General features: G+C 39.5%; 1 protein-coding gene and 2 long non-coding RNA genes across 18 annotated transcripts; 2 read left to right on the forward strand and 1 right to left on the reverse strand.

Moving 5' to 3' along the window:
- The first annotated feature begins 48,927 nt into the window (after window positions 1-48,927).
- CELF2 (CUGBP Elav-like family member 2) lies at window positions 48,928-419,233 on the forward strand. 16 transcript variants are annotated; one of them, XM_085215689.1, is made up of 16 exons: window positions 48,928-49,327; window positions 119,576-119,611; window positions 206,042-206,208; window positions 289,313-289,509; window positions 320,920-321,002; window positions 343,651-343,699; window positions 353,072-353,206; window positions 363,710-363,789; window positions 368,570-368,728; window positions 370,156-370,219; window positions 380,179-380,313; window positions 398,450-398,569; window positions 404,547-404,744; window positions 408,091-408,234; window positions 413,482-413,653; window positions 414,953-419,233. In XM_085215689.1, the coding sequence occupies exons 4-15, from the start codon at window positions 289,332-289,334 to the stop codon at window positions 413,607-413,609; spliced, it is 1,473 nt and encodes a 490-aa protein (XP_085071815.1). In that variant the 5' UTR covers window positions 48,928-49,327; window positions 119,576-119,611; window positions 206,042-206,208; window positions 289,313-289,331; the 3' UTR covers window positions 413,610-413,653; window positions 414,953-419,233. The 16 variants fall into 16 exon arrangements, with proteins under 16 accessions (XP_085071815.1, XP_085071805.1, XP_010718349.2 ...); XM_085215679.1 differs by having other exon boundaries at window positions 206,042-206,192; XM_010720047.4 differs by lacking the exon at window positions 206,042-206,208 and having other exon boundaries at window positions 48,929-49,327.
- On the reverse strand, window positions 79,566-86,547 carry LOC146545188 (uncharacterized). The gene is made up of 3 exons (XR_014881228.1): window positions 86,442-86,547; window positions 84,223-84,275; window positions 79,566-79,732 (listed from the first exon to the last, which is right to left on the reverse strand). It is a non-coding gene; the product is annotated as an uncharacterized LOC146545188 (long non-coding RNA).
- Window positions 168,454-180,734, forward strand: LOC146545189 (uncharacterized). The gene is made up of 3 exons (XR_014880894.1): window positions 168,454-170,798; window positions 179,696-179,779; window positions 180,058-180,734. It is a non-coding gene; the product is annotated as an uncharacterized LOC146545189 (long non-coding RNA).
- Window positions 419,234-473,979: the final 54,746 nt, after the last annotated feature.

The following is a 473,979-nucleotide window of genomic DNA, read 5'->3' on the forward strand; positions in this document are numbered from 1 at the left end:
ATAAATACATCTTGATGCTCAAGACACCTTTTCAATTTACTTTTAAAATAAAATGGTTGTGTTTAATAAATGAGCACGTAAATTTATTGAAAACAAATTCACTGTGTGTTTCAGTGGTTAGTAAGTGAGAGGAAAACAAGTCAAAGAATCATTTGAATTGGAAGAGGCCCTTAAAGCAGGGACAAAAGAAATACAGGATGATTTAAAAAAAAAAAAAAGTTGATAAGAACTAGGCATCCACTGTGGCCTTACTCTTTCTACATAGATTAAGATTAGATAGGAGCTAAGAATTTTGGGGAAGGCCAATCCACATCGATTCTCATGAGACTTGAAAGCCGTGTATAATATTTCCTTCCAGAGGAAGGACTTTGTAGCCATACAAGGGGAATCCATATGCAGGTTATAGACAGGCTTCCTCCTTCTGCCCTTGCAACTCATTTTTCAGCCAAGGGATGTTGCAGCTGGGGGGAAAAAAATGTCAGGAGGTTTTTTCTTCCTACGATAGGTGTAGATATATGTTTGGTTTCTGCTTGCATCTTGTTTCACTCACTAAATTCTTCTGCCTTTACCAAAGTACCTGTAGACCAAAAGCAGTATATCAGATCAATCAGATTTCTTGTCTTCTGAGTGTTGATTTCTGCAGTTTCTTGGACTGTGATTAATCTGCAGACAAATCTTCCATAAGAACCAACACAGTCATCTATTTTCAGATTGTGTATTTGGAAAAAGTTCTTCTTGTAAAGAGTGATGAGGGATTAGAACAGGCTGCCCAGGGCGGTGGTGGATTACTGTCCTTAGAGATGTTCAAAAAACATGGCACCAAGGGATATGTTTAGTGGGCATGCAGGGATGAGTGGATTGATGTAAAATAAACAGATAAGATCTGATCTGGTCTTTCTTCAGCTGTGCTACTGTCACTGCTAGATGTGAGGTGGTGGAACAGCTAGGACATTAATCTGTTAAAGACAATCCTGCTGGATCTCAATTTTAAGCTTTTTCCAACATCTCAGAGAACACAAGGGAAAAATCTGAAAAAAAAATCACTCGATATGAAAACTGGCATATTTCTGGTCACTTAGAAAATATGTAAAATAAAGCTTTCACTCAGAAGGATTTAGGCAGGCCTAGGCTTCTCTCTTATGTCCACAAATATTAAAATATTTGTTTGGAGTTAACATAATTTATGTTAATATAAAAACTTGGAAGTTAAAAACAGTCTATGTACAAGCATCAAATAATAAATGTTTAGTAAATTGTTATATATTTGTGTGCATATATGTTTATATGAATATATGATATACATATATGTTTACATATATACATAAAAAAATATTATGGAGCTTCTGTTTACAGACTTATTTTATGCTGAAGCTTTGAAATCAAAGCAGTACACTGAGATGACTTTTCTTCTCCTTTTAAGCACACATATTACAGAACTTTTTGATGGGCTAGAAAGGAAATCTTCCACTTTACATTTTTTTGTAATATTTTATATTTACATAAGTCAACTAAAAGCATTCTTCTGATAGTGTTAGAATGCTATTGCAGACAGACTAAAATAGCTGAGAAACTGTCAATGAACACCAAAGTATAAAGTAGTCAAAGGGCTGAGCAAGTGAAAAGCTATATTTGTGTTATTCTCTAGGCATATAGATGCATCAAATGATCCTTATGGATTAAAAAAAAAAAAAGAAGAAGAAAAAAAGATTATTTTTAAGTGCTTGCAATTTTACAATTGTCCCTAGCCATACATGTAGCCATGCGCTAAGTCTAGTTAGCTGGCTATTGCAACTCTACTTAGAGCTTTGAATGACTGGCAGAAAAATTGCACACAGGGTAAGACTCAGTCCTGCAACAGAAGGGCTCACTTAAAATTCCTTCTCCTCTATTGCACTTCTTCATATCGCCAGGAATGAGTAAGGGATAAAAAATAAAAATAACTTTTCTAGCTTCTACATCTTTTTTCAACTGCTCCATTTATTCTTGCTAGACTCTTATCTAAAACTGATCTGGTCTCAAGTAAATTTATCTGGAGAAATTTGGTAAATCAAAGTTCAAATTAATCTGACTGTAAATTTATAGTAAAAAGCCCTCAGATAAGGTGATTGGAACTAAGCATTACACAAGAATTTGGCTAAAATCTGAAGTAAAAAGTTAACTTTTTTTAATGAAAACATGACTTGTCTAAAATGTTTCATGGAAGTTGGCAGTCTTTTAAAAAGTCCAACTAATACACATTTACACATTTTGCTGATAGTGAAATTTGCAAGCCATGTGATCTTTGGATATACATTATCTACATAGATATTAGCCACTATAAAGAGGGAAAAAAAAAAAAAGGCATGTCTTGAAATTAGGAAAATCTTTGAGCTAGAGTTGTGGATTTATCACAGGAAAAAAAATATCAGTAAAAGGCTATGCCGATTTATTGCTAATGTCTTACTAATGTTCTCAAAGAGTTTCTGCACATCATACTCAGATACATACATAATATCTCAAACTGAGGTAGATCTATGATGCAAGTGCACCACTTGCCTAGCAGGTGAAATCAGGAATAGTTGAGAGGGAGAGTAATGAGAACTTGCAACATTTGGTTCATGCCTTGAATTTCACACAGTGGTCCAGCATCTTTGGGAAACTGGCTCCGGGGTAGGCACAACTAGAGCAGTGTTCATATGTCAGTAAATCATACTGCTTAATTCACTTATGCATTCTGAAAATAAGTTGGGAAGCAAAATCCTTCTCTGTGGCATAGTTATTCTAACAGCAATAAATAAATAAATAAAAATTCAGAAATATTTTTACAGAACCCCAAGGATAAGTCTTCTCTGGCAAAGAGTTTGCTGTAGACAAAGAGGAGGTGGACTCCATCAGGCAGAAAAATCACACCAACTCTTGAGGTGGAGGAGGATTTCTTAAACCAAACTCCCAAGAGCCCCCTCTAGCACTCCATTTTATAAATTCTTTGAAGATCTCTGATGGAGATGTGGAGCCATGTTCTTCAAAGTGTAACAAATAGGTCTCTTGTTTAGATAACTTCATCAAACAAAAAGTAAGCCCACTGGAGACTTTTTCTCCTTCTTATAAAGATTATGTTCTGTGAAAGAGTTTAAACAAGGGGTTCCACTGATTGGTGAGGGAGTTTTGTGGCTTTGAAATCTAGCACACTGCGAAGGGACTGAAATACTATCTCCTATGTATGAGATGAGAGAATCACATGACCAAAATATCCTAGAAGAGACTCAGTGTTTTGTAACACCCAATGGAAAATGATGGCTTCTCAGGAGAGTTCCGGCAAACATTTCTGGATATAGTTGCCCTTCCACTTGACAAAACAAATATCTATGACATGATAAAAGGAAGACTCAAGATATTTCAATAGTAAGATTACTATAGAGCTGTTAAAGCGAAAGGCAAGAAGAAATGTACTGCTTGGCCAAATAAAAGATTACTTCTCCTCATGCTTGCTCTCACCTCTGTCTCCAAATCATCATGGCTGCAAAAAGCCACCAGAGTTTCACCAAAGTGCTCGTATGCTTTTAGAGCTGGATGTTAGACTTTTTCCCCATACTTTTTTCACCAAGCCTAAACTAATAGTTCAACCTTTGCATGAAAAGCAAGTTAGTCTCTAGATCCATTTTGTTCTGCATTTAGATTGCAAATATCAGTATTTTTGGTATGGGGAACACAATCTGGTGAAACTCATGGTAAGTGCATTAAACTTATTTTACACAGAACTCATTGACAGGTTTCAGGTAGAAATGCATCCTGTTCATTATCAAGCCAAGTTTTTAATCAGTTGTCTCAGGGTAAAAAAGCTTTGCTGCAAATTTTAATTTGTCTTCCATTGCGGTCTTTGGTCTGCAGTACAAATTGGGGGTTTTATTGTAGAATTTAGTGCACTGTAGATGGAATACAGTGCCTGATAAAATGCCTTCAAAAATAACATGCTTTCATAGTTCTGCTGCTCTTCTATCTGAAACAACAAGAAAAGAGTTTTAATTTGTCTTATACAAGAAGTAGCATCCATCTTGTGAGATTTGGTTGTAGACTTGCAAGAGCTCCAGTTAAACAGGATCCAACAGGAAGAGGCCCACAGATCCCAAAGCACTGTTAAATGACACTAGTATCATTCAAAAGGGAGAAACTGAGGCAATTTGCCCTTTATAATCTCATATGGATGCTTTTATAATTTGTAATGGAATGTGCTGTCCATTAAACTACAGTGTCATCGGTCTGTTATATCCATTTTTGATAAGGAATGAATATCCAAGTCCCTCATGATTGACTCTTCAGATAAACCTGAAGAATAAAATTATTCATTTTTACCAGTCATTAAGTTATATTTTATCTCTCTATTAATAAAAAAAAAATAGGCTCTATGCTAGTGAAACTGTATGTAAGTTAATACAAAGAAGCCTAAGTCAGTTCAACCTCACATATGGTGTCATTTGAAAAAAGCAGCTACCCAACTGAAAAGCCACTGTCACTGATGTAATTATATTGCTAATATTGCAATATACCATATCTCAGAGAAAACTTAACCCTACGGATTGGTGACTAAGATTTTAAATATAAAGGAACCCAGATAAAAATGGTTTTCTCTTTTGGATAAGTTCTCTGATTTAAACTGAGGAAAAAAAGCATTCTGTTCCCAAAAACCTCATCTCTACTAAGGAAAAGAGATTCTTTACCAAACTAACAGGAGATTAACTTATGAAGAGAAAGGCTACTCATGCAAGTTAGCAGACTGACCTGTATTTAATCTGGGGAAAGAAAAACTGGCTGCCTCGCCTGTGCATGTTTTTGCTTTGTTTTAGCTAATACAGAGTAAAAACAGTTTTTGCTGCCATTTCCCCATTCCACAAAGAATGTCATTTATTTTCATTGTAAAGAACATTTTATCTCTATTTTGGTCTAATAAAATGCTTATTTTCAGAATAAATGCAGAAAGAAATCTCTGGTTTTTACTAGCATTTATATTTATATTTATTATATTCTATATTTATTTATATTTATTATTGGCTCTTCACAAAAAGGGCAGGTATAGTCTGCATATAGTTGACTCTCTTTTTATCTAGTGATAATATCTTTTAATACATATATTTATAAACCTTCTATTGAAAAATAATAATAATAATAATAATAGACCAGGGCAGAAAGAAAAGAAAGGAATTAAAATTTCAATGCAAAATGGTATTATTCTTACTGATAAATTTTCAAGTATATAATGTGTGAGAACCTATATCTGGATAAATATTTCCACCTATATTTGCTATTAAAGCATTCAAATGCAGTTGCTAAGATCTGAAAATTCTCAGAAAAAAACTTTTCAAATTATTCCAGATGTTGAATAAAGCATAGTCCCAATCTATTCCACTTAGTAACCGCCCACTTATAGTGAAAATGTAGCCATAGACGAAAAGCTTTCATAAATATATGAAGAGATTTTCACGTATAAAGTATATTCCAACATTGATCCTTAAAGAATTGCTTGGAGGGATTTTGGATGTAGAAAATCAAAAGAGGAATTCTTTGCTCGTGACTTTTTTTTAATGCATGTGACCACAGAGTGAGTGGGATGGTTGAGAGCAGAACAGAGCTCTTAGTTCTTGGTTCTTGACACTTGACCTGTGGATGAAAGTCTGCAGAGGTCAAGCATGTTCATGTTCAAATATGGAGGTAACATCTTTGTTGATGAGACTCATGACTCAGACCTCTTCTCAGACCTCTACACTGAAATAATTGCGCTCTCTGGCATTTTAATGTGGATTCCTATTTCAAAGTAAGGCTTAGCTTCCTGTTTATTATTATTCCTTTTCTTTATATTCTTCAGAAGAGATCAGTGCCTTTTTTGTTTAATTGAATTATAGGCTCCAGTAACTTTTGTATTGATTTGTAAAGTATTTCTAAAATACTTTTGCAGCAACTGAACTGAGATTCTGGTAAAGCTTCAGGCTAATGTTGAACTCTCTTTTAACAGATCAAAATATAGTCAGTTTGTGAACGCTTTGGGGGAAAGGTCCTACACCAGGACAGATGGCAGAGCATTCAAGTAGCTCTGGAGTCTATAAAAATAGTTCCTTTTTATTAGTCAGCTGTTTCAGAAGTAATATGAAAATAGGTTTGTTTCTTCATAATTATATTACAGATAATTGGAAGAAAATAATAGGGCATCTTCTCATTATTGTCTATGAATTGATGTTCCTCAATTACATTATTTTTATGTGGATGGCTTGTATATTTTTTTCTCTTTTTAAGGCAGCAATTTTGCCTTCCAAGTGTCTTTTCCAAAGCAAATTAACACATATCATGCTTTTAGACACTGTACTGTAGCATAATTCATGGCCGCGCTTTCCTTTCCTAGCAACCCAAAGTAGGAAATATATGCAGCCAAAGTGTAAAGCTAAACAGCTAGCAGGTTTCTATATTTACAAAAATCAAAGCATTTAAGTGACTCAGCTGGCTCCTAATGTGGGTTATATTTGAATTTGGGGAGGGTGTAGGGAAGAATGGGACATTATTGCTTTAACAAGGTTTACTGCTAAACTGAACATATGTTGCTCATAATGTCACTTTCTAAATCAATGAAATTATCATTATAGAACATGTCGACAAATTAGACGTGTAAAGTGCAGGCTGTATGTGGGAGAGATGTAATTTGGCTCTATAAAAAGAAATTAAACAATAAAATATCAATGACAGATGTAGTTAGCTAAAGGTTTTGAGGTTTAAATACCAATTTGTGAAAAAAAATTATGCATATCCAATCAGGGTACGAGTTAAAAATACCAACCTTCATGCAACAGGATGATTAAGTATTTGGACCAGATGTTTGGAGACCTTAGCTATGCCCTTTATTTAACTGGCAAGCATCCTGGCAAGTTCTTAAATTTGTAAAATCCAAGTAACGAAGGTTAGCTCAGATGGAAGTAATAAAACTATCAAGTATCAGGAGTTGTTCATGTCTGTGCACAATAGATTGTGCTACAATTCTGATCTCCACATTTTAACATACCAGCATAGATTTTACAGAAGCAGTCTTTTTTGACTGATATTTAAGTAACTTACATATGTATATATATATAATTTTTTTTCTGTTCTAACTTTCAGTTCTCAAAGCAAATGCAGGAATTGATTATCTTTTGATACATTCTAGATCATTTTCCCACAGGTTTGCAGATTTTATAACCCTCAAGTTTCAGCTAAAACTCTGTGTCATAATTCCTGGGTTATAGCTCTGTCTCAGCTGCAATATGGTTGTGGGCAAGGTGTTTAATACCAAATAATAAATCTGTATATTCAAGGAATGTCTTGCAGGTTAAGAGATTACTTCTGTTTCAGACTCTTCTGTTGACTTTATGGAATGATCAATCATTTTGTGCCTTGGTTTTCCTGTTCACAAGCAGTAGTGTGACACAATCTGATCTTTTAGCTTACTCTGTTGGGGATGGTCTCATTTCTAATATTGGAGATGCTGTGCACAGCTCTGTCATGGAAGATCAATGTTGCTACACTCAGCCACACACATGGGGTTTTGTCTGGGCATTGTTACTCTCCTGTATGACCTGTGCACCAGACTTTCTTTTCTATGGGAAATGGGGGAGCAGATGTGAAGAAGTGCTATTGTCAGTGTGTGAAATTGGGGACATATTCTAAACTCAGAAATATTAGATCCTTTCCTTTGATGCACCCACTCTGCTTGGGCAGTGCCTAGCAGAGATGGCCCTGATCTTGTTTAAGCCTTCAAGACATTGCCATAATGTAATCAGCAGCAATTCAAAGGGCATAAATAAAAGATAACATTCATGAGCTTTTCAGAGGGATGACATAGCGTGCATAAAACATTTGAATACCACAGAGCAGATGAAAAGGGTTTGAGCTGTAAAGAAGAAATCATGCCTTGATGGACTGATATAGTTTGGCAGTAGAGGATTGGATACATCTGATCAATGTATGCATCTACAGTGTAGAGAAGGTATCTGAGCTCTTCAACTTCACTCTTCACCACCCTGATAGAAAATAAAGGAAAAGATGTTTCTTGGGTGCAATTTCTCTCTTCTGAAAATAAATCTTTAAAACAGATTAATATTAGCTGCAGCCTAGCAGTGCCTGTACCTCACCATTAAAGCTAGGGAGAGTCTATGGTAACTACCTCAGATGTGGTCATCTGCTGGGCAGTTATGGAAAGGTAAATAAAATCTATCCCAACAATTGTAACTGTCAACTGTATATTTTCAACCTACCTTGGTACAAAAATCTCACCTTAAAAAGCATTAAAACCAGTTAGAGAAAATAAAGATAAATATTACTAACGTGTAAAGTTTCCTGTTTCTTATTGGAATCTTGATTCAACCTTCTCCACAACTTTGGAAACTGAATCCAGCAATATGAATAGGAGAGTATGCTCTTGTGTGCCCAGTTGTTCTTGAGTAATGTTCTTTGAAATATGAGTTTCAGCATTTCTGTTACCATGGTGTCACTTGCAAAACACTTGTAAGGCTGGTAGGGACATCAGAATTTGATTAATTAATCTCTACAAAATGCTTTGAGTTCACTGAGTGAGAGATAGTAAGGGTTACTTTCTTTCTTTCCTCTCTTGTGAGGAGCAGTACCTTCAAAAGATGAATGAAGGTATGTGAAAATTATTATTTGCCTAGAGGAAAATAAACTCATCCTGAAAAATGAGTTTTTGTAAACTCACTTTGAACCTTTTTTTCCAATTGCTTTTTAAAGGGCAGATCCCAGCCCTATTCAAGAGACTGCCCTCACTTATTACTCTAAGTGGAAATCCTTACTCATTCTTTGCAAGCAGAGAACACAGCTTTTATTATTTAAAAGCACTGGAATGAACAGAAATACTTTGTTTTAAGTGATTGTCTAAGCACAGAAGAGAGATAGTATTTGTGGGTAGAAGTAATGTTTTTTCCTAGAAAATCTGGAAAAAGAGAAAAGAAACAGACAATCTTTAAGAGACGTTTGTCCTGGGATAATTGCTCAGGCTTTTTTCCAACTCTTTTGATTATTTTAATAAAAGATATTACTTCTCCCTATAAACCTTGCCTCTTACATCTTACGGTTTTTGTACTGACCCTTCTTTTATTTCCTATTTTCAAACCCGTATAGACTTAGGTGTCCATATCCATCTTCTGTAGTTTCCAAATGCTTAACATGCTCTGCCTGTAGATCTTATACTGTATATGGAGAGTTCTAAAAAAGCTGCACTTACATAACTGCATTTGATTGAATGTCTTGTTTTCCATGTCGAAGTCCAACAGGCTGGAAATCAGGACTGCTGAGAAATACCTGCTTTCTGAAAATCATGAGTCTTTTTTTCCCCTCTGTAATTAATTGCTCTGTACCACCAGAGAGTTGCACTAGAGGTGCCAAGTTGCACCAAAATATATCAGTACAGCTAAAAGTGAATCATGCTCTGCTGAAATCTGCACATTTCTTGGGGATTACTGAGATCCCATGCTCACTGCTAGAAGGGCTATATATTAGCTTGGCATATTCTTATTCCCACAGTTGTGCTGAAGTTATAGAATCATAGAATTGTAAAGTCTGGAAAGACCTCTAAGATCATCTAGTGCAACTGCCAACCCACACCTACCATGCCTACTAATCATGTCCCTCAGTGCCACATCTCCCCTTTCCTTGAACATCTCCAGGAATGGTGACTCCACCTCCTTGTCCCTTGTCCCTTGTCGTCACCACTCTCAATTAGAAGAATTATTTCCTAATATCCAGCCTCCCCTGATGCAACTTAAGCCTGTTCCCTCTTGTCCTATCACTGTTACCTGGGATAAGAGGCCAATTCCTACCTTGCCACAGATTCCTTTCAGGGAGATGTGGAGAGTGATATGGTCTTCCCTGAGCATCCTCTTCTCCAGACTGAACAATCCCAGTTCCCTCACCACGCCCCCTGAGTGGTGCTTTTGTGCTCCAGACCCTTCACCCACTTTGTTGCTCCTATTTGGACATGGTCCATGGCCTCATATATAATTAGTTTGTTCTTTTCCGGACATGATTAGAAGTATGTTCACCTTTTTGATGTGTCAAAAAGGAGGACGCTTCTGAGTCTTCTTAGTGAACTTTCCAGTCACTCTGTTTATCTGCACAAACTGAAAATTAGCCACAATCATTCTGAAGAAGACAAAATTACCTTGCCTATTTAAATGATTGAAAGTAAGAACTGTTCTTTTTTTCCCAACTTGAACTATTTTTCTACATGAAAATTGAGATTGGTTCTTGTGTGCTCTTTCCCAAACTGTCAGGGCACAGCAACACCAAGCAAAATTCATCTGTAAGAGCTATAACCTCTGTTTTCACCAATCTCCCACAGAAACATTATGCCTGGAAGGCAGCTGCTTCCAAAAATTGAGTCTGATAGTCCTACTTTGAAGAAAAAATAAGCATAGAGATATCTGCCATCATGTCTTGGAAGCTATCCAGTTAGAGATGAAATTTGCCATTCAAGCTATATAAAATCTCAAGATCACATCTGGCTCACTGAAACACTCAATTCTGGAGTACTGGAGGTGTTCTGCCATTCTGTCATCTCCTTTTTTCATCTTTTGGTGCTATCTGTAGGCCACTGAAGGTTGGATAGACATTTGGCCAAAAAAGTCCAGCAGCAATTGTCAATTTCTAACTGCATTTCCATGGCATTTTTTTCACAATACATTTGTATACATAAGCAGTATATGTGACAGAATATATAAACTTATTCTTGTTTCACTGAGGATCACGTGATGTGCTTCTTATTTTAGGTGCTTAAGAAGGATTACAGCATTTAAGCATCCATTAATGTAGTTTTCTGCAGCTAAAAAGCAGCTATTTCAAATAATTAAAGCAGTTAAAGAATTTTTAAACATTTGTAATAGAAAGCTATTTTCAGTGAAATGGAATGTACCTATTTGGTAATATTTTTTTGCTTATGTCTACAAAATCTGTAAAATACTGAAAACATTCCCCAAAAAATACTTTAATTTCTATGGTTATTTTTCCTGAAGGCAAACAAAATTTCTGACCAGCTCTCTTTATGCTACGAATTTTGCATAAGGGTTTGTACCTTTTCTCCAATAAGAAATGTAGGAAAATGTAAATTGTTGGCCCAAATCCAGGCAGCTGGCCTCAGCAAGACATCTTCCTTGGTCATGCTTTTGAATCTAAACACTGTAGACAAAAGGCAGCGGTTAATAAGTCACCCTTTTCACACTGGGCTCCAGTTACATCCGTTGTTTTTGAGGCAGGGTGTTTGAATTATTTAGACAGTCCTTGGGCAGCTGTTAAGTTTGTTGTCATATCTGAGTCTGAGTTCTCACAAATTGGAGGTGCTTAAACCCCACTATAGTTCCCATATCCACAACTATGGAAACCGTGAGGAAACTTAGACTGATTGATTGGATTCTGTGAGTCATGTTGCTTCTGTCAGGGGCGTGAATCAAGAGAGCCAAAACAAGCTTTCTTCAGATAGGAGTTCACTGGAGAATTTTCTGAGATGTTTAATAATATGGCTGTGCCCAAAGAAAATCAAGAAATCACATGCTTCCTCTTGACTGATACTAATAAAATTAATTTGCCTTCAGAATAATAATGAAATGTTTCTTATAGGAAACTTATTTTAAATGTATTTTTTATTTCTTTTTCTAAATAGACTTTTTTGCATATTCTGATCATATTTAAAAATGTGTGAAATTAAATGGTTTTCAAGCATAAAAATGGTTTTCAAGCAATATTTTATAATAAGCTTTTGGTCCATTTTTCTATCCTTCTGCCTTAGTCCCATGAAACAAGAATACTAGGAATTAATTCCCTGTTATTTATTGGTTATTCTTCTTGTGATGTCTTAATATGTTAAGTATTTTCTGTGGAAGTAATTTTGATATTACAGGTAGAAGATTCCAACACATGTGATTTCCAGGAAACAGAGATCCTACTACCAGACAATTTCTTATAGAAGTTATCAATGGTACAAAATGTCATTGACTTTAGTAGGTCTATTCCTATGATAGGAGAAGATGGAATGGCCTCAAGTTGCACAAAGATTGGGTTCAGGTTGGTTATTTGGAAAGAAATTATTCTCCAGGAGAGTGATGAGGCACTAGCGCAGGATGCCCAGTCACTGTACCTGGAGGTGTTGAAGAAACTTGTAGATGTCATACTAAGGAACAAGATCTAGTGGTCAATATTTGTTGTGAGTGGACTAAATGAATCTTAGAGATCTTTTCCAACATTAATGATTCTGTGGTTCTACAATGCTTGGCATGTAAAGTTCACTAAATTAATTTTTCAAGTAAATTAACCCAATATACAACCCAGACTTTTTAACTTTTCTTGTACTCTTTTGAGAGGACAAAAAAAGTACAACTTTACTGCAGGAGAATTTGTGGTGTGAAAACACCTGTGGACTTTGAACATGACCTATCTGTAAATTACAGGATTAATATGGATTTAGTTAACTTCATAATTTGGCGCTGAGTGCACCTTCATCCCAAAGAACTATGAGATCCTCTCTAGTGGTAAGGTAGTTCAACACCTTTCAGCATACTTTTTTACTACAGTGAGGAAGAAAATGTAAAATAAATAATGACTGTTACAGTTCTCCTTTCTTATTACCTCACGGCCAACCTTCCATGGTTAAATATGTGAATTGTTGCTTATATTTCCACTGGAGCAAACACAGGTTTGGTTGCTGCTGTACCATTGCTTCTTATCCCTTCACAGAGAAAGTCTAGGAGAGTATAAGGTTGTGCAAGAAGGTCCTCGAGACATAGGACATCCTTGCAGAATGATCAGGGGAAGGAATGGCACATAATTTTCCAGTGCTTAGCTAGACTGGGACCTGTATGAACTTATTTCCAGGTGTTATTTTCTCAGTTTCTCTCCCACATTACCATATACTGGATTTACCAAATCCTACTATATTAGATATTGCAGATGGTGTCTTAAGTATCTCTGATGGTTCCCTGAAGTATATTCTCTGTTAAAATGTTCAGTTTGATTTAAGTGACAAAAGTTACAGTGCTCCCATCAATTCCCAGGGGAAGGTCTTCAGACTCCAACAGATCTCAACTAGCAGTCAGCATGTCTCACACATTTAATTTTGTCCTTTTAATTGTAGCCTCTCCTTGCTCTCTGATCTTGCCATTTGCACTTTCTCTGTGGAATGTCATAGCTTAGGATACAAATGACCAACTCTGTGAAGCCTAAGATTTTGTCTAAACTTTTATTCAGAGAAGATAAAGATAGAAAAACATATGGCAGGAAATAAAATAGTTACACATTTCATAGCTAAGCCCAGGAGGTAATTCCCTAAATCCTTCTACCTTACCCTATTTTTACAATTTTCTCTTTTAACTGTCCTAACATGGATAGCCAGAGACAAGTAGTAATCCTATCAACTGTGTTCTCTAAGTTCTAGTACCACTGTTCAAGTTAAATTGGAAGTCTTGGTTAGAGACTGCCATTAAAGGCCTATTCATGAACCATATCAAAGTCTAGAATGTCCTAATTTCTGAATGTTAAATTTAAAAGATGGGTAGAATGGATCTGAAAATTTTTGTTGCTGATTTGTTTACTTTTTTCTTCACATGTTTTTTGCATCAAGAATTTATGAACAGGCTGGGAGATTTAGAAACTTAATTTTCCAATAAGTTTACAAAAGTGTTTGATGAGGGCAGCTTTCTATTAAAATGAGCCTTTTTTTTTTTTTTTAAACAAAAATATAAGCCATACATCTTTTCAATGATATTTTAAGTGAACCTGTTTTGATATTGCAGACTTTGGACAGAGTGGTATTAAAATGTGAGTAAGAGAATATGAAAGAAAAAGGAGTGTCTTTCTTGAGAAGCTTTATTGTGGGTTTATAGGCTGCCTTAACATTGTTCTGGGTTTTTGTAGCTACAAACACATGTAATAAGAGTATAATCATCCTTGCCATTGCAGCACATTTTCTTTATCACAGGAATAGTTTAGTTGTCTAAGATTACTTTTACAGAATCACAGCATTGAAGGGACTGGAAGGGACATCTGGAGATCAACCCATTCAAGTTTGTCTCAGCCCACATTAGGATATGGAATAAGGTATGGCCCTGGTGGGCTGAAGAAGGCAATCTCCATCCAAAGATTTGCCATCACCATAAAGCGAGAGTCATCCAGTATTTAGGTTACATATTTTCCTCCTGGCTCTTATCAGTATTTCCTATGTCAACTATAAACTTCAATGAAAGGGCTCTGTTTGAATGCATGTGCCTGGCATGAGGTATTTCTCATCTTGGAAAGCACTTTTGGATGCTAAATTGCATTAATGACTCACCTCCAAATGGAAAATGTTCTGCTTTGGAAAGCATGGTTGATTTCAGTGCTGATTCAGGACGAGTCTTACCTCCCTGTAAATGGGGTACAGATAAGGTAAAGATGAAAAATTCCAATGATAGAGGAGGAAAACAGCATTTGAGGGACAACATAAGGCAGTATGTATCTCCTGTACATTGCTTATTATATGATGACAATAACAGCATTTTTTCTTTAGTATTTCTCAGCCTTGAGAGATAATCTTCCAGGGAGTTAAAGACTTCTCAAAAGTCCTTAATACCCATTGATTTTAGCCATGTTTACTGCCTTAAAAATGAGACACCACATTTGAATAAGATGTAAGTGCCTTGTAAAAACAAGCTAAATATAATGATTGAATGTAACAATCAGTCATGGTAAGTTTGAATAGATTTTTCCTGTTACATCCAGCTTTCATTCATCCCACTTTAAATTTTTATACCTTTATTTCAGATGTGAAATAGCTGCTGTTTCAAGAACGTAGACTTCAGCAAAACGCAATCAGAATTGGTAAAACCAATTTGAATAGTGTGGACTGAAATGAAAATAGGTGATGATAACATTAGTCAGCATGTTTGTCTATGACAAGTTGCCTCATAGCCTCTCTGATAAAGCAAAATAGGGTGGCATTGTCACTTGTCTGTATCTTCACCCATCACTAGTTAGGTTAGAATTGGCTGAGATGTCATATATGCCAACTGAGGTAGTGGGACACTATTCAGTGTTGGTTGCTACGGGTTCTGTAGTCATTAAATCCATTTTTATTCCTATTCAGACTTAGAGTCTATAAAAAGTGCCACATCCTTTCATTAAAAACTACAAGTTGGCACCAAAATCTACGAATAACAAACGTGTCTGAATAGCTATAGGAATCTCAGATGTTCTCTGTAGTACTTATTTAAAAAAACAAACAAAAACAAAAACAAAAAAACAAAAACTTTTGCTCCTTTTTACAGAATGTAATGGGATTAACAACACATTTTGTGTGATACACCTTACAAGATTTGCTAGTGACTGTAATATATCAGTACTTTTTTATACCTTCCTAGTATTTTACTAAGCTCCCATAAATCGAAAGGAGTTTCTGGGATTTCAAACTCTGGCTAGCTTTAAAAGAATAGCTTGAAATAAGCACTTAAGTAAGGAATTGTAAGACAAACTTCTGCAAGAGGCTCAGCTTCCATTGAAATAATCTCATATGTATGAGATTTGTGTTTATAGCAAAACCAAGCTGTTGGTCTTTGAGACAGAGACAACAGCATTTGTTTTCTCCATATTTTCACCTAAATTAGATCCATCTTGTTATTAGATGTAATTACAGTATTTTTAATTTTCTCTGTTTTCCTGGTTTTTGAAATTTGGGAGTGGAAGACATACTTTTTAGGAAGGAATGAGAAAGGTACTTATTTTGCTATTATTGGACCATCTATTGCATGTTCTTCAAATACTGTTATGTTAAATACTTCAAAGTTTATATCAACGTGGGGAATAGCAAAGATTCCTACCAAAAAGCTGCATGACATTACAAGCACTTTCCGGCCATATTTTCACATATATAATGCAACACTTCAAAATCTCCACCTGCGAATTACCAAAGTTCATTAGACTTGTCATGGAGTGAAATGCTGGAGGGAAGTGAAGCTGGTAAAAAGACTGGAAGGCATGTCTGATGAGGAGAGGCTGAGTTTTGGTTAGTCCTGAAGTGGTCAGGCAATCGGGCAAGAAGGTCTTTGTAGGATTCTTCAAACTGAACTCTTCTACTCTAACAGGGAAGAAAAGGAACAAATATAAACCTGGAGACATGAGAAATTGCTTTGTATTCTTTTCATATTGAAACCATCTCTTTTCAATATTGTTACTGTTCTTATTGTTTTCATTACTATCTCTATGTGTTCTGCAGGGCATTACAACTAAGAATTTCATAACATGTATAATGCTGCACCTGAAGTACTGCAGGGAAGAGTTATACCACAACAGACATCTATTTCTTACAGGCATCATTTTAAATTTATAGTTCCATTACTTCCAAATGGGTTTGCAGTTTGACTACTGGTTTATGAAGTATTAATTATTGTTTTATTTTGAAAAATATTGCTTTCTTAGTTTAAAAAGTTGATATATACAATGGCAAACATTTTCCCACTTGGTTACAAGTAATTAGAATCCACCAAGAGAAAAGTCATCTGTCAATTGCAAACACTGTACTTAAAAACAAATCCTCTTGCTGTCTGACTAAGCCAATGTTTAAGCAAATAAATATATTTAAATATTCAAAGATATAGTTGATGCGACAACACTTTTAGTAGAGCTTAATTCAAAAATCATTGCAATGTAGTAAACAGAACAGCCCCTAAAACAGAGATTAAAACAAGTGATGGTAGAACTGCATATAAATGACAAAACAATCACAGGTATATGAATCTTCACTGCAGAAAGCAACCACATTTCACAGTAAACACAAGAGGCGGAGGTCAGATGGTAGGAAAAAAAAAAAACACACAGCAGTTGAAATAAAAAAATATTCAGATGCTGTTGATCTGTGACATGGTTGCAATGTTTGACAATGCTCAGATCATCCACCGGATCAACACTGTCTCCTTCTAACAGAAATATATTATAAATATAATAATATATACAGACATAATTTATGCACTTGGCCAAATCTTACAGGCAAAGCATAAAATTTACTTCTTTTTTCTTGGGTTTTTGAGTTAGTTGGGTGCAGTTGAGTCACATTTTCATACTTATCTTCACAGTCTTATGGACCTGACAATTCATAGCATTAATAAAAGATGAGCAGTTTTTTGTTGTTGTTTTTGTATGACTTGCATTTAATCAAAGGACTTGGCAATATCATTATAAATTTATAATCATGGATAATAAAGATTAGAAAAAGGGACCCTGAAACTTTTGTTTTGAGTACATCTTGTACTTCAAACATACACGCTTTTATAACACGATCTCTACGTTAAGATTTTCCTTATTTCTATTGTGGGGTTTTTTTCCTATCCAAGTGTCAAATCCAAGGATCCCAGTCCCTGAACTAGAGTTAAGTGTTCAGTACTAAAGGCTGTACTGAATGGTCAAATGCTAACCTGCCTTGCATAATCTGTATGCAATGCAGCAGCTTGATAAGCAGTGGCAAAGAGAGGTTACACTGCCCACTGGTTGGTTTAATTAAAGTTACATAGATCTATTATGCCCATGTGCCCCATACACTAGCTGTTTGTTTTGATTAATGCATGCATTCCTATGAGTGAAATGTGTGTGTGTGTGTGAGAGAGAGAGAGAGAGAAACTTTTAGAAGAAATAACAAACAGTAAGAAGATGCTATATAGACTAAATTTTCCCCAAAGCTCAGTGCCTCCCCCTGGTGGGGATATCCAGTTTCAAACTCTTTGAGAAATTTGTTGCTCAGGATGAGAAGTAGTCAGCAAATTTATGTTTCTCCAGTTGCGTCGCTAGGAATTGAGGTACTTAAATCACCAGTCTTGCTTAATTTTATTACTTCTCTGTGGGACAAAAATAATAGCGATTAATCTATGAATGGGCATTTGGCCAAGAGGGATGTAAAGACTTGAACTGTGCAGTTTAAAAGAATAAGTTTAGAAATACAGCTGGAAATAAAAGCAGCTGGGAAGATCATTCTTGAATTTTCTCAGAAGGATATATAGGCTGCAAGGTTATTGTGATAGAGAAAAGAATAAAGGTTAAGGCATTAGCTAGAGAAAGGAGGAGAGACACTTTCTGCTCTAGGTATTATATTGCCAGACAGTGATGTAGTTTCAGGGCTGTCATTTTCCTGGACTGTAACAAAAAAAGGGGTTTTACTTTGGTAGTCTCACAGGAGAGAAGATGACTTTCCTGCAGAACACAAGGAGTAGATGAACCTAATGGAAAGGAAAATGTGAGAATCAGGACAAAACCTTTCCAGATAAGCTCCATAAAGGTCAAGTAAATTCAAGTCCCTTCCAGTGCCAGCTGAATTTTCTTGGCAGTTACAAAGAGAATCTAGATGACTCATGCTAAATGCTTTAAAGCAAGGCAGCAACTCTCCAGCACCTCTGAATCTTAGAATGTGTGTTGCAGGAAATAGCTGCATTGTGACCTTGGACTGAAGACTATTTAGAGAAAGTCCTTTGGTGGTCTTACTTATTGCTCTGAAAAACTGGGAAGTGTCAGCAGCCAGGATCTGCTCAGGACATCATACAGCCATACCAGCCACGTCTTCTAATGAGGAACAGGGAGATTGTTCAAGAAGTTAGGAGAAAAAGAGACAAGTTCTTGTTAGAAAATAAGAATAACAACCCAAGTTGGGAGAATGGCTCATAAGCTTTCGAAGTTTCTAGATTCTTATCTAAATGAAAATTGAACTTCTGAACCTTCTGAGGTTAACTTGTCTCGACTTATAACATCATTAGGAGATAATGTCAATGAAATGGAACGTTGTCACAGGACAGCAGTTTCCCACTGCTAAGAAAATGCTGAGCCAAAGCCAAGATATTTATTTTCAAAGTGGGAGATATTTACCCTGTAAACATGTTCTGTTCCAGTGACTTTATGTCTATTACACCAAATTACTAACGAGGTAGATACTGCATGATACGTGTGGTTAAACTAATAAGAGTTTCTCCATGTCCTCCTATTGAAAAGATGTTTTTTTTATTGGATTAGAGAACAGAGTGTTTCAGCCAATATGAAAAAGTTGATGTATTCTAGTGTGGTTTTTGATATATATATCCCACTTAAGTAGCTCCTCAGCAAGAACAGCTGGAAAGCCCTGAGTCATACAGCAGCTATAGAGCTGTAAATTACTTGTCTTGCAAGGCTAACAATGTGACATTTGTGACATGGCACTAGAACAGAAGACATCACAGAAAACACAACTGAAGCATCTCATTAATTTCAATAAGATCTGTAAAATAGTGCCAAAGGAATATGAGCAAATTTTTGGAGATGGAGAAGGGGGACGATGTCTGGAGCAAGGAACTGCTCTCTGTGTGAACCTAAGCATTCCCATATTCAAGCCTCAGCAGACACAGGAATTTGGAGAAAAGCACATCTTCAATCAAGCCTAGGTAGTATCAGTCCCAGGAGAGGTAGATGGTTATAAAAGTAGGAATTCTAGATTGTTTTAATAATCACTTCTAGTAAATCAAATATCTGAGCTGTAGACTGATTTTTCACCTACTTTGAGAGTCACAGTGCTTGATCGTTGGCCACCTGGAGAAAATATGAAAATTTTGCTAAAAACTGATTTTTTTTAATTGTGCTTTTGATAAAAGAAATCAAACCTTAAATCAACAACTGCAAAAATTCAAGAAATTCTTCCTTTCTGTTCATACACTGAGGAAAGCCCAAAAATAAGTTCCTAGGAAGAAAAAAAATTGCCATTTAAGATATTCATTTTCCTAAAGGGACCGAATTTGTAAGTCACATTGATGTTAATACAATATTTGTTATTTCAGAAGTTTAAGGCTACTTAATAATTCTGTGGATCTGGATCCTCACACATTAAACTTATTGAATCACAGTTTCTTCAAGAATTAGAGTTGAATATTCCATATTGTAAAGGCGTGAACTGGAAACAGTAATATACACCGACGTTATGGTATACTTATATACAGCAGTGAAGCAGTATCTTATTGTTTACTCCTAGCATCCTTCTTTTTTTCTACCATGAGGGCTATTCTCTGAGCAAGAAATCAGCATAGAATTGCTTAAAAAATTATTAATGTCTTTCTTATTCATTTGCAGATAGATATTCCAAGTGTTTCTGCTGAGAACATCTTCTCTGCTCCTTGGTGAGAGTAGAAGATTTTAGTGTTTCAGAAATAAGCCAGATTTGCAGCATTAAACACAAAAGCAAACATTTCTCACTCATATTCTATTTCTTACTTTTGTTATGAAGTCTCTTAGTGCTTTAGTCTGTTCTGAAAATCTTGAAAGTAAAAGGGTAAAAAAGGACTTCAAGGAGCAATCCCGGGCAATGCTGAAGTGAGTTTGGAGTCTGAGTTTACATTTCTAGACACCTTGTTTTTCAGCATATAACTTAGCTCAATGACCATCCTTCCTTTGACAGCATATGTCGATGGTGATAAGTTCCACAGTATCTTCCATATTCAGGTGACCTCAGCATGTATTTTCCGTGGGTTTATTTCAATTCGTTTTAATATAGCCCTGGAGCAGATGTCATCAGGATCCAATAATCTCAGTTATTGGGTGGACAGAAAGCAGGCAGTGAAGTCTCTATTGGGATCTTCAATGTCAATTTATGAAGTGCTTTGCAAAACTAAAATACATATGATTTCCATCAGCCTAGCCATAAATGTAGACATAATGATTCTGTCCACTTATTTTCAAATCATTTAAACATAACTACCTCCCAGAATTAGGAGACATGGATCACTGCACAGCTTAGGCACTAATATAGTGGTTTCTACTCACCAATGTCCAATAGTCCTGATTAGTTTAGTGCTCCTCTCCTGTATCACTCCACATCATTAAAAACTATCAGAAAGTGTAGACTATCGCTATTCAGATTTTCCTACACAATCTCTGCAATTTAGAGAGCAGAAAATTAAAAAAAAAAAAGTTGACTGAAATACTGAGATTTTGAAGTGAATAAAAATGTCAGTTTCATAAGCAAAACTGAACTCTGTTTCAGATATGTTTTCCTTCCTCCTAAGTAAGATCAGCTTTGCTAGAAGTGGTTTGCATCAGTGTAGTTAAGTTGATGACTAAAATGGGGCCAAATCTTCAGTTAGACAATGTTTTAGTGGAATTTATATGAGAATATAAATATGCATAGCAACATTTCAGTGTACACATTATTCCAGAGAAAAATTCAACTCAGAACACGTACGGAAACAATTGAGACATAAAGTTGGATGCATTTTAACATGGAAGTTTAATTTGTATTTTCTATGTTTATTTACTGGGAAGGCTTTAAAATGAACAGGATGTTCATCTGATCAAATGCAGTGATGCAATTAAATTGCTACTTGTTGAAATAGGTTTTATAGAGCTTATTATAAGTAAATGTAAATAAATGTTTGAAGAAATGTGTTCAGAAACACCTTTTGATATTAGATGGAAATATTTTAGTGCATGGAATGCATTTACTCTTTAAATATAGTGATGAGTGTATTTAATGTCATCACAACAGAGCATTTATTGTAAGCACAACTGACACAACTCCTTTGGCCTTTTCAGAAGGTTTTTTCAGAGACCTCATGAGTAATCATGTGCTTTAACAATATTGTCTGGGTCAAAAACAGAATCCAGTGTGATTCCAGCATATTCAGTTAATGTATGGCCGAGCAATCCAAGAAGAACCAAAGACTTGTTCTTCGCTCGCAAATGGAGTAAGAAAGCTATAGACAAAAACAGCAAAACAAGTCAGTTTCAATGGCTCTTTCATTTCTGCCTTTGATAAAAAGATTTATGTGATCAAATGGCTAAAGTCATTAGAAGGTTGAACAAAGAATAAAAACTGGAGCTAAGGAAGATAAGTACTTCTATTAGTTGAATATTTTCCATGGCCACTGGGTCTTGGGCAATTCACCTGAAGGACAAAAGAGGAAGTGGGAAAGAGAGATGTGTCAGGACAATCTCAGAGCTGTTACTGGTTATCTTGGAAAGCTTCTGAGGAGGTTCCAAAAAACCAGAAAGTGCAATTATTGTGCCTATCTTTTTTTTTAAAAAAAAAAAGGGCGGTGGGGATGGAAGAAGGATAGATTTGTCAGCTTAACTTCAATTCCTAGAAAAATCCTGGAGCAAATAATCAAGCAAACAATTTGTAAGCCCTTATAAGATAGCAAAAAGATGAGTGACAGCCAACACGGATTTGTCAGAAACAAATCTTGTCAAAATAACTTCATTTCCTCTTACAACAGGGCAACAGACTTAGTAGATAGGGCAGAAGCAGTAGATGCTATATGTCTTAACTTCAGTGGGGTGTCTGACACTTTCTCATCTGACAGTGTCATAGTAAGGAAGAGAAACATTGGCTAGATTAAACTACTATAAAATGGACAGATAAACATCTGGAATCTTGTACTGAAGGTCTGCAGAGGAAAATAAAGTGTTTTTATTAGGATAGAAGATGTCAACTGAAAAAAAAATGCTTGTAAGAATGAGAATTCATAATGAGCTTCACACTTTGTAGAAACAGACTGAAATATCTAAGATGACTTAAGAAAACATCTGGCTGATCAGCAGTTCTGCAGGAAAAATAACTCTGATGGTGAATACAATCTGAGTGGATCCCTGAAATGAATATGATCAATGAAGTGACACTTTTGCAGAAAAGCCAAATACTATTCTGGGATGTGCAAGCAGGAATAATATCTCTAAGATGCATGACAATCTTTCTGCTCTATTTGGTATGAATGAGGCCATATTTAAAGCCCAGAGCACCCTCTGCAGATCGTGTTTCAAGAAACATTTGAGTCAGCTAAAGGCAGAGCAGAGTGATTAGGGGTGTAGAAACTTGACCTACTAGAAATCAGAGTTGAAATTGCTTGCTCAAGAGAGAAGACAGTGTAGAGACAGGATAAGTAGTCTTCAAGTACATAAAAAATCGCTGAAAGGGGTAAAGATTGAATTATTTCACATGCCCATTTTGTATGTGACAAGAAATAAGATCTAAATTGCAGAAAAAGACATTTATGTTAGACACTGGAAGAATTTGTTAATGGTAAGAATGATTAACACAGAAATAGATGGCCAGAGAAGATTGTGAATCTCCATCACTGGAGACCTTAAGAGCAGTTTAGATAAACATACATAAGGAATAGTTCAGAGAAAGCTGATCCTGTCTGGGACAAAAGAATGACCCCTTAATGTTCCTTGCTCCCATTCTTTCTTTAATTCTCAGAAACTTTAACATCATGGTTCACAAGGTTTACTCTTCAGAGTTGCAAAGATGAATGCATTTGCTAATGACGTGCATAATGGATAAGCAGGGCATTGGCAGATGACAATATTTTTTCCAATTAACATTTACTCAGAGGAACTTTTGACAGTAATAAATGGGAAGAATGACAGCAAACATAGCTCAAAATACTAATTCAAACAGCTGGCTAAGACAGCTAGCAAACCAGAAGATATAAGTGACTTTGCGAACAAGACATATGAATGGCCTGTTCAGGCCTCTCCAGTGGTAAAAATAAGAATGAAATAAAGGAATCTACTCTCTCACTTGTAATTCAGTTATGTAATAATTTTATTGTTATTTTTTTAACATGGATTATATGTGAATTTGGGTCATTCTTTAGTAGAATTACAGAATTCCAAATTTGTATTGCTTCTCAATTACAAAGAAACTGAATGACTAGACTATTTAGAGATGAGAAGGGAATATTTAAAAAGTTAACAAAAATAGTTATAAACCAGAAGTGTTTTTGTTTTAGGATTTAAGATCGCATAAACATACATCATTCATGCCATTTAAAATGACGACAGAAACACAGCCTTAAAACATTCTTAATTGGAAATTTTTGAGGTTATCTCTTATCCCAAGTAGTCTGACTTGGAGACAGAGGTGTAAAAGCTATACAGCAATACTCACTTATAAGTAGGTGGTATGCTTTCAATTCTAAAAGTGTTTCTCAGCAGAAGACAATAAAGTCTTCTACTCTGGTAAAGTGATTCTCCTTCCTTAGTTAACGTGCACCATTATTAGCTATCAGAGTCTACACTGGGAAATTATTCCCTTACAGACATTTAATTGATTTTAATCTGTTCCTTAGGCACTGACATTTGTTTCCAGAAGCGTGATTATGTATGCTGCCTAATGGCAGCATGTTCTACTTTTCAGGGAAACTCACAGCACCAGATATGAATTTGTCATAACTTTTGAATTAACCAAGACACGACTTACTATCATGACAGACCAAGGAAAATCCATGTATACTCAGATGCCAGGGATTCCATGTAAAGCCTGCTGTCTTCCAAATAAGCAAAGAATGAATCTATTCACAAAAAAAATTATACAAGACTGCTGGGATTGCTTGTTTGTTCAAGATGAAGAAGCAAGACCTTCCTACATGCCGAGAATGGTAAAGAGAGAAGTCTCACTTTATATTTCTTATCAAAATGCATTTGTCTCATATCAATACAAAATGATTGTTGTATTTCCCCCAGCTGCAGTTGTCTTCACAAAGTGGATAATTGTGCCTCAGAGTCTCTACACAGTGTTGCTGTTCTTCAGTATATAAACTGCTACACAGATAACTACAAGATTATCTACTTTTATGGTTTAGTTTAATCATAAAGGAAAGAAATTGCTTGCACAATATTTTTAGGAGGAAATGTTATGAAGAGAGATTAAAGGTGTTACTTGTTGGAGTACAGCAATGCAGACTTGACAATTTGAAATTACTCTAAGTGTCACTGAGTAAAGTAATGGGGTCAAATCTCCTGTGCATCTAAACTGGTACAGGTCCACAGAGTTTAACAGCACTGTTGTGCTAATTACATCAGCAGAGAATTTGCCCTATGGTTTCCTAAGGTCCATCACAGACAAAAATGCTTTGCACACAGGCACTTATTCTCTATTTGATATCCTTGTGAGTGTTTGTTTTCATAAAGATGCAGAAAGTGATGAAAGGAGAGCTCTGTGCAGCTCTCTAGCTCCAGCATGGCTACCAGCAATCTGTGTGTTTTCATTTTGAACTCCGGCACCTCAGAATAAGCTGAAGAACTAATAATTCTGCCTGGTGTCTCTGGGTCTAGAGAGATCTGAAATGCCTTTATTGATAGACGATGAACTCTGTTTGCGACAGAGGAGTGTAGGGAGTTTTGCAGAGGGGTTCCACTGCTCAAAAATATAACTACTGAACTACTTCTATTGAGGAAGGGGAAAAAGCAAGCAAACAAAACAACTGTGTACTGTGTATTAGGTCTGAAATTACCTTAGGCCCTTTATCTACTTTTTTCATCCAATTTTCTCTCTGCTTTATTCCCTGCTCCAACCCATAAGAGTTTGACAGCACTGTGGCCCTTTAGCAATCCTTGCTCTACATCAGAGGGCAGCAAAATATTAGCTAGCTTAATGACACTCACTGGCGTCCTAGAAGAGAAGCATTCATCATCACACTAAGGAAACACCTTACCTAATGTAGACAAACTCATACAGGTTATTACACCTACAACTATTACAATGTTATAGAATCTACACGGAGGTTACCAAGAGTCCACATGTTTTACTACTACTTCTCTGAGAATTAATGTATTGAGCCATGGTACTAGCTAATTATCTATACCACTGACCTCGACACCGTAATGGAAAATATTGTTAGCCAATTGCACAGCAGCTCACACAGAATCAGTGTTGCATCAAATATATTATAATTAAGGCCTGAAAGTATATAAATAGTTGGAGAGAGGAAAAGAGGCCAACCAATTTGTTTTATTTTACTGAGCCACACTTGATCTACCTCACTTGTCTCTTCTGCTCTTCCTTCAAGTACAACTTTAAATGGGTTTTCAGTTCATTTATGCATGTTGCAAACTTGTACCATACAGTGATGTCCACGCTGGTTGTATCTTGGGATCTTAAGATCATCAGATCGTAGGTTAATTCAGGTTAGAAGGGACCTCATCTACTCTGACCTCTGGCTCATGATCAGCAACAAAGGCTGCTCAGATCTTTAATATCTTTGGGTAACAGCATCAGTGCAGAGGTGCAAACATGATGCTCCACCTCTCTACTGGATTTTTCCTGTTGACCGCTGTGTATGAGGCTGAGTACCATAGTTCTCTGCTTTCCTATGTAGTTCTTATTTCATCATGTAGAGCCCTTCATTTCCTCTGCCTATTTCCTTTTAACTGTACTCCTCACTAACACCCCATCATTTTTTCACCACACTCTAATGTTGAGATAGCAAGTTCCAAAAAGTATGAGGGCTGCTCCAAAAGTAGTTCCTTCTATTTTATTATGTTGGTCCACAAAGTCAGAGGCAGATGTTGGTGGTATGGCAGTAGAGGCTGAACCTTCCCACCAGCATTCCATTACATTTGTTGCCATGTGACAGATGGCAGCAGAAGAACAGTCTGACAAAATTGGTGTCTGACATGGAAATGAGTATTAAATAAAGGTGTGGAATTGAATTCCTCCACGCAGAAAATATGGCAGCCATTGACATTCACTGATGTTTGTTGAACATTTATGGAGAACGAACAGTGGATGTGAGCACAGTGAGGTGGTGGGTGGTGCATTTCAGCAGTGACAACAGCGACAGTGGGTCACTTCCAGTGGTGCAGATTTTTACAAGCACAGCATGCAAGCTCTGGTTCATGCCCAGTGAAAATGCATAGCTAATGGTGGTGATCGTATTGAAAAATAGTGTTTAGCAGCTGGGAATTTGTTCTATCAAATAGTATTATTGTGCTGTTTCTATCTGATGTATTTTCCATGGAGATAAATAGGAGGCATTATTTTTGTAGCAAAATACATAGTTCTAAATATATAATTATTGTGGTTTCCCAGTCATCGTCTATTTTCTGTGTAGTTGTTTGGTTTGGTTGTTTGGTTTTTGTTTGTTTGTTTGTTTGTTTGTTTTTCCCATTATTAATTAGCTTCCTCTTTGCTTACTATTTAGTTGTCTTAAATTTTCTTTATTTCAAGTCTCTATGGTGTCTGGTGAAAAGGGCTTCTGAGTGTGTTTTCAGAGTTAATCTTGCAATTATCTCCTTCATATTGTTTATCACTATGTCCAGGCTCTCTTTAGAAAGATTATTTGGCCTGAGTAAATACCTTCAGGTTTGAAAATTTCATTTCATTATGGTTTACAGAAGTCTTGATCTTTATCAACATTATAAAAACTTTGGAACTGTGATTTTTAAATTTAGTGACATTATGTCTTCCATGGACTCACAACTTTTGTCCAGGAGTTAGCCAAACTGTACTGTGTCATCTTTATTTTGATTCTCCTTTACTGCCTTTACTGGGCATTAAGACATGAGAAAATGTTATAAACGAACACTTATGCATAGGACTGAAAAAGGGAGATCTGAGTATTATATAGCATGTTGACACTGGCTATAGGTCATTCACTAAAGATTTGTTGCCCTGACGTTTAGTTTTTAGTGTTTTAGCAGTGGTAGCTTCTAAATCTTTACATGAAGTAACTTCAGGCAACTTAACCTTTGAAAAGTGCTCACAATTTTGAAATCTTTAAAAACCAAATTCCTAATCCCACTTTGAAATGAGAAAATAAATAAATAAGTAAATCCACTTTCTTCTGGCAAAGCAGTCAGATAAAATAATGGCTTCGGAAACTGAGATTCCTAAGGAAACGCACCATGATTACAAAGCATGAATGCACAGATTTGCAGAGGGTGCATCAGGCTGTCGACAGCAGGAAATTCCCAGATTTGAGCCTTCAACCAAGTATCAGTATGAAAACTTAGGCACCAAAACATTTTCCATGATTTGTGTGTGTAGAAAGGTAAGCCAGAACTGACATTGCTTTGTGCAGATTGAACTAGGTGTTTTCTTAGAGTCTCTACCAGTTTGAATTTTCTCGTGATCCTATAAACCAATAAATCATGAATAAGGGTATTTTTAGGGTATACTCTAACATATTTAATTGCCAGCTTTTGTTACAGTTGATTTAAAACCGTACAAATTTTCTGAAGAAAGGGACTAAAAAAACTAGCAGAAGCAAAGAAGTTATAAAATGAAATTAAATATTACTCTTTAATATCTAGGCCATGGAATACATCGTTTGTAAGTCAAATAGAATAAATCTATGTACATATTTTAGTGGATTAGATGTCGAAAACACGTGGATGACTGTCCTATGCTATGTTTTATTTGCTACGCTGAATGCATCGTATCTTACAGACCACAGAGAATTGTGCAGCTGTATTAATTACATTTCTAAGTGATTTTCTAATCTTTGGTCTATTTTAATATCTAACAGTTGCAGAGAGAGTGTATTAGAATTTCACACAGCACTGCTATTTGAAAGAATTTAAATAGTAAGCAAAAGCTCTCATTTTTTGGTGTTCTTTCAGCCATTTATTTCTATTAGTATCAAAGTGGTAGTTTTATGTTATGCAAACATTCATTGCAAAAGCAAGCTGGATAGTAGGTTAACTCTTATAGAAGAAATATATGCTCTGATAACATTACCCAGTGCAGATGTGTTACGCTTAAGACATTAACTTCAGCATAAATCATTCTTCATATGAAATAAAAGTGCTTTATTGCATTACAGCAAGATCTTTATACAAGGTAGATGGATGTAGCAGGATGTATTCTAGGTGTTGCTCCTTTTTTAAAGTAAAGGTTGGAATTGCAGATAATGACATCCAAAAGAACATAAAAATCTGATGTATGCCCACAAAATCAATGAGTATTTAGAATGAAGCTTGAAAACTTGGTATAAAACACTATCTTTATCTCATCAAGCTAGGCGTACATCTTGTCCCATTGAGGGGATTTATGGAGGCAGTATTGCAGTATCTTTAAAGGAATATAAATTCCCTTACTTCTTCAGATCTAAGGCACAGAGCAGAACATTACGACCTGTTGAGGTTTTTCTGAACAGCAGCAAAGGCAATAACAACTTCACTTAACAGGGATATGGGAAATCAACTACTCATTCTTTTCAAGATTGACTTTGAGTGTGAATAATATAACCATATTTGAAAATATGTTTAGCTAAATCAAGAATTAATCTGTTTTCAGAGCTTGCTGGAAATTTTCCATCAATATCCTTTTTGGGGAAAAAAAAAAAAAGTGTTGAGAATTTTTATTTTCTGGAAATGCCATTTTTCTGAGAGAGTCTTTTTTTCTGCCTTAGAAATGGGATATGTATTTGATCTAGAAAGCATATTTACTGTTCTCCATTTTTCACTCAAGGTTTTCCTCTCTAAGTTACTAACTAATCCTTAAGTAGCTGTTTTCATCAGTAGCTTGCATATCAGTACAAAAGAGAGAAGCATCATTGTTCCTCCTGAACCTAAGGCACAGCAAGGGGGAGGAAGGAGATGCTAAGTGGCTTGCATTAATCACTCAGCATGCTAGTGCAGCAAAACCCACCTCCTAAGCCTTCCAATTTCTGCCTACTTCTGCACATCTCACCAGTATTCCCTGGATGTCCATGTTTTTGGCAAAAATCCCAATTAAATGCTTAGTGCAAAATACCTTTAAACTATGGCAGGATGTAGATTTAATCTTTGTATCAGAGCGGTTCATTTGCTGAAGGAGGAACTCAATTCGAAGTTCAATTAGAAAAAATTCTTTTCTCCCTTCTCAGTTCATCAACATTTGAGTACAGGAAGCCAAGCTATGTGAATTTTTGTGCCTCAAATGTTATTGTTTTACTTTGTAGCTCAGCAGATAAAGAAGAGAGCAGGTGTGGAAGGCAGGGAAGAACAGTGGGACTCCTTCAAGACAGGAAAATTCTCTCAGTCATAGGGAGAAAAAGAAAGAATAAGTTATTCTGTGCTACCAGTGCTTACAGTAGAGGAGCTAAGCTACATTTCTGACAGCAGTTCTGCCTCTTTCTTCCTGTACAACACATTATGGAAGCCAACTTAGATCACCAATATATCTTTTTACCTTATGGAATTATCTAAAAGCATCAGCTGAAGTTATTGTGCCACTGTGCGAGTCACTATATCAACACTATAATAGACAGTAAGAGTCTCAAGCTGCCTATCATTTAAATAGTTGACAGAATGGGATAATGTAAATATAATTATTCATGCTGAGCAAACAAAGGGTTGGTATCACTCGAGGGGGGTGGGGGTCAGGCAAATTAAGGAAGAAAACCCAAATCTCTTGACTCCCAGGCCAGTGTTTGAACTGCACAACTACACCTACACCTTCTACAGAGCCGCTGTCGCTGGGTTTTGATCAGCATGTATTGCTTCAAGCAGTTACATTTCTGATTTCCATGTCTCTATTAAATTTTCTATAGATGATGTAAAAGGTCGGGCAAAAAAAAAAAAAGAAAGAAAGAAAGAAAGAAAGAAAAATAGCATATGCAGATGTGTCGAGAAAAATGCCATCCCTTTACTGAAAGCTTATTGTAAAATAAATAAATAAATAAAATAGTATTAAAGAATGGAAAAATTGCCAAGGGAGTCATAAAAAGTTAGCTTTAGGCCAGAGAAATGTTGCTTTTCATTTCTATATAGTACATGAGAATATTTTGTGGACTAACAGTGCATGAATAATGTTTTATTAAAATGTATATCTTTACAGCTTTATTTTATCAGGTCCTTCAAGTCTTGGCGTAAAAAAGGTTTAACAAGTTTGACACATGCTGATTTAGCACTTATACCACAAACCGAATCTGCTGCTTTGTGAGGGAAAATAGGCCAGCTTTCAAAATACAAACACTGTGAAGTATTCAAAGTGAAACAAAACAAAAGCGAGAAGTGAACAGAGGAAAAAAAAAAAGAAAAAGGGAGAAGAAAAATGCAAACCACAATCATTTCAAACCCACTGTGGAAAGGTTTTGGATTAACTTCAAATTATATTGCTTTCAAAGTTGTAACAGATATGGTCTTAACATGCAAGTTTCTTAAAAAAAAATAAAAACTTAGTCTGTAAGATTCTATGAAAAGTGGTCAATATGTCTTTTTACTTCAATGAGCACTTAACAGGACCTGAGTAACCTTAACACTCTCAGCTACTTTAGCCAAAATAAAACATTTCTGAGAATGGAAAAGAGTTGTAAAATTTTAAATTATGGTCAGATCATCAGTTGTAAAAGCAGGTATTTTAGAAATCTCGTTGTTCAACATTAATCATCTCCCCAGAATCCTAACTGAGTCTGTTGCTTTTGGGTTCATTTACAAGGCAATGATGGACTGTATTGCTGTAAACCCCAACATTTAGGAGGAAAAAAAAAAGACTTTGCTTTGCTAAACTGTGACCTACATTACTGCAACAAGGAAGTTCTTGGTCAAAACCCAGCTGAACTTGAAGCTAACCTGTCTTGTACAGGAAATTTTTTTTAATCAGAATATGTATTTTCATACAAAACCTGAACAGCTGACATATTTTGTACCTTTGCAATTCCATTATTAAAATTGCCAGATGGAGACCAGTTAAAATGATTTTTTTATTTTGTTATTTTGATATTTTTATACTTCTGCTTTTAAAGGAACCAGATGGGGGTTAGCTAAATCCTCTGAGCCACTCGTTTATCCAAATGGGCTGTAGAGACAAGTATTTAAGTCTATATATACTAAGTTTGCTTGCATTACTACAGCAATGGAACAGGTGGAGGACAGTAACATATACTTTTCGTTAACAGGGCATCATCTTTACAGAGATAATCAATAAACTAATTAAGATTTGGAGTTGTACCATTGCCTAACTTCATTGTGAGGCTTTTACACTCTGTCAACATTTCTTCCACATTTTCTATATTTCTGCCAACTTAGCTGAAACTTGTCTCTATCAAGACACATATTTGGACTTTTCTATCTTGGTATTTTGAACAGCAGGAACCCAGTCCACATTTTAACTCAACATGTGTTTGAAGAAAAGCTAGTTATATGTGACACCTCAAATTCTGTGATTTTGATAAATACATTTTCACGACACTTATTTAATGTAAAGATGATTTTCCTAGTATGTGTATTCCCTTTGTTTTAAAACTCCCAGACTTAAAAAATTTCCTGACCTTAAAATCCTTTCCATAGAAATCATTCCAGAAGTAATTAATTTTGTAATTTTGTATTTCTATAGTAATTTTCATGCCATTAAGTTTTGAATATTGAGAGATTCTCGAACTACTTGCATGGGCTACTTCATTTTGCAGTAATAAAAGTGGATGCAGTCACTTTCTGCAACAGCTCAGGAGAAAGAACTAGTTGATAATGATTTTCACATTCCATTGAAACTTCCACAAAATATACATTTGATAAAGCCTGAGCCCCAAAAACTAAAATTAGCAGAGATGGTCTCCATAAGTATGCATCATGATTTTGATGAATCAAAAGTCCTTTATTTAAGTTTATCTACTAGGAGCAAATGGATATAGAAAATATATACCAAAAAAAATCAGTAATTAATTTTTGATCTCTGTGAAAGTATTTTTTCTTTTAAAAAGGGAATACTTTGAAGTTTTAGCCATCATTTTTTACCTTAACTGTGTCAGCTACTATAAATATTTCTGAAACAGTATCCATAGGCAATATCGTAATAGAAGATGGGGGAAACTTGCTGATTCTTGGGGTAATAGGTGTAATTACACTTACAGAAATCATAGACCATTTTTTGTCTTTTAATAGCATTTTTAGTTTGAGAAAGATTCATATTTTTCTGAATAAATAGTATAATTACATCAATTACCAATTTCTCTCGATTTAACTTCTAAACCATCTGTGAATATTGTAGGCTAACGTGACAACAGAAGAGTAGTACTCTGGATCCTTATATCAGTTTCTAACCAGAGCAATGCAAAATTTTTGGGTGGCAATGGCTCTAAAGCATTCTGACAGATTTAATTTCCTGTTAACCTCGCTATGATGTCACCTTCTTAGTAATGTCATCTGCTTTATAACATCACCTTTATTCTTTAATTTACTCTTCCTTCTTGTATGGAGACTAGACATAAGGGTTAATCATTGGAAATGCTCATTGATATAAAACCAGCTGATAGCTGTTGATGAGTGTGTTTTACGAAGGACTGTAGAACAAGTTGTTTTGCTCTGTTTTGTGCTAAGCATCATGGCAGTCCAATCTTCTCTGCAGGCCTCTGCTCCCACAGAGCTATCCAGATGGTCTGGCTCTGTCCCTCTTCCCTTTCATCTGAGGTGGGAAGGTGATGGGGGAAGGTTTGTGTCTGGTTTAAATGACTCATCCCCTCAGATCCCCAGGCCTCAGCTGTTGTACAATCCTCAGAAGAATGCAACATGTGCATTACACAACTGTTGTTTTTTTTTCTATAATCCTATCACCACCTCTTGCTCCTTGATCCTGGGAAGGATGCAGGGGAGCAGATGTTGCCCCCCTGTTAGCTCTAATTTGGAAGACAAGCTGGACAGTGAAAAGCAGAGCACGCTGGGAGGGCATTAGCTGGCTACAGCAAAAGTATAGCAGACACTTGAGTGATTTTTGCTGGAAAAATATCCAGTTTTCTACATCTGTGGAAATCACAGACTAACTGAGATGTATGGGAGGTCCCCATATACCCCATTCTCCAATGGTCATACCTGGGCTCCAGGCAGTCTAAATGCTATCTGTGCTTAGCACAGCCTGAACCTTAGTTGATTTCCCATACAGTGCAATACCAGTTTTTCGCAGAATCACAGAATCACAGAATCACAGAATTGTAGGGGTTGGAAGGGACCTCTAGAGATCATCGAGACCAACCCCCCTGCCAAAGCAGGTTCCCTACACCAGGTCGCACACGTAGGCGTCCAGGCGAGACTTGAATATCTCCAGAGAAGGAGACTCCACAACCTCCCTGGGCAGCCTGTTCCAGTGCTCCGTCACCCTCACCGTGAAGAAGTTCTTACGCACATTCGTGCGAAACTTCCTATGCTGCAGCTTATGTCCGTTTCCCCTCGTCCTGTCTCCACGTACCACTGAAAAGAGACTGGCCTCACCGCTATGGCCGCCACACCTCAGATATTTATAAACCTGGATCAGGTCCCCTCTCAGTCGTCTTTTCTCAAGGCTAAACAGACCCAGTTCACTTAGCCTTTCTTCATAGGGGAGATGCTCCAGGCCCTTCACCATCTTTGTGGCCCTCCGCTGGACTCTTTCCAAGAGATCCCTGTCTTTTTTGTACTGGGGAGCCCAGAACTGGACACAGTACTCCAGATGAGGCCTTACCAGGGCAGAGTAGAGGGGGAGGGTCACCTCCCTCGGCCTGCTGGACACACTCTTCTTAATGCACCCCAGAATGCCATTGGCCTTTTTGGCCACGAGGGCACACTGCTGGCTCATGGCCAACCTGTCGTCCACCAGGACGCCCAGGTCCCTCTCTGCAGAGCTCCTCTCCAGCAGCTCATCCCCCAGCCTGTATTGGTGCGTGCAATTATTCCTCCCTAGGTGTAAGACCCTACACTTGCTTTTGTTGAACCTCATCCGGTTTCTTACTGCCCAGCTCTCCAGCCTGTCCAGGTCTCGCTGAATGGCAGCACAGCCTTCAGGCGTGTCAGCCAATCCTCCCAACTTTGTATCATCAGCAAACTTGCTGAGGGTGGCCACTATCCCCTCATCAAGGTCATTGATGAAGATGTTGAACAAGACCGGACCCAGCACAGACCCCTGGGGGACACCACTGGTCACAGGTCTCCAGCCAGACTCTGCACCACCAACGACGACCCTCTGCGCTCTGCCAGTCAGCCAGTTCTCAACCCACCTCACTGTCCACTCGTCTATCCCACACTTCCTCAGCTTTGTTATAAGGATGTCGTGGGAGACAGTATCAAATGCCTTTCTAAAATCAAGGTAGATTACATCTACCGCTCTTCCCCCATCCACCCAGCATGTGACAGCATCATAGAAGGCCACCAAGTTGGTCGAGCACGACCTCCCCTTGGTGAACCCATGCTGACTACTCCTGATAACCTCCTTTTCTCCCAGTTGTCTGGAGATGGTATCCAGCACAAGCTGTTCCATCACCTTTCCAGGGACAGAGGTGAGGCTGACAGGCCTATAATTACCCGGATCTTCCTTCTTGCCCTTTTTGAAGACCGGAGTGACATTGGCTATCCTCCAGTCTTCAGGGACCTCCCCTGTTGTCCAAGACCTCTCAAAAATGATGGAGAGCGGTTCGGCAATGACCTCCGCCAGCTCTCTCAGCACACGTGGATGCACCCCATCAGGTCCCATGGACTTGTGGACCTTAGTACTGCCTAGGCGCTCACGCACATCCTCTTTCCTGACTAAAGGGAAGTCTCCCATTCCCCAGACCCTCTCACTAACCTCCAGGGTGTGGGATTCCTGCGGGAGAGCCTTTTCACTGAAGACGGAAGTAAAGAAGGCATTCAGTATCTCTGCCTTCTCAGCATCCCCCGTTACGAGGACCCCCCCCCTCACTTAGTAAGGGGCCCACATTCTCTCTAGTTTTCCTTTTGCTATTAACATACTTGAAGAAGCCTTTTTTATTATCCTTTATCACTTTAGCCAGATTCAATTCCAGATGGGCTTTAGCCTTCCTCGTTGCATCCCTGCAGGCCCTGACTACATTCCTATATTCTACCCAAGTGATCAGACCCTTTTTCCACATTTCATGGACCTTCTTCTTTCCTTTGAGCTTGCGCATGAGCTCCTTGCTCATCCACAAAGGTCTCCTGCCACCTTTTCCCGATTTCTTGTTCACAGAGACGCACCGATCCTGAGCTTGGAAGAAGAGCTGTTTAAATGCTGACCAGCTCTCAGAGGCCCCCTTACCTTCTAACACCCAAGCCCACGGGATAGCTCCAAGTAGGTCCTGGAAAAGATCGAAGTTGGCTCTCCTAAAGTCCAGAGTAGCAATCCTACTTATTGCTTTGCTTCTTCCACTCAGGATCTTGAACTCCACCATCTCATGATCACTACAACCCAAACTGCCCCCTACCTTTACTTCCTTAACAAGTCCATCCCTGTTGGTGAAAATAAGGTCCAGTAACACCCCTCCCCGCGTCGGTTTCTCCACCACCTGCATCAGAAAGTTGTCTTCAACGCACTGCAAGAACCATCTGGACCGTGCATGCCTGGCTATGTTGGTCATCCAGCAAATATCTGGATAATTGAAGTCCCCCATAAGCACCAGTGCCTGGGAACGTGACGCTACATCCAGTATTTTAATCATATTAATAGCTGGAGGAGCCAAGAAGTCTTTTTTATTGAGGAACTATAAAGGTCCAGGCAGTCAAAAATTAAAATTAGTGATTAACATTCAAAAGAGGGGAGATTTAATTTGGAAATAAGGAAGAAGTTTTTTACAGTAATGGTGGTGAGGCACTGGAATAGGTTGCCCCAAGAGGTAGTGGATGCTCCATCCCTGGAGACATTCAGGGTCAGTCTGGATGGGGCTCCGAGCATCTGATTTAGCACCTCTGGTGTCCCTGTTCATTGCAGGGGAGTTGGATCTAAGGATCCTTTCCAACTCAATCAATTCTATCATTCTGTGAAAATTGAATTTGTGCAGCAATGAACGTTAAGTAAGTACAGTGTCTTACTGCTCACGTGTCAGCCTTGTGTATTAAAGTCAAAGAGAACTGGGAGTTTAGGTAGCACAATCTGATACATTTATTTTGCTGTGAAACTGATTATTTGAATAATCAGGCATAATGTCTCTCCGCTACTAACCAAATTTAAAAGTGTGGACTGGGCAAAATAAATAAATAAATAAAGTGAATGGAGAGTATTTTATGATCATGGGTTGACTGAGGTAGGTGGTCGCAGAAGATTTCTAGTCAAATCTTCTCAAAGTCAGGTCAGCCATGAGGTCACATACGGGTTGCTCAAAGGGAAGAGTCTGCAAAATCAGTTTATGTAAAGCATAATATATATTTTCTGGAGAGAAAATGCTTGAAATTGACATTATTTGTGGTGCTAACGTGTGGGTAGAAAAGGAGATATACAGGGACTCAGTGCAGTAGAGTTCTGAGCATATTCATAGGATCATGGACCATAAGATGATAGGAGAGGCATTGCTCTGTACTGAAACCACTGCCTGCATATGTGTTCGTGGGACCTAAGGTACACATCAATTAGTGATATTAACTAAGTGCTATAAAGGCAGCTCCTCTTGACTATTTCAAATACAAACCAAACCTCAGAACCAGAGCTGTTATTCCATAAGCACCAGTCAGTAATGCGTGGAGAGGAAATGTGGTATGATGGGAGACTTCAGTTGCTGAGACTGAGATGCTATATCCATGCAGCTGGCTGCAAAATATAAGTGATGATTTGTTTGTTTGTTGTTTTTTTAAACAGTTTCAAATATAAATGATATTGTGCTTAATGCAAACAAAGTCTGTTCTGGACTTCATTATATTAGGTAAAAATGAACTTATCACTAGACTAGAAGTTATTTGTTGCCTAAGGATGAATGATCATGACATGATTACATTCAATGCTGCAAACAGAGTGCACATCCCTGCTAGTCATATGCATGCTGGTGCTTTGAAAGAGATAATTTTCCAAAAGATAAAAGTCATGAATTAAAATGATTGGAAAATAGGAAGTTCTTTATTCATCATTTATTAGATTATCATAATTCTACTCTTAGGAAAGAGGACAACTTTGCCTAAATGTTCATGTCATTTCAGCAGTATGGACAGCAATTATAGGTATGTAGAGATATGGAAATATTGGAAAAAAAAAATAGATGACGAAACATTATGAAATATATAATATTGTTGTAGAGAAATCAAAGGCATAATTGGAGGCTGGGAGTGCCTGTCATAACTCCAAACAAGTAGAAAAAGCTGAAAGTGTACCATGAGAAAACATCAGTGCTCAGGGAAATGTGAACGTTTAATGCCACACACTGGTATTGTTATTGGTAAGGCAGTAACAGCTTTTGGCTCTGGGACAGACCATTTACTTGAAAGTGGTTCTTATATCACTCTTTAATTTGGGAACTCCTGCCTTTACAAACCTTTTTCTTGTGTTATTGAAAATGACATAATTTCTAAAAATCCAATGTATTTTTCATTCACTAGGTTATTTTCTTAATTATATTTGCTGGAGATAGATTCAATTGCAATTTTGTTCACCTTCAATTTATGTTCTTATTTCGAATGCCTTTGGCAGTCTTTCTAAGAGTGTCCATACACACTGAATTTCATCTCTCAACACTAGATGATAACTTCCAATAAATCCACAAGCAGCGCTTGTAGAGGCAAGAGCACCTTTTATTTTTTCCACCACTGAGGAGAGCTCCAGAATGAATTGTAGAGTCATAGAATCATTTGAATTGGAAGGTCTCCTTAAAGGTCACCTAGTCCAACCCACCTGCAATGAACAGGAACACCCACAGCTAGATCAAGTCGCTCAGAACCCTGTCCTGCCTGACCTTGAGTGTCTCATCCACCACCTCTCTGGGCAACCAGAGTCTTGTCACCTTTACTGTAAAACAATTCTTTAGATACAGCTTAGATTATGGTTGGCTTTCTGGGCTGCAAGGGTATATTGCAGGCTTGTGTCCAGCTTGCCATCCACCAGTACCCCAAAGTCTTTTTCAACAGGGCTGTTTTCCATCCTTACAACCCCCACCTTGTACTGATAGCAGGTCTTGCCATGATCCAGGTGCAAGACCTTGCACTTGGATTTATTCAATTTCTTGCTGTTCACCTGGTCCCCCTGCTCAAGCCTGTCTAGGTCTCTCTGAATGGCATTCTGTCCCTCAGGTGTGTCAATCACACCACTCAGTTTGGTGTCATCTGCAAACTTGCTGGTACAGCCAATTTCACTGTCAGTGGCATTGATGAAAATGTAAAAGAGCCCCAGAGCCAGTGTTGATCCATGAGGGACATCACTTGTCATTGATGTCCATCTAGACATTGAGACATTGACCACCACTCTCTGGGTATGATCTCATAAACACTCAACAGTCCACCCATCTGATCCATATCCTTTCAATTTGAAGAAAACGGTGTTACAGGGGGCCCTGTCAAAAGCCTTACTGAACTCCTGATAGATGTCAGTGGCTCTTCCCTTATCCACTGATGCAGTTACACCATCATAAAAACCAGACTGGCTGGTCAGGAAGAACTTGCCATTGGTGAACCAATACTGGTTGTCTCATTTCACCTTTCTCTCTTCCATGTGCCTTAGCAAAGCTTATAGGAGGATTTGCTTCATTATCTTCTCTGGGACAGATGTGAAGCTGACAGGTCAGTACTTCCTGGGTCATCCTTTCTACCTGTATTAAAAATGGGTGTGACTGCCTTTTTTCCAGTCAACAGGGACTTCACCTGACTGCCATGACTTTTCAAATGTCATTCAGAGTGGCTTGGTGACTGTGTCAGCCAATTTCCTCAGGACTCTGGGATGCATCTCATCAGGACCCATAGACCTATGAAAGTTCAGGTTTCTCAGGTGGTTGCCTGATCTTTCTTTATACTAGGAGAGGCATGACTCCCCAAGTTCACACCTTCCAAGCCATCCACTCAAGGGCTGTGTGTAGAGCAGATGCTAATGAAGACTGAGGCGATATATTGCTACGATCCTCAACACTTCATTGATCTTTGTAGAGTTCTTCTTTCCACCATATTCAATGGCTGATAAACTTGCAGCTACTGTTTTTCCACTCCTGTGCCAGATTTTGAAGCAATTTTTAGAGCAGAAGTCAAAGAATCAGGAGCCTGTTAAGGTTTAAGTGTTGCTTTTCCATTCCAGGTGTCCGAAAGCTGTCCTGCTTTCCAGGCCAAGGCAGCTTTATATGACAGCAGTTTTACTCAGACATGAGTCTGAACTATGACAGACATATCAGTACAGGTGGTTTCACTAAAATGTTTCTGACCTCTGATGGCTAGGGAGAGCAGCCAGCTGGGAGCTGGGAAGGAGGAATTTACATCAGCAAGAGTGGGCCAACTTTCAGTACATCTGAATGAGAATAAAAATGGCAGTGCTTTTCCATGTTGGTCTCGTGGGTATGAAATACTGGTATAGGACAGTACTAGCTAGAGATAATTTACTAATGGCAGCCAAGGAAATACGGAAGTGTACTATTGGTTTTTCTAGGCCAGAGGTGATAACACAATCTAAACAATTTGAAATACAGTAAGATGATTAGCTTATATCATCTAAGGATAATGACATTTGCTTCCAACTTATTAAAAATGTGAATTATTATAAGGATCTCATAGTAATGGATCATTTTAAATGTGTACACTAGGTCAATCAGCGCTGAAAGGGAAATATTATTTACCAGACCATGATTGTGTTAATGTTATTTGGAATCAAAAATGATAGGTTGCCTAGGCCCATGGGCTGCTCAATCTGTCTGAAGGGGAAATAGCAGAAAAGATATGGAGCATTTGCTAAAAAAACTTTGACTAATGTAACTCATGAAAATCAGGAATTTGATCAAAAATACCCATATCATTCAATTATAACATTACAAGGGAAAAGTAACAACACAGCTTTTGTACTTCTAGGTTCTAAAGTTTGTGCTCCTAGGGAAGATTATGATTTTTCAATAAAGGACAATTTAATTGATTGAGTTCAAGGCAATTAACATCTCAAAGCAGGCCTCAGATGAAAGATAGTATTTGTGAAGAAGTACTAGGCCCAGTTTTGTGATCAATAATGTCAACATGAAGCCTGAACTCACTACTGATGTCATAAAATACACATGAATTTTAGATGCAGCGTTTTTACTTTGAAAAGCAGGTTGTCTGGAAACAACCTTTGAGCAAGAAAAAAAAATCAAGTACTGAAGAAAATGTCTTTAAATCGGCAATAAAAAATTCAGTCTGTTTGGAAAGATTTATGTTAGAAGTTAGAAGGAAATTCTTTACTCAAAGGATGGTGAGGCACCAGCGCAGGTTGCTGAGAGAAGCCATGGATGCCCCATCCCTGGAGGTGTTCAAGGTCAGGCTGTGTGGGGCCCTGAGCAGCCCTGCCTATGGCAAAGGGTTGGAACTAGATGATCTTTAGAGTTCCTTCCAGCCCAAGCTATTCTAAGTTTCTGTGATTTCAGTTTTTCTATTTAATTTCTGGAGTCATACAAATGTTCAGTTGGAGGCTAAAAAAAAACATTTCCTAGCAAATTTTCTTTGTGTGATTCTCTTTACTTCCAATGGCCTGGTATTCAAAAAAATGTGAAAGGATAAGGAAGGAAGGAAGGAAGGAAGGAAGGAAGGAAGGAAGGAAGGAAGGAAGGAAGGAAGGAAGGAAGGAAGGAAGGAAGGAAGGAAGGAAGGAAGGAAGGAAGGAAGGGAGGGAGGAAAATGATAGAAAGGAAAAAGGTTTTCAGTATCTAAAAGTAGACTAGAAATGAGTAGGCACCTGCAAGAAGATATTGAGTCTTCAAACTGCTGGATATGGGAAAGGAATAATTAGCAAGACCTAGGATGTGCAATTCACAGAAAAGCCACAAAACATAGGAATACAAATCATTGGAACAAATTATTATGAAAAACAGCAGTATCTCCCCCTTCTGATCTCGGATGAAGACTGATCATCTTCCTGGTTGATATCTGGAACAAACAAAACTGATTTGCAAGTCCTCTACAAGTTCTGATCAGCAGTGAAATCCAAGCAACTCTGCATGACCATCCACTAATATGTTCTGGCTTGACACACCAGGAACCTGTGAAGTGAAGAGAGCATCCCAAATACCCCATGAACTATGAGCAACCAACCCAATCCAGACATGGAGTGTTAGCTCCTACAAATTCCAGAGGGAGTACTGTTCTTCTGAAGCTACATCAACATCCAAATAAGAATACAAGAATATTTTCCTTTCTACTCTATGGATCAAACCATTCAAAAATGTAATTTTCAAGACATCCAGTGTCTAGAGGGCAGTGTAATGTTCTAGAAAACTGCCTCTATTAATCTAACTCTTTTTGCAGTCTTTATTGGTTGGATTTTGTCAGATGAAGAAATGAATGTTTATGCCCGAGGTTTAGAAAGTAATAAAGATGTTTTATTTTCAACATGGGGACCAGTGCTTGTCTTTATTGGAATCACAGCCCAGGCCTTGTCTGGGAGAAAAATCACGACAGTGCCACAGTTTTTGTAGAAGAGATCAACAAAAAGGAAAAATGTGACATGAAATTTTGAATATTTTTGAACAGAAGGAAAGAATCTGTTGTAAACAAACTGCATGTGTGAATATTAGCTGTGTATATAAATAATATAAGTAATTTGGGCTGCTGTAGCTATTAATGCTTTGAAAGATATAAAATTTTCATGAAGATGAAGGAAGTAATGGATTAGCCAGCATGGGAATGAATGATCATTTATGAGACACTTTATTTTAAAAGAGCAGTCCTCAGTCATCAGAAATAGGGTAGAAAAAAAATGTGTTACTATTTTTTCATATTTTCTTACATGATAAGAGGAAATAATTGTATTTAATTAAGAAAAAAGAATCTGAATTAGGAATTAGAAAAATAATAATTTTTGTTAACTTTCTATATGGATAAATTGCATTTTAAACCTAAATTAAAGTACAGCCCTCTACTGATTAAATAACACCACTGGAAAACTACCCTGTGCTGTTTTCAATATTGAGCTTTTTATCTAGGAAAAGCAGAAGTCCAAAAAAATCTTGAATCTTGACCAGCATCAAACATAAACTCAGCCCATACTAATGCAGTTCATACACAGGCTAAAGGAATGCTTCTCCATGCCTTCATATAAAATATGTATGTGATTGCTCAGGCATCTGAAACATTTTCTCTTTCCCTACTTACATCTGACCATCTTTAGGTCTATAGCAAAGCATGTTGTCACTGGGGACCTTGTCTCTCTTTCTCTCTAAGTTTAAAGGATACAACCTCTATGTACAAGGTACGTGTTTACAGCTGGTACTTTCAAAATTACATCTTAAACTGTAGCTTCCTAAAGATGAAGCTCTTCATGAAAATGAAGATTTATTTCAACATTTTGTTAACTTCTTCATTATTCTCATTTGCTATTTTCCCCTTTATTTCCTTCTAGCACTTTGGAGCTTTAAAATTACTTTTATTTGTAAAGACTATGATATAGGTGACCATTATTTAAAGTTTCAGGGATTTCTAGCTTAGATACAGCAACTCTTAAATTTTTAAAGTGGTAGAAGCCATCTGTCTCAACAGATCATGTTCTTTTACACTGAATGATGAACTAGTATTTCAGTTGATTTCAACTTAAAACAATCTTGGAAAGGAGGGAATTTCATAAAGCTGCCAATTTTTTTTGTCTTCAAAGTTCCTCATGTTCTGCTCTGTGGATTGCTAGGATGGTATCTGTCCCTCCCAGATGGGAAAGTAAGACACATAAAAAAATAGTTTTCTCAATGTCAAGAAGACTAAAAGAAATTAGCTAAATATCTCTATCTCGTCCCTTACCAATAACCATTCCTTTTTCTGAACTCCTGTAATGGATAGAATACCAGAGGTAAATATTATAAGAGGCTATTTAAAACACATGCAGACATGGGGCACTAATTGTCCTTTCTGTTTTTTGAAATCTTCTCCCAAATATTTTACAGTATGCATTCAGCATAATTAAATTACTCTGAGATTTATTCTTCAGCACTGAATGAGATAAAATTCAGACTATATAAATGCAGCTGTTGTCCATGTGAAAACACAGCCTTCACAACAAAGCACTTATTAAGGTCATTACTTCAATTTTTGTTTTCTAGACTGCATTACGGAGGCAGCATGAACAATAACCTTTTCATAAGGATTCATAAGGATCTCTTGGTGCTCACTGTATGACTTGACACCAAAAGAATGGAAACAAAAAGACAGCATCAGCTTTGGTATTTCAGCCTAGTGCAGCAGTGGAAGGGTTAACAACTGCTGTTTTCCTCCTTTCCAAATTTGACCCATGACTCCCCCGAATGGAATGAAAGGAGCAGATTGGGGTGTGCAAGTAGCTCTCTTTGAACATGTCTGGCAAGTACAAGGAGCTTTTCTTTCCTTTTATTCTTTCCTTTGGGTTAGGAAGGGCAGCCCCTGGACTGCAGAAGTACTCTTGCTCTGCCAGTGCTACAAAATGAAGAAACTCTCCTGCTAGCCAATAAAGGGAAATTTACCACAGGACATAAATGTTTGGCTCATATGCCATTTAAAGTAAACTACAAACACCTTCAGAAATTAGGATGATGGGAGTTTGTGGAAGGCTGTCTCTTCAAAGGAGCTGGAAAGCACTTCTCCCATAATAAAGCATGCCGTATAGTCATTTTCTGCTAGGTGAATAAGTACAAAACACATCTTTGTTCATAAGACTTTTTATTGTAGCAGTTGTCACGAGAAAAACCTGAAAGTACTTGAAAATCCATTAAAATCACAATCTGTGTACTTAAAAAAAAAAAATCTCAGAAAAGTTTTTCCCTAAGACTTTGAAAAAGTGAGAATTCGATCAGTATGAGACACATTTATGTAATTCAAGATTAACAATTGACTGTTGAAGTTTGGGCTTTGTATAGCCAAGCCAGCTGTTTAGCAAAGAAACAAAACCCTTAAATCTCTGCAGCTGCTGGATGAAACCAACTTGTGAATTGCTCTGTGTGATAAGATGCCCCGAATCCCAGACTCTGGCCATTGACTGGCTGTGAATCAGAGATTACTGACTGTCTCCGGGGTGTTTCGGTTACAGCACTCTTTCCCAAAGGGCAATTGTCATTTGGATTTATGCCTGCTTGTAACTGTTTTTTCTCCGGTTGTGTTCAAGTGCTGGTGCATGACTTTGTGCATTTCTTTAACTTAAATTTCTCGTCTCCCAGATCATGTATTTCGCCAGGGGAGAATAGACTCGCTTTAAAAATATGTAATACTCTTATTCAAACCAGTTCTAGCAGTGGGACTTTTTTTTTTCTTTTTTTAACAATTTTTATATTCAGCCAGAATTTTTTCACCCATCCAGGCTATGAATATGTGCCTGAGTTCCCAAGTTTAAACATCATCTTGTCAGCTTTAAAACATTTGGCCGGTCAGCAGAAAAGGAAAAGCTGCTTGTAAAGCACTGGAATGCGTTTTCAATTAGTCACTACACTGCTTAAAAGGCGAAGCATCAGGCACAGGGAGGGGAGGCAGGGGGGTGGCAGTGCTGGTGGAGAGAGACAGCGTGAGACAGTCTGGATAAGAGACTTTATCAGCCCGGAACAACAGTCCTGAAGTTTGAGGCCACTCTTTAATATATAAGCTTTTGTTTAACAACAAGCTCCTCTGGGACAGTGAGGTTTTCCTGGTAAAAGAGCAGTATTTCTTTCAAATAATTTAATATCGCTTTGTATGAAAGTGCAATAGAGATGAGATGATGAGCAATGGAAAAAATGTGTTGGGAAGCAGTTTGAAGTTATTTAGTTTGCTATTATTTCCTGATAACATGGCTGTTGGGCATCCTGACTAAAATATCGTGCTTTTGCACACCTTCCTTGGCTCCTAAACTATTTTGAATGAGATAACACCTTTGAAAGAGAGTCAAATAACCAACCAAAATAACTTACTACACTTAGTTTATATTCCTGCCCTACACTACAAAGTCCCCAACTCAACAGGTTTCTGATAAAGAAACAGCTAGAAAAAAGTCTCATGACATAATAGAATCTCTTTAATGCTCAGTAGTCATCATTACTTATGTTTTTTTTTTAAATGCTTTGTCCTGTACTTGACCTTCAAATGTTTGTAGCTAGCTGATCTGGAACTTTTTGGCTCCACAGCTGTCTAAACTAAGGATGATGACATTGCTTAGAGATTCTTTTGTGTATGTGTGTGTATATACGAATACTGTTTTCAGAAGTATATATATATTTACTTTAACATGACTCAAAAAATCTTGGAAAGCTTGTACTTCTTTATCATATTAACTAAGGATTGCTAAGTTCTCGCTGGTGGGACACATTTTGGCATGTGAGACCCAAGTTATACAATATGCTGGATTTCAGCAGGTAGAGGAAACTTTCAGAGCTGTAATAAATTTGCCTAAGTAATATTTCACAGATGTGCTGCCTTTTTCTTGGCAAACAAGCTAAAGATCATAGAAAATGTCTTCACTTAAAGTATAAAATAAAAGCTTTGAAGACAAAGTCCTTAACCGCAACAGAAAAAAACATTTAGCTAAAAGATGAGAGAGAGTACAAGAGCACAAGAGTTAAAACAATTTTGCAGTGGATTTCTGTTTCTGTTTTATTTGTTTTCTCTTACTATAGCTACATGCTGTAAGAAATAAGTGTGCCTGTTTTGGAAAATCCGTTGCCTGTCACAAGTTTTTCTGTGCTAAACTTAATCTTCTGGTTTTATTTTTAGAAAGCTTATTGTTGCTTTCTTCAATATGGCAGAAAAGCTGGCAAAATGTAGGCCAGGTCCTGCAAAATGGAGGCTTGGCCTTCCGTCCAGAGATGATAAGTTTAAGATAAAAATAATTTTTAAAAATGGTAAATAATTGCAAGAAAGCAAGAATACTTAGTCCTACTTCATTGTTTTCATACAGATACACTGGAAGAAAATTATGGAATGTTTTCCATGGGATAGCTGTGAAAAATATGTCTATAAAAAGTATGAAATACACTTGCTGGAGAGAAAACTCTTAACATGGAAACAGAGTATTGGATTTCTGTGTGAACAGCTAAGATGCACAGCATCTCAATGAAGTGGAGCTCTGGCCAAGTTTTACAGCGTCCTGAAGTAGGGGGCAGGGACAAGATGTTTCTCTCAGCCTTGGTTTTTCCATCTACATTATCCCTTGTGGTCCTCCACCATGGGTGTCTACCCCTTGAAGGCCACAGACGTAGGATCATCCAGCCGTCATGTCTCTCATCCTTGCAGCTCTTACCCACTCCTGTCCAGCACAGAAACTGAAATAAATGTATCCCCAAGTAGGTGTAAATGGAGAGCATCATTGCCCCCTTCACACCTTGATGTGCAACGGCACATCTGGACAGGATGTGACAAGATTCTAAACTGGATTTGCTAAAGGGATGTGATAGGATGGCTCATTTTGAATTATTTTTATGGTTTGCATACTCTGCTTGATGACTTTGCTACTTTGAGCCTGTTCATTAACAGAAAACTTGCAGTAACAAGTTTAGATCAGGAAATACATGGATCTAGTCCTAAAACAAGTAAATGGGAAAGATATGTAGAAGGCAAAAAAAAAAAAAAAAAAAGGCATAGATAGTACTATAACTAATCACATCCTTCCTGCCCTCAGGTAAGGATTAACCTGTGTAAAGATGACTTTTGGGAGGAAAGGAAGGAAGAAACACTGGCCAATCTGGTTTCATTGTGTCCCAAGCTGACAATCAACGTTTCATCAGCTCCACAAAGAAACATGTGACAAGTGGCAACTGAATTTCATTTTCCATGACAAGTATGCAAGCCTGTAGGTAAATAAATATAGATCCCCAAAGCGTCCAGAGGTTGATACAATCTTCATTTCTGAAGAAGTGCTCAGATGTGTACCAGGTGAGAATCACTCTGTGCCACAATGGTTTTAAGAGAGTGTTGGAGCATCTGTCACCCCAGCTATCCCCACCCCCAGATCTGTACCTGCAGTCTCACCAGCAGCAGTCCCTGCTGTCCTTATCCTTATCACACACCTCAAAGCAAAGGTGTTGCTCAGAGGAGGATGTAAAATCTACATATCAGAAATTCAAGCCTTGTTTGCTAAAATCTGCAGATAGGGTCCCATACCACTACATCCTGGCAGATAAAGTGATCACAAGACATTTTGGAACAGGGTCATCTTCATTCAAGGGCAGACTGTGCTGCTTTGGTACAACAGAGACATCAACAGTGGGAAGCTCTTGTGCCTACAGCAGCCAAGGGTGCCCTGAAAGCACAACTCGAGTTCTATCTGACCTTTTGGTGGTGAGAGACTTGCAGTCTGCAAAGTTTATCATGCTTCACTATATACTTTGTAATGCTTCCACGATGTCATCCACGACCAGATTTTTCACATGGCAATTAAATTGCTGCTTCATTTTAACATGCATAGCTGCTTTTAAATTTTTTTTTTTTTTTTTTTTTTTTTAAGAATTGGTGGTAGGGAAGAACAAGGAGCATATGCCTACGTTATAAAGAGCGAAGTGGAAGTATCTGTAGTTTGGGGTAGTTTGGTTTCAATTGCACAATTTAGAAGACAGTATTCTGCTTTTTTTTCCCTCCACAATTTTAATTTGAGAATTTCCAGACATTCCATAAAATGGGTGGAGCTCAAGAAAAGGGTACAATCACTCACATGAATTGGAAAAAGAAAAAAAAAAAAAAAGAAGAAAAAAAAATGAAAACTTTTAAAGGAAAAAAAAATGCAGAAGAGAAGTTTTCAAAAGTAAGGAAAACAATGTCAGAAAATGTTACTAAAAAAGGGGGGGAAAAAGCAAATCATGTAGATTTTTCTAAATAAACAGACTGGCAGAGCAGTTACACAACTTTTCAGATCACCATAGTGATCTGGAGAACGCTTTACTATTTATTTTTTAAGTAGCAACAAAAAGAAGAAATGGATTTAATGGAATTCCACAGCCACCTTTTCCCCTTTCAGACACACTGAAGTTGTATCTGCCCTCACATTATTATGCTTTTTATTATTCTACCATAATAGCAGTCTTGCCATAAATTAGAGTGCTTTCAGTCACAGCTTACAAATCTATCAAGTCTATTAGATTTTAAAGAGAAAGGAGGGAAGGAGGAAAAGATGCTGCTGTATTCAAAGGGTTGTGAACAGCTTTTTCTGGGGGGGGGTGGGGAGGGGGTGAGTAGATTGGGGGTGAAGACAAGAGGAGGAGAGATGGGTGATAGAGAAGTTGCATTCTGAAGTCCCTCCTTTAAAAGAATCAGAATAGGAAAAAGGAGACCCCCACCACTCTCCTGGAAATAATATAAGAGGCAAACCTCAGAGGTAGAAGAAATACCCAAAAGGGGATGACTGCAGCTTGCAGTAATCTGTAAATGATTGCTGGCAAAGACTGGAGGCTTCAAGCCTGAGCTGTGTTTGTTCCAAAAGAAAGCCAAGAAGGACGGTGTTAATAAAGAGAGATTTAACTGAGGGCTGTGCTTGGAATAAAGTGGGCTACAAAAAGGTCACATTTGATCAGTTGGAGCAGATTACAAGGGCTTTAAAAGGTAGTGGTGGAGAAATGAAACTGGGACTGTGAAGCAATATAGCACAAGATTGATTTTGGGGGTGGAGAGAAGCTGGGACAAGTGCTTATCAGCTCGAGAAGGAGGAAGAGCTGTGCTGGGTTTGTTGTCATTCCCACACTGAGTAGAGTCCTTGCTGCTGTTGTGCTTAGGCTTCCCTACCATTTTCTTTTTTTATTATTATTTTTATTGTTATTATTGATACGATGGTGTCTATAATCTCTGACTTGGATCCTCTGAAAAGCTGGAAAGTTTTAAGGTAGGCCTATGTTTTCTTCATTATTGTTTTTTGTGGTTTTTTTGTTTGTTTGTTTGTTTTTTATGGTTCAGCCCTAAATTAACTGGAGCTTGAGTTATAATTGAAATGTGAGCCCTGGGCTTAAGTAAGAGAGGAGTTTCTGGTAATTAGAGCCCTTTTAAGATACAGCAAACCTTTAAGCAGATGTTTAGAGAGACTCGAGGGAGATTTTTAAGATATACTTCTCAGTGTTACAGCACAGTGAGGAAGTGTGGATTTTTTTTTTACTTTTTTTTTTTTTTAATTTAAGGAGAGATTGCTCTGTAAATTCAAGTTAATAGCAAAGGCTCACACCAGTTGAAACTGCAGCATGAACTCACTGCTTTCTTTGCTGTGCTGTGCAGCAGAATGGGTGGAAAACTTCAGAGCAGCAAAAAGCAGCATGAAAGGAAAGAGAAATTGTGTTGGGGGCTATGGAGGGGAAAATGTTCATTCTGTTCTTTAATTTTGTTGTTGGAATTTCCACTTTTCTTTATCCCTTCTGATGAATGTATTTGATACTTAGAAATTTTTACCGATTTTTGCTTTCAGCAGTGCTGTGTTTTTTTTTCTTTGAATAGTGAATAACATTAATTCAAACGACCAAAAGCAATTAATAACCAAAAGTATTGTTATTGCCTGCTGCAGATATTAAAAATCTAGTGTCAAGTGGCCATGTTCAAATGCTGCCGTAACTGCACCGCTTTGCTGATTGAGAATCTTGACGTGTAAAAAGTTTGCAGAAACTTCACGGAAACAGTTGGGGATGTAGTTGGTTAAATTATAAAAAAAAGTTGAATACAAAGTTTGTTTCTCTCAACTGAGATGCAAAATGTAAATCTGCACCTTATATAGTTTTGTGGTGCTTTTTGCATTTTTTTTTTTTTTAAGGGGATAATTCCAAAGATTCTGAGGGAGTGTATGAGTTGTGATTTTTTACTTTTTTTTTATGATGCTGAAGTGTAAGTGAGGGTCTTGCTACAGTGCTTTAAGTGTCTTCATGCACCTTGAGCTGAGCAAGCCCTCAAAATCAAACCATGGTATCTACTTACAGGCTGAGGGTTTTTCTCTTATATTTGCCAAGCATTTAACTTCCTTTTTTTCAGAAGTTAAATTTTCTCTGAATATCTTCTGAGCCTGTGCACAGAGTGTGTGCGAGGATCCCTTATGCTCGTCTGTGCCATGTGAGAATTGGCTGAAGAGTTCTACTACAGATTTGGCTTTTAATTTTCTTATTAAGACTGTCAGCACATAGTTTCTATTTGACATCTGAAACCTCAACACAGAGGTTGGCGTGCTGCAAGCAGAGGGGTCTGAGTGGCATCAGGGGAAGGGTGGTCACGTCAGGGTGATCCACACTCAGAATGATTCCTGTGAGTCATCCGCTGCAAGTGAATGCCAGGAAAGTGCTTTTGCAGAGCTCCATATGTGTTGTCTGCTGCGTGTGTGCACCAAAAGAAGCTATTCTAGGAATTACTTTAAAAGATTATCCCATTCGGAGATGACTTCTTTTTCCTCTGCTAGGGTAGTCAGGTGATAGCAGGTTTTTGCTGACAAAAGGGGTGACACGGAGGACATGAAAGCTGAAGTGGTTTAAGGAAGAGAGACTGTTGCTCTTTCAAACAATCCTGTTTTCTTAAGAAAGTGATGTGTTTATATGAATGGAGTAGACATATCCTCCTGGTGCTTTTTTCCCTAAAGTGTGACTGAAGTTTAACAACTTTGTGTGTGAACCTGGAAATCAGGGAGATACAGAAAAGGGCAGGTCAGGGATGCAATTAAACCAATTTACACAGCACTTCTTTATGTAGTTACTGTGTATGATCACAGCAGCAATTCTGTATGTACAGATAACTGTGGGATGCAGAGGGTTAAAAGCCCCTTTCAGTATCTAAAGGGTGGCTATAAAGAAGAAAGGGACAGGCTCTTTAGCAGGGTCTGTTGTGATAAGACAAGGGGAAATGATTTCAAAATAAAAGAGGGGAGTTTTAGATTAGATATAAGGAAAAGGTACACTTGCAATAAGGGTAATGAAGTTCTGAAACAAGTTGTCCAGACAGGTGATGGATGTCCAATCCCTGGAGATATCCATGGTCAGACTGGATGGGGCTCTGAGCAATCTGATCTAGCTGCAGGTGTTCATTGCAGGGGGTTGGACTAGACAACCTTACAGGGTCCCTTCCAGGTGAAACAATTCTACAACACTATGAAAATGCAGAAAGAGGCAGTGTGCAATGTAAGTGAAATGATCACTGATAGTTAAAAAAAAAAAATAAAAAAATCAGCTGGATGTCAACATACAGATCATGGTTTGAGATGCCAACTGTAAGTTAATTCCACCTTATAAATTTTAGTTTCTTTTCTGCAGACCAGTTTCCATCTAGTTTAGTTTGATGCCTCTGAACTTACTGGCTAGTCGTATCAAGGGAAAAGGCAGTTAATATTTATAAGAAATAGAGGTGGCATGAAGTAATTCCTGAAGACCCAGGGCATGGCAGCAAATATTGCAGTCACCTCAACAATAGTGTTCAATAGTGGCAAATTCCCAGTCTAATTTTCCTTCTGCATGCCTATTAATTTGTCCTATGACTTAGTCACAGTTTGAGACCTGGTTGACTAGGGGAATCGTAGAATCATGGAATGGCTTGAATTGGAATGGACCTCAAAGATCATCCAGTTCCAACACCCATGGGCTGATTGCCCCCCACCAGCTCAGGCTGCCCAAGGCTCCATCCGACCTGGCCATGAGCACCTCCAGGAATGGAGCATCCATAACTTCTCTGGGCAGCTGTGCCAGTGCCTTGCCATCCTCTCAGTGAAGAATTTTCCACCTATATCCAGTTTAAATCTTCCCTCTTTTAGTTTTAAACCATTAATCCTCATGTATTAAAACAAATACGTGGTGCGTATATAGTATTATGCCAGACACGCCTCTTCTGTTGTTTCTGAATGGGGTGGAATGGCAAGAGGTGCAATGCTTTCTGGAGATCTTGGCACCCACTAGGTTCATGTTAAGGCCTCTTAACACAGGTGAGTGTGCAAAACAAAGCAACAAAACCCACTTCAGAAAATATTTTCTTTCATTGGATTTCTTCTCAGTGATCTGAATATTAAAGCTATTGGAAAGTAAGTCCATGACAGCTCGGATTTTTCTTTTTTTCTTTTTTTTCCTCCTGTTTCTCATCAGATAAGCCCCCAGAAAATCACCTGCATTTTGACATTAACACACTTCTGTCTGATCTTCCTTTGTCACTCTCTATAGTGAAATAAGTACAGTGCTTGTTGGGCTCCTTGGAGCTGGGAGAGCTTGGCAAAACTTCAGACCTTTTTAAAAGACTTCAGAGCTATGCCAGCTCTGAAATGGTCTGTGCTCTGTGGTCAAAAACATCATTTATCTGGCTCTGAAGTGATACGGAAGATGGGGTCTCATCCCACTAGCATGCAGAGGAGACAGAGACCATCTGTTGATGTTAGAGATATCTCTATTCCATGCCCCCACCTCTCCCTGTATTTCTGTGACATCATCTTGCTCCGCATGGCATGGCGTGGCTTTGGTTGCTGCTTCTGAAACTGGAGCCCATGCTTTGAGCGCCAGCGGCTTCAAGAGCAGAGCAGGAACCTTGCAAGGACAGTCACAAAAAGAAAATCCCTCCAGGCCACGTCTTTGCTCTTGCTTCTGTCCCTTTAATTTGGTTCTGGCAAGGCTAAATACTATAAATGCTATAAATCTCAATTTAACTGCATAGGGAAGATCTTGCCCTCCTTTGCATTCCTCCCTGAAGAAGTAAGTGATATTTCTGTGGCTTATTGCCTAAAAAAAAAATAAATAAATAAAAATGTTGCTTTAAACTTGACTTTGCAATCTCAAGGAGGGATCTGAAGAGTAAGAGTAAAGCGGCAAATCTTACTGTCATGCTCTCCATGCAGATGACCCAAATTTCACAAGTCCTACTGAACAGGTGGAGACAGCTTGGCTAGTGGAATTGGGAACATGTCCTTGTGTGGAGCAAGTGACTCCAAACTTCCATTTCCTACCATACTAATCAGCCCAACAGCCTGGAGATGGCTTGGCTTTTCAAGTGTAAAAGTGCCTTCCATGCTTGGCATGTCCTGGGGGAGCAATTTCAGCCATGTTGTGTTGGTGTTATGAGTTTGCTGGGGAAAAAGGTCCTTTCTCTTCCACCTCTTATGGTTACCTGTAAAATTAAATAGGTTAAATAGCTTGAAGGTACAAAGCGAGGGAAAAAGATACACGCAATGGCTCAAATTCAATTATTGGCATGGAACAACAACCTCAGAACTGTAGCATTGTGAATCCTGTTACTGATTTGACTTCTGGCTTTCCATCTCAGCAAAACTAGTGGCATGCCGAGGCTTCTTCTGTTGTATTCTGTGTCAGAGCAGTCTTTAGTTTAGTACTTTAACACCAAACTACAATGCAGAAAAGGAACAAAAAATGCTTTCACATCCTTTACTCCAAGGGCCCAAACAATGTTGTCTCCACCCATTCCTCAAAAACAGCTCTAATAGAGTCCCAAAAGTTTGGTTCTGGGACATAATGCTGGACTCCATCACCACGATGAAATACAAATAACGGAATTTTAGACATCAGTGGAGAACACAAATTCCCTAACAATAGCCAAAATATGCTTGTTAAAAGAAAAAAAAAAAAAAAAAGAAGAAGAAAAATAAAAGGGGGTGTGTGAATTTTTTCATAACTAAAAGCACATTTTAGAAATGATTTTCCATTTAACATCTCTGAAAATACAAGACTGCACTGAAAGGAATGTTAGTGAGGGTCACATAAGCCCCAAGTCATCACAGAAATGAAAATGAACAGGAAGATGGTGGCTGTGACCAAGATCTAACATATAAAATATGAGCAGCGGAACGTAGTCTGGGTTCCTCTACTTCCAGTTTGAACATGTAACTCTTCAGTGAATAATACTGGGATGAAAAATTAGGGCCAGCAAACTGGTTGTAATTGAAGTACGGGTTTTTAATAACTTTTTCATATTTCCTCTGTACTTTGCAGATGACAACACTGGCAGGTTTTTGTTGTTGCTTTTGGTTTGTTTATTTGTTTGTTAAAGGTTTATTTTTTGTTTGTTTTCCTTTTCTTAGAAAGACAGGATATATGGAGTGATCGAAAAAGTAAAGATAACAGAAAATAGCAGAGTAGGGTGTAACACTCTCCAGCATCATTGTTGACTACTGAGAAAGTCATCTAGTCCTTTTGTAAGCCTGTGCAGATTTATTCTTGCATCTTTATTTTTTTCTGATTAAAATTCAATATAGCTCTTTTCAGTAAGAGGTTATTCTCTACCGTTTTACTAAAAACAATCCTCTTTTCATATTGAGCCTGTATACAAGCTCATTACATCTTGCTCATTTGGACATGAGTTGGTAAATCTTCCAGGTGCTTCATCAGGGATTTAACCATCCAATTCAAAAGAATGCTCTTTTACAAAGAGGTTTACTTACAACTGCTGCTGTGCTCCTTTGTCTAATTGTTTAAAGTGCCCTAACCCCTTACCCATGTAATATAAAATTACCAAAGCAGTAATGCAAGTGTTTAGCAAGAGTGTAAGATAGTAAATTTGCAGTCATGCTCATCCCAGCTACCAGGGAATTGCAGTTCAAGGACTTCCTATGTTAGCAGTGATTTTTTTTTTTTTTTTTTTCCCCCTTAATGAATGATTCCTCATTGAATTTACCTGTGTTCTTTGCAGTTTAAAATTTGAATGAACCTACAGTACCTTGCAGCAAAGAAATTCTGTGGTTTGACCCACTGGTTGCGTCTATGTTAATAAAGAAGTGTGTTGGAAGGGCTATTTTTAGGTGCAATTTTGTCTTGCTTCTATATGTTGGGACATGCAGTAGCTGTTCGAGGTGTTTTCATGGAGTTCTGGAGTGGCTGAGGTTGGAAGGGACAACTGGGTTTACCTGGTCTAACACCTGTTCAAGCAAGGACACCCAGAGCAGGTTGCTGTTGTTCAGATGACTTTGGAGATCCCCAAAGAGGGGGAGACTCCACAACCTCACTGGGCAGTCTGTGCCCGTGCTCAGTTTGTCTCCTTGAGATGTTGAATTCATTCTTCCTTTTTTGGAGGGCAGGAAGATCATGTTGTTTCTGCATCTATTGTGCTTCAGAATTTAATTTCTGACTAGTAATTAGCAGTACTCAGTTATAAGGATATACATATAATAAGATTATAAGAAAAATCAGGATCCTCCTCTCCTACACACATTACTTTGTTATATTTGCTTTCATCTACCATTTCATTGTCTTCATCTTGCAAGTCAATGAAAGTACAAACTAGATCTCTGCACCAATTTGTAACTAACCCATTGTGAATCTTAAAGTTTGTCTAGTTCTGTGATCTGTGGATCTAAAATGAGGAAATAACTCTGTGGAGAGAAAAGATCGTGGAGAACTAACTTTATGCTTCAAGAGATAAGGTTGTAATTCAACCTCTCTCCAGACTTTGAGACAGTTACAATGAGTTACTTAATCTCTCTGTATTCTCTGTAGCCTCCAATCTCTGTAGCCTCAGTTCCAATCCAGTAAAATGGAGTTGTTAATACTTGTCTTATCTATAAACTTGCCATGGCATACAGCTCTATACACAGAGAGCCCACAGCAATGAAGTTTCACTCTTTGGCTGGACTTTTTAGCACCTGCCCTCATAAAAATAACTTTTGAATGAAACTAGAATTAAACTCGTTAGAGAACAAGTAATTCCATGTCCTTCCCTTAGTATTTCTGCCTTTGCTAGGCAACTCCTTGGACAATCACTCAAATATCCCTCTGTGCAACAGCTTTCTATTTTTCCAAGTTGTTAGGATGAAGCAGGTGGTGGAAGCATGGAATCTATGAATGAAAGCAGAAACGAATGCTTTGTCTGAGATTTAACCAATGGCAGATTACTTAGTTTTGTTGTTTTATTTTCCTTTTTTTTTTTTCTCTTTTTTTTTTAAATTCTTCTGTTCACTAAAACTTTATCACAATTTGTAAACTCACTGTTTCATTTATTAATGCCCCCACCATCCAGTCATCCAAGTTCTATCTCTCCGTTGTATGCATTTCCTTCTCTACATGGATGCTGCTTTCTGGTCTCATAAATGCCCATACAAATAACTTGTCATAGCTTCATTTCTTTCACTCCTTGATTTTCTTATTTCTCTCTCCCTCACCCCCATTAGTGGAAATGCAACTCTACTTACCTGTGGTTACTCACCTTTCAGAGATACCCAGGCTACATGGCACTTTCCTGGCCTTTGGTAAGACAGATACCCACTGTGTCCTGTGTCTGTGTAAGGTGTAATTAGGACAGCAAAACCCTTTCAGTACTTATTTTTCTAGCAGCTGTTCTTACAGCATTGTCTAAATAACAGGCTTTGTTCTCTTCAACAGGGATTCATTAAAGAATAAGATGCTGTACCAAGTATTGGACCAGAAGCAGGTGATACCAGGGATATTTGTAGTCTTTTGCTGGATCTCTGCAAGAGCCAGAGGATTTTCTTTTGATTGACCTGAGCAGGAACTGAATTTCTTGTGTGTAAGGAAAATGATCCAACTTTTCCCTGTGGATGTTGTCTGATGGGTATCACCATCTTCCAGGGAAGCTGTTTAGACTTCAGGAGCTCTATTATTTGTGGGGAAAAAATGCTTCCTGTAACTAAAATAAATAAACGACCTCTTAAATGTTACGATCCCTCCTCCTTTATTTGAATAGCTGGACTGCTTACACTGATAATAAAAGAATTTTCCTTCATTAAACAACAAAATTCTCATAAAAATTGTGTTTTTATGTAACTTTTCTTGGATAGTTTTTTCCTGATTTTTATGTATACTTTTGCCTCATCATTGGTGGAACAGGCTCCTTAATTTTTTTTTTATTCCTCATGATAAAGTCAATGCACCTACTGTGTAGAGCTGACAGCTCATTACAGGGCACTTGCTTCCAAGCTCTTGTTAATGCACCACTGTGCTTATGGACCACTGTTAACCTGCAAATACTGATTTTCCTGTATTTATTTGTTTAAAACTAATAGTTAAATGTTAAGACCTTCTAAAGGTAGAAATACTGGGAAGCTCAGCAATTACCATAACAACTATACTGTCTCTCTCTTCTGTTGAATGTATAGATTTCAGATTGTTGGAAAAAATCTATTGTATAAGTTCTGCCAGATTATTTTAAAATAGATTTCAAGCTAAATTGTCTTGCAGTTAGTTATTCTCCTAAATAGCTTTATACATACTGATTATTTGTACCTGTTAGAAGATGAATTTCCTTCTTCACATAATTTTATGGGAGATTATGGGAATAAGTAGTGGAAGACTGATTCTCAGGTGAACGTGCCTGAAATGCAGGCAATGTTTATCTTACAGCAGTTCAGTGGAGCCAGAACTTAGGCGGGACTGGAAATTTTATCTATTAACATTTTGTGGCAAAGCATTCTCTTAAACAGCTTGATTAAGTATATTCCACACAAGTTTGCAAGGGAAAGTAAAGCAGGAAGGAGTTAACTTTTTTCTTTAGTTTTAAGATTTTTAGTTTTAAATAAAGTTCTCCAAGTCCCAAAGAAAACAGTGATGTGAAAAGGCTGTAGTTGAGTCTTTTTAAAGCTGTGGACGTTGCAGTTCAGAAATATATGTGGATCTTTCTCCATTCAAAATATATTGTAAATATACAAGTGAGTTAAAGTACAGTTGTCACTCTCCCATTATGCTTTCCTGAATCAGGAGACACTGGCTGATCCATTGGCAGATCTCAAGCTGAATCTATCTGATCTGTAAATAGTAACTAAGTTCACTGTCAGGCATTTTGAGAATGGACATAACATCACTTCTCAACCTTTAGCACTGTAATTAATCTTTACTTGAAGAAAGCAAGGGCTTAGAACATGTTAATGGAAGGTGGATTCTAATCCTTGGGAGGTTTCCTTGGCTTTGCATGAGAATCCCTTTGATAGGAAACGTATGACCTGTGTTATGGAGTTGATCATTTGAGTCAGTAGAGCTTTTTTGCTAATTTGGTGGACACTGCTTCCATCACACAGGTTTTACCAGAGCACTGCTGAGGCTTGTGGGTTTCCTTGTAGACCTTAGACTTGTTACTTCTTGGAAGAATTGGCCTTGGCAGGAGTTGTAGAATGCTGCTGACCAGTGTCAAGTTTCATCTGGATGTGCCAAAATAAGCGATTTCTGTAGGCAGAGCCCTGGGAAAATTTATGGACTTAGAAGGGAGGAAAGGTATAAAAGGCCTCAAATAGGATGATGGGGAGAAAAGTATTTAAACACTGATGTAAACTTTAATTGATTCCAAGAGGAATTAATCGAGGCAGTATTTTATGTGACTTGGAGTTGGATTTCCAGCTGACATGAACTGACAGTGTTCCTTGGAGCAAGTTGTACTGGCTTAGACTATCTGAGAGCTGGGACCTGTGTCTTTTGGAGAAGACTTGACATCTTTCTTCTTCCATGGAAAATGTTTAGATCTAATGGGTGAAAAAATGTCCTGTTCAGAGCAGTTACTGTATGAATTACTTCCAGCCTGCTGTTGACCAGATTTACTCTGTCTGAAGTCTAGACTGCATAAGGCTCTTGGGAATAAGATTAACTTAGGCTTTAAATTTCTAGTTATTTTTTCCTTCTATTTAAAAGAAATAAATGACCTATCTCTTTGCTCTTTCAATCAACATTCAAGTAAACTAATAAATTTAGCATAATCTTCTAACAGATCTGACTCTATAACATCCTAGTTTGCAGTCAGGCTGTGTAAACCAACTGTGTAAGTTGCACAGCAATTTTAAGTCACTGGGAAGTGGTAATAGGGGAAACCAAATCTGCTGCATCAGACTAAAATATCTCTGCTGCCCTTTAGAGCTAGTTGTGATTTTCGCAAGCAGAATTTTTTATTACTCCTGATAAAGCAGTTTGTATTTTTAACCCAGAGCAATGAGGCTCCTCCATAGAGCTCTGGGACTGCTCTTACACTGAGTTCAGATCTCCTAGCTGTTTGCTGAATGTTAAAGCTATATCTGTGGTCAATAAGTTGCTCTCTTTGCTGTGAAATTCTTAAAATCTGTGGTTAATGAGAAATCATGCTGTTTATACAGGTCTTACAAGTGCATCTTCAGAATCTGGTTACATGATTCCTCAAAATTGGCAACATCACTGCTTCATGTGATCTTTGAGATCTTTGCTTAAATCTTATCTCAGTGGTGTTTTTTCTCATATTTAAAAGCAGTTTCTGTTCTTCATGCACATGATCTGGAGAAAAAAACAAAGTTACTTTTTTACTAAGAGGTTCCGTAACTTGAATATACACCCCCTAGCAATATTTTATATAAAAAAATTACAAGACCTGCTTCAAAATTAATGTCTCATTTTATTTTTTGGCTCACCACATCAAAGCTAGATGTTGGTGGTATGGCAGTAGAGGGTGAACCTTCCCACCAGTATTCTGTTACGTTTTGTTGCCATGTGACAGATGGCAGCAGAGGGGCAGTCTGACAAAATGTCACCTGACATGGAAGTGCGTATGAGGCAAATGCGTATCCTTCCTTCACACAGAAAAATTGTCATCCACTGATACTCACTGCTGAATGTTCATGGTGACCAGAAAGTGCACGTGAGCACAGTGGTGTGTTTCAACAGTGATGACCACGAGAAAGACAAGCCACAATCTGAATGGCCATGCACAGCCATACACCACAGGTGTGTCTTGATCAGCTCACCCATGTGAATCAGGTAATGGTGGCAACTAAGTTGAAGAAATAGCATTTTGTAGCTGTGAATTTGCTGTATCAATTATGTTATTGTTCTGTTGTGGTTTCCATGGAATTTAATAGAAGGCGTTACTTTCAAAGTACATTCAGCCTGAATTTTCCCATAGTGATGTATCTGAGATGTGGTTATTGCACTTCTACATCCTTTCTTGTTTCTCTTATGCATGGGTACTGCATAACAATACACAAGAAAGCATCCAACAACAAAAAGAGATAATTATTTATATGGTGACAAAATAGCAAACAGGATTTGATCCACTACTAAAAACATTCATGCTGTTCACACTGGTGTAGTTGAACTGAGACTGAACTGAAACAAGGAGAATGAGCAGAGATAAAGTTGCAGGTCCAATTCCAAGAGTCACAATTTTGTCCTATTACAGGAAGATAAGAAGTTACTGCTGCCAATATTATTTTTGGTGCAGTTACAAATATTTACTGTACGGATATCATAGGATAAAAGTCCTAAGCAAAGGCTTCACTTATGGGGGGAAAAAATAAATAAATCAACATTGTAGTCACTTTAAAAAAATAAAACACCTTGAGATTAAAATATACCATAATGTACAGAAACATGGCTGGACTGTACTGCACTAATCTGACTGTAGTAATCATTGCCTTGCTTTCCCATTAAACTCTCTGCAAGTTACAGCAGTCTTGTTTGGTTCTTATGTATTGGCAATTCAGTTTATGGATTAAATTTAAGCAGATATTATGAAAATGCATGCTATAACAACAGGGGAAAAAAACAAACAAACGAACAAGCTGCTGTGATGAAAATGAGCCATGTACACAGAGAACTTGTGATGTGGACATGCAAAAATGTTGGACTCCAGGTTTCAACATTGCAAAACATGACAATTTGGAACGCAAAATAAGTTCTGCTTTTTTTTTTTCCCCCCCCCATTTGCTCTTATACAACAGCAGTCAGACCACACAAGAAGTTTGCACAAACCTACACAGTGAAAGTGGATGGGAAAGCAGAACTAGTTCAGCAGCAAAAGGCTGAGCATTTCTTATTCCTTCAGCAGCTGGAAACTTAGTGGCACTGCTGAATAAAATCAGCTTTCCAGGAAGGAATCCGTATAATCAGTTTGCATGATACTTTTTTTTTAAGATGTGATGATCTGGAACAGGGTAGTTACCTATATATGGTAGCTTTGTATCTACTCAGTAGAAGCAGCCAATTCTGAATTCCTTGAGGAAGATGATAAAAATATACTTTGACTGAGGGGTTCCAGCAATAGCTAGCTAATAATTTCAGACCTAGAAGGACTTTCTTATGAGGAGCATTTAATTACAGAGGCAAAGAGTTATCCAGAATGATGAGCACTTCTCAAAAATGGCGAGTTAGGCTTTTCTTGTTTGAATTTTGTCGTAACACAAAGGGAGGGGAAAGTCTTGCAAGAGATTGGAAAGCAGTAACCCGCATGAAAATGAGCTTGGAGGATACAGTGCCAGAGGATACCATGGAGGCCATATGCTTACAACTGGGGAGATGAAACTAAAAGGATTTTAATGGGTGATGAGAACATCTACAATTAGATAGGATTAAAATGGATGGGGAAGGATCTAAGTGCTCACACTTCAGCCAACTATTATCTGAGGTCGAAGAGAATCTTTCCTTTTTTGGGAACATATCCCTATCCATGTAGGCTCTTTGTATCTCTCAGGGATAGAAGGTCATATAAAACAAACTCCTGTCTGTTCCCATGAGACAGTTCCCGTGTTACACAAGAGTGTTAAAATTCTGCTAATTGAATTTTCTCTCTTACTGCTGAATTCTAGTAGTATTTACTTTATTGATGCAATGCATGAGTCAAAAGGCAGAATAAATCTTTCAAGCCTCATGTTACTGAAGAATATACTTTTATTTAGCGGTATTATATGTGATAACTTACCACTTTCTGTACCAGCGAGTTCCACAGAGTAATTTTGCATTGCATTAAAATAATTATCCATCACTATCTGAACTTCATGTTCTGTCACATAGGTAAATTGTATACTTCAGCAAGCCAGCACGCATTCTGAAATTGTTATGGGAAAGATTTGCATTAGGAAAATGTAGATTTTCTCCCCCTCCTTCCTATGATAAAAATCTCCATATACAATAGCATTACTGCTACATGTCATGGGGACACTGTGTAAATTACAGAGTTACAAATTTATCAGCCCAACCAAATGTCTGAAAGAATAATGTCATATTAGTTATATTTCAGCTGTAAGCCTGGTCTGTTTTAACCTTGATTTGTGTGGCAGCTAGCCATACCAACAGCTTGTGTATGGTTGATAATAAACAACTTTGTTTTAATGTTACAAGATTCTCATTTAATTCCTGGGAGCTTGATGTATTGACAACCAAAGATAAGATTAATTCAGATCTATCACTGGGGTAAAGCATCAGATTAGGCTAACCACAAAATACGTGGTCCTGAAGGTTCCAAGATCACAAGATCTTTTGTATGTTGTAAAGCAAACTTTCCCAAGTTGGATAATGCGCTAGAAAAAACTGAGACAGCAAACTGCTTTATGCACACAGTAAGCCTTAGTATAACTTGGTTCTGTTTCAAATTTCACTTGATTTTACCTTTGTGTGATCTGTATGTTCAAGCAAGAAAATTTTCAGATAGAAAAGCTTTATTAATTTGTAATTCTACATTTTCCCCCCTGTATTATCGTGCCATTTTAAGAATAAGAGTAATTGTGGAAGAGCTGGAACCATTGAAATTTGCTTTTGTTTTTCTTTGTTTTGCAAATGGGGGAAGGCAAGGGAAGGCTAGCTGTTGTTTTGTTTTTATTTTTGATGGCTTCAGTATTTGGGGGGGAGGGGGAGCAAGGGGTGTTTGTTTTATATTATTTACTGTTGCTTTATTATTATTAATTTCACTTGCTGTATGGCTTTGCATAGGTTGCTCCAGAAGTAATGCCTCCTATTTATTTCCATGGAAACTGCAACTGATAGAAAGAGAACAGTAATAAGGCCAACAAGGCCAAGTGTCAGTTCCTGCACTTTGGCCACAATAACCCCATGCAGCGCTATAGGCTTGGGGATGAGTGGCTGGATAACTGTGAAGAGGAAAGGGACCTGGGGGTGTTGGTTGATGCTTGGCTGAACGTAAGCTGACATTGTACGCAGGTGGCCAAGAGGGCCAACGGCATCCTGGCCTGCATTAGAAATAGTGTGGCCAGCAGGAGCAGGGAGGCAATCATCCCCCTCTACTCAGCACTGGTGAGGCTGCACCTTGAGTACTGTGTTCAGTTTTGGGCCCCTCACTACAAGAAAGACATTGAGGCCCTGGAACGTGTCCAGAGAAGGGCAATGAAACTGGTGAGTGGTCTCGAACAGAAGTCTTAGGAGGAGTGGCTGAGGGAGCTGGGATTGTTTAGTCTGGAGAAGAGGAGGCTTAGAGGAGACCTCATTGCACTCTACAACTTCCTGAAGGGAGGCTGTGGTGAGGAGCGGTTTGGCCTCTTCTCCCAGGCAACAAAGGGGACCCCAGGAAATGGCCGCAAGTTGTACCAGAGGAGGTTTAGGTTGGACATAAGGAAGAACTTTTTCTCTCAGAGAGTGGTCAGGCACTGGAATGGCTGCCCAGGGAGGTGGTGGAGTCGCCATCCCTGGCAGTGTTCAAGAGGCATCTGGATGAGGAGCTGTGAGATATGGTTTAGTGCTTGTGGTAGCAATGGTAGTGGGAAGATGGTTGGACTAGATGATCTTGTAGGTTGTTTCCAACCTTGCGATTCTAACACTAGCTTGGTAGAGCAAATTCTCACCTACAAAACACTATTTTTCAACACAGTCACCACCATTAGCCATGCATTTTCACCAGCAATGATCTAGAGCCTGTATGCTGTGCTCATAAAAATCTCCACCTGTGGAGGTGACCCACTGTTTCGGTGTTTTATCACCAACCACCTCACTGTGCTCTGTCCACCAGTTGGTCTTCATTAACATTCAGCAACTGTCGATAAATGTCAGTGGTGCAATTTTTAGCACGTGGAGGAATTCAGTGATATAGATTTGGGATGTATCTCTAATGGGATACAGGAAACTGGAGAAAACTGGAGAGGGACCCTTATCAGCGTAATATCAAAGTGTAGTGTAAATAGGACAAGAGATAAAGGATTTAAACTAAAAGAGAGTAGATTTAAATTAGGTTTCAGAAACACATTCTATATTTAGAGGGTGGTAAAGGACTGGCACTGGTTGCCCAGAGAAACCATGGATGCGCCATCCCTGGAGGTGCTCAAAGCCAGGTTGGATGGAGCTGTGGACATCCTGATCTTGGTGGGGGACAATCAGCCCATGACAGGGCATTGGAAATGAATAGCTTTTCAGGTTCCTTCCAACTCAAATCATTTTATGTTTTTGTTTGTTTGTTTTTTAAATGACCAAAAGTCAACTCCACAGAGTTAGGGATTTGGATAAATGAGCATCGAAACCAAAGTTGAATCTCTAGTTGCTCTTTGAATTTGTTGTGAAATTAATCAAATCATAGGAATGATTCTTAATTGTAAAATAAAATTCTTCTTCTTCACAGCTTTATATTCTTTGTTTGCCAAATAGCTGAGCATAGAATCATAGAAGAATTTAGGTTGAGGAGACCTTAAAGATCATCTAGTTCCAACCCCCTGGCATTGAGCAGCTCCAGGGATGGGGCATCCACAGTTTCTCTGGGTAGCCTGTGGTAGGGCCTCATCATACTCCAAATAAAGAATTTCTTCCCAGCATATAATTTAAATCTCCCCTTGCTTAGTTTAAAACCATTTCTCCCTGTCCTGTCACTGTCAGACCATGTAAAAAGTTGGTCTCCCTTCTGCTTATAAGCTTCCTTCAAGTACTGGAAGGTCCCAGTAAGGTCTCTTAGGAGCCTTTTCTTCCCAAGGTAAACAAGCCCAGCTCCCTCAACTTTTCTTTGTAGGTGAGGTGCTCCAATCCTTTGATCATCCCTACAGCCCTCCTCTCATCTCTTTTTCCCTATCATGGAAAAAAAAATAATAATACAAGGTTTGGATATCAAATAGAATTCTGTGCACAAACATGGCTGATAAGACTGGAAAAATGTTTAGTCTTTCTTCTTTTCTTCTTTCACTTGTCTTGGCAAGTCTTCATTTCCCGATTTTCTTTTTTAAGAAAGCAACAATACTAGTTATGAAATTTCATCATCTGTGTGGTGTGGTTCAGTGGGAGTGGGGGAACAAGAATAATAGTCTTCAGTATGAGTTTGATATTTGTGTCATGGAGAAATAGGAGCGTTGCCTATCATTCTAGTACAGAGGAACCATTAGGAGCAAAGGTAATGAACACATCTAGGCTTGCAGTGCATAGTTTTAAGACTTCATACCAGTAGTGATCAATCTCAGTTGCATGTCTCCAGTTTATGTGTGAAGACAATGTATTTATGTTTTTATTTGTCCTGGAAGAGTAAGCCAAACCAAATGCTTTATAATCATAGTGCTGGGTGGGGATCTTTTTTGTTGAGCTGTGTTTGTCCTGGAGATTGTTAGGCTGATCTATTTGTTTAAAAGAAACAAAATGAAAATGAGACAAGTATGGCCAAGTTTTCAAATTATCCTCTTGCTCACTCGCCCTCAATAAGACAGGAAAAGTGAGGGCTAGTGCTCCAAAATCTTTCATGCTCTCATTTTTGGAATTCAAGCTCCTGAGAGAGTCTGGCCTTTTGCCTACATCCTGAGTCCAGCTCAAGCGCTACATTTTTTCAGATCTGAGCAATATAAAATTGAGACATCTATTTGGAACTTTTAAAGCCAATTCTTGTTGCAGGCATCTCCTTTGAGGTATTTAGCTGCCTTTAACTGCTCTTGACTTAGAAGGCCATTGATGTATGGATTTTATGCTCACATATCAAATATTTGGAAAAAGAACCCCAGTTTTGGGACATACATTTCCATTATATTTTTGAACTTTTCCCAGCATTTCTTCTGTGTGAATCTTAATTGTTTCTAATACTGTGCTAAACTTTGCTTAGAGGTTTTGTTTGGCAAAGAAATGTATTTGCTTGTTTGGGGCAGGCCGAGTTTTACTGCTTCAGTTCAGTTTCCTGGTGTTCTCCAAAATGACAGTGGTTTACCTGGGAATCTTGCCAGTTATAGACTTGAAATAGCAATAGTAAGATTTGTGTGCTCATTCGAGGCTTACATAAGGTTAAAACTAATATTTGTCGGCATGATTAAATGTGTTTGGTATTTCAGGGGGAGTGATGTATCTAGCTTATGTGATATGCTTGCTGTCTTGTGGGGGTTCGTATGAAATATAGCAGCAGCTCAACAAGTTGAGTTGTTGCACGTAAATCAATAGACTGGTGCCTGCCTAACACCTCTTAACGTAAATAAGGGAGTCATATCTTTATCTACATACAAGTAATCAGTAAACAAAGGATTCTATTCTGATACAAAATAGATTCTGACATTCCTCTGCTTCAAGCCATGTGTCTTTGCAATAGACACACGCAGATGAGTTAATAAGTTTGACAACTTTTATGGCAAAATAAATAAATAATAGTAAATGATAACATGTAACAGAAATCTGGGATGTGTGGGGAGGTGAGTATCCACTTTTGAACTGTGATGCAAAAGCCTAGTACTTCCTATGTGCAACTGGTGCAGACTGGTGGTAAATTTTGACAACACCTGCACTAAGCAAAAGTGGTACATCCTAAATCTTCCAGTTACTAGAGAGATGTAATACATGCATCCGCTAACAGGCTGGCCAAGCATTGTTCTTCACACAGACAGTTTTAATTGGTAAATGGGTACTTTGAGAATCCAGAAAGAAAAGGAGGTTGATAAAACAGGTTCCCAGAGAGAAGTGGTTTTGGAGAGCAGAAGACATTTCTACATCTTTCTAAGAGAAGATTATCACAGTTGGAGAAAAGACGTGGGAAGTGGGTCAAATTCTGGAGAAAAAAGATAAAGGATGTGTGGCAATAAATGCTGGGAGGTATCTGGAGATGCTGGCTGGTGTTGTGGTTTAACTCTAACTCTACTAACTCTCTCCAAGTGGTAATGGGGAGAGAACTGGAAAAGCGAAAGCGTAAGAACTCCTCAGTTGAGATAATATAGACATTAAGATATCCATATTAGACATCCATTCTTAACAGGCATTAAGACCTCATGAACAAAAGATGACGTGTGTGACATGATCCAGTAGGGTACAGCTTAATGTCCTTAGCTGGTAAATAGCTCCTGGCACCCCTATGATATTAATAGATAATCAAGCCTGCATATACAAGGATACTCCTTAGGTGTTGGTATGCAAGTTTCACAAAGTAAAAAATGAATTCTGGCTTCTAAATGTTATAAATTTAAACATGCACATGCAATACAGGCTCAAGGATGTTGTGGAATTACCGTAATACCCTAAATAGCATTTATAGTAGGTTGCAGGACAGTAAAAAGCAATGTGCTCATGGGTATTTTCCAGAAGAGATTGTGGTTGTCATTTCAGTGCCTGTCCACTTCCAAAAAGCACAAATAAAATACGTAATATCTTGAATTAACTGGTACCCTGATAGGATCCACTACACACCTTTTGTGCTTTTCCTAATTAGGTTTTTGAATATGAATGAGTTTATGTGGTATTAAATAACAAATTTTACTTTGAACTCAAGCCTTTCTCTAATCACCTTCTAGCTTCCTTTGATACTCTTGGGTACAAATTACTCCTCTTTCTTCCCTATTTTCCTCAAATAATCTATCACGGATCATTAACCATTGGAAGAAGGCCCTTGGAGAAGGGAAGCAAGTCTGTGACATAATTGATTTCCTCTCAAAAATGTGTATGAATGAAGATTGTTGCAAATGTTAGTGAGTTTGGAGATAGATAAACTTTCTAAGCTTTGATTAAGAGTCTTTTGACACCTGTGTATACATTTTGCAGCTAACTGTTTTAAACACAAATTTGACTGAATATGATGTCTGTTCTTCATAAAAGCAAGCTCTTCTTAAGTATTTTAAGTGGCTTAACTTTGCATAAGAAAAACCAGACAAAACAGGTTTAAAACCCTGGTCTGCATCTTGAAGCTGCAGTAAGGGGTGTCAGCTTAGTTGATATTCAAATGTCTTCCTACAGAAAGTTAATAATCATTTTCCACATGATTTCTCAGGGATTTGAAACTCCTTCTACTGTAGGCACCTCTCCTCCAGCTGGTTCTCCTGCCAGCCTTCAATGCTGATCATTTGCAAAGTTAGAGAAGTCTCTTTTCCCACCACCCTCAGTGAAATTAATTTAAACCATATATCTGAGCAGAATGCAGGTGTCAGACTCCAACCCCAAAATCTCATCCTTAATGGTAGCTTAGATGTATGGTATCTATATTAGTCCAAGCAGGAGAAAGCAATAAAGCTTGCAAGCATGGCTTGTGCACTGAGAACCATTTGATCTCTGTTCATAAAAAAGGAGTTCTTAGATTATTTTATAAAAAAGACAGATTCAGGTTGTTGTAGCTTCAGCTTTTCTTGATGGAGCTGAAGGAGGTTGAATCTTCTGTAGTCAAATTCCAGTGTTGACTGAGATACCTGACTCCCGAACCAAGGCTGCCACTAAAAGCATACCAATGTTGACCCTGAACACAGTAGATTAGATTCTGAAGTAACTGTCTGTCAACTAAGCTATTTCAAATTAAGTTGAGTGAAGCTATTTTGTAACCACAGGCATGTCCCTAGTACAGTATTAGTATTGGTGGAATTTTTTTGTATTTATGCAAATCTGTAAGAGATTAATACACTTATAGCTGCTAAACAAATGAGTGACCACAGTTTCTTCCTGTCAAATGATATAACTCACTCAAGAACACTTAAGTTTCCTTTTTTTCTTTTTTTTTCTTTTTTTTCTTGAGTGGGGGGGGAGTGGTTGACTAATTTTTTTTCCTGTGTTTGTTTTTGTTTGTTTGTTGTGGTTTTCCTTTGTGTATATGGCTTTTTTCTTTTTTTCCTTTTCCTTTTTTTGAGATCTGAAACCTAAACAAGATAAGCAGCAAATTGTTTACAACTCAGCCCTTAAAATTGGTAGCCATGGCAAACTGGAAATTGCTCTTGATCACTGGTTGGCATACAAATATATCCATGCTGTTACCATTTTCACATTGTCTGGATGCACTCAGATCTACGTAAGTTACAGTCAAGTCATGAAGGACTAACGGATAGGATGTATGTCTAACATCTGTGCTGTAGCTGCTTATCTGTAGGAGTCCTTTGTGATGTCCAGGTAGATGCATCATTAAACTGAAGGACAATCAGCAGCTACATTACAACCATTCAGACATATATACATGAAAGATACTCTGCTGCACAAAATGATTTTTTTTTTTCTGTTAGTGCATAAAATTGGTGCATGAATGTTTGAAGTTTTCTGTGTAATTCCATCGATCACTGGTTGGAAGGAAATCCTTCTGAACTCCTTGGCATATAAACTACTTCACTGTGAGTCACACCAAGTGTGTAGTGTATATAGGTGCGCACTAATCTGTAGTGGTTAATTGATGGAGATGCAGAAATTCTCAGCTTTTCTGCCTACTCTTTCTCCTTTGTGCGGAGAAAGTTATAAGAGAAGAAAAACTGTACGGAGAATCTCGTTAAGTTGTTGAGGTCATGGAAAACATTAACAGAGACAATGTATGGGTTAATGTGCCTAAAGCTTTCTAGAAAAAAACAACCCTTTCTCATGTGCATATTTAGGTTAGCAATCATACATTCCAGAGGATACTCCTAACAAACACCGCATGCTCTCTTCCTAACCCCTTACTGCCCCAGGCTATGCCTTGCTGTTGAGTTGAAATCTTTTTTCATCATGCCACGATTAACACTAGGTGCTAAAATCAAATTGGTGATAACTGCTGGTCACGACAACCATTGTGCATGCTCCTGCCAATGGCAGTTCTAGTTTTTTCCTGTTCTTACCTGCAGCTGCCTTCGTGTTTTAATCATGGGCCCCGAGCAGAAATTGTCAATTAGATTGAGCCTTGTGGTGGTCTTTGAATAAATGTTCTTTAGCAGATAGATTTAGTGCCTTGCTACTCTATTCCCTGGTTTCTATGTGCAATATACCTTCCATATACACTAAAATGAAGTATCTTCCTGGGGAAAAAAATCTATCCAATCACACACCAGATAAAGTGGCTACTCTGCTGAACTCCAGAAAGAAATGAGAGGGCTTGATGAATGCCTTGAGGCCAAAACAATGATTCTCTTGCTGCTTTCTCTTAGAGAAAAAAAAAAAAAAAAATGTAAGATGGAAAATCTGAGTTATTTCAATTTAAACAGTACAGAGGATTGTGGTGAAAGAGGCAGTCACTTCTTTTATCACATCTACATTTGATCAGTTTTTCTTGAACAGTTTTGTCCCACGTGGGACAAGGAAAACTGGGAGCTTCTGTGTAACTGGCTACAAATTATTGATTAATGGGACAGGATCTTGGAGGATGCAGTGTCATTCCACTGACTCACAAGAACTCCGGAGGGATGCTGGATGCAAATGCAGCTCAGCTGTACTTCAAACTATGATCGCATAGTGAGGGACACGCCCATCTGAAAAATCATAGACAATTTGCACATAATTATATCTTTTAGACTTGAGTGGGTTGTGGAAAGGAAAGATGACATGATGGTGTTTGATCGTGTCTAAGAAAAGTTTAGTCCAAGGCAAGGAGGGACAGAACATCATCATGCATCAAACTAAAGATGTTTTTTTAGTTTCTGATTTCCTTCCCTTCCCTTCCCTTCCCTTCCCTTCCCTTCCCTTCCCTTCCCTTCCCTTTCCTGTTTTAATTATATCACTGATTTCACTGTGAAAGGTATGCTCACACTCTGATGCAGGTGAGAGAAAACAACTCACTTGAATGGAGTGTCATGGTATTGGGAGAACATTGAGGTGAGTTCAGGATCAAGCAGTACTATGGGTCAAAAAAAAAAAAAAGAGGAAGAAATGTATCTAACACATGTATCAGTAATTCTCCATCATTGGCAGGAGCGCAAACACAGATGGGAGTTGCTGACCATAGCAACTTGGTGTTGGGGCTTAGAGGTAAACAGCAGGATTTGTTGTGCTTGGCAGCATTCGTGCACCTTCTAGAGCACTCTTGATGTGTAAGTATATGGCTGGAGGAGGCAAAAGATAAAGACAGTAGTTGTTGCTGTGATATGAATGGGTATAATTAGGTGCCTTGCCCAAGGTGACATGGAAATCCTCTGTCAAAAATGAAAATGGTAATCCAGATCTCATGGAGAAAAGCCTAGTGCAATAAACACAGTGCTATCCTTCTCGAGCTGCTGCTTTCCAGCTAAGCCCTCTCCTCCAGGGCTCTGGCCTCTGGAGTAGCGGCTTTGGTTTTTACCTCTAGAAATGTAATGAGTGAAAAAAAGGTGCTTGGGCACAAAGGATTAGTGCCTGTAAGCTCCTGACCACGGGTGGTGCATAGAACAAATGTCTCTTACTGGCAAGTAGTTCAAAGGACCATTTAAGGTTGTGGGTTTGTTTTGTGTGTTTTCAGTGATAATTCATTTTTTAATTAATATTTGAACTTTGGTTTGGGAAAGTCTCCTGCGTGATGCCAACTCTGACAATTTTACATGATCTAAAATGGAGGCAGCATTTTCCTGTGTTTCCTCTGCAATTACAAAGCAACTCTCTTGTTTTGTTTGAATTTTCCTTTGTCGTTATGAAACACAATGGGCTGATGGCTTGATATTAAAAGCAATTGTGTTTCCATTCATGCAGATGCCAGCCTGTTTAGGTGAATTTACTAAGTCCCTAGACGTACATTTTTGTATTATTGCTGTCTGTGGGCCGTGCTGAGCATTTTAATTCTCTGAAAATAACCTCTGTTTTCCTTTCATCTCTTCATTAGCTCTTTCATCATGAGGACATGAATTTAAATATATATATATATCTTAAAATTGTATGTAATAAAGATGTTTTTATCATTCCAATTTGTTGAGCTGTGCTTTTACAGTTGCATGGCATTCGGAATCATAAAATGGCACAATTATTTTTCTGTTGTATTGCTTTGTACCCTGCGGTTCCATTTAAAGCAAAGCAGAGAGACGTGTTTATAGGCAGTACTGAAAGCAGTGTATATGGATCTTGATGTCAAGCATATTTTATTGAAGTAAGATTACAAAGAGATCTGATGACAAGTTCTGCACTGCTGAAGTGAAATCAGAATGATCTGCGCGTTGTTACATCAAAATTAAAGTAATACCAAGCTGTGTTTTATTTCACTTTCTTTCTTTTTTATATATAAAGATGTACCTTATAGCCAATTATGATTGTTTTAAAGTAAATATTCAGAGCATTTTGGACATGCTGGCACACTGCAGCATACTTACTCCTGCTGTACCAGCCAGGCCTTGGATTTGGGATAATTGAAGTGGATGTATCAGATATCTAAACACTGAAGTATCCTGCTATGTATTGTGTATGTACACTCAGATTTTTAAGCCAGATGCCTGTGGATGATGGTAATTAATATCTGCAATGCAGAAGGAAAAATAGGAAAAATTGAGGGTTGGTTGTTTTTGGTGGGCTTTATTTATTTATTTATTTATTTTGATTGGTTGGTTCGATGGGTTTTCTGTTGTGTACAGTTTTGAATTTTGCTGGAAGAGTTTCCCTATAAACACAGTTTTGCATTCAAATTTGTACTTTTGTATTAACAGAAGTGATTTCCAGCTGCAGCCTTTCCTACACTATTTATGCTAAAGGATGTGAAGGAGTTGCCTCTTAAATGACAGTCAAGTTATATCTCTTGCTTCAAAACTTCATGATGAACTGCTCTGCAGCTCTTCCTCATAGATTGTATGTGCACTCAAACTTCAGGGATGTTACAGCTTCTGGAAACTATAGTTACTTGAGGTTCTTTAGAAAGTGAAGCTATGAAATAGCATGACTAAAACTTCTTAATGGGATACTGCAAGAATTTGAGTCCATCAGGGAATGCAGGTTCCTGTTTTAACCTGCACCTAAGCATGTTCAGCCTGGGCTCTAAATATTAAACTGGATAATTATTATTTTTTTAATGATCACTGGTTTTACCATGTTTTTCACCTCTCTGAGACAGCAATCTTAGCAATATATTACTCAATAATAGCAATGATTTAAAACTCAGATGTCTTCCCCTTTTCATTTTGGCTGTTGCCCTTCTTACCGCTTTTTGCACCCTTTCTATTTAAATTGCAAAAGATAGACACTGTCCTGCTATTTTCTTGATCTGATTTCCCATTTTAGACCTATAGATGTTAGTGTTTCAAAAATATTCCTACTTTCTTTAATTAATTTTCTAACACACAGAGTTTTACAGCTCAGCCCCAGACTCCCCTCACCCCGTAGGATGAACAATATGGAAACACTGTGCAACAGACTCCTTAGATCAAGGGGTATTTCTAAATTTTTTTTTATTCATTGAGCAAATTAAAAAAAACATGATTCTAAATAACAAAAAGTTCTGTTGTATAGATGTATGAGTTTTGCCTGTGACAAACTTAGTGCAGTGAAATATCTTGGATTTAGTTTTATTTTTTGTTACGTTTTTACAAAATAAATAAATAAGTAAATAAATTAAACTCCTAAGTGAGAACTAGTAATATTTAAAAACAAATTTTCCAAGAACATGATTATCCAGGGGGAGGAAGGAAGGAAGAAAAGTTGTTTTAATTTAGTTTTACATTCCCAGTTGTTTGGATGGCACAGCAGAAATATTTCTTGCCAAACTGAGGAGGAAAATGTAGTAAATGACTTACTGTTTTGTTTTAAATTTTTGGCAGCTGTGGCTTGAGTAGGCCCACAGATTGTTAGCTAATTTCTGGAATTTTGCCTTTTGATCCGGTTTTTGTGAAGAAACTTAATATGTGGGGAAATCAAGGAATTTACCACCCAGAAAAGAACCAAGTTAAATATGTTGGTTAATCTCAGCCCCTGCAGCTGGTTTGTCCATTTCTAAAGGGTCGTGTATTGCTTGGGATCAGAAAAAGAATCAAAAGCAGGATGATATATTCTGGGGAAAACTCGGCAGACTGTCTTGGTTCTGAAAGTTTGCAGTGACCTCTGTCCAAAAGGCACCACAACTGTGGTGTTCAGTGTTAATAAAAACATAAGAAGTAGTATTTGGGAAGCCATTGTCCTCAAAATAAGGAATGTCTGTAAGCAGTATGGGGGGGAACAAAGAGGACAGCATCCGAAATCAAATTACCAGCTGTAGCAGAGTTGTCTGTCACCTACTGCAGGCAATACACAGCAAGGATGTCCTGAGAGAAATGATGTTCTCCATTTTTGGTTTCATCTCTTCTGACAACGGCATGAAAGGAAATGGGCTTTGTAAAAGCTGGGGGCTTCTGGCTCCTCATTTTCTTTTCGGTGCCAAGTGACCTCTCGCCTTGATGCTAAGCACAGTTCTCAGTCAGGCATGGGAGTGCAGTACGTGTCAGCCGTTCCATTGCACACATACATATTTTTTATTTATCCTTGGGACATGCAGGGTGAAAGACTTCTCGAGCCCCTGCTGTAATGCAGCATGTCAACTTGGCAGCCCTGCTTAGAGAAGAACTCAGCCTCTTCCTTCCCTCACCCATACAAATGCTTCATTTTGGCACGTGTGTCAACAAGTGTGATCAGGTGTAAAGAGGCATGAGGCACAGAAGTGACGTAGCTGTCACAATGGATGGACTTCCCACAGCCACGATGGCACCTCCTGTGACACTACACTAACTGCCTGTATGAGCCCATTGGTATCCCTGCAACTGTGAGATCTGGCTCCCCAGGTAGGAAGGAGCATTTATGTTTTTCAGTAAATATTCATGTTTTGACCCTGAAATTGCAATGGCACTGCTGCATTAGCTCAGCACCTTTCTTGCATTGCCCTCTTGGAACAGGACTGTACTGTTGTTCATCCCACTTGTATTTCAGAGCAATCGGAATCCAGCCAGCCATAGGTGACTTGATTCAAATTGTCAGTGTCAAAATCTGTAGAGAATGAGACGTCCCCTGTTTTATTGGCTGCTGCTAGGAAATCATCCTGGTAGAACAGACCCTGAAAGTAATTGAATGGGACTGCAACATTTCAGACTGCTTGGAGGGCTCCACTGAAGACACGGTCAAAGAGAAACTTCATAAAGCACTGCATAAAGTTAACAGCAGCAGGTACTGCTGCTTGTATTTGCCTTCCCAGCAGGTGAGGAAGCAGTACAAGTGCTAAATGTTGAAAGTTATCAGAGATGAATGAAAACAGGGGTTGATCAGTAGGAGTTTGCTTTCAAATCATTAAAAGTCCAATGAAATCATAGAATCACCGAATCGTTTGAGTTGGAAGGGATCCTTAAAGGTTATCTAGTCTACCTCCCCTGCAGTGAACAGGGACACCTACAGCTAGATCAGGTTGCTCAGAGCCCGGTCCAGCCTGATACTGAATGTCTCCAATGGTATCATTTGAAAAGTAGTGTAGAGTCGTAGTTTTAGTGTCTAGGGAGAGTGACAGCAAAAAGGTGTTTAAAGTTAATCATCCTCCTCTGCTCATAGCACATTGGCTGGAGAGGTTTTGCCCTCTTTCACGAACTGATGGATCTGAGACAACTTTTCAGAGGCTGGATGATGAGAGCCCAGGCTGGAAGGAGCACAATTTTTGAAATCTGTTCTGTCTCAGTCCTGGGGGCTGATAATCACAAATCAGGCCTCTGTACTACAGAAGAGGGTTACTCCCAAAGACAGGGTTTTAGCTGCTTCTGAACTGTCAACATTTCTCTGCATTCTGCCTGTGATGTACCTATGGAGGACTCCATTAGTAACTTCCAGCCATAGAGCTGTCAGTGTTTCACTAGTTCAAATTCAACTTGAAAATAAAGTCAGGGCTTCTCTATAGCTATGCAGGCTATTTTTGCTGGCTTCTGCCATGACTGAAGCGCTGGCAGACGTCTGTGCTGTTTTCCAGTGGCTGGGACAAAGCTTTGTGTGTAATATGGAAGAAGGAAATGAAGAGAGGACACAACAGATTTGCATTTTGCTGGACTTGCCTATCCTCTTTCAGGAGTTACCCTCCTTTCGCCAAACATAATTCTTTCTGACTTTTATGAAGTTGTAAGTGATTGTGGGTAAAAGTCCAGAAATCTCAGAGCATGAAAGCTCAGAGAGAGAGTTCAGATCAAACAGAGTATGGTGACAAAACTGCAGGCAAAGGGCACAGAGCAAAATTCCAGCTATAACTGCTGTATCAAGCAGTTATTCAGACAGTGAACAATTGAGAAACTATTCACATCACATTTGCTTAGCCATGTGGCTAGCTTGTCACTTTGTCACTTTTGTCAAGTGGCAACCAAAAGCACTGAATAGTCTTTACTGCTTGGGAAAGAATTAAAAAGTCTGGGTAAATGAAAAGCTCATTATTGGATGCTTCTTAAGTTAGATATGGAAGAGCTAAGAGAACCCTACCTGTCCTCTGTCAAGTGCTTCAGCCTGTTCACTGCCTGTGTGGAAGGCCAGGGAAAATTAAATTAGAAGGGATTCATCTACTTTTTTGCACAGTGAAATCTGAGTAAATTGGATTCAAGCATGACAAAAACAAGGTACAAGATGACATGTCTTGACAGCAGTCTGTGCGTCTTTGGGGTTATTCTCTTCCTAATGTAGATACAATTCTTTTATTTCCAGCCTTGATGCAACTAAAAGAAAAAGAAATGTTGCCTTTGCATTACCTACCTAAAACGTGAACAAGAACTAAATCAAACTTCTTTAATCAAAAGAAAGCATCTGGTTCAAATATTTGTTTTGAACTTGTTTTCTTCTTGTATAGAAGCTAGTAGCCCTTCCACAAGTCTAACATAGAGCTTCCAAAGTCTGAGGTTTTCTTTCTTCCTTTGGTTTGCTGCAATTGCTCTTAACACTTATGTTTAAAAAGAAACACAACTCCATCCACAACAATAAAAGCACCCCAACGTCTGAAACCTGTGCTTAGGCAGATAATGGTCTACAGCTTTTTGAAGGCGTATAAGGGAAACCAACTATTCATGAAAAACCTTCATTTAGCCACTGAGACTTACAGTCTATGCCAATGCGATTGTTTGATTTTAGTATTTCACTCTATGCAGAGCATAGAGTCTTTCAGAGCAGGCAAGTAAAAGAAAGCCGTTGATAATAAGGTCTCCAAAATGCTCTACTCAAGAAGGATAATTCCTGTTTGCTGAAATTCTTGAGATGCAACATTCTTTGTGATTTATTTTAAAAATTGATTTCCATGTTTTTGCTGAGTGAAAATTGTGTGATGCCATGCTTTGGGTATGAATGTTAAGGGCCCCTTCTGTAAGTATTAATATGTGGCCTGACACAATGGTTAGCACAGTAAAACGTGTCTGGTTGCCTGACAGAGCTGGGAATGCTCTGTCCTTGACAGTCTTCAAGGCCAAGTTGGATGGGGTCCTGCACAACGTGACCTGGTGCCTGGTCTAGTCGTTGGCAGCTCTGCCCACGGCAGGGGCTTGGAATTAGATGATCTTTGAGATCCCTTCCAACCCGAGCCATTCTATGATTCTGCGTCCCAAACCTTTTATGTTTCCAGCATTCATGAGTCCCCTGGGACAAATAAGCAAAAGAAGTAACCAGAAAAGGATGGGAAGCGTTGTTCTGCATTGTAAGGACCAGAGCTTTGTTGCTTTTCTTCCTAATAAATATGCTGTGTTTTATAAATAGAGCAAACAGGTTGAAGACAGAATACTTGGATGCCATAGAAATCAGGGATCCCAACCCAGACTGGTTGTAGGCATCACACATGGTCTTGGGGGACTTCTTTAATACCTAGAGCATTAGAAAAACATTTAGCATTAGAAAAACAGGTTGATGGTAACTTAGGTATTACAGAGACATAGCTCATTAGCACTTGCATGGGGCTTAGGCACTGCAGAGAGGAAAACACGTTCCTGAGCTGGTACTGACTTCACAGCTTGAGTCTGTTCGGCAAAATCTTACTGAGCACACTTCCTTAAAAAAAAAAAAAAAAAAAAAAAAAAAGACTAGGTGTGTTTTTTGTTGGTTTTTCTTCCCCGCTCCTCACCCCAGTTTATGCTAGTTCCATTGAAAAGGTAGGGGCAGAGGGATTTGGAAACAAGGGAAACCGTACTTAGTTTGAAACACAGTGTATCACACAAGCTAAATTACTTTGTATGAATAACTAACATGATTATGTTTTTATATTAAAAACAGTAATTCACAGTCACAAAAATCCATTCCCCGAAGACAGCTTAATACAAAAAGGCTGATTTGGCAGTTGTGTATTCTGCCAAACTGTATTGTAAATTAGATATTTATTTTGCTTTTTTTTTTTTTTCTTCGGAATACTTCAGAAAAACAACAGAGAAAATGCAAACTGGGTGTCTGATTCTATAAATTCCTGTGTCAACAGCTAGATTCAGGAAACCCGGATAGACCCATCTGTGCTGTGCTCTGTACAAAAGCAGCTAAATTCAGTCCATACAACAATTTAATTAAAGTAAACTGCAATGATTATAAGGAAATCATTGAAAAGTGGAGGGTGAGAGTCTCTGGAGATTAATCGTGTTTGTCACTTAGGAGCACTTCCAGAACAAGTACAGGGTTTGGTTTCTTTAAAATAAGTAAATCTGTGGAAGTTACAAAGCTGCTAGCACCTTCCTATTAAGAAGTAATAGTTCCTATGTCAGACTTGCTTTTCAGGAGAGAGTTTTGTAGCTGGAACGAGTTTTCTAGGAATGTGTGTTGGGTGTAAGAAAGAGTCCAGTCACCCAGTTCCAGGCAGTTATATCTCTTCCCATAGGGCTAATTTGAGGCAAATACTGCATTTTGCAGTAGCAATGTGCTGTGATACCTACATGGGAAGTGCACAAACAAGCAGTGAACGCCACTGATGGAGTGGAGGACATACACGAAGCTTGAAAATGAAAGTGAGGATTATTGTCAGAGTTCTGCAGTTATAGAATAGCTCTCATTTCCTGAACTGAAGCGCTCTAAGTTCAGGTACAAAAATCCATTGTTTCATAATATTGTGTTGTTTATGTTCTACAGGATTTTTCATTATGTATTAAAAAAAATAATAATAATCTTTATTATTAGGTAAGGAGGGATTAAAAAAGAATCATGGAGAACTCTTTAATAGCATCCTTCTCTGCTTTCTACCTGCAGCTTGCTTTCCATTCAACAAGGAATTGTATACGTTTATGGAAAGGAAATTAAATTCCGTATTAAATTATGTTTCTCTGCTTTTGGGTCTAATTTAATCAATGTTGTTATATTGGAAAAGTGAAGTTAGAAATACTTACACTACTTCCATGGATATGCAGCCTTTGTTTATCGAGGCTGTCCTGTGCGCTTGCATTTATAACACTGAACATCTATGATCAAGCCACAGAGGAAACAGTTTAAAACATGTTGCAATTTCAGAGGCTGCTTCTTTTTTTATTTTGCTTTAAATTGGAATTGTAGCAGTAGACTCCAGACAAACTGGAAGACTAGTGTTGTTTTATTCCTTTTTTCTCTACACTTCTTGTCCTTCTTGGGCTCAATCTAAACATTCACTTTGATTTCTTTGGTGAGTCTTGGAACCTCCAAGTAGCAAGTCCTTCCTAGAAAAGAAAAATGTCACTGTTATCTACATGAGACAAAAACTGGGAAGGAATCTAAGTCATCCAGACGATCTCCAGCTCTGATGTCTAAGTTTAGTGCTTTAGAGAATGGAGAGGGGTGCACAGATCTACTTATCCCTGCATTAGAGCAGCCAAAAATGGTTCATGTTATTTGAGACTTGAGCCTGTGGAAACAATTTAGAATGAAAATGTAGGAGGAAACTGCTTGCTTAATCATCATCTTTCGACGTCTTCACTGAAGAAGAAAAGTCAAATAAATCCAATTTGCATAAGGTTTTTCATGCGTGCAGCTCCTGCTGTGAAGTAGAAAAATATTTTCTCTGTATTTAGAGAAGCCATGATAGCCTGTCAGTGCCTAGTTTAACACCTGTAAGTCCACCGGCTCTTAACCAAGTCCTGTGAATCCAGGCAAATAAAGCAATCTTATTTCAAAGATAGTAAGTTCAATTCTAGTGGCTGCACAGAGTCTTTTATCTTCCATGCTCAATCCGTTACCGTGTTCTCAGCACTTACTTCCAATATCATGCCCAAATACTCTAAATTGAGATATGTTTCTCTATAGAGAACCTTTCAAGAATAATGGAAATATCTTATTAAACAAGATAAAAATATTTTTTTCTGTTTTCAGGGTTGCTTAAAGAATTTTCTTTATTGTATACTGAAAAAAAAAAAAGAAAGAAAGAAAGAAAAAAAAAAGAATGGCAATACTTGCTTTTACTGACTCATTTCACGAGCAATTGCATGATTGTAGTTTTTTCTAAATACTGTCCTTTAAGGACTTCATATGCTTTAACTTAAAATTGTTGCAGTCTGGGGGAGGAGGGAAGGTTAAAAGGGAAAAACTGAGTGTTTTATATGGAAGTAATCACCACACTTTTTAGTTTACCTGCTTCTGGGATTAACGTGTATATTATTATCATGGAAAAACTTGTTTTCCTTCTCCAGAGCTGCAGAGTTTGAAATTCTTTCTTTGTGGTTTCCTACAAAAAGAGTTGGGTTAACCAAGAAACATTATTATAAACTCAAACAATTGAAGTTTGGCAGACTTGCCATGAATTTGTCATGATGGGGGCTGTAAAGGGGGTCCTTAACTGCAGTTAATTTTGAGATACTGTTAAAATTAGTGACAAATTGTCAAAGCAAATATTGGTCAGAAAGCTTTTTCTACTGGTGGGAGAGGGAAGTTCACATGCTGTATGAGATTTTCCAAAGGAAGGGAAAATATATTATTTAAAGACTTTGAAATGCTGCTTCAAAACTTGAAAATCATCCTAATGTCACTAGTATATCAAGAAAAATTGAGTTTGTGACAATTTAGGTGTGCAAAGGTGTGGTGCTGCACAAAGGGTGATGCTTCTTCTGTGGTCAGCAAGAGCAGAGAACTCCTGGAAACTCCCAGAACCCTTTCTCAAATAGTAACCCAATCGTTTCTTGTGAGTGCTAATTTTCTCTGAAAGGCAAATAAACCCTCCAAGAAACGGAATACAGAAAAATGCAGGCCCTCTGCACGACTTCATCTAGCAATGAGAAAATGTTATTATCTGGAAGTGAAAAAATTGAACTTTGGGAACTTTGTTTAACAATCATTTCTCTTCCTGATTGAAATAAATGAGCCCAAAGATTTAGCCCCATGTTCACTCTTCAGAGAAAGGGCTTTTACATTGATTTCTTTCAATGAGCATAATTTTTTATTTTGATGTGCAATTAGGGCAAATTCAGCTTATTTTTTTCCAGCTTTTTCTTTCACACAATGCCCCTTAATTAAGCGCGCTATGCAGAGACGGCAGGTAACCCAATGTGCAAGGCTGAGAATCTGCTGTGATCAGAACTAGAGCCACAGCTCACAGCAGCCAGCAGCACTTTTAAGAGTGTAAAGCTGCAAAATTGCAGGTAAGAAAGCCAAAGCCCATAATGGCTCATTTTAGAGTTAACTGATGAAAGCGAAGCAAGGGCAAGCCCTAAGCTTTATGTGCAAGCTGGTGGATATAGCATTATTTTGACTAGCTAGTGGTTGTGTATAGCAAAGGATACATCTAATTATTAACATCCAAAACTTGCAACTTGCTGTTGGAATTAAGCAAAAGTTGTTCCTGCTAATCGTGTTTAGAGTAGTTCAGTTTCCTGCTCTGGATCCTGGGCTGAGAGCCAGTGGGAGCCTTCAATTCCTTCTGTGGCTTTGGACATTCTCAGTTTCCTTTGCCCTAATATGTGAGTAATTCTCATGTCCCGTAACAGTGTGTTAATTCTTCAAAGCACTTTGCAAATCTTTGTGTGCCTGGTTCCAGCTGGCCACTGTTGAAGCATGATGGCTTGGGCAGGGAGCATGTGGACATCCACCTGACCAAATGATGCTGTAACACAGCTGGATCAGTAATGTTTCTTGCAAACTGTGTCCTGAAGTACTTTCTTTGGATAATGAATACTGTTTCAGAGCAGAGCATGTGTAAGAGAATATGGGTGATACAAAGCAATAACTGTCCTTTCTACTATGTTTTAAAGAAGATGCAGAATTGAGAAAAAGATTGATCAAGGAGCCATGTCCAAGTAATTCAAGGACCATCCTTTGGCTGAATTCTGCCAGTTTCTTCCAGGCACTTAAATTTCTGACCAGGTCAGGATTTGAGGTTGTTTTATTTTTTTTTTCCTCTACAAAGGCTGCTCCAAAAGCAGTGCCTCCTATTTTATTTTGCCCACAATGTCAGAGGCTGATGTTAGTGGTATGGCAGTAGAGGCTGAACCTTCCCACCAAACTTCCGTTTCTGCATGTTGCCATGTGACGGATGGCAGCAGAGGGGCAGTCTGATAAAATGACATCTGACAAGGAAGTGCGTTTGAAGCAAAGGTGTGTCATTGAAGTCCTTCGTGTGGAAAAAATGGCACTCTGACCTTCATTGATGCTTGTTTATGGAGATGAAATGGTGGGTGTGCACACAGTGAGGTGGTGAGTGGTGTATTTCAGCAGTGGCCATAGTAACAGTGGATCACCTCCACTGAGGTAGATTTTTTACAATCATGGCATGTGGGCTCTTATTCATCTCTGCTGAAAATGTATAGGTAATGGTGGTGACTATCTTGAAAAACAGTGTTTTGTAGCTGAGAATTTGCTCTACCAAATAGCGTTATTGTGCTCTTTATATCTGTTTTTGTTTCCATGGAAATATATAGGAGGCATTACTTTTGGAGCAACCAACATACATACGTAAATAAATGCTTCTTGACACTTAAGAAAATATTCACAAACTAAAAGGAGATCAGTGTCAGGGAAAGGGAAAACAGGAAGACAAACCAAGCTCATGAGAATGGGCTTTAAGAATAAAACGAGGCAAACTTCAAATTCTGGGATTGATTGAAATTCCAGCAATAACCCATTCTCAGCTGATAGATGTTTTGCTGAAGCAAGGATAGCTGTAACACAGGCACGAGAGGAGCCCTGGAGGAAAACATAGTTGGAAAGACTTCTGAGTTTGCAGAACTTTTTTCCCTCTCTTTAATATATCCTGACCGCCACAGTCTATTTTTTCTTTGTTCAAAACTGTACAGTAGGTGTCTACAAACTGCTGTAAAGTGCAGCTACCTTTTATTGCCCTGTAAATAATTGAATAACTTCTTCCAGGCAACATGGTCAAGATGCAGATTTAATTTACTTCCAGGCCAGGACTAAAGATGGTTGAATCCATGCTGCTCACTATCTGTGGCTAGAGGTGTTGCGTACAGGTACATAAATAGTTTACTGAACCTGTCAGATTCTCTGCCAGGAATGAGCATGCCCTCTGGCCTGCTATATGTACATATATGAAACAGTTCCCCTTCAGTTCTCAGGCATTAAGGACTAATATATTTTCCAGTAATTCTGTGGAAGTAGATAGAAGACATATTGCACATGTTGTGGCAGAAGTCAACATAGAGTTTGGGGGTTTTTGGGGAGGGAGAGGAGAAGGGGCGGAAGGGGTTATGAGAAAAGTCCTGCTTTTTTCTTTTTTCTTACCCCTGTTCTCTTTTTAAATGTTGTAACCTAAATGTAGAAGTGATGTGAAATTGTCTCTGACAAAATTTTGAAGGAAGGGATCTGGATTCTCCTTATTGCAAACATCAGTAATGTGAATGGAAAATAGGGCTGAAATGCCCCCTAATGTAATTTTCAGGTTGTAAAATCAAGCGTAGCAGAATCCAAACTCAAATTGGTCACCAGAAACACACAGTCAGATGCACGTGTCTGCAGTTCTGATGCTGGGAACCAGGTGGACACTTAGTACAAAAGTCACTTTTTCAAGTGTGCTCAAGGTGCTGCCCTGCAGAACCAGACCCAGTACACAAAGTCACAGGTTTGGCACATCGCTGCTGAGGATGTCACAACAATACTGCTGTATGGAGAATTAATACCATAATAAGGAGTGTGATTAAAATGAGACTAGCTTATATTTTATTTAAAGCCAAGATCCAAAGTCAGTAATGTCCCTTGAGTAGCTTACCTGAGCCTTTCAGAAGCTTTCATCTCTGATTTTCAAAGTTCTTATATTGCTTTCTGTTAAAAGGAAAAGAAAATGCTTCCAACTCTGATCTGCACTCATTAAATAAAACTTCAATTTATATAATTTTCTCCTCAGGTTAATATGTTTTGAATTCTTCAGTCTATTATATTTAAAAAAAAAAAAAAAAAGATGAAGAGAAAAGAGAGATTTTAGGGGTGGGAGATGCTGGCGAGAGGAGAGAGAAAAGAGAAACCTTCCTTTATTTGAAGAGAGCTTTAAATAAGGTAACATCCTCTGTAGATGTCCTGTCCTCTAAATTGCTTTTTCAGGATAATTAATAAAACCTTGATGCCACTGCTTCTCCATTAACACTACCCCCTTTGGAACTGTAGATGCTAAAATCATGTTGACAGCACAACTTTTTCAATTGTTGCCATTTAAAAAGTCCAAGATAATAGAAACAAGAGCACTCCATTTGCCTCTCAGTCTCTGAGATGTGAATGCTTTAATGCCTGATCACATGTAATCAGTAAAATTCCTCTCTGTTTTGGTAAGATGTTGGGTACCTACCACATTGACACACACACATACACCAACACACACACATACTTGTACTTTCCTGGTAATGTTCCAGGATAATGGATAATGATTTTCCTATCACAGTTCCCTTGCAGTTTGGATTAGATGTAGTATTTTTCTGCTCTTGCTGTTGTAAATTCTTTATGTAAAGCATGGCTGCGCACTGCTAAACAGCTGTTATCTTCCTCTCTAGAGGTGGATGCATTAAGCCATTCTGTTTACAGAGATACTTTTGCATGATTTTTAATGAAAATTGAGTTGTGCAGCCACTGTCCAAAATTATGATCTTTGCTTGGAAATTGGCCCTCTTTGGAAGTCATTTAAGATATTTTGATATTATGAGTCCATGGCCATTTAGCACATCTCATTCATGATTGCTTTCCAAGCACAGTGCTTTCACAGAATCATTAAGATAAGATTGGAACAGACCACTAAAATCACCCAGTCCAACCATCAACCGCTCCTCACCATGCCCACTATGCCATGTCCCTTGGTGCCACATATGTACATTTCTTTAAAACCTCCGGGGCAGTGACTCCATCAGTTGTTCCAGTGCCTCACCACTCTTTCCAACAAGAATATTTGTTAATATCCAACCTGCCTCCCGTGGTGCAACTTGAGACCATTCTCTCCCTTCCTAAGAGTTGTGTTGCTCCTGCAAGGTATATATCTCCAGCATGTACCTGGGTGTGTAGCCATCACATATATAGCTTGCCATAATTCTGGTCCAAATAGATATTTGTATTAGCGTATATGTAATAGTAGATAAAGGGAAGCCCAGTGCTCGTATCATAGCAATGGCACAGGTGGTGTCCATATCACTACTCAGTGACTTTTATTGTGTGACCTGTAAGTTACAGGAGTTGCTATTGCTGCATCAGAGGCCTATAACCTGTTAGTTTTTGAAATAACATTCCTGTGCAGATAGAAATAAGTAAAGGCACTGTATCAGTGCATAATAGTGTGCAGCTAGTATTTATAGAGGTGTTATATAGTGCTTAATAGTTTGTCACTTTTGTTGTGAGCTCACATAAAATCTATGGCTGCTGTAGGGCAAAGGTATAAAACTTTCATGAGTAATATAAAATATACAAAATGCTGCTGTTAATATTTAATACAATTTGCAGCAGTCAATGAGCACAATCAATGTTTATTAATTAAGATGTTCTGTTGCAATAGCAATTTCTTCTTTTTTTGTGTATGTTTGTCTTCAGGGAGAATTTAGCACGTTTTTTGACCCTTTTGGATTAAAAAACAGGATGTTTAGCAGTATTGTTGGTAGTATTTTACATTACATTTGCCTTTTCTTCAGCAAGTAAACACAACTCTTTTAGTGACATCTATTTAAATACACTACTTGATAAGAGAACTGGGTTTTGGCCACGGTATTTAATAGGATGTGTCGCAATTTGGGCTGTTTGTAGCAGCTATACTGACGCACTGCAGATAATCTAGTGTTTCAGGGGGTTACTTGGCTAGGTTTGTGGTTTTTTTGTTTTGTATAGTTTTTAGCTTTTTAACACTGTTTTCTATACATTATGAGGGTTGCAGATAGCAGTATGTGGGGTAGGAGATTAATTTACTCAGTGATACAATGATATGATCTTACGATCCCTTGAGGTGTGTCTTGCTCTACTCACTGAATCGAGTCATGTACTGAAAGGTCCCAAAAAGGCACTTTGGCCCAAGGTGCAGATGTGCCCATTCTGGGGATGCTTTCCTTGGAGTCTTGTGCTCTGCTCCCCCTGCAATCACAGACATTGCTCCCAGTGAGGAGGTAATTCCCAAACCAAATGTTCCTGTAGATTTAGCAGTTAGCAGTGGTATTTTAACTAACCCACCGAGACCTGGATTAACAAGATTGCATGAAAACCATTATCTTCGTGGTTTCTGTAGGTTGTAAGTAAGTAGTCATGGTGGAGAGGAGCCAAGGGCCTGTTTTGGCAGTCTAATCTAGGTGTAGGTGTGAGATTTTCTGTCACCTGAAGTGACTGAAAATGGTGGTTGATCTCACACCACAGTTTTAATGTCTCCTTTATTTTTCTGCGTTGTGTTTCTCTTAAATAAAACTTAGCAGCATAAAGATGGCCTCTTGCTGGGAGTCACACTACAAAACAAGCTGCTGGACTCTAAAATGTCTTCTAGCTAAGTGTCACACTAGAAAACTCAGTGGACTCTATCAATAAAAGTTAGTGACCATACTTAATGCCATCACCAAAATGGTGGGTAGTCTGTTATCCTTTCATTTTCACACTTGTGCTGAACTAGTTGAGGTTAGCTCAAGTATATTTTATATTTTTTGCCCTTCTCAGACATTATTGAACTCTCCAACTACATTAGAACTGAAGCACATATCATATCATATCATATCATATCATATCATATCATAGAATGGCGTGGGTTGAAAAGGACCACAATGATCATCTAGTTTCAACTCCCCTTCACAGTTTGTTGTCTGAATTCTTTGCAAGTAAAAAAGATTTTACAGAGGAATAAAAGAGTAAAAGAAGTGTTCTGAAGCAGCCAAAAAGTGGTTAAGTAAAATTAATTTATTTGTCTAAAATCATCCCTAAAGTAAACATAAAAGCCATGATACTTTATTTAATTTGTTCTCTGGGCTAAAAATGTCTTGAGATTACTTAGTTGTAATAACTTTATATATATATATATATATATATATATAACTATGCCACATTTTCAACTGTACTGCTAGGGATTTATTGAAATATATCAACCTTATTGCTAATATTTTACAGGCGGTTCTTCATTTCAGCAATATAGAATTCAATTTAGCAGAAATATGATATTCCTTCTGAAATTTTAAATTCCCAGCAGATGTATAATTCAATTAAGTCCAGAAGATTAAAAAAACTGAAGTCATTCTCTATACGTACACTCTTCCTGCTCAGTTCCAAAATAATGAAAAACTACAGCTGTTCAGTTTTGGTTCATCTATCGCTTTGTACAGTTTTTATGGGTTTTATGTGTAATCACATTTGCAGAGAGAATTTTTATACAGTCTGCTCCATTTTGCACAGTTATTATCTTTCCACATTAAAAACAGATTGTAAAAACTGATATACAAGCCTTGGGCCCACTCCTTAAGGAAAGTAAAACATGGTCATTAATCATAGGAGGGTATGGAGGGAAGAGGAGCTCATAAAACTTAATTGTTCTGTTTCCTTGTGTTACAGGTTGGCCTTTGTTTTCTCCTCTTCCTTCCATCAACACATTTGTTTATTTTGAACTGCTTGCAGTCTGTATATGTAGAACTAAAATGGTCATTTATTTGTGCCTAACCGACTTTAGCAGAAACCGACCATGCACAACTACCTGAACAGCAGTTCTCCAAAAGCAAAGGGGTCTTTTTGTGTAAGCACTGGCTTGCTGAGAGCCCTGCCGACCCCTTCAATTTTGGCTCATGTTCAGAAGACATGGTCAGGTTTCCATGGTAAATGCTACAGTGCCTGTGATCTGTGCAGATTTCTTGGGCCTCAATTGGTCTGGTTTTGAATGTGGTTGCAGAACAGACCTGTTTGAGGGTGCTTGTCACACCTGAGCAATAGTGCAGTTTGTTACACTGTAATGCCTACACTCTTGCTGCTCCACAGGTACATGTGAGGCAAAGCTTGACTGTATTCCATATCACCTATGCCTCAGAGTTTGCATATCCTTTTTTCTAATCAAATCAGTTTATTAAAATATTGCCTTGCTCCGTCTGTCTGAATTTGCAATGCATAAGGGAATAAAAATATACTTCAGCCAGGCTTTTCAAATACAAAATAAAAATATTTTTATTCTACATTCCAAAGTGTAGGGCATCAGAAGAGTATTAAAAATAAAATAAAAAAAGTTTACTCTATGATTCCTTCCAACAAGAAAGCATTTGCAGCTCTCTCCCCAAGCAGTCAGTCAAAGCTTAAATAGCTTAAGCATCAGTGATCACCACTGCATCTAATCAACTACCTGATTGCCCAGACGAATCCTACACTGCTCAGTATTGACCTCATGAAGTAAAAATTGATTCACTGACCCGTCACTAGATTGTTTTCCAGAAAGTGTAAGGGACTTACCCATTCTTCCTTGTGTTGAAGGTGCTTCTTATGTGTATCTGCCTTGGGCAGATGACAGTGGTTTTTTTTAGTCCTCCCTTCCCCCAGTAAAACTGGAATGTGCAGCTGCTGAAATGGGAGAACCCAATTATTTTTTGTTCTGGTTCCGGTTTCACTAAAAGAAATTTGGCTTTGGGGTGGATAAATCAATTGAGGAAACATAGGTAGCAAAAAGATTAATGTTGGTGGGAGGAGAGCTATTGGATGGAAGCATGAGCAATCTCACTAGGTGAGATAGGATACCGATATTTGCTGTAGCACACGGAATAATGCTAGTGTCTTATCCACTACTTCAACAGATGTGAGACTCTGCATTCATCTGTGTTACAAAGTGGTAATCAGATCCCCATAGTAATTGTAAGCTAAGGAAAAAGTAAAAACAATATTTTCTATTGACTTGCAATTTTTATGCATGTTAAGATCTCAGTAATCATTTGGGTAGTATACCCAAATGAACATTCTTCCCTTTGTTCCTCTTAATCTGTGTTTTGGAATTTGAATTTTGTTGCGACTTCATAGTGATACAGCAACCACCTGTGTTCATTTTCTCAATGGAGTGCTGGTGGTGATGACCTTCTAGTAAATCCCACTGAGAACGTTAAGAAAAATGCCTATGCCTTCATGAAGCAAAACTTATAAGTACCTAATGTAACTTCTCATCTCCTTCTGAACCATGACCTATAAAACATGAAAATCTTTCAGTTGCATATTGTTAATGACTGCTCCTCTCCCTCATGCAGTCTGCATGCATTGTGGATACCTCCCCGCATTTACTGAGCCACCAAACATAAACACTATCTTCTTCTGATGCTGCTATTCCTTTTTATTATAGTCCAGCAGACTTTTCTTGTAATGCAGTATTTCAGGTCAAGTTTCCTACATACGGTTCACAGCAACTGGAACTTGGACAACCCTTTTTACCATCCTCTGGGCTCTCTTTAGCTGGCTCATAGATCTGTTGTAATTTGGTCCCCAAAACCTCAGTAGCAGTTATTGCTGTAGCAGTTGCTTCTATGAACAAAAATTCTCAAGCCCCATTGGGAAGTGTAAATGCAGTGACAATTGACTTTCTTTTTATCCTTCCTCTGATCAAGGTCTTTTCATCCTTCATGTAGCGTCAGCATGTTCCTCTCAAAACAAAACACCCTCTTCCCACCGTGTCCACGCTGCACTGTTCACCAGGACTTAACTGCCCTACAGAAATGATTGCTTCAGCCCGATCTGTCTAATCTGCAACAAAAACAAATATTATCCAGTAGGCTGATAATTTATTTTCTGTTTTCTTGTCGAATTTGTTGTATTGCAAAACTTTGAGTCATGTGCTTTTAGTGGGAAGCTTATTGATGCAGGAAAGGCTCAAGACTAGAACAGAAGATGCTGAGAGATTCAATCCATCTGTCTGATTCAGGAGACAATAAAATAAGCTGCTTTTCTCTTTTTTTTTTCTTTTTTTTTTCTTTTTTCCTATTAGCTAATCTGTGTTCAGACATTATCTGCGTATCCAGACATATTGCTTTTTTTCCTAAGAGCTCTCCATGAGAGAACATTTTCAGTTTCCCCATTGTACTGCAACTTTATTGTCCAGGTGGATGGCAGTACCGAGATGCTTTTTCTGTATGTGATGAGTTTCTTGAATGAATATATAATATTTGTCAGTAAATACTTCTCAATTTTTGTACAAAATCTGAACTTTCTTCATAAATGGGTTTCCTTCTCATAAATTATGACATGAACAGCAATTTAGAATCAGAATCATTTGAGTTGGAAAGGACCCTTAGAGGTCACCTAGTCCAAGCCCTCCGTAATGAACACCGTTATCGTAAAAAACATCTTCCTTATATCCAGTCTAAATTTTTCCTGTTTTAGCTTGAAATCATTCCCATTGTCCTGCCACAACAGACCCAGAGCCTGTCTCCTTTTTTACAGCCCCTTTAGTTACTGAAAGGAAGTCTCCCCTGAGCCTTGTCTTCCCCAGGCTGAACAGGCCCAGCTCTCTCAGCCTGTCCTCGGAGGGTGGGTCTTCCATCCCTTGGATGATCATTTATATTTGTGATTTAAGTGGAGAACAGATTATGCAACTGGAGCCAGGAAATGGAGCTGGGTTTCTTACCTTACCAGCCTTTCAGTCTGGCTTTTTGTATTGCAGAGAGCACGATTCCCTGTCAGCTTATAAAGGTTTTCATGGCTGATGCCCCAAAACAAGCACTATGTAATTTATGGTTTATGAGGATCTTAGTGTAATTTCCTTTTTAGAAAGTTGATAAAAGTTTTTAAAAGCTTGTGAACCTCTCATTTAGTGGGCGCAGGCATCAACCCTCACATAGCCCCCATGAGCAGCAAGTAAGCAGCAATCTGGGTTGAGTTCTGAAGTATTTCTTTTGCAAATTCCTATGGTTAAATGGGACTCAGTAAATGATGAGCACCTTCAGGCAGATTCAGGAACATACTGCCAAATTAGTAACATAGATCTCCGCAATTTGTAAGTGACTTTCTCCTTTGTTTTAAAATGTTTAATCTTTTATCTCTCGTAACTGGAGAGAATGAGACAGGGTAAAGTGGCATTTCTTTTTTGTTTATTTATTTATTTATTTTTACTCCTGGGTACACATAAGGTTTTCAATTACTTTCCTGTTTACATCAAGAGAAGAAAACAATGTTGATTGTACCCACAGGTAGTCAGCCTTTAGGTAATCAAATGACAGCAATTAATTCCTTCCACGCACAGCAATGCTCTTCCTCCTAATGGAAAATAAATACTGTCCCTTTCCATGGTGCAGCTGAAGGGGGGAGGAAGGATGGGACCTATCTATATTACACCTTTCCAAAGATTTGAGATACATTTGAAGCTATTATGGCTTTGACCTGAGTAAGCAAAAAGCCTTACTCATCTCTAGCTTTAAACGCTTGTTGGTTTTGTTTGTTTGTTTTTCTTTTGAATTGCATGGTGAGTGATTTACAGTTCACATTTAGATTTACTTAATTGGCTTCAGTGTTTTTTGGACCATTTTAAAATGAAATGTATTGTATGCTACTATTTTCAACAGTCCTGACTGTGTTTTCTTATAAAATGGAAAAAAAGTCCTCTGCAGCTCATTCTCATTTGGTCTTTTGTATAAATGATGAGAAGGATATTCATAAAGAGGTTCCAGCCTATGCATGTACTGAAAAATTCTTTAAAAAAAAAAAGTTTAAAACATGGAAAAAATTCAGTGTATGGTTTTGTTTTATTTGAATTTGGGTTTCCTGTTTCCTTTTCTTGTTTACTTACGTTGTTTCTCCTGATTTATGGCAGGAATAGTGCTGTATGTAAGACCCTGAGAGAGACATGAATTTAATACAATCCTTAGTTTAGCAATGATTAAAAAAAAATAATAATTCAACTCCTAAAAAATCAAGAACAATAACAGAAACAGGCAGCAAGCAGAGCTCTGTGAATTTATGAGACCTTCTTTTCTATGCTGTGGCTAATTTAGTCTTACATGCCCTCTTACACAAACAAACTTGAACACTGTATGCTTAATAATGCAAAGAATATTAGTGCTAATCACTCGGAAGCTTCAGTAGCTCTCTGCCACATCTATCTTCATCATATATATTACAGTGAAGTTTACTATTTTTTTTCCTTAATCCCTCAACCTATAATCTCTGTAGCTGGACAACTGAGCCTCCACTCCCAGCACTTTGGTTGTAACTAATGTCTGCATTCAGCTCACTCTATGGCTACCTCCAGCAAGCTCAAGAGAAGAAGTTGATTTTCCATGCAACTTCACCCATCCTGTGTTTAGTTTAGTGTAAAGAGCATAATTATTCTTGAGCTTCGAGTGCAGCTACGAGTGACCAAAGCCTCTAAGTCTTTTTCTCCTTAGCAAGAATACTGCTACGGTTGGTGCACATCAGCTTTGGCTGCTATCTAATGCGTGAGTTGTAAATGTGAAGTGTCCTGACTCCTTCAAGTGGCTCAAGTGCTGGGAATCTGCCTTGAAAGCTGTCAAACCAGCCAAAGCGCTGCTCCTCAGACATGATCTGTCAGTAAAAAATCCTTTCAGCCAGAAGTTGTCTCAAATAGCAAACTTGTTACCTGGGCTATCTGACCAATTTCTATTCATAGGATGGGAGAAAAGAAACATACAACACTAGAAAAATTACCTGCTCGTAATTTTTTGTTGTTATCCTGTTCTTCTCCTATACTGCTTTCCTTCTTTCTTCCCTGCCTGGGATGATGCTTGACAGATGTTTCCTCCTTATCTCACTCTTCCTTTATTGCTCTGCCAGTAGTATCTGATTGATCGAAAGTGGGCAAGCTGGTACTTACAATAGCATCCCTGGCTGATAACTCTTTTGCCACTTTTCATAAGAGAGTAGGAGTCATTGCTTTGTTTTGACTGATTTCTGGACAAATAAAAGGATAAACTGCCCTGTGGTGACTATTACTCTTATTTTGCATGGAATTTTAGGATCGTCTGAAAAACATTAGATAAATCCTTGAGCTTAAAGGCTCAGAGTGTTGGGTTTTTTTTAGTTTAAAAATTGAGCTAGACTGGGACATGAGTTGAGCTCTGATAATAACGTAAAAAGATTTGGGGAAGTTGAAAACCTTCTGTCATCTCTGTGTATTCGAATTGCTGATTGCGTTGGAAATGTAACCCTTCTGCCTGGCTGCTTCTTCCTGTTCATGTGAGCACTTAACCTGGCAAAATACATGCTGGCTGTCTATGATGCTGATTGTTGCTGGATGAAACAGTGTGCAAATTGACATCACAACTCCTGTGCAACAGGAGGACTAGTGGGGATACAGACAAGACACAATGGTCCTCCCAGACATATTGCTCCATTGCAATTCAGTTGACAGTTTTGTCTTGATGGTTCTCCAGACTACCTGAAAAACACTAGCAGTACCTGTGTGGGAAATTTTGCTGAGTGAAAGGTGGAGACTGGTTTAGATTGCCACAGTGTCTGATGCATTAGAAGTGATCCCTGTGAGGATTTTTGTCAGTGTATTTATTTTATCACTTCATATGCTATATATCATTGCCAGTACACCACATTCATCTGTGATTAACAGGATAATTTCATTCTTGACTTAACTGGGACTCTGCAAAGTAAGAAAAATGTAGTGATTGTATTGCTTTATGTGATAAGAGTTGTGTCGTGTAAGCAATTGGGGAAATGGTCTTACTTCATGTGTTTATTACAGTGCAGTACTTTGTAAAGTCCATTTGAATTGAACCAGGCTTTTGAACTATTGATTTAGCTGGCACTTTGTGCACTGAGAATAATAAACAGTTGTACTATGTAGGCAGCAGCTTGTAGGAGATGGGAGTCTGCTTGTGAATGTAATGCAGCAACTGGTGTCAGCTGCACTGATGGGAGGTAGGAAAGAATACAGCAAAGCATGAATTAAAAATAATGATAATAATAAAAAAATGTTTAACGATAAACTGCATAAGCAGGAACATAGAGACCAGCTTTAGGAAATCCCATAATATGGTTTGTAACGATGTGTGCTTTGCTGAAATAATTCACACTGTTCAAATTAGAAATTGATCTAATAGGAGAGTACTATATGTATTTCCATTGGGTAGATATGTGCTTGTATGGGCTAACCCTCTCCTTCTGTGGGAGATACCTTAAAATAAAGAACTACAAAAAATATTGTCTGGAAATTTTCTATACAGCTTAAGTATTTGTAGGTTATTTATGAGGCTTGCAGCATGATAATGGAGGAGAACTTAAATCTTTCTGTTTACTAATGTAGAGGAATCAACTTTTCCCATCTGTGAATGTGTGGAAGAAAAGGGTGCAAGCCTAAGGATGGAGCAAATGTAGGAGGTGGAAACACAAATCTTGATGCTAAGGTCACCAGCAGTATGAGATAATGGGGACAATACTTTGTTTTTGAGACTTCTGACAAGTAATGAACACAGATCAAACTGTCATAATTCTGTTCACTTAGTTGGTTTTTCCTTTCTTGTTTTAACCTAAAAACCTGCCAAGAACCACATCCATTAAAAGTGTAGTCACCAGCTTTGTGGAAGACAATGGGCAAAATCATGCTGTCGCTCTGTAGGCAGGACTCCTATGGATCTTGTGAGCACTGCTGGAAGACAGCTGGCATATCTTCACCAGAGGCATGCAAAAAAACAAATCACAGCTCTTTGGGTAATAATTTTGGAATTGGAGTAGATTTGTGACGTTTTCGGTGGTCTAGCCTTGATTTCAAATAGCAGGATATTTTTTTTTTTCCTTAATTCTGTAACACCAGCAAAGCTTTTTCCATCTTGCTGATCTGTTGTGACCATAAAATGGAGCTAAACCCTCACTGTTCAGCTTCATCACTGCTGGGAGGGTTTGTGCAGTACCTCCATGAAGAGAGTGGGTCCTCTGCTCAAGTTTACTGTAGGTGGAGGGGACAACCTATGTGTTACCCTGGCAGCTATTTCACATGTACATAGGTGACTCTGAAAGTAATACCTCCTGTTTACTTCTGTGGAAACTATAACAGATACAAAAAGAACAATAACACTATTTGATAGAGCAATTCTCAGCTGCAAAATGCTATTTTTCAACATAGTCAATACCATTAGCTATGCATTTTCATCAGCGGTGAACAAAAGCCTGCCTGCTACACTCATAAAAATCTGCACCATCAGAGGTGACTCATTGTTTCACAGTTGCTATGACAGCATAATTACTAGGAAAATGTTGCCTGTGCAGTCCATCTTTCATCAGCCTGAACTGATGAAAGTCAAAAGGTGCCAAATCTGGACTACATGGTGGGTGTTAGGACAGTCCAGAAAAGACTGGCAATGTGCTCTACGGTCTTCAAACTGTTATGGGGACTGGTGTTATCAGGTTGCAAGAGAAAATTTGTCACCTTCTCTGGCCTCATGGTGGAAACTCAAGCCTTCAGCTTAGTCAGCATTGTGATATAGCAGTCAGAATTGATGGTTTATCCAGGCTCCAGGAAATCCAGAAGGTTTATCCTTTTCCTATCCCAAAAGACAGTTCACATCACCTACCCACTGAGGACTGTGTCTCGAGCTTTTCCTTCAATGGGGAATTCACATGTCGCCACTCTATGACTACCATTTTTACTCTGGGTCATAATCGTGACATCATGTCTCGTCATTGGTAATGATGTGATCTAGGAAACTGTCACCTTGACCCTTGTATTGGTCCAATAGGTCCTACAAACTTGCATACTTTCTTTCTGTTCCTGTGTGAGCATTTGTGGGACATATCTGGCACAAACTTTATGATATTCCTACGTTTCAATGCACTGAAACAAATATTCAGTTCCATACCCAGTTCCCTGGTCATAATACACTGGTATACATGGATGAGCTGATTGAGATGCTCTTCATGTTGTGGTGTGACACCTGTGCATGGCCAGCTGGGATGTGGCTTATCTTTCATGTTGCTGTCACCACATCTGAAACACACAGCCACTGCATCACTGTGCTCACATCCATTGTTTGATCTCTATAAATGTTCAGCAAGAGTCAGTGAACGGCAATGGGTGCCATTTTTTTTCACATGGAGGAATTCAGTTCTACACCTTTACTTCATACGCACTTCCATGTCAGACACCATTTTGTCAGATTGCTCCTCTGCTGCAATCTGTCACATGGCAACAAAATGTAAGGGACTGTTGGTGGGAAGATTCAGACTCTACTGCCATACCACCAACATCTGCCTCTGCCATAGTGGGCCAACATAATAAAATAGGAGACATTTACTTTTGGAGCAACCCTTTTACTTTTATATGTATTTAATTTTAATGATTTATATCCATTCCAACCTTATGTTAGAATTTGAAGTAACTGATTCTATGTTTATAGAGAAGCTCGGAATTAACACTGACTTTTTTCTCTTTTAAATATTTTTTATTCCCCTCTGTGGTGCATATGAGCATTCATGTACAGAAACTTTTTTTTCCTTCTTCATTTGGGTTTGCCATGTGCCTACATTTAAAAATGTGCTAAAAGCTTTCTTGAATCAGATTTGGTATCTAGCTAGTCTGACTGTCACTTCTAACACAAGTAACAGAAATTAAGGGCTTTTGGTGAGCTTTACGTAGCCAAGGTGTTCTGTGGTTCTTGAATCTCTGGGTGAAGCTGTTGGACCATACTGAGTGTGCAGAGTTCACAGTTGACTTGTAATAACTACTTAAAAAAATATTTGATAATATAGCCTCCACCATTTCATGATACGGTCTTCATTCGTCCCTTTATATGCAGCACAGATGAGATCACACCTCAATGTTCAGTTTTGTGCACCTCGCTACAAGAATATTGAGTTGCTCAAACACAGGCAGAGAAGAGCAAAGAAATGGTGAAGGGAGTAGAAAGCAAGAGTTATAAGGAGGGAATGAGTGAATTGAGGCTGTTTAGTATGGCAAAAAGGAGGCTGTGAGGAGACTTCATCAGTCTCTACAACCACCTGAAAGGAGGTTGCAGTGAGATGGGTGCTGGTCTCTTTTCTCAGGTGATACGTGATAGGATGTTAGGAATTGGCCTGAAGTTGCACCAGGGGAGGTTTAGATTGGACATCAGAAAGAATTTCTTCCTAGAGAGGGTGCCAATCATTGGAAAGGGCTGCACAGGGATGTGGTCCACATCCCTGGAGACATTTAAGAGATGTGAGGATGCTGTACTAACACATGTGGTTTAGTGCTGGGACATGGTAGGTCAGGTTGATGATACAGAAGGGCTTTTCCAACCTAAATCATTCTATGATTCTATAATCATCCCTAGATATTGATCACAGACAGGTTTTTGCCTTGCTCCAAATCACATCAGCTTTCAGCCATGGCCAAATTTTGGCCATATGACATCTGAAATGTGGTTCTGGTTTAATTCAGGTTCCCCTCCTGTATTTGGGATGGTTTCATTGCCCTTATTCACTGTGAGATGTACACAGTGCTTTGAACCTTGCAATGAAGATTTTGCATGTAAATGTCTGAATACAATAAATGTTGTATGTAGTTATTTCTGTCATGTTGTGTGAGCCATGTCATTGTTTGGGTTGAGAACTGGCTGACTGGCAGAGCGCAGAGGGTCGTCGTTGGTGGTGCAGAGTCTGGCTGGAGACCTGTAACCAGTGGTGTCCCCCAGGGGTCTGTGCTGGGTCCGGTCTTGTTCAACATCTTCATCAATGACCTTGATGAGGGGATAGTGGCAACCCTCAGCAAGTTTGCTGATGATACAAAGTTGGGAGGATTGGCTGACACGCCTGAAGGCTGTGCTGCCATTCAGCGAGACCTGGACAGGCTGGAGAGCTGGGCAGTAAGAAACCGGATGAGGTTCAACAAAAGCAAGTGTAGGGTCTTACACCTAGGGAGGAATAACTGCATGCACCAATACTGGCTGGGGGATGAGCTGCTGGAGAGGAGCTCTTCAGAGAGGGACCTGGGTGTCCTGGTGGATGACAGGTTGGCCATGAGCCAGCAGTGTGCCCTCGTGGCCAAAAAGGCCAATGGCATTCTGGGGTGCATTAAGAAGAGCGTGTCCAGCAGGTCGAGGGAGGTGATCCTCCCCCTCTACTCTGCCCTGGTAAGGCCTCATCTGGAGTACTGTGTCCAGTTCTGGGCTCCCCAGTACAAATAAGACAGGGATCTCTTGGAAAGAGTCCAGCGGAGGGCCACAAAGATGGTGAAGGGCCTGGAGCATCTCCCCTATGAAGAAAGGCTAAGTGAACTGGGTCTGTTTAGCCTTGAGAAAAGACGACTGAGAGGGGACTTGATCCAGGTTTATAAATATCTGAGGTGTGGCGGCCATAGCGGTGAGGCCAGTCTCTTTTCAGTGGTACGTGGAGACAGGACGAGGGGAAACGGACATAAGCTGCAGCATAGGAAGTTTCGCACAAATGTGCGTAAGAACTTCTTCACGGTGAGGGTGACGGAGCACTGGAACAGGCTGCCCAGGGAGGTTGTGGAGTCTCCTTCTCTGGAGATATTCAAGTCTCGCCTGGACGCCTACCTGTGCGACCTGGTGTAGGGAACCTGCTTTGGCAGGGGGGTTGGTCTCGATGATCTCTAGAGGTCCCTTCCAACCCCTACAATTCTGTGATTCTGTGATTCTGTTTGCTGCTATTTTTTATTTTTTTCCCCTCTGTTTCCCTGCAGAAGCAAGGATTACATAGTTGAATTGTCTGCCGGCCCCCTGTTTTTCCTCCTGTTGTCTCATCAGCTTCTTAACTAAATTTGACAGGCAGAAAGGTCTAAGGTATACTTAATTTCTGCCAATCTCATGAAAATAGCAGGCCTTACAGAGGAGAAAAAGTAGTCTCTACAAAGGCAGGTCAGAAGAGCAGCCTTTATTAGCTATTCAAATGTCTGTGCAGGAGTGCAAATTTGAGATATAAATCAATAAGAAACCAAGCCATGTTGGGACTGCCACTTACCAAACCACCCACCTTCCTCCCACCTCTGCCTTCAGACGGATCATCAGAGGCAGACAGGGCACAGTTCTCCACCGAGGACCACTGTCGGGTGACAAGAGTTGGGGGAGTCTTACACTGAAGATGGGTGGCAGCTGGGGAAACTCATTTTGGAGGAAACATTTATTTTTGAACTGACTTTGAAGCAGGGGAGGGCAGGGCAGGGATGTGTCTCTGCTTAAATGTCCTGTGCTGCTGCCTCTGCGCGTGTGTGCATGCTGATTAACTACATTTCTTTGTAGCTTGGTAGTGACTTCATCCAGGGGAAATGGAAGGACATGCAGTTAAATAACGTTCTTTGTGTATCTGTAATTTCTGGAGCTGCCTGTGAATGCTAATGCTGTTATTCAGTAATCTGTTTCTCAGCTTTCGTAGCAGCACTGGAAGTTTTGTGAACTTGTAGGTGAATTGCCCAGTGAAACCACAGCAGATTGGTAAGGGCACAATCTGGTTTTGTACATTTCTTGGAAAAAACTCCATTTACTTGAAGGAAAATCAAAAGGAAAAGGATGACCCGAAAGCTTGTCTAAAAAGTAAATAAATCTAGAGATAAAAAAATCTTCACATATGGGAATTCAACACTGAAAAGAAATCTATGGCAAGGAGATTTTTTCAGTCTGAAATCTGTGGATTTGCTTTTTTGTTGTTCCCTACTTCTGGCTGCCATTCTGCAAGATGGAGGTGTTAATCTATACATAATGAAACTTCAGAGGTCTCACTTACTGTATCTGTATATAGCTCCAACTGTTCCTAACTGTTCTTTGAGCTCCCTGTGAATGCATTTCACATAATAATCAAAGGAAATAGCAGAAAGTCTGTAATTAGAAACCTAACAAGTAGAACTTATACGGAGAGCTAAAAAAGCTAGCATTCACACGTGTTGACTTGCTTTACACAATTCAGTGAGAAATATCCATGTCTTCACTAGGGTAAAAAGCACTTCAAAACAGAGTACAGGAATTTGTGATGTGCATGGATCACTTTGAAAATCAATCTTTTTTTTTTTTTTTTTCCTACTGAAAGCTGTCCTGAAGGTGAAAGAGTTGTTACACTCTCCAGCTTTTTGGGTTTTTTTTTTTTGTTCTCCTCTATGTAAGTTAGTAAAGTGGAAATCTTTCCAGTAAACAGACTGTGAGATTAGTACGATTAAAGACCTAGCTAATACCTGTGCTGAGTCAATAATGGAACACCTTACATAAAGGTACCAATCATTCCTTATGGACCAGCTCCACGCTTGTTCTTACTTTCTGGCACACTGTGTGCTTTTCACTTGCTAGACAGGAAAGAAAGCATAGTCTAGGCAAAAAGTACTTTGAATTTAACACTTTGTGGCACATACATAAGTGTAATTGAAGTGGAAATTGGCTTTTAGCTTAGTATTGCAATATACTGTATACTGAATTGCTACATATATACTCGGGGTTCTAAGCCTCTATTCTAAGTGGCTCAGGGGAAAGTTTGTCTTTGTGAAACTAGTCTGATAACAGGCCTGAACGTCAGTTGAGTATTTTCTTGTTTTCTCTATCTTTGAAAAGATAGGCAAGAACTTATGCATGTTGATAATATTGGAGCTTGAAGGGAGAACTTCAGTAGCTGACAGATGATAGTGCAACTGTCAACACTATGTACAGGAGCAAACATCTCCAGAGTTATAAGTGTTTTTAATTCCTATTCCTTCCTATTTAAAATGCAAAGCTTTTAGGAACTGAATAGCCTCAGCAATAGTGTGGGGCGTGAATCTGGCATTAAGGAGCATTACTTGGGTGAGTCACCATCAAGAATATCCTGAAGCAACTGGGGTTCCCTTCGAGGTGTCTCCCATGGTCCCAGCCAAACCTGGCCACATTTTGCTTATGAGACTTGACGAGATCTTAGCCTGGGGTGGGAATGGTTTCTGCAGAGAGCTCCATGGATTCAAGGAATAGGACAGATTGGGGTCAGGCTGATGAGATTTAAGTTGATGTACATTTCTTGAAATGAAAAGGTCATGTTGCATTGAAAAATAAGGGGTTTTTTTGTTTATGGGGTTTGTATATTGGCTTGAACTTCACTGATGGGTAGTATGGTCCTCCAAGGTAAGGGAATGGGGTCATCTTTGAGTACCAGAGCTTGTGTAAGGATTTCAAGTGGTTACAAATCATTCATCTGATATGGCCCAGTTGTTCAGTTAATGACAGTCCACTCCACCCCTCCCTCATCTTCAGTACTTCCATATTTAACGATCCCTGTCCATGGCTTCAGTAAACTAATATGCAAAAAAATATTGTGCCTCCCTCTGGGATGGCTGATCAGCTCCATTACCACCCCACTTCTTGATGGATTCACCAAGGAGATATGTGGAGATCTGACTGAGAAAAGCTCCTTTTGTCTCTGCTTAAACCTACTTAAATCTAGACAAACAAGGATTTTCAATGGGGTAACTTCAATGAAATTTTGTTGTTTTTTTTTAATCATTGTTATTATTTATTGAAACTTCTTTTTTCCATTGGAAAAATTACAGCATCACCTCAAAATCATAGCTGTGCTCTGTGCTGTCTGTAAATGCAACAAAAAGTAGCTTCTAGCACAAAGAGAATATAATATGCATATGTGTATATATGCATATTTCTGTGCGTAAATATTTATTGATAGGTATATATATAGGTGTATATGTGTATTTAAAATTATAACATAAATGGAGAGAATTATCACTAAAACTGGCTCCATAGCTGGAAATGAACTGTCTCTATTATAGAAAGGTGGGCTAGAACTTTCTGGTTGTGCATTTGAGACTGCTTTTAAAGGAATTAAAGTGATAACTATTTTTATTCTTCTGCATATTTTTTCTCTATGTCATTCATTTGTTAACAACTATTGTACTTGCTCCCAATTTCTGTCTGTCACAGAGGTGTGATGACTTAGGTCAGATCTCATATGTAACGTGTCCCTAACGTCAGTTTGAAATACAATAGGTTCTCCCTAGGGCATGTATATTAAAAATCCTAGCAATTTTAATCAATATTGCTGCATTTTTGCTTGTGTGGTTGGTGTGGTCACTCTGAGGAGCTGGCAGCAGAAAGATAAATCTTCAATTTTCATAAAAACGCCTACATTATGAACTATTGGAAACTGTGTAACCAAATGCTACTATTGACCAACACCGCAGTACAAATGTATATTCACCTGTTCTGCAGTACTCCTCCCTAGCGGGAAGTATAGCCTTTTCCATTTTTACTTTCTTTGACCAAAGCAATTGGAACACCAGTAGCATCTAAAGTTGAGAATATTCCCACTTGAGTGAATGTGATAGGAACAGATCTCCATTCAGTAGGCAAAAGAGTTGTGCCAAGCACTTTAACAGCAAGATAGGTTAACCAGTTTATAATTGTCTTTAATTTGCACATGCAGAAGATGTAACATTTATCTGACACTGTTTGGCATTGGGAAAAGTGCAAAATTCTACCACTCCTTTGAAAAGAATAAAAGAAATAACTTCAGATCTCATATTTGAAACAGAATATCCTGCTGATTGACCAGGCATATTGGTATTAGTAAGATTTTTTGATCTATAGAGCTGAATGATCACTGCAAGTAGTGAACATGCACACAAAGAAAGATCAGCTCCATGGCAGGGAACACGTAGTTTTGTGTTTTTATTTTTTTTTCTGCTCTTTTCCAGGAGTATTTCAGAAGGCTCAGCCCTTTTCCCTGCTGAATGCATGCTGAATACTTGCTTTTCTCACTTTTGTCCTCAGAGACCTGGAAAATTTTATAACTGAGGTTATCTGAGTTTTTGTCCAGTTTTAGTTATTCTTAATAATGGAAAGAAGAGGCTGTCCTTCCCATCCCACCCACTGTTGCACCCTTTTACTGCAAAAATCTGGTTTGTCTTGTGAGTGAGAAATGGATGAGGAACACGTTACCTACCATAGGCCTGTGCACTAGTCCTGTCATTTAGAATTACAGAATCACAGAATGGTTTGGGTTGAAAGGGACATTCTAGATCATCTAGTTCCATCCCTACTCTCACAGGGAGCAATGCCTTTCACCAGATCAGGCTGCCCAGGATCCCATCCTTGAATGCCTTCAGGGTTGGAACATCCACGTGCACTGTGCCAGTGCTTCACCACCCTCTGAGTAACAAATTTCTTCCTAACATCTAACCTAAGTCTCTCCTCTTTTAGTTTAAGACCATTTTCCCTTGTCCCATCTCAATCAGATCATGGAAAAAGTCAATCTCCCTCCTGTTTGTGAGCTCTCTTTAAGAATTGAAAGGTTGCAAAGAAGTCTCCAAAGAGCTTTCTTTTCCCCAGACTGAACAAGTCCAACTCCCTCAACCTTTCTTCATAGGAAAGGTGCTCCAGCCCTCTAATCATCATTGTGGCCCGTAGTCTCATGTTGGGGACCCACTTCTGAACTTCTTAAGTAAGGTTGCATTTTCTTACTCCATAGTGTTCTACAAACTTCCATCTTTCTTTGCAAAAGTTTTTGCAGGAAATACCCACAGGCTTTAATTTCGTAGTTACTGCTGCATTTTTAAGTTATTTTTCAACGGCTGCAGTGAATGGCTTTTGCTTTCAGTGTTTCTGTTCTGTAGGAGGAAACTGTAGGTGGTTACAGCTGTAACGTGTGCTCCATAATCTCAGAGCATTTGTTCAAAAAATTTCCCGTTTGCTCTGTTTCAATTTTTAACCAGTTGAGCAGCATATTCCAGTGCCTTGCTATTTCACTGCTGTGGGCTCAGTTGTGTCCCACCAACCCTTGGAGCAGTTGACAATTGTGACAGGACCTTACCAGACCCACAGCCTCTAAGGAGACAGTGGGATGAGGGATGATGGCTGTGCTGTAAGCCCAGCAATCACTGCAGATGGGAATTGAGGCGAGAGGCTTCTCTAGATTTTGTTTTGTGTTTGCTTGGTTTAATTATTTTTCCCTGAGCTTCTGGCCAGCCCATCCACAACCCACATTTCAGCTGAAGCCCCTGGGGCAAGGCAGGTGTCCTTTTGAGTACGTATTAGGGAGCAGTGTGAGTCTTCATGTTGGTAGCCAGCAGCAGAAAAGCCAAAATATTGATTGGGAAACGTGTAACAAAAGGATACAGCTTCCTTAGAGCAAGCAGAAGGCATGAGCAGCAGGCAGTTTGGATAGGAAGAGGGACTGTGGAGAAGGAGCAAAGAGGGAAAGGACCACCACTTGTCCTGATTTATATCCATCCTGACTATTTGGCAGCATGTGTATGTTATGTCCTCATGCTAATGCTCTCTGCAGGTTTATTTTTTTCCCCTCTTGTTGTGATGATGTGGTATTTGCAATGTAAGTTTCCTTGATACTGTTGTTATAGAGACATTTCTCCTTGTGCCAACTATTAAGAGCTATCATGTGCAATAGCATTTGAGCTTATTCTTTTCCTGGCATTAGCAAAGAGATTTATTCTCTTTGTAAATGTTGAAATGTTTTGCAGCTTAGTTATAAATATAGTGAAATCATGTTGCTTTAGTTCCAGCATCTGGTAGGATCACTGTAAAATATAATTGAGTAAAAATTAGACTTTAAACAGCAATTTTGTTCCTATTTTGCTACTTTGAAACCCCGAAATCCAACTTTTTTGTCTCAATGGCTATAAACAAATCTCTTCTTTCTTTCATGAAACTAAAAATAACTACAAATGCAGTCTCTTTCCCAAATTGCTTGCAATTTATATTAGCAGTGGCTTCAAGACTTCAAGTGTGGATCTGCCTATTGAATAGCCCTTGAACGGAGGGATTCAGATTGTGGGCTTTGTCAGGAAGACAACCAGACACAAGACTCTGGTTGCCTCTTGTTTACTATTATTAATGTTCAGTTTTGATTATTTGGTAAAGAAATGAAAGCTAGATGATATGTTTATGAATCTTGTTGCTGTACATGTAGGTGTTCTATGCGGTGTGCGCCTGGGACGCAGGGGTCCATTTTTTGTGCTTCTAAAATGAAGTATTCAACACTTCTCTTAGGGAAGTACACAGCAGGTCTGTGGTGGAGTCTGAAACTGAAATAAAGGATCTATTTATTCTCTCCACACTTTTTTTTTTTTTTTAAATACTTTTTTCCCCCTTGCCCCCTTTTCTTTTATTCTCTTTTTACTGTCTTATTAGGGGGAGCCTTTGGACCAAAAGGCTATTGAAGTTCTATCCCAGGCTTTGCCTTTTCAAATCTGCTCGATTTTTGTTCAGTTTTGCTCAGTGCTAATGACAGGGACAAATCTCTGTTCAGGAGAAGAGGCTGCTTGGAAGTAGGCTGTGAGCTGTGTTTTTCAGAGCACTTCCATGAACCAGTTCTGAGCTCAGTATTTCAGTTTAACCTTTTCCCTTTTACAAGGTAATTCAAGTTCTAAATTCCCCATGTATTTTAAACCAGTTGATGAAATTCCTGTGATTTCTCTGCAAGAAAGAACTTATACACAGAGACCTGAAGAGGAGAATTGCCCCTCTTGCTGCTGTTTCAGAGATTCTTGTTCATGTAGTTCATTTTTGAAAGAGTGAAATATTTTGAAATACTATAGTGGAGTCACCTTCCCTGGAAGTGTTCAGAAAAAGGGCAGTTGTGGCAATGAGGGACATGTGTTGGCAGTATGGTGGGCATGGGCTGATGGTTGCAGCAGATGATCTTAGAGGTCTTTTCCAACCTCAATGATTCTATGACTGTGATTTGCATTAGCTCTTATTTGCAATTTGTATTTCTGAATAAAAGTAGTAAGAAAAATACTGAAGACATATATGGGAGGGCTGTGGTTTTGCCTCAAAATGCATTTCTTTAGTCCCAGCTGGTAGTTTAGGTACTCTCGGGAAGGCTCTTCTTGACAAACCATATCTCTGCTATGAAGAGAATTGTGGCCATAGTCAGAAATCTGTTACATCTGTTAAAAACACATAAAACATGGACCCTGCCACAAACATTTCCTCTAAACTTAGTTTAAAAGCAGATAAAGTGGGCAAAGGATGAAGAAGGAAACAGCTCAACTGTGATCCTGCTGTAGGTTTCCCAATTCCCATGGTTTAGATTACACTGTTCATAATCTACCAAAGACTTCAGCCCCTGGAAGACAAAGCCAGAAGAAAAATAAAACTAACGTAGCTTAGCAGTACCAGTTTGCTATCTTTTTGCATCACAACACTTATTTTACAGCATTCAGAAAAGATGCGTTGCATAGAGAATTTTACGTGCCATATCTTCATTTAAAAGCTGTGGCACACGTTAAATTTAATTACTCTCCTTCTATGGCTTAAATTGAGGGCAGCTTCAAAAATGAGGGTGGCTTCTATTAAACTTAATTACTTTTCCCTGCAGTCTGCATGGTTAGTAATCATGGGTAGATTCTAAACAAAGATACAGCAGAGAGATTCTTTTATGAGAATAAGGTTGGAAAGCAGCCTATAAAATATTGAGAGATGCCAAATACCTTTTATATGCAGCTTTAATTTATTATTGCTATAGTTAGAGAATATAATAATAATAATAATAATAATGTTGCAGTGTGGTTAAGAAGGGACTGTTGGGGAAGGGGTGTTAGTTGAATTTGGCCTTGAAACATTTAAGCAATGAATTCTTCAATTTCTTCAAGTTCCTTTGCAGATTTATGAGGTGAAAGAAGGTTAATGATAGAATTTTTTTTATAATGTCTTCTATTGACTATAGATGGCAGATCTGACAGTTAAAATGAAAATTGTTCCAGAAGAAACTTGAGTCAAACTAATTATTGGAGATGTTATAGGGATGTATAATTATATTCACCTTTAAAAAAAAAAAAAAAAAAAGAGGGGAAAAAAGTTTTATTACAACTGTGCTTTTTAAAGAACAAGTGGAGATATAAAAGCTGTAATTTTTCTTAATTATAGCTAACTGTAATTGCACACGACTGCAATATGCAGCACATCAGCAGCAGATTAAGAGATCCTGGCATATGTGTAATGTACAGAACAACTTTGAGCAGAGGTGCAGTTTTATGAATACAGTTATGTATAATTTCAGTCTCTTACTTTGGATTCCATCCATGTTGATTTTATTTTATTTTTATGGCTATTGTTGCAAGATAATTGTCACTGGCACGGTGCTTCCGTGGTGATTTATCTGCTCCAAATGAGTCAAAAACCTTCAAAAGGAAATCTTGTTTTCTTCTATACCAATGATCTGATGTGACCAGGAGAGATTTTCTGAAATATCCTTGTGTATGTATTGATGCAGATAGAAGGCTGGTGGGATTTTTATTTATTTATTTATTTATTTATGCATTTCAATATAACAAGCATCAAACTCCCAGGATTTTGCTGTGTGGTTGAAAATCTTTGTTAGCTGTATATCCACCTGTTTTTAGATTCAAAATCCTCAAAAATGTAACCCACTGAGTCTTTAGCCTGTGCTGCTTTGAACAAAATCTAGGGATGTGAATGCCTAAAGGTGGTACACTCTGATTTCATCTCTTTGCTCCTTATTTACAACTTACCTTTTTGCAGATGTGTGCACACAGCTCCCGGTTTTGGCTGCAATTTTGCCTGTAAAACTTTGAGCCTGAACTAAAAAGGGAATGTGGATGCTTGAAGGAGGCTGCTGAGCTTCTAGACCACTGGTTGTATTTCCTATTGCAAATCCGGTCATTGCTGAAAGAGTGAGGATCAATGCATGCTGTATTATTGATGAATGTGCACGTGTTCTTGTGACAGTAATTTCTGCATCTCTTGAGCACTTCAGATACTTTCAGACGTTGTCTCGATATGCCAGAATCCTCTCTGATGTTCTCAACCTGTTTTAAGCTGTTCCTTTTACCTAAAAATAAACAAAATCCATCTGTCACTGAATGCTTTCCTTTCAAAGCACAGTTTTACAAAATGTTTCATTCTTGAAGCAGAGGCAGGTTTCAGAGTTAATTCAGCTTAAACTTTGAGGACCAGAAGGCATCTTTTGTGCTATTGGATAGAGTTGGGTCTTTGCCCTGGCTTGCACAAACTACAGCACTGAATGCAAGGAGATATACATCTTTACATCTATACATCTATACATCTATACATCTATACATCAGTTTGTTCAGTAGCCTTGTACTAAAGAAAAAGCATATATTTGAGTACTGTGTTCAGTTTTAAGCCCCTCACTACGAGAAAGACATTGGAGCTCCAGAGTGTGTCCAGAAAAGGGCAATGAAGCTGTGAAGGGTCTGGAGCTTATGGGAAGCAGTTGAGGGAACTGGGATTGTTCATCTTGAGGAGGCTCAGGGGAGATCTCATTGCTTTCTACAACTCTCTGAGAGGAGACTGTGGTAGGTGGGGATCAGCCTCTTCTCCCAACTACAAGATGAAAGAGAACAGCCTCATGTTGTGCCAGGGCAGGTTCAGGTTGGATATTAGGAAAAGCTTCTTCTCAGAAAGATTGGTAATGTATTGGCACAGGCTGCAAAGGGAGCTAGTGGAGTTACCAGCCCTAGAGCTGTTCAAAAAACATGTAGATTAGATATGGCACTGAGGGATGTGGTTTAGTAGGTACTACTAAATACCAATATTGTAATATTGGTGGTAAGTGGACAGCTAGACTAGATGATCTTAGCTGTGTTTTCCAACCACAATGATTCTATAATGTATGTCTATCCCAAAAGAGTAGAAGAAGTCTTTACAAAAGCACAGCATGCTTTAGAAAAAGAGGTTTCATTGAGAAGAACAGGGATGAATGAGAAGTGAGAAGAATCATAAAGAACGGGGAGAGATGGATAATTTAGATCATATCAAAACACAAGCAAGCAAGCATTCTTGCAGGTATCAATAAGAAATCAAAACTTGTGGTTTCTAAAGATTTAATGCACAGAGAATCTCCTGATAAGTGCCACATTCTAGATAGAGCAGTCACTTCAAATGGCAGCACCAGAGCAAAAATGTATCTGTTACAGTGCGGCTAATAAGCAAATGTGAGCAGTACTTCTTGACAGGAGGCTGTGGGTGTTTTTTAATAAATCCATGTTAAGTAGCAAAGGGATAAAAGCTGAAACTCAAATAGCAATCCACTTCAGCTACCACTTTCTCACTTGAAGTATAGATGGATGCATTGACCCCGATCGGAAATTCTTTAAGGATAATTCTGGTTAGTAGAAGCTAATGTGAAATTAAATGTTTATACATTTGTGCATGTGTTCCTGGAAAAGGTACGATTCTGAATGCTGAACATGTTGCCCGCTCTGTAGTTAATACAGTGTTGCTTGTGCTCTGCAATAAACTATTATTTCTGTACTACTTCTGTAATTACATTTAATAATCAGCTCTCACAGTCCAATAGTATTAAATGTAGGAGTCTTTTCAACAAACTATGATAAATAACTCCTTGCAGAACTGCTGTACTTGAGGAAGCTTTATGACTCTCTTTGTAAGATTTGTCATTTTCTTAAGGCTGCTTCAAAAAGCTTCTGAGCTTCGCTCCGGACCATCACTATTTTCTCCCTTCCCCCTCTCCCTGTGAGTGGAGCTGGGTAAATGAAGCTTAATGTGCCATTTCCAAGCACTGTGACACTCCTCCAGGGCTGGTTACATTTACCATTGCTGAAGTCTAAATAAGCGAGTTTTAATGAGCAGGAATGCTTGCTAATAGCCGATTCAGGTACTTAGTAGTCCATGTTATTTAACTGTGGTGGAATTACAGTACATAAATGGTTGAATGATTAATAGATGTACCTGCTATATATTGCAGCCTAATAGTTTATGCCATTAAAGAACTACCTTAAAGATCTTCTGGTTTGGATGTGGCTAGGGAGAAAAGAACTTGCTTGTATATTTATTTCACTGCTAACATACGCCTTAAAACACCTCAATAATTTCACATCACCACCAATAGTTTGCTCAGTAACATGAATAAACTCACTGGAGAATGTTGGTACATGTATAATTTGGCTTCCTGAAATGGCCAGCTCAGCAGCTTTCTCTTTGCTTAGGGCTGGCAGAAATAAATTCAAGCTGGCCTTTTAAGGTCACAAATAAAGCAGAGATCTGATTTTCTCTCTTCTCCTGTCCCGTTAATTTTGGGCAGTGATAGAGAGACCACCAAGTGTGATTGTATTTTTTTTTAAACTCTTCTGATCTGTGTACAGGCAGGTGGCAAGGGGGTGGGGGAGAGGAGAAGCTAAAACTGACAGATGAACAACAAATGAACAAGCATGAAGAAATAATAGCGTCCAACATCTGTTGCGGTTTGCACTGAGATATTACTCCAGAAAATACTGCAGTATTTATGGAAATAATATAAGGATTGTTTTTAACTGCAGCTAACGGGACAAAAGGCTGCTGCCTGCCTGTCTTATTCCCAGGTTCCTTTCTGCATTTTCCTGTACCATTGCACACTTCAATCTGGCACTGCTGTTTTTTGGATCACGAGGACCAACTGTAAAGCAACCAGTAGAGAGAAAGGCAGTGACTATCAGCAGGTGGACTAAAAGACAATGTGGGCAGATTTCTGAAGGAGACGTTGGCAGTGCTGCAATACTGATGCTCCAGCTATGGAAGAGTTGTTTGCAGTACCTTCTGAATCCAGCAAAACCTCTTTTAAACATAAGAATCCAAAAGGTGGGCAGGCTATTCCAAAGTCATCAAATATTGCCACAGAGCTGGTTTAAGCAGCTGCAGAATTTTTTGAATCTGCTTTCTGTTTCCATATCTGAGCACATAGGCAGAGGAATTTGCATCTGCCCCTGGCCCAGCATGTGGCCACATACAGCATCCCTGCTTCGTTGCAGCACATCAACAAGGGGCAGCCTTGTGAGGTTTCAAGTATTAGGAAAAATCTTTTCTCAGAAAGAGTGTTGATGGATTGGAACAAGCTGCTCAGGGAGGTGGTGGAGTCACTGTCCCTGGAAGTATACAGGAAAAGGCAGATGTGGCACTGAGGGCCATGGTTAGTGGGCATAGTGGGGATGGGCTGATGGTTGTACTGATTTATCACAGTAGTCTTTTCCAACCTTTATGATTGTAAGATTTGATGCCCTCTTCTAAGTGGAAAAACAGAGAGAGCTGGCTGCTCTCAAAATGGAAATTAGGAAGCCTCCTCAGAACCTGGAAAGCTGTGGTTTTCTTGTTGGCTTTTTGTTTTTTGTTGTGGTGGTTGTAGTGGCATTTTTTTCTATAGCTGCCAATGCAGTTCCTGTAGAAACTGCATTGTCTGTGAATTGAAACCAACAAGCAAGGTATCCTCTTCTTAGATGTTAGTTGTTCTAAGATACCTTTGTTTTAGATTCTCACTTCATAACAAAAAACCCTCAGCTTCACAAAACTTCAGAGATTTCTACACTGGGTAGGAACATGATTATGTGAATTCTTAATAGCTGAAGTTGTTCTTATTCAGTTAAGTATTTTGAGACCAGCATGAGATGCCATTTCCAAGCTCAGCATCTTCTCTGTGTTGCTTCTCTGAAATATGTTTAAGTAAAGCTTCCAAGTTCTTTGAATGGCTTCAAGTCTGTATTTATTAGTGACAACATCCAACATCAGGAAGTCCCAAAGTTTGGAGCTGATAGCATGTGAAATTCAGGGCGGCAGGATGGGTAAGGCATTCAGTGAAAAACATTCGTTAGGGTGTGTTTTTCTTTTTTGTCATTCATCATTAAACTGAAAAGATCAACATTTGACCCAACCAACTGCAACTGCTTGATAGAAGCCACTTTGGGAGATGACGCATTGAATGCTTCCCCACACCCTACACAAATATGAAAGTCTTAAATATCAGAAGATATTTACAGCAGCCCTGTACAACTAAGGGAAGAATCTAGGCCATCTCTGTCTATCATTCTCAAATAATTGAGAAATTAACAATTTCACAAATTCATAAATAATTTGTGTCTTTCTTTATATATCTTGTGCATCCTTGTGTTCATATGACTTCTGTAGAATTAACATCCTTCAGTTCTACATCTGTACAGCTGAGTGGCTGTGAATTAATGCTGAGATTTCAGACATGATTCCCCTCCCTTTCTCTTTGTACAGTGGAGATGAGGTGGTGACCTCAACACTGCAACCACTGGAAGTGTTGACATGAACTACGTCAGCCAAATGCCCAGCCAGGTCATATATTAACTTTAATGAGCATACAGGGAGGACCATATGCTGTTCTAGATAGGCTTTTTTTCTCACTTTATTAAGGGAGAAAGTATATTTCTCCCACTGAGCTCTTAAAGCTCCCTGGGGCAAGAGAAGCCTGTGCATCACTTCTTTCCTTCCCATACTAACAGGATAAGGATGTAGGAGTCAGTACCACGGAAGATTTCTCATCTGTGTTCCTTCTGCTGCTCACCATACCCCAGAGAGCCAAATTCTGCACCCCTGGTGCCTCCTCCCTTCATTTCCATGTCATTAACTTTCAAAATGCGGCACTTCCTTGAGAAAACACACAGCAACAGCAGTCCCTATACTGCAACAGAGATGTACACATCCACGACAGCAGGAGCTGACCTTGGAACTAAGCACCAGAATAGGATCTTTCTTCTCCCTACCTTGGCATTTTTCCCCTCATGTCCATGAATAAATTGCATCCCTCTTGCATCCCTGTCTATGACATGAGCATGCTGCTCATGTTATAGATCTATTGTCTTGTAGTTTTTATCTTGCTTTTAAACACCAGGGAAGAAGTCATGAGAGAGAAGCTCTTTTATCTGATGTCCTTGCCAATCTTGACCTGGGATTTATAACTACGTTGTAAGGAGTAAGAATTTGACCTGAATTATCCTTCAGTTTCTAAGTTATAAGATTTCTGACTTCATAGATGTTTGGAGGGGATGTTAAAGTGAAACTTAAATCTTTATGAAATATAGAAAATAGTCACAATGAAGAGGGCATGTGCTGAAGTATTATTTATATTTTGGATGCTCTCTGGAATTCCATCATTTTGATGGCAGACTCTTATCACTAAATGCACAGAGCTTTCTATCTTTTTTACCTAAGGAGAAATGAAAAATTCAGAAATAGCGAATTCAGAACAGTGAAAAATTTAAAAATAATCATGGTAGGAAAGCAACAAGCATGTTTGCTCATGTCCTTTATCTCTCTCAGATAATCTTGCAGAATGTCAGCTTGTATAGAAATAGATTTTTACATATGAACTTGTTACATCACTTCCTAAAAAAAGAGTATTTAGCTTGTACTTAAATAGCACATTCAGAGACTGTTTATGCAGTATTTCTCTTGCAAATGTATGATACTTCTTCAACTAGTTAAAGTCTCTGTATGAAGTCTTAAAACTCAATGTACTTATTTGCTGTGTGTCATTTGAAAGAGCAACATACTCTCTTTTTGAAGATATTATTTTATTTTTGAAAACTATTTTTTGCTATTTTAATCTTCGCTGGTTATAAGGTATAGTTCTAAAAATTAAAAATAAATAAATAAATAAATAAATAAAAGCACATGATGCCAAGAAAGCAAAACCTGAAATCCACCAAATTTGACATAGCAAAACCAAAGTTCAGGAGAACATCTAACTTCATGTTCTATCCGAACAGAGCTTGTTTATTTTGAGGCACTCCAAAAAGGCAAGAAACGATCCAATTTGAGATGAGTGAAATATGTTGTGTCTCATAATGGTATTTTAGTAGGCACTATTAATTCTTCCAAGTCAACTCAGACACAGTGCCCCATGTGATTTGGAGAAGAGAGGAGACAATGTGCCTTTGGAGATGCCATTTTTCAGCTGAAATGTGAAATCAATGTCCTGACCACTTGTAGTCATTAAAAATCCCATGGCAGTTTTCTGCAAGAGTAGAGACATTGACTCCCAAGTCTTGGTGAAATTCCAGCTAAGTAATTATATTCCTCCCTATACAGCTTTCCTTTTAAAGCTAATTTAATGTTCCTCTTCAGTTGTTCTCCCTTGCTTTAAGTGGAAAATCTTTCATTTCCCTTTGTAAACTTTTATTTAGTTCTGCTTTATACTGACAATTAGTAGCTGTCTTTTCTCTTGGTGCACCATTGATGCATGTCTGAGCAGTAGCTGTATGCAAACAGGTACGCATGCAATTTAAAATGCTTTTTATTGACGGTCTGGTTAAAAGCCATTGAAATTAACGGGATGCATCCATTTGAGCTGGTGGTCACAGAATTCATCAGCACTATGAGTGGAATCAAATCACTCAGCTGTACGTTGTAGATCCCTCTCAAACCTTGCTTTTCTAGCCCTGCTGATTATACAAACACTAGGTACTACAGAGTCTGTTCCCTCTGTAGAGTCTGTAGGAAAGAGTGACCAAAAGCATCCAGTGCATCATTTGCTCTGGCAAACTGCATTTGCCTGTGGCGCAAAACAAAGAACAAATTTATGGTTATGCAAAATTTGGAAGTTCATGGTTGGACTTCTTAGTTATCAACGTTATTGCCATTTCTTACATTCACCGTGTCAACATGGTAGCATATCCAGCTACAGCCACAGTGGATATTTCTGGAAAAATATAAGAATTCTCAAGTCTTCCTCTAGAATGCCCTATTTCTATTAAGCTCATACTTATTTCTGTTCACAAATGTATCTTTTCTGTTTTGATTAATGGTCATCCAACTTTTAGTGTTCTGTTGGAGGTTGGAAAAGACCTCTGAGATCATCCAGCCTAACTGTCAACACATCCCCACCATGCCCACTAACCATGGCCCTCAGTGCCGCATCTACGCTTTTCTTGAACAATTCCAGGGGCTGTGACTCCTCACCACTCCTTTTGAGAAGAAAATTTTGCAACTATCCAAACTGAACCATTCCCAATACAACTTAAGGCCATTCCCTCTCATCCTGTCACTGTTACCTGGGAGCAGAGAACAACCCCCACCTCACCACAATCTTTCAGGGAGCTGCAGAGAATGATAAGGTCTCCCCTGAGCCTCTTTTTCTCCAGACTGAACAAACCCAGCTCCCTGCGCCACTTCCCATAAGATTTGTGCTCCAGACCCGTCACAACTTTGTTGCCCTTCTTTGGACATGCTAAGGAGTTTAGTAAGGGGTAGAAGTAGTAAGGAAGAAAGCTTCACTCGAGACAGAAATATCAACTGATCTTTGTTGTGTTGTGTTGGTTTTTTTTTTGTTTGTTTGTTTGTTTGAGCTTCAAAGAAAGCGAATATAAGTGGCAGGAAATAGCTGCTGCAGCTCATACTAGGGAATAAAATGTCCTGTGCTCTCTTGTTCTGAAGAACACAGGACCTTCAGTGACTACTGCCTCAGATGCTTTAGACCATGACCATAGAACACAGACATTTCACAAATTGGAAGTCTCCTGTATTCTACTTTTGGGAGTCTTCTGCTTGCATTTGTACAGCTTTCTTAATAGCACACCATACAGAACTCTTCTTCAGCTTTGCTCTATCCTTATGTCCCTATCCTTGTTTGCCTCATGTGCTGTAGGTGGGCTTTATCTGCTCTTCAAAGTGTGAGATGTTGAAGGAAGAACACTGACACGATTGCAGAGATGTGTTGCTGCTTTCTTTTTGCATCTTCCCCAGCACCCCACTACATTGCTTGACTTAAATTTATATGCTTTTCTCTTCAGAACAAAAAGCGTTCTCAATAGAGATGTAAGGCTTTCCAGATCACTAAGGGCTGTGATCCTGAAGAAGCAAAAATTGTTTCTAAGCATAGTTCTGACTCACAAGAGTTGAACTGCGTGTCTGCTAAATTTCCTGGCATGCATCTAGGAGGATACATTAAAGATTACCCTTGCCCTGTCTCTTGTGCCTCAGTTTACATCTTGGCAGAAGCACATCTTAAAGCATTAAATCAGACAAAAACATTCCACTGTTAAAACCTCAAAGCTGTGTTGTGCTAAACCCAGCACGTAGGTGGGTAACAACAGCTGCCAGTCAGCCTCTGAGAGAAGGGCACCATATGATTTCTTAGCGAACAAAGCATTTAATACAAACACCACACTTTCCAAATATTCTGAAGAGTTCTCCTGAGCAACTTTCTCTAAACAAGACCATTAGGCAGCAAAGTCTGTTTGCTCATCTTTATGCAGATCTTCCCACTTCCACTTCAGTATAAGGTTTTGACTAAAATATTTATACTTTTCTGCTTTGGTACACATCCCACTCGGATCCTATGGGAAGGATTTTTCAGCCTGTGGAGAGAAATGGCAAAATATGAGTGTGGGGTGGCATTTCATTTGCCCACCCTGGCTTTCTGGCTTTTGAGATTAGTAATGTATCTCTCTCTGGAGGGTGCAGAGCCTCTTCAGTGGATCAAAGCTCCTTGCAGATCTAGAGAATAGTTTGAAAATGTTCATTTTGACTTCAGGAAGGCCATGGGTTACAGGGCAGCATTTTGAGGCACAGACCTCCCAGCTGGCATCCTCCTGGCTTCAACACTTTCCATAAGTGGACCATCCTGCCCCATATCTGTCCTGCTTAGCTGAATGCAAAATACCTGGAAATTGTAAATGACCTTCCTGGAAATTCTGTGACTGTAATGTCATCTTCTGCCTCACAGCTTTTCCAGGATTCTTAGTCTTGTCCTCTTCTGTCCTTAGCGCTGTTATGCATTAGCTCATCCTATTTGCATTGGCACTGATTTCAGTGGGATTTGGGGCAGTCTGGATGAAGCATTCAGGCTTATACCTGCACTCTTTTTCAAGGTTGTCCTTGCATATCATAGGCAGGACATGAAAATACACGACTTTATATTCATTGTCCTTTTGAATGTAATCCTCCTGTTTTTATCAAGATTTTTTTTTTCATTCGTGTTTATTTTATGTGTCATTTGGGAGTAGTAGGAATCTGAAATTTTGTTGTATAAGTCTAGCTTCAGTTTCTTGAAATACTGAAGAATGAGTACTCGTTATCTTTAAATAAACTTTAAGGGTATTCTTGATGAGTAATTTGCTCCATAAGATTTTCTTTTTAAACTCCCATGAAATGTATTTATAGAGCAGTGCCGCTATTCCTGATATTTATAGCACACTCACAGTGGACATTAACCATCTTCAGCAGTCAGTGTGCTATTTATTTCCAGGATCATTATGTTTGTTTTCTAGGAAAATAATATTTTTAGCTTATTATTCTGAAGTTTTTGGTCGGTTGATTAGTTGTTGGGGTTTTTTTTGTGGTTTTTTTTTTTGGTCTTAAACGCTGATGAGTTGATGACAAACTAAAAACTTTGAATAGCTGGGAAGTAATCAGGCTTCTTCTCTTTTATGTGCAAGTTACAGTTTTATGTGAGCTTGATCTGTATTTGAAAAATTGTTACCTTACACATTTTTGCTTAAAATTGGGATTTGATCTGCCCAAATGTAAAACTGGCAACACAATCAATTACATTAAAAATTTATATGCTAAAGGCCTGCAACATCTTTGTTTAAGATTCTGGTCACATATATTTTACCAGAGTATTGACTATTGCATAATTATTTTCATAAGTCTGGCATCTCTTGCAGAGTGGGTTATTTAACAAAAATGAAAATCTTTAGAAATTTAGATGCACCAATCACTCACTGCTCTGGTCAGAAGCTGGCAATACAATTCCAGTTTAATATCCTCTTTTGAACGTGAATTCTTCTGCTTCTTGCTGCAACCTCTGATTTGCCTGGTTGTCTTTTTAAGCTGGATGACCAACTGCTATTTTATAAATTGGGGTCCCATTCCCTAAAGCAATAATGTTTCTGCCAGTCTGTTACAAGAGCAATAGTAAGTGGCTAAGAGGTAGGTAGTCACTTTAGAGGAAGAAACAAAGAAATGCCCAGCCTCACTTTTTAGTACAAAAAAAAACATTTGAATGAAAGGAGATGGTGTCTGTGATTAGAAGTGGAAGGGAAAAATTTCCTGGATGTTGGAACCATTTAGCAATTAAATTCATTGATAGCTTGCAGAAAACTCTTTATATGTATAGATTATAAGTAGAGCTTGCAGAATAAAGTGATACCAATATGCATGAAGGTTTAACGATAGTAATGTGCCTAATGGCTGCATCAAATTTTCCCATAGAAACCAAGTCTGTATTGCTCCTCTCTAATTTTATGTTCTCTCTTTCCATTCTCTTCCTCTTTCTCCCTTCTCTCACTTTTGATGTCATTTATATCATGGACTTTGTTCATCACAGGTACCTGCTAGGAGCTTACCTGTCAGCCTCTGCTGGGTAGGAGCTGGCACTTCTCAAAGGCCTTGTGTATGTGTTGGACTGCTGCTGAATGAAGCACGCAGGAAAATGGTGTAGACTGTCTTTATTTGCTGCTTATTCCTCTTTGCATCTACTGAGCACTTTTCTGATGTGCACTTTTTGAAGCAAAAATCCAGGATGTTTGAGGAACCTTCTGTGACCATTGAACTGCACAGCTGAGACGCAAAGAAAAGTTGATGGGTAATGGTCTCAAGTTGTGCCACGGGAGGTTTAGATTGGATATCAAGAAGAATTTCTTCCTGTAAACAGTGGTTAAGTGTTGGAACAAGCTGGCTAGGAAGGTGGTCGAGTCTCCCATCCCTAGAGACATTTAAGAGATGTGGATGTAATACCAAGGGACATGGCTTAGTGATGAGACACAGTAGGTCAGATTGATGGTTGGACAAGATGATTTTGAAGGTTTTTTCCAGCCCAGATGATTCCATGATTCTGTGATTCTGTGTTAAGAGGGGTGATACAGACAGACACTGGTGGTAGATCTGCAATGTAGCTTAAGGATTCTGTAGGTAATGATAATATATTCAATTGTGTTTTAATATGGCACACTGGTTACAATAGCTCACTTCTGATATCTCATAGTTTGTTTCCCCCTAGGCATATTGCACACCCACAAAGTAGATTCAGATGAGTACGCTGGATCAAAAACACAACATTTGCAAAATAACTGTTGCCTAAAACCCAAGATAAGAGGGTCACACATATTTCGGCATTTTCTCAGTGCATGACATCATCATAAATACATCTAGTCCCTTGTTGTTGCTGCAGAACTGAAAAAGGGAACTTTTTCCACTGGAAGATTGGCCCAGTGCTGCGTTTTAGCAATGTAGGATATCACACAGTGCTGGCATTTGAAGGAGTGATAATTTTATGCTTAAAAATGAGTAATGGAGCTATTGAGAATTTTATTCTGAGGAAGTCCTTAGATCACACACCATCGTCTGTTTTTCACATTCTTGTGTATATGATCGTACAGACTCTGCACCCGTCAGTGACGCATTTGCATATAAAATTGAGTGTGTGTGCACTCCCATAAAATACAAGTGGTATAAAAATGTTTTTAAAATTATAGCTGTTCTAAAGAGAAAATTAATTTTTCCTCACTTTGTGTTTTTCAGAGAGACTGCCACAGAGTTATCTGGAGCATTACCAAGGTAAGAAAGTGGCTCTAAACTGACTCTGGGTATCAATGTCTGGAAGCTGCTAGAAGCCCATATGACCATTTTGGGACAGAACATGATCCTTTTCCTACAGAAAACTGCTGGGATGTTGTGAACTGGGGATGCAGGGAGGAGAGGGAAATATGACCGTGAAATACTGGAGTGAACATACTCCATGGCCTACAGCAGGTTGGAGGTTTTTTTTGAGGCTTAGCACTGCTGTGTACCTGGGAAATACGAAAACCAACTGTGGCCCTCTGCCAGCTGTGCAATGATAACCACTGCAGGTGGTTTGCCTTTTGCTTTAAATTTCACCTGAGGGAAGAGGGGAGGGAAACTTGGAGACTGGGGAGAAAAAAAATGCTGTGATCTTAAGACATTTTCATTTGGAAAGCAGAACAGCTTAGATCAAATTCTTCTGTGCTGGGAAAGCTTTTCATAAAATAATAGAACTAGACAGGACTCCTAGGCTGCAATAGAGGTTTTTGAAGAGAGACTTGCCTACATATTGTCAAAGGATGCATTAAAATGCTGTTATCATGCAGATAGAGAAAAGGGTGGAGAGAAGGGGGGAAAATCTGATGTGATAACCTGTCACATAATAGAGATGCCTAGTGAGCTAAAAAATGGTGGTCTCATGTTTCTTGCCTCTTCTGCCATCAGTTTTGCTCAGTGAAGTATGCTGGTGTTTAATGAAGTAATGGTTTGGGGTGTTTTTATATCTTCTGATTAGTAGCAATGCTGTAGTTCATACAATAGACAAAGGAATAATTCAACAGAAAAATCTGTTTTCTTTAGGCATGGTAATACATGTGATTTATTTCTGCTTCAAAGGCAGAGAAAAATTGTCTACCTTTATGGGATGTGGGGTTTCATTAGTTGACTCATCTGTATTGATAAGCTGCATAAATGCAGACCTTCACAGAATTGGATGTTTTTTTCCACCCCTCTCTAATGTATCACTTTGTTTTGTAGGTTCAAAATTTATATCAGTTGTTTATTCATTAGGTTCTTTTTTATGACCTACCATCTTTTGATTGTGCAAGCAGTTACAATTGTGAATTTTCACCAAGGATTTGAAGGGCTGCACAATGACCAAGCTTATTTAACACAAGAATTTATTCATCTTCCTTTAAAAAAAAAATCTCAATTCTTCATATAAAATGAAAACAAAAATAAAGATTCAACAAAGTCTGGAATATCTTTTATTCACTTTAGTGTTAAAGTGTTTCCAGTTTGCTTTCATTCTCCTAATTGGTTAGGTATTATATGACTAATATACTGGAAACATGCAGTCCTTGCAGTGCTGAAATGAATTTCACTTTAAATAAAAGTTAAAACAAGAGATCCAGGTGCTTGAATAAACATCCAGTTTCATACTTGCCATTAACGATTGCCTAAATGTGTTTTTCAAGTTATTACCACAAGCCTTTAATTTCAACTATGCCAAGATGTCGCAAGTGAAAATCAGATTATACAAACAATGTGCAGAAGGCAATGTAATTATGTTATAAATATTAAAACCAATGATCTTGTCTAAATTTTAAACAAATGTTTGTGGCTGCATGCAGACTGGCTGGTCCTCAGCCTTCTCTGGCCTTCACCTATTCCTGCATTTCTCTAAGCAAGAAGTCCCTTGGGGCTTTAATCTTCTGTTTTCATGTATTAATCTGATATTCTATGTTCTTCATTCAAATTTTAAGTGAACCATTTTGCTGTTATTAATTATAACTGTGAAACAGTCTAATTTCCCCACCACTAGCACATTGTTTCCCACCCCATACTCTGAAACTACTTTATATCGTATATCATGACACTGAACGATAGGTTTGACGAACATGGTGGTGACAGGCTGATAGCTGGACTAGGTGATCTTTGTGATCTTTTCCAACCTATGTCTATGAAATTTTAATTTCATTTCAAGGTGCAACAACTAATTACCGCTTTCCCATAGTAATTCTGCTAGTTGTGTTTGATCCAATGGGACAGAAAAAACACTCAGTATTTCTAGAAATCCAGCTTCTATTTGTGCAGTGAAACACAATGCCTTTTCTCTGGGCAGTAAAGATTATATTTGTTGGACTGATCCAACACACTTCAAGCAGTTGTAAATCTGATGATAGGATCTTCATTGTAAGGTGTGTGTGAGTCTGAACTTGAGTTTTGTTTGCCTATCAGAAAGATTTAGGCATTAGTGGTATTAATTAGTTGCTGCTATTAAAAAAATCCAACAAACAAACAAACAGAACAGGCAAAACCAAACTTCTGAATTGCACATAGTTGAATTACTGGAGAGAAGTTAGGGATTTTTTTTTTTTCCCCAGAAATATAAATAGTAAGAATTTACAGGGAAGAATATTTTCTCTTCTAAAGTAATCAAGATAGTCTCCTTATGTCCCTTTAATAAAGTGTCTGTGTAAATGGTGGTTTTTTAATGTAGTCATTTTCCACAAAATACTGCTTCTTGGTTTCTAATGATTAAATTAAAGCAGAAGTAAAAATTACCTTACTTTTTGTCACTGAAGAATGTGTCTCATTCATAGAAAGAAGTGGGAAAATCTGAGTTAGTGAACGTCATTTATAAGGAAACTTAATCTATTAACTTTGCCTGTAGAAAGATGCAAGAATATTCTGTATGATTATATTGTGTCAGTTCTAATTTACCAGTTATTTCTGATGGGGGAAGCTTTGAGCAGGAATTGGAAATTTCAACTTAAAATATGTTGAAGAAGCTTTACCACTTTTATATTAAATGACATTATTATGTCTGTGAATGTATATTGTTTTTTCGAAGAAAGGATTTCTGTGTGCAACAGCACATCAAAGAAAGGATCTTCACAAGGAAAACTTTATAATAATATTAAGTTGTTCATTGCATGACCTATTTAGAGTACTCAGATATTTCTTGTTGTAGACTACATAATTAAATTTTAAATGGAACATGATAAAGAAATTATACTGGTGATCTCTAGAGATTTGAATACCCTATTTGGATCTTTACAAGAGTGTAGCAAAGACATACTTTAAAATTTAATAAAGGTCTGGCCTATTTTTTTTTTCCTTTTAGATGTGCTATAACTACTATAGCAGCTCTATTTCAAACTGCATTTGCTCTCCACATTATATACATGATACCTATGATAAGAGACCAAACTAAAATTATTAAAAGCATATATATCTTAAATTGAGAAACCCACAATTTATGTATGATGCAGAACAATTTATGAATGAAGATAAGCTCCTAAAGCCTTGCAGTACCCTAGCTTGCAACCAGCCCTTCACAGACCATCATTTGATCTAAGCTGGTAACATGTCCAGAGAGATGTAATTTAGTGAGGTAGTGTGCTCGTGAACAGTGCAAAGCCCTACGGGCACGAGGGACATGATATTTGGAGCTTAAACAAGAAAATACCCCACTGCAATATCAAAGGAATGGTTTCAGTCTCTAGCCCCTTCTGTTTGCTTCTGTGAAAGATTCTTTATATTTAAAAAGAACAAATATTTTAAATATGGACAAACCACATGGATTATTTGTTTGCTTAAGTTTAGTAATGATAACAAAGGTGAAATTTCTTTTTTCATCTTATATGTAGTGGCTTGATTTTGCTGTTTACTCGGTCAGAGTAAAGTTTAAATGGTCGCTTCCTCTTGGATTTTGAGGTGAAGGCCATCTTAGAAGTATGATTTGAACTTTTTTGAAAAGGTGGTATGAAATCTGCAACAAAGTATGACAGCAAGAATACACTGGTGTGCCAAAAAGGTATACTGAAAATTTAAGTCTTTTAAATTCTCTTATAACCACAGTAATTTCTGGACCTCTTGTAATTTAAACCAGCAATCTGGAGTAGGGTACAAACTGTAAGCCCTCTAGATTTAAAATTTTATTCTCCCCCACTCCATAAATTTCTTTAATGATGTCTAAGTTCCATTTACTGTAGAGACATGTTCCTGTGTGTCTACAGAATTTTGAAAATAAAATTTGAGTACTGAAGTTACTTCAGTACTTTTGAAAAATGTTAACCTGCAACTTCACCATTATTTAAATCTAATGCAACTAAGCTTTTATCTAAAAGGAAAAGAAGAATTGACAACCCACCATATGACAAGCAAAATGAAATCTCTTGATCACTAACTGTCAGCAGTCTTTCTAATACCATTGTGTTAAGGAATGATATGTCTTCCAAGGAACTAAGTACACAAGGTTTTGAATCATTTCTGTCTTGACAGCCTCACCCAAGTAACTACTTGTAAGTGCTTGGATGAATTATAAAATCTATGTGGTTCTGTAGAGTGAGTTAATAAAATATCCATGAGCATTTTAATTACTATGAAATGAAAAGGATCTTTTTTTTTTTTTTTTTTTTTTTTTTTTTTTTTTTTTTTTTTTTTCCTGACAATAGCAAGGATGTAGACTAAATCCAGGTCAGTTGCTATCTTTATGGGTATTGCATAGATCAAGTAGTTGAGGTTGGCCATCTCTGCTCTTCTGGACCCCTTCTGGGTAAATTCTTTTGACAAACAATTTCTCTCATTCTAAGAACACCAGGTTATACCTTTCCCTGCTTGTGCTTCGTGATGGATGGACGGACGGATGGATGGATGGATGGATGGATGGATGGATGGATGGATGGATGGGTGGATGTCCTTTCATGACATCTGAACTGCTTTGCTAGTGATGTCAGACTTGAATACCTACAGCATACATCTCTGTCCCAGTGTATAATACAATTTTCCTTACCTTTATACAAGACTTACTGAAATTTATTCTTCTTTGTATAAAGCAGGGATTTGGTATAGTCCACTTGTGACCCTCTCTTTGAATGCAGACATTCTGCTTTCTGCCTCTAAATCCCTTCATGGAACTCACTTTCATTTAAAGGCATATAAATAATAGGTCATGAAAACTGGGAGGCAAGCAGTGGTAGCTGATAACATTAAAATCTCTTGAATGTCAAACTATATGTAGCTAACCAGAGTTAGTCTTTAGAAATGATATCATCATGTATCTTTTCTGAAACCACATCATTAAAAGGAAAATAAAAAGATTTCAGCCCTCAATATTTAATATTCTAAAGTCAACTGCTTGAAAGAGCAGGTTTTTCACAATTTGGATGCCAGCCACTTTCTGAAGAAAATCATTATTTTAAATTGAGACTCAAATTTAACTAATCATTTAAAAAAATCTTACATTTGACATTCTCTGTGCCTCAGATGCTTATTTCTAAATTATACCTTCTTTCATCCATTTTGAGCTATTTTTCTGTACTGCAAGCCGGACTGTCTATTATCCATTATATGCACTGTACAATAATACTCTGATGCTGTTTGGTCTTTCTGAGAGGCAGTCATGTAAGTAACAGTAATGATTTGAGATAGCAATAGGTTTGCTGTGATTGTAAGGTGAATCTGTTTTCCTGAAGAAATAATATTAAAATTCTCTTTGATATTCTGATTTTTATTTTTTTCGAAGAAAACTTCAGTACCATTACAATGTGACATGGAGTTATTCATTATGGCAGCTGTTGTAAATTTTTTAATTTTTTTTTTTACATCCTTTTCAAAATATAAAAAATTTAAATTCAAAATTTACACCTGATGTAAATGTTAAAACACACTTATGTGCAATCTGATCCCTTTCTGGAGAGATATTTTTAAAATCTTAAGAGGAGTGTAAGAAACACAGAGGTGATTATCCATATGTGCTTACTGTTGACTTGCATTCAAAAATTACAAAGGTACCAATGGTAGGATCCACATTGCCTAAATTTAGGTATCACAAGCACGCTCCGCATAAAGAACCAAGGGAGAAATGAAAAGAAATAGGTGCATTATCTCAGGACAGGGTGAATAACCTTGGGGAATTGTTTTTTCTTTCTATGCTGCCTGAAAGTAAAGCCTGGGGGAACAGCGTTAACTAGATGTTTCACCTGATGATAGCTTTAATTTAAGGTGAGTACTAGCAGGCTGAGTTTTAGAAGTGTTAAAGCAGCAAATGATGTAAGCCGATGCCTGCTGGAGTTTTGAGGACAATGGCATGCTTAGCCTCAAAAAACTTTCGATATTTGGTACTTAAGTGCTAAATATAGACTCTGAGAAGGAGGGGGAAAGTCAGACAAAAGTGATTGTTGGACTTGATACAGCTCTGACCCAGAAGGCAGATAACTGTTTTCACCATGCAGAGCCCTCAGAAATCACTTCTCACAGTCTTGAAATGGCTCCTAATTACTCGTAGCTATTGAATCTTAAAATGAGCATAAGTGATTTTGCTCAGTGACCTGGGTTTTGAACCTACCACCATTTCTCACCAGCAGTCCTGAGCATCTCTCATAAACATTAATGGATTTGACAGCAGATCTTTATTTTAAAACTCTAGTAGGGCTTTTATTTTTAATCCCTACTGTAAAACTCTAAAACTAGAGACGTATTTTCTTCTTCTTTTTTTTTTTTTTTTCCTATTATTCACCTTTACCAGACTTCCAAGCATCTTTTTAACTTGTCTTACAAAGACTTGCTACCCAGATGTGCCCAATGAGGATAATGTGCACCAGCAATGAAAGGATTTGGATCTCTTCATTTTCATTCCTGAAGGTGAATTCCAAGATCGTGATTATTTTTATTTATACAGTGCCTAAAGAGTGCTAAATACTTTATGGAACAAATAAAAGACCTCTTGTAAAAAGCACGCATTCCTATAATCTAATTTTAGTCTCAAATCAGGCAGTATGAATGCTAAGCAGCAGGGCTTGAAGTAAAATGGAAGGTATATGAGGGCTACACTAATAAGATTGAGCAGTTATTTAGGTTCATTATCTGTTCCACTTAATAGTGCTGCAATATCTTACTGGTTAAAGTTAAATTTACATTGGTCTGGGGAGAAGATTTGACTTTAGTATTGGGTTTTCTCAGAAAAATGAGCCTCTGAGCAGTAATTTGAATGAAGACATAGAAATGATCTATTTCAGGTGGGTACTGAGTGGTCAATCCGTTATAAGAAACAGTAAAGGGAGCAATCTTAAAACACAAATCCTTTACAAGCTTTATTTTCCAGTCAAAATGCTTGTTAAAAAGTTAGTCATTTCTGTATCTCCTTTGCTTGAGCAACGTTTAAGCATTGAAGATCATCAGAGTAAAGTTATTTCGAAAGTCGGTGGAGAGAATGAAACTTTTTGAGAATAACCTCAGATGTAAATATACATTTTTTTGGGGGGTAGGGGAAGGGGAAGCTAAAAAAAGTCACCCAAACGTATACACATCTGCTTCTGTAGCAGCTACTCAGCAGCAGAAGTCTAGGAGGGCTTTGTTGATGTGCAAGAGCTTTCTCTTAGTAACCTATGCCATAGGCATGTGATTGATACAGAGCTTTGTCACAGAATCACAGAATGCCTGAGGAAGGGACCTCTGGGTCCAACTCATCCAACCTCTGCTCGAGCACAGGCACCCAGAGCAGGATGCTCAGCACCACATCCAGGTGGCTTTTGGAGATCTCCGAAGAGGAAACTTTATAACCACTCTGGGTAACCTGAGCCAGTGCTCCACCACTTGCAAAGCATAGAATTGCTTCCCGATGTTCACAGAGAACCTCCTGTGTACGTTTGTGCCCATTGCTTCTGCACCTGATACAGATCACCACTGGAAAGAGTGTGGCTCCATCCTGTTTGCACCCACATTTCAGTTATTTATAGACCTTGATGAGATCTCTCTGAGCCTCCTCTTCTCCAAGCTGAACAGTCCCATCTTCCTCAGTCTCTGCTCTTAGCAGAAGTGCTCCAGCCTCTTCATCAATTTGGTGGCCCCACGCTGGACTCCGTCCAGTATGCCCAGGTCTCTCTTGTACTGGTGGCCTAGAACTGGGCCCAGCACTCCCAGTACAGCCTCAACCAATGCTGAGCAAATGGGAAGGATCACCTCTCTTGACATGCTGGTGACACTCTAATGCAGACAAGATTACTGTCAACCTTCTTAGCAACAAGGGCTCATTGCTGATTCATATTCAACTTGATGTCCACCAGGACCCCCAGGTCATTATTTGCAGAGCTGCTTTCTAGCTGGGTGCCTGAGCATGTCCTGATGTCACGAGTTGTTCTTCCCCAGGGGCATGACTCCACAATTCTCCTTGCTCAGCTTAATGAGGTTCTTGTCAACCCACCCCTCCAGCCTATCCAGGTCCATCTAGATGGCAGTATGGCCCTGTTCTCTGTGCATTTACTCTTATATCATATGTTTAATAAATAATTAGAAATGAATTGCTGATACACAGCATTTTTTATGTGTGATCCTTAGCATTGGTCCCAGAAGAACAGTAGTAAGACATGGATGGACAGTGCCAGAAAACCTATACTGTTACTTGTAGGACAGCAAAGATACCATTTAGTCCTCCTTCAGTGTTCTCTGCCTTCTGAGTATCACTTTTTTAATGACATAAGAAATACTGTATCATTTGCAAAAATTGCAAATATTTGAATGATTTCAAAAGATTTGTTATCTTAGCAAAACTTAGACTACTCTTACTAAAATATTTAGAGGTTAAAAAACAAAACAAAACAAAAACAAAACAAAAAAACAACACCAAAACCCTTGCACATTTCCCTAGTGTTCAAGGCTAATGGTTTATACTTCATCTACATTATATTAAAAACATTTTTACTGGAGTCCATAAATGTTAAACATTTTTAAAAGGCAATGATCGCAGTGGGACTAGATACATTACATAAAACCAGGCACAAGACCTGCAAGCAGTAATTGGTGACTGTTTTTTATTCTTGGAGGGCACTGAGTTGAGATTCCTCCCACGAGGTGATGCAGATTTTCACATCTGGAGCTTGCTATTATAACTAGGCAGTACCTAAAGGTTTTGCGGTCAGCAAAAGTCAACCGTGAGCCCCAATCTCACACATTCAGAACAGTCTCATAGTGGCTGTTCTGTTGCTGTGACTATTACTAGTGATGATGTTTTACCAGTTCTGAGCCACTGAGGACCTACCCTACTTTCTCTGTATGTCCTCTCAGTATATTTTGCAAGTTGTGTCCTGTGCAGCACTTCTACAGTAGCAAAGTGATGGCATGGCATTTCTCCTAGCTGGGCTATAATGGAATATATTTTTCATTCCAACCACTGGAATTTGTAAGTCTTTTGCACCCTTTCCTACAGGGAGCTCTTATGCTTTAGAAAAACCATGATGCTGTAGAGAACATGTAAGTCATGTCTGTTTGCCATAATCTATCTTTAATGAATGGCTGTGGAGAAAAGATGAGAGAAAACAAGGTGCCAGGCTTCACTTAGCATAGGAAATTACAGAAGTGACTTTCAGCCCTGTCTGCATATTTGGCCTCTGGACTTTTATATACTCATCTCGCAACAGTTCATGTGCTTAATTTTCAGAAGAGTCTGAGAACACTGATATCAGTGTTATTGCACCAGTTAGTGCAATGTTAGAGCGTGTATTGCTGCCCGCTGTTGGAAAATGAGCGTTATCTGATTTGATCCTGGCTTTGTCACTAAGACTACAGGCAGCTGTACCTGATTAAGAAAGAAAAGGAATCTCAGAATCATTAAGGTTGGAAAGACCATGGATATCATCTAGTCCAACCCTCAACCTATGCCTGTGACTGCTTTAAACTATGTTACTCTGTGACACACCAGAAACACCATTTTGGTAGCGTACACTTGAAACACAAGAATTGAGGTTTATCTCAAACTGGAAGCTCAAAATATAAGCCTAGATAGCTCCTACAGCTATTTAGATTGGTGGTTTGGGTTAATCAAATGCACTGGACAGCTGCGGGCATCGTCGACATAGGTTCAAATGGCAAGTGAGTTTTTCTGACACAGGCTATAAATTTGGACCATTGTGATAGTTAGGAAATCTGTGAGGGCTTGGAGGTCAGGAGCCCATCTTTCTCCTCAAAAATTATTTACTTTAGTAAGATTTTCTGTTGGAGATGCAGATATAGCTGCAGCGATGCACCACGGATGCCAAAGGGACCATGGCTTCCCGTGTTTCAGTTGCTGTGAGCTCTCATTCCAGGATCACATGGTGAAGGGAGCAGAAGTTCCTGCAACTAAAAACTTCTATTTAACAAGAATGAAATATTATTATTCATGTCATGAGTAATTGAATCCCCAGATGTTCTCATTCTGTATCAATGGCTGGGGACAATATGACTCTAGATAGACTGTGACAACATGAATTGATTTCTTCTTTTTCTTTTTTCTTTTCTTTTTTTTTTTTTTAAACCTGCAGAGTGACTGTGGAGGTTTTTTTTTTTTTAGCTGATTGCTTAGAGCTGACATTACAAGCTGTGCAGCTGTAAAAAAGATCTTCTCATTTTCATTGAGAATAAATAAAATAAAATATTGCAGAAATAGCTTTGCTTTTCCCTGGTCCTGCCTTTGCAGAAATAAACAGATAACTTGGATCAAGCAATCGAAATTGGAAAGGCGTTCACAAGAAGGGATGGCTGCTGCTAACACTGAATATTCAGAATGAAATAATAAAAGTAATCATGTCACTGAAAAGCCACCTGTTACTTTCCTCAGTTTTTCTCTAAAGTGGGGAGTTCACTTTTTGTTTCTGAATTTATAGCAGAGATTGGAAATGCTGCTCTTATAAACCTGATTATATGCAAGGTAGTAATTCCTTGTTAAGGTGGGAACAGAAACCATCCCTGCTAACACTTCTAAAGCTGTTAAAGATGGATGTTTCCACGAAGGAACAGAAGCAGAAAAACTTTAAGTGCTTGTTAAGGCACACACACACGCAGCGCATACAAGCAATAAGTCTGTTCTGCTGAACTGTGAAATTGCACTGAGTAATTTCTCTAATAACAGAACAGATATTGCACCTCTGACCCCAGTGGAGCCATGGGCAGCAGCCAGCCCCATGTCAGCACAAATGGCTGCAGCCAAAGCTATGTGATGAGCAGCAGAAAGAGGAGGAGAAAGGTGGCAATCAAAGAAACATGGCATGCAACTTGCAACGGTATGCTGCCCCATGATCTGTGGGGAGAGCTGCACAGTTGTCCAGAGCCCCCAGCATTCAGTGAGCCATAAGTGCACAGTACCAGAAACCTCTAATTGGTGTTCCACTGTAACTTTTGCTTACAGAAATGATGCAGACCTGAAGATGTTCCTATCCTTTATAGAGAACGCAGTTCAGAGTTGAAGCATGGAAAAAAAAAAAAAAAAGCAGCAGCATCCCTCAGGAAAATAGTGCACATGCTGAAATGGGAGAAGAAATTGTGTAAGAAAAACATTTGGTTAAAGCAGTGGCTTACATCTTCCATTTCAAAACTTGCAGGGTGAAAGAGTGTGATGTGGTTTAAAGGGGATATTGATTTGGTAGAGCTATAGATGATCTCGTGCCACAACCCCAGACCTTCACTGGTCTCTGAACCTCTTAAAATTAATGCAGAGTTCTTAGACAGATTGCTGGATGTTTTTCAGTTAAAATAGTGATGAATGGCAAGTATTCAAAGTGATTAAAAAAAGTAAAAAGTTACTTTAAGGACTGGGAAAAATGTTGTCAGTTCTTTCTGCAGGTGCTGCTTACTTTAGAGCAAGGCTCTGCCTTCCATTTCATCCTGTGAGTGATTGACTTTCTTCAGCAGCTCCATCAGTTAATGTGACATAAATGGGAAATAAATTCCCATCATGAGTTTGTCTTACAGTGCCAGAGACATAACAGACATTTTAGAAATTCACCCATTTGAAAAATTCAGAGCTCAGGCAGATGTTGAAGTACTGGCAGTCAGGTATTGCTATTCTCATGAAGGTTTTTGAATTTTGGCCTTAAGTAGGTGATGTTTTATTAAACTGTGGAATGCAGTAGAGGCTTGGTAGTAGGTACTGGGTAATATAAAACATGTGGCAGATGCTGTGCATCTTCATAGCAGCTTAAGAGTTGTTGTTCAGGAGGAAGCTAGTGGTTCATCTGGCGTTATCTACCAGCTGCTTTGAAAGACAAACTGATAAAGTCTAGAAGAGGCAGATCTGGAAATAAATATCTGCAAGAAAATCTTCCCCTATGCAAGCCTGTTTTCACAGCAGTGAGAAGATTTTTTATCAACTCTTTTTCTATGGTTTTCAGAACTTCTATAACTTCTGATATTCTGCTTGCTTGGCAGATACAGGTGTCCAGTTTTCTTCCAAATTTCAGCTCCCATAATTTATTTGGATGAACAAAAATCAAACGTTTCCTTTTTCACATTTAACTTTGGATTAGCTCCATTCTGTGAGACATTCTTTAAAGAATTGTGGCTAGAGTTCACAAAACTCATTACCAATAAAAAATGAAAATAAAATCTTTTTTCCCTGTTTCCTGCATTCTGTATGCATCAAAGGCAGCCTCGTATGACTCTCTACAGGCTTATGAGATTCATAGTCTCCATAAATCTTAGTGTAAAGCATCAACTCTAAGATAAGAAAAAGCAAACAGTCCCAAGCAAAGATAAAACCAGACAAATCTCCAAGCCTACCCTCAGCATGATTCTTTCAGTGTAAGAACCTCTCAGAGTATCAGGAGACAGATTTCTTGGTTGATGATTTTTCTGCATCCAGTATTACCAGCACAGTGCTCACAGTGCTGCTGCTCTCAGGCACACAATGCACCAGGCACCATCTTCTCTCACCATCTTTTCTAGTCCTTCCTTTCAGAAATTTTCAAAATGTGTCTTCATGGAAAAAATCTGCACCAACCACCAATGTCTCAATGGTCTTTAATGTCTATGACCTTTAAGGTCCCTCCCAAACTTAGCTGGAGGTGCTCAAGGCCAGGCTGGATGGAGCCCTAGGCAGCCTGAGCTGCTGGAGGGCAACCAGTTTGTGGCAGGAGGTTGGAATGGAGATCTTTAAGGTCCTTTCTAACCTAAGTTACTCTGTGATTCAATGATTCTACTGGTCCAGAATACTGGTTTATTATGCCGTGCCTTGATAACTGAGGTGTTGTTTTATAATGAAAAATCCCCAGAGAAGTGTGCAGATGTACTATAGAAAGATACTGATACTTTGTGTTTTATTTGTAGAAAGGGTATGAACACTTTCTCTCTTTCTCTTTAACAGAAAAGAGTACTAAATTAAAAAGAAATATATACGTGTCTCTTGTAAAGCTCCTGAAGATATGCCAAGTACGTGTGTTAATCTGATACCATCTGATATATCAAGCTGAAATTTGGAAAAGATACCTGATCACTGATGGTATCACAGTCTTCTTTCTTCCAGCTAAATCTGTAACCTTTTGAATTTGAAGTGAATGCTGCAGCTAGGAAAATTCAGGAAGACATGAGTAATGGGGGCTATTGATGGCACACTCCATACTGGAAAGCTGTCTTGTGGTTGAATGCAAATGTGGTTTAGTTATGTAAATTTTCATTATTGTATTCAAGATTTCATCAGTAAGGCTTTAATGTATCTAGAAACTATCTTAAAGCATTTAAATAAAATGTTAATTGAAAGTATGAAATAGTATTAGCAAGGTCTTTCAAAGAAAGCTTCAATTCCAGGCACGTAACAAGGAAGCAAGTGCTAGTGGAACAGAACCTCCCATGGCAAAAACCTATAATTGTTTTAAAGTTCTCTAAAAACCTACATCTCTGTTCTCATCTCATCCCACACACTGTGATATTCCTTATGTTCCTCACTCTCTCCTCTGAGCTGACTTTCTTTGTAGCCTTCTCCCACTCCCGGCGTGCTGCCTTCTCTCACCTCCTACACACGGAGCTGCCTCCTGCTGCCCATACAACAAGCACTTTTCTACACATCCTAGCCCTTTCCTTTCCTTGGGCTCATCTGCGCCAAATCCCCCATGATGCCATCAGGGCATCTTGCCCTGTGTCAAAATCCAGAGGGTAAACTTCGTTTCCAAGCTCAGGAAAATGCAGTAATAAGCCAAGTGGTGAATTTAGATCTTTTAAGCCATCGTCAGATGGTGCAAATTACTGTTCTTTATATTAAAAAATCAAATCAAACCTATTTTAAAGAATAAAGAGAGAGTGGTTGAATTGGATGACATCATTCTTATGGTTATGCCAGTGCTTTCACAAGATGCAGGACAGTTCTCAGCAATTGAGGCACTGTGGCACCGAGAGCCATGGGCTAAAGTGTATGTTGGGGGGTGTTGATGGCCAGACTAGATGATCTTGGAGATCTTTTCCAGCCTTAATGATTCTATGACTCTATGACTCTATGATTAATCCTGGGAACTGCTGACTTCTGCCAACCCAGGTCCAATTTATCGAGTCTTTGAAATTAGTCCTAAGAGCTAGCAGTGCGGGAACAGAGAAGCATGAGCATCTCTTGCTGCTGTTCTGATTTTGATTGTGCCTCCTTACCTACTCATTAAGCAGTGGGATCTTAGAAGCATTTGCTAAGTTACCTTCCTACCTGCAGATGGTCTGCAACAGTGACAGCAGCTGTTCCAAAAGTGAGCATGAAGGGAGATATTATCAGTGCTTAGCTATGTTTACAAATTTGTAACAAGAGTACTATTTAAAGTATGTTCTTTTGTGACTACATGCAATATGTTGTCATCTGAATGTTGCTGCACTGATGGAGGGCATCAAAGAGATGCAGCACAGAGAGATTTCTCTGCTTTGGTGTGGTTTCCTTCTTGCAGAACTTGTGTGGATCTCATAGGCTTAGAGGTTACATGGATTAGTGCTATCTTGTGTACTTTGTACTCCCATGACTGGGGAAAAAAACAGGGCAGCCATGTGACAGCATTCAGCTGGTGGGAGCTCACTGGGTAAGGCTGAAGAAGTACTTGAGCTTGGGAACATAGTTCTGTACAGAAAGGGTCAGGTTGGATGGGGCCCTGGGCAGCCTATTCTAGTGGTTAGCAACCAGCTCACAGCCAGAGGCTGAAAATCAAAGATCTTCAACCCATTTTATGATTTTACATTTTGAATGCACTTTGGACGATAGAGGAAAATTGCAGAGTGGGAAATATTTTTATGGTCTTTTTTCACAAATCACTATATTCATAGACCTAAGGAACTCAACCAAATGTTGCACCTCAGGGAGGACCGGAATTCCTGTGCAGTTTTTGGCATTAGGCATTAAGGAATATTTTGGTCAGTGAAATACAGTTTGCTGTCTTTCTGGGAAGAAGAGATTATCAGTTCTTGATATTGATTATATGTTGGAAAGCAGAACAAGAAAAAGGCATTTAAGAATTGCACCCTGCAGAACTGGTTTAGCTAAAGGTCAGTAAAACATAAACTGGAGAAAAATAGATGGTGCAAGTCAGAGTTTGTTTCATTTGGGTGTGAATATTTACACAAAGTTCTATAATGAAGGTTATACTTGGGTCTGATCAAAGCAGAAGGTGTATATGAGACTACTGTCTGTTGTATGGCAGAAAAGAAAGATCTTTGTTCTCTGCCAAGAAAAAGAGTGTTTGCAAGTCTGCCTCTGCATGTATTGTAGCTTACAGCTGCTGCATGCAAGGTTTCCTGTGCTCAGGTTTGCTGTCATCCTCCAGATCTTTGAATACACCTATGCAATCCTTTCATCATTTACTTCTACTAATACTCCAGGACAGATTGCTATCCCATTAGGAAGATTCGGCAAAGTAATTCAAGAACTGTAAGGTGCTAATAAGGCCCTGTCTTTAAAAATAGATTGGCTGAATAGAAAGCCTGACAGGTCCCCAGGATGGATATCTGGTCACGAGCTGGACTTATTTCTCTGCTGATCTGTGTTTCTCTTCTTGCTGTGTTCAGATGACCCACTTCCATCTTGCAAAGTAGGAGGTTTGGTGGCTGATCTATGAAGAGCTCCCGTCTGTGGATCTGCTGCAGTGATGTCTGGAGAAAGGCTGAAAAGTTTGCCCTATTCTGCAACTACAGTTCATGGGCCAGGGCATAGCCTAATAACAGAGGCATATTCCTAATATGCCCAGCCCTATGCTGTGTTCGTATTTCACTGGGGTGACTTATAGGCATTAGGAAGCTCTATTTGCTGTGCTGTAATGTGCTGTCTGAGCTAATCACTGTAAATGTATTATTTTCTACGCATAGTTGGGAGAGGAAGCTTTGGATTCTAAAAAGGGAATGGCAAAGAGAGCTGACAAAATCAGATCCTATGCACTTCACTGAAAAGTGACTGGGCACAACTCTTTAAAATATAGGATTTGCAGTTGTACAGAATTGATTTGAAGGAGATGCAAATTCCATCCAAGCTAAATTCACATTTAGATTTAATGCTACTCACATGTGCACCAGCCCATTTCAGGCCAGAGATTAGCTAATATACCGGCCAAATTCACTCAGTTATTAAGTTAAGAGACAATCAGATAACCCCTATGCAATGTATTTACATAATGTCAATAATGAGGGGGTTTTTTTGAGAAGGTGTTGAGGAAATGCAAGCAGAGTTTGTAATACGGCACCACGCTTTCAGTCTGGCTTGTTTCTTATTTCACAAAGCTTTATGCGATGGATCCATCTGTTCCCAGGAGATGGGAGAGTGTTGGTGCCATTTCCATGGGAGACTTTCTAGGCTGAAGATTTCTGAAATCTCTGGAAGTTGCCTTGGACGTGGTATTCAATGCCTGGGGCTAACTACTGCCAAAACACTCACATAGCTATCAGCACTCATCTTCACAGTCTGGGTGGGGCCTTACTTAACTTGATCAAGGCTCATTAAAGCTTCAAATCTCTGAATGCACATTCAAAATTGAGTGACAGGAACTTCTGGGAAAGTTTTGTTGAAAAGCCTGGCATAACTGAGTAATTAGAATATAGCAGTTCTTCATATGCAACTTGATTATCACAGCCTCTGTCAAGAGAACTCGTAATTTCTGAAGGATAAGACCATATGTTCCAAAAAGAGCTTTCAGAATGTGACATGCTTGTTTTCCAAGTTATTTTTTTCCTCTCTATAAAAACAAACTGTTATGAAATGAGATTAAAAAATCCCCCATACTTAATTAAACTGATTGAATTTAAAAGAAGATAAAAGAAAAGGCCCCAAGCCTCTTGGATAGGTATGTTCTAATAGCTGTGAATTCTAGTTTACTTCTGAATGTAGCTGAAATGAAATGTTTCAAGGTCAGCTGAAGGACACTGTTATCCTAAATATAAATCCAAGAATGTTCATTTTTTCATTTGTTTTTCCATAATCTAATGCACTAGTTAGGGACCTCTTCACATAAGATGGCAATCACCTTGCTGCTTATAATTGGCCCCTGGAACAAAATACAGCAAGGAAAGTCCACCAGATGTCCAGACAGATTTGTGTGTAGCTACTGGAAATGTTACATACTCTGGTTTACATCAGTGTCAAATATAAATGTGGATGACTTCATTGTCTTCCATTTTAAGCTGTATTTAAATCACCTGTATTGTCCTGGAAACTTCTTGATTCTTGAATGTAATTTGAAAAAGTAGTTTGGGCATCATCGGTATATAAACATCAACACTGAACCTGAGATGACATTTCCGAAAACAGACAAATTCTGCTCCAACAGGAAAGAATAGTATTGACTAACAAGATCTCAGTCTCCTTTCAGAGACTCTGAATGTATGCTGTGCTTATATTTATAGAGTTTAGATTTCATTTTCATTAGCAATGATATTCCAGTAATGAAATGGTGAAAATGAACTCAAGTTGGGTTGGTGGGTTGGGATATTTTTATTCCCTATAAGGGACAAGCACATAGGAAGATGTGATTATTGCCCTGAGAGATTACAATGTCCACAATCACAAGCACATCTTTTCTTTTAATTAGCAATATTCCTGTAAGATTTATTAGTAGACTTTTTTTGTATTTGATATTGAAAAAAAAGTGCCACAGTGCAACCAGTCTTTGCTTGCCACACTAAAAAGTTTAACTGCTTGTACTGTTGTGATAAAATGGGATAAAATCACCGTTGGAAATATTTTCTTGACCTAGTTTGGAGACCATCTTAGCTCTGCATGCTCAACGTTCTCATATTACTGTTAGGTTCCTTTAAATAAGGATGGCTACAAATAAACTGTGTTTAAAATATATATCAATATCAACTCTGCAAATGTCCTGGTTAGGTCTGGCCATTCTATATTTCTTTATGGCCAGTAGAGAAAAGCAGGAACTTTTCCAAACAACTGGTAAACATTTAAAATAGATTGCATGGATTGCATTCTCCTCAATGGGGAGAAAAACTATCTGAGGAGAAAGGTGGGTGGGGAAGTGGTTCAGGTGTGGACAAGCTCTTTGAAAAATTCTATAATCATACAGAATGGATTGTACCAATTCGTCCTTCAACAATTCCTTGTGGGGAGGAAAAAAAGTCCTCTCCTTTCCATCATGCTTTTCACAGAATAACTTCTCATAGACTGCAAGATGCTAAAAAGATCACTCATTTTTCAGATTTTGCCTAAATTCTTTTTATGGTCCAAATCCCAGTGATTTGGTTGCCTGAGTATTGGCTGGCCAGCTTGCAATGTCTGCAGCAAACTGTCTTGTCTGTAAAGACTTCACTGGTGTTAAGAAAAAAACCTAATTCTGCAGAATGTAGGCATCAGGCAGCTCTCTGGTAAATGCTAATGAGCAAGTAGAGAGAGGTGTTCCAGAAGTGGATGTGAGCTGCCTTCACTTAAGAAAATACCCACCTTTTTCTTAGTTTTAGCTTGTCCCAGTCCTCATTTCCTAATCTAGGCAAACCACAAGAGAACTGTTTAGCTAATGAATGATTGAAAAGTATGAACACCGAATTCAATAAGTCAAGAAGAAAACAAACATAAAACCCTACAGAGATAACAAAATGTATGCTTAAATGCATCATTCAATTACTCTGCTCACTCTTTGCTTCCCATTACACTCTCCTTTGTCAGTACACAGTGTATCTAAATGGCAATCTCTTTGTGACAAGAAGCTTTTCTTCCTGCCTTTACCTGCTGGTGCAGAACGTTGTTGGTACTTTGGAAATATCAAAAAATAAAAAGAATTGATTGCAGGCAATGTATGAATTGTGTGATGGTTAGTGAAGCTTCTCAGAGTTTTCCCTATCCAGTAGTAAACCAAAATTTGTAGATCTGGGCTGCATTTGTCTTTATGAATGAGAAGGGCAGTTTAGGGTCAACTACCAGTGTGTAATTTAGTTCCTTAAGTCACCGAGGGCCATCCAAGCTACGGAGGGATGGCAACTGAAATGGCATTACTCTTTGTTTTCACTTTCAGGATAAGTCAGCCAGGAATTGTATTGCCACTACTCACTTTGTATTGCTTGTCCCTGAGGATGTGAGTTGTATCAGGTGCTCTCCTGTGGCTTCTCTTCCTTGCATGTTCCTTAGAGAGCTGGTTCAGAACCTGGCACAAATAGAGCAAACCAGATTTCCACTCAGGCCACCCTGACTGTAGAATACAGAAGTTCCCTCTCCTCTGAGAACGGAGCCAACTGCTTTGTCTTGCACCATTTTTAGTGGATCTTTTTAACTGCTTGTAATGTGAACAAGTCAAAGACAGAATTAAAGTTTGTATTATTAGGCTGTATGCCATTAATGCTTCTTGGGATCTGAAAATCGTCATTTTCAGTGTGCTAGCATCTGAAAACGATTGTATGATTCTCCAGAGACTTTCTTGGATATTGTAAGCAGATGTTAGGAAAAAATCTGAAAATGGATCGTAGTATTGATGAGTACCATCATAAAAAGATGAAATAAAAATGTCATTACCTTTGCATTGCTGTATAGCTTGCGATGATGAAATGCAGCAGTTATTATGAAAGAAATGGTCTTTTTGCATCCTCCGGCTATAATCTATTGCACATGATTAACAGTGAGTCTTTACTAATTAGCTTTTATGGTCAAACAGATTTAGTGAAGTCGGTTTCAAAGAAATCAAAATTAAACTACTTATATCTCTGAAAGATGGAATTATGGAACACAGATAATGTTTACAAGCTAGAGGAAAGTGATCATTGAGCAACAAACTACATAAAAAGACCCAGTGATATCTTAGGTATTGCACGTAGAGTGTCTGGATAAATGATGGTGATAGGATTTTATGAATACTATCTTAGTAAGGTGTGGAATATACACAGTTATCTTTCATCTCATAGCATGCAGTGATGAAACTTTGCATATTGATGCTGTGCATGCAAGTGGTATATAGTCAATCACAGCAGAATGCAAGACTTTTTCCCACTTTACTGATCCCTGTAAAATTAAAAAAACATAAGAATAGGATGGGCTGGATGTCTCCCATGAGAACCTCTGTAAATCAGAATGAACAATTTCCCCCATGTCCACTGTTTAGCTTCTTAGTTTCTCTTTGCATTGTTTTGTTAATTTTTCATACCTTACAAAACACTGTCATGCCATACAAATCACTGCTTTCACTCACTTTATCCCACATTGCACTGCATCTTCTGTTTGTAAACATAACGACAAAAGGGTTTTCAAAAGATGCTTGCAGTAAAACATGGTAGTTATTTTCTAAGCCAAACCACCTTCATTTACCTGTGTGTTTCCACAGGTAAGCATTGCTAAATGGCAGTCCTCCCTTCATTGAGCCTGCAGCAACTATATTACATAGAAGAAAGATTCAGCCCTGCATTTAACACAGTTTTCAAAAGAAAGTTTCCAGCACAAAAATGTTCAGGTGTTTAGGAGCCTTTTCCCAGCCACTACCAATAAATGTCAGGCTCCCAGAAGATTTAGCAAGCCAAGTATTTTTGTAAAATCTATCCTTTGCTCTGTGAATCTCACATATGAATCACAACCATTTAATTCCTTTATGCAAAAAAAAGAGAAGAAAGGGGAGATTTGTGGGGGTTTTTTTTGCAACATCCCAAAATCAAGACTTTTGCAGTGATTGGAGTGTCAATGGGGACAAAAACATACAGCCCCAAAAGCACTGGATCTCATAATCGCGCTCATGAAACTTGGCACATTTGTATATCATTAATCCCTTCAAGATATGATAACTTTATGTCAAAGTGATCCTTAAACAATTTTTAACTTTAGAGCCATACACAAAACAAAAAGCTCTCATGTGGTAACATTTTTCAGTGTGGTTTCATACGAAGGCTTTATTCTTTTAGTTGTATTGTGAAGCCCTACAAGAGCGATTTTTGCAGTTTTACATATTTTAGATTCCCCAAATGCTGTTTTCTTTGGTCTCATTGTTAATGTTTGCCTAATTAAATAACAGGGTGAAGTAGAGGATGATTCTGCCCTAGGTGAGATTATTCCAGCTCTGAGAATCTGCAGAAATGTAGTGCCCTGCTGAAGCAACACAGGATAAGGATGAGATCCTTACATTCAAATCTTATCCTCTCATGCCAAGAATTTGATTTATTCATGGTTTTTGTTTGTTTGTTTATGGTTTTATGTGATTTTTTTCCTCTACAGATATACACCATCATACAAATTTCCAGTAACATCATTAAGAAATAAACATGGTAAAATGGTAAATTGAAGGCACTGGAGGCAAAAAAGTATATGTAAGAAATTCATATTTTCTAAGTGTCTTACTGACCCCATTTCACACTAGATGGGACTATCTCTTGGAGCCATGCATTCTCCACAGTCTCAAGGTCTCTTGGCTTGTTTTTTGACACTACCAATATATGTCTAATTGATGTAAAATTTCTTTTGATTTTGAGATGCACCTTCTAGAGTGTAAAGACTGAATATTTAATATACACTGATTACTATCGCTTTCTAAGTGAAACAGCATGATTTGGCAACAATTGCATCCATTACTTCACCAGCTCTTAGGAATGCAACAAAGGGTTAAATTATGAAGTGACCCAGATGAACTCCATTAATAAAAGAAAAATATGCACTATCTCAAGCGGTGGAAAAAGTTTCTGCAGTGCCTGTAAAATAGATTCCATTGCTCAGGAGACCTAACACAAGAAAAGGAGCTGGCCCCATTATATCATTAAGAGAATCCACTTCTTATTTACATGTTAGGATTAATTTTTGCTGAGGCTGATATGCTATAAACCCCTGTTGTGTAGTAGGGACTGTTACATTCTGTTACAGGTTAATTTCTCTCCTTGCAAATTAGAAAATAGTGTGACTTGCAAAACAGCTGAGAAAAAGGGGAAATATGCCAGCAGTTCTGCTTAGACTTTTTTTTTTTTGCCTTTTGGCTTCTTCTTTCATTTTCTAGTCTGCTGCACTTCTTTTTTCAGCGATCTGGATGCTGGATGCGAATTTAAATTTCCAGTGCACTTAGCCTCCTACAACACCAGGGGACTGAAAAGAGAATTAAGAATGTATACAGCATATTAAAAAAACAAAACAAAACAAACCAACAACAACAAAAAAACACAAAACTATATTTCCTTCCACAGTCTTTTTTATCTTTCCACCTTTTTGTGATTGCAATGATAGCTGCATCCAGTAAACTATAGCCACAAGAAGCCAGGAGCATATTTATCTGGCAAAGGTGCGTCTCTAACAGGAACTAGAGAGGGTTTGCTTGTTGCTCATGGTCTGTAGAGGGCTCTTTCACAGATCAACAGACTATAAGATTGCTTTCCTGGATATGAGACACTGATGGACCCACACAGGCTAGTAAGAGTCATGTAAGAGTCTTTTATCCTATCTCAGCAGGGACATCTTCCCCATGGGCATCAGGAGAGAGTGTTTTCCTAGCAGTGGATTTAATAGAGGGGAGAAAGAGGATGGAAAGAAGATTAATGTTTCTGCCAGCTCCCCACAAGTTCACAGAAAATATTGGCTGGAGCAAGAGTAGCCCGACTCTGTTGTCTTCCAACCCTTTCTGTGTACTTGGAGTGGCATATTTTTAATCAAATGTGAAATATAGCTTTAGCAGGTCGAATGGATTAGACTTCTCTGTAAGTAACTCTGTCTGTTTTAGTCAGGAGTGCAACTTTTATTTTCTGTAATGTTTCACACTTAAGGTTTCCATCTTTTACTTTATCAGTTTAATGGGTCTTTGAAATTTTCACAGAATCACAGAATCGTCTGAGTTGGAAGTGACCCTAAAAGGTCATCTAGTCTGCAATAAACAGGGACATCTGCAGCTAGATCAGGTTGCTTAGAGCCTTCCCGGTCTGGTTTTGATTGTCAAAGGTGGGAATTCTTCAATAACCATACTCAACTGAGCTTCAGAATGCACACAGGGGGACAGTAAGGTAAGAAACTTCCCAGCCAGTCTCTTATAAACATTTAGGAATGCTTGAGATGAGCAGACATTCATCTCCTTTTTTAATAGTGTATTGGGATTGCAGCACTTGTAAATAGTTACTTTTTCCTTGTTTTAGGTTTTCAAATCTACTTTCATTTAGGACATCAAAGTCCTTGTATGAAAAAGCTGGGTAATCTGTTCGTGACAATGTCCAAGAGTTATTTCCTTTTTCTACTGCAGGTCATAATTTATCAGCATCTCATCAGCCTCCTGCTCCTATACAGCACTGGAGTTATCCAATAACTGTTTTTGTTGGGTTTTTTTTGTTTTTTTTTTTTAACTGCCTTATTTCTGGGCCTCTGAATTGGCTGTGCCTTTAATAAAGTTAGGCTGTTCATATCAAAGCATCCTTTAAAGTAATGTATTTTGAAAGCTGTTCTATCTGGTTAAATCCAAGTGAAATAATAGACTTCGGACCAGTCACATCCTCAGGCTGTTGCAGACTGTTGTTGCTCCACTGAAATAAAGAGTTCAGGTGATTTCCATTTGACAAGATATTGAAGTAAGTATTAGAAATAATTTTAAAAAGTCTGATTTTCAGAGTAACTTAATTTTTTTTATATATTAATCACTGCTTTTTTTACGTGCAAGATACAGTTTGAAATTGCTCTCAATTCTTGCAGACACAGACATTGAGAACAAATTTGTTTGGTTTTAGTATTGTTTGCACATTGCCTTTTACATTTCTGACCTGCATTTTAATTTGTTTAGACAAGTTTCAAGGGGCTTGTTCATTTTGCTAAGCAAGGTTATGAAAAGGTAAGGCTTTTTTTAAAAAATAAACCAACAACCCAAACAAACTAAGGATTAAAAAAATCGACACATTTAAAGCTTCTTTTATAGGAATTTATAGGATTTGTAAACTAAGGAGAGATAGTAAAATAAAAATATATCCAAAGAGTGAAGATCTAGGCCAGGTCTCTGCAATGCTAGAGAGCAATTTAATCGAAGATAGGAAATTTTAACTTTCTGTTCAGAAGAAACCAACAGTGCTTTCTTTGAAGACTCCATCTTAGATGACCATCTTCTCATCATTGCTACAAGGTTGAAATTCCTCTTCTCTCATACTCCAAGCTGCAGTATGAGCGCGGACAGCAATTTCTCCAGCACTCAAGATAGTCTATGCAACCTCAGGCAGTGGAGAATAGGATAACATGATAGTCAGACCATATACCATTTGATTAAAAATGTAAGAGATAGTTCTTTGATTTCTACAAGGATTGTCTTCTAGTCACTGCAATGTGACAGAATTCATTACTTACCCTAATAGATTTAGATACCTTTATTTTTTTAAATAAGTGGAGCCCAGTAGTATTGCACATGTTGGCAGTGGATCCTCCGCTTCTTCATCCTGACACCTTTCTTATTCCCATCCCATTTAATTCTATTCCTGTGCCTGCCTGTCTATTAAGCAGGAATGAAGCTGAAAGGGTGCCTGGTGTCTTCTGAACTTTTTTCTTTATTTAATTTGAATGTTGGTTCAGGGCCATGTTTCAGCAAAGCATGACAGCATTTGTTTAAGTCTCACTGACTTTAGAGATGAGCAGTGTTTTGAGAAACAGGGTCCTCTGAAGCTATGGGAGCAGAATATAATGTTTCTTGTTTTATCTGATTAGTGCTGGGCTATTGCTTTTTTTTTTGCTTTTTAAAGCAAATCCCTACATTTATAGCTACCCAAGGACCAATTTGGATAATCAGTGGACAGAAAACAAGGCATGAATCTGTTGGTAAAATCTTTTGGCTTATGTAGTTTTTTCTAAATATACCTCTCTGATCAAAGCTCAGAGTGGCTTTTGTAAGTCCTATCCAAAACAGATACCAGATGAAGAATATACTGAAGCCTTCAGATTTTTGACTGTGCCTTTTGAAAGGCATGCCATTCTGAATGCAGCATCATGTGATGCTGTTTGAACTGAACAAATGTTTTTGCCTTCAACTTCTTTCTCTTGCATTCATGCCACACCACGGAGATAATTGTATATACACAGCTTAAGAAAAAAAAAAAAAAAGGAAAATAAAAAAGGATCTTCAATTAAAATGCCACGGATTTTTGAACGTTACTGAAGAACTGTGGTTGCAGTGCTATGTTTTAGAAGTATTTCTTATATATGTGTATCAACTTCTGGACATTAATAAACATAAATTGTTTCAGGGTTTTGTAGTACATTCATAAACATAAAGGTCCTTGTAAGACCTAGCAGTTGAAATGGTATCCTTCTAAAATGACAGCTAATAAAAATTGTTTGTGATTTAGATGCAAAGCAGTTTATTTTGTCACAGTGTCTTTCAGGTGACTCCCAATGTCCTAGGGAGAGAGGCAGAACAGAAACTTGAAGAGTGTGACTAAACCCTGAGGAATCTTTCCCAACTGTTAGCTGAACATTCAGATTTCATTACATTGCTCTTCATTAAATCATAGAATGGTTTAGCTTGGAAGGAACTTTAGAGATCATTCAGTTCCAACCCCCTGCTGTGGGATGGTTGCCCCCACCAGCTCAGGCTGCCCAGGGCCCCATCCAACCTGGCCTTGAGCACCTCCAGGGATGGGGCACCCACAGCTATTCTGGGCAGCAGCACCAGTGCCTCACCACTCTATGAATAAAGAATTTCTTCTTAACATCAAACTTAAATTTTCCCTCTTTTAGTTTAAAGCCATTCCCCCTTGTCCAATCACTACCAGACTGTAAACAGTCATTCCCCCTCCTGCTTATAACCTCACTTCAAGTACTGGAAGGCCTCAGGTGAGGTCTCCTCAGAGCCTTCTCTTCTCCAACCTTATCAATCCCAACTCCCTCAACCTTTCTTCATGTGCGAGGTGCTCCAGCTCTCTGATCATCTTTGTGGTCATCCTCTGCACCCACTCCAACAGCTCCACTTCCCTCCTGATCTGTGGGCCAGACCTGGGTGGAGTCTTTCAGTTGGGACCTCACAGGGCAGAACAGAGGGGGACAATCCCTTCCCTCTCCCTGTGCCACCCCTCTGCTGACACAGCCCAGGATACCATTAGCCTTCCAGGCTGCAAGCACACCCAAATGGCTTTCTAAAACAAATTCAGAGAGAGGGCTGTGCTGAGGTGTGGGGCCATCCATGGCCTGCGAGAGTGCCCAGGAGTGGAAGCTGACGCTCCAGCAGTGCTAACAAATGCACCAATTTGCAAAGTAATGTAGGTCTCATGGAGAAAGAATTAATTATTCAAATCTCTTTCTTCAAAATGCTACCTGTTTCTAACACACTGTGTGATTACAACGTGAACCTGACCTACAAAGAAGTGACAGATCCTCACAGGCGTCTGCATTATCAGCAGTGTGAAGATGAGTGTGTGCCCACCTGGTGGAATTGGGGAGACTGCTTCTGAAGGATGTGTCAGGGTCATGGCCTGGAAAGTCCAGCGTGGTGAGGGAAGTCAGTGTGCACTGGGAAAAGTAAAACTTCACTGCATTGGGTACAGTATAGGGGACTGCTCTCTCATTTGTTAGTTTTTAAATATGAAGTTTGAGGATTTTGTGAGTTATAGGAACCTTAGTGTGTTCTTTTTAATCAGAATGCAGAGGGATGCAGTGAACAAATCCATCTGATTTTCACAGAATCAGAGTGGTTCAGGTTGGAAGGGACCTCTGGGTCCCCCTCATCTAATGTCCTGCTCAAGCAGGGACAGCTAGAACAGTGTTCTCAAAGCCATGTCCACTTTGCTGCAATTGTACTCTCTCAGTTCTGGATTTAGTCCTAAACTACCCACAATAATCCGCAGTAGCTATTCTGTTGTATGGATTTTCTTTCTTTTTTTTTTTTTTTTTTTTTTTTTTTTTTTTGCAGCTACTTAACTGCAGTTCATGCTTCAGAGACCTCTTTTTAGAGCAATAGTGAACATCAGACCTTGCAGTAGAGATGGGTTTGTAACAGACTAAAGGCCAAATTGTTATTTCTAATGCTGGTTTTATTCTTTGCCCTGCATAGTGACGCTCCTCATGTCTGGAGCACAGATAAAAATGAGATATTGATGATTTTCAGACTCCAAAACCCTTTTGCTTGTCTAGAATGCAATTATATAAGTAGCAGTAAGTGATGCCTGAATGAGATTAATATGGGCTGCCTTACTCCTCATTGCTCCAGGTAGGAATGAGAAGATCTAGGGAATGACTATTGAAAGTATTAAGCAATTAGGATGGGTAGACTGACTAGACTTTTTTTCTTTAACTTCATGGAAATCTGAAGCAATGAGCAGTTTCATTATATAAACCATCAGGAGTGATGATGCATTATATATACTGTTCTTATTTCATTTAAGAATAGCTTCACAAAAATCTGGTATCAAGCAATCAGAGAATATTTAATGATACAGATTTACAGCCTAAACATTTAGATCCAGCTAAATTAGGAAAATTGAAAAGCAGAGTTTGTGCAGTTAGAAAGCAATGTAATCTACCAAATAACATCAGTGTACAGAAAGCAACTTAGCCTCTGCTTTTAGGACCGTGGCTTGGTAGTGGTTAAGTTTTGGGGCAGAATCTGTTCTCAGTCTTACACCTCTACAAACTGACAGTGATTTCATTAGTGCCATTATACTTAATCTGCGTAATTCAAATAAGAATTGAGACCCCAGAGGTTGAGAAGCACAATGTCAAATTGCAATAACGATGAAGTCAATCACTGTATAATTTCCCTTAGGTTTCATGGATAGTGAAGTCTCTGGATACCTCAGGAAACTTTGAAGTACAGGGAGAACATACATTCAAGTGTTTGTGCTCAGGAACTGAGGTTTTATGGAGGGGGACATGGGATTGCTTGTTAGCTTGTTTTTTATTTTTCCGGAGAAGTTGAAAAGATTACACAGATTACATTGTTTGTAATTGATGTGTGGCAGCCCACTTGCCACCTCAGAAGAAAAAGGATTGCTCCTTTCTTGCAAGCATAACATTAAAATCTATTGAACTTAAATAAATCCATTGAATTTCATGGCAGAAGAATAACTTGTTTGAAAAGTTACCTAAGCTGACAGTAACCCTGTGCTGGGAAATGAAGCAACAGAACAAAATTCTGATTTCATTTATACTGATGTAATTAAGGAAGATTGTTGGCCCTTTGGTCTTTGAGGTGGTTCTTGTGCATGAGTAGGGCCAGTGGGGGCTGCAGTAATAAAACCAATATATCTGAGAAAATCGCTGACACTGGTATAAAGCTGCTGTGTGCTAAGAGTAAAGCTGATCAACACATAAAGTATCTAGTATACTCAGGAGGTTGTTCACATGCACTTGTAATACACATACAAGTGTGGAATGGGAAGGGTGATTATCTTTCACATTAAAGTCTTGTTATCTCTCTCTGGAATATAAAGCAGCTGTGGGAAAGATTTTACCCCTACATTCAGCGTTCTATGCATGCAACACAGCAGACAGACATGTATGAGTGGGAACAAGGCCATATATACCATTATCTCAGTGCTGACAAGGGTTTTCTGCTTTGCAACATTCATAGGAAAATTTGAATCATAGAATCATTAGTCTGAAAATATCACTAAGCTTGTCTAGTCCAACTGTGAGCCCATCCCTACCATGCCCACTAATCATGTACCTCAGTGCCACATCTACCCACTTCTCGAAGTCCTTCGTGGACAGTAACTCCAGCACTTCTCTGGGCAGCTTGTCTTATTTGAGCACAGATCTTCACCCATGTGACCCCAAATTGCTCTGGTGCCCTTCCTAGGAGTGAGCTCATTCAAGGCAATACAACCTATAACCCAGTAACCTCATTCCTACTGCAGATGGAGCAAAGAGGGTGGCCTCCCTTTCTTCTGCAAGCTGTTCAGCCCTGCAGAAGGGGATCTGGGGTGTTGTGCTGCCAGTTGCTCCTGTTGCAGGTGTAGCCAAGGATGCTGCGTGGGAAGGACTCCGATTGAGGCCAGAAAGTGAGCATCAGGCGAGATAGCTTCTGTGTGTACCATGTCAGGTAGCTGGTGTCACTGGGCCCCCTTGGCTTTTATGTCTCTTGGAGCCCTATAAAAAAAAAATCTGACTTATTTTGTTAAATAAATACACAAATAATTAGTCTATGTCTGCAGTGTTTCTACCAAGAGCAGCACTCTGATAGCCACTTCACCCTTGACTTCTCTAGCGTGGCTAAAACTGTTGTTTCCCCTTTTCTTAGAAGAAAGAAAGAAAGAAAGAAAGAAAGAAAGAAAGAAAGAAAGAAAGAGAGAAAGAAAGAAAGAAAGAAAGAAAGACAGACTGTTTAAATATCATTATTTAATTTATTTTTGAAAATAAATTCTCTTAATTTCAGTGTGGCAACTGCATAGCACATGCACCCAGTACTTTGGAAACACCTAGTTTTTTGGAAATAGAAACAAACTATAACTGCCCACAGTTTTGACCTGATTTTTCAGATCTTCTAAGTGATTGTTGCTTTCATTGATCTTTAACAGAAGTGGATGGTCAGAGCATCTGAAAGTCTGCGAAGCAGGCAGATGAATGTTGATGAACCAGAGGGAGAGTGGGGAAAGAAAATGCTTTGTTTGACATTGCTAATTGTTTTGTTTTGGCAATTAAGTATTTTTTGAAGCAAGTGATTGATTTGGTGAGTGATGAAAAGGGATTAAGTGTGACCCACTGAATCTCATTTCTAGTCCTAGCTGCTTATTATAAAATTAGTTTTTGTTCCAGAATAAAACACACAGACAAATTTGGTGGTATGGAAACTAACAATTAGCTGAATATATATACAAGTGCCTTTCTGTAAGATGTCATCTTCTTATGTGGCAGTCTTCTAAATATATTCTTCTAAGTATATAAATATTTCTGAGAGATTTAATTATTTGGTGATGTTTTTAAAGAGTGCCGATAAGGAAAGTAGATTATGATGAAAAATAACTGAAAATGTTTTCTTACTCCTTCATTTTCCCAAAAGCAATCCTGAACAACGTCTTTTGGCAATTTCAAAACAAAGCTGTTGGTTTGGCCAAGGGGAATATAATCTTCTGTCAATAACTTTGTGATACTGTTACCATGAAGTATAAACTTCAGTGCCTTTGAGTTAACTTAATAATATCATATTGTTTGCTTCCTGCATGTCCCATCTGAGGAGAACTTATTAAGAAATTAGGTGATAAGACAGAGACTCAAACAGGAAAGTCTTTGTGTTGCTGTGGTCATCACACGCACAGCAGAACGGAAGAAGTCTCTGTAATATCCTGCCATTTTCTTTCCATGCCTTTTCTGCACTAAATGTCTGCATGAGATAGTCTGATACACCTATAAAAAACTGAGGCTTAATTTTCCATGCAAAACAAAATTCAACTAAAAATCCTTCTGACTTTATACAGTATTTATGTTAAAGGTATGATGGAATATTCCAAATAGCTGAATTATTTAAAGGAAGGAAGGAAGGAAGGAAGGAAGGAAGGAAGGAAGGAAGGAAGGAAGGAAGGAAGGAAGGAAGGGAGGAAGGAAGGAAGGAAGGAAGGAAAGGAGGGAGGAAAGGAGAGAGGGAGGGAGGAAAGGAGAGAGGCAGGGAGGAAGGGAAGGGAAGGGAAGGGAAGGGAAGGGAAGGGAAGGGAAGGGAAGGGAAGGGAAGGGAAGGGAAGGGAAGGGAAGGGAAGGAAGGAAGGGAAGGGAAGGGAAGGGAAGGGAAGGGAAGGGAAGGGAAGGGAAGGGAAGGGAAGGGACAAAGTACTTATGAACTAAAAATTTCATAACTGGTCTTTAGAAACATTTAACAAATGGATTTCACAGAGGGCATTGCAGATGTATCTCCATGTGTAAAGACTAGGTGGGTTCCCAGCCACAAGCTCCAGCCCCATCATTTAGCAATTATCTTTCTTTCTTACTGCAGCTTTCAATACAGAGAGGAAGAGCAGAAAAGCACACAAGGAGAAGCATTGAAGAAAGAATAGAGAGAAAGGGAACAGGGCTCTTAGCAGTATGGTTTGATGTGATGTTTTGCTTGAATCTGCAGAAGTGTAAATATTTGACTGCAGTTTTGGTTCTTTTTTTGTTCCCCGTCAGGTAGAGCATCTGTTTACACAGTACTGAATTTCCTTCTTCCTTTCTTCTGTGCCTTCACTCCACGAGTGAAAATCTGCAGCTTTTTGGCACAAGCTTAAAGCCAATAGTAGCGAGTGGGAGCTCCAGTTGCTCTTGAAATTGCATTGTTTTCCTTTCACTACAGGCTCATGTAGGAATGGATATTTGAGCTTTGACCCTTTTTCTTTTTCTTAAGCTTCACCCTAAGTAGAGTTGAAATGGGTTTGGACAGTTTAGTTAACAAAATCATCAGATTTTTAGTCCATCCAGACTTCAAGTTTTTACTCAGGTGAGACCTTCTGTACAAGTGAAGGGCAATTGAGGATTGCTTCACTGCTATCTACTCCATTCATCTGAACTGATGAACAGTGCACACAAGAGTCAATTCAACAGTTCTATCCCTAGAAAAAAACAACACGATTGTGTTGCTATTGTAGAAATCACATTCACAATTTACTGTTTCACCCAGGTTGCCTCCAGCATATGCTGCCTAACATGCGCGTGACAAGATTGCTGAAATGCAGGAGAGTTTATCTTCTTACTGGAATTTTTTGGAAAAAAATAAGAGTGACTACCATAGGTTTCTATCTATGTTGTTTGTTTGGAGGGTGGCAACAAACAGCTAAACATATGTTCTTTCAGATGTGCATAAGCAAGGACGTTTGTTTATGAAATTTGATGATGCTGTATGATGGTTTCTTCTAAATGCCATATAAGAAAAAAAAAAAAAAAAAAAAAAAGGAGCTTAAAAATCCATAAACAAGAACACATGTTGACATTTGGTAAGCTTATACCCCATTCCTGGGACCTGGAACAACAAAATAGTCACAGAGTAGAGTGATCACCATAGCATCTCTGGCATTAAAAATCTCCCTCTTCTCAATAACTTTGCTGAAGTAAAGCAGGTAGCTGGAAGATCTAAAGTAGCTTAATTTAAGCATATTGAGAACTGATGATGGAGTGAAACAACTTTTCCTAATGAGTACCTTCTTTCCAAGATGTAGAAGACGACTTGCATTTTTTTCTTAATGAAATGAAATAGCAAGGAATTAGGTATCATAGGCCTGCTTCAGAAGTGCTAGTGCAAGAAGCAAATCTGTAATGAAAATATAGATGTTTTTGCTGTGTAGAAGAAAGTTGCTGGACATCTAAAGACTGACAATAGCTGGTTTTCAAATTGCTAACAATTTGAAATGCTTCATTATTAAATTATTTGGCACTTAAATACCTTAATAAAATTACCAGGTTTATAAGACCAGCATGGGAGAGTGTAGAAGATGTCATGCTGTCATCAGTGCTTGTTTCCTTTAAAGGATTTAATCTTGTTGGTATTGATTAGTGAGTAAAGAAAGATCTTTTCTAGAAAACCTGCAAACACTTGGCAATTAGTTGTTCACTCTCATGACATCTGCAGAACAGAAGGTACCCTCGAGGTTAATTATTTTTCTGTCATATAGTGGTCATATTGCTTGACATGCAGAACAAAAAATTATTCAAGATAGTAATATTCCTTTAAATTACACAAGACGGGCAAAATCCACTCATTTGGGTAGCAAGAGAGAAGATGTGTGATGAAGAATGTAGTAGAGAAATGGAAACAAATGGAAATTATTTAGGAATGGAATTCCTGGCACCCAAAAATATTTTCTTGAGCTAACAGTAGAAGTCACAAATGTTAGGAGGATTTGTTAAGCTATACTTGGCTGTGCTGACATAGGGCCAGCTATCAATGAAACACTGTTCATCTGTGGAGACAGCAATCTTTGAAAACCATACTTAATGTCCTTTGGTTTTTCGTACTGAATTGATCCTTTGGGTGATGATGTCATTCTCACTTCAGTTCACCCATTTCAATCCTTGGGAATGATTTCAGACCATCAGAAGAACTGACTTCAACTTCTCTAACATTGACGTACTTGATACTGTATAAGCTTACATAAGGGCTGCCTGGAAAATAGTCTATAGCTAGACAGGGAAATGGACAGTGTGGGTTCCCATTAGTTGGAATACCTAAAGAATTTGTTATATTTAGAATTTTGTTCACTTATGCTTAATAGAACTCCACTTTAAGTTAGGGAAAATTGGTTTCATTTTCTCTTCCTACCATTAATAGCTATTAGAGTTGAAAATAAGGCTTTAAACATATCATTAAAGTACACTTAAGTAACTTGCAATTGACAATTAACTCAGCATGGTAATACATTATCATAACATTTTCTTTTGATAGATTTGTCTCTTAAAATATACAACAAAAGACAAAGGATGCCTTTGTGTGTTCCATACTGAAGTTACTTCAGTTTTAATTGTCTGTATCCTGTGTATTTTATCAGTAAAATGTATTCTGCCGTTTCAGTTCGAAACCCAAGTATTTAGTGTTTGATAAGGGCAAGTTGTGATAGGTTGTGTTGAGGGGTGCCTGGGTTTGTTCCTTGGTTTGTTTCTGAATTCAGATTCATTTCAAGCAACATGTGGCTTTCATCTTTTATTAAAATTCTCTTCAGCAGAAGGCATGATAAGTTCTGGGAAACAACCTCTGATTACCAACATTTCAGCATACCATGCCATGTGTGTCTTTCAGGACAGTGGTAAAATACAGTTCTGCACTTAACCTGAAAGCACAGTGTGTCCTGTCTTTTAAGACATGGCACGGTGCCCAGTGACTGCCGCTTCCCAGAGCTGGATCTGAATGTTACTATGACAATAGCAACACCGATGACATTCCCTGTTCTTTGCAGAGCCAATGGGCACTGACCTTATCCTGTCAAAGCGTGTAAAAAGCAATGTGGGCAACACGGGCTTTGTGAAAATTGGACACATTTATCTAGGACGTTTCTTCACATTATCATATATGGAGTTGTGGAAGTGTAGCTAAAAGAGCTGCTGTGTTGTAAGTTTTTTGCCGTGAAGCTAGAAATGCAACAAAGGCAGCCGTGGTCTGAGCCAGTGTTTTCCTAACGCTTTAAAAGCAATGCCATCGGTGCCAGCCATGCAAAATCATGTCAGTTCTATGCCCCAGATCTTTTCCTCACCTGTTTTCTTGTAAATCCACTCTCAAACATATCAGTTTGAAAACAGTACATCTTAGGGCTCTCTAGCCCAGCACTCTCAGCAGTTTGTTTTATTTTGAACGCTTTCTGTCATGCTTAAATCTGCAGAACTTAAAGAAATCAAACTTTTTGCATGCATCCTTCTGAAGTCAGTAGCAGTGTGTAGCATTCAAGCATAGTACTTCCTATCTCCCTCTCTTCCCTTTCCTCTTCAATCATTTCTTGAAAATTCCTTCATAATAACCTTATCCAAACCATAAATATGAAAGTCAAATAAGCCCAAAGGAGATTTATCATCCTCTGACTCGGCACTCCTTTTATGATTAATAATGACATTGATTCCTTTAGAAATGAAACAAAAATTAATTTAAAGATTCTGATTGGTTTTAGTATTAGGTAAACTTAACATATTGAATGAGCGTAAAACAATTATCAGTCTTATTAACAAAATTAGCTACAGCAAATTTACCAGAAAGAAACTGTTGCTATTTAGCTTCCTAATTATGTCGGTATTCTTTGTGACCAAATGATATAATGAAAATAATTTGATCTACTGGTGCTGCATAGAGAATTTCCTAGGAGCAGCTGAATATCATAATCTATTTTGAACTTATGTTTTCCTTCTCTTCTTCTGTTTCAAAAAGTAGAGGTCAAGGGCTTCAAAGAACGTCTATGTGAAGTGAACTATGCTGGAAAGAATATGGAATAGATTCTTTACTATTGTAAAATATTAGATAACTCTTTCTTTGAGGCCAGAATCCCTTGACTTCTCCAACAGATTTGTGGTGTATGAACTGCAGGCTCAGGAAAAGCAAGGGCTGTCTTTTATTTATTTTGTATGGCATAGAGGCCAAGAACCAGTCTTTCAGTTCTTGCTGTTGCCTACAATTTCTTTGCATTGTGTCTCAGTGCCTCAGCTTAAACCAGGCAACTTTTTCTGTCCTGAGAGTTAATGCAGCAGAATTGTTGGATGCCCTCTAGTCACAGGAATTTAATCCCAGAAGGCCAGCCTAGAAGGCAGATAGGTTTTGGGTGGCTTTTATCAACTCTGAGTATCATGTGCTCGTGAGCGAGTGGTACCATGGAGTAGAAGCAATGAGAGTTGATGAAGCAATTGAAAGAAATCACTGATTGTCATGGAAGACTTCTCTTTGCTGGTATTGCTGTACCTGCATCCTAGCAAACATTTAAATGCTGGGGTCTCGGAGGACTTCCTTCCTACCAGATCTGTCCCACTCCCTGGCAGCATCCTGACTTTGTCAGGATATGACTCTTGTATTAAATATTCACATTTCTTTCTCTCATTTCCCATGCATCCCCTGCATCAGCATCAGTGGATGGCTTGGGTTCAGGCACATTTCCTAGTACAATGCCTCTAACTGCTGTTTGGGGAAAATGGTATCATTTGCTAGTAGGCTCTTTCCCTGTCTTCCTCTTTGTGTAGTTTTATGAACTGGAAATAAGAAGATGAAGATATTTTGGTACAGTAAAAAATCTTATATTGTAACATTGTCTTAGACTCTGACAATGAACTTCAACATGACCAGCTCTAATATTAAAGTACATTGAAGAAGTGAATGGGAATAGAAACTCCCTGAGTGCATCCCCTGGCTGCTTGATTAACTCCTAAGATGCTCCGAACTATGCAACTTGCTTTCTTGCCCAAACTACAACTTTCCATCTTTACTGTTTGTGTCCTCTGGGAAGCATTTTTACTTTTGTTTCATTATTTAAAGCAACCCTAATATTAATGATAGAACTGCTCTGCGTTAAAGCACTGTGCTACCAATCCACATCAGTGCATATATTTTGGCTAGGCTTTCTTCATAATTTATGTCCAATGGAGCATATGCTGACAAGAATTTGGGGATTTAACCATGTTTACTGCTGCTTGCAATAATTAGATCATTTCATCCTGAAACTACTAAACAAGTATAGCAAGGTGGGCCTCTGAGTGACTTAAATTTATATGATTCTTTATAACTGGTCAAACATAAAGAGCTTGAAATATGTTTTGTTGACTGTTCTTCCTGTAGCATCATCAGAAAACGTAAATGTTTTAGAATAAGATATGTGAGTGCCATCAGATAGACCAATGACAAGAACCAGCACTCAAAAATTGTGTCTGAATCACAGAGCTTGTCCAATCATGCTTGTATCTCTTGGCTGTGTAAAACTTCCTATGATATTTCTTGTCAGAGTTGTACATGAGCTGTGTTAGGCCCCAGAAGATGTTCCAAACATCAGGCGATCACAAATTGTTGACATTTTCAACACTTCTAAACATGACTGGAATAGAACGGGTTTTAAATGAGAAATCGAATCCACGCATGCTTTTGTTAACCTCTGGTTTGGCACATTTCAAACCACAACACACATTTCTATGTGCTGTTCCTTCAGCCCAACTGGCACCTGGATAAAAGTTTTTTTTCCAAGAAAAAGGCTCAAATGGCTCAAGAAATAAATATGTGGTGTGCATGCTTTCAGAGTGAGGAAAATCCAGAAACTTGAATAGACACCTAGACCAAATGCAGTATAGAAAGATGATTACTGGGGGGGAAAAAAAGTAAGAAAAGCTCATACATACATATTTCCTAAAATCTAGTATATTAAGTGGAAAACAGACATTTTTTTCTTAGTGATAGATTATGATAGAATCATAAGAAACAAATTCACACTCATGCAAACTCATGAGATTTTGTGGAGAGCAGCACTAAAAACTTCAATTTCTTGAACAGATAAACTGTAGAAACATTCAGTCCTTTGCTTTGTAAAGCATTTTCCAGTAGTCACTTGGTTTTATGTTTTCCTCTCACCTTCAGGTTCTGTCATCTAATGTTTGAAATCTCATCCAAAGAGGAAGGCTCTTAAATCCAGAATGGCTCCATCTGTCTTTTGATAGCACCAAAAGTTTTAGGTAGCAGAATCTGACCCTTAATATAGTTTATCTATATAAAGTTTATATTCCAAGGACACGATCACTGCGAGAGGTGATGCTTTCTATCTAAAAAAGTTCTGTAGTTGGGGGTGTGGAGAAGGATCATCAAGTAAAGCAAAAATCTGTTAACTTCACAGGGTGGGAAGAGCCAAGCTGGGTCAGATAAACCCAGTGTTGAGTCAGGCTGTTTTGAAAGGAGATGTGGACAATACTTTAAATTATTTATCTCCTACCGATTGGAGGGAAGAAAGAGTTTCCCATACAATTAAAGCATTAAGTTTGGGTCCTCCTTGGATTTACTGAATATTACTTGTTTCTTTCCTGAATTTGAAAATATTTACTCTTATTTTGACAGCTGTAGTAGCAGGTCATAGTAGCAGAATCATAGAAACATTAAGGTTGGGAAAGACCTCTAAGAAGGAGACAGTGTCAAAGGTTTACTAAAGTCTAGATAGACTACATCCACAGCCTTTCCCTCATTCATTAGGTGGGTCACCTAGTCATGTAAGGAGATGACACTGGTCAGGCAGGACCTGCTTTCATGAGCCCATGTTGGTTGGGCCTGATTCCTGCACATGCTGTTTGGTCACACTCAAGATGATCTCCATAACCTTCCCCAGTACTGAGGTCAGCCTGACAGGCCTGTAGTTCCCTGGATCCTCCTCCTGAACCTTCCTGTAGATGGGCATCATTTTGGCAAGTCTCCAGTTGTCTGGAATCTCTCCAGCTGACCAGGACTGGATGGTGGAAAGCAGCTTGGACAGCACTTCTGCCAGCTCCTCCAGTACTCTTGGATGAATCTCATCCTGCCCCATGGGCTTGTGACAGTGTAGATGGAGTAGCAGGTTGCTAACTGTTTTCTCCTGAGTTGTGGGGGGTTTATTCTGCTCCCTAATCATGTCTTCCAGCTCAAGGGGCTGAGTAACTTGAGGATACGTGTTCTGACTAAAGACAGAAGATTTCCTTCACCATATCTTATTCTTGATATCCTCCTCCATGTGTGGGAGGTGGACACTTGCTACAGTGCCCTTTTATGTGGGTTGGCTTGGAATGCCATTTCTGAAAGACAGATGTTCAATGGTGTAAGCTACAGATTTCAGAAAAGCCATCCAAAATCAAACAATCTGTAACATACACCATTGAATATCCTTGCATCAGGATATAGAGACTGCAAAAGAAGCCATTACTTGATCTTGCATCACTGATGCGAAGTGATTAAGAAAAACAGAGTTCCTGCATATGTTACTCCTGCACTTCATTTCTATTTTGTAGTCATTTCTACAAGTGAAATGCATTCAAATGCCAAAAATATGTAGCACTTCTGAAGATGATTGTTATTAATATTGTTCTGTTTAGGGGTTTTTTAGCTGTAAGCCTTTTTGAAGTGCCTAGTGAACAGCCAGAAGAGCAGCTTTGGAGGGGAAAGACAACTTTGAAATATACAGAGCAAGAGCTTTAATCTCAAGTTGTGACTGGCATCAAACAAAAGTGCAAAAAACTCCCTTTGTTCTTGAGCACAAAGGGTGTGTTTGTTGTTTGTTCAGGGTAAGTGAAAGGCCCGCATGAAGTCCTAGTGAAGATGTTTAATGAATCTGGCAGCCTCCAAGCTCTCTCTCCTACAGAGTAATCCTAACGACAGACCCATCACACATAATTTAACAGCATGTGATATGACAGTCTCTGCTCAGGAGAGACTTCGGAAGGGGAATACTTGTATTACTCAATGACACAAGCCCCTTAGGGTCAAAGTTGTAGAGCAAAGCTCGTGTTGGTGGTGGTCATACTTTTGTCTCAGAATTGATCTGTGTACTCAGGTATCTATTATTAAGCTTCCTAAAGATAGACTTCGAACTTGTGTTTAAAGTGGAGGGAATTGTGCTGCCATGATTATGTAGTGTGGGCGCCCTGGATTTTGGCAGTCTCAGCTTGTAGTAGAAGTCGAACTCAAGAATGTCTAAGAAAAGGGGTATGCTACCAAAACCAGGTCAAACAGGGACACAGGTGTAATAGAAAGAAGGGAGAAACAGCATTAATTAATGGTAGAATGATAATGAAAAAGACTATTACAAAATAGGAATTAGGTCATCTTAGGATTACCATATCTATATATGCCATCTTTTTATCGGTTCATCCTACTTGATCAGTAGAATGACTAAGAGACTTCAACATTCTTGTCCTTTCCATGGTCTGATGTTTATGTACCCAAATACTGTGGGTATTTGGCTGTTTGCTGCCAAATCTCATTAGTTTCTGAAGTAAGGACATTTTTTGTGGCTGGTAGCACGTGAAGTTGGTAGTTTTTGTGGTTTTGGTCTGAGCATTTATTGGCCATGAATGGGACGGAACGGACACAAATACTCAAGACCTGAGTGCTCTGTCAGGAGTGCATTGCTCTTCTTTCAGGAAAATCTGTTTTTAGTTCTGCATCTGCTGCATGCATAATTCTGACCAATTCACTTTTCTAAGTCAAATTCTTCTATAAAATGGGCATAATCTTCTTTGCCCGCTTTGGGACAAAGTATGAAGGAGAACACAACCGCTCTAGAGCCTGTGAAGAAGAAACTACTGTGCTCTTGAAGAACAGTACCTTGTTTATTCTTTTACTCCTGTTTTCTCATGACATAAATCAAATTTTATCCCCATTGCTGGACACAAATACAAAATGCATTTGTACTGTAAACATCAGCCACTCCAGGGACAGCTGAGGAGCTGAGCATTACCTGCTGTTGCATTTGATCCCCATGCCAATTGCCAAGCAGAGCCTTAGCAAGCCATCACACATCAGGTCTGATGACCGGGATTCAATTTCAGTGCCAAAACGACACTGATACCCTGGAACACAATACCCTGCCCCTTTCTAAGAGCTTCTCTGCCTGGTATCACAGTTTGAAATAATTCCTTGTTCTCTTGAATTGCAAGAATATTGTAAGATCTATCTAAAATAGCAATCCTTGTTTCCCTCCCTACTTCCCCCACTCCTTATCAAGTCAGACGTCCAAAATCAAGTGCCTGTGTACTCTGCTGACAAGCACAAGGGGATTAGGGAGTGACGGGTTTAACAAAACTGGCTCAAGGTTTTGTAAAATGCATCTTGGAGCTTGAGCTCCGAACGAGCCATAAAATTCCTCCCACGAGGTCGAAGTGAGGTTTCTGCAAGACAGGATCAGAACTTAATAATGCTTTTTTAGTTTATTTTAGTTTGTTTTTTTTTCTTGCTTTCCAAAAAGTACTACCAAAAAAAAAAGATCTGATTTTTGAAGATGCTGCAAGACTAACAATGACTTAATACAATCGTTGTGTAAAAATCACAAATGTGTTTTACCACCAGCAAAAAGATCTGATTTCTGGGCTGCACACAAACCATTTGGGGCAATTAGCATGTAATTTAATTTGCATTAATCAGCACAAGGTCAGCAAGAAATTAACTTTGGGTGTAGATTTTACATATAACAGCATATGAGAAGAAGGGAGGAACTTCTTTTACAGGGTGCTAATTTAGAGTTAAGTGCACTCAGCAAATTTTGCAGGATCTGGCCTTGCAAAAGACATAAATGATGTGGATTTGAGAACACCGAAAGTACAAAATGATGTGGAGATTTACCAAGCATTTAATGTTGCAATATGTAAATGCTTTAACAGATTTCTTGGCACTTGTAAAGATCAGAGCGCAGGTTTTGCTGAAGGTTTTGCTAGCACTGAAGAGCTCCGTGCAGCTGAATGTGGATAGGATCTGACAAGACTGCGAGCACTGACCATGCTTTGTGCCAAACAATCCAAGATGATTGTCCCAAAAGCATGGACCAGTTTTAGAAACAAGTGCACGTAGTGCAGCACAGCACTCTTTGAAATAGAACACGATTGCCAAGCCTGCACCTGTTATGACCAAATATTCTTGAGGAAGAAGGATTTTTGAACAAGACAGACTTGAAGACCTCTCATCCAGTTATGGATGGACATACTAGATTGACAGTAGTCACCTGTACTTCTTGTGTATTCAAAAAGAGCTCTCTGGTGAGAGGAACTGGGAATAGTATGGGATAAATCTGGCTTTTTCTGTAGATTGTAAAGGGAACCAAAGGTGAGTACACTCTTCAGCTTCTCCATTAAGTGACCAAAGTTTAGCAGGATTTATCAGGCCAGAGTACATCTGAAGAAACCAGCTGTACAAAGAGTTTGGATATGCAAAGCGTGGTCTCCTTGGGATTCATCATAAGGATCCAATTTGTACACATTTGTGAGCAGGGGTCATATTTTTATCAGATAACTTAGTTTAGCTTGTACCTTCCTCCCTCTGTAGCTTAGGATAAACATACATCTTCCACTGAAGCATTCAAGCTGGAAGGTAGATGCAGTCTAACTTCCACAGGAAAGAGCTGTTTGCAAATGGATATATGCTGCCTCTTACACTGTCTCTATTAGTGTAGCAATTTTGGGTTTTAGCAGTGTTTTTCCTGGATAGGTAGTTCACTACTGAAAAATAGGTATTTCATTTTAAACTTATACGTCAAGCTAATAAAAACAACTTCAAACTTGATATCTTTCTCTTCAAAGCCTTACACTCTGATGTTTTAAAGGAATCATTTAGACTAGAACCTCAGTTTGGCCAGGTTTTACATCAGAGAGTTTCAAATGCCTCCATATTCAGGGTGCTCTCACAGAGTCCGATTATTTCTTCCTCCTCACAAATTAACATTCTAATTCTGAAGCATAGACTTTATGACTGTGGATCTAGAGACAAAAATCACTAAAAATCACTAATTATTTTTGCACAAAATTGTCAAGTGTTGGATGACATGACAAAGGTCAAAAGATGTACTCTATAGTAAACCTAAATGAAGATTTTTATTCCAACTCTTTCTTTTTAATCAATAGACTTCTTTTTTTTTTTTTAATAGACTTTTGAAGAAAAAAAGAAGCGAAAAGGAGAAGAGCGTCTTCTGTATAGAAAATATTAGGCAGAGAATTTAAAGTATGAAAGAAGTGACATGATTTTTTTTTATCATGCAACAAAGTTAGTTACGGAAGGTAAAAGTTGCAGAAACAAGTGTTTATACTTATTCATTTATAAAGTAATGGAAAATATATTGTAGCTATTAGTTTTATTTTTACGGCAACTATGTAGAAATCAATCTATTATTTTCTTCCCTTCTGAGAGTATGTAAAAGGAAATAAGAAAATACTCCTTTCTTCAAAGTCTAGCACAGTATTGTTGGATGAGGAGTTCTCAACCAGTATTTGCAACGAAAGATCACTTTTGTGATCTAATTTCCCTTACATACAGGACAACGCTACATTAGCTACTTTTCAGCCAACTTAATGAATGAGTTGACCCAATAAGCCTACATTTCATGTAAGACAGTGTAGGAGTAAGGTCAATTTCTCACATCACATTCATCACTACAGGATCTCTTGTAGATGTGTCCACACATCTAGACATCAGATCCAAGAAATTAAACCTCTACTTCATTTTCACTTGTGCATCAGTTTATGTTGAACACTGTTCTCTCTCCCAATACTTTGTTTTTAAATAGCCACAGTCATCCTCAGTGCTGGATATATTTTATGGAGGTTTGAAACACTTCCTCCACACAAAGCACTGTAAGGTCATTTTAAAATAGGCACAATAGAATTGTTAAATGTGGTTTTATTTCTAGGTGTAATTTAAGAAGATGAATAGCTATTAAATTCTCAGCTGTAATTATAATCATCATTCTCATTCCTTCATGCATGTGCACATACACAGCTTATACATCTGTATATATTGTGGAAGCTCACTTTCTTCAATTTTTCTTGCTCATAAGAAAACAAGGTCTTTGATTTTTCACACGGCACATCTAAAAGTGATGATCCTGGCATTACTACAAGCCTGAAACATAGATATTCCTGTTTAGACAAAGCAGGTTCTACTGATATCTCAAATGAATGTTAAAGCAGAAAATAAATGATTCTGTAAGCATCTGTGTTCATTCTCTCTGCCATCTTTTTTCTCTTTCTCTCAGATCTGCTGCTCTGTTGCTTTCTCTGTTTCTCTTTGCTCTTTTGATCAGCTTTCTCCTCCTTCCCTTTAGTTGCTGGCCAGATGTTCTTATGACATGTAGAGCTTTCCAAATAAATTATTTGCTTTGTAGAGTAGCCATGTCTGCAATCACAACCTGGCCAGTTGTAAGTTGTTTCAAGTGATGTATTGTCTTAAAAAAATACACTGATGTGCATTTCTGTGTTCAACTCTGTGATTTGCACAAGCTGCAAATTTTGTCCCTCCTTTGTCAAGGGTGGCGGAAGCACCAGAGCGGATCATTTAAGTAAATAGAGAATGTTGTTCCTTCTGTGCCCCTGTCTTCCAGATGCTGAGATGCTCTGAGTCAGCACTGTTGAATGCTAGGGGGAGGCAGCACACACCTTTTCAAACAGAGATAGTGGATACCAGTCTTGCTTTTGCTTTAAATACGAAACTTTTTATTTTCCTGCTGCCCAAATATTAATCTTCAGCATTTATTCAACATTTTGAACTTCTGTGTTTTCTGTCTGTGATATTTTATTTTCATGATGCTCCTCGGATGCTGCCAGGTGGAAAAAGTAAGGCAAGAAAAAACCTCATGCATCATCCAGACTGACTGACCTGCATTTTGTAGGTTTATAAGTAATTGCTACCCCCATGACTCAGATAGGAAAGCTAGGCATATCATCTAAAAGATCTGCCAAAGCAGACAAAAGAAGATGCTGGCAAATGCTAGACTGTTTTCATTGCACGCCTAAAACAACAATAATAATAATAATAAAACCCAACTATGATTTGCTGCATCTTTACTGCAGGAGCTTGAAAATAATTTTCCTTTTCCTGTGGACAGAGATGGCACCTCCAGATACCATGGGCATAATTAACACATTCAATGCATACAGTTAGTATCTGTCCAAAAGACAGCATGATGTGCTTGCATGCACCTGCCCCTAAAACTGATCAATATGTTTAACTATGACATTGTATTAAGATACATAGTGGTGAGAAGATACCTAGTGGTGAGAAATGGTGCCTCTGTATCTTTTGTTATTACATCTTATAGCAGTAAAGAAGCTTATCCATCTGTGTGTACATGCAGACTACAACTAGCAAGTGTAGGACTGTCCATGTGGCTGTTGATCTCCTAATAAACTGTAAATTCCTCTTGGACCAAATTTTATCTCCCATATACAGCTAAGATAAGATGATACAAACAGCAAAATAATAATAATAATAATAATAAATAATCAGAAGAAGAAACTGAGACAAACACATAATTTGTTCTAGATAAAAAACAAATAAAAACCTCAAGAAGAGAAGAGGGGAAGCTTCTTAATGTGACATGGCCAATGGAGTTGAAGCCCATTTCTTGCTATTCACATTCGCTGGCAAAGTTTTTGGAGTGCTCTGGTTTCAGCAACAGTGGATCTTGTGTTCAGCCATTTCTATTAATCTAAGAGCTGCTCATTTTGTTAGGAGATTTTAGGAGGAAATGGATAAACAAATCGACTGCACATTGGAATGATCCTACACATTCCATTTCTGAAGCTGAGGCAGACTTCCTTTCTCCTTCAGATTTCACTTGGCTGTAGCATATAGGTCTTCAAACTCAAAAGTGCCAAAAGTCAAACCATTAGCTCCTGCTTGAATGCTATAGACACCCTGAAGGCAGGTTGCATCCACATCTGCATTTGCCAGATGTGCTCAGGGTATCAGGGTGGTCGCAGCTTCCTGGGTCCTGCCTGATGCTGCTGAAGCAGAAACATGGGATTTCTCACCTCAGCTTTCAGCATGTAGGTTGGCTTCATCTTGCCCCACATATATATATCTAAAAGTTAGGTATCTAATCCCATGGGAGTCAATGGAGATGCTGTTTAGTACAACAAATTTATCTGCACCAACAATAGAAAAACCCTGTATGACTAGCTTAGGCTAATTGCTCAGCATCAAAGGTGGGATTTAACTGTCAAAAACAGTAAAATGCTATCAGATTAAAAAAGCAGCTTTTCACACCTATACGAAACAACAATTTGACCATAAATAACCATACAGAACATCAGATAACTGGGACATAGACTCCTCTTGTGGGGAGAAGACACATTTTAAATATTTGTGTGACTCTCAATAACACACTGTTTTAAATAGCTGTTAATGTTCTGTGCATTTATTGTCATACTGCTTTATGCAGTTCATTGGATTTTTCCATTGTAAAGATGGAGATGTGAGTAAGAGGTTAATTGACTTGCACAAGATTTGATAAGGGGACGTGGTAAAATGGGAAAATGAATCAAGGCTTTCTATTACTCTAATGACTGCATTCATAATTTTCAGGCTGTTGTCCTAGACACTTGTCCACCATTTTTCTGTCATGAAATGTAGTTCGTTGCTGCTAGAACTACTGCTCACTTAGTATAGCAAAGAACTATTGTGTTTTGGACTTCTGAACATTCTACAGAAGAAGCAGAGAGCAGAAGACGGATTTTTAATTGATATAAATCACTCATGCGGCTACTGGTTGCTATGGAAGTTTTAACCATTTTCCCCTCTGTAAATGATTGGTATTCCCGTGCTCTTTCAAGGTTTTGCAACCCCACACAATTATTTGAACAAACTCAAAGACCGTATGAAGAAGGATTGGGTTTACCTTAAACACAGGACAACAAAACTATTAAACTTCTAAGGCCCACCACTGTACGTAATTTGTGTATAACATTCTGCAAAATATACATATCAGTTACGAATCTACAATCAATTTTATTGTTAAATGTTGTATTTAAACTCCACAGCTGGACTTTCATCTTGAAAGAAGCCAGATAGCCCTGTGCATCTGGTTTAATCTTCCCTTAAGCCATATTATTTTAAAGGCACTCCTGCTTAGTTATATCTTACAATTGAAAAATAATACTCATATTCCCTCTCATCTTCAGCAGCTGTGATCCCTCTGCAGATGTTGCTCTGTCAGACATTTCATTATGTGTGATAGAAAACATGGGTTCTTTTTGTCTGTCTGTAGCCACTTTGTGGGTTTTATTTTCTTTTCCTTTATTTATTCCTTTGGTCACAGATGAGTCCTTCCTTAGTACTTCACTTTATTTCCTATTGCTGCTGCTTTGCCTTCTTTCTAAGTACAGAAACGATGGAGAACTTGCAACTGTGCAGAGCTGCCCAACAGAAGCCCATTGATTCCCCACCAAAGGGCTCTGTGGAAGCCATTCTACTTCAGCCTGAAAAGAAATCTTTGTCCCTGCAGCCGGTAGTGCCTTAAGATGCCGATACTTGCCATATTTTTGGAAAACTGTAGCAGTTTATCAGACTGTTTGACACTTCCCATTCAGCTGTATATTCTTGAGCATTCTCTCGTGTTTGCTTCCTCTTCTACATCAGCCTTATGAGTGTGAGGCTGGTCAGGAACAGCCTGGGCCTCGTGGTGAGGCATGCTGGGTGAAAGTCATTTGGAGGCAAACGGTGAAGGAGGAGAAATCTGGAGTGCCGATGGCTATACTTGAAAATGGTAGTAGTGGATTTAGCATTTGGGGCTAAATGGAGGAGGTATGGAATTTGTCATGCTGGTTTAGTATTTTCCTGGCTGTACTCCAGGACTGTTCAGATATTTTTAGTATGAAGTACAAGCAATGTTGTCTCAGTTGACCTTGGAGCATGACATTGAACATGGCATTGGTTTGAATTGCTAATCATTAAAATGATAATTCATATTTTTTTATTACAAGAGAAACTAGAATCCTGGCCATGTTTTGCAGATGAAAAGCAAAGCAAACAGAAACCTGCCTTCTCTTGACTTGTAATCCTTCATGATATTCATGTTTCTTAAACTACTGTCTTCATCTCTTCATACATCATTAAAAGTAGTTATGCCTAGCTTTGTTTTTGTCACTTGTCTTTTGGTCATCTGACAAATATTATACCAAAATGACAGAAATTAATCCCAGGGTCTCACAGTGCTAAATGAGAAGCTTAGAACAAAAGGATGGTTTCTGCTGCAAAAAAAATTTATGACCTTAATAGACGTTTATAGCTGTTATCTGGAAGGCAAGAAGTTGCTACCAGTATATTTATGCCAGCGATTTCTCCCTCTTTGCCTCCGTTCCCAGAGTAAAGTTTACCAGAAAGATCAAGCCTCTAAATGCCAAGTTCTGTTCAGCAGATAGAAGCAGTAACACAACATCAGGATATCACAGTAAGATATTTTAAGACACTAATGTATAATGAAGGAAGGAGAGTTAGATCAACCATAGATATAGCTAAAAGTGTATGAAAGTTTGGATTCAAGTTTTCAAGTCCAAATTTATTTCAAGCTTAGTATCTTTTACTCCTAGTGGTCTTTTTGAGTAGCTTTAATTTTTGGAGATTGTGTTCATTGAGTCTTATATTTGCCAACGTGAACAGGACATCAGAGAAAATGAGAACCGTTGTTAAGATGCGTTTTACTGCCTCAGTGGTGCAGAAAAGCGTTTGGCTGAAAAAAGCATCAAGGTCTTGTTGACATTTTCTGTCTATTAAATAAGCACCAACTCAAGTACTTGATGTAGATTCAAAACAAACAGAAACACAGACACAGAAAGAAAAAGGAAAAAAAAAAGAAGAAAAAGGAAAAAACAATCCTTCTAGCATGCTTAAAGATTCACCAATCAGCAGCAGAGCTGAAACCAAGATGTGAATATAAGCCTCTCTTTGACTGCCCTGGCAACTGAGAAGTCCACAACCAATTTCTAAATCACATGGCAGATCTCCCAATTAATGCCCAAAAGGCTGTTTCTTGAAATCAGAGTCACGCTATAGTTCCTTTCATACATCGGAAGTGAGTAAATCAGTGAATAATGCAACCCCCTTCCTGTCTGCCAGAACTCTGCCAAACCAAGCACGTGGAGCTGGGTTCAAGCAAACTGTTACTTGTTAAAGTAACGTAAAGGATTTGTGTTTTGGAGGGGTTAAAATTGCTCAGATAAAGGGAAAACTTACAGAAGATCCGCAGGTGCCTACATGAATACTCCCCAGTCTCTCTGATGCGAGCTGGCAGGTCCCATAAAGCCACTCAGCCTTGAACAGGGAAGGGAAGGGAAGGAGGCAGGGAGCAAGAGCTCCAGCTGTGACTCCAAAGCCCCAGAAAGAGCCTCTAACCCAATTCCCTTCGAGTGCACAAGCCTCGCGAACTGCAGCATCTGTTTGCCACTGTATTCACCGAGTTCACAGGGCAAACAAAAGATCCATATCAAGCATGCATCCTTCCAGGGGGGGAAATCCTTCCTTCCTTCATCCATATATTTGCCTTTCTTTTCTTTCCGTTATTTTTTTTTTTTCAGGAGAGGTGAGGGAGGGGGGGGTTGTCACTAATTATTTTTTTTTATAGTAATTAAGAGAGCTAACACCAGCTAGGCTGGAGTGAACGCAAACAAGACCCCTATAGGCAGCACAGTGCATTAATGTAAAATATGCCCAGACAACATAACTTGTCAGAGAGGATTATTTCTGCTTAGTGAATCTGCAGGGGCCCCTTTGCTCCACCACTCAGCGTCTGCCTAGAGAGAGAAAGAGTAGCCATTAGTGAGTAGCTACTGTGGCATTGATGTTTGAGCGCACTTCTGAACTGGCTTTTGTTGAGAATATCGGTGCAGAAAGCATGCGCTGTCCCAAATCCGCTGTTACTATGAGAAATGAGGAGCTGCTTTTAAGGTATGTTGTCTCCTTTGTTTTAACGCGTGCTTTCGAGTTGCCTGGGCCCGCTGCAACTATATCCGTGCTGGGTATTAAGTAGTTTCCCTATTTAAAGGAAAAGACAGGCATTGCTGCGTGCAGGGAGCGTTTCCATGAGTTAGAACCGCACATTTCATGTATGACGACAAATGTACGGAGAGGGCAAGGAGGGAAAATATAATATTTATGTATCTTTTTTTTTTTTTTTTTTCTTTTTCCCTTAAATGAAAGGTGGTATTTCTTTTATCACCTCCTTTGCAATATTTCTGCCTGCTTCATTATTATGCACTGGGCATGGAATAAGCATGGAAAAAGCTCAGGGAGACTCCATATTAGAGCTAGTGCCCTAAATACCACTTTAATTTTCACTTACCCTATGTAAATAGTTATTAATGCTCTACCTCGTCCTCTCCACTTGAAGATGTTTTAAAAATACGTAAATACTTCTGCATGTGGGATTATACATATATTCTTTATGCTCCCAGGTTTAGCGGGGGGCCAGCACCGAGTTCTCTTTTCAGAGACACACACAAACACACAGACACACACACAGACACACACACACACACAAAATTATGCTGGAATTGGCACCCTGCTTTGAAAAATGTAGTCTTTTGTTTATTTGCTAGCAGACATCATAGCACTGAATACATCTTTTGGTCTGACAATGGGACAGCTGAACAATGGTGCTGTCAAACTAGCTTAATGTATGTCTGGCGATGGGGTGTTTTTGTTGTGTTTTTTCTTTCCTTTTCTCAGCCCCTTTTACATTTCCCTTAATCTTTCTGTGTATGCAGTATAATATGAAGTCTACTGCCTAATTTGTGAAGGTTGTTTCATCTGAGATCCGCTGCTAATAGTGCAGGGAGGGGGAGGTTTGCGTCTTACAATTATGTCCATGGCATTAAGTTGGAGATTTATTGGTACCATCCTCTCCTTTAACTGTGAAGAGAAAACTTATTGATTCTGAAAGCTTACAATACTGCTGTCAATCTGGCGAATGCATAGTTGCCAAATGTGCCCTTGCATGATTTTATGCCCGATCATATCAACTTTAACTGCTGTTTTGAAGATACTGCTTCTAATTTTGTTTAGGTAATGAAAATGCAATAAAAATGATAAATCAGATCTCAAAGTGGGAGCCTATGCTACTTTCCATTTTTATAATCCAGCTATTAGCATATGTTAGAATTTTTAAGGTCAGGCAGAATAATTTACCTGAATGATTCCTATTCATATCCCAAAATCTAACAAATTATTCATATGACATTTCGTGAATTATCTATCTATTTTGACAGCCATAGTTTAGCATCTGAACACTTAACAGTTTTTGTTTTGCATCTGGAAAAATGTTCACAGACATTATGCATTAGGAAAATAAACTGTTACAAAGCTCTTCAAAAATTTGGAGTCTTTACTTGGACAGCAGCCTGTGTCTTAAATGAAATGAATTGTCATCAGTCTCATGGAGTTTCTGAAGCTGTATAAAGCCTTTAAATAGTTTGCATGTTAAGTAAATCCATCACTTTCAGTATAATTGTAGTCTTTACTTCCGAGAGAACAGGTAGATGGTTGTCAGTGGGGTTTATTTTTTGCTTGGGTCAATTAATCTTAAGGGCTTTGTGATTTTTTTTTTTAACCTGGATTCTAGTGCATGATTTATACAGGGTCAGGACCCCTTAATTTAAAACAAAACAAAACATTAAAGATTTATTGGTACGGATCAAAACTTTCTAAGCATGTATTTTCAACAGCAGTGTTTTATGGGGAGACTCTGAGTGTTTGTTATGCTTCTTTGCATTTTTTCTATTGTTGTCTCATCTCCTTCCCTTGTGTGTTGAGATGGTATAAATCAATAGGAAAGAGTTTACATGAATAATAAGGTAATATCGCATAAAATACGCCTGAAGCATAGAGGTTATGGATTATCAGGTGGTGCCTGCATACTGTGTGCTGTGCATAAACATGAAGAGTGCACGGATTGTGTTTAATACAACGGGACCATGCAGTAATTCACTTTCTTGGGAGAACTTCTTTGGAGCCAAACATTAACTAGTTCACAACTGCTCTCCACTGCCAGCACCGGGTGCGTTGTGTTTTACCAAGTTATCCGCCCGCAGTTTGTGCTCTCTGGCAGCTGATGCCCTTTGTGCCGGGAAGCCCAGTGAGCAGCTCGCTCCGCTGACATGGAAATTCCCCTTTGGTGACTGCCCAGAGTAGGGTGGGTGCCACATCTGTAGCAGACACCCAGAGACACCTGGGCAGCGCTCACCCCCCACTTACAAGGACTATTCAATACTAAAACTCTTTCCCAAGCGCTCTTCTCACAGGTGAGTTCATACTAAACTTACGGTAGCTCCTATGTTTTCAGATTAAATGCTGCATAAAATCCATACAATGAAGATTTTTTTGTCTTAGATTGCCAATTACTTTGTATTTTTCCAAAGGTGTTTTCTGACATTCCATTCACATCAAAGACTAATTTTTGAATTAGTCTGTGTGAATCCTGCTACCAAAAAAAAAAAAAAAAAAAAAAGGAAAAAAAAAAAAGAAAAATCTATGAATATTTACTGAAATACTGCTTTTTCAGCCATAACAATTATTATTAACATCAAAGTGAAGCAAGTCTGTAACATACGCTATTTCTTAGCATGCCTGAACAAAATTGTTGGCTTTTGAGAGACTGTATAGGTTTAGAGCTCTCATGCATTAACATCACAGGTGTCCTCAACGTTACCTATGCTAAATCTCGCCCATTCACAAAGCAATGTGGTGCCTAGCAGTTGTCAAACTTGGCAACATCTGTTTCCATAACAGTGCTAAGAGAGCTAATACAGAGACTCTGCATGAGTTGTTATTTGTTCTTGCAATGACCAGGAGTAATGCCAAAAAGAAATACTGTCCTTGGTTGTATCTGGTAGAGCAAGGTGCTAACCTGGGACTTGGCTTTCCATTCTGGGAATGGAACTGAAAGATATTTATTTATTAGGCTGGAATCTTTGTCCATATTTTTTCCAGATTCACCAAGCACAATCTGTAACATCAACATGTTAATATTCTCTTTGTTAAATGAGAATAAAACTGAAGTGTTTCTGTTATCAAATTTAAGTATATAAGATTGCAAACTATACCTTTGGGGCTGAAAAACAAAGGAGAGCATTCAATTAATATTCATATCTAGAAGTTTTACTGCAAGTGTAGATTGTGCTTGAATACTTAAGAAGTCATTCAGAAGTGAATCAATACTAATTATTGTAATCAGGAGGGTTAATTAGCTGAAGATGCTGCTGATGGAAAGTTCACTGCTTACAGCCCTGAAAACACCTAAGTTGATGAAATCTGAAAGCAAGATGTCGAGGAGGACTTTGTATAGAAAGAAAGGCTTGGCTTTCCTTTGACAGTTGTTCCAAAGGGGAAGCGTGCCTTTTACTTTGTCTTTTGCATATTTATTTGGGGAGTATTAGAAGATGCAACTAAATCTGTCTTGATATTTTGTGGTAGTTTCTCATTAAATGCAAGTACCATTTTGGATAACCTGTACTGTCTCCGCAGCATTCATTTGCAGATTACCATAAATTAATATGGATAATCTTATGCATTTGAAATCTTGTTCCAGCACTGTTATGGAAGGCAATTATTTTTATTTTATTTTGCCATTTATGTGCACGCATGGGATCCTTCCATGTTCTGTGTACATAAATTGCACATGCTCTCTATCTAACATGCAGGTATACATCAGTGTGTACGCACAACACATGCACATGTGCACACAAGTTTAAACATTTGTTTATTGTGACTGTTTATTTCTATAATCCTCTTCCCCTAGAAGTTAGTTTTCATCTGCAAAAAATTATTCAACTACACATAATTCAGGGATGAGCTATTGAACAAGTAGTTCATGAAATTTAAGTCAGATTATAAGGGATAAAAGCTGAAAACAAACAACAGAAGAAAATCATTATCTTTTCCCTTAATTAGAGCACTTGTGTTTCTTAAAGTGAGCATTACTGAATTCAGGAACATCTAACTATATCAAATCACGTCTCACAGGTGAATTGTGGCAAGGTTTTTTCTCTAATGATGGCTAGTTTTTTTGTGTTGTATTTTTTCCCTCTAGTTACATCTACTAGGGTTATAACCAAGATGAATGTCTGGACATTTATCTGAGCACATTGTAAAAAAATAAAATAAAATCTCTCTCTTTCACACACACGCTCATGTAAACTCCCTGATGTAAAGTGATGTTTTTAGAAGAAAGAAATTCTGTTTCAAAACATATTCTTCTTCACTCTCTAATACATTAGAGATTATCATGTGCAGGTGCTATTTGTCTTTGCAACTGCTTCCCTATGACTGTTTTACTGCTTCCAACACGTTTACTTGTATGTCAGCCATATAAAAAGGAACTGAAAATGGCAGCTGTTGAGAAAGCATGTCGCCATGCCTGGAATGACATGCATTATCAGGGCAGCAGGAGTTGCTGGCTCCACAGCCCATTCCGACTTGATCTGCTGAATGATTGGCTGCCTGGGATAGTGATGAATCGCTGGAGTTTATGAAACAGGACTGCTGGCATCCTCACAGAGGAAACAAAAACTGGATTTTTCCTCTAACTCTCATGTCATGGCAAAAACACAGCTTTTCTGTTGTTGTTTTGCTTTTGTGTTATTTCACCCTGCAGCGGAAGCAAATGCAGCAATTAAACTCACTTTAATACTGGTCTTGGCAAGTTAATGCTGCGCTGAAGATTAACTCTCTTTCTGAGATGGATAAAGGCAGTGAATGTCTAAGTAAGAATTTTCCCAAATTTAGGGTGAATCTTGATCTGGACCCTAATTTTTTCATCTCTCATTCCAATCTTGAGACTTACATACCCTAAGTACTAATGAGCTCAAGCAGGATGCAGAATGGATTTTAGCTGCTCTTACAACTTTATTCTCTCTGCTCTGCTAAAGAGCAGTGACCATTTCATGGGCTAATATCACACAGATGCATCTTCAGGCTTTCTCAACTAATGGCCAAATTAACATTGCTGGAAAGCATTGGCTCTCAAATTTGCACTCAGTTTCTAGGTGGTTCATGAAATTATATTATGCATTAAGACCACATTACTGGATTAGGCTCTTAAGAGTCAGTACTTGTAGGAAACTATTGTGGTCTGTAAACCTGCACCAGTGCATCAAGGATGACACAGTGTGGATCACAAGCTGCCCTGTAAAATGCAACCAAGTAAAAATAAACCTTGTATTTCAATTAAAGCAGCCAAAATTGTGCTTGGGAGTGGGAAACAGAAAGGATTACTTGCTTGTCTGTCTATGCAGCAAACTTGGTACTAGCGTGCTAGCCTATGTCCCTCATTCTGGTAGAATAAATTAATTTTAGGTCAATTCTCTGATTCAAAGGAATAGGATTACCAAAAAAATTGCTTAGGAAGTTTTAAATACGGCACTTATATGAAGATAATGCTTTCTGCTGTTACATTAGAGAGGGCTTTTCCCGAGCCTTACGCTTTGCTGCCTAAGCTTTTCTCCTCGAGTTCTAAAAAGCAATTTGCATGCTTGCATTCACTATTAGACTTTTTCACCTTCCTCCAAATAATTCAGCAGTGGCTGCTGCTAGGCTCTGGATGCCAGAGAGGCTGAATCTCTTCCGTTATTTAAAGCACAACCTTCTTGATGTCCCTGCAATGATTCTGAAACAGAGGAGGGCAAACTTTTACTGAACGGAAAGTGGTGGCATCGGGAACTGTTGCATGTGCCTTTGGGTGCACAAGGGGGAAACACTGTCCTTGCTTCCGAGTTCCCATGGCAGCAAATCAGCAGGTCATCTTTGAGAGCAGCCTTTGAGGATGCCAGACAACAGTCTGTCACGAGGAGGAAAACGGAGCAGAGAGCTGGAGGGGAAAAAATTATAGGAAATCAGAGAGGGAACGTGGGAATTTGCTATCCCTTTTAGACAAATAGAGCAGAGAAGAGAAAAGCAAGGGCACCCTGACGTGGATCATCTGGAAATTGAACCTTGCAAGTGTAGATAGCTGTGGATGATGCGATGGCTGTGCTATGGATTGAATTTAAGATTCAAATCCTGCACCTGCTCTCCCTGGAAGCTGCAGGTCAGTATCTAAAGAATTGAGGCCCTCTAGAAAAGAAACGGTGAATTATCAGAAAACTTAAATTCTCAGAGACTCTATTTTCAACAATCCCTTGGTTTCATTTTCTTTTTCTTCTGCCTAAAAAATTATCTATTTTCAGTTAAAATGCGAGGAAGAAGCTCACTCTAAAGCTTGAAAATTTGCCTGCATCATTTCAGCCCACATTTAATTTTAATGAGAGAGTTATATAACCTCCTTTAAAAATAACAAAACACTAACAGAACTGCATTGGCAACATCAGGTGTTCTGCAGAACTGCTCAGATGAATCATATGGAGATCTGCCTGTGAACGTCTGATGAACATACATTTAACTTAGTTAACCCCCACGCCTGAATGTAGCGATCCAAAGTGACCAAATTTTTTTCTGATGAGTTGTTTTCACAAAAGGATACCAAAATAGTTGCCAGCCTTAGGGCCTCATGGCTAATCATTTCTGTGTTATTTAATGTATTCAAAAGTTCCATATGAATTATTGTGACTATACAAAAGTGAAATATTTTATTTTAAAAACTGAGCTAGCTGGTTTTTAATGTCTTGCTTCAGAACGGGAGCCAGTGTTCCTATTTGTTGTACTGAGCCTGAAATCTCTGAAATTGTTAAGAGCATCCCATTTAACAGGCAGCTCTGGGAGAAATAAACATTTGACTTTATAAATGTTCCTTTGGGAGAGAGAACTCAGGGAAAAAGAAATCGGAATCGGTGATTTTGAACCTGTTAAATATCGTGGTCTGGATTCAGTCTTTGACTTCAGAATGTCCCCAAGCCACTGGTTGCTGGAAGATAGAAAGGATGACAGTACACTTGCCCTACTCATTCTCTTTCTCTGCGCATCCATTACAAGCTATTATCAGTGACAGGGCATGGACTAGGTGGACCTTCTGATCTGACCTATGTGGCAATTCTCACAATGTAGGTTTAGGGAAAAAATAAAATACAAACAGGCACAGTGCAGTTTTCTGCACGTCTAAATGCATTACAGTTGCTGTAGGAGCCTTTTCTTTCTTTCCTTCATGTCTGATTTAATGGATTCTGTCTGCAGGAAATAACAATGTCAAACAAAGCTAGTTACTTTACATATTATCAGAGTGATTGTTTGTTATTTCTGAGGACCAAGATGTATGCTAGGCACTTCACTAACAAATGAAAAAAGACCTTAAAGATGTTGCAAATTGAGTGTAAGGCGAGGGCCAATTGTTGGCAGTGAAAAGGAAAGAAAAACACGTGGCAGCAGTGAATGGGAAGGAAGACAGAGGTTAATGTTATGAAGATCCTGCAGTTACTCAAAGGTGCATGGCAGTAGGTTAATTTAGATCCTGTAATAAACTCCACAAATTTGTTTCCATTTGGTTTTTAAAAAGGAGTCTAATTCTGGCTTCCTGTCTCTTTCAATGTCCCTTATCCATCCTCTTGCCTTGCTGCTGCCATATCGTAATTTTACAACTGCCTTTGCCCATTGCTTTGGGAATTGCTTCCCCTCGCACTAACTCCAGATCCAGCACTTACCTGTACCCAGCCCATACCACCCTCTTCCCCTGTCTCTCCCACAGCAACCAGCCCCCATGCTGGACAAAAACCTTCAGGAATTTCAAATTGATAATAAAATGGGGGAGTTTTTATTGTCTCCTAGTAGTTGTCACAGTGGGTTTGGGCTAAGATAAGAGATGTCTGGTTATGGTGGGCTTTTCCCCTGCCCAGTGAAGGCACTTGTGAGAATGGAGCTTCACACATATGAGCACCAGATGTGTGATCCCTCCCATCTTGTCATACAAGCTTATGCTTCTTCACCTGAAGATACTACAAAAGGCAAATCCAATCATATGAAGTCTCCGTTATAGGTTGCTCTTCTAGAGTTGTATGGGTTCCTTTTACTAAAGTACCCATTATTTAGTAGGAAATCAGATTTGCCCAGAGCATGCAGAACCCTTTTTTCTTTACTGGTTGAGTTGTAGTTGGTGCTGGAATCAGTGAGTGGCAATATAGTTCATAAAATATAAAATAAAATTAAAAAAAAAAAAAAAAAGGAGGAAAAGGGGAAAAGGGAACAGGAAAAAGAAAAAAAAAAAAGAATAAAGAAAAAGTCAATGCCTGTTGCCAAGTTTGTGAGAGGACTGGGTTGGTCCTGTGTACCTATGCACAAGGCACTACACAAAGGCAACACCTACAGATCAAAAGCAATGCTCTTCAAAAGAGTTGTAAACAAACAACAAGAAGGTGAGCCTGGGTCCTAGATATTTAGATTGCCATGGAGAGCCCAGCTGGAACACATGAGACTGACCAGATGCTCAGCACCAGCCCTAAGCAGGATTTGACTCCATTAGTCATAAGTGACCGTCCCAAGTATTTGAATCCTGTTAGCAAAGTTGGGTGTTCCACCAAAGCTTTGTAAAAGCCCTCAGTAGTCTAAAGTGTCCGCCTCGTGCCACAAAACCTTGCCTAATTCTTTCACGAAGATTGAGTTATTACCTGTGAAATGGAATAAAGGCCTCATACCCTGAGCGTGATGAAATAACCCCTACAGTGGTATAAAATAGAAAGGAAAAAAAAAAAAAAAATGAGTAGGAAGTTTTACTATAGCAACCAAGTTTACATAATATCAGTATGCTTCAAGTGAAAGCTCTAGAAATGCTTAATTTGAGGTACCTTTTTCCAGGGCTAATTTTAAATGACGTTTATTTCTGAAAATTACTGATTAGCTGCTACTGAGTAGCCCATTGGTTCCTCCTCAATAGCAACTAAGATTTCAGTACTCAAAATTCATTGATCAGTTCTAGCTAATAATTTAATTTTCTTTTAAAAGGCTTTTGGTTATGTGCAAACTGTTTTGTATCTCAAAGCATGATGAAGGGAAATATGTTATGTGGGTTGTTTTTTTTTTTTGTTTCAGGAGAAATCATAAAGCAAATAAAAATTCCTTACTGAGAGGTTAAAGGTTTATAAAGCAAAACTTTATTCCAATGTCAGACTTAACTGTTAAAGATGGACTTGTTACAAATAATCAAAATACTTGCAAAGGGTAAAATTGTACAGAATTGGGTCCATTACTTTGGCTGCTCAAGGAATTTTACTGCTTTTCACATTAATTGCTTACTGCTTTCACACAACTGTGCAGCTCTGCACAGATGCTTTGTTCAATTCGTGTTTTGCTTTTCTTTCCACTGCCTTTCTTGAACCTCCAGAAGTGAAGCCCATAGACTTCCTGGCTCACTGATAGGCAGGCAGGCTCATTTCCTATCACAAAAACAAGATGCTCTATTTTCTTCTATTAGCCACACTCCTTCCCAGCTCATGGCTTACCCAGGAGGTATTTCTTTGATAGATAGCAAACACCTGATTTGCACTGGTACTGGTACTGGCAGTGGTACTATCTGGACCAGATTTCCTTTTCCACTTGCATTAGTGCAAGATCTTGAGTGATTCCACCAGAGTAATTTGAGCCTGCTCCGAATTTGCACTACCGCTGCTGAGATCTGATTCTGCCTCCTCTCCTAGAAACTTGCTTTGATGCCAGAGATAAGCTGAATCCAGAGCATGTTCATTGGCTTAGGGGAGAATAAAGCAGAGGATTTGAACTCTCTTCGTGCTGCCTTGCAGGCTTGGTGGAGAGTGAAGTCACTCGGAAACTTTCCCTTGAAGTGATTCCAAAAGTAGCATTTCCTTGGTGCAACACTGGGGGGCAAGTTGATTAAAAGAATGGCAATTAAGGAATGAGTGAGAAGCAGGGTTTGGAGAGGTGAGCACTACGCTGGATTTGGCTGTGGTATATGGAAGGCAAAGGATGAGAACGGTGGCGGTGATGTCAGAGTGAAATCATATACTGAGTGATCCGACAAGTCCTTTGTCTTTCTCCAGCCCTACCTCTATTGCGTGGGTTTCTTTTTGAAGAGGTGTTCATTTTCAAAGGCTGAATTGTTTGGAGAATTGCATCTAACATTATCAGTTTGAAAAGCCTTTTAAATGGTGACTAATCTGCAAATGGGAGGTAGAACTGCTCTATCTGCTTTGTTAGATACATGGAGAAACTGAGGCACAGAGAGTGCAACCGTGGAACAGATGGGGTCTGGGCCTCTGAAATGAGGGCAGGTTGGGGAGGAGGCATTTGTAACTGGAATGGAGTTAAATTCCCCAAACTGCTGATTGCAAATTCCAGGTTCCTTCCTTAAAATGACCATATGCTCCACTAGCTGAAAATGCTTAATATCAGTGGACAATGGTTGCACAGCAATAATGAAGCTCCTCTAAGCTCTTGTTTACCTCTATTGTCTGATATATACTGTGAAAATTAGTGCAGCTTCATTTGCTATTACCCTTCTTCATTTCCCTCTGTACTGTAGTAATAGACCAAAGCTTCAATTTTTTTTTACCTCAGCAGTGTTCCTTCATTTTCAATAAAAGTTGCTATTTTGCACACTAGTGCCCATCAGGAATGTGGCAATACCATTACAGATAACAGAGCCAACGTGCAGATTTTTGTTGTTGATTTATTTCTCCATGTTTGAGACTTAATTCATACATAGGCACTACGTAATTTATGTTTGAGAACCATATAATCTGAATGTAGTTTCTTCCTATAAGCTTTCCTTGGGTCTTATCTAAGTATCTTTTATAGGCTGGGTTTCTTTTTGCATTTGACCCTGTTCCTGCCTCTAACTTTTAAATGGCAAAAGCAAATGTGCTTTGAAAAGTGTGTTACACTGTAGTTGTTAAATAAAGCAATAACCTATGCACTTGTAATGCTTTCTCTATGACCTACTTACATACTACTTCACCCTCCTTATAGTATGATTAAAAGCTGCTTTGAATCCACTATTCCCTCAAGGGATTTGAGGCTAGAATTTAACAAACTGCTGAGAAGGCTTAAGTCAGTAAGAGGGCTTCCCTACAGCTCCTTCCAGCTAATTCACATGTAATTAAAAGGAAAATAAATATTTCAAAAGAACATACGTTCTAATGAAGCATTTTTAAGCACTTACACCTTGTGAAATGGGGCAGATTTATAAAGATCTCACTATCTCATGGTCAGATTTCTAACAAAATGCTTCCCCCCTCCCCATCCTTTCCATCCTATGACTTTTCAGCCAGCAGCGGTGGGAATGCAGACCTTGAAAGTGGCTGGGGAGAGTGACGTCTCTCAGATGTAGCACCAGCAAAGCGATGGAGAGGTACGGATCCAGCCACGCGGGGTGAAGGGAGGGAGGAGACTTCTTACAGGAATATCTTCATCCTCACAGAGCTGTCTGCATTTCTCCCGAGCTAAAACCTGCCTCTTCTGCAGTGGCAAGATTTTGAAATTGAAAGTTAATCCAACTCTGCTCTGGGCTGGATTAACCACCATGGAGGCCTCAGATCAAAACCCAGGTGGCTGCATCCAGCTGGAGAGAGCTGTGCTGGTTTCTCCTTTTATTTCCACTTTGCACTTATTTTTTTATCCTCTCTTTAGGCCCACGCTCTGGCGGATGGCTGGTGGAGAGGAATTGCGATCAATGGAGTAAAGGAGAGGCATAGCTTTGCTTTGTGTTTCTCTACAGAGATGTTTAGGTGCCACGGTGCTGAGGACAGTATGCAAACATATAGAACAGAGCAGATTAATAACACCATAGATATCTGTGCAGGACTGCAGCTGTCCTACAGGGATTATGCTGAGGGCCAAGCGAACCTTTTCTTTCTTTAGACTTGCAAAGTAGGCAAAAATTTTAGCAGCCTGAGGGGTTTTTCTTCCTTTTAACTGTTTAAAATGGAAAAGTACCTTGAAGAGTGCAATAAACCGGACTCTGAAAACTCACCTACTCTGTATTTTTATCATGAAATCGATGGTGGTCAAAATTTAACTAAAACTTGGTGCGATTTATAGCATATTCATGCATTGGCCTGCCTTAATTTTATTCTGAAATACTACTTGAAAAGTTTAAGTGTAGTAGTGCTTAATCAGTGTTTGTTGCTTTTTTCGAGTGCTGATTATCTGGAACAAATGGAATTATGAAACGTGGAGAGAGGTTCAGAATGAGAAGCAAATACAATGCAGATAAACATTTTGTCTGTCTAGACTGCTCAGATCTTTCAGTAATCTTTGCAAATATGTTAATATTCTTTCGCCTGGAGCTGCTATGTACTGAAGCAAGAAGGTTTTGGAGAGGCAGAGGAAAATTTATACAGATTTTCAGGGGGCGGAAGCGTGGGGGGGGGAGGGGTGGAGAGGGGGGTTGCTTCTCCTGTTTGTATGTGTGGAATTTGATGTACATCTTAGCAATTTCACTTCTGTGCCTTTGCTGTGGACAGCCTCCAGTGCAGCATGGCTGGGAAGGGGCTTCTGGCGTGTTACAGATGCGAGGGTTTGCTGTGTAAAATCCATTGGTATCTACCGAAATCCTGTTTTTCGATCAGGTGGGGGTCATTGCCACAGCATCACCTCACAAAACAGTGCCCCCAGTTTGGGCGCTGATGTCTGAACCGTTTGGGTGGGCAGAGCCCACCGATATATCCATCCCCCGTGCCCCTCTGCGTGGCGAGATGCCTGCACTTTCCTACCCCACACGTCCCCCCTGTGACAAGAGGGGAGAAGAGCGGGGGGGCAAACCGACAGCGCGGGGTTTTTTAGGTATTTAGGATGATGGTTTCCCCTCAGTGCCATCTGCAGCTCCAGCAGGGCAAGGCTTGGCGCGACCTCCGTGCCTGAGGAAGGGGCGGTCGGCGGAGGCCGCGCTCGCAGCCTCAAAGTTTGCGCGGTGCTCGGCGCGGCTCGCGCTCCCCGCTCGTACACCGGGCGCGGCGGCGGTGCTCCCGTTAGGCCTCTGCCCGGAGCGGCGGGGCCCGCCGGGGGCTCAGGGGTTAACGGAGAGCTGCAGCGGGGAGGTGGCTCCGCCTCCCCGCTCAGCACCTGGCGCTTCACCGACAGTTGCCTCAGCAGTCGATTTCGGAGGGGATTGGCGGAAAAACCAAGAGGGGGAGAGAAATGTGACAACTGCCGGGGCTGGCGGCTGCTGCGGGGAGGCCTCCGCACCTGTGCCTGCCTCTCCGCCGCAGTTGTGGGATCCGGCGAGCCCCGCCACATCCTCCCTGCAGACCGCCGCCGCCGCGCCCGGAGCACAGCATGACTTCTTCGTTCAAGCTGGATTTCCTTCCGGAGATGATGGTCGACGGCCGCTTGCTGGTCTCTGATAGAATGTAAGTGGCACCGGGGCTTCTTCCCTCCTCCCTGCCAGCCCGGCCGAGTGCCTCGCAGTTGCTTTGTGCTCCCCAGAGGGCCGGGCGAGGGAACGCTGGGCGCCGTTGGTGCGAAGGGGGGAAACGTGAGCATCACTGCGCTCGGGCTGCGTGCTGTGGAACCGAACCCCGCTCCTCGAAGCCCGGTCCCGCTTCTCACGTCCTGATGGAGCGGCAGCTGCAGCTGCGAGCGCACGGGACTGAGAGCAGGCAGAAAGCAGGGCTCTTTCCCTCTTCTCTCCCTCTTTATTTCTTAAGTTCCGCCAGCTGTCTGGTGCAGGCAGCGTTAATTAGCACGAGGCTGTGCTTTACGTGCAGTTGGAGCGGTGATAAGGTTTTATCAGGAGGTGCCGAACGCTGGAATTTCAGGCAGTGAAGCGTTTCCCGGTCACCTGCCTCTGCTCCATTAATCTCGATCTGAAAGTTTCTGTGATCACCCTCTTGGGCTTTGCCAATTGACAGGAATTTTCAGGTAACCTTAGCCTCGTTGGGGGGAAAAAAAGCAAAAGCTAGGAAAAGGGGGAACGCGAAAGATACAAATGCTGAGCACCGTGCTGCATTTGTACCGTTTCTAGAATGCTTTTTATTTTGTCGCTTTTTCTTTTTTCATCAGGATGACAAATGTGGTTTGAGTTGCATGAGAATGAAGCAAGAGGCTTTGGCATTGAGTCTGCACTGGAGCTATTCCGGTTGAAGCAGAGCTTAAGTTACAAATGTAAATAAACCCGGGCGTGCTGCAGAGACTGTCACCTGCGATTTGCACAAATCAGGTTGTCTGCTGTGCCCCCATTCAAGACGATTCCGACTTTTGGTACCTGTTTTACTGGCAACAAACTTTCTGCTCAGGTGATATGCTTCCTTTCCTGTCTGAGCAGAGGCATTCGGCAGTAGGCAGTTGTTCAGGCAGCTGGGATTTAATAAGTGTACTAGAGAAGGGAAAGGGGCAGGGGCAGAACCTCGTTCGTGTGAACGACTTACAGTTTTTTAGTCTTTAGAGGACAACAGAGTGTGTAAATGCTGCCTGTTTCCTCTGGTTAGTGGTCTTAATTCAAATGAGTTCTCTGCTGTTTTCCCTCTCCCCCTCCCTTTAAGATCTGTGTTTTCTTATTGGTATCAGTCAGCTAGGCTGAGTTGGAAAAGGTGCTGTATTTCTCTCCTTTTGCATAAAAATAGCATAGGTTTGACTGATGGGGCACAAAGTTGCGCTGAACGTCCAGTTCGCTTGCCTTCCAGCTCCATCGGGGCTTGCCACAGCCACACTTTCCCTTGTCTTCACTGTCTCTGCTTTGATTAGACTTTCTACCTGCTGTCCTTCCAGGCAGTGAGAAAAGCTGCCTCTAACAAACATCTGCAGGCTCAGAGGCATTATTAACTGTATCTGATGATGCCATGTTATTACTCGGGCTTATATAACTTTATCTCTAACTTGCCCCTAAAGGGGGGAGTACCATGTTAGACTCTTGGTTCTGCACACTGTCTGTGTCTGGGAAACATCCACGGTGTATTTTGACACAGCTTGAAACACGGTCAGTGTTCATCAGGCACAAGTCTTCGTTTGTGTCCAAAGAAACAAAAATAACTCTAGATATATGTCAGCTTCAAAGCAGATCTGTAAGTACTGGGGTGGGACAATGAAACTGAGGGAGGATTGCTCCCACACATATTTTTTTTTTTTTTTTTTTTTTGTAGGATTTGATGCTGGTCCCTCTTATTTAATGCAGAGAGCACTTTGTAATTTCTTGAAGAAAAAAGCTTTACTTCCTGCATCTTCAGTGGTTGTGTTGTGTTGTTCTGGAGGTGCTGCCTCCTTGTATTAGCCAAGCTTTGCTCTGCTGCCAGTCGAAGTAATTGTGGAGATTGTATGATTTCAGGGGATCATGTGTCATGCATACAAATTAATGTTGAGAGTAAATTGCTGTTAACTAAGGGAGCGTCCATCCTGAAAAAATCTTGAAAATAAATGCTCTCAGTGGAAGCTTTCCAATGCCACCTTTCTAAAACTGTGTAATTTGCTGTTTAAAATGTTATTTCGTCCTTCTAGCAACATGCATTTACGTGCCAGTCCCCAGCTCTCTGGACTAATCAGTGCTGAAGAGAATGCAGTTTGATTACGCATTAAGGGTCAGGGGCATGTTCACACCTTGCCCTTTGGCTGGCCCACCCCAGACGTGCAGTGAGACACCAGCAGCGTGCTGTGCTGTGACAGTACAGCGCAGAGCATACTTGAAGTTATGATGCAGCACAAAACTTTTAACCTCGCCATCTGGTCTAGCCATTGAGTATAGCTTCGTTCAGTCTTTAGCAGAAAGGAATTTCCTATTTTAGAGTGAGGCAATTAGCGAGATGCATGTAGAAATCTCTTCTGTTTTGCAGTGAAAATTTGCAGAACAGGATTTATTTTTTTTTTTAATGCCAGTGGGAAATCAGGAATTGGTGCCATGCAGTATCACTTATGCTTGACATTGTTTACACATTCAAAGGTTCTTTGTAAAAGGAGTTATTTTCAATATTATATGTTCTTTCAACATGCAGTAGGGAAGGAGAGTTTTCATTTTTCATATCTACTTCGAAAATCCAATGCTAGCTTGATAGAGAAAAAACTCTTACCTCTCTTAAATTAATTCCTCTCAAATGTTGCTGCCTTCTTTGCTTTGCTGCTGCTGCTATCTAGACAAATATAAGTAAAACAACATCAGATACTTTAGGCATGATTATTTAGTGTAATTAAACTGTATGCATAGCATTACTGTGCCTGATTAGTAACTGATTGGCAGTTTTACTGAAGAAGAAAAAAATCATTAATGGAAAATAGCATTGAAAAATAGACACTCCAGGATATGAAGCATGAACTTCTTGTTCTTGAGGGTAGATGGCAAGTTGGATGCTCCATCCATCACAAATTCTTGCAGAGATCATTTAATGCTGTACTTGAAAGATCAGGAACTGTTTGATGTTATTCATAGCTTGCACGTGTTGTTTTTGAGGAAGAACCAAACATGAAGATACAAATGGAAGTAAACGTGTGTATTTGGGCAGGTTTGGAGAGGGTTAATGGTTCCTAAATGCAGTTACAAAGCATGAGTTCATTGTAATTTGCTTAGTAATTTCACTGAGTTACCCGTAGATGCCAACAAGATGGTTGTAAAGTGGTTGCTTTGAGTATTAACTATTCATCATTGTAAACCCCTACATTGATTTGTGCAATACCACGAAAGATTTTTGGTTTTATGATGTACGTTCTGCTGCCTGGGATTTCCTTTAATGTAAATGAGAAATAGCCCTTTTTACTACCAAGGCAAACTCAAATTTTACTGCAGTAGCTCATATCTGGGTATCGTGTCAATAAAATGTGATACCCTTGTCAGATGGCTTACAGCAGTTCACATGCAGCTGCTTGGGTTCCGTGGCAATTATGCATGAAAGGTATTCACTGTTAAATTCCTGTCTTTTTTTTTTTTTTTTCTCCAAGATAAGTCAAAATCAGATAAGTGCAACGTGCTGATTTAAAAGGCAGTGAAGATCAATCTTCAATACTCTTTGCATACATTGTTTAATAAAGAAAGGATGCTGTCATTCATGGGTTGCTCTTGCACTTAACAAACAAAACCTTTCCCCACTAAACGTGCAAGACAGGGACTTTCCCAGCGTAAACTGGAGGTCACAGCATTTTTTTTTTCAACTTCACCTCAGGGGAAGCTCAGCGTACTGTCAGAACTAATTTATCAGCTACCTGTTTCTTCTGTACGTAGAATGTCAAACGATGAGTTGCTTGCTGAAAATGGATATCCTGCTATCAGCTGTTTTGAATCCATACCCCCACCTTTGCACTGGCATTTCGCTTTAACTTTGGTTTAGCAGTAGCTTTATTTGAAGTATTGTGGCTTGTTACTTAACCGTAACTTAATGGACCACGATTCCCTGGGTCATTGTTGAGAGAGAGCGCAGTGAAAGGAGAGGAAAATTCTCGATCGTTTGCAAGGATCTTCAGAAGGGAAGGCAGATCTTTAGGTATCAATTGAATGATTATGGTTTTGGGGTTCCTTCTCCCCATTCTCTTTCCTAGTAACTGACTAGAGTCGCGTTCAGTATTTAGCCTACCATAACTCTTAGCACATTAATATTTAAATATATCTTCCACTTCCTATGATGTGATCTCACAAGTTTTTAAGCCTCCCCCACATGTATTCATCATCCAAATTAATCATCACTTATGATTGCTTTAAAAACTTTGACAAGTCTAAATATTTCATTGGCATTTTAGGATGTTTGATATTTTATAAGCATATGGACTATTCAAATTTCATAATTAATTCATAGGTTAGCATAAAAATACTTCACCCAACTGGTACAGGAGAAAGGTGTACAAAATTCAGTGGTTTTTAAAACTCTTGGAATAAAAGGAATACGTTTTGGAAAGATGTAGCCCTCTAGAGAGGATCTTATAACTTAATCATAATTTTTTTTCCATATGAAGCGGAGAGATGAATTATTATTATTATTTTTTACTTCATTTCTACAGTTTCCTATAGTGGATTATTTCTTGTGCGTACATATAATTGCATCTTTTGACACTGCTTCCTTTGATTAAAGCAGACTGGTGGCTGGGTAGGGCTAACCAGAGGCTCAAGTCACAATGTACAGAATGCATACATAGAGCGAGGATGAGATTTACTTAGCAAAGGTGTGGGAAAACAAGAAAAAACCCTTAATAGGTGCAGAAAAATGCAGGACCTAGAATGCCTATTTGGAAAATAAAAACTAATTAGGGCAATAAATGTAATGTTCTCAAATAATTGTGAAATAATTATTCCCCTTTAGAATCTACGTACTTTAATTGCTTTTCCCCCGCATTCTGCATTCCTATGTAAAAGGAATAGAAGCAGTCGTGTTCCCTCCAGGATTTCATTTTTCATTTGCAGTAAGCTGCTGGCTTTCTCATAAAGGTTTTCAGAAATATGTTGCCTTAAACGGTGTTGTTCTTCCATATGGTGTTAAATATTATAGGTGAATGGCAGATGTTGAAGTGATAAATTCTCTCCTCTCGTCCGGATAAAGCACCTTGAGATTTAGTTGTGTAGTTTCTCCATCCTCTGTATCACAGATTTATAATCAATTCCTCATTTTCATTGAAACTGTATTACATAAATAGGACACTTCAGCAGTGTATTCTCTTTGCTCACAGCTTGATCCTTGAAAAATCAGCTGACAATAGTTTAAAATTATAATATTAATAAAGAGAAGATCATCTGGCCTTCAAAATGACATCTGAAAGCAGCTTCTGTTTTGTGTTAAATCTTAATTACTGTATTTAAATGAACGCCTAAATGAGCCAATTCACAAAGGAGTTGCCTACTGTACCACTACTGCCTGTTTTGGTGATATTTTTTTTTTTATTTTTTTAAATTTTTTCCTTTGGGTTTAGACAAATTAAAAAAAAAAAAAAAACTTATACTGAAGCTCTGTTTTCTTGCATCCTACAACTCTGATGAAGATCGAGTATCCCGAGTCTGGTCCCTGCTGTGGGACAGTTTCTCTTGTCTGGATCCCTTTGCCCGGAAAATGATGACAGTGCTACTTGACGCCAGGTTCAAGGCAGTGCTTCCTGAGAAACCTCAAGATCAGCAGGAAGGACTCTGCGTGGCCTCCTGACCATTATTTTGTGAGCTCACCCATTGCTCCCTGTAAGGGGCAGCATATTTTCTTCACTGGAAGGACAGAGTGGTTTGTTTTTTTTGTTTGTTTTTTTGTTTTTTTTTTTTTTTTGCTTAGCACCAGGCAGGGGCTCCTATGCCATGCCTGTACATGCAGCAGCCCTGCTGGATCCCTCAGCCTGTGAGGAGGCAGCCGTGTCCAGCTGTTCTCCGCTTGTCCTTCCTTCTACTGCCACCTGGGATGCTCCATCTGTTGTGAAGAGGTATGCAGGGAATTCGTGTCCTTTCTTGCCCTGTTGTGCCGCAGAAGTTGAGCTGCTTCACGTTGCCAGAACAGCAGCCCAAGAGTTTCATTCTCGTATTTTCACGTCCCGGCTCAGTTCTTGGATTGTTCTCTGAATCTTAGTCTGAGGTTTTAAGGTTTATGGCATTAGTTATTTCCATAAATGCAGCCCTTGATCTTTAATGAAGTTATATTAGTAATCTACTGATTTTTATTTCTATTTTTGTCCTTAGTGTAAATTACCATGCTAAAGCAAATACAGCTCTAACAGAAGGGCCTACCACAGAACATCTCCCAGCAGTGGCAGGAGGTCATTGCGAAGCTAATCTACAGCTTTTTCGGTTTCTTGCCACTTAGATACGATGGCTTCTATACAGAGGGGTTGGAGTGTGGATAAGATCTACCCCCGTGGCCCAGGTGTGTGCAGCTCGTTACCCTCGGGGTGTAAGAGAGGCAGTTCCTGCTGAACCAACCTTGAGCCTTTCTGCCTTAAACCACACTGTGCTATTGTTGCTCTCAGTTACTCCATCAGTGTTCTTAAAAGTGGTTCCAGACTGATTGCAAGTCACAGCTGATGAGCTATCTTTTGTTCTATAACCTTGAAAAAGAATGAAGAGCCTTCATCCTCCTAATCCAAAGGTGTGATGCTGTTGTCTTGTTTGATACACACTCGCTCTTTCCGTTTCTTGCTTCTCCATGGCTCTGCACCACTGACTCACTCAGAGATGCAAAAAATAAAAATAAAAATCAGCAGCTTGCTTGACCCCACCACTCGTGCCACTGACTGCAGACCTTGCTGGCATTCGGTCCAGTGGCACTGGGTGGCCTGGCGTCACGTAAGTGCACTTCATTTCCCTGAAACAGACTCAGGTAATTGAAAGTTATTAACTTCTGGCAGAGGATAACTGTATTTGAAAAATCTACAAAATCAAGAGGTCTATTTTGTTCTTCTCTTTAAGTTTTTTTGTTTTTTTTTTCTGGCTCATTCCATTGCCTAGATCTGTCAGCTTTTTCCTGTAATTCATTGTTAACGAGACAGACATCTGGCTATGCCCTTTATCAATAAACGCTTTTATTTTTTTTTTAATATTTTACCACAGATGGATTGTAGAACAAGCATTGGGAATCTGAAACATTGTCAAACATGCTGCATGCCCAGTGGCTATATCTTAAAGAAAAACCTATTTGGTAACTGGATTTCATACCAAATGCTGTAGAAAATCTAAGTAGATGTCTGAAGCCTACTTGATTTCACTATAGTTTTAAGTAAACTTGGTTGCCTCATGATGTCTTCTAAGGGGTGGAGGGAAATCCATTGTTGTGTGTTTGGTTGTTGTTTTTTTTCTTTTTCTTTTTTTTGTGGTGTATCTGTAAAAACACACAGAAAAGCGATTTTCATTAGTTGAAAAATGAACCTTCAAAAATTGAAATTTAAACTAAATTTCTTTCAAGATCTTATTGCATGGAAAACTTTTCTCTCTCTTTCCTTTTCCTTCTACTTTTTTTTTCTTTTTTTTTTTTTTCCCCTTTCTTCATACTTTAGCTGCCTTATTCAAACTACTTTTATCCCCTGCTGCCCAAAAAACATTACTTAAAAAATAAACAAAAAAGAGAGGGAGTGGAAACGTTCAGGAAATTACAATGCCTATTACTTTGAGATTTGTTGTGGAAATCCCCAGTCCTTTTTGATTTATTTATTTATTTATTTATTTATTTAGTCTTTAAAATTAGTTCCTAAAAATGTCCTGATTGGATGCCATTCCAGAGATTTTTACAACAAAAACCTAAGTGCCCAATTGGAGGATAGCTATAGATTTAGATGATCTCTAGGGGGAAAAATACAGGCATCATTTCCGTTGTCCTAAATTGACACATGTAATGCAACTTCTTTCTTTTAAGCCGTGCAATTCTAGGATTGTAATGTGAGCATTGGCTGTAGGTTCACAGCAGGTTCAGAGTTGCCAACTCCTTCTGGAAATGAGCATTGAGTGGGAGGTGACCAGGGGGAAAAGGAAGAAATAAAATTAGTGTTTAATTTTGCAAGATGTGGAAGAATACATGACAAGTGAAGCAGTTTTTAGAAAAAGAAGAACATCTCTGGACACATAAAGCAATATTATCTGATATTTAGTTACAGACTATAGCCTGCAGTCTGCGTTCAAGCCAAACTTGCAGTGGGTTTACAGGAGCTTGGCTTGAATGAGGAATGCATAATGCTCTGCTTTGCTTCCAGTGCCAGGCTGGCCAGCTCTGAACCAGGAATTGCAACACTATAAATGTTTTTTGCAATCTTTTTTGCCAATGCTTCACATCAGAGCAAGCTTCAACTTAGAAACTAGGGACACCTAACCTAGGAGATATTCTTGTTCCTTTCTAGCCAAACGTGTTGCTGCTGTGATAGAAGGTAGTCAGCTTTAATTCGTGGAAGAGATGCTCACATATCTCTGGTCAGGGTGGAGGGGGGTTCTTTTGCTCGTAGTAAGCCTTTTCACCTTGGCCGGAGAGAAGGATTCCTATCACTGCCTGAGGGGCTCTCATTTCTCACTGACGTGCATCTCTCTCATTTGGCTCCAGAAGACAGAATACAAGTTCTCCTTTTAAGTTGCTGCGTATGAAAAAAGACAAAATGCAGCAGCTTCGTAGCTGGGCTCTGATATTGTGAAGGGAAGTTCCACAGTGTATTACTGACTTTAAAACAACTGTCTGCCTGATTTCATTACTGCTTAAATGTAGCCTAGTATCTCACATTCTGGACCGCATTTATTTATCATTAAGACAAGGCAGCATAGAATAAGTCCTCAGAGTTTCAGTATCTTCTCCTTACCGTACTCATGCCTGCACAGTTCTGCGGTGTATTACTGGAATGGATTGAAGGTATATATGCCTTACTATATATTGTAGCATATAACATCTTTGGGGCAGATTCTCTGTATTTCTGAACACTTTTTCTGCAGTGACTGTTACAACAGGGCCCTGTGGACCCTGACTGATGTTCATGCATTTCACAGTAATTAAGAGAAGCAACTTTTCAACTCGCTGTATACAAACCCTTCATTTGGAGCAAACACATAGAGGATTCATAGAGAAACATGTTTTTTTCAGCCAGAAATATTGTTTACAGTACTTAATTTGGCCCAAGCAGTCTCCAGCAGCAGTGACCCATATCTGTGTTTTCAGCGTGTTACTCCAGGCTCTTTTAGGTCATTTCTTTTTTCCCATGTGTGTATAGTTTATCGGATTTGGGAAAAGGTCCTTCAGCTGCCTATGTATCTTTGCTCAGGAGCAGCAGGCTGCTTGTAGTGAGAGATCCACACAGGGATTCAGAAAGGAACAATTTTCAGCTTGTGAAGATGCCTGTATTGCTGCATAGAAGCTCTGCAGGAGCTAGGCTCTTCTGGGCTGCTTCTGTGCCTTTCTGCTCCTTCTCTCCTCACCTCCACATCAGGGGACACTTAAACTTCTTTACTTTCCTGGCCTTCGAAGGATTTGAAGGTCTCAGCATCCCTGTGCTCTTGGTTTCTATGCAAGTGAGAAAGGAAATGGAGAGGACTGCAGCTGCCTTCCATCAGTCAGGTCTTTGATTTTCCTGTCGGATTTGAAGACGTAGATATGGAGTGAATTTGGAATTGAGAGGTGCTAGGCCCCCATCTAGCAAATGGAGGGAGAAAGGTATGTTTTTAAATAGGCTTTCATAAAAGATGCAAACTCATGATTACTTAGGGGAGAAAATCATTATTTAAAATTAATGTTATTTTTAGAAAGTGGAGCATCGTTTATGTTAACAGGAATGGAGATTTTATTTTTAAGCCAAGCAAAGCCTCAAATCTCAGAAAATGCAAAATTGCTGCTGATAATTTTTGAATGCAAACCTGGAAGGCTTTGCAGAAACTTAGAAGGAAATAAATCAACTCCCTTCTCCTTCTTCAAAACTCTTTGGGCAAAAAAATCTGTAAATATTTAACAGCAAATAATCACATTGCCAAGAACCAGCAAACAAAGCCCTTTTATCCAGTCCTATAATATGTTGTAAATAATGAAAAACCCTCGTAGATCTAGCTGAATTTTTTTTTTCTTTTTAATCAGTGAAGAAGCTTAGCATCTAGCACTTTAAAAATCCATCAACATAGCTAAGACTCTTTTCCAGTCTCTTACCACCTCACATCATATTTCTGTCTGTCCTTGACACATGCAATTTGCCCTGCTGATACCTGTTTAAAATGCTGGGAGCCTTCAGCATGTGCTGCTACATGTTGTGTGCCTGTATGAAGCCTTCCCCTTTTCTGCCTTGCAAGGTATGAACTACCCTGTTATCTGCTTTTAGCTACTGCTGAAACGTTACTGTGACCACTGCTTCACCCCGTTATCACCGTCCATTAAATATTCAAACACCTCCGTGCTTCCTACCCAGCTGCTGTGGTGGAAGTTCCTATAAATATCTTTATTTTCCTTCTTATTTGATAAGACAAGTAGGAGAAATCCACTGAACTTAGAGATCCGTTTATAAATTATGTCAGAACTGTTCAATGATTTTATATTCTTAGTTTCCAGCCAGTGGCTGATGTCTTGAGATTCCCTCCAAGTATGACCATCCTTTGTAGTCACTGCTGTGTTACCCAACATATTGGAATTATCAGCTTTGATTATGGACGTATGGATTTATGTGTTGCTGAAACAACATTTTTATAGGCAAAAGGCAGTATGTTTTCTTGCATTTTTATAGTGGGTCTTTTGCTAGCAGGTTCTCTCAGCTCATAGCTCTTTTTTTTTTTAATAGTCTCGTATAGGGGTAATCAACCAAATGCTGTTCTATTGTGTGATGTTTGTTTTTTTTTCCCTCAGAAGCACAAGTTGCCCTACTTACCCAATGCAACTCATTGTATATAGGTAATGTGCCTTTCCAAGGGCATCTGCTAATTCCAGATGATAAGCTGAGAGGGGCTGTAGTAGATGTGGCCCGTGCTTAAAGTGCTTCTGTCTGTATGCAGTAAAACTGGTAGTAAAACTTGGCCAGCATGAGTGGTTTGGAATCAGGTCAGAGATGGTGATTCCAGAAAGACTGGTTCTTATGCATAACTTGAGGACTGAAGCCAAGGCTTGCTGAAGTTGATGTGCGGGCTTCCTTTGATTTTTAAGGTGCTCTGTGTCTATAATCCAAATGCACTGTGTATGAATAAAGACAAAAATTTATGTGAATTGGACAGATTCAGTGTGACAAGTTTGATTTTTCTCCTTGCTTATGAAACACAGCTGTGTGCTTCTCTCTGGAATTGCTGGAAGACAAGTATTTTGGTAGCTATAGGTTAGGAGTCCCAAGCAGTGCAAGTGCTGGCTCAGAATCACAACGCTTCATGAGGTGGTGACAAAGTTACAGTTGATAGCAATGTAATTTGTTGTTGAGGGCTTTCATTCCCTCCACTTTTTTTTTTCTTTTTAAATAAATGTTATCAAGTCATCTTGACCTAATATGTAGGTAAGTTTAACAGCACCAAAAGGCTTGTGGTGGAACTTGTGGGCTCCAGGGAGATGAGAGATGAGAGTCACTGCTTCGTTTCTGTGCTGGGTGAGGAATACTTAGCAGCACCAGGAGTAATGGGAGTAAAAGCAGACTGTATGTATGGGCTAGTATTAAACACAATCCTTTTTATACAGAATTTTAGCTTGTTGAAATGCCTCTACTCTTGGCAGAAGACAAGCTTCGTAACCTAAGAGGATGTGATTTGAGTGGAGTTTTCATGCCCCATGTGCTCATTGTGTTCTTGCCACTGATGCAAACATTATCTATAATTACATTTTCAAGAGACTGAAAATTGCAGCCTTTGTGGAACAGAAATGCAGCTGAAGAATGGAATGTATATCCTCTCTACCCTCATTATAAGGCTTATAAAAATCAAACTATAAGGCCCAGTACTGTAGCTTTCAAACGCAGGAAACCAGCACAGTTAGTCTGAGTTACAGCACTTTTTTTCATTGAGATTTATGACATTTTCATGATCAAGGTACTGTTGTTACTTCCAGTAGTGTGTGGTTCAAGCTAGTCAAATTTGTAATTGAGATTGATATAAATAAAATAATTAGTCAGTTGATTGTTTATTTATAGTATTTTTTTCATGGATTTCTGATTTTATTCCCAATTGGTAGTATGGTTTATTATATAAGCCCTAACATGGGTGTTGAAACTTCCTACCATTCCATATTGTGGAACAGATATATTTTTCAGAAGAAAAATGGTATGGAAAATGCCATTTTTTCATGCTTTTTTTTCCTTCACATAAAGGAATTTTAGTGTTGCAGTTTATTACAACTAACTAAAGTAATGTTATTGTTTTGTGCTTCAATAGCTGAAGGAATGGAAACCCAGTGGGGAGGAGATAGAGGGCCTCGATTTCCTAATTATACAGAGCTGGCACTGGAAGCTTGGTCAGAAAGTTTTGGGGGCAGATGACCAATCCTGAATTGTAGCAATGTGCTTTTTTGGAGTAGAAATCAACAGAATAAAAGTGTATCAATTCCTGGCATTAGTTATAGTTTATTTTTCACGCACCCCAAGAATGTTGGGCATTTAAATGATCTCCGAAAGTGGAACTTGCTCCTATGGAGATGAACGCAGACTGTTTGAATAGACAACATACAGTTGTTGGTCCTGTGATTCACTGCATTGAGGAGAGTGGGTAGAGATGTTTAATGATCACATGAATGCTAATAAATAAGTGCAGAATGGTCCTGAATGCCTATGCACCCATGAGCAATTAATGAGCGCATGTGGGTAGGTCAATGAATTTATTGCCAATAGCACAAACAGTCTGGACTAAAATTAGTATATTCTCACTGCTATCCTTTCAGTCTGGCTGTTTTTACTTATCCTGAAGAGATAATTTGGATGCTTCTTTTACATTCTTTGGTGTGTTTTTTTGTTTGTTTGTTTGTTTTTGTGTGTGTGTATGTGTGTGTGCATTTTTTTTTTAAGCAATTTTTAAAAAATAACTTAAAAAATAATGCCAGTCTCATTTTATACATTCTTATGGCCACTTAGGTTTCTATGGAAGAGGCTCCAGGCCACATTACATCCAGGGAACACAGTAAGGGCAATTAGATCCCTGTACTTCATGCAGTTGCTGCCCACTTTGATAACTCTGACTCCAAATTCTTCTGCCTGATTGCTGCGAGTTATGCACAAGAACACTGTGGTGATTGAGTGCTGGAGATCCCAGGACAGCTTCTATTCTTAGTGGTCCAGCGAAACTTATTAAGAAAAGTAATTAGAACAAAGCTCAAGTACATTAGCCTCCTTAATGCTCCTGAATTCTCAGAGCTATCTTCAACACTGGCAACAGCTGTTTCTAGTAGCAAAATTGAAGTAACTTACTTTGTTGAAGTTAAACCTCCCCCTTTAGTCTTTGCATGGTGAGAGAAATACCTTCCTCTATAACAGTATCAAGACCCAGACAGATGAAAAGGTGGTGGGGTGCAAACTAGTGAAAATAATCTGCCTTTGATGCAATGGTTCTCTATGGAGGTTCACAAGAAGCAGTCAGAAACACAGAACCTTGCATGGTGTGCTTCTATGCTGTGTCAACTCCTGAAGCTCAAAAACTAGAACAGGCTAAATAACTATCTGTTTCAGTTTCTTCAAGAATCTTCTTTACTTCTTTTTTTTCTTCCTTATTTGTTAAGTCTGGCAGGCTAGAAATGTTTTCTCTCTGCTTGTACCACTACCCAGTGTTATATTTGTGCAAGAAGTAGTCTCTGCTATCCTCTCTATGTGGAGGATGCATGTGTTCTCTATTGGAATCACAGAATGGCCTGGGTTGGAAGGGACCTCAAGGATCATGAATCTCCAACCCTCTTGCCACAGGCAGGGCCACCAATCTCCCCATTTAATACCAGACCAGGCTGCCCAGGGCCCCATCCAATCTGGCCTTGAATACCTCCAGCGACGGGGCATCCACAACCTCTCTGGGCAGCCTGTTCCAGCACCTCACCACTCTCTCTGTAAAGAATTTCCCCCCCCCCCAACCTAAATCTCCCCTCCCTCATCTTAAAACCATTTCCCCTTGTCCTGCAGTTATCTACCCTTTCAAAGAGTTGATTCCCCTCCTATTTGTAGGCTCGCTTTAAGTACTGAAAGACTGCAATGAGGTCACCCTGCAGCCTTCTTTTCTCCAGGCTGAACAAGCCCAGAATCTAAAAATCTAAATCTAAAAGGCAGTCTCAGTACTATTCAGTCTTGTCTGATGAATCAAAATTTTGTTTCTTCAAGAAGTTTTTGAGGGAGATTTCTTTAGTCTTTAAACTACTTCAAAAATGCAGGAGGCTGTCTTCCTGAGACAGGAATATTCAATAGAGATGATGACCTTCAACAGAAAGATGTGCTCTACTGAAAAGACTGCAGGGAAAGCTCTTCCTGAATTACCTCATCATATACCTGTGTGCATTCAGCTTGCATATTTACCTCTTTCATGATGCTCTCTCTGCTAATGCTGATATAGGTGTAGGTGGTTAAGGAGTTATGTCCTTTGCTTGTAGGATGCTCAGGTAGGTATGGAGAGTTCAAACCAGGCAGGAAGATGGATTTCTGGGTTTTACAGGCCCAAACTACTCACATTCACTTACTGAGTAAACAGTCTCTGTTCCATAGAAGGAACTACAAACTATTTTTCTTTCCTTTTGCCAATTAACTAACAATTTTTAGATCTTCTGCCACACTGAGATTTTTTGTCTTTATTCTCCAGTTGCCTTAGAGAGGTCTTTTGACTGTACTGTTGCTCAAGGTCAGACAGTCATGTCTAATGTCAGTCCTGGCAACGTGCATTCTGTCCAGTGAATTTAATTGAATAACATGCATTTGTTCTTTTTAAACAAATCCCTTCATTCAGGGAAAGCTGATGAATTGCAAGAGTTGCATGCCAGCTCATATGTCTGTGAACACCTGGAGGACAGGTCAGAAGACACGTCATTCTGGTGTTTGATTTCCCTTCTCAGCCACCTTTAGATCTACAAGAGGGGTGAAAGATTTTTTTCAGTAAGTTGAATTGTTCCTGTGTTGCATTAAATGTGACTCATTATAGATTTTTGTGTCTTAGGTTTTCAATGGCACTGAAAATACCACCTTTGTTAATTCTAGATTTTCGTCAACACTTTCTGAAAGATGGAGAGGAATTGTCCCACTACTCCCAAAGCAGGCTTTTATCTGGTACTGCAGACATGAAGACTCATGTTAGTTTCACAATCAACTTTTTAATAAAATACGTTGTTTAAATATAAATAATACAGTAGTCAGAAAAGATTCTGCTGCTACCTGCCTTAATGTGGCTGCTTCCCCATGCTGAGGAACTGAGCTCCAATCCTCAGGCTATTTTATTCTGTAATGCTAATAGCACTAATACAGTATCATTGTATTTGAAGCTTCAAAGATACTATACAAGCATTTTCTTATGATTCCCTGATCTTTGCATTTATACCCAGCTGTTTGTTATTCAGTTCAGCCATCAGCATCTAAGTCTCAATGGACCATGTAATATGCAGCTGTAGCCAGATGTAATGCTTCCTATTCCTAAATGTTTCTGTGAGAAGCTAAGAGTGGCAAGCTAAAGACTACTGATAACGGTGTTGCTTGCATTAATTTAAACTCTAGAGCTACACTGATTCTGTTTGGCAAATTTATTCCATGGCCAACAAGCAGAGCAATATTTCCAATCTCCATCGTTGCTAGCAGTGTTGACATTAAATACATCGAGTATGTCTGCGCTGATACAGAATGTACTTATAGTGCTAATTCAAATAGGAGAAGGATGTCTAATCTGCATAAACAAATATATTTTCAGATACAGTTCTATTTAAAAGAGATAAAGACAGAAAGAAGCCTGTTCTAAACAATGATTCCCAATAATTTACAACAGCTCAACAAATCTTCATGCTCTTTAATTTCTCGTTTTCTGTGGATAGCTGGGAAACCTCTACGATGGCCTGCTCAAGCTGTAGGCACAGCTTGCTCCACTCAGCCTATTTGCCTTGAGTGCTGGTGCAGTAAGGAACTGGTGTTCAACTTTCCTGCTGTGGCTCACTTCGAAGCATTTGGCAGGCTGTTTTAGTGGGTGATGGGGCTTACACACAGGTTTTGGTGCAGTCCTTGATGTTAGTGTATGAGGAACTGTGAAATCCTGTGTTTTGTTTACTGCATACGCTTCAGGACACTGGGTAATCCTCCTAGCCCAGCCAGGCTGCTCGGATGAAGAGCAGTGTCTTGCTTTGGGCTCAGTGCGTGCCCAGGATGCTGCAGAGCTGCAGGTTTCTGATTCCATACATGTTCATGTTTGGATTCCAAAGCATTGCACAAAGGATTTGATGCGATTGTAATGAATTACATAGGCAAAGTGCTTCTTTGAAATCAACTCCATTAACTTGGAGTACAAACCATTGCAAAGTCAACAGTTTTTCTGAGTGGCTACCGCCAACCATCTCTTTTGAAAACACTAATGGGCTGTTTAATTAGGTGATGAAAGTTGTTTACAGTCGGCGATCTCAAGTTTTGTCACTTTAATAATGTTAAAATTCAATCTCTTCTTTGATTCTTGGCTGCTCTCTCCTCGTTTCATAACCTGCTTACGTCTACTTTAATTCATTTGCGTGTATTAAAATTGAACCTCTCTCATGCAGCAGTGGTGTTTACTTAACTGCACTGTGTCATTAGTATAGGTGGAGAATGCACAGTGACGGTTGTTAAACAAGTATAGCATTGCCAGAGAATATTTATATTTGTGTAAGATGAATAGTCAGCTCAAAAGGAACCAAGTACATGAGACTTAAAGAAAATCTTGCCAACAGCGTCTGATTTTCAACTGTTCCTGTGCATCTCTTGATCTTGGGTTGTGCTAGCTTCTGTTTAGCTGCTGGGTTGATAATATGTCACTGAGAATCCGAGAAGGGACAACATACAGATGCATCCTTATATGCCTGGTTTTAGTTTTGGTGGCTGCTGTACGATTATGGCCAAGAGCAGAATTTTTCTTTTAATTTTCTGATTTTTATCCTTAGAGAGGGCAACTGGTAAAACAGGAGAGGCTGAACTTGCTGTTCATTTTTTGAATGTTGTCATCCAAATGTTGTCTGTGTGTTTCTTTTCCTTTACACCCCATATACTAACCAAAAGACCTATGAGTTTCCATCCCAACAAATGTGCAGGCTAAGTGACAGACCAAACAAACAAAACAAAACAAAAAAACAAAATCTTTCACAGAATCACAGAATGGCCAGGGTTGGAAGGGACCTCAAGGATCATGAATCTCCAACCCCCTGCCACAGGCAGGGCCACCAACCTCATATTCAATACTAGACCAGGCTGCCCAGGGCCCCATCCAACCTGGCCTTGAACATCTCCAGGGACCGGGCATCCACAACCTTACCACTCTCAATTTCCCCCTGACATCCAACCTAAATCTCCCTCCCTCAGCTTAAAACCAATTCCCCTTGTCCTGCTGTTATCTACCCATTCAAATAGTTGATTTCCCTCTTGTTTATAGGCTCCCTTTAGGTATGAGGCCACCCTGCAGCCTTCTTTTTACCTCAGCCTGTCTTCATAGGGGAGGTGCTCCAGCCCCCTGATCATCTTTGTTGGTCTCCTCTGGACCCTCTCCAACAGCTCTCTGTCTTTCTTGTACTTTGCCCGAAAACCTACACTGGGAAGTGAAAAGTGAACTGGAAGTGCACCAGAAGATGCCTGGTTCCCTTTCTTCTGGTCCTGTACCATCTCAAATGAACTCAGATTTTGGTTTGGTTTTCAGTAGCACTTGCTTTGTGGCATGTATTTTTCAGGTGCTCTCTGCCAAACATACTTGGATTTTTTTCTCCATCTTGATCTTTGAATTTAGAAGAGGTTGCAGCCTTTTAGGTTAGGTTTGGGTGCCACCAAGAAGGAAGCACAGTGGGGGACATGATGCTTGGTTTATTCAGAAATCAGTATTGAGGCAGGGGTATGAATTCCTACAACAATTCTGAACCTCTCATGTGTGACCACAGTTAGGTAAAGGTTGTGCTTCAAGAGACCTAGTCCCATTTACAAAATGTGCACAATGGCTTTTAAGGCCTGATTATTTTCAGCAAGTCCTGATTCCCTAGTATGCAGCTGTGCAAGTGTTCTTTAGCCCTAAAAGTCTATAGAAAGGGCAAAACTACAGCTGTGATTTTAAAGCAGATGTTATTGTGGCAATTATTTAGGAGTGACCGCCTAAGTATGCAAAAAACGGGCACAGTAAGAAGGCTGTATGCAATGGAGCAGGCATCTTCAAGCATGACATTACTCTTTTAGGGTGTTTTCCACTACCGTTGTGTGTATTTAGCTTTCTGAAATGGAGGTAAATAGTCAAGCTGTGAATAGTTTTACTCTGGTGTCTCTGACATTTCTGGATGTCTGGAAAGCATTGTGATGCTGGTGTAATTTAACAGGTGGTTTACTGTATAAATAAAATAGGTAAGGAAGAAAGTGTTTATGTACAAGGATTAGGATTGCATAAATAATTCAAAGGAAATGTGCATTCTTCCATTTTCAGGCTGCTATATTCTTGGGAAGTTCTCTAAATATGCATAGAAAATGCAAGCAAAATGTTTTTTAAAATTTCTAACTGCATTTGCAATTTTCTCCCTAGGGAGCAAACAGATGAACTAAAATAAATAAGGTTTATTTTACAGCTGTAGTGATAAAGAAGCTTGACTTGAATAATAGCAGAAAGTAACGAATGCCGAAGTTTGCAGGAATCTGTCGCATATCTTTATTATATAATCAAACCAAACAGTTGGGAATATGTTCAAATGCTAATGTCACACCCTATTGAAATGCTGTAGTTCAACATAAGCACAGTTTTAACACTCAAACTCATTATAATAAGGGGTGTTCTTAAGAACCTTTTCCCCCTTCCTTCGTGTCTTACTTGCACACCCAGAAAATTTTCTCGTTTCTTAAAATGTTGTTTACTAAAATGAAATGAAAATACTTACTTTAAGTTTCTTTTTTTGGCCAAAGTAGTCTTAGTTTTGCTGTTTTCAAAGCTAGCAAAAAAAGGATGAAAAGGAGACTTTGTATTTCTCTATTCCCAAAACAGCATTTAAATTGAAACATAATTTTATAAACACTACATCTGAGTACCATTTTGCTTTACAGGATCTTTTACCTCTGGGACACTGGCTTGGATCACTTTTTTTTTCCTTGCAACAGCTGTTCAGTGCATGAAATAGGCTAGTGGATGTGGTCCAGTTGATAGTGGGAAAGTGTCCATGTCAAAACCATCATCTCAGTTGGCACTGAGTACCATCCTTGTCTCAGCAAAATGGCCAGAAATTGAATGAGCATGAATAATGAACCCTTTGCAATTGTCCAGGTCAGGTTGACAGCAATTTTGCCTCTGTGTATTGATAAACTTGGCAAAGGCTCTGCGTTTCCAGGAGAACAGAAACCCTTCTTGATGATTAATTCCTTAAAACAAAATGCACCAAGTTTAAAGCAGTTGGTTCTACTGCTGATGAATATCATGATACAGTTTTGGAAACATGCTAATACAGAGAAGATCTACTTCTTACCCTGAACAGTTTTCATTTTAAAACCACAACTAGCAAAAGAAGGCAGCTTTTTGTTGCAGCAAGCCAGGATATGGGATTTGAATAGTACAGATTGTCACATGACCTAAATTTTCAATTTTGGGTATCTAAAGTTAGACACTGAAAATCAGGCCAATTATTTTAGTCTTCTTACCCAGAAATGTATTGTAAAGCCTCGTACTCATTTTCTGTGGAAGTAATGATAATTTAGCTTTAACTTTGTGCTTTTTCTCTGAGGAGCTCTGAATATTTTTTTGAAGTGTGTCAATGTCTTGGTAAAGGAAGAAAAATTGATTTTGAGACAAAGGGAGGTTGAATCTCTGTTCCCATCTTAATGTATAACTCTCCTTTCAATCCAGCATGGAGTCTTTGGTGATATTTGCAAGGAGGATTATTTTCCTTGGCTTCATGGAGAGTGAAAAGCTCATTTTGAGATGTGCTGTTGGAACCAAATGTTGATGCCTTATATAAAAGGCACGAGCAGTTTTTTCTTTGGTGTATGTAGTGAGAGCATAGAGTATTCTCAGTACCTTCTTTTGAGGGATTAATGAAGCGTAAGAGGATTCTTTCATGGTTGCAACCTGGAGGACTTTCCTCCTTTCAGGTCCTGCTTTTTTTCTTTTTCCCCTCTTTTAATTGAATTATTGAATCAAACTCTGAAGTCCCCAGGTGGGGCTGCTTGATCTTGATCTTGTCAAGTATTTGTTCACTTAGAACTAAACTTCTCCCACTGAAGGGCCAGCTGGGAGATCCTTCCATTGCACAAAAACAAGGTGATATTTTTCCATCTGATTTGTCTTCACGTAGTCTGTCTTGATTTTTTTTTAGGTGAAGAATGCTTTGTTAATTAGCTAGTCCCATGTGACCCATTTGTCCAGGCTGAGTCCGAGAGCTGCTTTCAGCAACTTCATCCAAGCCACCCACTCAAAAGCAGTAGGCTGAGAGAAAGCAAAGGAGGCATCCCAAGGATAAGCCTATCTCAGAAGCTCTTCATCAAAAGCTGAAAGTGAAGACAGAGATTTAGATGTGTGTGGTTTGGGAAACTTCCAGTGGAAATCTTTTTATTTGCAAAATGTCACATCTTTGTTATTTTGATTGATTTAATAGAAGGATGCCAGGTTTCTACCAAGGAATAGGTTTTTGCTGAGCAGTAGAAGAGATGAATTAACAAGCTACCAGCTGGGCCGCCATTTACTCAACCGAGTTCTCCACCAGCCAGCTTGGTTAGTGGTTTCCTATGTGGTGTTGAAAAACCAGAGCCCTTCCATCTCTCCTTCTGAAACTGAACCCAGGACTTGCAAGGACAGCACACAGTCAGTCAGATCTTTCACATTAAATGTTTCCTGGCCTGTAGAGCTCACAATAATTCTTGTCTGTGTAATTCTTATCCCATGTAGTTCCCATTCACCCTCACTCCAGAATATTAACTGTCTTAGTATGTCCCGCTGTTCTGTTCGTATTTTGACTAACTTAAATACTGCTCCATTAAAGGCAGGCTGTAGATCCAGTTCCAGTTCTGCTCTTCTGTGGTGATTAGTAGTTATCTCACTATTTATTTACATGCTATACAGTTCAAAGGCTGCTTTGCAGTGCTTAAAAATAGCCACAGAAGGTGGTCTATAGACCAACTGCTTACAGTCAAGAGTTTGTCTGTCTTGAACTCCTGTTATTGAATGAATTTGCTTCTCATTTCAGACTGTAGACTTTGCAAGATCTTTGGAGAAAAGACCTTTTCCTTGTACTGTGTTCTTACAAAACCTAATTCTGGAGACCCTGATCCATGAAAGTTCTAAACAGCTTCTACAGTGCAAATAATCATTTGGGAAATACTGATTTAACTCCTACAAAAACAAATGTATTTGCTAGTTGTTGAAAGGCAGAAGGGGGGGGAGAAAGTGTGCATAAAGAAAATGGATGTGGTAGGCTGCTGGAAAATGGACCAATCTATTAGGAATTGGAGCTAACAGGCCTCTAAGTTTCTTTCATCAAAATTACTGCAGTCAAAAAGAAAAGAAAAGGAAAAAAAAAAAAAAAACCTAAAAAAACCCACTTCACATTTGTGCTTAATTTCACCTCTGTTTATTCTCCCCTCCTGTTCCCTGAAGAATGTAGATGAGGTTTAAGTTAGTCTTAATAGTAATAGGTTTGGAATCTAGCACACTTTCACAAAATTAACTTTGCTTCTGTTGATCTGGGAATTAAAATGCTTCATTAATTTAGCAAGTCCTGGTTTGACAGCCAAATAATGCATTTTGTGACTTGTACTCTTAAGTCTAAAATTCTTATCTGCAGTTCTCCCTGGATGTCTGTGAAATTCAGGGCAGCGGAAGAGCTGCACGGCCTGGAAAGCAGGAAAGCGTAAGGAGATAGATACAAGTAGCACATTACAGTTTACTGTGAGTTACTGTGCTGTGTCCAAGCATTTCTTCATAACTGCGTGAGTTGCAAACTATCAAGAATTCCTTCTTTCTCCCTGCCTTTACAATGTATGTTTGTTATTTTCCTTTCTTGTTTCTTTTTTTTGTTTTTTTTTGTTTTTTCCCTCCCTTGCCAATGCAACTCTACATAAGCAAGAACGTTTCTGGTGAAGGGAAAAAGGCTTCGAGGCATGATGGATTGCTGCAATGTACACTGGCAAAGGGGGAAGGGAACGAAAAAACAAAGATGCATCTCTGTATTAAAGGAACATATTTGTCATCTCCTTCATATTGAACATGATGTGGTACTGGCTGCTGGGAAGCAAGGAGATACCTCTCATACTTGTATACCTGAGAAGCTGGTGACCATTCAGAGTCATCTCATGTTGGTAGTTCCAGCCTCTCTGCAAGATGTTCTTATCCTAAAGACACTTTACACTAAAAACTTCCAGGAGCTATAAAAACCATGCTATGATCCAGGCTTGCAGACTGTACTGTTCTGCCATACACACCTGCAGAGGACTACCATGGTGCTTTGGAGTCTTCCCTTGCAGAGAAAAAAAATCTCTGTCTTCACATCTCTCGTAAATATATATGGTGCTCCAAATCACTTCTGTTTGTATTGTAAATTCTCTTGAATTACTCTGGTTCTGGGTTGTAAGACTGCACTCAAATTGCCTGGGCACAACCCAGGCAAAAGGCTACTAAACACAACTGCAAAAAGACCACCAGATCCTCAGGGCTCCATAAAACTAATCGTAAAGAACTGAAATATAAAACAAGGAGAAATAGTTTTGTTTTATTGGCGTCTAAGAATGCTCTCTTCCCTTTTGTGTCACCTTAAAATTGAGCGGTCCAGCAGCTTTACAGTGAAATGATGTAGAAGTAGGTACTGGTTTTGCAGCATGTAGCATCCGTGAGTTCCAGATCAGGAGAAAAGGTTCAGGCAGTTCAAATTCATCCCTCTGGATGAATATCCTTCGGTGTATTGTTAGCATGCCAAGTGTACTGCAGTATGCCAAAACCCAGTGCAGTAGATTCAGTTTAATTTGCACTTTGTTTTTCTGCAAACTCTCCTGTTTGTAAAGTCTTCCCCACCCCTACTGAAATGTCAGGCGAAGCTGATACACTGCAAAATTCTGTTTGTGTGCCCTGCCGAGGAAGAGGGATTTTTACCCACGCTAAATGAGTGAAATTTTTCAGATTTCTTTTCTCTGTTCTAATTATCACAAGATGAGTTTGTAGGCTCTGTAGCTGAAGCGAGTTGTGTTTTGTTTTGGAAGGGATAGTGAGTGTAATGCAAGGTATGTTTTCATGACACAGCAGCATGAAATGTGTTTTGCCATGCATTGCTTTGTATATATATATATTTAGCTATAGCTTTTCTTTAATACGTTTCTGTTAGCAAAATTCAATATCACCGCCTGTTTTGGAAGGGGTGGGAGTAGAGTTAATTTTGCTCTCCTGTTGTCTAGGAAACAGTGGTAGTACTTACTTCCCCTTTGAAAATAGATAGTGAATTCCACATTCAAGAAGCAATGAATAAGATAAAAAGCCACAGATTAGAAACTTGAATTAGACACCATTTGGGAGAGCACAGATAAGTTGGTGCTCAGTGGAAACTTTCAGGTTGTACTGAAGAGTGGGGTTAAGATTGATTTTTATAGAAGGAGCTCATGGTTTTAATGCTCTGGACATTAGGCATTAATTCAGCAAAGCATTTAACTGTATGCTTGTTTTCATGATAAAAGTGCTGCCTCCACAACTAAGGGTGTTGTCCACTTTGTATATTAAGTACTTTGTCTCTGATTACTCGGGGAATTCAGCTCAGTGCATTTAGTGTGCAAAGAGGGGAGGGAGAGAAACCAGCAACCTGGGTGCCTGCACTGCAAACAAGCCATCTATCTAATTCAGGGCTATAAATACTGATACTGGAGACAGAGTTAATGACTGGGAACAATGGATCAGGATTTTAAGAAGTGTTGACAGCTGATGTGATGGGCAGTAAATGACAAGGGTATTTTGGTGCAAGACTGAAATGTTTGGAATTATACATGGAATAAGGAACTTGAAATAAGGAACTAAAGCACAGAGCGAGAGCTGTATGCAATGCTGCACGTTTGACTGGAAATGTAGGTTATGTACTTGGTACTAATTCATGTCCCAGCGAGCAGAAAAAAAAATCTCTTCAATTCAGACGGGGCTTGGGCTGTAGATTTTTCTGACTAAAAAGCTCTAGATAATTCTTTTCTTATGTATTATTAATAGTTCTATTACATTAAATCTTAGGTGCTCAGAATGATCCTCTGGAGGTGGTTCCTCCCTCCCTCTCTCTGCATCGTTCCCAGCTGAAGTCTGTGCTCCCGGGTAGGTGAACCTGGGCTTTGAGAACAGGCAGGCAGAGGCCAATGAGAAGCACAATCCACGGGACTAATTTCTGGTGAGCCACTCAGCAGGTGTGTTTTCAGGAGGGATTTTAGCATAGTCAAGGAGGTGCTGCCCTCCAAAAGGAACAGTTTGAAAAATTGCAGAGTCCTGGGAAATAAATGCTACAAGAAATGAGTGGAAAGGGAGGGAGTGATAGAAAAAAGAACATTTTGGAAGTGATTAAGCACGAGGAAAGTGTTGCAGAGTGAAGAATGGATGTTCTGAATATGTTTGAGGGTGCAAAAAAGGGTGCTGTCAGAAACTAATGTAGATGAGAAAATAAATCTCCTGTTGGGGTTTGCCATTGCTGTGTTGTGATTAAAAAGGAACTCCTCAGAAACCCAAGACAAAAAAAAGAGAGTAATGCAAAACCTTCTTGGCTGTTCTTTTGTTCTGCTGTTCACAAGCAGGCCCTTGTGAAAGTGGTCAGTACTGTACAAATACACATGCCATGTTTCTGACTAGCAAATTCCAGCTTCTCATGAGAGATGTTTTGGAAAAATAAGTGCAAAATTAAGAAAATAAAAAAAAAAGGAGAATGCTCAAGAGGATTTGTGATGGGTTTGCAAAGTGGAAGTAGGATGCAGGTTGGAAGAAGTTTGTGAAATGGCAGTCAATTAAAATGATAAGTGATAGGGGACTGACAGCCTGCATGTTTTCAAATGATCAAGCTATAGCTTGGAGTGCAGTGGTGAGCTGCAGCATTTATTTGGATGTCCTCCTATAGTAGTCGTTAGCCACCTCTTCCCTATCTGTAGAGCAGGGAGAGCCCTAATGACTGCAAATATAATGATGCCTTCAGGGATGCTTAAGGAGGAACATTGCTCCTATAGCAAGGTGCATCCTGCTTCCCTTCATCTCCTCTGTTTCGGCGGTGTGCAGAGCAGCTGAGGACATGCCTCAGAGGGGCTGTCAGCCTCCCCAGCACACATATTCCCCTGAACTTCCCAGAGCTGATAGACAATTAGCAGTTGCTCCTGGGCACAGGGAGGGAACTCCACCACCTTGGGTAGAGCCAGCAGCCATTTGGCCTCCACTATAGAGAAAACAGAAATGTGTGTAACCCTTCAGCACCAGATGGGCATTTCCCTGCACAGGATCATGGAGCCCGTCCTCTGCAAGAGGCATCCATGCCCATGACAAGGTTTCCCAATGCTGCTCTTGCATCATTTCACTCTGATGTCAACTTTCTTGGGCTGCTGCAACCTCATGTTACTACCCCAGCCATTTTTCAGGGGAGAGCTGCTGATAGACCCTGCACACACAAGTGCAGCAGTGCAGCTTTCATTGATGCTCTCAGATTGAACAGCACTGGACTCCTCTCCTGGGCAGAGCTGGGAAAGGCAAAGAGACAGGAAGAAGCTGGAGCTTGAGGAAAGTCACCCTGCAGCATCTGTGTTTCTGCTTCTCCCTTAGAGAAGCTTGCAGGGAAAAGACAAGCTTGATGGATGGTTGTATTTGCAAGAGGATGGAATGTGAAACAGGTCGTACCTGGCACTTAATAGACACTGTTTTTGAAGTAAGGCTCCCGCATGGATGTACTTGCAGACTTCCTTTCCGCCACAGGTCGTGCTAACAAAACAGGTAGGGTGGCAGAGACTGCAGAATGAGCTGCCTGCATGCAAGGTGAATGCCAGTATTGCCATCCTTCTGCTGTTGCATTGTGGTGTTCATTAGCAGAACTAAGTGCCTTTCCCAGCCAAAATGCCAATTCCTACAGTGGTATCACCATTCACCCTGTGTAGTTTTCAGTTATGCTACAGCAGTGGGTTTCAATATGTGGGTCCCTAAATATCAGTTTTTTTGAGAGAGAACTAAATCAGGCATTATCTGCCTTGATTCAAGTGTCCTCAGAAATCTGAGGTTGCACCCTTGCATGTTTGTTTCCTCTGGAGGGTAAAGGGGCACCAGGGGAGTTATGGGGACTATCCAACTCTTTGAGATGCAGATGTGAGATAAAACAAATGGCCTTGAGGTATCTGCTTCTCTTCATTTATTACAGAGACCTATTATGGTGAGACTTATATAGTCTGTGGCACTGGGATTTCAGACATCTGAGACGGGACGAAGTGGTGTGTGGAGATTTCTAATGCCATGAGTAGGCACCAGAAAAGAGGCAGTTTTAAAGTGTGTTGCTTTAATGAAAGGTTTCAAGGCAAACTAAAATTGAAGTCCCTGCATAAGATGATCCATGAAGATGCTGGCTTTCAAAAGCTTAGAAGAAGATGAATGGTTGTCTGCATACAAAAAGGGCAATGTATAAAAGTATCTTTTTTTTAAAAAAAAAACTTTTAAAAAATCAGAAATCAGAGTCAGAAGAATGGAAAAAGATGAGCAGAGAAGGAACAGAGGGACTTCAGGATTTTCTTTGCTTTGTTTTCATTCCAGTGGTCAAAGCTTGGTTCAGGACATCCCCATCCCCAGCCTTTAAGACGCCATCCCATACAGTGGCTTATCTCACAGGGATGAACTGTTTATTGTGAGCGTGCTAATTTCTGATGATAGTTCTGAAAGTGTGTTTTCTTTCCATGTTGACAGAGACTCTATTAGCCAATAAAAATAATTAAATGTATATTGTCTAGATGTGAACGGTGATTATGCCCTCTAGCTAGGAAAGAATGCTTTCTGATGAATAGAAGCTTATATCCTATATTCAAATGAGTAAATTTCTTTAATTTCTGCAAAAGTGGACTTATGAGGAGTGGTATCTATCTACCAAGCCCCCCAAAACTGTGCATAAGAGCCTTTTCCTAGAGTAATTTATAATATGCTTCTCTGTATCTTGCCAACTCTAACAAACTCTCCTCTCTCTTTATGGCTAGCATGACTGTAATTGGAAAGCTAAGTGATTTATAAATTATTAAGAAGTGGTGAATATACCTAATCTAAAGGAATATGGGCTCTTTCAACTTGTGCACCTGCTGTCTGGGTGGGGACAGTGCTGGATCATGACTTGCTCATGATTCCACTATCAAAACTGGAAAAATCTGTCTGCCTTTTAGGGCAGCTCATTTTAAGTTAGTGTTGATGAGAGGTCATCACCCCAACTGCCAATTGCACTTGATTTATTCAAAAATTGGTGAAAGCAAAGGTAAGGATTTTGTAGCAGTGCTTAGCATTGACCTCTAAATCTGAGCATGCTGAATGCTGGTTCATTTTCTTCCTGCAAACGGATAAATCTCCATCTGCACAGGGATGCAAAATTTGCTCTGAAATCACAGTAGGTTTTAGTTACATTAAACTTTTGAGTTGTCTTGCATCCCTCCCTAACACTCAGCCTGGAGAAACAAATTCTGGGAAACAATCTGCCAATAGCCTCTTTCCTTCCAGCTGAGAGTTCTGGGCAGCAGGGAGCCAGCAGGGATGAAATGCTGCTAGGTGCATTCATACCATGGGAGTTTGGTATCCTGAAATGCAGGGATAGGATATTTATTGCCAAAATGGTACAGTTGCTCATGAATTTCATAGAATCACGGAATGGCCTGGATTGAAAAGGACCACAATGACCATCTAGTTCCAACCCCCTGCTATGTGCAGGGTCACCAACCACCAGACCAGGCGGCCCAGAGCCACATCCAGCCTGGCCTTGGATGCCTCCAGGGATGGGGCATCCACAACCTCCCTGGGCAACCTGTTCCAGTGTGTCACCACTCTCTGTGTGGAGAAACTTCCTTCTAATATCTAACCTAAACCTCCCCTGTCTTAGTTTAAAACCATTCCCCCTTGTCCTATTGCTATCCACCCTCGTAAACAGTCGTTCTCCCTCCTGTTTATATGCTCCTTTCAAATACTGGAAGAAATTGTGGCATTGCCTCAGAAAGACTTCATGTGTAGATATCAATTACAGGAATGTCAGTTTCAAAATGTGGATGAAAAGAATGTCATGCTAATCCATTCACCCATAGTCCTTGCCAATGTTCAGATAAGAATTTCTGTGGTGTTCTCACTTCCCTGGCACAGATAGCACCTGAAGCAACAGGGAAATTGAGGAGGAGCTGTTCTCTGTCCTGCTTCGGTTGTGTGTCATTGTTGCTAGAGAAACACAAAATCTTGGACTGGGATGCTGGCAGAATAAAAGTAATTCATATTTGATCACATTTAAAGGAGAGAGAAGGAGGGACCTTGTAAAAACCCTGTTCATCCACTAGAGAGCATATAGGCAGTGCTTCTCCCTGGAGAAAATAAAAATGTCAAGCTCTTATTATACAAAATAATGCAACACAATTAAAATGTTTACTGTAGTTCTACCGTTTGCTGTCATGTAAATGAACAGAATATGTAAAATCTGGAAGAAGGTTTTGCAAATAATATAACGTCCATGATCCAAAGCCTCGTATCTCCTTGTAAGTGTTTAATATCTTATTCTTAAGAGCTTTCCTATTCTTCCCATGGAAATAGTAAATCATTGACAAAGTTCGTGAGAAATCCAGGAGTGGACTTGAGAAGGTGCAGAACACATCTTTGCAAGGGCGATTCATGGCTTTTAGAGGATTGGTGTTTTGATTTGGGTTGGTGTGGTTGGAAAGAAGCTCCTGAAAACAACCAGGTGTGAGTGCTTACTGCAGATGATCAGTGCAAGAAGCTGGAGCTGAGAAGATGATGTCCTTTGAAGTCTAATGATATTAATGTTGATTTGTAAATATTTCATTAGCTGTTACTCTTCTGTAGTGATTTTTGCGCCTTAGTTATGGAGCACAGTTTTTCTCCCTGATCTGATTTCAGTTTTTATCCTCTAAACTGCTTTGTTTGTATGTAATATATGTATGTAACTTTAAATACAGACCTTAGGGTTTTGCATGCATTAAGTGCATGGTGGTAGACCCTACTAATGAATTAAACTTCTTTTTTTTTTTTTTTTCCCCCCCTTGGGTATCAAATTTACTTTTTCCTGAAGCAGTAGTACTGTTTGTTAATGCAGTGCATGTTATAGACAGTTTCTTCCAGTGGAATAACCTGCTGACTTTCTCTGTTGCCCTACTTAACCTTATTCCAGTTGCAGATCACTTTGCTTACTCTTGTAACCTGTCGTGAGAGCCGTGAGAGCTAGGCGTGAAAAATAGCATATAACAAGCAGGTAACTCTTGTGGCACATGCATTTTGCTCTGTTCTCATTCTCTGTCTGTGTCTTATTTTGTGAGTGGTAAAATCTTCCATAGCAGGTTTGGTATGTTCGTATAGATCAGCATGGTTTAGGTGCAGCACAGGGGTAGGTTCATTCCATGGCCTTTCCTACTGGTAAAATGTTACTTGTCTTTTTTTTTTTTTTTTTTTTTTTTTCCTTTTTCGTGGACCACAAATCAGAACAAATACTTTGGGTGCTATTTAGACTGTGACTGGATTTCTCCTGAAAATAATGAACAGTCTGGTCAGAACTTTATTGATGTGGTTTGCCCTCAGCATCAAGCAAAACTTTACCTTTTGTAAGTGATCAATTGATCCCCTTACATTATAACCTGGAGTTAGGAGCAGAATTGTTTGTTAATATCTCTCACTGCAATAAAATGACTGTTAAAGTCCATTACTTTTCTGGGGAAAAAAATGGGAGATGTATTTAATTTTAGCTGCTTCAGTAGTGCACTGGTGCATATATAAATCCCGATGAATGAAATCAAACAATTAGGATTGGAAATGAACAACACAAGGCATGCGCTCATTTCAGAGTTTGCATTTTGTTTCTGATTGATTTTTCTAATATTTGCTTAGTGCATATAGGCCAGTAAAGGCTCTATGTCTGCTGTATTCTTAAAATATCATTGTGTTGACTTTGTGGAATATAGCTCGGTTATTTGACAACATGTTCTGATTAAATTCTCAATAGAACTGCACCATTAAAACAGCTGGTGTGGAACTTAAGTATGTCTGTTCACTTTTCAAGTTTATTTGTTGTTTTTTTGTTGTTGTTGTTTGTTTTAAATTATACTTGATTCCTAGCACTGCACAGTCAGTTTACATTTCAGACATATTTTTCCCCTTTGAATGACAGCAAGCATTTTGTCTGCGTATATACAAGTGAAAATGTGAAGATATCTGCCTTATAGTTGTTTTTTGTTGTTGTTGTTGTTGTTGCTTTAATTGATATTTGGATGATATAAAGCAAGCGTACGACAATAAAGTAGACCAGCTTTCCCAGCTGGATGTCATATTTTACAAAGTATGTAACCAGAGAAACTGTGAATTATGTAAACTGCTAAATAGGATTCTGGGTGTAACATATTACCAGGCTGACTGGAAGATACCACAGATCACTTGCACTTTCTGAAACAGCGTTACTCTGGCTGTTTCTCAGAAGTGCTAAACTTTGCTACTGGGGGGAAAAAGAATACAGTGAGTGAGAGTCATACTTCTGCTTTCCTATGTGAAGAAGTGGGAAGTTTAGGAAGGCTGAAAGCAAATGATATGGAGTACAACTGAGCAGCTGGTTGCCGTGTGCCTGTTCTGTGCCTGCAGGTAGAGACGGGGTGAGCGGGCCGGCCTGGGGCTGCTGGCAGGTTCAGGCACTGTTCTCCCAGGCTGGAGAAATAAGCACTTGGTGAGTCAGTTTGGGGTGGTGGTTTTGCTTTATGTGCTTTGTTACGTCACCAAAGAATGCAATTTCACTGAAACAGGCATTTTAAATGCTGTCCTTGATACAATTTTTTTTGCTTTTTATGCTACGTCTGTGTTTCCTGCCGTGCTGTTGGATCACGTGCTGCACATTGTTGTTGATTGACCACTCGGAGTGTGTTAGGTGCTGTGTGAAGGAACGTAATACAGTAGCATTCATGTTCTGTCAGAAGACTGTATCCATTAGAGGGTGTGCATCTTGGTTTAGTTTTGGGAGGAAAGACTCTTGAAAGGGTCAGATCTGGAGATAAGCTTTGCTCCTGTTGTAAATGTGTTGCCACACAGTGCATTAGGCTGTGCTTGCACCAAGCTCCCTGCTCAGAACAGATCTGTTGGAGTCATAGTAGGTATGAGATTAGTGTTTGTGAAAGGTATGCATGTCAAAAAAACATTCATATGCATATGTTTTAGGTTTTTTTTCGTTAAGATGAGGCAAAATTGACTGCTAATGTGAGCTAGGCTTCCTAGTCTGAGGTATTTTATAATTCATGGCTACTACATGAGTGAAGGGCAGTCCCAGAAGCATGTAGTGGGACAGGACGGGTTGAAATGTGGATGTTTTTCCCTTCCGGAAGACTTGATGTACCAGGCCCAATGCCTCTTTTTGCAAAACCCTATGGCTTGCCTTCCCCATCACTGTTTCTCCGTGCTTCATGATTAGGACCCAAGCCTCAGCGAAGTGGTTGTGAAGAGGCAGCAGGGCCAGTCCTGGGACAGGTCTCTGTGCTGTCACTGGCCCTGGAGGTGGGGGACAGGCTAGGGCATGACAGACAGGCCTCAACTTGCCTGACTCTTCATTAATTAGAGAGGACACAAGCTGGTTACAATGCGTTCATGATTCTTTCAGTCTCCTGGGCTTTGGTTCTCTTCATATTTTTTGAGTCTCTTTCAAAGTTGGTGATGCCAGGCGATGCAGTGATGGCTCTCTGCTCATCAGACCTTTTCAGCATTTTCTTTCTAGGACATAGTTCTCTACACTACCACGTGTGTGATAAGGAAGGTACAGAGAGAGACAGCCCAGCTCACACCTTAGAATCATAGGATCATCAAGGCTGGAACAGAGCATTGAGATCATCTAATACAACGATCCACCTTGACCTCAGTGAGTGGCAAACTTCCTTTTCCCTATAAAGCAAGCCAAAGTTGCTTGCTCTTGCAACTAGCTGAAGGCATATTCTTTCAAAATCCCAATGGAAGGAAAACAGCCAGAACTAGAAAACACCTGTACCATCCACTTACAAAGACCTTCCCAGCTTGTTGTCAGATGAAGGAAAGACGTGATGCGTATCTCCAGAAAATTTTAGATGCCAACCCATTAGTATTTTCCTGCTGAAAACCTTGTACAAAGCATGTCTAATGAGCTTACAGAGAAGGCCTGTTAGGTACTGTACATTGGGCACTGCTCTTGCCCACAAATGTAAGGTTTGATAAGGAAAAAGGAGGGTGCTTTTGCAGTGGTGAGTCATGCGAGTCTCATGCGCTGCAGGCCATGACCTTTGCATGGGAAACTCCATTACAGCATGGAGATCAAGCACACCATGCTGTGGGTGTTGGTAGCTGTGTATGTATTCCAGTTTTAAGTTGTAAGGTCTGCATAGCTTGGCAGAAATGACAAAAGAGCAGCTTCTTCAGTTGGTGTTGGGAGGAGGTCTTCTTGCAGAACCTCTGCAAAATTTTGCATCAAAATACTGGGAAGCTGAAAACTTGTCTTCTCTCATCCTTCCTAGAAATCCTTTGCTTTTGTTAGAAACACAACTTTTCCCTATTAATACAGTTATCTTCATTTACAAGTCTATCATTTTCATTTCTGTACAAACCTAAATCTTGTTCTAATGTATGGAATAACAATATAATAGCATTTAGGCAGTGTGACCAAGTACTTGAAAATCCAGAAAGTTTGAAATTAGCACTGGAACTTGTATTCTTCTCTCAGTATTCAGGAAACGTGGGGTACCAGCCATTGCACACCAGGAATTGCTAGGCAATGACAAGCCATCAGGCTTAGCAACGTGGTATTAAGAATACAATCAGCTTGAATTTTCAGTTGCTTCCATGATTTTGAGCTGTTAGATTCAAAGCACAGTATGAATGTAAATATTTCTGTCTAGGGCTCATCATTTAAAACTTTTATCAGTTGAAAATGTGTTTTCACATATTCATTTCACTGTAAGATTATGGGCCTTTATTTAAAGACAAAAAATACTAAGCCTGAGAGGTTGGGTTTTTGTTGTTTTTTTTGTTTGTTTGTTTTGTTTTGTTTTGTTTTTTGCTTGCTTCCAGAATTTGGTCATTTGGTCTGCATCAAAATTCAGCCTTCTCAGCTTTTCCAGTCTTCCTTTCCCAGTCATGTTCTACAGTGAGTTCAGTACCACCTTTCCAAATTAGTTAACCTTTTGCCCTATAAATATTCTTTGATGGAAATTTTTGTTGTTTGGCTTAGATTTCTGATTGTCAGCAAATGGAGGCTGATAATGAAACCCTGCTGCCAGCATGTGAGGGAGAGCATTAAAACCCCAATGTACTCCACACTGCTCCCACCTTTACCTGCCCCTATCGCATACCATTACACTCAATTTATCCAATGTAACGTGATTGTCATACGAAGCCAAACCAGGCTGTCGTAAGACCTTTCTTTTCTACCTGTCAGTTCAAGAAATAACTCAGATGCAAAGCTTGCAAAGTAGAGCCAGCACTCAGTGTGGGCACTCTGGATTTGCGTGGGACAAAAGTGGATTATTTTTTTTTTGGCCTCCTACTCTTCAGACTCTTGTTTTCTGTTTGCCTTTACCTAATGTTAGCTATCTTGATTATCTGAATACTGGAGGAAGGCAGCAGTGGCAGCCAGGCCTGTATGAGCATATCCTGTTGTCTGCATATTTCTTCATTGGCACGTGGATGCTCTGGGACACTGCCTGCAGCATCTTGGGCTTTCTTTTGGGGAAATCACAGGAGAAAGTTCTGAATTTCCTTGAAGCTAATTATTCGAAAGTAGGCAAGATATGCATGCTTTTTCCATTGTAAATCCCACTTTTCTCTTCATGAACCCTGGCATAGAACAGATCTTGTCATTAATCTTTGTGTTTTATCAAGCTTACAGTGAGTTAAGCAGAGAAAAATATTCATAGGCCTTATAGAGTACAGTAAGTTGCACCATTGTACTGCTATGTTCAGGTCATTAAAAATAATTTTGTACCTGTAAAAGTCTTTAAATTGATTTGGAAAACCTAAGATTTCTGTGAAATACATAAAAACCTAAAAAAATGCATATTTGTTTATCTCAAAATCCACAAACCATTAGCATACTTGTTTCATGTTTTAAAATACTAACTCTGAAAACTTGACAATTTTCTATTTTTCTGTTTAAGTAGAAGGTGAGGATCCTCGTCCTCAAACTGTTTTATGTTCTTTCAGTTTTGATTTAGATTTGTAGTTAACGTTTTGGATGCATCAAAAGCATGACTTGCAGTCAGAAGGCAAGAGTCCTTGTCAGCGTTTCAGTAAGTAGAGGTCAGAACAGAACATGAGAACTTAACTTGCATATTCATAATTGCATACATTATCCCAAAAGAAGGTCTCCTATCAGACATTGTCCATTTACATGCTTAGTTAATAGTTTACTGGGCACTGTGAGGATGGCAGCTGTTTTGTTTGTTTTTTTTTCCAGATGAGAGTATAAGTGTAATTTTTCTGTGTAATAAGGGACATGGGTTTAATGCCTGAAGAAGGGATACCAACATTATTTATCTTTTGAAAAAGAAGAAATCCTAGAAATACTCCATCCACCTATGCACGTACGCTGGCCATAGACACAAACAGTCCTCCAAACACAGGTGCCATTTTATATTATCATCTGTCAGTCTATGAGCACCTGCCACCATGACAGAGGTGGCAGGAAGGAGAAAGTTTACAAGTTTTAGAAGAGATCTTGGAGGTATTTGAAAATGTGAAACAGCTCTAAGCAGGTAGAGTTAGCATGTTAGATAGGTAGTTAACTTACTGAGCATAAGGCTATTTCATAATGGCGTGGAGAAAGGAAATTGAGCAAGAAAATCAAACAGAAGCTAATGTAAACTTAAATAAAAACTTTTTCTTGAACAGATTCAAGCCTTACAAGAAAGCAAGAATTAGTGGTAGGTAAGTCCAAAGTTGCAGTTGCAGATGAGGATAGTAAAGTGTGGTCCACTATTTCCCAATTTTCAGCAAGACCTTTTTACTGATATGGGTGCAATAGAAATGTTTGAGACTCTTGGCTCAAATCAGCTCCTTATTGCCCTGAGCACAGTGTTTAGAATGCTCTAAGTGGCTTAGTTTAAAAACAGCAGAGCTCAGCCCAATGGGTGCAGCAGTTATTCACATTCATTCCCGAAAAGAGATGAAGGAGTTGCAGAGAAGACAACGTTTCAGAGGTGGAACAAAAAAAACTTGTCTGTTTCCTAATGGAAACTAAGTTGGAGGCTTTGCCACCCCTCTTCACTAGGATGGGATTCAGCAAAATTGTTCAACCTTTGGCGCCATATGTTTGCAGAGGTGATGAGCCCCTGCATGCTGCAGCACTTGCAAACAGCCGAGCTGCACCAAGCACATTATCATCTACATAGAAGATGATATGCAGTAGCTCTGGGGGGTTGGAGGGGGGGAATCAATCCAAGAAGCAGTGTGTACTGTGAAACACAGGGCCTACACCAGACTCCTGTGGCCCCAGGAGGGCAAACAAAATGGGTCAAATGCAAATTCATACGAAACAAGAGGCAAGCACTGAACCGGGAGCGAGTGGAAGCCCGAGAGAGGGTGTGGTGGAGCCCATCAGGGCTGTGTCCTTGGGATGTTGGGCATCTGGAAGCTGCTGTCCTGGGCTTGTTTCCCCCACAAGAGGTTCAACTACCTCCCCCACCAAAGGGAGCTGTGAGGTTTATGAATGCCTTGAATTGCAGCCAGGTAATTACCTTCAGGAAGTTTTCATTTTGCTAAATGTAATCCAGAGAGAGAGAGAGAAAGAAGAGGGGTGAGGGGGGGAGGAAGAAATTTAATAACATGATAAACAACCATTTCTATTTAGAAGCCTTATAGAGGAAGCTCTAAGTGTGATCTTCAGAGAAATATTTCATTTGTGTAAGTGTTAATCCTAGGAGGATACTTTCCCTTTGGAGGATATACACAATGTCCAAATAAGAGACCTGACACACTGCACTACCCAAAATTAGCTTTGAAGAGCATTGGCTTACTGTAATGGTGCTGCTTGCCAGATTATTGCTCGTGCCTTTTGAAGAATCAAAAAATAACATCTCTGCTGAAGAGACTGTTTCCTCAAGTTTACTTCCAGATTTATTTTTTTAGTTCTACTATTAATTTATTTCCTGCATTCTGTTAAAAGTGGTATTTACAGGTCAGAAAGCATTAAAAAGTTTTCATTTGGAAAGCAAAGCAAAACAAATGCACACCACAAACAACAGCAGCAAACACCTCTCTGCCTTTGTTGATTGCGTACTTTACCAAAGATTTACATTTTTCACATCTGCTGACTTGCCTTTATAGTTTTGATCTTGCATGCTGAATTGGTACAGAAGACATTCTCCTGATCTGGAATAGGAGATGGTAACATTTCTGATTTTTTTTTCTCTTTTTTTTTTTTCCGAAAAGAATACTAAAATAGTCTTTATTTTTATGATGCCACACTAGTGCCGAGTTTGACATTATCACATTAACTGCTGATGTATAAATGCAACACTAATGTATTAGAATTAAAACACTGTATAATGACCTTCCCTTGGTTCAGCCATTAAAAATACATTAATATGCTTTCTTGCAAGTTGGACCTAATGCAATTTATTCATCAGTAACTGTTTTGTGGGTTGTTTTTTTTGTTGTTGTTGCTGTTGTTGTTTTATTTATGGATATCTGTTTATTTTCTGGAAAATTATTCTGACTTTGTCTTTTGCAAAGTAAGAGCCATCAACATATCAGGCACACTTACATGACCTTTATTTATTTAGAAGAGCAGTAGCCAGAATAAGGAAACGGAGTCTCCCTTGTTCTAGTGCGTATTCAAGTGCTCTTGTTGGCCAGCTTTCTCCAGTGTTGTGTGGTTCAACATACCCATTTGTAAAATTAGTATATTACCCATCTCACATGCAAATTGAGCCTTAATTAACAGATGTTTGTAACTGCTTTCACATCCTCCTAAGAATCACACTGTGTGAGTGCGAAGCAGTTGTTGCTGGGAGATAAGAACAACACTGAGGGAGAGGCTTTGCTGGAGGTGGGGAGAGGGTTTTCTGGTGCTTTTTTTTGTGTTCTCTTTTTTTTTAGCTACTTCTGTACTTCTTTATAACTCCTTGTTTTGAAGTGGGTGGGGTGTAAGATAGCAAAGAAAACCAACCAAAACTATCTTCCATATAATAGCTGTTACTTCACGTCTTCCCTTCTCCGCCTCCCATGCACCAAGGTTTTAAAGCCTTAAAAAGCAAGCTCGGAGTTGAACAAAAGGACTGCTGGTACAGCAATAGGCATGTCGCAGCATACTTGAAGATAGCAGCTGTCAGGACAGAGGAGCTGAAAATGCAGCCATGTATGCAGGCTACGGGAAAGCTTGGCCTTGGGCGTTTTGCTTTCACTTCGCTACTGGTAACCCTTTGTGTGCTGCAAATGATTTTTAAAGTTGGGGGGGCACAAAGTCAGAGACTATTTCTGGAAATAGATAAAGCAACTGGTAATAGCTGTATGGGTCACAGTTGTGAAGTATGAGCAGCTCTGCATTTCAACAGCTTGGCTGTTATCTGATTGTGAGCTTCCTCAGATGGGAACTGCTGCCGACCCAATTTTAATCAGTTGCAATTTTGCCTTTACATCTAAATTAGAATAACTTGGATTGAACAGGAAATGAAATGTCTGCTCAGAAGTGTTTCTGTAAAGCAGTAAATTTCTTGCTTTAGTTTCATGGAGCATCTCCAGTCTGACACTCCTCATTTTACCCAGATGTTATAGGGGCTGTAACTCAAATGTATTTTATGTCAGTCCCCTGATTGTAAAGTTAAATAAACAGTTCACAAACCATATAAGAATGTCTCCCCAAAGCCCCCTCTCTTTAAAACATGCAAATACAAGTATTATACAGGAATCTGGAGCTAGAGAGGGAACTTTCTCTTCCATTGTCTCAAATCCACCTTCTTTTGGGAGCAACCACAACTCACCCTTGCCAATGGCTGCTCAGTGGGAAGGAGTGAGAGGATCTGGTGTATCAGTTACTGCAAGTAAGCAGGCATATATTTGGCACATTTCAGCACAGCCTAATATACCTCTCGGCTTTGCTGAGTTTTATTAGAAAGACGTAGCTTGATTTGTGGCTAAAATCTGATCTGCAACCCAAAATACCTCTCCTCAGCAAGCTGTTGCTCCCACACTTTTCACCAGTGTTAAATCCAGTTAAAATGCAAACAACTGTCTCCAAGGTTCAGCTAACATCTGTTTGCATGCTTGTTGTCTAATACAAAGGCTAATTATCACAGATCCTTCTTCAACGTTTTCTTCTGACTTCACCGATTGTCCACAGTCTTGATATCTGGAGCATAAATGCCAAGGCTGAAACGTGCATTCAATTAGAAGATGACTCTTGACTGACCTACATAACAGTTCATTCATGAGATAATGTGACCTGCAGTCATAGAGATAAAAGTCAGTTGATTGAGCTGGGCTGGCTGTGTATACTGCAAGCTCTCCAGTGATTGAGGAATCATCTAAAATTAGACTTACACTGTACGTTATCGAGAGCCTTTCAGATCTGACTCTATTTCGGTAATATTTCTTTTATGAGATGGGCGTATAATTTGTCACATTGTAATCTTTTAATGCTTAACTTCATTAGCATGAAGTACTTGGGCATCAAATAAAATGAGCAATTAAGTGATTTATACTTAAGGTCTGCTCTCGGTTCAGGGCTTAGGTAGGCAGCCTCCCATGAAGAGGAGAGATCGAGCATTTACCAGTCTTTACCACTTCCTTTGGAGGCCACAAAACGGTGCTTTCAGTAGTTGAACCTCTCCTTTGTGCGTATCCCAATTGGCTGCTGCCACAGCACAAGTTACTATGCATATTTATACTAAAGGTTATTGATTGTCTGTAGTAAAATCTACAGGGCATTTTACCCAGTTTTTGCCTAGTAGATTTACAAAAGGGAGAACTCGCTGCGGAAGTTAGCTCACCAGCAAGGAAATGGTTGAAGTGTAATGGTGAAGCGATGCTCTTGGTATTGCTAATAACCACAAAGGAAGCTCAGATAAAGGTTGTAGGTCTGACAAACCTTCCTGCGCATGCTCACAAAGTAAGACGGTTCAAGAGAGAGCACGGCTGTCTCTTCCAGACCCAAGGGACTGTGAGGTATTTCAATCCTCTTTTTTTTTTTTATCCTATTCATCGTATTGTCTTAAAGATTCATTTCAATAATGCAAAATTATCTTTTGTCCTCTAGGGCATAAGTTCCTCTTTTTTTTTTTTTTTTTGCCCTATAAGTGTGCTAGGAGAAGCCTGCGCTCTGTCACACGAGTCCCCAGTTCCTCTCAGATGAAGGCACTCCGGAGCTGACGGCGCATGTCACAAGGAGGAAGAGGGGACATTTTGTGCAGGAGACAGCTTGCTCTTACAGAGCTCTGTAAGCATAGATTTAAGGTTTTCTCCATTATCTCCAGTGGTTTTCTTACCACTGTGCACATTGCGTGCCATTTTCTTTCCTTCTTGTCAGTATGCTTTCATTTGGTTTTTAGCTTCGTGCCAGTGCCATTCTGATCCTGTTTTGCAAAAGGTAAAACTAATCAAAAAGCACAGGAACTTGCTGTTGGTTCCTCCTTCAGGAGTGTCGGTGAGAGTCTTTTGTGAGTTTATTTCTTTGTTTTCAATGTTCTTTGCTTTGAACTGTTAACTAAAAACAAGGAAGTGGTTACCTGAGCGAGAGTAAAAATCGGTTTAATTTAAATTTTCACTTTGTACATCCTGCAGGGCTTTTGCTTGGTCCAGTCTTTTTGTGCTGAATACATGTAATTTGGCTTTGACTAGCGAAGTAACCATTGGGTAAGCTGGCAGAGGAAAGTGGGAGGGAAGCTCGTGTTTTTGATGCAGTTTTGGTGGTGTAGCAGACCACTTGATGTAAGATGAGACTGAAAGTGCACAGGACCCAATTAGTGCCCATTTTCTGTTTTCTCTTGATTGGCTGCAGAGTCAGCGGCTTAATTAAGCAGAAATGGGGAAGTAGAGTTAATGTTCATTATAACTAAAACCAAAACAGCTGTTTACCTTGCCGAAGCCTTGTGAGCTAACATCTATAAATCTTACCCCGAGGAACACTCTCTCTGTAAAACATGCCTTTCCTGCTATCCTCTGATATCATTTTACATACTCATTTTCACAACATTTCCTAATCAGATTAATTAACACATTAGGGTATAATTCTTATTGTCTACAGAAATTACTTCAATTAAAACTATTAACATATTATCATAATTGTTATATTATTACATCTCGCTTTGTTACTACTCAAAAACTACTCTAGCAAACCCAAATGCTTGCAATTAGCATAAAATTGTCATATCTGCACTTCTCATCTTAACTGAGGGAAAAGGTAATTGTAAACTTATTGAATAATTTTGTATTTCTGTGCTGGAGTTTCTGCAGTGAGAAGAGGTGAGAGGGGCAGTGTCTGTCCCACACGATGAGGCTCAAAATATTTTGTCTTGATTGGGCCCTACCATGCCCAACAGGAGTGTGAGCTCTGTGCAGGGAATTAGGAAGTTATACAGAGGAGCAGAAGGCAGTGATGGGTATAAAATGGCTATATTTATGCTGAAAATCAATATATCTTTCTGAAGGAAGTCAGTTTTTGGTGTGGTTGTCTTGTGCGAGGAGTGAAAGCAAGAGGCACAGCTAGCTTTAATGTTGAGCTTTGGTACACACAGTCTTCTTACAGTCCAGATGAAATAGGCTATCTGTCTAAAAGCAAAAACCTACTGTTAATGTAATTAAAATGTTAACATTTCAATCAAAGAATTATTAGCGGTCCAGATTTACTTTTGAATAGAAAAGAAAGAATAGTGTTACAGGTGTAGTAATAATAATAGGTTTAAAAACATTTCATACTCGTCTGAGTTTCCACTTCTTTTTGTCAAGTTTTGCTCACTTGCAGTCTATGGGCAGTAGCTTTAATTTTGGAGCTCAGGAGCTGTTGCAGCGAGGTCTCAAGCACCAAGGCCCACACAGGGAATGGCATGTTGTTGTCAGGGCTTCTTCCTCTGTGCTGTAATGAGTACGATGCTGATATTGATGCTTTCTTCTTCCTCAGTTTGGGCTCTACTCAGGCTGTTGTTGTTTTGTTTTTTTTTTTGTAACATGCTTTTACAGCTTGTTTTCTTTGTTGGATTGTAACACTGCCTTACTCCCGAATACAGTGTGGATGCAACGCCTTACATACTTTCTCTTTCTTATCCCTAAAACTGTGGGCTCGTTCAGCTGTCTGGGGGTGAATTTTTATCACCATCACTCTATATTCCATCTGATCCCATCCCATGCCTCAGCTCTTCTATGCTGCATTGCATGTCACCTTTCTGAGGCAGCTATACTATATCCATGCTCCTCTGTGCTGTGTGGTTATATGGCTTTGTAAATATTTCATCCTACACAGGCTAACTACTTGTTACTACTGTCTGTATCAAAATTGCACTGAAACCACATGATTATGTGAAGATAAGCAAAAGTAAAATAAATTAGGCACCAGCCACCTGGTCATTAGGAAAATTGCTGCTACAGCTAAAGCAAAGCTCCAGGCTGGGCTGCACAAGTGTAGACAAGCCTGATCCCAAGGCTGTGCAGGCTCAGCACAAAGCCTGGGGCTATTTCTGGCAGTGGCAATACAGTATTTACTGGGCTACAGGGCTTGAACTTGATGAATGAGATCATTATTTGGGCTTACCTGTTTTTGGCCAGGGACCAAGCTTGGTGACACAGAATGTCCTTTTTGGTCTTAGGATCTTATCGACACCTTGAACTGCTGAAATAGAAAAGGAACACTTTACAGAGCCATTTTATATTGCTTTACCAGTAGTAGACAGGTTGAACAGAAAACAAGAAAGTTGATCTAACTGAGGTAGGTAATTGCTGCCATTCTTCTAAGCCATATGTATTCCATTTGTCTTCATGATATTGCTGTGAAAAAGCTGTTATCCTCCTTTGCAGATAGATGGTATTTATCTACAGTTGCCCTAGGATGCCACTGTAGTCAATGGAGAGACATTGCTGCCTCCATTTTAGTCCACCTGAAGTCTGAATTGCCATCTAAATTGATTATTTCTTTTCACAGGCTAAATAGGAAATCCTGGACACACAGATTTAATAAATCTGAGCCAAAGAGATTAGAGATTTGTCTACAGCAGATGAGTTTCAGAGCCTGTGCTTTCACAGCTGTTATGGGTAACTAGCTTAGTTTAAATTTGTTTCATGTATGTTCTATATAGGCAGCTGACTTAGTTTAGACTGTAGTGTTATTATACCCCAAATGAGATGTGTCCACAGGAAGTCTATAGCTGAGCCTAGAATTCAATACTCGTATTTTAGATGAGAAGATAATGCCCTAATCAGTTCTCATCCATGTAATGTGATGTCAGTGGCACTACTAAATTCTTTTCAATTTGGCTATCACTCCAAACTGTTAAGCCATCTGCTGGTGGCAGCCGAAAAGATGACAATATAATAAATTACTAGAAAAAGTTAAGATGCCTAACATCTGTTCACCACCAAGCTCGACCATCTTCCCTGTATTGATGTTCTGTCATCTTGTGACACAGTCAGAGAAGATGCCTGCTCCGAAGTTCTTGCACATTCAAATCACTTACAGCTGGACCTGCATTCCAGGCATCCATCTTTTTGTAAATTTTAGGACAAAATAAGGAATAACAATAGAAAAGAGTGAAGGTGGAAGGAGAAAAACAAAGAGTTTCTTAAAATATCCCAGAATGTTCCTGGCTCAGGCAGCAGTCTTTATCTACTCAGTCTTCGTTATGATTGATGAAGAAATATCTAATGATGGCAAGCAGAATTTTGCAGGACAGAAATAGAAGCTGCTGCTTCTTTGGAGCTGCATGACTGTGTGTCCTGGAATTATGCTCTGCATAATATTGTAATCAAAGAACAATTTGTTTAGAGTAGTGTGGACCACGCCAGTTAGTGCAAACAATGCAAACGTATTTTAGGTGAGATTATGCAGCTCTGAAGGTGCTGGTCGGCAAGCATTGTTGAGAAAATATGCACATAATATTTACTTAAAACATTCCTGGATCCTCCTTTGGTGTTATTAGTCTGTCTTAAAAATCTGCAAACACACACTTATCAAAAACTCACTGCAAAACATTAGGCATTTAGTGAAGTCAAATACAGAATAGTGGATGCCATAGCAGAACACAGTTAATGGTTAAGCTGTGACTTAGCTTACATCCAAGTGCAAACATAATTAAATTAGAAGAAGCCCTGAACCAAATGTAGATGTGGCCTGCTTAGAATGCAAAGAAGAGTCTGACTCCCATCCTACTGCTTCAGTCTTCTGAAGCAAAACTGTAGGAGACAGAAGTCCAGAGCTTGAGTTGCCATGCTGTAGATTGATAACATTCTGCTCATTATTGTGACACAAGCTTGCACAAAATGGCATGCCCTAAGAGATAAGACTGTAGGCACTGTAGGTTGTGGCACTAATTTAGGGAAATTTCCTTACAGTAGGTAAGCAATATCAGTTGCTTCCCAGTTTCCTCTTCTAAGTTTATTCTGCTCCTCTTTAATTTCTCCAGGCATTGTAATTGATTTCTACTATGTTCTGAACTGCTCTCTGGAGCTGAATCCACTTCCTTACATTAAGCAGAAGGATAGTCCTTGTCTTATATTATTGGAAGTAATACAATTTAGTTGTGAGTACTTAATAAAGAATACAAACATAAGTAATGTAAACACCTGCATACTACATTGTGACCACCACTTTATTAGTAAAACCACTAGATTTGATCCTGGTAATATCTGATTGGAAATGATCTTCTGTGTTGCTATGAGTCCTGTGCTGGCGCATTTCTCTTCTTCATCGATAAAAATCAGTTCTTTCAGGTCTAGAGTTAGAAAGTATTCTTCCCTGTTGTTTTTTTTTTTGTTGTTGTTGTTGTTGTTATTGTTGTTTTTCCCTTTAGCAACAGTGTGCATCTTTCGCTCTGCTACTTCTCCTTATCTCTTTCTATCTTGTGGGTAGAGCTTTGAATCTGTGGGTTTGCGTTCCTTAGGTATAGCAAGTCAGCAAGCTACATTTTAGTGATCATGTTTTGGCAGACAACAGCCGAGATGTGTTGATGGCTGAAATAAGGAGCCAGTGGGCTAGCTGTGCATTTGTAACCTGTAAAGAGCATGATGAACTGTGGCTGAACTGAGATTCCAGCAATCAGTGGGCCAGGAAATGGGCATTCAAGGTCCTGTGACTCATTGCCAGCCAGAAATGCTGGGGGATGGTGAGATGTCCTGAACAGGTTGCCTAGGGAAGTGGTGGAGTCACCATCCCTGGAAGTGTTCAAGAAAAGGGCAGGTGTGGCACTGAGGGACATGGGTTAGTGGACATGATGGTGATGGGTTGATGATTGGACTAGATCATCTTAGAGGTCTTTTCTAACCTTAATGATTCTGTGAAAGGGTGGGAGGACAAAAGACACCACATATAGACTTGACTTATGTATTAATTTTGCAGAGGCAGAAAAAGAAATCAAATCTGTAACGGTCACTGGCTCATCCCAGCATGACTGTGGCTGACAATTTATAATAGGCTGTTAGTTTTCCTTATTAAAGGAATTAGTGATAGAGTGCCTTTTAGAATAGGGTGTGAGCTGGTGTGTTTGGTAGATAGGAGTGTCAGTGGGTACATCTGCTATTTGGGAAGGATAACGTTTCTAAGTGAGCTTGGGTGGGATGGGTCTTCCGAGAGGAGTGGACTGAGGTTGCTGAACAGCTTAAAGGATTTGTTCAGAGCAGTCATTAATCTGTCATTAGAAAGTGATTGCAAATGCCATTACTTTCGGTCCATCTATAGTGTTTCTCAAGCATGCCCCTGAAAGCCAGACACCATTCTGGAGGTTTAGCAGTAATTTGAATGCAACAAATTGTACCTGGAAAGCACAGATGTTGAAAGCTGAAAATCTGAAGGTGCCGTATGTTTCCTGTAATTGAAAGCAGGTGCCCTGAAGGAAGCAGAAATTCTGTTTCACTTTATGAAGTATCTAGTTGGCAGAGCTGGCAAAAAAATACCCTCTAAAGCTTCATTCACAAGGACTGGATAAGGCAGATTAAAGCTGTTGTTTTATGATAACTTTAAGGGGCTCCAGCAAGGGATTTATGTCATATAGAGTTGGGCACCATAGACAAAAGGAATAAAGTCCTTGTGTGTAGAGTTCAGAGCAGTGAATAAATTGAGCTGACTGTATTTAAAGGATGGAGTGAGTAGGAAGACTGCAATAAGCATGCCATATATAGCACTCAAAACTGAGACCAGCATCTCCAGCTCTTTGTGCCTCTTCCACTTCACCTCAGGACAAACGTTCTGTCCCAGGTCTTCAACAAGAGATACACGTTAAAGTTATTCCACTTATGAGTACTTCATAGGTTGCTCATCTGGTAGGCTAGCAATCTTTTACTTTGGTCACTGTATACAAAGACCCCAGTCCTGAAAATGAATAAAAGCTATGAAAGTTTATCTTTCCGAGTGTGACTCTTTGGGAAGCTGTCTGTGATGTGAAGCCTGCAGGATAATGAATGGCAGAACACTGCCTGATTGCCCTAACTGCAGCTCTGTCTGCAGGTTATACAAAGCTTTAGGAAAGCCTTTTTATGTTATTAGTTTAAATCTGTGCCTCAGTTTACCAGTAGGTGAAGGAAATGCCCCGAAGGTCCTCTGAAGATTATTGACTGTGTGTTTTTGGGTTTTGTTAGTGGATATTGTCATAATCCTAAAACAAGGAAGAAATATTAGCACCCCACTGAATTTAGTTGAATTGCATTCAAGCTGAGCACAGCCTACGGGTGTAGGTTGTATTTTACTTAAGAAGAAAAGAAAAAAAAATAGAAGAAGAAAAAAAAAATACACCAAAGTGATAGGAAAGCACCCCTAGCCCTCAAATTTATTTACTGCTTCCAGCCAATTTTGTACTACTGCAGGTTTGCAAAGCCAGGGTTATTTCTACTCACAGTCTGCGCTATAGCAAGTGTAGAGAAAACAACTTTGATCAAAACATTTTTCAGCTCTTTCTCTAACATTTCGTTCAAGAAACTGTTTCAGCTGGTGCCTGGCACTGTGTCCTTGTGCAGTTACTTCATCTCCCCAGAAAAACACACATCAGGTTCTGGAAGTGCCGACTGACCTGTGTGTGCCAGGCTCAGAACTCTCACTTGGAATCTCCAGCTGCCCTTTAAAGACTTTGCTGCACTTTTACAGTGTTCTCTTTCCTTTTGGATTCCCCGCTGTTTTATTCTTTTTCCTCCTTCAGTAATGGCAAGACATTTTCTAGGAATTTTTTTTGTCTTTGCCTGTCAAGCCACCTGAAAGAAAGAAGAAACGTCTATTGTCCACAGTGTGACAGAGATCATAAATTTTGTTGAGAAAATTGAGAATTATGCTTACTGCCTTTAACTAATGGGCAAGATTAGATAAGAAAATTTCTGCTTCCAACAACTGAAACAAAAGGCTTGATTTTCAATGGATATTAGTTTTCCATTCTTTCTTGTTCAACTATTTAACACCTTCATAGTGGATCTCACTTCTTGCCATGATTTTAAAAACTAGGAGTTCAGGGTGTACTGAAATGACTGTCCCCACCATTTCTCTCTGCATAGCTTCCTATACAGAAAAGGTCAAAAATGTCAGTCAGACAGTACCATTTGGCATGAAGATGAATATAGAAGCTAAAGAGGATTTAAAAAATACATGATCTGGCATTTGAAACAGAGGGCTGGCAGCTGAGTCCTGCTTTTATTCTTTTATCTGCTGGTGACCTAGCACTTTGCCTCTTACGGGTATATTTCCAGATTTAATAGTCTTTTTGTTTCAGTGTATGGCAGTGGAGAAAGTTCTGCAAGGTCAGAGTCAGATTTTCAGGGAGTGAAAGAGCTGTCTGGGCAATGCTACCCCTCTCCACAGAGGCATCTGTGTCTACATTGAGAGCAGAAGATAGGGTTTGTGCTCTTTGTGCCTCAAAGATACTGAAAAGTTTACCCTAAAGTCATGCAAATGTCAGAGGAGAGGTAGGCATCCTTGACAGGGCAATCTGGTCCCCTTGTTTCTCACTCTTGATAGTAGAAGGAGGGAAAAGTGGCTGGTTTACTAATGGGACATTTACTGTGTGCTCAATGAAACCAGCCTGAGCTTTAGTACCTTAATTTTCCCATTTGTGATACACAGCTGAGGGCTCACAGAGGATTCACAATCCATAACACTCCTGTGTTCAATCTGCCTCCAGAAAGAAGGCAAAGTTAAAAGAGAAGGCCGTATCCTGATCAGTGTGGTGTTTGCTCTAAAAACTGCAATACACAGCATGAAAGTAGAGCACAAATACATACCTGGATATGGATATATGTGTGGTAAGAGAGTGGAACAAAAAGTCTTTTAAAAAAGGAGTACTAGATGTCTTATGAGCCATATTTATCTGTGCAGTGATGCTTTTAGGTATTGTTCTTAAGTATCTCTGGAAAGCAGTGAAATATGAGGGCTGTTCCAAAAGGGAGTTGGGGCACGGTGGTGATGAGTTGATGGTTGGACTAGATGGTCTTAGAGGTCTTTTCCAACCTTAATGACTCTATGATGCTAAGTAGTAACTCCTATTTGGTTATGTTGACCCATGACGTTGGCCTAGAGACAGATGTTGGTGGCATGGCAGTACAGGTTGAACCTTCCCACCAGTATTGTGTTACATTTTGTTCCCATGTGACAAATGGCAGCACAGGGGTAGTCTAACAGAATGACATCTGACACAGAATGAGGCAAAGTTGTATCACTGAATTCCTTTGTAGGGAAAGAAAGTGCACCCATTGACATTCTACACTTGCTGAACGTTTGTGGAGGCCAAACAGTGAACGTGAGCACAGTGAGGTGGTGGGTGATGTGTTTCTGCAGTGGGACACCTCCAGTGGTGCAGATTTTTACAAGTGCAGCATGCAGGCTCTTGTTCATCATTGGCAAAAATGCGTAGCTAATGGTGGCACCCATGTTAAAAAGTGGTGTTTTGTAGCTGAGACTTCAATCTATCGAGTAGTGTTATTGTGCTCTTTGTATCTGTTGTAGTTTCCAGGGAAATAAATGAGAGACATTACTTTTGGAGCATCCAGTTGATCTTGGAAATACCCATTTTTCAGTGTGTATTGTAAAGGTAAGGGGACCATTGTTTAGGATGTGACTGTTTGCAAGCAGTCAGGACTTTGTCTGTTCTCTCTGTATCTGTTGGCTCACCATTCTCTGGTTCTAATTGCTCATTTTTATTGTTACAATAACCTGTTAAAAATATTTAGAGGTATTGATTAAGCTTTGTCAAACAGTCAGAAGCCATCAGCAGTTAGCCAGCTTGCCAAACTGGGCATCAGTTGTTCTTGAAAAATGATAACAAATAACAACTTTCCAGCCTCCAGAGCTTAGAATGACATGAAGTCGGTTTGAATAACCCATGAAAATAACATGAATAATCTTCATGTCAGCTATTTGTCTTCTTCTGGAGTTACACAAAACTCCCTTCTGATGAATATGGGCTTTCTACACTTTTAGTGCTGTGTGTTTTACATTCTCCTTTGTCCATTGTGCCAGCTCCATAGTATCACCTTCAGGTATGAATTGTAGAGAAAGCATTAAAATAGTCAAATCGATGGATTGTATCATGGTGATTAGATTTCTGGGAAATTTCTATGAGGAAATCCAAGAAGTATTTTTTTTTTTTTTTTAACTCTATTGACTCATATACCTGGAAATTAGCTGTAATTTTGAGGTATTCACTGAGGATTTCTGGATTTTTAAGCACATTGTTTATTATAACAGTTGTCTCATGACCATAGTCCTGAAAATATGGAGAAAACTTTGGAATTAAACTGCCAAACAGCTACTTTTTTGTTCCAGGTAGTTTATAATTTGGTCTCAGTCTTTCAAGTTGTGTTAGAGCAGGAAGTGGTTCCTAATTATGTTTAACATTCACTCCTGAAGTTTTTCTTTCTCTGTCTGCAGTAATTTCCTTTACAGAAGCAGAGCTCAGAGGTCTGTGAATGGCTGACTTCAGTGGTACTTGCAGATTTTCCAGAAAACTTACACTTTATACATTTATGTTTCATCCCCTATTTTAGAGGGTGGGGAGTGCTATTGTGCAGGAAATTTCTTCTCAAATTCACGTTACCTCGTTTTTATGGTCTTTACTGTGCATATGTAATACCAACTCTTATGTAAAATGCAGAAATAATTTCCATGTATTTAAAATATGAGCTGAGTTTGCAATTTGGTGTAAATTATACATTCCTTTTTTATTCTGTTTTTTGGTGCAGAGAAGTTAAGTATCTGCTTTTTTAGGATGCCTAGGTCATCAGCCATTATAAATTGTCCGTCACTCATTTCTATATCCAGTATGTCACCATATGCAGAGAGCAAAAACCTCAGTTCCTAATTGATGTAAATCACCAGTTGTAGTATAGCAGGACAGTTTTTCTGAATGAAATATCAGACATATCAGTGACATTTTGTCTCTGCGTGGAAGTTGCTCTTTGCTTACTACTAGATGGTTCATAATTTATCAGAACCAAAAGACCTTGATGCTCTCTATCCTGTCACATGAGACTAAGCTGCTGCTGTGCTGAACAGGTAAGGTTATGCTGACCCTGAATTGACTGTTTACATATGCTCTGATATTTCATTTTCTTCCCATCATGATGTTAAGGCTCTCCATTGTCAGATCTCATCTTTGGAAAGTATTACTAAGTGCTCCTGCAGCCAGCAGTAATGAGATCAGGTGATAAGTCAGGTTGGAAGGTCTTTCAGGAGGTCTCGAGTCCAACGTGCTGCTCAGAGCTGGGTCAGCTGGAAGATCAGATCAGGTTGTTCAGGGCTAGGTCTAGGCAGCTCTTGAAAGCCTCTGAAGATGAAGAAGGGAGTCTTTCTGGACAGCCTGTTCCAGTGATTGATTGTCCTCACAGGGAAAAGTTTTTCCTTCTACCCAATAAAATGTCTTTCTTTTAACAGTAAAATACACTTATTTTAACTTATTCATATTGCTTGTTGTCTTCTGAGCGTTGCGCTATATGAGGGACTTGGGCTTTTTCAGTCTGGAGAAGAGAAAGCTTCCCCCAGGAACGTTCACAATGCCTATGGGAGACTCTTAAGAACGCAGAGCTCAACGTTTTGCATGCCAGATACTCCCTTACCATTTTATCAAGGATGGTTGATTTGGAGTTATCTCTGAAAAATGTTTGAAAGAAGATGTTTTAAAGAAAACAGCTGTAGTTGTTGCTGTTATGTGAGAATTGAAGGAATTCTTGCCCTCCTTTTAGCCTTTGATTTGGGTATCTGGCTTTGCATGACATCTTGCCCTTTTGGTGTTGCCTGTGTGATTGTGTGAATTGCCTTGGTCTTTTGGACATCCGTAATCCTTTGGCAGTCTGCTAACAGATGCAGGGAGACTTGCTGTGCTCCAGTTTTCCTTAACAAATATAATATGTTTTTCCCAACTTGCTAACATGTACACAAAAATAAGAACTGATTGTCTCAGTTTTTGCATATGTCTGAATCTTCTCTCCAATAGCTGCCTCATATTAACTTATTCCCTGAAGTTACATGAATTACTGCTACAAATGGTTAACACTTAAGGAAATGGGGAAATTGTTGTTCAGACAGCACCTATCAGTCTGGCTAGCAGGTATACAAAAACTTATTTCATTGCAAAATGGAGTAACACCCAAAGGCAAAGAATTGCATCCGTGTTCTCTACCTGCTTAATAACACATTTTCTTGTTTAAAAAAAAAAAAAGTCTGCCAATAAATACGCATCTATTTGAGTTGACTTCTGAAAAAAACATCTGGGACTGTGCTGTTATTTCTTTGTTGCATATCTGCATATTTGCATTTTTTTCCATAATATTGAGAGAAATAAAAGCAGATTACTAGTCAGGATTGAATCTCTATTTGTATTTCTAAATCTTGCACGACTCCGTTCCCCCAAGAATGGCAAATTACTTGAGCACAAGCTGCAGACCTAAATGAAACAAACTTCTATATTTGATTTCTCATCAGAAAAAAAGCAGGTGCATGTAGTTATTTAATGAAAAAACATCCTTTTCAGTCCAATCAAAGGACCTACTACATTTATCATTTTGGGGAGGTTGTTACTATTGCCAGTACTACTGCAGTGCCTCAAAAACATACTTGAAGACTTTGCTAAGACAGAGCAGCTTCTCATCCAAAAAAAGCCTTCTGAATATGGAGAATCATGGAAGTAAGAAATGGGGAATAGGCAGAGGGTGTGGGACTTGAGTTTTTATGATAAGTGGGTTTCAAGAGCAATGCTGACTAGACAAGCTATGATCCCTTATAACTTGGGATATGGCTTTAAAAAGAGGATTAAATCTTGTTTAAAGCTATTTAAACTTCAAGGCTAGCTACGTAAAGGGATATGAACAGCTTAACAGAACCACACTGAATGCCCATCTAAGCTAGTGTCTTGTCTTCCACAGAAGCCCATAGAAAATGTGTATGTAAAAATAAGTGCAAGTATGGTGAAAGAGCTCAGGGATTTCTTTTTTCTGTTGGCTCTCCCAGACTGTGTTGACCATCTAGCACAGTGCCTTCTGAATCTGAAGTTGTACCCAATTTGTCTTAACTAATAGCTTTTACTGGATTTCTTTCCCACCTGCAAAGAATTTGGTGGGTCATTCCAGGTCCTCACATACTATGCTTGTTTGAGAGAGAAAAGCTCCATTTACTTTGATGATATCACTGTTTGCTGCTATGTTATTACCGTTATTATACCCTCCTGTACATTAATAGAGCTGAGCTATTAGCAACATCCCACACATTCTGTGTTTATGCCAGCGTAGTGAATCAGAAAAACATCTGCCTAGAAGGTAGAAATGTGTTTTAATGTATGAATGCGTCAACACAAAAGCTCTACAACTTCTGCTCTGAGCTCACACTGGAGAATGTGGAAGAAACTGGTGAATGTCTGCAGTTAGAAACTGGCCCTTGTGCAAATCCCACAGGAGAAAGCTCAGATGATGTCGAAGGTGCCTGTCCACATCACTGGTAGTGAAGAAAGCTGGCACAGTGATTGCTTCCCTCAAGAGTAAAGCTGCAGACTTTGTGACACTGGGATGCACACGCTGTGTATTTTGTTGGCATCCACAAACTGTTTTGTCATTAATTTAGGTCAGTGTTGCATTGCTTGAACTCAAGATTCAGTGCAGGGAATATTTAAGGTAATATTGCTACATGTGTTGCTTGTTTGTTTCCCAGAAGTCTTTCTTGGATTTTTGAAAGAATTTAAATGTATGCATTTAGGATGAGTGGTATTTGTTAAGTATGGTGATACCTGATTGGAATCAGCTTGAAGAAATTGGTGGAGTGATACAATAGAGGAAAGCGAGTACACTGAACTTCTACTGGATAGCTTAATAGGCTCAGGGGTCACAGTGATCCTCCTGTTGATATCATGGAGTTTGGCAGCGAATGCCTCTCTGGATAAACAGGAATGTCAGCAAGTGCAGAACTATCATCCTGACAGATATGTGTCGTAATGGCATCCACAGACAGGTCTGACAGCAAAACAGAGCTCACATGTTTCCTAAGAAACTTATTTCACAGTAACAGGAGGTTTTAAAAGTCTTGTTTTGTAATGCACCTATAATAAAATGAGGTCTTCTGGAGTTGACTACACAGCCTTGCTTGAAAAGCCCAGGGATTTCTCAGGCCATTCTGTCCATAACTTTCATTCTTAAGAGTAAGATGACACAGAATTCCCATTCCTCTTTAATCCCTCCCACCTCCCTTTATCTTTTTAGGCATGAAAAAAACTTGCAATGTATGCCAAAATAGAAAGTTCATCAGAAACCAGGCAGATAAGGAATCTCACGGCTGTAGGAACAGCAGCGTTGCAAGTATTTAGTAACATCACAGCAGCCTTGTTCCGCATTTGCAATTAATACACGTCTGTGTTTGCATTTGTTATAGGACTCTTGACAGGACCAACATAACAAGAAAAACGAACAACCTGAGTAATAAATCTCTGGAGGCATTCAGCAAGTGCCATAGGGCTCATTAATCTTGATTATTCCCCATAATAGATAACTTCACAAATCAGCTATTCTCCCCAATCATGCACATAAGGATAATGTATATATAATAGCCTCCCGTACTGTAAAACCCCAAATAGAATTTCATTTTTTAAATATAAGTCTTGACAAATGCAAGACAAATATTTATTGAAAAGGGATGGGCATGAATAAAAATGAACTGGACTGAAACAAGTAGAATAGAGACTTGTGAAAAGAAGGTGGCATCTTTTCTGATTGCGTTTTTATTTTGCTGTGTTTCTCAGCATTATGATGTCTCTATTTGAATCAAGAAATTTATTTACTTATAGCCTGAAGTAGATGGGATTTTCTTCCTGAGAGTTTTGGCCAGGGAAATAAAGGAGGCTGCAGCTGCAGCCTTCATGCATGCTCTGTAAGGAACATACACAGGAGAAAATAGAGGCAGCTGAGAAATATCCTGAATCCCAGACATCTTAGTATTCATCATTTATGCTACTAATTCCCTCTTTTTCTTGTAGTCTTCCCAGAAATTTCCTTTGAAAAGTGCCAAAATCATCAGAGGAAACCATAGTCCTGATCTGATGTGTTTATCAGTTATTCTCAACTGCACCTTAAATACACTATCAAATCGTAATACGTCTGTGAAAGACGTTGTATTTGGAAGAACGTATGTGATCCTTTTGGTAAGGTAGCAAAGCTGCTCTGATACCCAGAGTGGGTGCTGGACTGCAGGCTGTTCTTCAGCTCACTGATCAAAATACTGCAGTTATCTTGAAGCTAGCTGTGCAAAGAAGAAGAAAAAAAGGAGATATTTTAACTCTAAAGAATGTGTAAAATATACTGTTTTGAATGCAGTTGATAGTAGAAGAGGATAAACAAGGTTGTGGGAGGGAACAGATGAACTTTCTGTCATAGAAGACCAGTACTTTTATATCTTCATAATCACAGTGATCTGAACTTGCTGCTTAAGAGTAAGTTCTGCTGATTGAAGTTTTGCAGTTGTAAAGCCATGCTCACAGGTGTTTCTTTCTCTTATCCAGGATAAAGCATGTGATGTGATTGCCCTCATCTTTGCCTGCAACCCCATTTTGCCTCCTTTTCTGTCCCCTCATACTCTCCCCCCCACGAGCTCTCAAAACCCAGGATTTTGTTCTGTGACCTGGGGCACCAAAATAGCAGTTCTGTGTGAGCACAAAGAATTTAAAAGACTAACAGCTGAGCTGCTTTAGGGAGAGTTTCCTCTTGTTCACAGCCCTCATTCCATCCTTATAACAAGTCCTGAGGTTATATTTTCTTTAAAATCTAATAGAAAGGAGTGCATGCATCGTCTTTCAGATTTAGGAGAACTTGAGTTTTGGATCCACTTGCTTTTCCAAGAGCTGCTTTGCACGCCGCTCCAACAAGTCTACTTCTTTAATTCTTTAGCATGTGAATGCAAGACCTGTCTATAAAGTATCACACACATTTAACAGAGAACACTGCAATCCAGTGCTCTGTCTCTGTTCCTAAACACGTATACATTAATAACATCCACAGGCAAAATATATTCTTGCCCAGAGGTGAAGAATGAGTTTTAACCCTAAGAAGTTTTAGAAAAAAATTGAGTGTCTTCAACTTCTTTTAAGTTTGATTGGATGGATTCAGTTTAGACATTGTGTTTGGACACATTTGTCTTCTGACTTCTGCAAAGAACTCACTGAGTGTCAAACAACAGAGCCTTTTGGCTTGAAAAGGTTCTTTGATATCTGCACAGTCTGGTAGTTTAAAGCATGGTTTTGGAATAACAGAATAACTGAACTGTATTTCTAGCTGTCTGACAGAAATTCAAGTAACTCCCTTAATCTCTCTTGGACTCAGTTTCTCGCTGTATAAAACTATACTATTAATACTTCACCGTCTTTGTAAAATGTTCCACAGTCTTCTGATGAAAGGAATTATTTTAAGTTCAAAGTGTTTCTCTTAATGAAAGAATGAACTTGCTTATTCTTGAAGAAATACATTATATAAACATCAAAGAGCTGTTTGCACCATGTGGTAGTCTGCCACAAGGTACTTCTCTATCTCAATTAGCAATATTTTCTCTTTTACTTTTCCATGTAAAAGAACGTATGTGGTGATATGGATGCCATGACATACAATTCCATCAATGGAAATGTGTGAAATTGAAGTACGTACAGCGATTGGCATCAGCCCTGCTTGGCTTGTGGGCTGATTTCTCCAAGGATCAAGGAGCCAATGCTGGAGAGCAGCTTGAGTTTCACAGTTCAGAAGGGTTCCTGGCTGACTTTTTGTTTAGACTTGGAATAATCTTCAAAAGTAGGGGCATCCTTATATTTTGTTGGACAAGTTATCAAACTGCAGGTATGTTTCTTAGAATAGAGTCATAGAATAGAATAAAAGAATTGTAGGGGCTGGGAGGAACCTCTATAGAGATCGTCTAGTCCAACCCCATTGACTGGTTTAGGTCCCACCACAGTCTGATTTGGGCTAGAGAATGCCTTAAAGATCATCTGGTCCTAACCCCCTGCCGTGAGCAGCGCTATCTCTCACTAAATCATTTTGCTTAAAGCCCCATCCCACTGGGCCTCAGTAAAGAATAAAGAATTTCTGCCTAACATCTAATCTAAATCTCTCTTTTTTTCAGTTTAAAGCCATTATCAGTACGTGCCCTTGTAATAACTCCTTTCTTTGTGAGTTAATGCAAAAAGGCACCTTTCCAGATGATGATTGACGCTTCAGTCAGCCACTAACAAAAAGAGTTTAACCAGGTGGAAAATATGATATATCCTTAAATGGTTTAACCGTCATTTTTATATTTGTTTTCCTTTTTGTAGCATTTTTTTTTTCTTTCTGGCAAATCTCAGTTCTAGGCCTTGTGATCTTGGTTGCTTCTCCCTCTTCTGTTTGATAAACTGCAGAGTGGCATCAGTCTGTCCCCTTCGTGTGATTACCCAGCACAGCAGACTGCAAGGTAGTGCTTTTTTAGAAGGCAGTTGGAGGAAGTCCTGCATTGGGAAGTTAAAGTGCAACCAGACAGGAGAGTGGCTTACAAGGCATTACTGACACAGTATCCCCATTACACACAGTGGTGCTCAGTGTTTGAGTGTGGAGCCTGCTCTGCTGGGAGAAGGGACCCTGCTCCTTTGCCTTGTAGACACACTCCAAGTCTGATTGCTTCTCCTAGAGATGCAGAAGAGGATGAGGACATGAAAGACAACTGATACAGCAGAGAAATTGGCCCTGATGGGACATGCACCTCTGGGTTAAAAAGAAGTAAATAGAAACACCAAAGAGGTTTTTGTAGTAACCTTGGGCAATATGAGTCCAGAGGGACACTTGTGTTACTTTGAACAGCAACACATCTGACACTGATACTCTTGTCTTTGTGCATTATGTACCTGGAAAGATATTAGAATATTTTTTTTTCCTTTGAGGTATTGGAGGGGTGTTAAGGATATTGAACCTTCTGGCTTAAACTGGAATTACTGAGTTAGACTGGTAAGGAATGAAGCTAGTCAACGATGAAATATGAATGTTGGGACATTTTAACTGATGGCAGAAAGAGAGGACAGCACTGCATTAAGGCATTTTGAGTTGAAGGTTTACAAGGAGAAGCTGATCATCCATGTCCTCTCCCCACCTTATCCCCCCCAGACTTAGCTGCAGTGAGATGGTAAATACAGACAGGTAAGTGGCAAGGCCTTGCTGGAGGGATCATTTCCATCTTCCAAGGTAACATCTAGTATTGTTAGCAGGCAACACTGGCCTGCTTTTACTGGAGCAGATATCTCCATGAGCCAGTGGAATATGTCGTGAGTCAGTACTTCTATGCTTGTTTCTGCAAGATCGAGTGACCAAAATCTGTTCCCAGTGTAAATAAAAAAACAACCAGTTTATTTTTAAGTTGTTTGGAAACTTGACTAGTGGAAACAGTTCTAAATGACATCCAGTTTCAAAAACGTGGCTTTGAGTGTCTGAAATAGAACTTTTAGTTGTGACAGACTCCCAGTGCTCACATAGCTGGAGCTTGGGAGATGAGAAACATGTGTTTAAACCAAGATGTCCAATTTAGAAATAAATGCATACAGGCTCTCAATCTCCAGGCTAAGACCTGTGTTTGGAAAAAAAGTTTATGTAATGCTGTTTCCATTATAAATAGAGACTAATTTTCTCAAAAAGACTCTTAATATTAAGCAAACAAGTAAGTATGGTACTAAAAACATTCTCAGTGCTTCATTGCCTTGGGTTTACAATATCATTTACACGTCAAATTATATTTCATCTTATGATTTAGTAATGCCAGAAGAATAGATCTAATTCTGCATCTCATGATACCCTTAAAGATGGAAGATTGCTTTCCATGGAGTGTGAAACTCAATTTGTAGTCATGTGTATAAAACATGACTTTATGGCAGATTAGCTTGCTGTAGATTTAGTTCTCTTTGACAGTAAACTGAAAAATATTAGCATTTCAGTGAACACAATATTAAAAACAAGAAGAGAGTATTACTGTAATGTAGGAAGTAGGACTTTTTTGAGAGTAGAACCAATGAGCAGAAGAAAATGCCTTTAGAGATTTGCGAGGAGTTTAGACAAAGTTGGCCTAACGTTTTTTCTTTCCTCCTCTTTTTCCCTCCCCCACCATGAGTCATTTTAAGAAATAAATGTGTTTGCAGTTGTCAGAGTGACTCCTCAGTGATTTTCAAGAAAACAGCAATTGGAACATAGAAGGGGCATCTGGATGGTACATGGTTGAGATGACTGTCGGAAACATGAGGGTGGTTTTTGTTGTTTTTTTAAAGACTTCCATTTTTGATTTGCAGATTTGTTACTTTGCAGTCAGATGTGTTGTTTGCTTTTTCCAGTTCAAGCAGAGGATCAGAGCATGCGATCACGTGCAGCTCGTTATTTGCATGGCTGGGATGGTGCTGGCACATGGCTGAACCATCTTTCTGAGTGTCCATTGCCTCTCGGGTGTGACAAGGCTGTCCCTCGATGTGCTCAGCACTTGGTTAGAATGGGCCTGAGCACGTTACATCCTGCTGTAGCCTCTGCATCCCTCTGTGACACCAAGGGCTTGACTACAAGACATGGGAGGAGAAAGGGAAATGAAAAGCAGCAGACACTGTAATTAAATGCTGTTCAAGAAAAGCATGTTATATGGAGATTCCTTGTACTATTTTGTGTCCTGCACTTGAATTTTTGCAGCCTATCTTGTATTTATCTGCCAGAGTGATCCAACATGTTTGCACAATCTGCTTTTATAATATGACGGATAATAATGTGATTCTTTGTGCCTGACTCAAAGCTAATATAGTCAAGATACAAATGATATATGAGAGTGCAGAAAGAACTGCAACAGTTGTAGGAATGTACCCCATGCTTCTGTGCTAACTGGATACCTTTTATTTATTTATTAATTATTTTCATTTGAATTCTTGGAGTCAAATAACATTACATAAAAACAGCGTAATGACTCTTGGATATTTCTGCAAAAATAATAATTGAATTTACTTTTGCTTTTGATCTTTCAAGCTACTCATTGCATCTGTCCCTTATTCCTATAGTTATCTTTTTTCTCATTGGGTTCTACATTGTTTAGCAGGCAGCATGGGGTTGCTTGCTTCCTTGGGCCAAGTACACAAGCTCTACTTTCTTCTACAAAGGATTTCAGTGTGATTGCTGTCCCTTTGTTTCTATTTAGGAAAGCATTTAAGATTGTAAACGATGTGCTCAATTGCCCCATTCTCTATAGAGCATTTTCCACATATTCCAGAGGTTGAAAATTATGACAGCCTGTCTGTTCTTAATTATGCATGCTTCTATTAATTCAGATTTTCACTAATTTTCTTTCATTTCTAGCTACAGCTTATACTGCATGGACCCAGTCCTACAAAAAAGCATACCATTAATTCTGCTCGCCAGAATTATTGTCACTGCTGTTGCTTTTTGCAAGCTTTGTAGAACTCACTTTACAACATATACTGCATGCAGCAGTGCACTCTGTGGGACGAAAGTTGGCGCACAGTCGCAGCATAGGGTGCTAAAGGATGAGAGAGGAAATTGGCTGTCATCTCCCCATATTGATTGGTTTGTAACTGGTTTGTAGCTGAACTGTTTGGAAGTGCAGGTGGATGCCTACTGACACAAGGGCTAGCACAGATGAAGCCCTCTGGAGTCCGAGGAGATGCTTCTCTGCTGATCTGCAAGTAGTTCTTGAGCTTGCAGTTACCACAAGCACACTGTCAGAGCTGCTTGGTGGAAGCCAACCCCGTATCCAGGCAGCCCCAGAGGAACAGAGCAAGCTGCAGTGAGTTGGAGGCAAAGATAGTGAGGGCACAGGGCAGCTTCCTAGGTTGCCCTGTGGTGATACTTCTTTTAGAAGCTATTGTTAAATATATTTCTAGCAGGTGGATTACGAAATTATATCATCTTATTGTGGTCTCTTTGGTGGTACTGTAAGAGGATAAGTAGATTTGTTTGCTCTAGGAGCCAGGCTCTAACTAGACTGAGAATCTGACCCTAGAATTTTATCTTCAAAATAGATTTTCTGCCAACCAGGGATCTGTCTAGTTCTACTTCTGTCCCCTTCTCTGTCCCAGCAGCTTCTCCATTTCCTCAAAATAAAAGATACATGTTGTAGAGGCAAGTTATAAACTGTTGGGTGCGCAGCTTGGGCAGCCCCATCGCTCCACTATGCACACATTTGCATCATAGCCCAGCACCATTACCCAAATACAACAAATACAGCCTTCCATACCAGCCTCCTTCACATCATAGGAGTTTCCACGATAGCGTCACCTCATCACAGAATCAGAGAATTGCAGAATCATAGGGATTGGGAGGGACATCTGGAGATCATCAGGTCTGGCCCCTCTGCTAAAGCATCCTCATGCCCAGCACAGTCTCTCCCTTTGCAACCATTTAAGCAGCATTGTGTGCTATGACAGTGGTAAAAACAACGTTGCTAAATCAAACCGAGCCAAGAAAGGATGGTTTTGATACATATATATAAAGGGAGGTAAAAAGTTAATGACATCTTATGAGATACCTGTTTTTAATACTCTCAAGCAAAAAGAGAAAGTTGAGAGTGGATCAGGAGAAATACAGAGGGCTGCCTGTGATTTTTCTGCCTTAGAGACATACTTAAAGTGCATCAGACAAGCCTACTCTGGGACTGCAATTAGGTGGATACATCAAAGTATATCTTATGTCAGTGGTGTTTTTATCCCTCAGCTTTACATCAGAAAAGCTTATACCAGTAAATACGTTGCTCTGTGTTGCACAGCTTATCCAGAAAAGTTGTCTTCAGTTTAAAAACCATGCTCTGCAGTGCAGGGAAAAATATCTGCCTAACTAGAGTGAGGAAGCCTGTCTTAGCCACACAGTCCTAGGAAGAGCAGCTTAGGTGTTGTTACTGCATGGTGAAACTTAGCTGTTGTTACTTTATGTCATTTTTTTCTTTGAAAAATGTGATCCTTGCATGCATAGCAGTATTTATAAATGCATGCACAAATTTAAGTCTTACCATAGCTGACACCAGCACCTTTCATCCTAACCATGAATGAAATTTTGGCCTTTTTGTTAAACACCTACAGATCCCTTGAAGCTTTAAACAATCTTCCTAGGAATTGCAGGAGGCATTCCAAAGGCTTTATTAAAACAAACAAAAAAAAAAGACATGGGGTTTAAATAGTTAATGAACACACATCATTTACCTAAACAGTGTTTTTATAGATCTTTGCAAATATGACATTAATTAAGAAAAGTAACTAAAGCTGAAGTGCCACAGAATGTTAATCTTCAGCATCAGTAATTAGCTGTGGATGTGGATTTTTTTTTAAATGTTTCCAGTTTATACTGTTTTGTTGGGGAAGAAACACAACCATGGGGGTTGAATTATTAAGAAAACAAATGAGCCCTGAAAAACTCTTACAGAGTGATCGTGTGTGCACTGCTGCAATGAGCCTTTGCTCATCCATGATTGTATTGCCTACGTGTCAGAAAGTAGATCCCCCAACACATCCCCTTCCTATTCATTCTCTACCTCACCCATTGCACAGTGTGTGCTCCGTGTCCTTCGCTTGTCACCGAAGGGATCGATGGGCTGGACCAGTTGCAGACAATTGCGTTGAATTCTCGTCTTTGCCCATGGCCAGCAAGAGCAGGTAATGCAGACGGCCACTCCATCATTAGCTTGATTGTGTTTTTAACACCCTAGTAAAGGCAGCTCTTTGAATCCATCCCTCCCGCATGCCCTGATAATTGTTTTGTTTATCAGAACAGTTTTGCGCTCTGCAGCGGGCAGTGGAAGGTCTGTCTGTGTTGTTTGTCTTCCTAAGTTGTTAAATGAAATGACTCAGAAGATGCAGGAAATTAATTTTTGTCGTCTGGATTTATGGCAGAAAAGAAAGCTTTGAAGTGGTGATGTCAGTGTAGCAGCTCTGAAATTCATGAATGAGCCTTCAGAAGATTTCCAGAAGCTTAGAAATTGAGGGGTTTTTTTAATAGTTGCATCCTTTTTAGTTACCTGTTGATCTCTGAACCCTAACAATTCATGTCCCCAAGCCTTTATTCAGCAGGCATTTCCTATGAAAATGAAAGCAGAAGATGTCCATATAAATATGACTGTAAGAATCAGGGGTTTTAAAATAAAGCATAGGCTTATTGTTAGATTCATATTAAAAGTGTGATAATCACCAGCATTACCCATTCTTTGCTCTCTTTTTTAGGATGGTTAATTTAACAGCTACTATTGAAATAGCCATAAACAATTTAATAAACCTGGTAAAACTTCAGCTGCTTCTTTATTACACATTCAAATAGGGTTCTCTGCCTCTTGAGTCCTACTCTACACCCTTGAATGCTGTTAAATAGTGCCATTAAAACAGCAATACGAGGAGACCATTCTCATTTATGGAGATTGTAAAATAGGGACGAGATGCTGGTTTTTATTCAGTTTAAGACATATTTGCACAACAAACGTTAGATAAAGTATATAATATAGGTGTAGTATGGATAGATGAAGTATTGTGTCTCATGTTACCAAGTTTCACTTTGCCCTGTCGACGTGTGATATTCTGTAGCTGGCTTTCTGATGTTAAGCTTGAGTATGTGTTAGCAAGTGGTAAAAATGGATCGTCATACCTCAGAGACAGACAGAATTTTGGCAAAAAAAGCATGTTGTCTTGATGAAATATCATTAATTCTTTAGCAGTTCACTTCAAGATTGGCGGGATGTGTTGGCTGAGATCATGTTTGGGGGAAGAATGTTAACACTGATATTTTATATTGCGTTCTTATGAAGGAGAATAGCTTCTCGAGGTTCTTGAAATTTATAGTTTCATCTGTGGAAATTTGGGCCTTAAACACATTCCTCTGGTTGAAGCGCATTATGCAAGTCCTTACACATTTTGCTCTCATTTTTGTGATTTATATTTTACAAGTAATGACTTAGGCCGTATGACAGCTAGATGAAATGTGTGCCTGTGGTTTTCTCCCCAGGATTAACAAAAAAAAAAAAAATAGTGAAGCAGCAAGCCTCCACTTTCATGGTTGTTTGAATATGTCGATGCAGGTACATCATTCAGAGATGGTATTTCCAACTGTAGAGATTTGCACAGAGCGTGTCCTGTAACTGAACTTTGTACTTTGGGGGCTAAGGGCAGAGACTAATGATGAAGAGCCATTGGACCTGCTTTTCTTTCCAAGATGTTTGTGATTCCTTTCTCTAGTGTCGCTTTGCATTTTACAGGATTTGGATTTTTTGTTGTTTTAGTGATGCGGCTGCTCAACACATTTTGTAATCAGTGAGTGCAGTACAGCCATGGGCTTTCTGCTGCCCAGCAAGCAGGTCATGAGTTGATTAGGTCTTCATCCAGAAGGCAGATTTTTAGAGATGGTTCTTGTATTGTACTTGTGTCTGCAAAAGCCCTTTCCTTTGTTATGAAACGTGTTGAGATGAGCTGATTAAGAGCAATTTTCTAGAGAGGAAATAAAGCCACCTACTACTGTAGGTGCAGGAGAAGAGAAAAATATTAGGTTCTTGTGTGAATGTTCTTATGTCAGTGGTTGTGCTCCAGTAATTAAATCTGACAGACAGGTGAACAAACAATCTCCAGGGGTAACGAGGCTCTGTCAATGAACCACGAGTGTTCACAAGTACTAAAAATAAGAGAAAATAATAATAATAATAAAATAATTAAAATACCATTGAAAACCCTGCATATGTGTTACTCAAAAAGCAAGTAAGAACTCATTAAAGGGATTTCTGATACCTTTGCATGCTCTGCATTTAGAAATAGATGTACAGAATATATTCTGCAAACTCCCAGATTCTACAATATAAGCAGGAGCGTAGGTTTTATCCTTTATTTTAAGAGGAAAATTAAATAAATGCAATGAACCCCTTGACAAAAAGTTGTCGCTAGCATTGTAAGCTTCTTCTCAATGAACCTAAAAGCCTGTAACCAGAGAAGTGAAATCCCTCAAATGCAGTGTGCTCACACTTGGCTTAGACTGCATGAAATGCAGACTCGTGAAAGTGTAGTCATAGAGGTTGAGTACATTTCCTTCTAACTTTGATGACTGCTTATTTCACAGGCCTAAATGTAAGTATCTTCTCTTCAGCAGGAATGGTAACGTGTGCCATCACCTTAACTGTGCAGTAAAGTAACTTACAATAGCCGCGTCTGTGTAAAACTGTTCTATGTCACATGGTGTAAATTTCTAGGATTTTTAATGTCCTTTTTCTTATAACGTGCAGCAGAGGCTTCTCCTCCCCACCATCAGAACTGATTTTTCTTTTTGAAGTACAGTTTCTCACTTCTTCAAAATATTTTTCCCTGGGAAAAAAAAAAAAAAAGATTGGCAAAACGACAGTTTCATATGACAGCTACAGATGGGGAGTTGACAGTAAATATCGACTTCCCCTTTTGCTGCTGCTGTTGGGCTGAGAGAGTTAATCCCATCAATAACGACAGTCATGTTAGTCTGATTGATATTTTGTAATCTGTCTTTCCTTTGTCTCCCTGGTCCGCTGCAATCCCTTCTTGGTTAGTAACCTGCCGTATGTGACTTGGTTAGATAGAAAGCATATTTTCCTAGCTCTCTTAGTGAAGCCCGTGTTTGAACTGGTCATCATGCTGCTGCTCTCTGGTTTCTATAAATGATGGGAATCAAACAGCCGGGGCTTGCAGTTGCTGCAGTGTGGATGACAGAAGATATGGAGATATGCTATAATGTATCTGTAGGCACATAGGAAGCCATGGTAATCCTCTATCACCAGTGAGGAATCTGTAGTGGCTACCATGTGCAACTTTATTTAGTATTCCTCTTTTTGGCAGATGGCCATACCAAGTACCAAGGTCTCTAGCAAAATAAGGGAAAGTCTTCATGAAAAAAAACCAAACATGAAAAAAAACAAATTGAGGTTGGTATGCAAAATGTTGAATGCAGTTCTGACATCCCCCCTCCAGAAAAAGATCTGTATCTATGAGGTAGTTTCCTCACTCTCTGTAAACAGGAAATTTACCTTGAAAGAAAAGGGAGGCTGTGTATGAAGGTTGGCCTGCACATGTGGTGGCATGTGGAACGAAAGAAATGGGCCAAAGAAGTGTCTTGCTCTCTTTTTTCCTCCATGCTATATTGAAAGGCCTGTCTTCCTTGGGTGGAAGATGAGAAATTTTCCAGCAGCCTGACACCCTCACCTCTTGAAGGTTTCAGCCATGCTTTCCTTAACACCGTGAGAGCTTTGTAAGCCTCTTTCAATTGGGGTGATTCTGTCTTTGGCGAGAACAAGGGACCGAGAGGGACATTATGATCAGTATCTTCGTGTTTCCTCTTCTTTCATCCAGTGATGACAGAACAGAAGATAAAAATTTAGAGCTTCCTAGATGAGACTTTTTTTGTTCTACTCTCCCTTTTAGGCCTCTTTTTTTATATGAAAGGAGAAAAAAGTCTAATGTTTATAGGTAATTCATTTACACAGAAAAAAAAGATTACAATGTATGTAATTTTGGCCCTGTATACTGACATGATCACTGATGATGTACACAACATCTCAGATCACTGCTATTCCTAATCATAGGTTTAAATGTTATCACTGCATTGTGGGCTGTGGATTCAGGACATGGACAGACCTGGTAGTGCACAGAAATTTCAAAAATGCAGAACACAGTTAGGAATGTAGTGTTCATTGATCCAATCACTTTGAATTTCATTTTGTCTTGAGACTTTCTGCAGCATGGAACATTGCCAGAAAATGAATTTTTAGAAGCAGCATATAACTGGTAATAGTGACCTAAAATCTGACAAATTGAATTAGTGCATTTTAATAGAACCTTACATTTTAAATGTGCGCACTTGAGTAACTTGTAAACTTAGCAATAGATACATTTTTAATAAATTATAGTAACTGTAGTTGCATGATGTTCATAGTTCAACTACATAAAATTGTTCTTTAATTAATTTTAATAATACTAGTGATGCTGTTCACACAAGAATCTGAAGCCCCTCATTAAATATTAACTAAACCTCAAAAATTCCCTAATGTGGTTTTGAAGTCATTTTTCACGTTATTCTGTTGTGGCACAGGGAAATGAAGTAATTTTCCCTTCCTACGAGCCAGAAATAGAAGTAGGATTCTCCAGCCACCAACCGTTTTACTGATGTGTTCCATCAGCTAAAATATGATTGTGTATTGCCTTTGTGTATTCTAAATGTTTTAAGTTTCTCCTGAACTGCTTTCTCTCTAAGGATTTAATTTTCTGCTGTATACTGTAGTTATGAGTGATTATTTCTTGATCTGTGGAATGCTTCTCTCCTTTTCATTCGTTTATTCTTCTTTTTTCCTGCTCCCTTCTCCTTCTCCCTTATTCTAAATATAAGTCATGTCCATATGTTTGTCCTCTTGACATTTGTACAAGGATTTTAATTTGGCAGAATTCAGTCAGAACAAAATATTTTTGTGACTTCTGTCTCCTATGCAGGCTGTCCCCTAACCTACACGTTTTTATCATCACTCGGAAGATGTGGACCTGACAGATAGCTATCTGAAATATATATACTGGTGCTGCACACACCATTTTTTTGACAGCCAGAGAAACAGTTTGACTGTAATAGAGCGGTAATTTATGTACAAGCAGATCCCTCTCTCGTACCTGTCAGTGCATGCAGGCACGTGGGCACAGGCTCCTTTACCCTCCTGCCCTCCCACTGCATTCTTCCTTTGAAGAGCTCTCTGTAGCTCAGAAATTAAGCCTCATTACCTTACATAGTTCTAGTCAATCCTGTTATCATTAAACTCTTGTTATGGGATACCTAAGCAAACTAGCTTGTGTATAACATGTTGTTTTCTCAGCATTAAACAGTCCCATTTGTGTGTTTTTTTTCTCTCTTGGAGCCATAACCAAGAAAGACAAACCTCCCTCCTACAGAACAAGAACAAAGCATTGTTTCCTCTTTGCCTGAAATTATTTTCTTCAGATAGTCCTACAGGGACCAAAGCCACTTTGCCATTACCCCTTAGTGCTACTTTATGTGGGATTTATAATGAAATTGCTTTGACAATTTGGATAACGACAGAGCAACACAATAACTGATGAAACACTTTGGGGCAGAAAAATTTCCTTTGGGAACCATCAGCTTTTGTGTTAAAATTACAGTCCTAATGTAATACGCTGAAACTTTAAATAATAATAATTAAAAAAATAAAATGGAAAAGTCTTTGACTGCATTACTTAGTGTCTCTCACTGATTTTGGTTTCTGATAGTACTTAAAGGAAAATTGAAAATTGCTCTGGATCAGTAAAAGTCACATAGCTACAGAATTCTCTCTCTGCTAATCAAACGATCAAGGAATTACCTCGTTTCTATTAGTTCCAAGATGGACATTAATAACATGACTAATAGTTTTCTGGGATTTTCACAAGCCAAATAAATTAGCTTGGTGAGACAGTTTTACATTATTCTAACAGAGAAGGAGAGAGTTTTATTGTTTTTTAATAATTTTCCCCAAATTCTTAATTTAAAACTTATTCCCTAGGATATTAACATTTTACAATGTCTGTATGCTGTTTTAATTGTCCATCTAATGCCTTTTATTTAAGGATCTCAAAACATTTAACTTCAGTTGTTTTAGTGATTAGTCTCACTGAGCTCTTAATATAGATGACAATGATACATGCAGTTTCTGGAATATGGTTTCATTCATTTGTAGGTCCAGAAGACCAACAAAATATGTTGGTCTTCATAGCTCCACTTTGCAAACAGGAAAAGAGAAATTCAGAGAGGTCAAGTGCATCAGCCAAGACCATAAAACAAGTCAAGAACATGATCTACACTTGCGGTATACATTAAACTATAACCACTTGGTTTTGCTTTAGTAGAACAGCCAATCTCTTTCAATCACAAACAGGATAAAATAGGACTGTTTGCATGTTTTGCCATGCTAATTTCTAACACATTCTTTAAGCAGACTGATCACTTGCTAACAAAAACCTTTCTTCTTTTCCTAAGAAAAAAAATTATTATAGCTCAACTGCGAATTTCTGGAAAAGTAAACAGTTGTTGGGAGAACAGCAGCACAGCCCAGGAGAATTCCTCAGGCGTGCTGCCTTGAGTACCTCAAGTCAGAATAGTTTTACCAGGAATGCTTTAGAAGCCTGAACTTCAGGTGTAGCTTTGACATTGTTGTAAAAGAGATGTTGAGTTAAAAAATGTGACATTACACCAAACAGATATGTTAAAAATTGTACTTAAAGGTTAATATAATAAAAGTGTAGTTCATGTGAGAGTGATAGAAGTATTGATCATAAAAATAAATAGTGGTCCAGGAATTCAGCTGAAAAGGAGAAAAAAAAACTAGTTGATATATGAAGAATTTGAGTTGTGACACTAAGATCAATGGCTGTATTTTCACCCAGTGAAGCATGAGAGCTTCAGATAAGGGCAGTTAGTCAGTGAAATACTGACTGACATACCCTTTTACTGTTGGCATTTGGTCTCCAATATTGATCTTGCCTGTCACTGCCAACAAAGTATACTGATGCTATGTTTATGTTCAGATAATGTTGTGGTCAGTGTCTTACGAATGATGGCAAAATCTTAAGGTAAATAAGGGGTTAATTCAAGCATCTGCCCACATTTATTTGATTGCATCTTTTATATTACTATAATCCATTATAACCTTTTGCCAATCAGTCAGGAAACAGCGTGCTATAATCTGCACTGACTCTAAATCTCAAGATTTCCAATTCTTTACTGAGCAATAGTGTACAGTAAATGATAATATACCACACTCACTCTTTGACTGTCAGGAGTGGGAATATTGTTCCTGAGTGTACATATGGTATCAAGGAAACTGGTTAAAGAATAAATCTTTAAGAGAAATGCTTTTATTGCTTCTGTCAATTTGGTTGAGCTGGACAAGTTAAATTCATAGCTTTTCAAAATAATAGTGATATTACAACAAAACACGTTTGCTGAGAGACTTGTATCAGAAAGTTTTCCCACTTCATTTTCCTTTACCTTTTTCTGCCGGGTCCAGCAGAATATAATGTGTGAACAAAATCTTTGCTTCTGTTCTGTCAAATCAGCAACTTAGCCTTTGAAAGATTGAGACAATTGGGAGCTTTCATGCCAAACATGGTGGTTTTCAGCTTTGCTACAGACACTTAAACCAGATCAAGGGTGAAGCTTTTGCTCCACTGCAACCAGGAGCCTTTGCATGCTATGAGTTAGTAGTTGGCTGCTTCAAAATGATGGTGGAGCAAACTAACTAGAGAAGAGTAGGTCCATCCAAATTAAACCATTTTTCTGTCTTTCTCACACCATCATCCACAGAGCTGTAATTTCTGGTTCACTTCTTCTGTAGTTGGCCATAGCTACAGGATCCCCTATTATTTTATTTAGCAGAATCAAGACAAGTTTCTGTATTTTATCTTGACAAATTTAAGCTCCAAGTGGCAAGGAAGCAAAGTAGGGCCTAAACAAGAGGTTTCCTGACTGTGGTGTGAGTATGGTATGCCCTGCTCCAAGGTAGACTGGAGTGGGAGAGGTGACTTTATCTGTGCAATGAAAAATTATTTATTATTAGTGTTAGGCTTTGATCTCTCATTCAAGTTCATTTGCTCTCTTCAAGCCAAAAAAAAAAAAACACCAACAACAAACAAACTTTCAAGAACAGTGCTAGTCAGTAGAATAAACATCACAAGAGCAATTTGCATGCAAAATTTTACAGCAGAAATAAAGAATACTGGCAAATCACCTACATACTAATAATGAAACAGTAGTTATGCTGCTGCTAACTGCCAGCTTCACTTACTTCTCCACAGCCAGTTAGAAAGAAACAATAATTTGAAAATAGAAATTTGGTGTTGTTTCTATATCTTTCCTTCAGATTTTGTCTTCTACGCCCCATAAAATTTTGTGCTGAATACCAGGTAGTGTCATCACTGGAATTTTGAGATGACAGCTTCTACCCACTGAGCAGAGACTGCCTGGTTTTTGAGTAATGGCTGTGTTCTTCTGATGGGATCTTTGGAGTTATTCCTCCTGCTTTGGAACTCCATGGTTATGTAGACTATATCAGTTCTAGAGATGCTGAAAGTGCTGAAAAGCATAGCAATTGTATTTATAAAAATATATCATTTTATTTAAGTAGAATGAGGTACCCCAGTTAAGATGCAGGTGAGGTTCTCAGAGTGGATTGTAATGGTGTTTGAGTGAATATAGGTGCTGCGAGCACTGATGAAGGTAACTAACCTTTGAGCTTGAAAATGGTGAATGAGCATGAGGATGAAGTGCACTGCACCACATTGCAGAGATGAAGCATCCCTAAACATTGGGTGAAAACAGCTGATACTCCTTTTGCATTCCCTACTTGGGCATGATGAAAAACAGGTTAAAACTCAGAACTGTGATTCTTTACTCTTTAAGGCTTTTGCAGATATGATTAAGTATGGGGTTACAAGGGATGTCTTCTAGACCATCAAAAGCAATTCTTAGCACTTTGAAACTTCACCTCTTCCTGAAATGAGCAAATCATTTATGCATATTACCAGTTGCTTCGTAAAAGACAACATATTTTTCTGCAATAGGCTTGAAAAATGAGACCTTTTCAGACTTTTTGTTTCAGTCAATCAGCTTTGATTTTAAATTGTGAAATTGCTTAGATATGGGTGAGCAAAACCAAACACCTGTGAAATGCATCTGTTGATGGCAGCCAATTGACTCACAGTGAGTTCAGTACTGAGCTGATGCCTCACTAATGTGAGCCCAAGTCAATCAGGATCTGCTGGTTGTCTGTTTAGAGCAAGCATTTCTAAAACATTGAGTTTTATATCCAGAAAAAGATGGTTTTATTAGAATGTATATCCAAGAAGGATTTGGACAGCGCTCTCAGATATGGAGTTTGACTTTTGGGTGCTCCTGTGTGGAGCCAGGAGTTGGACTCGAGGTCTTTGAGGGCCCCTTCCAACTTGGGATAATCTGTGACTCTGTGACTGTCATGTCTCATCACTATGGTATCCAGGCATGCTCTTGTTCTCCCAAATAGTTGTAGCTCCCTGTGTGTAGCAGCGATGTCAGCTGCTGAAGAGATGAACCACTCTCCCTGCTGGGAACTGTGCTCTTTTATCCCTGAACATGGCCAGGCTTGTTCTGTTCTTGCCACAGTGCCACCTCCAGGTGCTCCAGCCATTGATCACCCTCTGACTTGGCCCTTTTCTTGGGTGAGATTTTGGGTGTCTGCAGAAGTCTGTAAAGTATGTATGTTACAGGAAACCCTATTACTACAGATGAAAATGCTTTTAGGGAGAGCTTCATTTTCAGACAGAAAAGGGGAGCAAGGGGGTATTTATATGGTTTTGATTTGTGCATCATTTTTCAGTAAGGACCCTTTTCCTCGTATCTGTTTGACACTTTTCTAGCCTCCTATGCAGCAGATGCATCTATGGACTTTTTTTCATTCTCCTTCAATCCATCTTTGTCATGATTTACAAAAAGAACAAGGGTGGCCATGGGTGAATGGAGCCAGGCATCCAAAAAGAATGAAGGTGAAGCTTCTTGGTAATGGTTTGCAGTGATATGATCAAACAAGCTTCTACACGACTACTGACATTAACATGATGACAATTTAAAAGCAGTAATGATCTGTATCAGCTTTTTCATCAGCCTGCTGAAAAAAAGCCAAAAGCAAATATTAACATAGCGTGTTGCAAGCTGAATTCTTTTCCTGTTTCACTTTATTTTGGCATTCTGTGGCTCAATGTGACTATTCACTGTTGTCGTACCAAGTCCATTTAGACTTAATTCTTTGTTAAATGTTGCAATGTAAATAATTCTGTTCAACCTTAGTACGGTTTAGGGGTTGTTTGCATTTGTGTATATATAGATATATATATCTGTTATCACTGTGGCCAGTTCTAATGACTTTTTATCTCTTTTTTTAATTTGATCCCCCTGATAAATTTTTATGACTGTCATTTTAAAGGATGATTGTATTGCCATAATTTAGAACCTGGGTCCTAGTGTGAATGTACATACATACACATGTAATATATGAATGAACATATACAGAGATATACTATATATATTCTAAGTGAATCTGGGGATATATCCTTGATTCAGAATCCATCATTTCCATTCTCCTAGGCAATGTCAAAATCATTAAGCTAAGTAAAAATGATGAATTATTTGCTGTAGTTTAAAGGTACAGAAGTGTATGTGTTTGATATTGGCTCTTGTCTGTGTTTCTTACTGAGCAGCATTGCCTCATATTAGAAGGGTCGTGGTTTCAAAAGACTAATACAGCAAGTCATATTCTGTGTGTGTATTAGAGTGTAGCAAAAAGCCTTTGTTCATTTTGACTGCAGCGGAACTGACTTAATGCCCTATTTTGCAGCTGTTCTCTAACTAACGCTTACTCCACTGGTTTTTCCTTGCAAACACCAGTTTTCCCAATGCCATGGGTTGGTTCAAGAGTATTTGCAGTAATGTCTTTGGAGATTTTGCTGGCTTCTGACATGTGTAATGAAACAATTAGACATTTGCTAGTATTTCTCCAGCTGATAAATATCTTCTGCACATGAACTTAAGAGAACAGCAGTAGTATTACACCAAGGTTTGATAGATTTTATTATTTGTGCAAATCAGCCCTCAAGGTGTTTAGAGTGCAGAAGCATTCATGAGTTTACTCTTTGCATCTCGAGCTCCCTTGTTACAACTACAGAAATGTCACATCATTTCTCTAAGGGTTAGAGAATGAGACTCAAAGGGCTCGACTTCAAAAGAGCCTGCCATTTGATAGTTTGCATTTAGGCATCTAAATAAGCAACCTAGCATTGCAGATTCGATTGATCTTGTTGGGATTGTTTGTGGTGAACACTTCTGATAACCCGACTGCATCTTTCAGGTGGCTAATTGGGAGCTGAGTGCTCTGGAGCTAGCCTGGGCTAGGAGTGCTTATCACCACAGAAAAGCCATTCCAGGATCTCTGTTTTCCAAATGCAGCTTGTCGATGCTGCTGTCAGCATGCCTGGCAGGCTTCTGGGCTTTGCACATCATCCTGCTCACCGTCAGCCTGCTCAGTGGGTACTCCTAGCTCAGTAACTGATAGCAGAGGCTAAAGGTGAAAATATGCTTAGACTTTCTCCTCCCTCTTCATATGCTAAGCAAAGCTAAGTATAAGCAGCTGGCAAGGAATCTATCATTTGTCTTGTGTCTGAAGCCTATAAATAGGCTGATCATTAAAGGTGTCACTTACAATAAGCCCTTGTCCAGAAGCTATCTGTGGTGTGGGCTTTGGCTCTGCACTGTTTTCTAGGGGTGCCAGAAGCAATGTTAATCTACCTGTGGCACTGAGGCTGGCAGAGCTCTTCTCCTATGTGTGGTGCTAAATCTGGGTCAAATTTTCTCAAACCTGTGGGGTAATGAAAAATTCATCCAGGTGTAAAGGAGACCAAAATGTGGCCATGTAGTTTTATCACAAAAGAGAAAACAGTCCAATAACTTGAAAATTATCAGTAAGAATATTTTAGATGTGGAAATAAAAATGAACCCCTGAAGACCCTGAATCTTTAGTGTTCTTCAAGGGAAAGGAAGGAACCGCACTTTTTATTTTAAGGATTTCAGTGGGATCCTGCCTACTGTCTGGGGAATGGAGAATGCCACAATCCAAAGCCAAACACATGCACTTTAGATTAGCTGTAATAGAAAGATATAGGGTCAGAGTGTTTTGTGGTTACAGGGCTATTAAGAGACTCAGCAGACCCAGATTAATTCCTTTCCTCTGCACAGACCTACGTTATTACCTTGGTCAGGTCACTTCATCTGTAAAGGGAGAATTATACTTACTCTTCTCTAAGGGTAACACCAAGATGAACGAATCAAGCTCATGAGGCACCAGTACTGAGCTAATGAAGGCCATTTGGTATGGATATGTGCAAATGTTTCAGAAATGTGAGCAGAAATGTGAAGGAAAAAGAAGTAACAGAGAACAAAATGTAGGGCAAAGAGTGAGTGCTGCAGTTCTTTCAGGGGTGGTGTTTCAGCCAGGGAAGCCCCCAGATATGCTGGAATCCTTCAATGTGCTCTCAGAGGAATACAGATTAGGGGCTGCTATTATTTCCCTATCTTTCTCCCATAATTTCTCTGCTAACTGCACAAACATCATTTGATTTCACGTCAGCCAAGCTTCTTTTCCGTTCGCCAAAGCCGGTTAAATTGCAAAGATATTCTCTTTTTAAAAACACAGAAAGAAATGTTGCTCAAATCAATTATTACCGAAAGAAATGCTTTGCTAATTGAGTTAGGACAGGCTCTGCCCATTCCATTGTTTTGGTAATTCATTGAAGATGACAGGCTGCTGTGACTGAAGTCAGCCCATGTATGTGTGTGTGCCCGCGTGTGTGCAGAACAGCTGATGCTCGCTGAAAGCTTCTGTGCAGTGAACCATGACATATTAATAGTGAAATCAAGGTTCACTAGCTGACAGACATCAATTTGCCAGAGGCCTTCCCTTCTCTCCACCCTCCCTGGCAAATTCGGGTGCTCACACACACACATGTATGTATAACCTCCTCTGCTGTTTTTCTGGCAGATCCTGTGGATACTTGGAATCTCCATTCTCAAGAAATTCACCAGCCAGCCTCTCATTCATAATGTCTTGTGTCTATTCCTGCAGGCTGGAAAAAGAAGTGAGAAGAATTAGAGATGATTCAATTAAACTGATGTTATGCACAACAAAACTGAGAGCAAATGCAATTTGTGTCCTGTTCATGTGACTTAATTATCTCTTACCTCCCCACTCCACCCCCTATTTTAGAATTTAAAAACAATTATGATATAATTGCCTGTCTGGAGATCTCCAGATATGCAGTAAATACCCTTTGTCTCATTGAACTCTCTTTTCCTAGATTCAGAAATGGGACTATATTAAAAATGCAGACACTCACGAAAAATTGCATAAAGTCATCAAATGACCTTCAGGAAATAAAATTCTATAATGCTTTATACCCAGAAATGACAGAGCCGTATTAAGTGCGTGAATCAGCCGAAGTCATTGAAGATAATTAGCTGTATGCATTTATAAGATGTGCACACTTTCAGCACTTGAGGCAAATCCCTAGAAGTCAATTGAGACCTTCTCTGATAGAGGCTTGGAGGTGCATTTGAAGACCAAACATGCCTTTTTATACTGGAATTAGTAACACGTTTCAAAATTTACTAACAGCTTTTTAATGTGTAATCAGCTTGACTTAATGGAGAAGAAAAAAATCACGATCATTAAGAAGCCCATACTGAGCTTATATATTCACATGGTAGGAAAGCGCCTTGCAGTATACAGTAGTTTGGAGTAAGTAGGATCCATTACCCATATCTGCTGAAGTGCTGTCAGATACGAAGCAAATTTAGAGACCTGCTTGTCCCTTCAGCTATTCGTCACCGCTGAGTGGCTCCAGCGGCAGCCCGCGGTATTTTTAGAGAGGAGAAGGATATGGAATTTCTTCGTGTGCCGAACATTCTGAGCGGCTCTGAGTAATGGGATCAGCTGAAATCACAGCTGACGCGTTGGGTTGGTGGCAAAGAAGAGCAATTCGTTCAGAAGGCGAAACACAGAGATGCACAAAGCGAGCACAGTGCTGGGGACGCTGCCCCAGTGGTTCTCGTCAGCCGCTGTGTTGTATTGCTTGAAGACAGCAAGAAGACACTAGATTATTTCTGAAATTCACATTTTCTCAGGATTCAGCACCGCATTGCCCAGGTGTGCTCTCACACAATGGATGTAATAGATTTATAATAATAACAACTGTTAGCTGAGGGGTGCTAATATTGAAACAGGTTTGTCCTGAGCCAATAATAATATGGGCAACAGACTACGAATAAGCTATTTTGCAAACAACCAAAGTTGTCTGTGTTATTATTTATCGTTATTTCATCAAAGAAAGTCCATTTAGTTTAATATTCATTTGAATTGCTTCTCTTTAAGACCTCCAAATCCTAATAATGCGTTGAATGCACTCCAGAATGTCAAAATAGTAAATTGTATGTAATTTTCTTTGACAGTAAGTGGATGAGTCCTTGCCAGAATTGTTCCTCTTTACACCCATTGTAAAATCATTGCTTTTTTCATTAAGTGATATTTGACTTTTTAAAACCCTCTAACAAGATCAGCGCTGACCTTCTTGTAACAAATCCAAAGGAAGGTGAGTGAGGTTGGGAAGCCAGCAGCACATGGCTGTTCTGCTGCAGCCCCAGATCCACTCCATCCAGAACTGAGGGTGGGCATTTGTGGCAAACACTTTAAAAAATGGCCGATTCTGTCAAGAATGTACTTTTTTTGACTAGCTCTAGTTCTGACCCCCAAGCACTGTGATACTGAACTTCCAAAGCTTTGGGCTTACAATGAGTAGCATTCATCTTCGCTTCTGGTTCTGATCTTGTAAAAGCTAACTCATGCATGCACAACATGATAGACCATGTTACGCCTCAGAGCCTTTTTCAGAGCTATCATCTAATACATTTTTTATAAGCCAGAGTGCATTCATAGAATTCTGCCTCAAAAGGCATTCTGCTTTAATGGCTACACTGAAATGTCTAGTCTCAGTGCTTGTGCTTTTTGGAACAAAAGGGTAATGAAAATGTTGAATTCTTTTTTATAGAAGACTTTAAATTTCAAGGTTTTTTATTAAAGGTATGATGTTTAAAGATTGAAAGATGTCTAGAAAAAAGACGGTTACTGCTAGTCCTGAATGAAAAGGGTAAGAATTTGGGCTGCCAAGAAGGCAAATGTTCTTTGTGAAAATGGTTTTTGTGTATATTTTATAACACACACACTCATATGCATATGTGTATCTGCAGAGATCTTGAAACAAATTAGAATAGAAGAAGTATAAGGAGCAGCTTTCTGTTATTTTCAATCCTGTGACTTAACTCAGGTTAGCTGCTGGCAACAGAAGTGAAAAGCAGAAATGGTTCCTGGATCTAATTTTGTAATCGGCATCAAAGTACAAAACAACAAAAAAATTCCATTAAGAAAAGAGTATTTCAAAGTATATATTTATGCTTACTGGGTTCATTCATAGATTTGTCCTCTCATTGAGAAGTTGATTTCCTAAAATTTTGTAATCTGAAGTAAATAACATTTCTTTTGAAGTTTTGTAGTGCTTCCCAGGCAGCAGGTTGCTCATTTAGCTTGCTTTGGCCCATTTTGACCATTTCCCTTTCAATCAGAAATCGGATTTAGCAACTAGAATTGCTCTCAGATTTGTCTGTAACTGGAAAATTTGTTTATCGTTAGAAAGTGGAAGAAATTTACCTGTAGTGGCACAAAAATTGTGAAGCTTCCTTAGAATTTCAAGATAAAAAGTCTATTGAATTATTTAAGAAAAAGATAACAAAAAAACTTTGTCTTTATTTTAAGATACTTTTGAAAGGCTTTAAGATGAAAATTCTGCTAACAGTTGGCTGGGTTTGAGTGACTCATTGTAAAAGCTGAGCTTGGATCTGTGTTTGTCCTTTGAAAATCTGCAAAGATGGAGTTTGTCAGAATCTGGGCCTTTGATTCGCTTTTGTTTAAGAGATGGAGAGTGTCTTCTGCTTTGTCTTAAAAAAGAATAATTTGCTCTGATGCTTTGTCCTCAACAGGATGGGGAAAAAAAAAAAAAGATTTTTATGTATTTCTGAGTCAAATTGATGCTGAAGACAAGGTAATTGTGTTGTGTTTGTTCTGGGTGAGGATAGGGTGTTTGTTGCAAAAATGATGTGCTTTTAAAAAATTATTCATCTATAGCCCGATTTAGCCACTAGTCCTCTAGGTTTGCTTTGATTCTAACAGTGATAGCAGTCGGTCTAACCTCATGTGCATGTATGTCTTTTCATGGGACTTCAGTATCATTCACTTTGCAGAAATGGGATGGGGGGGGAGGGGGTCTTGCTGGACAGCATGTTACAAAGGAGTGGGCAGCAGGACCTGCAGCAAAGAAGGGCACCCAGGTCTTGAGGAGTGCTATTGCAAGGGTACACAGTGAGCACAAGTTGTAAGGAGGGAAATGCACATATTGATTAGATTTAAAGATTTTCACTGTGATGGTGGTCAAATACTGTAGCACACACTCAGAGGGACTGTGTGATCTCCATTCTTGGAGAGACTGAAAAATCAGCACAACCCTAAACAACCTGGTCTAGTTGGCCCTGCTTTGAGAGTGGCTTGACCAGGTGACCTCAAGATGTCCCTTCCGACCAAAATTACGCTGTGAATCTTGCAGAAGCTCACTCTTTAACATTGTAGTCGTGAAATTTTAATGCTGACAGAAGCGAAGAGGCTTTGAAAGCCATTCATCTAAAGTTAAACAAACAAACAAAAAAGCATTGTGCACAACTTTTGACCAGATTTAAGATAGCTGGAGCTTTTTATGTTACTTTCTGCAGAAGCAGAAACTGCATAACAATGTTTTCTCCAGTGATTGCAGTAGTAATTCAGAGTTCTTGCACCAAATTAGTATTTGTAGTTCACCTCCACTGCACTTTGATTTTGTTGAAGAATTGTTGGCTATTGACAAGGAGGAACTTCTTGGATCCCATAAGGCATGGGATGATCCAGGGGCAATGTATGACTTCAGAATCAACTAAATACCCACGTCTTTTTCTTCTTTTATGACTGCCAGAACATCTAGAATGTTAGATTTAACATATCTAGTCTTTTAAAGCTACAACTAGCATTAATTTCTATCGCAGCAGTATTCAGAGAGCTCAATGAAGGTCAGTTGTTAGGTGTACGGACACATACGAAGCTGCCCATGTGTCTCTTGACAAGATCCGCCCTCTCTTTGGATAACACGTCTGAGATTCAACCCCACAAAAGGACTTGCTAAAGACCAGACTTCTCGTACAGTACCAGGGCATGGAAAAAGACCCAGGTCGTCTTCTGAGTCTCCCAGTGCAGTATGTGTTATTTTTATTTTCGGTCTGATCCTGAGGATATCCCTCTGCCTGAAACATACTGTGCTATTTCACAGAATATCATTTGGTCTGTTTTCTTCAGAAAGTGTATTTTGCACACCTGTATGGCTTCAGAAGCAGTCTGTCATTTTAGACATTTTCAAAAGCAGCCTGCAGCAGCCTTGCTCAACATTTCTGCAGTAATGATGACAACCACTGCAATAATATAAACCACTTACTAATCAGTTTGTGAAGGCAGGACATCTGCTTTACACAATACAGAGGCAAATTAAGGAGGCTTTCACAGTAGTCTGAAATTGTGTGTTAGAGTTTAAAAAGAGAAGAGAGAAACAGAAAGAAACGAATGGTAAATAAATTGAACCATGGAGGTACTTTTCATCCAGCTGTACACTGCTCTAAAACAGCTATGTCAGAAAGGTATCTGCTATTTATTAATTCAAGATGACTCCAGAAAGCAATTCTTCCATATGTTTTTTCCAACTTTCTTATCTCAGTAATTTGTTGGCAGACATTGTGATGGGAGAATATGTGATCAATCACAGTCTTCAGTGCTGTAATTCCAAAAAGCACTTACCTGTACACGGTTGGCTTTCAGAACATGTGGTTTTGCATGCAGTCTTATGTATTAGCTGTTGAACCTGAACTACTCCATCCTCTTGCATTGCAGACAAAGAGGAATTCTGGCATTTGTGGCATCCCAGGTTTCATGGGTTAGGTTTGTATCTCTTGATCAAGGTTCCCATTTGCACCTGCTTTTCCATCATCCTCCTGGTCGTAACTCCAAAGCCAGTTTTCAGTGTCTCTAAGAAGCTCTTATCCATCATCTCCAGAGCTAAAACTTTTAATGTTTTTCCTGCGTGGAAGGCTGTCAGTTTGTGTTCAAAGGTCTACTATCTGAGCTGTAATATGTGAGTGTGAGGAAGACTGACTCAGCTACCTTTGGGGATTGTCAGTCAGAAGTAAGACAACTGGGCAAAATTTAGATAGAGATTTAATTTAGGATAGCCATTGAACTTCAACTTAGGAGGAGATCTCTCTATTTGATTTCCTTCCTTGGACATCTGTGTCTAGCAAGGTTTAGAATGAACATGGACTGAAATCCTAAGATTGTTTTTTATCGCTGTCCTGTCCATGACAGTATGCCAGTTTAGCTTGTTCCCTGTTCACTCTGAAGACTGGATGGGTTGGGATCTCAGGTTATTCTTTAAGCAGTTAACTGCATCAACACTGTTGGGTTAAACATATTCTGGGAAAGAACAACTCTGAACTACACTACATCTGGCTGCATGGAGAATCCACTGGTGGAATATATCCAGTACTGTGCTTTGAATGTTTAAGATGGCACAGCATGTAACAAAAATCTGACATTCTAGAGAAAATGATTTCTTTGGGGAAATGCAGATGTTAAAGATTTGAACGCTTGCAGCCTAAAACTAGGAGAAAAATGCTCTTTATATTCATCAATATTTCCTTTTTTCTTTTTCCTTTTTTACTTGGAGGGAAAGTACTCATTGGCTGAATTTCTGTAGAATTTGATATTTTTGCTAATGTTAAGAGAAATGCTTCCCCACATGAAAGGAAAGTACTGAATCCAATTGTGGAATCTATGTACATTTTTCCTTTTACTTTTTCCTGGATATGCAATTCCCACACTCCTCTCAGAGATGATACGTATGAGAAATGTAGCAAAACATAATAGCATTACAAAAGATGGTTAAAGCTCTTAAAGAGTTGTTTCTCATTGAAGTCCAAAGTGATGTGCAGGTTTTCTTTCATGCATTTATTTTTAAAGGTGATTAAATATTTAGTGCACAGTGTTACACTTTTTTGCTTTCAAAATTAAGTAATATAATCTTTCAACTGAAATGACACAAGTAGTAGTGAAGTGAGACTCCATCCACTGCAATCTTATTCTAAACCCAAAAATGTGTGTGGTGTTTCTTTCAGATGATCCTTTCATTAAGGATGACACCAAAGACTGTGTTCCTCTGAGAAACTGTGGCCTCCTCTAATACTCTTGAGTTTCCTCTGTTTGCTTTTAGCCCATGATGATAAGTTTGCTCCAGACCAGAACTCTTAGTACTGCTGGAGTTAAGCAAAAATCAGAGGTTCCCTCTCTCGTATATCAGCTCACTTGTATGTTCTGTTGTCTCATGACTAGTCTAGCATTCACTGAAAAGTGTGGTTTATTTGGATCCATTCAGACTTGTTACTTACATGAAATACCACTGGTCTGGCATGATACTGGCTTCAACTGCCTTAGGACCTGCTGCATAATTTAGGCTAATGATTCTTTTTATTTAATTTTGTGCAGCCCTCTCTTTCTGCCTGAAGCACTGCAAGAACATCTCTCAGAAAGTCACCATTCCTCCAGACACTCGTAGCATCCCTATGTGTGAACTCTCAGGTGCTCAGTACAAGATCAATACTTACTTTTAGACTGAGGTTCAGAGCAAGCCCCTGAAATAATATTTTTGTAGTGATACAAGACTGAGCTCTGCGAGGTTGGGATGCACTAAGATATTCGAAAGATGGCTGTGATTTGTGCCTTCTGCAGAATGTTTCTCGAACCTTAAAATGTCTTTCCCTCAGCAATTTAAAGGTTGCCGTTGGCTGAGACTGCAGGCAAAAAGGCATTACTGTTTCTGTGAAGAAGTTAGTTGTAAACATTAGAAGAGCTTCAGTAATTTCTCTAAGGGGAGGCAACAAGCCTCATAAAAATATTGACTGAGTTTAGGCATAGCTCTTCTGAACCATTTTCATTATAAACAAATTCAAGGCACCCGGATTGCATTTCATAGTAGAAGAGAGGTGACCTGAAAAATTTATAAAGGTAAGAGATAATTAAGAATGATAATTTTCAGTTAACATTTGAACAACGTGGCTCCATTATAAACTATTTAATGTAAGATGCTAATGACTGCATCTGGAAAGGGAACATTATATCTGTTGGTATATTGCAACTGAGTGCAATATGTATTTGACGAAGTTTTTAGTAGGGAAGTAAAAGTTTAAGGCTAAATATGTCTCTTCTTTCTTGAAAATCCCAAAACTTTTTGTTAAGCTAATGAAAAAAAAGGATAAAAATGCCTCACAAGCCATCAGCATCCATAGGAAAGAGATGCCATCATGACCTAACCAATGCTAGACCCAAAGCAGGCTCTCAGGTTGTCTTTCCAGAGGCAGTATACACCCAATGTCTTGTTTGCTGAGAACAAATTAGCATTGTTTGAGGGGCAGGAATGGCACCAATTGCCTGCAGAGCTGCTGAACAGACCAGTGAATCTAAAAACCCTTCAGAAGTGCCACCCACAGCAGATGAAATCAAAAGGAACATGAAATCATAGAATGACAAGGTTGGAAAAGACCGTCTAGTCCAACCACCCACCTACCACCAGTATTTCTCCACTAGACCGCATGCCATAGTACTGCATCTGTGCATTTGTTGAACACCTCCAGGGACAGTGACTCAACCACTTCCCTCGACAGCTCATTCCCGTGCCTCACCACTCTTTTGGAACATAATTTTTCCTAATATCCAACTTGAACTTCCACTGGCACAACTAGAGGCCATTCCCTCTTGTCCTATCACTAGTTATGCTGGAGAAGAAGACAACCCCCACCTCACCACAGCCTCCTTTCAGACAGCTACAAAGAGCAATAAGCCTCTTCTTCAGATTAAACAGTCCCAGTTCCCTCAACTGCTCCCTATAAGACTTGTGCTCCAGACTGTTCTCAGCTTTGTTGCCCTTCTCTTCACAGCCTCAACGTCTTTCTTGTAGTGAGGGTCCCAGAACTGAACGCAGTACTGAGGTACAGCCTCACCAGGGCTGAGAATCAGGAAGAGCAACAGGCCAGAGCAATGGGAAATTAATTAATTAACCTGACAAGTGCTATTCAAAGAAAGAAACAGCACTGTCCCTCCTGCTAGGTGAAGCTGGGAGATAAATTTTGCTCTGCAATAAGGCTGTTTAAAAGCTTCTGTTGGCAGATCCAGTGAGAGTACTTCAAATCTAAACGTTTGTGGGGATACATTTAAGTGCCGATGCTTTCCTCCTCTCTGGGAAAAGACTGAAAATGCCATTTTCTAGCTCAGAGCCACTAAGCAGATGTAAGCAGTTGCAATCTATTGCTATTTTATGTTAAAAGATATAATCTGTATCAGGCAGATGACTTGAGTTTTTAAGTTGGATATTATTGAACTAGCAGAGGTAAATATACAGGAATGGATGCTTTGGTCTTTAATTTGTATTCAATTTTAATATTGTTTAATTGTTTCTAAAGTATTTTTGGAGCTTCCATATAATTTGTAATGGTCTGCCAGACATTTAGATACAGTGCATCATATTTTCAATTAAATAATCCTTATTTAATTAATGTGGCTTGGTCAAGTCCTGGTAAGTATGGGCACCATCAGAGTTATTTTTATTTCCTGATTCATTTCTCAATCAGGATTGAGGAAACACTGCTTTGAACTGTGTCTTTAACGGTGAACTAATTTCCTGCTGAACAAATACACTGAAGAAAACATTATTTGCATCTATTCTACTAAGGATTCCATCACATGATGCAGAGATAAATCATTGCACTATATTTATCCCCCTAAAACATCTGACTTGACTTTACTAAGCAACGTACCTTACAATAGAAAGTCCAACGCTGAACATAATAGTAGTTAATATGTAAAAAGAGGAATAAGAAAAGAATAAGAAGAATATTTTTAGCTTGCTTTACGCTGTACTGTTGTCGTAGCATCAAAACCAACCTTTATTTCTACTTGACTTGTGTGCTGCTTGGCTGTTAGCATTGCTGCCATTCAAGGATCTCTCCCTTTCTTTCTCTCTCCTCCTCCCCCCAGTATTTCATTTTTATACCTGTCATGAAATGGCTGAGGTCGAAAGTCAGCACAGAGTGCATCATTTGTACATTGTGTCTCTTTTCCTTATGTGCCTTCGCTGCCAGAAAAATTGAACTTTCGTCCATTAAAAATCCATTTATTGTGTCTTGACTTCACTGAACTAAAGAACAGGACATTTCATCAAACAGTACAGTTTAAAATCAAATTAAATTATACTAGGGCCCAGAAGATGTGACAGGATAAAGATCCCAGTCATTTAAAAAATCTTTGTAAAGACCTCCCTGATTGCACTTACTAATACTTCCACGTGTCCTGTAAGGTCAAAACTGGGCAGCGATGTGAGGACTCAGCATGGGACAACTAGAAGGATTTTATTATTTTTTTCCCCCGTTAAACAGTTGGTGAGTACTTCTTCCAAATTCGTGCTCACTCAGGTTTGACACCTGAAGCTGAGGTGCAAGTCATTATTTGGTAGTTTTCTAAGAGCTTGGGTGTAAGCGGTCCCCAGATGCTCTTCCCTGTCCTTCCAAGTAAGCCTAATGTGGGACATCTGCTGCAGGGTGCAGATAGCACAGGGCTGCCATCTGCAGAGATGTGCTGAAGTCTGTAGCGTGTGCTTAAGTACACAATTCTATAGATAAACCTGTAGAAATAAAAGGAAGCATGTTTGCCCAGTACGCTTAACCTCATGGCCTTTCAACTTGGTTAAATGTACCCCCCAAAAAATGGGGTATGAAGCATATGTTCTTCTACTGACAATCTGGTCTCTTTATTGCCCTATGTAACCATAGCACATGGAGGAGAGCCTCATTAAATGTTTCTTATCCTAGTTACAGCTTCCAGAATGTTGATGTGCCACTGGAGTCAAAGAAGTTGGAGTCTCACAGATGGATTGCAGAATTAAATCGTGCACTTACAGGGCTACATATGTGCAGAGTCTCTGGAAGTCCAGAAATGAAATGAAGGGCAGAGAAAGCGCCCTTCTTCCAGACCCAATCACATGGGCAACAGCTGGATTTTGCACGGCTCTTTATTCAATTAATATTCAGAAGCAACTATTGCATTTTCCCGAGAGCAAAGAGACAGTAAAAGCAAGCTGCTACATCTAGCTTCACTATTTGTCCTCCCCCTTGCACAGCATTTGCTTGTATGGTAGGTTGTCGGTTGTGTTTTCTTTCTTTTTTTAAATTCTTATAAACACATTTTACATTAGGCCAAGTGGCAACCAGGGACCAAAGGGAGGACGGCAAAGTGGTGTTCCAGAAGCCAAGAGAGAAGCATGTTTAAAGTGAATTGTACTGGCCTTTTCATTTTCATGTGGGAGATATTTGTATTGGTTTTTGTTTGACGTGCTTCAGTGCATAGTGAACTGCTGAGATGCAGTATACAATTTAAGTCTTTGTAAGGTATGGTTTGGGTTTACATGCTGGCCAACAAGATAAAGGTTTACTACAGTAATAAATATTTATTTGGATATCATGCTAAGAAGGATTCAAAAATTTATGCACTTGATTAAATGCAAATATGTTTCCAACACAGTTCATTTTTTTTAAATTAGGTATAGCCTTTCCCTTTTGGAGTGCGCTTTATATTCTAAGTGGAACCAGATTAAAACTGATATTTGGAAAAATTTTTTTGGTAAAGCCTTCTTTTGTTTGCGTATGCGTAAGCGGTGTCCATTTTGCTTGTGTGCAGGAGGAATACAGCCAGTATGATGTTTTCCTGGCTCCCAGGATGTTCTAATAGAAGATCAGGACGTGGAACGTATTCCCTTATGATGCTGTTTCTGGTGTGAAACACGGGATGGCCCTTAAATTGCTTGTACAGCACAGGCTGCAGAAGAGTAGATTGTCTGGCAGCTTATTGTTTTTCCTGCTCAAGGCAAACACTAGAGAAAAGGAGGTGAAAGAGAGTTGCTAAGTTGCATAAGTTATTACTTACTGTATCAATCCTTTCACTCTAGAAATCGTTCATCATTTCATGTGAAATCCTGACAAATGGCCAAGGTTGAGGGAGGTTGAGAAAGTCAAGTTTTTTAGCTTGCAATCAAACCATAGGCTTTGGGGAATCTAGATTCCCTCTTTATCTGACCCACTGATTTCAGGGCAGTGAGAGGTGGAGCATGGCTATATTTTGTCTTATACTTGCTTTTCCAGTATGTCAGCTCAAATACAACCTTTTAATCTTTCATACCAACACAGGCCGAGGAGATGTAGATTGATCATCTTTAGTGTTCAGCTTTTGGTTTTCAGGATTTTCTTATTCAACTACTCAGTTGCATCATCTCAGTAACAAACTACTTCTCTTTTGGTACCCCCACCGTAGTTTAAATAATTGATTTTGGTTTAATTTGTACCATTTTTTCCATTTTAGCAAATTACGATTATCGTGTACAGCTTTGTCATTGTCTCATAAATGATATAACAACTGCTTGTGAATGCCCATAAGATTTTATTGTTGTGTGTGCATGTTAATAACAATATTGTGGAATGGCACAAAGATAATTTTAACAGAATGATGTTTGCATTTTCACTAGTAAAATACAGTACCACAGTAGAGTTGCTGTATCATAAATCCATGTAATCTCTTATCTATCTGCACAAGATCATGATACTAGTACAGAGCTTCTAAACAGAAGGAGTATGTAACATTGGTGATAAAGATAGATAGTTTGGGTTTGGAGCATTGTTGCTGGGATGGAGGGAGCCTTTTCCTTACCACCTTTTGTGGGCAGAACCGTCATAATGCCACCTCTAAGGGAATAATTGATGTTATAAAGAAAGATTGATATTGAGCCCTATTGAAAAAGGATGGGGAATGACTCCTAGGTTGGTATTTCAGAGTTTCCTCCAAGGACATATAATGCATTTCCTAAAACATTTTCTCCAGTTCCAGCAGTTTTTCTTCTGAGTACTGATGTCCAGACCAGAGAGGACCTCCTGCTACATTTGGACCTCTGGGGTCATCTGCTACACCCAGTACCTGAAGCAGGTCCCATTGGGTCAGGATGCTTAAGCAGGGCCCTTGCACACAGAATTCTAAGAGTGAAACATCAGCATAATTCTAATTCCTTCTACTTAGTTGTACTTTACTTTTCCTTTTCAGTTTGAGAGAGTATCAGTATGTATCTAAATGGAATTAAACTTGTAAAAGACTTGGAGAGACTAGTGTTTTAGGAAATAATAGTTGTTTTCTTCAGCTGGAAGATTTGGCTCATGTGAAATGCATCTAGCATTTTTTGAAAGCTTTCTCAAAAGCTCAGAGCTAAAATCAGGGAGTGATGTAGGTTCTACTAAAAATTTACCCAGCATTGATTCCAGCCGTTTTTCAGAACATCAGGGCTTCAGTGAGGCTGCTTAGCAGAAGTGAAGTAACCACTTCAGGCACTTAGTGGGTTTAAATTGGCAGCTTACTTTGCTGCGAGATGGCTGACGTGGGACAAACCAAACCTGATTTAGGAGACGGGCACGAAGGCAGGGCATGAGCCAAACGTGTCTGACCTGCAAGCTCTGCATGGGGACCAACCACTGCATCACTGCTGTCCTTCCTCCTTTCCCTAGAAAGCAAAAGCAGTGATAATGCAACCTAAAAAACAAAGGCACAGGTGATGGCACCCTGCCTGTCCACCCAGGTTTCTTTTTGCTTCTCCGACCAGCTGCAGGTAGAGCAGAGTTCAGCATCAGGGTGTTGATTTCTTTCCTCTCCTCAGAAACCTCAGCTGTCTGGGAAACAATCTTAGTGCTTTTAACACTAATGAAAGTTGAAAGCAGTAAATAAAATCATGAGCTAAATCATCCAGTGCTGATATGTCTTTTGGACAGCAAAGAGCCTTTTGTTCAAAGACCTGAAATAACAGTTCCGTCGTGTTTTTGTTAGCGTCGTAATTAGAAGTGATTTAGAATAGCAGTGAAGGTGCTTCTAATGGGCACCTTGTGAGTGTTAATAAAAGGAAGAATACATTAAACGTAGTGATTTGTGATTGGGCTGATGGGGTTAATATTTTCTTAGAATATAGCTGGCCGTTTTTCTTCCAAGTAACAGTGTAATGTAATTATAAGTACCTTAGTAGGTGGACTCAATTGCTCCTATCATGAAAATTAATTTCAAGATCATGCTGAGGCTTTCTTTTTCTTTCTTCTTTAGCTTTTACGCTATGCAGGGGAAAAGCAGACACATACGAATGAAATTATATTTGAACAGACCTACTCATAGCGGCCTGTCTGATTCCTGTGAACTGCTTAAATTGAAATATATGGGAAAGGAGTGCATTTCTTGCTGTATTCCCTCACATTTTCTGTACCTACACCAGTCTCAGTTTGCTTACATGCTGTTTTAAAGTACTTGACAAACGCAGACAGATGTTTCCATTTTATAGGAGAGAACAGTGAAATATGCCAGTTTTCCCAGAAGTTAACCAGGCTATGATTAGAGCTTTTCCAAGAAGTTTTGCAAAGCTTTATACTCAAGTTGCCCCTTCAGCACAGGTAAACGTGCTTGCTGTAGAGTTTGTAAACACTGAAACAAGACCAAGAATTTGAGCTTTTATGTTTTACATTTTTTAATGCATGGCAAAATACAGAAGCCCAGAAGTTACAATCTCAGGATGTACATTCCTGTTCTTCTGTGTAATAAATGAAAATCTATTATACAAAACTACTACAAAGGTTTTCAAAGAAAAGGACCAACATCTGACATTAAAAAAAATCCATTTTTAGAGATATTTTGAGCTCTTACAAGTAACTTTACCCTTGAAGATCTTAATGGAATTAAATCAAATAGGACTCTCAGAAACAGCTCTGAAAATATACACGAATTTAGAGAGAGATCAACAACATGAAAGTGTTGGATTGCTTCTGTGTGGTTTAAAAACTTAATTACCAATACTCATTAGTAGATACACATCTGACCTATGTTGATTTAAACCAGCTAAAAATAAGTCCTATACCCAGAAAGGAAAAGGAATGTATAATATGATGAAGCACTGAATCTTGGTCTCTTTGAAAGCATTTTATTGCTTGCTTTTAAATCCAAAGCAGGCACATAAAAGATTTGGGTTTGTAAGAATGAAATGGGGTCCCAATAATATAAGATCCATATTTTAGTGCAGTTTGGCAGAATTTCATTGCAAGATTTTACACAAGTTGTTGACCTGCCAACTACAGGGAATCAGCTGTTGTATGTATCTGTGCTTCCTCCCCTGGTATTAGTATTAGTATTCTGGCTTGCCTGTAGCACAGGCTAGGAAGAGTTAATGAAAGAACAAGAAAGGCTGGAAATTCCTTCCCTGGGAATCCTTTGCTTGGTGAAGGGGGGAAAAGCACGAATGTGCTTGCAAGTCTAACCAGAACTACGTGTAGTTCATCACTCCCTTTCCTTCTATTTTCTGGAGAGGTACTTAATGGTGTTTGAATATGACTGCATACTCCCATTAATGTAACAATTTTTATTCGTACAGTGCAACACCAAAAAGATAATCTCTGTGTTAAGTACTTTTCCTTTCTAACCCCTGGAGAGTCAGAACTCTAAAAGCAAATATTGTATTTACCGTAGACTGGAAAAAGGAAGAAATTAGGTTAAAATGCAAAGCAGCAAAGATAAAAGAGAGTTGCTTTTGGATGTCTGCAGTGGTGCTATGAATATATACATACACATTGTTGTGCTTTTTATATTATCTCTAATTTGAAAAAACAAAAAACAACAACAACAACAACAACAAAAAACATGATTACAGATTAGATCAATCATGGCTTCAGTATTTCTGGCCAAAGCAAGAAAAGATTCCATGTGCCAGCTAACCACATAATTGAAGCAGAGATTGTTTCACTGTTGGTAATTTGTTTAAGGATTTTAATTTACTGTAATGGGTATTCTTTGCTGCATTGTAACCTGGCTCCCCGTGTCTGCCTTTGGAAAGCAATCACTGCTCGCATATGCCACTAAAAGGATGATGCAAGGCACTAACCACCAAAATGGAGCAGTGGCGTGCTGCTGCCTGACATCCCTTCTTCAGGTTGTAACAGAGGGAGAAAATTGCAGGCTGTCTGTCTAGATCTTGGTTTGTATGGGAGCTCTATTGGGAGCTCAGCCACTGTTGGGAACAGGGGAAATGGAAGTGGAGAGTCTTTCAGAAATCGTCAGGTAAGCAGATAACCAGCGCACCCCAGAGGACAGCACTGCCTTGGCTACTGGAATAGCCGAAGGATGGATTTTGTCTACATCTGACTTGTCTGTTTCTTACTGAGTTAAGCACATGAGCAGCAGGCAGTGGTAGCTGGAGAATGTCTCTGGTGCTTGAAAGCAAGTTGACAAAAACAGTAAAGAGAAAAATAAGTCAACAGTGTACACAACGTGTTTATTTTTGTGGACTGGAAGAGAGCTGCTGGGAAGCCAAACTATTCACAAATGATAGAATATGATGACAAGAGTCCTGAATTCATACGCTTCAAAGTTGCTGTTGCTCACTCTGCTTTTAGAATAGGAATAGTTTGTCCAGGAACAAATGGGTAATGAGGGCCAACTACCTTTGCTGCTGTCCTTATTTATGTGTATGGTGAAATAATGTGTTTAGTCAAGAGCAGATGAGCTAAACATAGAGAAAAGGTGCCTTAAGGACAAAGGAAAAGAGGAGTGGTAAGAAGAAGGCTGAGTACAAAGGGAAGTAGAGGAATAGAGTATACAATTATGAAAAAATTTGGTCAACGCTGTAGGCAGTTATTTGTATGTCCAGAAAGCACAAGTTTGGTTGCCTGTTTCAGAAAGGCAAAGTATGCCTTTTCCTTTGGAGGGATGCCTTGTCCCCTGTGGGGTTACTACTGTGTGCTTTCTGTATACACATAAGGAGTTCATGGGACACTCCTTGGGATCCCTGGCAGCTTAGGCCATATGTTGGGTCTTCTCGTGGGCATCTCAGTTAACATCAAGAGTAAAAATCTGTTCAATGAAAGCTAATGGCATCGTTCCTCAAGTTCAGAAGTGGAGATTTTGTGTCTCGGTTGAGGTACTCAGCAGGATTGTTGTGCTTTTTTCAGGAGGTTTTTACTTAGACCACTCCTGCTGGAAACTCATACTTAGTTTGCTCATGGATAGTTCAACAGTAGATGTATTTAGTGATCATTTTGTTTGGATACTGAAAACTAATCTTTCTATAGTGTCCGTGGTACAATTCAGCTCCAGTGTATGGATTCACCATCCTGTTGTCTGGATAATCCCATTGCAGGTGTTATTCATGTGGTCTGGACAGGAGTTAGGAGGAAGCATGTTCTGGATGTGCCATGGAAAAAGAGTGAGTTGTATGCTGTAGAGATGTGGATTGTGACCAAAGCCTCACTTGTCCATTCTGTAACAGTAATTTAAATGTGAATCTGTATAGTGGAAACATTTATTTTACTGTATACATCTAGTTGCCAGAAGACCGGAGGTATTGATTATGGAAGTTAACATCAGTGTGGTGCGTTACTGGGAAGTGTAATCAATGTCACAGAAAGCTGAAATCTTCAGGGAAATCCAAGTACCTGCAGTGTTACATCCTCATCTTTAACGTTTAAATGAGACACGTCTTTTGTGAATGCCAAGGACAAGGATTTTCTTCGAAAACGATGCAGAACAACAGAAGCTTTCTCTTTCCCATACCTCTGCACCAATTAGGAATACTTGTTGGCTTCTTCAAGGGAAATATAGCAGATGAAGGAAATCTTCATTTAGTTTCTGTTGAGGCTCAGCAACTGAACTTTAATGCTTTTAAATTGCATTCCTTAACCTGGCTAGTGAGAGGGGTTATATTAAACAGCAAAAACCCAAACATCTGGGACTTACTTGTTCCAAAATGAACACCGTCTCCCTTGATTCCCTATTTGTTTCTCTCTGCTCTTATAATATTTGCCTTGTACTGATTCCCCTTGCTAATTGCAAGCTATCCAGCAGTGTATCAGAAAAGCCATTTTAGTTGCATGATTTAATGCTTTTAAGTCATCTTGGCTTTGCTGATTCATTGGTCAACCTTGAAAAATCAGAACAGTGCAAACACTGCAGTGCCATCAGAGGGCTAGCAGGTTGCACAGGGGACTCTTACTGATTAGTGTCATTTTTTTTCGGAGTTGAAAGAGCTATTGTGTTTAAGGCCATGAGATTTAGAATTAGGAGTAATTAAAAGCCAAGACTGCTGCCTTTATATTTTTTTAAATATGAAGGGCCCCGGGAGTCTCTGTAGTCATTAGAAAATCCTATTCTCGTGCTAAGCTTGTCCTTATAAGCAGTTGTTGGCTTTCCTGAATGTAAAGCAGGATCTTGTTCAGAGTGGATGTTGAGAGGGGGGAAAATATCATAAAGGCAGGGAGAAGAAAAGTGTGTATGTGTGTTTGGGGGGAGATAGTGGTTGTGTGGTGGCTTTGTAATGTGTCCTTTGCAACTGGCTTACCACTCTGAAGGGAAAATAGGTGGTGGGAAAGCATTCAAGGAAAATGGGTCACATTTGATCCATGACCTAAGAAGAAAAGTGGGAGGAAGGAATGATCATTTCAGATCATTAATGTGGTCAAAGCATATCCCTGTAAACCTCGTTCATCAAACTAAGCAAACTGTTCCTCTGATGACTTGGTTATGTGCTGGAAAATACAGTTCCAGCTCTCCCAAACACAATCGCTCCACAGCTTTTGTGTTGTTGTGTGTTTTTGTTTTTTCGAAGGAAAAAAAAATTGTTTGTTTTAAGCACGCTGAAGTAACACAGTGATTAGACATGACAGTTTGGCTGTGGGGCCTTTCTTCCAGCTCAGGAAAATATAGAACACAACTGAGCTGTCCTTTCCTGGTAAAAATGAGGTCATTTGTAAAGCTTTGTGTACATTTCTGCAGTGCTCACACGGCTGAGCTCGTAAAGCGCTTCTCCTCAAGTCCAAATCTCACTTCCACCGATATACCCATTTTTAAGAAACACGAGCCCATTGACCATGTAAGATTAGGAATCACAAGCTGTGATTTAGGCTTAATGACTCCTGGAGGATGCATAGTTTGGATGTAGCTGTCAGTGGCCCGGCTGCTGCAGCCTTGAGTGTGCTGCCTTTGCTGACTCCGAGCTCCTCACAGCTCCGTGCGGATAAAGGAAAGCTTTTTGTAATCTCCTTCCTTTTCCATGTGAGCTGCGTATCTGTTCTGAAATATACGAAAGTGCAATGTCAAGGTTGATTTTTCTGTTTATTAAACAAAGAAATGCATTGTGTGCATTATATTCATTAATCCCTGTTGTTTGCAAAAATCCCCCGGGCAATTAGAATTTATTAAATAATTTATAGTATGTAAAAGCTGATAGCAGTTTTCATATCCAAACTATTTTTATTACACCAATCAAATGTTATATAGCTGCTAATATTTCAAGGTAGTTTTAATTAGCATCTCAACCTAACACAACTCTGTCCCAGAATGCATCATCAAAATAAATAGCAAAGGATAGCAGAGGGTGTCCTGGATAAGTGACTGGAAAAAGGGAGTAATGTCAGATGTGAACTGACATATCCGATTTGTGCTCCCATCCACCTTCAGACTTCATGGAACATATGCCCATTCGGACAGAAAACTCTTGATACTGACCTCCAGAGCATCTGACTGTTTTTAGTAAAGCACTGACTACTTCAATCAACTGTGCTGGCATTCAGTCCAGTCATGGAGAGATGGAAATACAGGAAAATAAGAAACATTCAGTATGTTGAGCTATATAATGAAACTGCTTGGTATAAAATAGTAGATTAAATATCCCTGACTTTATCAGGATAGCAGAAGTGAATTTAGATGCGCTTTGTCTCCTTCTCCCCTTTTTTTCCTTAACTACCTATTGAAGTCCTCTGGGAGTGCATCATGTTTCCTAACACACAAAAGTAGTAGGAAAACATCTGGGCTAACAAATAAAATTAGGTCTGCTACTTAAAAAGCAGCCAACATTGTTTGGGGCCTCGGAGACACTCCTGTAATGCAAATAATAATAGTGGCTTTGGAAAATGTTCACTTCTGCTGTGTTGCGTAACTTTCAAATACTGCTTTTAAAAGAGAAATTAGAATTGCATGAAGTTAAAAGGAAAAGCATATCATGGAAGGTTGTTTTTAGGTTGTTGAGTTTTTTTGTCTTTAATAATATAACGGTTAAACATGTATATAGTGCTTTCCTCTGAATGCTTCAGAGTAGTTCATTGGCATGGGAACATAATGCACTCATTATAAGGTGAGGGAAATGAGCACAGCAAGTAGAAGAGACTTATGAAAGAGTGTGGCTGACAAACCAGTTTTGTTACTGCGTTGTCCTCTGTTCTGTACCATTAGAAATGCTTCCCACTTTCGTTCTTCTAAAAGATTTTGTCTCCTCTGAAGGTGGTTATAGCTCTGGAAACAGATGTGCCTTATATTGAGCTGTTAGTAATATCCTTCTAGATGAATCTGAAATTGTTTGAGTGCAGCTGACCGGCCTCGAGGGTGTGAGGCACAGACATCCTGTGCTCCCTCAAAGCAAGCACGAGGCCGCAGCTCCCTGTTGTCAGGATTTGGACTAAAAACCCAGTCTTCAGGTTTTTTCTCCATTTGCCTTGCTTACGGTGACAAGCTCAGCAGGTTCAGCCCTCAAATTATTAAAGCAAATGTTCCTATATTAAAATCCCATTTATGATGCTTGGATTCCCCTGTGTTTCCTGTATCAAGCAGATGAGACCTGGGAGCTTTGGGTCTGTTTTCTCCCTTTGGCAGTGTCCAGGTGTCTCCACCTGCCCCGGGGCAGGTTTCTTCCCTTGTTCCATCTGCTGATCAAAGGTGCCAATGTTTGTGCAGAGAGGGCTTGTATGGAAAAACAGTTGGAAGAGGGTTAGAGATCTTAGGCATCCACACACCTTTAGTAGTCCTCCAGCTTTCCAAAGATTTGTCATCACAAATAAGAGCCTTTCTATTTTCAGGAGGAGAAGGAAAAAAAGAAGAAAGAAATTAACCCTGAGGTGTGATGACAGAGATTTCTCTAAATCATGCTGCATTTCAAACTGGTGCTAACAGCCAACCACACTTGAGATGGCTCAATTTCCACAGATCAAGAACTTTACAGAGAGCTTAAAAATACAGCCCAAAGTCTTTAACTACCATCTCTATTGCAGTAAACTGTTGGAGTTAAGAGGCTTTGTATATAGGATGGCCAAAGGGATGGGGATGGTATTCCCATTTTTCCCATCTCCTTTCCTGTGTCTTCTGAAGTCTGCCAGCCAGTCCACAAGACCTGGATTCATTTTTCACTTGTGAGTAAAGCCTCCTTGGAAAAAAATATCCAGAAGGATAAGCTTTTGTCCAAAACACACTATTACAGAAGTTATCTCATCCTTTTACGTTTCTCCTGTGGCAAGTATTTGCTATGACCTTACAGCAGTTTTCACCAGGATACATTTTCCTGTTGATTTGGCAAGAGGTTTTGGAATGGCAGTGCATGAATGGATTCTCACCATGAGGTTGCACAGAGCTCTCTGGCAGCTCACAACTAGAAGATGAAGGTCTGCCTTTGAAGTCAGCAGTGACCCCATAAATGACTGCCACATGGCTTAGGAAGTGTGCGTGTTAGGGTGTGGTTATGCTAGGATTTTTTATAATATGTTTATTAGGAACAGTTAAACCAGCTTTTCTGAGGCTTTTCATTATTCTGAATGATGCCTTTAAAAGGGGAGCGGATCTTTTCTGAATTATATGTAGTTTATTTTTTTGTAAGCCTTTAAAGAACATTGTAGCCACGTAAACCAGGGAAGCAAAATAACTTGGTAATATGAGGGTAAATATAAGAAACTAAATAATATCTTGCACTTTAACATTCTCCGTTGACTACTTGTGTGATGGTGCATTTACATAACCACTCTCTTTAGTTTTTAAGGAATATGCTTGCAACGCAAAATACACAGGAGAACAAATCATGTTTTAGAGTGTGGAGCACACACTGTAATGGGATGTAGACCTTTCAACAAGTGAGAAATGGAGACAGTGTGACCCATTTTGTGCACAGGGCAGTACTTCTTGTCCTGCACGCATAATTTTTTCTATTAAAAATTGCTTAGCATTCTGGGTTTGAAGCCAGTTTCTCTTTTGCAATCTCCATGTCACAATTGCATGTGTTTGTAATGGTTAATTTGGTGGGACTTGGTTCTGGGACTCTAGCAGTACTGTATAAGACTTCCCCAGCTGCAGCTGAAGCCAGACTCCAGCTTATACTGTTCGGCCTTCCATGAAGTTATCATGAAGACTCACGCTGTACCATACAATCAACTACCAGTCATAGTGAAGATTTTAGTTTTTTGGTTCATTTGTGGGTTTTTGTTGTTGATGTTTTTTTTTTCTTTCCCCCAAAAAATGCACTAAAGTGAGTAAAGTGAGTTGTAAGTACGTGGGAAATCACTGGGGAAAAACACTTTGTAACTATTGACATTTTAGCAGCAACCTAATGAGGTACTTAGGTTTTTCTAGTATTTAGTACGGAGAAGTGGTTAAAAAAGATTCAGAAACTTGGATTTTTTTAAAGTTCTCAATAATATGAAATGAAGAAAATATATATACACACTAACTTTGTTGTCAAGCAGTCTGATCAGAGCTGAGGTCAGCTCTACAGAAAGACTGGGTAGTTCTCCAACTCCCTTTTCTGCTCCCACAGCCTGGCTAGACAGAGAGATTTCCATACTCCTCCTTGAAGAATTGGGAAGTATTTCCAAGACAGCACTCACAGTCTTACTAAACAGGCAGAATTTGGAAGAGTTGGAAGGAACAGAGGACAAGAAGCCCCTCTGCCCCTGACCCAAACCCGTGTTGTATTTTCCATGTAAATGGTAAAATCGTCTTGTTTCCTGCCCTGCGTACATGTTCAGAAGAGCTACATTTTCATAAGTTTATTCATGAGAGTAATAGTTGAGAGCTTTCCACAATGTGCACAGTTTTTCCTGCCTGTGTGCTTTACCATCAAATCTTGAAAGGGATGAAGATTTTCTTCTTTGTTTGCCTATAGGTTTAGGATTTCCCCCTTCTCTGCCACTAAACCAAGCCTGATCCTGATTTTCAATGTCATCGTTTCATTTGTTGCCTCTCTAACACTCAGCTAATACCAGAACCCAGTTTTCCGAGACACTTCACTCTTACAAGAGGATGGATTCCATCTGAAAGAGTTTCAAAGGCCAGGTAGTGGTGTAAGAAGAGACAGAACAACCTCTGCCACCTCTTGTCTTTCCAGCCAACAGCAATGGACGTCTTAGCACCTCTCATCCATTTGCAGAAATTGTCCTAGAGATCTCCGAGACAGGACTGCCCCACTCCTGCCACTCTCCTCCTGACTTCTAGCAAATTGCCAAAGTGAAACCTTAGGTACCGTGGAAGGCCATTCTGCAGCACCCAAGAGCTGTGTTTGTGTATAGACCATTTGTGTTCCCACCGAGGTCTCTATCTTTATAACAGCTCACTGCAGCTGTATTTGTGCATTGTGAAATTGTATGTTTTAAAGTACCTGGTGAGGTAGATCGTTCCATCTTTGCATGGTAAGGAAACAAGTGTCACACCATGCAGAAGCGCATCTGTGCATGTCAGCTGAGTGCTTTTTTAGCGTGGTATGTGCAAAACGCTTCAAAAGGAAGCAGGCAATTAAATTTCAAACCAACATCTCTTCAGTTTGTTAGGAATTCATCATTTCACATAGATGCAATGTTTCATTGTGTGTCATGTGTCTTACATGGATACAGTTTCATTTTAATTTTTTAATACTGTCTTGCCCAGTTGTTGGGAATTTTTCTTCTTCTTCCGGACAGGTTATACATATGCTAATAGAAATATGCCTATTATTTGAAGCATAGTTCTGCTTGTCAATGAAGCTTCATTAACACCGTTATCACTGCCTGACATTTATCTTATAATTTTCCTGAGTTGACTGTTACATCTCCATGGAAACCCAAATTGCAATTGAAACAAGTGAGATAATAAAGGCATACATGGAGGATTGACAGTATGCAAGCCCACAGTGTTTTTCAGGCTACATTTGTTTATAACTCCTCAGATAAATCTATTGCAGTGGAGATTTTTATTACCTGTCTCCTGTCTTTCTATGCTGCTTACTGCAAGGTTTAGAACAAAACTGTTTTTTATTTTGCTTTTTAATTAGAGCAATAAATTTTAGTGGGCTCATCAAGGGAAGTTAGAGCATTGGTACTATAAATTCTAGTGTGATTTTTGGGGGAGTGAAATATGAGTGGTTTCAGGAGATTTTCAAACTATACAGACTAATGCATTCTGAGGTTGATTTGGGGGGTTGCTTGAAGCAGCAAAAACTTAGAATTGCAGAGTCCTGATTTGCTGACTCTTTCAGTATGCAAGAAGGATCTTTTTCTTCTATACCTAAGGACTTGAGCTCTTTAAGTTCATGACTCTAAATCAATTTAGATGGTGCCTCAAAGCATAGAGTCATGAAACTGGAGTGGGTCCAGAGTGAATTAATCTGAAATTAATTTGATTTTGAAAGGCTCCATCTGGCTGTGTTTGGAAAAGGCATTTAGACAGATATATAAACAAATGATCATCTGTATTCTATATGCCAGATGTGGTGTCAAAAAAAAATGAAGAAATGGTTTTAAAAAAATCAGCTGAGGGGGATTTTGCTATAATGATACTCAGCTTCTTAAAATTACAATTGCATCATACTTTGGACAATAATCTTTTCTTATATTGTGATTTCTGGATGGAGGCAGGAAGAGCAAGCCTGATAGGTTATTTTGTTTTAAGTAAGAAAATTCAATGTCCCAGCTTACTTTATTTCAGATCTCCCATAAATAAACAACTAACTGAAACTAGTACTACCCTTAATATGGGTAGAGCTGGGATCCTCCATTCCCTTTATAAAGAAGCTATTTAGCTAGAGCAGCCATGTTGGATGTGAACTGCAGACCTCCCTCCCTTCTGGGCATTATGGAAATAGCTCTGTGCTCTGTGAAGCTCAACAGTGTACCAGTGTATGTGTACACAAATGGGTGCCAAGCTTGAAATATGTTGGGTGGTAAAGTACTTCCTACAATAATTGTTTGGTTTTAGTCTGCCGAAACCACTGATGTGTTTCTGAACAAATGCTTGGAGGACTCCTGCCTATCTTCTCCATCCCTCCTCAGCTCCAAGACGCAGTTGGCCATTAAGTAGGCAAGTCTTTGTGAACCTCAGAACTTCAGATGACTGCCAGGCTGAAGATAATGCTGAAATGATCACATCATTAATTACTACATTGAAGTTTTTGGGGGGAAAGGAAGAAGGGATTTGTGCAGCAACTAAATACATTTTGAGCAGTGTTTGGGAGAAAAAGAGGCTGGGGTTGTTGACAAGAAAACAGATGGTCCTACGTGTCCTGAATTTTAAAAGCCTGATACTGTTCTAATTTGATTGTTGGCATGTCACAAATATATGTGCATTTGGAAGTAATCAAATACTGTTGTGTTTTGTTTTTTTTTTTAAGTAATACCTATAAATGTTTTCTGCCACACAGAAAAGAGTATGCTTCATTGCAGATATGTGTAATCACTAAAGCAAAGCATTAATAATCCACATCGTTAATACTGAGCAGTCAGCTACTTCAGATGCAACTTCATAGGAGAAATCGTGTCAATCAGTTCTCCAAACCTGTAATGTCCTTGTGCAAGTGCATGAGCACTCTTTGTGATATGTACAGCTTCCAGTAGTGAGGAGTGGGCCTCTCTGCAACTTCAGTCCATTTTAGATATAACACAGATATTTACACAAAAGGACAGCCTCTGCCCAAGGAGATTACAGTGGGAAGAGACAGTGAGGAATATGATAGAAGTGAAACACGAAGCCACGGTCATTGTTTGTGGGCATCATAGTTGTGGTGAACTGCCAAGGTTCTCCTGTTGCTAAAACAGAGATGCAAAAATGATGAATAGAAGTCTTTGTTAATGCTGAACTCTTCAGGTCAAAACCAGATGTGCAGGTATCCACCTGTGAGTTGGCCAACAGGAAAGAGATTTTAAAAGATGACTTTTAAAAATTTGGTATTTATTGGTAATGTTTAAACTCTTGTGTTATTTTTGTATTGCTGCATGGAGCTAGATGTACCAATCTTACAGCTGACAGGGGGCAGACCCAGGTTAGTCTGAAGATTTAATGATTTAACGTACAGAGCAAATTCTGCTCAGGAAGCAAAACTGACTTCTTGGGTAGTTGCCTGAGCAAAGCTCTGTCTTGCAGAATGGTGATGCCTGGAGGACCTCATCCAGACTGGGAATAATTCGCTCGCAAAGCCTCCAGGAAAGACTAGGAGACCAAAGCTGGGGCTAATACACAGCCTCTCCATGAAGATCTCCAACCACTGTTAGTCATTCTTGTCATGTGTCCTTAGAAATCAGTCATCCTCATCCATGGGAGAACAAGATGGGGATCAAACTCTAGAAAGTTAGGGGGTGGGCTTGGCTTCCTGGCTTGGCAGCTGTCTTCTACTGAACACTGAGCTTTTCCTAGTTCCAGTTTAGTAAAATCTACAGGCCAGTGTAGGCAAATACTTAAATATACTGAAAATAGACCATTGTAAGCTTTATCAGCATAAAAAAAAGATTACTACCCAGAACTATCCAGTTCTGACCTGTACAGATGGTGCATTTAATTGTTTGCTGCCACTATCGGATGAACTAGTAATGATATTTTAATTTGTTCCTAAAATAGAAGACTTTAAAATAAGCAGCTCTTCCTCTCCCTGTTTACCCTCCCTTCTACACAAATTCTTTCCCTTGTTTTTATACATATGCATGTGCATGTGTGTAATCTAAAGTAGGTATTTTAACATTTGTGAGTTACTCCACTTTCATCCTTGTGCAGCACAAGCACATCACAAAGCACTACTGCATGTTCTACAGAATAATTTTCTAGCTATAAAGTAGGTCCATACACCAGTGGGAAGAGTTGAGACAGTTTGAAGGCACCACACTGAATATCATTTTTTCCTTTGATTTTTTTTAAGGCAATTTTGAATGTGGGTTTTTGTTGTTTTTTTTTTCTGTAGCAGATATGCAGAGCTTTTGTGACATTACTCCTGCTTGCCTCTACAGTTCTAGGAAGTGTTACCAAAAGTACAACATTAAAATAAAGTAACTTGCTTTTAAACACGTATGCAAAGGATCTTCACACTTTGGTCTGAAACCCCAGGCTTAAATCAAACTGTTTTGGAATGGAGGTGATGCAGCGACCCAGAGGCCAGAACCAGAACAGCCAGAAGCCTCTAGAGGTACATAGTTAGCAGTGAGCATGGGGAGGTGACAGCCAGGTCATGATCTCGTTTGCTTTGGTGAGCAGAGCTCTTAGGGCTTCTTTTAGGAAGGCAACAAGCCTCAGCACAGTGGAATGAGTGCATGTGCCCTAACGTGCACCACAAGTGCACGCAGCAGTTGCATTTTAACATAGATATTATGATTTCCTTTGTATCCTCGTTTCCTTCCTGTAACACTAATGAGGAATCTCTAAAGAATAATTTATTTTATCTCAGATGTGCGCTGATGTTTTTCTTGTACGTGTGTGGTTCAGTGCTGTATCCAATTCATGTTACCCTTCGCAGCACGTGCTCTGACCCACCTGTTTGAAAGATGACTTCCCACTGCTTCTCCTTCTCCCAACCTGAATGTATTCACTGTGAAATTTTTTTTCACCATAGGAAAAGGGTTTTTTCCTCAGATTATCAAGAGTCTCCCCCTGTGACATGGTGCTACTTCCTCAGCCTGCCGAAAATTTGCATGTAAGACATGAAAGTGATGGCATATACTAAATTTGAAGTTTATCAGAAAGCAAGTAGTCCTTTCTAGGACCTATGTTTTAGCATGGTTTGTTGTACACAGGGAGTTCGCAAAGCTGAGCTGAACACCGACTCCAACAGAAAACAAATGACTGAATTTAAATTGCTTGTCAGGACAGTAAAAAAGCCTGTGTTGTCTTAAGCAACATTATGCTTTTACAGATAATTTCCACGGGCATAAAGGCAATGCAAGAAAACATCTTTGCATTTACCGTTCAGTGCTTATGTGAGCACTTGAGTATTATTAGCTATTGACAAGAATAAAATCTCAGCATTGGATGCCAGGTATTAAAAGCCATCAGAATTGTTTGTGTAGCTCATGTGTGTGAGTGCAAGTGCTGTTGCTCTCTGCTGGATGGATGAAGAATTACTTGTCTCTTTGTTACAAGGCTCTACGAGTCTGTAAGATGAAGTAAAGAGGAATGTTTTGCAAGCTCAGAGTTTTGGGTCCCTCCTGAAATTGCAGTTGGCCTTCAGTGTAGCATAAAGCCAGCTTAGTGAGTTGTACAGACACTAAAAGTTGTCACCTTGCCTATGGGCACAGAGAAACCTGTCGAAAATTGCTTTGTAAACATCACTACAAACGCGGGACTGGTCCCACTGTGTGCTTCTACATTAATTGGGTATGATGTCAGAGTCATTCAGCAACTGCCAGTATGGATTGGTGTAACTTAATAATAATTAGTGGTAGTGGTGGTTTATAGCTCAGCCAAAAACTGTACAAGGCATTACAGCGGGTGCAGTGAATGATTTATGAAAACTCCTTTCCTCCGAGCTGCCGTTGAGCTACTGCTCTGTAAATACTCTTCTGGAGGTGACTTTTTTTCCCCCAAAACACAGGTATTTAGTCATTCGCAGATACAAAAAAATAGAATGGCTTCTATTTTATCTTTTTCGTTTTTTGTTTTTTTTTTTGTCAGAGGTTCTGGCCCTTTTTTTGCTGGCCAAAATCCAATTTAGGTAATTACATTCTGTGTCTCTAAATCCCAGCCCCCTGCAGTTTCCAATGGAGTATGGTATTGTTCTACCCTTCCTGGCTGAAATTGTTGTGCGATAATGCTCCATGTCATTAAACAGCTGCCGTCTGTCACCTTACAATGAAGTCATTCCTCTCTAAACAATGAGTTTATAAAGCCCTTTTGAGTCCTTCCAGATAAAATTTGCTCATAATCCAGCAGTTTGGATTTTCAAGCATGGTGAGGTGATGGTTTTTCATCTCTTCTGCCAGCAGTTGAAGTCCTTCAAAGTGATGGTGTCCCTTTGGTGCTCATCCCATATCCTGACAGTGATCACACAGCTCAAATGTAAATATTTGGTACTGTAAAACTTTGATGCCTGCAAATGTCTTTGTGCCAAGCTGGATTTAGTAATCTTTACATTTCCAGCTTCTTTGTCATCATGCTTTTCTTGTCTTTTGATGCTTAGGAGTGAAATGTTCTTCCAAGGGATGCTGCTTGGTAATGTACTGTTAAGTGTGAAAAGGGAAAATCTCCAACAAAAAAGCAAAGCAACCAAAGTAGAGTGAGGACTGCAAGAGAAACTGACCAAAATAGGAGACTGAGAAGCAATTTGACTAGGACTGAAAAATGGATTTGAAACACAGCTTTCATGCAAACCTATTCAGTCCCCATAACAACAGGTTTTCAGCACCTGGCTTGGCATCTTGTTCATGAATGGAAGTGTGCGGGGATTAATGCTAAGTATATTGACAGTGATGAATTTAAGAGGGTTCCTTTTGATTCAGATTTTGTTCCTTAAGACTGCCCTCCTTAGCAGTCAGTGCACTTTAGCATCTTGCCATAATGACAGATATGAATGGGAGAGGCAGAGAAGGCATCTAGTGGGTTTTGCCAGTGCCCCTGCTTAAGTAGCAGTGATATTAAAACAATCTCTAGCTCCTCAAAGAGTGGCCCTGTCAACTTGCTGAAATGATGGAATGCTAGTTAGGTTATTAGAAAGAAAATTGGCACAAATTGAGAGAGACGATGCTCTGGCAGCGACCACAAGCAGCCAGCAACTCGGTGGCTTAATCTCTGCCCTCAGGCTGCTCTCTCCGATACAGATGACACCTTGTCAGCAAAGATGATGTGCTGGGTCATCTCGGAGTCCAATGGGCTAAATTGGCCGCAGAGGGAAGGCTTGCTGCGGTGTAGAGACAGCAAGCCACATAATCTAATTCTTCTCTTTCTTTATGTATGTCATCATTTGGATACTGACAGTAATTGTCAAGGGATTCTCTTCTTAGTAGTGTCTCCTAGCCACAGCTATCATTACATTCGTGCTTGCAAGAAATGGTCCTAAGCTTTCACAAAAATTGCTTGAAATCTCTTGAAGAGTTTAATGCGTGATTTCTTTTTTGTGTTGTTATTAAACAGTGTCCAAAGGAGGGCTATGGAGATGGTGAAGGGCCTAGAGGACAAGGTGTGTGATGTGTAGTTGCGGTCCCTTGGTTTGTTTGGCCACAGAAGGAGACTGAGGGGAGGGTTCATGGGATATTGGGATATTCTATGGAATATTCTATGGTTCTGTGATTCTTTTTCCTGGGAAAAGTGGGTGAGGAAGATGGGGGCAGGAAAGAACTGCTGCCTCTGGGAGTGAGTGTGGCAGGGAAAAGTGACAAAAAACTGTGCGGCTGTTGGCCACTACAGGGTCTTTGTCCAGAGCAGTTCCTGCCATAACAGTGAAGGTGGAGACTGGGAGAGAAGAAGGGAACTCGTCTCTAGCAGAGAGAGTTTGTGAGGGGGTCAAAAATGTGTGATTGGATTTTGCATTCACCTGAACAAGCTCAGTGAGAGCTGAACTCTCAGTCAGGTGTGCTTTATACTTACTGTTCCTCAGTGGGTGATTCAAGTATGCGGAAAGGATTTAATCCATAGACTGTATAAAACTGTTCCATTTTGTTGGATTATTTTTCTCATTGTTATCTCCCTATTATCTACTTGTTCAGTTCATGTGAGTTGGCTGTAGTCCTCTACCTACTGTCAACTGTGGATGAGGATGCTTCTGCAAGTGCTGATGCCCTCCCTGAAACCCCAGCAGAGGTGGGGAACCGTTCTTCCAGAACCCTCAGTAGCATTCACTTGCACTGAAGTCAAACGTAACTTAATGAGGAGCCTGACTATGCTGGCAGAGCTGCCTTCCTCTATGCTCAACTTGCTTGTCCCCATTTCCAAAACGTTGGCAGCTGAGTACAACTCCAACCCTCTGGTAGGAAAGAATTATAATGAAAAATCTTGAAGTTATGCTTGTGGTTTTTTTTTTCCTAAATCTGCAGCAGTTAGCAGACTGGCAGGGCTGTCAGAGGATGGTGGAATTAAATCCGGAGAAGTTTTAATGACTTGCCCAAGTTAATTCAGGCAGCTAGTGACAAAACCTGTCCCCTGGAGCGTTGTGACACAGCATACTGTAGCCTACACCTGCAGTCAGAGCGTTCAACCATCTTTATCCAATAAAGCATTTAAGGAATATGATCAGTGTAATTGCTCTTCAGCCCCGCCAAAGTAAAGAAAGTGTGTAAGCACTGTGTTGAATTAGAAGAGATCTTTGCCTGTGCCTGCACCTTTAGCTGAAAGCAGGAACTTGATGGTAATGGAGCAATTAACCTGAATAAACAGTTAGAAGTGTTAGGTTTTGTGGTTTCCTCGAAATTGTCTTGTTAGCAATGGAAATTGTAGTAGTGCTCTCGGTGGTAAAGGTGGTTTGGGTAAAGGAAAAAGCAAAGGAATAAACTTATCCTTTATTAAATACGACCTCTGCTGTAATTTGGGGCTAACACAGTAATTATGTGCGGATTTCTTAAAGAAGAGATCCAACAGAGAGAATGGATGAAGGGCATAATTTAAAAAGGAACTCGACTCATTTTTTAGTGTAAACAAAGCAGAGAACAAATGAAGTGAAAAGTGAAGCAGATTTCTGAAGGAACAGTCACCTGAGCACAGCACAAAGCTGCAGGGCGCAGTTGCTGCCTTTTCTTGTCTTTGCAGGTACAAAATAGTGTGGGAACATCTTCCTCCACTATTTTAAGCTATAGGTCAGGGATTTATTTTTTCTTCCTACTAGGGAGGTTGTTTTAAGCATTGCATAGACAAATAGGAAATCTGAAGAAACAGCAGAATGTATTTTTCCAGAGCTCTGCATCTCGTGTGGGTGCTCAGCACTCCATGGCAGCTCCCATTGTGCATCATTGGAAAGAGTCAGGAGTTTTTTGTTTCCTAGAGTCTGAGGTAGGGATTGTTTAAGGTATCGATGGTGGTGTCTAATATTAGATCTGTGTAGAACACACAGCTTCTAATGGAGAAATCACAATGGCTGCATTGGTGTTCTTGGGACCTGCAGAGAAGCCTCAGAGAGCATCTGTAAAACAAGTGAGGGCATTTGTGCATGAAACACGATAGAAAAGGCTGGGCCAAATCCTTCAGTCTGTTATTCAGGCAAGAGTCCCACTAGGATCAATGGGAATTTTGTCTAATAAATGAGTGTGATAAATCCCATTGCCTACTGGTCCGTGTTAAAAGCATTTCACAAGTGACAATGCAGCTTCTTGTTGGTTTACAGTCTACCTTTAATATAATTTTCTCCTTCTTGCAGTAAGCAGGGCAAGTGCAGAAGTTACTAAGGGCGTATTAATATGTTCAGGTGCCTTGCGCTTCAAGGGAGATGGAGCACAGAGGATTAAATAATTTGCCCTGGCATGTGTTCCAGCTGTGATGCAGGGGTATGACACAATGCTGTTTCTTCCTTGCCATTCTTGGCTTTTTTTTTTTTTTTTTGCACACATGAAATTATTTTGGTCCAGTTGTACAGATCTCAGGCTCTTCCAAGCCTTCCTGTGGTCATTTTCTCTTGAACAACTGTCAAATGGAGAACATGTAATTGAAGCCAAGTTTTTCCGTAGTGGCAGGTGGCTCTGAGATGCGTGAAGGTTGGGATGATCAACTCTCAGCACTGCTGAATGCGTGTCTTCTCCTCACTACCCCCAGTGAGAGGATGGGAGGAGTGCACTGAAAGTCACATCTCATTGGTGTTCCTCCTTGAAATTCAAGCATCCAAATCTCATATTACTTACAGAATCTCTAGCCAAATTGAAATTACCATCCTTGATTATCAGTAGAAGCAGAAGAGTTGTGGGGTTTATTTTTACTTTCATTTAGAATTTAAAATTCTTTGTTTTCCTTGCAAGGGTACTCCTCCTAGATCGTAATATGTCACATGTCTCAGAGAGCAGGGGATTTTTTTGGTTGCTAAGTTCTTTTCCCCAGCAGAAGTTTGTGTAGTTGTTTTGAAGTTAGCTGTACATCTGGAGATCAGATAGGGGAACAATTTACAGGGTGTGAAAAATTTCAAACGCTTCATGTCCTCTGCATGGAGAAAAACTTTCTGAAGCAGCATTTTAATTTTCTGAGCAATTTTACCACTGCTTTCTCCTTTTGAATGGTGCATTTTTGTGTGCCAGGCTGCCATAAACAATGTGCTTTAGTCTGGCACTCTCCAGACTGCTTTTCCTTTTTAAAGAGCGTAGGCAACTAATCGGCAGCAACCAGCCGCATAGCTGGAGTGTTTTCCATTCTAGGCAATATCATACTAATTTGATGCACACATGGATGCTTCACACAATCTGCAAATTCATCGCTGGCATCTTGCATTAGTCATCTGACAGATTGCCAAGTGTTTCATATTCCTTTCATGTGACTTTATTACAAAACACACACACACACACACACACACCCCAGCACTGCCTTATTTCTGCCAGTAGCCAGTTCAGTGAGAATTCGCAGCAGTTCTGTTTACAACGGCCATGGAGAGAAATCTGTACTTACTTGCCACTCTCCTCTGCTTTAAAATGCAAAAGTACTGGCTTGCGTGGTGCAGCTCTCTTCTTATATAATGACATTAAGCAGCAGCCTGCAGAGAAAACCAGACTCAATGAAAAATGTAATCTCATTGTTTTTTGTACATAATACTTATGCTATTAATTAAATACCGATTTTTTTCCTGCTCTGTGCCAATTGACATCATCTTTTGCATCTAGTGCACATGAAAACTGCGTAGTCTCCTAACTTGCCTTTTCTTTTTCATCTCTTCTTCCACTTTCTAGTAACGGCACAGCTAACAAGATGAATGGAGCTTTGGATCATTCAGACCAACCAGACCCAGATGCCATTAAGATGTTTGTTGGACAGATTCCCCGTTCATGGTCGGAAAAAGAGTTAAAAGAACTTTTTGAGCCTTACGGAGCTGTCTACCAGATTAATGTTCTCCGAGACAGAAGTCAGAACCCTCCCCAAAGTAAAGGTACAGTAGTTGTACTCTGTTTGCTTTCAGGGATTTTTTCAGTGATCTTGCTTGCCTTTAGAATTTCCAAAGAGGCTTGCATCTGGGCTGTCTGTTTTGAAGCATACTGTGTTGAGCTATGCAGCATTCCTAAGAGGAGAGAACTCCTGAATACCTATCGATTGCTGTCTTCCTCTTCTTCTTAAATTGCAGTTTAAATGTCTGTTATCTGGAAGTGAGCATTCCAACTGTGCAAAAAATAACAAAAGATTGCCATCCTTGTTTAAATTATTATTGCCAAGAGACATGGAAACCTGAGCGGTCACTTTCCCAGGATTAGCTCATGAAAAATATAATTTTCTACTTCCTTTTGTTTCCTCTCTTTGCACCCCAGGTGAGAATGATTTTCAGGATGCAGACGGAGGGAAAGAATAGCAGAGGGCTCTTGCTACGTCATTGCTCCAGAGGCAATAGCAATTAAAAAATAGAATTGCCCCGGCCTTTCTCAAAAATCTGATTTCTTATTTTTGTGGTTATGCTAAAGGATTGATTTTTGGCAATGGTATTTTTCTAAAAGAAAAGGATGGTTTTTTTCTTTCTGCAATTTTTCTGCTACATACAAAGCATTTGTCCTTAACTGTATTGCTTTCTTTAGCTGTATGTCTATGCATATTTAGGCATGTGACAATTCTGTGTATTATATAATTATAACATAGTCTTATGTGTAGCCTTAAAGTGAATATTTTGTCTCACAGAATGTGTTTTTTTCTCTGTCTACTTTCACTTACAGTTTGAGATTGTCGAGTTTCATATATTAAATCGTTGCTGGCATTGCAAATAATTGGCACCACTCAGAGGCATTTGTGCTTGGTTGTGAAATGACTCGATAGTTACTCGTTTTTAGTCTTTTCCCAACACTGCATTTAAAATCCTTTATGGGGAAATCTCGCAGAGTGATTCTATGGGCTAGCAGCTAGCTAACGGTGCAAAGCAGCACCCTCGAAATTTCCAGTTTAGTGAGAGGTGATGGCTGTCACGTGCAGCACACAACACAGCCCCGGCTGCTCCCATGCTTTGTGTGCAGCTCTGCCCAGGCTCAGCATTTCCTCCTCTTTGCTATCCCAATTTAAGCAGTCTTGTGCTTTGAGTCATATCTTTCTTTTGATATGTCGTTTCTGGTTAAAAGAACAGGTATTTTGTCTCAGAATCATGGTGACACAGGTAAAGGGCTCATAGGGGTACCCTGCTGCTTATCAAGTCCCGTACTAGATTGCTGTCTTCCACCACTACTGCAGAAGGTATTTGTTATTGCAGTGTTTCAGTTCTGTTTCCACCTCTCTCCGTTCCCTAGAAGTGATGCAGCTGAGCGTGCAGCCCCCTGCTCTGTTAGCCCAGTGCCCTCACCAAGTGTCTTTTCCTTGTAACACTGGATAGAAGGCAGCATTAAGAGGTCAGAGAACTGGATTTTCAGCAGTCCGGGCTGCTATGGATGAGCAAACTCCTACTTAGTTTAAACCACTAAAATACTGAACTTTGAGACTTGGCCATTTAGGAAGAGCTGATTCCCGGGCCACAGAAATGCCTTCCCACTAAAGCAGTAAATGAAGTGAGAATGATACTGTGGTTAGACAGAGGAAAGTCATTGATTCCCATTTCTGTAGTGTTTTCCATTATACGTACCTGTCTAGCAGGTGGCTGGAAGGCATAAGGATTAAGCACAGGTCATGCAAATCATTGTAGACTAATTATGAAGCCTTGTAGTCCCTGTATTCAGTATTCTCTTTGAAAAGTGTTTTGTTGTTGTTTAGCTAGGACTCTTTTCAGCCACTCAGACATGATGCTTTTATGTCACTTCAGGCATTAATGTTTTAAGAGTAAATGAAATTAATCCCCCAAAAAGACAGAATAACCTTCGGACTTATATTTCCCTGACACAGCAGTGAGGTCCTCCAGTGGTCAGCTTTTCCCTTGGAAGCTGTGGAGCAGCCTATGTCCATGCTTATTCCTGGCTGAAGCTGCCAGCAAAGCTGCCAGATATAGAAACCTCTTGAGTTTCATGTGGGTATCTTTTGACTAGGAATGATCTTTATTTTCTTAATCCAGAAGCACAAAGGATTCTGTGTGAGAGATTAAGAATCTGTTATAAAAAAAAAAAAATCACCCTGAAAAATATCTGATACTTCAGTTCTCATCACAGTGCCTGAGACATGCTTTGCCTGCGCCATGTAATTGGTATTTAATAACATGAATTGCGATGACAAAAATGCAAGTTAGTGTTACTACACATTTGGGGTTGGGCTTGGCTATTTTCTTTGAAGAAAGAAAAAATCTTTGATTTTTGAAAGATTTTTCTCATACCAGATGAGGGCTTTGTGTTGTTAGTGCGGCCAAAGGGGCTTCTGCCATTTGCACAGACTTTTCCTCTGATGAGCTGTTTATGAAGCAGCAATCTGAGTGTCTCCCAGTTCTGTCAAAAATAACCATCGGCTGCTTCTCTCTCTCCTGCTGTTATTAAGACTGCCTTTCATACCCTCAAACGACAGACGGCCTAGTTCATTGCTTTCCTACTTCTTGTATTCCTTGCCAGCTCTGAAAAGCTGAAGCTGAAGGAAGAGAGGTGGAAAGACAAGTTTGATGGAATTGGGAAAAATAGAGAAAAAGCATATTACTTCCACGGAAATGCTGCTTCTGTGCAGCTTTGTTAATTTGGTCTTATACACAGGAATGGCTGCATTTCAGTGGGTGATAGCTGGAATATTCTCCTTAAGTAGGAAACTCTTCGTACTGTCCAGAGCTTGCAGCCCTCTGGTTCTTTTCAGATGCACGAAAGAGCTCAGCAAAGTAATTTGACTTCATGTGTTTATCCCCTGTTGTTTTGTAAGATTTCTTCCTCTTTCTGCAACAAGAGAAATCCAGGGGATTAGGCAAACACTATTCACACACATACAGAATAAAATAATTGTTCAGGAAATCCTGTAGCACTGAATTAAATGGCACTTTCAGCTTCTGAGGGCTAAGGGGATTGAAAGTCTCAGCAGATCAGCTGTCTGCTCCCAGTCCATTTTACCTCCTTTATATAATTTATTCTGGGAGGATAGGTGACTTTTTCAGGCCAGTTGTTAAAAAGAGCTCCAGTAATACATACCTCCACCTCTAATGCAGTGAGCTCAATGTGAAGGTAGCATCCAGCACCACCAAGACTTCTCCTCTTCCCCACTGTTCTCATAAGGTGGAAATATTTCTCTCACTGCTTTTGTTTCAGCGTTGGAGTGCTGAAGCAGGCAGATGGCATAGGGCTGCTTATGCTCTCTCATAAGTGGCAAGAGTTTTGGGTCAGATGTGCAATATCGTTTTTGTATCTTGCCCCCATTTCTATACTTGTTAATTCTTGCAGGGTTCAAGGACCCACAAAGCATGAGGCTGAGCCCGCTCGTGCAGGAATCTCCCTCCAGGAAGCAAGTAAAGCACATGTGACAACCACCTCTCTCTTCCCTTGTAGCCTTTTGCATACTTGTTATCAGATTAGAGATAGGATGCTGAGTGAACAAGGACGTGCTGTAGTTAAAGGCCAGTGTTTATTATTATCCTATTTAACGTGATAATTTAAGTCTACCGAGAAGCAAGCAGGGGAATCTGATAATGAGGCATTCATCTGCTACATACAGGTGAGATAGGATGGGCAAGGCATATCGGAGGCAGAAGTTATCTGATTGCTTGGGTATAGTTGTGGCTATAAGCAGTCCCTTCAGAAGTCCTCCTGCCTGTAATGCATCTTCCAGTCCATCGAACACAATGCTCCTGCTCAGTGCCCGATTCCATGTGGGGAAGGAGGAGATGAGGGGACTTAGGCAGTCCTGCATGGGAGTGGAGCAGAAGCACTTTGCTTGGTACACAAGCCCACTCTAATTATTAGCAAAGATGTTAACCAAGTGCTCCTTGCCTACCATCTGCACACCACTCAGCTAATTGCACTCTGCCTGCTCACAGAAGCAATTTCAATGCATTGTGTTTTGCAAAGCTATTTTAGAAGTTCCCTTCAGCCAGTACTGCAGGAGTCAGGGTTTCTCCGCATATTTTCCACTGACATACTTTGAGTTTAGGATGTTCTCGCAGGTTCCCATGAGTGTTGTTTAGTTTTTGAGATCTGATGAGTTGTGTCCTAAACATGTACACTGCAGGAGTCAGTACTGCAGCCATTGTGCATGCATATTTTAGACTAAATTTTAGTGATCACAGCTGAGAGATCTTATGTTACAATCCTGGGCTTGAAATCTGTCCTGCACTGAATGAAAAAGTACTTCTTTTTAACCAATGCCTTGTACACTGTGTGAAGTATCATGCAGCAAAGACTGGCAAAAGCCAAATTCTGCTGTTAGATGCAAGCACAACAGGGCGGGGGAGCAGGTGATAAAGTCAGGTTTTCAACTTTTTGGTTTCTGACCTTGGGGTGTTTAAATTTAATCTTTCAAGAACCTTAATTCCCGAATTTTATATGGGTTATAAGTAGCGTTATAAAATATACTGTAGATGTGAGCTGATTTTTATAAAAGGTAATTCTTATTCTACAAATCTGCTGGAGTTTTCAAGAGGTTTTTCTGAGAGTGGACAGGTGTGAAATTGTGTATATAATCAAGTTGGATTTCCCAGGGGCATTTCACACAGCGTCACACAGGAGCCTAATGCACACGGCTGCTGGGGAAGCAGGGAAGGGCCCATTTTCATACGGAGAAAGGAGCTGGTGAGATGATCGAGGGCAGATTAGAATGGGAGAAGGTTACGGGCCAAGGGAGAAAAAGGGGATGATGATTGGAGAACCACAGGGACTGGTATTGGAGATCGATACTTTTTCACTCTCTATGTAAATGGCTTTGACAGAGAGAGAACCACTAAGTTGTTATCCAACTTTTTGGATCGCGCAGAAGGCGCTGGATGGAGGAGAAGGTAACCTGGAGCAAACAACTTCATACAAAGAAACTCAGGTAAAATGAACCGTGGGCAGGATGAGTAAATGTGAGTTTTGAGTGAGCGCAGATGTTGAATGAGTATCTTTTTCAAAGATTCAAGAGCTGGAGAGGATTTGAAGAGTTCACATACCATGAAAGTACTAACATGATGTTTTGTGTCCGTGTGGTCAAAAAGCTACTGAAAATGTGGAGCTGTATAAATGGGAGCATTGAATATAGCTTTCAAGGAAATACCGTACCACCTAACGAAGGATTTTTTTGATCATGTTTTAAACTACAGTTACCAATATTTAGCACCGTTCTATAGAAAGGGGCAGAGGTCCAGAGAAGAGCAGCATGATTTTGTATGAAGTCGGGGAGGGTTAAGCTATGGTGAAAGGTCTAAGAAGGTTAACTTGTAAAGGGCTTCAAGCATTGACTTACAAGAAAGCTAAAAGAGAAGAAGCTGTGGAAGAATACAGGACTGTACCTTGGTCTGGAAAAAAAAAGTTATAAGGGGATACAATTGAAGTATGTTGAAGTGCATACCAAAGGCAGGAATAGATCAGCTCTTTCAATTAATATCGAACCCCGGGACTGCACAGCATAGATTTAAGACTGAGAAACAGCAGGCCAAAAGGAAAAAAAATCTTCTTTAGTCAAACTTTCTTCTTCCACATGCAGCATAGAGAATGGTCTTCCAGAATCAGCAGTAAGAAAAGTTCAGAAATAAACTTTTTCTTGCCTCCATTTTGTGTTTCGACATGGGCATGCCTGGAGTTGTGTTGGACATGACTGCTCCCCACATCCAGCACAGTTTCACCCCGTAAGCAGGATGGGCTGCCAGGGCTGTGTGCCTGGGTTATCTATATGCTGCTTGAAGAGGAGCTGAGGTTTCTGGTGACCCCTGATATTTTTGGATGGCTTTGAAGAGAAGGAGCAGATGAGGTTAATGTCCCATTGCATACTTGATTGCAAACCTGTTCTCCACATAAATCAGTCTCACTGTATATTCCCATTATTGATTTTGGCAAAAAAGTCCTCCACTGCTATACCAAAATGTATCCGAGCAAATCCCACGTAGTCAGACTGCAGAACTCCTGGAACGTCTTCATGCAGATCTTGTAATGAGAGCAGGGGTTTTGTGTTTGTGTGTTTGCAAAACAGGAATAATAGAGGAAGTTGGGAGGATTGAGTAGAGAGTGTTTCTTTGGTTGTGATATTTGAAGAGAGAGATAGCATATAAAACCTTCCTTATCCTTATTTGTGATGTTACTGTGTACAGCAGTAAATGACTACAGAATTAAGCTTTAATTTAGGTGCTTTTCTCTGTGTTTTTAGGGTATTTATGACAGAGGAAGCTTGGTCCAGAAGTGAGGACTCGAGTTGTTGCTGTAAGGAATTTAAAAAATAAAATATCTGTAGGGAATTAAAGTAGATTGCTTTGGGGCTCATCAGCTGCACTTTTTTATTGCAGCCTAACTGTGGTTTGTAACTGTCTATGAATTTTGAAAACTGAGCTAAGACTATATAAGAACATTGCTAATTAAATCTATGCTGAAAAAGTGCATAAACTGGAATGAACTCGAACAAACTACATGAATCAGTTTAGTTAACTAGATAGAAAACCAATACCAAGGCAAGCCCTTAGAAGCACAGAACTTCATAATCAATTGCAGTTTTCTTAATAGATCTCTAATGTTCATGTCTGATAAACACTTAGAGAAAAGTGCATTATGTAAAAGGATACTTGAGCTTCAGTTCAGACATTAAATAAATCCAGGCACTTTCCAGGTACCTCTGAAAATGCCAGAGACACAGCTGAAAATGTGTGCACAGTTTTTCTGATACTTCAGGATAAGCAACAATAACAAAAAAAAAAGCCAAATAAAAAACGTATTTGTCTTTTTTTTTAATATATAATTATATTTAAAAGCAATTGAAGGCAAATGACTGAGAAATAGGGAGCTTAAAATATAGTGTCTTTTGTTAAGACCGTGCTGGAAAAGAATATCTTGCATGGTTCTTAAAAAGGCAGGCAGAGCTTTGTTATAATTTTGACTTCAGCACACCATCAAGCATTTACTTACAGAACATTTGAGAACTTCACCAAAATAATCCCAAATGTCTTAAAATATAAATGGGTAATCTGTTTTTAGAAATGCTGTCGTTGTAGCAGAAAGCACACATGGGGAGGCAGTAAAACAGCCTGAACTTTCAATATCTTTGAAAAAACAGTTAATCAAATTTCATTATTGAATCTGAATAATATGCCCAACCTCTCTCTCTCAAATGTATAATCTCAAAGGCAAAAATTGTAATGCATGGAGAAAATCTAAGTCAAGTCATGCACTTGCACTTGCACTTAGGAATTCATCAATGGATATAATCCCCAGACATAAAATCACATACATGTTTAAATATTTTTAAGATTGATGCATACATTTAAAACATGCACATTTGCAATAACACAGGACAATGTCAGTTTGAAATTTATGGTATCCAGTTTCTTCAGTTGCATAGTAAATCTCATATCAATGAGTTTTAATTCCAGCACCCAAATTTCCTGTTTCATTTTTTTATTAATTGAGTAAACATACATTACTTATCTGTTACCACATGAAATGTGATGTGTGCTTTTCTTAAAAGAGCAATGACTTCCAAAAAGCTCTTTCTTCATTATATGTTGTTTCTAGTTCCATTCATTATTAACATTTGAGCCATTTGCTCACGACTTTATCAGGAGGTTTTATGAGGGATTTGAAGGTGAGTCTGAAATCTTCACACACTTTGGCATGGAGCTCAAAGAAAGTGTTCTACAGCTGAGCAGTGTCAAAATGAGATGTGGTTGTGAGCTAGCTTAGTGAGCATGCATTTCAGCTGTACTGCAGCTTCCAAGATTAATTTCCATCTCATTGTTTTCGTACTGCACTGTCGCCCCACAAAATGAGACACTGGTGCACATGCACACATACACACAAATAAAAGTGTAAAATTAAAAGCCACAGTTTGAGAAGTTTTGCTCATTGAAAGAATCCAGAACAGGAGGAATTTTTTCCATCACTGCTGAGATGGTGTGAACAATACTTAATATTACAGTGCAGATAAAGAGCCAAAAACCATGTAAAATGGTTTTTAGTATAAATATGTCATCGATTTTCCTAGTTCTTGATGTGAATTTTAAATCCTGGGAACGCCTTGAAAGGATATCTGTTAATCTTCGACCTTTTAAAATATGTTACAGAACGGGTGGTTGTGTAGCATTTGCAGTATGAATTAAATGCGAGTTCATTACTTTAATCTTTGCTGCATTGGACCTTGATGCCCTGCATTTTCATTTAGGGCAGGAGACAGAAAGCACGGTCCTGAGTATGCTTCAGTGCTGACTGAACTCATAACCTGCTTAGTGCCAGTTGTCTGTGGTAGAGGAGCCAGGAAGAGTTGGGCAGTGACAGTGATAATATTGCAGAGCTTTTTAAACATCTGTCCACTTCATCGTGCCCTGTCAACATCAGCACGTTATTTCAAACAAGTAGCAAATAATTTCCTAGGGACTGAGTTTGTTAGTGACTTCTAAACCAGGCTTGAGCTTAACTCCAGCCAGTGATCTATGGGATATATGGAAGGCTCCGTGTGCCATATAAATCTGCTGGTCTGTCTGCCTCCATAAAAAAGGCATTTTCAGGAATCTGTGATTCCTTTCATAAGCAATTTCTAATTGCTTATAAAAACACTCTGAGAAAAGCTCGTGAATAAATTAAATTTGAATGTTTCCAGTGAATCTTTTCAGGTTTTCACTGAACCTAATTACTGTTTCATCTGTGCCCATGAGTATGCAGTTTTAAGTGGGACGTTAGACTTCCACTCTGCAGATTAAACTTTGTGATGCATAAATCCATTATTATTTGTAGTGGAAAAAGCTCCAGTGTCTACTACCTCATGGTTTTAATTTAAGATAATGACTGCGTCCCAGTCACATAGTCTTTCAGAAGAGTGAGATGATCTGGAAAGAGATGGAAGAGGTGGTTTTATAATAAACCGTGTCTCTTATTTGCCTAACTGAACTGGGCAGATTCGTTTGAAACAATAATTATCTATCCTAGTAGCTCAAGATGTCATGCTTTCAATTGCAATTTTCGGGAGCTGTACTGCAACAGGGAGTGGATTAATGTAGGGTGCTGCGTGAGACATCGGGGCTGTACGGATGTGCGAGGCACCATGTGGAGCAGCACTGCTTAGCCACACTTCTTGAGTGTTTTGCAAAGGGAGACAAGTATCAGTACGCAGTTGTTACCAGCTGGAAAAAGTGAGATACACAGGGCTGTGGGATGTTTCCCAAATTGCTGAGTGACTTGGAGCAGGCAGGCAGTGTTCTGTATGTGCCTGTGCCTGGATGAAGTCTGCTGCCCTCCTTTTCAGTGCTCAAATCTCTGAACTCCTTCAGCACAATGATTCTGTGATGTTAATACTACCCAGGTGAACTCAGAATTGGTTTAATCAAGTATGAAGTGGATCTAAGAAGGACCACTGCCAGAAAAAAAGCATGTAGCAGACACATAGACACTGAGCCCCACTCCTTCTATGTCCCCCTCAATTAAAATGTGTATTAAACAGTAGGCCTCCTTTTCATTTGCAGATCATGGCATATAAAATCACTGTAGATTCAACATGGACTGTATTGAGTAATTCCTCTGGGGCTTCATCTTCTGTAGTGCAGAGGGTTTTGTTGTCATTGGCTCAATTAGATTTTTCTCGTCACTTTTAATTCACTTCATGGGCATGGGGTAACTATCTGTGGAAGGGAAAATGCTGAGACTGAGAGATCTCCTCTATCAACTCTCAATATAAGAGTTCTCCCTTGATGTCAGCTGTGCCATAAGAGCTGCACAAAGTCGCTTGATGGGTCCTCATCCAATAGGTCTTGGGCTTGACCAAGAGGATGAAAATCATAGAATCATTGAGTGGCTTGGGATGGAAGGTACCTTAAAGATCATCCAGTTCCAATCCCCTGTCATAGGCTGGTTGCCACTCGCCAGATGAGGCTGCCCAGGGCCTCATCCAACCTGGCCTTGAGCAACTCTAGTGATGGGGTTAGTGAGAGTATTCATTCCCTTTTTTTATGTAATGCTGCAAAAAGCAAGCTTTGTCAGGCTTTGATGTCCAAAGAGACATGATTTTATCAAATGTTTCTCATCCTTACATTTGCTTGCACTTACAGAGATGGAGAAACTGAGCAAAGTTTACTTTTGCAGTTCTGGAACTTAGGTACAGAGAGCTTAAGGGTTGTGGTGGAAGGTCTGCCATAAGAAGGGCCTGAAATGTTCACTTGTGTGTATGTGGGGTTTTCCAGTATGCTCACCTCCATCATGCTCAGCAGGTTTCTATTCATATCTCTGTGCCCATCCTTTCAGTACTGCATTAAATTCTCCAAACAGCTATGTGTATTTGTGCGCACTGAAGTTTTGCTGTGCTTTGGGGCTCGATTATTTTGTTTTGGAGTTTTGATGTAGGCTTGTTGAGTTTTTCAACTGATGCCAGTTTCCAGTTTTGTCAGTCATTTGGAGTACATTAAGTGAGACCTGTGAGAAGGCAGCTGGGAGTGTCACTAACCTCAGTGACCGTGGGTTTTGTCAGTAGCTGCGCTCAATCAGGTGCTGATAGCTATCACAGAGCATGGTTCCACACCATGACACTGATGTGCCCCATAGCTATTAGTAATACCAGCTCTTGTGTGAGAAGTAGATACAAAATTGTCTCAATGCCACAACCACTTTGTGTTTTTTGCAAGAACTGAGCAAAAAACGCTGCACCAAAATTCTGCTTTCAGAGTGCATTATCTCCCAGCCCTTACATTCTCCACATTCCCAAGTGTTAGTTTTCCTTTCCAGTCCTCAGCTACTAGCATGCCATTCTGTGTCTCGTTGCTTCCTAGCTCTCACATGGGTACATATTGAGTTAAAAGGTGCTGTGTGAAAGCGGGGAATTATTATTATCATTATCATTATTATTTTAGATGCTGCAGTCTAAGTAGTTCAAAAGAATCTCACAACTAAAGGTCAGCATAGCTTGTAGGTTTACACATGCACAGTACAAGTAACCTTCAGAAATTTCCACATGACAAGATAAGTGCAGCAATTATATTTAAATGAGTGCAGGAGAAAATTTCACTGTAAACTACATTAGCTGAAGAGTGTATGCCGTAAGAGGATTTAATTGAATTAATGTTACTTACTATCAAATGCTTCATCTAGTGTATTGCCAGGTCTCCTTATTACTAAAAATAATATTTGGCTCCTAAAGACCCCTGTTCAGCTAAGCACACAGCCCTGATGACTTCAGCGGGTGATTAAAGTTGAAGCATGTTCTTCATTGCTTTGCTGAATAGGAATAGGCTTGGAGATAAGAGCAAATATCAGTGTATGTACGTAAAATGTAATCACCTCACCTGCTACAGATGATTTTCCAAGCATCTAATGCATTTGGCAGTTGTAAGTGGCCATCCCAGCTGCCATGGATGGTGGCCAGTACAGTAGGGCATGTGTACAGTAGGAGTGGGGCTGGGCGGTTGGTGCTGATTGCACAGGCTCTGCTAACAAGAACAGGGATTGATTGTGTTGGAGAGGGGTTTTGTTGAATAATGCTGCTGGTATTTTTAATGCTGCCATAAATACAGGATTCTCACTCTTGCATTATACAAAGATGTCACAGCGACATCCAGGAGGGTATTTTGTGTGACTTCCTACATGAAAGCAGAAATGCAAATAAGCCGTGTTAACAGATTCACGTTATGGGAAAGCTCAGATGCGTGGAGGCAGAGTGACATAGCCAGAGACGTGCTTCCAGCCAGTGATAAAGATATTCAGTTTTCCCACTCTGCTCCTGTGCTTTAACCATTGAGGAGAAGACAGAATATATTGGATGCTTCTGCAAAACATTTTTTAACAGTACAAATATAATTGAAGTATGCAACTTTTTTATGTTTGATATTATCTATTTTCCTTTCATATTCACTCTTTAAAAAGAACATATGAAATTTCAGAAAACTTCTCCATGCATCCAGCAACAAAAACAAAGAAGTGATTTTTCGATGAAAACTGGGAAACAGAGGGTTGCTTTCTAAAGCAACTTTCTTTCTTGTTGGCCAAATGAAATGGCAAAAGTTTTTATTAACCTACGCATCTTCCAATATAATGATCCACATTTCACTCCCGAACTTCACCCACCCCTGTTTACGCATGCAGTTGACATTCTGCTACAGTCAGTAGGCCACATGCCATTCAAAGGAATTATAGTCTCCTCTTTGTATTTGTGTTTTGGGCTTTTTTGTGTGTGAAGAAGTGTAATTGCCCATGTCAACTGATGTTCATTACACAGAATTGTTTAGCTCTCTTAAAAAATCATTGATCTGCTTTTCCCTTGTGAAAATATTCAAGGTCTCAGTTCACAAAAGAGAAATCAGCATGTAAAGCAGGAGAATAACAATCTGTGCTGCAAGGAGTGGGAGAGCAATGTGCAGTGCGTTTAATGTCAGTAGCACTTGCTGGCTTAAAAACAAAATACAAAACAAAAAAAATATGAAAAATACTCAGTAAAGTTGAGAAACATTATCGCCATTGTGGCCAGATGTGATTTTTTGGAACAATCCTGTGTAGAAGAGAGAGTAGGAATTCTTTTCAGACATTTCTTTGTAACATTTATAATTGAGTGCTCATTAGGTAGTGCCTGGTATCTCTTTTTCCCTAAGTTTTGTAGCTTTGTTTTGTATTTAAGTGTAATGAAAAAGTTAATTTGGCACTGTGATCTCATGGATGCTGTCATGGCTTCAACTTTTGAAAGTTTCCCTAGAAATACATTGCTTTGGGGATATATTTTTTAGGGAATTTTGACTCTTGGACTGTTTTGACTCCTGAAAAACAACTATTTTGTAGGGAAATTTTGGCAGTTTCTGGACTCACAGAGTGACATATTGCCTGCACACAGTGACTCAAAGTGCAGCCGCCTCCACTGTGCGAGAGAGTCGTATACTGCACACAACAATGGGACCCAAAATCAACGGCTCCAACTTTGACCGTGTGCTCCTGTTAACATTTACTGTATGTATTGCAGATGCACTTAACAGATGGTAAGACACACTCTGCAAACAGATTGTTAAAATGTTCTTTGTCCTGAAACACTGACGGCACAAACGAACAAGATGGACTGAAAGCTGCCCTGAGACTGCAGAGTGCAGACGCCAGAGTTTTGGACACTTGTCAACAAAAAGGGCTTTGTGCATCTTTACTGAAGCAAAGATCTGTTCCTGCTGATCTTACTGTACAAGGATGAAATTTTAAATAAGATTTAAGAGAAAATAGCACAAAGCTCATTAGAGAATGAGTAGGAGAAGAGAATGTGCCTACTTCTGCCATTTCTTTCTCATCTAACAGCCCTTCTCCTACAGCTGCCAAATTGAGCGTGCCAGAGGAGCAGACTTAGAACTTCGGGTGGTGGATCACAGCATTGGAACAACTCCCTGAAACAAGTCTGGGGCGTGCAGAGCTGAGGCTTTGGTGACCTGAATGTGGGATGTACTAATCATGGAAAGTCTGACACTCTGGAAATGACAACGCGAGCAAGACTAAAAACTTGGCTCTGCCTCACTGGGCTACTCAACAGGAAAAATTCCAATACTTAATGTCTTGTTCGTCATCCAGAGCATGTAAAGAGATCATCCACTTAGGCCCCAGGTGGTTAAAAAAAACTAAGAATTGCTCATCTTACTTATTGAAGTAGCTAATGTGCATTTCAAAGTGCTGAGATTAGATATTCGCTTATGGGGGAAGGAGGAGTAAACGCGACAATTAATTTCCGTGGGACAATTTTTGTAGGAATTGGTGTCTCAATGACTGTAGGTCATCTGCAGTTGATATAATATGGATATAAGCCTGCTTATTTGTTTTATTAAGTCAGTAAACCATTTACATTAAAATGGCAATGTCTGGATTCTGCAAACAGCCCTTTCAGCCCTCGCTTGGGGCGAGACAATTTAGCCATTTTGAGGCACTTCTCTTTCAAATGAAAGCCCTCTCTCACTAAAATTATTGAAGAAAACATTTTTCAACACTGAAGTATTGGTGATATTTTGCCAGGGGCTGTGGCCAACACTCCAAGTGATGGGAACTCCTGAGCGCTTGTAATTCAAACAATTTGTGTTGACTTCGTGCTAAAAAAAAAGTTTTATTACTGGACAGAACACAGAACTTGGAAATACATGTTTTATGATGCCTTAGTAAAAAAATCATGGTTAGAAAGTGAATTTCAGTGAGAAGGTTGCTGTGTCAAGATAACTGTGACCTGAGTGGTTGGAAGTATGATGGCACCTGAACATGCTGCAGTCTTCAACCATCCCAAGCCAGAGCTGAGCCCTCCATTTCCATCCGTTCATGGCTGGGCTGCTTTCTTCATCAGGAGAGCTGGGTATGAGATCCGGCAAATTGTCTCCCCTTCCAGGATGCAAAGGTCCCATGCTTGGAAAGCTATCTTAATAGAAAAAAACCTGCTTGCCCATCCAGTTCTCTTGTCTGCCGAGTCCACGTTTGTTCCAGTTAGTTCATTCCTAAGTGTTTTGTCCAACTTTATTTGGAATTGAACCATGGGATGCTGTTTCCAACCCCGCCCCCTGCCAATAAGATAATATTTTGTTATTGTACTGTAAACAGACACAATTCTAGCATTTTTTTTTCTTATTTTTGGTCCCCCCACCTCATTTATTTTCTGTTTATAATCCCCATTCTGTGCTAATACCAATGAATGTGAGGGATGCATTTTCTGCCTGTAAAATAGTACTGGGGATAAACTCTGCCTAAGATTTTGGCTGACCCCATCATCAGGCTTAGCTCAAAAATTAATTTGTCATTACCCAGGTGCTACACTCTAAGCTTTATTGGCATAGAGGGCCTACACATAGTGTATGTTCCTTGGAAGGAAAAAAAGTGGTCATGTAATCACTGAGACAGTAAACAGTCATTTCCAATCTAGTAATATTTTATGTGAATTGGCACTGTATGTTGTATATCATCCATCTTGCTAATCCGTGTTCCACATTGCCTCCCACTTGAGGCCAAGAACATTACAGCTGTGCCAGAGAGTGGGTGGAAAAATAGCCTTATTATTAACCTAAGTTGAAAACATAATGGCTTTCTGAATGTCTTCATTCACAAATGCAATCAGACTAAAATATTAATACTCTTAAGTTCAGAGAAATAGAACTTTCATTTAAAATCCATTGTCTGTGTGTGTTGCAAAAGTGAAAGCCTTAGGAAACTGTTGTCAATGCTGTGTACCTTTGATCTTTTTTCTTTTTTGTAAATTCCAGTATTCTATACTAAAGAAGCCAAAGTATCCTTCAGACTAGGCTCTGAGCAGTTTTACTGCCATCACTGCCTAGTCTTGTAACTGAAAGCAGAGTTTCTCATATCTTCTGCTTCTCCTAAAACACAAGTTATAATCAAATGGATATTGAAGCTCTGATAATGACATTTTAGTACAATGCTCAGCCAAAGCAGCATTGCCAGTGTCAGTGTTGGTTTAAATCTCCACTCCAGTAGGATCTGAAGCAGTTAAATGCATGCGTTTTCTAGGAACAGCCATGAGGAATAGAGGAGAAAATTGCAAGCATCTTCATAACACTTCAAAATCCTTGGTTTACCAGCAGAAATTAGGGACCTAGAATTGAAAACATAGGAAATTTGTACCACAACGTGGACAAAAAAAAAAAAAAAAAGGAAAGAAGAGATGCTGCTGCTCTTCAATTGTCTGTATGTAGCCAGCCTTTGGAAATAAGAACCTTCCTCATGCAGCTTTAGGTGGTGTAGGAATTGCTCTTGAATAATATTCAGGGAAAAAAAAAATCCTGATGACACTAATTTAAGACTAGCATGAAAAAAATGTTCTCCTTTTTAAAAGCAAGAAAAAAAGGATTCAAACCTACAGTGTATCAGGCTGCATGTTGTAAATCAGCTTAATTGTTTTAGAATTCAGAAGTGTTTCATCATTTTAAATTGGGCTTGTCTGATATTTAGTTCCACGTTTTTGATAACTCCGCAGGACTAATCTGAAGCCTGCTGTTGCACATGAAAAGCTTTTTTTATCCTATCTTTTAAGACTAATGGAGTAAGAGGAAGTTGACAAGTAATCGCTTAGTTATCTCTGTGTCAAAGCCTGTGATATGTATTATAGTGAAAACATGCGATACGCAGGTTCAGAAATAATTTCACTATACATTCAGGTTTATCTTTCTTGCATGCAAAGTGTAAAAGTGAAGAATGCTGCAGGCTGATAGGGAATTCTGAATTGCTTGGCAATATCTTCAGATTTGCCTTAATAGTACTTAATGGGAGCCAGCACATGATAGGAGATGCCTTCAGGTATCTCCTAACTCCCCTATCCTCCATCTTATCTGGGGAAAGAAACTTGATGTTTCTTGGACATAGCTTTGCAGTTTCTCTCTAGATCTGCTGCAATTTGGGGACAAATACAAGTCGCCTATTAGTAGGTTGGATTTTTTTTTGGAAACAGCAAGAAATGCTTGTAAAATCTGGTGGCTGCAAAGCTTGTTTGACAAGTTGACCCCTAACCCACCATTCCCCAGTTCTCCTTCAGGAAGTTTTCATAGATTTGCTTAACATAGATGCTTCTAGAGATAATAACGCATTAAATAAAAGACAAAACCACACTGCAGTGTTAAATAAAGGGCGCTGCTACCTAAATATTATGATTTTTGAGATTGGTCTCCATGCAAAAAAAGCACTGAAAAAGCCCTTTGTCAGAGAAGGAGCAGAGGCTGAAGATGAAATATGCTACTAGGAAACCTTGGATTTTTTTTACTTTTTTTTTTTTTTTTTTTTTTTTTAAGATGAAACTTTGGGCTTTGTTCTAAAGCGGTATTAATTTTTGGTAGTGAAGAACCCTTAGGCTGGCATTTTGTTGGATATATTCCTCTAACAGCCATGGTGACCTGCAGAGAACTCTGTACAGCATCATGCTGCACCAAACGTGATTAGATACATTCAGGCTCTGCGTGCTATTGATGCCAAGGAGCACTGAATAGTTTCATCTACTCTGCAGACAAGCTTCAGTGTAAGCCCTCCTGCCACTGCCTGCTCAAGGCCACCTTTGACAGCTGCAGGAGCCAACACATTGCTGTTTAGGAACTCCTTTTGTTCCTTTTCTCTCTTTTTCTTTTTCCTTCTGATTAAGTTGCCAATCATTCCGCTCCTTTCTCTTCTTGTCCTGAGAAGTTGCCAATCATTTCATACAGCCTTTACCTCTGTAGCCAAGTGCTTGTCTTGTCATAACTTGGAAACAGGCTGCTGGAGATTTATTTTAAATCTTGATCTGATTAAATGCCACATCTGAGATACAGATATTTGGAGAGCCGTATGGACTATGTATCATGGTAGCATCTTGTTTGGACTGCTCTCATACAGTAATAGAGGGCTTGTTGGGTCATCAACTGCGCTCTCAATGATCCTTTCCCTTAATAGATATTAAATATTGGTGAATAGATTTTTAATCAGTTCCAAATCATACATGGTTGCTAGTAGCAAGAAAGAAATCATCTGTAGTGTTAAGACTTGACCTTATCACTCCCTACAACTCCCTGAAAGGAGGTTGTAACAATGTGGGGATCGGCCTCTTCTCCCAGGTAACAGAGACAGGATGAGGGGTCATGGCTTTAAGTTGCACCAGGGGAGGTTCAGGTTAGATATTAGGAAAAATCTCTTCTCAGAAGGTGTTGAGGCATTGGCACAGGCTGCCCAGGGCGATGTTGGAGTCACCATCTCTAGAGGTGTTCAAGAAAGTGGAGATGTGGCACTGAGGGTCTATAGCAGTCACATGCTGGTTGATGGTGGGATTAAATGATCTTCATGGTCTTTCCAATCTTAATGATTCTATGACTGTATGATTTTGGGGGAGGGAGGGGGGAAGGGAGGAGAACATTTATTTTCAAAATACATAGGTTTTTATTGTTTCACTCTGTTATTGAGTTGCAAAGTAGTCGTGTTGTTCAGGAAGCTTCAAGATGTAAACAGCAAGGTGAAATTAAGTGCTTGCTATAAATAGTGCCCTTAAAATGAGTGCTAGTGAGACTGTGAAATAGTTTTATGGGGAGATGATGGGAGTCCTGATTCTGGGAAACATAGAGAAAACTTTGGAAAAATTACATGTGGAAGCCTAATGTCCTCTCTGAGACATGCTGTCCTAGCTTTGTAAGATAACACATTCCCCCTTCATTAGTTCATTTTCCAGCCACAAGAAAAGACTGCATGAATCATCACAGCTTTTGGAATCTCATGCGTTACACACATCTTCTGCATCTTCCTTCATTGATTTAACATTAGCTAATCATAGCACAAAAAAAAAAAAAGCAATAATCATAACCTGAGATAGCAATCCTTCTCAGCACAAGTGCTTTTCTTGCTTCTCGGAGGCTGCCTAGGCGAGATGAAGCATGAGCTATGAGTCTTCTTCAGCCCATTTTTTATTTTTACACCATTAGTCTGTGCAAATCTAGGAGCTGCAACAGCCTCAATGCTGTACAAGGAGCAAACATGAAGGGGCTGTTGCCAGAAACGTCTCAAATGTCTCTGAGCTTCAGCTTTTGGATACCCCACATGAAGAGTGTTCTTTGCTCTCGTTGCTTGCGCTCATTAAGAGCTGCCATTTATTTTTGTGTGTCTGCACAAATATGTGGCTTTATGACTAAAGTGGTTTGTTTATCTTTGCTGTCGCTGCATTTATTTTCGTACTCATCTAAACAATTAATTAGGGAAACACTTGAGTGCTGAATACACTTCTTCAGATACCACTCAGTTGTGGTTTGTTTTTTTGTTGTTTTTTTTTGTTGTTTTATTTTTTTGGTTTTTTTTTTATTTCCAGGAGCATCAAGCATTTAAAAAAGAAGAAAAAAACATATTTTGCAGTTTTTCTAACCGTGCCTTTTCCTCCCTTGTTTGAAGCTTCCACAGGCAGAATATATTGCTTTGAAAGATCATGGGCCCTGTTGAGAGTTCAAAGCCAAGTAAAGATGCTACTTAAAGTTCAAAGGCTCTGTGGAGTTGCATCTTCATCTGCATAAAATTGTTTCAACCAGCTGGAAAGATAGAAAAGTTGCCAGAAATTTCTTCTGTATCTTTTCTTTTTCTGTTGTTGTTTTAAAAAATATATATCGCTTAATTGGGGAATAAATGTGTCACTGATAACAAGTTCAGGGAAAGTGAAGCTCCTTAGATGAAAGACTGCTAGAAGGTGTACATAGTGTAGGAAAGATTTGACATGTGCTGTGACCCTGTGAGAGTGAAACTGTGAGTGTCTGCAAATCAATATGAGATACGGAAGAGTTTATAAAGTTGAAGTCAGGGAAGAATTGCAAGCATTGCTTTGCCACGTCTTGGGCGAACAGAACCAGGAGTACAACTTATTCAGACAGTGGGTTGTAAAGATGGAAAAAAGTTGCACATTTTTAAGAAAACAGGTTTTCAAACAGGTGAAAATTAGCTCCCTGAAATCAGCGTGTATATTGTAACATGTCACGACTCAGAGTGGAAGTTCAGTCAGTTCTTTGACCCGCAGAGAATGGAGCCCCTATTAGGTAGTTTGGGCAAATGCAGTAAAAATTAAGGTAAGGTGCTGATGGGTGTTGGGGGAAGAATAGGTCTCTGTTGAATGAAGCTCAGGGCAGTACTGCCTTACTTTAAGGCAATATTTAAGCTAGAATTTCTTCCTAAACTGCTTGAGTGCCCCTTAAGCCAGCTTGAATGTCTTGTATTGATTTCTTCCATTTCCTATAAGCAAACTTTTGTAGGAAGCATGCCAAACTGTAGCTAGTTAGACAGAAGCAGTGCTTGCAAGCAGTGCCGTTCTGTTACTCACCTCGTTATTATTGCTGTATCTTTTCACTTTTTTTTTTTTAATGATTTCTTCAGAGTATTTCTTTGAGCTCAGGACATTCTATTCTTTCCATTTTACAAGGAGAAGCTGGGGCGCAGGGAGATTAAAGGCCAGATTGTTCAAAAGCATTTAAGCATCTGAAGATTCAGATGGGCATTGAACATTATTTTCAGAAGAACTTCAACACTCTATTCCTAGAAATGAATTACCCAAGGTCAGGTTTAAATTCTGTTGCAGAAATGGTGACCAAAGCTTCCAAACAAGTGCTGAAATGAACCCATCCTCTTAACAAGTTTCTGGGTAAGGAATAGAATTGTTTTTAGTTGTTCCTTTTTAAATGGTTTTGGTTTTTTTCATTAAGTGTCACCAATAGACTTTCTACCCTGTGCCTTCTATTACAGTTCTTTCTCTGTGGCCAACTTCTGTTTGAGTTACCAGCTTTGGCCTTACCTAAAGCATCTTTACAAGATACAAGCTCAGGGTTTCAGAACTGTCAGAGCTGTGGGTGAATAAATGGTCTTCTAATACTGAAGGTCTACACTGAATATTAAAAGCTTCATGATGTAACAAATGCAACAGGACTGGAGCTTAAAAATGCATCTTAATGCTTCTGAACTGATTAATTTCTTGATGTATTTCTGAAGACAGTATGTGACACACAGCATTTTTATGGTCTTCTATGTCTGTGGCAACGTGCACCATGCTGAGATTCCAGTTTCTGGTTCTGTTTCTAAAGAAAAGAGCTGTTCCTGTCTTGCCATGAAGAAACCTGTCTTGTGTGTGAAATTTGCTGGTGAATGAGAACTGATTCCCAACTGATGAGTACAACAGTAAAACAGCAATTTAGCTGATGTTGTCTGCTGAAGTTAAGTAAGCTTGCAATATATTTCTGAAGGAGTTGTACTGTGTTAGTAGGGCATTGTGAAAAAGCCTCTTAAATTTTTTCATTGTTTCACAGAATCACAGGCAGAGGCTGGTAGGGACCTCTGGGGCTCATCTCTTCTAACACCATTGCTCAAAGCAGGCTTGTCTACAGCAGGTTGCTCAGGGCTGTATCCAGGCAGGTTTGGAAGACCTCCAAGGATGGAGACACTACAACCTCACTGGTCAATGTGTGCCAGTTTTTTTATCATCCTCGCATTAAAAAATTTTATTCTTCTGTTTAAATGGAATTTGTTTTATTTTAATTTGGGCCCATGTCCTCTTGGCCTCCTGTTAGACATCGCTAAAGAAGACCCTGGCACCATCTTCTTTACTTGCCCCATCACCTGTTTATACACATTGATAAGACCCTTCTCTTTCCAGGCTGGACATGCAGCTTTGTCAGCCTCTGCTCTCCGAAGCTTGATTTTGCTACTGGTGAATATCAGGGGTGGAGAGTAAAGGGCTTTTGAAATGTCATTTGTGAAAGATATGCTCCTGTCTACATTAATTTCTGTAAACATGATCTTTTCAGAGTCTTTTTAAATTGAAATACAGTGTCTCTCCAGTTATCTGCCATAAGAAAGGATTAATAAAGGAAGACATCTCAATTTTTCATTCCCACCTTTTTGAGCATCTATGCCCTGAACCCTGTTTCTGTACAATATCCAAAAACATGTGTGGCAGATAAACAGATATAGGAGTTCACTTGCACAATGGCTGAGGATGTGGTAATTCATTTCAAAACCAGTAATTTTAAATCAATAATTGTTACTTAGGGAAAGCAAAAAGGAAACAATGATCAGATCCTGAAAGAAAAGAGTTTATGTAAGACAAAGAGAATGTGAATTAAAGATTAAGGAGAATTAATGTGAGAATGTGAAGGAAAAGAATAAAAGAAGAGGTAAAGGGGAAATGAAGACAAGGCAGCATAGGAAATAAGTGACTGTTTGCATTGTAGTTTCATGTGGATGTTTGCCCAAAATTCAAAATGTCTTTGTGATACAGTATACATGCATAATGACATGCTTTGTTTAGAATGATTTCCAGTCAGAACTGGAAATTCTTGTTTTTCCTACATATGTTATTTTCTATACCTTACCAGTACAGTGACCACCCAAAGGGAGACCCATCACAGACTGGAATGCTCTCTCCTCAGCCTCTCCTTTTGCTGTACTACTTCCACAGGAATTTATTTTTTTTTCTAAAAGCTGTGACAAGCAGGTTTTTTTACAAGCAGGTTTTATTGTAAGCAGTATTTTTAGATGTTTAAGATCCCAATTATTCTTTGCCTCCTAGACACAGAAGAACAAACGGACCAAATGAGGGCTGGAGAAGAGATACTGAGCAATAGCTCTGATTTTCTGAATGCTGTTGATGGAGAGCTTTCTTCCTTCTGGGACAGCACAAGAAATGTCTCTCCAAGGGATGTACACTGACTGAGGGCTTAGAAAGGTTGCAGGGAATGACTGGTCCCAGACAAAATGGTGGCATTTCCAGTACCAGCAGGCTGGGGTGTTGACATCACACTTATGTGCAGGTATACTTCCACTGACTGCTCCCAGATACCTCCACAGCACTTTTCAGAGTTTACAAGTTTTGAATCTGGTAGAGTCAGTCCAGGGGAAGACAAAGGAGGATGCTCAGAGAGCTAAGCACCGCTCCCATGAAGACTAGCTGAGAGAGCTGGCATTGCAAGCCTGGAAAAACACCCAGGGAGACTTTATAGTGCTTTTCAGTATGTAAAGAGTGCCTACAAGAAAGATGAGAAGGGACTCTTCACTGGGGAATGTAGTGATAGGACAAGGGATATCAGTTTTAAAGTAAAAGTGGATTTGGATCAGATATTAGTTAGAAATTCTTTACTCAGAGAATGGTGAGGCATTGGCAGTCTGCCCAAAGAAGTTGTGGATGCCCCATCCCTGAAGGTGTTCAAGACAAGGTTGGATAGTGCTTTAGGCAACATGGTCTAGGAATGATGTCCCTGGCCATAGCAGAGTGTTGGAAGTAGGTGATCTTTCAGGTCCCTTCCAACCCAAACCATTCTATGATTCATTGACTTGCAAGCCCAGCCTATTACAGTTCAACTCACATCTCAGCATGCCATGATGGGTTCTTTAAGGACAGATTAAGTAGTAATGCCATGAAATTGCTTTGATCCTATAAACCTGATTTGTATGCAGTTATTTACCCTGCCACAACGTATGTAACCTAACTCTGAACTTGTGGTTTTCCCCACTTTTATAATCATCTACTCCAAATTTGGAATAAGCATTCCCAAGCTGCAGATGTGGAAGTTGGCCGCATCCTTCGAAAGGAAACCAGAGAGTCCCAGTGTGCCATACCAACATGCTGGCTGCTCACTTCCTGGTCATTATGCAGGCAGTGCAAGAGCTCAGCTGTCATTGTCCTATATGAAAAGTGAACATTGAAATTCTTCTGATAGTTTTATAGCTATTAGACATTTAAAACTGTTTAATGTAAGTGACTTATTTCGGAGAGCAAGAAAAGCAGATTCTGGCAATTTTGCCTGTGATATCTCTTCTATCTGTGTCACACTTTAGTCAAGATTTACATAATAATGGGCAGGGAAGTGTTGTGGCACACGAACCAGTGCATATTAGTTCTTAGTTGCTTTCCCAAAAGGCTTGAAAATGCAGCAGATTTAATCTAGGTCAAAAAAAGAAAGAAAAGAAAAAAAAAATACCACTTCCATTTTGTAGGCAGAGGACATTTATAGAGAGCATTTGTATTCACAAGGGTATGGGAATGACAGAGTGCGACTCCTCCAAAAGAGCTCCCCGGTGCAGCTGAAGGCTGACAGCAAACTAGGACTTGTGGCCAATTAACAGAAAGGCCGTCATAACTTGCAAGGCACAGGGAGAAAAAATTGAGCTCCATGGGATCATTTTTCACTGGCCATTTACAGGGCTTTTCCAGGCCTGCAGCATTTGTGCTGTAATGCAACAGGGGCGGTTTGGGGCACACTGGGGCTGCTCTGTTGCCTCCCTGGATGTTATAAGCAGACGAAAAAATAGAGTACAGAGTAGAATTTGGCACATCCCATTTGTGAATCCTTATAGTGTATGAGCCCCTGCCTACCTGCAGCTAATGTATTAATATTAGAAGTGGCATTGCTCTAATATGTGCTGTCATTAGAGTGGTGTTTCAGGTTCCTGGCTGGTGACAGGATTGGTAATAAAGTTTCCATCAGGGTGCCAATTATATCAAACTATTAGCAAACCTGAGCTAATTGGGAGGCGGCATCGTTAAAGGTTGATTTCTGCAGCGTATGGCAATTCTATCAGGGATTGCTTCAGGAGTGAATCATTGCCATCATGCTCAAGTGATTCCACATACAATAGAGCAAGAGGTGCAGGTAGGAATCAAAAATGCCTTAGCTACCTTCTTTTTCTGTTCAGCAGAATTGCAGAGACAGTTGGATTTTTATTTCTGGAAAGGCTTTGTTTTCCTTTGTTGTGAATGTCTGTATTTGCTATTCAGCCAGCCCCAGTTTTTCTCCATTTCTGTATAGAATCACCAAACCAGAATCTCTAAGGTTGGAAACGCCTTTGCTACTATTAGAATGGTGTCTTTCACTCAGGTTAGCCTATTGCACTAAAATCCATAATAGAGAGCCAGACAAGGCTTCCATTGAATGCAGCAAAGTTAATGAATGTGAGATGCTCACTGCCCAACGGCACCTGAGCTCCAGCAGCAGTAGGTCTTCGCAATGCCTTTGGTGGAAGAGGATTTTTGATGTCTTCATTGCCTTTTGGAAAAGGACAGTGTAGGTCGTGGTGTGTTTGGTTGTAAATCATTCTGTTCAGGCAGCTGTTTGTGATTTACAGAGCGCATCATTCAGCATTGGGAACAGCTGGAATGCAAGAGACCCTTTAGAAATGCAGCCCTGTTAAATCATGGGTGTAATGTTTAGATTTCAGTAGTGGAAGAGTGAATGTGAAAATCAGGAGAGGAACATTCGGAGGGGGTGGAAGAAAGAAAAAGAAATCCTCCTTAACTTAAAGTAGCTTGAACTGTACAGCATTGACAAGAAGCAACTGTCCCAATTGAGATTCCAAGTTTGTATGAAGCCAGCACCTGTTCTGCTTGCAAATGCACACACAAAAGTGAGCTTCATTCACAGAAAGAAAGAAACATAGCGGGACTTCACTCATTTAGCCTTCCAGGGCCTTCAGTCCCTTGATCTGTCAGCCCCTTAGAATTCAAACGCAACCTTTAAAGGAATTTTCAATTCACAACATGATGACTTTGTTGATGTCCTGAATGTGAATGTATTTTGAATTGAATTTGTCTGCCAGGATTCCATTACTTGCTAAAAGAATACAGAGTTCAATCATCAGATAATCATTATAGCTGTTTTGAAGTGTTTATTTTATTAGTCTAGAAGGTAAAGCAAATTTCATACTTTTAAGTTGTTGCAGGCTTTGCAGACGCACTGATAAGCTCTTGTATTGCTATACCCTATGGTTAGGGTTCAGATACTGGCAGCAGGTGATAATACGCGCAACACAGCTGAGATCCAAACTGACAAATTTTGTCAGTTGAAAACTACAAAAACTCATAAATCACACTAAAGAACATCAGGGTTTTTTTTAACCTACATTTTTTCTTTTTTTTGACTCTCAAAAGTTTTATTTCCAGGAAATTGCAGCACATTTTTCTTAAAGCAAATCAAAAGCACCATGCACCGCATACGATGACAGCTTTTAATCCCCGTCTGCATCTGAGGGTTATTTGCTCCTATGGGTACACATGGATAATTGCTGGTAACTTTAAACTAGGACCCATGTATTTGTACTGGAGGCTGTGAGGAGCGTTTTCACACTCAAAGCAAGATGGAGGCTGCCGAATTCATTTGAGCATAAAATCCTGGCTGAGAGATTAAGCCTCTTACACAGATTTCAATGCCGTTAAAAGCTGACACGGAGCGCATCCACCACATCTCCAAGAGGAGGAGAGCTTCCTTTTGTACATTGCTCAAAATTAAGGATGTAAACAGCTCTCGTGGAGTAATTAGTCTGTGCTTGAATTGGGAGAAAGTAATAAAATTACCGACGTGGCTGAGCTCCTAGCGTTGTCTGCGCTGGAGCTTGCAGCCTAACAAAGAGGAGAGACTCTTTGTTAGGGATTGCAGTGATGTAGGACAAGGCACAATGGCTTTAAACTAAATGAGAGTAGATTTGGATTAGATATTAACAAGAAATTCTTTATTATGGTGGAAATGAGGAACTGGAACAGGTTGCCCAGAAAGGTTATGGATGCCCCATCCCTGGAAGTGTTCAAGGCCAGCTTGAATGATGATTTGGGCAACCTGACCTAGCGGAAGGTGTCCCTGTGTGTGGCAGGAGCTTGGGACTGGATAGTCTTCAAGGTCTAAAGCCTTCACAAATCATTCTGTGATTCCCTGAAGCCACCAGCATAGCTCTGCAAGTCCACACTGATGGGTGAAAGGAGTTGAATGCTTCATCAGTGCTTAATTCAGTTGCAACTGCAGTAGGTCACCAGCAGTTCTTTGAAAAAATCACCTTACTCATCAGCGGAATGCCATTTTCTGAATCGTGAAACCACAGAATCATTAAGGTTGGAAAAGACCTCTAAGTTCCTTTAGTCCAGCCATTTCACCTGTCACCAATATTGCTCACTAAACCATGTCTCTAAAATACCATATCTACCTTTTTCTTGAAAACCTCCAAGGACTGTGACTTCACCACCGCTTTGGGCAGCCTGTGCCAATGCCTCACCACTCTTTCTGAGAAGAAGTTTTTCCTAGTCTCCAACCTGAATCCCAACTCTGGTGCAACCTAAGGCCTCTCATTCTATTGGTTACCTGAGAGAAGAGGCTGACCCCCCACCTCACCCCAGCATCCTTTCTGGAAGTTGTAGAGAGAAATGAAGTCTCCCCTGATCCTCCTCCAGACTGAACAAGCCCTGTTCCCTCAGTCACTCCCCAGAAGATTTGTGCTCCAGACCCTTCACAACTTCATTGCCCTTCTCTGGACACGTTCCAGGGCCTCAATGTCTTTCTTGTAGTGAGGGGCCCAAAACTGAGAACAGTACTCAAGGTGCGGCTTCACCTGAGTACAAAGGGATGATCACCTCCCTGCTCATGCTGGGTACACTATGTCTGATACAAGCCAGGATGCCATTGGCCTTCTTGGCCACCTGAGCACACACATGTTCAGCCAGCTGCTGAGTAATACTCCCAGATACTCCCCTTTTTTTCCATGCAACTTTCCAACCACTCTGCCCCAAGCCTGTGCTGCATGGGATTGAAGTTTACTGGCGAAAGCTCTGCAGTATGTCACCATTCCACAACGTGCACAAATGTCCTCCAGAAACGCAGTTTTTCTATCAACAAATAATTACACATGTGGATGTGATGTTGTAAGAGTCCTTGCCATTTGCTTTCTTTTTTCCATGCCTAATTTCTGAACAGTTGTGTTGATGAAGCTAGGGCTGCACCATCACCATGCAGTCTGTTGCTGCCATCTTTGACAGTGACTCAAGCAAAACTGTTTCCAGCCATGAGCGAGGCTGTTTATTCCTGTCTTTGTCTTGCTAAACAGGTTCCTGTTAAACAATAAAAATAAAAAAATCTCCACCTCTGGTGCTAATTGGTGCCTTTGGCAGACTGAGCAGGGGCTTGTGAATTGAATGTGTCATGGAAAATTGAATGTGTCAACTCTCTCCCAACAGTTGGGACCTCAAGGTCTTTTTCTAAATTTTCTTTGGGGGAAAAAAAAAAAAAAAAAACGGAAAAAAAAAAGAGAAAACATATTGAGACGAGATCTTTTTCCTTTTTTCTGATGAGGTGTTGAAGTTGAGCATTATGGTGTATATAGCACTCTGTTTTATCAGCAGAAGAATTGAGAAGCAGGGCTGTTGCCTGTCATAGTTTTTTGGACCCCTATTTGATTCTATCAGAAGCTGCCCAGCACTGGGTGGCAGCTTTTGTTCAGTCTATTCAAGCATCTGGCAAGATAGCCATGGAGTTGTTGCCAATGTCCTTAAGGAACTGTAGGGATCTGCATGATTCATTCACTATCTTTTCTAGGTACAGAGCGAAGATATTGTATGACAGAGTAAATACAGTTCCAGCCCAAGTATAACCAGCATTACAGAAGCAGAGATTTGCTGCTTTGGCGGCACTGGCTGTCAGCATGACTTCCTGTTCCTTCAGTCAAGAAGATTCTAGCTCCGTGGAGTTAAATCAGAGTTAAACTGAGCTGATTGAGAATAGGCATAACCATGTGTGCAAACCAATTCACCTTATAAGCTGTCCTAAGCAGGAGCAGAGGAGGTTATCACTGTCAGGTTTTGAGGTATGTGGATGGCAGAGAAGTTTAGCTAGAGTTCAAGCTGCTGTCATATTTGCTGGTGATGAAGCCACAGTTATGTGTGCAGGGGCCTGCAGAGTGGAGGGCTGAGTTTGTTTTTTTCTTTTCTCTTAGGAAATATACTTTTTATTTTCCAGTGGTGTCACTGATTTGTCTTTGGCAATATTGCATTTTCTTAGGGAAAATGGAGAAAAGTCCCAGTTGTCCTTCAGCAGGGGCTAGCTACCAGTCAGACAGCACACATTGGCCCTGTTTTTTCACACAGCAGTCCTCTCTTCCAGTATTTCTGCAGAAACAGCTGAATTTGGTCCTTTCTCCTATGGCACGTGATACTGAGCCAAGGGGATTTTACACTTAAGGCATTTTTAAAGCTGTGTTGTCAGAGCTGCAACTGTGTGTGTACCTTGGCAGCAAGCACCTCCTTAGGCTGAGCTGCAGCATTTCCTTTGGGATTGTGTGCACGTTCACCTTTCATGTTCTTGGTTTCCATATTTTTCATTAATCCACTTCGACGTTATTGTCAGAAAGCTTCAGAATCGAATGTCCACAATTCATGTCCATGCTCTCCCCAAAGCATGGCAAACAGTCTGTTGTTTTGTTGTGGCTGTGTAATATGATACAAGTAAAATGAGCACAGGTAGCAATTTTATCCATCTGCATTTTCAGATGTGTCAATCTGTGAGCGTAGAGGCACCATCTTTGTCACAGGCTGATGATCTGCTGGAAGCACCTGCATGTTTCCCACTATGCTGCTGTTTGTTCCCAGTCTTCATTCAGATACATTTTTCCATACTGCAGTATTACTTTCCAAAACTGATTAGTTGAAGGGTATTTCACCAGGTATTTATCTTTCAACCACAATTCTTTCACGTAGAGCCAAGAACGATAAACCCAAAGATTTCAAACTTCTTATCAGGAAAAACCCAGAGAGCTCAAAGCCAAAATGAAACTCTTCAGACCCATGGTAAGGACATTGCAATTCCAAGATCATGTCCATTACTTGATATTATTTTCCTTGAAATCCTCTCTCTTGGTTAAAAAGCTTTATATTAAACAGCTAACAAAACAAATGGAGAGACAATAATAGAAGACAGAGACTTTGGAGGCGGTTGGCAGGACAGAAATGCATCATGCTCTTTTGTCAGAGTTGTGCTGTTAAATGTCACAAACTCTGATTTGTTTCACATTTTGATTTTGGTGTCAAACGATTAAAATTTGCCGAGTTTACCAGTGGAATAGAAGATTAAGTACTATAAGAAAGCACAAACCCTGCAGGCTGTGTCTGTGTGTAATAGTCATCCCTGCCAAACAGTGATCACTGAAATAATTATCAAGCCTTCTCTTTTTTGAACTGTGAACTTTTAAAGAAACTATTGGTATTATGGGAAGTGTTTCTCCCAGCTGTGTTAAGTCAGCATTACCTGCCTGCCCATGTATTATACTGCTTGCAAGTGTTTTTCTCTTAGGGATAAACTCACTGCATTCCAGCTGGGAATACATTATTACCTTTGCTTGTTATGGACGTAATGGTCATCGCTGGCCCAACTGCAAAGCCAGAGGGAGCATTCAGAGTGCAACACACAGCCTGAGCCAAGCAAGAGGCAGCAGAGGGGGAAATCTGGATTCAGTTTTTCCTTCTGAGGTGTGGGGTGAGCCTCCTGCACACAGCCAGGTATCTGCTAGCTGTGTTCTGCACGCACATTCTCCTTGGTGCCCTTTGCTGTTACGGCAGTACTTAGAGGCCAAAAAAAAGCTGGCATAAGAGGAGTGACATGGTATTTCACGTTGGTAAGCACCAGGGAGTCGGTGCAAGCAAAGGAGAAAGCATTGCTCCTGTGTTATTATCTGAGGGAGCAGGAAGGCTGGTGATGAGGCTAGAGAACTGCACTTTGTTTGGTTGTGGCATTTCCCTGGAGTTGCAACACATCTCTGTAGGTGATTAATACAGTAGGATTTATCAGCAAATCGGCATCATTCTGTTTGATCTGAAATAGGTTTTTACTTCAACAGCCACTCCTGCTTCCCAGCAGGTTTTCTCTGTCCCAGCACCAGATGGGTCACCTGACTGCAGCTGCAAAGCTCCAAAGGAATTTGAGACTCACTTCTTAGTGTAGAGACTGCCCACATCCACAGGAGAAGGGCTACACTTAGCCCCAACCTGTTTCCCTTACAGACAGGGTTGCAGCAGAGTGGTTGCTAAGTGGGAATTTTCCTTGTTATTCACTGAAGCACACCAGAGATGATCTCAGGCTGGTTTCCCTCCTACTGGAAGTCAGTTGAAGTCACAAACTGCGTCATTGTGCCCAGCACCCCACCTGCAGTGTGGGTGCAAGGTCCTTCTGCAGGAAGACTTCCATGACCCATGCACACCTAGAAGTACATGCAGGGCCTTTAGATTGTGGCAAATCAGCTCCCAGTGCTTGTTTCAATCCCACGCATCCAAAGGAGGGTCACAAAGATGGGGGAAGGCCTGGAGGGCAAGATATGTGAGGAGCGGATGAGGGCCCTGGGTTTGCTCAGCCCAGAGCAGAGGAGCTGAGGGGAGGCCTCATGGCGGCTGCAGCTCCTCACAGGGAGTGGAGGGCAGCGCTGAGCTCTGCTCTCTGTGACAGCGACAGGGCCTGAGGGAACAGCGTGGAGCTGTGCCAGGGGAGGGGCAGGGGGTGTTAGGGAAAGGATCTGCACCAGAGGGCAGTGGGCATGGAACAGGCTGCCCAGGGCAATGGGCACAGCACCGAGCTGCCTGAGTTCAGGGAGTGTTGGCCAACACTCTCAGACATAGGGTTTGGATTTGTGGTGGTCCTGTGTGGAGCCAGGAATTGGACTTCATGATTTTTAACTCCTTACTTATTGGTAAGGCAAAGTCTCTAAATAAGGTCCTGCTTTAACCTGATTTTCTGCCTGGGATGTAACAACGAATGCCTGCTGGTTTGAATTTGTCTTGTTGCTCATATTCAAAGCACAATGGAGAGCCTACAGAAAAATATAACCTTATTTACACTGTACAAAGCCAATTGGATTTTAGTTAACTTAATTTCTAAGTGATTACAGTTCGCTAACAATGTAGGTGTGCTATAGATGCAATGCACAGGGGGTGACTTTTTATTTTAAACCATACAAGCTTTCTTTTATTCATGTCATTCAGGCAGCCTCGTGATAATTCATATTTCCTGCTTTCATAATGTGTTGTTCAACCACTGTTTTTTCTGCCTCCCTATTGTACTCTCACAAATCATACTCACTAATTTCTGAAAGCTTTTCATTTCTCTCTATAGGTTGTTGTTTCGTAACATTTTATACAAGAAAAGCTGCTCTTGAGGCACAGAATGCACTGCACAATATTAAAACTTTACCTGGGGTGAGTACATTTACTTTTTGATCCTAATTATTTTGTTGCCAGAAGATAGCCCTTTTGCTTGAGATGCTTATTAAGTGCCCCAGGTGACCTTGGTCTCTTCAAGAGAGGGTGACAAACCTGATGTCCTGTCTTGTAACAGTGCCAGTGCTGTAGCAATGGCATTATCTCTAAAGACAGTTGTTCTTCTGTAGAAAGTCTCTTGCCTGGAAATAGTGCTGATTCCTGCTGACTGGAGGCAGATACTGAAGTGCAAGGTAGATCCAATTTTTTTTTTTTTTTTTAACAGGAGAAGGAGGGGGAGAAACATATGGCAGAAAAATACTGCTCCACTGAGGGTTCTAGTTCCAAAAGGGAGAAAGGAAAAGACAAAATACAGCCAACTTCATTAAATGCAGCCGTTGTACACATGGTTTCTAAACAACCAAGTGCATTAGTGTGGTGACTGCACATTAGGGAGCCACAGAGCACAGTACCATGTTGCTGCTTGGACAGAGCCATTCCTGCCACTACCTCTGCTCAGCACCCTTTTCCCACTGATACACTGCACTGGTGGTTAAAGCAGTTGTGCTTGTGTTACTGAGCTAATCGTACAACCTGTATCGTATGTTATCCCATAGTAGTTCAGATCTGAGTTATAGGTTGGAAGAGAAGAATATCTCTGGTAATTGCATGAGTTTAATCTGAAGTCTTCTTGTTCTAAGATTTTCATTTGTTCTGGTGTTTGCAACCAAATACTTTGGGGACCAGAGCAGAAAAATACAAAGAGTGGGGATATATTCCCCCTTGATGCATGGCAAGTGTTCCAGTGTATGAATAGAGTGTGTGGTTACAGACACAAGAACAAATTATACAGCACTATATAAATAAATGGAATATTGTTTGAACTGGCAGTTATGATGGATGGTTATGAACTGATGGCCAATATCTTTTTGAGTTCCTAGACACCATATGTGAAATCAGACAGTATGTGTTTGAAAACTTCATGTCTGGCTGGCCCAGGTCCTCTTAGAAAAGTCACCTCATCTGTCATGAAAGTGACCAACATGGAGATGTTGGATAGTTACCCATGAGCCATGCTAATTCACAGAGGTAGAATGGAATTCTTCCATCATTTGAAAATGGAAATGCTGGAAGGAGTGAGAGGAAATCTGCAATGACCAGCTAGCTACAGGAAAATCAATGAAAAATAGTGCCACTTCAGATTTCAGTAAATTTTTCCAGGGTTGATGTCAAGCCTTGTAGTGGCAGGTTCAGCTTTCGAGGATGTACAGGATGATATGCCATCACTGGACTGAAAGGAAAGTGTTGAGGGATCTCTGGAGCTCCAGCCACATCACAGCATCACTTGGCTCTGCAGCTCCAGTTGTTGGTTCCCATCCCCACTGCCAGAGCATGATGAGCCCTTGGATGAATGCTCTCTAACCCAGTTCAGCTAATACTGCAGTTAACCCAGCTCATTGTATAACTGCTCTCCAATGTGCTTTCAGTTAAGCAGCTGAGCTGAGTGGGCTGGACTCAACAACGGAGGTGATCCTGAGCTACTGCAGCATCTCTGGGTGTGTGAGCCATACCCTGAAGCCCCATACTCGATCTGTACATCACTCTTCGCAGCAAGGAAAATCCTTTTGCTTGCACCTCTCCTTCTGAGCTCCAGAGCTGACTGCTCTGCTCTGAAAGGTCTTGGTTAAACCAGAAGTTGACTCAGAGGGGTAGCCTCCTTTCCTGACTTCCTCATGTACAGGTAGTAAACAGGCTCAACTTTGCAGAGCTTCTTACTTCGGCAGGGCAGCATTTTCTCCTCTTTATAGCTAAGGAACATGCCACAGTTAAAGAGGCTGCTGCACCTTTTTTTTTTTTTTTTTTTTTAATTAAGATCAAAACTATAACATTTTTTCCAATGCTGAATCTAGCTCTTTGTCTTTTAAAATGTATATTTTTCAAGCTCTGTTTTTCCATCTTGAATGTGAAGTTACAAACTTTTCTTCTAAGAAAAAGTGAAAATTACTTTCCCATGACTCTAAGGCCTGAACTGATCTGATCCTGATGCTGCCTGAGATGTTAAGATTTTATTTTGAGAGGAGTCGTTACACCTAATTCTTAAAGGCACATCTCTAATAAAGAGAAAAACTCAAACAGCTCATTACAGTAAAGAAAATTAACCATATATTATATAACAGATTCTATATTTTGAATGTGATTTAGGCTGACATTCAACATAAATTGCAATACTGTTATGATTCAGCAGTATATTCCCAAAATGACCTTGTTTATGCATGCTATAAAGTTGTGGCATACGTGCTGAAGCACTTCACTAGAGCAGGATTCTCCTTCTATGAATTTTAGCGACTTCCATGCTGTTAGATCTGGCCCACTAAGCAGCTTTCCGTGAGCTAGCAGGGATTGGTAGTGGATAGCCTGTGTGTGAAACAGTCTCTTTCAGAGCAAATGGAAGCAATCATCTGTCAAGGCTACAAGGGATGAATTTGGATCAGGTTCATTTGGGCATCAGCTTGCTTCCAGTAAACAAGATGTGCTGTGTAGGAGCTTCAGAAAGGAGGTGTATTTGGAAACAAAACAGTCTGTGCCTTTCACTTGTGCTGAAATACAGCCATGCATCAGATAAGAAGCATCTCTGAACAACCCAGGAGAAAAACAGAGTAACAGGCAGGTGGTTTGTTAGTTTCAGATACGGAATTATGGCAGACACAGAAGCAGGGGTGCAGCAGCTTGCCTGCATTTCACATGTGCATAGGTATCACTCATCCCGCTGAACGACTGCGTGCACTGAACGACTGTGAGTGGGATGTTTCTGGTTTGTCTCTTCATTTCTGAAATGCAGACTTGCTCCGTGTTCCTCAGTAAGTCAGTTTGGGATGAGCACTTACAAAGCCAAAAAAGCATTTTTGTAGCATGATATCTATCCCCTTCTGTTTAGTTTGGGTGGGTATTTGAGCAAAGCCTGCCATGCTCTGTTTCTGTATCTACTTTCTGTGTGGAGCTCATCCTTAACAGAGACATGAAAACACGAAGGCTTTATCTGCTCCTTTGAACTGCACCCTTTTAGTGGACATGAAGAAAACAAGACCAGACATAAATGATTAATGCAGAATCTTGGAAGAAAATATTGCAGGGTGCCTTGCTGTTTGATTACAAGCCTTGGAATTAGTCAACATTTCCATAATTCTAAACCAATATACACCTGTTTTCCCACTGTGATGTGAAGGCACAACTTAATTTAACAGAAACCCTGCTGTGCTAAATCTCTCATTAAATACCAAGCTAGTTCTGTAATTTAAAGTTGCAGCACCACTATTTTAACGAAATTGCCTTTGTATTATGAAATTAATAAGAAGTTAATGATGCACTTTGCTGTATTCTCTCAGTTTTTTTTTCACAGCAACAACAACAAAAAAGAAAGATAAAGAGGAAAAACATGTCACCAGCTGACATCTCAAGGCTTTTCTTGTTTTAATCATTTTCTGAGGATAAAATTCATTTAAAGTATTTAAAAAAATTTTTTTTAAACTTTTGGCATAAGTAGGATCAAACATCTTCTTTTTACTCATGATTATTATAATCTCTCTGTTAGACATAATATTCCTTGTCACATAATGGAACTTTTATCTTTCCCCAACTATGCATTTAGATATCACTTGTCACAGTAACATTGCTACTAGGCAGAGAAAAAGATACACAGCATTTGAGAAATACAGGCATATTGATATATATGATACATATCAATGAAATAAGGACAATTCTCTTCTGTTTACTTGGCATCACAAGTAGCTTTTATGTCTTGTAAATGAGCAAAATGAATTTCTAGATATGTCTTTTCAAGTATAGCATGCAAGCACATAGCTCATATCCTGGCTCCATAGGGATGCAGTTGGCATTATTCACGTTACAGTCAAGTTCTTCCTGCGTGAATATCAGTATGGATTCTATTCTAAAAGGCAGAGGAGAAAAAAGGGAAAACCTCAATTTGAATGCAATAATTGAGATGAGATGTGGAACCAAGGTCTTAACTAGTCTCATCTTCATTAAGAATCTCTTGGCTTTCCTAGAGATACTTAGCTTCTATTCCCTAAACAAAATAATCCAGTGAATTCCTCCCATCTAAATTTATTCTGTACCTTTACTTAGATGTAATAATCACAGTCCCCCCACGCTTAAGCACACCAATATGCTGCTTTGTGAAAATTGGCTTTTATGCAGAGGCTGTATGCAGAGGCTGCTCTCAGCCATGTTGGAGGCACTGCATTTTTTTAGTTTAGTTTTAACACGCATGCCAGTTTAAGAGCAGAATCTACTCTATTTGGCTAACTAGTTCATTGAGTAGGATTTCCTGGCAAGAGATAACTGCAGGTGGGTAATGAGGACTGGTTCGGGTTCTTGAAACCCAGCAGTTGAATAAATGAACCTTCTCATGCAGAAGCTATTTGACATCAGGAATCAATTGGAATCCTTTGGTAAAATCCTTTGGTAAAATCTAGACCTAAGTCTCTTCATAATCTGTTTTGCATTTGGAATTAGATTCACCTGACACGACACGGATCATTTGTTGCCTCAGTACCTTTGCTTATATCCTCATAGGAGAGGTTATCACAAAAAAATTAACAACCTGCACTGATTAAGGTGTCAACACTCCTATGCATTTAACAGAGTAATGGTTTACGTGGTTTTTATTTCAAGTGAGTATACATATTCCAAGTAGCAGCAAGCCCCTTGTATTGGAGTTCTAGCCGAGAATAGGGACATTAACTGCATCAATCAATTTAATTAAGAGTGTAACAACAGAGAAATATAGTTTTGAGAAAGCTCTTCAAATTTTAACAGCAATGTGGAGTTTGTAGGATATAACTGTCTTGTAAAATATTAATGACCCCCTTTTTGCCAGATGTTGTCAAGGAAAAGATTTTCATTTCTAATGGTGTAAGAATCACTACAGGCTTTGTGAAATGTAGTTTATGTGACAGGGAAACAGGAGTGCCTTAGAGAAAGCTGTTCCCTAACTGTTCTTAAAACCATAGAATGGCTTGGGTTGGAAGGGACCTTCGTGTCCATCCAGTTCTAGCCCTCTGCCATGGCCAGGGTTGCCACACACTGCATCAGGTTAGATCAGGGCCTCATCCAACCTGGCCTTGAACACCTCCAAGGATGGGACATCCACAGCTCCTCTGGGCAGCTGTGCCAATGCCTTACCACCCTCTGAGTAACAAATTTCTTCCTCACATCTAATCTAACTCTCACATCTAATCTCACTCTCTATTAGTTTAGTTTAAAACCATTCCCCTTTGTCCTATCACTGTCAGACTGCATTGTGTGCTACCTGTGAAGAAACCTCAGGGATGCAGCTTTAAGAATGCAGAGTAAGTGCAGCTACATTTTAAAGAACATAGGTCATTGTCCTGTTGCACAAGAGCCTTCCTTCTGCCCTATGGCAGGCTGGTTGCCCGCTGGCAAACTAACAGCCACTTTGGGACTTTCCCTCTCCTCTGTAGACCAGCCCACATTTCGCAGTGTGTAATGCAGAGGTTATTTAACCTTAATCACAATAATCCATTACAAAAGGCAGGCATCTACAGAGGCTTTGTTTGGATCCACGTACACTCACTGATAAGACAGTTTATCCAACAAGAAGCAAAAAAAAAAAAAACCACATATATTTCTGATTTGCACTTTATAGCATGAGTTCTGTACATTTCTAATGAATATTGCACTTTCCTTTCTTGAATACCATTTTAATTACCAGCCCGCTTCTTTGCTTAGGCTTTATGAGTTGTCAGTATATGAACATTATGTAAAAATTACCTGTAATAAAAAGGTAATCATCCAATATGACTTGAATTATAGCCTGAATATGGGATATCAATGACTTTGAGAGATTTTGACAAACAGAAAGGGAATTCAGAGAGTAATTAAGTTAGTTAAGGGCTTGGAGTGATTGATTTATGATGACAAATTAAACTAATTCAGTGCCCATATAGCATGGCCAAATGCTGTTTAATGAAGGATCTGAAAAGTGTAGAAGTTTTTAAACGATAAAAATAACCATATGGGAAAAGGAAGAATCCCCAGGGAGCACCTATTTCTAGGAACTGGGCTATAAGACATTGAGTAATGCTGAGAAAGTGAATCTGGCCTATTTCTTCCTTTAAAATACTTCACAAATATACCACTCAGTGGTAGATTTTGTTAGTTCAGAAGTTATTTTTTGTTATGCAAATACATCACTGCCACCTCTGCTCTCTAAAGATAAGTTGCATTGACTTTGCTGCTTAAATAATAAATCACTATTTGCACTAAATTCAAATACCTTAATAGAAAGGTTGGATTTGTGTTTACCATTATTGTGAAACACAGAACATAGCGTCAGCCCTAAATTCAATTTTACCTAAAATGGTAAAAACTGACAAATTGACTTAGAAGCATAATGAAATTCCCTGTAAGCAGCTGACCTTGCAGCTGAATGGCAAAATGATAGGTGTTGTGCAGGCACAGGGAGAACGACATGTTGACTAAGTGAAAATAGCTCCTCTAAATTGAGCAGAACATTTCATTCATAATTATAGTCTCTTTCTCTCAGTGAGGGATGGGGGCCAGATTTACCTTTTGTCACAGCCTGACCATTAGGATAGCTTTCTGACATGCAGGAGAACACAGTTCACATCTACATTGGGTTGGTTACTTGCTGTAAGGATTTAACTTCAGTTGACCCAGAAGAGCCATCACTACTGGACTCAGCTGAGGTTGGAGGTCTCCTTCTCTCCTATTGAATCTGTTCTTTAGCGTATGAAAGCATTAACTTCTCATGGGACTGAAGGAAAGCATGTGAAAGGACTCAGTTGCCTAGTACTGAGAGCAGTGACTCAGGAATGTGATATCTGATAATGAATCCGTGTTCCAATAAGTATTTTTATTATTTGTTTAGAAGATACTCACCCAGAATGGGGAAGTGTGTAGAATAATAACCTGACAGGAGTATCCATTAACCTGAAGTTCTGGTGGGAGGAGGTAAATGTTGGTCTGCCTTACTCAGGTGGTGATGCCCCAACCTAACCCTGGGGAATGTCAGGAGGACACAGAGCTGCAAAGTGTGTGGGCTAAGCTATTTCAGATCCTAGCTGTTCAAATCAAAGCCTTGCTTTTTCTAGAGAAGCAGGAGCACATCAGCCCAGGTGCAAATGCAGTTAGATGCAAGCTAGCTTTTTCAGATACCTCTTTTGGAGTAGCTCAGGGTTTTTTGTGCAGCTTTGCAATAATAGTAATAATATTGGGATGGAAGCTAAGTAACACATAATATTGGATTAACCTCAGCAAGTTTTCCTAATGCGAAGTCCATCCCTGAAAGGCCAAATTGCAATGACATGTGACATTGCTTTGCCTCTAATTTCCATGACTCTGGACAGTTGAGGTCAATACTTTGCAAAATACCTCTGGGTTTTACTGTCCAGCTTAGAACATCTTAGCCTGCTTTTCAGTGAGGCTCGAGTATCTGTTCACAGGATATCAATTTCAAGCTGGGTAACCAAAAACCACTGGCAGGAGAGCCTTCAGAATGGAAAACTGCACAAAACTGAGAGGCCATTGCAAAGCTCACCAAGATTTAAGTGGGATGCTTAGCTAGGGATAATAGCCCAGGCACTCTCTTAAGCAGCAATTTATCCTCCTGCTAGTGTTAGCTGTTTTCTGTTATCCAGAACAGAAAGTACAGGTGCTTCACTCAGCCTCATTAGCACCATGACACAAGCTATTAAAGTTGTCTTTGTAATGAAAAAATAGTTCAGGGAGTCTTCCTAGCCGTCTGACTGCTCCTACAACAATGAAATTAGAAAGGCAAATCATAAACAATGTTGCAGGCGTCAGGAAGTAACATCATTAGAGATGCCCTTGGATGCCATTTACCTGCCTCAGTAGCAATATTTGGTGTCCGTGGAACTGAGTTATGTTATGACTAAAGAGCCAGAACTTCATGGCATGCTTATAACAGAGAGACTGTTTGTTCAGCATCCTTTCTGCTGTTGTGTCCAACCCTGTGCGCTGTGCTGCTTCCTTCTAAAACCTATGCAGTGTGCTCTGTGGCTCCATGCATTGCCATCGGTGGGTCGAAATGTCTCATTTAGTGCTTGTGTTCCTGTGGTGGTGCCAGGAGCTGAGGCATTCTTACCTAGATTTTCCCCATCTCAGCTGGGTAATGAACCATACAGTTTAGATGCACTGTGCTTTTGTATGTGCCAAACATGGAATTAGAGGGAAAACATGAGTTTTGTCTTCTTTGTGGTCATTAAAAATCCTGTAATACTTGCTGAAAAACCAACCGAAAATGGATGGCTTGACTGAACCTCCTGCTCATAGCTTACTTTGGGCAATTAAATTCTGCCTAATTAAAAATACTCTTTGCAGATCCAGAAGGATAATTGATACTTCAGTCATTCTCCTAAATAAATCATCATCTTCATCAGCTCAGATGGGAGATTCACTGCTTTGTCTGCAGAGCAATCCTTTCTCCTTTTCCAGTCTAGAAAGCATTCAAGAATTCTTTTGGGCACAGGCACCCCTTCGCTGTGCAGACATGTTCATATGATTGTTGTGGTAGACATCCAAAACCTTCAGGGTCACTGAAATGTGCTGTGAATTCATACTCTGAAAAGTTCAGAAGGAGACTGCCCCAATTGCAGAGCCCCTATTTCAGACTGCCAGTGTATGCATCGAGCTGTCGGCACCCCCTGAAGCAGAGAGAAAATATCATTAGCGTTATATAGCTTTTAATTGGAAAGCAGTACAGTAGCGGGCAAGGCTAAAGCTTGGCTTACTCTTGGAACAGTGCATCTGTTTTGCAGCTTTGCTGAAATCAGTAATGGTTTTGCTTTTAGAATACAGTCTGAATATCTTCAGAAGCAGAGAGAAGCAGTCATTGAAAAACATGCCACCATAATTCCATCTATGCACAAAAGTCTCTTTCTGTTGCATTGTGCCAGTAAAGTTAAAAAGGCAAAAACTGCAAAAGAAAAAAAAAACATTGGACTAAACAGAGTCTTAAGCAGTGGTAAACAAAATGTGGTTTCCTTTGTGGCTGATTTTTATCCAGCTGCAGCCAAATATCAAAGTGATATCAAAGGAAAGATACCCATTAATTAATTCAGACTGACTTCACAAAGCAAGCCGGAGCTTTTGCTGATATCTGATTCTGACAACTTCCTAATCTTCACAAGTTGTCATTAAGAGTGGCATTAAAGCAGTCTGCAGTCAATCCCCGCTCTCGCCCTATTGTAGCTCGGAGATGGGCTATCTCTCAGCGCAGGAGGGGGCAGGATCTGCAAGCGAGGGTTAGAATAAGCAACTTTGCTTCTTTGCAAATGGAATTTGCAATGTATCAGGGAATCTCATGAATACATTGCCTCTGTCATTCATGCTAGGAACGCTCGCCCGGTTCCACTTGCAACCGTTACAAGAATCTGTTGCAGTGAATGGAAATTTTCACTTCTGAAGGAGAAACACGAAGGGGGGGGGAGGAGGGGGAAATAGAAAGAAAGGAAAGAAAGGAGCTCATGTTTAAAAGGAATAATTGGAAGTCTGTAACGATCTTTTTAAAAGTATGAATAGAGCCTTATCATTGATTTCAAGATAGAGAACATAGTGAGTTGTAGAAAATAAGATTGGGGAAAATAAGACACTAATCAGAGGATAAGATTAGTTTTTAACTAAGAACTGAAAGGCAGGTACCTCCGTAAGTGAAGCTTGTAATGCCACCGTGAAAATAAACAAAACACTCTAGTGTTCCTTACTGCTGCCAGCAGCTCTCCATGGGATTACAGCCTCCTGTCGAGACTGGAGGTACGTGATACCTTTGTATTTCCATTCAGCTGTGAATGGCTCAAATGATTGAATGTGGTTTGTGTTCTAGACCATCACTTGAGCAAGTATCCACCAGACAGCGACTAATACTATTTTGTGGCCAATTCATGACAATACCTTAGAGGAAAATGTGCTGTGTTATTATACAGTATGTTCATTTCAAATACTGCAAGAAAAACAGAGGATAAATGCTGCTGCGGGAGTATGTTGCCAAGCATCCCCAGCAGTGTGGATGTTTCGGTGCATTTATTTCCTCCAGGGCCAAGTGTTTGTACTGCCCAAATGCCAGTGACAAATGGGAATTATATTTGATTGTACACAGAATTGAGGATTTACAGTCATAAGAGGTAAAATAAAACTTAGATCAAGTATCAGGAAAAGCCGTATCTCTCCAATTAGAATAATCTTCTAAAGGAAACAAAGTTAAATCCCAGTCCTTAGAGGCGTTTGGAGTAGGAAAAAATTAGAAAATATACAGTAAGCAATAATCCTATACTGGTATTAAGTCATTTCAGATGAGTTACTGGATTTTTTCATTTCTAATTTCTACAATTGCTAAGAAGTGAAAGAAATTGCTATGCTTGTCTTGATATAGTGTCCTCCTGTTTGTACAAAAATGTGTGATTAATCAAAGAAAGCAATAGCTAAGTAAGAACTACAGTTCTACAGTCAGTTTAATTGCTGTGCTTATATGCTCATGTCTGGAGGGCTCCGTTGGGTTGCTCAAGCAAGCACGTCCCTTGCCTCTAGTGATCCCATCTATTTTACAAAGAAAACACAGATTGATCCCAGTTTAGAAGGGGCATGATAGCTAATAGCCCTCATGTCTGGCACTTGTATTCCTCCCTGTTTACACGAGAACCAAAAATAGAGGGTGTGAATTGGTGAATATTTCCCTTCTTCATCCATGCCATCTTCCCCTCTGCTTTCATTGCCCTCTGCTATTTCATCAAGTCGCAACAGTCCTTGGGCTGAATTAGCCCAGTTCAGAAAAAATAGACTCAGGAACTGGGAGTTCAGTGTTCCCAGTAGCTCAAAACACAGCCTCTGGAGCAGGTAGGATGAATGATGAAAGAGGTTTTAGCTCATCTGGTTTTACCAGAGGACCTTCCTGATAGCTCTCCTTGGACTCCAGCTGTTCCACCTGAAGCCATCTCTGCAAAGAGATTTCTTTGACCTTTAGGCAACTTGTGCATAAAGATGTTACTCCTGGGGCATAATGTAGAGAAAACTTCTAAATGAGTAGGAAAGCAATATGAAGAACAAGTAAGGGAAGACAGCTTTTCACATGCTGGCATTTTTAGTCACTAAATGAAGCATGTTGGTTTATTTTTTTTCAAGGCAATCAGGGGCCCAGTCTCTGGAAAAATGCATGAAGGTTCATATTCAGGCTGAGGTGCTAATATAGAACTTTACAAATGGGTGGAGGCAGGCTGATTTTGGCCTTATTGTTCCTGATACTGTCCCTTTTACTAATGAAAACTTAATCACAGCTCTGTTCAAATAGCACAGCCAGCTGGAACTGACTCATTCTTCTGCTAATGTTGCCCATTTAATTTTTTAACTTCCCAAGCACATATTGAAAGCAATATTTAAATACATTGTAATTCCTTAAAATTAGCTGTATGAGTACATAGTATATGTTTAATATTGGTAAAAAATATTGTCTTTACTCCAAAGAAAGCACTAGCAAAATACATTATGTATATAGGTGCTGAAAAATTGGAGAGAATGAGTTCATACAAAGAGTGGTTCAAAATGACATTGTTACTTGACAGAATGTTCTCACTGCTGTATATATATACACAACTGGATATTCATTTTTTCACGTGGATGGTGTGTGTCCTTGCAGCTGGAGACTGCAGTAACGTTCTGTTTTCATATGTGGATAAAATACTGAGCTATCTCTTTCAGTCATTCTCCACAGCCAGATGATTTCACCACTGCAGAGTATTGGCATAACATTGACAGCTTTTATTTGGATGCTGATACTGGATAGTTGTGGAAAATTCCTGTAACTTCAGCTCATGGACAACTTAAATAGAATTTACGAGCCATGTCCTCATTTGGCATAAAATATTATGGCTCCACTGGTTTAACAATAAAGCTGTACTATTTACCCAGCTGATCTCAGTCAGGAGAGCAGAATTTTTGACATCTTCATTCAAAATCCCTTTCCTACCTGAATGTTTTGGCTATTCTCCACAATATTTAAATATTCAAGTAGTTTGGAGCCCATAGGTGACCTTTGAAGAATTCTGTATTAGTTTGCTTTTGGCAACAGGGAGAAATGTGACCAATGGGCTGTGACTGCTGGAGAGGTGGGAGTTGTGAATAAAGAAATGTATTCTGGATTCAGAACTACCCTGAGCCTTTTCTAAATCAAAACTACAGCAGCACCGCATCATTGGCGCCAACTCTTTATATAATTTGTACTCTCTGCTCTAATTTAAAAGGTAGTATTTCAATAGATGTTATAATTTGGATCCTTTGGGGGCTTATTTTAGACCTACCTCAATCACACATTTTAACTATAAGATATTCTTGCTGTTACATTGTACTGCAAATATGAAAGCTTTCCAGCAAGAATTTTAAAAAAGCTTTACATAAGAAGTCCCATAACCTAGAATTTGAGTTTTATGCCAAATAATAGACTCTAGTTTCTATCAGAAGAAGAGACCAAGTGCGTTGTTGGATCAAGGTGACCTTATATACTGCGGAAGGAGTCAGGCTGAAGATACGCTTTTTAAATGAACAGAAAAATCTGTGATGTGAAACTGGGGGAGCGGTAAAAGCTGATTTCTCTCTCGTTGAATGAAAGCCAAAAATTGAGAACCTAACTGGAGATGAGATAATGTTGTGAAAGAAATGGTGGAGCCCCTGGCTTTGCTTTTTTGCTTTTCTGAACCGTTGCTGTTGCTGGTCATTCCCTTTAAAGGGTTATTTCCTGAATTTCATCCTGGCAAAGGTAGAGGATATTGCTGAGCATAATCACATGGTGTTTTCCCAGAGCATAGTTCACAGAGGAGACAGTACACGCAAAATACAGAGCAGCATAAATCTTAAAATAACACTTCTGCAAAACAAGCATTTAATATCCTGGTAGCTATGCTCTCAGTCACAGCTGAGTTTGTGTTTTGTTTTACAAAAGATATTGCATGTTTTTAAAAACCTTTCATTTAAACTAAGTTTCCTCATGGTCGTCAGTAGCCTGAAAGAGAATCTATTTCATTTTCACTTTGTTTGGGATTGCATTTTTGGGGGGAATGGAAAAAGGGGAAGAGGATTGTTTTGTTTTCTTGATGATTTTCTAAACGTCATTCTAGATGTTCATGTGGAATCAGAGGGATTTATGTGGAAAGAATGAGTTTTCATGTGGACCAGATTCAAACGTTAGCACCCTGGATGGTGTTCGCAGCCTGAGCTGCTTGAAGGTTCCAATTCGGCAGCAGAAAAGGTTTTTTAAGATGGAAATTTGGACAGTTGAAATTGAAAACCTGTGGCAACATCATCTTGAATATACAAAGATACTGAAGTCATTACTGCGAAGAGCGAATGTCCCTGAGCAGTAGGAGCCAATGCATCCTAAGCAGAGGATTTGACTTGTGCTAGGAAAAGAGAAGTGAAATGTGCCTCTCCAGACCACTTAAGTAAGCAGAAGCTTCTGCCATGCTTCTTCCCCATCTGAGAACCTCTGTTTCATTCTCATTCAGGGACTGGGAGGTGATGAGCTAATACGTACCATGTTTTGGCTTTGCTCTGGTTCTGTTTTCCAAATACTAATACTGAGGAGTGGAGGTGTGTTTCTCTTCGATTTCAAAGAAAAATACTTCTTTTTAAGTCTCAGCCTTCTGCTGGCTTCTGAAAGACATGCCAAAACCTGAATTAGGAAAATGGAAGAAAGTACGACTGCAGAACACTTGAGTCATGTCCAGTGAGACATTGACTTTAAGACTTGTGTCATTCTGGGAACTGAGTCCTGACATCTTAAGTCATACCAGGCAAATCCACACAATTCAGTGCAAGGCAGCATTAGTTATTAGCTCAGATCCCCAAACCGTGAAGGATTGGCTGGTGTGTGGTTCTCCCAGCTATCCCAGAGTACTGCTTCAGGTTCTTCTGTTACTTCTAGGGCAGAATATGTAGGGAGTAGTACTGTAAAAATAATACTCTTGCACAAATTATATCTGTTCATCACTACCTTACCTACAGTTGGTCATAAAACTACAAGATTTTTGAGAAATTTAACTTTCATCACAGAATAGCTCTAAATGAATCATATATAGCCTCTCTGCCTTTTTTTTCCCCCATCATCTTCCTTTCTGCTAGAAAGAGATAGCAGCAGTAAGCACCTCACAGTTGTGTTAGGAGGAAATATCAATTAGAGCGTGAGGAGCTTGGGCTCTGCTGCTGTGAGGCCAGCATGGCTGCATCCCTTCATTCTAGTCCACACCAAGCCATGCTGCATGGCTCCAGGCAAATCACTGCTTCGCTGTGCTTCGTTTCCTGCTCCGAAACATGGACAGTAATTTGGCTTCTCACAGTTTTCTTGGATCGGTGTTAAAACTCAGTCAAATAATGTCGTGGAGACACTTTGTTATCTTCTCATGCCTTATCGTTTTAATGCAAACGGAAAAAAAATGCTGGCATGCAAACTTCAATTGGCAAAATGTCAACAAAAGTTATTGCTGCTGCAGATGAGATGGATAACTCTTGCTGTTAAAATAATATCTGGTGTTTTGCTCAGATGTTTAATGGGTTTGCTTTTTAAGCATGGATGATGCAAAATATCCCCAGGGCATTATTCCAAACAAGATGTAGAATCCCACTTAATGTCTATTTTTAGGATTGAATAGGTTCTGTAAAGGCTCATTTGTTTGAAGAAAAGATAGTTAATCACTTCAGTTTGCAAGTGATTTTGAGGAGAGAAATTTTGTTGTACCTCCCCTTCCTTATCTCCACTCCACTTGGCTTGCATGTGTCCTGGAATTGTTGCCATTTGTGTGGGTGGTAGGAAATAAAGGAATTAAATAAACGGATTAGAACTGCTAACTGAGCAACAGTAGTTATTTGTACATTACCAAGTTAAGTTGTCACTTCTAAGACTGCCAACTTATTCATTTCTATATGTGGCTACAGTTTTTAAAGAAGACAGTGTTATAGGCTAATTAGTAAACTTAAGGGAGGAGCAGCAGCAGCAGGATGTGGAGGTGACTGTGGAAATAATTGTTAGAATTTTATTATTTTAAAGTATAGCACTGTTTTTTACTCACTTACACTAATGTACAGTTGAGCTTGAATGTAAAAAATGGAATGTGGTTGGTTGCAAATGACTGGTTTGGAAAACTTCCAAAAGTTATTGAATTTCAGCAGTTTCACTGTTCTCCTGGAAAAGGAACAACTTGTTTTAAGCAAGCTATATGCTTGTTTCTGTACTCTGAACAGAAAATAATGATGTTATGCATTACCTCATGAACTATATTTGGCACCCAATAGCAATATTCATTTTCTTTTGCTTCTCTTCATCCCTAACTTCCTCCCTCTCTTTCTCCTTCTCTCTAAAAAATACATACATATGTATGTCTGACAGTAGTCTAGAAGACCACGTTCTTCTATGATTAAAATCGTATAAATATCTAACAAGATTTAAGTCCCTTAAATTTGAATTTATGAAAGAATGGCAGCAAACAATCTTCAAGCTACTCCTTCACTCAAGTAGTTACATCTACTGCTTTGCATTTGTTTATTAGACTGTATATGATGCATACACATTTAAACTCCTTCTACACATGAATAAGGCAAATGATATGAAACGGTACTGGGAATCTAAAGTCTGTCTGTGCATTGGTTTCAATGCCAGTTAGTAGTTTCCCACCCAATGTGTGGGCATGTTTGGGAGAATAATGTGGGTTTGGCACTGTTTCCAGTAGGCAGTGTGGACAAGAACATCCTACTTTGAGAGGAAGGAGACTTATAGCTGTGCAAATGCAAGCTGTGTCACACCACTTCTCTTAAGAGCCAGAGAACAGTCCCTTGCCTCTTTTATTCAGTAGAATTTATTTGGCCTAAGAGACTGTCCCCAGTTCCTGGAGAAACCCCTGAAGCTGTGGGCAGATATTAACTGTGTAATTCAAGTTAGTTTGACCCTAGAGAAGTCATTCTAAACAGTTCTCTATGATAGGAAAATACACCTCTTTCACTTCTGGGAAACTTGTATTACTTGTGAGTCAAAAGGCTTTAAAAAAGCAAAACAAGTTTCTGTTGAAGTGATATGAGAAATATGATCAAGAGATCCTCCAAAAGGACCCTGCTGAGAAACTTGGGAGTCAAGAGCTAAAATGAGGGCTGGGAGGCCAAGGTGTCTGTACGTGGTAATCCAGAAAGGCAAAGACACTGAAAATTATTTAATTCTCTGGTGCTTGTGAACCATTTTTCCTTTTTCCCTCAGTTTTTTGGTTGGTTCATACCTTCCTTTCTGACCTCCAGATTTGATGAAGGTGTTCAGGAAAGTGGTAGGTAGAGATTAGGTTTCTCAGTTTCCTTGCACTATTGTTCTAGTTCAGCTGGATGCACTAATTGGATCAGCCTGGAGAAGTTTTTATACTCATTTCCAGTCTAGAGTTTTCCCATCCTCTTCAGTGCTGGTGCCTCTTTGGTCACTTTTCTTTCCCTATGCCCTTAGCTTGTCTCTGCTGCTCATTTTAATTTTTGTCAGCATTCGTTTTCCTACTGGTTTCAAAAAGTCCATATATCTATTATTCTTTCCCCATGAAGAATATTAGGGTCTTGTAAAGGTCTGACATCTCTCTCCCCAAGTCTCTCCTACCATTCTTTAATTCTGAGATGTGTAAAATGTGAAGAAAGTCCCCTTTGGCTCCAACAGTGATTGATGATAGCAAGAATCAAGTCCCAAAATCCTAGAAAGACAAGTTGCATACAAGTTGTCATCATTTAATCCTATTGCAGTTTGTGTGGTTTGAATGAAGTCATCCAAGTACTTTAAATTTACCCTCAGGTTGGGAGAAGGTTGAGCTTATGTTGTGTTTCTGGTCTGTGACGTATCTGTGATGGTGACAGGTAAGGGACAAACTGAGCTAGGGCACAGCTAGACACGTATAGCCATAGCAGATAACAGAGAAAAGAGGAAGGGGACAGGTCTGAAGAGGACTGAGAGCTCTAGAAATCTGCAGGCCACTTTAAGGGATTGAAGAAAGCTGATGAGGAATTGTAAGACGTCTCCACTGTGGAGTCATGGATGACATCCTCCCCACACACTCCTTAAGTTCCCTTGGTGTTCAAAGAACTTTTAGGTGGTGAATGAAGTGCTAAGGCACTGGTAAAGGCAGGTTTATGTTTGTTCAGAGTCCTTTCTTGACCGGGGTTTTTCTTCCCTTGAGGCATCAGGAATAATGATGATGAAATAATAAGGCAAGCTGAGGCCTGTGCAATCCGCAGTGGCAGGAATAGAGAATCAAATCTGCTAATAGGTGTACTAATCACGCATGAAGGTGTTGTTGTAATGGATCATAAAATAATGATTTTTCATAGTCTTATTACATGGCCAGATTTTCTGAGGTGCTGAGGGTACTGAAATTTCAGACTCAACACAACTGCAGCAAACTGAGCCCATCAGCTCCTTTTATTTCACTTAAAGGTATTTCCCAATTTTAAATCACTACCATCCTCTTTAAGAAAGCCATACTCACATATATAACAAAATACCTCTTATTACACCACTGCAGATCATTTAAAGTGTTGGCTTCCTTAGCCTACAAACCTCACTTGTCTCACATCAAGTGCTGTTCATAGGGAGCCTTTAGCCTGCCTAGTACATCTGAGCGCCCATTTCCCCTTAGAAAATGAGTGGAAAGCAGGTGCCCATCCTTCCACTAAGTATATTGACAACTGGAAAATGAGAGTTAGGCAATCTCTGGTAAGACGGTGGCAGCTCACTCCATGCCAATGATGGCCCTGCCTGGGCAGAATTCTTCCCAACTCACCCCAAGTGGTTGGTGCTTAAGATTGCACCTGATTCTCAACATCCTCTGAATAAATAAAAGGAGCTGTAAGCTGATGTTGTCGCGCAACGTGAAAGCACACAATAGTAATCACAGCTAATGACTCTGCTAAATGCTAGGCTGCACACACCTCCTTGTTTGGTGTTTGTTTTGTATACAGAAGGTAACATCGGCTGAATAACGAGGATGCCAAGTTACAGATGGGGTTGTGGAATCATATTTGACAGCCGATTAGAGTAATCTGACAGAAATGATGACTTAATCACCACGACAGACTCCAAATTCCCAGATAGAATTCCACCCAGGTTAATCTAATTTCCTTGCAATATTTTTGCCAGAAATAGACTCTTAGCTGGCTTGTTTTCTCCCATGCAGATGTCACATGATTTTGACAAGAATGCAAATAGATAGCATTATTGTTGTTGAAAAGATGATGATGAGGCTCTGAAGCTGGAGAGGATCTATGCCTTCATGTGGTTTTTGGTTTGCTCTATTTTGATTTTTTTCTCTGATGAAGTTACATTTACATACAGTGATATGTATTCAGGAAGAGGTGGAAAAAAAAAGATAAAAGTCCTCAATCGTAGTTGTAGGCCATGGCTTGGTCCAGCTGCTATACTGGACATGGCCACTGGGTGGATTTCAAGTTTTCTTTTGTCAGGATTTCATGTTTTACAACTTTTTCTTTCCTTTTCTGATTTTGGTTACCCTGTGAACCATACCAACACGCCAGTTTGGGGTGAGCCCAAGCAGCAGTGGTGACATGCATGGCCTTGGGCTTCGCGTGACCTCCATTACTGCACCAGTCTCACATGGAGCCTCTCACTGCTGGTGCTGCATCAAGGCACTGCCAGGCTTGGCCAAGGCATCTGCCCACTCTGTTGTGAAATAGGGCTGAGGAAAGCTGGGCTGTGCTGTTACTGACTGTTTGACTGCATCCAGCAGTGCTCTCTAACATATTGACAATGAGGAATTATTCCTTACAGCCTGTTCTCCAGTTGGGTACGATAGCCCCATGCACAGTGCTTTCTAGGGAAGCTGGCCACTCTCAGAAAGAGCTTGCCTGAGAGCTGTGCTTTTCTCTTCCACTGTAGGGTCTGAGTGCTGGATAATGTTAATGCCTATTTGCTGCAGTTAGTTTTCTCACTTTTCCCTATTTGTTAATTGCAAATATGCATTCTCACATACTGTATTTTTATAAGCAAAGCTTTCTTCAAGCACAGAAATAAACACTTCCTGTTGTTTTTTGTTTGGTGTTTTTTTGTTTGTTTCTTTTTTTGTATGGAAACATGATACACTGAGAAATCACTTACTTTGAGATCCATAAGTGTACAGCTTTGTGATGTATAGCTACAATAACAGCTTTCTGATAAGACGTGAAATCCTTCATTTTAGTAGATGACATGATTCTAGTGGGTGGCATCTAATTTGAAACAGGTTTATATCATCTATAATCTTTTGGAGGGGCTGAGAAAGCACAGCTATTTTATTATTTTATAGCCTACAGTTATACAAACAAGATATAAAACACACGGATTATTTTCTCTTTTGCTCATTGTAGAGTGATAGTACATTTTTAGCTTTTGTTTCTGCCCCTTTAATTTTCTTACTCACTGCACACCTTGCAATCCCTTCCCTTCCCTTCCCTTCCCTTCCCTTCCCTTCCCTTCCCTTCCCTTCCCTTCCCTTCCCTTCCATTCTCTTTCCTTTCCGTTCCTTTTCCCTTCCCTTTTCCCTGCCCTGCCCCTTTTCTCCTTTTCTCTTCTCCTTTTTTATTTTTCTCTCTTTTCCTTTTTCTTTTCTCTACACCTACTTTTAAATATTTTACGGGCAGAGTGCTTATAATATGTATTGTCACGGCACTTGTCTCTAGAGGTCAGCAATGAGTTCAATAATGAGATGCGAACCAGTGACTCTGTAAAACCCATTTCAGGTTATAAATGGCATGTTTTATTGAATCTAGTGTTAAAGGTTGTTAATGTATCAATTGGTGATGGTCAGGGTTAAACAAGCTTCAACATGAGCCCTCTCATGTTATCAAACTGTCAGTAACATATTTTTCCACCTTCTTTACTGAAGCCATGTTTGTGTATCACATCCATTTTACCATGGGTATTCTGCGGTTTAAACCCTTCAGGCCTGATCTGAATCTTTTATTAGTTTTGCACTGATATAACTCTGTTAAGCACAGTGGCATTCCTCTTGACATAGGCTTACTGGTGAGAATTTGGACCATGGGTTTTCAGCAGGAACCCCTGAAATCAAGTCAACGCCCAGTTGAAACATCTTGTTAAATCTTACTTCTTTCTTTGCAAACATAACAGTTTACTGATTTAATGAACTTGCAGTAATTATGCAAAACAGAAGGGAATAATTTCTGATGTGGTAACACTGTTTGCCAGGTAACGCTGATCTTTGCATAGTAACCGTGGTACTGCAGAAATAACCTGTGTACATGAATTTGGTCCAAAGACCTCCAGTTCAGGTGGTTTGAAAAGTGAACTGCAGAAATAACCTGTGTACATGAATTTGGTCCAAAGACCTCCAGTTCAGGTGGTTTGAAAAGTGAAAGATTTTTAGCATTGTTAAAATTGCACTTATTCAAAGTATATCTATTTAGGGGCATAAAATGCAGGTATGCAGAGAGATAGATTCTCTGTAAGGCCTGGATTTGGGTGGATTTTTTTTCTATAGTTTTCATATTCCCAAATTTACAGTGAATTAGGAAGTGAGGTTTCTAGTAGTCACTGGAAATTATCCTACATGCTTCTGGGCCTCCAGTATCGGAAGACATATCTGACTACCTCATTTTTAATTTATTTGCTGCTCTTAATTGCATCTTCTTAAACGCATCTGAACAACTCCATTTTGTTTCCTTGATTTCTTCAACTTTACGTGGTTCTGCAGGAACGTACGAGCAATGGGCTCCCTGCAGCAAGTGGCATCTTTTTTCCTTTCAGCTTTTGTTTTCTCAGTGGACACAGTGCATCACATTCCATGAATTTAAGGTCTCCTGCAGTTCCCAGCATATTGCTGATACCAGGATAAATGTTAAGCACTAGTTAAAGATAGAGTACAATCTAAGTTCCCTTTTTTCTTTAAGTTAGATCAAATAAGACTGGTGGCAGACAAGTGAAGGGCTATTTAAGTCCGTTTGGGAAACAAATGATTCAAGGAGAGCAGAGCTGTTAAAATTGAAGCAAATTTATGCATCCTGGTGACTACATCAACCTTGTGGCTTTGCCTTTTCCTTAGGGAACAATAGGGAGTTTTGCAAGCAGCACAAGGAATACGTTGATTTGTAGGGGCAGAGAGCATTATGGATTTTGAATAAATCTTACGGAGATATTCACAGCAATATTTTATGTTTACTAAAGCATCCAGCAACTATGTCCCTGGAGGTTAAGTGACTCCACCAAAAGCAATGCAGATGTGGTTTTCTGTGGTGCTTTGAAAGTGCATTTGATGAGAGCATAGATGTTCATGCTCAGCTGTTTTTGTTTTCCAACATCAAGTTTGTCATAATACCCTTTTATAAAAAATATGGAATTGCCACTGACATTTTCAGGCAGTGCTCAGCTTTACTGTGCTGAAGGTTGTTACAAAAGCAGAAGGAGCATAGATTTTTTTACATGCTTAGGTGAAATGGAGAAGAATTTCTGAAGAGAAAAAAGACAGCAGCCCCAATACTGCCTTAAAGTTTGTGCAGTCCTGTAGAGCCCTGTGGAAGAAAGTAAGAGTTGGGTTTTTTCCAAGCCTAACTATCTCCCACATTGAAACACAATGCAGTGTCCATTCTAATGGTATTTGAGAGGCTATAACAAAATTTTCCTGAGTCCATCACACTGGACACATGGCAATATCCAGAGAGGACTTTGTTGTTCCTGTGTTGATGTCACTGAAAACACTGTTGGTGAAAAGTCTATTGGAGTTGCCAACAATTGAAGGTGGGGGGAATCATCCCTTAGCAATGAGAGCAAAACAAACACCACATGAAGTGTGTGAAGGTAGGATGTCATGTGATGTACAGAACAGCACACTACACACGGGAATTGGTTTCATTTACAGTATGAAGGAGATAAATGGAGGAAAAGATTGAAAAGGAAGAAGTGTTAGGATTTTTTATGGTTTTTATTATGGAAGGTTTTTTGTGGAAGCCAGAATTGTACTGTGTTGCAACAGAAGCTTTATGAATGAATGCATAATGTACTATACCAAAAAAAAAAAAAAAAAAAAAAAAGATACTAAACATTCTAAACATTTATAAGAAGCTATTTTAAGAGATACAAGTCTTCCTCTTCAGTCCTGAAAGAGTCAGCGTGTGTTTTTTTTAATTACATGCAAAGTTCATTTGTCAAGCTAAACTCCTCTGAGTATGTTTGAAATGTTTGCTAGCTCTTCAGTTACTTGGAAGTTGCATCTCAGCCTCAGCAGTGGTTGAGCTCAAGAAAAGAAACTGGTAAAACAGAAACCAAGTATGCCATAAAGTAATGAGAGTTGTAACTTTAGAGGTCTTCTGAAACTGGATGTAACAAATTAAAGTTTTATATGAGTCCTATGGGCCCAGTGATCTATTTTTTTTAATCTTCCTCGTTATAAAATGCTCCTTTACCATTTTTTTTCTTAAAAGCCTATAATATGGTGTTATTTTGAATTTATGCCATTGCAATGTGTTTAATATTGACCATGTATCCTTTTAGCCCCTCATTAAAACCATTATTCTTGATTTTTATGACTATCCAACCTGCCTTACTCTTTTTCATTTTTGTTTTTAGATGCATCATCCTATTCAGATGAAACCCGCAGATAGTGAAAAGTCCAATGGTATGTGCTTAATTTATTTTTACGTAATTGTGGATCTCTTTTCACTAAAGAAAGCAAAACATTGTGAGAGTTTTTGCTTTACTCCTTGTATGGTGAAAATTATATGAGCCTGTTTCCCTACATCTGAAAGATCAGGAAAGATGTTGACCTGCTCTCAACTCCCTTTTACCTCCAATTTAAAGAAGGAAGGAAATGTTCTGAGAAACAGTTTCTCCTTGTATCTGCTGTATATTGTGGCCTACCATGATACAAACTTGTTTCTCTCCTGTTCTGGCAGTGAAGTGGTCTAAAAGCACCTGGTATTGGTCAGGTGGATATGAAATTTTAATAGTAAAAAGGAAAAAAAAAAAAACAGAAACACAATCCATTCTAATGTTAATATAATATAAGCAGCTGATGGACCTTAAACATTTGCCTAAACCTACTTTTTATAGAATGATGCTGTTCTGAATCTGAACCAAATTTAGGTTTTAATGATATGCTTAGTTCTGAACTGGGAAACCCACCTTGCATCTCTCTGTATACTTATTCCTCTCAACGATTGTAAAATGAATGCTATAATGACAGTAATATCCATTCAGAATACTAGGTTACTGCCTAAGTGGATGTATATGACATGCAAAATAGACAGCAACTAAATCTATTAAACATGCCAGGTTTGTATTCAAGGAAATAAGATAATCGGATGGTAGCACAGCCTGACTGTGTGTGATTCTTTAAAAATATATACATGTGTATTTTTTGCCCCTTGATTTGTTCCTGTAATTTTCTAAAATACATGTTAAAGATATCATCTGCCTTCTTAGATTGCAAGAGCTTCTTTTTCCCATAAGGCCCACATAATCAGAGCTGGTTCCTCCAACAGGCATCTTTGCACCTCATTAATTAGTAATCAGGGCAGAAGCCGTGCACTTAGAGATCTACATACCTGCAAATGTAAATTATGATTGGGCTCTAAATCTCTCCGCAAGGCTTTTTTAAGGCTTCTTTTGTGCTAATTGTAGTGCATCCCATTTTCAGACTTCTCCAAGGATTACAAAGTTTGGAAAGAAATTAAAACTTCACACGATGCTAGGTGTCCTATATGACAACTTTCAAAACAAAACTGGCCACAAACATGAGAGATTGGAGCCATCATCTGTATGCAAGGGAGTGATGTTCTCTCTCTTGCCTTGTCCACAGATAGTTTTAGCAGCAGTTAGTTGCTTTCTTTGAATGCTCAGAAAAGAGGCAAAGGCATCTGCGTGGACAGGAGGACCAAACTTTTCAGGCCTTACTCTAGCAAGTGAGATGGTTGCTGTTGGAATCAAAATCTCATTCCATGGTATTTATTGCACTTGCATTGGGCAAAATTTTTAGGGAAAACCAAGCTCTTTATAACTTCCATGGATTCTTCTTTCAAGAACAGATTTCACCTCAAGTACCTTGGCAGATTAGAAACATAAGAGCCAGTGGGTCAAAGTAAACTCCAAAGGAATTACTAGCTCATTCTGCATATTTCTTCCTTAAGAAGATTGAACATATCACCAAAGCACTGTGGGGAATTGTGCAAGTCCTATCCTGCTCTGCAGTCCTTACAAAGCAGGATAAATTAACCCCTCGCTACTGCTGTTAGACTGAGGTTATCTTCATGATACTCCTGTCTGCACTGTGGGAATATTATTAATCTTCAGAGTATTGTCTTGCACCTCTTTTTATCTCTAGCATGAAAATCATGAGGTATTGGAATTTTGTTTTTTTTCTTGACTTTCTCCATATTTTAAGAAAAACACATCAACAAATCAAAGACAGTCATCACTGTCAAATTAAATACCCTTTTAAATTCATACTCCAGGAGAGCATATATGCTTCTGTTAGGCATTTTCTGGGGGAGATGAACTCTTCTTTTTTATTGCCTGAGGAAACAGAAGGTGAACTAACACTATGATGATTGGAAAAGCAGCAGAGCTTCTCAAAAGGACAGGGCGTAGGAGTAGGATCCATGGAGGAGGTGAGAGCTTGTATGCTTGGAGAGTGTGGAGGCCTGTTTGGCATATGTTTGTCATATGCTCCAGGCTATCCATCTGAGATATATTATCTGCCAATAGCAAAGTGATAAGCAGTACAAACCTTCAACAAGACTGGTAAGTTCAAAGGGGAAAAGAACGAAGATATGCCAAGATATCTTGGTTTTATGATCCATAGTGTTCGAGCTAGGAATACTTGAAACACTTTGATTTCTGCATAATGGGGGATCCCACTACATTTTATAGGTGAAGTTGTATTTCTCATGTTTCAAAGAGTTTAAATGAATTGTTTTGTCCAAATAAGTTTGAGAAAGATGCAGGAGAGGTTGAACACTTGTTGCAATTCTTCTGAGATCATACACATTTCTGGAAGGCTAGATAGATCCATTCAACTTCCACAGATGAGAAGAAGGTGGCCATCATTCAGCTTACAGAGGTTTTCAAAGAGAAGAATTTTCTGGGTGATAAGACGCCTCCTGCACATCTTGAATCTCTTGCAAAGATTGTAATGATCATCCAAGGCCAGGAGTGCTACAAAGAAATGCTCCCTCATTCCTCACCTCTGTTCCTGTTTTTATTAGATCAATTTGTTAACCCACACCTTAGCACAAAATGCCAAGTTTACCTTATGGAAACACAAAGAAGAATTTAGAACAGGCATCTTCTGCATGTTTACCAAGTGCCTGGGTTCTTTTGCAGTATTAGGACTTTATTAGCAACCTGAAGATATATTTTCTTCTCGATAGGATTTCAGTGGCTGATAGATCCATGCAATCATCTCTGTTCCTTCTCTGCATTCAGGAGTGAAGGTGGAGAATGGTAGCTCATGTATCTGAGTCATCTCTGCTCATGCACATGAAGCAAAGCTTAATTGTTCCACTGAGCTTTTAGCAGGTAGAGTTGATGGAGAAAGACTTGCCTTTAGATCTAATTAGTTTGTTTACTCTAGAGGATTCTGAAAAGGCTTTCCTTGTTGAGAAATGTGACATCCCTGAAAGATTTTCAGATGATTAAATTTGTAGTGTGTCCTGTGCTTGTCACCCATGACATCTAGTCTGACCACCCTTGTATCTCTTGATCCATCTACAAAGTTTCAGTTAAGGAATACCTACCAGAAAAACACGGCTTCAAGATTTCAAAGACTCCACTATTAATAGATTCATTTTAACTGTTAATCATAAACAATACTTGGCTGCTTAAGGATATTTTTTATGTTTCAAAAAGGAAGAAATATCTGCACTCTAATGCAGAAAAACACATACACATGTGCTTGGCTCTTAGATGTCAGTGGCCATTAACATGCTACTAGTTAGCAAGTGCTTAAATGTTTCTAGGATCAGTATTTGAATACTGTTAATACTATTGGGAGCATATCCTGAGGACAGAATAGTCTCAAATGGATCAGTGCTTCAACACTTGAGGGAAAATTACAAAATTTATAATTTAAAGAAGAAAGAAAGGAAGGAAGGAAGGAAGGAAGGAAGGAAGGAAGGAAGGAAGGAAGGAAGGAAGGAAGGAAGGAAGGAAGGAAGGAAGGCGGAGAGTTAGTTGTGTGATCAGATCACTTATTTTTATTTATTTTATTAGTGAAAACTTGAAGAAATAATTTTGAAATTCTACATGGCACGACTTTGCCAATTTGGAGGGAGTAATTAAATGCCATATGTTAGCACTAACACATAGAAAAGTTGATAATTAATGCAGGCAGCTCCAGATCCAGGTGTGACTTTGACAGATTGTGCACAAGGGTTTTTCACAGGCTTACAAGTAAGGATAAAAAGTCTGTTTTTCCCTCTTCCCTTCTGGATGAAAAAAAAGAAATTATATAACCATTTGCACATAATTAACTATTTCATGATTTGCTCAAAAGAGAGGCAACTTCTGGATGGAAAACATGCTCTTTAACTGACTGAAGCCTTCATAATGTATAATAAGGGGATTGTAGAGTCATAGAATAGAATTATACAATACCTTGGGTTGAAGTTCCAACCCTCTGTCGTGGACAGGTGTGTCTCCCACTGTATGAGGTATATGAATGATTTTTCAGGACAAAATTTTTGGTGTTTAAGATGGAAGAAAAGTTTTTGTAGTCTTAGGAGAGATTTCCTATTATTATTACAGGATTTAATTCTTCTGTACCATGCAGGAAATAAGCCCTGTTCCTTTATTCTCCTGAGTTAGCTCAACTGATCTAATATAAGCTGCAAACTGTGAAATCATAGAATCATAGAATTCTTAGTTGGAAAGGATTTTTAAAGGTCATCTGGTCCTACTTCTCTGCAGTGAACAGGTACATCCACAGCTAGATCAGGTTGCCCAGGGCCTGATCCAGCCTTACCTTGAAAGTCCCCAGCGATAGGGCATCAACCACATCTCTGGGCAACCTGTTCCAGTGTCTCACCACCCTCACTGTAGAAGACTTTTTCCTTATATTCAACCTAAATCTACCTTCTTTAAGCCTGAAGCCATTTCGTCTTGTTCTGTCACCACAGACTCTGCTAAAGAGTCTGTCCCTTTGTTTCCTGTAGCTCCTCTTTAGATCCTTTAGAAAGGCTGCTCTCAGGTCACCTCGCAGCCTTCTCTTCTCCACGCTGAACAGCCCCAGCTCTTCTAGCCTCATATGAGAGATGTTCCATCCTTTGGGTCATTTTTATGGCCCTCCTCTGGATGCACTCCGACAGGTCTACATCTCTCCTGTACTGAGGACTCCCCATCTGGGTACAGTACTCCAGGTGAAGCCTCACCAGCACAGAGCAGGAGGGCAGGATCACCTCCCTCACCTTGCTGGCCACACTTCTTTTGATGCAGCCCAGGATGCAGTTAGCTTTCTGGGCTGTGAGGAAACATTGCTGGCTCATATCCAGCTTCCCATCCACCATTACCCCCAGGTCTTTTTCAGCAGGGCTGCGCTCAATCCTTTCATCCCCCAACTTGTATTGGTAGTGGTGGTTGCTTTGACCAAGGTGCAAGAACTCACATTTCAATTTGTTGAACTTCATGAGGTTCATCTGGGCCCACTGCTCAAGCCTGTCTGGTTCTCTCTGAATGGCATCCCGTCCTTCTGGCATGTTGAATGCTCCCCACAGCTTTGTGTCATCAGCAAACTTGCTGAGGGTACATTTGACCCCACTGTCAATGTCATTGGTGAAGATATTGAAGAATATCAGTCCCAGCACTGGACCCCTGTGGGACACCACTCATCACTGATCTCCATCCAGACACTGATCATTGAAATGGGGAGGGTGTTCTCTTGCAAAAATGCTCATTAATGGAGCAAACTGAATAAAACTGCAGTTAATTCTGCAACTTGAATGTAGTGCCGTCAGAAGGCAGGAGGCTCTGGTTTGAAAGTAGCCCCATGAGCAGAAGCAGACTTTATTTCTTCCAGCTTCTGATGGCTACCGTAGCTCTCTTCAAGCATATTAGCAAGATACCTTTGCTAGTCACCACAGAGCTAGTCTTAATGGAGTTAAGAAAGCAACTTATCTAGATTTAAAGAAGATATCTGCCGTTTGTCACACCGGATTCCTTCATTCAGAATCTCACCACAAAGCCTGCAGAAGAATCCCACCCCAGATATAGCACTGCTTATGTCTCACTAACTGCTCAGGTGGAATAGCTGACCTGCATTCATTGTGTGTCTGGATGGATCAGAGGTGAATCCCATAATTATTTGCTCAGAATGCTCTGCAGTTTCACACCTTCATGTAACTGGAACTTCAGGCCTTGTTCACTGTCATCTTCTTACTGTTTCTGCTCCATCAATGCGGAGCACTCAGCCATCTCATCCTACTCTTGCTTTTGGCCAGTGAGATCTACTTCACATCACAACAGTGGTGTGAAACAGCCAGAAGGTACAAACAGAATTCTGAGAAGAGTAAAAAAATGGTGATGTCAAATGCTTGCCAAAAATTTTGCATTTATTTTCAAGATTTTCAATTATTGAAACCATTCATTGTGTGGGAGTGTTTCTTCCTTCCCTGAGGCCAGAGCTGAGGATTTGTATGTTAGGGTCAGGAGTCAGCTGAAAGGTTACAGCCCATCTGTTGTCTACGGTAAGGGGTAGGCTCCCACAAAACAAGTCATCCTGCCTCGCTGTGAGAGGAGACTTTGGAGGAGCTGATCTCTTGACACTGGTATCAATAGATCACATTTTAGCTGAGACTAGGACTGGAAATTTTAGGTGAGTAAAGATAGGGGAAATAGCTTCAGGAACTGCTATCTCTTCTCCAGCCAGCAGTGGGTAGCACATTTCTAATCTCCATGCTTTGGTGGTTTGCATGGACCTCATGTTGAGCTCATTGTACAGTCTGTGGGTGCAATACAGTGTGCACAGGCAAGGCACCATGCGCAGAATACATTTCACCCATTCTTCTTAACGATCCTTTTTCTGTTTCATTCTCACACCACACCTGCAATATAGGGAAGTATTCCTTTTAGGAAGAAAGGAGAGAAGTGGCTGACCAAGGATGCAGAAACAAATCCTGACAGCCAGTCATGTGCAGGTAAAAAAGCAATCCTTTCTCCATGTGAGAATATATGGTTTAAAACTATGTCAGCCTAATAATATCAGACGTTCTATGAGGTGGAGTGAAAACATGTCATTTTGATACTGACAGTTGTCCTTTTAAATGTTGTTTATGCTGGGCCCCTGGCCAAAACTGAATAGCAATTTTTTTAAGCTTCAGTGCTAATCAGCACTGACTAATAGCACCAAATGCAGGGCACGTTATCATATCAATATGTTTTCTATACTCTGAGCATTCTTTCTGAAATCTGCATTTTCGAGATGTACAGTACACGGGAGCTGGATGTTTAATTTACTGTAAAATCACCCTGAAGCTGAAAACCTGCAAATCGTCTTAGTTCAGCGGTGTACTTATGGGTTTACTAGTGATACTGAAGGAGGCTGGTGGGGAGTTAGTTGTCTGTTACTCTTTGGAAAATTAAAACAAAGCCTTCCCATTTGCTTTGGAGGGGTAGAGAGAAGAGAAGCTCCTTTGCACCCTGACAGCTTCTACTTCCTTGTAAGGCAGGGAGAAAAATCTCTTTTTAATTTTGAATCTCTGTGAATTTCTTTAATTTGATTCTTTGTCCTTGCACCCAAGCAGGACCCTCAGCTCCTTACTTTGTGTCCACATTGCAGACATTTGTCCTGCCCTGCCAGAATATACTTTTAAGAGAACACTGGGATCCAGTCGCTCTTTGAGTAGACCTGCACTGGACTTCAAGCCTAAAATCAACTCAAATTTTAACTGTGTGGGTACTAAAAGACACACAGGCAGAAATTAAGAGACCCAAAAGCCAGAACAGAAGGCAGTGCTTGTGCCTAGACGTCCCCAGACCTGACCTCAGTTGGTGAATATGAGACATCCTTACAATTCAATTCAGGCCAGTCTGTCCAGGGACCTTCCTGAAAGAGATTAGTCAAGTGCATATAGGAATTTTAAGCAGCCAATTTATAAGCATCTTCTTACTAGCAAAGTACCAAGACTCTCCCTATGGCTGCAAGGAAACCAATTCAGTTCCACCATCCTCAACATAATTATCAATAGTAATTATGTATTATGAATCAAGTGTAAAGTTTCACTGAAAGACATATGTATATATGTATATGGATCCCAGCCCACATATCTTCTTTGCAGCCTCATGATTCAGCTGCTGGTCTGTGTGTACCTGGTTCATCCTGTGCATTCATCATTTGTTAGCCCTTCCTGAAAGGTTAACCTGACGGTGGAAACCCAAAGTAAAGTGTGAGTGAAAATGTTGAGACTTGAGGAATCTGCTGAGAAAAAACTCTCCTGGGTACTAAATTCACACCAACTTTCTTGCAAGCTTCTTGAGTGAGAGGATGAGATTGTAGGGACTGCTCTTTTGGATTCTGAAAAATGCATGATCTCAACGCTTGCTTGTATAAAAGCTACAAATGCTTTTTTAAATTCAGCAATTCTAAGGAAAAATTACTTCAAATACCTCTCTTGTGATCAATAAACATGAACCTCTTCTTTTTATTGTTATTAAATGCACTTACAGTGTTGAAGTATAACAGGAATAAAATCCTATGAAAATAGATGCAGTTTCTTCTTCCTCAGCTGCAATTTCTTCCATTTGACAAACTCATATTAATACAAGGAGAACGGGTTGGGGAACAAGGGAAGATTCTTTTTTTTTTTTTTTTTTTTTTTTGGTAGGCCCAGAAATGAAAATACTTCGTTACAATAATTTGCACAATAATAGAAATAAGTAAGTGCACTGCAGACTCTCTGGAGTAAAGCTTTCCTTCTTTCTTTGCATCCCTGCAAACTCTGACAGTCTGTTCATTAACAGTGAATTGGATTTACATGCCATTTCAAGAGAAGAAGAAAGCAATGGTGTATATGCTGTATAATAAGCACTTAGATTTGGGGTTTAATACAGATGGGATGATGTGTTAACATTTTAAGTCTTTCCAGGGTGCATTAAGTTTTGATGACCTATTTCATATTTGACGAGAGTCTGCAGCTTTAGACCTGTGAATTTAGGTTTGATTAACAGGACCAGCAAGTCCCGCCACTGCAGTTTAGCTTATGCTGGTTTGGGTGACAGTACAAACAGAAAATATTCTACCAATAATTCAGGTAAAGCACCTTTTTCATGTTTTTTTTTTTTTTTCTTGCAAACTCAGCATCATTACAGATCAAGGGGTTTGCTTCTTGGAAAGCACTATGCAGTCCCCTTGATGAGGTGCTGTCCTAGAATATGCCTTGTGTCCCCTTGGAGGGGAGGGAACTGTGTCACTCTGAAGAAAGCAGGAAAATTTAATGCATTCCTTTTCCAGAGCAGTGGTTACACGTCTGCCTTTCAAGTGCCACGCATTAAGTTGGATGAAATTGAAAGCAAAGATAGGAGCCTCTCTCTCAAAACATTTCTCAGGAATATTTTTCATTAGCTTGTATCATTACGTGTACGATCCCCTCTTTACCCTCACCCCTGTCGTGATTTCTTTCATACATGAGGGAGGTGAGGGAATTTATCTGAATTAAAATCTATGCAAAGATATTTTTACTCTTTCTATCAGAGGATGCTTTTCTCTTAGAAGCAGTGATGAGGAGACATATGCAGAAAGACTAAGGCAGCCAATTAATCTGTTTTATAAACACCAACCACCACTAAAAAAAGGCAGAGAGATAAAGAAAAATGAGAGATTTTGGGTGGGGGTGGGAAGGGGGGAAGGGAGGTTGTAAGTATAAAGTGTTTGCCTTAGGACTTGTCTTCAGTTACAGAGCCAGACTCACATGACTGGAGCTCGGTTTGATGTGGTAATGAAGCATTGATCACAGGAAGAAGATGAAATGGCCTTTGCTCATTCATTATTTTTATCTTCTAGCTGTGGAAGACAGAAAATTGTTCATAGGAATGGTTTCGAAGAAGTGTAATGAGAATGATATCAGGGTGATGTTTTCTCCGTTCGGCCAGATAGAAGAATGCCGAATCCTTCGGGGACCTGATGGGCTGAGCAGAGGTGAGTGTGCAGTCTGTAAAGTCTCTTTCCTTAAGTGCTAATTGGGAGCTCTGTGTCACAGTCAGGGTAGGCACAGCCGTTGTCTGCAGCTAGAGGTTACGCCATAATACGTCCCACGTGATGAAGGTATCCGCATGAACTTTTCACAGCGACTGAAATTATCACCTTTTATTTCCAGTGTCAGAAAGGTCTTGGTGCCAACATATTAACTTGTGTTATCACACTGTTTGTCAGCTGGAAAGGTTCCTTTGCACCCTGAGAAAGCACCCTCCGTTTTCTGCTCTCACAGAATCAAAGATCCTTCCCTGACCCCATTTCTGCTTTGTACCATAAGGCCACCAAAAAAAAAGAAGGACTGTAAATGACTGGTTGAAGACATATAGGGTCATGGGAACTGGCCCACGCTGTAGCACTATCTCCTCAATTCCTGTGTTTTTTATAACACGATGCAAAACATAGGTCTGTTGAAACTCAGAAACAAAGAGGTTAGCTTGAATCTGGGAGCTTTATCCAGACAAAAGTTTGTTAAAAGAGCTTGTAATGCTTGTGCCTCTATCACAAAGCAAAAACCAGGGGAGAGGTGTTACACAGCACCACCGAGAGTGGTCAAGCAGCTGACCTGAACCTTGGAAATCGAATGCACAGGCTTTGATAGGTGGTGACCCCTTCTGAGTGCAGAAATGCCTTTTGGAAAGGCTCTCTGAAAACATATCGAAAAGAAAAATAAATGTATATTGATGTTGCAGACTGCGTATTAAATCTATGGTATGTGGACCTGAAATTATTCTCAGGCTGTGAACCTTTCCTCAAACTCAGCACTGTGTGGTACAGAGTGGAATAGGGCATAGACTCATCTTCAGTGGGGAAAGCAGCTGAGGTATGAGCTGCTGTCATGTAATGGCACAGGGAGTCAAGTAATTTCAAGTGCAGAGCTGTGAGGAACATCACCACTTCTGTTTCTGTAGAAATAAATAAAAGAAACATAGAAAGCACAGTTTATGCATTTTATTACATTTTCAAAAGTCACAGAAAAAAATAATTGGATCAATCTTGCGTGGAAATGTAGATGTATATGTGTGGGGTTTTTTTCCTTGTGGATTTGCTTGTTTCCTGCAGGCTCTAGAATCCTCAGTATTTCATGCAACAATTTGTGCCTAGATTTGAAAAGCAGAGGGTTTTGTGTGCAGCCCAGCTTGTTTAAAAAGTCTATACATTTCAGCAGGGGAAGCTGCATGGATTACTCTATATTTCACAGCACTGCGTGAAAACATACAACATTTCTGAAGGGCCTGTTGAAAAGATATTCTGACAATAAATAGGTAGGCTCGAGAAAATTCTGTATTTGCATTTATACATGATTAGACTGCAATCCCAAAATTTTGGGGGCTGCCAAACAGCAGTCCTTTCAGGCAAGAGTAGCATCAGGATCATGGCTTTTGCCTTGGGGAAGACTAGGATAAAGGTCTGAGGTTGGTTCCTGTGGCTCAGTAGTAAATGTTAACTGATGGAGTCAAGCACTGCCATAATTTACTAGACCCCACACTGAGGGAAAACAAATAGTTCTGATTTTTAGTTATTTCACTTTGTAACTAGCAAAGAGAAAGGATGATGGAAGGCATTACTGGGAAAGGTGCTAAGTGCTAAAATAACAAGATCTGGGCATGAGATGTCTTGAGTCCCAAAAGAATTAATTGATTCTTTGGAATCACCCACTAAAGAAATGGATCTCACCTGGGATCTGCTGAAAGTCCACTGCATGTTTTTGTTTTTTTTATTCAATAGGCATTGGATATGCTACGAGCATAGAAAAGATAATTATGAAATTGAACAGTGTAAGGGTAATGGGGTAGTTTTATTCTACTATAAATAGCACTATCACAATAATCAGAGGCTGAGATTTTAAGCCATGTCACCAGTGTACCAGGCAGAGCAGTGTTGTCTGCCAGCCAGCATAGCCGTACAGTTAATGTGCTGCTCTCTCCTGCTGGAGGGTGAAGATCTTAGTGCAGGTAGGTCACACACCAATAGTCTCAGCAGAGCTGTATCCTCCCTGCCACTCGGATTTATTTCGGTCACCATCACGATTGATATTCTGTCATGCCCTCATGCATCATGGCTTGTTAAACTCGAATTGCTTTCTACACACCCATGTTCACACTTGAAAATGAGTTCGGCTGTGCCAACCAGGTTTTCAGGCAGATGTTTATCAGCTTCACAAAACCACCATGCCATGAGAGAAGGCAAACTGTTGGTATTGCAAAGCTGAAATGAAAAGTGCTAAGGGAGATCTGCAGTGGAGGGAGCTTGGCTGAAAAAGCACAGGGTGAAAAGCTGCTTTGCTAAAGCAAGAAGGAGAATTATACAGTTAAATCTTTGTAATGAGTTCTGATACTTAATGAGTTTTAATTCATGTTACCATTTTCAAGATGTTAGTTCCCTCTGCCACAAACAATGTTTGTTCTCCCAGCACCAGTCCGGATGTGTTTCCCTCCCAGACACAGGGGGGTGAATGAGAAATAGTCACTGTCTTAGGAAAACACTGTCCTTATGATGCCAGAGCCTTCGGGAACTCACAGTGCTCACAGCAGTGAGATGGAAATATGGTCCAATAAACTCTGTTTGGCATCTCTTTTCAGTTGCATAACGAATGTACATCATGGTATCTTGGAAGAAAACAGCTTGAGGAGTGTACGCATTGGTATCTTTGCCAACTTTTGAGCTTTATTGAAGGATTCAGGCAAATAATCTTGATTACCAGCAGATAGTTGCAAGGAATGGCATGAGGTTACAATGTTCAATAGAACAATTTCAGTTTGTGCTGCAAATTTTTGTTGTTGTTGTCTTTTTTTTCACCATAAAGAGTAAAGAACATTCAGTTGACTTTTTGGTCATGCCTGTACTACAACAGCAACCATACCACTAGCATGACAGAAGTCTGCAATAAATCTATAGGTGGGATGTAGGATCTTAGAGTACCAAATGGTTCCAGTAGCAAGAAGAAATCCCTTCCTGCAGCAGCAAGGGGAAATGTAACACTCATGATGAGTGTGAAATAAGTGCTAAGATAAAGTGAGGGATCAAACTGATTGTTCCTGTTGTAGTTTATAGCCAAGAGCTGACAGAACTTTAATAATGTCACACCCATTGCTGTCACTACTGATAATGGACCATCAGCATTTCGTCTCCAAATTCCTATTGTCATGTATTTGAAACCCATCTGTAAAATGAGAGTAAAATAATGATACAAAGCTCCAGTGGTGGAGCACTATTTTTTAAAGAAACTGAGATTTTTTTCCCTGTCACCTTTTTTTTTTTTTTCCCAATGCTTTGCCCCTCCATCTAAGAAATAATCATTTGTAACTTCTTATATTCTGACCAGCTACAAGAAATAGGCAGCAACCGAGAGGCACTTCCTTCCAAAAACTCTAAGATAGTCCCTGTGGAATTAGTTGGCCGGCAAGGAGTAATTCCTAGCTGAGAAAAGTATTAAAAATAAAAATAAAAATAAAATTAAAGCCCTGTTGGCTGTAGCGATAAAGAAGCCGGAGACTGAACAGCCATGCAGGCTGGTCTTCGCTTTAGCAGGGTTCACGGGACTATCTAAAGAAGCTTGCAGCTGCCTGTGCTATATTCATTATTCAAAGAGAAGGATTCAGCCTGCAGGGTTGTTTAATCCAGCACTTTTTCTGAAGAGCTAAGTATGCTTTACAAAAATTCATGATTGTGATATCATGTGCTAAGCTTCATTATCATGAAAAAGCAGGAGTGAACTGCCTCAGATGATTAAGATTTTAAATCACTTATTGTAAAAGGCTTAAGGAAACTTTCAGACCTCCTGACTTCCAGCACATGGCTACATGACCATAGATGCCAACACAGACAGCATTCAGTGATAGCTGGACCGTGCAAAAATAGCCAGAAATACCTCAGGTTGATTTGTAGCTGTGCTACTGATGTGCAGTATGACCGTAAGTTGATTTCTCATCATTTTTCTGTTCCTTAAAATAAGTATAGCAGTGCTCCTCAAGCTTTATAATTTTATATATATATATATATATATATATTTAGATAAGTGGATCGATATCTCTGTATCACTCTAGGAATTAATACCATCCATAATGATGATTAAAAAAAAAAAATTCCTCTGATCCTCATCACAGGAGCACTGCACAGCAAATTATTGGGTTGTATTGCTAAGTGCAGATTTATATAACAGATAGCAGAAACAAGTCAGCTGGGTTAATAGCATGCTCTGGGGAAAACCTGCTAATAACGTGTGCAGACAATTGGATATACCATGAATATTGTGGAAATGCCCCATATATACATTCCTACACCTCCCAGGTTCCTAATTGTATGATTTTTTAACAAAATCTCACCAGGCACATAGGACAAGTAAATGTGTCTGGACACATCGATTGCAGGGAATTGTTTTTCTTTGTTTGCTTAGAAAGCAGGATGACATGGAGAATTATACCATGGTCAAGCAATTTATTGTCACAAAAATCCATTTATAACTTTCAGATTTAGGGATTTACTTAATGAATGAATAAAAGAAAATTAGTGTTTGCATCATAACTAGCTGCACTGAAGGACAGATGAGGAAGTTTCACGCCTGTTTGTTTTTCCTTATGGGTATTTACTGCTGCTTTGTGAGCTGAAGTACTGTGAAGTGCCACTATGGGAGCAGCCTGGGTTAGGGAGCACCTTTTGACTTCTGTATCAGTAAGTGATGGGAAAAGAGCACTGTGGAAGGCTGCATTTTTTACTTCTCTATATTTTACTTCCTCTGTAAATAAGGCACCTCCATGCCTTATTTATTTTGCTGTAATATGGTGACATTTTTCTTTTTCCACTCATTATGTCACATTTAATTTTCTTCCACCAGTGAAGTTTTTCCAAAGCTGGGAAGGAGCAAACACATCCTGTTGACCAGTGTCTGCCGGCCTGTGGCCAGTAATCCTCAGTCTCAGATTTCCATTATTGCATCTTCTCAGCAATCCTTCCTCAGATTGAGGTCTGAAATGAAATAATTCCAATGTTACTTTTTTTTTATTATTATTCTGGCAGGAGGGACATAGAGACTGTTAAAGAACACGGTCTTTGGTACCTGATTGACTCTGGGTTTCTGTTAATTCCATTCACTGAAGTCTGCTCTTTTCAGAGTGGTTAATTGACTGTCCAATTAGAAAAACTAGGAGGAAACCATGAACTTATCTAGAATCTGTCATCTGGTTGACGGTCAAGAAAAGTCAGTAAAGCTAAAGGGATCAGGCATGTTTATAGGATGTGCCTGTTGGTGTTATGCACTTGATATGCATAAACTAAAGAGCTTTACTGTGACTTCTTCAAAATGCTTTACACTGGGCAGAGTTCTCAGACCTGCCACTGTGTATATTCAGCAGCTGTTAACAACGCAGTGTTTCTATAGTAGAATGTCTGAGGATTTCATTTATAGCTGAAACACTTGTAAGCCACAGGGATTTTTGTGTGATTTGTATCAGTAGAAGGCTGTCTCCCACACTGGTCCTTCCGACAGGCTGTGCTATAGTATCAGTGTAGAAAAGGGAAAGTCTACTTTGCAATCTCAGCTAGAAATATTTCAGCCCAACTAGAACTTATTTTTATCACACTTGATTTCCATAGCCTTTTACTTGAGCCTTATCTTTTCTTTAAATAGCGACTTCCAACACAGAGGATCCCAAATGCTTCTTGCAGGAGTATTTTGGCAGCTTTTCACTATTGTTTCTTTGCAGAAAGTGAAGAAAAATCTCATTTATGGTTAACTGAGAAGTTGTAGCAAAACCATTACACCACCAGCTGTGCAGCCTCCATGCATCAGGCTGCAATTGCTTGGATGGCTTTGAAAATCTCCCAAGCCTTCTTCTGTGTCAGAGGGGTCACTGTATAGATAAATATATATATATATATAAAATATTTTTTTTAATTGATTGTTTCTGCCTTTCTTTCATCTCCAGAATTCTAATGCCATGTTTTTTAAACCTCCATTTTTAACTCTTGGCCTGATTCCAAATTGCTTTAAAAACTCTGGTAGACACTGCTAGCTTTATCTGGGAGCTTTCTTGTGCAGGTATGAAATCAGACACCTTACCTTGAGGCCTACATTCTTTAAAATGTTCTACTTTACTGGCAGCTCTCTAGTATTGATGTTATGTTACTATGTGCGTGAACAGGCAAACATTTCAAAACAGTCTGTGAAAGCCCAAGATGAGAAGAACAAAGTGAAGCAGGAGCTAAAATGGGGCAGTGCTGGGCATTGTAAAATATTTCTGATAATTCAGTCACTCAAGCATCAAGCCCTAGTTAATTGGGTGGCATGGTTCAAATAGGAAGCTTTTCTAATTTTGCAGCCTTTTCAAAATTCTCTTTAGCTCTAGGGGAAAAAGAAGACCAACCCAGTGTGTCTGGATGTTGCTTTAGCTGAGGTGGCAGATGCAGTAATGCACTCCAAAGTTTGCTCTGTGGTGGGGCTGGGTGTCTCACTCCAATTCTGCCTGAAAGGAGGAAATTACTTGAAGAAACCTGTCCCTAGTCAACCACTTATCTGTTGTACAGGGTGAGAACACAGCCTTGCAGATACAACTGAAGCTCCTAGCCCTCCTTTCTCCGTCGCTTTTGCTTCTGTTAGTGATCCCTGACATTTTGAAACCAGAGGTCATAAATAATTGGAACGTGACTTTCAGGTTGGCTGTATTTACAAAGGGATCTTTTTCACAAAACAAAAGTAATTTCAAAGCGTTAGCTGTAGAAATATCCCCTCTCTGTGCTTTTCTCTCAGTTTGAGCTCCGTAGCTCCAGAAGGAAGGCAGAAATTGAAGTATCATGACTTGGTATGGTAGAACAGAAATAGTTTGCTTCTAGCCATTGATGCAGAAGAGCTTGGCCTATGGCATTACAATTAATGCAGTGTTTCAGGTGATGAGGTAAGAGGCCGTGGAAATCTTTCTTGTTTCCTTGCACCGCGAGGCATGAAATCTGATTAGACTTGTCCTGTTATAATTGTGATCTACAGTCCTAAAGCTGCTGGCGTTTTCCCAGAAGACCACCATGAGATATAGAGTGAAGTATGCTGAAAAGGGAATGTTTTCCCAGCGCCTTAGATACAAGGATGAGCATAGGATGGTTCAGGGCTACCAGAGCTCAAATAGCTGAAACAAGTGAAATAAAGGTTGCTTAAATACCAACTTCTGATGAAATTCTAGGTGCCCAAGAAAAATACCCTTCTAAAATGCCTGTATTCCCCATATAGAAAAATTAAAGGAGGCATAGAATACAAGCATCCAAGAACAGCTTTTCTCAGTAGCTCAGTTACACGTGCAAATCTATCAATAAAGTGGATTGAATTCTGTTATCTAGGCTTAGCTTCTCTCCATTGTGGCAGTCTGATCGTGTAGAAGGAAGGGATTCCATTTTTCATGGACAATAAAATATATAGGATCCCATGTTTCCCACACAATAATATATATGTGCACACATAACGTATACAAATATTGCATGTGATTGTCCAGGTTTGGTACCCGAAAAAAAACCCACAACCTTTAAATGTGAATATACATAGCGTTTTAGTCTGGAACAATGTCTGGAAATATGGCTTAATTAGCTAGCATCTAATTTGGGATGCTTGATGGTAATAACTGAAAGTCTATGTTATCAGATGATTTAGAAATGAAGTTGCCTACTTAATTTTTACCATGATTATTAAAGCAAATTGGGTATTTACTGTGCAAATGGTCACTGTCTATTGGTGGAAAATGCCCTGCTGACCAGAGATAACAAGGGAACCTAACCTTGTAGCCTCTGGCTGGCAAACCATAATTAAAATGCAGTCCCATCTTCTCCATAAAATGCTGTTTCCAAATGCTTGTATTCAAGCCACATAACCTCGTTTATCAAACATTCCCCTTGCCTAGAGAACAAGTTTCTTTTAACTAGGTAGCTTGCTATACAGCACTTTGCAGAGATCAGCGACAAGTCTTTTCACTCCACAACAAAGGAAAACAGGATCCAAGCAAATGAATTTGGACTGGGCGATGAGGAAGGAGGTTTTGCTGTAGCATTGGGCACCGAAAGTCCCCAGCAGCTGAGCTTCATGCTTAAAAAGAGAAAAAGCTTAAGGGAGGGAGGAGCAAGTCTCCTTTATCTTGAGAAGAGTACAGCTTTATTTCTCTGCTGATTCACATTTCTTTTGAGACCTGCTAATTGCAACATCTCTCGTAAGTTACTTACAGCAGTTCCGCTGGGTAGAAATTGTGATAAATGCATAAACTGTGTCTTATTGATTTTTGTTGACATTTTACATGCTTCTTATGCATTCTAAGCCTCCAATTCAGTAATTGTCACTGTGCTACACACTCCTGGATAATGAGAACAAGAGAAGTGAATGAAGTAGTTTCTTGACCGTTATAAACAATATTACTCAAGGCTCTATGGGGTTTCTTGCCTGTCCTCCGGTATATCTCTATTTGTACTCACCCCCCTTTGAATTTGCAAGACAAGAAATGCAAACCCTTGGTGATATTTCCTCTTTTAATGATAATAACAGAAATGTTTTTGTTGGAGAGATTACTTCAATGGTAAATTTGGGCCTCTTTCATTTTAGTGCACAGCAGCATTATGGAAGCTAGCAGAGGTACTGTAATTTATTTACCCTTCTATGCACATTTGGTCTAGAATGCTGTACAGAAAGCCATTCATTACATCATTTTCTTTGACAGGACTTTGTTGCTGAATAACGGTAGTATAGTAGTTGTGTCTAAACAGCTGTAAGACATCATCAGTAGAGTCATGACATTGCCATGAAGTTTGCGTTAAAAAGAATCCTTCTTCTGATTTTAAAACGCTGACCTATCAGCCAGAGGTACATAAGCCAGTTTAGGTTGTCCTGTACCAAGGGCTTTTACATTAATGAGAAAAAAAAAGTACCGCATGATGCAAAAATGCATTGACTTTATTTTCATGACTAGATGTAGTGCTTTTGGGTAATGATCAGGCATTGCTTTCTCTTACTGTTGTTTGATTAAAATGTGAATACAGTCTTGACTTGATAATCTCACCAGGTACACACGGTGCAAAAAAAGAAAAGGTATTTTATGCCTCAAATTGATTTGCATAAACCAAACAATCTGTTGCTTGTTGGATTGCAAAATAGTTAATTTTGCCCATTGGCCACAGGGGCAACAACATTGTATTTTTGATGCCAGAATGTAGCTTTCATGTATTAGCTCTAAAATGACAATATGCTTTGGCCTCTCAGTGCTTAGATTTGCTTCATTTGGAAATCTTTTAAGTAGTAATAATAATAATGTTTTGAGGAAATTGAGTGGAACACTAAATTATTCTCTGAAACCTAAGTTCAAACTGTGCAAGGCTAAGGGAGCTGAAAATCAATGCACTTTTAAAGTCATTAGAGATCACAAGTGAAATAAGTCTGTGTTGCTTTAGCTAAGCTTTTAGTGTGCCATGGTATTATTACAAAATCAGCCCGAATCTGCATTAATTTCACAGTCTTTTTCTTTAAGATGCCCAAGGGTGCATGAAGAATAAAATGTAAATCTCAGAAGGCAGTGTTTTTATTAGTCAAAAGGGCAGTGAGTCATGCACTAAGAAAGTTGACCCGTACCATGCCCAGTATAGGTATGACTGACAATAGTAAAAGAGTGGAAAAATAGCCCAGGCATTCGCCTACTGGCTTTTCATTATGATTTAAAAGGCAATAGAGGGAGAAAAGTGATTTTTTAGTTATTCATGCACACAGCTTTTGAATTGTTCAAGCTCTTGGTAGCTTTCATAGATCAAAGAATTATACTTGTACCTAGGACTCTGAGAAGCAAAAATCATAAAGATTTTTATTCTTAATATGTTATTTTCTTAAATGTTGAGATTCCACCTATGTTACTGAATTTTGTCTGAGTCTTTTTGCAATTAGTTGCAAAGTTCACAGTCGAGTTTTTCTCATCTTTACTTGTACGGTTGTTCTTGGTGCATCACGGAAATATGTGATATTATTGACTCCTTTAAATTCTCAGCTCAGCTGCCAGTGATGCCAGTTGTTTATTCACTGTCCAATATTTACTGACACAATAGCAAGCAGCTATTAATGCATGGCCCGAATGGACTAAACTATGCAATCCAAACACTGCATAAAAAAGCCTTAAGCATGTCAAACCCTGTGGCTAAAGAACAAAACCAACCAACCAACCAACCAACCAACAAAAAAAAAAAAAAAAAAAAAAAAAAAAATTGAAGAAAGAAACCCTTTTCTCCTCACCCATCCCACCTAATTTTTTTTTCTTTCATCTATGGTCAGATTAGCAAGTCAGCACTGTCGATAAATAAACTAGAGAAGTTGTTTATTTTTATGTACTACTGAGAACAGTGTCGTCTTGTGGCCGTTCTCGTAGACTGTGTTGGTTTAACAAGCGTCCAACCCTTTTGTCTTGTTGTTTTTTGTCTTTCCTGCTCCCTGTCCCCTTGTTCCCACAGGCTGTGCGTTTGTCACATTTTCTACAAGGGCAATGGCACAGAATGCAATCAAAGCCATGCACCAGTCTCAGACCATGGAGGTACAGTACTGTATCATTTGCCCTTTCTTTGTTTTCTTTGTGCAAATGATTGCGAATGGTAAAGCCATGCTCTCCTGGACCAGATCAGACACATGACAATCACAGATGTAAACTTTTTGCCAACTCACTCTACCTCTCCTTGTCAAATGTGTTTTTCTTAACGGCCTGGAAGCACACAATCAAGTTGCAGTATCCAAACACAGCTCTGTATCCTGTTCTCAGTGGCATTCACAGAAAATAAAATTGCTGTGAATACCACTCTTCACTCATACTCAAGAGTGTACCTAATGAGTAAATTACCTTTAATATTAACACCTCCCCCCAAAAAAAAATCTTAGTTTCCTTTAAATAGATTTTTAAGTGTTCTGGTTTGTGCTGCTCTGTGAAAAAGCTCAAGAGATTTAACGTGGCCACACTGAGTTACTATGCATGTGTTTTCCTGTAAATAGAATCTCTTTTTAAGCTAATATAATTTCTCCTTCTTCATAAAGCCGATAAAAACGCTAATGATGACAGAGCATATCGAAGCTTCCTACAGAGCACCGCTGTGCCTGGCCCCTCTCAAGCTCTATCTCCTCCCACATTGCCTCTACGGCCTCATATTTTGTAACAATGAGCAACACGAAACATGAAACCCATTCACTTAACGTGAATCCAGCAGCAGGCTAACGATCCGGTCATTGGAGTGGTGATCAAGTGCCACGGCTTGTCTGGCAATCTCAAACTTTTGTCAGTCTGTGATTTTTGTCATGGTCTTTCAGAATTTTGCACAAAAAACCGCACAAGTATTAAGTCTTTACTTACTCTGGATCTTCTAGCTTATCATTGGAGAGTGCATGTTATACTGTATTATGTATACTGTATCTTCGTGTAGTGATGATTTTTCTCAGAGGTGGCATTGATGTTATGTGCACTTGTTTCTTTTTATTTATTTTTACACCAGGACCTTTCGATTTCTCTCAGTGATTTTTCTTTGCAATGCTCTAGTCTCCCAAAGCATGCGGGGTGCTAAACAATCATTATTGCGTCATGTCGTTAGCTGCTTTGTGTAACGAGCCAGGGGGGGAAGAGCAGGGGTGGGAGGGTGGAGAGAGGACGAGAAGGCAAAGGAAAAAGAAGGCAGTGCATGAAAATGTCACTAACTGTTTCCTGTATACTACAAGTAATGATACTGGCATTGCAAAGCTATTGTCTCTCCAAGCATCCCGTTTGAATTTGGTTGAGCTTATTTTATAATTGATGTGTTTTTCTTTTCAGTGCAATGCATTTTTAGGCCCTAAGTATGCAGTTTTAGATGAGAATCTTCCAATGAGACAAGAATATTTGAAATTATCTTTACTAGAAAGCCAGTGCTATATGATATATGCAGTCTGACAGTATATTGTGGAAAAACTGCCACTTTGAGTTTCTGAAATGACACTCATAGTAATTTGTCTGCCATGCACTGCTCCATTAATTCAGATCTATATATTTTGCTGGGTTTGATTTCATGAAAAAGAAAATGTTTATTGGTAATATTGTGTTTTACCTATATTTTTTCCATGTGCTTTAATGTATTTTTCTGTCTAGCAAGACGAATTTTACACAGATCTACCTCAGAAGATGATAACATTAAAAAGATAATACATCCCAGACAAATTCATCCATTCTTCTGTTAATTGCAGTGCTCCAACTGAGGCTGCATTTTGTTGTAATGCTCCTGCTTACTTCAGTTCTGTAGAATAATTAGTCTTTGATTTCAGTATCTTTAGAGTTATCGTCAATGAGAACCCCAAACTGGCAAGGCAAGGCAGTTTCAAGTATTTTGCACTTTGAACACCTGGATCTTTGTGCCAGCTGAGTTTAGGCTGGGAGTCCCTTCCTGGAGAGAAGCAGTACACCCTTCAGCTCCAGAGGTGATGGGCTGAACAGAGTCTGTACACTGTATTGCCAACAAAAAGAAAAATACGAAGGCAGCACCAGCTGTCAGGAGTAAAATGGGGTGCAAATGCCGAGCAATTGAATGAGAAAGGGAGATGCACCTCTTGTGTGTGATGGGACCTTCAAGATGGAAAATGGAAAAGCATAAAGCATAAAGAGCCAGTGCTCTTCTGCTAGAAAGTTAACTTACATTACCTAGCATTAAATCTTGCCTCTCAGCCTGAAACAATGGTCCTTGGATGCATTTGTTTCACATTGAATGCAAAAAAATAGATGGGCTCTGGGGAGAATATGTATTACACAGTCACATCAACTCAATTACTGCAGATTTTTTTTCTGATTTCATTATTTTTGCTTCCTTGTCACACATTATTGACCAACATGTATTTTCAAAGTGGGTAAAGAAAGAACAGTGGGGATGTTCATGTCCAGATGAATATATCTCTTAAAATAATGAGTTCTTTTACTACTTTTTGCATCTGACTTTCTGACCTGGTTAAATCAACTGATCTTGAATACATAACTGCTGCTCTGAGTTTCTATTCTTCTATCTCATTTCTGTGGGTTTTGTTTGTTTGTTTAAGGCATTGAAATGCAGTACCAGTAGAAGACGCTAATTTGTTATCATGGAGTAAATTTGTTGCAACAATAACAACCCTTTTCTCATATAGAGGCACTTGCTACATATAATTTCAGTCTTCAGAATGTTTGCTCTCTTGAAAATGATGAAGTGATGAAATATAGAGCAGACAGTGAAAAAAATGAATTATAGACTCATAAATTGCAGAGATATTGTTTTTATACAATTTACTGACATTTAAGCATTCATAAATATGTCAGCTGTAGTGTCAAGTGCTGAGCTGCTGAACTGAGAACTGAAATAGCCATAGATTATTTCTTCCTTTACAGTTCAGTTCTGTTTCTTTGGAAGTAGATTTGATTCTCCTGTACATCTAGGTAGCAGTCAGTAAGTTCTGGTTTTGATTAGTCCAATGCTACCAAAGCTCATATTAAATACAGTACAGCTTGCTTTTTTATTAGTTGAAGCAGAAAAATTTCTTTCACGCCCTCCCACCCCTAGCTCCTTTTTTTTTTATTAAAGGACCTTGTTTTTAATACTAGAATAAAAATCATTGAAGAGACATAATTTTGTAACAAGCTGACTCTTTCATAATCTTTATTTGATTGCTAGAGTGGTACATATCTCCTTTTTTTCTTGCTGAAACACTGAAAGACAGTTTTACAATGAAACACACAGGGAAGGAATTGGAGGTGGAATAATAAATCACAAGTGATGATTTTCTGAGATAATTCTAAAGGAAAAGTATTGATGGGAGATCTTCATACAAGAGATATTATTATTGCGGTTTATTTCATCATTTTGTCTGTTGATTTCGAATGTTCTTAGCATTTGTCCTGGCGTGAGGTTCTTCAGAGAAAAGGTATTCAACTGTTCTCTGTAGATTATAGAGGAAATAAACTTTGCTGAAGATGTTCACAATGTTGTGAGAGCAGTCATGGGGAGAGTTAGACTAAGTATAACCCCCCTCCCCATCCCACATTGCACATGTTGGCTAAAATATTGCTCTCTTTTTTGAACTTGAGTCATCTTTCACTCCTACCATTATGTTCAAATTGAAGTTAGACACAAAATTAGTATAATAAAGCATGGCAGGTAGAGGGAAGTTATTCATTGGTTCCTGTAGTTGGAAAACAGTAAGGAATGGATTGGCAGCTACCATGACTCACAAAATGCCTGAATTAAGAACTGAATCACCGCAGTACATAGTTTGTTCTCTTGATTTGAAAAAATGAAGCCTAAAAAGGTTAAAATATGAAAACATTTGATAGTGGGGATAAAAAGAATAGGGTGAGAGCAACAGAGACATCTTTCACATTCACATGTCTTGTTCTCTCAGTGACTTTGCCCAGGAATACCCAACCTGAGGTCCAAGGGAAATGCTTAGGTCCCTCAACAGCCCACCCAGTCCACAGCTTCTTAAGGATCCCTGAGATGTGTGAGGAGCAGGCTGCAGACCAGATCTTGAGTTCTTTCCTACTGTCTGTTTCCTACAGAGTCTTGCAGCCTTCCCATATCACGTAACAAGAGGCTCATTGAAACAATAGGAAAATAGAATAAAACCTATAAGAGTGGTGTCAATCAGGAATGGGCTGCTCTCACCAGAAGTAGTCAGTTTTGGTCCACATCTTGCCTTTTGTTCACACCTCAAAGGCGCTCAACACAAAGTGTGCCCAGGAGCAAGCTGCAGGTGGGTGAGTTGTCCTCATAGCATAGCCCTTGGTGTTCATCCAAGGTTATTGATATGGAAGGAACCAACGACCCATTGCTGATGGGTGCTGCAGTAAATCCGGTGCTGTCAGGCCTATTTATTTAGGGTAGACAAGACAGCTGCACCGAGCACAGGGAGCCCGTGCGGCAGGGCTGTGTTGGCTGTGTGGTCATTGGCAGCAGGGAGGTTGGACACCTCTCCCTTTGGCGATGCCTTGAAAACAGACTGCAGACAAAGCAACATGTCCATCTCATCAGCTGTGAAGCTTAATTAAAGAGGACTGGTACACTTGCTGTCTCTGGCAGCAGTTTTGATAGCTGGAAGGAAAAGAGAGCCTGAGGAAAGGTGCTTTATAAAAAGAACTAGGGAATCAATAATTTCTCTACAGCCTCTTTTCCTGAGAAGCTGAAAATCTTAGTCCTTGTGGTCCTACACATGTCAATCACAAAGAAAGGAAAGCTATCAGGTCGTGCCATTGCCAATGGCCCTAAGGGATGTGGCTGAGCTCATGGTGCAGGGATGGCACAGTGTGATTTAACACTTCTTTTTCCCGATCTGTCTAACCACAGGGCTGCTCTTCGCCAATCGTGGTGAAGTTTGCTGATACCCAAAAGGACAAAGAGCAGCGGCGTTTGCAGCAGCAGTTGGCACAGCAGATGCAACAGCTCAATACTGCCACTTGGGGAAACCTCACGGGTCTTGGAGGACTCACACCACAATATCTAGCTGTAAGTTCACATCAGAGGTGGTGCACCTATAGCATGCTGTATTTATTTTAGACCCATGAAAATTAGCAATAGTAAACTTTCTTCTGTGGAATGCTAAATTCTGCAGGACATATAGTATGTCTACTTCTACATTAAAAAAAAACTTTGCATGTTTATTGCATGATTTAAAATTAAATAGCAAAGAATAAACATTTCAGTGCATCACCACTGTCCAAGGCAAGCATTTAAAGTTTACTTGTGCTGCAAAATAAAATTTTACTCCATTAGTTTTATTGTTCTTTTGAACATTACATTCTGTTATTCATTGCAGGAATAAAATTTAAGTTATTCCTTAGGGGAAGACAGATAGGCATCTGAACACAACACTGTACAGTCCGTATCTGTATGGTGCAGCTTCTAAACTAGCATGTTGTGGTTCAGTGCTCTAATTTTACATATTTTCATCTGGAAATTACTTTTACTTTAATGCATGGTCCCATCAATGCTAAACACACGTGATTCATACTATCTTTTACAGAAGGGAAGGTGGCAGAGGAAAGCAATTTGTCTCTCATAAATTTAAAATGATATTTTCTTTGATCTATGTGTAAGACGAAAAACAAGTGCCAGCTGCTGCCCCTCATGGAGAAAGCTGAATAACACAGCTGTGTGTCTTAGGTCTTGGATTGCCAAGTCTCCCTTGCAGCATGGCTGGAAGGGTTTTCTGCTTTTTATGGCTCTGGAGCTGCGTGTACAGGTTGGGCAGCTTTTTGATAATTTGGGGAGCTCCTGATGATTCTGAGCTAGACAAATAGATGCGTCCATATCTGTACTGTATATGCATAAGTGTGTAATTTGTATGTATACAATGTGTTGGTATAGTGATATAATGATAAACAGCAATTTACCTGGCAATTAAATATATATATCGGTATTGAGGTAGGCTAATTAATACTGAGGTGGGCTAAATTGCTGTATACAAATACCAGTCTAATGAGTATCTGTGTTGATGCACTGTGTTGATTCATATAGGTAATAAAGAAAAAACTGAATTCAAGAGGGTGGTGGAGAATGGACCGTGATTGACAGAGATGAGTTATAGTAACTACTAGACTACAGAGGGTTGTAATTAGTCACGCTATGTTGGTTTAAATAGATTTAACACCTGGTTGTTAAAAAGAATAAATTGATTAATTGTTTTAAAGCAGCAATGTTATTGAGTTTCCCTTGTGCCTCTGTGTTTCTTAATAGAGATTAGACATTAATATGGATTTACAGCATTGACTCTAGGGATGTTCATTCCAACAATAGACAGAAGCAAGAGACTACATAAATGTAAAGAAAAGCATAAATACTCCAAATGTGAAATGTGATCACTCGTTTTAGTTTTATCTTCATTTGTTACACTAGTGTCAGATAGATTGCTGTTTTGTATTGTTAATTTGCAGCTTCTGCAGCAAGCAACTTCCTCCAGTAACTTGGGTGCCTTCAGCGGCATTCAGCAAATGGCCGGTAAGTTGGAAACCATTTCATTTTATTCCATTTTATTCCAGCTATGTTTTGTATTCTTCAGCTATCAAATTCTGCATCTCTAATAATCACACTGTCGGGCAGGGGGCTGTTGTATATTAAACGTGGCAGATGTACTGGCAGGGGACAGCTTACGATTCAACGTCAATAGAAACAGTTTCTCCCCTCTTTCAAAAACTGAAATTAAACCCAGTGCTTCCAGGTTGAGCAAACAGTTTGTCTTGCATTAGTCACCTGCCATTTGTCCAAAGTAACCAATTGTAAATTGCAGGAGAGCTCTTGGTCCCTGCAGCTGTATCCTTCCCTATGAAAAGTGTCAGTAAAGCAACAGCAGGATTACGTTCCCATTTCCAGCGAGATTTCTGTGATCTGAAAAATCAAATTAATGGCAGTCTTCAAACATTTTAATAATAGGTGGTGAGTAAAAGTATTCTGACCTTTTTAATGAAACCCAAGATTACAGGCCTACCTTCAGTATGGATTTTCAGGCTCCTTTTATAATGATGGAAAATTAACTGGGTGCCTTTTTGACTTTGGAACCCTAGTTGACAAAATTACACAACAGAAGCTTTTATGTAAAAATATAATCTTTAGTCTGAGGGGAAAAAAAAAAAAAAAGAGAGAGAAAGAAATAAAAGAGGAAAAAAAATCAAAGTCTGAACATATTTGAAAGCCAGCTCGTTGGAGGGTTTCTTAGTAATGAGCTGCGTGCCAGTAGTAACTGATGTGTAGTGATTAGCAAAAGGTCGCTCCCACTGTGTGACCTACCATGCTGATACCCTAACTTAACATGATGCTGGAGAAGGCAGCATGTGCAGTAAATCAGAGCACAGATGCACATTATGCCCGCCGCGAGAGACTGTTAAAAAGCTTTTTTTTTTTCTTGTTAGAAGGGAAAAAAAAAAAAAGGGAAGCACAAAACCCCCAAATTGCTGCATTAGTTTGTTTTAATCATGAACCCACTGAATCAGTAGCGTACAACATTGTGCTTGCTTCATCATCACGAAACAAAGACTAAAATATTCACAACTCTTTCTGAACATCATTTTCTCACTCTTCTTCTAATCCTCGTCTTTTGCTTCTTCTGATTCGGCTTTGAATGAATCCTGAAATACTTTAACAAGTACAGATCTACCACACAGCATTGCTGTACCCCATAGGTATTCTTTGCTCAATCGTTACATTATGCCATTATTGCAGTGACATCAGAGACTAATGCGAACCTGCTGTCTGACAATATAAATTGGCCTACAGATGACAATATCTCTGAATTATTCTCTCTTCCTCAGACCTGCTGGCAGTGCTTGCTGGTTCTATTATGTTACACTTGCAATCTAGCATTTTTTTTTTCATCTAAAAATGTATCTTAATATGATAAACAGAACAGAGCAATTCAGTAACAGTTTTATACTTGGCAGTTTTGGAAGTGGCTTTGAGCTCAGAGATTGTGTTTAATGTTTTCATATTTGGTTAAGACTGCGAAATGAAAGAATTGAGACACTGAAGAAAAATAATGCAATCTCTATTACATTATGTGCACCTTGGAAGTTTTCTGTTGCCTTTTTCTCCCAGGTAGTGTAGATTCAGCTTTGACTCAAACTGTGTCAAAACTAGAAATTTTAGTCAAGTAACTTTAGAATGGGCTCTCAATCCAGGATTTATTCTCTGAAAGTCGTATGGTCTTGAGGCTAATAAAGAAGTTGTAGAAGCATATCACTTTTACTTGAGGGATGTACCTTCTCGACTAAAGATTAGATTGCTAATGTGCTCAGATATGGGATGATTTAATGACTGACTGCCTCTCCTGCAAAACAATTTTAACTTTATATTCATTATAAAAACTGCTCTAAATTTACTTCTTTCTTTCCCCAAAACATGTAACTTTTAAACCTTACTGCTGAAGATCAAATTAAAGATATTACACTTTCTCTCCAAGCTATAGCTCCACCAATAAGCACAAAAGACTAAACGTTATTTCACTGCTAGGACCAAGAGTTCATGTCCTCTTCTTGGAAATCAAAAATTATCCAGGACTTTATCTTCAGTGCTATGTTACTTCAGTGTTGTGCACTCAGTATTAAAGACTCAGATGGTGTGTTTTATAGAAGGAATAGAAAATGCTCCAGTGTCTCCAGCAAGGTCTCGCCTGCTGAAGCTATTCCTGAATGTTTGTTCTCACAGCCCACAAAGCAGCATAAAGGCCCAGAGTTTTTTAACTTAAGCTATTTGCATTCATTTTGCAAAAAAAATGAATCCAATATGTATTTTTCACATTGTGTATGCCTTGCTTATTAATAGAATTTTTCAAGTTGAAGACTAAAGTCTACACATGACTGAGTAAGATGCTAAGAAGATAGGTTATTGATGCTTGCATGTTCTTTGAGCTAAAAAATGTGCTTACAGTCAAATATTTGTTCTGGTTCTTGTGCTGAATTTAATGGTGAAGGTTAGGCATTCCTCAGGATAAGTAAAGACAGAATCTGCATGCTTGAGTAGTTCTGCACGCCAGAATTTATTCAAGCACGTGCAGTGCGTTTGAGGGGCCAGACTTTTGTCTTTGAAGTCAGTGAGTGTGCTTACCACTCTATCCAGGCACTAAAAGTTTGATCAAAAGCCACAGAAGCTGTGGAATTCTCACTCTTACTTATGTGTCAGGTCTCTAGTGCCTCTTGAGTGCAGAAGTCCCGACGAAGTCGCAGTTTGCTAAGGTGGGATGCTTAATGTAGCTGCTCCCTCATCCAAAATTAAGGACCTCCAGATCTGCAAGTATTAACTTGTACTGCTAAAGCTCACGTCTTCTCTGAGCTACACAGAAGTTACACAGCACGCACTCTATACATGTGTATAAATATACATGTAAAGAAATATTTCCTCAGGAATAGTATTTCTTAAATACAAGCAATTTTCTTTGCAAGCAGAGCCTCAAAGTAGTTAAATTAATTTTTATGCTTTTATGATTTATATCTTTGGTTTTATTGGAAGGGATGTTTGCATAGGCATTTTTAGTTGAAGGCAACTGGAGCTTGTTTAAAAGACAGGGAGCTGATCCAAAGAAAAATGAGGCTTTGTCTCAAGAACTCAATAGCATACAAACATTAAACAAGCAAAACATCAGCTCCAAAAGTGAATCCTGTTCTTGCTGTAGCAGCCCATTGGCACCACTGTGTGTTCTCTGTTTCCTTTGCCCTGTGTCCATAAATTATTTGTGATGTCCAAGTAAATCATGATACTGGCCTCATTAAAATTTGTGATGTTTGAATTTGAAAGGCAACAAGCAGCAGGTTGCCATTTAGCTTCCCAAGCCTTAAGGTTCCACACTCAATTCCCCAGCTTAGAAGTTCTCATTTTTATTGAAAAATGAGATTTTCATGAAATCATTTTATTTCAGGAGCCAAACCAAAGAAAACAGTTCAATATGTCAAGATTGGTAAAAATAAATAAATAAATAAATAAAGATTGGGAGAGTTGGCATTGTTGCCTTGACTATTATAATAATCCCCCAGTCTTGATTACAGGAGCTAACCCTACCTTGCCAAACTCTGCTTTATCACTCTTTGTAAAACATGTAAGCACATACCATCACTGAGTGTATATTTTATAGTGAGTACTTCCTTGCTTTTCTCCCCTCCTCCAATATCTGCTAATGCTAATTTAAAGACAGTGTTTTCCCTCACATACTTGCGAGCTTCAATGTCTAGCCTTTGCTTTGTCTTTGGGGAAGGCTAATAATGTGGATGAATTTCATTATATTATTTGATTGGCTTATTTTAGAAAGACAATGCAAGCTGCATTAAGCACTAGCAAGCTTTCAAGAAAAAAAAAAAGATTCCTTCTTCAAATATACACAAATTGCATGGAAGGCATAGTTCAAAGGTGATGGACGTCGCTTGAATGTTCGTATTAAATTTGGCTGGCATTGAATTGCATCCAAAAACCAGCAGTTTTTTAAGTGAACCTGCCTGTGTAAGAAGAACCTGGGAAATACTACACAGACAGTGTAAACACAGAGGTTTTTATATTCTACTGGATTACTGTAGAAAATTTGAATGCCCCCAAATTATATTATCTATGAAGATTTTCTATCATCTATTAATGCTCTGGCTGGAATAAACATTTTCTTATGCAGAAGTATTTCACATGTATATGACCATTCAGAGCACATAAATATGTGCGGAGCTCATTAAAAGCACAAAGGAATTCTCTTAATTTCAGTAGACAGCCAGTGTGTTTTGCTTTCTGAAGTCATGCAGGAGAAGAATCCATGCTTTTGGCTTTTCAGACCCCTAAATCCTCTACAGCTGGGGCTTTTTATACTTTCTCGATGTATGTTCTTTTGTTTCAAGTGCATTCCAAACACTCTCACAGTTTTGTTGCATTTTGGGATGAACTTCTGGCCCGTTCTGAGCCCTTTTCAATTCATTTCACCCTTCTTTTGCAACCCAAGCCAGATTTCCTCCTGTTGCAGAGTCTGTAGGAGCAGATGGGTGAGAGAAACTCTGTGAGATTCTGCTTTCTGAATATTTCCCTCTAATTGTTGTATTGGCTCAGTGGATCTGGAGGGACCAGTTGGAAGCCAAGGGCCATCTGCACAAAAGCTCTATACTTCTGCATTGGCCCAAGGATCCTTTATATCCTCTGACTCGTTGATGGCTTCTTTCCAGCAGAGCCATACTGAAGGAGGACTTCTGCTATGACCTCTTTAGGGATATCACATTAAAAGTAAAGGTCAGCAAGAAACTCCTTCCAGCTCAAGGGAGATAGCTGTTTCTTAAAGATAACTACTAGTTTTGAAAATGTTGACCTCAGGGACTGAAACATTGAGCATTTGTAACACTAATTCCATTGAAAGTCCTTAATTTAACCCCTACAATTTGCATTTTTTTTGAAGATAAGAAATTAAGCAATTTAATTTAGCATTCTTGGAGAACCAGATTTTGAAGGAAGTGTGGCTCTTGCCAATCCACACGTAGCTCCTTATTATGGGAGAAGGAGAAGCACCTTGAGAGGAGAACCAAGGCTCCGCAGCTTACGAGATGTGCTCATTCAGATAGTGAAAGTGTGTGATGTGGAGTTTGGCCAAGTCTGGATACAAGATCTGTAAATCTGGCTGGGCTTTTAAGAAACAACAGAAGGAGGGAGAGAGGCTTTTGATTCCCTTGGCCTCTCTGAGATTGGAAGTCATCTCACTGACCTGCAGCAGCTTGGAAATTGGGCATCCAGACTCCCTGTAATGTCAGTGGAGAGGATTCATTCCTAGGCAACAAGTCATTTTACCACGTTAGTCTTACCTCCTTTAATTCAATGAATTTTAGGACCGCTCTCTCCCTTGACTGTAAAAAAAGCCTGGGTAATTTTAATTCTCGTGAAGTTAGATCAGATGGATCTCTCCGACTAAGACTGGGAAATTTTCAATTGAAAAAAGCACATTTCATGCCAGGAATGCATTAAGAGATTGTATAACTTGGAAATGGACTGAAATCCTGTGCAAGTCAACTGATGGTTCTAACTTTCAGTCGGATTTCAGCATGTATTCTTAAATAACATGATTACCAAGGTAGAATCCAATATGGACTTAAAAGTTGTTTTAGGGGCTTTCCTAAGTCAAACAGTAAGTAGTCAGGATACCTTAAGCACTTCTGAGATAAGCAGCTTTTCTAAAGGTAGGCACACCGTATATATGATTTAATGGAGGTAACAGTCTCCTGTCCCTTTCAATTCTTTAAATATTGCTGGAGTAACATTGCACTTTCAGACTCAGCCTGAAAAGACTTTCCCCCAGTTTCTAACGTAAGCATCCAGAATGGCCGGTATCAGTGCCAGGAAATGGATGCTTTTTGGCCTAGAAATGATTAACGTATTTTACCTTAATCCACAGTTTTTAATCTGCAGTCAGAATATAATTCAGAAGGAATAAATCCTTATAATCAGGATGGATACAGTTTCCAAAGAAAGATAGGCAACAGCAGAGGTCTAGCTATTGGAAACTGCTTATGAGTGATTCAGATGCAACTCTGATTATCACCACTGATTTTGAAATTCTCTGTGCATATCTTGTCACTAAAATGTGGTCAGTGCTTTATCAGCATTTGTTCAGCAAGCAAATTAAGCTATTTCCTAATATGATTTTACTATGATATTTGGAAACCCAGATCTGAAGAGATCTCGGAAGACTTCAGGAATGGTTTGTGATTCTGCTGCCTCCTCTACAAACAATCAATAATTTCAAATTTACAGATATCACAGGAGAAAAGCTGTGGTGACTGAAACGAGGCAAATTGCCTCATTGTATGAAAGTTTGTGTCAGAGGCAGAGCAAGGAGTTGTAGAATATAAATCTCGTGCTCTCAAATTTCCCCATGTTTTCACAGAACTGCATCTGTGACTGTGCAGCACTACAGAAATTTCCTGCGAATGTGCTAATAGGCCTTATGAGAATGTTCTATCACCATCCATCTGTCACTTTTTAACAGGCCTGATTGGCAAGCACTTGTAACAACTGACATCTGTTCTTGCTTATTGATATGTAGATTTATGGTAATTGCTGTGAACAATAAGACACAAAATTACCTAAGGTGAACATTAAATTAAATTTTCATGCCCCTATCCTTATAAATAATTTTTTAAAAAATCTTAAGTTTCAAGCAAGGCATACCGTGCATCTGTTTTGTACATAATTTAATTGTTTTTTTAATCTGCCAAATAGCAAAATGAAAGTTGAATTTCCTTGCAATTTTGATTATTTGCCAAGCTAATAGCACATTGGTAAATACATGTTATTAAAAATGGAATCAAACTGTATTGTGATTCTGTTGTGTTGTTTTTTTATCATCTCACTTTAATTCCCAACATTGTCTCTATCATGAAGATCAAGAGTTATTCCTTGCCCAGAAATGTTTTTTCCCTACAGGGGGACTTCCATTTTTCATGTGTAACTCTGCCTGTGAGGCTGCTCTTCAGCGTTAAGCAATTTGCATTTCTTCAGAGAGAGGTGCATTTGCTGAGTGAGCAGCACTTTCAAATGAGAACGATTTACTCATTTTCAGTCCAGCTCCATTGCGGGATTTGGGACTGTTTTAAAAAAGTTGCAGGATGTGAAATGTGTGAAGACAGTGTGTGAAAAAGGAGAGAATGACCGAGCAGATTAGTCCCACAGAACTATACCTTGGCTGAAGTTCAATTGAATCAAAATCCCCATTTGAAAGAAAAGTACATTTTGGATTTGGAACTTGAGAGTATTTGGTTTCCCTTCTCCAATTTTGTCCTAGCAAGTGGGATATTGACGCACTTGTCAAGTTGATGGGCAAAGCCAATGAAGGGAAAGATGATAAACTGCCTAGGGAACATAAAACTGTAATGACAAGAGTTATTTCTTTTGAAAGTTGGAGCAAAATGAATCCTAAAGAGGTTGTGTATCAAATGATAAACTGGCTGATACAAGCAGCTATGGGGCAGGCTGGGTGACCGCATGTGCCCCAAGCCTCTGCTGACAGCCACTCTGGGGCACTCAGTGCAGTGGGTCTCTTTGGGCTCCTTCTCATGATTGCAGCAGGCAGGTTGGTTGTTTTTTTTCCTAAAGGCACTGTAGCTGACACCCCATAACATCTGCAGAGCTGGTTGGTGGCCAGTGTCTTTTAGTCACCTCTGTGCTCAAACAGACTGGGTGGGGAAACAACTCCATCACTGCCTCACTTGTTTATTAATCTCCTTTTGGCAGAGAAACTCTTTCTTCAATTTGACAGATCCCTCTTGTCCTTGCATGGGAAATGTCCCACTATCAAATAATGCTTTTCATGATGATGCAATGCTGGTGTTAGTTTTGCATCCATACAGGCACGACAGTGACACACAGGGCCCAAGAGAGCTGCTGTTTCTTCCACTGCCTGTTGACCTTGTTTTGCCACTTCCTTGAGTGCTGTACAATGTATGAACATTGCCTTCCAGCTCCCATCCTTCTGTGCTCACACTCTTTGCTGCTACAGCTTTCTTCAGCTTTGCATGCATGCACAAAGCCTTCTATATGAAATGCAATAAAGAAAGCAGTATTAAATTGCTTGTAAATCTATTTACTTCCAAACTGATGTTTAGAGAAAGGTACACACATTTTCCAGAAGCATGTGGGATTTGGTTTGAGGAAGCTCCTGTACTGTTCTGTGTGATTTGCTCACTATTATTTCATCCTGCTATATGTACTGTTTAAAAAGTTGGAAGTGGAAACCTCACTGCAGAAGAAATATAAGCTGATTATGACTGATCCTACTGATGAATTACTTACCAAAGGGTGATAGAAATCCATGCTGCCATGTCAAAGAGCCAACCCACTGCTTTATCAAATGTCCATTACAGTGTGGCGTGAAAAAGGGGCTCTGTGAAGATGTACAATGTCTGCTGGACATTTTTGGCTGTATTACTTATATTTCTTATAAAAGGGGAAAGTAGAAGGTACCTGAAGACCAAATTCACAAAAAAAAAAAGCCTCTCTATTTCATTTTTTCCTTCTCAAACATGCTTATAAAGTCTTATGTTTGAACTCCTTTTTTTCTTCTTCTTCTCCAAGTTGATATGAGGTTCACCTGGTATGAGAAAGTGTGCACAAAGAAGTAATATCTCTGTCTTGTTAGACAAGCTAACGTTCAAAAAAAAAAAAAAAGAAATGAAAAAAATGAGTTTTCAGGCACTTGAGCTCTTCTCTGAATGTTCCCCAAAACTCAGGTAGTCTTCTCAGCTCTGTCATTTGATCTAAAAGAAAGTATTACTCTTCATATAAGCTTCATAACTAATATTATGGTTTATGGTCTATTTTATGGTCTATGTCTGCTTTGTCAATTCTACCAAGGGCTCAAACGTGGAGATCTCTCATGTCCAAACCAACTTGGTAAACTCATACTGCCATCCAAAACATCTCTTCCATGCCAATATGCTGGCATTCAGCCTCATGATCACCTCTTTGGACAGTTGTATCTTATCCATAGGATTCTGAGAAGGATCCAATCTGATTAATATTAGCACCTAACTTGTATCTGTGTTATAGTCTCATACTGAAACAGTCCTCTCTAGAATAAGGGCCTAAGTACTTGGCATAGTCCAATCTAAAAGAAAGGTGCCTTAAAAGAGACTTCCAATTGCTCTGATTTAAGTCAAATGATTGCCATTTGCTGTTCCTTGATCATCTTTTTTTCCTTTTCACATAATTTGTATTTATTGTTTGTCCTTTGTAACTCACCATCTAAGTTAAATCCTTTGCTGTTTAAACGAATGCATTTCTTGAAGATCTTCATTGAAATGCAGGTGTATCTCCCCCATATCTTCTGAAATAATGAAGTAACAGCTGACTGAGTACTCTTGTTATCACAATATAGAGCTTATGGTCTGAAAGTCTCCGCTTCAGTGATGGTTCTTTGATCAGTCTGATACTAATTTGATGCTTTTAATACTTACCTGGTTTTAGAAATGAACTATCCAAAGGAAAATCAGTACAACTATTGGCTACTGCACAGAGCAGTCTTAGTAGATACATTCAGATGGGACACGGGAAACAAATTATGTTCATCCTAATTATATGACCCTATATTGAATGTGTTTTAAATGTTAAGTTATCTTCATTACACCCCCTGTTGTGTCAGGAAATAGTATTGCTCCTGGGATTCACACAGAGTTTAAATGACTTCTAATTCCACTCTTCCCTTATCGAAGTGACACCAACCAGATTTAATTTTCCTAACTGTAGGCTGGTGCCATTGCCATATTCTCTGACTATGAAGGCAGAAAGGTAAGAGATGCTATCTGGGGGCTTTAAGTGGCTCCCAGATTATAACTGTTCTGGGAGTAAAAGGAACTGAATCTCATGGCAAGATACACCCACTGAAAATAGTTTATTGGTTTTTTGGGTTTTGTTGGGTTTTTTTTATGGCACCTTTTAATTAATTCTATTGCTTCTCCACACAGGCATGAACGCTTTACAATTACAGAATTTGGCAACTTTAGCAGCTGCAGCAGCCGCCGCCCAAACCTCAGCTACTACCACCAATGCAAATCCTCTCTCCACAACGACTGGTGCTCTGGGAGCCCTCACAAGTCCGGGTAAGAGCAGAATGCTTGCTTTCAAAATGCAAAAATGAGAGCAAATAGAAAGAAAATATTTAAAACTGATACCATGCTGTGGCTAAGTTCTGTGCTTGTGTAAGTTCTGGAAACCCTTTTAATAACTGAATACATTTTTGTTGCTGTTATTTTTAAGAAAATAACTTATTTTTCAAGCTGTCCAATATGGACTTGTTCTCCATTGCAGACACATTTCAGGGGTCGTCAAAGCCTAACAGACCCATCTTGCAAAGCTTTACATCAAGTTTACAAATGAATGAGAATTTAAGCTAATTTTAACTTTTCAGAAAGAATTCAAAACATGAGCTAATCCTTCCCGTCCTTCAGAAAGATTAAACAAGGTGGTACTTCTTAATCCCCAGGAGACAAATCTTTGACTCTAAGCCCATCATGCACTTTTTTCTTCACCCATCATAAATTTTTATGCAGTCCTTCTCTCCTTTTTTCCTTCTCTTTTCCTTGCTGTAGCCTCTATGAAGCTGTCTTGTGGTCCTAACTGGGAATCAGAATTGATATCAGGTGCTTAAGGAGTGCACAGCCACAATCTGACTTAATTACCCAAAACTGTATGGGGGAAATAAGGGGTAGGCTAAGAGACAGTGGTGCCTCCATTACCATCATGTAGACTTTCATCCATGAACTTCCCATGTCTGCAAAGCCTTTGATACTGAGGTAACACAGATCAAGAGTTCAGTAACACTTCAGCATCTCTGGAGTCCATGGAGAGAGATGTTGATTCAGTGTAGTTATACCGGGTTTACAGTGAAGTAGCTGAGTGAAAATCTGGCCGCTTATGTAAAGATAAAGGCTGTAGGGTGTAATTATTTGCATCATGAAGTGTGTTTATTGCTGTTCTAAAGAACATTCATATTATTTTAGACACCGCTGAAGAACATTTGTGTTTAATCTTGTTTAAGTGTGTATTTATTCCCCATGAAAAAGTAATTCATGGCAGACGGTTTGAGCACATCAGTAAGGAAAACAGCCTTCACTGCACAATAAAACTGGGATCAAATGTGGTGCCGGGTGTTAAAGCTGGACAACACTTACCATTATACTACAGTTTTATTGTTCGTTTGGGGGAGAGGTTAAATGGAAGGCAGCTTGACTGAATGGTAAGTTTCTGTAGCCTTTTGCTGTTTCTTATGTGAGCCTCATCTTGACCTAAAAATAATCAGTCACAACAGCCTTGAGAAGTAAATTAGGGAAAAATGGTTTGATTTTGCTGATTTTTTGTATTTATTTATTTTTTTTTTTTTAAGTCTGAGCTTACTCTTGTCTCCATCCTGGAGCTGGATCTTAATGCATTGCAGAAGGGTAGCCTGAGTGTCTGTGCTTCTGCTCCACTGTCTTCATGTCACCTATTTAGAGAAATGTTGCATTTCCTGCATGCTGTGTACTATATCTGCAGTTTAGATGTTAAATGTCTGGGTAGCCTGTCCTCCCAAAGCATACTCAGCATCTCTTGAGCTACACTCACTAGACCTCTTAAAACAACTAAACATACTGCATAGCAGTGCAGATGGTCTAGAAGTGAACTTTCCTATCCAGTTCCAGTTTCCAGTTGTGGGGCATGAGAATCTCAGGCAGCAGCATGCTTCTGTTGTGGTATTTGCCTTATCGTGTTAGCACAGGACCCAAATTCACATTTCAGGTCCACATTTTCCTATCTCCCTCTCTAACACAATCTCCCTATCCAGCCTGGCTAAGTTGCTGGTCCCTCCTAACCCAGGCTCCTGAATGCCTGGATGAATGAGTCACTTTAGCCAATGTCCAAGCCTACAGAAGATTAGGAAGATGCTTTGGCTGGGAAGGTACTTTTTCAAGATAAGAGTTCTTGGGGTGCCATCTTAGAGCAAGTAGCAGGGTTTTCGGAAGAGATTAATTATTCTGGCTCACAATTTAAAGGTATGATATTTTCAAAAAATCCAGGACATTTAACCTCTGAAATGGTGTATTCTGAATGACAGTTGCTTCTTACAGTCAGTCTTCTGGACAGGTTGGCATACCAAAGAGAAAATCCATATTTTGTAGCTTCCTTAACTTGTTTCTATTGCACAACCAGCCTAAAAACAGTCCCTGATAAAATGTCTTTCAGTTTGAGCTTTCTTGCCTGGTTCCACATTCTCTACCCTATTAAGTATTTTTTAAACCTAAACAATATCTTCAATGGTTCTTCTCTGCTCTGTATGAAATGAATTTAGTTCAATAAAGCTTGTCAGAGTAGCTCAAAGTATTTCCATTAGAATTTGAAATATGTTGGCAGAAAACATTTAAATGTGCCTCTCAGAGTGTGAATGTTTAGAGGCCTTGAGGATATTTTTTTGTTCTAGTTTTCTTTTAATAGAACACTTCAGTTTGTTGTGTTTCATAAGTGTAAATTATTTTGTCTGATTTCAAAGCCTGCACAAAGCCCAGTAAGAAATGTTTGTGCCTCTCCAGATAATGCATTAAATTAATATTTCTCAGTTCGGAAAACTACCCAAATTTAGGAGAGTGTAAAGGTACATGCTTAAATTGAATTATTTCCTTGATGCTGTTAAAGCCAAAATCTTACTGTGAACAGGAATGGACTTGAGCACGTACTTCTATAATGCCTTAAACTGTACCAGCCACATCATAAATCACATCCACATTTTTACCCTTATGTAACTGTATCCCTCCTGAAGATCTCTCTTCAATGTGTCTTCGACCAAAACCTGGAATCACAGAATCATATAATAGCCTGTGTTGGAAGGGACTCATAAGGATCATTGAGTCCAACATGTAGCCCCACACAGGACCAACCATGCTCTTATTTTGTCCTTTGTCTGTGTCTGTCATAAGAATCCCAGATTGTTGTTACTTCTGTTCAAATTCATCTTGCAAATTCATTCTGTTCAAATTCATCTAGATAAAATTAGCAAACTTCAATGCATCAGACTGTTAACAATGGAGGTCAGACCAATGTTGATGCATTGGCAACACAGAAAAACAGGCCAGGAGGTGAGAAACCGGCATGATATCTGATGTTTGAGCATGTCAAGTTCTGCTGCTGATTTCTAATTGCAACGTGCTCACAAGAAAAATATTCACTGTGATTCAGTAGTGATTGTTCAATTTGTAAAAAACTCTTTCTTCAAGATTCACATGTTTCCAAGCAAATTCCAATGATCTTTCTCTCATATGTGCTGTATACTTACTAAAAAGCTTTGACCGCCACAGAGTCTAAGGACAGTCATTCTCCTTCATGTACTAAATACTTTCTCTTAAGCTTGAAACACTATTCATTCAGAAAGAACAGAGACAATGCAATCCCCCAAACTATTAATTTTTTTATAATTGTAAATTTATAATTTCAATTTTGCATACCCATGGAAGTCTCTCCCTACAGCATTGTTAGAAATGATTTTTTAAAAGCCTTTGCTTAAAAAAACATAAAAGATTAAGCTTTCATTTTAGTAAAAATCCCCTTAGGCAATAAATAGGTTCTTTTGTCTCTTGGCCCTGGAAAAAAAATTAAAATGGTTTAAATTGCCCATGGTTAAAGCAACTGTTTCTTGCAATTATCAGATGTTAGTGAATAAAAATGAAAATGAAATCATGAAAGAATGAAAACCAGGTAAATGCATATTATGTCTTTCATGAGTTTCTCATGGGTCTTTTGAAGACTCATTTAATCATCTTCCTTGTCTTTTATTTTGATATGATAATTGTTTCTTTTATTTACTTTAATCACCTCTATTTGGTTAATTAATTCTTCAATTTCTTTTCATTTCACTCACTTACTTAGAATATGTTCTTGTTTTAAAGGCAAGTGCCTGCAGTATTTCTTAATGTAACGGCATGGCCTTGGGGTAACTTCTACCCAGTTCTGTAGAGCCATGGATGTTTTCTGAGCCAGTTTGTCTCAACTTTCCCCTTGCTTCTTCCCAGAAGTTTGCATTTCTCGTTATATCAACAAGGAGGTTGGAGGAACTATGTCAGGTATACTGGCACTTAATTTGGGCAGGACAAATCTCAGCTGAGTGCTAGGGACTGTGACCTGTTCTCCAGAGAATATCCTTGCCATATCCTGCAGAAATTCTGACTAGCACAAAGCCCACAGAAAGGCTGTTCCTGCCAAGGTGGACATATGAATTTAGATCAGTGTATCTCCCTCCAACATCTGACATTCACTTTGCTTTACATGACCCATTACCCTAATTTTCACAAGGATAATGTTTGGGTTCTTTTTGTGGCTTTCATGAGTAGTACAATCTTGGTACTGTAAAAAATTTCCTGCTATCTTTTTGTAAACTACTATTAAGCAACAGCAGAAACATAACTGCACTCTGAAAAGGAAGAATATGGAAGTTGGGTTTCTGATGCCAACTTATTTTTTCATCTTATAACTAACTTTCCGCCACTGCATAGATTTTTACTGTTGAATGTCATAGCATGAAAGACACAAAATCACAGAGTTTTGAAGGATCTCTACCCAGATTCTCTGCTCCAGGCTCCTGCTCAAACCAGAGCCACATAGAGCAGGTCAATTTTGTTTCTTAAAATTCTTACATAACTGTTTTTCAGTTGCCAGTAGGGAAGCTCTTCTATGTGCAAGTGAAGAGACAAAACATCTAATTATAAATCCAAATTTATCTGCATAAACATAGTAGCTTAGTGGGTTGTAATAGGGGGACGGTTGGACTAGATGATCTTATAGGTCCTTTCCAACCTTGCGATTCTATGATTCTGTGATACTCGGTATAACTTCTGAGCTGTGCAAGAATTGCTAAACCAGAAGCTAATTCAGTTGCAGACTTAGGAGCCTTGATTTTCACGATTATTTGATTCTCTAAACTATTATTTATTCACACCACTGAACTAGCTATTCATGCTTCAGTAACAGAACTCTTCAGGTTTATCTGCTGCGTAAACCTAAAAGGAAATCTGTGCAAAAAACACTGTCAGTGTAGAAAGACAGACTTTTTTCTTTAACAACCTCTTAAAATCAAGCCCAGCTTTTGCCATGTTCTGTCAGAATTCACCTTTTAAGCCTTATGTTGAAAAAAGCCCTCCTCACATAAAAAATGTAAAAATACTCATTTTCAGATAGATGCTGACACTGAAGTATTATTGCCTCCCCCCTAAGGAAGGAACTCTGTGAAGTATAGAATAAACTGAAAAAAGAGAAGAAAAAAATATTACCATTATTGTCTGTCCTGGAAGAATTACTTCAACTTTTCCCCCTGCTAAAAGCGGAGAATTATAACTCACAGTTAAAATCTGCGGTTCGTTATTTTTTCTACCCCCTAATATGGCATAAAGATTGTCTTTGTTAGTTGAAGGTATTCATGTTGTGAACACAATTGTTGAAATGTTAGCGATTTTATGGAATGTACAAGGTGCTTCAGCTGAGAAGCAGTGGAGAGTGTTCAAATAATCATTCTTAGAAGATTCTCTTTTTGTTCACTTCAGTACAATACATTTTTCTCCAATCAGCAGTGCAAGGCTGCCGCCACGACGTTTTGTTAGAGGCCAGTATACCCACTGAGATAGCTGTGATTTGCTTCCAGGATGATCCAAAAATAACCCTGCCAGTAGGTGTGTAGGAAGGTCTGACAGTTTGCTGAAGACTGAATTGGACTAGATGTTTCATGTTGGAAGAGATCGGTTTAAAATGCAGAATGGCACTCTTTATACTGGAGTACAAATTGATTATTTTTGCACCATCTTATGTGGAATTAATGCAGGTTCCATTGTTACAAAAACATTTAAACTGAGCTTTGTTTGATTTGAAGTACATAGGAAACTTAGCTCTCATAATGTTAATTGTTGCTAGGATAAAAAAACAGTTGCTAAATATAACATGTATCTTAAATAAAGGTTTACGTATACCATTTGCCTACCAAATGGATGCCTCAGGTGAATGGCTGCTTAAACATCCCAAATACATGATTTTCAATGTTACATTTAAATGGAGTTTTATTATTAGTACCATTATCTTAGTGCTCTGAAAGAGAGCAGTCCAAGTCTTAACTCTGATCTCAGCACCATTTTTTTTTTTCCACAAATTACGTATTTGCAAGGAAGCTAGGGAAGAAAATGTTGCCTTGGCATGCCGACCACCCAGCGCCCATCGCTTAACTACATAGTTCAGGAAGATTGCTGTCTGTAATGGAGAGGGTATATCACCAAACTGTTGTGTGTGAACCAGCCCTACCTACTTTCTGTTAAGTATTGAGTCTGTGCTTGAGCTTCTAAACAAACGGATGATTGTGACTGCTCTTAGTGCTCAGAGATGATGATGCTCCTTGCAGAGATATACTGGTGCTAAGTCCATCTGCTAATTAAGTCACCCCTAAGTACTGATCCAAGCATGTGTATTAGAGCCAAAACTAGGGAAATGGGCATGAATTTTTGACCTATAGTTGTATTTTTAATGATGTTTCAAAACATATAAATTGCCTAAAGAGTGTGAATTGTGTCCAAAATATCCCAGAGCCTCAGTGTAGTAAAAGGAGAGAAGGATGATTAATTCTCATGGAGCATCCCTGCATCAGCAATGTCTCTCCCTGTCTCCTCATTTGGAACAATGAACCTGACGGATGCAGGTGGCAGCAGGCTTGTGATTGATTAATCAGAATGACCTGTTCACATATTTGTCCTGTAAAATGTATCAGGTCATTGTATATTCTCCTGGCAAACAGATTTCTAAGCAGGAGTATGTTAATTCAGCCTAAGGGATCTTAAGGAAGTTTACTTATTAAATGGCTGGGTTTTGAGTGGACAGAACCTTCAGTGAAGAAGTGTGAGGCTGCTGGACAACTTCAGGAGGAGACAATTTTGAAAAGCACCTTGACTCTTTTTTAAAATAAACATCAGTATTTTAGGAATTTAGGGCACAGAAAGATATCTGTCTTTTTACTTAAACTGCATGATCTCCAGAGTTGAAGGATAGAAACACATGCATATTTTTCAGCGAATAATTCTGCTGGTTAATTCTTCAGAGTTGTTTTTAGGAAACCGTGTACAGTACTAAACCGTGGATTAGCAGGATCTAATTCAACAGAAGACATGTTTGTTTTTTAAACATTAGTACATTATCATACTCCTAAAGTATTAAATCCATTGCCTAAGCACCTTTTTGGATTTACTTTGCTTGCAGTATACAAATAACACTTTGTAATACATTATATTTTGAAAGTGTCTCTCTTCCCAACTCTTAATCTTTATTTCAGGCCACAAGAATCCCACTTTGTAAAAAAAAGCCTGTTTTTCTCCTTTCATTAGAAGTATTATTTCAAGCTTATTCAGGGCTATTTTCTAATAAAGAAATACAATACTATCAACTTGGCTACACAGGTAGATGTGTGAGCTTATATGCTGTATATCTTACAAGAAGTCCAAGCCAAGAAAAAGTTGGAGTTCATAGAATTCAGGAAACAAATCCAAATCTAAGCAAAACTCATGCAATCAGAGGAGCTTTCAAATATCTAACATTTACTACTGCCAGCATTGCTCCTGCAATCCTAGCAAATTAAGCATATGTCCAAGCTACTCATGGCCTGTTTTCCTGAAGCAGGATAGATGTGGAATACAATGGGAATTGGAGTTTGTGAATGTTATTTTACTTTATCTGAAAAGATACAGTTAATGGAATTTGTAGCCCCTGATTTATTTTATGCATTGGCCAAACACAAGCATCTTCAACAACTGAATGGGTTTGAAACTAATAAATTTAGCCCTTGACTGCCTTACTAATGGCCTTTGCAGTTTGTGAAGTGAAAACGTGTCTTCACCAAATAATGCATTTCAACAAAACAGAAGCATCAGTGTGGAACTGGCCCAAGACATTAATTTACTTTTTACTCTCTTCCATCTTTATAATTTCAAAGGAAAATGTACCCTTTAACACAACAGCGTAGATTCAAATAAGTATGCTCAGCAATCCTGAAAGTACTCCTGAAGAGTATGGAGTCTAACTGAAGTCTCTACTTTGCTTCTTCTGTCTTTGCAAAGAATTTGAATGAATTAGTTCACCTTTCTGTTTGGGTTGGTTTTGCTTCTTTTTTCTTGTATGTGAGCATGCATGCACAGAACATTGTGAAATATAAAGGTGTTCTCAGAAAGTCACCTTCAGCAAAAAGGATCACTATCGGGAAAGACTTCTTCCTCTTCATTGTTCCTGCTTAGACTCACTTGCACATGCGTGCCAGAGACACGCAGATGCGATTGAGTGCTGAGAGGCTGCTGTTCTCCCTTCCTCCATTACTCAGTAGTATTTTTCTTTTCCTGTATCCTGAGAAGTCATAGATAATTTTTCATAGGGATTGTTCACCTCTGAGTAATGAAGAAATAGAGGGACATTGACTTACTCAGGAAAGGTTGTGATATCAGTATAAGTCTCTCTGTGTTGTCATTCTCATTCCTGCCAACTCTTTCTTCCTCTCTTGCTTTTCTGGTTCTCTGTCCCTGGAGTGCATCTGTCACTTTTATTTTATTCTTTCCAAGCACAAGCAGAGCACTTACACTTCCTAGAATCTTCCTTTTTGACACGTTAGACAGCACTTCCAGGTAGCAGAAAATGATCAAGTTTCTACTCATCCCTCCATGCCATGGGCAGTGTGTTTGTCAGAGAACTTCATGGAGAATTAACCTCCCAGACAGGAAAATCCACATTTCCTTTGCCAAAAATTGCCCTGAGAAGCAGAACGGGTGCATGATGGCACTGTGTTAGTGACTGGCAGGCCACCAGTTTGTATGAGGATGGATACTCAGATTGGTTGGAGATCACCATAAAGGGCAGACAATTTAATGCCAATCACAATACACTAGTTAGATTAGAATACTGATGAGCCTTTTTGAAAGGCCAACTGCATCTTCTTTCAGCAAAAATATTAAAATGCCCCTTTTTCTCCTTTTCCCCCCCTCGTTCTCCACAAGAATAAATTAAAACTTGGAGGTGTGGTTATTATCACAGAATAATTAGACCCCATGGGATTAGAGACACTCAATGTTTGTTAATGCCCCTGGGTTGTGATTATCTAATAATGATGATGCCTCTGTCATCGCTTAATTATTCTTCCTCTTTAAAATGTTCCTTGTGCAGTCAGAGCCCTTGGAGTGTGTTCATTTCAGACAGAAACGCAACTGCAAATTCCTGAGAGCAGTGTCACATGGGCAGTGTGACTGACTTCCCAATTCTCCCCCACACCCATGTTTATAATGCTCATTTCACATGCTCCATCATCCCTATACTTCAATTGCTTAGCTTTTCCGTTGGAGGCATTTAAGTCTCACCTAGGAGTGAACTTTATGGCTTCTATCTTCTTAAACCAGCCAGTTATTGTTAGATAACTGTGTTAGATATGTGAAGAGTGGACTGACCTTAAACACCTAGGATCAGCTCTGGCCAGAATCCTGCATAACATCAGATTGGTGGTGTTGATTCACTGCTACACAAGGAACTCCTACAGCTGAGTCCCCTTTTTGTTTGTTTAAAAGAACACCACAACCAAAATAAGATGCTGTAGATCAGAACAAAGTTGGAAGCTTTGCATAGACTTTGTTGAACACAACTAAACTGTGACTAGTATCCTTGGACTTTCACTCAAGCCCGCAGGTGTTCATCTTGTTTAGATAAAGTTTGTATGACATCATTGCAGACATCATTGTTTTTTGCAACTGAAGCTTAGAAAGGGAAAAGAAAACAGAGCCGTAATCTGATTATCATTAAATCCAGTGTTGTCTGTTAGCTTTATTATCCCTCTTGTACTAACAAAGAGACAAAGAATATTCTGCTTACCCAAGTGATTTTGAGTAGTAAACAGAAGATTTTAAATTCAACTTGCTAAAATTAGAGATGTTTTTCTTAAGGTTAATATTTCTTTTCCATTTGTCCCCAGCTCTTATCATTTACGTCTTCTGTGTTACTGACTGGGGAGATGTTAGAAATAGAATAATTTTCATTTTCTTTTCTTAGTGCATGTATTCTCTTCTCATAATTTTTTAAAATCCATTCTTTGCATCTTGTTACTACAATGTTATTTTCTGTTGCATATTGCTAAATCAAAAGGAAACTAAAATGAATCTAAAATCCATAGGAATCATGCAAGGTCATGACCTCCCCTTGTTAGATGTAGATCTAGCCCTGGAAAGTTTACGTAAGAAATAGTTGAGGCAGACCAGGATCATAAATACAGCAAAGAGTTAAGTGGCATGTTCAGTCTCACTCTCTATGCCTGTAAACAGACCTATAAACAGAAGCCAGATCTTGTGTTCCATTTTCTCCCAACCCATATTCATTTTTCATCTTTCTTTTATTCTGCTTCATTGTTGCTTGACTTTTTCTGCTTTTCTGTAATACTGTTCTTTTTTTAGGATCATAGGATATTGGAAGTCCTTGAGAAGGTCTGTTGTCCAACCCCAACTCAAAACAGGGTCAAGAGTGAGGTCAGATAAAGTTACTGAGAGCTTGATTTACTCAGGACTTGAAAACTTGCAACTGCACAGACTGATCAGTCTGGGTAATCTGTTCCAATGCATGACAAGCTTCACTTAGAAAAGGTTTTTCCTTATATCCAGACTGAACCTCTTTTATTTCAATTTCCCTTTCTTCCTCCTGCCATACACTGCATTGAACAGCCAATCTCCAGATTCCTGCATGTCACAGGTGCAGAGGTGCTGTTGCTATGTCCCCCTGAAGCCATCTCTTCAGCATGAACAAGCGCACCTCTACTGGCATCTCTCTACAGGATGAGTCCTCTAGTCCTTGACCACCTTAGCGGTCTCTCTCTGAGCTCCATCCAGTTGATCAACATTTTTCTTGCAGTGAGGAGCACAAAACTAGATGTAGCACTTAGATAAGATCTAACAAGTGCTGACTGAAGGAGAAGAATCAGCTGGATCTCCTGTCTCTGCTCCTTTCCATTTAGCCCAGGACACTGTTGGATTTCTTACCTCCCAGAGCACACTGCTGGCTTGTGGTCACCTGCAATCAGAACTATTAGGCTGTTTACAGCAGAGCTCCTCCCAGCCCATGCATCCTATGTTTGTGTCATTGAAACACATTGCTCCTCCCCAGGTGCAGGAATTTGAATTTGTACTTTCATAAGGTACATGTTGGCCAACTCTGCTTCTCTGGGCCCCCTTGAATGTCCGCCTTTTAGTCAGGAGCTGATTAAGGCAGATCCATTTTATCTAATCCTTGGAGCCATTGGGCTCAGGAAGGCATGAGAGAATTAGAAATGCAGCCTAATTCACACCAAGAAAGAGGATTCTAGATTCAGAAAAATGCCAATATAAATTTGACAGGAGACTCTCCCAAAAGAAAGCATGTGTTCTCTGCAACTTCTCATGCTTAGAGTCACAGAGATGCTTAACCTTACATTTTTCAGTAGTATTGATCCCTGCAAGCTGCTGTATCATCTTTACTGGAGCAAAATACTTGCTGAATTATTTTAACTCTCCATTAAGTAAAACAAGGACAAAGTTATCTTTCAGAGCTGAGTGGTGTGCTTTGCTTTTTAACATATGCACATCCTCTACAAGTGACTAAGCGGGATGTGAACAGAAAACAGATTTGTAGGTAACTGATAGCAAAGTAAATGTTGGGCTTCCTGCTGTGCTGTGCATTAGGGAGTGACAAGCAGTTGTGGAGTGTAACTGAGAGCTGCATAAAGGAAAGCTGTCAATAGGACTGACATGGTTGTTGTTGTGGATCACTATTTGGGAAATGCTTATGTAGTTAAGCCAGTTTTGGAGCTGCCCTGAAGCCTAGAAAGCAGCACCAGAAAGCTAATTCTGCTCCAGAAGTATTGGCTCTTCTCTTCTCATGGGTGGAGTGGATGAAGGTCTACAGTAGTCCTCCATATAGGCAAAGAGAGGAAGCCAACCTTCTTTTTTTTTTTTGCTTCCCTGCCCACAGGAGGGAGTTGGAACTAGATGATCTTTCTGATCCTTTCCAGCCCAAGCCATTGTATGATTCTGTTGTTTTCTTTGCCTATTCTCTCTTTGCTGCCCTGAAACCAAAACGGTGTTTCTAGAAAGAAACCTTAAAATCTTGGAAATGTCTCTTCTGATATTTTTGATACCTTAGTACCAAACTGGCAGCGTGTATGTGTATTATTTTCAGACAGTATTCTGGAAGACAAGAAAGGAAATAGGATGAGGCAAAGAGGAATGGAGAGAGTGCACAGCCTAGTGGATATCACCACCCAGAAAATAGTGCCAAGTTAGCAAACATCATATGGAGTGTCCTAGAAGCCCTTTTATTTGTGGAATATGGCTTTCTGTATCTCTCAGATATTTATCAAGTAAAATAAAGACTAGGGTCTAACACACATGTGAAACCATCTCTTTGCTAAATCATGGTATTACATGTGTAATTTAAATAGATTCTTCTATTCAGAGCAGCAGTGAGAGGACACATTTCTATAGTATTCTCTTTCATCAAGTGCCCAGACAGCTTTCCTGTCTCCAGGATTTTATATGTTGGCTCAGAAATATAGATGAGAAGATGAGGGATTTGCCCAACTCTCTACTGCAAGTACTGTGTGAACTGTGCACTACAGATGAACACAGGTCTCTGTTTTTTTACTTTAGTATACTTAGAAACCCTGCCAAGAGCATTCCTTGGTCTTAAGAACAGGAAATAAATAGGCATGATAGAAACATACCTGCACTTCGAAGGTGTAGCCTTCTATTAAACAAGCCAGCAAGTGGGAAGCAGCAGAATCAGCCCCGCCTTCCAACAACAAAACAAAACAAAACAAAACAAAACAAAAAGCAACCATAGTGAATACTTTATCCAAGGTAGCACAGGAAGTCTGAGGTAGAAACAGAGAAGCATCAGCAGCATCTAGTAGTTTTGCTCATTGTTCATGCTCTCATGTGAGGCTATCCTACCTGTACTGTGACACTGCATAAGTCTCTGCTGTCTAGTTGTGTTTTACAGAAAAATGCACTTTGGTTCACGATTCCCTAGCTCAAGATTTGTTGGAGGTGATCACATTCTGCATTTTCAAAGAATGGCACCAGTTCTGCACACTGAACAAAAGCAGACCCCTTGCTTATAGATCAGGAAGGGCAGGATACAACCCCCTTCATGTGACTCATCTGTAAGGCCTGTGTCTACCTCTGTCTGTCTGTGTTTATGGTCTGTGTTCAGCATCTCAATCAGTTTCCGTACAGGAGTATGTCCAGAGCACAGTTCAGCTCATCCTGACACACAAATCCAAAGGCAGCACACTGAAGTTAGATGTCTCTTTATCTGAGAGATGGTCCAAAAGAACAGTTTTGGCTAGACTAGCTTAAACTGTGAGACTGCCAAAAGTGGAGAAATTAATCCCGTCCACAGTGTGCAATGCAAAGCCAAAAAAATATTTCCACATCATTGACTTTGCTAGATGCTGTTATCCTGAATCTAGTTTTCCAGCTGATGCGAATCCAGATGTAAATCATCGTGACTCTATAGATTTAAGTTTGCCAACAGAATGGCCAGAAGTTTATGTATTAGTACTGCCTGTTTCTCTAGATTGGCATAGTTTTTTAGGAATTGTGTTGAAATGCTACTTAAATAGGAAGAGAAATGCCTCATTGCTCACTTAAACTTTTTGTATAAGAATATCTGATTTAAAAGTGTTGCTATAATCTGTTACAGGCAGAAATTAAAATGTTGAGAATAGATGAAAATACCAGATATATCCAGCCTTAAAAACCTCCACAAAAACAACAGTGGTAATTAAATAACTTACCATGTACAACATTCAGTCCAAATCAAAACATGTTCACTCTATCAAAGAGAGCTCTGTTAAATAATATGTTAATCAAAGGCCAAGTTTCTTTATTTATAATGAAGCTCATCAAAAAATTTCATTTAAGAGGAGATCAAATTGCTGAGGTTGGAAGGGATTTGGGAGTGTCATGAGAGAGAACTGCAGTATGCTCTTTTCTAGTTCTCAACTTCTTATTAATATTATTTATAATATTTGGAAGTGTCTGGCTATTTACTAAGCTGAAGTTGAGTAGTCTGGAAGAAAAGAGAGGCAGATAGTTAAGAGGCTGACTCAGAAATATGGGAATAGGAGGATCAGTGAAGAAGTGACTTTAGTCTCTAATAGTTAAATATACATTTTGAATCTTATCTTTCATGATTGAAGATTCTAAAATGTTCCGTAAAGTCTCTGGATGGGTCCTAGATGGAGGAGGCAACAGCTGCCCAGCACATAGCATATCTTCAGGAAACAAAGCAGACTTTTCTACAGGTCACTGGACAGTTCTTTATTCTTGCAAGTCTTCTCTGACCTCTTTCCAAAGCTGTGATATCTTCACATATTAATGGATTATTAAGGTTAGTTGGAGTTAAGGTGAGCATCTGGCCTGAACTCTTGCAACAGCAGCCAAAGGATTCAACCCCATAACTTCTCCACTAGGGCCAGACAGTGCTGCTCTCATTGAGCAACAGTCTCTTTGAGAAAGCTGTCAGCTTATTCCAGTGACTGATGTTGGAGAGGAAAAAGCAGACAAAATCTTATCTGTTATGTTCTGATGTTTATCCAAGGCTTAAAATTGTTAGGGAGGGGTAGGTGCAGCAGATAAAAAGCAACTCTGTTCTTCTCTGCCTTTTGTATATGCAGCTATTGTATAATCATCAGGCTGAATCTCTCCCCCTGACTTCAGTATCAGCTAATTCACTTAACGCAGCCCTAGGTACATCACCCTGCCATATGTAGGTCTAAGGAACAACTATAAAATTGCCAGTATAAAGAGAAAAATAATATACCAAATGTTGGAAAACAGAGGGTCTCCAGAAGCCTAAGACATAGAAATTGGACTTGATGATCCTTGTGGGTCCCTTCCAACTCAGGGTATTCTATGATTTGCACTTTTTTGTGTGTTTTGATTTTCCTCACTGTTGCACTTAATAGTGGTGCATCAGTAGCACAAAGAGGGTGATTCCTGGCAGCATTACAGCTCCGTACATCAAGCTGCCTGTGTAGCTAGAGAGATACCTATTCTTAATTAAGCACCACTGTGAAGTGATTCGATTCAGATCAGCCATGTGGTGGTGTTGAGGATGGAGAGAGCTGTGAAATGTTTTCCTTTAATTTACATGGTGCCAGGAGAGCCTGGTAAAAATGAATTTATAAATTCTGTAGGTATCCAATCTGTGTTTGTCATGTAGAAAACTAAAAGCCATAAATATAGAATAATGCTGTTCCAGCAGTGCATCATACTTCCTTTGCCATTACTCTGAGCAAGTTCTGGGAGCCCAGGAGCTTTGCTGACATGAGAGAAATATACAGGTTCCCCCAGAAATAGTGCAATCATCTACCGTTACCACAAGGCATGTAATTTTTCTTTTTTTTCCCCTTTGGTTCAGTAGACATTAAAACTTTTAGTTGAAAGTAAGTAGAAAAGGGCAAAAGACCAGAAAGGCATAGTCCTCGTCTTCAGATGATTTTCAACATATTCTGGGAGTTCATAAGGTAAAAACTTTCAGCTGGCCTAAGCCTCCACATGTCTCTTGTAAGACTTTCAAAGTCTTGAAGACTTTGTTTCATCTCCCTATAAGTTTTTTGAGGACAAAGAATACCATTACTTCAACTATTGATTTTGCAGCATTTTGTGACAGATTTTCAGCTCTCTCTAAGTCTTGGTCCCATTCATAATAATGTCTTAGCTCATCATTGTCTTCATTTCATATGCATAGGATGCAGTAAAAGAGGAGAAGGTGTGTAGTCTCCCAGGATATCTCATCCAACAAGTTGCTGGATCGCTTACAAGTGCCCTAATGGAGCTCCTTTTATTTCTGTTCAGCCCATGTTCAATAAGATAATGGAAACCACACAATTTGTTCAGTTTCTTATTCCTCAAAAAAATAATAGGCCAAAGAGGAAAAAAAAACATTGTACCAGTGGATCTGTGAGACAGATAGCTGCTAAGCAGAAGAAATAGCCACAACAACAAAATGCTGATTTCTGAGGTTCTTCAATGCTCCAGCTAGTATTTTACATTGATTATGTGCCAAGTCATTATTTAGGCAAGCTAGACAATCTGCATTGCAACTTCAAATGGGAGAGTTGCTGAGACACCTGCTCTGTGTTTGTCTGATGGAATAGAGAAACTTGGAAAGAATGAAAGAAAAAAAGAAATGTTGGCCCCAGATATTGGCCATCCTCAAGACACATGTATGAGCAGTGAGCCTGATAAGAACCACCACGATGAGCTCTGGGCTACACAAGAGGATTTAATCAGATTTTTCTGCCTTCTCCAACAGATGTGTTGACAATCCATAAGCGTATGGCTCTCACTCACAGGAGTTATTTGCCCCCAAGAGCTTTAATGTAATTTTAGGCAAACAATTTCCTAGCCCCCATTTCTCTCATTTCTTAAATATATGTGTTTCATCAAGAGAAAAGAGTAATATAATCCTCTGAAAGAGAAATGGATGGAATTCAGCCCAGTCATAACCAGTCAGATCCTTCAGATTTAAGTGCTTCATTTAAATGATCTGATAATGAACATGAACAGAAACACAGAGCTGTGTTGGTCATAGGGAATTCACTGACATTCATCCACTTTGATTTTTTCTCTCTTCTCTGCTGGTGTTCGCATTATCCAACAAAAGAGTTTTCTCACTTGTTTCTTGGATTAAGGTTTTTTTTAATCAAAGACATTATTGGTTTATTGCTTTGCAGAAAGTGATTCATCAACCAGTCTGCTTCCATCTGCAACATATAAAATTATTCAAGAGAACATTGCAGATGTAGTGAAAGTAGGGACAAGGAATGCTCCAAAGTCAGGCTTGTCTTTGGTGGGTCTTGGGGTTGTAAAGATGAATTCTTTGTAGTTTAGGCCCTTGAAGTTTACCTACAGAGTTTGAAAATTTAGCCTCAGCTTCTTTTTCCTTCCTGGATGCTGCAAACTGTAGGTACTCCACTTTCTTGGGGGTTCACTGAGTATTCTGATGTGTTCAGCAATCCAAAAGAGCATCAAGATAGAAGTGATCTTAACCATTTCCCAGCTACTTAATGGTAGGAGCAAAAAAACATGGTGTAGACATGATGTGTATGCAGTAGATCACCAACAAAACACTGACTTTGAATGTTCATTTTTCAGAACAGAGTGCAATTTTTAAAGAAAAAGAAAGTCTTTGTGATTGGTGAACTAACATGGGGCTCTAGAGACAAGCTAAAAAACTAATTACTTCCTCAGCTTTTGTGTGATTTACCTGATACAACTTCATATATCTGTAAGTTAATTTTTTAATTCATGCAAGCTATTCAAGGCCCTTCTACAGGTGAAGGACACTTTTCTAATTCATATCACCTATCCTAAATGATAGAAATTTCTACTGTGCCTTATTTCCTGAGATAAGAGATTGAGTCTCTTTCTCTGCCTAAGCATATGATTTAGATGGATTTATCTCTCTCCCACCTTCAGAATTGTCTCAACATCATAACAGCAGAGACCTTTTATCTATCTGAGCCTCAGCTTTCCCTCTGGCAGAGCATTGGTAGAAGCATACAGTATTATCTGTGGCGTACATGTACATGACTAGTTGCAAACATAGACCAGACTAAAAGCCTGCAATAAGTAGTTACTTTTTGTGTATGTCCCATAATTCTTGGTTTTTGTAAACTTCCGGCATTCAAATAGTGTTCATACAATGTCCTGCAGCCATAACTGGAGAGTAGTGTCTCACAGAAGATTTTAAATTTTACTTGAAGGGTCTGCAACAAAAATCTGTTGTATGACAAAATTGCTGCAAGGAATTCTATTTTTTCATTGATGGTGTTTAAAAAGTAGCAATATCTCAGCTGGTTAGCTGATCACCCTGGGATGCTACCCTGGCTGACAAACTTTTGAAAAAGTGACCGTACTCAATCTTACTGTTACTGTTTGCAAATAGCACAGTGCTAGATTTTATGATCCAGACTTTGCAGTTCAAGGCTCATCAACACTTTCCGTGAACAGTCATAACAGTAACATTTTGAACAAAGTTGGTCTATCGGTCTGATATTTTTTCTTTCTTTATTGCAAGTAGCCTTGTTGTTCCATTTAACATTATTGTAAGTTGTTTTGTGATCAACTAACCTAACCAAAATATGGCTTTAATTTTGCCTTCTTTATTTTTTTTTTCTTTTAGTGGCTGCATCAACTGCTAATTCCACAGCTGGTGCAGCCATGAATTCTTTGACTTCTTTGGGTACTCTCCAAGGACTGGCTGGAGCCACCGTTGGACTGAATAATATTAATGCACTAGCAGGTACCGTAAACAGTGAGTATTTATTGCTGTGGTGGACAGCCTTTCCCAATAATCTTGCCACAAAAACTGCCAATTGTAAAGTGATTATACAATTATTTTTAATCTATATGCACAAGTAGTCAAGCTGGTCTAGTTCCATTCATGTTACATACGCAGTTTGGAGTCTTTAAGTTTCACATAATTTGCTCTGCAAAGTGAAGTCTTTTGGGTCCCTGCAAAAAGATTCCTTTTCTTGCAAGCAAATGGAAGGTAAAAGAAATGTTACCAGGGAATCTGGTTATCTAGGTCATAGGAAAGGCTCCTTCATTTTGAGAGTCTGAAAAGATACCACATCGGTGCACAAAACCTCATTCAGAAATGTCATGCTAAGAGAGGCACACTTGCCACAGAGGTAGTTCTTTTATAAAGTTGGTAGTACTTATCAAATTGATGTGAGAACAGAATACTTGTTTTTAAAATGAAGGCAACTTTTTGGCATTTAATTGGCAAGTGTAAGAAAACAGTGCCGTTAGTCAGCTGTAGTACCAGAACATGAGTATGTACCCTATGGCATCTTAAACCCTGACATACAAGCTAAGTAGACTGTGGTAGCTGTTAGAACATCTTTGTTCTTAGCCTCGGTCAAGTTTTTCCCAAAAGAATTTTTTTATTGTATCTGTTATGAGGACTTCACCTTTGCCTGAAATGGAAGAAATTGGTTCAACTGCATTTCCCCGTCCCCTTTTTTAGTTGCTGTTGTTCCTTGCATTTCCTTAGCAATGCAAGGAATCTACTTAGTCATTGACGGTCCATGACCCATCATAATGTGCCCCCAGGAATGGATGTCCTCCTCAGTATCACTTGCTCACTCTGATGCTCTGCATGATGTCCTTTTTGTTACTGTTATTTGGCTGCTCACCCAGTCCTTTTGTTCTGTGATCTCTGGTTGTCATTGTTGGGAGCTGGGAAGGAAGGGGGCTAATGGCTGTCCATGTAGCAATGATGAGTGATTGCATGGGGCCTTGTGTAAAACAGATCTTGCTTCTGGCAAGGACATGCATATTTCACACAAACAACCTTATAGCAAAGATGACTTCAGAACAATTGGAGGAAAGTACGTATATTAGGTCCCAAAATGCCAATGTTAGCTTTTTTTCTTATTCTAACTTACTATTCAAATAAGCCACTGACAATGGCATGCATGAAAAGCTAACTTATCTCCTCTTATGAGCTCTCTTAATAAGAGAATTACACTGTCATAAGTAAGAAAACATTAAATGTCCTTTCCCTGATAAACAGTCATTGTGCTTTATATAATTTTCAAGAGGTCACAATATCAAGAGCAGCATATAGCATCCCACTGCTTCCCTCCCACAAATACTAAGAAGCTAGGCACACTGGAGCACTCCAAGATATCATTCCCTTCATCAGCAGTGAGCAGGAATGAATCACCTATGAGCTGTTCTCTTCACATGGAAATCCTTCTGTTGTGCTCCTTTTAGCATTTATTGCAAGGCTGCAAGCTAAGAGTTCACATTTTCTCAACAAGAATTTTCAGGTGTTGTGTGTGCGAATTTACCTGCATGTGCCATTTGAAGTATTAATGATGTATTCACAACCTGGTACTAAATTCTAGCTTGTTAGAAGCCACCATTGCTTCCATAGACAAATAACAATGGTTTCAGTCCCAAATCTTCATGGATTGCAAGATGTGTACGTGCCTAGAATATTTCTATGTTTATAGCACTTGTATGTAAAAAACTGTATATGTGGATATGTCTGTCTATGTATATACATAAATATATTAATCTGTGAGAGAGATACAAAGAGGAGAAACTGTTTCCTCATATGCTGTGTTGTGGCATGTGTTCCTTTCAGGAGAACACAGGTTATCAGTTTCAGTTGCTTGCACACTGATGATAGCAAAGCACTGTCCCAATGCTAACAATCTCCTCTGTCTATTTTAATGACCAATAAGCCAGTGCTTTTCGTAGTGACCATTTCTGATCCAGTTGTTCACATTCTGTCTTCAGGAAACCCAAAGTTCATTGGGTCTGATGTTTCACAATATGCTGTGGTCAAGAGCAAAACATTGTTTTGTCATGAAGGTTCCTGAAATAATAATGCAGAAAAGTTGGAATTCAATGATATGCTTTCGTGGTTTTGGTTGGAGAATTAATGAGAATGACCAAAGCACCAGTCGAGCTGAGCATAAACCCAGAAAGAATCAGAAGGTTGCATTGATCTTGCACGTTTGTTTACACAGATGTTTCGAAGGAGATGTTCTTCTGTTGAAAGCATGTCCATGTGTGTAAGATTCACTGGGAGAACGTCTTCTAGGCTAAGCTCACAAGAAGACTCAGTCTGCTTTCTGGCTCCTGGCTGGGTCTGGGGAAATCCGGCTGAGCTCTGGAAACTGGTAGTGCTCACATTGTAGAGAGAAGCATTGTAGAAACATATCTGAGGTCATAAAACTAAAAGTGAAATATGATGAGTCAGATGTCTCCAAGGATCAGCAACAGTTGTGCATACATGGGTTGCTCCAAAAGTAATGCCTCCTATCTATTTCCTTGGGAACTACAGCAGAAACAGAAAGCACAATCACACTGTTTGATAGATGAAATTCTCAGGTACACAGCACAATTTTTCAACAGTCACAACCATAACCAATTCATGCAGATGAACTGATCAAGACACTCTTCATTCTGTAGTGTGACAGTTGTGCTTGGCCTTCTAGACCATGGCTTGTCTTTAATGTTACTGTCACCACTGCTGAACTACATCATCCACTGCTTTACTGTGCTCACATCCACTGTTTGATCTCCATAAACATTCAGCAAGTCAATGAATGTCAGTAAATGCCATTTTTTTCTGCACAGAGGCATTCAGTTCCACACCTTTGCTTCATACACGCTTCTGTGTCAGACACCAGACTGCCCCTCTGCTGCCATCTGTCACATAGCAACAAAATGTAATGGAATACTGGTGGGAAGGTTTAACTTCTACTGCAGAACCACCAACATCTGCCTCTGAAGTCATGGGGCAACATAATAAAATAGGAGACATTATGTTCGGAGCAGCCCTTGTACATTTAGGGATTCACCCAATCATCTTTTTTTCTGCTTGAAACATCTAAAAATGACACATTAGGCTGTCTTCTTTGAGGAAAGTAAATTTAAGTAATCAAGAAAGAAGACCATAGATTCAGCATGTTGGACATCTATGACAAAATATTTGTATGTGAACCCAGGGCAGTTAGCCTTTCTATCCCTGTATTTACATCTGTAAATTGGAGGGAAAATTGTGACAGATTTGAAGGTGCTTGGAAGGCACTTTGAGAGATCTTTGGACTCGCCAAGTATTATCATTTCTGTGTTATGTAGCTCAGAAAAGTAGAATGCTGTGGATGAGAGACTCAAAGTGATTATTTCACAGAAGCGAGGAAAAGACTAGAGTTTAATATCAGTCTGAGGTGCATTAGCAGATACAATAGAGAGATGGCAGAAATGTGTAACTGCAGCTGGACCTTGCAGATTTCGTAACGTGTGAAAAGGGAGAAGAGAAAAAATATCAGAGACTTTTCTGCAGAGCAGCTTTGCTCAGGAGGGAAGCATATTTAGACTGTGGTTGCGGTAGAAGTGCCCTTCCCAGAAGCAGTGTGCTGAGCAGGAGCTATCTGCTGGCTGATCTGAAATCATTTGGTGGGTAGCGGCTATTGATTCTGGGTGAAAGAGGGGGGAGGATGCTGCCTACAGCAACACAAAGCATGTTTGTCTAATAGGCTGATGACTCACACAAGATAACGTGTTATCCTAATGCTTCCGCTATTATCAAGTTATTTCAACACTGTAATAAAGGGAGAGATACAAGTTTTGTTTTTGGGGGGTTTTTTTGTTTTTTTTTATCAATCAGTGCTGTGTGTACACATGCAAGCAATGACACAAATTAAGTATAGAATCATCGGAGTACGTTAAAGTCAGGCTCAGAATCAAATTATTGCTTCATCACCGTTATTAGTTTGAATCTTCATTTTCAAAATAGCCTGTCTTTTAGATATAAGGTGCTTCTTAAACTACATTGGTTTGCAGGTTTTGTTTTACATTTGGAACCATTATACAAGGAATAGCTGGCCCTGCCTTGGCAGAGATTTTTGTTCATAGATGCAGCCAGTATCTCCTATCAGGATACAGCAGTGCTCTGAAGTGGAGTGGAGGGGAAAGAGAAATCTTCAAAGTGCAAGACATTTTATTAAGCAAAGCTAAGAATATCACATCTCTGTCAAGTGTTTAGTCACGCAAATTATAGTAATATCAAATGGTATAATTTATGCAGTACAGTTCTCTTAATTGGCACAGACTCTGGTGGAGCCAGAAAGGTGCCACTTGAGCAATTGTCCTGATTATCAGAGACTCGTAGGAATACACTTTCTGAATCTACATGAGAGATGGAAGAAAAACTAGTAGGTCAGCATCTTTATCCTCCTCTGTCAATTCAGGATAATTCCCTCCAGTATTCTTTCTATCTCCAAATTACTCATGTGATAAGGTTTATATCACTTTCCTTGAAGAAGATTGTTTCCTAATGTAATAGATTCAATTGTTCATTCACTGTTAAGTGTCCTCTGCTTAATTTCCTTACTTTTCTCCCATTTACATAGAAGCCCTTTATTGCTGCTCTGAAGATAAGCCCTCTTGTTTTTTTTCAATATTCCTATCTTTTGGGTCCCAATAGAACTCCACCAGTTACCTCCACCCGTCATTTTGCCAACAGAAACTGGACACAGTCAATGACTAAGAAACTATCAGTGGTGGTTCCAGGTGCCCCATTTTTCTGGTGACTATTTTAATGTGCCTTGAGGGGCCTGATTAAGCCCTAATAAGTTGTTTGTGAGCTGTTTGCCTAAAAAATGGAGAGCACAGAGTAGTAACCACACACAAGAAGTGGCCTCTCAGACCTGCTGAGCACTTACTCTCTATGTGACAGTAGTCAGAATGTGGGCAATGAGCAGGTTTCTGAATCTTGCTACCCATTTGACTGCCAAAGGGGAAAATTCATTTTTTCTGGAATTTCTGAAAAAAATCAATGTTAATTTTGTTAATTTTGTTGTGGCTCATCTCAGAGCCATGAGGATTCACAGAAGTAATGAAAAGAGGCTGTAGTCCAGGAGTTCTTTCGCAGACAGTGCTGTTCGAATGGATGAGGGATGCCATTTTATGCATAGCTATCAATCCAGTCTAAAATTTCCTCCTTGGCAGTCATCCCAGTCAAATTAACCTGTTATTTATCAGGATGTGAAATTGTGTTGAAGAAAAAAAATTAGGCGGCTCTGCTTCTGGTGAGGAGTAAAGAAACACATTGCTAGAACCAAACACTTTTGTTTCTTTGTAAAAGATTCTTGGTTTGGGTGAAGCGCTTGCAGTCACTACAGTGGCACTGTTGTTCATCCATTTTGCACTTACAAGAGTAGCTGTGAGGGGAAGATGGAAATGCAAAGCATCACCATTTATCTTCTGACCAGAAATCCAAGAGAGAAAGCCTGGAGCTGTGTGGGTGGTTGTTTCAAAACACTGTGAATCAGGGTTCTCTGGTAACTCTGTATGAGCAAAGCATCCCTGTTGATAAAGACCGGTCCAGAGAGTGGGTCAGAATGCTTTTTCCCAAGTGGCCAGCTCACGAAGATGGAGGTTGAATGGGTCCTGCTCTTGGACACCCCAAGAAGCATAAGGGTTGAGGTTGATGGGCAGAGAGGGCTTGGGGGGCGCAGAGCTGTAGTACTTGCCAGTAGCAGACTGCATGTAAGTCCGTTTGGCTGTGCAACCATTGTGCTGAAGTGATCCTGATGCCAAAGTCGTGTTTCTTTGTTTTCAGTCCCATTTGGTGCCACGCCGAGCTGCATGCACTGCCGTCTTTGTCAGTGTCAATATAATACCAACAACTTTCGGAAAGCACTAATGAACAAGTGCAATTTCTTTTCTCTATTGTTGGGTTTTTTGTAAAGTTGCTCAAATGCTCTCAGGTATGGCGGCCCTGAACGGAGGACTCGGCGCAACAGGCTTGACGAATGGTACGGCCGGCACAATGGACGCGCTCACCCAGGCCTACTCAGGAATCCAGCAGTATGCTGCCGCTGCGCTGCCCACCTTGTACAGCCAGAGCTTGTTGCAGCAGCAAAGCGCCGCGGGCAGCCAGAAGGAAGGTAAGCATCTGCCCATTTTAGGGTAAGCCATGCTCAACCAAGCATGCGGTATTTCCTGGAAGACCCATAAGACCAACAGTATCCCAGGCTGCATCAACAGAGGATGCAGGGAGGCCAGCAGGGAGAGGGAGAGGAATGGCCCCCTTTACTCTGCCCTCATGAGGCCTCATCTGGACTGATGGGGCCCCAAACACAAAAAGGACAGAGCTGTTGGAATGAGTCCAGACGAGGCCATGAGGATGCTCAGAGGACTGGAGCATTTCTCCTTTGAAGACAAACTGAGGAAGCTGGGCTAGTTCACACTGGAGAAAAGAAGGCTCAATAGAGACCTCATTGTGGCCTTCAGGAGGGAGACCAGTTTTTTACACAATCTGACAGTGTTAGGACAATTGATAATAATAATAGGTAATTGAGAGTGGTGAGGTGCTTGAACAGGCTGAGCAGACAGGCTGCTCCCATCCCTGGAGGTGCTCAAGGCCAGGTTGGATGGGGTCCTGGGCAGTCTGAGCTGGTGGGAGGCAACCAGCCCATGGCAGGGGGTTGGAACAAGATGATCTTTAAGGTCCCTTCCAACCTAAGCCAGTCTATCTTTCTGTGGTTCTATGATTCTAAGACAATCTGGCATTCCCACAGCCATTCCTTGGGTTTATTTCTTTACAGTGGCTCAACGAAAGATCTCAGATAGCGTTGTCTTTGAAGATTACATTTTCTCCTGCCCTGATTAGTGTTTTTTTCCTTTTTTTCAGTCTCTATTGTAGTTCTCTTTTCTTTTTTACCATCTCTCCTTCCAGCCATGCCTTACTGACAGTTCTGCACTAAAAGCTCTGCTGCGTAAAAAGGCATCAGTAGCAAAATTCATCCCTTTACAGGTGACCCTCACTTACACTCTGCACTGGTTTCCATTTTTCATAAATGGATTTAATCTGATTAGGTTTAAGTTTTCTGAGTCAGATCTGACTTTGCTCTGAGTGGTTCTTTGTTTAATTCTGGGTTTTGCAGGGATGCAACTTAAGGGAGTGATTGCCCCTCTCCCCGCACCAGTAGAGCAAAACAAACCTCAGGAGTTTGCTGCTAAGAATAAATGAATACTAATTACTAAATGTTTAGTAACATGAGGTTACCCTTTTCCCCTCTTTCATTCTCCTGTACTCAGGCATTTTGGGGTTTTGTTTCTGTTTTCATTGCTTTCCCTTCTCTCATCCAAAATTCCAGCTAATTCTAGAAGGACAGGAAAATATTGCATGCTTTCTAAGATTGTATCTGTGTTCCCACTACTGCTCTTGCCAGAGATAAGCTTTGGAAATAAACCCACTGTAATATCCTCAAGAGAAAGATTTTTATCCTCATTTAATATTGTATCTTGCACTGTTATGGGATGTGGTGTTTCCTAGGAAGATAAATTCGGCATTCCCACAGCTGGTTGTTATATGAAGACACTGTGGAGTTAAAATGAATATTTTCTCTAAATTTGTTGTTTCATTTACTGCTAAAAGCTTGGATTGTAGTAAATGGAAGCTTTTTGTTGGTTTATTTTTTTCTTTTTTCCAAAATTTGTTGTGTTCTGTGCTCTTGTCCTTCATCTCACTCACATTGGTCTGTGACAATGGACTGTTTGACACCAGATATTGTTTATGTGGTGTCATTCTAAGATACTCACTGAAGGACAGTTTGATTTTCTTCTGTTTGTTTTTGTCAGTATATGAGCTATTAAGTGTAGGCTTGTTTTTTCTTTTTGAATTGACAGTGTCTTTTTAAAAACAGCCTGTTTTGTTATGCCTTGTTTCTGTAGGTAATGAGTTAAGTTAAAGTGAATAAATTCCATCTTTACTGACAACTCTGTTTTACTTCTTACCATGATTTCTCATGGCGTGGTGAAGAGTGGTCAAGGATAACAAAATACCAAAGCAAAATATGGTATCGGTACTCAGTGCTGAAGCACAGTGAACTTCCTCATGCACACGCTGTAAACCATTGTTGAACAACTTTTGCTTGCTGAACAAGCTTTGCTTGCTATTTAAAAAATAGTAATATTTCAAAATAATATTGTAAAAACAAAAAAAGGTTTTTTTGAAATTATAATTTATTTTATGTCAAAAGAAATAAGGTGCAGGTGAAATTCTTTTTCCCTGTTTTGTCCCAGCACCAACAACAAAAATTTTTTTTCTTTTTAAAAAACATGTTTTATAAGCCATTTAAATCTTGTGTTGGGCAAACACTGCAGCCTTTTACTTCAGGCTGACAGAGGGCAGCAGCCTGGTTCTTCTGTTGTGAGAGGTTGGTCTTCAGTGACTGCTGCTGAAGGTACTCCGTGAATGCAGCGTGTGCGTCTAACTCCAATCTTGAAACCACAGACATCCCATAATATACAAACTTAGGTTCCATTAAGCAAGGGAATATTTAAGTGAGTTACTTTATACATGTTTTTATCAGACTTGTTTGTTCTCTTGTGCTCCCAGTGTCTGTGTGGGTGGGCCACGTGTCTGGTTGCATCATAGGTCACATTAATGGCTCATTCCCAGTGTATGACTATAAAAGAAAAGCTGAGCTGAGAATAAATGAAAAATAACACTATTATTGCAAGGGGGCATGCTTAAACCAATAGCACTGATAATATATATCTCAGACATAGGCTACAAGAAAAATATTCAAAAGCACCTTTCCTGTACCCTTCTTTTCAAACTCAATTTGTATAAAGCCACTTTAATCTCAACCCAGCAACTTCAGTTTGAACTTATTAAAAATAATTATTTTACAGAGTTTCTTCCAGGAGATAGAGCTTTCTCAGGAGTATTTGTATTTTAAAAAAGGGCAAACTCTTTAGTTCTTAGCATCTTTCTCTCTCTGACTTCCACGATTTCCAAGTCAAAACGTTTGCTTTGTCTTACCCTTTCTGTTCCCATCGCCACCAACTTCCTGCCCTTTTAGTTTAAATCTGCGAGGCTCCAATCTGAGTTCAGCTGGTTGTGTTTCCCTAAATTCCTGCAATGGAAGGCAGCAGGGGGCTCTTTGTGCAGATCCTGGAGTATTGTGAGAGAGTAATACATTGTGTACCTGCTTTCCTAACCCTAATTTTACTGAAAGACACTTGAGTAAATTGAAGAAAGAGCCTGCAGTTTAACTTCTTTTGTAGTAGAGGTATCAAGTGAACACTTTGCAAGATAGGATGCTCTAAAGAGCTCCATTTCAGCTCTATTCCTTTGATGATCCACTTACTTTTCTTCCTTCGGAGTTGCAAAGTGAAATGCTTTCTGACCATCACCTTCAGTAAGTACTATGGAAAAACAGATTAAACGTAGCACTTGTAATAGCCATTTTCATACTTTTTTATTTGTTTGTTTTTCTAAAGGTCCAGAAGGGGCAAACCTCTTTATTTACCACCTCCCCCAGGAATTTGGAGACCAGGACATTCTGCAGATGTTCATGCCTTTTGGAAATGTTATCTCTGCTAAAGTCTTCATTGACAAACAGACCAATCTGAGCAAGTGCTTTGGTATGTCAAATTTAATAAATTAAATAGTGAGAACCACATGCACTGCATTGAAAAGGAGTCAAGAAAGAAAATTAACAGCAATGTGAGAAATGTCATACTGGAATCTCATTCCCAAAATAATGGACTCTTAATCCTCAAGTGAGTGGAAGGATGCACAGGCAAACTAGTTCTAACTAAAAATTGGATGTGAAAAAACAATAATAATCTTCCAGTCTGACATCTCGCATAAATGTGTCAAGTACATGAAACTAATTACACCCTATGTGGGGGAATGTCATTTAGTATACTATTAAGCTGCCTTATTATGGATAACTAATTATTCTCTATTGTATAGCTGAGCCACTTAAGAATGCTCTATGTTTAACCCATTACTTCTACATTACAGGAATTTCTTTCTTCTGAATTAAGTACAAGATTGTGCAATTAGTGCTTGAATGGCTTGCACATGTAATTCAGGACAGGACTTTACAGACAGTTGGTGTCTAGATATGCAGCTATAACTGCTTTGGGCAGGTGCCAATGCATTAGGTAGGGCAGCATATCCCCTTACCTTAGGGCAGGGTTGAAGGCTGCACCGACTGATCAGTGTCAGGTTTCCTAGGGAATGCTCTGAGCTAGCAGAAAGCTAGATTGCAAAGGAGGAAAAGACGATGTGTGTGTTGTTACAAAACAAATTCTAGGGTTACTCAGGTGGGCTGATGTTCTTTGAATGACATAGGTGCACCAGTTTAGTGACTTGATAGAGTGGAAAACAGAATGTTAGCGAGTGGTAATTAGTTAGACTGTAGTCTAATAACTGTGATCCCAATGCAAGGCAGGAAGAGAGCATGGGAGGAGGGCAGAATCTCTGAAAGAAAAATGTGTGAAGATTTGACCCAAAATACTGGAGTTTGCAGAAAAATGACGGCTCTTTCCCAGAGTATAGAAAAACAACTGTATGTATGATAAATTAGTCATGACAGTCCCTTTAGTTTCAAAAACTCCTTTGTACTGGCACTGTTACTCTTTGCACAGCACCATCCCTTAATTTTCAGGTTTCCCTGTTAACCATAATACATGTTTCTTAGCTTGCCTATCATTACATTTTTATATCTACGTTCTGTTAAAATGTGTCTGTCAAAGGTTTTGTCTACACAAGGGCCATTCAGGAGCAGCTGTTGGGCTTTAAACCATTTTGGAAGGGAATGAATTTATCTAAACACACAGTACCCAAACAAAAGCAGCATTTATCACACTACTCAGAAGTACCTACTGCACTGGAATTCAAGTCGTACCACAATCTGAGTGTTTTTCACCTAAAGACAAATCCTTACTACACCAGGAAAGCAATTCACTTTAGAGAAAGGGTGCAACATTCTTTCTGCATTTCCCATATATTTTTTGGTCCCTCATTATGCTTTACAAAAAATTGTTCGTATTTAGACTAATATAGTCCAGTGTATTTCTGCAGTGGGTTAAAACAGTCCCTGAGGCTGTAGCAAATTTGAAAAGTGGAATTGAAAATGACTCCCTATTGATCTGGAACCAGTTCAGTTAGTATGTTGGGGTGACAAAATCATTGTTGAGGTCTCCACGAATCTTGATGAAATGTCAAATCAAGCTGTGTTAATCGAAACGCAGCAATTGTGATCACTAATGAAAAAATGTAGATTAGTTTGAGCAGGCAGCTCAATTCATCAACTTGCTTCCCACACTAGCTTTTTGTGAGTTTCTTTTTATTGTTTGATTACCTACCTACACATTCATCTGGATTTAGGGGACACAATTACCTAACTTAGAATGATGAACTGAGGCAATCTTGTTTGAGGGAAAACAGAGGGATCAACACCCAATGGATGGAGCAGTCCTCTGTCTTTTAGGCATTAGTCAAGTTTCACTAACATTGCAATTCCTCATTCTTCCTTCCCCAGATATTCTGCCATCAGTGAGAGAGTTCTGTTTAAAAGCAAAAAGTGCTGTGCTGGCAGAGGAAGTTGAGGTGTTCAGATTCAGTAGGTGACTACCTGTGTGATGCTCCTAATCACAGGCCAGAATTAATCCTGCGAGTTTAGCATACTGTATGCATTGGCCCAGTTTTACTAAGCAAGAATCACCTCATCTCTGTCATTTCAGCCCCATATTTGTATTTCAAAAGCTTTTTTTTCTCTCTCTTTCTACCCTTACCCAAAAACTGGCACAATAGTGCACCAGTTTCTGACTCGTAATGGCCATTGCTTGTAGTGCAGTTCAAACTTGATTCTTTTTTGTTTGGCTGGTATGGTTGAGGACTTTTTGGTCAAATTACAGATGAGGATAGAGTGAGCACTAGAATGGTGAAAAGATTGTCCAAGGCCGTCCATTGGTAGAATTGGAAGGAGAAGGTACATTCCAAGTGAGTCTTGGAGTAGTGATACAGAATAATAAGCTTTTATGTAACACTGCCTCACAAAATGAAAAATTACTTTTCTTTGCAGAAAATGAGCTTTGGTATTATTTGCTTTCCTGTCCAGCTCAAATGGATGCTCAAGAGATTAAATAATGATGAGGATGACAGGGCAGTCCCTCTATCCCTGAAAGTACTCTTCCGTGAGCTCACATACTCTGCATACAAAAGGTTTCACTCTCCAGGCTTCTCGTTTTTCATAAATCTTACAATAACGGAAATGAGAAAATGTAAAAGGTGGGGGAGAAGGGATCCAGTGACATCCATGTGTAAATTCAGTCTGCCACACAGCAAAATCGCTAGTCAAATGATTAAAAATATTTATCCTGGTTACAAAGGTACCAAGAGATTTAAAACAAAAATCAGGGTCATCGTGACATGTGCTTTGAAAATTGATAAGGAGCATAATCCCCATGTAACCTGCAATTTAAGTTTCAGACCAAAAAAAAAATGATGAACAGTTGCAATCAGAAACAGATAAATAAAGGGAGAGAATGCCAGACTCCTACACAAGCTTTAGAAGTGAAGGTTGATGATAAGGGACAAGATGAAAGTGTAGTAGGCTAATGTAGATATAGCATTCTATGTATAGAGACAAATTGTGAATCAGAATAACAATTGAATGATAAAAGCTGATTCCACTGGTGCAGCACAGAGGATGTATATTTGAATTTGTGGCTGTGTCAAGGAAACTATTAAAGAGTCATTGAATGAAGTGCCTTATTTCATCCCTCTGGAAGGTAAGGATAGCCTGAGATTATTGTTCTTCTGTCAAAAGAGGAGCATCTCATTTTGTAGCATAAACAGTGGGCAGAAAAGCCACCTCTGGGTGTACTCACTTTCCTTTATTCACCATTCATAGATGCCATAGATAGATGTTTAGATCAGTTGCTTAACTTTCAGGTCACTAAGACTAGCTAAAAAAAGAACTAAGATAATGAGAATTTTGTAGCTAAAGACCATTCAGATTGCTCTTAAGAGAACAACATGAAGGTCAGGAAGGCTGTAGAGGAAACTGCCGAAGTGTCAAGGAAGGTAAGAGTAGCTACACCTTGGTTATGGAATATCTGCCCGGAAGTGCTACAGCTGCCTTTCAACTCATGATAGCTATGTCTTCTGTTCCTAAGGAAATTCTAGTGCTTGAGACTGAGGTCTGTGAACTGATGGAATTAGACAAAAGAGTGCAGTGCTAAGACAGTGATTAGAGTCATGTGGATAGATAAGGTCTCCTAGAAGAAGGCAGGGAAAAGAAATGAAGAAAAGAAGAAAGTGATTAAGCTCTTCAGGATATGGCAATAATATTAAGAGGAAATGATCAAGGGAAGAAACTGTGTAAGTGACAAGTTTCTAGAACCAAGGAAGGTATCAAGGAACATTTATTATCTCTTAAGAAGTTGATGACTAATCAACCACATGAAGCAATTGTACTGCCTTTGGCCAGGAGAGGGTTTACAGAGATTTAAGTGAGAAGTGTTTTTTGAGTGGAATGAGCAGATGTGAACCTGAATTGTCAGAGAAGAATCATAAGTAAATAGTGTGGTGAAGGTGATTTAAGGTGAACTAGAGGGAAGGTCTGTGAAGGAGGGAGGTCAGACAGGGACCAAATCACTTGTTAAGTGGGGTTCTTTTCTTTACAAGTAGGAAAGTGTATCACTCTGACACTGAAGAAGAAAGAGGGCAGCAGTGCCAGTTAAGTAAGAGCCATTAAAGAGCAGGTTAAAATGGTGGTAAAAAGAGGTTTTAAATCAGAAAAGGATGCAGGCATTAAGCATAAATGAAGAAAGCTGATAGAAGAGAGCAGCTGAGAAGTATTGAAAACAAAGTATATGGGAGGCAGCTTTAACGGAGTGAAGGGATGTGTATTAAGGCAAATTCAAGTGGAAAGAAGAGGGAGCATTGCAAAGCTCATGCATAATAGCAGGCTGGAATGCTGTAGTAATTAGCCAGAGCAGAGACAGAGCAGCAGTTAGGCAAGCCTTGCAATTACAAGTGGGAGGCCCAGATATGAAAATGAATTTTGGGCTTCCTGAATCAGGGAGATTTGGGTCCATTATGAACAGAGCTTTTTGAGTCTCGCGGGGAAAAGAAAGCTGAGCCAGGCCAGCCATTCTGAATTACCCGAGCAAGCATTATCCCCTCTAGTTAGTGCTAACAACTGAGGAGCAGAAGATCTGAAGTTCTCATCAAGCCCTGCCATCGTCTTTATGATGTTGCTTAATTTCGATCCTTGCACGCCCTTTTTGGGACCAAGAGGCTGAATTAATTAACATTTAATGTACCTCGAGGTCTTGAACTGGAAGGAGCTGCAAAAATACAAAATATTAATATTGCAACTGTCCCAGGCTGGGCTCAAGGAGATGGTTGTTTAATACCACCCAGGACCAGTGCTCATGAGCTTACATTCAGATGTGCAAATGCACACAAGCATTCAAGTTTGGGTTTTGTTTCTGTAACCAGGTATTCTGTTTCAGCTTCACATCAGCAGACTGGGCTAATAGACCGGGATGTATATAGATATTACAGTGAAATGTGTTGCAGTGATAAATATCTACAGTCTCTAAGGTAGGTATATAAAAAAAAAAAAACAGATTGGGAAACTGCATTGCACCAAAACTGGACAACCACATCCCAAGTAGAAAAGAAATATTGTAAAGGTAAAGGAGAAGGAAAAGAGAAAGGTAGTGGGATATAAACTGTGATCAACTAAATAAAGAGAGATAAATGTGTCAAACAGATAGCAATAATAAAATCCTAACAAAAGCCTTCTGAAATTTGTTCTAACCTACAGTTCGCTTTCTCTCCCGCCTCCGTTCTGTGTCTCATAGGTTTTGTTAGCTATGACAATCCAGTCTCTGCACAAGCTGCTATCCAGGCTATGAACGGCTTTCAGATTGGCATGAAACGCTTGAAGGTTCAGCTGAAACGCTCCAAAAATGACAGCAAACCTTACTGATCTTAACCCCAGATGCTTACTGCTCTTATTTTAGCTTTCTTAGGGTAAGTCCCATGAGCAAACCTGTCCTCTGCAGGGGGGTTAAGAGAGAACATATAGCCAACCTTCACCAAGAGACAGTTATTTTTACAGTTACCACTTCCATTTCCCCACTTGTCCTTATTACACTTGGCTCACATTTCCTCGCCAAGTAATTACTGAGTTGTGTTACTGTATTTTGTTTTGCAGCATAATTTATCTCCTTTTTAAAAAATAAACGTCTTGAAATTCAAAGCAACACACACACACACACTCTCAAAAAATGTGCAATTTAACTCTGTGAACCCTGGTGCCATTAGCACACAATAAAAGTTGTTTTCTATGGATGGATCCTATTTTACCAGGGTGGCACCAGCAGTTTATAGGTTAAAGAAAATGGCCTCATGCCAGTTGAAGCACTTATTTTGCAACAAAAAATTTGAAACAAGTCTTTCCACTACATCAACTTGTTTTTTGAGAAGATTTGATTTTTTTTTTCTCAGTTCAAAACAATGTATTGTTATATATTAGTCTGATTTTACACTGGTCGTCTTTATATTTCACTTTTTTTTTAAGTTCTTGTTTTTTTTTTTGGAAAGGATTAATGTAAAAAAGATTTAGAGATCTGTTTCTAAAGCTACAGGGTTTAAAATAAAAAAAAAATAAAATAAAATGAGTGACAATACTTGATGTTTCTTGAGAGATAAATTTAATAATAATAAAAAAGAAAGCCACAGGCCTGTAAATTTTATTTGTAAAAAGCATTTCTATTTTTATACAAAATTTTTACTGCCTCAGAAATAATGGAAGTTATTTATTGCCTATTGTTAACTTATTGGATACCTAAAGAGCAGCTCTCTATGCTAGCTAGATCCTTTGAAGTAGTCTCTAGAGTAATTGTGCCAAGAATGGGCGCTTTTTCATTGTTGAACCCTACACCCTTTACAGTTCATGCTTTTATCCTCTTGTTTGTATTTGTCTGGTTATTTTGTTCGTAGTTTCCATTACCTAGTTTAAAGTTCAGTCGTCTGGCCCTTTTTTTCCCTCCCCGTGCCTTTATGTTACGTTTGTAGAAACTGGTTCTTTCCTCTCCTTTCTCCCCAAAGACGAATCCATTCTCTCTGACTCCTCTCAGATGGATTCTTTTGGGGTTCCATTGTGCTGTTGTTGACAAGTATTGTAAGTTAATGCAAATTGTGTGAACAGCTCATAGACTCTACTGATAAAAGATTTGCATTAGTTTTCTCCTGCACCCATAGAAGTGATTTTGTTTGTGCTGCATAGATTCTGTGTAACTTTTTTCCTCTTCCTTGTTTTTTCCCTAGACATCTCCATGCCCGTTAGCCCATCGTTTGCCTAGCATGTCCCTGTGGCGTCTCAAAAAAAAAAAAGTTTCATCGTCCCGTCATTGTTTCTGATGTCTTTCTGACCTCACATCATATTTGGTTCTCCTACTGACCTTTGATCTAGTTTGACCTTTGAAATTTGCATGTGACCTCATCTAGCTATGAATTCTGGGAAGTCAATGTGAAAAAACATTGCTGCATTCACGCAAGACTGAAATTTATTATTAGATAAATTAATGATAGGATTTAAAGACAACCTGTGGCAAAATGTTTTTTCTTTCTTTCCTTTTTTTTTTTTTCTTTTTTTTTTCTTTTTCCTTTGGGTTTCGTTTTTGTTTTTGTTTTTGTTTTTCATTTCGTAAAAAAATAAAATAAAATAAAAAAACAGACTTGAAAGTATTATACAGGGATTGGCATTCTGCCTGGTCACTGGTGACAATAGCAATATGTGTCCAGAGGCACAGAATGTTGGTTTCTAACAGACTACTTCCAAAACAGTTTGAGAAATAAAACTGTCTGATTTTAAGTCTCTAGAGGTCTGTAATAGTTTTTACATTTTTCAGGCAGTGTAAAGTTTTTTGATAAGGCCATTTTAGGTGGCTCACTTTCTCATTAAAGTATATATATAGAACCACTTTTTGTAGATTAGTATAAGAAAATATTTACCCTGTTTTAGGGCAAATGCTACCTACTTGTGTCACCTTTTGCTGAACTGACTCACAGTTAGACAATCCATGGTTTAATGCACATGAAATTACCTATATTTTATACTGTTTCAATGTACAGAAGAAAGGTTACTGTAAAATGTGTTACGTTGGTGCTTCTGTGAATTAAGTTGTGGTTTCATCATGAGTCTTATGGTCTTAAGTGTTCTATGTTTATAAAAAACGAGTTTAAAATTGGTTTACTTGAAGAAGGAGAACAAAAACGAGATTCAAAAAAAAAAAAAAAAAACCAAAAAAAAAGTTGTTTGCTTAAAAAAAAAAAAAAGAATTTCATGTGAAAAAAAATTAAAAAATATTCCAGAATAAGTTTGTGTTGGCTTGTGACGCATTGATGTCATTTTTTTATTGTGAACAATTTAGATGTGTTTGTGTTCAGCAAAATGTGATCAGTTTTTCTTTTAAAGAAAAAAAAAAAAAATCAGTGAAACTATAGTGCCAAATTCCAAAGGTACTTTCTTCCTAGAGCTTCAGTGTGTTTCTTGTGTGAAGTAATTTGATAACATGGGTATTTTATTATGTGTTTTGTATAAATCCCTAATATTTAAAGAAAAAAGAGGTTAAAAAGTTTGTTAACTTGCTATCCTGTGGTCTTGTTGCCTGAAATTGTTATTGTTTGTTATTTCTCTTTGATGTTTTTTGTAAAACATTGTATAAGTGCCCATGTTTCACTTTTTTAACCACTCTGCACACATCAATGCTGTGAAAGCAAACCTCACAATGTATTTTCTTCATATTGTATGGAAACCTCTAAGGTGAGAAAGTTTTGAACTTTTAACCCTTTCCACCCAGAGCTGTCTTGAGTGTTAATACCTTTTATACATTCACCATTTTGCTGTTTATTTTTATATATATATATATATATATAAATATATATATACTTAGTTTTTTGTGGTTTATTTAATACATGGTTGAAATCAGAACAATGCACAGGGCAGATCTGAAGGACAAAATTATTTTACTGCTGTCTAAATTTCTTCTGTATCTATAACTAAAATTATTTAAAACGATAATTAACTTGTGGTTTTCCTTTTTAGATTTTGGGGATTTTGTCTTTTCTTAAAGAGCTTTTAATATGCTGCTGGAATATGCTATTCAGTATTAATAAAATAAAAGAAAAATAAAACAATTCTTTAATTATCTATTGTGTGAACCGCTCCCAGAAAGGAGTGGTACATCCACCATTTGAAAACCTTGAGGAGAAAAAAAAAATAATAATATTTTTGTAATTTAAATAAATGAACTTTTGCTTAAATCAGATGCACTAGATCTTCCTGGGTGAAAATTCAGCGTGCACTGCAGTTAAACTACTTTTTATGGATAAAGTTTACATACACTGTAATGTTTGATGTTATCTGCCATTACCTGTAACGGCGATATATCGGCTTGCTCCTGCAGACACTCGCATAGAGAGGAGTAACTTTACTCGTCCAGTAGTCCGTGGGAATACAGTTGTGACTGATGTGGGTGTTTGCTGGAGGAAGCTGTGTGTAAGGAACCAGAAAAGAGATGCTGGTTGCCCTTTCACGGCCTTGTAAGTCTAATAAGATTGCATTTCTACCGCACAAGTAGTGACCAACAACCAAATTCGGTTCTTTGCTACCGGTATAGCGAATTTGTTGCCAATCCAATGCGTGTGAACAGCAGCACCTGCTACTGATGAAAAAGTGCCATGCCTTCTTCCTAGCTCTATCTGATTATATTCAATGCCATCTCAATTTAAAAACAAAGCCCTATATGAACAATATCAGGTGGTGCACTCTTGTCTCTCATCCCCAACTTAAATGCTTCTTTATGTAGAGCCCTGGGATGGAAAGGACTAGCCTCTAGTGATGCAAAAAAGTTTCCTTCTTATAGCACATGCACTTATAAATAAATGATCTATACTTTTCTCACATGTTTTTACTACTGCTGGGGCCTTCCTACACCCTTTGAGGGCTATTTTGTACTACTTGCAGCAATTTTGCGTATTCAAAGTATCATCTCACGTACGTTATATATTATATATATGTACATATATATATAATATGAGATCATCATTTGGATTGTTTAGACTGTTTCACTAATTTTTCCTCATTGTACCCATCGTATAAATTTCCAAAGCTTTGTTAGATGCCCCAGTGTGTCCTGCAGGTTTACCGGTCCGCTGAGAGCAGTGACGTCTCTGGTCCTCGGGCAGTGTAACTCGGCATTGGCTGCAGACCCAGGCAGGTGCCCCAAATTGTGCTACGTGAGATATTGGCTTAGCAGTGGGAGAGGAAGGACAGTTCAGTATTACCAGACAAGTGAGATGGGTCCATATTGAAATATTTATTTTTATTTTATTTTTTTCAAAAATCAGGTACAAAAATGAAAGCCCAAACTTACACCTCCTTAGAGACAAATTATCTACCAGTTCTCTTTGAAAATATTGAATGGAAAAAGCTGCAAGGGTGCAAGGGCCTAATAAGAGAGGAAGAAAAACAAGAGAAATTGTTTTACAAAATTCTAATCAGAAGACTAGACTAGTTGCTTTTTTTCAAACAAATTAGCTAATTGCAATGAAATGGCAGTCCTCAAAGGAGTAACAAGTTCATCTTTCTTTCACCATAGGGGTTACAGTTCCTTGGCTTGTGCTACTCTGGAATCATTTTACTGTTTCTGTTTTTATTATCTTAAGTGCTAATTAACAAAAGGAAAAAATATCCTGTAGTTTCATTACCTTTTTGGATAATGTCATACAAAAAGAAAAAAAGAAGAAAAAAAAAAAAAGAAAAAAAAAAGAAAAAACTATGTATTTGTGTTTTTTTTGTGCTGTGAGAATTGTTGTTTGTAGATTAATAATACTATCATTTTGTTTAGAATTACAAACTAGTTTTTAAGTATTGTCTGAGAAAAGCCAAAGTTAATGCAATCTAGTGGAAACTGTAAGACCATTTGCGTATTGTTTCTGTTTTATTGATGCATTTGAATTTTGTTGTTTGATGGAATTTGAGCCAAAAAAAAAAAAAAGAAAAAGAAAAAAAAAGCAAGCTTTCCTATTTCTACAACCTGATTGTACTTAACGCATTTTGTACCAGTGGAACTTTTTATACTGGAGATTAAAAAAAAAATGGAAATTTTTGTGGCTTACTCTCGTGGGCCCCCTCGATCATGACTGATTTTCAAGTTTGATTTCTGGACGGTAGAAAGAGAGTTGGTTTTGTTTAGAGAATTAAAAACTTTGGCTTGGTTTCTTTTTTTCCCTTTGCTTATATCTAGTGTTTAGAATTTTGTCTTAACAAAAGCGGTAAGTTTCACTTTTTATTCTGTATCGTGCAGTTACACAATAAGGTAATTAGAATTAGGAGTACTCGGTCACTTTGCGTGGATAAATGTATTAGTTAAAGCGTTAGGGGTTTGCTTTTTTGCTGTTTAGATCAGAGTTTTTTCTGATTCTTCTGTCCTCATTGTGAACATAACCGTGTAGTTGAAACAGTCAGACTTATTTTTGTAACGTATGTTATTGTGTGATGCAGTTTTTTGCTTCTGTCTCCAATATTAAACCATTTTCCTAATACTTGTCTCTCTACTTTGTGTCTCGTATTGTTGGTGGTCATTATGTGTTGGTAATACATCTACACACCTCACTGTTTCACGTTCCTGTTTTTTTTTATTTTTTTTTTTCCTCTATTTGTTGGTTGTGTACAAAAGATACAGTCGATTCCACCTAAGTGAATATCTGATTGGGGGGCAAAAGAGGATTTGTACATTTTAGCCATGTTACGGTTTCTTTGATTTTCTTCTCTCTCTCCCTCCCCCTAGTCATGCCTTATCGCTTGGATAATCTGAGCAGGAAGCATCTTAAATGAGTTTCCTGCAAAGTCGTACGGAAGATAGCTTTTGTGAGCCTTCTAACTGTAAAAGCTTATGCACACAAACACACAGAGAAATCAGAAGCCATGTGAAAAGCTTTTTGCCAACGTGCCAGTCAGTCTGCAAAATGCGGATTATGGAGATCAATTCTTCCTAGTCGTTCAAAAAAATACTGTGCCGCCGCTTCGCAGAAGCGTATGAAACATTCAAGAAAAGGAGAATATAGCCTTGGGATTTCTTCCGAACTGCACAGTAATCTGATGGCATATGGTGTTAGTCAAACTCCTTAGCAACTAATCACATCTTAACTAGGGCTGTGAGAGCCTGCAGAAGCCTACCAGGTGAACAAGCTTGTTACGTGCAGTTACACATATCATAATTTAAAAAATAAAATCCAAGCGAGCTCAGAGAGACTCTGTTAAAGCCAGTGGGAGAAAAATAAACAAAACAAAACTCTGGGAAAAAAATTCTCCTGTTGTTCAAACGGGTGATGTTTTTGTTGTGGGCTTACAGAGCAGCTCATTCTTAGCACTGGCTAATAGTATTACACAAATCTCAAAAAGGAACAAAAGAAATACCATAGCCACTTTTTTTTTTTTTTTTTTTTTTTTGTAAAGTTGGCTTTCAGCTTTTTTATTTTACTTTTTCATTTCTTATATTTTTTTTCCTCACGAGAATCTCTCTGCTCTTCCCCACATCCGTCACGATGAAATAAAAGACACAAAAAATTCTCTGTTGTTCTGGTTTACGAAGTCTCTCTTCTCTCCTCTGTCTGATCACAAACTTTATAATTTGGAGAGGGGAAAAAAAATAAAAATAAAAATAAAGATAAAAATAAAAACAAAAAAAAATAATAACAAAAACCAAACCCAAGGAGGAGAGAGAAGCACTGGGAAGTGCTCTCTGGAATTCAAGCCATATGCCCACGTCCCTTTCCTTTGTCCCATTTTCTGTGATGCTCAGGAATCGAAGACCACTTAAAAGTGCTCTTATGAGACCCAATGGACACTCCTTCCTCGTGTCTCCTGTCCCCTGGTCCCTCTGGCACGCTGGCTCTGGCTCACACACACACAGCCCCGGGCACGGGGCATGGCGCTGGGTGCTCTGCGGTTTGCAGCCATGACTTTGACTGCTGTGTTTGGAGGTGTTTTGGAATTTTTGGGTGGCTCGTGAGTTGGCCTGGTTGATATTGCTAGAACTATTTTTTATTTCTTTTTAAGCTTGGCAGTTGTTTTTTAAAAAAAAAAACTTTTCCACAGAAGGCATAGAGGTGATGAGTCTGGCATAGAACCTTCTAGGTTGGAAAAGACTTCCGAGATCATCAAGCCCAACCATCAGCCTGACCTACTGAGTCCCATCACCAAGCTATGTCCCTTAGGGCATCCCAAACAAGCTCCAGTGTTGTCCTGTAGGTCCTGTTCTCTGGAGTCCAAGTAAACACCTTTCCTGCAGCCCTAGGTTTAATCCAAAACCACAGAGGCCTGTAGAGTGCAGGGGAGCAGAACCTGATGGTCAAGCTGTGTCCTGGGTCTTTTACACCTCTAGATTTCGTGATCCTGGTTCTGATCATGTTGATGCCAGTGGATTAAGTTAAGTCTGGACTTGCATGAATGATAAATCAGAGTTGGTCTCTGGGATTTTTGTTGTTGTTGTTGTGGATGTTTTATTTTTTTTTCCCCAAACTTGATGATTTTAGGAAAGAAATTAGAGATCTGCGAGGGGCTCTTCTCCCAAAATACACAACCAAAAAAAAACTTTTGCCATAGTTGAGTTTCTTTTAAATACTCAGGGCTGGAAGAGACAGGTTTTTCTTTTTTTTTTTTTTTTCTCCTTTTTTCTTTTTTTTTTTTTTTTTGTAATTTCAACAATGGGGAAAAATGAGTTCCTTAAAGCAATGCAGCTGAACAGTTTGTCCTGCTTAAATGCATGCTTTTAATTTCAATTATGTAAGGCACCTTGCAGCGTTAGCAAAATGTCTCTTTGTTAGCTATATGTGTATCGCCATGGGAAATTACCAAACTGTCACAAGACTTGCTGATTAAAGAATAGCCTGCCAGAGTGTGTGTGCCTTTGCCCAGTGTGACTCTTAGGTATTAGGCTAAGGAAAACAGTTTAACAAAATGTAGTGTGAATCATTCCTGATAAGTGAATAAAGCATTGTGACCAAGCAATCAGATTATTCACTTATCAGGAATCGACTGTACTGAGAGTTTGCCTGATTGTTTCTGTTCCTCATCTCTGTTGTAGTTTCACTACTTTGCTGTGTTCTGTTTTTTCTCTCATGCTCTTAGCAAAATCACTGGGAATATCCCTTCGTGTGATCATGAAACATGCTACTGAGTAACAAATAAAAAAAAAAAATTAAAATATAAAAATGATATCTTAAAATCTATGCACTTGCTATCAGGAACACAATACTGGATGTGTCTTATATATATTGAACTATAATAGTATTCGATTTCTTAAATAAAGCTTAAGAAAGGATTCTGTTGTCTGTAAAATTTTATGAGCATTAAATGGAAAAAAAAAGTGTTTATAGGGTTGGGCACGTTTTTGTTATATGAAATCTTACTGGGTATGTGGTATTTAACCATACCCAGGCAAATGTTGTATAATCCGCTTGATATATTTCATTAATAACTGAGACCTTGAAAATTAGTATGCGGGGAGAAAAAGTCTTACCTTTCAGTGACTTTCAGCAAAAGATACTAAAATGCAGAATTTTCTATCCTTTTCCAAACGTGCTTGCTTTTGCACTAAAATGGTATAAAATAGCTAAAATATGTGAATCGGAAAATGTAATGAAATATTACTATATTTCTTCCACAAACAGTAATATTCTTCTTTTTGGTATGTGACTTTTTTTCCTCTCGATTCTGGATAGGTTTAGAGTAAAAACGAAACTCGGTATACTCAATCAGAGGTTCAGCACTCGAGGTCAAAGCATCTTTTTGCAGAAGACGAGTGACTTACTGTATCCTGTATCTGAGCCTTCTTTTAGGAAAACATTTCCACATCAAAACCCATGAATTAAGTGGGAGCCTAATAGCAAAAATCGTTGGTTACACTGAAAAAAATTATTCCTTTATGGCTGTACATTTGCCACAGAATTGTACTTTTTGCACAGTCAGATTTTCGTGGAAATGCCTGGACTGCTTGTATTTAGCAAACTTACAGTAATGTCAGCCTTTGGCAGAAAGATCCAGGAGAGCGGTGGGGGTTGCTTTCTTTTTTTTCTTTTGAACTGCATTACTGCCTCACTTTTCATATGCCATTATATTATCTGGAAAAAAAAAAAAAGAAAAGAAAAGAAAAAAAAAAGAATATTAAATTGTGGAAATCTACCCGCTGCTTGTATCATTCTCTATTCACACATCTTGAGCCAATGGTATTGACATGGGGTGGCCAGCCTTGCTAGATGAGTAACCCTAAAATACTGCTCCCAGAAAAGCCATGGGGAGAACAGCATGGGGCAGCAGGATGCTCCTGTCCATCTCACCTCTGCACTGAACTCAGATGGGGACCCAGCCCTGCTGACATATTACGGATACTGACTAATAGCAGTGATTAGTTTCTATTCATATTCCCCGATTTTCCTCATTAGCAGACTTTATTTTTTGTCCATCAAAGGAAGGTGGAAAGTTGCAGTCATTTTCTGAATCATTCGCCCCTGTTTATAACCTAATTGTTTTACATGAATGCTAATATTTCTCTCTCACACATTTATATCTATCAGCTAAATCAGCAGTAATGTAAACTCTTCTGGGATGCATTCCTATATCAATTAGCAAGGATTTATGCTCTAAAGCGCCATTAACATTAATGAGAGTGTGCTCTTTAGCATAAACAATTGGCGATAGTTCTGGTGGACTTTATTTCGTAAACAAAGAAGCATTTGAATTCCAGCGAGTTGTTTCCTGAAGACAGTCCTTGAGGGAATGATGTCCCAGCCTCCCCAGGCTGCCCTGGGGACATCTGGCAGGATGTGCATCAATTGCAAAAGGAGTAGTTGTTGGTTTGGAGAGCAGGCTAACTTCTGGTACAAGGTTTAGCTGGCCATTTCCCTTCTGAAAACCTGTCTGAGGCACACCAAATAAAATCTTCAGCATGATCTCATGTCCCTCCAGCTGATGGATTCAAGATTTTATTCTTGAGTTGCCCACACTGCATGGTGCCACAGGGTGGAGTTCATGGAGGGAAGGATTTGGGAAGGAGGCAGAAGGAAGACTGGAGTTGAAGCCCCATTGAGCCAGTGATGGGTTTATCAGCTCCCTAAATTAATGTTTCACAGCTCCATGGCTTTTAGTACTTACTTAGTGTGGGACTAAATAAATAGAATCATAGAATCATTGAAGTGGAGAAAGACCCTTAAGATCACCAAGTCCAACCATCAACTAACACTACCAAATCTATCACTAAACCGTGTCCCTTAGAGCTACATGTCACTTAAATACCTCCAGGGATGGAGGCTGCACCACTTCCCTGGGCAGCCCATTCCAATGCCTCGCCACCATTTCAATGAAGAAATTCTTTCTGACGTCCTATCTAAACCCTCCCAGTGTTTCCTTTTGTCCTATCACCTATCAGCTGAGAAAAAAGACCAACATCTTCCTCAATGCAGTCTCCTTTAGGACGCTGTAGAGAGTGATGAGGTCTCCCCTCAGCCTCCTCTCCTCCAGACTGAACAACCCCAATTCCCTTCAGCTGTTCCTCATATCTTGCCTCACCAAGTCTCACCTTTCACATCTAGGACATTTTCCCCCCTCACCTCACGCTTGATCAAGTTAACAAATGCATAATAAAAAGGTTTCAATCTTCATCTGAAGCCACTAAGAGTTGGGGTCAAAGTCTACTGCCTCCCAGAGGTGTGTGATCTATCAGATCCCTCCTCTTGCTTCTGCAAATATTTCTGCCTCTGCCCACTGCTACTGCATTAGCAAGTGCTTTTGTATCTACTATTTTCCCCCAAAGGCACTCACAAAGAGGTCTCAAGTTTCTTTTCAATCCCCCTTTCCAGAAAAATAATAAATATATCCTGTTCTTGATGTTTACACATATAACAGTGGCTTTTTGGTCCCTGAATAATTTTTGAGACATTTCTGCAACTTTTGTTTTATTCTTTTCTTCTTTTTTTCCTGACATTCTTTCTAGATTCCAGGTAACTGACCTGGAGGCATTATTTCAACATGAACTGTAGTGATGCAACACACAGAAAGTAAAGACTTCACCCCTATTCCCCTGAATTACAGTCAGAGATTGCATCAGTCCTTGCAAGAAATAACATTCAAAAGCCACAAAATATCATCTTGGAAGAATCATTTTGGGTTGCTTCTTTAGCATGCCTAAATCCCTGTGCTGCAGGACCCTGGATGCGTGATCTGCTTGCTTGTTTTTGGATATAAAAGCTTGTTAACAATGATACTAAGAGCACTTTTGTGTAACTCCTGGTCCTCTTCATTATTTTCCAGTATTATCAGCAGTTTTAATATTTACTTTCAGGTCATTAGTGAAAACACTCAATAGCATTCAGACCTATTACTGATCCCTGCAGAACCCCTCTAAAAAAATACTCTCCTCTAGTGATTCCTCTCTGACAGCTTCTTTGTTGACATGTCAGACAGTCCTTAATCCATTTTATGTGCTTCGTATTGATAGGGTAGAATGTTAATATTTTAATCAGGATCTGCTGCGCCGTCAAACATACCAAAGTCAGAATATATTCCATCTTTGCAATTACTTTTATCAGCCAAAACATACAATCACATCAGAGAATGAAATCAAATTTGACAACCTTTCCTCCCTAAAAAGGATGATGATTGGCGTTAATTGTTTACCTCTTCTTTAATGTCTTCTATTCCCTTATATCCACATTAGTATTTCCTTTATTTTGCCAAAGAGCAATGTCAAACCAGCCTACTATGAGCTGGATTATCCTGTTTGTCTTTTATGAATGTGAGCATCAGAACAGCATGTCCCTTGTTGTCTGGGATAATGCTGCTGTGCTTAAAGGGTCCTCAAGATTTCGATGAATGAATCAGAGCTCTTTTTTCCATTCCCAGTCCAAGGCACCCAGGGCAACGTTCTTGAAGACACTGTGTCTTTGAGAGTAGCAGTAGCTAAGTAGACTGTTACAAAGCTGGTCCAGAAGAAATTTTATCCTTCTCTTGAAATGTAGGTACGTGAAAGAAGACAATTCTTTACGTTTTCTCTTTACCTGCATCAAGACTAACAGTTTTCCTATCTGCATAAGCCTAAATTCAATGCTAAAGAGACCATACTGAAAGAAATTCCAGCTCATATAGCTACTAGCACTTGGGGAATACCTGGATATGGAAATCATAGAAAGCCTGAGCTTATCAATCGACCCAACTCTAGCCCTATTACAGAGGTAATAATGATGAAAATGGATATGCAGCAATAAGAGAAGGAAGGCAATGTGCTGATTTAAGCTTAAAGGCAAAAGGTATTCTTTCATCCCACAGTGCTACCACATGGGTTCCCAATCACGTCACTTGGTGGTAGACCATAAAGGTGCTGAGGAATCAGTGTAGCTGCTCAGGAACCTTAACCTCAGTGCAGCATCTCCTCCTAACTATGTAAATGTCTTTGCTGCTTAGGGGTAACATATGTTCATCTTGAAGACATTTCATCAAACCCTATGGGACATGGAGGGGAGGAGATGTCTGGAATTGTTGCTAGTTGCCCATGGGCTGTTAGAGGTGCATAGGAGCACTTCTGTTTAGGCAATTCAGTCAAACCCTGCATGACTATCTAGGCTTTGAAGACAACACACCAATTCAGATGTGTTCCTGATGTGTTTGTAATAGCACCAATCACAGAATCATAGGATCAGCCAAGAGTCTTAGCTGCTTTGTCGGACAATGTTAAAGAGAGTTATTCTGCTTGTCCTAAAGTAAGCAAGTATGGCTCGATTTGTTGGTCACATTGGAGGAATCTAGAGTGGTTTGAGATGTTCTGGAGTCTCCAAAACATCTATGAGGGGCTCTGAAGTGACATAGGACAGAACATTCCAAATAATTGGCTAAAGATTCCTAAGGTTAAAATGATGGATTTGTGAGGTGAATCCCACTTTCACTCCTTTATTCAGTTGCTTAAGCCCAACCACGTTGGATACTCCAGGGCAACTCAAATGGCATTGCTGCCTGTGTTTAGAAAACAGAATTGGGCTCTAGGGGTCTCATTTGCAGGTGTCTGAAGCTGAAATTCTACTGTTAACAAATGAGTCCCAGGTGATGTCCCACAGATCCTAAATGGGAACTGTACAGAAAAGAACCACCATCTGCAGTAAGACTGCTTTCCAGGGAATAGACATAGGCAGAATATCCCTATGACAGAACAGCTAGACCCCAAAGAGTTGTACTTACATGATTTATAGTGCACCTCTGGAATTAGCATCATCCTTATTGACTTCAGGTGCTGTGGATCTTCAGAAAACTCTTGCTTGCCTCAGAGGTAACCAAGGTGAGTTGCTTTGCCACCTGGGTGTACCTCTGTACACACAAAGAGGCTGGAGGGAGGCAGAGGAGTCTGATCCTCTCAGTGAAAAGCCTAAAATTAATTAGCTATGTGGTTTTTATTAAGAATAGTTCTGAATTAAGTTGTGATCTAGAGCCTGCACTCTAGAGGAGGCTGAAGACTGTTGCCATGTCACTTTTGCTACTCCAGCCTTAGTCTCCAAGCCCTGTATAACTGTGCCAAACACTGGAGCATCCCCTTATCTCATTGCAGAGGAGAAACAAACTCTGGAGCTTCCTGCTCAAAGGAATAATATAATAAAAAGCAGGAAACTTCACAGCCTCTTTGGGCAATTTGTTACACTTGATTGCTTGACTGTCCTTACGGTGACAGTGTTTTTCCTGCTACCTAGACTGAATGACTCCTGCTTCAAATTATGTCTCTTGCTTCTCTTCCTCCTGCCATGTGCCACTACAGAATGTTGGACTAAATATTCTTGATAAGCTCCTCACAGATCCTGTGGCTGCTGTTACGTGCCTCCGACCTCTCTCCAGTTTTTCCACAGCTTTCCTGAACTGAAGGTCCCCAACAGATGTAATATGTGTCTTGTGGTAGGAGATAGTCACTTCCTGGCTCTATTCAAGAAGTCCAAGATACTGTTGGCTTTCACTTCTGCCAGGGCTGCTCGTGATTACTTCAATGTACACCAGGACTGCTGAGTCCTTTTCAGCAGAATTGGTCCCCAGCCCATCCATCTCCAGCTTGTATCAGTGCAGTGAGTTTCCCCTTCCCAGTTGCAGGTCTCTGCATTTGTCCTTCTTGAGTTTCACAGGGTTCCTGCTGACCCTTTCCTCCACCCCTGAGGTCCCTCTGAATGGCAATCACCTCACAGTTTGTTGTCTTCACCAAATTTGACGAGATAGGGATCAGTGAACAGTAGATGTTGCACTTAGCTTGGCTTGCATTTGTCCTTTTGCAGCTGGCTGAACCCAACACAATTTCAGTCTGAGGAGATAGATAGTACATTATGGTATCTCACTCATCATCTTATTTTCATGCCAAAATAGGAATAAAGAAAGAGGCAAGGACTTTCCAGAAGGTGCTAAGAAAGGTGCTCTCCAGCAGATACAAATTTTTGCCCATTTAGCTTATGCACATTATAACTCTAGTTACACAGCAGTCTCGGGATACACCCTGGAGGCCAGGGCTGTTACCTGTGCTCCTATCATGCTCTGAAGCACATGTTTGGACAACATTTCCACTGGTACAAAGCACTACTAGTGCTTCCGTATATCCACCACAGAGACAAAGCCAAAGCAGTGGCTGCAGCAGCTCCAGGATGGCCAAGATCCTTCCATTTACAGGTGACAGGAATTCACCAGGAATTCACTCATTCTTTTCTTAACCAGGTGTCAGTCTCATGCCAGCAGCCAAAGACATTGCCTTCCTTTCCACAGGCATGAGTACACCCTGTGACCCAAGGATCTCATCATAGCTTGTTTTGCACCTCACCCTTTTCCCCACACCTTCAGCAAACCTCAAATTTCCATCAGCCTTGTGGGTAGGAAAAGGGAAAAATTAACACAGTCTGAAAAAAATGCTAAGAAAATTCTCAAAGACTTTGATCATCATACATGTAGGAAAAGGAAAGTGTCATGAACAGACCTTTCTCCTCCCCCTTCACATGTCACAGGCTCCTGTCTCAAATCATGACCATACATGGGTGGAGAAGGAGAGACAAGTCCAGCAGATGAGATTACACAGGCAGGTCTGCTTTCTATTACGCTTTTTTTCCCAAATACCAACTGCCAAGCCAGTGGATTCTATGTTCATCTTCATGGGCCAAGTGCCACCACAAAATTCCATGTGAGATGTTCCACTTTCCTATCCCCTTCCTAGCACTTTCTGTGTGCCTGGAGATGTTTGCTTACTAGACAGCTCTCATTTATGCTAAAATCTGGGGGAAGATGTAACTGTGAGTGAGTCACCAAAGAGCTTATCAGACTCCTTGACAGACCCTATCACTGTGAAACCTTGGGAGTCTGGAGTTTAGGACAGAGAGCAAACAGTATCTGTTTGCATCTAAGGTAAACAGGAGATTCTTTTTGTATGCATTGTTAATCTTATCACACTTAAGAAACCTTTCATCCTTTATCACTGTTGTTTGGGGGAAGCTAGGCCCAATTAACTGATTAGACGGACAGGAATTTCTTGCTTGTAAGTGAATGGTATATAAGATGTATGTTGAACACAATAAAGAAGAACTATTCTGAGAACTATTCTGACGCTACAAGAAACTGTGAGAGCTCTCTAACTCAACTGAGCACCGACACTAAAATATTTCCCAACAAAAAGAAAACCCTAACACAGTTCCATCCAGGTCCATGTACTCCCTTTTAGTGTTTCTATCACCCCACAAAAGAGCTGTAGCTGCATTCAGCTTCTGAAGAACAGCAACAGGGCTGTGGGTAGCTGGGAGGTGTAAGCGTTTTCACAGCTACTGAAATTGCATCCCACACTTATGCTACAACCTGATTGTTTAGTTTTCAGTATCTCAGCAAGATGGCTTGTCCCTGGGTCAGTGACAATCTCCTCCCTGTGCCTGGTGCAAGAGTACATGCCAGCCATAAATGTACAGGGCTCCTGGGTCAAAGGTCCTGTTCCCAGGTGCAAATAAAAAAAAAAATCACTGATCACAGAAACAACACCAAGCAACTGGATTGCATCCTTGCATGGAGGGCAGTCGGGAAGTTTTATCAGTTCTCCCTTCTCTTCCAGCCTCGTTTTCTTCAGCTCATTTGGCCTCCTTGTTTCCTGTTAGCAGTTAGCCGTCTCCCTACTCTTCTTGCTGGCTACTTTCTCTTCCTCAGTAAAATGCAATTCAGGGGACATCCTCTGTGCAGTTCAACCCATGGGACTGGTGCCAAATTGTCTACAATAACATGAGACCTTTTGTGTGGACAATCCTTAGCTCAGCTAACTGAGACACTTTGTTGTCTGAACATCCCTGTATACCTATTGGGAAATCTGTAGAGCTATCACCAGTAAAGTGTCAGACTATTACATATTAAAAAAAAAAAAAAAAAAAAGAAAGAGATCCTGGTGCTGAGCAATGACTTCAGCAGCTCAGAGAAGCTGAGGATGCTCCATTCCTGAAGGCATTCAAGGCCAGGTTTGGATGGGGCCATTGGGCAGCCTGAGCAGGTGGGGGCATCCAGCCTACAACAGGGAGTTAAAACTTGATGATCTTTAAGGTCCCTTCCAACCAAAGCCATTCTGTGATTCTGTGATCCTGGCTGGGTATTCAGGTTGTGGCAGTTGGACACAGTGTACTGGGATCTGCCATCTGCTGGGAAGGAGCCCCTGCATTCAGGAATGCACTTCAGGGTTCACTTTCAAGTTCTAAGGCAAGAAAATACATAGAGGAAAAGAAAAAAAGAACAGCATCAGAACAGGTTCTGTGCAGAAAAAGCCAGCCTTACCCTGTGACAGGCCTCTGGGAAAGCAAAGCAAGCTTGTGACGAGTATTACTATCAGTGCTGGAAGTTCTCGAGTCCTGGAGAACTTCCTGGAGTCCTGCTTGTGTGTTTAGGCAGAATTGCCTTTCCATGAGCAGCTTTCTTCTGCTCCCAAGGACTTGCAGGGCATTTCAATGGCTGCAGAGCTGCTGTTTTGTGGTGCATTCACCACTTTTTTATGTTCTGTTGCCTGGCTACGCCTGGGGAATTATCTGATGATGTACTGCTGCTGTTTTGGACTGACAGGCATCTGAGAAGATGCCTTCTTCTCAGCAGAACACTTCAGGACCCCGTGAGGAGGTGAATTTTGCCTTCCTAAATTAACATGCAAAAGCAAGCAACACAAATGAGATACTGCAGTGATCCTGCATCCCTTTTACCAGCAGCCTCAATTTTATGCTTGGAGCATCATTTTCTCCCCATTCCTCACCTCTCCACTGGTCTTTTTCTCACCCAGTTCCCTTTCCTCTTCCTCCTGGGAGTAATTCTTGTTCTCTGCTCTGTATACAACAAGTGTCTGAAAAGAGTGAAGGAGGCGATTAATTATTTAGGCTTGTACAAGGGAGCCTAACTAGGTGCAGTGGGAAGGAATTAAACAAGAGAGACATGAAGGCTGAAGATCAGAAAAATATTTCCTTACAGTGAAATGTAATAGAGGGCAAGCCTGCCCCTGGGGCAGCATGGGAAGTTTCTCCTCCCCTGGGATTTAGAACTGCAAAGAGTAGAAAATGGTCTTTAAGAGTAGCCCTTCTGGGACAAGGATCCCCAGAGGTTGTAGTTGTCTCTCCCTTCTAGGCACAATGGTGGGACACAGCATGTGAGAAAGCATTGAACACAGAGAGATTTATTTACACCAGAAACTTAGAATGCAGTGCACAACTTCAGTGCAAACAACTTCTTTTTATAAACCTGTTTGAAGATTTATATATATATATCCTTATTACTCAAGTAATTACTTTTCAACAGTGGATGTGAGAGGACACTGTATTAGCACAGCAGGTAAATTTGGGACTGCAAAGAAAGAGCACTGGCCCTTAAAATGAGAATTATTTGTGAAAACTACATCTAAGATCTCTAATATTAACCCAAGCAGTATCAAGGTTTTCTACTTTCATTTGTTGTGCTGTCTTCTTTCATTAAAGAATGTCTTGGTACAAACCTATCTGCCACATTCTTGAATCCTTTTATCTCTTATTACCTCTACTGTTTCTCAGTTGGTCACTTCCTTCTCATGCAAAGACTGTTGATATGTTTAACCTTCATCATCTTCCTGCTTTGCAGTCACAGGTCTGTAATTATAGGCAGTGTTTGAGGGCTCACCTAGCAAAAAATCATGTTGCACTAACTGAAGAAAAACTTGTTCAAAAACCTTCTCACTCAAGTGATCATCTTGCCATTTTATGAAGATTTCAGACCACAGAAATAGCACACCAACTTGTTACTCACATGAAAGCTTAGATGAGGCAAGAGTTGGCCTGTTTCCCCAGGCAACCTGCAGTAGGAAAAGAGAGAAAGGCTTCAAACTGAACCAGAGAAGGTTCAAGTTGGGTATTAGAAAAAACTTCTTATCCAAAAGAGTGGTCAGGCACTGGAATAGGCTGCCCAGGGAGATGGTAGAGTCACCGTTCAAGAAACGTGTAGATGTGGTATTTAGGGAAATGGTTTAGGGAGTGATATTGGTGGTAGGATGGTTGGACTAGATGATCTTAGAGGTCACTTCCAACTTTAATGATATTTTAATTCAATGATTCTAAGGCTCAGGATGATTTTAGCAACTTGCAGAGCCCATTCTGGCTGCAGATGAAGTGATAGTCTCAACCTGGCTAGGCTGTGGGCTATGGGCAACTGAAAGAAGCTGTCAGTAGCCAAATGTTGGCTTGGGTGAAGTCCATCATTAGAGGACAATTTTGTTACATACAGCAGCAGCACATTCCCAGTGCTGTAGACATCCATCTATTGAGGGCCTTGCAGATAACTGGTTTAGCAAAGTGGCTAAAATTTGGCTTCCTTTTAATGGCTTCATTAACTGTGTTCGAGGCTTAGAACTACCTCTGAGACACAACATTGTCTCTGGAGCAATTCCCACAATAGCACTGAATTATATACCTTGTGTTCTGGAAGCTGCTAAAGTATCATGTTCTTCTTGACCTAATTAGAAAGGCAGAGAGCTTGATCATCTCACACAGTAAAGCTGACACATCTGGACCTGCTGTTGCACCTTCTGCAGAGCACACAGAGCCTGCAGATGGGGGCTTGAGCACACATGGATCTTGTGAATTTAAAGTAGCCAAGCCTTCTGCCAGAATTGATGCAGTCATCAGATATTTGTCCAAGTAGAGGCATGCATATGGTCGCACTCACAAGACTTTGAAGGTTTTGGGTGCCTATTGGTTGCTTGAGTTGATGGGAGATAACTGCTAGCACTGAAGTTCCAATCTACATTGGCTTCCAGAGTGGTTGCATCTAATAATTAATGCTTTATGATTTTCTGGTAACACCAAAATAGTTTCTCCTTGTTTTCCTTTGACTGTCACCTTGCAAGGGACTCCTGGCACTGCATGTCCTTCTCTTTTATTTATCACTGCTGAGATGTGCTTTCAAACATTCAGCACTCCAAAGAGCTGATAGTTATTTCATATTACCACCAAGAGAAGCTGAGGAAGGAAGAAAAAGAATTTTACAGCAATTTTACAGTACAAGACCCTGATGCTTCAGAGCTGTTTGCAGACGTGGCCCCAAGGGCGGAAAAATGTAGAAGTAAGGGGGGAGGTTTTCATCACTGCTTTTCTTCACCCTCCACTGGAGGATAGTAACTGCACATTGATGCCAAACAATATTGTGCATGTTCTTTAGTTTGGCACAATAGCTCCTGCCTTGCTCTTTATCTGATCTCCTGGATAAATCATTTGACTCGTCTTCTACATACTCAGCTGGAATTTCTCAGTGTACCAACAAACAAAACTAAGCTTGTTCATGTCCCAGTGGTTTCAGATTCTTTCCCTCCCACTTAATTAGTTCTTGTAGTAGTTAAAGGCCACTAAGCCTGCTCTCTGTAGGTTATGAGAGTCTCATTTAGAAATGATCTTGGGAAGCATCAGGTAGAAGGGGAGGGGCTTTGCCACTCCGGACCTCACCATTTTATTTTCTGCTTTTGCCGAATATTCATTCCCAGGCTAGGTATTGCAGCAAGCCAACACCAGGGGAGGATAAACAAGTCAAAAGTTTTCCTGCATACTGCCATTTCTGAGGAACAGTTTGAGCTTATTAGGACAACAACACAAATTGACTTTATTTGTCTTTGGGTCCGGGTCTCCCACATCTGTTAAGGTTCTCATTGACCACTGCATTGTGCACCTCGTGAGGTTGAATACAGAGGGACTTGTGGCCACCCTGGACTTGAGCAAACAGCCATAAGCTTCAGAAGATGCCTGCATTCCCTAGTCCCCACAAATACGTGAGTGGTATCAAGAAATAATTGTGGGCAAATTTGTGCATTTCTGCAAAGATTTCTTGTTGCTGGTTGGTAAGCAGACTTTAGAAGAAATGACTGCCTGCCTTGGATTAAAAAAGATGTGTTGGCAGAACTTTAGAGAACTGAGATTTTATCCATATAACATTTCAATGAGCAAAGTCATGTCAGCAGAAAGAAGAGGGAGAGGACTAGCAGTGAAAAAATGGCATCTTTCAATTGCATTAGAAAAGAAAAACTAAGAGTAGATTTTGAAAAAAAACATTCCTTTTTTTTACAGTGAAAAACCTCTAGTGAGTCCTTCCCATCTGGTGGTTTGGGTTTTTTTTCATTACTAAATAAGCGTATGATTATTTTTTAATGTTTTCCCCATAGTATGCTATAGTGTTAATAAGTGATTCTGGTTCCTGAGCCTCTATTTTTAAGACCCCACCATGATTGCTTCACAGCAAACATAGGCCAAGGCTTGCTTTTGACTCTGTGGTGCTCAAAGACTTCAAGTTCTCATTATCACTATGGCAACTATTAATCATTAGTTTGTTGTAACATGATAAATACATGCCCTCAACTAGAAAGTGTGCTATAAATCACTGGTGTACCCTCAGTGCTGCTCTGTGTAGCACTAAGTCACCCAAAGGAAAGCACAAGTACAACATCAGTATATGAAAGCAAACCATCTGATTTGGGTCATCTAAAGAACAAGGTAGTAGTTGAATTCTCAACTACTTTTGTTTGATTTCTGAATAAAAGCAGATGCTCTTAGTGTAAAGAAAGAATTTATTCTAAAATGTAGAAGCTTAAGATTGTGATGGCCATGCATGTCTCTGCCATGCAGTTACACAGCATACTGACCTACCATATTACCTCCAAGAAGCAGGATCTACTGCGCAAGGATGCACATTCAGGTCTTGAAAATAGTATATGCTCACCTGCAGGAACCTCCATCTCCAGACCAAAGCTGACCAATTTTTGGGAGGGAGTAAAGCTATACTGACACGGTTACTGAATGTGTCATCTTGGAGTTAACACAAGAGTGCCTTCATTTTGTTACTCAGCTTGAGTACATTGGCATTCTTAGAAACACAGAGCCAACCTTTCTTTTCCTCCTTCCTTTTCCTAATCACTTTCTAATCTCTTCTAGGCTCTTTGCAGTCATCAATACCAGTCAAATACTTTGTCAATACAAAGACAACAGAAAGAAATTTCAGCAGCAATGTTAGCACTAAGCAAGACTCAAACATCGCTTTCTTGGCCATACTACTGTGTTGGTCACAGCAAAGGCCTCTCAATTTTCCTCCTCTCAGAAGGTGAAGCTGAAGCAGACTGCCTTATATCCCAACAGACTGCACTGGTCAGCAGCTGTCCTTGGTTTTCCTCATGATGCCCTACAGACCTTTTCCACTTTTGAGTGGAAGGAGTCACGCAGTTCATATTTTCCAAGCAGTTACAACTTCACAGCACAATGCTGAGGGTGTGCTGAGTGCCCTGGGGCAGGGGATGAGGAGCTATCTCAGGGTGCTCTCAAGAACTGGTCTGGTCTTGCTTCCAGAACCTGCACTGAGTTATCATGGCAGCTAGCCCCAAAAGTCTTCTCCAAGTATCTTAATTGAGTCATCCCAGAAGCAGCCCCTGCAGCCAGACAGTGTGATGGCAAGATGGAGGAGCACAATCATAGCAGTGTCAGTAGCAGAAATATCCCAGATCACCTCCTTTGTTCTACCAGAACATCAAGGGAATTGATTACCCTCTTCCTTGCCTCTTGCAAGGCCACAGCTTGAGTACTGTGAACGATGGCCCAGCAATGAAAAAAATCAGAAAACTGCAGTGAGGCCATTCAGGTGATAGTCCAAGATGATGGGAAAGCCAGCACATGATGCACGAGGTCAGGCTGGGAGGGTGGCTTTGTTCAGTCTAGAGAAGAGTTTGGTTCAAGGGAGGAGGGAGGATTTTATGACTCTTCGGCGCTAACTGGTGATATAAAGAAGATGGAGTAAGACGGTTATCAAAGGGACAAAAGACAAGGGTCAAAAGAACAAAAAGCTACATGAACAAGAACAACATTTGTTACAGAGACAATACCAGTGAGGTGTAAGGAAGGAAAAGCTGCCTTGAAAGCAGCTAAGTACGATCCCAGCTGAAAGCAGGACACAGGAGTCCCAAGAGGAGGTTGAATCCCCATCCTCAGAGACATTCTAAATTTGACTGGCTATGGCTTTGAGCTACCTGACCTAGCACTGAAGTTTGCCCAGCCCTGAGAAGCAGATCGGACCTCCTGAGATCCCTTCCATAGCTGTATTATGATGTTGTGATCTTTTACTTAGATGATTCCTACCTAGCTAATCCCCAGCAGCATGCCACTGCAGAATATGCACTGCTTAATCCCCACTCTTTGATCTTTAGGACGGAGTTGGTGAGGAGATGACTGGATGAGCCCAGCTCTAGGAAGATCTTGTCTCCAGAGATTTATGACAGCTAACTACATTCCTCTCTCAGCCTACATGACATTTTATTTTCTTTTATCATACCTCCCACATCCCTGTGCCCAGTATAACAGTTCTCTGTGTTGCACAGAATCTGAAATAAAGAATTCAGGAATATATCGATGCCAGCCAGAATTAGCTTGTGGCTGAATGACTTATACTCAGATTAATCAGGAAAATAACCACATACAATGTTCATAAATAGACAGATCCCATACTTGTAAGACAGACAAAACTTCAAAAAATAAATAAAAAAAAAAATCAAAGAATGGTTTGCATACAAGTACAGCAGGCTTAGCGGATGGAGAGGGAAATCTCACAGCATTTCTATTCCAGTCTCGCCTCAGCATAAGGTGATCACTTTCTATTTAAAAATGAAAAACTCCCGTTTTCCTGGAAGGAGCTTTATCACAAGGATTATCTACAAAGGCTGCACAGAAAGATGTCACAGCAAGGAATAATATGCCAGTCTGGATAGGAGCAGCAGTAAAGGGACTCTGTGATGCCCAGCACAGTCAAGATACAGAGATAATGGCCTCTTTGTTCCGTAAATGTTTTTCCATAACGCTCATTGCTGAACTACCAGAGCACTTTCAAGTCATGCACTAGGAAATATGACTAACATCTGTCATGTTTTTTTCCTTTCATGCCATCCCCAAGGTCAGAAGCCTGTGCAGTCATGGGGAGAGGGAACTGATTACATCATATATGTACATTTATACACGCATACCCATAAACATGTGCACACACGTGCCAGTGAAATCTCTTCATCACCCATATTTCTTTATGTCAGCAATAGGAAGAGCCAAGAGATGTACTTCCCACCACAGAAGAAGGAGGGGAAATTTGCATCATGTTTAAGCCAACAGAGACGCTTTTCTCTGAAGCTTTGAAATCCAAAGGTAGTGTGCTCAAAAATACACCCTTGACGTAAAAGATAAAAATTATTTTCAAAACCATAAACAAAATCTCCCCTCCTCCAAAAGCTTTGGCTCTCCATCCTCCCTTCCCTCCCCCTAAAACAATGTGAATGGCTGCAAAAAGCAATGTGGGATGTGGCAGTGCAAGAGCTCTGACGGTGTTCTCTTCCAAAGCAAATACTCAGTGCTTTTATTACAATGAAAAATAATAATGGGAGACAGAGTGTACATGGTGTAAACACCTATAATGCAATTCTAATTTTATCGTTGCTTCAAGATCACAGATTGTTATGGCAACTAAAGAGGGAAGGGGGGGAAACCTGATCGCAGCATTAATTTGATATCAGATTCATTTGTTCCACATTTGTGCTTCAATGCATGCATAATAAACAATGCCAGTTAAAGAAAAACAATAATATTGAAGCTGTAATAATGGCATAATGTAGTACCCACTCAACCCCCAAATCTGTTAAAAAATAAAACCAAAAAATTCTTATGAGTCTATTACAGTTCCAGCTGCAACACCATTCACATTATAACCAGTAACACTTGAAAAGCAGGACAACAAATTTTCACAATTACAGTCTATCAAAACACTGAAAACTGCTAGGATGGTGAGCATAGCAGTAGAGCAACGTCTCAGCTGTAAACTCAACACCTTGAGATGGGATGTGTGCCTTGCAATACCGAGTGTGGGGGTGAAATACTGGGGTTGAGGAGGTGCCTCCTTCCAGGGAAGGACCATAAAAGCCTTGATTGAAGCCCTGCATCCTGTGTTTTGTCCAAACCATGATGTTTGAGCCTGGGATTTGGTTCCTCAGGTCAGATGGAGCTTGAGAAAACTCACTGCAGGTAAGCAGCTCCCAAAGGTGGTTAGATAACATGTCACAAGGCAACGCACCAGGTTCAAAATTCGTCATTGGCCATTAAAGCCAGGAACTTGAGTATGATACATCATGTCCCCATTCACAAGGATGGGACAGAGCTCCATCCATGAGAGAAGAAAAGCCTTCTGTAGGGGGCAGGAGAAGAAGCTGAACATCCCAGTATGAATGTGTAGGGCTTTTCCTACTAAGTTTTGGGTACCACAAACTTTACACACAGGCACTGGTGAACATTTGAGTTCTCAGGTCCTTTTGTTAACTGACACTTGTAGCAAGTGTTCAAGGAGACAGAGGGCATCAAAGTACTTTTGAGGTTCTGAAGCATAAGTTCTGGAGGAAAACAACATAGGACCCTACCTGAGCATGGGCTGTTCAAGAGCATGGAATCATTTCCTACAGCCGCACATAGGAATTCTCAGCTGATAAAGAATTGTTACAGGAGATACTCCCAAAGTAGGCAAAGACAACCGGGGGCAATGAAAGAGAAGATGAGCTCATGTGAGCAATAACCCCACGGAACTTCACCCAGTGTCAAATCTGGAACCAGCATGGATGTTGTGGTTGATTTTATTCTACACATAGTAGTGACTCTGTGACCCGCCATACATAGAGCTAGAACAGGTGGAAAATGGATTGTTTAAAGACACTCACACTCTCTGTCATCAGGAAATTTTTCAAAAATCCCGTTTTCATCTTTCTGAGAATAAAAACTAACTGCAAAAACCTAAAATTTTCCACTTACCAGAAAATCCGTCCTGCCCAGAATCAATAAGTATAAACCTGGAAAGATTGAAACTGCTTTAATGAGGATTCTTAAGGGAAGTGTATCCATCTCTGATACAGGTAAAAATAAAAACAGCATCGGAGAAATAGAAGCTACAAGCTATTACCCTCCAAGGAATGTGATGTCTGCAGCTTACCCAAACATAATTCCAGAGGCTTTGGGGCATGAAGTGTGGCTTCACTTTCAAAAGGACCCATTATTAATAGTGTCATGGGTTTCTGGGATTACAGTGTCTCAGTGGTTTATTGTATGTTCATTTGCTCTGTTTACTAGCAAAATGTTTTTCCACCAGATTCTCATCTTCCAGGGCTGTAAATGCAGCTTAGGGTCTGAAAGTCAAGATGAGCTCTTCCAGGCTCATCCATCAAGAGTAATAAAGTGTCTTCTGGAGGTTACACATCAGTAAGCAAAAGTGCAGCCTGATGGTGGTGGGATTATACTGTGTGTCCTACAATTAGAAATTAATGATCAATTCTTTTGGATAATACAGAAGATAGAAAAGGACTGAGTTCTTCTAGTATAGCAGGACTAACTGTAGTAAAAATGGCATGTTTTTCCTCAGCCAGAAAACATGTCTTGACACACGCAAAGTATCCAAGCTTACAAAGGTAAGAACACACCATTTTTATGTCCACCATTTTTAGAGTAGAAGTATGTTTTACTCGTATTTCTTTCTCTGAAGAGCTAAAATCACTAAGGTAGAATGTAGCTTGAGGGTCATAAATATGAACACACAATTAATGTGGACTGAATTAAAATGTGAAAAATGGTTTCACACACTCAGCTAATAAAGAGAAACCAGAAATGAGTTGATTCTGTTTCCAGTCTATAGCTTTGTTCAAACAAGAGCCTGTAGTGCAGTGTTCAGAAGCATCCTCCTGTGCCTGGGAGTGAGGTAAAATCATATTTTAGCCCAGTTTTCCCAAACGTGTCCATATTATTCTTTCCATGACAAAAGGAAAAGCTTTACAAAGCTTTCCCAGAATCAGCAGCGCTTGCATTTATGAACCATAAATGACCAATCTCAGTTCAGCAGAAACAGACTCACATCACACTGGCTTCTGCTTGTTATTTAATTATTGTCAACATTGTTCCATTTTTTTTAAGCTTATTTCTGGCTATTCATAGATGACAAGGAAAATCAATGTCATAAACTAACTACACATTATGTTCACTGTCCTTGGCACTTAGTGCTTAAGATGCGGCAGTAAATTCTTAATTAATCAGAGCCACAGACAGATCTTTTCATCTCCTGCACTGAACTGTCATCAGGCACTCCAAAGTACAGAGACAAAGACATTGCATTTCTTCAGTGATCGGTTGTGACTAACATGGGTTGAAAAGGCTCAGATCTTTTCAGGACAATACAAAACCGGCTCCTGGGTTTAAGCACTGGCACAGACACAGCTTTTCTGACCTGCCAGAATAATCTTTATTAAGAGAAATGTCATCGTGAGTTGTAGGAATTTGTGTGCATGGCTGAACCAGATGGGGAGCTAAACCCTGACAAAACCTCAAACAGGAAATAGGGTGGAAACAATGGGCTTCCTACAGAGGATGCTAAAGCAGATAAGACAATGATCATTTCTGAGCTTGTAGGCCAGGAACTGATTATTTTTCACAAGCAAACATGCAGTCGGTGTTATGTTCATCCAGGTGCTTGGATGAGGCTTTTTTTCCTTTTCTTTTTGCACAGAGACCATCACCCAAGGCTAACAAGGACAGGTTATTTGTGCAGAAATGGAAATATTTGTCCTTCATAGTTCACTTCTCATTTGGCATTCTTTATTCCTGATTGTTCTGCTTTAAAAGATAGAAGCATCCAGCCATGGAGAAACAATAATACCTAGTGACAGAGGGAGCCGATGACACAGCACAAACCTTGTACTTCGTGCTTGGTGCCTGGCACTCAGCAGCACTGCAGGAGCTGAATCCCAAGTTTTTTTGCACAAACATGGTTAGCAGATTCTTCATACTGACAAACCCATTTAAGTGAGGATTAGCTGATAAGTAAGGGGTAAGCAATTAAAAAGGAAAAAAAAGACACACTGACACCCACTGGGAATTTGAAGATACTATGTCGTGAATTTTGGCCACATGGCCATGAAAGGAGACATTAAGCCTCCAGATAGTGTTCCTTCTCATTCTCTGGGAAATAGACCACTCTGCTTAGGAGTTCCTATAGTGCCTACAGCACAGGAGTCCTGTCTTCTTTGGACAACCTGAAAATGCCCTGCAATACAAAAGTCATTAAAGAGGCCAAAAAATAACAGGCATGACACACACACCCCCCTATGGACACGTCAGCAAAAAGGATCTGTTCATTTGAGTTATAAAGGATACAGTTTCTATACTGCTGGTTCCCATCTTGGCTTATATCAGAAATAGCACAGCCAGCAGAGCAGGGAGGTGATTGTCCCCCTGTACTCAGCTCTGTTGTTGCGTTCAGTTTTGGGCCCCTCACTACAAAAAAGTCATTGAGGCCCTGAGCATGTCCAGAAAAGGGCAATGGAGCTGTGAGGGCTCTGGAGCACAAGTCTTATGAGGAGAGACTGAGGAAACTGGGATTGTTCAGTCTGGAGAAGAGAAGGGTCAGGGGGAACCTCATCACACTCTACAGCTCCTTGAAAGTAGGCCATGGTGAGGTGAGGTTTGGCTTCTGCTCCCAAGTAACAGTAATAGGACAAGAGGGAATGGCATTAAGTTGTGCCAGGGGAGGTTCAGGTTGGGTGTTAGGAAATATTTCTTCTCAGAAAGTGGTGAGGCATTGGCACAGGCTGCCCAGGGATGTGGTAGAGTCACTGTCCCTGGAGGTGTGCAAGAGACATGTGGATGTGGCACTGACAGATACGGTTAGTGGGCGTGGTTGGTGATTGGACTAGATGATTTTACATGTCTTTTCCAACCTTAATGAATAAATCACTCTATGAATCTATGTTGTCACTGATCTTTTTCCCAACTATCCATTCCTACTGTGCCAAACAAAAACTAATCCCAAGTGAGGATTGTCAGGCAATTTAGGAAAGCTGATTTTTCTGCTGCTTCACTGTGGATGTTCAGACTCCTCTCATGATGGCATTTTATAGCATGGCTGCCCAGACCTGAAAATGTAAATTTAAAGGAGAGGTTGGGCTTGAATTTGGTCACGTTTGACCAGAGTGCAACCTTCAACGTCTTCATAAGGGTATGTCTTGGATGACATTGATTTGACCACGAGTGAGAAATGAAGTAAATACAGTGAGCCAAGACAGCCTCTATCTTTAATCTTTATCATTCAAGAAATCCCAGTCACAAGCAGCATACAGTAATTATACCTTCCAATTCTGAAGTTGATTTTTTACAGCAATTTTGAGTTTTCCCCGTTTAAGTTTGTAACGTTAAGAGTATTTTGCTCTTTCAAGTGCTGTTCTGCCTATGATCTCTCAGCAACTTATAGTGATTAATGGAAGCTCCAGTATACTCTCATATGATAGAGGAGACACAGTATTACTGCAGTTTCTTCTTCAAGAAATGAAAATTGCACTCTCTAAACCACTATAATAAGGTAACTGCTGATGAACGTTGACTTTAATGGCTACTGGGATCTCTCACTTCACTACTAAAATTCAGCCGCTTGCAGTATGTGAGTGCAACTGGCACCCAGCCACCCACAGCCGCAGAGATCAGCAGTTCTTGCATCAAAATAAAACAGAAACGGTAGCAGAATGTTGTTGAAATTCCCTAACTGGCGATTTCCTTAACTTGAAAATAAATTTTGTGTGAAATAAAAAAAAAGTAAAAAATAATTTTAAAAGGACTGACCTCCTTCAGATGGGAATGGTTCGAAGTGAAATGCTCTGATCAAGCTGAAATTATTTGACAAGATTATTTATCGAGAAATATAGCAGTTGGGTTTAACAGTTGCTGACCCATTTCAGAAAATATTTCCAGACTTGAAGCAATTTCAGTGCAATGGAAATGTTGCTTATAACAGTAACAGCTCCAAGGCAGTGTGCAAATGAATGGGGAGAGATATTCCATGTCCCAAAGAACTCGGAATTCAAAGAGAGGATTCGGGCAAATGGGAAAGAGCCAGTGGAAGCTAGCCTGATTTTTCTCCAAGTTTGCAGGAGCCTGATGGCTAATCTACTCTTCCCAGATCCTACTCCAACATCTCTTTTATTGAATCCTAACCATCTCATGGTGTTTTTTCCATACTTTTTCTCAGGAAGGGCTCTCAGTAGGTTGAGATGTACTCCCTCCCAAACTACCTTACACTGACAGACATGAAGGCAGGGCTACATCTGATGTTTCATTCTTTTTTATGATTATAATTAACTCAGGCTTAGATTGAAAACGAATAAGCAAATGATCTGTATTTTGTGTATTTTGTGTTTGTTATCTCACCGAAAAGGTAGCTCAGGTGAACTTTCTGACACATGCAACTTGTTTTCTCTAAAGGTATAAAAGCCATTATGCAAATCTGAAGCTAGAAGACTCATTTCTCCCTCAGCCCATAGATATAGCCAGCTCCACTCAGTCCTCAACACCATGGGATGCCTTGTTATCATGCTGTTCATGCCCCAGACCAGCCATATGACCATTATAATGAGGTACAGATTAAAGGCATCTTTTGCTAGACAGCTTTCAGCCAGCATGGCAGAGCTCATGTTGCCTGAAGACAATAGTGCAAAATCACATTTAGTGACCCAGGCAATATCCATCTACCCCATGGACTTGCATGAGCCACGGCCCTGGGAAAAAACCTCTTATCTGTGAACAGTGCACACAGTTGGATCTGTTTTAAATATGCTAAGATCCCTCTTAATATAACTGAACGCAGCTTGAGCCCTTTGGCCAGAATTTCTAGGATCTCCAAACATCCAACTCAGGGTCTGCAAGGAGGCAGTCCTTATCCACCTGCCAGCCTTGAACCTCTGTGTGTTGCAGAGGGTGATCATACGTATACATACTGAAAATAAACCAGAATGTGCCTGTCCCTCCAGTTCTGCCGGTCTCCCCATGCCTGCAGAGACACTGGGTGGTCTTCAGCACCCATCTGCCCATCCTTGACCATGAAGGGTATAAGAACGGGCTCAATTAGTCACAGAAGACATGAGAACAGAGTCTGAATTTGGCAATCCAGGCCTAGCCAGGACTGAGGAAATGTCTGAAGAGAATGAGGGACAGATGGTGGGGACTGAATTAATGAATGGGCCTACAATAAGACTGCTGGGTGAGAATTGATTCTGTTCTCATCTCCAGTCCCTCAGAGCACCCCTAATTTGTCTTGCATCTACATAATCTTGTCCCATGCCTGCCCAAATTCAACCCAGTGCTTCTGTGACCCCATGCACTCCAGCATCTATCTTCCCACATGCAACTCAGTGATGCTGTAGAAACTGCACCATCACTCATCACATCATTAATGAGCTGTCATTTGGACTTGTCATTGAACAAGAGACACGTTCCCAAGGCTCTCGTGTTTTCAGGAAGGCTCAGGCTCTGGGAAAGAGCAAATCCCTGTAAGGATGGGTTGTTTAAGCTGAATACATTCATTTGGAGCATCCAGATTCCCCATGGACATTGTTTCCCAAGGCAGTTTGGAAAAAATGGCGTATATAGGAGCTGCATGGGATCTGCATGGTGTTTGTGGCCCCACAGCTCATTCCTCCCCACTTGTTTTGGAAAAGTGCTGTTACACTTCCTGTTGACAAGAAGCAGAATTCAATGGCCAGATATGGGCTAATCTTGGGTCAAAGGGAGGTGAGTATTGTGAGAAGAACTTCACTGTCCTTGCCACTGCAACTGCAAAGAATAAATAGCTAGCAAAAAAAAAAAAAAAAAAAAAAAACACACACAAAAAAAATGACCTGTGACATTTGGGATAGCACATTTCCTGACAGATGAAAAATGTCACCACCAACATTTTGTACATCCGTGACAGATGAGCTGGCAACTGCTCTAGGTCACAGCCAACCTTTGCTGAACTCATGCTGGCCCTGTGAAAATGACACCCTCGGCCCCAAATGCCTGCCTGCACTTCACCACCCACTGTTCCCTCTGTCAGCCCGTGAGCTTAAGAGGGACAAGTTGTTCCCAGAAAGTGCAGCAACAGGTAAACCAATGGCATTATTCAGATTTGAGTTGAATTCAACAAACAGGTTGGAATCAGAAAGGAAAATTTTAAAAGAAAAAAAAAGCAGAAAAATATCTCCCAAAGCTTGCAAACATTTATTATTTCCTTTTCAGAGATTTTCTGAATAAAACCTTTTAGTTTTCTGTTGTGAAATGAAATGTTAAGACCTCAGAGTGACACAATACTTTTGGGTTGATAAGAAATCTTCTGAGTGATCTTTAACTATCTTTGAGCAAACAGCAAACTATTGGAGTAAAGGAAGGTAGTTTGTTGCTGCTCAGGACAGGCCTAGGAAGAAAGTCATTTTGAATTATTGTTTTTGTCATTCAGTTGGGTGAAGTAGCTGAAAGGGAAGTTTATTTTTTAAACTTGCCACCTGTTCTTTTTGCAGTTTGTGGGTGTCAAGCCAATGAAAATATTAACAACCATAGTTAAATTTAGAGGAAATAGTTTGCATATGAACTAATGATGTGATTATGCAACTTTTAAAAATGGCAAGTGATAGCTATTGAAAGTAAATTTTACTGAGAGTTCAGGCAGAATCATAGGATCACAGAATCAATAAGGTAGGAAAGACCACTAAGACCGTCTCGTCCAAGCATCAACCCATCCCCATCATGCCCAGTAACCATGTCCCTCAGTGCCACATCCACTCTTACCTTGATCACCTACAGGGACAATGACTCCACCACCTCCCTGGGCAGCCTGTTTCAGTGCATCATCACTCCTGAGAAGACATTTCCTAATACCCAGCCTGATGCATAGGAAAGCAGACAACTTAAGCTTGCAAACTGCATATATTTCATAGACCATTAATAATGGATTTTAAGTGAAGTGAGAGTGAAAGATCAGTTCGCCATTCACATGCTGAGTTCCTAGAATGAATTAGAGATAACTATTTTTAAAAGTAACATCTAATTTCAAAAAGTAATGCAGCATTGTTTTATTATATGTGTATACATAAATCTGTGCATATCTAAACGCATACATACACATACACCTGCGAATTCAGTTGCTTATATATATGTGTAAACAATCACAGACACATACACACTCACATATATCAGAATAACAGAATCATTAAAATCAATAAAATCATAAAATCATTGAATCCAACTCAATACAATCAATAAAATCATCTAATCCAACCACCAGCCCATGCCTGTGATCTCTCTAGACTATGTCATTTGGTGCAACAAATATCATATTTATACGGTGTTGGTGGAGGCCTGCATCTTGTGCACATATAGCTGATCGTATTTTGACATAATAGATTTGTAAAACAGACCTAAAAAAATGAACTCTGCCCCAAGGAAAAATCAGAATACTGTGAGATCCCTGCAGAGGAAATTGGCATCTACATATTTCAGCCTACTACTCCAACAAAGAGATCTCTACAGATGCCTGCAGCTGTATTTTTAAAGATGAGTAACTAATTAACAACTTTATCAGCATATCTTTATCAAAAATTCATTATCTTCTCTGGGTTGTAGATTGCTGTGCACAGGGAAAGAGTTGATTTTAATAACATAATGAGAGGACATCAGTTGGCTTTTGGTCAAATTATAATGATAATAATAGCAACAATAATAACAATAATAATACAGAGATAAGATAGGTCTCCCTTTTTATATAGTGGTTGACATATAAGCTATAATTTTCCTCCTGATCCTGTTCCCTTACAGACCAGCTAAATCAGGCCAGTTCAGCACCATTAGCAGTAAGAGTCAGATGCAAGAGGAACCTAGGTGATTTAAAAGTTGCCTCCTTACTGCCTTGCTCCTGTGGCATCCCTGCAGAGGAAGGCAGCAAAATCATTCATATACAGTGCCTCTCACTAGTTCTCACTCAGGGCATTTTAAAAAAAAAAGCAATTAGCAACATGATTCCCAGCCACAGAAAGTACAGCTTAGGTCACAAAATGACCCAATCCAGTGCTTCCATGGTCAGTGACGGATCTCAGGTAAGCGAGATCAGTTCCTCTTCCTTTGGCCAGAAATACAAAGGCTTTAGCCAGGAATACACAAAAGCTTTAAGTAACCAGTTTGGGATGGAGCATGGGGATATGAAAGTATGAGGGTTGCTGGAAAGAAAGGACTGAGTAGGGTGGAGAGGGCCAGACTTTGTGGAGCTGAGAGATGACTTGAGAAGGAACTCTTGGAGATACCTTTAGGGCTGCACGCTGGGGAGGATGAGCTGGTTGAAAGCCCAGGAATTAACTTACACTCATGCACAAAGTACAGGTGGCCCAGGGGCAACCAAAAAATCAAACCCTTTGTGTCGATGCACCTTCAGGCTGAAAAAAAGGGGCTGCCTCTTCCATTTCACCATAAAAAAATGGAGAAAATTTCACAGTCTGTCCATTGAGACCCAGCTTAGCAGGAGTAACCCTCACTCTTAGTAAAGGGTCAGCAGAGAGTTACCTCATCTACATTTTCACAGTTGAACAGAGATTTTGCAATTACATGTCATTATTCAGGCCACGGAACTGTAAACAATGTTAATACACTCAGAAAATCAACTGTTTTAATGTAGTTTGTGTTTGCAGCTCAATGCTGTCAATTCCCATGACTTTACCAAGAAAATTACAGTAAAGGTTTTCATTAATATCCAACATGCATCTACTTTTTGTATCAACAAAGCTTAAAACACTTAAGCCTATATTTATCTCTACCTGAAAGGAAAAGTGGTTTTGATTTTCATTTTAATTTTCATTTTTAAGCTATTGTTGGGATTTACAAGGGTGAGAAAGGATGCTGGCGCTGAGCACCTAATGACTGAGGTTTCCACTATGGGCTATGAGGTTTAACACAAGAAGCTCAGCCCCACACAATGCATGCCATGAGCTGCAGAAGTCAATGTATTCACTGCTGAAGGTCGAAGGGCCAAATTATCCCTGCCGGGATGTGGTCCACGGCAGTGTAGACACTTGAACCTGAGGCTCCAACAACTAGACTTGGAAAATGTCACTGAGGCCTAAAGAATAGTAAAAAAAGTGGAAAAACTCCCTGGGGAATGTGTGTCACTCACAGCTCCAGTCAAGGAAATTGCAGAAAAATTTCAACTGACAAACGTGCATACCCTGGGAGCTGCACTACCACAAATGACAAACCCATCACACAGGGAACAGTAATTGCTGTACCCCTTCAAACAATGTCCTCACTGCTCCAGGACAAAGCAATCTGTAGGAGAAAAACAACCCTCAGACCATGCAAATTGCCACGCTCCCTGCAAAAATACCCTTCCTAAATCCCAAAGTAAGGACTAGCCCTCCCTCTACCAGAAGGGGAACAACATGCTCTTACCCTCCATCTCCCTCTCAACTGGTATCCAGAGAAATGAACAAAACCTCCATGGCATTTTTCTATCCAGAGAATATAAGAGACAGCTAGTACCATTTAGCGTATTTTGTTTTGAACTTCTGGGTGTTATGTCACCTCTGAATGGAATGAAATGGGTCCAGAGGGTGTTTGTATTGCCAAAACTAATCATAATCATCATGGTAACTCTATGCTCACTGTCACACACAGACACACAAACACTCTTTCCTTTTTAGCTGGTTTGGAGACCACCAGCTAAAATGAGCCCTCAGTGCTGCTCATAGCATGGCCAGGGAAGGTGAAAGAACTTGAGAAAAATACACAGATTTATTCACCTACCCCTATGCATTTTGCCCTGCATTGCAGCCCAATCGTCAGCCAAAAGCTGTGTCTGGAAGCATGCCTGGTCGAAGGGCTGCAGCAGGACTACAAACATCACTAGAAACGTATGTAAAATATATATTGTACCTAAAAAGCTGTCACTGTGGATATAATCAAAGCATCCTCCAAGAGCCACACATTTGGGGTGTATTATATGAAAAATGAAGAAGGTGATGATATGATGCCTGGGATGCATCTCACCTCTGAGTCATCTGATTGAAGTGATGTTATGATTTTGGTGTCTAGGCTCCCATCAGAGCCAGTGGAGAAAATGAAGCAAGTCAGCTCCACTGAAAGCCAAGGTTAGGCGCAGGGCTGGCAGATATGATACAGATCCTAAGCACATAAGCTATTCTGAACTGACAACTGCATTAGGCCAAAAAATAAATGTCTGAATGTCTTGAATGTCTGGTCTGCAGTTCTCTAGATTGTCTTCCTCTCTACTGAAAATAATGGGAGATTAAAGGCTTAAGTATAAACAAAGACACCAAATGTAGGTATCCCTTCAGGCTGAATCCCACCTTGAGTACTAGAAATCAAAAAGCAACCCATTATTTGTAACTTACCTGCTTCATGTTACAGGTTTCCATTTTGCCTATTCCCAAAGATAGGAAACCTGCTGACAGATCTCACAGTCCTGCAACCTGAAAGACATAACAGATAGACAAAAACTGTTCATGGTGGTTCCCAGACAAACTCAGCAAGTCCTGAACTTGCCCAGAGCCTGTGGCCAAAGCTGAGACAAAGCTGCTGACTTACTGATCCAATGTGTGACTTCTGGTGAGGCCAAAAAATGCCTCTGATGCAAAGATTGAGCAATCGACTTATGCAAGTCATGTCAGTATCTGTTACATATTGCAAATGTTCTTTAGAAAGATGTATTCAAACATGGTGCAGAGGCAAAAAATCAGAAGCTTGTATAAGGAAAGACTGTATAAGGAATACTGCGAGACCTGACTTGTGGCATTCCTTATGGTTTAGAATGATCCAGCCTGTGCCATGTAACTACAGTGTTATAGTATTGTCAAGGTTTTAAATATTGTAATATTGAGTTACAAACAAGCTGCCTGGTTCAGTGAGTAGCTGTGAGCTACTAATGCTTATTTATCAAAATCCTGTGTACACAATTAACCCCTACGTCTGAAAAAAAAAAAAATCTGTGTGTTCCAAGTGGACACAATTTAGTCAGGTCTGAGATTCAGCAAAAAACAACAACAACAACAACAACAACAAAAACATTTGCAACCTCTTATGCAAACGCTGTTTGAGGGCATACTATGTGAATTACAGCACCTTGGGAATAAGGGATCTTTCAGCAACTGCCCAACCCCTCCTCCCCCCGCCCCCCCAAGTGTAATTCTTCACTTTGGTAAATCTTATTTCCTTTACATATAGATACAGGCACGCATATACAAATAAAGATATTTGAAGTCATCCCCACTAAGTGGAAACAAAGAATGTTATTTGAGATGAGCCTAACAGATTGGATTAAAAAAATAAATTAAAACAGCAACAAACAGCCCTTGAGTACCCATGTGCCAAGTTTAATCCCCTCGTTAATTAAAAATGGCCGAATTATAACCCCTTTCAAAAATTAGGTTTCCAGTGGAAATGCCAACTGAACAGACCCTTCACTGTAATGGCCCTGCTGGCACCCGCAGAACACAATTGCAGAATAGCAAAACATATTGGCACCTCCTGTACGTGCAATTGAAATATTCGTTCGGTGTCGTCTCTTCCTGTTAATTGCTGTGTGGGAAGTGGTCCCCATACAACCTCTTTATCTATCTGCTTCAGAAGCACTGCCTACAACTAAGGGCACTCGAGGGGCACGCTTGGCCAGGCTGTCAGGCTCGTGTGCCAAGCATGGCAAAGTCTCCAAGTCCATCCCTCCTCCTCCTTCCCCAAAAGTGGCAGCTGGATCTGTGCTGGCTCCTTGGCTCCTTTCACTCTTGGCTGGTCGCAGGGCTGTGCAGCAGCTTGCACGCCTCGCTGGGTGGGATGCGGGATGGGATGCCTGCTGCTGTCACTGCAGCCTCGCCTCCCTGCTCGCCCCCTCAGCTCTTTAATGCTTGCTTTTCAGGAGTTGAATTCTCCAGAGGACCCCACTTCAAGCACTGTTTTCTCCCCTTCCAATACCAGCAGCAAAACACTAAAAACTCACCTGCACTGAAAACCATGCTTTTCCATGCATGGCATGCTCTTCCATCCAGTTTCTGTTTTCCACTTTAACCATGAGCTTTACGCTGCAGGGTTGTTCTTAATTATGAGTTTCTTCAATGCATTGCAGGATGCAGCAGAGCCCTGGTGTCAGCCCTGAGAACCCATCACGCTGACTACATGCAGGTTATAAAATGGCTTCTCCCTCCGGAGATGGATTCCCTTTGTGGATTCAAGACCATGAACCAGATCTCCACTGGGGCCACATCTTCACTGGGGTCCCCCAGCTGTCAGCACAACCACTGTGAACCACACATTTTCAATGCAATCCACTCTTATCTTCACAGCTAACTGTGGCCCACCACAGAATATCTATTAAACAGAAACATTGATGCTTAGGCTGAGTTTTGCAGTCAGGAGGTTAAAAAAAATTGACACTTTGTTTTTGTAAAGACAAAAAAAATTAAACAAGTTTGGAAAGATAAGGAAAAAACTTTAGTTGGGCTTAAGGGCAGGTTGGTTTTTTGTTTAATGAAGGATTGGCAAAAAACTTACACTGCAAGGAACCTAACATCTTTCTGATCTGCAGGCAGAATTAGGAAACAACAATCTGTGAAAGCACGGAAGTATGGGTGCATCTGTGGGTCTGACCATGTAGAAGTTGGAAAGTTAAGCATTTAAGGTTTCTTTGTAATGAGAGACAGTATAAGTCTACATTTGCATACCAGCTGTCGTCAAGGATCAACCAAAGTATTTCCAATTCCCTTTTATTGTACTTTGCATTGGAAATTGAGTTACAGAGCCTGCAAGTCTATGTGGGGAAAAAAAAAGAAAAAAAAGACAAAGACGACTGAAATAAGCTGCAAGCAGAATTTAGGTGCTTAACCGTTCAGAAAACAACAATTAAAACTCCCTGCTCTGCTGCTGTCTAGGCTCAGGGATACCTAAGCATCCAAAGCAGAACTGTTCATTGAACATTCTCTTAGTCCTCTCCACGACACGACACTCCAAAGCATGAACAGTTCTCACAGGTGGACACTTGGTCCAAACCCCCACTAAGCACAGCCCTCACCATCCCACAGCACCTCCCCTTCCTGACAAATTGGGACCAAGTCCAAAGCAAAAAGCAATAGGCTTCCCACATCCCTGTCAGTGGGCCATTGTTGAACAGCATTGACCAGTAGGCCAACATTTTTGAATGTGGCCCTCTGCAGTCCCTAAATCCCCACACAGCTAACGGGGAGCAGAGACTTTTGGGTTTCTTTCTGGGGGGACACATTCCAGGCACCCCATCTCGACCACATCCCCATACATTCTGTCTCGGGCTGTAGGAACACCCCATGCTGGGGCTCTTTGCAACTGACTTCTATCCGGGCTGTTAATAAGAACTCCCCTGACTAGGAAGCCAACATTTCTGAAAACAAAACCATCTCCTGCCAAGCTGATTATATTTACTGTACAACACGGAAGCAAATGAAATCTCTGATTTAAAGAGAAGGAGAAAGCTTTTAATCCTGCTCTGCGACGCTTGCCAGATTGACAAGTCTAGAAATATAAATGGAAGAGTAATTATACAAGGCTCGCTTATGTCGCTGCTCAGATTTATTTTTTCAAATGTAAGAAAGAGAAAGAGACAGAAAAGGCCTGGCTTGTTATATTGCTTTCCATAGCTATTAGAGCAAATTGATTAGAAATCTACATTTATGACGTACCAAACTACTCAAAAGATCTCTTTTTAGCTGTGGTATGATCCCAACTTTACGGATTGACATCAAATGAAGAGGAGAAAAAAAAAGAAAGGAAGGAAGAAAATATGAATTTGAAGCAAAGTCATATTTTCCTTGTTACATGTCCTATAGAGGAAGAGGGAAATGTGTGCGCTACCTGATCATAATGGTAACAAAGTAATGGGAGAAATCTGTAAGAATATCTGTTAAATCTTTGAATCAATAGAATAGAATCACAGAATCAGAATTGTTTGAGTTTGAATAGGTCTTCAAAGGTCACCTAGTCCAACTCCCCTGCAGTGACCAGGGACACTTATGGCTAGATCAGGTTGTTCAGAGCCCTATCCAGTCTGACCTTGAGTGTCTCTACGGATGGGCATCCACCACCTCTCTGGGCACTGAATTCAATCAGTGAACAAAAGTGATGGAGAAGACCAAACACAGAAATGCTGTCAATTTATAACCACTAAATATTAGGAAAAGGTATGTCAGAGCTTTGCGTTAGGCTTTGTCTCAGCACAAATATGTATTTCTTCAGGGGCCTTAAGGACACCATACTTCTGAATTGGACAAGTACTACCAATCTGAGACCTGTATATCCATCACACACAGTATTTAAAAAAAAAAATACAGCATAGACAGGATTCGTTTTGCCTAATTTAAAACATTCACACCAGAGACATCTGCATCTTAGTGAGCCTCTGATCCTTTGTAACTGTGAAGAGGAGCAGGCACTTTTACAGCATACTCATCTGACCTATTTTAGATATTGTCTTTGGGGCAAGATGAATCATGCCTTGAATGTGCCAATTTCCCTGCGGTGCCAAAGCAAGACTAGACAACCAGTTTATTTGCTCAGATGAATCCCACGTGGCTGGGGCTGATAGACTTGTGTTATGATCTGGCTGAACATGAGCTGCATTCGGTCCCAAGTCTGATATCATCCTGCAGAGAATCCTGTGAGTTGGATATATTAGCTCAGAGAGTCGCACACTAATTCCGTTATGAACTAGAGCTGCCTTGCATCTGGCCAGCTAAAAAGTTAGATGGTGAACATCAGCTCTGCGTGTACCTACCTATTCACTGCAGTGAGGAGATGATCACTCCTTTGGTGTTATCATCCTAATGGGAAGCACCATGGGAAGCTAAAGCATCTTCCCCAAAGTCTGTGCTTGAGCAGAAAGAATTCAGCACTAGAATCTAGTCCTCCAAGCCCCTTCTTGATGAGTTTCTTATTCGTTAGCAAGAAGTTGGATTGTTTTTAAAATGCTTTCACTACCTTAGGAAATTCTTCTTGTCTCTTGGGAAATGTGGCTCTTCGGCTTTAAGAGCAGATCAGCTATGAGGTGCCATAAGGAGCCTATCGGCCTCTTGGTCCTCTTGGAACAATCACATCCCTCATCCACAGCTTGCAGTGAACCTGTGGCTGTGCCTTCATACATCCTATGCACCAATTCTATGATTCTATGATCCTTTAAAAAGCAGTAACTGTCCCCAGATATTGTCAGTGCTGCAACAATAGTGCTATGTTGGCATCTACCATGGTCTGTTAATGAGTATAGTTGTTTTCATTTGAGAAAAAAAAAAATCATCATAAATTTTTAGGTTGCTCCCAGAGCCTGGAGAAAATAGTGGCAGATTCAGCCTAATTCCAGCAATGTCAATACAGATCCGTAGTAGGAATCATCTGCATTTTAGCTTTTGTTTCGTGGTGGATGTACATGGATGTCCCAGATAGAAGTATCAAGAAAATAATTTACATTCTAGTCTTTCCTCCTTTGGTGAAGACTTTCTCTGAAAGGCAGCTGTATAGGTGAAGATTCAGATTGCACAGGGACACTGAATATTGAACAGCAGCTTTCTTTCCAAATTTTGTTTCCAGCAAGGCTTAAGAAAGATAACAAGAGTTTTATACGTCTGATTAAAAAGCCAACACTCCAAACTGTGCGTGTGCAGGTTTTTGGCATGATTTCCATTATGGTCATAATCAGCTGCTTGCCCATTCCAGCTGCTAAATCACAGTAGACACGACTTGAATTCCAAATATTATTCTCATCACCATGGTATCCTATGCACAGATCCCCAAAGGTACTAAAAGACTTTTAAGGCTCTGACTCTGAAGGCCAGGACCATAAATAATTTCAGCTCTCACAATTAGCTGACATCAAGTTTTGTTTTGAGGCTTTTACACCGCAGGGACTGAATCCAGAATCTGCCTCACCTCCAACAGGCTCAGGGAGATCACAGCACTTTCAGAAAGGGAATGGAAAATACTCTTCCCAGACACACACACAGCAGAAAGTAACTTTAGGCCCAGTCGATGATAAATGAAGTAACTCAGGTCTTCAGATCCTAACTTTTCACGCTTTCACTCAACATATAAAATGTCTAAGAGGTGACACTGAACCGCAGCAAAATTGTAGCAAAAAGAGGACTCTCTTAAGAGAGACTAAAACTACCTGAAAGGAGGTTGTACTGAGCTGGAGGTCCGTCTCTTCTCTCCTGTAACTAGTGATAGGATGAGAGGGAATGGCCTCACGTTAAACCAGGGAAGTTTCAGGTTGGACGTTAGAAAATAGTACTTCTCTGAAGGAGTGGTCAGGCAGTGAAATGGGCTGCCCAGGGAGGTGGTGGAGTCACTGACCCTGGAGGTGTTCAAGGAAAATTTGGACATTGTGTTGAGGGACATGGTTTAGTGAGAACTATTGGTGATCAGTGATGGTTGGACTGGGTGATCTTGAAGGTCTTTTCCAACCTTGGTGATTCTATGATTCTAAGAGACACATAATCAAAGTCAGAACTTCCATAGTCAAGTGGTGGTAGTTGGAGATGGATATGATATGTTGTCATATTGTATTTTATTAGCTTCATTGTCACTTATATTTTACTTTACCACTCGTTCCCTTCTGGACATGCCCCTTACTGCCTTGCATGCGAACATGGCTAGCATCTGGCTCCATTAGTTTTGCTCTTTGTGCAGGAAAATTATTTTAAAATTGTGTAAAAGAACAAACAGTATAAGCTTATTTTGAGATAAGAATGGGAAATACTTGACCCTGAAGCGGGGTATTCATACAATAGTGTAGGAATGGTTCCTACAAAAAGTAATTAAAAATGTACCTTTTTTCTGCAAGAATGAAGAATTGTCGTTAGCCCAGGAACAGTGTTTGCCCTACATCTCCATCCTGCAATAAATAGCAATAAATATATTTTAATGTATAGCTTTACATACTTTCAAAGATAGTACAAGCAGTGCAGGATCGTTATTACTCATCTGCAGGTTTTTTCCATTTTTGATTCTGCAGCTAATGTTGAGCAGCTTATGACCCATCTCAGGTGTCTTGTCAGTCCTAAGCACAGTCAATGGCATCCTGAGGAACTTCTAGTCAAACTGGCTGCTCAGTCATGAATATTTTTCTTAAAATTACAATCCAAATCTATGCCAGATGTCATTACGCATAAGCACCACAGAAAAGGAGAATGGAGCTTCTAGGTAGAAATGCATAATTTCCGCTCAGGTTCTCTTCTATCTTCCATCAGTCTGACAAAAAGCTGTTTGTAAGAACCTCTTGAAATAAGGAATCTAATATTCAGTCACAAAAAGATTAGCTTTTGACTGCACTTCACTCCACCCTACACCAATCCCATCAGTATAGGAATTTTTATCCTGCAAGAGGTAAGGAAGAAGATGGAAGTCCAGATGGTGCTGGAGTCCTAAATTATAAAGGTTTATTTTCCATGAAGCATTACTTTTATTTTCTTTTAACTTCAGGAAGCAACATGCCTGGAGACGAAACGCACAGCATGAACTGTTCAGCCCCATTGTGCTCGAGGGCAGGTGTGCTGCTGAGTCACCACACACAGAGCTCCCCTCACACTGAGCTGGGCCAGCCTGTGAAAAGGATACAGGAGAACTGGGATTACTTTGGAAGAGTTAATTCAAATCTAAAGCAGCTGCCCATACCATGTCCCAAATCTGTGCTCACTGAAGGCACAATGAACTGCAGGAAATGCGAATAGAGTTTGGGTTTTTGAATATAGGAGTGCAATACACAAAATGTTTATCACCTGCGGCTCCTGAAGGGACATAAACACATAATTTTTGCCACTGTAATTACCCAGCTGTCTGGAGTTTTGCAACTGCTCTCAGTAATGTTGTCGTCTCAGCAGGACTGTGTGGATAGCATCTATGTCATGTACATGCCTGTTGGGACCTACAAATTAGGGCTTTCTGTATGTGAGTTCCCTGACCAGCCTTGTTCGTTTTTCAGTTACGAGGTAGACACATTGCCTAGATTTCCTCTTGTGACCCAGAAGCTCAGACACCTCTTCTGGAACAGAAGATAGGATCCCACAGCCCTTCCACAAACTGCCTCAACATCAGAGGGGCTCCAGGGCTTAAGAGAGAGTGAGAAAGTTGTACAGCCAATGATAAATGCTCTGACTCAGCACAAAGGATGTACCTTGTCCAGTTTCTTTCATTAGGAACACATCTGCATTTTTCATTACTTCCTAGAATCATAGAACAATTAAGATGGAAAAGATGTCTAAGATCATCTAGTCCAACCACCAACCCATCCCCACCATGCCCACTAACCATGTCCCTCAGTGCCACATGTATATGTCTCTTGAATACCTCCAGAGACAGTGACTCCATCACCTCCCTGGGCAGCCTGTGCCAGTGCATCATCAACTCCTGAGAAGAAATGTTTCCTAATATCCAACCTGACCCTCCCCTGGCACAGCTTTAAGGCCATTCTCTCTCATCCTATCGTGGTTTACTGGGAGCAGAGGCCAACCCCCATCTCATCAGAACCTCCTTTCTGGCAGTTGTAGAGAAGGATAAATTCTCCCCTGGGCATCCTCATCTCCAAACTGAACAACCTCCGTTCCATCAGCTGCTCCCCATAAGACTTGTGCTCCAGAACTTCACAGCTTTACTCTCCTTTTCTTAACACATTCAGGTCAATGTCTTTTTTATAGTGAGGGGCCCAAAACTGAACCTGATGCTGAGGTGCTGCCTCACCAGAACTGAGGACAGAGGGATGATTCAGCAAGTCATGTACTGATTCTGCACATTTGCTGCCTCAGCAGTAGAGAAGAGGCGTGATTTCCTACAAAATTATCTGCCCTCTTAGGATAAAGTCATCACATTTTGTGGCGTGCGCAGTCACATGCCCTCTGAATGCTGGAATAAACCAGAGATCATGTCAATGGAAAACAGAACTAACTGATGAGCATCATTAAATCCCCAAGTAACTCTCCCTGCTCCACAGTGTCCTTCCTGAAGCCACAGAGAAGGACAATCTGATGCACACACGTGTCGCTGCAACTTACATCAGTGAGCTAATAGACGAGACTGCGAGATTGACATGACAGCCACGGGGCCTGAATTCAGGTCACAGACAAAACAAATTAAAAGCTTCTCTTTATGGCAGTGCAATATCGCTCCCTCACCCATACCCACGTCTTTGGCACAGCTGTGTGTATGCAACACAGACAGGGAAAGCTAACCCGCTGTTTGCCAAGCTGCTCCTGAGCACAACAGCTCCTAAATCAAGGTACCACCAGCACGATAAGTGGGCCCAGGTAGAACAGCAAAACTCTGAATTGTTTGTGCCTGAGGAGGGCTGTCATGGGTTTGTGGAGAATGTTTGCAGGTCAGGGAGGACAGGGCAGGCCAAACCTGGAGCTGGTAGCTGAAGCAGCCCCTTTGTCAGGGTGGCAAAAGGACTGACAACATGTCCAGTGAGAGAGAAGTGTGGGAGAAGGGTGCTGCCCACCACGCTCTGGTGAAGATCCTTTCCCTAACACCTCTGACCCCCTTCCCCCCCTTTACACAGCTCCATGCCCTTCCCTTGGGCCCTGTTGCTGTCACAGAGAGCAGAGCTCAGCATTGCCCCTCAGAGATGCCCACAGAGGCTGGCAAAGGCAGCAGGCAAAGGTCAAGTAGGAGGAAGGAGAAGCCATTGAAACCTTTGGCTTCAGCTTCATGTAATGAGGGACAGGATACGCATACAGACAACATGCATACAAAGGATTTCTCCTCTCTCCTGCATTTAAAAGTTGCTAAGACCATGGATTAAAAAAGCCAATTTAGTCATGCCTTTTGTGGCACTTTAGCCTGTTTCATAACCACTGTAAGATAGAATTTGGCTTTATACCCCTCACTTTTCATCCCAGGGACAAAGCCTGTTTTCACCCAGCGTGCCAAGACAGTCTATGAGATTAAAATTATATCTTTTGCAAGACTGTCAAGCTCTTGCCCTCAAGGGTCTCTTTCTAACTGTTTCTGGAGACTGCCAGCCTCGCAGGGAGTAGAACTAACTTCAGAAGAAGTGAGGTGGAAAAAAATTTAAAAAAATTATTCTTAAAATCAGAGAAAGAGGGAAGACTACTTAATTCCATACAGAAATCATTTCTTCCTCCTGCCAAGCAGCAGTGGGAGCGCAGGCCTTGGAGTTCACGGTTCAAGAATGCAATCATTTGACGTGCAGTCATTGCCAGGAGGGGAGGCCAGCCTAGGGAGACTCTGCAACTCTGACCTTCCAAAAGAAAATCCCAATTTGCAGAGCTATCCTTCAAGGACCTGACTCCACAGGCATTCCTTGCATTAGCCTTCACTGAGGCATCTGAAAATAACGATAACAAAGGTATTAAGGTTGAGAACTTTGGACGTAAGCTTTAAGCTTGTGAGGTTGAGGAAAGAAAAGAGGGATATCCCCCACCACCATTTCTCCTAACCCAAAAAGTTCTTGTCAGAAATGGCACATGGATTTTGGAAGAAGGAAAAAGAAAAAAAAAAAAAACTGTTATTTTTCATTTTTAATATTTAATTAGCCTGCTTAAAAATGCAGGGGATCAAAAAGACAACAGCAACAAAACACACACACGCAAGGGGATTAGTCTGATGTTTGGCATTGAAAAAGCCACCAAATGACAGAACATACTGTGGTAATTCATGCCCGTGACATTACAGTGATTGGCTTTTAATGCACTCACCAATAAATTACCACTATTCAAACAAAGCGTTCTGATGAGACAGATGGGCAGAGAGGAACATTCAAGGTTCTTGATTATTTATCAGTTGGCTGAAACATTCAGAGACCAAAGGGAGCATTGCATATCCTACCCCATGAATCACCTTGCAGTGCATAAGTTTATGTTCACATAAACGCCAAAGTGACATTTCCACTACAGGACAGAGGGAAAGGATGCGCAAACAGTGTGACTTAGCCAAGGCAGCATTAAGGGGCCCCATCATCCAGCTGTGAGAGAATACAGCAGGCTTGGGACAGAGAATTGCTGATCTCCTCTGTGGATTTTGCCTGCACCTCCACAGTTCACATAAACCTAATTCAGAGAAGGCCTCCAATTTGAAAAATCTGAAGTATACCTGATTTCCACAGATGCTAATGGAAACCTTATAAGCACATGCTTATAGTGTTCCCCTGAATCTGGGCCCTGCATCCATCAGTCCAGCTCATAAACCAATTTATGCCAGGCCCCACATGACACGGCTTTCCATAGTGCAGAAAATGAACTCAGATCCTCAGAACTCACAACAAAGATGCTTCATTAGAGGGAAGCTACCAGGCTGAATGCCTTTCAAATATCAGTGCTAGTAGCCTCAATTTAAATTAAGGGTATTCAAACCATCTAATTTATTCTTCTCTCTTTTCCCTATACTTTTTTCCAGAATGCTCGGTATAGCCACCTAAGCAGCTTAAAGACTTTGCCTTTTGTGAACTCTCAGTTTGGCTCTGCTACACTTACAAATATTACGCCATGAAAATATCATATGAGAACAGCTGAACAGAACCTGGTCTCAGATGACATTTTAAACCATTCAGGAAACTGTGATTCCAATTAGATTTTTTTCTTTTAAATTCAAAATATATAGAGTAGAATCTGTGTTTCTGCTACAAAATATGCGGACTGCTCTGAAAGTAACACATCGTATTTTATTACGTTGGCCCACAGTGTCAGAAGCAGATATTGGTGGTATGACAGTGGGGATTGAACCTTTCCAGCAATATCCTGTTACATTTTGTTGCTGCATGACAGATGGCAGCAGAGGGGCAGTCTGACACAATGGCGTCTGATATGGAAGCGCACATGAAGCAAAGGTGTGGAACTGAATTCCTCCACAGGGAAAAAATGACACCCATTGACATTTGTTTATGGAGACCACATAGTGGATGTGAGCACAGTGAGGCAGTAGATGTGCACTTCAGCAGTGGCAACAGTGATAAGTCACGGTCTGGACAGCAATGCACAGCTGTGACACTACAAAAAGAAGAATGTCTGTTAGCTCATCCACATGTATTCATGGATTATGACCAGGGAACTGTGTGCGGAGCTGAATATAAACTTTAATGCATTGGAAGCAATGGTGGCAACATTAGAAAATCACAAAGTTCATGCCAGATGGGTCCCACGAATGCCCACATGGGAACTGAAAGAACAATGTATGCAAGTTTGTAGGACCTACTGGACCAATACAAGGCTGAAGTTGACAGTTTCTTGGATTGCATCATTACCAGTAATGAAACATGGTGTCATCACTGTGATCCAAAGTCAAAACCATAGAATCACCAAGGTTGGAAAAGACCTCCAATATCATCCAGTCCAAGCATCCACCTATCACCAGTATTTCCTGCTGAAACATGTCCCTCAGTACAACATCTAAATGTTTCTTGAACACAGTGGCAGTCCATGAAGTAACGACATGTGAATTCCCCATTGAAGGAAAAGTTAAATGCAGCCCTCAGTGGGAAAAGTGATGTACACTGTCTTTTGGGATAGGAAAGGGATGATCCTGGATTTCCTGGACATGGACAAACCATCAACTCTGACCACTACATTATGATGCTGGCTAAGTTGAAGGCTTGAGCCACCAGCATGACTCCAGAGAAGACAACTTCTCTTTTGCAGTACAATAACACCAGGTTCCATACCACTTTGAAGACCTGCTGAAAGCCACACCTGGTAGCATCCTTCTTACTGACGCCCATGATTGCAGCAGCTCAGGCTGTATTTGGTTTGCTCTTGATGACAACATATGCAACAGTTTCTGCATGAGAAATGAGAGATAAGGACCCCTGGAGTTCTGAACTGCCACCATGCTGGACTGCATTTGAGTGATAATTTAGCACTCGCATTTCTGGACAGAAAATTATAGCTCATTTTACTCTTTTTGTAACCTCCTCTTCATCTTAAACAGTCTTTCATATGATAATTTGAAATATTTTCCCTACACCTTCTATCTTTTATTAAAGTGAGATAAAGCCTGAAATATCCTGTGAGCTTGGTAAATGTTTTGCTACAGATGCATTTTTAAACGTCATATTGAAAGATCCCAGTGCACACTGTTGAAGTGGGATGCTGCTGTCGTTCTTCGCTTTTCTTACCCAAATATCTCACTACATCTGTGATGTTGCTGCATCACCCAACGTTAGCATGAGCAATGTATAGGCAAGAAATGGAGACAGAAAGAATGTGTTGAAATAACTCACCTATAACAATATGCAGCAAGAGCCAATGCGAGAGTTGGGAATTAGAGCTCAGTTTCTGGTATCCAGCCCCTTGCATAATTCACAGGGTCACAGTGGCAAGATTTAAACGTGGGACTATCCCTGAGCAATGTGCAGCACGAACAGCTTGTGCTACATAACAAAGCTCCACTGAGCCACTTTGCTGCATGCATAAGCGTACATACACTATGAATACTTCTCCCAGTAGGAAAGCCAGGATCAGCCTCAGACTCCTGAGACCTCTATCATTCTTCAGGAACTAACTAAGCCACCTGCCTTGTTCCTATGGTTGAGCCCCAAAGCAATTGGCCAGTCTGATTATAGACATCTGGAGCCCCTGGGACAGTCAGAAAATGTTCTTCCAGGTATGTCTCCCCTCCATAGAGCCAGCGACAACACTGCTTTTCCTGCTGCACCACAAATGTCCTTCATCTTCCATCTGCTTCCCTCTTTGGATCTGGGTACTAGATACTTCAAAGCAACACATCAGGGAACAAGTGAAGCACATAAGGAGTTCAAGTCAGTGCAAGGCAGTTGGCTTTACAAAGGTGGTCAGAACTTGCAATTAATTCTCAGCAGCTCAGTTTTCCAGTAGCTCCATTATCACTAGTTTCCTAAAAGACCAGCTTTCTCCAAACAAACCTTTAGATGGGCTGCCCTGTGGAAATACCCCTAAATGAACTGCTACAGGTAAAAACTGCAAGTCACAGCTGTTCATATAAACAAAGGTGAAGGCTCAGCTACTGGTGTAAAGCCTATTCCAACACTGCAATCCCCATATAGAAGTCTTCATTCAAGTTGTTCAATAATTAAGGTCAGGGTTAAAAACAAAAATCCTCAAAGTTTTCTTCCCTCTTTCCACACCATAAAGACTCCTAGCAACACTAACCAAAAGTATGGGAATAAATATAAATATAAATATATTTAAAATAAGATGAATGTTTTGGTGTTTTCCCTTGTGACTCTAGGATTTTTGTAATTCATCCACCCAAATGCATCCAACAAAATAATTTCAGAAAAATCTCTGACCAAAATCTTTTGTTGTTGCTGTTGCATTTAAAAGCACAACGTATCCCCCAGAGCCAGCAGGAATGAGAGGTGAACTGAAAGGATGCCTGCTTTGTGTCCTTATTGTGTGCCACCACTTCGTGTCCTCATTACATGCCACCACATGGGGTGTTTGCCCTGTTCCCAGCCTGTACTGACTTCTGAACTGTGGACACACCAGTGGGGACATCCAGTTCTTCCAGTCCCTCATGATCAGATGCTTTCTGAAGGTGGTGTCTGTGTGTGGAAATGAAAATCCCTTGGCTCATCTACAAAATGACTCCAAGTGGTTAAGAAGACACTGACCAAAGCCATTACAAATCTCACTCATCTTCACAAGGTTATTTTGTGATGCACATACACAGCTTGCCTTTGGGCTGTAGCAATATTAATAAATATGAAAAATAACTTCTGCTTTGCACAACACCACAAATCTACAGTGCCACATCTGGAATTAGCCTTTTCTTGGTGACAAATTCTAAACCATAAACATTCGTAATATGACTGTAAGAGACAATAAATCCTTCAGCAATGTGAAGATAGGAAAAAACTCCCCGGTACAAATATTATTAACTCTGTGCATTAGAATGGCGAGCTAAGCTAGCTCTAGTTAGCAAACACAATGAAACCTTTTACAGAAAGGGGTTTATAGGAAGGGAAAATGCCAAAATATAATGCATGGCTGTTTGTGACAAAGAGGAAAGGTGAAACACAACACACTCAGTGGAAATGTGCAGAGGATTGCGATCCCAGAGCCAGCCAAAGAAGAAAGAACAAGAGCCTACCTACATCTAGACATGAGATCAGCGTTGGTTGAGCGACCACAGCAGTGAGCAGTGGTGGATGGGTGCTTTCAGCAGCACCCACCTGAAGGACTGAATGCTGTAAGGGCTCTGGGGACAATACACCAATAGCTTATTTGCACTGAAACACTGATTAGTGTTAAAGTTCACCCAGCAATTTTTATGCAAAACGTTTTGGATTAAAATATTTGTTGAGCCACACTTCCACATACAGATGTGAGTAGTTTTAAAATAGTAGTTGATAATTATATTTTCTAATATCAAATTTAAGGCCTCCTAGGACTGCATCAACAGCAAGAGGTCATTTTCTACTCAGGTTCATAATCTTGGGTCAGTTAGAAAAAAATTTATACTATCTGCCTCTCAAATTCATTATCAACTTTCATTTAGCTCTTCACAGGCAGGTGTCCACCCTATAGCTCTCAGACTCCTAGGTGTTTGAATACTAAATGCTATAAGCAGTAAAATGTTGGCATCTGTAACACAACCATGTATCATAAGAAAATCAGCTGAATTATTCTTTAGAAATTGGTCTATAACGTAGAGAAAGAAAAGCTAATCTATCACAAGGAGGCACTGCTGGACATAGCCTGTGGCCAACTAACAACATTTAGAGTTTCTGGAGAAAGAGAAAAAAAGGTTTCATGATGTGAAATTGAGGGACAGTTTGATTGGATTACATTCCCAGGAGTAAATCTTTTATCGAGAAATTAGAATTGGCCACGGTGCTTGGGACTGTAACTTAGTGCTGCTCACTTTGTGTGGCTAGGCACACTGCTGACATGTGCACTGGGAATTTTTAAAGGACACATTCTTCAAAGCATGAGGGAATTGTTGGCGTACCTAACTGGGAACATAACTTTTAGAGCAGGAGATGTTCACAAAAGCAGCAAATAGTTCAAAGTCTTCCATCAGACAGCAAGAATAAACAAAACCAAAACCAACCAAAAGAACCCAGAAATACCTAGGAATAAAAGTTCTGCAAAAAATCATCCAGTTAAAAAGAACAAATTCTTCAATAAGCAAAAAATGATAGAAAACAAAGAGAAGTGGCAGAGAAGTACAACCAGGTTTAAAATATAGAGAAATAATAATGGAGACTATGGAATTCAATCAAAACAATCTAAACTCCAAGAATAATCAGAACTTGCTTTTACAAAATATACCGCATTTTTTTTCCAAAGGATCATGAAACAATCAAATACATTTGAACATAACCAGACACAAGGAAATCCTTCTGGGAAGTAGGAGAGGTGATTTCAAGATATTATCAACCAGGAACTAGAAGCCAAATAATTATGGATTCTCTTATGTCATAGGGGTCTCCTATGGGTTTTTTTTTTCCTTGAGAAACAACTGTTTAGTTTCCTGATTACTTAGCATTAAAAAGTAAATGAACATTTTAAAAGGACAGGAGAAGGGGCAGAGGTTTTGAATTGTAAGAGGGAGGAGTCTAGATATATGATGGATATAAAGAAATTCTTCACTCTGAGGGTGGTAAAACACTGCAGCAGGTTATCCAGGTGGGTGCTCCATCATTGGAAGGGTTTGAAATCAGATTGTTGGAGCTTTGAGCAACGACATCTGGACAAAATGTCTCTGCCATGGCAGGAGTGGGTTCCTGTTCTATGATTCTATGCTATTAACACACTCACTGAGCCAAAGGAGTTGTGTTGGAGATTAAAAATAAAATGCTGAGGGAGGAAAAAATGAAAAATAAAAATCAGTTTTAATTACATATCTGAAAAGAACAACTTGTAGATATAGGACAGAAAACAGCCTGCACCTTCAACAAGGTCTAGAAGAAGGAGGGTTGAGAAGCTGCCTTGGAGCATGCCTTAGGAGCTGCTCCTATGGAGGTCTGAAAAGCACACACACATCATCAACTTTGCAAACCACAGGAACAATAAACTAATCATTAAATCTCACAGCTAAGAGATACCTCTTTGATATTCCTCTGTTTTAAAGGAGTAGGCCACCATATTCTTATCTGCATGCAAGGAGTGGTTCTTTGCTAGTTGGTGCCTTTATACATCCACCCTCTACTCTGGAAATTTATTATCTAAAACAATGTTTAAGATCTCTAGCAACAATTTTTAAGATGCAGCAATTAAAAGCAGAAAACCGGAAGATGTCTAAGTTCCCTTGACTTGTTCCCATTTTTATAGCTGAACAATAGATCTTTTCTCCAAGGTTTTCATTATCCATAAAAGTAATATCATATGCTGCTGAGAAACAACTGATATTCATGGTAGGCCAATAATTTCTGTGTACGCATATACACACAGCTGGATCCTGCCTGTACAGCATCACGTAATGCTGTAGAATCTGCAGACTACTGAAGTTACATGCTCTGCTCGTATGACAACTGCCCATGACTACATTTAACTGTCAATGAAGAAATCCTTTCAACCTTGGAGGCCAGAGAGTTGCTCAGCCTTTGTGATTAGAGATATTGCAGAGTGCTTTTCTCATTATTATCGTTATTTCTCTGAAAGAAGCCTGAATGAAGAAGTCTCACTTTCACAGGAGGTCTGGGTCCTCTATCTTCCTTAAGTCTTTGTTGGCATCTTCGTCCTTGATTTCAATGCTCCTTTATACCTGAGACCTCTGAACCAAAGCTGTAAAGAATTTTCAGAGATATAATAAGATCCTTGAAGTTTGTCAGAATTAATACAATTCATTTCCCTTCTGCTGCATCTTTGCATTGTTCTGCCACTTCAAACGGAGCCCACTTAGCTTCTTCTGGAAGACTTCAGATGTCAAGGCTACGAGGTTTCTGAGTCTCTTGGAGCAGTTACAATAGCAATCTCATTTCAAATATGTGCTTTTAGACAACAACTTTACAAAAGAAAACTTCTAAAAAATGTTCTTCAGAGTGAATTAATGAGTCACAGAGTGGCAGGTTCATCTAACTTGAAGAGATGGAAATACTTGGTATCAGGCACAGAAACTCACAGAGAACCAACACTTGGCTCAGTGGTCCTGAACAGACAAAAGCATCATCCCAGATCTGTGCATGCAGAAAGTAAACATCTTCCCTTAAAAAAAAAAAAAAAAAAAAAAGCTAAAAACAAGCAAGCAAACAAAAACCCCCAAAACACAAACCTGAATGAAGTTAAAGATTAAAGGAAAGGGAATTTCAAAGAAAAAGTGGAAATCAAATGTGAGAAGAGGTTGTTGTACAGTGCCAGCACAGCACAAAATGCATTACTAACAGGTATGAAGCCCTATCCAAAGTTTCTTATCTCAAGCCCAAACAGGCAAAAACTGATGTATTTTTCACCTTGCTGATGAAAAATTCTCTCATACGCAGTACAGTTTTGGCTCGACTCTTACTGATAGCTGTTCCTGTTCTGCTGACCTCAGTGGGTTCAAGTACTCCATATGTAGTCCTGGAGGACTGCAGATCCTCCAGGAAGGCTTCTTTTCCCCCAGAATGGACCAAGCACAAGCAAAAAAGCAGGAAAACTTGGACAGAGATCAAGCAAGAAGAGCCTTTCAAAGCTGCACCAACCGTGGCTGTGCACTGATGGTTTCTCAGCTTGCATGTTTAAGATGGGTGTGATCAGGGCAGGCTGCAGAAGGGGCTGAGAGTGAAGTCTCAGCAAGAAAAGACAAGGTAGTGGTGCTGAGAAACCACAAGGCTGCCTTAAATCCTGGTGGAAAAGCTCTGAACAGGAAGAGGCATCACAAGCAAGGGCAGGGAAGGTACAAATGCTAGCAATTCTCTTAGCCACTTTGAATTCTAATTAAAATAACTAAGTATTCTACCTGATGTTCTAGTAAAGCTTTTTGAATTCAAAAAGCCATTCTCATCCTGTGCAAGCTCACCATAGTGAGAAATTGATGTACACCCACCTCAAAGCATCCTGTGAGTCTCATTCAGTTCCGAGTTGGTAGAGGAACAACAAAGCAGCTACAGGCCAAAACACAATGCCCCAAGTCAAAAACAAGCCCAAAAAGTCAGACTAGACTTAGCACAAAAGGATCAGATAAAAGCACTCGAGACATTCTGTTCAGCAGAATGAATTGCAGCTGCAAAGACTCCTTTGGAATTAAAAGCTGCAAACCACGGCAGACATCTTTTAAGAGTCCTGTTAAGGTGAGAAGTGTTTATTATTTTTTCCTAGCAAAGGTAAAATGCAAAGACAGAACTTCTTCCTAAGAGTTATCAAGATTCACACATAGAGCTTTAAATAAAAAGATAGCAGAGTTTTGGTATTAATGACACCAAAAAATTAGCAATGGACAGACGATGCAGACTGGGAAGGTTTTGTGAAGCAACTCATCTGTAGGCTAATGGTAAAACCGAGCATCTGTTAAATGCCAAGGATAAACAGACAGGATTTCTTTCTTGCCTTTGTGAGTAGTTTGGACCTTGACTCCTCAAATTCCATGAAGAATAGCAGGTGCTAAATCACTTGAAAAGTTGGACAGAAGCTCTTTCACCTGCTTCAGTCTTTGGATATAATTAGACCCAACTTCCTTATAGGCGCACTGCCATGGAGAGCTCTCCTTCAGCACCGATCATCGCTGAGTACTTGCTTTATGGCTGGAAACAATTCCAACCCCATGACAACTGACTGCCACTGCCTTACTTAAAGACAAAGAGAAAAGAATTGCAAGATGAGAGTTCAGGCAGTTCACCTTCCTTACTCTAAATGTAAAGCCCATAACGAATTACATATTGTCACCCAGTGACCTCCGCAGCTTGTGGCTTAGGCTTGTAGATGGAAATACAGTCTCAAGCTTACCTCTGCAGACATCTCCTGACGTGGCCAACTTACCAGCGAAGATTTGCTGAACTCCCTCCAGCAAACGACGCACACAAGGACATCCATCTGCGTAAGGTTCTCAGAGGACCATACAGCACAGGACAAACTTAAAAAACACTAAGTTCAGTTATGTTGCTAGCAGCTGACATGCAAGTATTTTCGAAGTTATAGCTAAGTCTCCATCTGTGGATGGGTAGTTAAGTAATTTTCTTTTATTAATCCAATCTGATGGTAATTAGAAGTCATGGAAGTTTGGCTTCCCTCCTACAAGCCCCATTAGTCCAGCTGGAAATCTGAAGTCTCTGTTTATGGTCATTCTAAATTACAGAACATGATTCACTTCTAGAGGGGAGGTAGACGAGGGAGTCTACATTTAGAGTTAACAATAAAGTAATAATCAAGGTGGCATGAAATGTTGTTTTGGAACTTGAAGGTCTCTGTATGAAACCACTTAAATGAAGAGGGAAAAATACCACCTGACCATTCCTATGGAGCATAACAAGAGGGTTACCAAAGTGATCTGCTAATGTGCCCAAAATCACAGGATTTGAAAGCGTTTCAAAGCATTTCAGACATAACATTTACAACGATAAATGTGTGCGCAGGGTGACACCCCACCCATCCACTGAAATCATGTGCTTTTTTCTAATAATGGCATTTAAAGAGCAACACTATTTTTTTCCCAGCCTAAAGTTACACTCCCAGAACTTTTCTCTGAGGACAGCAGACCGAGTGCACAACTTCCAGCAGCCTGATTCTGCAGATGTTTAAGCCAGAAAGAATTTACACTCTTCCCCTTTCCATTAGTGTTTGGTGTCATTTAGACAGAGCGCAGGGAGCTGGGAGGGGAGGCATTTGTGAAAATCCTTCCAGGAGACAAGGGAATCGTTTCATTCACTGTAAGACCAGGCATGCTCAACAGAAATTGAGCACATCAGTAAAACTACTGCCAGAGGCAGAATGTATGCTGCCAGCCGTGCTGCATAACTGCACTGGAAAGAGAACACCTGAGGTTAATGCTACATTTTTACACGTTACAGAGCAAAATTATGATTTACAGCATCAAAAAGGTTGAAGTATAGCTTTGAACAATGGGTGAACTCCAGCAGCTACAAATGACTTTCTATAGCTGTGAGCATACTAATTTTGTGATTGAGAGACTGTTTCCCCTTTCTTTAGTAGCTATGTATGATTAAATATTTACGGAGAGCACGAGTCCAGCCAGCCAACAAAAGTTGACTGGTTCCTATGTGCTGGCCAGCAGAGAGCTCTCAAATCAGGGGCATAACTTCCCACTCGCACATGGTATTGCCTAAGGAAAAACTCAGCAAGCTACTTAACATCCCAGTCCTTCAGATTCAGCAGATGTCACTTTTCATGATGTAGTTACTGCAGAGACAGAAAGCACAACACAACCACCAGATAGGCCTTCTGAAAGCATTTATAATTGGCTTATGATACTCACATTGCTAATTATCTATTTTATAATCTCAACACTTACTCTTCTTTTTTTTTCCTTTTTGTGATTCATTTGAAGGAAAGTGACAGCAGTACAAAGAACAGACTTTTGAGATGGATTTGAGAATGCTTTGAGTTGATACAGAGCAGGTAGTCCATGACAAGATGGCATCAGAAAGAAAAGCCATTCACTGAAGTAAGTAAATAGGTGGACACCTCTCCTGGAAGTGAAATATCAAGAGTTACAGGCACATCATGAATAAATGAAGGATGTCTGATGGCCAGAATATTAATTGACATCAAATGAAGATTCTCAAAACAGCCACGTTCTTTGGAAGTTGACTACTGTGTTGCCTCTAAGGAAGACTGAAGCCAATGGACTGTTTTAAAATCACTTTTAAGAAAGATAGGCAGTTTGTTCTGGGTAACTCATACCAACCATGTGTTCAATAGTTTGAAAATGAGTGACATGCATAACTGACTCAGGAGGACTGAGATTCTCACTGGATTCTCCAGTGTTCCTTAACTTTCAGAGGAAGAAATGCATTACACAGAACTCCCACCTCCATTCTCAAACAAAAAGCAGCTAAGTACCACCACCTTCAGGAATCCAACCCTTTTGCTTGAAAGCTTTGTGTTTTTTAACATAGAACCCACACACTGCTGATGAACTCAAGTACACTCTTCAGCAAGTAAAGCTTCCACTTAGCCATACTGCAAAACCTCAGTTCTCACAGTTGGGTGCCAGCTTGCCTAGAAATGCTACATGACCTGCCTCCCTGCCTCATGCTGGTACTGCACATCACTTATTGACTTCAGCATCACGCTCAGGGATACACAGCCCACGCTGTCAGGGTTATCACTAGGGAAAATGTATGGGAACAGAAAGGCTAAAAAAAAAAAGGCATGGGTTGGAATAAATCATCTAGCAGAGCTTTTTTCTCTGTTATCAAAAATTATAGAGATCTGTTTTTTCCTAAGGGACGATACTGTAGATGATTCCAGAAGATACTGTTGAACTGAAAAATGCAGAGCTCTAAGTCTGGATGGTGTGAATGAGAAAGTTTTACTTCCAGCCTTCCTAAGCAAGAAAGGGAACTCAGATATCCTGGCATAAAGCACCAGCTTCAATTCTCTGACTCATTTCAAATAGAAAAATCTGACAAAGCAACGTATCACTAGGAAATCAAGCCTGTTGTAGCTACCTCTGACCTACTGCCACTCTGGGCTGGCACATTTTTGTGGCACGATACAGCATTTTGCAAAAACACTTGATTGGTCCTGACAGTAATACAGCTTTTGGTGCTCAATGCTGACCAAAAGCAAACTATGACTTCAGATTGCAGAGACTGTACAGGCACCTCTACACTACTGTGTCCTTCACATACTGCTAAATTAAATTCCTTTCTGTAAGAAAAGCCTTCCTGGAGACTTTCTGACCAACTATAATATTGAGAATGCAAATGATGTGGGGTTTTTTTGTTTTTTTTTTTGTTTTGTTTTGTTTTTTAATTTGCACATTGTCTAGATAGAGGCAAGAGAACAGCAATCTCTGCTTCATCATGTTCCCAATGAACAGCAGCAAAAAGGTATCACAACACCTCTGAAAAACAAGAGTTGGCACATTATCAGAGGAAGGAAGCAGACAGAAGAATCAAGCACAGCTCACCTTGACAAGATTGACAATAAAATCTACACTGAAATAAACATACTGCGCTCCCTCAAAAAAAAAAAAAAAAAAAAAAAGGAAAAATTAAAAAGGAAAAAGATCTAGAAGTTATGTTCATTCTCAGGCTATTCAAAATGCACATTTCTAAAAGCACCACTGATTTTCTATTAACTCCATAAGCACAAAGGCAGTCGGAGTAGGTTGAGAGAATGAAATCACTCAGGAGAGGGATCACTGTGTTCCCTGCCATGGCAGAAAGTCCTCTTGGCACAAAGCAGCTCAAAAATGGCATTTTTCCCTACCTCACCAGATTTGGAAACCATTTAAAGACTACACAAACAATCACAATTATATTCCCAATTTCATTTGCTGGCCTAGTCCTCTTTTCATTGCAACTGGGCCATTCAAAGCATTTGGAGTGTCTTAATATCCCCACAAAAGAAAAAAAAAAAACTTCAGCAAACGAAACATGCAGTAATTTCATATCATCTAAACAGAGCCTAACTCTACTTAGTCAAGTAACTGCTGAACTGTAACTATGCTGCATTTACAGAGTTTTGCAAAAATGCAGTATTTCAAGGGCTACAAAAAAAAAAATTCACATATTCCTCTCACTGAAATACTGAAAGCAGAATGTGCTCCACTGGAGATGGAACGGTGGGCGTTTGATGGCATATTTTAAATAGTATTCCTCTTTGTGAATGCAATGTAATGCCACCCAAGGGGGAGATTAAAAAGAAGTCTGTAATTTGCAAGTCCATTTCAAAGTCATATCGAGTATGATGTGAAATTCAGGATAGGATTCTTGAGAGAAATCTCCTAGGAAAATGTCTATGTACCTCAGGGAATCTTTGGATTTGCTTCTTCACACTGGAAGGCTGCTCTGTCTTTTGACATTTCAGTGTTGTTTACACTATGCACCTAATTTTGGAACTAGCAACTGGTTTATTACAAAGGTGTATCTTTGCCTAACGATAAAACAGTTCTCTACTGCAACCTCTAAGGTTTCTAAAATCCCTTACTATTAAAACTTCTATTTGTAGTGAGGATATAGCAGTTGCTTTACAGTTAGGGATTAATCCTGCTGTCAGGTGTTATGGAGGTAACTGATATTTACATCTGTGAAAGACCTTCCTTTATGGCCCTGGGTAAAAAAAAAATTGCCTGCATTGATCTGATCATTCTCAAATAATTGCAAAGAATATCATGCTTTGAGGCTTTCGGTAGTCATCAGCAGGGATTAGGAGGAAATACTCTCTTTAATAGACTTCTGGCGAAAGGGGTTTTTTGTTTCCTCTGTGTCACCTTCCCTGAAGCATTACAGGCAGGCCACAGCTGGATCTAGGGAGAGGAAAAGATTAAGATCATTTTCCTGAAGTCATATTTTCTTCCTGAGATGTCCAAGCGACGATGATTCAAATTCATCACCCAAACCGACGTCAGGAAAGAACCTTCCCTGGGGTCACAGCAGGAGTAGGAAGGCTTCTGTCTTCACTTATACAATGTACATGGTTTGATTAGAGAGAGAAGCAGTTTGATCACATAATCAAATCCCATTCATGGAAAAGCGTAGGAGTGTCAATGAGGCTGCAGTCTTTCCTAACTTCTTCCCAAGGCCCCAGTAACTCAAAGGATTTCAGTCTTCTGCTGTACAGTTCTGCACTGAACAATCTGTATTTTTATTCTAGTGTGGTATCAGTCAAAGGAGAAGCAAACACAGAAGTTCACAGCATACAACTCATTTCCTTTTGCTCTTATATTCTAATTAGCTTAATTTTGCTTATGTTTGGCCTTGCAGAAGTTAGGCATCCAGTCTTATTTAGTCCACGTGTGTTAGTGGAGAGAGATTACTTGTTCTTCAAAACCCTGCCTTGAAACTGCCTCACTAACCACAAAGAGAGCCAGACAAGAAACCTATGGTT

This window comes from Meleagris gallopavo, chromosome 1 (assembly GCF_905368555.1).
Source record: "Meleagris gallopavo chromosome 1, MGAL_WU_HG_1.1, whole genome shotgun sequence".
NCBI classification, from domain to species: Eukaryota; Metazoa; Chordata; class Aves; order Galliformes; family Phasianidae; genus Meleagris; species Meleagris gallopavo.

Coding starts and splice junctions, on each gene's coding strand:
- CELF2 (XM_010719640.4), top strand. CDS start 168,341: ATGTTTGAGCGCACTTCTGAACTGGCTTTTGTTGAGAATATCGGTGCA. Junction 321,003..343,650: donor ATATTAAAACTTTACCTGGG/GTGAGTACATTT, acceptor TTTTGTTTTTAG/ATGCATCATCCTATTCAGAT. Junction 368,729..370,155: donor TCACACCACAATATCTAGCT/GTAAGTTCACAT, acceptor GTTAATTTGCAG/CTTCTGCAGCAAGCAACTTC.